This window comes from Ictidomys tridecemlineatus, chromosome 12 (assembly GCF_052094955.1).
Source record: "Ictidomys tridecemlineatus isolate mIctTri1 chromosome 12, mIctTri1.hap1, whole genome shotgun sequence".
In the NCBI taxonomy this organism is placed as follows: domain Eukaryota; kingdom Metazoa; phylum Chordata; class Mammalia; order Rodentia; family Sciuridae; genus Ictidomys; species Ictidomys tridecemlineatus.
The window spans coordinates 19,227,851-19,799,163 of NC_135488.1; the positions used below are offsets into that span (position 1 = coordinate 19,227,851).

General features: G+C 48.4%; 3 protein-coding genes, 4 long non-coding RNA genes and 1 pseudogene across 9 annotated transcripts; 4 read left to right on the forward strand and 4 right to left on the reverse strand.

Annotated features, from left to right (window-relative positions):
- Positions 1-124,360: 124,360 nt before the first annotated feature.
- On the reverse strand, positions 124,361-144,458 carry LOC144369093 (uncharacterized). The gene is made up of 2 exons (XR_013428547.1): positions 144,360-144,458; positions 124,361-126,598 (listed from the first exon to the last, which is right to left on the reverse strand). It is a non-coding gene; the product is annotated as an uncharacterized LOC144369093 (long non-coding RNA).
- On the reverse strand, positions 135,265-138,441 carry LOC144369094 (uncharacterized). Its single transcript, XR_013428548.1, has 2 exons — positions 137,086-138,441; positions 135,265-137,043 (listed from the first exon to the last, which is right to left on the reverse strand). It is a non-coding gene; the product is annotated as an uncharacterized LOC144369094 (long non-coding RNA).
- Positions 144,459-144,685: 227 nt separating the features above from the next.
- Positions 144,686-156,990, forward strand: LOC144369096 (mitotic spindle assembly checkpoint protein MAD1-like). Its single transcript, XM_078028155.1, has 5 exons — positions 144,686-146,692; positions 147,234-147,671; positions 150,976-151,116; positions 153,546-153,725; positions 156,522-156,990. The coding sequence occupies exons 2-5, from the start codon at positions 147,465-147,467 to the stop codon at positions 156,648-156,650; spliced, it is 657 nt and encodes a 218-aa protein (XP_077884281.1). The 5' UTR covers positions 144,686-146,692; positions 147,234-147,464; the 3' UTR covers positions 156,651-156,990.
- A 376-nt stretch (positions 156,991-157,366) lies between these two features.
- Positions 157,367-427,718, forward strand: LOC144369095 (mitotic spindle assembly checkpoint protein MAD1-like). 2 transcript variants are annotated; one of them, XM_078028153.1, is made up of 17 exons: positions 157,367-157,435; positions 159,424-159,554; positions 159,664-159,778; positions 161,721-161,782; positions 212,031-212,117; positions 281,881-282,025; positions 330,946-331,086; positions 342,405-342,461; positions 365,996-366,084; positions 410,241-411,121; positions 413,053-413,182; positions 414,975-415,128; positions 416,480-416,643; positions 417,159-417,264; positions 418,365-418,501; positions 419,558-419,835; positions 421,060-427,718. In XM_078028153.1, the coding sequence occupies exons 2-10, from the start codon at positions 159,478-159,480 to the stop codon at positions 410,767-410,769; spliced, it is 1,302 nt and encodes a 433-aa protein (XP_077884279.1). In that variant the 5' UTR covers positions 157,367-157,435; positions 159,424-159,477; the 3' UTR covers positions 410,770-411,121; positions 413,053-413,182; positions 414,975-415,128; positions 416,480-416,643; positions 417,159-417,264; positions 418,365-418,501; positions 419,558-419,835; positions 421,060-427,718. The 2 variants fall into 2 exon arrangements, with proteins under 2 accessions (XP_077884279.1, XP_077884280.1); XM_078028154.1 differs by lacking the exons at positions 365,996-366,084; positions 410,241-411,121; positions 413,053-413,182; ... (4 more) ...; positions 419,558-419,835; positions 421,060-427,718 and adding an exon at positions 404,483-404,698.
- A 1,926-nt stretch (positions 427,719-429,644) lies between these two features.
- On the reverse strand, positions 429,645-433,114 carry LOC144369097 (uncharacterized). The gene is made up of 2 exons (XR_013428549.1): positions 432,347-433,114; positions 429,645-432,257 (listed from the first exon to the last, which is right to left on the reverse strand). It is a non-coding gene; the product is annotated as an uncharacterized LOC144369097 (long non-coding RNA).
- A 9,211-nt stretch (positions 433,115-442,325) lies between these two features.
- On the reverse strand, positions 442,326-447,773 carry LOC144369098 (uncharacterized). Its single transcript, XR_013428550.1, has 2 exons — positions 447,509-447,773; positions 442,326-442,527 (listed from the first exon to the last, which is right to left on the reverse strand). It is a non-coding gene; the product is annotated as an uncharacterized LOC144369098 (long non-coding RNA).
- A 573-nt stretch (positions 447,774-448,346) lies between these two features.
- On the forward strand, positions 448,347-494,004 carry LOC144368923 (mitotic checkpoint serine/threonine-protein kinase BUB1-like; annotated as a pseudogene). The gene is made up of 22 exons (XR_013428373.1): positions 448,347-448,485; positions 451,983-452,042; positions 452,146-452,284; positions 453,543-453,739; positions 454,638-454,681; positions 455,281-455,381; positions 456,037-456,093; positions 465,581-465,746; positions 465,840-465,950; positions 466,676-466,759; positions 467,649-467,730; positions 471,364-471,581; positions 472,334-472,347; positions 472,624-472,711; positions 475,346-475,584; positions 476,528-476,671; positions 485,558-485,673; positions 485,918-486,079; positions 486,255-486,412; positions 486,508-486,682; positions 492,262-492,368; positions 493,684-494,004. The product of XR_013428373.1 is annotated as a mitotic checkpoint serine/threonine-protein kinase BUB1-like (transcript).
- A 14,837-nt stretch (positions 494,005-508,841) lies between these two features.
- On the forward strand, positions 508,842-512,667 carry LOC144369551 (ral guanine nucleotide dissociation stimulator-like 2). Its single transcript, XM_078029796.1, has 5 exons — positions 508,842-509,069; positions 509,306-509,511; positions 510,571-510,685; positions 512,005-512,120; positions 512,287-512,667. The coding sequence occupies exons 1-5, from the start codon at positions 508,958-508,960 to the stop codon at positions 512,638-512,640; spliced, it is 903 nt and encodes a 300-aa protein (XP_077885922.1). The 5' UTR covers positions 508,842-508,957; the 3' UTR covers positions 512,641-512,667.
- The last annotated feature ends 58,646 nt before the right edge of the window (positions 512,668-571,313 follow it).

Genomic DNA, 571,313 nt, shown 5'->3' on the forward strand with positions numbered 1-571,313 from the left:
CTCTATAACAATCTTTCTGCACCCCAGACTCCAACCTCTGCGCTCTGTAACAGTCCTCTGCACCTCGGTCTACAATCTCTGCTCTCTGTAAGATCCTTCTGCAATCTTGTCTAAAAACTCTGCTCTCTTTAAGAGTCCTTCTGCACCTCATTCTTAAAACTCTGTTCTTTCAACACTAATTCTGCACCCAAGGCGCCAACCCCTACTCTCTGTAACAGTCCTTCTCCACCTCAGTCTTCAACCTCTTCTCTATGAAAGAGTGCTTCTGCACCCCAGTGTTCAACATCTACTCTCTGCATCAGTCCTTCTGCACCCCAGTGTCCATACTGTGCTCTCTGCAATGATCCTTCTGCACCCCAGTCTCCAACCTCTGCTGTCAGAAAGATCCTTCTGACCCCTGTTTCCAAACTCTGCTCTCTGTAATATTCCTTCTCCACGCCAGTCTCAAACCTCTGCTTTCTGCAACAGTCCTGCTGCACCCCAGTCTCCAACCTCTGTACTCTGAAATACTCCTTCTTCTCCCCAGTCTCCAAACTCTGCTCTTTGTAACAGTTTTTCTGTACTGCAGTTTCCAATCTCTGCTCTCTGTAAAGGTCCTTTTTCACGCCAGTTTCCAAACTCTGTTTTCTTTCTCCGTCCTTCTGCACCTCAGTCTCAAACCTCTGCTCTCTCCAAAGTCCTTCTGCACCCCATTCTACAACTTCTGCTCTGAAACAGTCCTTCTGAACAACAGTATCCAACATCTGCTCTCTGAAAAAGTCCTTGTGTACCCTAGTCTCCAACCTCTGCTCTCTGGAACAGTCCTTCTATACTGCAGTCTCCAACTTCTGCTCTCTGCAACGAACCTTCTGCACCCCAGTCTCCAAAGTCTGCTCTCTACAAAAGTCCTTCTGCACCTCAGTCTGAAAATTTTTCTCTCTGCAACAATCCTTCTGCACCCAAGACTTCAACATCTGCTCTCTGTAACAGACTTTCTGCACCTCAGTCTCCAAACTCTGCTCCATATAAGATCCTTCTGCAACACAGTCTCCAAAATTTGGTCCATGTAACAGTCCTTCTGCACCTCAGTCTCCAACCTCTGCTTTCTGTAACACTTGAACTATACCTCATTCTGAAACCTCTTCTCTCTGCAGGATCTTTCTGAACCCCAGTCTCCAACCACTGCTCTCTGTAACAGTCCTCCTTTACCTCCGTCTCCAAACTCTGCTCTCTGTAAGATTCTTTTGCCACCCAGTCTCCTAACTCTGCTCTCTATAACAGTCCTTCTGCATGCCAGTCTTCTACCTCTGCTCTCTTTAACAGGCCTTCTGAACCCCAGTCTCCAAACTCTGCTCTCTGTAACAGGCCTTCTGCATCCCAGTCTCCAAAAACTTCTCTCTGCAACGATCATTCTACACCTCAGTCTCCAACATCTGCTCCCTGTAAGATCCTTCTGCAACCCAGTCTCCCAACTCTGCCCTCTCTAACAGTCCTTCTGCACACCTTCTCCCAACTCTCCTCTCTGGAACAGGCCTTTTGCACCCCAGTCTCCAAAGTCTGTTCTCTATAAGAAGTCTTCTACACCCCAGTATCAAACCTCTTCTCTCTGCAACAGTCCTTCTGCACCCCAGTCTCCAACCTGTGGTCTCTTCAACAGACCTTCTGCACTTCAGTCTTAAAACGGTGTTCTCTGCTACAATCCTTTTGTACCTCAGTCTCCAACCTCTACTCTCTGTAACAGTCCTTCTGCACCTGGGTCCCCAACATCTGCTCTCTGTTAGATCCTTCTTAAACCCAGTCTCCAAACTCTGTGATCTGTAACAGTAATTCTAGAGCCCTTCTCCACACTCCGCTCTCCGTTACAGGCCTTCTGAACCCCAGTTTCCAACCTCTGCTCTCTGTAACAGTCTTTCTGCACCCCAGTCTCCAACCTCTGCTCTCTGCAACGATCCTTCTGCACCCCAGTCTCCAACGTCTCCTCTCCACAACAGTCCTTCTTCACCTCAGTCTCAAAATTCTGCTCTATGCAACAGTTCTTCTACACCCCAGTCTTCAACCTCTGCTCTGTGTAATAGTCCTTCTGCACCCCAGTCTCCAACCTCTGCTCTCTGTAACAATCCTTCTGCACCGCAGTCTCCAACCTCTGCTCTCTGTAACAGTCCTTCTGCACCATATTCTCCAACCACTGCTCTCTGTTACAGTCTTTCTATACCACAGTCTCCAACCTCTGCTCTCTGTAAGGGTCCCTCTACCCCAATTTCCAACCTCTGCTTTCTGTAACAGTCATTCTGCACCTATGTCACCAAACTCTGCTCTCTGACACAGTCCTGATGCACCTCAGTCTCCAACCTCTGCTCTCTGTAACAGTCTTTCTGCACCCCAGTCTCCAAACTCTGCTCTCTGCAATGATCCTTCTGCACCCCAGTCTCCAACGTCTCCTCTCCACAACAGTCCTTCTTCACTTCAGTCTCCAAATTCTGCTCTCTGCAACAGTTCTTCTACACCCCAGTCTTCAACCTCTTCTCTGTGTAACAGTCCTTCTGCACCCCAGTCTCCAACCTCTGCTCTCTGTAACAATCTTTCTGCACCCCAGTCTCCAACCTCTGCTCTCTGTAACAGTCCTTCTGCACCATATTCTCCAACCTCTGCTCTCTGTTACAGTCTTTCTATACCACAGTCTCCAACCTCTGCTCTCTGTAAGGGTCCCTCTACCCCAATTTCCAACCTCTGCTTTCTGTAACAGTCCTTCTGCACCTAAGTCACCAAACTCTGCTCTCTGAAACAGTCCTGATGCACCTCAGTCTCCAACCTCTGATCTCTGTTACAGTCCTTCTGCACCTTAGTCTGAAACCTCTGCTCTCTGCACAATCCCTCTGCACCCCAGTCTCCAATCACTGCTCTCTGTAATGTTCATCCTGCCCCACAGTCCCCAACCACTGCTCTCTGTAAGATCCTTCTGCAACCCAGCCTCAAAACTCTGCTCTCCATAACAGTCCATCTGCAACCCAGTCTCCATCCTCTGCTCTCTGTTGTAGGCCTTATGCACCCCAGTCTCCAAACTCTGCTCTCTTAAACGGTCCTTCTGCACGCCAGTCTGCAACCTCTGCTCTCTGAAACGGTCCTTCTGCACCCCAGTCTCACACCTCTGCTTTCTGTATCATAATTCTTCACCCGAGTCTCCAACGTCTGCTCTGTGTAACAGTCCTTCTGCATCTCAGTTTCCAACCTCTGCTCTCTGCAAAAGTCCTTCTGCACCCCAGTCTCCAACCTCTGCTTTCTGCAACATTCCTTCTACACCCCAGTCTCCAACCTGTGCTCTCTGTAACAGTCCTTCTTCACCGCAGTCTCCCACCTCTTCTCTCTGTAAGGATCCATCTGCAGCCCAGTCTCCACGTCTGCTGTCTTCAATGATTCTTCAGCAACTCAGTATCCAACTTCTGCTCTCTTCATCGATCCTTCTGCACCCCAGTCTCCAACCTCTACTCTCTGTAACTATTTTTCTGCACCTCCGTCTCCAACCTCTGCTCTCTGCAACCATCGTTCTGCACCCCTGTCTCCAACCTCTGCTCTCTGCAACGATCCTTATGCACCCCAGTCTCCAACATCTGCTCTCTGTAATGGTCCTTCTGCACACCAGTCTCAAACCTCTGCTTTCTGTGTAAATCCTTCTGAACCAGGGTTTCCAACCTCTGCTCTCTGTAACAGTCCTTCTGCACCTCTTTCTCCAACCTCTGAACTCTGCAACCTTACTTGTGCACCCCATTCTCTAACCTCTGCTCTCTGTAACAGTCCTTTTGCACCCCATTCTCTAACCTCTGGTCTCTGCAATAGTCCTTCTGTAACACAGTCTCCAAACTCTGCTCTCAGTAACGGTCCTTCTGCACCCCAGTCTCAACCTCTGCTTTCTGTATCAGTAATTCTGCACCCCAGTCTCCAAATTTTGCTCTCTGTAACATTCTTTCTGCACCTCAGTCTCCAACGTCTTTTCTCTGCTCTCTTAAAAAGTCCTACTGCACCCCATTCTCTAACCTCTGCTCTCTGTAACAGTCCTTCTGCACCCCATTCTCTAACCTCTGGTCTCTGCAACAGTCCTTCTGTAACACAGTCTCCAACCTCAGCTCTCAGTAACGGTCCTTCTGAACCCCAGTCTCAACCTCTGCTTTCTGTATTAGTAATTCTGCATCCCAATCTTCAAACTCTGCTCTCTGTAACAGTCTTCTTCCACCTCTGTCTCCAACCTCTGCTCTCTGTAAGATCCTTCTGCAACCCTGTCTCCAAACTCTGCTCTTTGTATCAGTCCTTCTGCACACCAGTCTCAAACCTCTGCTCTGTGCAACAGTTCGTCTGAACCGCAGTCTCCAACATCTGCTCTATGAAAGATCCTTCTGCATCCCAGTCTCCAAACTCCGATCTCCATAACAGTCCTTCTTCACCCAAGTCTCCAACCTTTGCTCTCTGTAACAATCCTTCTGCACCTCAGTCTCCAACATCTGCTCTCTGGAACGGTTATTCTAAACCCCATTCTCCAACCTCTGTTGTCTACTAGAGTACTTCAGCATGTCAGTCTCCAACCTCTGCTCCCTGCAAAAATCCTTCTGCACCCCAGTCTCCAACCATTGCTCTCGGTAACATTTCTTTTGCACCTCAGTCTCCAGACTCTGTTCTATGTAAGTTCCTTCTGCCACCCAGTCTCCAAACTCTGCTCTCTGTAACAGTCCTTCTGCACCTTAGTCTCCAACCTATACTCTGTGCACCAGTTCGTCTGCACCCCACTCTCCAGGCTCTGCTCTCTGTAAGATCATTCTGCACACCAATCTCTAAACTCTGATCTCTGTAACAGTCCTTCTTCACCCCAGGCTCCAACCTCTGCTCCCTGTAAGATCATTCTGCACACCAATCTCTAAACTCTGATTTCTGTAACAGTCCTTCTTCACCCCAGGCTCCAACCTCTGCTCCCTGCAACAATCCTTCTGCGTCCCAGTCTCCAACTTCTGCTCTCTGAAACAGTTCTTCTTCACCCCAGTCTTTAACATCTACTCTCTGAAACAGTTCTCCTGCATCCCATTCTCCAACCTCTGCTCTCTGCAACAGTCCTTCTGTACCCTGGTCTCCAACCTCTGCTCTCTGTAACAGTCCTTCTGTACTGCAGTCTCCAACTTCTGTTCTCTGTAAGGTTCAATCTAGACCCAATCTCCAACCTCTGCTTTCTGTATCAGTCCTTCTGCAGACCAGTCTCCAAACTCTGCTCTCTGTAACAGTCCTTCTACACTCCAGTCTTCAATCTCTGCTCTGTGTAACAGTCCTTCTGTACCCAGTTTCCAATCGCTGCTCTCTGCTACGATCCTTCTGCATCCCAGTCTCCAACATATGCTTTCTGCAACCGTCCTTCTGCACCCAAGTCTCGTACCTCTGCTCTCTGAAAGGAGTCTTCTGAACACCAGTCTCCATCCTCTGCTCTCTGCAATAATCCTACTGCACCCCAGTCGCCACCCTCTGCTCTCTGTAACAATACTTCTGCACTGCAGTCTCCAAACTCTGCTCTACATAATATTCTTCTGCAACCCAGTCTCCAAACTCTGCTCTCTGTAACATCCCTTCTGTATGCAGTCTCCAACCTCTGTTCTCTTTAACAGGCCTTCTGAACCCCAGTCTCCAAACTCTTCTCTCTGTATCAGTCCTTCTGCACCCCAGTCTCCAAACTCTGCTCTCTGTAAGTCTTTCTGCATCTCAGTCTCCTACCTCTACTCTCTGCAACAGTACTTCTGCACACCAGTCTCCAACATCTGCACTCTGAAATAGTTCTTCTCCACTCCAGTCTTTAAGCTTTGCTCTCTCTAACAGTCCTCCTGTATTGCAGTCTCCAAATTCTGCTCTCTGTAATGGTCCTTCTGCACCTCAGTCTCCAACCTCTGCTTTCTGTATCAGTCCTTCTGCACCCCAGTAACCAACCTCTGCTATCTGAAACAGTCCTTCTGCACCTCAGTCTCCAAATTCTATTCTCCGCAAAAGTTTTTCTGCACCCAAGTCTCTAACACCTTCTCGCTGCAACAGTCCTTCTTCACCCCAGTTTCCAACCTCTGCTATCTGCAACAGTCGTTCTGCATCCCAGTCTTCAATATCTGCTCTCTGTAACAGTCCTTCTGCACCCAAGTCTCCAACTTCTGCTCTCTGCAACAGTCCTTCTACACCCCAGTCTTCAACCTCTGCTCTGTTTAACAGTCCTTCTGCACCCCAGTCTCCAACCTCTGCTCTCTGTAACAGTCCTTCTGCACCATATTCTCCAAACTCTGCTCTCTGTTACAGTCTTTGTATACCGCAGTCTCTAACCTCTGCTCTCTGTAACAGTCCCTCTGCACCCCAATTTCCAACCTCTGCTTTCTGTAACAGTCCTTCTGCACCTCAGTCACCAAACTCTGCTCTCTGTAACTGTCCTTCTGCACCTCAGTCTCCAACGTCTGCTCTCTGTAACAGTATTTCTGCACCTTAGTCTGAAACCTCTGCTCTCTGCATGATCCTTCTGCACCCCAGTCTTCAACCACTTCTCTCTGTAACAGTCGTCCTGCACCTCAGTCCCAAACCCCTGCTTTCTAAAATCCTTCTGCAACCCAGCCTCAAAACTCTGCTCTCTATACCAGTCCTTCTGCAACCCAGCCTCAAAACTCTGCTCTCTATAACTGTCCTTCTGCAACCCAGTCTCCAACCTCTGCTCTCTGTAGCAGGCCTTCTGCACCCCAGTCTCCAAACTCTGCTCTCTGAAACAGTCCTTGTGCATGCCAGTCTCCAACCTCTGCTCTCCGTAATGGTCCTTCTGCACCCCAGTCTCCCACCTCAGCTTTCTGTATCATAATTCTTCACCCCAGTCTCCAACGTCTTCTCTGTGTAACAGTCCTTCTGCATCTCAGTCTCCAACCTCTGCTCTCTGCAACAGTACTTCTGCACCCCAGGATCCAACATTTGTTCTCTGCAAGATTTCTTCTACACCCAGGTCTCCAAACTGTGCTCTCTGTAACTGTCCTTCTGCACCTCAGTCTGAAAACACTGCTCTCTGCATCAATTCTTCTTTACCCCAGTCTGCAACCTCTGCTCTTGTAACACTTCTTCTGCACCTCTGTCTCCAAATGGCTCTCTGTAAGATCCTTCTGCAACCCTGTCTCGAAACTGTGCTTTCTGTAACAGTCCTTCTACAACCCAGTCTCCAACCTCTGCTCTCTGCAACAGTCCTACTGCACCCCAGTCTCCAACCTCTACTCTTTTTATGATCCTTCTGCACCATAGTCTCCAACCTCTGCTCTCTGTAACAGTTCTTTTGTACCCCAGTCTCCAAACTCTGCTCTCTGCTACAGTCCTTCTGCACCCAGGTCTCCAACCTCTACGCTCTGTAAGATCCATCTGCACCTCAGTCTCCAAACTCTGCTCTCTGTAACAGTCTTTCTGCACCCCAGTATCCAACCTCTGCTCTGTGCAACAGTCCTACTGCAACCCAGTCTGCAACCTCTACTCTCTGTAAGATTCTTCTGCACAGCAGTCTCCAACAGTCTGCAACAGTCGTTCTGCACCCTGGTATCCAACCTGTGCTCTCTGTAAAAGTCTTTCTGTACTACAGTCTCCAAACTCTACTGTCTGTAATGGTCCTTCTGCAGTCCAGTCTCCAACCTCTACTTTGTTTATCAGTCCTTCTGCACCCAAGTCTCCAACCTCTGCTCTCTGTATCAGTCCTTCTGCACCTATATCTCCAACCTCTACTCTCTTTAACAGTCATTCTGCACCCCTGTCTCCAACCTCTGCTCTCTGCAACATTTCTTCTACACTCAGATCTCCAAACTGTGCTATCTGTAACTGTCATTCTGCACCCCAGTCTACAACCTCTGCTCTCTGTAACGATCCATCTGCCCCTGAGTCTCCAACCTCTGCTCTCTGAAAGGATCCTTCTTCACCTCAGTTTCCAACCTCTGCTCTCTGCAGCAATCCTTCTGCACCCCAGTCTCCAACCTGTTGTCTCAGTAACTGTCCTTCTGACCCCAGTCTCCAACCTCTGCTCTCTGTAACGATCCTTATGCACCCTATTCTCCAACCTCTGCTCTCTGCAATAATCCTTCTGACCCTCAGTTTCCAACCTCTGCTATCTGCAATGATCCTTCTGTACCCCAGTCTCCAACATCTGCTCTCTGTAACAGGCCTTATGCAACCCAGTCTCAAAACTCTGCTCTCTGTAACAGTTCTTCTGCACCCCAGTCTCGAACCTCTGCTCTCTGTAACAGTCCTTCTGCACCCGAGTCTCCAAACTCTGCTCTCTGTAACAATCCTTCTGCACCCCAGTCTCCACCCTCTGCTCTCTGTTCAGTTCTTCTGCACCACAATCTCAAACCTCTGCTCTCTGTAACGGAACTTCTGCAACCCAGTCTCAAACATCTGCTCTCTGCAACGATCCTTCTTCTACCCATTCTCCAAACTCTGCTCTCTGTAACAGTCCTTTTGTATCACAGTCTCCAACCTCTTCTCTTTGTAATGGTCCTTCTGCTCACCAATTGCCAACCTCTGGTTTCTGTAACAGTCGTTCTACACCTCAGTCTCCAAACTCTGCTCTCTGTAGGAGTCCTTCTGCGCCTCATTCTGCATCCTCTGCTCACTGCAACGATTCTTCTGCACCCCAGTCTTCAAACTGTGCTATCTGTAACAGTCCTTCTGCACCCCAGTCTCCAACCTCTGCCCTCTGTAACAGGCCTTCTGCACCCCAGTCTCTTTACTCTACTCTCTTTAACAGGCCTTCTGCCTCCCTGTCTCCCACCTCTTCTCTCTACAATGATCCTTCTGCACCTCAGTCTCCAAACTCTGCTCTCTGCAACAGTCCTTTTGCACTCCAGTCTCCAAATTGTGCTCTTTGTAAGGTCCTTCTGCATGCCAGTCTCCAATCTCTGCTCTCTGTAACAGACCTTCTGCACCCCAGTATCCAATGTCTGCTCTCTGTAAAAGTCCTTCTGCACCTCAGTTTCCAAACTTTGCTCTTTGTAATGGTCCTTCTTCACCCCAGTCTCCAACATCTGCTCACTGCAATGATCCTTCTTCTCAACAGGCTCAAACCTCTGCTCTCTGCAATTGTCTTTCTGCACCCCAGTCTCCAAACTCTGCTCTCTGTAACAGCCCTTCTGTACCACAGTCTCCAAACTCTTCTCTCTGTAACGGTCCTTTAGAACCCCAATTGCCAACCTCTGCTTACTGTAACAGTCCTTCTGCAAATTAGACTCCAACCTCTGCTCTCTCTAACAGTCCTTCTGAGTCTCAGTCTGAAACCTCTGCATTCTGTAATGGTCCTTCTGCACCCCAGTCTCCAACCTCTGCTCTCTGTAACAGGTCTTCTGCAACCCAGTCTCCTAACTGCTCTGTAACAGGACTTCTGCAACCCAGTCTCCAAACACTTCTCTATGCAACGATCCTTCTGCACCTCAGGCTCCAACCTCTGTTCCCTGCAACAGTCCTTCTGCACCCCAGGCTTCAAACTCTGCTCTCTGTAATAGTCCTTCTGTACCACAGTCTCCAACCTCTTCTCACTCTAACGGTCATTCTGCACCCCAGTTTCCAAATGCTTCTTTGTGTATCAGTTATTCAGCACCCCAGTCTCCAACCAGTGCTCTCTGTATAAGTCCTTCTGCACCTCAGTCTCCGTCGTCTGCTCTGCAACAGTCCTTCTATACCCCAGTCTCCAACCTCTGTGCTCTGCAATAATCTCTCTGCACCACAGTCTCCAAATTCTGTTCTCTGCAACAGTCTTTCTGACCACAGTCTCCAGCCTCTGCTCTCTGTAAGATCCTTCTGCACCCCAGTTTCCAAACTCTGCTCTTTGTGACATTCCTTCTGAACCCCAGTCTCCAGCCTCTGCTCTTTGTAACAGTACTTCTGTACCACAGTCTCCAGTCTCTGCTCGTTGCAACATTTTCTCTGCACACCACTCTCCAAACTGTGCTCTCTGTAACTGTCTTTCTTACCCCAGTCTCCAACCTCTGCTCTCTGTAACGATCCTTCTGCACCTCAGTCTCCAACCTCTGCTCTCTGCAACGATCCTTCTGAACTTCCGTTTGCAACCTCTGCTCTCTGCAGCGATCCTTCTGCACCCCAGTTTCCAAACTCTGCTCTCTGTAACAGTCCTTCTACACCTCTGTCTCCAACATCTCCTCTCCGTACCAATCCTTCTGCACCTCAGTCTCCAACCTCTGCTCTCTTTAACAGTTTTTCTGCACCTCAGTCTTCAACCAATGCTCTCTGAAACAGGCTTTCTGCACCCCAGTCTCCAACCTTTGCTCTCTGTAACAGTTCTTCTGCACCCCAATCTCGAACCTCTGCTCTCTGTAACAGTCCTTCTGCAACCCAGTCTCCAACCTCTTCTCTCTGCAATGATCCTTCTGCACCTCAGTCTCCAACCTCTGCTCTCTGCAACAGTCCTTCTGCACCCCAGTATCCAACCTCTGCTCTCTGTAAAAGTCCTTTTGCACCTCAGTCTTTACACTTTGCTCTCTGTAATGGTCCTTCTGAACCCCATTCTCCAACCTCTGCTCTCTGTAACAGGCCTTCTGCAACCCAGTCTCCAAACTCTGCTCTGTAACAGAACTTCTGCACCCAGGTCTCCAACCACTTCTCTATGCAACGATCCTTCTGCACCTCAGTCTCCAACCTCTGTTCTCTGCAACAGTCCTTCTGCACCCCAGCCTTCAAACTCTGCTCTCTGTAATAGTCCTTCTGTACCGCAGTCTCCAACCTCTGCTCTCTGTAACGGTCATTCTGCACCCCAGTTTCCAAATGCTTCTTTGTGTATCAGTTATTCATCACCACAGTCTCCAACCAGTGCTCTCTGTATAAGTCCTTCTGCACCTCAGTCTCCAACGTCTGCTTTTTGCAACAGTCCTTCTGCACCCCAGTCTCCAACATCTGCTCTCTGCAATGATCCTTGTGCACACGAAACTCCAACCTCTGCTCTCTGCAATGATCCTACTGCACGCCAGTCTCCAACCTCTGATCTCTGCAGCACTCCTTCTGCATCTCAGTCTCCAATTTCTTCTCTGTAAGATCATTCTGCACCCCTGTCTCAAAGGTCTGCTTTTTGCAACGATCCTCCTGCACCCCAGTCTTTAATTTCTGCTGTATGTAACTGGACTTCTGCACCTCAGTCTCCAACATCTACTCTCTGCAACAGTCCTTCTGCACCCCCGTCTCCAAACTCTGCTCTCTGCAACAGTCCTTCTGTACTGCAGTCTCTAACCTCTGCTCTCTGTAACGTTCTTTCTGCACCCCAGTCTCCAACCTCTGCTGTCTGCAACAGTCCTTCTGCACCCCAGTCTCCCACCTCTGCTCTATGCAAAAAACCTTCTGCACCCATTCTCCAAACTCTTCTCTCTGTAACAATTCTTCTGCACCTCAGTCTCCAAACTCTCTTCTCTGAAGGGTCCTACTGCACCTCAGTGTCCAACCGCTACTCTCTGTAACAGTCCTTCTGCACTTCAGTCTCCAAACTCTGCTCTTTGTAGGATCCTTCTAAAACCCAGTCTCCAAATTCTGCTCTCTGTAACAGTCTTTCTTCACACGAGTGTCCAACCTCTGCTCTCTGCAACAGTCCTTCTGCACCCCAGTCTCCAAAATCTGCTCTCTGCAACAGTCCTTCTGCACCTCAGTCTAAAAACTCTCCTGTCTGCACCGAACCTTCTGCACCCCATCTCCTACCTCTGCTGTCTGTAACATCCTTCTGCACCTCATTCTCCCAATTCTGCTCTCTGTAAGATTCTTCTGCAACCCAGTCTTTAAACTCTGCACTCTGTAACCGTCCTTCTGCACAACAGTCTCCAACCTCTGCTCTGTGTAACAGTCCTTCTGTACTGCAGTCTCCAACCTCTGCTCTTTGTATCGGGCCTTCTGCACCCCAGTCTCCAACCTCTGCTCTCTGCAATGATCCTACTGCACCCCAGTCTCCAACCTCTGATTTCTTCAACAGTTTTTCTGCACCTCAGCCTGAAAATTCTTCTCTCTGCATGATCCTTCTGCACCCCAGTCTTCAACCACTGCTCTTGGTAACAGTCCCCCTGCACCACAGTCTCCAACCTCTGCTCTCTGTAAGATCCTTCATCAACCCAGTCTCCAACCAGTGCTCTCTGTAACAGACCATCTCACCCAAGTCTCCAAATTCTTCTCTCTGCAACGATTCTTCTCCACACCAGTCTCAAACCTCTGCTCTCTGCAACAGTCTTTTTGCACCACAGTCGACAACCTCTGCTTTCTGCAACAGTCCTTCTGCACCCCATTCTCCAACCTCTGCTCTCTGTAACCTTCCTTCTGCAAACCAGTCTCCAACCTCTGTTTTCTGTAACCGTCCTTCTGCATCCAATTCTCCAACATCTGCTCTCACCAACAGTCTTTCTAACTCTAGTCTCCAAATTCTGCTCTGTGCAACGATCCTTCTGGAACCCAGGCTCCAACGTGTGCTCTCTGCAACAGTCCTTCTGCACCACAGTTTCCAAACTCTGCTCTCTGTAAGATCTTTCTGCACGCCAGTGTCCAAAATCTGCTGTCTCTCTAACATTCTTTCTCCACCGCAGTCTGTTACCTCTGCTTTCTTCGAAGGTCCTGCTGCACCCCAGTCTCCAACCTCTGTCCTTTGTAACAGTCCTTCTACTCCCCAGTCTCCAACATCTGCTCTCTGTAACAGTCCTTCTGTACCGAAGTCTCCTACCTCTGCTCTCTGTAACGGTCCTTCTGCAGCCCAGTCTTTAACCTCTCCTTTTTATATCAGTCCTTCTGAACCCCAGTCTCCAACCTGTGCTTTCAGTAAGTCTTTCTGCACCCCAGTCTCAAACCTCTGCTCTCTGCAACAGTCCTTCTGCACCACAGTCTCCATCTCTGCTCTCTGTAAGATTCTTAATCACTCCAGTTTCCAAACTCTACACTCTTTAACATTCTTCCTCAAACCCAGTCTTTAACCTCTGCTTTCTGCAAGTGTCCTGCGGCACCCCGGTCTCCAAACTCTGTCCTCTGCAACAGTCTTTCTTCTCCCCAGTCTCCAACATATGCTCTCTGAAACAGGCCTTCTGAAACGCAGTCTCCACCCTCTGCTCTCCATTACAGTCCTTCTGCAACCCAGTCTCCAAACTCTGCTTTCTGTATCAGTCCTTCTGAAGCCCAGTCTCAAACCTCTGTTCTCTGTATATATACTTCTACACCTCAGTCTCAAACCTGTTCTCTCTGTAACATTTCTTCTGCACCCCAGTCTCCAACCTCTGCTCTCTGTAACAGTTTTTCTATACCGCAGTCTCCAAATCCTGGTCTCTGAAACGGTCCTTCTGCACCCTAATTTCCAACCTCTGCTTACAGTAACAGTCCTTCTGCACCTCAGTCTACAAACTCTGCTCTCTGTAACAGTTTTTCTACACCTCAGTCTCCAACTTCTGATCTCTGTAAGATCATTCAGCAACCCAGTCTCCAACCATTACTCTCTGTAACAGTCCACCTGCACCTCAGTTTCCAACCTCTGCTCTCTGTAAGATCTTTCAGCAACCCAGTTTCTAAACTCTGCTCTCTCTAACAGTCCTTCTGCAACCCAGTCTCCAACCTCTCCTCTCTGTTACAGGCATTCTTCACGCCAGTCTCCAAACTCTGCTCTCTGTAGCAGGCTTTCTGCACCCCAGTCTCCAACCTCTGCTCTCTGCAACGATCCTTCTGCACCCCAGTCTCCAACCTCTGCTCTCTGCAATGATCCTACTGCACGCCAGTCTCCAACCTCTGATCTCTGCAACACTATTTCTGCACCTCAGTCTCCAAATTCTTCTCTCTGTAAGATCCTTCTGTACCCTCTCTCCAAGCTCTGCTCTTTGCAACGATCTTTCTGCACCTCAGTCTCCAACTTCTGCTCTATGTAAAAGGACTTATGAACCTCAGTCTCCAACATCTACTCTCTGCAACAGTTCTTCTGCACCCCAGTCTCCAAACTCTGCTCTCTGCAACAGTCCTTCTGTACTGCAGTCTCTAACCTCTGCTCTCTGTAACGGTATTTCTGTACCCCATAATCCAATCTCTGCTCTCTGCATCAGTCCTTTTGCACCTCAGTCTCAAACCTCTGCTTTCGGCAACAGTCCTTCTGCTCCACAGACTCCAACTGCTTCTCTCTGTAACAGTCCTTCTGCACCTCAGTCTCATACCTCTGCTTTCTACAACAATCCTTGTGCACTCCAGTCTCCAACATCTTCTCTCTGCAACAGTCCTTCTGCACCCCAGTCTCCAACATCTGCTCTCTGCAACAGTCTTTCTGCTCTCTGTAACAGGCCTTCGGAAACCCAGTCTCAAACCTCTTCTCTCTGCAATGATTCTTCTCCACAACAGTCTCAAACCTCTTCTCTCGGCAAAAGTCCTTCTGCATCCTTGTCTCCAACCTCTTCTCTCTGTAAGATCCTTATGCACTCCAGTCTCCAACCTCTCCTCTCTGTAACAATCCTTCTGCACCCCAGTCTTCAACATCTGCTCTCTGCAACAGTTCTTCTGCACCGCAGTCTGAAAACTATGCTCTCTGCAACGACCTTTCTGCACCCCAGTCTCCTACCTCTGCTCTCTTAAACAGTTCTTCTGCACCTCTGTCTCCCAACTCTGCTCTTTTCAGATCCTTCTGTAACCCAGTCTTTAAACTCTGCACTCTGTAACAGTCCTGCTGCACAAAAGTCTCCAAACTCAGGTCTCTGTAACAGTCCTTCTGCACCTCAGTCTTCAAACTCTGATCTCTGTAACAGTCCTTCTTCACCTCAGTCTCAAACCTCTACTCTCTATAACAGTCTTTCTGCACCTCAGTCTTGAACCTCTACTCGCTGTAACAGTTTTTCTGCACCTCTTTCTGCAACCTCTTCTCTGTGTAGGAACCTTCTCAAACCTAGTCTACAAACTCTGCTCTCTGTAACAGTCCTTCTGCACACCAGTCTCCAAACTCTGACTCTGCAATGATCCTTCTTCACACCAGTCTCCAACCTCTGCTCTCTGAAACAGTACTTCTGAACCCCAGTCTCCAATATTTGCTCTCTGCAACAGTCCTTCTGAAACTCAGTCTGAAAACTCTGCTCTCTGCAACGATCATTCTGCACCTCAGTCTCCTGCCTCTGCTCTCTGTAAGACCCTTCTGCATCCCAGTCTCCAAACTCTGCTCTCTGTAACAGTCCTTCTGAAAAACAGTTTCCAACCTCGGCTCTCTGTAAGAGGAATTCTGCAACCCAGTCTCAAAACTCTGCTCTCTGTAACAGGCCTTCTGAAACCCAGTCTCAAACCTCTTCTCTCTGCAATGATTCTTCTCCACAACAGTCTCAAACCTCTTCTCTCGGCAAAAGTCCTTCTGCATCCTTGTCTCCAACCTCTGCTCTCTGTAAGATCCTTATGCACTCCAGTCTCCAACCTCTCCTCTCTGTAACAATCCTTCTGCACCCCCAGTCTTCAACATCTGCTCTCTGCAACAGTTCTGCTGCACCGCAGTCTGAAAACTATGCTCTCTGCAACGACCTTTCTGCACCCCAGTCTCCTACCTCTGCTCTCTTAAACAATCCTTCTGCACCTCTGTCTCCCAACTCTGCTCTTTTCAGATCCTTCTGCAACCCAGTCTTTAAACTCTGCACTCTGTAACAGTCCTGCTGCACAAAAGTCTCCAACCTCAGCTCTCTGTAACAGTCCTCCTGCACCTCAGTCTTCAAACTCTGATCTCTGTAACAGTCCTTCTTCACCTCAGTCTCAAACCTCTACTCTCTATAACAGTCTTTCTGTACCTCAGGCTGAAACCTCTGCTCTCTGCATGATCCTTCTACACCCAGTCTCCAACAACTGCTCTCGGTAAGAGTCCACCTACACCTCAGTAACCAAACTCTGCTCTTTGTAAGATCCTTCAGGAACGCAGTCTCCTAACACTGCTCTCTATAACAGTACTTCTGCACCCCACTCTCCAACCTCTCCTCTCTGTAACAGGCCTTCTGCACGACAGTCTCCAATCTCTGCTCTCTGCAACGATATTTCTGCACCCCAGTCTCCAACCACTTCTCTCTGCAATGATCCTACTGCACCCCAGTCTCAAACCTCTGATCTCTGCAACAGTACTTCTGCACCTCAGTCTCCAAATTCTGCTCTCTGTAAGATCCTTCTGCACCCGTGTCTCCAAGCTCTGCTCATTGCAACGATACTTCTGCACCCAAGTCTCCAACCGCTTCTCTAGGTAAAAGAAATTCTGCACCTCAGTCTCCAATCTCTGTTCTCTGCAACAGTCCTTCTGCACTGCAGACTCCAATCTCTGATTTCTGTATCAGTCCTTCTGCACCTCAGTCACCAAACTCTGCTCTCTGCAACAGTCCTTCTGCACCCCATTCTCCAAACTCTGCTCTCTGCAAGGATCGTTCTGGACCCCAGTCTCCAACATCTGTTTTCTACAACAGTACTTCTGCACCACAGTCTCCAAAATCTTCTCTCTGTAAGATTTTTCTGGTCTCCAGTTTCCAAAATCTGCTCTCTCTAACATTCCTTCTCCACTGCAGTCTCCAACCTCTGCTTTCTGCAAGGGTCCTGCAGCACCCCAGTCTCCAACATCTGTCCTCTGTAACACTCCTTCTGCTTCCCAGTCTCCAACATCTGCTCTCTGTAACACTCTTTATGTACCGCAGTCTCCAAACTCTGTTCTCTGTAACGGTCTTTCTGCAACCCAGTCTCCAACCTCTGCTCTCTGCACGATCCTTCTGCACCCCAGTCTTCAACCAATACTCTCAGCAACAGTCCTTCTGCACCCCAGTCTCCAACCTCTGCTCTCTGAAATGATCCTACTGCATCCCAGTCTCCAACCTCTGATCTCTGCAACAGTCCTTCTGCAACTCAGTCTCCAGCTTCTGCTCTCTGTAAGATTCTTCTGCACCCCTGTATCCAACCTCTGCTCTCTGTAACAGTCCTTCTGCACCAGAGTCCTTAACCTCTGCTCTCTGTAGGAGGACTTCCGCACCTTATTCTCCAAACTCTGCTCTCTGCAACAGTCCTTCTGCACCCCAGTCTCCAACCTCTGCTATCTACAACAGTCCTTCTGCACCCTAGTTACCAACATCTGCTCTCTGCAACAGACCTTCTGCACCCCAGTCTTCAACATCTGCTCTCTGCAACAGTCATTCTGCACCTCAGTCTGAAAACTCTGCTCTCTGCAATGACCCTTCTGCACCCAAGTCTCCTACCTCTGCTCTCTGTAACAGTCCTTCTGCACCGCAGTATCCCAACTAAACTCTCTTTAACATCCTTCTGCAACCCAGTCTCCAACCTCTGCTCTCTGTAACAGGCCTTCTGCACCCCAGTCTCCAACCTCTTCTCTCTGCAATGATTTTTCTCCACCCCAGTCTCCAACATCTCCTCTCTGCAACAGTCCTTTTGCACCCCAGGCTCCAAACTCTGCTATCTGTAAGATCCATCTGAACCCCAGTCTTTAACCTCTGCTCTCTGTAACAGTCCTCCTGCACCCTAGTCTCAAAACTCTGCTCTCTGTAACACTCCTTCTACACCTCAGTCTCCAACCTCTGCTCTCTGCAACAGTCCATCTCCACCCCAGTCTCCAAACTCTGCTCTCTGTAACAGTCCATCTGCACCCCAGTCTCCAAACTCTGCTATCTGCAATGCTCCTTCTGGACCCCAGTCTCCAACGTCTGCTCTCTTCAACATTCCTTCTGCACCACAGTCTCAAACCTCTGCTCTTTATAAGATTCTTGTGCACTCCAGATTTCATACTCTGCACTCTGTAACATTCCTTCTCCACCCCAGTCTCCAAACTCTGTCCTCTGCAACAGTTTTTCTGCTCCCCAGTCTCCGACATCTGGTCTTTCTGTACCGCAGTCTCCAACCTGTGCTCCTTGTAATGGTCCTTCTACACCCCAGTCTCCAACCTCTGCTTTCTGTATCAGTCTGTCTGAACCGCAGTCTCCAACCACTGTTCTCTGTATCTATCCTTCTGCACCTCAGTCTCCAAACTCTGTTCTCTGCAATGGTCCTTCTGCACCTCAGTCTTCAACCTCTACTCTCTGTAAAAGTCCTTCTGCACTTCAGTCTCCAACCTCTGCTCTCTGTAGCATACTTCTAAAACCCAGTCTCCAAACTCTACTCTCTGTACCAATCCTTCTGCACACCAGTCTCCAACCTCTGCTCTCTGAAATGATCCTTCTTAACCCCAGTCTCCAATGTCTGCTCTCTGCAACAGTCCTTCTGCACCCCAGTCTACAATATCTGCTCTCTGCAACAGTCATTCTGAACTTCAGTGGGAAAACTCTGCTGTATGCAACGAACCTTCTGCACCTCAGTCTCCCAACTCTGCTCTCTGTAAGATTGTTCTTCAACCCAGTCTTTAAACCCTGCACTCGGTAATCGTCTTTCTACACAACAGTCTCCAACCTCTGCTCTCTGCAACAGGACTTTTGCAACCCACTCTCCAACAACTGCTCTCTGTAACAGGCCTTCTGTACCCTAGTCTCATAACACTTCTCTCTGCAAGGATTCTTCTTCACACCAGTCTCCAATCTCTGCTCTCTGCAACAGTCCTCTTGCACCACAGTCTCCAAAATCTGCTCTCTGTAAGATCCATCTGAACCCCAGTCTCCAACCTCTGCTCTCTGTAACAGTCCTTCTGCACCCCAGTCTCCAACCTCTGCTCTCTGTAACAGTCTTTCTGCACCTCATTCTCTAACCTCTGCTCTCTGCAACAGTCTTTCTGAACCCCACTCTCCAACCTCTGCTCTCTGCAACAGTCCGTCTGCACCCCAGTCTCCAACATCTGCTCTCTGCAACAGTCTTTCTACACCCCAGTCTCTAACTCTGCTTTCTGCAACGATCTTTCTGAACCCCAGTCTCCAACGTCTGCACTCTGCAAGAGTCCTTCTGGACCACAATCTCCAAGCTCTGCTCTCTGTAACAATCCTTCTGCACCCCTGTCTGCAACCTCTGCTCTCTGTAAGATCCTTCTGCAACCCAGTTTCAAACTCTGCTCTCTGTAACAGTCCTTCTGCCAACCGGTCTCCAACCTCTGCTCTCTGCAACGATCCTTCTTCACCAAAGCCTTCAACCTCTGCTCTCTGCAACAGTCCTTCTACACACCAGTCTCCAATATCTGCTCTCTGCAACAGTCCTTTTTCACCTCACTCTGAATAGTCTGCTCACTGCAAGGACACTTCTGCACCACAGTCTCCTATTTCTGCTCTTTGCAAAATCCTTCTACAACCCAGTCTTGAAACTCTGCACTCTGTAACAGTCCTTCTGCACAACAGTCTCCAAACTCTGATCTCTGTAACATGACTTCTGGCACCTAGTCTCCAAACTCTGCTCTCTGTAACAGGCCTTCTGCACCCCAGTCTCCAACCTCTTCTCTCTGCAACAATTCTTCTCCACCCCAGTCTCCAGAATCTGCTCTCTGCAACAGTCCTTTTGCACCCCAATCTCAAAACTCTGCTCTCTGTAAGATCCATCTGCACCCCAGGCTCCAAACTCTGCTCTCTGTAACAGTTCTCTGCACCCCAATCTCCAAACACTGCTCTCTGTAACAGTCCTTCTGCACCTCAGTCTCCAACCTCTGCTCTGTGTAAGTCCTTCTGCACCCAAGTCTCTAAAATCTGCTCTCTGCCACATACCTTCTAGACCCCAGTCTCCAACATATGCTCTCTTGAACAGTCCTTCTGCACCCCAGTCTCAAAACTGTGCTCTCTGCAACGATCCTTTTGGACCCCAGTTACCAAGGTCTGCTCTCTGCCACAGTCCTTCTGCAACACAGTCTCCAACCTCTTCTCTTTGTAAGATCCTTCTGCACTCTAGTTTCTAAACTCTGCTCTCTGCAACATTCCTTCTCCACCAGAGTCTCAAACATCTGTCTTCTGCAACAGTCCTTCTGCTTTTAAGTCTCTGAGATCTGCTCTCTGTAACAGTCCTTCTGTAACGCAGTCTCCAACCTCTTCTCTTTGTAACGGTCCATCTACAACCCAGTCTCCAACCTCTGCTTTCTGTATCAGTCTTTCGGAACCCCAGTCTCCAACCTATGTTCTCTGTATCAATCCTTCTGCACCTCAGTCTCCAACCTGTGCTCTATGTAAGAGTCCTTCTGCACCCCAGTCTCCAACCTCTTCTCTCGGTAACAGTCTTATACCGCAGTCTCCAAACTCTGCTCTCTGTAATGGTCCTTCTGCATCCCAATTTTCAAACTCTGCTTCCTATAACAGTCATTCTGCACCCCAGTCTCCAACCTCTACTCTCTGCAACAGTCCTTAGGCACTCCAGTCTCCATCCTCTGCTCTCTGCAACAGTCGTTCTGCACCCAGTCCCCAACCTCTGCTCTCTGCAACAGTCCTTCTGTACCCCAGTCTCCAAACTCTGCTCTCTGCAATGATACTTCCGGACCCTAGTCTCCAACCTCTACTCTCTGCAACCTTCTGCACCACAGTCTCCAAACTCTGCTCTCTGTAAGATCTTTCTGCACTCCAGTTTACAAAATCTGCTCTCTCAAACATTTCTTCTCCATTGCAGTCTCCAACCTCTGCTTTCTGCGAGGGTGGGGCACCCCAGTCTCCAACCTCTGTCCTCTGTAACAGTCCATCTGAACCCTAGTATCGAACCTCTGCTCACTGTAACAGTCTTTCTGCACCTCAGTCTCTAACCTATTCTCTCTGTAACATTCCATCTGCACCCCAGTCTCCAACCTATACTTTCTGTAAGAATTTTTCTATACCACAGTATCCAAACTCTGGTCTCTGTAACGGTCCTTCTGCACCCCAATTTCGAACCTCTGCTTTCTGTAACAGTCCTTCTGCACCTCATACTCCAAACTCTGCTCTCTGTAACAGTCCTTCTTCACCTCAGTCTCCAACCTTTGCTCTCTGTAACAGTCCTTCTACACCTCAGTCTGACACCTCTGTTCTCTGCACGATTCTTCTGCACCCCAGTCTCCAACCACTGCTCTCTGTAACAGTCCACCTGAACGTCAGTCTCCAACCTCTGCTCTGTGTAAGATACTTCAGCAACCCAGTATCCAAACTCTGCTCTCTATAACAGTCTTTCTGCAACCCAGTCTCAAAACTCTCCTCTCTCTTACAGGCCTTCTGCACGCCAGTCTCCAAACTCTGTTCTCTGTAGCAGGCCTTCTGCACCACAGTCTTCAACCTCTGCTCTCTGCAACAATTCTTCAGCACACCAGTCTCCAAACTCTGCTCTCTGCAATGATCCTACTGCACGCTAGTCTCCAACCTCTGGTCTCTGCAGCTGTCCTTCTGCACCTCAGTGTCCAAATTCTGCTCTCTGTAAGATCCTTTTGCACCCCTGTATCAAACCTCTGCACTCTTTAATAGTCCTTCTGCACCTGAGTTTCCAAACTCTGCTCTCTGTAATATTCCTTCTCCACGCCAGTCTCCAACCTCTGCTTTCTGCAACAGTCCTGCTACACCTCAGTCCCCAACCTCTGTACTCTGCAACACTCTTTATGCTCCCCAGTCTCCAAACTCTGCTCTCTGTAAAGGTCCTTTTGTACGCCAGTCTCCAACCTCTGCTTTCATTGTCCGTCCATCTGAACCTCAGTCTCCAACCTCTGCTCTCAGCAAAAGTCCTTCTGCAACTCATTCTCAAACTTCTGCTCTCTGCAAAGTCTTTCTGAACAACAGTATCCAACATCTGCTCTCTGAAAAAGTCCTTTTGTACCCTAGTCTCCACCCTCTGCTCTATGCAACAGTCCTTCTGTACTGCAGTCTCCAACTTTTGCTCTCTGCAACGAACCTTGTGCACCCCAGTCTCTAAGATCTGCTCTCTACAAAAGTTTTTCTGCACCTCAGTCTGAAAATTTTGCTTTCTGCAACAATCCTAGTGCACCCCAGACTTCAACATCTGCTCTCTGTAACAGTCCTTATGCACCTCAGTCTCCAAACTCTGCTCTATGTAATATCCTTGTGCAACACAGTCTCCAAAATTTGCTCCCTGTAACAGTCCTTCTGCACCTCGGCCTCCAACCTCTGCTCTCTGTAACAGTCGATCTACACCTCAGTCTTAAACCTCTTCTCTTTACATGATCCATCTGAACCCCAGTCTCCAACCACTGCTCTCTGTAACAGTCCTCCTGCTCCTCAGTCTCCAAACTCTGCTCTCTGTAAGATCCCTCTGCCACCCAGTCTCCTAACTTTGCTCTCTATAACAGTCCTTCTGCACCCCAGTCTTAAACCTCTGCTCTATTTGACAGGCCTTCTGCACCCCAGTCTCCAAACTCTGCTCTCTGTAACAGGCCTTCTGCACCCCAGTCTCGAAACTTTTCTCTCTGCAACAATCATTCTACACCTCAGTCTCCAACATCTGCTCTCTGTAAGATCCTTCTGCAACCCAGTCTCCAACTCTGCCCTCTCTAACAGTCTTTCTGCACCCCTTCTCCAAACTCTCCTCTCCGTAACAGGCCTGCTGCACCCCAGTCTCCAAAGTCTGTTCTCTGTAACAAGATTTCTGCACCCCAGTCTCCAAACACTGCTCTCTGCAACAGTCTTTCTGCGCCCCAGTCTCCAACCTGTGGTCTCTGAAACAGTGCTTCTGCACCTCAGTCTTAAAACACTTTTCTCTGCTATGATCCTTTTGCACCTCAGTCTTCAACCTCTACTCTCTGTAACAGTCCCTTCTGCACCTGGATCCCCAACATCTGCTCTCTGTTAGATCGTTCTTCAACCAAGTCTCCAAACTCCGTGATCTGTAACAGTCTTTATGGAGCCCTACTCCACACTCTGCTCTCTGTAACAAGCCTTCTGCACCCCAGTCTCTAACCTCTGCTCTCTGTAACAGTCTTTTTGCACCTCAGTCTCCAACCTCTCCTCTCTGAAACGATCCTTCTGCACCCCAGTCTCCAACGTCTCGTCTCCTCAACAGACCTTCTGCACCTCTGTCTCCAAATTCTGCTCTTGGCAACAGTCCTTCTTCACCCAAGTTTCCAGCCTCTGCTCTCTGCAACAGTCCTTCTACACTCCAGTCTTCAACCTCTGCTCTGTGTAACAGTCCTTCTGCACCCCAGTCTCCAAACTCTGCTCTCTGTAACAATCCTTCTGCACCCCAGTATCCAACCTCTGCTCTCTGTAACAGTCATTCTGCACCGTATTCTCAAACCTCTGCTCTCTGTTACAATCTTTCTATACCACAGTCTCCAACCTCTGCTCTCTGTAACGGTCCCTCTGTACCCCAATTTCCAACCTCTGCTTTCTCTAACAGTCTTTCTGCACCTCAGTAACCAAACTCTGCTCTCTCTAACAGTCCTGCTGCAATTCAGTCTCCAACCTCTTTTCTCTGTTACAATCCTTCTGCACCTCAGTCTGAATCCTCTGCTCTCTGCACGATCATTTAGCACCCCAGTCTCTAATCACTCCTCTCTGTAACATTCGTCCTGCACCACAGTCACCAACCAATGCTCTCTTTAAGATACTTCTTAAACCCAGCCTCAAAACTCTGCTCTCTATAACAGTCCTTCTGCAACCCAGTCTCCAACCTCTGCTCTCTGTAGCAGGCCTTATGCACCCCAGACTCCAAACTCTGCTCTCTGAAACAATCCTTCTGCACGCCAGTCTGCAACTTCTGTTCTCTGTAATGGTCCTTCTGCACCTCAGTCTCACACCTATGCTTTCTGTATCATAATTATTCACCCTAGTTTCCAACGTCTGCTCTGTGTAACAATCCTTCTGCATCTCAGTCTCCAACTTCTGCTCTCTGAAACCGTCCTTCTGCACCCCAGTCTCCAACCTTTTCTTTCTGCAACATTCTTTCTGCACCCCAGTCTCCAAACTCTTCTTTCTGAAACATTCCTTCTGCACCATAGTCTCCAACCTCTTTTCTCTGTAACGATCCTTCTGCAGCCCAGTCTCCACCTCTGCTCTCTGTAACGATCCTTCTGCACCCCAGTCTCCACCTCTGCTCTCTTCCACGATTCTTCTGAAACTCAGTCTCCAAATTTTGCTCTCTTCAACGATCCTACTGAACCCCGGACTCCACCTCTGCTTTCTGTAACTGTTTTTTTGCACCTCAGTCTCCAACCTCTGCTCTCTGCAACCGTCCTTCTGCACCCCTGTCTACAACCTCTGTTCTCTGCAACGATCCTTATACACCCCAGTCTCCAACATCTGCTCTCTGCAACAGTCCTTCTACTCCCCAGTCTTCAACGTCTCCTCTCCTTAACACTCCTTCTGCACCCCAGTCTCCAACCTCTGTTCTCTGTAAGGTCTTTCTGTACCCCAGTTTTCAAACTCTGCTCTCTGTAACATTCTTCTCCAACCCAGTCTACAACCTCTGCTTTCCTCAACGGTCCTGCTGCAACCCAGTCTACAACATCTGTTCCCTGCAACAGTCCTTCTACTTTCCAGTCTCAAACTTCTGCTTTCTGTAACAGTCCTTCTGTACCGCAGTCTCCAACCTCTGCTCTCTCTAACGGTCTTTCTGCACCCCAGTCTCAAACCTCTGCTTTCTGTATAAGTCCTTCTGAACCACGGATTCCAACATCTGCTTTCTGTAACAGTCCTTCTGCACCTTTGTCTCAAATCTCTGAATTCTGCAACCTTACTTCTGCACCCCATTCTTTAACCTCTGCTCTCTGTAACAGTCCTTCTGCACACCATTCTCTAACCTCTTCTCTCTGCAACAGTCCTTCTGTACCTCAGTCTGAAAAATCTGCTCTCTGCAACAATCCCTCTGCACCCCAGTCTCCAACCTCTGCTCTCTGTAACAGTCTTTCTGTACCTCTGTCTCCTACCTCTGCTCTCTTTAAGACCCTTCTGAAACCCAGTCTGAAAACTGTGCTCTCTGTAACAGTCTTCCTGCACCCCAGTCTCCAACCTCTGTTCTCTGTAACAGGCCTTCTGCATCCCAGTCTCCAACCTCTGCTCTATGTAAGAGGCCTTCTGAACCCCAGTCTCCAACCTCTACTCTCTGCAATGATCTTTCTGCACCCCAGTCTTCTACCTCTTCTCTCTAAAACAGTCCTTCTGCACTCCAGTCTCCTACCTCTGCTCTCTGTAAGATCCTTCTGCACACCAGTCTCCAAACCCTGCTCACTGTAACAGTCATTCTGGAACCTATCTCCAAACTCTGCTCTCTGCAACGGTCCTTCTGCACCCAAGTCTCCAAACTCTGTTTTCTGTAACAGTCCTTCTACACCCCAGTCTACAAATTCTGCTCTCTGTAACAGTCCTTCTGTACCAGAGTCTCCAACCTTTGCTCTCTGTAGCGATCCTTCTTCCTCCCAGTCTCCAACATCGGCTTTTTTTGTCAGTCTTTCTGCAACCCAGTATCCAACCTCTGCTCTCTGTAACAGTCCTTCTGCACCTCAGTCTCCAACCTCTGCTTTCAGCAACAGTCCTTCTAAACCCCAGTCTGCAAACTCTGCTCTATGCAACATTCCTTCTGCACTCCAGTATCAAAACATTGCTCTCTGTAAAAGTCCGTCTGCACCCCAGTCTCCAACCTCTGCTCTCTGTAACGATCCTTCTGCACCTCAGTCTCGAACCTCCGCTCTCTGTAACAGTCCTTCTGCACCTCAGTCTCCAAACTCTTTTCTCTGTAAGATCCTTCTGAAACCCAGTCTCCAATGTCTCCTCTCTGTAACAGTCCTTCTGATACCCAGTATCCAAACTCTGCTTTCTGCAACAGTCCTTCTGCAAACAAATCTCCAAACTCTGCTCTCCGCAACATTCCTTCTGCACCAAAGTCTCAAACCTGTGCTCTCTGTAACAATCCTTCTGCACCCCAGTCTCCAACCTCTGTTCTCTGCAACAGTCTTTCTGCACCCCAGTCTCCAACCTCTACTCTCTGCAACAGTCCTTCTATACCCCAGTCTCCAACCTCTGCTCTCTGCAACGATTTTTCTGGACCCCGGTCTCCAATGTCTGCTCTCTGCAACAGTCTTTCTGCACCACAGTCTCCAACCTCTCTCTCTGTAAGATTCTTCTGCACTCCAGTTTACAAACTCTGCTCTCTGTAACATTCTTTCTTAACCCCAGTCTCATACCACGGTCCTCTGCAAAACTCCTTCTGCTCCCCAGTCTCCGAGATCTGCTCTCTAACAGTTCTTCTGTACCACAGTCTCCAACCTCTGCTCTTTGTAACAGTCCTTCTACACCCCAGTCTCCAAACTCTGCTTTCTGTATCAGTCTGTCTGAACCCCAGTCTCCAACCTCTGTTCTCTGTATCTATCCTTCTGAACCTCAGTCTCCAACCTGTGCTCTATGTAAGAGTCCTTCTGCACCCCAGTCTCCAACCTCTTTTCTAGGTAACAGTCCTATACCGCAGTCTCCAAACTCTGCTCTCTGTAACGGTCTTTCTGCACCCAAATTTCCAAACTCTCTGTAAAAGTCCTTCTTAAACTCAGACTCCAACCTCTGCTCTCTGTAACAATCTTTCTGCACCTCAGTCTCCAAACACCGCTCTTTGTAACACTCCACCTGCACCTCAGTCTCCAACCTCTGCTCTTTGTAAGATCCTTCTGCAACCCAGTCTCCAAATACTGCTCTCTATAACAGTTCTTCTGCACCCCAATCTCCAACCTCTGCTCTATCTAAGTGTCCTTCTGCACCACAGTCTCCAACCTCTTCTCTCTGCAACAGTCCTTCTGCACCCCAGTCTCCAACCTTTGTTCTCTGCAACAGACCTTCGGCACCCCAGTCTCAAACCTTTGTTCTCTGCAACAGTCTTTCTGCACCCAAGTCTCAAATCTCTGCTCTCTATAATAGTCCTTCTGCACCCCAGTCTCCAAACTCTGATCTCTGTAACAATCCTTCAGAACCTCAGTCTCCATCCTCTGCTCTATGTAACAGGACTTCTGCACCTCAGGTTCCAAAATTTGCTCTCTGCAACAGTCCTTCTACACTCCAGTCTCCAATCTCTGCTTTCTGCAACAGTCCTTCTGCACTCCAGTGTCCAAACTCTGCTCTCTGCAACAGTCCTTCTGCACCAGAGTCTCGAAACTCTGCTATCTGTAAGATCCTTCTGCACTCCAGTTTCCAAACTCTGCTCTCTGTAACATTCCTTCTCCACTCCAGTCTTTTACCTCTGCTTTCAGCAAGGGTCCTGCGGCACACCAGTCTCTAACTTCTGTCCTCTGCAACAGTACTTCTACTCCCGAGTTTCCAACATTTGCTCTCTGTAACAGTCCTTCTGTTCTGCAGTCTCCAACCTCTGCTCTCCGTAACGTGCCTTCTGAACCCAGTCTCCAAACTCTGCTTTCTATATCAGTCCTTCTGAACCTCAGTCTCTAACCTGTGCTCTCTGTAACATTCATTCTGCACCCCAGTCTCCAACCTCGGCTCTCTGTAACAGTTTTTCTATACCCCAATCTTCAAACTCTGGTCTCTGTAACAATCCTTCTGCACCCCAATTTCCAACCTCTTCTTTCTGTAACATCCAACTGCACCTCATTCTCCAAATTCTGCTCTCTGTAAGATCCTTCTGCAACCCTGTATTTAACCTCTGCTCTCTGCAACTGTCCTTTTGCACCGGAGTCTCCAAACTCTGCTCTCTGTAACACGACTACTGCACCTCAGTCTCCAACCTATAGTCTCTGCAAAAGTCCTTCTGCACCCCAGTCTCAAAACTCTGCTCTCTACAACAGTCATTCTGCACCTCAGTCTCCAACCTCTGCTCTCTGCAATGGTCATTATGCACCCCAGTCTCCAACATCTGTTTTCTGCAACAGTCCTTTTTCACCTCAGACTCCAACCTCCACTCTCTGAAACAGTCCTTCTGCTCTCCAGTCTCCAACATATGCTCTCTGTAACAGTCCTTCTCCACCCAAGTCTCCAAACTCTGTTCTCTGTAGCAGTCTTTCTGTACTGCTGTCTCCAACCTTTGCTCTCTGTAACTGTCATTGTGCACACCAGTCTCCATACTGTGCTTTTCGTATCAGTCCTTCTGCACCCCAGTCTCCAACCTCTGCTCTCTGTTACAGTCCTTCTACACCTCAGTCTCAAACCTCTTCTCTCTGCAACAGTCATTCTGCACCTCAGTCTCCAACCTCTGCTTTCTGTAACAGGCCTTCTTCACCCCATCCCCAACCTTTTCTCTCTGTAACGATTTTTCTCCACCCCGTCTCCAAACTCTGCTCTCTGTAACAGTCCTTCTGCACCCCAGTCTCCAAACACTGCTCTCTGTAAGGGTCCTTCTCCACCCCAGTCTCCAACCTCTGCTTTCCATATCAGTCCTTCTGCACCACAGTCTCCAACCTGTGCTCTCTGCAAAATTTTTTCTCTACCCCAGTCTCCAACCTGTGCTCTCTTTAACAGTCCTTCTGCACCCCAGTCTCCAACCTCTGCTCTCTGTAACGATCCTTCTGCAACACAGTCTCCACCTCTGCTCTCTCCAATGATCCTCCTGTACCTCACTCTCCAAACTCTGTGCTCTCTAACAGTCCTGCTGCACCTCAATCTCCAAACTCTGCGCTCAGTAATATCCTTGTAAAACCCAGTCTCCAAACTCTGATTTCTGGATCAGTCCTTCTGCACCCCAGTCTCCATCCTCTGCTCTCTGTAACAGTCTTTCTGTACCGCAGTCTTCAGACTCTGCATTTTGTCACCGTCCTTCTGCACCCCAGTCTTCAACCTGTTCTCTCTGCAATGATTCTTCTGCACCCCAGTCTCCAACGTCTTCTCTCTGCAACAGTCCTCCTTCACCCCAGTCTCCAAACTCTGCTTTCTGTAAGATCCTTCTGCACCTCAGTTTCCAAACTCTGCTCTCTGTAACATTCCTTCTCCACCCCAGTCTCCCACCTCTGCTCTTTTCAATGGTCCTTCTGCACCCCAGTCTCCAAACTCTGTTCTCTGCGATAGTCCATCTGAACCCAAGTCTCCAACCTCTGTTATCTGCAACAGTCTTTCTGCACCCCATTCTCCAACCTCTGCTCTCTGCAACAGTCCTTCTGCACCACAGTGTCCACCATCTGCTCTCTGCCACAGTCCTTCTGTACACTAGTCTATAATCTCTACTCTCTGTAACAGTCCTTATGTACTGCAGTATCCAACCTCTGTTCTCTGTAATGGTCCTTATGCACCCCAGTTTCTAAAGTCTCCTTTCTGTATCAGTTTTTCCTCACTCCAGTCTCATAACTTTACTCTCTGAAACAGTCCTTCTGCACATCAGTCTCCAAACTCTGCTCTCTGCAACAGTCCTTCTTCATCCCAGTCCCCAACCTCTGCTCTCTGCAACAGTCCTTTTACACCCCAGTCTCCAACATCTGCTCTCTGCAACAGTCCTTCTACACCTCTGTCTCTAAACTCTACTGTCTGTAACTGTCCTTCTGCACCTCAGTCTCCAACCTCTGATCTCTGTAAAAGTCCTTATGCACTCCAGCCTCCAACATCTCCTAACGGCAACCGTCCTTCTGCAACCCAGTCTTTAACGTCTGCACTCTCAACAGTCCTTCTGCACCTCAGTCTGAAAACTCTGCTCTCTGCAAGTATCCTTCTGCACCCCAGTATCCAACCTCTGCTCTCTGTAACAGTCCTACTGCACCTCAGTCTCCAAACTCTGCTCTATATAAGATCCTTCTGAAACCCAGTATCCAAACTCTGCTCTCTGTAACAGTCCACCTGCTCCCCAGTCTCCAAACTCTGCTCTCTGTAACAGGCCTCCTGCACCCCAGTCAACAAACTCAGCTCTATGTAACAGGCCTTCAGCACCCTAGTATCCAACCTATTTTAACTGCAACAATCCTTCTACACCCCAGTCTCCAACATCTGAACTCTGGAACAGTTTTTCTGCACCCCAGTCTCCAACCTCTGCTCTCTTGAAGATCCTTCTGCACCCAGTTTCCAACCTCTGCTCTCTGAAACAGTCCTTCTGTACCCCAGTCTCCAAAATCTGCTCTCTGTAACAATGCTTCTGCTCATCAGTCTCCAACCTCTGCTCTCTGCAACGGTCTTCTACACCTCAGTCTCAAACCTCTGTTGTCTGCAATAGTCCTTCTGCACCCCAGTGTGCAACCTCTGCTCTCTGTAAAAGTCCTTCTGTACCACAGTCTCCAACTTCTGCTCTCTGTAACGGTCCTTCTGCACCGCAGTCTCCAAACTCTGCTCTCTATATCAGTCCTGCTGCACCCCAGTCTCCAAACTCTTCTCTCTGTAACAGTCCTTCTGAACCTCATCTCCAACCTTTTCTCTCTGCATCAGTCCTTCTGGACCTAAGCATCAACCTCTTCTCTCTACAACAGTCCTTTTGCACCCAAGTCTCCAATCTCTGCATTCTGCAACAGTCCTTCTGCACCCCAGTCTTTAACCTCTGCTCTCTGTAACAATCCTTCTGCACCTCAGTCTTCAACCTCTGCTCTCTGCAACGGTCCTTCTGCACCCCTGTCTCCAAACTCTGTTGTCTCCAACAGTCCTTCTTCACCTCAGTCTTCTGCACCCCAATCTCCAACCCCTACTCTCTGCAAAAGTCCTCCTGCACCCCAGTCTCCAACCTACTCTCTACAACAGTCCTTCTGCACCTCAGTCTCCAACATCAGATCTCTGCAACAGTCCTTCTCCACCCCAGTCTCCAATCTCTGCTCTCTGTAACAGTTCCTCTGTACTGCAATTTCCAAACACTTCTCTCTTTAACTGTCTTCTGAACCTCAGTCTCCAAAAACTGCTTTTTCTATCAGTTCTTCTGCACTCAAATATCTAACCTCTGCTCTCTGTAACAGGCCATTTGCACCTCAGTCTTCAAATTCTGCTCTCTGCAAAGGTCCTTTGGCACCCCAATCTCCAACCTCTGCTCGCTGCAACAGTCTTTTTACACCCATGTCTCAAACCTCTGCACTCCGCAACAGTCCTTCTGCACCTCAGTCTCCAACATCTGCTCTCTGCAATGGTCTTTTTGCACCTAAGTATTCATCATCTATCTCTGTAACAGTCCTTCTGCACCTCAGTCTTCATCCTTTGCTCTTTGTAACAGGCCTTCTGAACCCAAGTCTCTGAACTCTGCTCTCTTTAACAGTCCTTCTGCACCCCAATCTCCAACCTCTGCTCTCTGGAGCAGTCCTTCTGCACCTCAGTCTCCAAACTCTGCTCTCTGTAAGATCCTTCTGCACCCCAGTCTTCAAACTCTGTTCTCAATATCAGTCTTGCACCTTAGTCTCCAAATATGCTCTCTGTAACAGTTTTTCTACACCTCAGTCTTCAACAACTGCTCTCTGAAACAGTCTTTCTGCACCCAAGCCTCCAACCTCTGCTTTCTAGAACAGTCCTTCTATACCCCAGTCTCCATAATCTACTCTCTGCAACGATCCTTCTTCACCCCAGTCTCCAACGTCTGCTCTCTGCAACAATCTTTCTGCACCTCAGTCTCCAAATTTTTCTCTCTGTAAGATCCTTTTGCACCCCAGTTTCAAACTCTGCTCTCTGTAACATTCCTTCTGCACCCCAGTCTCCAAATTTGCTCGCTGCAATGGTCCCTCTGCACCCCACTCTCCAACCTTGTTCTCTACAACAGTTCTTCTGTACCACAGTCTTCAACTTCTGTTCTCTCTAAGTGTCCTTCTGCACCCCAGTCTCCAACCTCTGCTTTCTGTATCAGTCCTTCTGCCCCACAGTCTCCCAACTCTGCTCTCTGTAACAGTCCTTCTGCACCTCACTCTGCTACATCTGCTCTCTGTAACAGTCCTTCTGCACCCCAGTCTTCAACCACTGCTCTCTGCAACAGTCCTTCCTCACCCCAGTCTTTAAAATCTGCTCTCTGCAACAGTACTTTTTCACTGAAGTCACCAACCTCTGCTCTCTGTAACAGTCCTTCTGCACTCAGACAGCATTCCCCCTCAGTCAAAGGCTCAAGCCCCACACTGGGCGCCAAATGCCCCAACCAGCAGGACACATCAACGTGCGCAGTGAACCTAGATGAGGAGGAATGAAGGGACAAGAGACACGAAGGGTGACAGCAAGACAAAAGTTCTGATCAAGCTGCAAACTTTTATTGTTCACACAGGGGTATTTATGGGCTGGGGATGGGGGGAGCTCTCTTATTGGCAGTTGCTAGAAGTCTTCACAAGGTGAGATAGCACAGGATGTCTCAGGGAGACAGATGGCCTCAGGATGTCTCAGGGAGATGGATGGCTGCAGGGTGTCTCCCAGGCGAGATGTCTCCTAGAGGGCTGTTTCTTGTAACTATCAGGCTATTCTTTGAAGGAGAACTCCCTTTTGGTCCCTGGCACTCTCAGGCTATTCTTTGAAGGAGAATTCCCTTTTGGTCCCTGGCATCTCCCCCTTACTTATATAAAATATATGACCATACCTTACTGGCCTATGTCTAATAGAGAAATCTTTAATTCTGTTACTTAGGGCTGGATAACCATACTAGCAAACATTAAGCCTACCTGTGTAGGTTAGAAATAAAGGCCTTAAACTAAAAACTATTCTGGCAGTCCCTTTTGATGGTTATCAGGCATTCCTGTCTGAGAATCTCTTTTGCAGCCTCCAGTTTACTTATTTTTGGAAGTTACATTTAACTATTATTATCATTTAAAATGCCCAGGAATAGCAGTGTTTAGGCTTTGACTGTCTTTGCTAAGTGTTTAAGATGAAGCAAGTCAAACTGATTTTTGTTTCTACTTATTGTTAAGTCAGCTGAGTTACTCTGGAAATCCTCGGGAACTTCACAGCAGCTTCTCAGTTCTGCTAGTGCCATTTGCACTAGGATGGGTCCAGGCCTTGCTTGACCATGTGGCTTCCCTTGGAAGCATCAGGGATGTCTCCCTATTCTGGTAACCCTCCTCTTCACAGCAAATGCACTGATTGGCTTTCTGTCCTCCACTGGTCTCATTAATCTCCCTGTTCAGGAGGTTATGTGGCCTAGGGTTGCAGAGCCCTTTGGAGAAGTCCCTTATTCCCTGACTCAGACTGACTCTGAGGGCAAGAGCCAAATATTGGTTTTCTTGGCCCTTTTAATTTAACTTTCATTTTAGAACTTAATCTTAAACATCCAGCAAATAAGTTTTAACAGCCTTATATTAATAGTACTGGGCTTTAATGTCTCTCTATCCTGTAGGTGATAACTCCTTATCTTAAATTAACCCAGGTTGTGTGTTCTTAAATCAGTACCTCTGTAGAACAGCAACAAGCAATCCTTAGACCACCTATAAGCAAACTACAAACTAAAATTAACTAGGGTAAAAGCATATTTAGTTTATGTAATAGCTACCTTGAATTCTGGCAGAGTTATATATTATAATCCCCTGTTTGAGATCCTGGTAATCGTGACAAGAACCAACTTTTGGACACAACTTTTAAATGTACTGAAATCTGGTCTGTTTCTTTCATAGTCGCTCTCACATGTAGTGAGACGGGACATACAGACTTATCTCAGACAAGGCAGGGCTCTTTATAAATCTTAAGTACAATAGTTCTGAAGCTGATCATTTTACAAAGCCTTCATAAATTGTTGCTCAAGTTTACATGAACATTAGCTAACACATCACATCTATAACATGAACTAAAGGCTGAAAACTTCTACCCCCCCCCTTTTTTTTAAGTAGCAAAGTACTTTTGCGTTGTACAATAAAACCTTCACACAGATTAGGCTCCCATTAACTTGAAAATACATTTAAATTGTATCTCAGTGTAAAGTAACATGGAACTTTACATATCTTATTGATAACAAATCCAGTTAGAGAACACAAATGATATAAATAAATCTCCAACATTTTTTTTGGTTGTTGTTGTTGTTGTTATTTTGTGTTTTTTTTAAGCCTAAAATTACCATATAACTTCAGAACACCAGCTTGATATAATGCTCTTTTGAAGCTTCTACCTTACAGACTTCTATACCTGGAAGATATGAATTAATAGCATCATAATTACATTGATGATTTTATATTGACCGAGTTTAGCTCTTAAAGAAATAACATTACAATATTGAAGAAATAACAGTTGTTATTTAACCATAGTTGTATAATTTTAAAAACTTATACATATAACAAATTTACACAGACCTTTTTCATCACTTGCTTAAACCCTTTTGTTAACTTAATCATATAGACTTTTTTTTATCCAGAAACACATTTTCCCTCTATTAAATCCATATCGAGAACCTTTTAGTTTTTCTTTTTCATCTGTTAACCTTCTTTTTTTCACATTTTGAAATAATACTTGTAAATTTCTGAATTTAAGCAATTATTTTATAGACATCAACATTTTATTAAGTTTTATTTTTGAAAACCTAGAAAAACTTATAAGCTTAATTTTAAAGACATCTTTACTTCTATCTGTTTACCCAGTTTAAATTGAACCATTTGAATCACGTGAATCAAAGATATTTGGATCCCTTTTTTTTTGAGCTCTCTTTGTATATCTGCCAATTGTCATATTACTGCATGATATATGGACATACACATACACAGACATAGGACATACAACACATAACATGAGTGTAACACATACACAAGGCCTTGTAGTTTTTTTTCATTGCAATGTTTAAAAACTCCACAGTTCATCAAAAATAGAACTGATCAGAAAGCATTAACTTGTCCATGAGCTCAAAAAATACAGAATCTACGGAAAAAACAAGAGTCAAAATGACTGGCCAGTAATTAGTAAATATCATACAATTTACTTTTTAGTTTGGTCTTGTTTGTGTTCAGGTAAAAGGACACTTTTAAGAAAGGAGGATCTGTGGGGATGTAAACTTAAGAAATAAACCTGTGAGAAGGGTATAGCATCCTTTTAAATGTTGGCAGCGCGGTCTTCCATCTCCAGACGATGATAGTGAACCTGTATGGGCTTAGAGGCTAAAATATTAATCTGTTCTTTAATAAATTGAACCAGCCTATTTATAATGCAGGGTCCTATGGACATTATTAAAAGTAAACCCAACAAAGGGCCTAATAGTGGAAGAAGGTAGGGTAAAAATCCATTAAGCCCAGTCCAGAGGGGATTTTCAAATAGTTCCCTTCGTCTTTTTTCTAGATCTTCTTGAAGCTGCTTAATTTTAGTCCGTACTATGCCTGATTTATTGGCATAAAAGCAGCATCGTTCCCCTAAGGCCAAGCAAATACCTCCCTGGTTAGCTGTCAGCAAATCTAAGCCTCGTCTGTTTTGAAGGACCACTTCTGCCAGGGAGTCTATTTGGTCCTGTATATCTTTAATGGTTCCTGATAGAGTTTATACATCATCTATAAGTTGCTGAGATAGGCGACGGTAAGAGTGTATAGCTGTGCCTAAGCCAGCTGTACCTGTGCCCACAGCAGCTGTAATTCCAAGGGTGGCAAGGAGTGGTAAGGCCTGTATTGCCCTCCTATGTCTTTTAACTAAGGTGTCTAGGCTAGGAATGGGTAGAGGTTCATCTCCTGGGACAACAGTTATATCAGGGAGTAATAAGGCAAGAACACAGCCACCAGTTCAATTCGCTGGAAGCCTGGGGAAGGCTGAGTTTCCTCCACACATAAAAACTGTGCCATTGGGGGGACAAAGAGATGGGGTGGGTGAGAAATAATTTTTTACTGTTGAGCAATTTCCAAAGGAAGTAACTCCAACATCAATATCATAGGTATTATTTTGCATTGCGCCTAAAAGACATAATGTAAATGTACCTATAGGCTGTACTTTAAAAGAAAATCCGGGTTGGCATGTATTGTAATTGTCTATGATAGAATTAATAGGAACCGCCATAGGCATGACTGCCCCTGTTGTCATGCAGAGCCAGCAATCACCAGCAAGGGTGGGGTTGGAATTATTAAGCAAGGAGAAGGTAGTTCCCAAAATATCTAATGTATTGGTATCTAAATCTAGGAGCTGGGATTTAGGCAGCACTAAGGGATGATATGTGAGCTCAGGGATTTGTGGTTTCAAAAGTTTGATTATCTGAAGATGCTTGACAGCATCAGTGGGTCCTCCACCATCAGAGACCCCTGTAGGGGCCTTAATGGGCCAGCAGGAGGGTTTACCAACAGTGCCTTGGCATCCAGCTGACTGTAACTTGGTGTATATGCCTTCTCCTCCCCGGTCAAAGAGAACGGGAGTATAATGAATAGTGGTCCCCCTTGCTGCATGAGTTTTTGTTAGGGTGGCTTCAAAAAATTGTTCTCCCTTCTTGTTAACACAAATTGAGGCTGATGCATAACAAGAGACATGCATCGCCTGGGTATGCGTACAAGTTGCAGAACAATTTTGGAGAGCTTTCCTTGTACTGGGGGGAATAATCTTTGGCTTGTTAACACATACCCATTCAGGCTTATGAAATCCTCCAAGTTTATGGTCAACCTCAGCACGGAGGTAAGCCACCTTAGTCATGCAGTCAGCAGTCTGGGTCCAACTAGTGGGAGGCTGAGTCCAAAATCCTCCCCTGCATTCACAGGGGGGGCCAAAAATGTACTTCCTGATGTTGGAAGGTGGAGGGCCAAGGCCTCCGTGTACAAACCTGTTAAACAGAAGTGCCTTAAGCAGAATCCTCACACAGATTATTGGCTGCATCTGAGAAAGAGAAAAAATTGTCCTCAGGGGGAGGGTCTCCGTCCCTGGGTGGAGGTAAGTCATGAACCTGTTTAACCAGGCGTTCTGGTAACCATCTTGGGGCTGCTTGCTCTTGGTCCAAAACACAAGCTGAGCCTCGTCCCCAGATGAGGACAGGATCTGGGCCTTTTCATTTATTTGTAAGGGGATCGCGCCACATAACAGGTGGACGAACAGAACTGGACGAGGGATGCCAGTGTCTGTCTGCGGCCAAATGGCCTTCACTGTCTAGGGTAAGAAAATTAAGGGCAAATAATGCATGGTTAAGGCGATCCCTGGGAGTGGTAAATACAAGGGCAGAAGCCTTAAGGCGGGTTAGCCAAGTCTTTAAGGTAAGATGGGCACGTTCCACGATGCCTTGGCACTGAGGGTTGTATGGAATTCAAGTAGTATGACAAATTTGCAAGGTGGCACAAAACTGTTTAAACTTGGCACTGGTATATGCAGGACCATTATCTGTTTTAATATGTATAGGTTTACCCATTATGGAAAAGGCTGAAACAAGATGGGAAAGGACATCTTTGGTAGCCTCTGCGGAATGTGGTGATGCGAAAATAAAGCCACTGAAGGTATCTATAGAAACATGTATATATTTGGTTTTTCCAAATTCAGGAAAATGAGTGACATCCATTTGCCAAACCTGATTGGGCAGCAATCCTCGGGGATTAACTCCCAAGTGTTGAATGGGGAGGGAGACAGTGCAAGCAGGACATGCTTTTACTATTTCTCGTGCCTGCTGCCTGGTAATTTTACAAAGTAATCGAAGGCTCTGGGAATTTAGATGGTGAAGATTGTGTAACTCCGTGGCCTTTTGAACGGAGCCAACAAAAATTGGAAAGATGGAACGAGTTGCTGCATCAGCCTGGGCATTGCCTTGTGTTAGAGGGCCGGGAAGATCAGAGTGTGCCCTGATGTGTCCTAAGAAAAATGGGTGTTGTCTGGCCTGAATTAGCTGCTGAAGCTGGTGAAACAGAAAGGCTGCATTGGAAGAAGCCTTAATGGCAGGTGAAACTCCAGCAGGGGCACAGAGTGAGCAATGTAGGCACTGTCTGTATAAATATTAACAGGCTTATCGAAAAATGTTATAAAAACTTGTGTTATGGCAAACAATTCCACAAGCTGTGCTTACTGATAGACAGTATCAAAGATGGTAGGCTGATTATTGACAACAAAGACCGCACGGCTGTTACTGGAGCCGTCTGTAAAGACAGTAAGGGCTTGAGGAATGGGAGCCTTTTGAGTAATTTTGGGAAAAATAAATGGATGTAATTGGGCAAAATGTAAAAGGGGGTCATTGGGGAGGTGGTTATCAATTGTTCCCAAAAAGCCTGATAGGGCAATACCCCATTCATCCCCTGTCTGTAGTAAAAATTGGGTTTGGTCCTTAGTATATGGAATTAAAATATTATCAGGGTCTTTGCCAAAATGTTGTCGAGAAAGCAAATGACCTTTGATAATAATAGAAGCTACCTGAGCAGGATAAACAGTAATAACCTTGGAAGATGTGGTGGGTAAATGGACCCAAAGCAAGGGGCAGCCTTTATTTTTAAAATGTGGATCCCGCTGCCAAAATATTCCTGTGGGTGTATGAGGAGTGTGTAAAATAACCAGAACCAGAGGAAGGTTATAGGAAATTTGTGTAACAAACTGTTGGGCAATGGCTTCTGTGACTTGGTTTAATTACTGTCATGCCTCGGGAGTAAGCTTTTGAGGGGAGGAGGGGTGGGAATCACCTCTCAAAATATCATTAAGGGGCAGAAGTACACAAGTGGGTAATTTTAAATATGGTCTTAGCCATTGAATATCCCCCAGTAATTATTGAAAATCATTAAGGGTGTGAAGTTGGTCCACACGTAGTTGTATTTTAGGAATTTGGATCTGATTATCTTGAAGTTTAAGGCCCAAATAGGTATAAGGGTCTTGTGTTTGAACCTTATCAGGAGCTATCTGTAGTCTCAAGGTAGTGAGGGCTTTGTAAAGGTCCAAGTAACAATTATTAAGGTCATGGTTATTAGGTGCAGCAATTAACAAATCATCCATATAATGTAAAATATAAGTTTGTGGCCATCGCTCTCTTACAGGGTCTACTGCTTGAGCCACGTATTTTTGGCAAAGACTAGGGCTGTTAACCATACCTTGGGGAAGAACCTTCCATTGAAACCTCTGCATAGGGCCCTGAAAATTAATGCGAGGGAGACTAAAGGCAAAATAGGGTCTATCCTCAGGATGTAAAGGAATGGTAAAAAAGCAATCTTTTAAGTCAATAACCATTTTACAATAGTTTTTGGGAATAGCCACTGGTGTGGGAATGCCTGGCTATAGTGCTCCCATTGGGCACATAACTTTATTAACAGCACGTAAATCTTGTGAAAGGCGCCACTTGCCTGATTTTTTCTTGATAACAAAAATAGGAGTATTCCATGGTGAGGTTGAGGGCTCTACATGGCTGGCTGCCAGCTGTTCCTGCACTAACATGGAGGCAGCCTCCAATTTTTCTTGGGTAAGGAGCCACTGATCCACCCACACAGGAGTCTGAGTCTCCCAAATAATCTTATCTGCATGGGGTACAGGAGGGTCAGGGACCGACACTAAAAATCTGAATACCCAAGTCCATATGTATCTGTTTTTTTTATGGGTTGTATGGGCTCAACCAGTCCTTGTCTCAGTCTCCCAAGGCCTGTACCAGGAACAAAATTCATACGAAGCATTTGATGAGTCACTATGGAATTGGGACTGGCAAGAATAACTTCCATTTGACTCAAAATATCTCTGCCCCATAGGTTAACGGGGAGGTCAGGAACGACAAAAGGAGTGACAGTTCCCTTATTACCCTCTTTATCAGTCCAGCTAAAAGCCCTAGAGCTGACCAGAGGATTTTTTGACTATCCTATCCCTTTAAGGTCAGTCAAGGATGGGGTGAGGGGCCAGCCTGATGGCCAGTATTTTTGAGAGATAATTGTGGCATCAGCCCCAGTATCTAGAATTCCTTGGAAGTCCTTTCCTTCAATAAGTAGGGTAAGGGTGAGTCTATTGTTAGAAATGGGCTGAACCCAATACGCATCAGAGGAGCCCAGGGAGGCAGTCCCCCGAGGTAGGGTTTGGGCAGTGGAAGTGCCTCCTGAATCTAATGGAAGGAGTATTAATTGTGTGAGTCTTGTTCCTGTTGGGATGGCCGCAACTCCATTAATAGCTGTGGCCAGTATTTTTATTTCTCCAGTGAAATCATTATCAATAATGCCAGGGAAGACCTGAACACCTTGTAAGGTAGTAGAGGCCCTTCCAAGAATAAGGGCACACGTATGAGATGGAGGGGGACCCATAATTCCAGTGGGTATTATCTGGGGCCCTTGCATGGAGTCTAATATTGTATCGGTGGTGGCACAGAGGTCCAATCCTGCACTGCCTGGGGTGGCTCCTTGGAGGGAGGCAATCGTGGAGAAGGATTTTGAGGTAGGTTGGGAGTTTGGGAGGGAACAAACCTTATTGCCCCTAGGTTTGTCCTGGGGGAGGTCGGGGTCAGGGGCCGGCCCCGCATGGAGTTTCCCAGGAAGCAGGAAGAAGTAGGCTGTCCAAGGGCATTTGCCTTAGATCTACACTCACTAGCCCAGTGACGACCTCTACCACATCTAGGGAAAGGGGTGGCTGGGGGCGGTTTAGCCCCGGTTTGAGGAGACACCATCCCTAGGCTTTGCTTGCCTGTCGGACACTCGCGTGCAAAATGGCCAAGCTGTTTACAAGTAAAGCAAGTACGTGAGCCAGGATTGCGAAAGGCCTTGGTAAAGGCAGCACCTATGGCCAGACCCATGGCATGGGCTGCACCCACCCCAGCACAGAGTCTAATAAAGTCAGAAAGTTCCCCTTTGTCCTTATGTGGTCGAAGAACATCCTGACATGCCGGGTTAACGTTTTCAAAGGCAAGATGTTTTACAAAGGGGCTTTCGCTTTCGCTTGGTCCAAGCAGGTGCTCCGCGGCTAGGTTAAGCCAGGCAACAAAGTCGCTATAAGGCCCATTAGGCCCTTGTCGGATTTTTGCCAGGGAAGTGGTAGCCAAGCCCTTTTGAGGGAGGCGTCTCCAAGCCTGTAAGCCAGCCATCTGAATCTGCGCCAAAAGTCCAGCAGGGAAACGCACCTGTTTAGGGTTAGTGTCAAAGGGCGCATTGCCCACTAGCTTAACATAAGTCCAGGATTTAGAGGAGGCCTTAGTTAAATTTTTTTGAGCAGTTTCCCAACAGTGCTCTTTGAAATCTGCATTCCATAACAGGAAGTCTCCGGCACTGAGGGTAGCTCGGGCTAAAAATTTCCAGTCATTAGGAGTAAGCCATTGTGCACTGTGACTCTCTAGTAAAGCCAATGTGTAGGGCGCAGTGGGACCGTAGTGAGCACAAGCCTTTTTAAGTTTTTCAAGAAAGCGCAGGCTTAATTTTTTGTAAGCACTCTGGGTTCCTTCCTGCCTAGGGGTGAACTCCTCATCCTCTGAGTCCTGATCTTCCTCTTGCCCTCCCCCGCTTCATCCCCTTGATCCGTTTCCTTGGCTTTCTCCTCTAGATCTGTTTCCTCTGCTTTCTCCTCTTTGTCCTCAGCCTGGGCGGGCTTATCTGTCTGGCTGTGGGTGACTGGGAAGGGGAGAACAGGCCAAGGGCGCAGCTTAGCCTTTGTATTGGATGCCTTGGGCCAGCTTGGGTTGACTCCGTGCCTAAGGCTAATGAGCTGAGCTCAGAGTCAAGGGATCTTAATTCTTTTAAAAGTTGGATCTGTTCCTGTCTATGTTGGAGAGACTCTCGCAAGGGAGCCAGGTCAGGCAGGGGAAGTGGAGAAAAAATGTCTGAGGGGGCAGTTGGCCCCTGAAGGGCCGGAGCACAAAAGGCAGGAGGGATATATGAGGGAGGGGGATGTGTAAGTCCTATAGGCTGTGGCAGGGTCCCGAGAAGTGGCAGGTCTTCTGAATGGTAGTGAGCTGCTTCCTTCTCCAAGGTAGCCTCCTCCCCAGGGGTCAATGTGTCTCCAGGATTTAAAACTGGATAAAGGCGGTTGGTAACCATTGGAGCCTTATTTATTAGGGCGGGGTTTTGAGCGGGACCAGGAAGGTTCCCAGAGTCCTGGGGAGACTGAGAAGGGTCTGTGTCTATACTAACTGAAAGGCATGCCGAGGGGGGACGAGAGGTCTTTTGCATAGCCTCTTCCCCAATCCTGATAAGTTTTAAGGTACCATTGTCAAAGGGTGAACTTTTAAGAAGTTCATTAATTAAGTTCCAGTAAGAATAGGTGGGAATAGGCACCTTTTGTGGGCCAAAGGATTCATAATAATCTTTTAAACAGTCTCCTACTCTAAGCCATCTTTTACCATCAATGGTCCCTTCAAGGAGAAACCATGGACACAATTCTCCTACTTATGAAAAGAATAATTTTAAGTCCTTTTTCTTAACACGAGCCCCCCGTGTCTTGAGGGCCTTTTTAAGGCCTGACAAAAACAACTCATGTGACGAAACTGCTTGTCCCATGGTGTGTCACTCACCTTGCTTTGTCCTCGCTCTCCTCCCAGATCTGTCTCTCAGTCCTGTCTCCAAGGCGATCGCACCCTCCCGCTTGGCCAAGTCTTCCCGGAGGACAGCGTTCCCCCTCAGTCAAAGGCTCAAGCCCCACACTGGGCGCCAAATGCCCCGACCAGCAGGACACATCAACGTGCGCAGCGAACCTAGATGGGGAGGAATGAAGGGACAAGAGACACGAAGGGTGACAGCAAGACAAAAGTTCTGATCAAGCTGCAAACTTTTATTGTTCACACAGGGGTATTTATGGGCTGGGGATGGGGGGAGCTCTCTTATCGGCAGTTGCTAGAAGTCTTCACAAGGTGAGATAGCGCAGGATGTCTCAGGGAGACAGATGGCCTCAGGATGTCTCAGGGAGATGGATGGCTGCAGGGTGTCTCCCAGGCGAGATGTCTCCTAGGGGGCTGTTTCTTGTAACTATCAGGCTATTCTTTGAAGGAGAACTCCCTTTTGGTCCCTGGCACTGTCAGGCTATTCTTTGACGGAGAACTCCCTTTTGGTCCCTGGCATGCAACAGTCCTTCTGCACCCCAGTCTCCAACATCTTCTCTCTGCAACAGTCCTTCTCCACCTCAGTCTCCAAGCTCTGCTCTCTGCAACAGTCCTTCTGCACCCAGGTCACCAACGTCTGCTTTCTGTATCAGTCCTTCTGCACCCCAGTCTCCAACCTCTGCTCTCTGTAACAGTCCTTCTGCACCTCAGGCTCTAACCTCTACTCTCTGCAGCAGTTCTTCTCCACCCCAGTTTCCAACCTCTGCTCTCGGCAACAGTCCTTCTGGACGCCATTCTCCAACTGCTACTCTCTGCAACAGTCCTTGTACACCCCAGTCTTTCACATCTGCTCTCTGTAACAGTCCTTCTGCACCTCAGTCTTAAAACTCTGCTCTCTTCAATGATCTTTCTGCACCTCTGTCTCCAACTTCTGCTCTCTGCAAAAGTCCTTCTGCACCCCAGTCTCCATCCTTTGTTCTAAGCAAAAGTCTTTGTACATCTCAGGCTCCAAACTCTGCTCTCTGTAACAGTCCTTCTGTACTGCAGTCTCCAACCTCTGCTGTCTGTAATGGTCCTTCTGCACCCGAGACTTCAAACTCTACTTTCGATATCAGTTATTCTGCACCCAAGTCTCCAACCTCTTCTCTCTGTAACAGTCCTTCTGCACCTCAGTCTCCAAACTCTGCTCTCTGCAAAAGTTTTTCTGCACCCCAGTCTTGAACATCTTCTCTCTGCAACAGTCGTTCTAAACCCCAGTCTCCAACCTCTTCTCTCTGCAAAGATCCATCTGCATCCCAGTCTCCAACATCTGCTCTCTGCAACAGTCCCTCTGCAACCCAGTCTCTAACCTCTGCTCTCTGTAATAATCCTACTGCACCTCAGTCTTCAAACTCTGCTCTCTGCAACGGTCATTCTGCACCTCAGTCTCCAAAAACTACTCTCTGTAAATGTACTTCTGAATCCCTTCTCCAAACTCTGCTCTTTGTAATAGGCCTTCTGCACCACAGTCTCCAACCTCTGTTCTCTATAACAATCCTTCTGCACTCCAGTCTCAAAATTTTGCTCTCTACAATGATCCTTCTGCACCCCAGTCCCCAAACTCTGCTCTTTGCAACAGTCCTACTGCACCCCAGTCTCCAACATGTGCTCTCTGCAAAATTCCTTCTGCACCTCAGTCTGAAAACTCTGTTCTCTACACCGATCCTTCTGCACCCCAGTCTCCAAACTCTGCTTTCTGTAACAGTCCTACTGCACATCGGTCTACAACTCTGCTCTCTGTAAGATCCTTGTGCAACCTTGTTTGAAAACTCAGCTCTCTATAGGAGTTCTACTGCACCCCAGTCTCCAACCTCTGCTCTCTGCAACGATCCTCTGCACCTCAGTCTCGAAACTCTACTCTCTGTAACAGTCCTTCTGCACCCCAGTCTCAAACATCTGCTGTTTACAACGATCTTTCTGTACACCAGTTTTCAACATCTGCTCTCTGCAACAGTCCTTCTGCACCCCAGTCTCCAACCTCTGCGCTCTACAACGATCCCTGTGCACCCCAGTATCCAATATCTGCTCCATGCAACAGTCCTTCTGCACCTCAGTCTGGAAACGCTGTTCTCTGCAATGATCCTTCTGCACCCCAGTCTCCAAACTCTGCTCTCTGTAATACTCCTGTTGCACCTCAGTCTCAAAACTCTGCTCTCTGTAAGATCCTTCTGCAACTCTGTCTCCAAACTCTGCTCTATGTAACAGTCCTTCTGCACCCCAGTCTCCAACCTCTGCTCTTTGCAAGAGTCCTTCTAAAACCCAGTCTCCAAACTCTGCTTTCTACAACAGTCCTTCTGCACCCAAGTCTCCAACTTCTGTTCTCATTAACAATCCTTCTTCACCTCAGTTACCAAAATCTGATCTCTGCAATGGTCCTTCTGCACCACAGTCTCCAACCTCTATTCTCTGTAACAATCCCTATGCACCACAGTCTAAAAACTCTGCTCTCTACAACAATCCTTTTGCACCCCAGTTTTTAACCTCTGCTCTCTGCAAAAGTCCTTCTGCACCCCAGTCTCAAACATCTGCTCCCTGCAACAGTCTTTTTGCACCTCTCTGACAACTCTGCTCTCTGCACTGATCATTTTGCACCCTAGTCTTCAAACTCTACTTTATGTAACAGTCTTTTGGCACCTCAGTCTCCAACCTCTTCTTTCTGTAAGATCCTTCTGCACCCCAGTTTCCAAACTCTGCTCTCTCTAATATTCCTTCTGCTCCCCAGTCTCCAACCTCTGCTCTCTGAAACAGTCCTTCTGCTCCACAGTCTCCAACCTCTGCTCTCTGTAACAGTCCTTCTTTCCCGCAGTCTCCAACCTCTTCTCTCTGTAATGGTTCTTCTGCACCCCAGTCTCCAAACTCTGATCTCTGTAACAATCCTTCTTCACCCCAGTCTCCAACCTCTGCTGTCTTCAACGATCCTTTTGCACCCCAGTCTCCAACCTCTGCTCTCTGCAAAAGTTTTTCTGTACCCCAGTCTCCAACATCTGCTCTCAGCAACAGTCTTTCTGAACCTAAGTCTGGAAACTCTGCTCTCTGCAACGATCCTTGTGTACCCCAGTCTCCCAACTCTGCTTTTTGTAACAGTCCTACTGCACCTCAGTCTCCAAAATCTACTATCTGTAACAGTGCTTCTGAACCCCAGTCTCCTACCTCTGATCGTTGTAAGATCCTCCTGCTCCCAAGTTTCCAAATCTGCTCTCTGTAACATTTCTTATTCTCCCCAGACTCCAACCTCTGCTCTCTGTAACAGTCCTTCTGTACCCCAGTCTCCAACCTCTGCGCTCTGTAACGGTCATTCTGCACCCCTGCATTAAACCTCTCTTTTCTGTATCATTCCTTCTGCACCACAGTTTCCAACCTCTGCTCCCTGCAACATTCCTTCTGCACCTCAGTCTCCATCCTCTGCTCTCTGCGACAGTTCTTCTGCACCCCAGTCTCCAACCTCTGCTCTCTGAAACAGTTCATCTGCACCCCAGTATCCAAGGTCTGCACTCTGAAATAGTCTTTCTCCACACCAGTCTCCATCCTCTGCTCTCTGTAACAGTCCTCCTTTAGTGCAGTCTCCAAAATCTGCACTCTGTACGGGTTCTTCTGCTCCCCAATCTTCAACCTCTGCTTTCTATATCAGTCCTTCTGCACCAAAGTCTCAAACCTCTTTATCTGCAACAATTCTTCTACACCGCAGTCTCCAAACTCTGCTATCTGCAACAGTCCTTCTGCACCCCAGGCTCCAACCTCTGCTCTCTGTAACAATCCTGATGCACCTCAGTCTCAAAACTCTGCTCTCAACAACGGTGCTTCTGCACCTCAGTCTCTAACCTCTACTCTCTGTAACAGTCCTTCTGCAGATCAGTCTCCAACATCTGCTCTCTCTAAGATCCTTCTGCAACGCAGTCTGTAAACTCTGCCCTCTGTAACAGTCCTTCTGCACCCCTTCTCCAAACTCTGTTCTCTGTAACATTCCTTTTGGACGCTGGTCTCAAACCTCTACTCGCTACAATGAACCTTCTGCACACCAGTCTCCATCCTCTGCTCTTTACAACAGTCCTTCTGCACCCCAGTCTCCAATATCTGCTCTCTGCAACAGTCCTTCTGCACCTCAGTCTGAAAACTCTGTTCTCTTCAACGATCTTTCTGCACCCCAGTTTCCAACCTCTGTTATCTGTAACAGTCCTGCTGTACCACAGTCTCTAAGCTCTGCTCTCTGTAAGATCCTTCTGCAACCCTGTCTCCAAACTCTGCTGTCTGTAACAGTCCTTCTGCACCCCAGTCTCCAACCTCTGCTCTCTATAACAGGCCTTTTGCACCCCATTCTCCAACCTCTGCTTTCTGCAACAGTTCTTCTGCACCCGAGTCTCAAAACTCTGCTTTCCATATCAGTCCATCTGCACCCCAATCTCCAACCTCTGCTCTCTGTAACAGTACTTCTGCATCTCAGTCTACAAACTCTTCTCTCTGCACCAGTCCTTCTGCAACCCAGTCTCCAACATGTGCTCTCCGCAAAAGTCTTTCTGCACCAAAGTCTCCAACCTCTGCCTCTGTAACATTCCTACTGCAACACAGTCTTCAACCTGTACTCTTTTCAACAGTCCTTCATCACCCAAATATCAAACCTGTGCTCTCCGCAACAGGCCTGCTACACCCCATGTCTAGCCTCTGCTCTCTGCAGCAGTCCCTCTGAGACCAAATCTCCAACATCTGCTCTCTGTAACAATCCTTGTGCACCTCAGTCTCCAACCTCTGCTCTCTGCAATGGTCCTTCTGCACCTCGGGCTCTACTCTCTGTATAAGTACTTCTGCACCCCTTCTCCAAACTCTGCTCTCGGTAAAAGGCCTTCTGCACCCCAGTCTCTGACCTCTGTTCTCTATAACTATCCTTCTGCACCCCAGTCTCCAACCTCTGCTCTCTATAACAGTCTTTCTGCACCTCAGTCTCCAACCTTGCTCTCTGCAACAGTCCTTCTGAACTCCAGTCTCCAACCTCTGCTCTCTGCAATAGTCCTTCTGTACCCCAGTCTCCAACATGTGCTCTCTGCAACAGTCCTTCTGAACCTCAGTCTCCAAACTCTGCTCCCTGCAAGAATCTTTCTGCACTCCAGTCTCCAAGTTCTGCTCTCTGAAAGAGTCCATCTGCACCCCACTCTCGAACATCTGCTCTCTGAAACAGTAATTCTACACCTAAGTCTGAAAACTCTGCTCTCTGCAACAATCATTCTGCAACACAGTCTCCAAACTCTGCTCTCTGTAACAGTCCTTCTGCACCTCAGTCTCCAAACTCTGCTCTCTATAATATCCTTCTGCAATCCAATCTATAAACTGTGCTATCTGTAACAGTCCTTCTGCACCCCAGTCTCCAACATCTGCTTTCTGTAACAGGCCTTCAGCACCCCAGTCTCCAACCTCTGCTCTCTGTAACAGGCCTTCTTCACCCCAGTCTCCAACCTCTGCTCTCTGTAACAGGCCTTCTTCACCCCAGTCTCCAAACTCTTCTCTCTGACACGACCATTCTGCACCTCAGTCTTCAACATCTGCTATCTGCAACAGTCCTTCTGCCATCAGTCTCCAACGTCTGCTCTCTCTAAGATCCTTCTGCACCCCAGTCTCCAAACTCTGCTCTCTGTAACAGTCCATCTGCACCCAAGTATCCAACCTCTGCTCTCTGTAATAAACCTTCTGCACCTCAGTCTCAAAACTCTGCTCTCTGCAACGGTTCTTCTGCACCCCAGCCTCCAACATCTGTTCTCTGCAACAGTCCTTCTGCACCCCAGTCTCCAACCTCTGCTCTCTGTAACAGTCCTTCTATAACGCAGTCTCCAAACTCTGCTTTGTGTATCAGTCGTTCTGAAACCAGTTTCCAACCTCTGCTCTTTTTAACAGTCCTTCTGCACCTCAGTCTCCAACCTCTGCTCTCTGCAACAGTGCTTCTGCACCCAAGTCTCAATTATATGCTCTCTGCAACATTTCTTCTGCACCCCAGTCTTCGACCTGTGCTCTCTGTAACTGTCTTTCTGCACCCCAGTCTCCAACCTCTGCTTTCTGTAAGTGCTTCTGCACCTCAGTCTCCAACCTCTGCTCTCTGCAACAATACTTCTGCACCCCAAGCATCAAACTCTGCTCTCTGGAACAGTCCTTCTGCACCTCAGTCTCTAACCTCTGCTCTCTGTAACAATCTTTCTGCAACTCAGTATCCAACCTCTGCTCTCTTTAACAGTCCTTCTGCACCTCAGTATCCAAACTCTGCTCTCTGTAAGGATCCTTCTGAACCTCAGTCTCCAACCAATTCTCTCTGTAACAGGCCTTCTGCACCGCAGTCTCCAACCTCTGCTCTCTCTAACAGTTCTTCTTCACACCATTCGCCAAGCTATACTCTCTGTAACAGTCCTGCTGCACCCGAATTAAAACTCTAAACTCTGTAACAATCCTTCTGAACACCAGTCTAAAAACTCTGCTCTCTTTCACAGTTCTTCTGAACCAGAATCTCCAAAGCCTGCTCTCTGTAACACTCCTTATGCACCCTAGTGTCCATCCTCTGCTCTCTGTAAGAATCCTTCTGCACCCCAGTCTCCAAACTCTGCTCTCTGTAAGAATCCTTCTGCACCCCAGTCTCCAAACTCTGCTCTCTGTAAAAGTCCTTCTGCACCTCAGTCTCCAGCCTCTGATCTCTGTAACGATTCTTCTGCACCTCAGTCTCCAACCTCTACTCTCTGGAACAGTCCTTCTGCACCCCAGTCTCCAATATCTGCTCTCTGCAATGATCCTTCTTCTCCCAAGGCTCCATCCTCTGCTCCCTGCAATGATCCTTCTGCACCCCAGTCTCCAAACTCTGCTCTCTGTAACAGTCTTTCTGTACTGCAGTTTCCAACCCCTTCTCTCTTTAACGGTCTTTCTGCACCCCAATTGCCAACCTCTTCTTTCTTTAATAGTCTTTCTGCACCTCAGACTCCAACTTATGCTCTCTGTAGCAGTCCTTCTGCACCTCAGTTTGAAACCTCTGCTCTCTGCAACGATCCTTCTGTACCCCAGTCTCCGAACTGTGCTATCTGTAACAGTCCTTCTGCACCCCAGTCTCCAACCTCTGCTCTCTGTAAAAGGCCTTCTGCACTCCAGTTTCCAAACTCTCCTCTCAGTAACAGGCCTTCTGCACTCCAGTCTCCAACCTCTTCTCTCTGCAACGATCATTCTGCACCTCAGTTTCCAACCTCTACTCTCTGCAACAGTCTTTCTGCACCCCAGTCTCTAACCTCTGCTCTCTGAAAGATCCTTCTGCACCTCAGTCTCCAACCTCTGCTCTCTGTAACAGTCCATATGTACCCCAGTATCCAAACTCTGCTCTCTGTAACAATCTTCTGCACCTAAATCTCCAACCTCAGCTCTCTGCATCGGTCCTTCTGCACCCAAGTCTCCAAACTCTGTTCTCTGCAACAGTCCTTCTGCAACCAAGTCTGCAACCACTGCTTTCTGTATCAGTTCTTCTGTACCCCAGTCTCCAACCTCTGCTCTCTGTAACAGTCTTTCTGCACCTCAGTCTACAAACTCTGCTCTCTGTAACAGTCCTTCTACACCCTAGTCTCCAACCTCTACTCTCTACAACATTTCTTCTGCACCCCAGTCTCCAACCTGTGCTCTCTGTAACTGTCCTTTTGCACCCCAGTCTCCAACCTCTGCTCTCTGTAAGTATCGTTCTCCACCACAGTCTCCAACCTCTGCTCTTCTCAACGATCATTCCGCACCTCAGTCTCTAGTCTCTGCTTTCTGGAACGATCCTTCTGCACCCCAGTCTTCAACCTCTTCTCTCTGTGACAGTCTTTATGCAGCTAAGTCTCCAAACTATGCTCTCAGTAAGATCTTTCTGCACACCAGTCTACAACATCTGCTCTCTTCAACGATCCTTTACAACCTCAGTTTCCAACATCTTCTTCCGGTAACAGCCCTTCTGTACAGCAGTCTCCAAACTCTGCTCTATGTAACGGTCCTTCTACACCTCAGTCTCCAAACTCTGCTCTCTGCAACAGTCCTCTGCACCCCAGTCTCTACCCTCTGCTTTCGGTAACAGTTCTTTTGCACCCCAATCTCAAAACTCTGCTCTCTATAACACTTTTTCTGTACTGTCTCCACCCTCTGATCTCTGTAACAATCCGTCTGGACATCAGTCTCCAACCTCTGGTCTCTACAACGTTCCTTCTTCTCCTCAGTCTCCAAACTCTACTCTCTGTAAACCTCTGCTTTCTGTAACAGTCCTACTGCACCCCAGTATCCAACCTCTGCTCTCTGTAACAATCCTTCTGCACCTCAGTCTCCAACATCGGCTCTCTGTAACAGTCCTTCTGCACCCCAGTCTCCAAACTCTGCTCTCTGCTACAGTCCTTCTTCACCCCAGTCTCAAGCCTCTTCTCTTTGCAATATTTCTTCTGCACCCTTGTCTCCAACAAGTGCTCTCTGCAACTGTCCTGCTGCACCCCAGTCTCCAACCTCTGCTCTCTGTAGCGATCCTTCTGCACCTCAGTCTTCAACCTCTGCTCTCTGCAACGATACTTCTTCACCACAGTCTCCAACCTCTGCTCCCCAGTCTCAAAGATCTGCTCTCTGTAACAGTCCTTCTGCACAACAGTGTCCAAACTCTGCTCTCTGTAAAAATTCTTCTTCACCTCAGTCTCTAAACTCTGTTCTGTGTAACAGGCCTTCTGCACCCCAGTCTCCAACCTCTGCTCTCTGTAACAGTTCTTCTGAACCCCAATCTCTGAACTCTGCACTATGTAAAATTCCTTCTGCACCCCAGTCTCCATCATCTGCTTTATGTAAGAATTCTTTTGAAGCCCAGTGTCCAACCTCTCCTTTTTGTAAAAGTCCTTCTCCACCTCTGTCTCGAAGTTCTGCAATCTGTAACGGTCCTTCTGCACCCCAGTCTCCAACCTCTGCTCTCTGAAACGATCCTTATGCACATCAGTCTCCAACCTCCACTCTCTGTAACAGTCCTTGTGCACCCCAGTCTCAAACATCTGCTCTCTGAAACGACCCTTCTTCTTGCCAGGTTCCAAGCTCTGCTCTCTGCAACGGTTTTTTTTTTGCACCCCAGTCTCCAACCTCTGCTCTCGGTAAGAGTTCTTCTGCACCCCAATCTCCAAACTCTGCTCTCTGTAACACTCCTTCTGATCCCCAGTCTTCACCCACTGATCTCTGTAACAATCTTTCTTGACCTCAGTCTCCAACTTCTTCTCTCAACAACAGTCCTTCTGCTCCTAAGTATCCAAACTCTACGCTCTGTAAAATTCCTTCTGCACCTCAGTCTCCAAACTCTGTTCTCTGTAAGATCCTTCTGCAACCCATTCTTCAAACTCTGCTCGCTGTACCAGTCCTTCTGCATCCCAGTCTCCAAACTCTGCTCTCTGTAACAGGCCTTCTGCACCGCAGTATCCAACCTGTGCTCTCTGTAATAATACTTCTGCACCCCAGTCTCCAAACTCTGCTCTCTGTAACATTCCTTCTGCACCCGAGGATCCAACATCTGCTCTCTGCTACAGTCTTTCTGCACCTCAGTCTGAAACCTCTGCTCTCTGCAACAATCCTTCTGCAACCCAGTTTCCAAACTTTGCTCTCTGTAACAGTCCTTCTGAACCTCAGTCTCCAAAATGCTCTCTGTAAAATCCTTCTGCAACCCTGTCTCGAAACTGTGCTATCTGTAACAGTGCTTCTGCACCCCAGTCTCCAAACACTGCTCTCTCTAACAGGCCTTCTGCACCCCACTCTCCAAACTCTGCACTCTGTAACAGACCTTCTGCACCCAAGTCTCAAACCCCTGTTCTCTGCATCAGTCCTTCTGCACCCAAGTCTCCAACCTCTGCTCTCTGTAAAAGTTGTTCTATACCGCAGTCTCCAACTTCTGCTCTCTGCAACTATCCTTCTGAACCTCAGTCTCCAACATCTGCTCTCTGCAACAGTCCTTCTGCACCCGAGTCTCCACACTCTGATCTCTGTAACAGTCCTTCTGGACCACAGTCACAAAACTCTGCTCTCTGTATCAGAACTTCTGCACCCCAGGCTTCAACCTCTGCTCTCTGTAACCATTCTTCTGCACCCCAGTCTCCAACCTCTGCTCTATGCAACAGTATTTCTGCACCCCAGTCTCCAAACTCTGCACTGTGCAACATTCCTTCTGCACCCCAGTATCCTACCTCTGCTTTCTAACAATCTTTCTGCACCTCAGTCTCCAAACTTTTCTCTTGGCAATGGTCCTTCTGCACCCCAGTCTCCAACCTCTGTTCTCTGCATAAGTCCTTCTGCCCCACAGCCTCCAACATCTGCTCTCAGTTACAGTCCTTCTGTAAAGCAGTCTTCAAACTTTGTTCTCTGTAACGGTCCTTATGCTCCCCAGTCTCCAACTTTTGCTTTCTGTATCAGTTCTTCTGCACCCCAGTCTCCAACCTCTGCTCTCTGTAACAGTCCTTCTGCACCTCAGTCTCCAACCTCTGCTCTCTGCAACAGTCCTTCTGCACCGCAGTCTCCACCTTCTACTCTCTGCAACATTTCTTCTGCACCTTAGTCTCCATCTGTCCTCTCTGTAACTGTCCTTCTGCACCCCCTTCTTCATCCTTCGCTCTCTGTAACGATCATTCTGCACCACAGTCTCAAACCTCTGCTCTCTGCAAGGATCCTTATTCACGTCAGTCTCCAAACTCTGCTGTCTGGAATTATCATTCTGCACCTCAGTCTCCAACCTCTGCTCTCTGTAACAGGCCTGCTGCACCCCAGTCTCAAACCTCTTCTCTCTGCAACGACCCTTTGCACCTCAGTCTCCAACCTCTGTTCTCTGCAACAGTCCTTTGCACCCCAGTTTCCAACCTCTGCTCTCTGTAAGATATTTCTGCACCCTAGTCTCCAATCTCTGCTGTCTGTAAAAATCTTTCTACACCCATGTCTCCAACCTCTGCTCTCTGCAAAATTTCTTCTGCACCCAAGTCTCCAAAACCTTTCCTCTGCAATAGTCCTTCTGCACCCTAGTCTCCAAACTCTGCTCTCCATAACAGACCTTCTGTACCGCAGTCTCCAAACTCTGCTCTCTGTAATGGTCCTTCTGCACCCCAGTCTCCAACCTCTGTCTCTGTAACAGTCCTTCTACACGTCAGTCTCCAACATCTGGTCTCTATAAGATCCTACTGCACCCCAGTTTCCAAACTCTGCTCTTTGTGGCATTCCTTCTGAAACCCAGTCTGCAAGCTCTACTCTCTATAACAGTCCTTCTGTAACGCAGTCTCCAAACACTGCTCTCTGTAATGATCCTTCTGCACCTCAGTCTCCAACCTCTGCTCTCTTTAACAGGCCTTCTACACCCGAGTCTCCATCCTCTGCTCTCTGTAAAAGTTCTTCTGAACCCCAATCTCCAAAGTCTGTTCTCTGTAACACTTCTTCTGCTCCCCAGTCTCCATCGTCTGCTCTCTGTAAGAATCCTTCTGCACCCCAGTCTCCAAACTCTCCTCTCTGTAAAAGTCCTTCTGCAACTCAGTCTCCAAACTCTGCTCTCTGTAACGATCCTTCAGCACCTCAGTCTCCAAACTCTGCTCTCTGTAACAGGCCTTCTGCACCCCAGGCTCCAACCTCTGCTCTCTGGTCAGTACTTCTGCACCCCAGTATCCTACCTCTGCACTCTGTAACAATCTTTCTGCACCTCAGTCTCCAGCATCTCCTCTCTGCAATGGTCCTTCTGCAACCCAGTCTCCAAACTCTGCTCTCTGAAACAGTTCTTGTACACTCCAATCTCCAACCTCTACTCTCTGTAACAGTCCTTTTGCACCCCAGTCTCCAACATAGGATCTCTGCAACAGTTCTTCTCCACCCCAGTCTCCAAACTCTGATCTCTGTAACAGTTTTTCTGCACTTCAGTCTCGAAATTTTGTTCTATGCAACAGTCCTTCTGCACCTTAATCTCCCAACTCTGATCTCTACAAAAGTTTTTGTACACCCACGTCTCCAACCTCTGTTTCTCTTATACAGTCCTTCTGCACCACAGTCTACAAATTTTGCTCTCTGCAACAGTCCTACTGCACCTTAATCTTCAACCTCTGCTCTCTACAAGAGTCCTTCTACACCCGTCTCCAAACTCTGCTCTCTGAAACAGTCCTTCTGCACCTCAATCTCCAAACTCTGCTCTCTGCAATGGTCTTTCTGCATTTCAGTCTTCTACATCTACTCTCTGTAACAGTCCTTCTGCACCTCAGTATCCAACCTCTTCTCTGTGTAAGATCCTTCTGAAAACCAGTCTCCAAACTCTGCTTTCTCTATCAGTTTTTCTGAACCCAGTCTCCAAACTCTGCTCTCTGTAACTTTCTTTCTGCACCTCAGACTCAAACTTCTGCTCTCTGCAACAGTCTTTCTGCGCCCCAATCTCCAACTTCTGCTCTATTCTACAGTCCTTCTGCACCTCAGTGTCTAACCTCTGCTCTCTGTAAGATACTTCTGAAACCCTGTCTCCAACCTGTGCTTTTTGCAATGGTCCTTCTGCACCCGAGTCTCCAACCTCTGTTCCCTATAACAGTCCTGCACCTCATTCTGCAACCTCTGCTCTCTGCAACAGTCTTTCTGCACCCCGGTCACTAAACTCTGCTCTCTGAAACAGTCCTTCTGCACCACATGATCCAACATCTGCTCTCTTCTACTTTCCTTCTGCACCTCAGTCTGCAACCTCTGCTCTCTGCAATACTCCTTCTGCACCCAAGTCTCCAATCTCTGCTCTCTCCAACAGTCCTTTTGCACCACAGTCTCCAACATCTGCACTCTAAAACAGTTCTTCTCCACCCCAGTCTTAAACCTTAGCTCTCTGCAACAATCCTTCTGCACCCAGATCACCAACGTCTGCTTTCTGTATCAGCCCTTCTGCATCCCAGTCTCCAACCTTTGCTCTCTGTACCAGTCCCTCTGCACCTCAGTCTCCAAACTCTATTTTCTGCAGCAGTCTTTTTCCACCCCAGTCTCCAAACTCTTCTCTTGGAAACAGTCCGTCTGGACGCCAATCTCCAACCTCTACTCTCTGCAACAGTCTTTCTACACCCCAGTCTCCCATCTCTGCTCTCTGTAACAGGCCTTCTGCACCCCAATATAAAACCTCTGCTCTCTTTAAAAGTCCTTCTGCAACTCAATCTGAAAACTCTGCTCACTTTAACGATCCTTCTGCACCTCAGTCTCCAACCTCTGCTCTCTGTAACAGTCCTTCTGTACCTCAGTCTCCAATCTCTGTTTTCTGCAAGATTCTTTTGCAACCCAGTCTTTATCCTCTGCTCTCTGTAACTGACCTTCTGCACCCCATTCTCCAAGCACTGCTCTCTGTAACAGGCCTTCTGCACCCCAAGCTTCAAACTCTGCTGTCAGTAACAGGCCTTTTGAACCCAGTCTCCAAACTCTTCTCTCTTCAAAGATCCTTCTGCACCCCAGTCTCCAACCTCTGATCTTTGCAAAAGTCCTTCTGCACCCCAGTCTCCAACCTTTGCTGTCTGTAAGATCCTTCTGCACACCTGTCTCCAACCTCTGCTCTCTGTAACAGTCCTTCTGTAAAGCAGTCTCCAACCTCTGGTCTCTGTAAGGGTCCTTCTGCACCTCAGTCTCCAACCTCTGCACTCTGCATAACCCCATCTGCACCAAAGTCTCCAAACTTTGCTCTCTGCAACAGATTTTCTGCACCTCAGTTTTCAACCTGTGCTCTCTGTAAAAGTCCTACTGCATCCCAGTCTTCAACCTGTGCTCTCTGTAAAAGTCCTTCTGCACGATAGTCTCCAAATATTGCTCTCTTTAACAATCCTTCTGCAACCCAGTCTCCAACCTCTGCTCTCTGCAACGATCCTTCTGCACCCCAGTCTCCAACCTTTTCTCTATGCTACAATCCTTCTGCACCCAAGTTTCCAACATCTGCTCTCTGCAACACTTTTTCTACACCCCAGTCTTCAACTTCTGCTCTCTACAACAGTCCTTTTACACCCCAGTCTCCATTCTCTGCTCCCCCTAATGATCCTTCTGCACCCCAGTCTCCACCCTCTATTCTCTACAACAGTTATTCTGCACACCAGTCTCCAACCTCTGCTCTCTGTAACAGTCCTTCTGTACCGCAGTCTCCAACCTTTGTTTTTTGTAAGGGTCCTTATTGACCCCACTATCCAAACTCTGCTTTCTGTATCTTTCGTTTTCCACCACAGTCTCCAAACTCTGCCCGCCATAACAGTCCTTCTGCAACTCAGTCTGCAAACTCTGCTCTCTGCAACAGTACTTCTACACTCCAGTCTTTATCCTCTGCTCTCTCCAACAGTTTTTTTGCACCACAGACTCCAATATCTGCTCTCTAAAACAGTTCTTCTCCACCCCAATCTCCAACCTCTGCTCTCTGTAAAAGTCCTTCTGTACTGCAGTCTCAAACCTCTGCTCTCTGTAAGGGTCCTTCTGCACCCAAGTCTCCAACCTCTGCTTTCTGTATCAGTTTTTCTGCACCCAGTTCTCCAACCTCTGCTCTCTGTATCAATCCTTCTGCACCTCAGTCTCCAAGTCTGCTCTCTGCAACGGTCCTTCTGCACCTCAGTCTCCAACCTCTTCTCTCTGTAACAGTGCTTCTGCACCTCAGTCTCAAAATTCTGCTCTCTTTAACATCCTTCTGCAACCTAGTCTCCAAACTCTGCTCTCTGTAACAGTCCTTCTGCACCCCAGTCTCCAAACAATGCTCTCTGTAACAGGCCTTCTGCACCACAGTCTCAAACCTCTGCTTTCTGTATCAGTTCTTCTGCACCCCAGTCTCCAACCAGTGCTCTCTGCAATGATCTTTCTGCACCAGTCTTCAACCTATTCTCACTGCAACAGTCCTTGTGCACCCCAATCACCAACATCTGCTCTCTGCAAGAGTTCTTCTGTACCTCAGTCTGAAAACTCTGCTCTCTACAACAATCCTTCTGCACCCCAGTCTCCAACCTCTGCTCTCTGTAACAGTCCTTCTGTACCTCAGTCTCGAACCTCTACTTTTGGTAAAGCCCTTCTGAAACCCAGTCTGCAAACTCTGCTCTCTAACAGGTATTCTGCTCTCCAGTCTCCAACCTCTGCTCTCTGTATGATGCTTTCTGCACCCCAGTCTCCAAACTCTACTCTCTGCAATGAGACTTCTGCACTGCAGTCTCTAACCTCTGCTCTCTGCAACATTCCTTCTGCACATAGTCTCCAATCTCACTCTGTGTAACAGTCCTTTTGTACTGGAGTCTCCTACCTCTGCTCTCTATAACGGTCCTTTTGTACCGGAGTCTCCTACCTCTGCTCTCTATAACGGTCCTTCTTCACCCCAGTCTCCAACATCTATTTTCTCTATCAGTCCTTCTTAACCCCAGGCTCGAAACTCTGCTCTCTGTAACAGTCCTCCTGCACCTCAGTCTCCAACCTCTACTTTCTGCAACAGTCCTTCTGATTCCCAGTCTCCAAGCTCTGCTCTCTGCAACATTCCTTCTGCACCCCAGTATCCAAGCTTCACTCTCTGTAACATCCTTTTGCACACCAGTCTCCAACCTCTTCTGGCTATAACAGTTTTTCTTCAACCCAGTCTCCAAACTCTACTCTCTGTAACCATAATTCTGCACCTCAGTCTCCAACAACTGCTCTCTGCAGCGGTCTTTCGGCACCCCAGTCTCGATCCTCTGCTCTCTGCAACTATCCTACTACACCTCAGTCTCCAACATCTGCTCTTTGTAACAGGCATTCTTCTCCCCATTCTCCATACTCTGCTCTCCTTAAGACTTCTTCTGCACCGCAGTCTTCAAACTCTGCTCTCTGCAACGATCCTTCTGAACCCCAGTCTCCAACGTCTACTCTCTTCAACAGTCCTTGTGCACCCAAGTCTCCAAATTCTGTACCTCAGTCTCCAAACTCTGTTCTCTGTAAGATGCTTCTGAAACCCACTGCTCTCTGTACCAGTCCTTCTGCACCCCAGTCTCAAACCTCTGCTCTCTGTAACAAGACTTCTGCACCCCAGTCTCCAAACTCTGCTCTCTGTAACAGTCCTTCTGCACCTCACTCTGCAACACCTGCTCTCTGCAACAGTCCTTATGCACCCCAGTCTTCAACCTCTTCTCTCTGCAACAGTCCTTCTATACACCAGTCTCCAGCCTCTGCTCTCTGCAACCGTCCTTCTACACCCAACTCTTCAACCTCTGCTCTCAGCAACAGTCCTCCTGCACCCCAGTCTCCAAAATGTGCTCTCTGTAAGATCCTTCTGCACACCAGTCTCCAACCTCTGCTCGCTGTAACAGTCTTACTGCAACCCAGTCTCCAACCTCTGCTCTCTGCAACAATCATTCTGCATTCTGTCTCCAACCTCTGCTCACTGCATCAGATTTCGTGAACCCAGTCTCCAACATCTGCTCTCTGCAACAGTTTTTCTGTACCTCAGTCTAAAAACTCTGCTCTGCAAAATCCTTCTGCACCCCAGTCTCCAACCTCTGCTTTCTGTAACAGTCCTTCTGTACCTCAGTCTTCAACCTCTGCTTTCTGTAAGACCCTTCTGAAACCCAGTCTGTAAACTCTGCTCATTGTAACAGTACTTCTGCACCCCAGTCTCCAACATCTGCTCTCTGTAATAGGCCTTCTTCACCCCAGTCTCCAACCTCTGCTCTCTTTAGAGGCCTTTTGCACCCCAGTCTCTAACGTCTACTGTCTTCAAAAGTCCTTCTGCACCCCAGTCTCCAACCTGTGCTCTCTGTAACAGTACTTCTGCTCCCCAGTCTCCAACCTCTGCTCTCTGTAACACTACTTCTGTTTTGGAGTGTCCAACATCTGTTCTCAGCAACAGTGCTTTTGCACCCCAGTCTCCAAACTCTGCTCCCTGTAACACTCCTTCTGTACCGGAGTCTCCAACCACTGCTCTCTGTAACGGTTCTTATGCACCCCAGTCTCCAACATCTGCTTTCTCTATAAGTCCTTCTGCACCCCAGTCTTTAACCTCTGTGCTCTTTAACAGTCCTTCTGCACCTCAGTTTCCAACCTCTGCTCTCTGCCCAATTTTTATTCCACCTAGTCTCCAACCTGTGCTTTCTGTAACAGTACTTCTGCTCCCCAGTCTCCAAACTCTACTCTCTGTAACACTCCTTCTGTACCGGTGTCTCCAACATCTGTTCTCAGCAACAGTGCTTTTGCACCCCAGTCTCCAAACTCTGCTCTCTGTAACACTCCTTGTGTACTGGAGTCTCCAACCTCTGCTCTCTGTAATGGTTCTTATGCACCCCAGTCTCCAACATCTGCTTTCTCTATAAGTCCTTCTGCACCCCAGTCTTTAAACTCTGCTCTCTTTAAAAGTCCTTCTGCACCTCAGTCTCCAACCTCTGCTCTTTGCCCAATTCCTATTGCACCCAGTCTCCAACCTGTGCTCTCTGTAAAAGTCCTTCTGCACCCCAGTCTCCAACCTCTGCTCTCTTTCACGATGCTTCTGCACCCCAGTCTCAAACCTCTGCTCTCTGCAACGATCCTTCTGCACCTCAGTTTCCAACCTCTGCTCTCTGCAACGATCCTTCTGCACCTCAGTTTCCAACCTCTGCTCTCTGCAACGATCCTTCTGCACCCCAGTCTCAAACCTCTCCACTTTGTAACAGTCCTTCTGCACCTCAGTCTCCAACCTTCGATCTCTGACCAGTCTTTGCACCCCAATTTCCAACCTCTGCTCTCTGCAGCAGTACTTCTTCACCCCACTCGCAAAAGTCTGCTCTCTGTAACAGTACTTCTGCACACCAGTCTCCAAACTCTACTCTCTGTAACAGGCCTTCTTCACCCCAGTCTCCAACTTTTGCTCTTTGTAAGAGTCTTTTTGCACCCCAGTCTCCAAACTCTGCTCTCTGACACGATCCTTCTAAACCACAGTCTCCAAGGTCTACTCTCTGCAACTGTCCTTCTGAAACCCGGTCTCCAAACTCTGCTCTCTGTAACAGGCCTTCTGCACCCCAGTCTCCAACCTCTGCTCTCGGTAACAGGCCTGCTGCTCCCCAGTCTCCAACCTCTACTCTCTGCAAGGATGCTTCTGCACCCCAGTCTCCAAACTCTGCTCTCTGCAACAGTCCTTCTTCACCCCAGTCCCAAACTCTGATTTCTGAAAGATCCTGCTGCACCCCAGTCTCCAAACTCTAATCTCTCTATTTCTGCACCACAGTCTCCAACCTCTGCTCTCAGCAACGGTCCTTATGCACCTCAGTCTCAAATTTCTGTTCTCTGCAACAGTTTTCCTGCACCACAGTCTGAAACATCTGCTCTCTGTAACAGTCCTTCTGTACTGCAGTCTCCAACCTCTGCTCTCTAACGGTCCTTCTGCACCCCAGTCTCCCTCCTCTGCTTTCTGTATCAGTCCTTTTGCACCCTAGTATCTAACTTCTGCTCTCTGTAACTTTACTTCGGCAACTCAGTCTCCAACCTCTGCTCTCTGTTTCAGTCCTTCTGCACCCCAGTCTCCAACCTCTGCTCTCTGGAACAGTCCTTCTATACCCCAGTCTCCATTATCTGCTCTCTGCAACGATCCTTCTGCAACCCAGTCTCCAACGTCTGCTCTCCGCACAATTCTTTCTGCACCCCAGTCTAAAAACTCTGCTCTTTGGAAGATACTTCCGTACACCAGTTTCCAAACTCTTTGCTCTTTAACATTCCATTTGCACCCAAGTCTCCATGTTCTGCTCTCTGAAATGGTCCCTCTGCTCCCCAGGCTTCAACCTTGTTCTAAACAACAGTTCTTCTATACCGCAGTCTTCAACCTCTGTTCTCTGTAAGGGTCCTTCTGCACCCCAGTCTCCAACCTCTGCTTTGTGTATCAGTCCTTCTGCACCACAGTCTCCAAACTCTGCTCTCTGTAACAGTCCTTCTGCACCTCAGTCTGCAACCTCTGCTCTCTGCAACTATCCTTCTGCACCCCAGTCTTCAACCTCTACTCTCTGTAACAGGCCTTATGTACTGCAGTCTCCAACCTCTGCTCTCTGTAACGGTCCTTCTACACCTCAGTCCCCAAACTCTGCGTTATGTATCAGTCATTCTGCACCCCAGTCTCCAACCTTGCTCTCTGTAACAGTACTTCTTCACCTCAGAATCCAACCTCTGTTCTCTGCAATAGTCCTTCAGCGCCCCAATCTCCAACCTCTGCTCTGGGCAACAGTCTTTCTGCAGCTCAGTGTCCAAACTCTGTTCTCTGTAAGGGTCCTTCTGCACCAAATTCTCTAACCTCTCCTTTCTGTATCAATTTTTCTGCACCACATTCTCCAAACTCTGCTCTCTGTATCTGTCCTTCTGCACCTCAGTCTGCAACCTCTGTTCTCTGCAATAGTTATTATGCATTCTAGTCTCCAACCTCTGCTCTCTGAAACAGTCCTTCTTTACCTCAGTCTGAAAACTCTGCTCTCTGCAACTATTCTTCTACACCCCAGTCTCCAAACTCTGCTTTCTGTAACAGTCCTTCTGCATCTCAGTCTCCCACCTCTGCTCTCTGTAACAGTCCTTCTGCACCCCAGTCTTCAATCTCTGCTCTCTGTAAAATCCTTCTGCACCCCAGTTTCCAAACTCTGTTCTCTGTAACATTCTTTCTTCACCCCAGTCTTCAAACTCTGCTCTCTGACACTGTCCTTCTGCATGCCAGTCTCCAACCTGTGTTCTCTGCAACAGTTTTTCTGCACCCCAGTCTCCAGACTCTGCTCTCTGTAACAGTCCTTCTGCACCCCAGTCTCCAACCTCTGCTCGCTGTTAAAGGCCTTCTGCACCCAGTCTCCAAACTCTTCTCTCTGTAACAGTCTTCTGCAACCCAGTCTCCAAACTCTGCTCTCTGTAACAGGCCTTCTGAACCCCAGTTAAACCTCTGCTCTCTGTAACAGGACTTCTGCACCCCAGTCTCCAAACTGTGCTCTCTGCAACGATCCTTCTGCACCCCAGACTCCAAACTCTGCTATCTGTAACATTCCTTCTCTACCCCAGGATCCAACATCTGCTCTCTGAAACAGTCCTTCTGCACCTCAGTCTGAAAACTCGGCTCTCTGCAAAAATCCTACTGCACCTGAGTTTCCAGACTTTGCTCTCTGTAACAGTCCTTCTGAATCTCAGTCTACAAAATGCTCTCTGTAAGATCCTTCTGCAACCGAGTCTCGAAATTGTGCTATCTTTAACAGTCCTTCTGCACCCCAGTCTCCAAACTCTACTTTCTGTATCAGTTATTCTGCACCCCAGTCTAAAACCTATGCTCTCTATAACAGTCCTTCTGCACCTCAGTCTCCAAACTCTGCTCTCAACAACAGTCCTTCTGCACCCAAGTCTCCAACCTCTGTTCTGTGCAAAAGTCCTTCTACACACCAGTCTCCAACATCTGCTCTCTGCAACAATCTTTCTGCATCCCAGTCTCCAACGTCTGCTCTCTGCAAGAGTCCTTCTGCACAACAGTCTCAAAACTCTGCTCTCTGCTACAGTTCTTCTGAACCCCAGTCTCCAACCACTGCTCTCTTCAACATTTCTTCTGCACCCCAGTCTCCAACCTGATCTCTCTGTAGCTATCCTACAGCACCCCGGTCTCCAAACTCTTCTCTCTGTAGCGATCCTTCTGCACCTAAGTCTCCAACCTCTGCTCTCTGCAACAATCATTCTGTACCCCAGTCTCCAACGTCTGTTCTCTGCAACAGTCCTTCTGACCCCAGACTCCAGCCTCTGCTCTCTGTAACATCCTTCTGCACCCCAGTTTTCAAACTCTGATCTAGGTGACATTTCTTCTGCACCCCACTCTCCACCCTCTGTTCTTTGTAACAGTACTTCTGTACCGCAGTCTCCATTCTCTGCTCATTGCAACATTTCTTCTACACCTCAGTCTCCAAACTGTGCTCTCTGTAACTGTCTTTCTGACCCTAGTCTCCAACCACTGCTCTCTGTAACGATCCTTCTGCACCTCAATTTCCAACCTTTGCTCTCTGCAACGATCCTTCTGCACCACAGTTTCCAACCTCTGCACTTTGTAACAGTCCTTCTACACCTAGTCTCCAAACTCTTCTCTCTGTACCAATCCTGCTGCACCTCAGTCTCCAACCTCTGCTCACTGTAACAGTCCTTCTGCACCTCAGTCTCCAAACTCTGCTGTCTGTAACAAGCTTACTGCAACCCAGTCTCCAACCTCTGCTCTCTGTAACAGTTCTTCTGCAAGCCAATCTCGAATCTCTGCTCTCTATAACAGTCTTTCTGCACCCCAGTCTCCAAACTTTTTTCTCTGCAACGATCCTTCTGAACCTAAGTCTCCAACCTCTGCTCTCTGCAACAGTCCTTCTGCACCCCAGTCTCCAGACTCTGCTCTCTGTAAGATCCTTTTGCATCCTTTTCTCCAACCCTTCCTCTCTGTAACAGTCCTTCTGCACCCCAGTATCCAACCTCTGGTCTCTCTATTAGTCCTTCTGCACCTCAGTCTCCAACCTTTGATCTCTTTAATTGTCCTTCTTTACCGCAGTCTCCAACCTCTGCTCTCTGTATCAATCCTTCTGCACCTCAGTCTCCAACCTCTGCTCTCTGTAACAGTCTTTCTGCACCCTAGTCTCCAACATCTGCTCTCTAAAATGGTCCTTTCGCACCAAAGTCTCCAAACTCTGCTCTTTCTAACAGTCCTTCTATACCGCAGTCTCCAACCTCTTCTCTCTATAATTGTCCTTCTGCACTGCAATTGCCAACCTCTGCTTTCTGTAACAGTCCTTCTGCACCTCAGATTCCAACCTCTGCCCTCTGTAACAGTCCTTATAAGCCTCAGTCTTAAACCTCTGCTGTCTGCAACAATCCTTCTGCACCCCAGTCTCCAAACTGTGCTATCTGAAACAATCCTTCTGCACCCCAGTCTCCAACCTATGCTCTCTGTAACATGTCTTCTGCACCCCAGTCTCCAAACTCTGCTCTCTGTAACACGCCTTCTGCACTTCAGTCTTTAACCTCTTCTCTCTGCAACGATTTTTCTGAACCTCACTCTCCAACCTCTGCTCTCTGCAACAGTCCTTCTAAACCGCAGTCTCCAACCTCTGCTCTCTGCAATGATCCTTCTGCATTCCACTCTCCAACAACTGCTCTCTGCAACAGTTCTTCTGAACCCTAGTCTCCAACCTCTGCTCTCTGTAACAATGCTTCTGCACCTCACTCTCCAACCTCTGCTCTCTGCAACGGTTCTTCTGCACCCCAGTCTCCACACTCTGTTCTCTGCAACACTCCTTCTGCACCCCAGTCTCCAAACTCTGCTCTCTGCAACAGTCCTTCTGAACCCCAGTCTCCAAACTCTTCTCTCTGCTAAAGTACTTCTGCACCCCAGTCTCCAACAACTGCTCTCTGTATCAGTCATTTTACACCCCAGGAACCAAAATCTGCTCTGGGTAACGATCCTTCTGCACCTTAGTTTCCAACCTCTGCTCTCTGCAATGATCATTCTGCACCCCAGTCTCCAACCTCTGATCTCTGTATCAGTCCTTCTGTACCACAGTCTCCAAACTCTGCTCTCTGAAAAAGTCCTGATGCACCCAATTCTCCAAACTCTGCTGTCTGCAACAGTCCTTCTGCACCCCAATCTCCAACATCTGCTCTCTGCAACGATCCTTCTTCTACCCAGTCTCCAAACTTTGCTCTCTGTAAAAGTCCTTTTGTATCGCAGTCTCCAACCTATTCTCTTTGTAACGGTCCATCTGCTCCCCAATTGCCAACCTCTGCTTTCTGTAACAGTCCTTCTACACCTCAGTCTCCAAACTCTGCTCTCTGTAGAAGTCCTTCTGCACCTCAGTCTCCACCCTTTGCTCTCTGTAATTGTATTTCTGCACCCCAGTCTCCAATCTCTGCTCTCTATAACAATCCTTCTGCACCCCAGTATCCCAAATTTGCTCTCTGCAAAGGACCTTCTGCACCCCGTCTACAAACTGCTCTGTAACAATCCTTCTGTATGGCAGTCTCCAAGCACTTCTCTCTATAACGGTCCTTCTACACCCCAATTTCCAACCTCTGCTCTCTGTAACAGTTCTTCTAAGCCTCAGTCTGAAACTTCTGCTCTCTGCAAGAATCCTTCTAAACAACAGTCTCCAAACTGTGCTATTTGTAACACTCCTTCTGCACCCCAGTCTCCAACATCTGCTTTCTGTATCAGGTTTACTGCAACCCAGTCTCCAAACTCTGCTCTCTGTAACAGGCCTTCTGCAGCCCAGTCTTCAACCTCTTCTCTCTGCAAAAGTCCTTCTACACCCCAGTCTCCAACCTCTGATCTCTGCAACGATCGTTCTGCATCCCAGTCTCCAACGTCTGCTCTCTGTAAGATCCTTCTGCACCCCGTTCTCCAAACTTTGCTCTCTGTAACAGTCATTCTGCACCTCAGTCTCCAACCTTATCTTTCTGCAACGGCCCTTGTGCACCCCAGTATCCAACCTCTGTTCTCTGCAGCTGTCCTTCGGCACCCCAGGCTACAAACTCTGCTCTCTGTAACAGTCCTTCTTCATCTCACCTCTAAACAGTCCTTCTGTACTTCATCTCTGTAACTATTTTTCTGCACATCTGTCCACAAACTCTGCTCTCTGCAATCGTCCTTCTGTACCCCATTCTCTAACCTCTTCTCTCTGTAACAATCGTTTTACACCCCAGTCTCCAAACTTTGCTCTCTGCAACGATCTTTTTGCAACCCAGTCTCCAACCTCAGCTCTCTGCAAAATTCTTTCTGCACCCCAGTCTCCAACATCTGCTCTCTGAAACAGTCCTTCTTCACCTCAGTCTGAAAACTCTGCTCTGTGCAGTGATCCTTCTGCACCCAAGTCTACAAACTCTGCTTTCTGTAACAGTCCTTCTTCATCTCACCTCTCAACAGTCTTTCTGTACTTCATCTCACCTCTCAACAGTCCTTCTGTACTGCAGTCTCCAAACTCTGCTCTCTGCAACGGTTCTTCTGCACCCCATTTTCCAACCTCTGTTGTCTACAAGAGTCCTTAAGCACCTCAGTCTCCAAAATCTGCTCCCTGCAACAATCCTTCTGCAACTTAGTCTCCAAATTCAGCTCTCTGTAACAGTTCTTCTGCACCTCAGTATCCAACATCTACTCTCTGAAACAGTTTTTCTCCACCCCAGTCTCCAACCTCTGCTCTCTGTAACATTCCTTCTGTACTGCTATCTCCAACCTCTGCTCTCTGTAAGGATCCTTCTGCACCCCAGTCTCCAACTTCTACATTCTGTATCAGTCCTTCTGCACCCCTGTCTCCAACCTCTGCTCTCTGTAACAGTCCTTCTGTACCTCAGTCTCCAAACTCTGCTCTCTGCAAAAGTTTTTCTGCACCCCAGTCTCCAACCTCTGCTGCCTGCAAAAGTCCTTCTACACCCCATTCTCCAACCTCTGCTCTCTGTAACAGGCCTTTGGCATCCCATTCTCCAACCTCTGCTCTCTGTAACAGTGCTTCTGCACCCCAGTCTCCAATATCTGCTCTCTGCAACAGTCGTTCTGAACCTCAGTGTAAAAACTCTGCTCTCTGAAACGATCGTTGTGCACCCCAGTCTCCAAACTCTGAAATCAGAAACAGTCCTTTTTCACCCCAGTCTCCAACCTTTGCTCTCTGTAACAGTCCTCCTGTAGTGTAGTCTCCAAAATCTGCTCTCTGTAACGGTCCTTCTGCACCCCAGTTTCTAACCTTTGCTTTCTGTATCAGTCCATCAGCACCCCAGTCTCCAACCTCTGCTCTCTGTAACAGTCCTTCTGCACCTCAGTCTCCAAACTCTGCTGTCTGCAACAGTCCTTCTGCAACAAAGTCTCAAACCTCTGCTTCGTGCAACAGTCCTTCTGCACCCCTTCTCCAAACTCTGTTCTCTGTAACAGTACTTCTGCACACCAGTCTCAATACTCTGCTCTCCACAACGATCCTTCTGCAACCCAGTCTCCAACCTCTGCTCTCCTTAACAATCCTTTTGAACCTCAGTCTCTGACCTCTGCTCTCTGCAATGATCCTTCTGTACTTCAGTCTTCAAAAACTACTCTCTGTAAATGTTCTTCTGAACCCTTGTCCAAAGTCTGCTCTCTGTAACAGGCCTTCTGCACCCCAGTCTCCAAACTCAGTTCTTTATAACAATCCTTCTGCACCCCAGTCGCAAAATTTTGCTCTCTACAACCATCCTTCTGCCCCCTAGTCTCCAACCTCTGCTCTCAAATAGGCCTTTTGCACCCAAATCTCCCACCTCTACTCTCTGTAACAGTCCTCTTGCACCTCAGTCTACAACCTCTGCTCTCTGCAACAGTCGTTTTGCACCTCAGTCTCCAAACTCAGCTCTCTGCATAAATTCTTCTGAACCTCAGTCTCGAAACTCTACTCTCTGTTACAGTCCTTCTGCACCCCGGTCTCAAACCACTGCTGTCTGCAAAGATCCTTCTGCACACCAGTCTCCAACGTCTGCTCTTTGCAACAGTCCTTCTGCACACCAGTCTCAAACCTCTGCTCTCTGTAACAATCCTTCTGCACCCAAGTCTCCAACCTCTGCTCTCTGTAATGATCCTTTTGCACCCATGTCTCCAACCTCCTCTCTCTGGAAAAGTCCTTCTGCACCCCAGTCTCCAACCTCTGCTCTCTGTAACAGTCCTACTGTACCTCAGTCTCCTAACTCTGCTCTCTGCAAAAGTCCTTCTGCACCCCAGTCTCCAACCTCTGCTGCCTGCAAAAGTCCTTGTACACCCCAGTCTCCAACCTCTGCTATCTGCAACAGTCCTTCTGCACCCCAGTCTCCAACATCTGCTCTCTGTAACAATCCTTCTGTTCCTCAGTCTCCAACCTCTACTCTCTGTAACAGTCCTTCTGCATCTCAGTCTTCAAACTCTGCCCTCTTCAACAATTTTTCAAAACCGCTGTCTCAAATTCTTGTCCCTGCAGCAGTCCTTCTACACCCCATTCTCCAACCTCTGCTATCTGCAACAGTCCTTCTGCACCCCAGTCTCCAACATCTGCTCTCTGTAAGATCCTTCTGAAACCCAGTCTGTAAACTCTGCCCTCTGTAACAGTCCTTCTGCACCCCTTGTCCAACCTCTGTTGTTGTAACAGTCCTTCTGCACCCCTTGTCCAACCTCTGTTCTTGTAACAGTCCTTTTGCACGCCGGTCTCAAACCTCTGCTCGCTACAACGATTCTTCTGCACCCCAGTCTCCAACCTCTGCTCTCTGCAAAAGTCCTTCTGCACCCCAGTCTCCAATATCTGCTCTCTGCAACAGTCTTTTTCCACCTCAGTCTGAAAACTCTGTTCACTGCAACGATCATTCTGCAACCCAGTCTCCAACCTCTGCTCTCTGTAACAGTCCTGCTGTACCACAGTCTCTAAACTCTGCTCTCTGCAACAGTCCTTCTGCACCTCAGTCTTTAACATCTACTCTCTATAACAGTCGTTCTGCACCACAGTCTCCAATCTCTGCTCTGTGTAAGATCTTTCTGCAACCCAGTCTTCAAACTCTTCCCTCTGAAACAGTCCTTCTGCACTCTTTCTCCAAACTCTTCTCTCTGTAACAGGCCTTCTGCACCCCAGTCTCCAACCTCTTTTCTGTAACAATCCTTCTGCACCCCAGTCTCAAACCTCTGCTCTCTACAACGATCTTTCTTCACCCCAGTCTCCAACGTCTACTCTCTGCATCAGTCCTTCTGCACCCAAGACTCCAACAACTGCTCTCTGAAAACAGTCCTTCTGCACCTCAGTCTGAAAACTCTGTGCTCTGCAATGATCCTTCTGGACCCCAGTCTCCAAACTTTGCTCTCTGTAACAGTCCTGTTGCACCTCAGTCTCCAAACTCTGCTCTCTTTAAGATCTTTCTGCAACCCTGTCTCCAAACTCTGCTCTCTGTAACAGTCCTTCTGCACCCCAGTCTCAAAACTCTGCTCTCTGTATCAGACCTTTTGAACCCATATCTACAACCTCTACTCTCTATAACAGTCTTTCTGAACCTCAGTCTCCAACTTCTGCTCTCTGCAACAATCTTCTGCACCTCAGTCTCCAAGCTCTGCTCTCTGCAACGATCTTTCTGCCCCTCTCTCTCCAAAGTCTGCCCTCTGTAACACTCCTTCTGCACCCCAGTTTCCAACCTCTGCTCTCTTTTAGATCCTTCTGCACACCAGTTTCCAAACTCTGTTCTCTACAACATTTCTTCTCCATCCCAGTCTTAACCTCTTCTTACTGCAACGATTCTGTAGCACCTCAGTCTCCAACCTCTGTTCTCTACAAAAGACATTCTGCTCCCCAGTCTCCAAACTATGCTCTGTGCAACAGTCCTTCTGTTCTGCAATCTTCAACCTCTACTCTCTATAATGGTTCTTCTGCACCCCAGTCTCCAAACTCTGTTGTCTGTAGCAGGCCTTCTGAACCCCAGTCTCCAAACTCTGCTCTCTGTAACAGGCCTTCTGCACTCCAGTCTCCAGCCCCTTATCTCTGCAACTATCTTTCTGCACCCCAGTGTAAAACCTCTGCTCCTTGCAATAGTTCGTCTGCACCCCAGTCTCAAACCTCTGCTTTCTGTAAGATCCTTCTGCACCCCAGTCTCCAAACTCTGCTCTCTGTAAGAGTCCTTCTGCACTCCAGTTTCCAAGTTCTACTCTCTGCAACAGTCAATTTGAACCCCAGTCTCCAACCTCTGCTCTTGTAAGATCCATCTGAACCCCAGTATCCAACCTCTGCTCTCTGTAACAGTCCTTCTGCACCCCAGTCTCCAACCTCAGCGCTCTGTAACAGTTTTTCTATACCACAGTCTCCAAACTCTGGTATCTGTAACAGTTCATCTACACCCCAATTTCCAACCTCTGCTTTCTGTAACAGTCCTCTGCACCTCAGTCTCCAAACTCTGCTCTCTGTAACAGTCTTTCTGAACACCAGTTTCCAAACTCTGCTTTGTGTATCTGTCCTTCTGCACCTCAGTCTCCAACCTCTGCTCTCTGTTACAGTTCATCTGCACCCAAGTCTCAAAAATCTGCTCTCTGAAACAGTCCTTCTACACCCCAGTCTCTAACATCTGCTCTCAGCAACAGTCCTTCTGCACCCAAGTCTCCAATCTCTGCTCTCTGCAACGATCCTTCTGGACCCCAGTCTCCAAAGTCTGTTCTCTGCAACAGTCCGTGTGCACCAAAGTCTCCAACCTCTGCTAGGTGTAAAATCCTTCTGCACTCCAGTTTCCAAAATCTGCTCTCTGTAACATTCCTTCTCCACCACAGTCTCCAACCACTGTCCTCTGCAACAGTCCTTCTGCTCCCCAGTCTCCGAGATCTGCTCTTTGTAACAGTCATTCTGTACCACAGACTCCAAACTCTTCTTACTGTGACGGTCCTCCTTCACCCCAATTTCCAACCTCTGGTTTCTGTAACAGTCCTTCTGCACCTCAGTCTCCAAACTCTGCACTCTGTAACAGTCCTTCTAATCCCCAGTCTCCAGCCTCTGCTCTCAGCAACAGTCCTTCTTCACCTGAGTCTTAAAACTCTACTGTCTGCAATGAACTTTCTGCACCCCAGTCTCCTAACTCTGCTCTCTATAACAGTCCTTCTACAGCTCAGTCTCCAACCTCTGCTCTCTGTAACAGTCCTTCTGCACCTCAGTCTCAAAAATCTGCTCTCTGTAAGATCCTTGACTAACCCTGTCTCCAAACTCTGATCTCTGTAACCGTCCTTCTGCACCTGAGTCTCCTACCTCTGCTCTCTGTAACACTCTTCTGCGACCCAGTCTCCAAACTCTGCTCTCTGTAACAGTCCTTCTTCACAACAGTTTTTAACATCTGCTTTCGATAACAGGAATTCTGCAACCCAGTCTCGAACCTTTGCTCTCTGTAACAGGCCTTCTGAACCCCAGTCTCCAAACTCTTCTCTCTTCAACGATTCTTCTCCACCCCAGTCTCCAACCTCTGCTCTCAGCAAGAGTCCTTCTACACCCGAGTTTCCAACCTCTGCTCTCTGTAAGATCCTAATGCACTCCAGTCTCCAAACTCTGCTCTCTGTAACAATCCGTCTGCACCCCAGTCTCCTACCACTGCTCTCTTTAACAGTCCTTCTGCACCCCAGTCTTCAACATGTGCTCTCTGCAACAGTCCTTCTGCACCCCAGTCTCCAAAATCTTCTCTTTGTAACAATTCTTCACCATCCCACTCTCCAAATTCGGCTCTCGGCAACAGTCCTTCAGCACCCCAGTCTCTAAATTCTGCTCTCTTTAACAGTCCTTTTGCAAACCAGTCTCCAACATCTGCTCTCTTTAACAGTCCTTCTGAACCCCAGTCTCCAACCTCTGCTTTCTGTTTCAGTCCTTCAGCACGACAGTTCCAACCTCTTCTCTCTGTAACAGTCCTTCTTCACCTTAGTTTCCAAACTCTACTTCTGCAACAGTCCTACTGCACCCCAGTCTCCAACCTCTGCTCTCTGCAATAGTCATTGTGCACCCTAGTTACCAACATCTGCTCTCTGCAACAGTCCTTCTGCACCCCAGTCTCCACCTCTTCTCTCTTTAACAGTTCTTCTGTACTGCAGTCTCCAACCTCTGCTCTCTGTTACTGTCTTCCTTCACCACAAACTCCAATCTCTGCTTTCTCTATCAGTTCTTCTGATCCCCAGTCTTCAAACTCTGCTCTCTGTGAGAATCCTACTGCACATCAATCTCCAACCTCTGCTCTCTGTAAGATCCTTCTGCTCCCCAGTTTCCAAACTCTGCTCTCTGTAACATTCCTTTTCCACCCCAGTCCCCAATATCTGCTCTCTGTAAGAGTCCTTCTTCACCACAGTCTTCAACATCTGCACACTGTAATAGTCCTTCTGCACCTCAGTGTTCAAACTCTGCTATCTGTTACAGTCCTTCTATACCACAGTTTCCAAACTCTGCTCTTGGTATTGGTCTTTCTGCACCCCAATTTGCAACCTCTGCTCTGTAGCAGTCCTTCTTCACCTCAGTCTCCAAACTCTGCTCTCTGTAACAGTCCTTCTGCACCTCAGTCTCTATCCTGTGCTCTCTGTAACAGTCTTTCTTCACCTTAGTATCCAACCTCTGCTCTCTGTAAAAGTCCTTCTGCACCTCAGTATGAAACCTCTGGTCTCTGCACGATCCTTCTGCACCCCAGTCTCCAAACACTACTCTCTGTAACAGTCCTCCTGCACCTAAGTCTCCAACCTCTGCTCTCTGTAAGATCCTTCTGCAACCAAGTTTTTAAACTCTGCACTCTGTCCCAGTCCTACTGCACAACAGTCTCCAACCTCTGATCTCTGTAACAGTACCTCTGAAACCCAGTCTCCAACCTCGGCTCACTGTAACAGGCCTTCTGGACCCCAGTCTCCAACCTTTTCTCTCTGCAACGATTCTTCTCAACACCAGTCTCCAACCTCTGCTCTCTGAAACAGTCCTTTTACACCAGAGTCTCCAACCTCTGCTCTCTGTAAGAACCATCTGCATTCCAGTCTTCAACCTCTGCTCTCTGCACCAGTCCTTCTGAACCACAGTCTCCAAACTTTCCTCTCTGCAATGATCCTTCTGGACCCCAGTCTCCAATGTCTGATCTCTGCATCAGTCCTTCTGCACCAGAGTCTCCAACCTCTGTTCTCTGTAAGATCTTTCTGCACTCCAGTTTCTAAACTCTGCTGTCTCTAAAATTCCTGCTCCACCCCAGGCTCCAACCTCTGCTTTCTGCAAGTGTCCTTGGGCACCCCAGTCACGATCATCTGTCCTCTGCAACAGTCCTTCTGCTCCCCAGTCTCCAATATCTGCTCTCTGTAACAGTCCTTAAGTAATGCAGACTCCAACCTCTGCTCTCTGTAAAGGTCCTTCTGCACCCTAGTCTCCAAACTCTGCTTTCTGTATCAGTCTTTCTGAACCCCAGTCTTCAACCTCTGCTCTCTGTAACAGTCGTTCTACACCTCAGTCTCCAACCTCTGGTCTCTGTAACAGTCCTTCTGCACCTCAGTCTGAATCCTCTGCTCTCCAAGATCCTTCTGCAGCTCAGTCTGCAACCTGTGCTCTCTGTAACAGTCCTTCTGGACCCCAGTCTCCAATCTCTGCTCTCTGTAACAGTCCTTCTATACCGCAGTCTACAAACTTTGCTCTCTGTAATGGTCCTTCTGCACCCCAATTTCCAATCTCTGCTTTCTGTAAAAGTCTTTCTGAACCTCAGTCTCCTAACTCTGCTCTCTGTAACAGTCTTTCTACACCTCAGGCTCCAAACTCTGCTATCTGTAACAGTGTTTCTGCACCTCAGTCTGAAACCTCTGCTCTCCAAGATCCTTCTGCACCCCAGTCTCCAACCACTGCTCTCTGTAACAGTCCAACTGAACCTCAGTCTCCAACCTCTGCTCACTGTAAGATTCTTAAGAAACCCAGTCTCCAAACTCTGCTCTCTGTAACAGTCCTTCGGCAGTACAGTCTCAAACCTCTTCTCTATATAACAGTCCTTCTGCACCTCAGTCTCCAACCTCTGTCCTCTGCAACAGTCCTTCTGCTCTCCAATATCCAAACTATGGTCTCTGGAACAGTCCTTCTGTACTGAAGTCTCATAACTCTGCTCTCCGTAAAGGTCCTTTTGCACCCCAGTCTCCAAGCTCTGCTTTCTTTATCAGTCCTTCTTCACAACAGTCTTCAACCTCTCCTCTCTGTAACAGTCCTTCTGCACCTCAGTCTCCAACCTCTGCTTATTGCAAAAGTCGTCTGCACCTTATTCTCTAACCTCTGCTCTTTGAAACAGTCCTTCTGAACAACAGTCTCCAACATCTACTCTCTGCAACAGTCCTTCTGTAACCTATTCTCCAAACTCTGCTCTCTGCAACAGTTCTTCTGCAAAACAGTCTCAAATCTCTGCTCTCTGTAACAGGCCTTCTGCAAGCCAGTTTCCAACCTCTGCTCCCTGTAGCGGTCCTTCTGCACCCCAGTCTACAACATCTGCTCTCTGCAACAGTCCTTCTGCATCTTAGTCTGAAAAATCTGCTCTCTGCAACAATCCTTTGCACCTCAATCTTTAAACTCTGCTCTATGTAAGATCCTTCTGCAACACAGTCTTTAAAATCTGCTCCCTATAACACTCCTTCTGCACCTCAGTCTCCAACCTCTGCTCTCTGTAACAGTCCTTATACATCTCAGTCTGAAACCTCTGCTCTCTGCACGATCCTTCTGACCCCAGTCTTCAACCACTGCTCTCTGTAACACTCCTTCTGAACCTCAGTCTCCAAACTCTGCTCTCTGGAAGATTCTTCTGCCACCCAGACTCCTAACTCTGCTCTCTATAACAGTCCTTCTGCACCCCATTCTTCAAACTCTGCTCTCTTTAACAGGCCTTCTGCATCGCAGTCTCAAAACTCTTTTCTCTGCAACGATCATTCTACACCCCTGTCTCCAACCTCTGCTCTCTGCAACAGTCCTTCTGCACCCTAGTCTCCAACCTCTACTCTCTGTAAGATCCTTCTGCACCCCAGTTTCCAACCTCTACTCTATGTAACAGTAATTCTGAACACTAGTCTCAAAAATTTGCTCTTTGTATCAATTCTTCTGCACACCAGTCTCCAACCTCTGTTTTCTGAAACAGTCCTTCTGCACCACAGTCTGCAAACTCTGCTCTCTGTAACAGTCCTGCTGTACCGCAGTCTCCAAACTCTACTCTCTGTATCAGTCCTTTTTCACCCCAGTCTCCAACCTCTGCTCTATATAACAGTCCTTCTACACTTCATCTCCAACCTCTGCTCTCTGCAAAGCTCCTTCTGCACCCCAGTCTCCAACCTCTGCTCTCTCTAAGATAATTCTTCACCCCAGTCTCCAAAATCTGCTCTCTGTAACAATCATTCTGCACCACAGTCTCCATACTCTGCTCACTTTAACAGTCCTTCTGCACCTTAGTCTGCAACCTCTGCTCTCTGCTATAGTCCTACTTTACCCCAGTTTCAAACCTCTGCTCTCTGCAATAGTAATTCTGCACCCCAGTCTCAAACATCTGCTCTCTACAACAGTCCTTCTCCACCCCAGTCTCCAACCTCTTCTCTTTGCAACTGTCCTTCTGCACCCCAGTCTCCAACCTCTGCTTTCTGTATCAGTCCTTCTACACCCAAGTCTCCAACCTCTGCTCTCTGTAACAGCCCTTCTGCACCCCAGTCTCCAACCTCTGCTCTCTGAAACAGTCCTTCTGCAACCCAGTATCTGAACACTGCACTCTGCAACGTTCCTTTTCCACACCAGTCTTCAACCTCTGCTCTCTGTAACAGTTCTTCTGCACATCAGTCTCCAAACTCTGCTCTTTGTAAGGGTCCTTCTGCACCCCATTCTCCAACCTCTGTTTTCTGTATCAGTCCTTCTGCACCACAGTCTCCAAACTCTGCTCTCTGTATCAGTGCTTCTGCACCTCACTCTGCCACCTCTGCTCTCTGCAAGAGTCCTGCTGCACCCAAGTCTTAAACCTCTGCTCGCTGCAACAGTCCTTCTACACCCCAGTCTCCAAAATCTGCTCTCTGCAAGAGTCGTTTACCACGCAAGTCTCCAACCATTTATCTCTGTAACCGTCCTTCTGTACTGCAGTCTCCAACCTGTGCTCTCTGTAATGGTTCTTGTGCACCCCAGTCTCGAAAATCTGCTTTCTGTTTCAGTCCTTCTGCACCCCGTCTCTAAACTCTGCTTTCTGTAACAGTCCTTCAGAACCTCAGACTTTAACCTCTGCTCTCTGCAACAGTCCTGCTGTGCCTCAATCACCAAACTCTTCTCTCTGCAACAGTGCTTCTGCACCTCAGTGACCGAACTCTGCTCTCTGTATAATCCTTCTGAAACCCAGTCTCCAACCTCTGCTATTTGCAATGGTCCTTCTGAACCCCAGTCTCCAAACTCTGTTCTCTACAACAATTATTCTGCACCCCAGTCTCCAACTTCTGCTCTCTGTAAAAGTACTTCTGTACCACAGTCTCCCATCTCTGTTCTCTGTAAGGGTCCTTCTTCACCCCAGTCTTCAACCGTGGTTTCAGTATCAGTACATCAGGACCACATTCTCCAAACTTTCCTATCTGTAACAGTCGTTCCCCACCTCAGTCTTCAACCTCTGCTCTCTGAAACAGTCCTTCTTCAACCCAGTCATCAAGCTCTGCTTTCTGTATCAGTCCTTCTGCACCCCAGTCTCCAACTTCTGCTCTCTGTAACACTCCTTATGCACCTCAGTCTCCAACCTCTATTCTATGCAGCAGTCCTTCTCCACCTTAGTCTAAAACCTCTGCTCTCTGTAACCGGGCTTCTGCACCCCAGTCTTCAACCTTTGCTTTCTGTAGCAGTCCTTCTGCACCTCAGTCTGAAAACTTTGCTCTCAACAACGATTCTTCTGCACCTCAGTCTCCAAGCACTGCTCTCTGTAACAGGCCTTCTGCACCCCAGTCTCCAACCTCTGCTCTCCGCAACAGTCTTTTTGAACCCCAGTCTCCAACCTATGCTGTCTGTAAGATCTTTCTGAACACCTGTCTGCAACCTATGCTCTCTGTAACAGTCCTTCTGTATCACAGTCTCCAAACTCTGGTCTCTGTAAGGGTCTTTCTGTACTTCAGTCTGCAACCTTTGCTCTCTGAAACACTCTTTATTCACCCCAGTCTCCAAACATTGCTCTCTGAAACAGTTTTTCTGCACATCAGTCTCCAACATGTTCTCTCTGTAAATGTCCTACTGCACCCCCGTCTTCAACCTCTGCTCTCTGTAAAAGTACTTCTGCATTACAGTCTCCAAAATCTGCTCTCTTTAACGATCCTTCTACACCCCAGTCTCCAAACTCTGCTCTCTGCAACGATCCTTCTGCACTCCAGTCTCCAACGTCTGCTCTCTGTAAAAGTTTTTCTGCCCCGCAGTCTCCAAAGTCTGGTCTCTCTAACCGTCCTTCTGCACTTCAGTCTCCAACCTCTGCTCTATGCAACAGTCTTTCTGCACCCAAGTCTCCAACATCTGCTCTCTGCAACAGTCCTTCTACACCCCAGTCTACAACTTCTGCTCTCTGCAACAGTCTTTCTACACCCCAGTCTCCATACTCTGCTCGCCGCAATGATCCTCCTGCAACCCAGTTCCAACCTCTGTTCTCTACAAAAGTTCTTCTGCACCCCAGTCTCCAACCTCTGCTCTCTGTAACAGTCCTTCTGTACCGCAGTCTCCCAACTCTGTTCTCTGTAAGGGTCTTTATGCACCCCAATATCCAACCTCTGCTTTCTCTATCAGTCGTTTTCAACCAAAGTCTCGAAACTCTGCCCGCTGTAACAGTACTTCTGCAACTCAGTCTGCAACCTCTGCTCTCTGCAACAGTCATTCTGCACCTCAGTCTCCAACCTCTGCTCTCTGTAAGGGTCCTTCTGCACCTGAGTATCCAACATCTGCTTTCTGTATCAGTCCTTCTGCACCACAGTCTCCAAACTCTGCTCTCTGTAACAATCCTTCTGCACCTCAGTCTCCAACCTCTGCTCTCTGCAACGGTCCATCTGAACCCCAGTCTCCAAACACTTCTCTTTGTAACAGTGCTTCTGCACCTTAGTCTCCAACCTCTGCTCTCTGTAACATCCTTATGCAACCCAGTATTCACACTCTGCTCTCTGTAACAGTCCTCCAACACAACAGTGTCCAAACTCTGCTTTCTGTATCAGGCCTTCTGCACCCCAGTCTCCAACCACTGATTTCTGTGTCAGTCCTTCTGCACCCGAGTCTCCAAACTCTGGTCTCTGCAACGATCCTTCTGAACCACAGTCTTCAACCTCTGTTCTCTTCAACACTTCTTCTTCACCTCAGTATGAATACTCTGCTCTCAGCAATGATTCTTCTGCACCTCAGTCTCCAAGCACTACTCTCTGTAACAGGCCTTCTGCACCCCAGTCTCCAACCTCTGCTATCCGCGACAGTCATTCTGCACCCCAGTCTCCAAACTATGCTGTCTGTAAGATCTTTCTGAACACCTGTCTCCAACCTATGCTGTCTGTAACAGTCCTTCTGTACCGCAGTCTCCAAACTCTGGTCTCTGTAAGGGCCCTTCTGTACTTCATTCTGCAACCTCTGCTCTCTGAAACACTGCTTCTGCACCCCAGTCTTCAAACTTTGCTCTCTGCAACAGTTTTTCTGCACATCAATCTCCAACATGTACTCTCTGTCAATTTCCTACTGCACCCCCGTCTTCAACCTCTGCTCTCTGTAAAAGTACTTCTGCATTACAGTCTCCAGAATCTGCTCTCTTTAACGATTCTTTTACACCCCAGTTTCCAAACTCTGCTCTCTGCATCGATCCTTCTGCACCCCAGTCTCCAACGTCTGCTCTCTATAAAAGTCCTTCTGCACCCCAGTCTCCAACGTCTGGTCTCCCTAACCGTCCTTCTGCACCTCAGTCTCCAACTTCTGCTCTATGCAACAGTCTTTCTGCACCCAAGTCTCTAACATCTGCTCTCTGCAACAGTCCTTCTACACCCCAGTCTACAACTTCTGCTCTCTGCAACAGTCCTTCTACACCTCAGTCTCTATACTCTGCTCGCCCCAACGATTCTCCTGCAACCCAGTTCTAACCTGTGTTCTCTAAAAAAGTTCTTTTGCACCCCAGTCTCCAACCTCTGCTCTCTGTAACAGTCCTTCTGTACGGCAGTCTCCAACCTCTGTTTTCTGCAATGGTCCATCTGAACCTCAGTCTCCAAACTCTTCTCTCTGTAACAGTCCTTCTTAACCCAAGTCTCCAACCTCTGCTCTCTCAAAAAGTCCTTTGGAACCCCCAGTCTCCACTCTCTGCTCTCTGTAACGATTCTTTTGCACCCATGTCTCCAACCTCTGTTCTCTCCAACAGTCCTTCTAAACATCATTCTGAAAACTCTGCTCTCTGCAATGATCTTTCTGGACCCCAGTCTCCAAACTCTGCTCTCTGTAACAGTCCTTTGGCACCTCAGTCAACAACCTCTGCTCTCTGTAAGATCCTTCTGCCACCCAGTCTCCAAACTGTGCTCTATATCACAGGCCATCTGCACCCCAGTTTTCAAGCTCTGCTCTCTGTAAGAGGCCTCCTGCACCTCAGTCTCCAACCTCTTTTCTCTGCAACGATCCTTCTGAACCACAGTCTCCAACATCTGCTCTCTGCAATAGCCTATTGCAACGCAGTTTCCAACCTCTGCTCTCTGTAATATCCTTCTGCACACCTGTCTCCAACCTCTGCTCTCTTTAACAGTCCTTCTATTCCGCAGTCTCCAACCTCTATACTCTGTAACGGTCCTTCTGAACCCCAGTCTCTAAACTCTGCTTTCTGTATCCCTCGTTCTACACCCCAGGCTTCTACATCTGCTCTCTGTAACAGTCCTTCTGTATTTCAGTCTCCAACCTCTGCTCGCTGCAACAGTCCTTCTGCACCCCAGTCTCCAAACACTACACTATGCACAGTCATTCTGCACCCCAGTCTCCAACATCTGCTCTCTGCAATAGTCCTTCTCCACCTCAGTCTCCAAACTTTTCTCTCTGTAAAATCCTTCTGCACCCCAGTCTCTAACGTCTACTCTCTGCAAAAATCCTTCGGCAGCCCAGACTCCAATGTCTACTCTCTGCAATGGTCCCTCTGCACCCCAGTCTCCAACCTTGTTCTCTACATCAGTTCTTCTGTACTGCAGTCTTCAACCTCTGTTCTCTATAAGGTTCCTTCTGCACCCCATTCTCCAACCTCTGCTTTTTGTATCAGTCCTTCTGCACCACAGTCTCCAAACTCTGCTCTCTGTAACAGTACTTCTGCACCTCACTCTGCAACCTCTGCTGTTTGCAACAGTCCGTCTGCACCCCAGTCTCCAAAATCTGTTCTCTACAACAGTCTTTTTCCACCCCAGTCTCCAACCTCTGCTCTCGGTAACCGTCCTGTATTTCAGTCTTCAACCTCTGTTCTCTGCAACAGTCCTTCTGCATCCCAGTCTCCCACCTCTGCTCTCTGTAACAGTCCTTCTGAACCTAAGTCTCCAAATTCTGCTCTCTGCAACAGTCCTTCTGCAACCCAGTCTCTAACCTCTGCTGTCTGCAACAATCATTCTGCACCCCAGGCTCCAACATCTGATTTCTGTATAAGTATTGCACCCCAGTCTCCAAAATCTGCTCTCTGTAACAGTCCTTCTGCATCTCAGTCTCCAAACTCTGCTCTCTGAAACAGTGCTTCTGTACCCCAGTCTCCAACCTCAGTTCTCTGAAAGATCCTTCTGCACCCAAGTCTCCAAACTCTACTCTCTGTAACAGTCTTTCTGCACCCCAGGCTCCAACCTATGCTCTCTGTAACACTCCTTCTTCACGTCATTCTCCAACCTCTGCTCTCTGTAAGATCCTTCTACTACCCAGTCTCCAAACTCTGCTTCCTGTAACAGTTTTTATGCACCCCAGTCTAAAACCTTTTCTCTCTTTAACAGGACTTCTGCATCCAAACCTCAAACATCTGCTCTGTGCAATGGTCCTTCTGTACCCCAGTCTTCAAACTCTGTACTTTGCAACAGTCCTTCTGCATCCCAGTCTCCAAACTCTTCTCCCTGTAGCAGCCTTTCTACACCTCATCGCCAACCTCTGTTCTCTGCAACAGTCCTTCTGCACCCCAGTCTCTAACCTCTGCTCTCTGTAACAGTTCGTCTGCACCGCAATCCCCAACCATTGCTCTCTGTAATGGTCCTTCTGCACCCCAGTCTCCAAACTCTGCTTTCTGTATCAGTCCTTCTGCACCTCAGTCTCCAACCTCTGCTCTCTGTAACAGGCCTTCTGCACCTCAGTCTTCAATTTTTGCTCTCTGCAATTGTCTTTCTGCACCTCAGTATCCAACGTTTACTCTCTGTAACAGTCCTTCTGCATCTCAGTCTTTAACATTTGCTCTCTGAATTTGTCCTTCTGCACCTCAGTCTGAAAACTCTGCTCTCTTTTATGATCCTTCTGCACCCCAGTCTTCAACCTCTGTACTCTGCAACAGTCCTTCTGCATCCCAGTCTCCAACCTCTGCCCTCTGCAACAGTCCTTCTGAAACCCAGTCTCCAACCTCTGTTGTCTGCAACAATCATTCTGCACCCCAGGCTCCAACATCTGATTTCTGTATCAGTCTTGCACCCCAGACTCCGAAATCTGCTCTATGTAACAGTCCTTCTGCACCTCAGTCTCAAACCTCTGCTCTCTGCAACGATCCTTGTAAACCACAGACTCCGACCTCTTCTCTCTGCAACGATCCTTCTGCACCCAAGTCTCCAATCTCTGCTCTCTGCAACAGTGCTTCTGTACCCCAGTCCCCAACCTCAGCTCTCTGAAAGATCCTTCTGCACTCAAGTCTCCAAACTCTACTCTCTGTAACAATCCTTCTGCACATCAGTCTCCAACCTCTGCTCTCAGCAACGGTTCTTATGCACCCCAGTTTCCAACTTCTGTTCTCTCCAACAGCCCTTCTGTACCACAGTCTTAAAAATCTGCTCTCTGTAACAGTTCTTCTGTACTGCAGTCTCTTACCTCTGCTCTCTGTAACGGTCCTCCTTGACCCCAGTCTCCCACCTGTGCTTTCGGTATTAGTCCTTCTGCACCCCAGTCTCCAAGCTCTGCTCTCTGTAACTTTCCTTCTGCACCTCAGTCTCCAACCCCTGCTCTCTGTAACAGTCCTTCTGCACCCGTCTCCAAACTCTGCTCTCTGAAACAGTCCTTCTGCACCTCAGTCTTCAACAACTGCTCTCTGCAACAGTCCTTCTGCACCCCAGTCTCCAAAATCTGTTCTCTTCAACGATTCTTCTGCACCCCAGTATCTAACGTCTATTCTGCAACAGTCTTTCTGCAACCCAGTCTCCAAAATCTGCTCTCTGTAAAATCATTCTGTACCCCAGTCTCTAATCTCTGCTCTCTGAAATGGTTTCTCTGCACCCCAGTCTCAAACCTTGTTGTCAAAAACACTTCTTCTGTACAGCAGTCTTTAACCTCTGTTCTCTGTAAGGGTCCTTCTTCACCCCAGTCTCCAAACTCTGTTTTCTGTATCAGTCCTTTTGCACCACATTCTCAAAACTCTTCTGTCTGTTTCAGGATTTCTGCACCTCAGTCTGCAATCTCTGCTCTCTGCAATAGTCCATATGCACCCCAGTCTCTAATTTCTGCTCTCTGCCACATTCCTTCTGCAACTCAGTCTCCAACATCTGCTGTCTGCAACAGTCCTTCTCCAACCCAGTCTCCAAACTCTGCTCTCTGCAACAGTCCTTCTACACCCCAGTCTTCAACCTCTGCTTTCTGTATCAGTCCTTCTGCACCAGAGTCTCCAAACTCTGCTCTCTGTAACACTCCTTCTGCACCTTACTCTGAAACTTCTGCTCTCTGCCACAATCCCTCTGCACCCCAGTCTTCAACCTCTGATCTCTATAACAGTCCTCCTGTACTGCAGTCTTCAACCTCTGCTCTCTGTAACAGTCCTTCTACACCAGAGTCTCAAAACTCTGCGTTATGTGTCAGTCATTCTGCACACCAGTCTCCAATCTCTGCTCTCTGTAAAAGTCCTTCTGCACCTCAGAATCCAACCTCTGTTCTCTGCAAAAGTACTTCTGCACCCCAATCTCCAACCTCTGCTCCCTGCAACAGTCCTTCTGCACCTCAGTGTCAAAACTCTGCTCTCTGTAGGATCCTTCTGAAACCCAGTCTCCAACCTCTGCTTTTTGCAATGGTCCTTCTGCACCTCAGACTCCAACCTCTCTTCTCTGTAGCAGTCCTTCTACACCCCTGTCTCCATACTCTGCTCGCAACAACAATCCTTCTGCACCCCAGTCTCCAAACTCTGCTCTCTGCAACGATTCTTCTGAACCCTAGTCTCAAATCTCTGCTCCCTGCAACAGTCTTCTGCACCCCAGTCACAAAAATCTGCTCTCTGCAACAGTTCTTCTGTACCTCAGTCTGAAAAATCTGCTCTCTGCAATAATCCTTCTGCACCCCAGTCTCCAAGCTCTGCTCTCTTTTACAGTTCTACTGTACCTCAGTCTCTAAACTCTGCTCTATTCAACAGTCCTTCTGCACCCAAGTCTCTAACATCTGCTCTCTGAAACAGTCCTTCTACACCCCAGTCTCCAAACTCTGCTCTCTGGAAAAGTTCTTCTACACCCCAGTCTCCATACTCTGCTCACTCCAACGATCCTTCAGCAACCCAGGCTCCAACCTCTGGTATCTACATCAGTTCTTTTGCACCCCAGTCTCCAACCTCTGCTCTCTGTAACCGTCCTTCTCTACCACAGTCTCCAACTGCTGTTCTCCATAAGGGTCCTTATGCACCCCAGTATCCAACCTCTGCTTCCTGTATCTGTGGTTTTGCACCAAAGTCTCAAAACTCTTCCCTCTCTAACAGTCCTTCTGCAAGTCAGTCTGCAAACTTTGCTCTCTGCAACAGTCCTACTGCACCCCAGTCTCCATTCTCTGCTCTCTGCAACAGTCCTTTTGAACACCAGTCTCCAACCTCTGCTCTCTATAACAGTCCTTCTGTACTGCATTCTCCAACATCTGCTCTCTTTAAGGGTACTTCTACACCCGAGTATCCAACCTCTGCTTTCTGTATCAGTCCTTCTGCACCCCAGTCTCCAACCTGTGCTCTTTGTAACTGTCCCTCTACAAATAGTCTCCAACATTTGCTCTCTGCTACAGTCCTTCTAGACCCTAGTCTCCAATGTCTGCTGTCTCTAACAAGCTTTCTGCACCTCCGTCTACAACCTCTGCTCTCTGCAATGGTCCTGCTGCACATGAGTCTCCAACCTCTACTCTCTGTTACAGTGCTTCTACACCTGAGTCTCCAAACTCTGCTCTATGTAAGATCCTTCTGCACCCCAGTCTCCAACCTCTGCTCTCTGTAACAATCCTTCTGCACTGTATTCTCAAACCTCTGCTCTCTGTTACACTCTTTCTATACCGCAGTCTCCAACCTCTGCTCTCTGTAACAGTCCCTCTGTACCCCAATTTCCAACCTCTGCTTTCTGTAATAGTCCTTCTGCACCTCAGTCACCAAACTCTGCTCTCTGTAACAGTCCTGCTGCAATTCAGCCTCAAAACTCTGCTCTCTGTAGCAGGTCTTATGCACCCCAGTCTCCAAACTCTGCTCTCTGAAACAGTCCTTCTGCACGCCAGTCTGCAACCTCTGCTCTCTGTAACGGTCCTTCTGCAACCCAGTCTCACACCTCTGCTTTCTGTATCATAATTCTTCACCCCAGTTTCTAACATCTGCTCTGTTTTACAATCCTTCTGAATCTCAGTCTCCAACCTCTCCTCGCTGAAACAGTCCTTCTGCACCCCAGTCTCCCACCTCTTCTTTCTGCAACATTCCTTCTGCACCCCAGTGTCCAAGCTGTGCTCTCTGTAACAGTCCTTCTGCACCGCAGTCTCTCACCTCTTCTCTCTATAAGGATCCTTCTGCAGCCCAGTCTACACCTCTAGTCTCTTCATCGATTCTTCTGCAACTCAGTCTCCAACTTCTGCTCTCTTCAACGATCCTTCTGCACCCCAGACTCCTCCTCTGCTCTCTGCAACTGTTTTTCTGCACCTCAGTCTCAAACCTCTGCTCTCTGCAACCGTCCTTCTGAACCCCTGTCTCCAACATCTGCTCTCTGCAACGATCCTTATGAACCCCAGTCTCCAACATCTGCTCTCTGCAACAGTCCTTCTGCACCCCAGTCTCCAACGTCTCCTCTCCTTAACACTCCTTCTGCACCCCAGTCTCCAACCTCTGTTCTCTGTAAGGTCCATCTGCACCCCAGTTTCCAAACTCTGTTCTCTGTATCATTCTTCTCCAACCCAGTCTACAACCTCTGCTTTCCTCAACGGTCCTGCTGCAACCAAGTGTACAACATCTGTTCTCTGCAACCATTTTTCTACTTTTCAGTCACAAACCTCTGCTCTCTGTAACAGTCCTTCTGTACCACAGTCTCCAACCTCTGCTCTCTCTAACGGTCCTTCTGCATCCCAGTCTCAAATCTCTGCTTTCTGTATAAGTTATTCTGAACCACGGATTCCAACCTCTGCTTTCTGTAACAGTCCTTCTGCACCTTTGACTCCAACCTCTGAACTCTGCAACCTTACTTCTGCACCCAATTCTCTACCCTCTGCTCTCTGTAACAGTCCTTCTGCACCCCATTCTCTAACCTCTGCTCTGTGTAACATTCCTTCTGTACTACAGTCTCCAACCTCTGCTCTCTGTAACGGTTCTTCTGCACCCCAGTCTCAACCTCTGCTTTTTGTATCAGTAATTCTGCACCCCAGTCTCCAACATTTGCTCTCTGTAACATTCTTTCTGCACCTCAGTCTCCAACCTCTGCTTTCTGCGACAGTTCTTCTGCACCCCAGTTTCCAAACTCTGCTCTCAGCAACAGATCTTCTGAACCCCAGTCTCCAACATCTGCACTCTGAAACAGTTATTCTATAAACCATTCTTCAAACTTTGCTCTCTGTAACAGTTTTTTTGTATGGCAGTCTCCGAACTCTGCTCTCTGCAATGGTCCTTCTTCACTTCAGTCTCCAAACTCTGTTCTCTGTAACAGTCCTTCTGAACCCCAGTCTCAAACCTCTGCTCTCTGCAAAGATCCGTCTGCACCCCAGTCTCCAACCTATGTAATCTCCAACAGTCCTTCTGCAACTCAGTCTGAAAACTCGGTTCTCTGCAATGATCCTTCTGCACCCCAGTTTCCAAACTCTGCTCTGTGTAACAGTCTTGTTCAACCTCAGTCTCCAACCTCTGCTCTCAGTAAGATCCTTCTGCAACCCTGTCTCCAAACTCTGCTCTCTGTAGCAGTCCTTCTGCACCCCAGTCTCCAACCTCTGCTCTCTGCCACAGTCTTTCTAAACCCCAGTTTCCAACCTCTGCTCTCTGAAACAGTCCTTCTGCACCCCAGTATCCAAATTCTGTTCTCTGTAACAATCCTTCTGCACCTCAGTTCCCAAACTCTGACCTCTGCAATGGTCCTTCTGCACCCCAGTCTCTAGCCTCTGCTCTCTGCAACGATCCTTCTGCACCCCAGTCTCCAACATCTGCTCTCTGCAACAGTTCTTCTGTGCATCAGTCTTAAAACTCTGATCTCTGCAGAAATCCTTGTGCACCACAGTCTCTAAACTCTGCTTTCTGTAACAGTCCTTCTGCAACTCAGTCTCTAACCTCTGCTCTCTGTAACAGTCCTTCTGAACCCCAGTCTCCAACCTCTGCTCTCTGTAAGATCCTTCTACACCCCAGTTTCCAAACTCTACTCTCTGTAAAATTCCTTCTCCACCCCTGTCTCTAACCTCTGCTCTCTGCAACGGTCCTTATGCACAAAAGTCTCCAACCTCTGGTCTCGGCAACAGTCCTTCTGCACCAAAGTATCCAAACTCTGCTCTGGGTATCATTTCTTCTGCCCCTCAGTCTCCAACCTCTGGTTTATGTAAGATCTTTTTGCAACAAAGTCTCGGAACTCTGCTCTCTGTAACAGTCCTTATGCACCCCAGTCTCAAACCTCTGCTCTGTGAAACAGTTCATCTGCAATGCAGTCTCCAACCTCTGCACTCTGAAAAATCCTTCTGCACCCCAGTCTCCAAACTCTGATCTCTGTAAAAGTCCTTCTTCACCCCAGTCTCCAACCTCTGCTCTCTGTAACAATTTTTCTGCACCTCAGTCTCCAAGATCTGCTCTCTGCAACGGTCCTTCTGCACCACATTCTCTAACCTCTGTTGTCTGCAAGAGTCTTTCAGCATGTCAGTCTATAACCTCTGCTCCCTGCAAAAATCCTTCTGCACCCCAGTCTCCAACTTCTGCTCTTTGCAACAGTTCTTCTGCACCCCAGTCTTTAACATCTACTCTCTGAAACAGTCCTTCTGCATCCCATTCTCCAACCTCTGCATTCTATATCAGTCCTTAAGCACCCCAATCTCCAAACTCTGCTCTCTATAACAGTCCTTCTGTATCTCAGTCTCCAACATCTGCTCTCTATTACAGTCCTTCTGCACCCCAGTCTCCAAACTCTTCTCTCTGCAACAGTTCTTCTTCACTCCAGTCTTCAACCTCTGCTCTGAGTAACAGTCCTTCTGAATCCCAGTCTTCAAAATCTGCTCTCTGCAACCGTTCTTTTGCACCCAAGTCTCCAACCTCTGCTCTCTGCAAAGATCCTTTTGCAAACCAATCTCCAACCTCTGCTCTCTGCAATAATCCTACTGCACCCCAGTCGTCAACCTCTGCTCTCTGTAACAATCCTTCTGCACCACAGTCTCCAAACTCTGCTCTACGTAATATTCTTCTGCAACCCAGTCTCCAAACTCTGCTCTCTGTAACAGCCCTTATGTACCCAGTCTCCAACCTCTGCTCTCTATAACAGGCCTTCTGCACCCCAGTCTCCAAACTCTGCTCTCTCTATCAGTCCTTCTGCACCCCAGTCTTCAAAGTCTGCTCTCTGTAACAGTCTTTCTGTATCTCAGTCTCTTACCTCTGCTCTCTACAACATTTCTTCTGCACACCAGTCTCCAACATCTACACTCTGAAACAGTTCTTCTCCACTCCAGTCTCCAACCTCTGCTCTCTGTAACAGTCCTCCTGTATTGCAGTCTCCAAACTCTGATCTCTATAATGGTCCTTCTGCACCTCAGTCTCCAACCTATGTTTTCTGTATCAGTCTTTCAGTACCGCAGTCTCCAACCTCTGCTATCTGCAACAGTCCTTCTGCACCTCTGTCTCCAAATTCTACTCTCTGCAAAAGTCCTTCTGCACCCAAGTCTCAAACAACTGCTCCCTCCAACAATCCTTCTTAACCCCAGTTTCCAAGCTCTGCTATCTGCAACAGTCCTTCTGTACCCCAGTCTCCAAACTCTGCTCTCCGTAACAGTCCTTCTGCACCTCATTCTGGAAATTCTGCTGTCTGCAATGATCCTTCTGCACCCCAGTCTCCAACCAATGCGCTCTGCTCTACGTAAGATCCTTCTGCAACCCAATCTCCAAAGTCTGCTCTCTGTAACAGCCCTTCTGCACCACAGTCTCCAAAGTCTGTTCTCTATAACAATCCTTCTGCACCCCAGTCTCCATCCTCTTCTCTCTGTGACAGTCCTTCTGAATTTCAGTCTCCTACATCGGCTCTCTGCAACAGTCCTTCAGCACCCCAGTCTCCAAATTCTTGTCCCTGCAACAGTCCTTCTACACCCCAGTCCCCAACCTCTGCTATCTGCAAGAGGCCTTCTGCACTCCAGTCTCCAAATTGTGCTCTCTGTAACAATCCTTCTGTGCCTCAGTCTCCAACCTCTACTTTCTGCAAAAGTCCTTCTGCACCTCAGTCTCCAACCTCTGCTCTCAGTAACAGTCCTTCTGTACCGCAGTCTTGAACCTCTGTTATCCGTAAGGGTCCTTATGCACCCCAGTATCCAACCTCTGCTATCTGTATCAGTCGTTTTTCACCACTGTCTCCAAACTCTGCCCTCTGTAACAGTCCTTCTGCAACTCAGTCTGCAAACTCTGCTCTCTGCAACAGTCCTTCTGCACCACAGTCTCCATCCTCTGCTCTCTGCAACAGTCCTTTTGCAACCCAGTCTCCAACATTTGCTCTCTGCAACAGTCCTTCTCAACCCCAGTCTCCAACCGCTGCTCTCTGTAACAGTCCTTCTGTACTGCATTCTCCAACCTCTGCTCTCTGTAAGGGTACTTCTGCATCCGAGTTTCCAAACTCTGCTTTCTGTATCAGTTTTTCTGCACCCCAGTCTCTAACCTCTGCTCTCTGTAACAATCCTTCTGCACTACAGTCTCCAACCTCTACTCTCTGCAACGGTCTTTCTGCACCTGAGTCTCCAAACACTACTCTCTGTAACAGTGCTTCTGCACCTCAATCTCCAACCTCTGTTCTCTGTAAGATCCTTCTGCAACCCAGTCTCTAAACTCTGCTCTCTGTAACATTCCTTCTGCACCTCAGTCTCCAAACTCTGCTCTCTGTAAAAGGCCTTCTGCACCCCAGTCTCCGACCTCTGATCTCTGCAACAATCCCTCTGCACCCTAGTCTCCAACCTCTGCTCGCTGCAACAGTCCATGTGCACCCCAATCTCCTACATATGCTCTCTGCAACAGTTTTTCTGTACCTCAGTCTGAAAACTTTGCTCTCTGCAATAATCCTTCTGCACCTGAGTCTCAAATTTTTGCTCTCTGTAACAGTCCTTCTGTACCTCAGTCACCAACTTCTGCTCTGTATCAGTCCTGCACCCCTGTCTCCCACATCTGCTCTCTGTAACTGTCCTTCTTCACCTCAGTCTTCGACCTCTGCTCTTTGTAACAGTCCTTCTGCATCTCAGTCTGGAAACTCTGCTGTCTGCAACGATCCTTCTGCAACCCAGTCTCCAACTTCTGTTGTCTGCAACGATCCTTCTGAAACTCAGTCTCCAATCTCTACTCTCTGTAACAGTCCTTCTGCATCTCATTCTCCAACATCTGCTCTCTGTAAAATCCTTCTGCATCCAAGTCTCTAAACTCTGCCATCTGTAACAGTCATTCTGGAGCCCTTCTCTAAACTCTGCTCTTCATAACAGGCGTTCTGCACCCAAGTCTCCAACCTCTGCTCTCTTTAAGAGTCCTGCTGCACCTCGGTGTTAAACTCTGCTCTCTGTAAGATCCTTCTGCAACCTTGTCTAAAAACTCTGCTCTCTGTAACAGTCCTTCTGCACCTCAGTCTCCAACCTCTGTTCTTTGCAACACTCCTTCTGCACTCCAGTTGCCAACCTCTGCTCTCTGTAACAGTCGTTCTGTACCGCATTCTCCAAACTCTGCTCTCTGTAATTGTCCTTCTGCACCCCAGTCTCCAACCTCTGCTTTCTGTATCAGTCCTTCTGCTCCCCAGTCTACAAACTCTAATTTCTGTAACAGTCCTTCAGAACCTCATATCCAAACTCTGCTATCTGCAACAGTCCTTGTGTACCCCAGTCTCAAACCTCTGCTATCTGCAACATTCCTTCTGTAATCCAGTCTGCAATGTGTGCTCTGTGTAAGAGTCCTTCTGCAGCCAAGTCTCCACCTCTGCTCTCTGAAACGATCTTTCTGTACCTCAGTCTTAAACCTCTGCTCTCAGCAACAATTCTTCTGTACCCCAGTATCCAACCTCTTTCTCTAAAACAGTCCTTCTCCACCTCAGTCTTCAACCTCTGCTCTCTGCAAGAGTCCTTCTGCACCCCAGTCTCCAACATCTTCTCTCTAAACAATCTTTCTGCACCCCAGTCTCTAACATCTGCTCTCTGCAGAAGTCATTGGCACCCGAGTGTCCAAACTCTGCTTTAGGAATGATCTTTCTGCACCTCATTCTCTAACCTCTGCTCTCTGAAAGATCCTTCTGCACCCCAGTTTCCAAAATCTGCTCTCTGTAATATTCCTTCTCCATGCCATTCTCCAACCTCTGCTTTCTGCAACGGTCCTGCTGCACCCCAGTCTCAAACCTCTGTATTCCGCAACAGTCCTTCTGCTACCCAGTTTCCAAACTCTGCTCTCTGTAATAGTCCTTCTGTACTACAGTCTCCAAACTCTGCTCTCTGTAAAGGTCCTTTTTCACGCCAGTCTCCAAACTCTGCTTTCTTTATCCGTCCTTCTGCACCTCAGTCTCCAAACACTGCTCTCTTCAAAAGTCCTTCTGCACCCCATTCTCAAACTTCTGCTCTCTGCAACAGTCCTTCTGAACAACAGTCTTCAAAATCTGCTCTCTGAAAAAGTCCTTGTGTACCTAGTCTCCAACCTCTGCTTTCTGCAAAAGTCCTTCTGTACTGCAGTCTCCAACATCTGCTCTCTGCAACAGTCCTTCTGCACCTCAGTCTCAAACCTCTGCTATCTGTAAGATCCTTTTAACCCCAGTCTCAAAATTCTGTGCTCTGTAACAGTCCTTTTGCACCCCAGTCTCAAAACTCTGCTCTCCGTAACAGGCCTTCTGCACCCCAGTCTCCAAACTCTGCTCTCTGTAGCAGTCCTTCTGCACCCCATTCTCCAACTTCTGCTCTCTGTAACGATCCTTCTGCACCCCAGTCTCCAAAATCTGCTCTGTGCAACAGTCCTTCTTCACCTCAGTCTGAAAATTTTGCTCTCTTCAACAATCCTTCTGCACCCCAGACTCCAACATCTGCTCTCTTTAAGATCCTTCTGCAACACAGTCTCCCAACTCTGCCCTCTCTAACAGTCCTTCTGCACCCCTTTTCCAAACTCTCCTCTCTGTAACATGCCTTCTGCACCCCAGTCTCCAACCTCTTTTCTCTTTAACATTCCTGCTGCACCTAGGTCTACAATCTCTGCTCTTTCTAAGATCCTTCTGCAACCTTGTCTAATAACTCTGCTCTCTGTAACAGTTATTCTGCATGCCAGATTCCAACCTCTGCTGTCTGTAACAGGCCTTGTGCACCCCAATCTCCAACCTCTACTCTCTGTAACAGTCTTTTTGCACCTCAGTATCCAACCACTGCTCTCCTCAACAGTCCATCTGCACCCCTGTCTCCAACCTCTCTTTAGAATCCTTCTGCATCCCAGTTTTCAAACTCTGCTCTCTGTAACATTCCTTTTCCACCACAGTCTACAACCTCTGGATACTGCACCGGTCCTGTGGCACCCCAGTCTCCAAATTCTATTCTCTGCAACAGTTCTTCTGCTCCCCAGTCTCAAACCTCTGCTTTCTGTATCAGTCCTTCTGCACCACAGTTTCCAACCTCTGCTCTCTGCAACCTTACTTTTGCACTCCATTCTCTAACCTCTGCTCTCTACTACAGTTCTTCTGAACCACAGTCTATAACATCTGCTCTCTGCAACAGTCTTTCTGTACCCTAGTCTCCAAACACTGCTCTGTGTAACATTCCTTCTGTACTGCAGCCTGCCACCTCTGCTCTTTGTAACGGTCCTTCTGCACCCCAGTCTTCAACCTCTGCTTTTTTATTAGTAATTATGCACCCCAGTCTCCAACATTTGCTCTCTGTAACATTCTTTCTGCAACTCAGTCTCCTACTTCTGTGATCTGGGACAGTTCTTCTGCAACACAGTCTCCAAACTCTGCTCTATGCAACAGTTCTTCTGCACCCCAGTCTCCAACATCTGCACTCTGAAACAGTTCTTCTCCACTCCAGTCTCAGAACTCTTCTCTCTGTATTGCAGTCTCCAAACTCTGCTCGCTGTAATGGTCCTTCTGCACCCCAGTCTCCAACCTCTGCTTTCTATATCAGTCTTATGCACCCCAGTCTCCAACATCTGCTATCTGCAACAGTCCTTCTGCACATAAGTCTCCAACACCTGCTCCCTGCAACAGTCCTGCTTCACCCCAGTCTCCAACATCTGTTCTGTGTAACAGTCCTTCTGCACCCCAGTGTCCAACCTCTGCTCTCTGAAATGATCCTATTGCATCCCAGTCTCCAACATCTGCTCTCTGCAACAGTCCTTCTGCACCCAAGTCTCCAACATCTGCTCTCTGCAACAGTTCTTCTGCGCCTCAGTCTGGAAACTCTGCTGTCTGCAACGATCCTTCTGCACCCCAGTCTCCAACCTCTGCTCACTTTAATAGTCTTGCTGCACCTCGGTCTACAATCTCTGCTCTCTGTAAGATCCTTCTGCAACCTTGTCTAAAAACTCTGCTCTCTGTAACAGTTATTCCGCACCCCAGATTCCAACCTCTACTCTCTGTAACAGTCTTTGCACCTCAGTCTCCATCCTCTGATCTCTGCAACGATCCTTTGCAACCCAGTCTCAAATGTCTCCTCTACTCAACAGTCCTTCTGCACCCCTGTCTCAAACCTCTGCTCTCTGTAAGATTCTTCTGCATCCCAGTTTTCAAACTCTGCTCTAGTAGCATTACTTTTCCACCACAGTCTTCAACCTCTTGATTCCACAGCGGTCCTGCTGCACCCCAGTCTCCAAACTCTTTTCTCGGCAACAGTTCTTCTGCTCCCCAGTCTCTAAATTCTGCTCTCTATAACAGTCCTTCTGTACCGCAGTCTTCAACCTCTGCTCTCTGTAATGTTCCTTCTGCACCCCAGTCTCAAACCTCTACTTTTTTTATCAGTCCTTCTGCACCACTGTTTCCAACTTCTGCTCTCTGTAACAGTCCTTCTGCACGTCAGTCTCCAACCTCTGCTTTCTGCAACCTTACTTCTACACCCCATTCTCTAACCTCTGCTCTCTACTACAGTTCTTCTGAACCACAGTCTAAAACATCTGCTCTCTGCAACAGTCCTTCTGTACCCTAGTCTCCAAAATCTGCTCTCTGTAACGGTTCTTCTGCACCAGAGTCTCCAGACTCTGCTCTCTGTAACAGTCTTTCTGCATCTCAGTCTCCAAATTCTGCTATCTGCAACAGTCCTTCTGCACCCCAGTGTCCAACCTCTGCTCTCTGCAACGATCCTTCTTCACCCAAGTCTTAAACCTTTTCTCTTTTTAATAGTCCTTCTGCACCCCAGTGTCCAACCTCTGCTCTCTGCAACGATCCTTCTGCACCCAAGTCTCCAACATCTCCTCTCAGCAACAGTCCTTCTGCCTATCAGTCTGGAAACTCTGCTGTCTGCAACGATCCTTGTGCACCCCAGTCTCCAAAATATGCTGTCTTTAACAGTCTTTGTGCACCTCGGTCTACAATCTCTGCTTTCTGTAAGATCCTTCTGCAATCTTGTCTAAAAACTCTGCTCTCTGTAACAGTTATTCGGCACCCCAGTATCAAACCTCTGCTCTCTACAACGATCCTTCTGCACCCCAGTCTCCAAACCCTGCTCTCTGCAACAGTCTTTCTGCACGTCAGTCTCCAACATCTGCTCTCTGTAAGATTTTTCTGCAAACCAGTCTCCAAACTCTGACATCTGTAACAGTCCTTCTGGAGCCGTTCTCCAAACTCTGCTCTCCGTAAAAGGCTTTCTGCACCCCAGTCTCCAACCTCTGCTCTCTGTAACACTCCTGCTGCACCTCGGTCTACAATCTCTGCTCTCTGTAAGATTCTTTTCTACCTTGTCTATCAACTCTGCTCTCTGTAACAATTCTTCTGCACCCCAGTCTCCAAACTCTGCTCTCTGTAACAGGCCTTTTACATCCCAATCTCCAAACTCTACTCTCTGCAACAATCCTTCTGCACCCCAGTCTCCAACTTCTACTCTCCTCAACAGTCCTTCTGCACCCCTGTCTCCAACCTGTGCTCTCTGTAAGGTCCTCCTGCACCCCAGTTTCTAAACTCTGCTCTCTGTAACATTCCTTTTCCAACCCAGTCTCAAATATCTGCTTTCTTCAATGGTCCTGCTGCAACCCAGTCTCCAACCTCTGTTCTCTGCAACAGTCCTTCTACTCCCCAGTCTCCAACCTCTGCTCTCTGTAACAGTCCTTCTGCAACCCAGTCTCCAACCTCTGATTTTTGAATCAGTTCTTCTGAATACCAACCTCCAACCTCTGCTCTCTGTATCTATCCTTCTGCACTCAGTCTCCAACCTGTGCTTTCTGAAACAGTCCTTCTGCACACCAGTTTACAACCTTTGCTCTTTGTAACAGTCCTTCTATACCGCAGTCTTCAACCTATGCTTTCTGCAACAGTCCTTCTTCACACCAGTTTCCAACCTCTGCTCTCTGTAACGGTCCTTCTGCACCAGAGTCTCAAAACTCTGCTTTCTGTATCAGTCTTTCTGCAACAAGGTTTCCAAACTCTGCTCTCTGTAACAGTCCTTCTGCACCTCTGTCTCCAACCTCTGAACTCTGCAACCTTAATTCTGCTCCCCATTCTCTAACCTCTTCTCTCTGCAACAGTCCTTCTTAACCACAGTCTCCAACTTCTGCTCTCTATAACGGTCCTTCTGCACCCCAGACTCAACCTCTGCATTCTCTATCAGTAATTATGCACCCCAGTCTCCAAACTTCGCTATCTGTAACATTCTTTCTGCACCTCAGTGTCCAACCTCTGCTCTCTGCGACAGTTCTTCTGCACCCCAGTCTTCGAACTCTGCTCTCTACATCAGTTCTTCTGCACACCAGTATCCATCATCTGCACTCTGAAACACTTCTTCTCCACCGCTGTCTCCAACCTCTTCTCTCTGTAACAGTCCTCCTGTATTGCAGTCTCCAAAGTCTCTTCTCTGCAACAGTTCTTCTGTACCTCAGTCTGAAAACTCTGCTCTCTGCAATGACCGTTCTGGATCCCAGTCTCCTACCTCTGCTCTCTGTAACAGTCCTTCTGCACCGCAGTCTCCCAACTCTTCTCTCTGTAAGATCCTTCTGAAACCCAATCTTTAAACTCTGCACTCTGTAACAGTCCTTTTGCACAACAGTCTCCAACCTCTGCTCTCTGTACCAGGACTTCTGCCACCCAGTCTCCAAACTCTGCTCTCTGTAACAGGCCTTCTGCACCCCAGTCTCCAACATCTTCTCTCTGCAACGATTTTTCTCCACCCCAGTCTCCAGATTCTGCTCTCTGCAACAGTCCTTTGCACACCAGTCTCCAAACTCTGCTCTCTGAAAGATCCATCTGAACCCGTCTCCAACCTCTGCTCTCTGTAACAGTCCTTCTGCACCACAGTCTCCAAACTCTGCTCTCTGTAACAGTCCGTCTGCACCTCAGTCTCCAACCTCTGCTCTGTGTAACAGTCCTTCTGCACCCCAGTCTCTAAAATCTGCTCTCTGCCACAGTCCTTCTGCACCCCAGTCTTAAACATCTGCTCTCTGGAACAGTCCTTCTGCACCCCAGTCTCAAAACTTCGCTCTCTGCAACGATTATTCTGGACCCCAGTCTCCAACGTCTGCTCTCTGCAACAGTCCTGCTGCAACACAGTCTCCAACCTCTTCTCTTTGTAAGATCCTTCTGCACTCCAGTTTCCAAACTCTGTTCTCTGTAACATTCCTTCTTCACCCAAGTCTCCAACCTCTGTCCTCTGCAACAGTCCTTCTGCACCCCAGTCTCCAAGATCTGCTCTCTGTAACAGTCCTTCGGTACCGCAGTCTCCAAACTCTGCTCTTTGTAACGGTCCTTCTACACCCCAGTCTCCAACCTCTGCTTTCTGTAACAGTCTGTCTGAACCATAGTCTCCAACCTGTGTTCTCTGTATCTATCCTTCTGCACCTCAGTCTCCAACCTGTGCTCTATGTAAGTGTCCTTCTGCACCCCAATCTCCAACCTCTGCTCTCGGTAACAATCCTATAACGCAGTCTCCAAACTCTGCTCTCTGTAAAGGTCCTTCTGCACCCCAATTTCCAAACTCTGCTTCCTGTAAAAGTCCTTCTGCACCTGAGTCTCCAAACTCTCCTCTCTGTAACAGTCCTTCTATACCTCAGTCTCCAATCTCTGCTCTCTGTAACAGTCCTTCTGCACCTCAGTCACAAACCTCTGCTCTCTGTAAGATCCTTCAGTAACCCAGTCTCCAAACTCTGCTGTCCATAACAGTCCTTCTGCACCCGAGTTTCCAACATCTCCTCTCTGTAATAGGCTTTCTGCACGCCAGTGTCCAAACTCTGCTCTCTGTAGCAGACCTTCTGCACCCCAGTCTGCAACCTCTGCTCTCAGCAATGATCTTACTGCACCCCAGTCTCCAACTTCTCATCTTTGAAACAGTCCTTCTGCACCTCAGTCTCAAATATCTACTCTCTGTAAGATCCTTCTGCACCCCTGTCTCCAAGTCTCCTCCTTGCAATGATCCATCTGCACCACAGTCACCAAACTCTGCTCTATGTAACAGGACTTCTGCACCTCAGTATCCAACCTCTGCTCGATGTAACAGTCTTTCTGCACCCCAGTCTCCAAACACTGCTCTCTGCAAAAGTCCTTCTGTACTGCAGTCTCCAACCTCTGCTCTGTAACGGTCTTTCTGCACCCCAGACTCCAAACTCTGCTTTCTGTATTAGTCCTTCTGCACTCCAGTATCCAACTTCTGCTCTTTCTAAGAGTCCTTCTGTACCTCAGTCTCCAATCTCTGATCTCTCCAACAATCCTTCTGCACCCCAGTCTCCAACCTCTGCTCTCTGAAACAGTGTTTCTGCACCCCAGTCTCAAACCTCTGCTCTCTACAACGATCCTCTGGACCCTAGTCTCCAAACTCTACTCTCTGCAACAGTCCTTCTGCACCAGTCTTCAACCGCTTTCTCTGTAAGATCTTTCTGCGCTCCAGATTACAAATTCTGCTCTCTCTAACATTCCTTCTCCATCGCAGTCTCTAACCTCTGCTTTCTGCGAGGGTCCTGCGGCACCCCTGTCTCCAACCTCTGTCCTCTGTAACAGTCCATCTGAACCCCAGTATCCAATCTCTGCTCTCTGTAACAGTCCTTCTGTAACGCAGTCTCCAAACTCTGCTCTCTGTAACAGGCCTTCTGCATCCCAGTCTCCAAACTCTTCTCTCTGCAACGATCTTTCTGCACAGCAGTGTCAAACCTCTGCTCCTTGCAACAGTTCATCTGCACCCCAGTCTCAAACCTCTGCTCTTTGTAAGATCCTTCTGCACCCCAGTCTCCAACCTCTGCTCTCTGCAACAGTCCATTTTCACCCCAGTCTTCAACCTCTGCTCTCTGTAAGATCAATCTAAACCATAGTATCTAAACTCTGCTCTGTAACAGTCCTTCTGCACCTCAGTCTCCAAACTCTGCTCTTTGTAACAGTCCTTCTGAACCTCAGTCTCCAACATCTGCTCTCTGCAACAGTCCATCTGCACTTCAGTCTCAAACATCTGGTCTCTGCAACAGTCCTTCTACACCCTAGCTTCCAACCTCTGCTTTCTGCAACAGTCCTTCTGCACCCCAGTCTCCAAACTCTGCTCTCTGCAACGATCTTTCTAGACCCCAGTCTACAACCTCTGGTCTCTGCAACAGTCCTTTTGCACCCCAGTCTCCAACCTGTGTGCTCTGTAACAGTTTTACTATACCGCAGTCTCCAAACTCTGGTCTCTGTAATGGTTTTTATTCACCACAATTTCCAACCTCTAGTTTCTGTAACAGTATTTCTGCACCTAAGTCTCCAAACTCTGCTCTCTGTAGCAGGCCTTCTGCACCCCAGTCTTCAAAATCTGCTCTCTCCAAGGATCCTTCTGCACCCCAGTCTCCAACCTCTGCTCTTTGTAACGATCCTTCTACACCCCAGTCTCCATCTCTGCTTTCTGTATAAGTCTGTCTGAACCCCAGTCTCCAACCTCTGTTCTCTGTATCTATCCTTCTGCACCTTAGTTTCTAACCTGTGCTCTATGTAAGAGTCCTTCTGCACCCCAGTCTCCAACCTCTGCTCTCGGTAACAGACCTATACAACAGTCTCCAACCTCTCCTCTTTATAACAGGCCTTCTGCACGCCAGTCTCCAAACTCTTCTCTCTGTAGCAGGCCTTCTGCACCCCAGTCTCCAAAATCTGCACTGTGCAATGATCCTTCTGCACCCCAGTCGACTAACTCTGATCTCCACAACAGTCCTTCTGCGCCTCAGTCTCCAAATTCCTCTCTCTGTAAGATCCATCTTCACCCCTGTATCCAACCTCTGCTCTCTGCAACAGTCCTTCTGCACCCAAGGCTCCAACCTCTTCTCTCTGTAACAGGACTTCCGTACCTCAGTCTCAAACCTCTGCTCTCTGCAACATTCCTTCTGCAACCCAGTCTCCATCCACTGCTCTCTAGAACAGTCCTTCTGCAGCCCAGTCTCCAAGCTCTGCTCTCTGCAACAGTCCTTCTGCACCCCAGTCTCAATCCTCTGCTCTCTGCAACAGTTTTTCTGCACCCCAGTCTCCAACCTCTACTCTCTGTAACAGTCGTTCTGCACTTCATTCGCTAACTTCTGCTCTCTGTAGTATCCTTCTAAAACCAAGTCTCCAAAATCTGCTCTCTTTAACAGTCCTTCTGAACACCAGTCTCCAACCTCTGCTCTCTGCAACCATCCCTCTTAACCCCAGTCTCCAACCTCTGCTCTTAGCAAAAGTCCTTCTGCACCCAAGTCTCCAACAACTGCTCTCTGCAACAGTTCTTCTGCACCTCAGTCTGAAAACTCTGCTGTATTCAACGAACTTTCTGCACCCCAGTCTTCTACCTCTGCTGCCTGTAACAGTCCTTCTGCACGTCATTCTCCCAACTCTGCTCTCTGTAAAATACTTCTGCAACCCAGTCTTTGAACTCTGCACTATGCAACCGTCCTTCTGCAAAACAATCTCCAATCTCTGCTCTCGGTAACAGGACTTTTGCAAGCCAGTCTCCAATCTCTGCTCTCTGAAACAGGACTTCTGCATCCCATTCTCCAACCTCTTCTCTCTGCAACAATTCTTCTCCACCCCAGTCTCTAACCTCTGTTCTCTGTAACAGTCCTTCTGCACCCCAGTCTCCAACATATGCTCTCTGCAACAGTCCTTCTGCAGCCCAATCTCCAACGTCTGCTCTCTGCAACAGTCCTTCTGAACCTCAGTCTCCTAACTCTGCTCTCTGTAACAGTCCTTCTGCACTCCAGTCTCCAACCTCTGCTCTCCTCAACAGTCCTTCTGCACCCCAGTCTCCTACCTCTGCTCTGTGCAACCGTACTTCTGCACCCAAGTCTTCAAACTCTGCTCTCTGCTACAGTCTTTCTGGACCCCAGTCTTCAACCTCTGCTCTCTGGAAGAGTCTTTCTGCACCACACTCTCCAACCTCTTCTCTCTGTAAGATCCTTCTTCACTCCAGTTTCCAAACTCTGCTCTCTGTAATATTCCTTCTCCAAACCAGACTTTACCTCTGCTTTCTGCAAGTGTCCTGCAGCACCCAAGTTTCCAACCTCTGTCCTCTGCAACAGTCCTTCGGCTCCCCAGTCTCCAACATCTGCTTTCTGTATCAGTCCTTCTGAACACCAGTCTCAAAACTCTGCTCTCTGTGTCTATCCTTCTGCACCTCAGTCTTTAAACTGTGCTCTCTGTAACATTCCTTCTACACCCCAGTCTCCAAACTGTGCTCTCTGTAACAGTTTTTCAATACCGCAGTCACCAAAGTCTGGTCTTTGTAACGGTCCTTCTGCACCCCAATTTCCAACATCTGCTTTCTGTAACAGTCCTTCTGCATCTCAGTCTGCAAACTCTGCTCTTTCTAACAGTACTTCTACACCTCAGTCTGACACCTCTCCTCTCTGCATGGTCCTTCTGCACCTCCGTCTCCAACTACTGCTCTCTGTAACAGTCCACCTCCACCTCAGTCTCCAAACTCTTCTCTCTGTAAGATCCTTAAGCAACCCAGTCTCCAAACTCTGCCCTCTATAACTGTCCTTCTACACCCTAGTCTCCAACCTCTCCTCTCTGTAACAGTCCATCTGCAACTCAGTCTTCAAATTCTGCTGTCAGGAAGATGCTTCTGCACCCCTGTATCCAACCTCTGCTCTCTGTAACAGTCCTTCTGCACCCGAGTCCCCATCCTCTGTGCTCTGCAACAGGACTTCCGCACATCAGTCTCAAACCTCTGCTCTCTGCAACAGTCCTTTTCCACCCCAGTCTCGAACCTCTGCTCTCTACAACAATCCTTATGCACACTAGTTACCAACATCTGCTATCTGCAACAGTCCTTCTGCACCTCAGTCTTAAAACTCTGCTCTTTGCAATGACCCTTCTGCACCCCTGTCTCCTACCTCGGCTCTCTGTAACAGTACTTCAGGACCTCAGTCCCCCAACTCTGCTCTCTGTAAGATCCTTCTGCAACCCAGTCTTTAAACTCTGCACTTTGTACCTGTCATTCTGCACAACAGTCTCCAACTTCTGCTCTCTGTAACAGGACTTCTGCACCCCAGTCTCCAACCTCTTCTCTCTGCAACGAATCTTCTTCACCCCAGTCTCCAACATCTGCTCTCTGCAACAGTCCTTTTGAAACCCAGTCTCCAAACTCTGCTCTCTGTAAGATCCATCTGAAACCCAGTCTCCAACCCATGTTCTCTGTAACAGTCCTACTACACCCAAGTCTCCAAACTCTGCTCTCTATAACAGTCCTTCTGCACCTCAGTCTCCAACCTCTGCTATCTGCAACATTTTTTCTGCACCCCAGTCTACAACATCTACTCTCTGCAACACTCCTTCTGCACTCCAGTCTCCAAACTCCACTCTCTGCAATGATCCTTCTGGACCCCAGTCTCTAACGTCTGCTCTCTGCAACAGTCCTTCTGCACCACAGTCTCCAAGCTCTGCTCTCTGTAAGATCCTTCTGACTCCAGTTTCCAAACTCTGCTCTCTATAACATTCCTTCTCCACCCCAGTCTCCAAAATCTGTTCTCTGTATCTATCCTTCTGCACCTCAGTCTCCAACCTATGCTCTATGTAAGAGTCCTTCTGCACCCCAGTCTCCATCCTCTGCTCTAGGTAACAGTCCTATACCGCAGTCTCCAAACTCTGCTCTTGTAACGGTCCTTCTGCACCTTAATTTCCAAACTCTGCTTCCTGTAACAGTTTTTCTGCACCTGAGTCTCCAAAATCTGCTCTCTGTAACCGTCCTTCTACACCCCAGTCTCAACCACTGCTCTCTGTAAAAGTCCACCTTTACCTCAGTCTGAAACCTCTGCTCACCACGATTCTTCTGCACTCCAGTATACAACCACTGCTCTCTGTAACAGTCCACCTGCAGCTCAGTCTCAAACCACTGCTCTCTGTTAGATACTTCAGCAACCCAGTCTCCAAACACTGTTCTCTATAACAGTCCTTCTGCACCCCAGTCTCCAACCTCTCCTCTCTGTAACAGGCCTTCTGCACGCGAGTCTCCAAACTCTGCTCTATGCAACGATCATTTTGCACGCCTGTCTCTAACCTCTGCTCTCTGCAATGATCCAACTAAACCCCAGACTCCAACCTCTCATTTCTGAAACAGTCCTTCTGCACCTCAGTCTCCAACCTCTGCTCTCTGTAATAGGCCTTCTGCACACCAGTCTCCAACCTCTTCTCTCCACAACGATTCTTCTACACCCAAGTCTCCAACATCTGCTCTCTGCAACTGTCCTTTTGCACCCCAGTCTTCAAACTCTGCTCTCTGTAACATTCATCTGAACCCCAGTCTCCAACTGCTGCTCTCTGTAACAGTCCTTCTGCACCCCAGTCTCCAAACGCTGCTCTCTTTAACAGTCCTTCCACACCTCAGTCTTCAAACCCTGCTCTCTGTAACAATCCTTCTGCACCCCAGTCTCTAAAATCTGCTGTCTGCAACAGTCCTTCTCCACCCCAGTCTTCAACATCTGCTCTCTGCAACAGTCCTTCTGCACCCCAGTCTCCAATCTCTGCTCTCTGCAATGAACCTTCTGGACCCCAGTCTCCAACGTCTGCTCTCTGCAACATTCCTTCGTCAATGCAGTCTCCAACCTCTGATCTCTGTAAGATCCTTCTGCACTCCAGTTTTCAAACTCTGCTCTCTGTAAAATTTTTTCTCCACCCTAGTCTCAAACCTCTATCCTCTTCAACAGTCCTTCTGCTCCCCAGTCTCTGAGATCTGCTCTCTGTAACAGACCTAATGTACCGCAGTTTCCAACCTCTGCTCTCTGTAAAGGTCCTTCTGCAACCCAGTCTCCAACCTCTGCTTTTTGAATCAGTTCCTCTGAACCCGAGTCTCCAAACTCTGCTTTTTGTATTTATCCTTCTGCATCTCAGTCTTCAACCTGTGCTTTCTGTAACAGTCCTTCTGCATGTCAGTCTCTAAACTCTGCTCTCTGTAACAGTCCTTCTACACCTCAGTCTCCAACCTCTTCTCTCTTTAACAGTACTTCTGCACCTCAGTCTGAAACCTTTGCTCTCCACGATTCTTCTGCACCCCAGTCTCCAAACACTGCTCTCTGTAACAGTCCACCTGCACCTCAGTCTCCAACATCTGCTCTCTGTAAGTTCCTTCAGCAAACCAGTCTCCAAACTCTGCTCTCTATAACAGTTTTTCTGCACCCCAGTCTCCAACCTTTCCTTTCTGTAACAGGCCTTCTGCACTCCAGTCTCAAAACTCTGCTCTCTATAAAAGGCCTTCTGCACCCCACTCTCCATCCTCTGCTCTCTGCAATGATCCTTCTGCACCCCAGTCTCCAACCTTTGCTCTCTGCATTGATCCTACTGCACCCCAGTCTCCAAACTCTGATCTCTGCTACAGTCCTTCTGCAACTCAGTCTCCAAATTCTGCTCTCTGTAAGATCTTTCTGCACCCCTGTCTCCAAACTCTGCTCTCTGTAACAGTCCTTCTGCACCCCAGTCTTCAACCTCTGCTCTCCACAAGAGTCACTCTGCACCCGTCTCCAAACTCTGCTCTCTGCAATAGTCCTTCTGCACCCTAGTTACCAGCATCTGCTCTCTGCTACAGTACTTATAAACCCCAGTTTTCAACCACTGCTTTCTGTAACAGTCCTCCTGTACTGCAGTATCCAACCTCTGCTCTCTGTAACGGTCTTTCTGCACCCCAGACTCCAATCTCTGCTTTCTGTATAAGTCTTTCTGTACCCCAGTTTCCAACCTCTGCTCTCTGTAAGAGTCCTTCTGCACCTCAGTCTTCAACCTATGATCTCTGCGACAGTTCTTCTGCAACTCAGTCTCCAAATTCTGCTCTCTGTAAGATTCTTAGGCAACCCTGTATTTAACCTCTGCTCTCTGAAACTGTCATTCTGCACCGAGTCTCCAAACTCTGCTCTCTGTAACATGACTTCCGCACCTCAGTCTCCAAACTCTGCTCTCTGCAACAGTCCTTCTGCACCTCAGTCTCCAACCTATGATCTCTGCAACAGTCCTTCTGCACCCGTCTCCAAACTCTGCTCTCTGCAACAGTCCTTCTGAACCCTAGTTACCAGCATTTGCTCTCTGCAACAGTGCTTATGAACCCCAGTTTTCAACCACTGCTCTCTGTAACAGTCCTCCTGTACTGCAGTATCCAACCTCTGCTCTCGGTAACGGTCTTTCTGCACCCCAGACTCCAATCTCTGCTTTCTGTATAAGTCCTTCTGTACCCCAGTTTCCAACCTCTGCTCTCTGTAAGAGTCCTTCTGCACCTCAGTCTCCAACCTATGATCTCTGCAACAGTCCTTCTGCAACTCAGTCTCCAAATTCTGCTCTCTGTAAGATCCTTAAGGATCTTAAGCAACCCTGTATTTAACATCTGCTCTCTGAAACTGTCATTCTGCATCCGAGTCTCCAAACTCTGCTCTCTGTAACAGGACTTCCGCACCTCAGTCTCCAAACTCTGCTCTCTGCAACAGTCCTTCTGCACCCCAGTCTCCAACCTCTGCTTTCTACAACAGTCTTTCTGGACCCTAGTTACCAACATCTGCTCTCTGAAACAGTCCTTCTGCACGCCAGTCTCTAACATCTGCTCTCTGCAACAGTCATTCTGCAACTCAGTCTGAAAACTCTGCTCTCTGCAACGACCCTTCTGCACCCCAGTCTCCTACCTCTGCTCTCTGTAACAGTCCTTCTGCACCTCAGTCTCCCAACTCTGCCCTCTGTTTGATCCTTCTGCAACCCAGTCTTTAAACTCTGCACTCTGTAACAGTCCTTCGGCACAACAATCTCCAACCTCTGCTCTCTGTAACTGGACTTCTGCAACCTAGTCTCCAACCTCTGCTCTGTGTAACAGGCCTTCTGCACCCCAGTCTCCAAACTGTGCTATGTGTAACAGTCCTTTTGCACCCCAGTCTCCAAACTCTGCTCTCAGTAAGATCAATCTGAACCCAGTCTCCAAACTCTGCTCTCAGTAACAGTCCTTCTGCACCCCAGTCTCCAACCTCTGCTCTCTGAAACAGTACTTCTGCACTTCAGTCTCCAACGTCTGCTCTCTGCAACAGTCCTTCTGCACCCCAGTCTCCAAACTCTGCTCACTGTAACAATCTTTCTGCACCTCAGTCTGCAAACTCTGTTCTCTGCAACAGTCCTTCTGCACCTCAGTATCCAACCTATACTCTCTGTAACAGTACTTCTTCACTTCAGTCTCCAACCTCTTCTCTCTGTTGGATCCTTCACCAACCCAGTCTCCCAACTCTGCTGTCTAACATTCCTTCTGCACACCAGTCTTCAATCTCTTCTCTCTGCAACGATCATTCTTAACCCCAGTCTCCAACCTCTGCTCTCTGCAACAGTCCTTCTACACCCCAGTCTCCAACATCTGGTCTCTGCAACAGTCCTTTTGCACCACACTCTGAAAATTCTATTATCTGAAACGAACCTCCTGCACCCCAGTCTCCTACCCCTGCTGTCGGTTAAAATCATTCTGCACCTCAGTCTCCGACCTCTGCTCTTTCTAAGATCAATCTGAACCCCAGTCTCCAACATCTGCTCTCTGTAACAGTCCTTCTGCACCCCAGTCTCCAACCTCTGCTCTCTGCATTGGTACCCCTTAACCCCAGTGTCCAACCTTGTTCTCTACAACAGTCCTTCTGTACTGCAGTCTCCAACCTCTGTTCTCTGTAAGGGTCCTTTTGCAACCCAGTCTCCCACCTCTACTTTCTATATCAGTCCTTCTGCACCACAGTCTCCAAACTCTGCTCTCTGTAACCGTCATTCTGCACCTCACTCTGCAACTTCTGCTCTCTGAAACAGTCCTTCTGCAACCAGTCTTCAAACTCTGCTCTCTGCAAGAGTCCTTCTGCACCCCAGTCTCCATCCTCTGCTCTCTGCAACAGTCTTGATCAACCCCAGTCTCCAACGTCTGCTCTCTATAACAGGCCTTCTGCACCCCAGTCTCCAACCTGTGCTCTCTGTAATAGTCTTTCTGCACCTCATACTCCAACCTCTGCCCTCTGCTACAGTCCTTCAGTGCCCCAATCTCCAACCTCTTCTTTCTGCCACAGTCCTTCTGCACGTCAGTGTCAAAAATCTGCTCTCTGTATGATCCTTCTGAAACCCAGTCTCCAACCTCTACTTTCTGCAATGGTCCTTCTGTAAACCAGTCTCCAACCTCTGTTCTCTTCAACAGTCATTCTGCACCCCAGTCTCCAACGTCTGCTCTCTGTAAGAGTCTTTCAGTCTCCAACCTCTGCTCTCTGTAAGGGTCCTTCTGCACCCCAGTCTTAAACCTCTGCTTTCTGTATCAGTTTTTCTACACTGCAGTCTCTAAACACTGCTCTCTCCAAAGATCCTTCTGCACCACAGTCTCCAACCTCTGCTCTCTCTAACAGTTCTTCTGTACCTCATTCTCCAACCTCTGCTCTCAGTAAGATTCTTTTGAAACCCAGTCTCCAAACTATGATCTCTGTAACTGTCCTTCTGCTCCCCAGTCTCCAAGAACTGCTCTCTGTAAAAGGCCTTCTTCCCCCCAGTCTCCAACCTATGCTGTATGTAACAGGCCTTTTGACCCCAGTCTCAAAACTCTTCTCTCTTCAATGATCCTTCTCCACCCCAGTCTCCAACCTCTGCTATCAGCAACAGTCCTTCTGCACCCCAGTCTCCAACCTATGCTCCCTGTAGGATCTTTCTGCACATCTGTCTCCAACCTCTGCTCTCTGTAACACTCCTCTGTACCCCAGTCTCCAACTTCTGCTCTCTGTAATGGTCCTTCTGCACCTCAGTCTCCAACATCTGCTCTCTGCAACACTTCTTCTGCACCCCAGTCTCCTAACTTTGCTCTCTGCAACAGTTTCTCTGCACCTCAGTCTCCAACCTGTGCTCTCAGTAAAAGTCCTTCTGCACCACAGTCTCAAACCTCTGCTCTCTCTAACAATTTTTATGAACGCCAGTCTCCAAACTCTTCTCTCTGCAACGATCCTTCTACACCCCAGTCTCTAAAGTCTGATCAATGTAACAGTCCTTCTGCACTCCAGTCTTCAAAATCTGCTTTCTGTAACAGTCTTCTGCATCTGAGGCTCCATCCTCTTCTCTATGCAACAATACTTCTTCACCCAAGTCTCCAACGTCTGCTCTCTGAAAAAGTCCTTCTAAACCCTAGTCTCCAACCTCTGCTCTCTGTAACAGTCCTTCTACACCCTATTCTCCATGCTCTGCACACTCCAAGGATACTTCTGCACCCCAGTCTCCATTCTCTGCTCTCTTCAACTTTCCTTTTGGACCCCAGTCTTCAGCATCTGCTCTCTGCAACAGTCCTTCTCCACCTCAGTCTCCAAACGGTGCTCTCTGTAAAAGTCCTTTTGGACCCAAATCTCCAACCTCTACTCTCTGCAACTGTCCTTCTACACCCCAGTCTAAAACCTCTGCTCTCAGCAAAAGTTTTTCTGCACACAGTCTCCAACCTCTTATCTCTGTAACTATCCTCTACACCTTAGTCTCCAACCTCTAGTCTTTACAAGGGTCCTTCTGCACCTCAGTCTCCAACCTCTACTCTCTGTAACAGTGCTTGTGCACCTCAGTCTCAAAACTCTGCTCTCTGTAAGATCCTTCTGAACCCCAATCTCCAAACTCTGCACTGTAACAGGCCTTCTGCACCCCAGTCTCCAACCTCTGCTCTCTGTATCATTCCATCTGCAACCCAGTCTCCAACCTCTGCTCTCTGCCACGATCCTTCTGCACCCCAGTCTCCAACCTCTGCTCTCTGTAACAGTCTTTCTGAATGTCTGTCTCTTACCTCTGCTCTATGTAAGACCCTTCTGAAACCCAGTCAGCAAACTCTGCTCTATAACAGTCCTTCTGCACCCCAGTCTCCAAACTCTGCTCTCTGTAACAGGCCTTCTGCATCCCAGTCTGAAACCTCTGCTAGCTGCAACAGTCCTTTTGAACCCCAGTCTCCAACATCTTCTCTCTGCAATAGTTCTTCTGTACCTCAGTCTGAAAACTCTGCTCTCTGCAATAATCCATCTGCACCCCAGTCTCCAACCTCTTCTCTGGGTACCGCAGTCTCCAAACTCTGTTCTCCGTAAGGGTCCTTATGCACCCCAGTATCCAACCTCTGCTTTCTGTATCAATCATTTTGCACCACAGTCTCCAAACTCTGCCGTCTGTAAGAGTCCTTCTGCAACTCAGTCTGCAAACTCTGCTCTCTGCAACAGTCCTTGTGCACCCCAGTCTCCATCCTCTGCTCTCTGCAACATTCCTTCTGCACCCCAGTCTCCAACATCTGCTATCTGCAACAGTCATTCTCCACCCCAGTTTCCAAACTCTGCTGTCTGTAAGAGTTCTTCTGTACTGCATTCTCGAAACTCTGCTCTCTGTAAGGATACTTCTGCACCCGAATCTCTAAACTCTGCTTTCTGTATCAGTCCTTCTGCACTCCAGTCTCCAACCTCTGCTCTCTGTATCATTCCATCTGCAACCCAGTCTCCAACCTCTGCTCACTCCAACGATCCTTCTGCACCCCAGTCTCCAACATCTGCTCTCTGCAACAGTTCTTCTGTACCTCAGTCTGAAAAATCTGCTCTCTGAAACAATCCCTCTGCACCCCAGTCTCCAACCTCTGCTCTCTGTAACAGTCTTTCTGAATGTCTGTCTCATACCTCTGCTCTCTGTAAGACCATTATGAAACCCAGTCTACAAACTCTGCTCTCTGTAACAGTCCTTCTGCACCCCAGTCTCCAAACTCTGCTCTCTGTAACAGGCCTTCTGCATCCCAGTCTGAAACCTCTGCTAGCTGCAACAGTCCTTGTGAACCCCAGTCTCCAACATCTGCTTCCTGCAACAGTTCTTCTGTACATCAGTCGGAAAACTCTGCTCTCTGCAATAATCCATCTGTACCCCAGTCTCAAAACTCTGCTCTCTGTAACAGTCCTTTTGTAACTCAGTCTCAAAACACTGCTCTCTTCAACAATCTTTCTACACCCAAGTCTCCATACTCTGATCGCCCCAACGGTCCTCCTGCACCCCAGTCTCCAAACTGTGTTCTCTACATCGGTTCTTCTGCAACCAAGACACCAACCCCTGCTCTCTGTAACATCTTTCTCTACCACAGTCTCCAACCTCTGTTCTCTGTAAGGGTCCTTATTCACCCCAGTATCCAACCTCTGCTTTCTGTATCAGTCGTTTTAAACCACAGTCTCCAAACTCTGCCCTCTGTAACCATCCTTCTGCAACTCAGTCTGCAAACTCTGCTCTCTGCAACAGTCCTTCTGCACCCCAGTCTCCATCCTCTGTTCTCTTCAACAGTCCTTTTGCAACCCAGTCTCCAACATCTGCTCTCTGCAACAGTCATTCTGCACCTTAGTCTCCAAACTTTGCTGTCTGTAACAGTCCTTCGGTACTGCTTTCTCCAACCTCTGCTCTCTATAAGGGTACTTCTGAACCAGAGTCTCCAGCCTCTGCTTTCTGTGTTAGTCCTTCTGCAATCCAGTCTCTAATCTCTGCTCTGTGTAACTGTCCTTCTGCACCTTAGTCTCCAACCTCTGCTCTCTGCTACAGTCATTCTGGACCCCAATCTCCAACCTCTACTCTCTGCGACAGTCATTGTACATCCCAGTCTAAAACCTTTGCTCTCTGCATCAGTCCTTCTGCACCCCTGTATCCAACCTCTGCTCTCTGTAACAATCCTTCTGCACCTCAGTCTCCAACCTGTGCTCTCTGCAACGGTCATTCTGCACCTCAGTCTCCAACCGCTACTCTCTGTAACAGTCCTTCTGCACCGCTTCTACAAACTCTGCTTTTTGTAACAGGCTTTCTGCACCCCAGTCTCCAACATCTACTCTCTGGAACAGTCCATATGCACACAAGTCTCCAACCTCTGCTCTCTACCACAGTCATTATGAACCCCAGTCTCCAACATCTGCTCTCTTCATTAGTCTTTCTGCACCTCAGTCTGAAAACTCTGCTCTCTGCCACGATCCTCTGCACCCCAGTTTCCAACCTGTGTTCTCTGCAACAGTCTTTCTGCAACGCAGTCTCCAAACTCTGCTCTCTGTAACAGTCCTTCTGTACCGCAGTCTCCAACCTCTCTTCTCTGTAATGGTCCTTCTGCACCCGAGTCTCTAAACTCTGCTTTCTGTACCAGTCCTTCTGAACCACAGACTCCAACCTCTGCTCTACGCAACAGTCTTTCTGCAACCCAGTCTCCAACCTCTGCTGTCTGCAAGAATCATTCTGCACCCCAGTCTCCAACATCTGTTTTCTGTATCAGTCCCAGACCACAGTCTCCAAAATCTGCTCTCAGTAACAGTCCTTCTGCACCTCAGTCTCCAACCTCTGCTCTCTGCAACAGTTCTTCTGCACCCCAGTGTCCAACCTCTGCTCTCTGCAACAATCCTTCTGCAGCACAGTCTCCAACGTCTGCTCTCTATCACAGTCCTCCTGCATCTCAGACTCCAACCTCTGCTCACTGTAAGATTCTTCTGCACCCCAGTCTCTAACCTCTGCTCTCTTCAACGGTCTTTCTGCACCCCAGTCTCTAACCTCTGTTCTCTGTATCAGTCCTTCTGCACCATAGTCTCCAACATCTACTCTCTACAACAGTTCTTTTCCATCCCAGTCTCCAACCTCTGCTCTCTATAACAGTCCTTCTGTACTGCAGTCTCAAACCACTGCTCTCTCTAAGGGTCCTTCTGGATCCCAATCTCCTACCTCTCCTAACTGCAACAGTCCTTCTACGCCCAAGTCTAAAACCTCTGCTCTCTGTAACAGTCCTTCTGCACCCCAGTCTCCAAGCTCTGCTCTCTGCTACGATCCTTCTGCAACTCAGTCTCCAAACTCTACTCTTTGTAACAGTGCTTCTGCACCTCAGTCTCCAACCTCTGCTCTCTGTAAGATCCTTCTGCAACCCAATCTCCAAACTCTGCTCTCTGTAACAGTCCTCGTGCACCCCAGTCTCAAAGCTCTGCTCTCTGTAACAGGCTTTCTTCACCCCAGTCTCCAAACTCTGCTCTCTGTATTTGTCCTTCGGGACCCCAGTCTCCAACCTCTGCTCTCTGCAACAATCCATCTGCACCCTGTCTCTAACCTATGCTCGCTGCAACAGTCTATGTGCACCCAGTCTCCAACATCTGCTCTCTGCAACAGATCTTCTGTACCTCAGTCTGAAAACTCTGCTCTCTGCAACAATCCTTCTGCACCCCAGTCTCCAAACTATGCTCTCTGTACCAATCCTTCTGTACATCAGTCTCCAACCTCTGCTTTCTGTAAGACCCTTTTAAACCCAGTCTGCAAACTCTGCTCACTGAAACACTCCTTCTGCACCCCAGTCTCCAATCTCTGCTCTCTGTAACAGGCCTTCTGCACCCCAGCCTCAAACCACTGCTCTCTTTTAGAGGCATTCTTCACCCCATTCTCCAACAGCTACTCTCTGTAATGATGCTTGTGCACCCAAGTCTCCAACCATTTCTCTCTGCAGCAGTCCTTCTGCACCCCAGTCTCCAACCTCTGCTCTGTGTAAGATTTTTCTGCACACAAGTCTCCAACCTCTGCTCACTGTAACATTCCTCTGAAACCCAGTCTCCAAACTCTGCTCTCTGTAACAATAATTCTGGACCTCAGTCTCCAACCTCTGCTCTCTGCAAAGGTGCTTCTGCACCCAAGTCTCCAAACTCTGTTCTCTGCAACAGTCGTTCTGCACCCCAGTCTTTAATCTCTGCTCTCTATAGCAGTCCTTCTGTACCGGAGTTTCTAACGTCTTCTCTCTTTATCCGTCCTTCTGCACCCCAGTCTCCAACATCTGCTTTCTCTATAAGTCCTCCTGCACCCCAGCCTCCAACCTCTGCTCTCTTTAACAGTCTTTTTGCACCTCAGTCTCCAACCTCTTGTTTCTGCAACAGTTCTCCTGCACCCCCGTCTCCAACCTCTGCTCTCTGCAACATTCCTTCTGCACCCGAGTCTCCTACCTGTGCTCTCTGTAAGAGTCCTTCTTCACCCCAGTCTCCAAACTCTGCTCTCTGCAACCGTCCTTATGCACCACAGTCTCCAACCTCTGCTCTCTGCAACGATCCTTCTGCACCCCAGTCTCCAACGTCTCCTCTCCTTAAGACTCCTTCTGCACCCCAGTCTCCAAACTTTGTTCTCTGTAAGGTCCTTCTGCACTCCAGTTTCCAAACTCTGCTCTCTGTAACATTCCTTCTCCACCCCAGTCGACAACCTCTGCTTTCTTCAATGGTCCTTCTCCAACCCAGTCTCCAACCTCTGTTCTCTGAAACAGTCTTTCTGCTCCTCAATTTCCAATCTCTGCTCTCTGTAACAGTCGTTCTGTACCGCAGTCTCCAACTTCTGCACTCTGTAATGGTCTTGCTGCACCCTAGTCTCCAACCTCTGCTTTCTGTATCACTCCTTCTGCACCACAGACTCCAAACTCTGCTCTCTGTTACAATCCTTATGCACCTCAGTCTCCGAATTCTGCTTTCTGTAAGATCCTTCTGCAACCAAGTTTCCAAACTCTGCTGTCCTTAACACTCCTTCTGCACACCAGTCACCAACCTCTGCTCTCTATAACGATCCTTCTTCACCCCAGTCTCCAACCTCTGCTCTTTGCAACATACATTCTGAACCCCAGTCTCCAACATCTGCTCTCTGTAACAGTTTTTCTGCACCTCAGTCTAAAAACTCTGCTCTCTGCAACGATCCTTGTGCACCCCAGTCTCCAAACTCTGCTTTCTGTAACAGTCCTTCTGCACCTCAGTCTCCAACTTCTGCTCTCTGCAACAGTTCTTCTGCACCCCAGTCTTTAACATCTACTCTCTGAAACAGTCCTTATACACCCCTGTCCAAATGCAGAAGAATGAGACCTGAACTATCGCTCACCCTGCAGAAAATCAACTAAAAATGCAGTAAAGACCCAGGCACTAGACCAGAAATTATGCAGTTTCTGGGAAAAAACAAAGTCAATACTCCAACCTACAGGCAGAGGCAATGACTTTCTCAATAGGATGCCAAACCTTAGGAGATAATACCAAAAGTTAGCTAATAGGATGGCATCAAATTAAGAAGGTTCTGCACAGCAAAGGACACAATTAGAATATGAAGAGAGAACCTACAAAAAGGGAGAAAATCTTTATGAGGTGCTCTTCTAAAAGAGGATGAAGATTCAGAATATTAATAAAGATCTCAAAAAACTTAACATCAAGCCCACAATTATTAAATAACTCAATTATCAAATAACCCAATTACCAAATGGGAAACTAAATGAACTAAACAGACAAGTCTTAGAAGAAAATATGTGAGTGGCCAACAAATATATGAAAATACTTGCAAGTCAAGACTACCCTGAGATTTCATCTCACTTCAGTGACAAAGACAACCACCAAGAATAGAAACAGAAACCAGTGTGACAAGGAGAGAATTGGAGAGAAAGGAGCACTCTCACCCTGTTGGTGGGCATGTAAATCAGCACAACCACCACGGAAATCGGGATGGAGGCTCCTCAGGAGTAGCCATGGACCACCCTGCGACCCAGCTCTAGCTCTGCTTGGTATTTATCACAGCGGATCGAAGTCATACTATAATAACACATACATGCCCATGAACCAGCCGAGGTGACATCAGTGGACAAATGGATAAAGAACATCTGGTATATGCACACTGGAATTTCATTCAGCCATAAAGAAGAACGAAATTATGTCATGCTGGAAGATGGATGGATCTTCAGAACATTAAGGGAAATAAGCAACTCAGAATGTTAAGGGCCGTATGTTTTTCCTCTGTTAAAGCTAGAGGGGGAAAAGGAAGGAAAGTTGGGAAAGTAGTCTCATCATGAAAGTTGAAGGAAGATCAGTAGAGTCAAGGCACCAGTGGAGGAGGTGAGGAAAAGGGAAATATTTGAATGATATTGGCCAAAGTTTACGGTTATTTTGTGTGCATGTTCAAATATGTATCAACAAATCCCACCATTATGGACCACTACAATGCACCAATGAAGTGTGAAAAGAAGAGTTTCACATTACATGGGACAGGCACTATTCGAGGAGGGTGCCTATTTTTTCCCATCTATAAATACCACGATCATTTACCACTGTCAAAAATCTCTACAGATTCAAATGTTCTGATCACTGTTCTACCACATGGCCTCTTCTACTTCAGGATCCCCTTATTCTCACTGAAATCAGAGAGCCCGTTTCAAGAATGCCATCTGTTAATGTCTTTCCAGGATGCCGAGGACAGCGGCTGCGGTTTCACAAGGATCTGGTGCTGCCTTCTGAACGCGTGTCCATGAGGCCTTGGCGAAGGCTGGTGCTCCAGGCCCTCCTCCAGATCCAGCTGTGAGGCGAGGGAAGGGGTCACATAACACGCTATCCAACACCTTATTTATTTCTGATAACCATCTTCGCCATTATTCCAGGATCATATTGGTCATTGAACTTAAGCAAACACTGAGTCCAGATTTCAGTCCATCAACCAAAGAGAGTCTAATAGCCACTCCCCATGGCTCAGGAAAATCCTTGGCCCTAAAATTTCTGGTGATTACGTTCCTGTGACTGCATTCAAGATGATCCAGCAATATGTCCTGACTTCTTTGGTCTAGAAGACTCAAACAAATTTTTTTATATATTCTTAAGGCTCCTATTAACAAAATACAGTAAAATATTTACCTTTTATTTGGTGTGACCCTAATACTCTCCTGGGCTATATTTTATACTCTTACCTGAGGTGTTCTAGGATCAGACCCCAATAAAGAGTCTGGTGACAATGTGGGATGATGGATGAGCATCTTAAAGACAATTGGGCTTGGGATGTGGCTCAAGCAGCAGTGCGCTTGCCTGGCACGCGTTCGGCCCGGGTTCAATCCTCAGCACAACATACCAACAAAGATGTTGTGTCCGCCGAGAACTAAAAAATGAATATTAAAAACTCTCTCTCTCTCTCTCTCTCTCTCTCTCTCTCTCTCTCTTTCTCTCTCTTTCTCTCCCCTTTCCTCTCCTCTCCTCTCCTCTCTCACTCTCTATAAAAAAAAAATAAGGCAACTGCCCAGGTAGAGTCACCATAGGGTCTTTAAATTAGGGAAAGCTAGTCTCCTCGGGGGAGGAGGGGCTGCTTCTGACAGAAAAGAGGGTTAATGGAGATTTCAGGGTTCAAGGCTCTGAGATTTGTTTAATTCCACTGGTATTTTGCAATTCTAATTAACAGGGTCTCAATCATTCCCCCATTAATGTCCTAATTGACATAAGAGAGACCTGAAGAAATTGTGGATTTATAATTTTCTTTGTACTTCCGCAATTTGGAGAATTGGATGTTTTATTCTGATATTAACCTTTATCAGTTTCCAGAGAGAAAATATTTCTGATGATCTGAACCTGAATTGAAGGAGGAATATAGTGCTTGAACCTATCATTTTCTTTCTGTAAGTCTCCCACTTCAGTCAGTAACAGCAGTCTGTAGTCATGTTGTAATGTTCATTCCCACCCTGAAGGTCGATGGTGTTATTCCAAAGCTCAGTTTTCCATAGACATTTGATTTCAGGCCACGATAACTTAAAGTCTCTGTTGGGTCATTGCACACCAGGAATTATTAGGTCTCCTTTCCCATGGGCTGTGACATCATCAACATATTCAATTCCCTCAGGTCAGATATCCAAACTACCTCCTCAGATCTGTTATCTAGAACCATCTCTGATGTAAACCACTATTGTGGTCAGTGTCACCGTGGTCAGGTAGAGATGAAGAACGACTCTTGATGTCTTAGGGTAGAGGAAGTTGACACAGAAAAAAGTTATAATATGGTTAGGAGATCTGGAAGTAAAAAGGAAAATAGGGCAGGTGACACCACCTCATATATGGAAACCCTAACTTCCCTGGAAAGAGATGGTCATTCCACGCTACTGTGACCCACATTCAGGAACAGCTGTCTAGGAGCCTGCACACACAGCTCCTGGCACCAAGGAGATTAGTTCCTGCCTCTACAGGGCTGGTTTGCAGCTGCTGCTATGGGATCCAAAAGAACCCGCTTTCTTCCTTTCCTTTCTTCCTCTCTGCCTAGTGTTTGGCTGATCTTGAAAGAACCTCCTAAAATAGAGGCCTGCAGGCAGAGGAGTGTGGGAAACGAGGTTCTCGTACTATCTGTCCCTCTGGTGTGGGGAGAACACAGACGGACAGAGATGGTGCTGAACACCCACACAAGGTATCCGACACACTTGAACCTGAAAGTCGGAAAAGGGTGTTTGTGAAAAGAGAGAAGAGAAAGGAGTCTCAGAGATTTTAAAAGCGGGAGTTGGAGTTGAAGCTCCAGATACAAACTCTCTTACTAGGTGCCTACAAGTCTCTGGGAGGCATCTTTTTTCAGATGACTGTATACTCCAGTTTGAAGATTGGTCTAGACTTTGATCGTGCAAAGTGATGCACATTCTCCAGCCAGCTTCCTCAGGGCACTCTGGACCTCGTTGCTTCTCAGGCTGTGAATGACGCGGCTCAACAGGGGGCTCACCGCACAGAAGAGCACAGAGACCAGGATGTCCATGTCCAGCCTTCTCTGGGCCTGTCATAGTGGAAGTTGGCTGTTCCATAGAAGACCACCACGACAGTGAGGGGGGACGCACAGGTGGAGAAGGCCTTCCTCCTGCCCTGGGGAGAGGGAATCCCCAGGATGGCCACCATGATGAGTGCGTAGGAGCCTGCAGTGAAGAGGCAGAAGCTCAGGCCCACGGTGGCACTGACCACGTGGAGCGCTGACTCGTTGACAGACCTGTCTGAGCAGGAGAGCTTCAGGAGAAATGGAGTGTCACAGAGAAAGTGGCTGAACTAGTGGGGCCCACACAGAGTGAGTGTGATGGCCAGCACCGTGTGTGTGACCAAATTCACCAGCCCACACAGCCAGGACCCAGTCACCAGGCCAACACAGACCTTCACACTCATGATGACTGGGTACTGAGGAGGACGGCAGGTGGCCACACAGCAGTCATACTGGCCACACAGCCAGTAAGACGCCTTCTGTGCCAGCACTTGTCACCAAGAAGAAGATCTGGGAAAGGCAGCCCTCATAAGAAATGGCCTTCTTCTCCCAGAAGAAGATCACCAGCAGTACTGGGAGGGTGGTGGATCTGTAGCAGATGTCCAAGAAGCTCAAATTGCTGAGGAAGAAGTACATTGGAATGCGGAGAGCAGGACTGAGCCTGGTGGCCACTATTATGAGCATGTTCCCCAGGAGAGTGGTCAGGTAAATGACCAGAAACAGCAGAAAGAACCAGCCCTGTAGGTTGAAGTGGTTGGAAAATCCCAAGAATATGAATTCAGTGACAAATGATTGATTGCTCATTTCCAATGGTATCATAGCTTCAAAACAGAGAAAAAGAGACCATGACGAGAATGGACTGAGAGCACCCCAAAAAGGCTTGTTAATCTGCAGCAACATGGCAAATAATATTGTATACAGAGATGCCTGGACTCTGGAAAGAGATGTATAGGAGTGACTTTAGAGAGAGCATAACTTCTCACAGACTTTTGCATGGGTGCTCTTTTGTAAGAATAAATAGAGACTTGGTCAAAATGCACGACTAGCTATCAACCCCTGTGTCTCATTGAATCTGCAGTATCTCCCTCCTAACACTGTGCTTCACTGTGATGAATTCTTTTTTGTATGTCTGTTATTTCAAGTAATAAGTTTTCATTGTGGAAAAATGAGGAAAATGCAGAAAGTTATTCAGAAGAATAGAACAGGTCACAAAATCAAAGCTCTCTTTGCATTCATCCCATTCTACCTCTATCTATCTTTAGAATATCCAAAGCAAAATTTCCCAATATTGTTGTACTCTATTTAGTTGTTTGCCTTGTAATCTTAATTTCCTAACATGAAATTAAGTTAATATCTCCCTTTTTATTGAACATAGAAACCTTCCATTCCATTTACTATCATAAATATTGGAATAGAAGCTTTCATACATATGTATCTGTGATCATCTCTGATTATTTCTTAAAAGTAAAATTATAAGTCACCTGCTTTTAAATACATTGATCTATTTTTTTCAGTAGAAACATTTATTTTTTTAAGTTTTATAAGATACAAGAAATTTTGACAAATGATATATACTTAGGTATTTTTCTTCTTTTGTATTATTTAACTAGTAGTTTTTTTTTTTTTTTTTTTTTTTTGGTGTATGTGTGCTCGGTTTTGAATTCAGAGCTAAGCATGCACTCTACCACTGAACTTTGCCCCTAGTTTCAATTAGTTATACTTTTTATCATAAATAGATATTGAATTTTTTTATTTTCTCTGCATCTATTGAAATGATATATATATTTTTTATTTAGTCTGTTACTATGGACATTCGGTTGATTGAATTTTTGAATATTGAACCAGCCTTGCATTCTGGGATTTATCTCAATTGACTGTAATGTTATCCTTATTCTATATGGCTGAGTTCAGTTTGTTAATATTGTTCCCTGCTTGCTTTTGTGTATTCTATTTTTGCTGTTCTCCAGAGATAATCTATTTCTTGAAGAATTCTCAGCTGTATTCTACTGTTATTTTCAGTCAATGCATGTTAGTGGACTAGTGGGAAACAGAGAAGGGATTTCTGATGTTTCCAGGAAGCCCTGCCTTAGGTACTGTAAACTCAGTAACAGAGATATGGCCTTCACAGTGACCCACTTTCTAGCAATATGGCTGAGCCTAGTTCTTATTCCTCCCGACGTTAGACATTTCGGCCTGTTCCTTTCCATAGCTACAAAGGTTTTCCTTTGAGTGTCCTAATGTACCAATTTCTGTTACTCTTGCCCCTGAAGACTACAGCTTTTGTTCTATGCAAAAAATCAGGAAATGGGTCTGGGAGGAGTTTTGGCTGCTGTTGCTGCTCTTTGTTCCTCCACCTATCCAAGAAATGATACCGTTAAAGACACTTTCTCAGAGTACTTCCCTATTTTCCTGGGAGAATTTGGTGGAATCCATGAAGAAAAAGAAAAAATACAAACATCTTATGTCTATAGCCCTCTGGGTCTTTATGCTCTTAAAACAGTCTATACTTAGTATTTAGCAATCCATTAACTATTTTTTATTTGAGTTTTTTTTTTTATAAATAAACTCCTATGTATCTAGTGGGTTCTCCCATAGTTAAGAAAATGCCTTGATTATTTTGGTTGCTTATCTCTCCCCAGACTTCGGTTAGTTGTTTGCCTTATAATCTTCATCCCTAATAAAGTCAAGGAAAGTCATTAATTTGCATTTTCTATTGCTCTTTTTGGTTATTATAATGATGAAAACAACATGCTTTCTAGCTATTTCAATAGATACTCAAGGTGAAATTTGAAGTCTATATACTTACTTTTCAAAAATATTTAGTAATTTCTAATTTAGTTAAATATGTAGTTATTCTATTCAAAACAATCCCATTCCTAGCATATTTTCAAGGAAATTAATGCACAGTTCACAAAAATTCTTGTGTAAAGATTCATAATAACTCAAACAAATATTATGCCTTCAGCAGAATGACAGAAGACAAATCACAGTTTATCATGCAGTGGAATAATTCAGTTACTTTAGAAACACAAATACTGGAACATTAATAACATTGACAAATCTAAAAAAAAATTTCTGGGTGAAAGAAGCCAGATACAAAATGTATACTCTATGTTTCCTTTAAATAAACTTCAAAAATTAGCAAAAGAGCTATAATGGTCAAGTAATAATGGTGGTCTTTTTTTTTTTTTTTTGGAGCTCAGGGGTGATATCAGTTGAAGCATGAAGGAATTTTCTAAAATGATGGAAATGTTTTGTATCCTGATTTTTGGTAGTTCATATATATGTAAAATATTATAAACCTGTACACTTTAGATCTGTGCATTCTTTGAGTACAAATTATAGTTCAATTTTTAAAAATAGCCTTATTTTAAAAATAAGTAATTAATGGGGAAGAGTTGTACCTGCCTGTAATCCCAGGTACTTGGGAGACTAAGGCAGGAGGATCATAAATTTGAAACTCTGCAAGGCCCCCCGCCCCAGATAATTGAAAGGGCTTGGGATATAGCTTCATGGTAGAGTGCCACTGGGTTCAATCCCCAGTACTGCAGTAAGTAAGTAAGTAAGTAAGTAAGTAAATTGATAAACAGAAGTGAAAGCATTTTTTCAAGATGATTTTTAACTCAAGATTGGTTGGAACCACATCTAAATATTTTTATATGTCTCTAAGAGGTTAAGTATTTTCTGCCATTTTTTGCATTTCTCTACTTCTTTTTTACCACAGTGATAGTCCAGGACATATCACATTTTACAAGTGACATCAGTTGTTTCCTGATCACGATCTATTTGAAGCAGTGAAAGTGATTGGTGGGTGCATTCGGTCTGTATCACAGATACAAAGCCTTGTTCACCATGATGGATGGGCGTGTGCATGTGTGTGTGTGTGTGTGTGTGTGTGTGTGTGTGTGTGTGTTATTGGTTGTGGGATTGGTCTTGACTGAGAACACTGTCTTATAGTTAGTGGGATGGCAAGTTGGCATCACAGGCAACATTGATGGCAGAAATCTCAAAGAATATAGCAGGAATCTGCCATCTAAGGCTCAGCAAGCTCAGAACACTTGGTTATGCTAATTGCTATAAATGGAAAGACCCTCACTATTGAGCTTCTCTGAGAGCTGCATCACACTGGGAAGGGAGGAGCGAGCCCATTTCCATAGAGATGTACCCTGTTTCTATGGAGACTCCAGCTAGGCTTCAAGGGGCTGGTGGGATAGTACCAGTGGATGCTGCCAAGCCCTGGGTCATTCTGAGGAGCCTGCTACTTCAGGGGAGGTGGCAGGGTATCAGCCTATGGGGCCAGGACTAGGCTCTGTGAAGCTGTGTCAGGCCTGATTTCTAAGCAAGGTACTTGGCAATAGAAACCTCGGGAAACGTCCCACCCCCCACCATGCCATGGGCCACCAGAGAGCCCAGGTGTGTCTCTGGAAGCCAGGCTTGGGTATGAGCATGGACATCAATGATTGCAGAGTATCAACAATAGGGGACCATAAATTTCTTTCAGGTGAGTGCAGACTAAAAACAGGGACATCTGGAGGGAGATAGACTGGGTTTTAGAAAATCATCAGATCTCTAGGTCTAGAACACGCAGATAGACCCACTCATGTAATTGTGGGTGTGAGTCCAAAGAGCAGGGGTCCATAACTGTGAAACCTGGTTTCCCAGGTTTTAGACTCACCTGTTTAGTTCAAAAGAGTGATCTGAGTGCTAAAACAAGATCAAAATGAAGTGGTCTGTATCTGAAGACGTGTTGTGTTGAAGGTGGGAGAAAATCTCTGAAGCCCTCATGGAGAAGGATATGAAGAACTTTAAAGTCCTAGTTGAAGAGGACACGGTAAAGACAACAAATCAGTTTTGGCAGGCTGGCCAGCTTGTGGGATCACTCAGGAAAACAGGAATATGTGAGGAATAGCAGATGTAGAGGAGGCTTTGGTGGATTTGATTTGAGTAATGTTGAATGTGAGTTATTTGTGGAATAATCAAGTGGAAATGCCCTTCACAGACAGCCTAGAACTGCAGGTGTGGATTTGGGAGTCATTGTCTTGAAGGCAACTGTTACAGCAAAGCTGAAAATGAAATCCCCCAGGAGAATAGAGAAAGTAGAGAAGGAAATAGAGAAAGTAGAAATTCTTGTGATACTTGGTGTTCACGAAAATTGTAGTAAAAGTTTATCCAGAAATGACTAAAAACACCACACTATCTAGTTCAGTTGTAGGTATCGCATTCTCTAAATAATTTCCCTAAACAAGAGGTTACCTTATTAGCATTGATTTACAATAAATCAACTTTGAAATGGAGCTGGAAGCTACATGTACTTGACATTTCTTACGTTCTCTGTTTTCTCTATCAACTACCTTGATGAACTTCAAGTCATTTAGAAATCAGTGACATGTACTTTTTTTAACTCCCCGTATCAAAAAGATCAATATGACAATCTCTTTTATAGGTAGATATCTAGATGTTTTCCAAAAAAGAAATAAAATTCCACATAGAAGGCAGTTCCAGCAGATTTTACTATGGGAAATTGGTACATGGTCTGTGGATGTGTAAAAGAGAAAACTAAACGTAAATGTTCAGGGATTTAAAAGTACAATCTCTGAAGTTGTGCATACTGCTATTGTAAAGGTCTTAAATATAAAGGTCAGTTCAGGAGGACAATTTCATTGGGCATTAAAAAAATCTCCCAATGTATGTTTATATAATTTTATCTACATATAAGTCTTTCCTTGGTTTTACTGGCTAATTTCTTGTAGGTCACAGGTGTGGGGTAGGGTGAATGATGATACCCAAACAATTTTTCTTATCCTCTATGCTTTTTATTAATGTAGGACATTAGATTGAATCATCATCATGGTCACCATTAGAATCCATTATTAACAATCATAACTCATGAATGACACTTTGTGACACAATATATACTTGCTCCTTAGAATTTATATAATGCAGCATAGGAATTAGATCAACTTAATAGTGAACCCTCTGCTCTGCAATAATAATAACCATAATCATCATAATCATCTAGGGCATATTTCATAGAAAAACAATTCGAGTGTGAGTCTTCGTAGATTGCTTCAATACACATAAATGCCTGACTTTAAAAACCTTGTTTAATGTAGTTTAAAAGTGGCATGTTTTCTGTAAAAATTAGATTGAATTTCGGATAATCCATTCTATCAAAACTCAGTGAATTTCTTTGAAAAGATGAATTTTTACATACCTGAATCCAATCAGGATTTTTCAAATTGAGTAACGAATAGAGACACACATTAGATAAAAATACCTAACACTTATTAAATGCCTATAAAACTTTTACATGCATTAACTTATTTTGTTTACACAACAACCTATAAGATAACCTATTATCCCCATTTTGCAGAAAAAAGAATTGAAATTAATGCACAATATATTAATGCAAGTAGGGAAACATCAATGAATCCCTTTAATTTGCATAATGTACATTAATTTGTACATTTAATGTGTATTAACAGTTATGATTTAAGAAACAAAAAAGAAATTGACTCAGAAAATTTATCATGTAATAATTCTTATTTGTAGTGATACTTTGTTACCTGATGATAATACCATATATTAGTAAACTGTCTTATTATCTTAAATGCCCAGACATTCTTGTCTTTGGTTCTAATAATTCATTGCACATGATTAATAGGCCAACACAGCTTTCATTAAAATTTCAAATCTCAGGGACTTAAGAAGCTTAAACTATTTAAATTTCAATAGAAAGTCAGTGCTTCAGTTAAGAACAACTAATTTTAATATCTAAATATAAACAAAATAAAATAAATAAGTCTAGAGTCTTAAAAGAATAACTTTTTTTTTTTGCTTTGGCAATAAATGAAATGTTTTGCTGACTAACCTTAGGGATTCATTTCCTCAAATGAAAAAAAAAAAATGGGCATGACCAAAATGAGAAAGAATGGTGTGATCATGAAAACCCTTATGCACATCAGGGAAACAATGATTCCTATTTGATCTCAATAGCACAAGCAATGATTAAAATTTTTGAATCCAATTTTCATGTTGCCCAGTAAATTGCTTGGGAATTTGTCCCTATACTTTCTCCCTAAAAATAAATTGGGAATGTGTCCCTATACTTTCTCCCTAAAAATTATTCCTTTTTGTCCTGCTCATCAAAAGCAGAGGATTAACACTTAGCATTATCTATTGTTTACCATAAGTAATTTTCCACACACATCATCTCACTTAAGAAATTTAGGCATCCCAGGGTTTCTGGTTATGTTTTGGGTTTTCTTCCAGTACTGGAGGCATCATGCGAAATTCCTCAGGTTTTGTGATAACCTCTAAAGTTATTTCTACTCTGGCAATACAAGTAGTATTGTGGAAACTTAGACACACATAGAAAAGGTGCTATGATAGGTCATTACATAAATGCCATCAAAATGGTAATGAAAATATGTACAATATTCTGTAATATGTTTTTAAGGTGTAGGTATATCCTGATTCTGGGATAGTGTTTTTGAAAATTGTGATGGTAATTAAACTACTTACCAGCAACTCTCACAGAAGCGAAGATTTCTGGTTTTGGTGTGGCCCTTGCTGCTCTCCATACTAGCACCTGGGCTGCAAAGAAAGCTCTTGGTAAAACTGGCTGTTGGTCTCCATTCACCACAAACGGACCTGTTATTCTGAAAGTTGCCTGTCGCATATCTGTGGCCTCATGAATGAGTCAAAATCCTCTGATCTCTCACAATTCATTTTCCTGTGATGGACATTTATAGAGGTCTGGGGCTGACCTGTTGGGAATATGCAACGAGCCTTTCCTCTGCAGCTGCTCTGGGACTCCTCAATGTGCAAACACAACTCAAGGGCAATGGCTTGAGTTCAACTGCAACAATGGAGAGCAGTTAATTCGCTGTTGGATTCATTAATGTCTTGGCAATCACCTGTTCCCAGCATGCAGCGAGAAGATCAGCGTCCTCTCTCTTCTAGGATGTGGGTGAGCGAAGTTCAGAGTGAGATTTCTGCTAAGAAGTTGTGGGTGGCTGAAACCTCAAGACTGCCTTCCTTTCCCACTAGGGAGAGAAGGACTCAGGGGGGGTGTACACTTATTGGGATGGATTTCGCACGGCATATTAAGTTTTTCCTTCATGTTACATACTTTGCCAGATGGACAGATATCAGAAGCCACAATATTAAAAGCATCCCCACTATCTTCAGCTGATCCACTCCTGCTAAGGGCTGATCCCTTACCAAACCCTTTATGACTTCGTGCCCCTTAATTTTATGATCCTGCTGATGCTCATGACCTGGTGAAGAAATTGTTTGCTATGGAGTTTAAAAGTAGGAGAAAAAAAAAAGAGTCATCGAACAGCTCTTTCGGGCACAGATGAAGAAAAGACAACATGCTTGAAAGTCTTGTAGTATTTTACTGCACAAAAATAATAATAAAAGTATTAGATAAAGAGGTAAGTCTCTAAAACTTAAAATTTCCCATAATACAATGGGGTTTTCCTCATGCTTAGGAGAGACACATTAACAGTACTCCTAAAAGATCTTAGAATGATTAGCCATTAGGGAAAGGCAAAGCTAAAGCACATTTGATGAAGCACTTCACATATTCCAGGGTCGTCACAATAAAAGGAATGACAATGATGTGTTGTTAAGGGAGTGAGGAAATCAGAAGCTTTATTCACCACTCTTAATAATATGGTAAGCTGGTTCCACTAGTCTGAAAATGATCTGGAACTTCTTCAGAAAGTTAAATATGGAGTTAATGATCCACCTCTTCCACTCCTACTTACAAACTCAAGATAAATAAAAAAGTTGTCCACCAATGATTTGTACATGAATGTTGATATAATTTTCATATTATATATAATGTTCATATTATATATACTAAACTTATTCATATTAGTCAAAAAGTGAAAATGACAAGGCAGGTCTGTAATCTAGCTACTCAAGAAGCTGAGGCAGGAGGATCACAAATTAAGGGACAACCTGGGCAAATTTGCAAGACACTGTCTAAAAACAAAATTTTTAAAAGTGTTGGGCTCTGGCTTACTGGTAGAACATTGTTTAGTGTGCAGGAGGCTCCGGGTTCAATCTGCAGTACGACACCACACAGACACAAAGTAAAAATTACTATCCAGTGGAAAATGAACAAAGAAATGCGGCATTTTTATAAGATAAAAATCAGTCACAATAAGGAGGAATAAACTAAAATACTAATACAAGCTACAATATAACTGAAAATTGCAAACATCCTAAGTGAAAGGAGTCAGATCCAAAAGGCGTATATAGTATTACTTCATTAAAAATATCCACAGAAACTCGAGTGTATACATGGGTCTTTCCACATGTGAAGGAGAAACACAGAAATGGTGTTTATTTAAAACTTAGAATCAAGATCCATTAGGAAAATGCAAGTCAAGTCACATTGCACATAGCACTTCACATTCACTAGTGTTGGCTAGAACTGCAATATTGGGGGAAAGGAGATTGACTGCTTTGGGTATAAGCTTTTTTTGGAGAGAAAAGTAATAAAAATATTCTGAAATACCTGTGGATTAGAGAACCCAGGTGAGGTCACCATACTTAGCACAGTGTGCTTCCCCTGGTTGGGGCACCACAGTGGTCATGAGACACTGTGTATGGAGAGAGCGCTCTTGTAATTTGCTGCTGAAGAGTTCACATATTTCTACAACTAAGACATTTCCTAGAATGAAACCATCATCTAGTTCTAATCTCACTATACAGTCTGTCTCCTAGGCAGCTTCCTCAATTCACTCTGGACCTCGTTGCTTCTCAGGCTGTGAATGATTGGCTTCAACATAGGTGTCACCACACAGAAGAGCACAGAGACCAGGGTGTCCGTGTCCAGCCTTCTCTGGGCCTGTCATAGTGGAAGTTGGCTGTTCTATAGAAGACCACCACGACAGTGAGGAGGGACGCACAGGTGAAGAAGGCCTTCCTCCTGCCCTGGGCAGAGGGAATCCCCAGGATGGCCGCCATGATGAGTGCGTAGGAGCCTGCAGTGAAAAGGCAGGGGCTCAGGCCCATAGTGGCACTGACAACATGGAGCGCTGACTCGTTGACAGAGGTGTCTGAGCAGGAGAGCTTCAGGAGCAATGGGGTGTCACAGAGAAAGTGGCTGATCTGGTGGGGCCCACACAGAGTGAGTGTGATGGCGAGCACCATGTGTGTGACCAAATTCACCAGCCCACATAGCCAGGACCCAGTCACCAGGCTAACACAGACCTGGCTAACACAGTCATACTGGCCACACAGCCAGTAAGAAGCCTTCTGGGCCAGCACGTGTCACCAAGAAGAAGATCTGGGAAAGGCAGCCCTCATAAGAAATGGCCTTCTTCTCCCAGAAGAAGTTCATCAGCAGTACTGGGAGGGTGGTGGATTTGTAGCAGATGTCCAAGAAGCTTAAATTGCTGAGGAAAAAGTACATTGGAGTGTGGAGAGCAGGACTGACCGTGGTGGTCACTATTATGAGCATGTTCCCCAGGAGAGTGGTCAGGTAAATGACCAGAAAGAGCAGGAAGAACCATCCCTGTAGGTTGGAGTGGTTGGAAAATCCCAAGAAGATGAATTCAGTGACAAATGATTGATTGCTCATTTCCAATGCTGTCATAGCTACAAAACAGAGAAAAAGAGACCAGGATGAGAATGGACTGAGAGCACCCCAAACAGGCTTGTTAATCTGCAGCAACATGGCAAATAATATCGAATGAAAAGCAGCCTGGAGACTGATCATCTGTGGGACTGGTCTCAGGGAATCAGACCCATGGAGCTGCACACATTTGCAGGGGTGATGGTGGGTGGGAGTAACCAGAGAATTGCTAGAATCCAACAGAAAGCTATTCGACCTCATCATGGTGTGAAGTCATTTCTCACTGTCTCAGTAATCTCTGTCTCCTTTTGTCCTTTTATGTAAACATAGGATTTTTGAGAAGTTCATTTTCATTGCAAATGTTAAGAAAAAAATTTACAAAGCAGAGTCATCATCTGCAGAAGCAGTAGGTGTTGCCTTCAGTGTTTTCCTATGTAGAGTTTTTCTCATTTTACATCAATCTTGATCTCTGTGTTCGGAAAGGCAGAAGTTAACTATTCCTGTACAATGCTGAAATTATCAGGGCCAGAGCAAAATAGAGGAAAGAAGTTGATGAAGAGGGGTTGGACTGGCTATCTTAAGTATACAGGGAAGATCAGTGGAGTAGAAGGAGAATGAGAGGGCGTAAAGGTTTGTGAAGGGAGGGAATGTGAAAGGTCTTTACGCAGATCATGTTATGTGCACATGGAAGTCTACCACAGGGGACTGCACCTGTATGCATATGTAGAAAGCACCAGTCAGAAATTAACAGATAAATGACCTAAAGAAAGATCAGTAGAGAAAGGAGAATGGGGGCTGGAAGGGGAGAGAGATGGGGGGTGGTGACTGAATGGAGTAAATCAGATTCCATGCACGTAGGATCTTTTCCAAATCAACCCAACTTCTATGTATAACTATTATGCTCTAATAAAAAATTTAAGAAGATGACATGATCCTATCAGCAAAGAGTGAGATTTGAATACTTCTTGACCTATTTGTATACCTTAAATTTCTTTTTTTTTTTGTCCAATGGCTCTGGCAATTTCAATGATGAAGTTGAATAGAAGTGGTGAAAGAGAGTGCACCCTGTCTGCTTCCAGTTTTTAGAGTGAATGCATTAAACCTTTCTCCACTTAGAATGATGCTGCCTTGGGTTTAGCATATATAGCTTTTACAATGCTTTTACAAAGTTCCTTCTGTCCCTAGTGTTTCTACTGTTTTGACAGGTAGGGGTGCTATATTTTGTTAAATGCTTTTTCTGCATCTATTGAGATGATCAATAAACTTACATCTCTCTTAAATAAACTTAATCTCTCCCCTTTGGCTAAACATTCAGATCATCTCCAGTCCTATAAATATTTTAATGAACATTTTCCTACATAAACATATGTGACAATTTTGAATTATCTCTTCAGAATAAAATTTAAATCTGACATAAAAGAATTTGTTGTGCAGTTTCTATTTAAAACTAGCTCATGGGAGACATTATATTAAGTGAAATAAGCCAGACACATAAAGAGAAATAGCAGTTTTTCACTTCTTTTTGGAAGCTAAAAAGTTTATCTCAGAGAAGTAGGGAGTAGAGCGGTGGTTATTGGAGCCTGGGAGAGAATCACAAAAATTATTGTGAGTCTGATTTCTCAAAGACGCATGTGAAGGACTGCCTGAAACATGCCCTCTGAGTGTGGTCTTTAAAAAAAAAATAAGAGTGGACTTCTAACAGGGTCCTCAGAAAATCTCTCTTCTCTCCTCAGTGGGCTGCAGGAGGTCCATGGGTCTGGCTGCCTAAGAGGTAGCTGTGGTGTGCAAATGGGCAGGACCAGGACGGCTGGAGAATCTCAATAATCACTAGTAGACCGCATTATATGTGAGGGCAGGCTGGAAAGAGGCCATCCAGAAGGAAATGGCTTGAGCTCTGAAAATGACAGAATCTGTGGATTTAGGAAACGGTTGTAGGTCCAATCCACTCATAACACCTACTCCCTGGGTCAGTCCACGGTTGCCACAGTTACCACAGGCCTGACCAGAACAACCCGGAGGGGGAGATGCACTCTGGCCTCCTGGCTTGGAGGTTTGGTCTGGGGCCAGCTGACACATTGCTGCCGGCCTGAGATGAGGTGGGACGCCGAGGTGGAAGGGAACAAGGGGGGAAGCATCCCTAGCTCATGGCAGCCAGAAGGTTGGGGTGGGGGAGGGGTCAGGAGGAGACAGTTCGCAGGGGACAAGATGTAGTTCCCCAGGGCATGTCCCCAGCCACACTCCACCTGCCCACACTCCTCTCAGTAGAGTGGGCCTTTCAGATAATTAACCCACAAAATGGATGGATCCACAGATTAGGTCACAAGTCTCACAGTCTAATCATTTCACCTCATAACACTGCAACTGTGGCTGACCCTGAGCTTTTGGTGGGGGAATACCTTATTTCTAAGCCATAATAGTCTCTACAGTCCATGTGCTTCAGTTAGAATTCCTTCATGTCGTCTGGGAGAGTAATCGGGTGCCAAAACAAGATTAAAAGGAAATATCTGGTAAGTGAAGATGTGACATTTGGAGCTTGGGGAAAAGCTCTGAAGAGGAGCCCTGGGTGGAGCACTTTAAAATCCTGGTGACGAGGAAACAAGAGGGCACCTGGTCTGTGGGGTAGCTGAGTGGCAGTGGGATCACTCATTAAAACATAAAAAAAAATGAGAAGGAGCATGTCTGGGTAGAGGAAAGGAGGAAAGAAGGATGGGCCTGGAGTCTGGGTACCATCGGGGTCTCCCCAAGGAGATTCCAGGAGGCAGCGGGACAGGTTCCCAGGAGATAGGCCTGGGAGTCATGGCTTAGAGTGACTGTGGAAGTCACAGGTGCTCATAAAGCCAAAAAAGAGCAGGGTGAGGAGAGAGGGCCTGATGGACTGTGCGGAAAAGAAGGTATCCAGAAAGAGGCTCACAAGCTATCAGCAATCATTCTGCACCACAGTGACAAAGCTCTGCTCTCTGTAGCAGGCCTTCTGCACCCCAGTCTAAAACCTCTGCTCTTTATAACAGTCCTTCTGCATCCCAGTCTACAACCTCTGCTCCCTGCAACAATTTTTCTCCATCCCAGTCTCCAAGTTCTGCTCTCGGGAACACTCTTTCTGCACCCCACTCTCGAACATCTGCTCTCTGCAACAGTCCTTCTGCACCTAAGTTTGAAAACTCTGCTCCCTGCAACAATCATTCTGCAACCAAGTCTCCAAACTCTGCTCTCTGTAACAGTCCTTCTGCTCCTCAGTCTCCAAACTCTGCTCTCTATAATATCCTTCTGCACACCAGTCTACAAACTGTGCTATCTATAATAGTCCTTCTTCACCTCAGTGTCCAACCTCTGCTCTCTGTAACAGGCCTTCAGCACCCCAGTCTCCAAACTCTGCTCTCTATAACAGGCCTTCTTCACCCCAGTCTCTAACCTCTTCTCTCTGAAACGATCATTCTGCACCTCAGTCTCAAACATCTGCTCTCTGCAACAGTCCTTCTGCACTTCAGTCTCCAAACTCTGCTCTCTGTAACATCCTTCTGCACCCCAGTCTCCAAACTCTGCTCTCTGTAAGTCCTTCTGCACCCCAGTATCCAACCTCTGCTCTCTGTAAAAAACCTTCTGCACCTCAGTCTCAAAACTCTTCTCTCTGCAACGGTTCTTCTGCACCCCAGTCTCCAAACTCTGCTCTCTGTAACGGTCCTTCCGCACCCCATTCTCCAAACTCTGCTTTGTGTATCAGTCGTTCTGCAACCCAGAATCTAACCTCTGCTCTCTGTAACAGTCCTTCTGCACCCCAGTCTCAAATCTATGCTCTCTGTAACATTTCTTCTGCACCCCAGTATACAACCTCTGCACTCTGTAAGATCCTTCTGCACGCCCGTCTCCAACCTCTGCTCTCTGTAATGATCCTTCTGCACCTCAATCTTCAACCTCTGCTCTCTGTAACAGTACTTCTGCATCCCAGTCTCCAACATCTGCTCTCTGCATTGATCCTTCTTCTCCCCAGGCTCCAACCTCTGCTCTCTGCCATGGTCCTTCTGAACCCCAGTCTCCAAACTCTGCTCTCTGTACCGCAGTCTTCAATCTCTTCTCTCTGTAACGGTCCTTCTGCACCCCAATTGCCAAACTCTTTTTTCTATAATAGTGCTTCTGCACCTCAGACTCCAACTTATGCTCTGTGTAACAGTCCATCGGCACCTCAGTCTGAAACCTCTGCTCTCTGCAACGATCCTTCTGCACCCCAGTCTCCAACATCTGCTCTCTGTAAAACGCCTTCTGCACTCCAGTTTCCAAACTCTGCTCTCTGTAACAGGCCTTCTGCACTCCAGTCTCCAACCTCTTCTCTCTGCAACGATCTTTCTGCACCTCAGTTTTCAACCTCTACTCTCTGCAACAGTTATTCTGCACCCCAGTCTCTAACCTCTGCTCTCTGTAAGATTCTTCTGCACCCCAGTCGCCACCCTCTGCTCTCTGTAACAATCCTTCTGCACTGCAGTCTCTAAACTCTGCTCTACGTAATATTCTTCTGCAACCCAGTCTCCAAACTCTGTTCTCTGCAACAGTCCTTCTGCACCACAGTCTCCAAAGTCTGCTTTCTGTATCAGTTCTTCTGTACCCCAGTCTCTAACCTCTGCTCTCTGTAACAGTCCTTCTGCACCTCAGTCTACAACCTCTGCTCTCTGTAACAGTCCTTCTGCAACCTAGTCTCCAACCTCTACTCTCTGCAACATTTCTTCTGCACCCCAGTCTCCAACCTGTGCTCTCTGTAACTGTCCTTCTGCACCCCAGTCTCCAACATCTGCTCTCTGTAAGTATCGTTATCCACCATAGTCTCCAACCTCTGCTCTCCTCAACGATCATTCCGCACCTCAGTCTCCAACCTCTGCTCTCTGCAACGATCATTCTGAACCCCAGTCTTCAGCCACTGGTCTCTGTAATAGTACTTATGCAGCTCAGTCTTCAACCTATGCTCTCTGTAAGATACTTCTGCACACCAGTCTACAACATCTGCTCTCTGCAATGATCCTTTAGAACCCCAGTCTCCAACCCTGCTCCCTGTAATAGTCCTTCTCTACAGCAGTCTCAAAACTCTGCTCTCTGTAACGGTCCTTCTACACCCCAGTCTCCAACCTCTACTTTCTGTATTAGTCTTTCTGCACCCCTGTCTCCAAAGTCTGCTCTCTGTAACAGTTCTTCTGCACCTCAGACTCCAAACTCTGCACTGTGCAACAGTCCTCTGCACCCCAGTCTCCAGCCTCTGCTCTCGGTAACAGTTCTCCTGCACCCCAATCTCCAAACTCTGCTCTCTGTAACACTCCTTCTGCACTCCAGTCTCTACCCAGTAATCTCTGTAACAATTCCTCTGGACATCAGTCTCCAACCTCTGCTCTCTACAACGTTCCTTCTGCTCCTCAGTCTCCAAATTCTACTATCAATAAAAGTCCTTCTGCACCTCAGTCTCCAAACTTTGCTCTCTGTAAGATCCTTCTGCAACCAATTCTCCAAACTCTGCTCTCTGTAATAGTCCTTCTGCACCCAAATCTCCAAACTATGCTCTCTGTAACAGGCCTTCTGTACCCCAGTCTTATAACTCTGCTCTCTTTAATAGGCCTTCTGCACCCAAGTCTCAAACCTCTGCTCTCTGCAATGATCCTTCTGCAACCCAGGATCCAACATCTGCTCTCTGCAACAGTACTTCTGCACCTCAGTCTGAAAACACTGCTCTCTGCAACAATCCTTCAGCAACTCAGTCTTAAACCTCTGCTCCTGTAACACTTCTTCTGCACCTCTGTCTCCAAAATGCTCTCTGTATTACCCTTCTGCAACCCAGTCTCGAAACTGTGCTATCTGTAACAGTCCTTCTGCACCCCCATCTCTAACCTCTGCTCTCTGCAACAGTCCTTCTGCACCGCAGTCTCCAACCTCTACTCTCTGTAAGATCCTTCTGCACCACAGTCTCCAACCTCTTCTCTCTGTGTCGGTCCTTCTGCACCCAGGTCTCCAAACTCTGCTCTCTGCAATATTTCTTCTGCACCCCAGTCTCCAACCTGTGCTCTCTGTAACAGTCCTTCTGCACCCCAGATTCCAACATCTGCTCTCTGGAATGATCCTTCTTCTACCCTGTCTCTAAACTTTGCTCTCTGTAAAAGTTCTTTTGTTTCACAGTCTAGACCCTCTTCTCTTTGTAAGGGTCCATCTGCTCCCCAATTGCCAACCTCTGCTTTCTGTAACAGTCCTTCTGAAACCCAGTCTCCAAACTCTTCTCTCTGAAACGATCTTTCTTCACCTCAGTATCCTAACTCTGCTCTCTGTAAAAGTCTTCTGCACCTCAGTCTACATTCTTTGCTCTCTGTAATGCTATTTCTGCACCCCAGTATTCAATCTCTGCTCTCTGTAACAATCCGTCTGCACCTCTGTGTCCAACGTCTGCTCTCACTAACAGTCTTTCTGCACCGCAGTCTCCAAACTCTGCTCTCTGTAACAGTCCTTCTGTACTGCAGTCTTCAACCTCTACTCTCTATAACGGCCTTTCTGCACCCTAATTGCCAACTTCTGCTTTCTGAAACAGTTCTTCTGCACCTCAGACTCAAACCTCTGCTCTCTGTAACAGACCTTCAAAGCCTCAGTCTGAAATCTCTGCTGTCAGCAACAATCCTTCTAAACCCCAGTCTCCAAACTCTACAATCTGTAACAATCCTTATGCACCCCAGTCTCCAACATCTGCTCTTCATAACAGGTCTTCTGCAACTCAGTCTCCAAAGTCTGCTCTCTGTAACAGGCCTTCTGCACCCCAGTCTCCAACCTCATCTCCCTGCAACAGTTCTACTGCACCCTAGTCTCCAAACTCTGCTCTCTGTAAGATCCTTCTGCACCCCGTTTTCCAAACTTTTCTCCCTGTAACAGTCATTCTGCACCTCAGTCTCCAACCTCATCCCTCTGCAACGGCCCTTCTTCACCCCAGTATCCAACCTCTGTTCTCTGCAGCAGTCCTTCTGCAACACAGCCTACAAACTCTGCTCTCTGTAACAGTCCTTCTGCACCCCAGTCTTCAAACTTTACTTTCCGTATCAGTTATTCTGCACCCCAGTCTAAAACCTCTGCTCTCTGTAACAGTCCTTCTGCACCTCAGTCTCCAACCTCTGCTCTCTGCAACAGTCCTTCTGCACCCCAGTCTTCAACTTCTGCTCTCTGCAAAAATTTTTCTATACACCAGTCTCCAACATCTGCTCTCTGCAACGATCCTTCCTCTACCCAGTCTCCAAACTCTGCTCTCTGTAAAAGTCCTTTTGTATCGCAGTCTCTAAACCTCTTCTCTTTGTAACGGTCCATCTGCTCCCAAATTGCAAACCTCTGCTTTCTGTAACAGTCCTTCTGCACCCCAGTCTCCAAACTCTTCTCTCTGAAATGATCCTTCTGCACCTCAGTCACCAACCTCTGCTCTCTGTAAAAGTCCTTCTGCACCTCAGTCTCCATCCTTTGCTCTCTGTAATGGTCCTTCTGCACCTCTGTCTCCAACGTCTGCTCTCTGTAACAGTCCTTATGTACCGCAGTCTCCAAACTCTTCTCTCTATAACGGTACTTCCCCAGCCCAATTGCCAACCTCTGCTTTCTGAAACAGTCCTTCTGCACCTGAGACTCCAACCTCTGTTCTCTGTAACAGTCCTTCTAAGACTCAGTCTGAAAAATCTGCTCTCTGCAACAATCCTTCTAAACCCCAGTCTCCAAACTGTGCTATCTGAAACAATCCTTCTGCACCCCAGTCTCAAACATCTCCTCTCTGTAACAGGCCTTCTGCACCCCAGTCTTTAACCTCTGCTCTCTGCAACGATTCTTCTGCACCTCAGTCTCCAACCTCTGCTCTCTTCACCGATCTTTCTATACCTCAGTCTCCAACCTCTGCTCTCTGTAAAAGTCCTTCTGCACCTCAGTCTCCATCCTTTGCTCTCTGTAATTGTCCTTCGGCACCTCAGTCTCCAATCTCTGCTCTCTGTAACAATCCTTCTGCACCTCTGTCTCCAACGTCTGCTCTCTGTAACAGTCCTACTGCACCCAGACTCCCACATCTGCTCTCTGCAATGCTTTTTCTGCACCCCAGTCTCCAACCTCTTCTTTCTATAACGCTCCTTCTGTACCCCAATTTCCAACCTCTCCTCTCGGTAACAGTCCTTCTAAGCCTCAGTCTGAAACTTCTGCTCTCAGCAACAATCCTTCTAAACAACAGTATCCAAACTGTGCTATCTGTAACAATTTTTCTGCACCCCAGTCTCCAACACCTGCTCTTTGTAACAGGTTTTCTGCAACAGAGTCTCCAAACTGTGCTCTCTGTATCAGGCCTTCTCCACCCCATTCTTTAACCTCTGCTCTCTGCAAAAGTCCTTCTGCACCCCAGTCTCCAACCTCATCTCTCTGCAACATTTCTTCTGCACCACAGTCTCCAACCTGTGCTCTCTGTAACTATTCTACTGAACCCCGGTCTCCAAACTCTGCTCCCTGTAGAGATCCTTATGCCCCTCAGTCTCCAACCTCTGCTCTCTGCAACGATCCCTTCTGCATCCCAGTCTCCAAACTCTGCTCTCTGCAACAGTCCTTCTGCACCCAAGTCTCCATGCTCTGCTCTCTGCTACAGTCCTTCTGCATCCCAGTCTCCCACCTCTGCTCTCTGCAACATCTCTTCTGCACCCCAGTCTTTAAACTGTGCTCTCTGTAACTATTTTACTGCACCCCGGTCTCCAAAGTCTGCTCTTGTAGCGATCCTTCTGCACCTCAGTCTCCAACCTCTGCTCTCTGCAACGATCCTTCTGCACCCCAGTCTCAAACATCTGTTTTCTGCAAAAGTCCTTCTGACCCCAGTGTCCAGCCTCTGCTCTCTGTAACATCCTTCTGCACCCCAGTTTCCAAACTCTGCTCTAGATGACATTCCTTCTGCACCTCAGTCTACACACTCTTCTCTTTGTAACAGTACTTCTGTACCGCAGTCTCCAATCTCTGCTCACTGCAACATTTCTTCTGCACCCCAGTCTACAAACTGTGCTCTCTGTAACTGTCTTTCTGACCCCAGTCTCCAACCTATGCTCTCTGTAACGATCCTTCTGCACCTCAGTCTCCAACCTCTGCTCTCTGCAACGATCCTTCTGCACCCCAGTCTCCAACATCTGTTTTCTGCAACAGTCCTTCTGACCCCAGTGTCAAGCCTCTGCTCTCTGTAACATCCTTCTGCACCCCAGTTTCCAAACTCTTCTCTAGGTGACATTCCTTCTGCACCTCAGTCTACACCCTCTTCTCTTTGTAACAGTACTTCTGTACCGCAGTCTCCAATCTCTGCTCACTGCAACACTTCTTCTTAACCCCAGTCTACAAACTGTGCTCTCTGTAACTGTCTTTCTGACCCCAGTCTCCAAACTCTGCTCTCTGTAACGATCCTTCTGCACCTCAGTCTCCAAACTCTGCTCTCTGCAACGATCATTCTGCACCTCAGTTTCCAACCTCTGCTCTCTGCAACGATCCATCTGCACCCCAGTTTCTAAACTCTGCTCTCTGTAACAGTCCTTACACACTTCAGTCTCCAACCTTTCCTCTCTGTACCAATTCTTCTGCACCTCAGTCTCCAACCTCTGCTCTCTTTAACAGTCCGTCTGCACCTCAGTCTCCAAACTCTGCTCTCTGTAACAGGCTTTCTGCACTCCAGTCTCCAAACTTTGCTCTCTGTAACAGTTCTTCTGCACCCCAGTCTCGAACCTCTGCTCTCTGTTACAATCCTTCTGCACCTCAGTCTCCAACGTCTGCTCTCTGAAACAGTCCTTCTGCACCCAAGTCTCCAACCTGTGCTCTCTGTAACTGTCCTTCTGCACCCCAATCTCCAAACTCTGCTCTCTGCAACGATCCTTCTGCACCCCAGTCTCCATCCTTTGCTCTCTGTAAGAATCCTTTTGCACCCCAGTCTCGAACATCTCCTCTCTGTAAAAGTCCTTCTGCACCTCAGTCTTCAAGTTCTGCAATCTCTAACAGTCCTTATGCACCCCAGTCTCAAACCTCTGCACTCAGAAATGATCTTTCTGCACCTCAGTCTCCAAACTCTGTTCTCTTTAATAGTCCTTCTGCACCCCAGTATCCAACATCTACTCTCTGCAAAAACCCTTCTTCTCCCCAGGATCCAAACTCTGCTCTCTGCAAGGGTCCTTATACATCCGATTTTCCAAAATCTGCTCTCTGTAACAGTCTTTCTTCACCTCAGTCTTCAAACTCTGCTCTCTGAAACAGTCCTTCTGCACCCCTGTTTCCAACCTCTGCTCTCAGTAACAGTTCTTCTGCACCTCAATCTCCAAACTCTTCTCTATGTAACACTCTTTCTGCACCCCAGTCTCCACCCTCTACTCTCTGTAAAAGTCCTTCTGCACCTCAGTCTCCAACCTCTGCTTTCTGTAAGATCCTTCTGCAACCAATTCTCCAAACGCTGCTCTCTGTAACAGTCTTCTGCAACCCAGTCCCCAAACTCTGCTCTCTGTAACAGGCCTTCTGCAACCCAGTCTCCAACCTCTGCTCTCTGTAACAGGCTTTCTTAACCCCAGTCTCCAACCTTTTCTCACTGCAACGATCCTTCTGCACCTCAGTCTCCAAACACTTCTCTCTGCAAGAGTCCTTCTGAACCGCAGTCTCCAACCTGTGCTCTCTGCAACAATCCTTCTGCACCCCAGTCTACAAACTCTGCTCTCTGTTTCAGTCGCTATGCACAACAAGATCCAACATCAGCTCTCTGAAACAGTCTTTCTGCACCTCAGTCTGAAAACTCGGCTCTCTGCAAAAATCCTTCTGCAACCTAGTTTCCAAACTCTGCTGTATGTAACAGTCCTTCTGAACCTCAGTCTACAAAATGCTCTCTGTAAGATCCTTCTGCAACCCAGTCTCGAAATTGTGCTATCTTTAACAGTTATTCTGAACCCCAGTCTCTAAACTCTGCTCTCTGTAACAGGTGTTCTGCACCCAGTCTCAAATGTCTGCTCTCTGCAACAGTCCTTCTGCACCCCAGTCTCCAACCTCTAGTCTCTGTAACAATCCTTCTGCAACTCAGTCTCCAACTTCTGCTCTCTGCAACGGTTCTTCTGAACCTCAGTCTCCAAACTCTGTTCTCTGCAACAGTCCTTCTGCACCCCAGTCTCCAACCTCTTCTCTCTGCAACAGTCCTTCTGCACCCCAGTGTCCAACCTTTGCTCTCTGCTACAGTACTTCTGCACCCCAGTCTCCAACATCTGCTCTCTGTATCAGTCATTTTGCACCTCAGTCTCCAACCTCTGCTCTCTGCAGCAGTCCTTTTACACCCCAGTAACCAAAATCTGCTCTGTGTAACGATCCTTCTGCACCCTAGTTTCCAACCTCTGCTCTCTGAAACAAATCTTCTGCACCCCAGTCTTCAAACTCTGATCTCTGTATCAGTCCTTCTGCACCACAGTCTCCAAACTTTGCTCTCTGCCAAAGTCCTTATGCACCCAAGTCTTCAAACTCTGCTGTCTGCAACATTTCTTCTGCACCCCAGTCTCCTACCTGTGCTCTCTGTACCAGTCCTTCTGCAACCCAGTCTCCAGCATCTGCTCTCTGATGATCCTTCTTCTATCCAGTCTCCAAACTCTGCTCTCACTAAAAGTCCTTTTGTATCGCAGTCTCCAACCTCTTCTCTTTGTAACGGTCCATCTGATCCCCAATTGCAAACCTATGTTTTCTGTAACAGTTCTTCTGCACCCCAGTCTCCAAACTCTTCTCTCTACACCGATCTTTCTACACCTCAGTCTCCAACCTCTGCTCTCTGCAGCAGTCCTTTTACACCCCAGTAACCAAAATCTGCTCTGTATAACGATCCTTCTGCACCCTAGTTTCCAACCTCTGCTCTCTGAAACGAATCTTCTGCACCCCAGTCTTCAAACTCTGATCTCTGTATAAGTCCTTCTGCACCACAGTCTCCAAACTTTGCTCTCTGCCAAAGTCCTTATGCACCCAAGTCTTCAAACTCTGCTGTCTGCAACATTTCTTCTGCACCCCAGTCTCCTACCTGTGCTCTCTGTACCAGTTCTTCTGTACCCCAGTCTCCAGCATCTGCTCTCTGATGATCCTTCTTCTATCCAGTCTCCGAACTCTGCTCTCATTAAAAGTCCTTTTGTATCACAGTCTCCAACCTCTTCTCTTTGTAACGGTCCATCTGATCCCCAATTGCAAACCTATGTTTTCTGTAACAGTCCTTCTGCACCCCAGTCTCCAAACTCTTCTCTCTGCACCGATCTTTCTACACCTCAGTCTCCAACCTCTGCTCTCTGCAGCAGTCCTTTTACACCCCAGTAACCAAAATCTGCTCTGTGTAACGATCCTTCTGCACCCTAGTTTCCAACCTCTGCTCTCTGAAACGAATCTTCTGCACCCCAGTCTTCAAACTCTGATCTCTGTATCAGTCCTTCTGCACCACAGTCTCTAAACTTTGCTCTCTGCCAAAGTTATTATGCACCCAAGTCTTCAAAATCTGCTGTCTGCAACATTTCTTCTGCACCCCAGTCTCCTACCTGTGCTCTCTGTACCAGTTTTTCTGCACCTCAGTCTCCAGCATCTGCTCTCTGATGATCCTTCTTCTATCCAGTCTCCAAACTCTGCTCTCATTAAAAGTCCTTTTGTATCACAGTCTCCAACCTCTTCTCTTTGTAACGGTCCATCTGATCCCCATTTGCAAACCTCTGTTTTCTGTAACAGTCCTTCTGCACCCCAGTCTCCAAACTCTTCTCTCTTCACCGATCTTTCTATACCTCAGTCTCCAACCTCTGCTCTCTGTAAAAGTCCTTCTGCACCTCAGTCTCCATCCTTTGCTCTCTGTAATTGTCCTTCGGCACCTCAGTCTCCAATCTCTGCTCTCTGTAACAATCCTTCTGCACCTCTGTCTCCAACGTCTGCTCTCTGTAACAGTCCTACTGCACCCAGACTCCCACATCTGCTCTCTGCAATGCTTTTTCTGCACCCCAGTCTCCAACCTCTTCTTTCTATAACGCTTCTTCTGCACCCCAATTTCCAACCTCTCCTCTCGGTAACAGTCCTTCTAAGCCTCAGTCTGAAACTTCTGCTCTCAGCAACAATCCTTCTAAACAACAGTATCCAAACTGTGCTATCTGTAACAATTTTTCTGCACCCCAGTCTCCAACACCTGCTCTTTGTAACAGGTTTTCTGCAACAGAGTCTCCAAACTGTGCTCTCTGTATCAGGCCTTCTCCACCCCATTCTTTAACCTCTGCTCTCTGCAAAAGTCCTTCTGCACCCCAGTCTCCAACCTCATCTCTCTGCAACATTTCTTCTGCACCGCAGTCTCCAACCTGTGCTCTCTGTAACTATTCTACTGAACCCCGGTCTCCAAATTCTGCTTCCTGTAGAGATCCTTATGCCCCTCAGTCTCCAACCTCTGCTCTCTGCAACGATCCCTTCTGCATCCCAGTCTCCAAACTCTGCTCTCTGCAACATTCCTTCTGCAGCCCCGTCTCCATCCTCTGCTGTCTGCAACAGTCCTTCTGCACCCCTGTCTCTAACCTCTGATCTCTGCAACAGTCCCTCTTCACCCTAGTCTCCAAACTCTGCTCTCTATAACAATCCTTCTGCACCTCTGTCTCCAAACTATGTTCTCTGCAACGGTCCTTCTGCACCTCAGTCTCCAACCTCTACTCTCTGTAACAGTCCTTCTGCACTTAACTCTGCAACCTCTGTTCTCTGTAGGATGCTTCTAAAACCCAGTCTAAAAACTCTGCTCTCTGTATCTATCCTTCTGCACCTCAGACTCCAACCTCTGCTCACGGTAACAGTTCATCTGCACCTCAGTCTGACAACTCTGCTCTCTGCACGATCCTTCTGCACCCCAGTCTTTAGGCACTGCTCTCTGTAACAGTCCACCTGCACCTCAGTCTCCAACCTCTGCTCTCTGTAAGATCCTTCAGGAACTCAGTCTCCAAACTCTGCTCTCTATAACAGTCCTTCTGCACCCCAGTCTCAAACCTCTCCTCTCTGTAACAGGCCTTCTGCACGAGAGTCTCAAAAATCTGTTCTCTGTAGCAGGCCTTCTGCACCCCAGTCTCAAAACTCTGCTCTCTGCAACGATCCTTCTGCACCCCAGTCTCCAATTTCTGCTCTCTGCAATGATCCTACTGCACCCCAGTCTCCAACCTCTGATCTCTTCAACAGTCCTTTTGCAACTCTGTCTCCAACTTCTGCTCCCTGTAAGATCCTTCTGAACCCCTGTCTCTAAGCTCTGCTTATTGCAACGATCCTTCTGCACCCCAGTGTCCAACCTCTGCTCTATGTAACAAAATTTTGCACCTCAGTCTCCAACCTCTGCTCTAAGAGTCCTTCTGCAACTCAGTCTCCAACATCTGCTCCCTGCAACATTTTTTTCTGCAGCCCAGTCTCCATCCTCTGCTCTCTGCAATATTCCTTCTGCACCCCAGTCTCCAAACTCTGCTCTCTGTAACAATCCTTCTGCACCTCAGTCTCCAAACTCTGTTCTCTGCAATAGTCCTTCTGCACCTCAGTCTCCAACCTCTACTCTCTGTAACAGTCCTTCTGCACTTCACTCTCCAAACTCTGCTCTCTGTAGGATCCGTCTAATACCCAGTCTCAAACCTCTGCTCTCTGTATCTATTATTCTGCACCTCAGTCTCCAACTTCTGCTCTCTGTTATAGCTTTTCTATACCGCAGTCTCCAAACTCTGGTCTCTGCTACCATCCTTCTGCATGCCAATTTCCAACCACTTCTTTCTGTAACAGTCCTTCTGCACCTCAGTTTCCAAACTCTAATCTCTGTAACAGTCCTTCTACACCTCAGTCTCAAACCCCTGCTCTTTGTAACAGTCCTTCTGCAACTCAGTCTGACACCTCTGCTCTCTGCACGATCATTCTGCACCCCAGTCTCCAAACACTGTTCTCTATAACAGTCCTTCTGAACACCAGTCTCAAAACTCTGCTCTCTGTATCTATCTTTCTGCACCTCAGTCTCCAACCTGTGCTCTTTGTAACATTCCTTCTACACCCCAGTCTCCAACCTCTGCTCTCTGTAACAGTTTTTCTATACCGCAGTCTCCAAACTCTTGTCTTTGTAACGGTCCTTCTGCACCCCAACTTCCAACCTCTGCTTTCTGTAACAGTCCTTCTGCAACTCAGTCTGCAAACTCTGCTCTTTCTAACAGTACTTCTACACCTCAGTCTCCAACCTCTGCTCTCTGAAACAGTCCTTCTGCACCTCAGTCTGACACCTCTCCTCTCTGCATGGTCCTTCTGCACCTCAGTCTCCAACCACTGGTCTCTGTAACAGTCCACCTGCACTTCAGTCTCCAAACTCTTCTCTCCGTAAGATCCTTCAGCAACCCAGTCTCCAAACTCTGCTCTCTATAACAGTCGTTCTGCACCCCAGTCTCCAACCTCTCCTCTCTGTAACAGGCCTTCTGGACACCAGGCTCCCAACTCTGCTCTCTGTAGCAGGCCTTCTGTAACCCTGTCTTCATAATGTGCTCTCTGCAACGATCCTTCTGCACCCCAGTCTCCAACCTCTAATCTCTGCAACAGTCCATCTGCACCTCAGTCTCCAAATTTTGCTCTCTGTAAGATGCTTCTGCACCCCTCTATCCAACCTCTACTCTCTATAACAATCCTTCTGCACCCAGTCTCCAACCTCTGCTCTCTGTAACAGGACTTCCGCACCTCAGTCTCAGACCTCTGCTCTCTGCAACAGTCCTTTTCCACCCTAGTCTAAAACCTCTGCTCTCTACAACAGTCCTTCTGCACACTAGTTACCAACATCTGCTCTCTGCACCAGTCTTTCTGCACTTCAGTCTCTCAACTCTGCTCTCTGTAAGATCCTTCTGCAACTCAGGCTTTAAATTCTGCACTTTGTACCTGTCCTTCTGCACAACAGTCTCCAACTTCTGCTCTCTGTAACAGGACTTCTGCAACCCAGTCTCCTACCTATGCTCTCTGTAACAGGCTTTCTGCACCCCAGTCTTCAACCTCTTCTCTCTTAAACGATTCTTCTCCAACCCCATCTCCAACACCTGCTGTCTGCAACAGTCGTTTTGAACCCCAGTCTCCAAACTCTGCTCTCTGTAAGATCCATCTGAACCCCAGTCTCCAACCTATGCTCTCTGTAACAGTCCTTCTACACCCAAGTCTCAAAACTCTGCTCTCTGTAACAGTCCTTCTGTACCTCAGTCTCCAACCTCTGCTCTCTGTAACAGTCCTTCTGCACCCCAGTCTCTAAAATCTGCTCTCTGCAACATTCCTTCTGCACCACAGTCTTCAATATCTGCTCTCTGCCACACTCCTTCTGCACCCAAGTCTCCAAACTCCGCTCTCTGCAAGGATCCTTCTGGACTCCAGTCTCCAACCTCTGATATCTGCAACAGTCCTTCTGTACCTCAGTCTCCAAATTCTGCTCTCTGTAAGATCTTTTTGCAACCCTGCATCCAGCCTTTGCTCTCTGTAACAGTCCTTCTGCACCCCAGTCTCCAACCTCTGCTCTCCGCAAGAGTCATTCTGCACCCCAGTCTCAAAACTCAGCTCTCTGCAACAGTCCTTCTGCACCCTAGTTACCAACATCTGCTCTCTACTACAGTACTTCTGTACCCCAGTCTTCTACCACTGCTCTCTGTAACAGTCCTCCGTTACTGCAGTATCAAACCTCTGCTCTCTCTAACGGTCTTTCTGCACCCCAGACTCCAATCGCTGCTTTCTGTATCAGTCCTTCCATACCTCAGTTTCCAAGCTCTGCTCTCTGTAAGAGTCCTTCTGCAACTCAGTCTCCAACCTCTGCTCTCTGCAACAGTCCTTCTGCACCTCAGTCTCCAAACTCTGTACTCTGCAACATTACTTCTGCACCTCAGTCTCCAACATATACTCTCTGTATCAGTCTTTCTGCACCTGATTCTTCAACCTCCGCTCTCTGTAGAATCCTTCTCCAACCCAGTCTCTAACCTTTGCTTTCTGTAACCATACTTCTGCACCCCAGTCTCCAAACTCTGTTCTTTCCAAGGATCCTTCTACACCTCTCAAACCTCTGCTCTCTGCAAAGATTCTTCTGAACCACAGTCTCCAACCTCTGCTCTCTGCAACAGTCCTTCTGCACACCAGTCTCCAACATCTGCTCTCTGCAACACTCCTTAAGCAACTCAGTCTAAAAACTCTGCTCTCTGCAACGATCCTTCTGCACCTCAGTCTACTACCTCTGCTCTCTGTAATACACTTCTGACAACCAGTCTCCAAACTCTGCTCTCTATAAAAGTCCTTATGCAGAATAGTTTCCAAGTTCTGCTCTCTGTAACAGGAATTTTGCAACCCAGTCTCGAACCTCTGCTCTCTGTAACAGGTCTTCAGAACCCCAGTCTCCAACCTCTTCTCTCTGCAATGATTTTTCTCCACGCCAGTATCTAATCTCTGCTCTCTGTAACAGTCCTTCTGCACCTCAGTCTCCAAACTCTGCTCTCTGTAACAGTCCATCTGCACCTCAGTCTCTAAAATCTGCTCTCTGAAACGATCCTTCTGGACCCCAATCTCCAACTTCTGCTCTCTGCAACAGTCCTTCTGCACCACAGTCTCCAGACTCTGCTCTCTGTAAGATCCTTCTGAACTCCAGTTTCCAAACTCTGCTCTCTGTAACATTCCTTCTCCATCCCAGTCTCCAACTTTGGTACTCTGCAACAGTCCTGCTGCTCCCCAGTCTCCGAGATCTGCTCTGTGTAACAGTCCTTCTGTACCGCAGTCTCCAAACTCTGCTCTCCGTAATGGTCCTTCTACACCAGAATTTCCAACCTCTGCTTTTTGTAACAGTAGTGGGCGGCTCCGGGTGGGGACACGGAGCCCCAGGGGGTGAGGCGCGCAGACTCGGTTCTTTATGGCGGGCCTCCAGTCGGTCTCGAGAGAGCACCGGCTCATATCTCGCGATAAGTGGGCGCAGGCGGAGCGGAGGGAGATCCAAGCAGCGGCGGCAAGCGCGAGCAGGCGACTGAGGTGAGCGGTGGAGGGCTAGGCGCGGGGTCGCGGGCTCAGGATCCTGGGGGCTGGGCGGCGGGGCGGAGAGGACCCCGGCCCGGGGCTGACCGCAGTCGGCGCGGGTGCCGCCCCCTACGTTCCAGCGGTCTGGAGACCCCACGTCCCTTTCGCACCGCTAGAGATTGGGGCGCATCCCCTGCTGTCCTAGCAGGGTCCGTCGTTCTGTTGGGGTCTGCGCGTAGCCCTGTTCTGGAGACCCCTGGTCTACCCTCGCCACCTGTCCCTGCCCCTGTCATGACGGGGTCTGTAGGCGCTTTGCCTGAGAGACCCCCGCCTGCACTCGCCCCCTAGCCGCTCTTAGTGATCTGGGCCAGTCAAGTTGCAGCTGTGGCTCCTCTGAGCATCCATTGGCAAGAGGCCCCTAGGGAGCTAGAGACTGCGCGTGGAGAGAAGTGGTGACTGCTGTCCCCCTGAGCCGCCCCAGCTGTCTGCACTGGCCAAGCAGGCATCTTGTTGGCTTCTGGAGGCACCATGTGCCCAGAGTCCAGCTCTTTGGGGTAGTGACGGGGATAGTGTGTGTTTAGAGAAGGCAGGATTCACCAGGGGATCAGGGCAGTGAGTTTTCTTGGACACTTCTTACTTTTAGTTTTATTTTTTTGATATTGGAGATTGAACCTAAGAGCGCTTTACCACTAAGCTACATCCCCAGCCATTTTCATTTTTTGAGGTAGGGTTTCGCTAAATTGCTGAGGGTCTTGTTAAGTTGCCTAGGCTGGCCTCTGCATTTGCAGTCCTCCAAATGATTGGGATTACAGGCTTGCACCACTTTGCCTGGATCTTGGTCACTTATTTAAATTTTTTCTGCCATTTCTCTTTTGAGGCTGGAAGGGTAGTATGCTCCTGACTCCCATATCAGGGGCTGTCCAGAGGTGTTGGGGGTTCCACCTTCAGGTGGCTGGAAGGTTTTGAGCCTCAGGTGTGTATGGTGTGGATGGAGCAGCCTGGTTCCAGGAAGTTGAAAATACAGTGTTCTTTTCATTTTAGTATATTAATGGGTCAGTTCTCAGGGGATGGTGTTTGGAGAAGAGGATGGAAAGTGTGGCTCTGGTCTGAACTTGGAAAATAGATTTGGGCTTGGAGGGTAGAGCCTGTTTCCTGCCTGGGTTTACCAGGCTCACAGCACTGAAAGCGCAGATCGACTCCATTCTCAAGGTTCTTTTAAGTCAGAAACTCGGAGACAAGCTAAGTTATTGTTATTATTTTTTTTCTTCTGGAGACAGGGTCTTGCTTTGTTGTCCAGGCTGGCCTCAAACTTGAGATAGTCCTTCCTCAGTCTCCTAAGTAGCTAAGATTATGAGCACCCAATCAAAAAAAATGTTTTTAAAGGGGTTTGTGTGTATTTTCATTCTGATACCAAAGGGAAATGAACTAGCACTGCCCCTTCCTAAGGGGAGAAATAGTATGTGCCTGTGGGGGGAGTTCAAGCCTCTTGGCCATAAATGTACGTGGGATGTTCCACACCTTTTGGCTGGTGGCAGCTGGCATGACATGTAGGAAGCACAGGTGTTGAGGAAGCAGTTCTTTTACACATGAGCTTGTGGAATGCATGCTACCTTCAGACTAATCAGACCCAGCTTCTGATCTCTTCTGTACCTTTTTTTTTTTTTTTGGTACTGGGGCTCATTACCACTGAGCCACTTCACCAGCCCTTTTTATTTTTTATTTTGAGACAGGGTCTTGATAAGTTGCTTAGGGCTTGCTAAGTTGCAGGGGCTGGCTTTGAACTTGTGATGTTCCTGCCTCAGCTTCCCCAGCCTCTGGGATTATAGGTGTGTGCCACCGCACCCAGCCGTTCTGTACTTTTTTTTTTTTTTTTTTAAAGATACCTCCTCTCCCAAGTTTACTGCAGCATTATTTATTGAGGATTTTCTTTTTAATATTTACTTTTTAGTTTTCGGCGGACACAACATCTTTGTTGGTATGTGGTGCTGAGGATCGAACCCGGGCCGCACGCATGCCAGGCGAGCGCGCTACCGCTTGAGCCACATCCCCAGCCCCTGTATCTTTTTTTAAATTATTTTTTACACAATAGTTTTATTCTATTTATTTATTTTTATGTGGTGCTGAGGATCGAACCTAGGGCCTCACACATGGTAAGTAGGCGCTCTACCACTAAGCTACAACCCCAACCCCAGTCTTGTTCTGTACCTTTCCGAAGCTTCAGTTTCATCATCTGTAAAATTTCTAAGAAGACTGAATACACCAACTTGTTTTGAAGATTGAGCTGTTGTTTTCTAATGTATAAGCAGAGTGCTGGTCAAATGTGAGGTGACGGTTGCACAATCTACCATTTGGGTACATGTGGGATGCCTCCTCTCTGGGACTTGGTTGGAGGGAGTGATGGCACTTACTGCTGTTGCTGTTAATATGAAGTCACACTTGTGTTCCTGTGCCCACGATTGCCTTTATCATGCTGTTGCATGCTTTGTTTCTGATTTCCCAGAGGCTACTGGGCTGCTAAGCATCTTCTCTAGAGAGCTGGCTGTCCATTTGTTTTGTTGGCCAGTATTCAAATAGTGACTTGGTGACTGTTTTTTTTCCCCCAGTTCTGAGCATTGAACTCATGGGCTTGTGCATGCGAGGCGAGCACTTTGTTACTGAACTATATCCCCAGCTCTTTTTATTTTGAGACAGGATCTCACTAAATTGCTGAGGCTGGCCTCAGACTTGTGATTCTCCAATCTCAACCTCTTGAGTCATTGAGATTACAGGTATGGCTACTGAGCCTGGGGTTTGCATGCTTTTATGCCTCTTTTCCTCTTGGTAAATTGGTGGCGTGTACTCTCTGTTTCCTTTGAAGAAAGTGGTTGTGGGCTCTGAGAAGGCATTAGGGCTGTCTAGAAGCATTGCTGATGGTGGCATCTGATGATCTGTGGAAAGGCTGACTCTGACTTTTTTTGTTCTCCCAGAAGGAAAGTGACCATGGAAGACCTGGGGGAGAACACCACTGTCTTGTCTACCCTGAGATCTCTGAACAACTTCATTTCTCAGCGAGTAGAGGGAGGATCTGGTCTGGATGTGTCTACCTGTGCCCCAGGTTCTTTGCAGATGCAGTACCAGCAGAGCATGCAGGTGAAAGGCTGGGTGGGGTCTCTGTTAAAGACACCTAGGCTCAGGTGGGGCCTGTTCAAGTTCTACACAATTGAGGTAGGTGAGTATTAGGTAGGCTTAGAGGCCAGTTGTGGTCTTCCAGATCTCATCCTGGGCATTTATCATTTGGGGTGCTAGTTGGAGACCAGGACCTGCCCTGAACTGTCATGGTTAAAGGCCTGCCTCATAAGCACCCCAAGAGTGGACATGTGCATAGCTGTGGGTCCATACTGATATATTCATGGATGCCAAAAAGCCAGTCTATTCATTTAATTGAGGACAAAACCCAACTGCGTAGGAGCATGGGTGCCAGAATTATGAGCATACTGTCCCCTTGAAGATGTAACATAGAGAGGCTGTATTGTAAACACAGGCACCTGGTCGCCTAGTCAGCCTAGTGAGAAAGCCAGGGCAATAAGCGGAGGGACTGGATATTCTGTTTTAGCCTATAGGGGGCAATTTGCAGATCCTGTGATTTTTGCAGTTTTCTCTGATTCCAAGTTCTTGAGAATGCTCACTATGGATATAGTTGCAAAGGGTTCAGGTCTCCTGAAGGACTTCAGGCCCTAGAGAATCATGGGCTTAGTCCTATTCTGGGCTGGGACATCTGGGCCCCCAAGGAAAGAAGTGGTGTCTTGGCCTTGCCTGAGCCCTGTCACTGCACCATTGCTGTATCATCCTCCTCTCGGTCTTCTCTGCTTGTGTCTATCTTTCTCTTGTCCACTCTGCATGTGCTCTGGATTCTGTGACCCATGTCAACTGAACCAGGTAAGGCTCATGTACTGATTGGCAAAAAAGATGGTGTTTGTGTGGTTTATTCAGTGATGGAATTACTGTTAGTTAGAGCACTGAGCTGCACACTGCCCTTTCTTGGGTCATTATTCTGAGATTAGACCTATTATACCTTTTGTGGTTTAAAAAAAAAAAAATTTGTGTAACCTGGGAATTGAACTCAGGGAGCACTCTGTCACTGAGCACATCTAGCCCCCTCCAGGCGCCCCCCCCGCCCCCCCCCCCCGTTTTTTAAATTTTGAGACAAGGTCTCACTAAGTTAATGAGGCTGGCCTTGAACATGGAGGTTCTCTTATCTCAACCTCCTGAGTCACTGGGATTATAGGTGTGTACCACCACTTTTATGAAGAGGCAGTGTTAATAGGTGGTTATTATCTTTGATTTCTGGCAAAATAAATTGGTAACTTTGGTCTTAAAAAATGCTATGATTTTAAAAAGTGGTATAATGTTATTGATGCAAATGTCTGGGAAATTTAGCTTGTCAAAATCCATGGGAAAATGTATGCCAGATATCGAGGCGCACGCCTGTAATCCCAGTGGCTCAGGAGGCTGAGATAGGAGGACCATGAGTTCAAAGCCAGCTTCACGGTGGCAAGGCGCTTAGCAACTCAGTGAGATCCTGTCTCTAAATAAAATACAAAATAGGGCTGGAGATGTGGCTCAGTGCCTGAGTGCCTCTGAGTTCAATAATCCCTGATATAAAAAAAAAAAAGGAAAATCATGGGATTTTTTAATCAGAATTGGACCTTGGAGGTCCCCATTGTTTACTGTTACAGACTTCCTCAGGTAGGGATCAGTGATCAGTCTGTACCCAAGTAAGGTAGGTAGGAATCATGATTACAGACCTGTCTGGGACCTGACTCTGGTCATGTCCTGCCCTGGATGCCAGGCATGGTTCTTTTTCTTCCTTTCAAGGCTCCCTGAGTTGTAGTGAGGGACCTGAGGACAATCTGGGGAATTTGGAGGCAAAGATAGATGGGGTGTCTTGTCTGCCAGGTGCCTGCCCCTCTTTTTAGCCCTTGTTTTAGTTGGGAGTGTTTAGTTGGGAGTGTATTAGAAAACTTCAGTGTTGTTTAAACACAAAGGAAAGTTTTAAGTTGTTCTTGACACATAGCCGGCGGGCAAGTATGGTGCCCTTGGTCCCTGTGTGGTGACATCCCTATAGACGAAGAGATTCTGGCTTTCTGAGACAGAGTTAAGAATGAGAAGGCTAGTGAGTATGAAGAATGAGCTTAGGAACCTCCAAATATCAACAGGTCAGAGTTACAATGAGGTGAAATGTAATAAGAATAAAGAAAGAACCCAGGTGGGAGGGCCAGGGGAGGAGCATTGCTTTAGCCAGGGCCCTCACCCTGTGGGCACTGTTGGCATGGGGCTGGGCACTTTTTTTTTTGCAGAACTTTCCTGGGCACTGTCAGATGTTTAGCAACAATCCTGGGCTTCTGCCCTTGTGTATCGGTGGGCAGCAGCACTACTAATTCCATTCTGTAACAATCAGAAGTGTCTCCAGACAGTGCTAAGTGTCCCCTGGGGCAAGTTTGCCCCTGTAGGGGACCATGCTAGCCCAGTGGTTTACAGACTTTAATGTGTATGTGAGCCTCCTGAGAATGTGTCTAGAAGTGATTCTGATTCAGCTCAAGGGTCTGTGTAGGTTAAATGTTTGGGAGGTTCCAGGCAGCAAGGCTTTGGTCCCAGTGAAAACAGTGACTCTGAGAGACTGTGGGCATGTCCTCTGGGGCCCTTTGAGGCTTGAGTCACCTGCAAGTACTTATCTCTTGTGGGCCTACTTCTAAAGTAGCCCCCAAATTCTGGCCCCATCGTAGACTCTAACCTTCTGGTTACTCAATTGAATGCTAACTTGGTGTTGTTGCAGTGGGATTTCGAAGATCTAATTAATGTTGCCAATCAATCAGTGGACCTTAAGTTGGGGAGGTTCCCTGGGTTTCTGATCTAATCACATGAGCCCCTTAAAAAGATTGAGTCCAGATGTTAGAGTCAGAAGAGTTGGACTCAGTAGGGGAGGGAGTAGGGCATGTGGTGAGGGGGGTGGGCAGCTTCCAGGTACTGACAGATAGCTGAGAAGTGGATCTTGTCTTTCACTGGTGGGCTAGCTAGGGGTTCCTGCCAACTGCCTTAATTTTAGTCTTAAGAGACCTTTATCAGAGAACCCAGCCACATGTCTGCACTTCTGATCTGCAGAGCCCACCGCCTGTTAATGAGTGGTGTTTTTAGCTGTCCAGTTTGTGGCAGTTTATTATACAGCTATAGAAAATGAACACACCTTCTTTCCTAGAACAAGCTCACCCACTGTCATCTTAAAATGTGTCTCCTTCTGATTCTCTTAATCTTTCCTTGCTTGTTGCCTCTCACCCACTTCCCACCTGGGGACCAAGACCTTGCTGGAGTGGCACTTGGGGTGCATTGAGCGGAGCAACTTGCCTTGTTTGACGTGGCTGCTGAGGATTTTCTTTATCTTTGGGTACGACCTTCTCAGTTGGAGGAAAGAGCAGAGCAGATCCATTCGAAGTCCTACCTCATCCAGGTGGAGCGGGAGAAGATGCAGATGGAGCTGAATCACAAGAGGGCTCGAGTGGAGCTGGAGCGGGCAGCCAACACCAGCGCCAGGAACTACGAGGTGGGTCCAGGTGGGCAGTGTTTGTCCAATCAGCCTCTGGGGACAATAGGCTGGATGCATGCTTACCAGGCTGTAAGAAGTCAGGAACCAGCCAGGGCCAACTGAGGCACTCTGCATGGGGATTGCCAGGTTGTTCCTCTGAGGATACCTATGGTGGGTCCATGTTAGCTGTGCTGGAGAAGGGTGGCTTGATATGGGGAGAGCCACAAAGTGGGGATTCTCTGGCTGTGTTTACTGCTCAGTGAGGCCACAGTGCCAACAAATCTGCTGGGTGTCTTGGTTTCCTCTGTTCTCTGGAGAAATTGGAATGCAGATCTGGCAGATCTACCAAGTGGTGCAGGGGTGACAGGCTTAGAACATTACTGAGTTGCTTGAATTGTCTCACCAGGGTGGTTGTAGGACCTCAGGAAAGTGCCCTACTCTCGCTGCTGTGCTTGCTCTTGGCTTCCCAGGACAGCAGGAAAGTGCAGCCTTGCAACTCCAGGAAGGCTCAGTCCAAGAACCTTCTGTCGGCATCGCTTTGATTAACAGTCCTTTGCCAGGTTTTCACTAAGTGCTGATCAGTTGTGAAAAGGCTGCCAAGATTCAGCCAATGCCACAGACCAGGGAATCTCTCAGGCCTTCCTTCCTTTCTTTTCTGGCCCCCACTTGCCGTGTATACATGTACTCACAGTTTCCTGTCCCTGTGTAGATCTCCTCCAGGGTGTAATGCAAATTGGACTGTTAGAGCCAGGAATGTAGATTCCTGCCTTGGTGTGCTGTCTGGGCTCATGAGCCAAGACTTTGAAGTGCCATTTGTTGAGTGGACAGACAATACCAGGGGCCCTTGGACTGTATGAATATGCAGTGCTAATGGAAATGGTCCTGGCTCTCAGGCAGAAGGATGGGCCCTGGAACTATTGGAGTTTCTCTGGGCAAAATGCCTTGAAGGTAGGGCCTGTGTGCCTGCCCTGGATCTCCAATGTCTGGCACATTTGGTGGTGCCTTGTGGGTACCTAAGAGCATTTGAGTGAGGAGTTGCAGCAGGGTCTGTTAAAGCTCAGGGGCACAGAGTGACAAACTTGGGAACTTGAGAAGCTTTTCATGACCACAGACATGCTGAGGGGCCCCGGGAGCCATGGAAATTAGTCGTTTTCAGATTGTCCCTGGAGTCTTGGCTTCTACATTGTTTTTTCAGGGTCTGCCAGGTTGCTGGTAGGTGAGTGTGGAGGACAGGCACTCCTCTTCCTGAAAATGGTGGTAAGACCTAGGGTCTGAAAGCCTACCTGGGCTCCTCATCTGTGTTTGACTGGCAGTGCAGTAGTGATGTGTGGGAGGGCCCTGGGCTGACAGAGCAGTTTCTTTATTTTTGGGGGCTAGGATCAGGCCCATGTAGAACTCATGTGCTCTACCACTGAGCTATACCTCCAAGTCCCCTAATGGAAGATTCTTATTCTGTCTAGCAAAAGGGTCCCCTGGCTATTTTAGAGGCTGCACTTGAAGTTGCATCCCCTTGAGTCCCCTTGTGGTGGAGATTGGCCGTCTTTCCATAAAGCTTCAGCCCTATGTGTGTGCTTTTATTAAACCTATGTGTGTGCTTTTTGGGCTGGAATGCCTAGGAAAGGGTGGTATAAGCGTTTACTCTGAGTAGGACCTGGGGGACGTTCCTGGTGGTCCTAGGAGGGAGCTGGTGCTGGCAGCTTCCTGCTGAATCAGGCTGGTTGAGCTAGAAGGCAGGGTGCTGGGTGGGTGGCACTCACCATCTTTCTTCTTGGGATCTGATTCCTACTATCTGGTCCTTTTTCAGGGTCTGAAGGTGAACCCTTCAGGCCCTCATGAGTTGTCACAGTGGCATGTGTCCTAGTTCTATCCCTTCCTCACCAGCATAAGCAACATGGCCTCCCTGAGGGTAATGATATGTGGTATCTTTGAAGGGCCACGTGATCAGATACACTTGTGGCAGATCTAGCTCCCCTGTAAATGGTTCCGTTTGCAGGCTGACTTCCACCTGTCCCTGCTCCAGTCATTGGCTCGTTGGGAAGTGCAGACTCATTTTAATGATGGCCTGAGTGTAGTTCGACAAGATCTGCTGGTGCTGCAAAAGCTCAGCTTTTTTCCAAGGTCGATTCTGAATTTTACATTTTCCATGCTCCATCTCATCCCTGCTCATCACTGAGCAGTCAGTTTAATGAGTGTGTGGTGTCATCCATGCTGAGTGCCCTCCAAGGGCCCTGGTTTCTTTCAGTGGGAACTGTTATGCTACTGTGGCAGAAGCACTGGCACTGCCATCCCAGTCCCAGGTTTTCACCTGGTTTTGCTGGGGACTTGGCTGATGGTTCTGTCTGGCTATTCTGTGGGCCTGAATGGCCTAAGTCGGGTCTGGAGTGTCCTTGTCCTGATACTCCTTTGGGATTTCAACTCTCTCTGGCCATGATCTTCCTTCTCCATAGCGTGAGGTTGACCGCAACCAGGAGCTCCTGGCGCGTATTCGGCAGCTTCAGGAGCGGGAGGCTGAGGCCGAGGAGAAGATGCAAGAGCAACTGGAGCGCCATAAGTTGTGCAAACAGAGCCTGGACGCTGCCAGCCAGCAGTTGCGGGAAAAGGAGGATGGCCTGGCTACAGCCAGCGAGGTAAGCATGGGCCTGCATGCAGGCCCTGGGGTTTGCTTTCTTGCCTTCAGCCATTTTCCAAGGGAAAAGAACAAGTGACCTCCCAACTTCACCTAGTAGCAAAGAGGCATCCTTTAAACTATGCTCCTCACATGTGCACCTGTAGTTTTTGCATGGTCATAATCAGAGTAAATAAATTAATTTTCCATTCTGTGATTTTCAATTAGTAAGTGGAGCCCTTTTTTGTTCTTTGTAAATATGAATTTTAATGGTTGGCTAATCCATTTTTGTCCTTTTTCCAGTGTTTGGTTTCCTTGTGTTTGCCCCGATAGCTCCCTGACAGGCAGTTTTGTGCATGCACTCTGTTTATTTCTGTTATGTTTTGTTTGGACAGACCTGAGGAATAGGGTGGCAGACCCAGTCATAGCTCTGTGGTGGTTGTTGCTAGTTGCTGGGTTGTGTTGATAACCACCACGGAGTATCTAGTATTGCTGTAGCTTTCACTGTTCGTAGATGGTGGTATATTCTGGAAATACTTTTTTCTTTTTTTCCAGAAGATGTAAGTAGGTGCCTCTGGATTTGCATTTCTTTGATTATCAGCGAAGTCTTTTAGCATCTCTCAGCATCAGAGACTGCCTTTGAACCAGGATGTATATGAACTGTAGTCTCAGGGACAGCTATGTATGTTGTAGAGACAGCCTGAGCGTTAGTGCTGGTGGGTACTGGACTCCTCTGACCTTCCTTGTCCCTCTTCTGTGGTGTTCAAGATCACAGGTGCCGAGAGGAAACAGATGAGAACCGCCTGAGGAGGGGGGAAACACCATGTCGCATCATTGGTATTCTGTCTCCATGTGGCTTTCTCCACTTGATAGATCCTCAGGAGCGGGCTGTAGGTTATTTTTGCCTTGGCAGCACTGGGGAGCATGTTAAGGTTGTTCCCACATCTGTCTTCTGAAGTGAGTGTTGGCAGGAGAGGAGATGTGATCAGCTTCCAGAGAAGCTGGCTCCTGCTTCTGGAGAAGTGGGCTCTCTGTGGGCCCTGGATCTGCGTTTTGGGCTGTGTCGCTGTTCTGTGGTCAAAGGGAGCTATACATACACTTCAGTGAAGGGTAGAAGAGGTGGTCCTGAGTGGGGCCATGTCCTCAGAGAAGCCCTCTCTCATCACTCAGTTCAAAGTCATAGGTCTTCCCCGTTGACTGCCATCTCCTATCACAGTGCCCCAGTTTATGTTACTTGCCACTCTGAAGTTCTCCGTTTTATCTGTTTACTTGCTGATGGTCTGACTTTCCCCAGGATGTTTGTCCTCCATCAGGGCAGGCTGGCTCTGGTGTAGTGCTTAGTGCTCAGTGCATGTTTACTGAACTCAGCAGGCCATTGATGGATGTGTGTGTGTGTGTTTTTAAAATATATATATATTTAAATATATATATTTAGTTGTTGATGGATCTTTATTTTATTTATATGTGATGCTAAGAATCAAACCCAGTGCCTCACACATGCTAGGCAAGCACTCTACAATGGAGCCACAACCCCAGCCCAGTGGATGTGTTTTTAATATCTCCATTTCTTTTTTCTTTTTCTTTCTTTTTTTGGTATGGGGGTTTAACCTTAGGGCATCCCTAGCTCTTTTTATTTTTTATTTTGAGACTGGGTCTCACTTGTTTAGGGCCTTGCTAAATTGCTGAGGCTGGCCTTGAACTTTTGATCCTTCTGTCTCAGCTTCCTGAGTTGCTCTGATTATAGGCGTGAGCCACCATGCCTGGCACCTCTGTTGTTTTTTGAGTCCCACTGTGGTGCTCACTCTTGTGATAAAGTGAACCATACAGATTGTTGAGTATGGGGTGCCCCATGTGTGTCCCCTAGAGGGTCATGCTTTGAATAGCACCAGTGTGTTTCCCTGGGTCCTGGGTTGGGTACAGTTCTCAGGAAAAAGAAAGGAGTGCTGTGGCTTCTCTGCAGAGGATGCCACCTCGGGAGACCCCTTGCCCCCTACAGTTCTACCCAGTGTGACTTACTGTGGTGAGGTTGCTGGACCCACTGACTTGCCCTCTGTGTGGGCTCCCTAGGGTGGAATTTAGGCTGTGTTAGTTTGCATGACAAGGAACAGGGCTGGTTTTTTGTGTTGGCTTGACCAGCATGCTCTTTCCCTCAGGAAGGGGTTGATGGTGGATGAGGTGATGTCAGAGCAAAGAGTGGTGGTTCCTTCACATGCCTATTCTGTGGTGTCAGGTGGACTTGTCCCTCCTGGAAGCTGCTGGATGGGCCCTGCTGGTTTTGCTCTGGGACTGTCTCTTTCTGAGTACTGTAGCCAACCCAGCTGGTTCTAAACCACCTTGCTGGCCTGGGAGTGCTGCATCCTTACTGATGGTTGGAATTGTGGTGTGAGGATGGGTAGAGGAAGAATTCTGGGTTGAGAGCATAATGAGAGCCAAAGAGTGGAGGGAAGGCTAAGGTGGATGCATGGTGTAGGGACACTGTGGGCCTAGGATAAGGGGTATAGAGGCCACCAGGCCTGAGAGGCTAGGCCCATTCTGGCTAGTGGCAGCTTTGCTCTGGGAGTCCCAGGACTAGCTTTCCTCGAGGGCCTGGTTGTAACCCAGATCTGTCTGTCAGCTTGTGGGGACTATGACCCAGGGTTCTGGCCTGCAATACTTCTGAGAGTGTCTGTCTCATTTACCCAGGTGTAGGCTCCGCAGGGGTGGGCTCTGTTCCCACCCCATGGTAACAGGCAGGAAGTGATGGCTCTTCCTTTCACTGTAACTTGCCGGGAAGTTACGTTTGCATCCATGAGCCACCTGGAATCCCCTCTCCTTTCAGAACATCAATGTGTTAAAGGGTCGTGTCTCAGAGCTGCAATGGAGTTTGATGGACCAGGAGGTGCAGGTGAAGCGCTTGGAGTCTGAGAAGAAGGAGCTGAAGGAGCAGCTTGAACTGCAGCTCAGGTGAGGGAAAAGGAGCTTGGGGATGCGGGGCTTTGCCTCTGTGTCTGTGCCAGGCCCTGGATGCTTTTCTCACCGCAGGCTGCAGGAGGGACTGACACAAGGCCTCTGAAACTGGGATTCTGAGTGCTAGGATAGGGGGTGTTTTAAATGTTTTTGAGCCAGGATGAGGGCAGCAGCTCCTCCTTCTCAGGGTGGCACACCTTTTCAGAGCAGGCTTCCAGAGAAGATCTTATGCTGAGCTAGGTTTTGAAGAACATGCAAGACGTCCCTTGAGTTTGTGTGGGCTGTTGATGGGAAAGGACATTTTAGGTTTGGGGGACATGGTAAGCAAGATAGATGTGGGAAAATCTAGAGGATGGTGTGGTCAGGAGGCTTTGGGTTCTCTCCTAAGGAGTTGACCCTTCCCTTACCAGCTGTAATCTGAGTTTTTTGCTTCTTGGGGAGAGGGGTGATCAGGTCTGAGTGGGTCCTTTCTGTGGTTGCATCAGGTCTGATGATCACTGGTGGAGGGTGAGCAGTGTGTGGAGAACTGTGGGGTGCTGTCAGTGGCCGATGTTCATCCACGGCAGCACCATCCAGATGAGAGCCACTGCAGGGGCTACTCCAGGACCTGGGTGTACCCTTGTAGTGGCCTTGTTTGTGCCAGGAGCTTAGGCTGAGAGTATTCTTAAGGTGTTCCTTCATGTCATGCACTCTTCTCTGAACAGGAAATGTCAGGAAGTTAATCAGAAAATTCAGGAACTTTAGGCTAGCCAAGAAGCAAGAACAGACCAAGAACAGAAGATTAAGGTGGGTTGCTCTGTGTCAACCTTGTGTGTGTCCTGCAGGCATCTCAGGGGTGGTCTTAGCCCTTCTGCCACCCACTATTTGCAGGCCTTTCTGAGCTGAAGATGCCCTCAGTGGATGTTAGCCACTGTCCTATCTTCTAGGTACTGTGCTGGCTGCCAGGAGGCCAAGGTGAGTGAAATAACCATTTCTTTGTTTGTATGTGGTGCTGAGGATCGAACCCGGGTCGCACGCATACCAGGCGAGCGCGCTACCTCTTGAGCCACATCCCCAGCCCTGAAATAACCATTTCTGCTCCCAGGAAGCTTGTGTCCTAGTGAAGAAAGGCCCACTAGAAACACAAGGAAAAAGTGACATTGGAGATGGTACAAAGTAGACCTACAAAAGTTGAAACCCTGCCCATAGTCACATACTGGAGAGTCACTGAAATGGGTTCCCAAGCCAGGTCCATCTGATGGGAGCTCAGGCCACATGTTTCACTGTGGAGGGTGTTGCCAGAAAGATGATGCCTTGAGATCCCTTCCATGGCCTCTTGTTGCCTTTGGAGTAACAACCAGGCCCTTCAGGAGACCCGTGGCCATGGCTCCCTACAGCTTTCCACTGTGCCTGCTTGGGCAGGTTGTGCGCTTTGCTCCTGCTCTCCTTGGCTGCCAGCCTGCTTGGCACCCCCACTTGCCCCCCACAACTCACCTTCTTGGTTAGCTTCTCCTGAACCTTGTCCTTCCCTCTATGACCCTTAGCCCACCTCTCAGTCTTTGCTTGCCTGATTTGTATTCTGTGTCACTCTGCCTCTGCCTCTTGACTTAGCCCCTTACAGAGCTGGACTCTGTGACACTTATTATTATTTTTTTTGTCGGTGTAGGAGGGATTGAACTCAGGCACTTGACCACTGAGCCACATCTCCTGCCCTATTTTGTATTTTATTTAGAGACAGGGTCTTACTGAGTTGCTTAGCACCTCACTAAATTGCTGAGGCTGGCTTTGAACTTGCAGTCATCCTGCCTTAGCCTCGTGAGCGGCTGGGATTATAGGCATGCACCGCTGTGCTTGGCTTTAGTGGCACTTATTGATAGACCAATTTGGATATTGTTTGTACTCAGCCTGTTTGGTGATTGTCACTAAATGCCAGTGTGCTTCTGTTGAGTCCTAAGGTGACAGACGTTGCAAAGAAGTCTGTTCTTGCAGTTGAAATGGACTCAGTTGCTGCAGGAGTGCTGCTGGTGCAGAAGTGACTTCATGTAATGAGAATGTTATGTCCTTGCTGAGTGTCTTTGGTCCAGGTGTGCCAGTGGTTCCTTCTGGATAAATAAGTCTGGGAGGAACCAGATGGATGGATGCATTTATGTGGTGTGGATGGATGCTGGCACAAATGGGCAGGGCTAGAGGTGGCTGAAGAGGACACAGCCAGAATCACATCAGGTGCAATCTCAGGAGGGATCTGGGGTTGGGGCCTAATCCAGGGAGATTGCCGAGGTTCTGGTACTGTTATAACTTAGCAGAGGAACTTTGTGGTTCCTATGAGTAGACTTTATTTTTTAGAAAAGTTTTAGGTTCACAGCCAAATGGAAGAGAATATAAGAGGATTTCCAGACCCCTTGTCTCCCACCATCATCTCCCCGCAGTTAGCACCCGCTTCAAAGTGGATCATTACCACAGTTGACTAAGCCGCATTGACTCCTCATCACCTACTCCACAGGCTACACTGGAGTTCACCCTTGGGGGCCACATTCTGAACAGATGCACCCTGACATGTGTCCCCCATTGTAGTGTCTTGCAGCCCTCCGAGCACCACTTGCTTTTCCTCCTCCCCCTGAGGACCACTGCTATCTCACTGCCCCATCCTTCTCTTCTCTCCAGAGTGTCCTGCAGGCGGAAGCCACCACATGTGCCTTTTCAGACTGGCTTCTCACTTAGCTGAGACTTGCGTTTCCTAGGTGTCCCCTGGCTGCTCACTCTTCTTTCCTTTCTTCCTCTCTGTCTGCCTCTGTCAGGACCTGGAGCAGAAACTGTGTCTGCAGGAGCAGGATGCTGCCGTGGTGCGGAGCATGAAGTCTGAGCTGCTGCGGCTTCCCAGGATGGAGCGGGAGCTAAAGCGGCTGCGGGAAGACAATGCACACCTGCGGTGAGGAGCTGGGATGAGGCCCAGCTGCTTCCAGATGCGACTGGGGTTCATGGGGTGGGTTTGTCCCCTGTATATGTGGCTGTGGGAGTGACAGTTTCTGGCCTTGCAGGGAGATGAGGGAGACCAACGGGCTGCTCACAGAGGAGCTGGAGGGACTTCAGAGGAGGCTGGGCCGCCAGGAGAAGATGCAGGAAACTCTGGTTGACTTAGAACTGGAGAAGGAGGTAAGGGTTCAAGTGGGCAAGCCATGCCTATGGGACTGTCCTTAGCCCTCTCCAGAGGACTCTGGCCATTTCCATCTTGTGCAGTAGCTGGTTACCTGTAATGTACTTATTGTCATGGCAGTGTGGTAGGAAGAACAATGGCCCTCAAGGGGTCCAATGTCCTAATTCCAGAACCTATGAATGCATGTGACAAGGTTGAATCTGCTAATCAGCTGGCCTGCAGTGGGGGAGGATCCTGGTTGTCAGGTGGGCTGCATGGTCTAAGGAAGTAGGAGAGGAAGACCTGCCTGCCATTGCCAGCTGTGAGGGTAAAGGCAACAGGTGTGGGCAGCCCTAGAAGCTGGAAAAGACAATAGATGGATTCTCTTGGGAGCCCCTAGAAGGAATGCAGCTGGCCCACACATGAATTTTAGCTCAGTGAGAACTAAGTGGGATTTTAGGCTTAAGTATTGTAGGAAACTATGTTGAAGCCACTGAGTTTATGCAGTTTAACTCAAGGCTATAGAGGACTGGCACAGAGGGTGTGCCAGCAAGGAAATGGCACACGGTGCCTACATGTGAGGACGTGATGGAGAGTCATGCTGGGTGTTTTCTTCTGATCTGTCATTGTAACTTACCAGTGACGCTGTGTGGGAAAATGCCATTGCTGTACAGTATTGGAAAGTCACCTTGTGGTTGGAGGAGGAAATGGAGGGTCAGTGTCCAGTGAGTTTGGACCAGAGCTAAGGATTCCTGGCTCCTGCCTGGAGTTTTTGTCCTTTTTACTGCTTCTCCTGAGTCACTCTGTTGCTGTTCTACCCTGGTTTGTCTGATATGCTCCACGCCACTGTTCCAACCATCTTAACCATCTTTGGCCGCCCTGAATTACACTGGCTACTTCCTGACCTGGGGAGCACTCTTTGTCCTTTTTTGGAGCTTCAAGACAGCTCAGAGCCATTTGGGGCCACGGAGCCCTCTGAGCAGCTGCTGCGGCTGTTTGCCATCAGTGGGGCCTTCCAGGGCAGCTCCTCCTCAGAGGTAGCTTCTGTAGGAGTGTATTGGAAAGACAACTGTCAGCCAATTGCTCTTCTCTTTTTTCCCCGGACATAGTTATTTTTGAAATTGTTTTAAGATTTCGGGGTTTAGAATTACATTGCTTGTAGTTTGAAGTCCTGCTGTGGATGCTTGCTGGCTCTTTGACTCTGGGCCAGTTCCTTAACCTGTTTGTCTCTTCATCTGCAGAGTGAGGAATAGTGACAGTGTCTGCCTCATGTCAAGTGTTCAGAGCAGGGCCTGGTGCATAGTAACTTGACCAGCACTGGCTGTAGGAAAGTTAATAACCAAGCATGTGCTTGGTACATAGAGGAGATCTGGAAATACTCGAATGAATGGTTTGTAGTAGCACTCAGCTGGTTATGGGAGGAGGTGACAGGAGGTCAAATCCAAGTGGTTCTTCCTTCAATTGCTTCAATTCCAGAAGGGCAACTTTCTGGGCTTTGGGCCAGCATTGAACAGGCCCATACTCTTGGGGCTTGCTGGTCCTAGTCTGCCATAGGATTGGGGAAAATTTGTCTGTTAGACTGAGTCCATCTGTCTGGGGCTTGGCATCCTGAGAGGTACTTGGGAGAGGGGAGAGGTGAGTCCTTAGGGTTCAGCTGCCCAGATCTGCACCCTGGGCACAAGAGACTGCAAAACCTTTGCACCCTCATGTTCCTTGTAGCTTGCTGGATTCACACTTGGATATACAGGTCCAGGAAGGAATGAGCTGTATGCCGCATAGCTTCAACAGCTGGGAATAATAGCCTGATTGCTTTGGTGCATCCTTGGAGCAGCCACACATCTGAGCTCAGAGATAAGGGGCAGATCCTTCCCTAAGATTGGGGGCTTAGTGTCTGTGTCATAGTGTTTTTGTGCCAGTTGTCTGACACATGGTGATAGGAGACCTGCCTATACTGTTTTTCAGAGGCTGCTGGCGAAGCTGCAAAGCTGGGAGAATCTGGACCACACCATGGGCTTAGACCTCAGGTAGGTGGGCGCTGTCCCCCATCCCTACCTCTCTGGGTAGTTGGCTTCTGTATTGACAAGGCAGCCCTGCCTCTTTGTTCAGAGTCCTTTCCAAATAGGGGTAGGAGCTTTGGACTCACCCTGCCTGTGTTTAGTGAGGCATTTCACAGTGGTAGGGAAAGGGAACTGATGGACTCTTCTTGTCTAAGTCTCAGTAATGCCTTCATTGAAAACCAGATGTCCTTGAGCAGAGCAGGGGCAACTGTCCGATTGCCTTGCATTGTCAGACTTTGTTAGAGGACTCTGTACATGCCCAGGAAGTAATTGCTTTGGGAGAAATAATTTCTTTTGTGTGATTGTAACCTGAGAGGTTGGGGATGAACTGGATTTAGGGTTAAGCCATGATAGTGGATGTTGTCCTACTCGGGCCCCTGGAGCAGCCTCTGTAACTTGTCTGTGCCAAGCTCATTGCCAGTGGGTGGGTGGAGGGATTCAGAATGGGCTGCATGTTGGAGTTGCTGGCCATCATGTTCTGACACATACAAAGGGCAGAGCTGTTCCTGTTACCAGTCCCATCTGTCTTCTGTCCCGTCTTTCTGGGTACCACTGCTCATCTGATACAGCACTGGCTTTGTGGTCCTCTGCCTGTTAGCTGCTGTGGCCCTCTGCAGATTGATTGCCTCCCAGCCTTGGTCCAGCTCCCCCTTCTCAGTTCCCGATGTGTTCTAAGTCTCAGGGAGAGTGTGGATTGATCCTTTTGAATGAGTCATTGGACCCCAGAACACAGGCCTGTGAAGTTTAAGGAGCCGTTTGTTTTATTTGCTCAGGGGATTGTAAAACTTGCAGTTTCCTGGTGTCTTTCCTGCTGCTCTGGGAAAGTGAGGACTGAGACTTATTGAGCTGTCCTTTGCTATAATTATACATCGACTGCTGGCTCTGGAATCTGCCACCTTCTGATTGGCAATGTTGGCTTCAGTTCTGTTCCTTGACAATGCCTCTTGATTTTCTTTTTGTCTTGAGAAGTCACAGAGGACAGACCAGGCTGCTGTTTCCTCTTGAACTCCACCTACAGAATCTGGGCTCATGGAGAGCTGGCCCAGCAGGGCTGATGCTGTTTGTTTCCTCCTGTTCTCTGAACTTGCTAGGTATCCAAATGGGTCTTGGAGCTTCTCTGATCACCCGACACATCTCCATTTCTTACATTTCTTGTAAGGGAGATAAGAAGCCCCTTGTGCCTGATTGGCTCTGTTGGAGAGGTCTGCCAGCAGCTTCTAGCATCAGTCAGATACGTAGAACTGATGTGTCTGGCTGCCATTCTGACCAGAATGGCACCAACTTCTCTGTCCAGGTTGGAATGTCCAGCTGCTCCTTGAACCATTTGGACCCATCCCTTCTGTCTGGGGACCCTGTTTTGTGGCTGGCATGAGGGCGGGCTGGTTCTTGGGAGGCCACATGCTATGTGTGTTGTTCTTCCTATTGTCCCAAGTCCCTGGCGGTGGTGCCTGTTGCCATCCTGGGGCTGGGCAGGAAGAAGGAGTGGGCACTGCGGGCACTGTGTGTCCCCATCTAGGGCAAGTGGATCTGACCTTTGCCCCTTAGCTAGTGAGACCCTTACCAGGGGCCACACCACTCTAGGCCCCTCTTATCATGGCTGAAAATGAGCACAGTATTTCTCCCGCTCAGTGCTTGTGAAGTAGAGCCAAATCGCATCCCTAGGACATGCCTCAAGGTGTTACTGTCCTTTTGGAAGGCAGAGGGGTGCCATCCTTACTGTGGTGGACCCTTGGGCTCCTGAGGTTCCCTTGCTGGGGGACATCTGTGAAGGGCAGGTCTTTCTCCTGCTTCATGTGTTGTGCCTGGTTCTCTTTGGGCTGTTGTGGGGGCCTGGTATCTTGGAAGCCTCTGTGCTACTTGCTTACATTCCTGCCCCCCCCACCCCCCCACTGCCACCCAGCTGTCTGAGCACCCACCTTCTTGGGGCAGGCTTTGAGCTCAGGTGATTTGAGGGCCATGGTTATGCTTGTCCTGTAGGTCTGGCATACAGATCAGCTGCATTAGATGAGGCCCTTCATCAGAGTCACCTAGAGCTTGGGCCCTGGGGTGCAATTCAGTGTCAGAAAGGTGCCGTTAGCATGCATGAGGTGTTGGGATTGATCCTCAGCACCAAAAAAGAAGAGAATAATTTCTCCACTTAAATTGGATGTGGTGATGAATACCTGTAGTCTATTACTCGAGAGGCTAAGGCAGCAGGATCTCTTGAACCCCTGAGTTTGAGGCCAGCCTGGGCAGCATAGTGAGACCCTGTGTTAAAAAAAAAAAATCATCTGGAGTTTGGAGAAAGTAGATTCCTGGGCTAAGCTCAGACCTAGTAGGTCAGCATCCCCAAAGGCTGGACTTAATATTGGGGTGACCTTGAGAACTGCCATGATGAGGATTTTGGCTTTTTTTCTTTTCTGGGGAAGCAGGTTTTGGGCAGTAATTAGGGCTTTCTTTGTAGGGTGGGTGATTCGGCAGAGCTTTGTACTTCCTGAGATTGAAGCTGGTGTCGGGAATGGGCACCAGGGGAGCAGGGAACAGTTGAAGCCCAGTGCTCTGACTTGGGGTCTTTGCAGGAGCAGTTGCATATTTGCATGTTTACACATTTGTGCAAAGACACACGACTCAGTACCAGTTTAGGGACCCACCACTTGAAATCCATCCAGGGACCTGAGACGGTCAGCCAGCTGTCACTGAGGAAGACTGTGTGGGAGTGGGTTTTGGTCTCTGACATTTAGGCTGAGGCTCTGCCATGATTTTGGGGCGTGTTTGTCGCTGGCTCTATGGGTTCCAGCCACCACTAGGTGGCACTACCCCCTTGGTGATCTGACTTTCCTCTCCGAGCCTTGTGGGTACCCTTTGCAGCCTGTCCTTGGGCCATTTGCCCTCCTATACAGACTTTTTCATTAATACCAGGGGTCTGACTGACCAGGGTGCAAGGATTCTTTTGTCCCAGTTTCTGCCATTTCTGGGGTGGGTTGAGGGGGCAGGCAGCAGCTCTCCCCTGTCAAGTGCCTGCCATGTCCTTGATGAGTCTCTCTAGGGGTCTTGAGCCCTCTGGGGTCTGTGTGCTTCTGGTGCTGAAAGCAGGTACTATCAGTGTGGGTGCTCTTCTAAGAACTGAGGTCTGGCTTTCCTGAGATTGTCAGGGGATGTGTGGCTTTAGACTCTGGCTTAACATCAAGTTCTCTATAATGTGACAGTGATCACCTTCCCAGTTTGGGACTTTTTATGTCTGAGAAGGCCAGGGCTGGGACTGGGGCTGTAGCTCAGTGACAGTGCTTGCCTTGCATGTGTGAGGCACTGGGGTTGTCAATCCTTAGCACCACGTAAAAATAAATAAAGGCATGCTGTCTATCTACAACTACAAAAATATAATAAAATGAAATAAAGTAAGATAAATAAAGCCCAGAGATATTAGGAGAGATGGTTGGGTGAGTTGGATGAGTTGGCTGGGGTGGGTCTTTTGGCACAAACCATGAGGAAGACACTTTGGGCTGAGGTACTGTGTCTGTCATATGAGGATGTATCCAGTGCACAGGATCACATGGGCTAGGTGCAGATTAGGCTTCCTGAGAGTCCCAGGGAGGGAGGAAATGGCAATGTGTGTGTGATGCTGTGGCATGGGGTGACAGGGACCTGTGACCCAGCAGGGATGGAGAGCATTGGTGCTAGGAAGCATGTAAGCATGATATCCTCATCCTGAGGGGCTTTGAGAGTTTACTGAAGGATTCAGCACAGTGTGGGGTGGCGACATGATGAACTTGGTCTTTCAAGAGCTCTGTCTGTCTAGGGAATGACTTGAAGTATGGAAAGTGCACAGTTGGAGGCGGTGGTGACCAGGAAGGACTGCCTGGGGCCCTGATGGAATCGTAGAGACGGGCTGGTAGGAAAGATAGAGTGGAGTCCATCCTAGGAACCCAAGGGTGCTACTTTTTAGAAAATGATTTGAATAAGATTAATTAATAAATTATTTTAATAGAAAAATCCTATTGACACATTTCAAGATGAAGAGAAGTATTTGTGAAAATTTAACAATTATGATTGAAACTCTCAGCCAGCTAGGAAAAGAAGGGAAATTCCATAAGCAGATAAAAGCCATTTGTGAAAAACAATAATGAATATAATATTGATAGACTGACCACTGCCCTGACATGGGGACGAGGCAGAGCTGTCATTGTACTGAATGTCCTCGCTGTGCAATCAGGTAAGAGAAAGAAAAGGTTAGACAAGCTGGATAGAACAAATGAAACTGTCTCCATTTGGAGACAACATAATTATTTATGTCAGAAGTCTTGAGGAGTGAATAAAAAAGTATCTAGGGCCAGGCAGAGGGAGGCTGAGGCAGGAGGGTTGCAAGTTCAAGGCCATTCTCAGCAATTTAGTGAGACCATTTCTCAAACAAACAAACATACAAACAAAAACTCTGGAGGTTCAGCTCAGAGGTAAAAGCACCCCTGGGTTCAATCTCCTGTATTACTCCTGCCCCTCAAAAAAGTACCTGGACCAATTAGAGAGGTTAAGAGGGTCATAGAATGCAGGAACAATATACAAAAATAGATTATATTTCTGTGTACTAGCAGCAAACCATTAGAAATACTGTTTGTGTTGTACTGTTTACAATAACATCAGAACCCAGTGGTGCATGCCTATAATCTCAGCTACTCCAGAGGCTGAGGCAAGAGGATCACAGTTTTGAGGCCAGCCTAGGCAATGTAGCAAGACCCTGTATTTAAAAAAAAGAGTGAGGGGTAGAGGGGGGCACTGCGGTTGTAGCTCAGTGGTAGAGCACTTGCCTAGCATGTAGAAGGCCCAGGGTTCCATCCTCAGCACTGCAAAACAAACAATCTACATGTAAAATACTTAGGGATAAATTTAACAAAATGTTTAAGATCTGCACTCTGGAACCCATAAGATGCAGCTGACAGTAATTAAAGATGACCTAATAATATAGGGAAATGGAGAGAAACCATAAGAGGAAAAAATAAACTCCCTGTGCTCTCAGCACAGCACTCCGATACCAGCTGTGGTTTTCCACACAGCAAGCTGTCCTCCATGGACACCAGTGAGTGGCTGCAGTTCAGTTCAGACACTGTCTACTTGGAGTTAGTGTCAGATTCCCCCAGGTAAAAGGCTAAGGAACCTTCAGTTGTGCAGCTGTCTGGAAGCTCTGTGGTTTTTGGGGGGCCTTCCTCTGTAGGCATAATCGATGGCATCATTGACCATTGTGGCCAGCTACCTCCTGCTGCTCTCTCCTTTGTGGAGGGTGAGTGCCAGCTTGACATCCTGCCTTGCTCTATCTTTTTCTTTTTTTTTTAAGAGAGAGTGAGAGAGGAGAGAGAGAGAGAGAGAGAGAGAGAGAGAGAGAGAATTTTTTAATATTTATTTTTTAGTTTTCGGCGGACACAACATCTTTGTTTGTATGTGGTGCTGAGGATCGAACCCGGGCCGCACGCATGCCAGGCGAGTGCACTACCACTTGAGCCACATCCCCAGCCCCTGCCTTGCTCTTTCTGGTGAAGTGCCTCATCCTGAAGTTTCCTAGGGCAGCCCGTGGCCAGCTGTCTCATTAGCATACAAAAGACCATTATCCCTCTGGAGATTTCAAGGGTTTTAGGAACTTAAGTCAGGAGACAGTGAGAAAGACCAAATATGTTCCACAGCATCATGGAGTGATCATGTTTGTATTAGAAGAGCCAATATTGTTAAGATGGAAGTTCTCTTGAATTAATCCTTGTATTCAGCACAGTCTCAATAAACTGATTTCTAAAATTCATATCAAAACATTCAGGACCTAGACTAGCTGTAACAATTTCAAAAAAAGGTAGAGGGCTTATATTGGCCAATTTCAAGGCTAGCTATAAATGTAGTGTGTTAAAAGAGTATCGTATTGGTAACTCAGTGGAACAGAGTGGAAAATTCAGAAATAATTCTAGAATGCAGTATCAGTAGATTTTTGTGGAAATTGTAAAAAAAATTTAGTGGGAGGTGCCAGGCTCTGGTGCACACCTGTAATCACAGTGACTGAGGAGGCTGAGGCAGGAGGATTGTGTGTTCAAAGCCAGCTTCAGCAACTTAGTGAGGCCGTAAGCAACTCAGTGAGACCAGTCTCTAAATAAAATACAAAAAAGGACTGGGGGTGTGGCTTAGTGGTTAGGTGCCCATGGGTTCCATCCCTGGTTCAAAAAAAAAAAAAATTTTGTGGGAGAACAATAATCTTTTCAACAAATGGTTGTAGAACAATAGTGTGTCTGTGGTGTGAGCCTGAACACTCACCTCACACTGAACACAGGATTTAACTCAAAGTGGGCCACATACCTATGCATTAAAGCTAGAACTTCTGTGTTTGGCAAAGAGTTCTTAGGACATACAGAGCATGAATTATACATGAAAAAATTCGATAAATTAGACTTCATTAAAATTTAAAAACCTCTCAAAACACACAAGAAAGTAAAAAAAGCAGATCATGGACTAGGAGAAAATATTTGTAATACGTGTACCCAACAGAAGACTTGTATCCAGAACATACAAATAATACTTATGAATCTATAAGATGACCAGATTAAAAAGGGCCAAAGAGTTTGAACAGATGCTTTACATGAGAAGATATATGCATGGTAAATAAGGACAGTGAGAAGACGCTCAGCATCATTTGTCATTAGGGGAATACAAATTACTCATGTTGAAATACCACTACGTACCCAACAGTCTGCCCAAAAATAGAAACACTGGCCCTCCCAGCTGTCGGTAGCGATGGGGAACAACCAGACCTTGTAAACATTGCTTTTGGAACTAGGAGATGGTACAACCATTTTGGAAATGTTTTGGCAGCATTTTTACAATTAGAACATGACCCAGTGATTTTACTTTTAGATATTTACCCAAAAGAAATGAAAGCATGACTTCGCGAAGGCTTGTACAAGGATGTCCTAGGAGCTTTGTCCTGCCTGTCGGTAAGAGAGAGGAGAGTGTACCATGGGCTGCCCACACAGTGGAAGGCCACCCAACAGTGAGGAGCGCAGAAGCATGTGTGAGCCTCTGGCTGATAGAAGGAACTTCAGCTTGGACTGTACGACTGCATTTACTTGTAGTGTTAGAAAGGGCAACGCTGACCTGTAGTGACCGGAAGCAGTCCAGATTTCTCTTGAGAGCACAGGGAGTCTTAGGGTGCTGGGAATACTCTAGCGTGAGGGAGGTGCTGCCTGCATGGGCATGTGCAAGTCAGGACTTGCGGTGCTGCAGCTTTAAAATGGGTATAAGAGAGGCCTTGAAGAAGCTGATTTGTATGTTGGAAAGCCTTTGGGGATTACTTGGACTGGACTGGAGAGAAGATGGAGCTGCTGTTTAGAGTCAGCCTTGTTTTGGGAAGGAGTCTGTCCCTTAGCTTGTTGAAGGCCATGGCAGCCTGAACCTCCTGGGCGGCTTTTAGTGCCAGGCTTCCTCAGTCTGTCTGGGTCTTTGGGGCTTAGGGCACTAGTGCTGTGGAAGTGGCATTGGATGAGTAGTGGCAATGTGGAGTCCAGGCGTCGGCTGCAGAAAGGCAATTTTGCATGATTGCCTAAAATCAAAAACAGTCATGTGGCAAATGTGAGTGGCTAAAATGAGTAGTATGGCGTGGTCTTCATCCGTCACCTCCACCAGGGGAGCTCATCCTGGGGTGGCTGTCCTTGCCAGCTTCCTAGCCCTGGGACATTGTGTTCTAATGTTCACGGATGCCAATCACACAACAGTAGAAGGGACAGTTTCCCTGTCCATCTTTCCAGGTAATGCCTGATAACTTTCTCATCTGTCTTTCTAGAAGCATGCGAAGGTGCAGCTTGCTGTTTGTGCATTTCTTCTTTTTAGGTGGGGCTTTTTCTGTTTTGTTGTGCATCTGTTTTTCACCTAGTTTTTGTATTTTGGTGCCTGCAGTGAGGAGCTACCCAGGATTCCATAGTATGAATGGACTCTTATTACCTTCAGTCCTCTGTTGAGGAGACAGTAAGGTTGTTTCCAGTTTTTCCCCAATCAGCAGCGCTGTGTTGGTTGGATGAATTCTTAAAAGCAGAATTTTTAGTTCAAAACATATGCACATTTGAAATTGATAGCTCGTGCCAAATTGCCCTTCAAAACTGCTGTACATTTCAATCATCATATGTGAGTCTCATTGCTTAATTGGGGTAATGTGCTTTGGAAGGTTCTAGCAGATTCGGAGCAAGTCACAACAAAGTGAGATGAGCAGGCATCTTCAGTGACTTGGCTTTTTAAAAAATTGATTTAGCGATTCTTATTGAGAGAAGAGCCTTATTAAATAGGCATGGAGTGGGGCTGGGGATGTGGCTCAAGTGGTAGCGCGCTTGCCTGGCATGTGTGCGATGCTGGGTTCGATCCTCAGCACCACATACAAATAAAGATGTTGTGTCTGCAGAAAAGCTAAAAAAAATAAATATTAAAAAAAAATTCTCTCTCTCTCTCTTAAAAAAAAAAAAAGGGCTGGGGATGTGGCTCAAGCAGTAGAGTGCTCGCCTGGCATGCATGCAGCCTGGGTTCAATCCTCAGCACCACATACAAACAAAGATGTTGTGTCCGCCGAAAATTTTAAAAAAAAATATTAAAATTCTCTCTCTCTCTTTCAAAAAAAAAAAGGGCATGGAGCGAGCGTCGGGTCCCTTTGTAGTCAAGTCTCTGCTTTACAGAGAGAACAATTTGCCTGTGGCCAAGATACCTCTGTGGTTTGGCTCCTGGCCCTGTCCCTTTGTGCCTGAGCCTGGCCTTTTTTCAGATCCGCTGGTGGGCATCATACCTGTTAGGTGCATGGGGCTTGCTGGGAACCCAGGAGGGTGTGGAGGTTGATGGTGTAGGGGGATGGAGAGCAGGAGGTCTATGTCAGCTCTGAAGCCTGGCAGCTGTGACCACCTGAAACTGCTGACCCGTCACCAGGAGTCAGTGGAGAACCTCCAAGTGCTGACCTGGACATTTTCCCAAAACATTTGTAGCCTGGCCAGATGTCAGGTTTTGGGGACCTGCTTCCCTGATGTGCGAGACCAATTAGAAGGACAGCAAGGGGGAGTGCGTGGTCTCCTTCTAAGGAAGGAGCTAATTGACCCGCCGGGATGCTGTCGTTACCCTGATTTGTGTGTTCATGGTACATAATTACCAGGGCTTTGGGTTGATTAGTGCAAGGAGCTCTGTTGGTGCTTGGGAAGGTGGGTGAGCTGTCAGGTGTCTTGGCCCTTTGTCACTGGTCTTGGCTTGGTTTTCTTTGAGGCTCAGAATCAGAAAAAGAGGAAAGAAACGTTCGACTCCTGGGTGCTTGTGGCCCTTTCCCCTGCTTTTCTTTTGGGCTCTCTCTTCTTAAAGTTAAGAGTCCTTAACTGTGAGCTTTTCCTGTCAAGCCCACAAAATAGTGAGGGAGGGACCTTCAGGCCCCTTGTCTGTAATGGGCTCATCCCCACACCCAGGAGCCCCAGAACTGAGGGCCTCTTGAGCTAGTCGACAGCTCCTCACAGGCTCAGGCACCTTAAAGGTCAGCCTGTTCTCCTGTGGTAGAACTGGTTGCTTGCTGCTTTCTGTTTGGTTGGCTTTCTTTAAGTGCTGTCCTTTTAGCTGTTTGGGATTGAAAGGTAGGCCTTGTCTTCTGAGCCTTGGTGTGTGCATACAGCAGGCATTCACTGGTGTTGGGAGAGGGAGAGGGGTGTTCATATGTTAGGCGTGGTACAGGCTGGAACCCTCATCTCCCAGTGGGAAGCAGAGCAAGGGGAGCCCCAGGGAGGCAGCCCATCTGCTTCTTTGCCCCTTGTGAAGTTTGGGTGCCTGTTCTCGTGACATTGGTGGCCACCCTGATGTGCTGATGGCTTCAAGAGGAGAAAGACAGGCCATGGCTATTTTATTCAGGTTAAGTTGGGCAGGCTGGGATGGGGCTGTCCCCTCTGCTTGTACTACACCCTGAACAGATGTGGTGGCAGGGTGGAACATGGAAGAGAAGCTTTCCAGGAGAGACGCCTCCTGTGGCCCAGACAGTTGTGCACTCTGCAGGGCGAGTTTCTGACCTGGAATTGCTTTATACTTCTTGTTTTGTTCCTGGTGCCCTAAGCTCTTTCTGGGGCTTTCCTCCACATTTTGAAGATAGGGCTCTTCTACTGTGTCTCCTTTTAAATTGAGATAATAAAATCTAAAGCCAGATGGTAAAAGGATTTAGCTCTTGGAGGCTGTGATGATTCCCAGGGGATTGTATTGGAGGTACAGTGGCATTTCAGGTGTCCAGGTTCGTTTTGCCTCAGCAGGCCTGCTGGGTCCTGCCACTTGTTGGCTCTTCCTTGTCAGCTGCAGGGTCCTAAGACTTCTCTCTGCCCCAGGAAAACACGGAGAGCCTTGGAACCCAGCATGAGAAAGGGTCAGTTCATTCAGAGAAGCTGTGTGTGGGGGGTGGTGGTGGTGGTGGTTGCAGTTGACAGAAAGTTGAAGCCAGCTGAGCACAGGCTGTGCCCAGGTAGCTTCCAGATGACATGTGGCCTTTAGAGGGCCAGTGTCTTGGGCAGGTGTGTTTAGGCCTGGCTTTCCCCTTAAGCCTTGAGGCTGTGAGGGTCACCCTGGATCACAGGGCCCTGAGCCATGGTGTCTTTCCTCACAACATGCCATCACTTGCATCAGAAACTACAAGTCCTGCTCTTGCTGTCCTGCCTGTCCCAGCTTCCCATGCTGTCCTGCCTGGCCAGAGCACATGTTCCCTTGCTGTTGAACCTCCCAGACCTGGTGCCCAGGTCCCCTGCCTCCTGAGCCCTGCATTGTTCTGCCTGGGAATCAAGTTCTGGTCCTTCTGAGACAGGTGGGAGGTGTAGCAGGGGTTGGAGGGTGGCTGGCCACTGTGTACACTGTGGAAAGCTGGTGCTGTGGAGCAGGCTGTCCTTCAAGAAGAGTCTGTTGTTCAGACATATCGGGGAGTAGGTTTGTACTAACAGCTGTGAAATGAAATGATTATTTAAATGGCAGGCACAGGGCTGTCTGAGAGGTTGCAGGGCATTGGTGGTCTTTCTTGTTCTCTACATTTTCCTTTGTGATGTTTCCATTGGATCTGGGTGCAGAGCTCTGAGCTGCCCCTGAAGCCCGAGTTCCCATGTACATTTTGAACACCTGCAAAATGCCTTGTTCTGCATAAGCTCTGCAGCCTGAAATGCTGCTGGTATCTTAGGAAGGAAGTCTAGGCCTTCTGTGTGTAGGCTCTTGCCAGGCAGTGGGGCCTGCTGAGGCCATGGAGCTCTTATCTGATGAGGATCCCTGAGGGATGAAAAGGAGGAGGATGAGGTGAATGAGGTACCTAACTACAGGGATGGTGGGAAACAGCATGGGCAGGTGTGGAGTGATTTGGGTGGAATAGGGTGCTGTCCATGGGTCAGGTCAGTGGCGCTGAGTCAGCATCATGCATGGCCTGAGTGAAGCTTTACTCTCATTGAGACCTTCTGCTTCCCATCATGCTGACCAGCGGGAACATTGAGATATACAGAGGCTTTGAAGGCTTTGTTGTCAGTGACCATAGTGGAGTTCTCTGTCTTATTCTTCCTAGTGCCATTGGACTCTGGTTTAAAGTACTTTGCATTCCTGAGGAGGTCAAGCCATACTGTGTTGGGTTCTTTTTATGGCCTGGATGTGTCTATGTGTAGATCACTTGCTTTAGTGAGCTTTCTCTCATTGTAACAAATACCTGAGATAATCAACCTACCAAGAGAAAAGGTTTATCTTGGTTCATAGTTTTATAGGTTCCAGTCTCCAATAATTGGCCCTGTTGTTTTGGGCCTGAGGCGAGGCAGCACATCATGGTGGGAGCCTGTGATGGAGTGAAACCACTTATGTCATTGCCTAGAAGCAAAGGAGAGGAAAAGGAAGAGACTAAGATCCTACAGTCCTCTTCAAGAGCATGCTCCCAGTGCGCTAAGGACCTCCTAATGGACCCTGCCTCTAAAGGTTCCACACCCCTGCATGTAGTGCCACACTGAGGTCCATGCCCTTAACAGAGCTCTTTCAGGGGACATTTAAGATCCAAACTATAGCACTGCCCTTCCTTGTATCTGCATTGAGTTCTTTTTTGGGCCTGGATATATGTCTGTATAGGTAGCCATGCATTCATCTTGGCATTATGGACTCAGGATGTGGGGGTCCTTGGGGTGGCACTCTCAAATTGCCACTTGTGATGATTTCTGGTGCATCTGTAGAGGCACAGATGTGGCATGACCCTTCCTCCCCACTTTCTGCTGGCCATGCTATGGATAGTACCCGGGGCCTGTGCATGCAAGGCAAGTGCTTGATCACTGGGCTGCACCCCATCCCTAGAGGCATGCTTTCTGAGGCACTGAGACAGAGGTACCCAGATTGAACTGAGCCTACCCTCCCTTCTGGGGCCTTTGTGGGGTAGTTCTGACAGGCTCTTTGTCATAATAACTCAGATGGCACCCAGACAGAACTGAACCAAAATTGCACTTCACCCACATGGACAAGGATGTGGTGCTGTGGACAAGTGCAAATTCCTGTTGAAGAAGAAAAGAGGGGCTAATTCAGTGGTCCCAGAAGACCTGAGAACACAGGGGTCTGTAGCAGACCTCTTGTGTTGTGTTCTGTGCTGTTTCTGCCTTGACTTTTGCTGCCTGTGCTCCCTGTCCTTGCAGAGGATGCTCTAGTCTAAAGGAAGACTGTGCCTGAAAAGCCACCTAACTCACAGTCTGTGGAGGTCAGGTTCATGGTATGTGCATTGATTACCATTTTCAGTGCCAGTGTGTGATGTGGCAGGTTCGTGGGGTAAGTCCTGTAGCCTCAGCACTGTGGGACCGGGTCTGGAAGGCACAGTTGCCTTCAGGTCTGGACTCTTGCCCAGCATGATGTTGGGATGTGTGCAGATGAGTGGTGGGTTAGCTTGGGTCTTCTGTTGAGAGACAGGGCTGCAGCTGAAGAGGCCATCCTGCAGGACCAGGACTCAGGAGCAGGAAGTCCTGGGAGGTCCTGCAGCCTGTGGTGTATCTAGAAGATGGATTGAGAACTTTTTTGATTATTGTGCAGATTTTGTTTTCTTTCGGGAGTAGAGTCTCCCAACTTTGGGGATACTGTTTTGACACAGATCTCTTCTTAGGTGTTCTGTGAGGAGTCTTAGTTGAGAGGGAAGTGTGTTGGGGTACCATCAAGCTGATACCGTACAGGTGTGCTCTGGCCCAGAGGGATGCTGCAGGGAGGAATGTGGAGGGAAGACCTGTCTCTTGTCTTCAACTTGCACACACCACAGTGTATCTGTCCTTAGTCTGTGTGCACTGGCATCCTATGGTCTCTCTGTTCTCCTGGTGGCTGGGGTATTGGAGCAGTTACTCTGTTACTTGGAGTTAGAGAGGGGCAAGAGCCTGGAGGGAGCCAGAGGGTCTGACAGACAGGTGGTCATGAGAGCCTGTGACTGTCAGCCTTGCTGCGAATGTCATACAGTGGGCAAGAGGGAAATCCTCTGTGGCGGGGTGAGTCAGTGTCTGCCTCGTGGACAGTGGCTATCTTACAGCCTGGGAGAAGGCCCAGCATTTGTGGCCTGCACTCTGGACCCAGGGGGAAGTACTCATGGATGTTGAAAGTACCTTGGTTGCTCTTGGGCCTTCTGGAAAGCATATATGTGTCCTGCTATTTGGGGACAGCAGAGTGTCTGGTATTTATTTGCTCAGTAATAGAAGTGATGGGAGGCCTGTGAAGGAGCTGGGGTTGGCGAGAGCAGATACCCTGGGCAGACTTGGAGGGTTTGTTGTGGGAGTGTGCTTTGGGCCTGAGGAGAGGCCTTGACTTACCTGCCTCTGGCTTGGGTTCTGGTTTCTGGACTGTAGGAGGAAGATGGCATCTAAGCATGTGGCATGCGTCAGGTATCTACAGAGTGATTGGTAGGTGGTGGCTGTTGTGTTTGTTGGTGACTGTCTCCTGTTGGGGTGAGAATAGCCCTGGCAGCAAGGTGCCCTGGGGACATTCCTGAACCCAGCACCTCAGAAAGTCTCTATATCTCCTTGAATGGACTTTCTTTGTGCATATGTTCAGTCTGAAGAGGAATCTCCTTCCCTGTCCTGCTATTTACCTGCATTGTTGAAAATGAGAGATGCCAAAGGTCAGGGTGGACCAGGTAGAGTGAGTGGGCCAAAGCGGGGGCTATAACTGTGACTTTGGAGGTTAAGCTGAGACCCTGAATGGTGTCTGTGTCCATCTAGCACCTGAGTCTGTTAACCTCCTGGGGAAACTTGGCATGCTGACATCCAGCTCCTCTGGGGCTCTAGGGTGAATTTGAGGGGCAACCTCTTGCATTTATGTATGTACCTGAGACTTGGTGAACACTTCCCACTGTCTACTGCTACCAGAGGTGGAGGGGTTCCTGCAGGCACAAGGGAGCCCCAGAGTGCCTGTGGAATTACCAGGCTGGATCCTGTCTGCCTCAGGCTCTCCACTTCCCTGCCAGGTCCTCCTGTGCGGATCCTGTTCCCACACACAGGTGCTAGTATGGTGGGGGTGGGTGTCTGTGGGGACAGTGGGGTTTGCCTTCAGATTGATGGTCAGGATTGCATCGTGATGTCTCACATGATGCTTGACCTTCTTTTGTCCATAATAGAGTGTTTCTTGAGATCCAGGATGCAGCAGGCCTTGTCCTAGATGCTGGAGATGCAGCTGCAAGTCAGGGTTTGTTTCTGAGCAAATATCAGTTGGTGCCTCCCAGTAGGGGTGATGTTTGAATGCCAGGTGGGCGTTACAGGCAGGGTAAGTGGCTTAAGAGACTTGTATGTTTGGGAAATGTTATGTAGTTCCAAATGGTTGTAACCACAGTACATGTGGGGGTGTATAAGCAGCTCAGGAAGCAGGCAGGGATCCATCAGGAAGGTACTGTGGGTGGTGCAGGGAGTTCAGACAAGTGCAGGTGATGGGGATTGATAGAAGGTTCTGGCCAGGGAATCTCATGCATGATGTTTGGACAGAGGCCCTTCCCTGGCTTCTCAGAGTGAGACCTTGCTGCTTGGCAAGGCCCTGTTTTGGATGTCCTAGGTTGTTTGACTCACTACAGATGCAGCAGTCCTGTGGCCATGGGAAGACAGGTAGTGCAGTCAGAGGGCTTGGTGGCAAGAGCAGTGTGTTAGTCGGTGGTGGTGAGGCCTGAAGAGTCGAGGTGGGGCTGTTCCGGGCTTTTTGTACTTCTGCATGATTCTGACGCTGACTGTCTTATTTCTTCTCCTGCTCCCTCGTGACCACAGATTCTGTTGGTAGCGCTGTGATTTTGGAAACCTCACTTATTTTCCTATTTTTTGAGCATTTGTTTGGGTTCCTGCCACTTGCCAGGCTTTGGGCAGCCCTGGGGATGTGGTCATGAGCACAGCATGGTCCCACATAGCAGGAGAAATAGCTTTTCTAAGTGCCAAGAATGAGGGGGCTCCTCTTGAGGCACATGAGTGGAGGAAACTGCAGGAGAGCTTACTTGGTTGGGGATAAACCAAGCGAGATCTGTTGTGTCTTTGCTAGGTTTGACGTTGGTGGGATTGGAGACCAGGCATTTTCTCTGGTCTGGAAGCAGGTGTTTTACAGAACACTCACGTGGTGTTCACTTGCCAGCAGATGAGCACTGTTCCCAGTGGTGGTTGCTCTAAAGAAATGTTGTGTAGCCCATTTCTAATTAGTGTCTACTTGCTTGATGGACTAGGCGGGGCCAGCTCTGATACCTCTACTTGACAGGGGAGGAACCAGAGGTTCTGAAAGGTACCAACTGGCCCAAGGTCATCCAAGTGACTCTGTTGCACCCTTGCTGGGTTGCTTGGCTGGTTTGGAGCATGGTGGGCTCTGCCCTCAGTAACCTCCATCCATCTGCTGGCTGCATGGTGCTGTGCAGCTGGTCCTGTGTCTTTGTGGCTGATCAGCCCAAAGCTGGCATGTTCAGACTCCTGCTGGGGGCCGCCCATTCAGTTAGCCTGAGCAGAACTCAGCTCACTGTGGCAGGAAGCCCACCAGCTGATGGCAGCTCTCGAAGACCTGCGGGCTCAGCAGCACCTTGGCAGGGAGGGCCTGGCAGCCTACGGCAGGGCTGGCCCACCAGCCTTCACTTGGAGGTGAGGGCCTCCCGGCAGGGCCTGGGCTTGTACCTCTGTGCAGGAGGCTGCACGGTCGAGCAAGAGTCAGTACTCGGGAGAGGAAGCGTTTAACTTCCGAGGCAGCAACACAATACTGTCTTGTTCGCAGAGGCGGCTGAGGTAGAAGATTAGCAATTAATTTTTTATTATGTGCACACTCCTCTTCAGTTCCATGGAATCAACAGCCCTCCCACAAGCAAGGAGGGGCAGGCTTCCACCTCGGTTAATTTTTCAGTGAGCTTCTGTATGTCTGCCTCTGAGCTGATAGGAATTGTTTACGAGTCTATGTGGAAGACATTTAGACACGCAATTCTCTGTATTCCCATTTGCCCCTTCTAGTTTTTACTTTTTTTTGTATTGCTAGAGTTTATTGCACTTTGGTCTCAGGAGTATTTTGTCTTTTATTGGGATTGCAATTACAAAATGCAGGTATCAACCATCTTTTAGAATAGACAAGTCGTAGCATGTTTGTTTCAGAGTAGTTTCCTGTGAATCAAAGCTTCTCTCTCCCCTTTTTTTTATTGCCTTAAAAGAAAATTAGAGTTAAGAAGGGAGTCACTGGTAGCTATTGCTTGTATTTCTTACTGTTGGGGTATTTTTATTGTTTACTGCAGCTTAGCTGCAATGATGTAGATATCCCAGTAGGGGTTGCTACTAAGTCATCTGCAAATGACCAAAGCTTGCTTGATTCTTTGGGTACAAAGACTTCATGATAGAAGATGTACTTTCCCTTGTTTCATCCATTTAGTAGATTTGGTTTTCTTTTTGTATTTTTGTAACTTAACAGTTGGTAGCTGTGATGGGATGGGTTTAGGGCAGAAGCTGGCGAGTTTTTGTCTATCAGACTAGTTTTCAAGATTGTGTGGAAATAGAATCTCTACAGCTCTGCACTTGTAGTACAAATGGGACCACCAGCCGTCCTTCTTTTCCCAACTAACGACTTTTGCCTGGGAGGCGGGACTTCAGGCACTGAAACTCGGTGGCCTAGGACAAAACAGGATCATTGGTTTTCCTAGTTTGAAAGCCACAGTAGAGAGTGTGTGAATGGATGTGGCTGTAAAATTTTATGTTTTTGCTTGCTGGGGATTGAACCCATGTGTGCTTTACCATTGAACTACATTCCCAGCTCTGTTTTAAATTTTTTTTTTTTTTTTGGGTACTTGGGATTGAGTTTAGGGACAGTTGACCACTGAGCCACATCTTTGTGTTTTGTTTAGAGACAGGGTCTCACTGAGTTGCTTAGCACCTCCCTGTTGTTGAGGCTGCCTTTGAATTAGCGATGCTTCTTTCTTAGTCCCCCGAGCTGCGGAGATTATAGGCATGTGCCACTGCACCCTGCACTTTTTAAAAAAATTTTGAGATAGGTTCTCACTAAGTTGTTCAGACTTACTTTGAACCTCCTGCCTCAGCTTCCTGAGTAACTGACTTTACAGGTATGGCTGTGTGCCTAGTACTAAAACTTTATTTTCAAAACAGTGGGGACTGGAGGTATAGCTCCGTGGTAGAGTGCTTTCCTATCATGTGCAAGACCCTGGATTTGATCCCCAGTACTGCAAAATAAGGAAAACTAGAACTCAAAATAGTCCATGGGAAGGTATGGCCTGAGGGCCCGAGCCTGCTGATTTTTTTCTTTCATTCTCTTGGCTGGGGAGAATCTGCTGTCAGGGTATGTCCTTGCCTGAGAGTAGATTCAGAGGGGTCCAGTGTCGGGGGTGGGGGGGCACTAGCCCCTAGCACCTGCTCTGGCTGGAATCTTGACCTGCAGCAGAAGTCTCATGCAGGGACCTGGAGTTATCTGAACACCAGTTATTTGTCACCTTTCCATGAAGAATTCTGAAGGGCAAAACCCTTGTCCAGACTTGAGTCAGGCTCATTTCTGTCATGTCTTTTTCTGATAGCTAAGTTCTTAGGAATTGGTCTGATGACCAAATTCATTCTATTCAACAAATATTTGTTGAGAGCTTACAGTGTGATGTGGAGTTTGAGATGCAGTAGAGAAGAGGAATTTGTGGTTCCTACATTGGCAGCCCATGCAGCACTGCGATGCCGGGCTCTAGGAGCTGAGAGTGGGAGGCCCTTGAGGGCTCTGGGCCTGGAGAGCCCTCTGGGAAGGAGAAGTTTCTCCTAAGAGGGGGTGGGCTCTTGGAGCTGGGGTGTGGAGTGTCTGTCTCACGCCAGTGGGTTGACAGTGGGTCTCTGGGGTGCATGTCCAGTTGTGAGCAGGGGCTGGCCGGGAGCTCCTGCTGCTGTTGGTGAGACTCTTCCCCACATGCTGGGCAGATGGTTCTGGGTCTCTTCTGGAGGGTGCAAGCCATACCATTTCCCCGTCTCTTCCTTGCAGGCCACCTAAGCTCTGTGGCTAAGGGTTGGGGAGAGGAGTTCCAGTCTTCCTGTCTCTCCTGGGTGAATGATGAGCTTCACATTTGTCTGTACAGTAAGAATTGCTTTTGTTTCCATCAAAAACATGAACCACTGTTTGCAGCGTTTCCATTTACTGACAACCCTTGCCAAATTAATTTTATTTAATTATCTCCCAGGGCTAAGCTTGAATACATTTTGTGTTAAATTCACAGTTTTTCCCTTTTCTAAACGAAATGGACTTAATATCCTTGTTAAAATCTGATTAAAACTAAAATTGAGTTTTTTGAAGTCTGATTATCCCATGAAATGGAATTTTTAAACCTAATTATGGGTGGATTTGCATATACTTTTCAGCACCATTGAAAAGAGAGTTGAAATAAATTTATTAATGACATCCTTTTCTCCTGTTTCCTTGGGGCATGACGTTAGTTGGGAGCACGAGGGAGGCTGGGAGAAAGACTGCTTTTCTCCCCACCCTTCCTTGGGAAGAATTGTTTTTAAACTTGATTCCTGGAGAATCATTTCCTGAAGAGGTTGAGCTTGTTTTCTCTCTCTTGGCTGCTCTGCCCGTTGATGGTGTCTCTGGACTCTTTCCTGCTTCCCTGTGTTGAGAGCTTTAATTAAGGAGAGAAAGGGTACCTGATCTCTAGAGCCTCTCTCCAGCCCCAGATTGGGACTATAATTAACACCCTGCCTCTACCCTCATTCTGGATCACATTTGGATTATTAAATAAAACTGAGCTCATTCCTGTGCCATTGTGTGTGATGAACACGGGATTTCCAGGGTCACAGATGGTTATTTGCTGTGTCACATTTGGAGTCATAGCGCCTGCTCTGCTTTCCTATTGCTAAGTTAGGAGCAGATGGCGCAGCTTTACCTGCCCTCAGTTTGTCCCTTGCTGTGGTTCTTTTGTCTGGAATTATGTGGAGACGGGATCTTGGTGCATGTCCTCATCCAGGTGCTCGGTGTTTCCTACAGCACCTGCCAGTGTGGCCGCCTGGACCCATGCTTTCTCCTCCTCACAATGAGTGGATGTACCATCATATTTTAATTCCTTCTTTTGCTCTTCTGATAAAGCTTCTGTGAACATTTATGTACATGTCCTTGTACACGTTTTCCTATCTTTCAAAAGTCACCTAGGAGCGGGACTCCTGGGTGATTTGGTCATTGTATTTTAACTGTGGTAGAAGTTGCCTAACCCTTTTCCAGAGTGACTGTGCTCTTCTGTCTTCCGCCAGCGCCTATGAGTCCATGGTCCCCACCCTGGGCCTGTCCTCTCCCGTCTTCAGCTGTTCTGTGGGAGGGAGGTGTGTTGCACTGTGGTGTTTCTCCTGGGCCCTGTGACTGGTGGTGCCGGTCATCTGAGTGTTCTATGACATCTTGCGTCTTTGGGGATGTGGCTTCCAGAGGCTTTGGCCTGTGTCTGGTTGGTGGTGGTGCAGTACATTCCTGAATGGTGGCTCCTGTCTGGGGTGTAGGGAGCGCTTTCTCTTAGGCTGCAGCTTGCCTTTTCATTTGCTTAGTGTCTTTTGAAGAGTAAAAGGTTTTAATTTCATTCAGTTGGATGTATCAGCTCATTTCTTTTATGGTTTCTGCTTTTTGTGTCTGTTAAACTCAAGCTTCTAGAGGCTTTCTAGGTTTAGCTTTTATGTTTGTTTTGAGTTAATTTTTGTGTGCAATGTGATGACAGTTGAGGGTCACTTTTTTCAATCCAGATGTCTATTACCTCTTTGAATTATGCTACCTGATAGAAGCTAGTGAGCCACATGTCCATGGGTCTGTCAGCAACCTATTCTTTCTATTGGTCCTCGTGTCTGTCCTTTGCTGGGTCTTGTCATAACTGTAACTTAATAGTAATTTAAAAAATAAGCATGTTAACTTTTGGAGGAAGCCCCCCACCTTTTTTTCTTCTCTGTAAAAATGGTTTTAGTGTTGTGTGTGATGGCGTACACTTGTAATCCCAGTGGCTCAGGAGGCTGAGGCAGGAGGATTGCAGGTTCAGAGCCAGCCTCAGCAATTTAGCAAGGCCCTTAGCAAGTTTGCAAAAACCTGTCTCAAAATCTAAAGGGCTGGGGATGTGTCTCAGTGGTAAAGCCCCAGGGTTCAATCTCTAGTACCCATCCCCCTCCCCCCAAAATTGATTTTGGCCATTTTAGGGATTTTTGCATTTTCATATAAATCATCTTTTTAAAAAATTATTTATTTTAATTAGCTATGTATGACAGAATGCATTTTGATTCATTGTACATAATTGGAACACAACTTTTCATTTCTCAGGTTGTACACTATGTGTGCAGTTATACATGTACCTAGGGTAGAGATGTTGATCTCATTCCACTATCTTTTCTGCCTCCATGCCACCTCCTCTCCCCTTTGCCTAATCAAAGTTCCTCCATTTTTTCCATGCCACCCCCCATTTTGGATTAGCATTCACCTTATCAGAGAGAATATTTAACTTTTGGTTTGTTGGGATTGGCTTACTTCGCTTAGCATGATATTCTCCAACTCCATCCATTTACCCACAAATGCCATAATTTTATTCTCTTAATTTAATGCTGAATAATATTGTGTATATATTCCACATTTTCTTTATCCATTCATCTATTGAAGAGCATCTAGGTTGGTTCCACAGTTTAGCTATTGTGAATTGAGCTGCTATAAACATTGATCTGGTTGCGTTACTACAGTATGCTGATTTTAAGTCCTTTAAGTATAGACCGAGGAATGGGATAGCTGGGTCAAATGGTGGTTTCATTCCAAGTTTTCTAAGGAATATCCATACTGCTTTCCAGAGTTGCACCAATCTGCAGTCCCACCAACCAAGTTGAGGGTACCTTTTCCCCTACATCCTTGCCAACACTTATTATTGTTTGTATTCTTTTTATTTTATTTTTTTTGGTTGTTGTTTGTATTCTTAATGACTATCATTCTGACTGGCATGAGATGAAATCTTAGAGTAGTTTTGATTTGCTTTTCTCTAATTACTAGAGATGTTGAACATTTTTTCATATATTTATTGATTGAATGTATATCTTCTTTTGAGAAGTGTCTGTTCAGCTCCTAAGCCCATTTATTTTTTTAAATTTATTTTTATTTATTTTTTATTGGTTATTCAAAACATTACAAATATTGCAGAATCACATTGGTTACACATCCACATTTTTACATAATGCCATAATAGTAACTGTTGTATTCTGCTACCTTTCCTATCCTCTGCTATCCCCCCTCCCCTCCCGTCCCATCTTCTCTCTCTACCCCATCTACTATAATTCATTTCTCTCCTTGTTTATTTTCCCATTCCCCTCACAACCTCTTATATGTAATTTTGTATAACAATGAGGATCTCCTTCCATTTCCATGCAATTTCCCTTTTCTCTCCCTTTCCCTCCCACCTCATGACTCTATTTAATGTTAATCAGGTTTTTCTCCTGCTCTCCCTCCCTGCTCTGTTCTTGGTTGCTCTCATTATATCAAAGAAGACATTTGGCATTTGTTTTTTAGGGATTGGCTAGCTTCACTTAGCATAATCTGCTCTAAAGCCATCCATTTCCCTGCAAATTCCATGATTTTATAATTTTTTAGTGCTGCGTAGTACTCCATTGTGTATAAATGCCACATTTTTTTAATCCATTCATCTATTGAAGGGCATTGGGGTTGGTTCCACAGTCTAGCTATTGTGAATTGTGCTGCCTAAGCCCATTTATTGATTGGGTTGTTTGTTTGGTGTTAAGTTTTTTGAGTTCTTTATATATTCTGGAGATTAGTGCTCTATCTTTTTTTTTTTACCATTTTAACCATTTTTTAAAATTTATATATGACAGTGGAATACATTACACATCTAGAGCCCAATTTTTCATATCTCTGGTTGTATACAAAGTATATTCACACCAAGTCATGTCTTCATATGTGTACTTTGTATAATAATGATCATCACATTCCACCATCATTTCTAACCCCATGCCCCCTCCCTTCCCCTCCAGCCCCTCTGCCCTATTTAGAGTTTGTTTATTTCTCCCATGCTCCCTTTCCCTATCCCACTATGAATCAGCCTCCTTATGTTAAAGAAAATATTCGGCATTTGGTTTTGGCGAGGATGTGGGGAAAAAGGTACACTCATGCACTGCTGGTGGGATTGCAAATTGGTGCAGCCAATATGGAAAGCAGTATAAAGATTTCTTGGAAAATTGGGAATGGAACCACCATTTGACCCAGCTATCCCTCTCCTCGGACTATACCAAAGGACTTAAAAACAGCATACTACAGGGACACAGCTACATCAATGTTTATAGCAGCACAATTCACAATAACTAAACTGTGGAGCCAATCTAGATGCCCTTCAATAGATGAGTGGATAAAAAAAATGTGGCATATATACACAATGGAATATTACTCAGCAATAAAAGAATAAAATAATGGTATTTGCAGGTAAATGGATGGAGTTAGAGAAGATTAATGCTCCATCTGATGTGCGTGTGGTAAAAATTTGCTCCCAAAATGTAGACTCTCTCTTCACCTCATTGATTATTTCTTTTGCTGAGAAGAAGCTTTTCAGTTTGAGTCCATCCCATTTATTATTTCTTGATTTTATTTCTTGTACTTTAGGAGTCTTGTTAAGAAATTCGGGGCCTAATCTAACATGATGAAGATTTAGGCTTACTTTTTCCTCTATTAGGTGCAGGGTCTCTGGTCTTAATTCCCAGATCCTTGATCCACTTTGAGTTGAATTTTCTGCATGGTGAGAGATAGGGGTTTAGTTTCATTTTGCTGCATATGGATTTCCAGTTCTCCCAGCACCATTTGTTGAAGAGGCTGTATTTTCTCCTATGTATGTTTTTGGCAACTTTGTCTAGTATGAGATAACTGTATTTATGTGGGTTTGTATCTGTGTCTTTTGTTCTGCACCATTGGTATACATATCTATTTTGGTGTCAATACCATGCTGGTTTTGCTACTATAGCTTTGTAGTATAGTTTAAGGCCTAGAATTGTGGTGCCTCCTGCTTCACTCTTCTTGCTAAGTATTGCTTTGGCTATTCTGGATCTCTTATTTTTCCAAATGAATCTCATGATTGCTTTTTCTATTTTTTAAAGAATGACATTGGGATTTTAATTGGAATCATATTGAATCTGTATAGTGCTTTGGGTAGTGTGGCCATTTTGACAATATTAATTTTGCTTATTCAAAAGCATGGGAGATCTTTACATCTTCTAAAATCTTCTTCAGTTTCTTTAGTGTTATGTAGTTTTCATTGTAGAGGTCTTTCACCTCTTTTGTTAAGTTGATTTCCAAGAATTTTTTTTTTTTTGAGGCTATTGTGAATGGGGTAGATTTCCTAATTTCTCTTTCTGAGAATTCATCACTGATGTATAGAAATACCTTTGATTTATGGGTATTGATTTCATATCCTGCTACTTTGCTGAATTAATTTATAAATCAGTTTTTAATATTTTTTTCTGCATGTTTTTTTCTTGCCCTGTGTACTCACCAAGACCTCAGTAGAAGGGCTGGGGTATAACTCAGTAGACAGCAACACTTTGCACACACAAGGCCCTGGGTTTGATCTCCAGCTCCACAGGAAAAAAGGCCTCCAGTGCAGTTTTAACCAGAAGTGGTGAGAATGGTGCTTTTTGTTTTGTCAGGGAAATGCTTAGTTTTTTTTTTTTTTTTTTTTTTTTTTTTTTTAAATCAAGTATGATGTTAGTTGCAGAGTTCTGATAGATGTTCTTTTTCAGATTGAAGATGATGCCTTCCTCATTTTTTTTACTATGGTAAAATTTACATATAACAAAATATACTGTTTTAACCATTTTTAAGTTTAGTGGCATTAAGAACATTCACATTGGGCTGGGGATGTGGCTCAAGCGGTAGCGCGCTCGCCTGGCATGCATGCGGCCCGGGTTCGATTCTCAGCACCACATACAAACAAAGATGTTGTGTCTGCCGATAACTAAAAAATAAAAATATTAAAAAAAATGTTTAAAAAAAAAAGAACATTCACATTGTTGTGCTACCATCACTATCATCTATCGTCAGAATTCTTTTCATCTTACAAAATGGAAATTCTAAACACATTAGACTTATTTCCCAGCTCTGTGCCAACTCCTGTTCTATTGTCTGTCACTATGATTTTGATGGCTCTAGTGACCTCACAGAAGTGGAATTATAGTATTTGTCCTTTGTGTCTGGCTTATTTCATTTAGCAGCACACCCTCAAGGTTCATATACATTGTAACATGTGTCAGAATTTCTTTCCTTTTAAAGGCTGAATAACTTATTGTATGGACATACCACATTTATCTGACTATTATCTGTCCATGGGCACTTGGGTTGCTTCCATATTTTAGCTGTTAGGAATAATGATCTGACATGGGTTTGCAAATACCTCTTCAAGATCCTACGTTGAATTTTGGGTGCATGCCCAAAAGTGGAATTGAGAGATGATATAGTAATTCTACTTTTATTTATCTTAGGAACCACAATTATATTTGCTACAGTGTTCAGCTGTGATATAAGGCTTCAGAAATACTCCCACCCAGGCCCAAGTGCCCTTGAACCATGTGGCAGGAAGACTTGGGCCAGCAGTGTATCTGTACTTAGATGGTAGTAGAAGTCTCCTGTGAGTGGAGTGGAGGACACCTTGCCATGTTTGGGAATGAAGTCCCAGTCCCACCCGTGTCCTGGGATTAAAGGTGGCATCTGCTTTAAAGAAACCAGTTTCAGGAATCTTGAAGTATAGGACTGAGAATATATTTGGTGGTAGAGTCTGTGCTTAGTATGCTCAAGGCACTGGGTTTTGTCCTTAGTGTCATAAAACAAACCTAAACAAAAACAGCACAGAAATCTTGAAGCATGTGGATAACTTCAGCCGATGCTCTTGTGTTGCCAGAGGCAGCTCTCCTGTTTTAGCATGATATTCAGTACCGCCTTTAAACAGATACAAATGAGGTTGTTTCAATTTCCTTGTAAATTTTTATTTGTATTTATATTTATTTAATTTTGAAACAGGGTCTCACTGTATTGCCCTGCCTGGCCCTGAAGTTCTGGGCTGTGTTCCTCCCTCCTCACCCTCTCGAGTGCTGGGACTACAGGTGTGCCACTGTGCCTGGCTTCCTCTTTAAATTTTTGAATTGAGATGATAATTCCAAGCAGTGAAAAAGAAAAATCCTGTGATTCTAAGTTTATAATTCGACAAGTGTTGAAAACATGCCACCTGGAAGCCACATCCTCAGGCAGTGTGCAGAGCATTCCCTTACTCCTTCCTGTTCCTTCTGGGCAGTTCCTGTTTCCAGGTGATGTGGCCGTCCTGATTTCTGTACCTTGGATTAGTTTTGTCTGTCAAGATGGCACTCTGTTCATCCTGTAATTGCTGCCTTCTTTTGCCTGGGGCTGGGCCTAGGCCAAGGCCTGGGGGTGGGGTGGGGCGGCTGCTCCCAGTGTGGGGTTTCAGAGATGTCCAAGTCAGTACCTGGCATCTCTCTTGCATCAGCCTCCTCCTGGCTGTGCTCTTGTTCCATATAAGACTTTTGAAATTCAGCCCCATTTTGGGGTGTATGGGTGGTTCATTCTTCTTTGTTGTTGAATAGCCATCTATTGTATGAATACGCTTATCTTTCTTAGCCCTCAGTCCATTTTTGCATTGTTTCTGTTTGTTGGCTGTTGTGAATCTGGCTGCTGTTCATTTGCATCCAGATATGTACATGGTGTCTTCATTTCTCCTGAGTCAGCAGATAGGAGTAAAGTTGCCAGACCATTTAGTAATAAGCTTGGGTCCAACTCTATAAGCAGCTGCCAAACTGTTTTCATTGAAGCTGTGTGATTTTTTGCTTTTCCTGTAGTGTATGAGATCCAATGACAGTGTTTTTCATCAGTATTTGGTGTGGTTGTTTAGTTTTTAATTTAATTATTCCCGTGGTTTGAAATGCTAGCTATTTTGAATTTTAATTCACGCTTCCCTGATGATTGGTTCCTTAGTGACTGTGTTGAGCTCCTTTTCCTGTGCTTATTGACTTTGCGTATGTTCTGTGGAAAATACCTGTGTCTTTATAAAGTTATTATTATTATTATTTTTTCCTGGTCCTGGGGATGGAACCCAAGACTTTGTCCATGCTAGGTAGGCGTTCTACCACTGAGCTATATCCCCAGTCTTTTTTAAAAATTATATTTTGAGTGTGCATGTACGAATATGATGTAATGAAGCCCACTATTAAGTATAATTATAATGTACCAATAAAAATTTTAAAAGTAAAATTATATTTAGAGATAGGGTCTTGCTACGTTGCTCAGGCTGGCCTTGAACTTGTGACCCTTTTTCTCAGCTTCCCAAGTAGATGGCATCATAGGTGTGCACTACCATGCCCGTCTTTTGTATTTTTATTGAGTTGCTTTATTTTTGTTATTGATTCCTTTGTGGTCTTTATCTGGGTACAAGTCCTTTACGAAGTATTTGTCTTGGCAACACTCTCACTTGAGTGGTTTGCCTTTTCATTTTCTTAATTTTTAATTCTTGTTGAAATATAATATATAATCTGTAGAATGGACACTAAAGGTATGTGGTTTAGTAGTCTCTAGTGTGTTTATAAGGCTGTACAACTGTAACTGCAGTCTGATTCTATGATATCACTTTCATGATACCCAAAGTTACCTCATCCCTGGGCAGCTGCTGACCTGTTTTTGTCTGCACGCACTTGCCTGTGGTGGGTATTTCATAGGAGTGCAGTCATATAACATGTGGCCTTTGTGGATGGCTCCTTTCACTCAGCGTGGTGTTTCCAGGTTCTTCCACATTGTGGTGTGGGTCAGGCCTTTGTTTCTTGTCCTGGCTGAATGATAGCCATGTTGTGGATAAACCATATTTGGTTCATCCATTCATAAGCTATGGATGTCTGGTTGCTTTGTTTTTTGGCTGTTTTGACCAATGCTGCTGTGAACATTCATGTACAAGTCTTGTAGGAACATATATTTTCAGTTCTCTTGAGTATATCCCTAGGAGTGAAATCGCTGGGTCATCATGTGGAAACTGCGTATTTAACTGCCAAACTCTTTTCCACAGTGGCTGCACCATTTTACATTCCTTCCTGCAGTACATGACAGTTCCAGTTTCTCCTCATCAACATTTGTTTTTATCTGCTTTTTGATTACAGTTATCTGAATGGACATGAGTGGTACCTCACTGTGGTTGTAGTTTGTATTTTTACAGCCTAACTGAGTGGATATTTCAGTGGCTACATTTGACAGAGATGCCACCATTACAGAGTTAGTTTAAAAAAATAAACTAGAAGCCACAGCCACAAACCCCAGGGAAGGTACAGAGTTGATCTCCAGAGTTGCCACAAAAATTTCAGGACATCCAAAGAACCAAGAAAGTATAATTTGTATATAGAGAGGGGAAAACAGTGAGTAGAAATATAATATCAATGAAAAGAAAGTATAAAAAGAAACCAAGTACAAATTCTGTAGTTAAAATATATACAACCTGACATGAAAATTCCATAGACAAACTTAAAAGCAGATACAAGCCTCAGAGAGAAAGGAATTAGCAAATTAGAAGGTAGATGAGTTGAGATTATCCAGTATGAGGAACATAAAGAAAAAAATGAAGACTAGAGAAAAGATACCTTTGCTAGTTTGGTTCAGCACAGGATTGGAGGTGCTGTCCAAGGCCTTTGTGCAAAGTAAGACACTGGAAGACGGCTGGACTGGAAAGGAAGAAGGAAACTCCATTTGTAGATGACCTGAATTTACACACACACACACACACACACACACACACACACACACACACACACACACGTTTTAACTAATAATTTGAGTAGAGTTGTAGGGTATAAGATTCTTTTTTCTTCTGTGGTACTAGGGATTGATTGAACCCAGAGGCATTTTACCACTGAGCCATATCCCCAGTCCTTTTAATTTTTTATTCTGAGACAGGGTATCACCAAATTGCTTAAGACCTTGCAAAATTGATAAGGCTGATCTTGAATTTGCAATCCTCCTGCCTCAGTCTCCCAGGTTGCTGGGATTACAAGTATGTGCTCCTGCACCCAGCATACAAGATTTGTATTTTAAAATCAGTTGTATTTCTGTTCACTAGCAATGAACAGTCCACTAACAGTTGTTATCCTTGGAGATTTCTAAATTGCCTTTTTTGTTTTCTCTTTGGGTCCTGGGAATTGAACCCAGGGCCTCACAAATGCTAGGTAAGTGCTCTGCCACAGAGTTATATCCCCAACCCTTGTTCTTATTTTATTTTCTTGTTTTTTGGGAGAGGGTACTGGGGATTGAACTCAGGGGCATTTGACCACTGAGCCACATCCCCAGCCCTATATTGTATTTTATTTAGAGACAGGGTCTCACTGAGTTGTTTAGTGCCCTATTTGGTATTTTATTTAGAGATACGATCTCACTGAGTTGCTTAGTGCCCCACTGTTGCTGAGGCTGGCTTTGAACTCACGATCCTCCTGGCTCAACCTCCCAAATCTCGGGGATAATGGGTGTGCACCACCACACTCAGCTTTATTTTATTTTGAAACAAGCTATCAACTGAATTTCCTGGGCTGACCTCAAACTTGTAATTCTCCTGCCTCAGCCTCTGGAAGTTTAGTATTACAGGTGTATAACTGCCCAGTCTCTTAATTCCCTTTTGATTTTTGTTTCAGAAGCCATAGGGATTTCCTCAGTAATTGTGTTGTTCATATTACATAGTCATATCAGGTGTTTCACATTTGAAAATTATTATTACAAAGTTAACCAGACAGTAAGTATCTATTTAATCTATGGATAGTTTTTATTTGACTCTGATGATTGACTGAAAGCTCATTGTAAATGATAGACTAAGGTCTATCACATTATAGATGTGTTTCAAAATGAATATTAGATTTCCTGAAATGACCGTCTTTGAGGCTCTGGTGCACCTTGGGCCATTGAAGCTCTGCCTCAACCTGCACCTCCTGCTGGCTCAGAGACTGTGGGTGAGCAAGAGCCATTACAGGCCCTCCTGAGCATGTGCACAGCCTCAGTGTGTGTCTTTGGCCCCTAGGATTCCGGGAGCATACTGGAGCTTTTGCCATCTCCTGTGCACATCTCATTTCCCAACTTTTTCTTTTAAGGTTTTGTTGGGTTTTTTTTTTGTTTGTTTGTTTGTTTGTTTTTGGTACTGGGCAGTTATACACCTGTAACACTGAGCCACATCCCAGCCCTGTTTTTTTTTTTTTAATTTATTTTTTAGTTATAGGTGAACACAATATCTTTATTTTATATTTATGTGGTGCTGAGGATTGAACCCAGTGCCTCATGCATGTTAAGCGAGCGCTCTACCACTGAGCCACAACCCTAGCCCTGCCAGCCCTGTTTTGTATTTTATTTAGAGACAGGATCTTACTGAGTTGCTAAGTGCCTTGCCATTGCTGAGGCTGGCTTTGAACTTGCCATCCTCCCATCTCAGTCTCCTGAGTTGCTGGGATTACAGGCGTGTGCCACCACACCTGGCTTTATGTACTTTTTGTTTGCAACTGCTGTTGTTCATCACCTGCCGCCTCTCTCCCTTGTCTTGTCCCCTCTGTCCTCTGAGCTGGTAGCCCTACATTGAGTCCAGTGAGAGAAAATGAAGATGAACTGTCAGTGGGGTCTCTCACAGGTTAGGGGCTGCTCTCCTTTGGGAATGATGTTCTGAGTGATGCCAATCCTGAGCCCTTGTCCTGGAAATGGGGGCTGTGGTTTTTCTAGGCTGCCTTGGGGATCTGGACTGGGTGCTGGGACTGGACTGAACTAGGATACCACGAAGCTGTGTTCTCAAAAAAAAAAAAAAAAAGAAGCTGTGTTCTCAGGCTTCAGCTGACTTTTTTGACTTTTTTGGTATTCCTTGAATTGCTGTAAGCCTTTGGTTAGTTTGCAGAGTTTTAAAAGGTTGGTTCTGTCAGTTTTAGTCATTTAAATTTTTTTAAAAAATTTATTCTATGGAGGGGTGAATGATCATAATAAGCTCCTACTGTGAAATTTTTTTAAGGTCTTTAAAAACATTTATTTATTTATTTATTTATTTATTTATTTATTTATTTATTAGTTGTAGTCAGACATAATACCTTTGTTTTATTTATTTATTTTTATGTGGTGCTGGGGATCAAACCTAGTGCCTCACATGTTCTAGGTGAGTGCTCTACCCCTGAGCCACCACCGCAGCTCTTAATTTATTTTTGAGATGGGGTCTTGCTGAGCTGCAGAGGTTTTCACTAAGTTGCTGAGTCTGGCTTTGAATTTGTGATCCTCCTGCCTCAGCTTCCTGTAACTGGGATTATAGGTGTGTGTCACTGCGCCTGGCAGTGGTTGGTGTTTTTTTTTTTTTTTCTTTCTTTTTTTTAAAAATTTTTATTATTGGTTGTTCAAAACATTACATAGTTCTTGACATATCATATTTCATACATTTGATTCAAGTAGATTATGAACTCCCGTTTTTACCCCTTATATAGATTGTAGAATCACATCGGTTACACATCCACTGTTTTACATATTGCCATACTAGTGTCTGATGTGTTCTGTTGCCTTTCCTATTCTCTACTATCCCCCCTCCCCTCCCCTCCCTTCCCATCTTCTCTCTCTCTACCCCATCTACTGTAATTCATTTCTCCCCCTTGTTTTTTTTCCCTTTCCCCTCACTTCCTCTTATATGTAATTTTGTATAACAATGAGGGTCTCCTTCCATTTCCATGCAATTTCCCTTCTCTCTCCCTTTCCCTCCCACCTCTCATCCCTGTTTAATATTAATCTTTTCCTCCTGCTCTTCCTCCCTGCTCTGTTCTTAGTTGTTCTCCTTATATCAAAGAAGACATTTGGTGTTTGTTTTTTAGGGATTGGCTAGCTTCACTTAGCATAATCTGCTCTAATGCCATCCATTTCCCTGCATGGTTGGTGTTATTTGAGAAGTAAAAATATTTGATTTTGATAAAATCCAGTTTATTGTTGTTATTATTTTGTGATAGTGATTTCTGTGCTTTAGGGACTTAACTTTTCATGATTGCAAAGTTAATTTCTTATGTTTTCTTCTCAAAGCTTTACTTTTTCATCTTTTATACACAGTTTATGATCCATCTTATTTATGGCCCAAGGCTAGGGTAAGGCTCATTTCTTCTCTCCACTTTTATCAATTTTTGGCATTAGTTTTGAGAAGTTACTCCTTTTGAATAGCAGTGAGTATTTTTGTCACTATTGTCAGGTAAACCTGCTGTATGCGCTGGTCCCTTTCTGAAGCCTGTCTCATTGCAACAGTGTGTGTTTGTCTTTAGACCCCTCTGTTTCTGTCAAGGTTGCTGGAGCTTTAGCTGTTTTGAAAGCTGCTGGTGTAAGACTCCTAATTTTTTTCCCCCTTTAAGATTGTTCAACTGTTAGATTCCTTTGCTTTTCTGTGTACATTTAGAAATAGGTCATTGATAGCTACAAAACATTGTTGCAGTTTTTATTAAATTCTTAGGCCAGTTTGGAGAGAATTGACATTGTAATCTTGATCCTTCCAATTTGTGGTTATGGTATACCTCTCTATTTGTTTCACTTTTCTCAGAAATCTTTTGTAATTTAAAATATAATGGTCTTACAATGATCTTGTGGGTTCTGCTTATCTGTTTATTTATAAGGTGTCAAATATTTTACTTATTAATTAATGAGGAAGCTAGTATGGTCTTAGGAGTGGTCCAAAGAGAATTATAGGTACTGCTTATTTATCATCAGATAGGGCGTGATGAAGCTAATTTATGAATATTTGCCAAACTGGGGTCACCGGTCCAATATCCTCAGGCCTATACTCATTTGCATTGTGCAATATAGAATTTACCAAATTGTAAAATAGCTTTTAAAGGTGATGAAAGTTAGAAATAACCATGTGCAAGTTAGACAAGAGACCAACTCATCTTTTTCCCTCCATATGAGTTTTTCACTTTGCCTGCTTCTGTGTGGTTATAAGTCTTGGGAAAGATTATTCTAGGTCACAAAAGAAGGCTGGTAGATAGGAAATGTAAGTCTAAATCTCAGTAGATCTGACCTTAGTATTTATGTAGGTATACTAAGAATATTAATATAGCATATAGGCCTTTTATTTGGTTTTGAAAAATCCTAGGTCTGTGCAGTTGGTCAGTTGCCAAATTGACCTGTGGAAAGCTTTATAGGAATCTTGGCTTGGATTGTTAAAAGCCACTGTTTGGGCTCTCAAGGCTAGGGACCTTACCTCAGTTCAGCTGCCATTTCTGTACATTTGAGTGAATTACCCTGTTGGTTGTCTCCCAAATATCTGAAGGTTTCTGGCCTTCCAGAATGTGCCCTTACCTCCTGTGAGGCTGGAACCCTGGAAGAAGGCACTGGGGCAGTTTTTCCTGGGGGGTAGTGGTGTCAAGGCTGTCTCAATGCAGCCATCTTGGACCCTCAGAAGCAGCCTGCTGTGCTTCCTTGAGCAAGTGTTGTTCTCAGTGGCACTCAAGGGAAGGCAGTGGTTCTTGTTCAAGCTGTCCAAATAGTCATGCTGCCACGGAAAGTGGGGGGCAGTGGGGGGACTTGGAAGGGCTCCTAAATTCTGGACTGTAAGTAAGGGTCAGATACCACTTAGAATGTCTCCCTTTATTTTTATCAAAGCTGAATTCACTAATTCGTTGTAGGTTAAAAAGCTTTAGAAGAAAGCATAATTGCTCCCTTATGTATCCAGAAAATAGAACATAAAACCAACATCCACAAATGACCTCAATAAAATTTCCCTCTTTAGTTCATTCAGTTCTGTATAATTAATTCTTACTCGGTTACATCTTGGGTTAACAGTCTCCTAAAACCGTGTGCTTCTGGACTAAAAAGAGCTCAGAAGTCTTATCTCAGTTTGCTGATGTGTCTGGAAATAGTCTAGTGTTGCTTCTGCAGCCTGTGCCCTGTGTCACTTGTCCGAGGCCTGTGGTATCCCTTGCCTGAATGAGCCTCTGCATGTGCCCTTCTCTGTTGAGCATGGGAGCCCTGGTCTGCTGTTAACACCGAACTTCCAGGCAAGTGTTGTTAGAGCGAAGCAGAAGATGTCCAGAGATGATAGACTTACTGCCAATGGTAATTTATTACCGATAGTTTTCAAATGTGAAATGTCTGATATGGTTTTATAATAATAATAATACGAGTGACGAGGAAATTGAGTTGTTTCTGTGGCATCCAAAACAAAGATAAAAAAAGGCAATTAAAAAATTAGACATAATATCACTAAGGATACTGATTAAGCCTGTTTCAAAGAAGTTCATGGTTGTTAATGTCTGATTCATCGAAATGGATGAACATGATTTTTGTAGTGAAAACAGTCTTGAGGTACAACAAACACAGAATACTGAGACAAAAATTCCAGGAACATGTGAAAGGCTATCAAACGAGGAGATTCAGCAAGCTGGGGGAGTCCCCAGCTCCCCTACCCCACTTTTTTTCATGGAACATCAGAGCCTCATCTGAAAGGCTGCCCTCCTTGACCCCCAGCCTATATGATGCTAGATTCTGATTAAAGGAAGATAATAGCTTAAATTGCACCTTTACCTTTGAGCTTGTGGTCTTTGACATGGAAAAACTTAACTGGATTATTTCCTGAGAATTTTGCTTAGTGCTTTCCCTGAGATTCAAATGGATCCCCGGATGTGAAGGTAATCACGGACCTCTGGGACTCCCAGCTGAAGTGCTATTCTGGAATATGCACTGATAACATTTTGCCTGTGCCAGTCCAGCCTTGAGAAGGCTGATGTCTCTTCTGATCTTATGACTCTTGTAACACCACTCACTTAGCAATCGTTTTTCTCATATCTTCTTATGAAGAGATCTTGCATACCTTTCAGTAAATTTAACCCTAAGTATTTTGCATTGCCAATGCTATTTTGAATAGAAGTTTATAAATGTTGCTTTAGGATATTAACTGCTAATAGATGAGAAACGATTTTTTAAAAATAATTTCTATGAAAGCAATAGTGATGTTTGCAGATATAGACAATTTTGCATCTTTTTGATCTTTATGCCTTTTGTTTTCTTTCTTTCTTTTTTTTCCCCCTTCTTCATGGTGCTGGGGATTAAACCCAGGGCCTCATGCATGCTGGACTGGTGATCTACCACTGAGCTGTATCCCCAGCCCTGTTTCCCTGTTCTTAATGTAACCCACTGTTCAGGACATACCAGCATTAGGCTGAGTGGTAGTGGTTCTTGGTGGTGAACTTGGTGGGTGCGTTCCCTGCTTCACTGTTGTATGTTTTATGGATCCTTTTTTTTTTAAATATAGAAAATTTTAAAAAGACAATAGATATTTTTAAAGTTAAGAAAATAAGAATGACAGAATGACCTGTCTGGGCTGGGGTTGTGGCACACTGGTAGACCACTTGCCTTGCATGTGTGAGGCACTGGGTTTGATCCTCAGCACCACATAAAAACAAATAAAACAAAATAAAGGTATTGTGCCCATCTACAACCCCCCCCCCAAAAAAGAATGATCTGCCATTCCAACATATAGGAAATCTTCCATAACAACTTAAAATACAATAGTGTGCTGTCAGATTTTTTTTCCCCCCTAGGACCAATTAAAAAAAAAACATTATAGGAAGGTATAATATAGAAGTAGATATTTCTTAATCTAACTTCCAGGTCTGCTGGACAGAAGTAACCTGCTTTAATGGTTCCTTTGCCTTCCTGACTTCATGTTTAACTGAGATTTTAATGTGTACATCTGGATTGCCAGATGTAATGGCCATCCACTTTTCTGTCCGGATACTGGCCATTGTGTCTTCTCTTTATCGTAATAATTATCTCTAGACATTGTCAGCTTTACTAGATTTTTTTCAAACAACTGAATTTTGACTTTGTGAATGCTCTCCATTGTATTTTTAAAATTTCCTTTGGTTTTAACCTGTGTTTCCTCTGCTTGGGTTATTTTGTATACTTTTTAGGTAATTGTGGGATTCATTGAGAACTGGAAGGACCAGAGCCTTGGAAGAAGGAATGATCTAGCCCCTGTTTCATGAATTCCTCAGCTTTGTCAGGTTCAGGTTCAGGTTCAGTGTGGGCCCTTCCTTGGGTGGTCTTCACATAAGCCTAAGGAATAGGCTTACTGGTGTTAGAAATACCAAGGTGCTGCAAGAAGTTTAACATGTGCTCAGGGGTGGTTAAGGCGACTTTACTTCTGCCAGAAGGGCATGCCACTGAAGCTGGCTAGCAAGTACACTTGGATAGGCAGTCTGCCTGCTTGTATCTTTGATGCAGTGTTCCCCCTTGCCCTATCAGGAGGAGCTCGAGGTTACAATCTCTGTACTTGACTAATTTTAAAATTAGGGTGGGCAAAGGAAAGGGCTGTAGATAAAAATGGCTACAGTTGGATATTTACATCCTAGTTATGGCTAAATACTATGTTCTGAAAATGGATCATTGAACTTTCTCATACTGGTACAATGTGAAATTGTGCTGTCAGATTTTTTTTTCCCCTAGGACCAATTTGGGGGGCAGAGAAGGGTATGGGAGAAACTAAGGTAAACATGGTGGACTGGATATACACATCTGTTTCTCATCTTCCTGAAACCTAATCCACAACAGTAAAGAGAGTTTGTTGTAAAAGGCAAAAGCTCAGTTGGGCATGGTAGCACATGCCTGTAATCCCAGTGACTTGGGAGGCTGAGGCAGGAGAATACAAGTTCAAGGCCAGCCTGAGAAACAGTGAGATACTATCTCAATATAAAGACAAAAGGACTAGGAATGTAACTCAGCACCCCTGAGTTCAATCCCCTGTACCCCAAAACAAATAAGAGCAAAATCTCATGTGAATAGGGAAAAAGAAAAGAAAGCAACAATGTCTGTCCTTTGGAAGGTAGAATATGTATTAGAAGAGTTGGCAATGGACTTGAGAAAACCAAGTGCTAATTTGGGGGAGGTGAGAGCCAACTTGATTTATGCCACTGAGTTTCCCCACAGCTCAGGAGCTGCAGCATCCCACCCCTCCAGACCACAACGATGAATAAGAATGATTTGTGACAGACTTGGTCAGCTGAAAGGTGGGCAGCGCCCCAGGGCTCTCACCAGCTCAGTGCCCTGGCCAGGCTACTCTGCCCAGCCCAATGAAGACTGGAAGGTCCTGGGCAGAGGGTGATGCTGCTGTCCCTGTGACAGTGCTCTTGGGGGTGGCCTGCTTCCTGAAGGTTGGGGGAGGAGGCGAACTGCATGTGACTGATGCTGAGGTACCAGCCCTTGTCCTGCTTGGTCCAGAGCCTTGGGAGATAGATTCTTGTCCACTGAGCAAGAGATTAGACAACGTGGCCATGTCAAGAAGGAGTACGCAGTGGTGCTGAGACCTCTCAGCTCTCATGTGGGGAACTCTGCTGGATCCGTGCCTGGAGAGGTGCGCCCAGGTAAAGGAACTTAGAGGAAATGGAAATTACGCAAGGACAAAGCTTGAAGGAAAAAACCTTTTGTAAATATCCCCCGAGAAATAAAAGAAGGTATTTTAACAGGCAAAGAATTCTCTGAAAGAAGAACATTAGGTGAACCAGGAGAGCCCTGGGAAATCAACACTGAACAGATGTGGGAAGAAAATAAACGTACGTGTTGGGAAGCTGAGGAAATTTCCCAGAAAGAAAAGCAAAAGGATGAAGTGAGAAAAACAGAAGGTGAGGGTCGATCCAGGTGGACCACGTTCAGATAGTACAGCAGAGAAATGGGAAGCACTTGACCTTGGAACAGTTCCAATATTCCCCAATATTCCCTAGAACTCAGGGCTGAAGACTGAAGGGGCCTGTCAGTGGATGAGAGTCGGCAATGCAGGCCATCACCAAGACACGTGTTGTGAGGCTGTGACTGCTGGGCAAAGCCCCTCTGTTGAGTTCTCAGAGGATGAGAGTAGAACACAGATTTATCTGGAGTCAGCATGGGCTTCACCCTGTCAGCAGCATCTGAGTCTAGTAGATACTAGAGCAATGTCTTTAGGAGCTTGTAGGAAAAGAATTTTCATCTTTTTTTTTTTTTTAAGCAATGTGGTTTTGCTAAGTTGCCCAGGTTGTCCTTGAACTTGAGACCCTTTTGCCTGGGCCTCTCCAGTGCTGGGACTATGGACGCATGCCACAGTGCCTGGCACTCAACCTAGATTAACAGTCAGTGGGAGAGCAGATTTATAAAGTCTCAAAAAAGTATCTCCCTCATATCCTTTTCCAGAAAGCTCCTATTGGAAGAGTGAGTAGCTGGTGAAGAGGAAGGGCTTGCGTGCAGGGGACAGGACCTTCCTAACCATGGGAGTAAGAACCTGAGATGCTGCCCATGCCCCTGGCAGAGGGTCTTCAGTCCTCCTTGGGGCAGCTTGAGGCTGAAACCGATAGACAACCTGGCATCTCTGACATCTTGGGAGCAGATTTGATAGTTCACAGAGCTCAGGGGGGCATTGGTAGTAACTACACAGACCAGCACATGAAAAACCTTCATTAGTTTTGGAGAAGACACAAAGTAGTGCAGGAAGTGGAAATAATCACACTTTGCTACATGGCCTCTGTGCGAGTGGATTGATTCTAGAACCAGACAAGAAATCTCCAGTCTTGGGGTTTAGCTGTGTCATTGACAACAGTGATTGGGGGGGGGGTGTTCCCATGGTTTGAGGACAGTGGTGAGGAGCAAGAGCTAAGTCCTGTTCATCCTGGGAAGTTGGAGGTGATGCTTCAAGAAAGCTGCAGTGCAGTCTGAGAGGAGAAGTCATTCCCAGTGGGCTTGGCTTAGGGGACTCCAGTGTGTGCTGCGAGGGCAGGGAACTGGTACAGGAGATACAGGGCAGCAGGGGCTACTGTTCTCTGATAGACCTAGTAGGCTGACTCTTTACTGTGTCACTTGGGTAGAAATGTCTCTACAAATGGGAGGAAAGGAGAGTCTACTGCCAGTGTTGGGGTGCCAGCAGGGGCTGCTATTGCAGCCAGAGGTGTACATTTAGGTGTCTGCTCTCCTGGGTCCTCCTGTGTGCACAGACTATTGAACAAGTGTTTCTGTGAGTTGCCTGGTACTGCAGCCTGTGTCCCTCTGACCTGGCCCTGCAGGGCCATGAGGGTCAAATGCAGCATAGTGAGCAACTGCAGGTGCCTGTCAATGCCCTGAGCTTGGTGGTGCCAACTTAGTCCTCCCTGCTACCCGTGAAGGTAGGCTTTGCTGATGTCAGACTCAGCAAGCAAATGCAGCAAGGAGAATTTGCAGCCATCCTAAGGATACAGCTTACCACGCCAAGGTTGAGGCTGGGTCCTGAATGCACTGCCCACCAGGGTCAAGGAACTGTGCCTTTAGTTTGTAGTTGTCATGTGGGGAATGACAGCCATCTCAGGCTGTGTGAATTAACAAGACAATTCTTGTGAGGTTTGGGTACCTGGTGCTGAGTGGTGCTGAGTAAATGGAATCATGCAAAATACCTCATGTGGCCTTTTTTTGCTTTTGTGTCTTGAGGAGACAAAGAGCTTCCTGAGAACTCCTGGCCTTGAGCTGTGCAGTGCAGTAAGCAGATGATTCTGGCTCAGCATTGCTGGAAAGTCTGCAGGATGCTGCCCTTCACAGCCTTCTTGAGGCCTAAGTTATTTGTTTTCTAGAACATCTGATGCTGGGGAGACAACTACATGAAGCCAGGCCCACAAATTTACCATGATTCACTCTCAGGGTAAGCAGGTGGGCAGCTGGGTTCAGGCATGTTGCACCCTCACGCACCTGTTCACCTGGGACATACGAGATATCCCTTCTCCCTCTGCAGCCCCCACCTCTGAGCCCAAGAAGTGTGATGTTCACACCCCATTGCTTTCCACCTTTTGTTAACCCGAGGCCTCCAGGTAACTGGAGAGAAGCAGATCAGGACCTCTGAAGCCTCCTCTGGCCTCTTCTACCCATCCTTCACTATCCCATGAAGCTGGGATGGTTTTGTAGGACCTTGGTAAGGGTTGTTTCTGCTTCACAGGTTAGTAGGTTGGTGAGAGCAGCCTTCACAGTTAGGTCATACTCTGCCTCAGTAGCCACCAATGATGTGCCACCCAGAGACTCGGCTGTCTCATCTATTCAGCAGCCATGGGACCCCTGTCCTTCCTGCTTGAGGGTTGTATGAGGCACTATGTGGCCGGTGGTGTTTGTAACATGCCAGTAACTGAGAACTCTAAGGATGTGCTTTGGGATTTAGTTGAGTTTCAGACCCTGGAGGTACCTAGAGGTGCCTTGGACCCTACACCCTGTAGGTTTCCACAGGAGTTGGGAGCTGCCCAGTGGTTTTCTGTGTCCTGAAAAAAATATCTGTCTTGCTTTCATCTGCCTTATATTTGGCAGTTCCCCTTGGATTTGAGGAAAGCAGTGCCTGTTTTCTTTGAAAAAGGCCAGTTTGATATACAAAGGGCACTGCCGCAGGGGTGCCCCTGGGTGAGTTCCATGACTGTACTCACTCGGCCCAGGCTCAGCATGGAGAGTGGCTGCAGTGGATCTAAGAACCCAGGTTCCGTTGACTTGTCTGCTGCATTTCCTCTGGTCTCACACTGTGTGTGGCATGTGCCCTTTACAGTGTGATGGGTGGGTTCTGTTCTTTCACTGGAGCCCTTGGAAGTGCCACAGCAGTGGAGCCCAGACCAGGCAAACCTGGTAACTGCTCACTTCAGCTGCAGTGCCTTTCTGCCGTGTTCATGTGTCATTGAAGCATTTCCCCCTGTAACCAGGAGGTGCTCTTGGGGGCAAAGTGACCACATGTGTGCATGCGCATGCGCATGTGTCTGCACTTTGGTTCCAGTGTCCTGGAAGGCAGACTGGCCTTTTGGCTTTCTGCTTAGGAGCCTGGTTTGCTCTTGCTGTTGCCTCTTGGCTGCGTGGGCCCAGGCTGTTTGTCAAAGCTCATCTGTACAATGGGGACAGAGAGAGCTCTGGCCTCAGGAGGCCCAGTGAATGTCCTACTTGCTGTTTCTTTTCAAGTGAGTGTTGGGATTCTTAGAGTCTTCTCTGTAGTTTTCTTTTCCCCTGAAAGTACAGCAGCGAGCTACACGGGGTCCCATGGAGGCACCGTTGAGTTCTGCCTGTCTTGGCAAATTATCTGTCTTCCAACAGTGATCTTGGAAATGCTGAAAAAAGGAAGCTGTTCTGCTGTTGAGCGCCTGTGTGACTGTCTGCCATGGCCACGGGCAGCCGTTCTCCTGTGGTCTCTGCTGGGGCTTGGCTCCATTGCTGTGCCCAGCCAGTTCCCTGGTCTTGTACCTGATCCCCCTCCTCTGTCTGCCTATCACCCGGTTGATTCTGTCCCTTCAACTTCTCTCAGGTCACTGCTCCTGGCCCTCCCCTAGTGCTGTCGCACCATTTATAAACCCTTCTCAGTGCAGAGCCCACCTGGTAATTCCTATCTCCCTCTGGGACTTGCAGCTCTCTCGACACTCCAGCACCGAGGGGCCTTGAGGAGAAGCACTGGACCTGCAGTTCTGTGCAGAGCCATTTCACTCATCCTGCAGTGAAGTCCTCATTTCATAGCCTCGCTGCCCGCACCTGCCCTCTTCTCCATTGCTGGGTGTTTGGGTTGTTTTCTTTTCCCTGCTACTAGTAGCACTTGGGTGAACCTGGGTGCTCATCTCCTTTTACAAAACCTCCAGAATATGGCCTCAGAGGTGAGCAGTCTAAGCATCTATCCATTTAGAATCAAATCTGGAATTCTGACTGCAGCCCCCCCCATGTGCTCTGTGCCCTCTGCCTCTCCCTGCCCCAGGCCTGCTGTCTAAGCCTTCCCAGGGTCCCCTTTTTGTGGCTCTGCCTCAGGACTTTGGTCTCGCTACACCTTCTGCCTGGAGTCTTGTTCTCTCGCATCATTCATATAATCAGAGGGAACAGAGTCTTAGGCAGCTTTTGTTTTTGGAGAGAATCACAAATCAGGATATGGCATCCTAGTTCATTACTCTCATTTAAAGATGCATAAACCAAAGTTCAGGAAGGTTAAGTAAGTAGCCCAGGGCCACACAGCAAGCTCAGGGCCAGCCTGCAATCACAGTTAAGCTCTGCCTGTATGTGGCTTTTGCTTTTCCACAGTTCTGAGACCTTTTCTCTCCTTTTATTACTCAGTGAGTTCAAAGAGAGCATCTCGCTAATGATGGCTTCATTCTGAGTTTCTGTATCCGGTAAAGTCCTTTGTTCACACATTGCTTTGATTGTTTCCCCAGCAGCCAGATTGACTTGATTTTTAACTCACTGTTCTCCCTGATCTCCTGCCTCTCCCTGAAAGAAATCCTCAGAGGTAGAATAGTTGGGCCTCAGGTATTCGAGGAAGGCTTTCCTAATGCTTAATGTTAAAGGCACGGTGAGAGTGGGACTGTCAGAAACCATGCGCTGGGATCTCTGAAGTCACAGTGTGATTGGTGTCCCCAACTGGCTCCCAAGCTTACTTCCAACCACAGTTGTATTGCCCAGAGTGAATCACCACTGTATGGGGCGTCTTGTTTCACTTTGCACCTTGGATACTGCTGTCGGTAGTAGATGGGCTCCTATTCTGAGCTCTTGTGGCTTACCTTGGCACTTCAGCCCCACGAGCTGAGCTTGCCCCTGATGTGGAGGGAGGGTTCTGCTGTTCTACTGACCCCAGTCTCCAGCAGCTCTGGCCATTTCTGTGCGGGTACTTTGTGCAGCACTGCTCAGGTAGGTGTCAAGGATGTTCTCCAGGGCCACGTTGTGGGGATCCTCGGCTCAGGTGAAGGGAGAATCTGATCTTCTGCCCAGACCTTTCTCCCAGCCTTGCTGCACTGGCCGCATAGCAGTGTGTTGACACTGTGTAGTCTCAGGCCACCAGTGCTGTCCTGGAAGCCCAGCCTGCTGTGGGCAGTTGCGCAAGGCCTCTGTCCCTGCTCCTGTTCTGAGCTCCTCGCTGAAATTGTGTTTGGGGCTGTTATCCAGCTGCTATCTGAATGTTTAAAGCATTCAGAGGATCAACTTTTCCAAAGAGTGAGGGAAGTGGGAGAGAAATTACAGCATTTGTTTGAGAGGTTCTAAGAGCTTTTTTTAGCACGAACAGTTCAAAGCACGCCTCTTGTTAATCAGAGGAGTGTTCCAGCATCCCTGCGGTGGTCACACTGGCTTAATTGGGACCCAGGCTGCTTTGAAGTCCTTTTAATCCTTCCTGAGCCGGGAGAAAGAATTCGAAGGCAGCAACTGTAAATTTGAAATTTCTTCATTTTATTTACATGTGTCTGGGGACCCACAAGGCTCGTTTGCGTGAAGCAGTTAAGCCGCATTGCTGGCTTTGGACAGCTGATGAGATCTGGACCTCACGAGGCAGGGGGTGGGAGGCCAGTACCTGGCAGAGGAGCTGCAAAACCACAGCTGAGTGAGGACACAGTTGCAGGGTCCCCCTTCCTGCTCCGTCTTGTCGCTGTGCGCCTCCCTGTGGTCCCCAGAGTCACTCTGTCTTGCCCTGCCTCCAACAGCCAGCCCTAGTCTGCTGCACCTCCTCAGGGTTGGGAGTTTGCCACCTCACAGAGCCCTTATCTCCACCCCGTTCCATCCTGCAGAGCTGAAATCCACACATTTGTAATTTTGTGCCAAGGCTAAAGGTGTTGGTTCATTGTGAAGTCACCTGGGTACAGAATTTGCTCTTCCCAAGGTCATGTGCCCACTCCATGTTGCCGCCCGCTGCTCATGGTCTAGTTCTTCCAGCTCCACAGAGGTGGCATCCAGGTGGTGGGGTGGAGGGAGGTGGACCCAATGGTGGCAGCGCTCTCCTGGCTTTTCCAGGCAGTGTCACTCCTGAGCCATCTGAGTTGATGGTTTCTCAGTCAGACCTGAGTCTGTAGCATTCCCTGAGCCTGCCAGTGTGGCGCTGCACGTTTGCATACTGTGAACCACACAGGTGTGGGTGTGGCTCTCTGAGTGTGTGCAGTTCCCCTTGAGACAACACATTTTCTCTCTCCAAGAAGTTCTTTGGGTGGAATTCTCCTGTCACCCTGCAGCTACAACTCAATTTCACTTGACCTGGAGCCTCTGAAAATTCTTCCCCCTGAGCTTGCACTGCTCACTTCTGTGTTGCTTAGTCTGTGGAAGGTGTTACCTTTTCAGACATGGTTCCTGACCGCCTGTGAGGATTGCACACCTCACTCTTGTTACCTGTCCTCTTCCCCCGCTGGTCTTCCTTGGGAATGTAGTGCACATTGGGTTCGTCACAGTGACTGCCTGCCTGCCTCAACAGGTGGGAAGTCTCCAGGTCTGTGTATGTGTGTCAGAGAGTTCTTCAGGGCTTGGGACTAGACCACCATGTGGCAGTGCTCGCTGGATTTGTTGAGTGAGATTGCCTCAGATGCAGGATGCCCAAGTCTGTCCATAGGTGCTGCTGGTGAATCAGGGTTGTCCTTCCCATTATATTCTAAGAGTTGATTCTCCCCGCCCTCTGGCCCCCCTGCAGGGGTTTTACTTCTCGCTTACAGTCCACCTGTTCTTTCTACTTCTCTGTGAGGTTTTAGACTCTGGTTCTGTCATCAAACAGATTTACTCTCTCTGTTTTGTTATTAGAACCAATAAACCTGTCATCTATCAGTGCCCAAGCAACTGGTAGAGGTTTGTAGGGGTGGTGTTGGACACTGTCTGAGAGACAGAGATCATCACAAAGGCTCACAGAGGGCTGGATGTCCCTAATTTGGTAGTCAGGTTGGGAGACATGATCCTATTTCACGGACTAGGAAGCTGGGGCTGGGATGGGAATTGAACTTGAGCCTGGCTGACTCCAGGGCATAGTCTCACTGCTAAGCCTGGCTCTCTTTTGACATCCATTTTCCAGAGGAGGGGTTGAGACTTGGAGAGGTCTTCTGATTGGTTGGAGGCCATGTAGTTGATAGCCAGTGGAGTTAGACTTTGAGCACTGGCCTGGTTTCTGAATCTAAGATGTTAGCTCTGTTCCACCGCCCTCCCCCCTTTTTTTAATGCTTCTGAGGTTTGTGGAGTCTGTTTTTTGAAAACGAGTGTAATCTGTGTGTGTGTTGTTCTCTATATGATTCCTGTGGTCCAGATGCTGCAGTATGGGGCAGGTGTGTGTGGGTGGCAGAGTTGTAGCTCTGGACACATGGCTGACACATGGCTCTCACCAATATACTCTGTTCTCAATTCTGGAAAATTCAGATAGATCCTGCAGCACCATAATTCTCATACCAGTGAGTCATTCTTAATTTTTCTTTTTCTTTTGTGTTTTTTGGTACTAAGGATTGAACTTGGGCAGTCAACCATTGAGCCACATCTCCAGCCCTATTTTGTATTTTATTTAGAGACAGGGTCTTGCTGAGTTGCTTAGAACCTTGCTTTTGCTGAGGCTGGCTTTGAGCTCATGATCCTCCTGCCTCAGCCTCCCAAGCTGCTGGAATTACAGGTGTATGCCACTGTGCTTGGCCCCATTCTTAACTTTTTAAAAGTTTGAAATGTATTTCATATGGAAAAGTCTGTCTTCAAAGGCCCCAGGTAGTCATCTATGTGCCTACACTCAAGCTAGGGGCAAGAGGTGTGGCCTCCACCCACCACCACACTGGCATCTGTTTTAGGGTGGCCATTGCTATTGTCATTACATACTTTGTGAAGGCTGCTTCAGTGTAACAGAAGTCTTATTTCTTTGAATTTGAAGGTGGATCCTTTGCAAAGTCTTAAAGACAAATTCTTGAAACATTGATGTTGAATCAGACAAATTGACTATGAAAGACTAAGAGGAAAAGTTGTAAAATCTAGGAAGACTATAGGTGTCCACTTCAAAGGAACCAACCTAAAAGTCATGAGTTACTTGTTGTGTGTGTGCTTTATGCAAAAATATAAGGTAAAGCTCTAGTTGACCTGTATTTGAAGAAGACATTTGTAGCATAGGGAATACTTGTGTATTTTTATGTTTTAAGTTAAGATGTTTGAAACACATGTATCATTCTATTCCCCTCTTAACCAAGCACCTTTTGGGATCAGTTGCCAGGCTTAATTATTTTAGGTAGGAGGCCTTTCACTAATACATCATTGTCCTGTTTATGGTATTACCTATACACAGCTGAACATTTTTAAGAAATGATATCATTGTTTTGTTGTAAATGGTCATAGTTAGATTTCTATGCATTAATTTGCTGTGGGAATAATTTGTTTTCTTTTTACAAAATTTTCATTTAGCACCTGATTCTGCAGTACAAGATTACAGTGCTGAGCTTTGAGAAATTATTTATTGAATAGCTTTTATATGTTTCCTTAGCACAAAATATTTTATACATTTTAAAGGTATCTAGAGGTAAATCTCTCAGGCCATTCTTGTCCTCTTCTGCTGGAAGCCATTGTTATTTCTTCTTCATCCTCGAGTATAATTCAGTTACAACAATGTGTATTTTTTCTTTCATACAAATGACAGCATAGAACACTTACATTCTGTTTTTTTGTGTTTTTATTTAGCAGTGCATTTTGGAGATCTTTCATTTTAATATGTAGAAAGATTCTGCATTCTTTTGATTTTACACAGATACTGTTGTATGGGTGGGTGAAGTTTATTTAATCAGTAACCCTGGACTTAGAATCCAGTGGTCCGAGTTCTCACTTCTCAGAGCTGAGCTGCATGGTATTGCTCTGGAAAGGTATCATGATTTTTCCTTCATTTCACATACGTTTCTGGAAGCCTGTGATTGCGCCAGTGAAAAAAAACAAACAAAATGTAAACTGTCTCTTCTTTTAGGGAGCTTTCATTGTAATTGAGGGAGAATGATGATAACCTGACAGGCAGAGTGGGTATCTGATGGTGGTGGGCTGCGGAAGGGATGCAGGGAGAAGCTGGGGGGTGGGGTCCAGAGTTTCAGATAGGATGCTTGGGAGATCCAGCTGAAAACTTGGTGTCCTGTGACCTAGAGGTGGATGAAGGAGTGGGGTGTGTGGGTATCTAGGGGAAAGTATTCTGGAAAAGGGACATGAAGGTCCTGAGGCCGAGTGTGACCGTGCTGTTGGCTTTGGAAGGCAGCAAGTCTGAGAAGCAGCAGCTTGCCGCTCCCTCCTTCTCAGATAGTTGATGTGATTTTGTTTCCATTTGAAAATCCTTTTGAGGTGTGAGGGAGGGCCTTCCAGCCTTTGTTGCTGGGGGCCTTTGATCTTGGATGGGCCTGGAGGGAGGCATGGCAGGCCACTGTGCCTGAGAGAGCAACAAGCTCTGAACCGTCCACAGGGCTGGAGTGACCTTCTGTGCTGGAGGGAAATGGGTGCTCTGGAAGATTTGTCAGTGGCCTTGTCTATCAAGGCCTGGATGTTACAGAGCAACCCTGTACTCAAAGGGTGAGGTGGGCTAATGCCCTTTGTTGAGTCTCCTGAAGTCTGGGTAGCTATGACCTCAACACCAGACTGGGGCCTCCTACTCAGGGAGGCAGTGACCACAGCCCCTGAAGGTGGCTCTGCCAGAGATGGCCCAGGGTGAAGCCACCGCACTGCTTAGAGTTAGTCTCTCCTCCCCAGGAAAGCAGTAGTTCCTCTCCTCAGTCCTGGGCACCCCATATCAGCCACATCAATGTCAGATCGGGGTGACCTGCATCCCTTTTCCCAAGCAGTTATGTTATATTATTGAGAAAAGTCTGGGCTGCCTGCAGGGGTTCGCAGCCCTCAGTTCTTGCCATTTCCTTGATTTTTAGCAAAAGTATTTGCTGTCTAATATTTTCCGTTCATTCCTGTTTTGGCATCCTTTTTGCAAAAACAAAAAGCCTATCTTGTTTGTGTTGTGTTCCCTCCTTTCTGTTTGGGCCCTGGCTGAAGCCCAGCCCCAGCAATATGGTGGTTATGCCCTGCGGGTTCCTATTTTTTGGAAAAAATATATAATAATAACACCTCGGGAGAAAGCTCAAGGCTTCTCATTTGGTTTTGTGGCTGTTGGTGCTTGATTCACTTTAGGCTTCGGTATCCTTTGGATCTGGTGTCTATCAGACTTGGGGGAACTGGCACTTAGGCTTCCAAAAGTGCTGTGGCATCTGCTATAGGACCCCAAAATAGCTGTGGCTGCAACTGCCTTTGCCTCAGGGGTAGAGCAGTGGGCATGATCCCCCAGCCCTCTTCTATTCTGCACACAGGTGAGTTTGCATCAAAATTCAGCTGCAGATGGAACAAAAAGACTTTTTCCCTGAAAGCCCCCGTTAGGATGTGAAAGGCTTCGCAGCTGAAACTAGAGTTTTCCGCAGCAGGTGTCACAGCCTGGGCTGCAGTTGGAACTGTCACTTTCTTGTCATCTCTGTGTCGGAGGCTCCCGAGGCCTCAAATGCCTCCCACTTTGTAGTTGTGAAGTGCAAGTTTCAGAATGGACTGTCGGTGTTATTTTTAGGCCATAATGGCACTTGGCGTGACTCCTTCTAGTTACAAGCACTTAGCTAATCCCTGGAGCGCCCTGGGTAAGCATCTCTGAGTAGCTTTAACCACACACAGGTCAGGAGGCTTCCAGAAAATAAACACTCTTCCTGCCAGTTGGAGGTGTGTGGGCCCCTGGTCTTTGGTTTGAGATGCATGACGGCTGTGACTGTGCAGAAATCCTCCATGATCCACAGCTCAACGTGGACTCACCTTCTTACGTGGAGCTCAGGACAGGCGACAGGAGGCCAAGTTCTTCGCTCTCTTCTCCCAGCCCTGAGCTTGTTCTGAATCCAGGGCTTCTCATGGTTTGTCTCCCTTCTTTTCTGTGTGCCCTTTTCTCTGCGCCCCTGTCTGGGCTTCTGCTGGGCTGAGCAGTGTGCACTTGGCACCCCCTATTGGCCAGGCTCCCTGCTCCCCAGCCTGGGAGCTTCTGGCGTCTTTCCTCACCTTCTGAGCCTGCTGTGGCTTTTCCTTTGTTTTTTGTTTGTACTCATACGTGTAGTACATGAATTCTCATTGTAAGTAGTTCACAGAGGCGCATGAAGTTAAAGACCCCTCAGCCTCGATCACTAGGCCCTGCTTGACATGGAAGTAAACTCCAGATAAACTTGGGGTGAAGCTCTCTAAGGGTGTTCCATACATCTTACTTATTTTCTGTGTACTTAGAAACATGAAGTTGTGCTTGTGGATTGGGTGTCTAGATGGAGTCACGCTGGGCCTGAGCCATTTCCTGAGTGTCTGTGCTACTGGCCCACTTGGGTGTGTCTTCTGCCGGAGCAGCCTCTCAATGTGGCTGGGCTGCTGTGACAAATTCACAGATGGGGCTCGGAGCAGGAGTTTATTCCTGTTGTTCTGGAGGCTGGTGTTCCGCCTCTGGTGAGGGCCCTTCCCACCTTGCAGATTGCTGCCTGTGCTGTGTCCTTGCATGGCCAGGAGAGAGAGACTGAGCAGTCTCTTGGTGTGTCTATCAGGATGCTGACCCCAGTGTGAGGCCCTCACTGTTCTGACCTCACCTAACCCTTATCACCTCCCCAAGGTCCCATCTCCAAATCCCATACTGTGGGAATAGGGCTTCTGCATAGGAACTTCAGGAGGACAGAGTTCAGTCCTGAGTGTCTAAACCATGGTGAGGGTGGCTTACTTGTACCTTGCACTGCTAGGGCCCTGCCCATGGGGACCCCAGATACTCTGTGGCCCAGGGTGAGTGTCTCCCCCTATATAGTGTCTTCAGTGTTGGCCTGAGAAATGGCAGTAAGAAAGGCCACTGCTGTGGAGGGTGGCCAGCAGCACTCTCCTTGTAGCTTGTTGCAGGTTCTTCCTTGCATGGACAGCTGCTTTGCTGTAGCCAGAGTAATGGCCTCCATGATCCCTGCAGGGGCTCTTCATATCCACTTAGTGAGGTGGAGGGACACTTTGGGGGACAGAGCCATGGGTTGGCTCATACCACATGGCCCCATAAGCCCTGTGCTTGCTGTGGTGGGTGGAGAGGAAAGCAAGATGTGTCCTTGGCCTTGGGCTTGTGTGCCACCTACCATGCCATGTTGGGAGCTCTTGCTGTGCACTCCACATGTGTGTCATGCTACTCGTAAAGCTACCAAGAGTTCTGGGATATGTTCTTCTGTGTACTAGTCAGAAGATGTGGCTCACCTTGAGTTTAAGCTCATGGACCAAGTGGACTGTGGAAAGCCAGATGGCATCTCTGAATTTCCATTTCCTCATTGAAATATGGAAACATAAAGAATAGGACTGCTTTGCATCCACTGGGATAGTGAATCTGGAATAGTTCTGAGAATCATGCAGTAGCACGCGTGTGGGGCTGTGCCATTACTACTCTTGCTCTATTTTTTAAAAATATTTATTTTTTTTTTTAGCTTTAGGTGACACAATATCTTTATTTTATTTTTATTTATTTTTTTATGGATACAACACAATGCCTTTATTTTTATATGGTGTTGAGGATCGAACCCGGGTCCGCCCGTGTTAGGCGAACACTGTACCGCTGAGCCATAATCCCAGCCCCTTTATTTTATTTTTCTGTGGTGCTGAAGGATCAAACCCAGTGCCTTATACATGCCAGGTGAGTGCGCTACTACTTGAGCCATGTCCCCAGCCCCTCATTACTACTCTTAACTCTGTGTGCATGCAGCTGTTTTGGAGGAAAAGCAAAGATAGGAGCTGTTGTGCATCATTTCCATGCCAGGAACTGGGCAGCACTTTGTGAATATCATTTCCTTGGCATGGTGACACCATTATGTGTCACCCTGTTTTTATAGGTGAAATAAAGCCAAGGCTTATGAAGGTAGCCTGCTGCTATTGCATGGCTGGTGGTGGGCTGTGGCTGGACTCGGGCTGTGGTTAGTGCTCTCTGCCTCACTCATGGGTCACATGATAGACTACTCATCCTGGTCTCTAAATGGCATGGTTTTGGACCTCTATTCCAGATGTGGAATTAGGCCCACTTCTGGGGACAGATGGAACTGAATGTGTGTTCTTTATCCCTCAGGACTCCAGAGGACCTCTCCAGATTTGTTGTTGAGCTGCAACAGCGAGAACTTGCCCTGAAGGAGAAGAACAGTGCCATTGCCAGCAGGTAGACCAGGTGTCTGTGGGGATGCATGTGTTCTGGGCACTTGGGCTTAGGCAGAGGGGTGCTCTCCTGTCTCACTGGTTAAAGTAGTCCATTTTCATTGCTATAGCAGTGTACCTGAGGCTGGGTACTTTTTAGAGAAAGAGGTATGCTTATAATTTTGGAGATCGAAAGGCCTGGCTTGGCTCTGGTGGGGACCTCATGGGTGGTAGGGCATATGTGTAATGGGGGAGCACTTTGCCACACAAGAAACCAGGAAGAGCATTGGGTGTGCTCCTTCTATGACAGCCCTCATGAGAACTTGCCAAGGGGTCCTGACAACTACCTTGATCCTTTCTGAGGACAGTACATGTGTAACCTGAAGACCTTCTGCTATGCTCTAACCCTAATACCGCTGCTCTGAGAAGTCCTGGGGAATAACTCAAACCACATGTGAGATGTGGCATTTTCGGGTGGCTTTTAGTTTGAGATGGTGGGGGATTGGAAGCTCCAAGTTCCCATAGTATGGTAGTGTGACTCCACTTGGGGTACTGTGACTGTTCTGACAACATGTACCTCTGGTTTCCTGGTGGCTTGGCTTTTTGACTTGGGGGTCCCTGCTTGGATCAGGACTATTCTCATCTTTCTAACAGTGTGTGGGCTTGGAATGACCTTGTCATAGTGTAGAAACCTGGCCCCTGGGGATGCAAGTGTGTAGACTTGTGCCCTCATGGAAGACCTACAGAGTATGCCAACCATCTGAGGCCTTTGTAAGTGACAAAAATCTCGGCCAACTGGCTTGAGCATCGAGCACATTCTTTCTTAGCCCCAAAGGAGGCCCAGAGATGGGTGGCTACAGGACCTCATCCCAGGGCCTGGTGTTGGGTTTTTTCCTCCTGACACCAAATTTGTGTTCTTTTCTGCTTTTCCAGTCTTGACACCACCTCAGTGTCTTATGATTCAGTTCAGTTTCAACATTTCTTAGAGTTTGCAGGTTTATGCAGATGCCAGTCCTTTTATCTAGTTCCCAGGTTACCTACTCTGTCCAATTACAAATTCAGGGAGCTCCATGATCCCCTCTTTAGTTTTTTTTTTCTTTGTTCTTTTTAGATATACATGACAGTAGAATGCATTTTGACATATTATACATACATAGAGTCTGACTTATTCCAGTGGCTTGCTAGAGCTCAGGAAAGTGCCTTATTTACTATCCTGATCCAGCTCAGGCAGAGCCACATGGGAGGGTGCATGGGGCAGGAGTCAGGTGCTGAGCTTCCTTGCTTTCACCAGCTGTGCCCCTTCTGTGGTCACCAACCTAGAAGCTCCCGAATCTTGCTGTTTAAGAGTTTCCTCAACCCAGTTTTTAGTCCTCCTCTCCAGGCTGGTGAGTGGGGCTGAGAGTTCTCAGCTCTAATCACTGGTCTTTCTGTGCTCATCCCCATCCTAGTTAAGTAGGGGCCTGTCCTAGTCACCTTATTAGTAGAAACCCAAATCCTTACTAAGAAAGGACTTCCTGCCACCCAGAAAATCCCAAGAGTTTTAGAAAGATCCCAAGAGTTTTGCCAGAAACTGAGTCAAAGGCCAGAATAACGGGTTGCGCTGCTTTTTATGGTCCGTTTGTTTGCCAGCTGTCTGGTCAGGCTGGTTTCTCTTATGGCCTTGAAGTTCCTGCCCAGGTTTGGGTGTCAGGAGACAGAAAGGTGAGGCCTCTTTCTTGGGTCTTTTTGGAACAAGGAAATCTTTCTAGGACTGCTATCCAGCAGATGCCCCTCACTGGCCAAAACTGGGCTGTGTGCCTGTCCTAGACCAGTCAGTGATAGAAAAGATGGAGTTCCACCATGAGCTAGGAGTTGTCTGGTTTGTGCTTACATCTAGCGGGTGTAAAACCACATGGGACTGGGCTCCTGCCTTGAGCAGAGCCACAGGGAGAAGTTGCAGCAGTGACCATGGTGTGAGGCCTGGGTGTCCTGGTGGACTGACTGCTTGGCAGGTGAGTCTGTGAGGAGAGCCTGGACCTAGCCTCTTCACCATTGATTATTAAACCTCAGTCTTGTCCTCCTGTGCAGATGTGTTTTAATAATTTATTAGTAGCCAGAAGGAAGGGTTTCTTATTTTGGGGACTGATGTCACTTTGAAAATCAGCTTTTAGAAGCATTTGGTTATGTTGGACATAATAACATCAATTACTTTAAAAAGCTCAAATGATAAAGATTGCCTTTTGCTTTCAAAGCCACTGTCAGATGAAACAGGCATGAAAAGTGATTTGGAATTAAAGCTTTAACACTTTGCTCTTCCATCTTCTTCATTTCACTCCACGAAACAGAATGGACTGTTAAGGGAAGGGCACTCACTGGCATCCTTCTCCTGCCAGCCATGAGGCACTTTTCTACTTTGACCAGTAGCCACAAGTTCACGTATCTACCCAGAGAGCCATGAAAGGTGGGGAGGCATCTGCATATAGCACAACACCACCTCTGTCTGTGGATGTGAATGGGGATTTTCTTTTCGATCAGTTTGGGATGGTGTCTGTGTCTCAGGAAGCAGCTTGTGCCATAGGTAGGTGGTCTGCAGACTTCTGGCCCACTGTCCACCTCCCAGGAGGTGCCCTAAGTTCCTCTGAGAGTCAGTGCACCCTGTGGAGATGTGAGCCTCAGGGCACCCTGTGGAAGTGCCCAGTGCTCCATGCTTATCTGTAGAGTGAGTGCTGTGTTGCCTTTGTGGTGGTGTTTCAGGGAAGGGACATGAGGCCCCACAGCTGTCCCAGCCTTGCTTGGAATGTTTTTTGAGGATTGACTTATTTTTGTGGGTTGGCCTTTTATGCTGCGGCTTCACGTGGGACATGTGATATGGCCCCTAGCCCAGTGTTAGCTATGAATGGGGCTGGCGAGCACCTTGTTGCCTGGCTTGATCTGTGTGCCAAGAACCATGCTGTTGGGATGGATGGGGAGAAGGATGTGGGTAGCCATCAGGTGTTGAGGCTGCCACTCTGATGGGGGTGGACAGTTCCCCATGGGGGTGACCTGGGACCTCTGGTACTCAAGAGATAGAACTGAGACCCTACATGCTGAGACTTGTGTACTGGGGCTGAGAGGTCCTGCCTTTTTGTTTATTCACAGATCATAAAGCAAAGGTGGCAGGGTGGCACTGGCCTTGGTTGTTGAGATGGATTCCTCCAGCTTTGGCCTCTGCCCTCATGTTCTGAGCTGACTGTGTTAGCCTTAGGTGGAAGGTGTCCATTGTATTTATGGAGACCTTGTAAGACTGGTATGTTTCCATGGATCTCTTAAAGGCAATTTGATAAAAATTCAGATGGTGAGAAGGAGGTAATGTGGTAGAGTCAGACAGATGCCAGGCAAGTGCCCAGCAGGTGGTCATAGGTTCTGGAAAGGGCTTTTTGGGGTGTGCTTTGTCTCCTTGCGTGATGTGTAGTCATTGCAGAGCCGACACATGGTCCACCTGAGACTACAGTGTCATGGGGTGTGATTGTGTCCACATGCTTCCCATGGCTGTGCAGACCAGTGGCCTGGGCTCCCGTCGTCATGCAGGTGTTCTTACCCACTCTTACCACCAAGCCATCGATTGTGTCCTCCTTGTGAATTGAACATTTATTCCTCTCATTTTAGTAGCTTTTTAATATGCCATTTTGTGGCTACCCTGTACTTCACGGGCCCACTGCTGGGTGTTTTTCTTCTTCCTCCTTATCTGCCCCCTTTCTGGATTTTAAATGCTGCTGTCATAGACTTTTTAAAAAATATATTTATTTATTTTTTTTAGTTTTAGATGGACACAGTATCTTTATTTTATTTATTTATATTTGGTGCTGGGGATTGAATCCAGTGCCTCCCATATGCTAGGCAAGTGCTCTATCCCTGAGCTACAATCCTAGCCCTGTCATAGACTTTTGTAGCATGGTCCTTAATTCTTTATGATGAATTCCTGCAGTGGGACAGTTGGTGGCATGCAGATCTCCAGGAGCTTGGCCTTCAGAAGACAAATGTTGCGCATCACCCCATGCGTTGCTCTGCCAAGAGCAGCAGAAACCCTTCATTCCTGAGCAGCACTCACCTGGGTGTCTTAGTTTTCCTCCTTTGCCGATCTGACAGAAGACTGCTACTTCCTGTGTGTGCTGTCTCAGTAACGTGGTGTCTGTCACTGCGAAGCTGGAAATCAGAGAGTGAGTCAGCGGGTCCTCCAGGTCCCTCTCCTACCTGAGGTTTCACTGTGCTGCGGTAGTTCAGGCTTCTATTGGCCTCTCGGTAGTTATGTAATAGACTTTGGCCTGTTTCCGGGCAGAGCTGTGACTCTCCCAGCAGGAAGAATTCTGAGTAGGGTCGGCCACTAAGCATGGCTCTGACCTGAGCTCTGTATGAATGAGGTGTAGGGACATTGAACATCCTGCACTAATGGATGCTGAGGGAAGATCAAATGATGTTGTACCCCAGAGCCACCTGCTGGCCGCCAGCCAGCTAGGAATGAGAAAGTATTTCTAGCATTGAGCCACATGTGGCTTCTGGCTGCTGTACTGGTACAGCACGATTCTGAACTCTACACTGGACTGAAATCATTATTACTATTTTTTTTTGTGGTGATGGGCATATAACCTAGGGCTTCTGTTTGCTGCCACTGAGTTACACCCCCAGTCCTTTTTTATTTTTTATTTAGAGAGAGGGTTTCCCTAAGTTGCCCATGCTGGCCTTGAACTTGCAGTCCTCCTGCTTTAGCCTGTTGACTTCTGGGATTGCAGGTGTGCACCACCGTGGAATTCTGTCTCTTAGTGTTCTGAGTCCACAGAGCTGGGGTCTGGAAAGCTTGATGGTGGGGCTTGTGCTTCCTTTTGATCATGTCTGCCATTGAAGGGACAGGAAGCTTTATGAGTCCTTCTACATGGCAGGAGGTGGGAAGGTGCTTCTTTGAGTAGATGTGGATTTACTCCGGTGCACTTCCTTATCTCAAAAGGGAGTGTCTGTCTGTAGGGCTGTTCTGAGGGCTGTGTACCTGGTGCCTCATGGCTGTCAGTGATCATGTGGCAAAGAAAGGTCCTTTGGCTGGCTGTGCAGCCAGGGGTTGAGGTAGATTCTTACTCTGCAGAGCAAGGGCAACATGTTCATACACACCTCATAAGGCTTTTGTGCTCTGGCAGTAGGAAGTGCTTTAAGGAGATCTGAGTGTTCATTTCCATGTGAGTCCTGTCATGAACCACCAGTCCAGGCCCACTCTGTTTTTCTTTTCTTCTCCATCTTTGGACACGTTGCTCAGGGGCCCTCAATCATGGATGTGAATGGGTCTCCAGGGCCTGTCTCAGAACCCTCTTCCTCTTTGGGTGGAATCTGATTATAGTGAAGGAGCCTTGCTCTTTTTGCTATCCTTGTCTTGGTTTTGGTTCTTGGAGTCTGATAACATCCTTCCTAGTTATGGGGCTGGGGACAGGTGAGTCATTTAGAATGAGTGGTCAGGTCTGGATGCATCCTCTGCTTACTGTCCTTGCACAGAGCTCCCCAAGGGCTATCCTGGAGCACCCTCTGCCCTTGCTGGGGCTTGCTAGTGTCCAGGGGTCCCAGGGGCCCAGACCTGACTACATACCCCCTGGCTCTGCTGGCGAGCAGGAGGCTGACTGTGGCCATGCTAGTCATTGTTCAGACCCTGAAGGGTGACAGGTTGCTGTGCTCTGGAGAATGTTGAACCACTAAGATTGGGAAATTTGTGCAGGAATTCTAGGGATCTTGCTACTTGGGGGTTCTCTCCTTTCCTAGAAATGACGGTTACGGTTTGAAGAGGGGTGGTGGAGGGAACAGGGCCTCTCAGGGCCTGCCACAGTCCACGGTTCTGCTTCCTTTCTGTAATCATGATGATGACGAGGGTGATTATGAGAGCAATCAGTATCGATGGCATTTGCCTGAACGAAGTCTGTGCCAAGTGCTTCCCGTGCAGCATCTGACTTGAACCTTAAAGACAGCTCTGGAGCAGTCACATTGATAAACCCCGGCTTGCAGATGTGACACTTGAATGTTAGGTTGATGTGCTAGGAAGTAGTGGAGACAAGACTTGAACACAAGCCCGTTTTCTCCAGAGCTCATGTCTCAGGTCCCTGAGCAGCACCCATATACCATCCAGACCCTTTTTACTTGAGGGTGGGACCCAGGTTCCTGAACACTGTTCAGATAGGCTGCCCAGGTTCCTGAACAGCACCTGGCATGTACCATCCAGGCCCTTGTGACTTGTTTCTCTACCTCACTGGGGCCTGGGGTGATGAATCCTGTGCACTCAGTGTTGTCCAGCTGGGCTGAAGCCTTGGTCACCTTCCTCAATTCTGATTTAAGGCAGAGCTGGCTCTAAGGCCAAGTGGAGAGAAGCAACCGAGGATGGTGGACACAGGGAGCTGGTACCTGCCTATCTGTTTTGGCCACTCCAGCTAGCTGGGTCAGGCACTTGGGGCTCAAGAGCCTTTGTCCCATCAGCCATCAAGTATTGCCTGCTCTGCCCCAGACTTGCACTCACTGGGATGGCTGCAGTTTGGAAGTTCATGTCTTTCTGCCTCTGTAGAAGAGCCTTTAATTGTAGTTACCAGGGTGACTAGGCTGGAAGCACCTCTATTGCTGTCCCTCCTTGGTGTCCATAGAGCCTCCTGATCCTGGGATGGGCTGAGCTGGTATACTTGCTTTGGGGCCACCTTCCCCTGGGGCCACCTCCCTGCCCCTCCCTGGGGCCTGGGCCCAGGCAGCATGTGGAGGAGATGTGTTCTTATGTAGCAGAGAGACTAGAGTAAATCAGTGGAAGGTTGTCATCCCCTCCACATCGCAGACTACCTGACTAGGCACTGGTTTCTGTGTTGCCTCCTGAGAGTAAGTTAAGGTCATCATAGTCATAATACTGTTCCCCCCTGCCCCACCCAGTGGTACTTACTGGAAATAGAATTCCCAGAGCTCTATTGCTGAGATACATCTCCAGTCCTTTTTATTTTTATTTGAGATAGGCTCTTACTGAGTCACCAAGGCTAGTCTTGAATTTGCGATCCTCCTGCCTCAGCCTCTTGAGTAGCTAGGATTATAGGCGTGCCCGGCTTATAGCCATAATTCTTTTTTTTTTTTTTTTAGAGAGAGAGAGAGAGAGAGAGAGAGAATTTTTTATTCATTTCTTAGTTCACAACATCTTTGTTGGTATGTGGTGCTGAGGATCGAACCCGGGCCGCACGCATGCCAGGCGAGCGTGCTACTGCTTGAGCCATGTCCCCAGCCCCAAATCTTTTTTTTTTTAAATATTTTATTTACATTTTAGTTTTCGGCAGACACAACATCTTTGTATGTGGTGCTGAGGATTGAACCCGGCCGCACCCATGCCAGAAGAGCACGCTACCGCTTGAGCCACATCCCTAGCCGCAGCCATAATTCTTAATATGGCTCTTCAACTATTCTTTGTTCAAAGTAGTTAAGCCATCCTTTTAAACTGTCTTGTAGTTTAATGAGACCATGTCACCTTTGTCAGTCGATGTCTCCATGAGTTATGATGCTCTCAAGCTGTTCAGAGTCAGCAAAGCCAGTGATAGGCACATGAGATTCAGAGTGCTGGGCTGCATGCTCTGAGCATTGAGTGGGGGTCACGTTGTACCTGCGGTGATGGTGAGCAGTTCCCACTGACTCCACACATGGGCTGCCTGTGTTCGAATCTTAGCACTTTGTCCTTGGACAATTTAATCAGCCTTTCCCTGCCTCTCAGAATGGCGATGGTGAGGGTGGCTCTGGTGGGGTTGTGAGGGTGAAGTTCCCTCTACAGGATACAGCCTGGGGCTTGGTGCAGCAGGCAAGCTGTTGGCTGGTTGCTATGGTAGTCTTTTGCTGTATTCAGTGTTTGAGGAACCGAGTGTTTGGGGTATAGAACTGGGAGTACCCAGTGGGTGGCACAGGCAACAAGGTACATCAATGTGTGTGGCCAGCAGCAGTGTCAGGTTGGGTGATGGGTACATATCAGGTGGGGAGGGTAGGATTTCCTTTGGGAGATATGGTGGGTGAGAACAGAGTCAGTGATGTCGTGGCCTGGAGTGCCTCCCACAGCTGCTGCCTGCCAGGTCTCATGCTCATCAAACCAGTTTCTGTCTTGGCACAGGCTAGCACCTTGGATCGTCAAGGACATAGACAAGAGGCCTTCATGGTGTCCATTTGGCTTTTGATAGCACTTAATGTAAATTGACTTCTGCAGAAGGTGTTAGGCTAGCTTGTCTCTGACGGGTTGTTTTCATGTGTCCTCAAAGATACTCCCCTGCCCCCCAACCATACCTGTTTTAGAGACACAGTGGTACTTGCTCCCCATGGGCTCTGTACCAGTTCTTGATGGTGCCAGGCCAAGCTCTTACATGAGATGCTGGTCTTGAGTCCCAACTATTGAGCCAGAGACCTGCTGTGAACCCAGGGAGGACCACCCAAGAAGCCTACACCTCCCCTCTCCAGGATGTGGCAAGGAAATGACTCAGCAGACGGGGCTTTCTCTCCACCTGTGACTTGGCGTGCTGATAGCCATCCCTGTGCTGACTGTTGCCAGGCGCCTCCTGGAGTCTGGAGATTAAGCCTGGCTGGCTCTCTCTCCTGTTGCTTCAGTGCAGGTGCTGGGAATATGATCCCTTTTGTATTTTTGATACTTAGCACAGGCTGGCCCCTGCTCAGTTGCTTCTGAATGAAGGAAGAGTCATTGACTTATGCTCCTGCCCCAGAGAGATGCTATCCCACACCCTTGGTTTCTATGTTGCTACCTTTATCTATAGTGGCCCAGTCACCACAGGCCCCTGGCACCCTATCCCTGGTGTCTGCCCTGATGGTCCAGTCCCCACAGGCCTCCAGCATTTAATCTTTCCAGGTCTGGGGCCCATGGTTCCCTCTGTTGGCACTGATAGCCAGGTCCCCTCAGGCCACTGGCATCCCATCCTTCCTGGGGTTCATGGGTTCTCCGTCTCGTGGAAGCACATGCTCCTGGAGAATGAAGCACATGCTCCTGAAGAATGTACGCTAGGCTTCTGTCACCACTTTTCTTTGGAATGACAAGAATCTGTGACTCTGTTTTCTATATTTGCCCTCTCTACCACTTACTTTCCATGTAACTGTCTGAGGGAACCTTTATTTTTATTTTTTTGAGAGAGTGAGAGGAGAGAGAGAGAATTTTTAATATTTATCTTTTAGTTCTCGGCGGACACAGCATCTTTGTTGGTATGTGGTGCTGAGGATCGAACCCGGGCCGCAGGCATGCCAGGCGAGCGCGCTACCGCTTGAGCCACATCCCCAGCCCCTGAGGGACCCTTTAAAAGTCAAGGTGTGTTATCCCCACAACTAAGCCCTTCTCTGGCTCCCAGGGCTCTTAGTGGGGAGCACAGGTTCTGCGTGGGCACACTACCTCCTGGCACTGCCGACCCCTCTCATTCCCCATTTCTTCCACACTGCTCTCCTTACTCTCTGGACACGTGCCCCACCTTGACTCTGCCTTCCCAACCTGTCTCCCCTAATTATACTTACGCTCTTTAGCTCTTAGCTTTTTATTTCCTCTGTGACCTTTGCAGATCTCATCTAGACGACACTTTTCATTAGAATGTATGTTATGTAATTAAGTTTGCCTTCCTTTTATGTTTGTCTAACTTGCCTCCCTTGGACTAGGGCCATTCCTGAGTCATCTTACTCACTGTGACTCTGGTGAGAATGTAGTCCTGGCCCATGGTCCATATTCAGTGCAGAGTGAGCCATTGAGATGACAAAAGTGAATGGTCTGACTGTTCTTCCTGACGTATGGGCCTTGAACTTTGTCCCTTCCTTGACTATTCTGGCCTTTCTCCCATCCCCACCCAAGCCATCAGGAAGTCATTTGGGTTCTGTTGGTGGAGGGGTACACTACCTGCCCTGCAGCCCTTTGTCAGCTTCTGGTGGCCTCCTCCTGAGCTGCTCTGTGCTCAGCAGAGGGTCCTGCAATAGCAGCAGCAGCAGCAGCAGCAGCAGCAGCAGCAGCAAGGGGGCTCATAGGTCATCCCCCTCTCACTCCCTAGGCCGACAGCCATGACACATCCTCTGATTCTTCATGGCACTGTGACCTCTGCCCTCACCTGCTGGTCCCTTCAGCCTTTCTGATTCTGTCTGTAGTTATATTGGTCTAGAGTGTGCTGACCCTGTCCCTGCCTTGGGGCTTCTGCCCTGGCTCACTTTCTTGGGGGTCTCTGCTCAGGCATTAGCTTGTTGGAGACCCGTGTGTGTATTTTCCCAGTTAGAATGGGAACTCGGGGTGTGCAGCACTGTGCTCACTGGGCCCCTGTGCCTAATCCATGCCCAAGAGAGATTTGTTGGGTGACTAAATGAACATCTACTCTTCTCCCAGGGGTCCCATAGCTCTATGAGAGTGAGGGTGACCCTTTGGGTTCCTGTATGGCCGACCTTGTTAAAGTGGCTGTGGGCTGTGGGGTCATCCACTCTCCTCCTCCTGCTTTGCCCACTCTTCCTCCTCCCAGCTGCTGGATGGCCTGTTCTGGTCAGCAGCTGAGGTTGTTTGTGGGTTGGCACCTTGTGTCTCCTGTGGCTGGCCTGCACTGGCCTCTGTGGCTCCTTTCCTTTTTGTAGCATCTCTCAGCTCTCAGCTACCCACTGCCTGTTTGCTCCAGCCTGTTTGTTCCTCTGGTGGCTGGTGAATGGTTAGAACTACTAGCGTGGTGTCCTGCTTGAGAATGTGCTTTCCTGCTTTACTTTGTGCTTTGGTGACGAGTTGTCTCATTTCCCCTCAGATGCACCTGGGAAACTGCTTCTGCTCTGGTCTGTGGCTGTGCCCAAGAGGAAGGGCCCAGTGTCCTGTTTCGTAAGGGCTTTGCTGTCCACTTGGCCTCTTGGAATTTTGGGGGGAAGACATGAAACAAAATAGAAAGTAGCATCAGAGGTGAAGATAGCAACTGGGCGACTTGGCCCTGGTCTCGCCTCGTGCAGTGCCAAAGCTCATGTGACATCTGATGGTTCTGAGTTGGCTGTCTTATGGGGAAGCACCTACTGCTGTTAGCTTTAGCTAGGGTCTTCTAGAACTGCCAGTTCCTGGGGTGCAGTCAGGCTTGGAGGCCCAGGTTGTGTAAAGATGTGAGGGCCACTCCTGGGAGTGAGGCTTGGGCTCTGGTGCTGCCCACTTCCTGGTAGTAGACTCTGTGATCCCCTCCTAGGAAGCTGAGGGAGCTCCAGCAGGCAGTGGAGACCTGTGTGATCCTTCTCTGTCCTGCTCCTTTCCTGGCCCTTGTCATTGGCGCTGCAGTAGGTAAGACCAGGGCTGTATTTGCCTAGTCTATTTTGCACCTGGGCTGACTGATGCTAGGCCTGTCTCCCAGGAGCTACCTGGACAGTGACTGATTTGCTTGCTCCGTGTGGCAGTGTTAGCTTCCCAGGTCAGATTGCTCTGGGACCAGTGGCGGCCTCGAGTGCAGAATGCAGCTCGGGCTTAGTGGTGCCCAGCCTGATGAACTAGCCAGGTTTGGGACTCAGGTGAGGGCCCTGCAGGCCCTGTCTTTCCCAGGATGGGGTTAGAGTGTGGCCATTGAGCACGGCACCTGGCCTCCTTCAGGAACTCAGTGATGCAGCTTTTGTCAGTCTCAGTACACCCTTGGGAGAGTCATCTTTTCTGGTTGGTTTCCTCTGCTGTAGGACAGACCCAGTGACCGACTGTCCCCATGCCTGCTGTCTTGCATCACACACATTTATATTGTCTCCTTAGCATATTGAGTGTCCCATGGCTGCATTGCTCAAGGGAACATGAGGAGCAGCCACACCCGTGTGGTCCCACCTGGTGGCTGTGGCAGGGCTGCTGCCTCCCAACATCCAGACTGCAAGGTGCTGCACACCCTCGGTTCCTGGCCTGTCACTGTAGTCTGCCTGTCCTCTTGATTCTCTAGCCCCTCTCTTCTTGCTGAAGGCTTTTGGCAAGAAAAGAGAGCCCAGTAGCACTATCCCAGTAGCTGGCTGTGTGGCGGAGGTGGACCTTCCTTAGGCCTCAATGTGGAGCAGTTTGGAAGAGTGCTGGCACCTGCTTGCAGTGCTCAGATTGGACGTGAGATGGTGCCTGCAGCATTCGAAGCTACTTCTGTTCTCTCCCAGCAAGAGCCTCTTTCCATGGCCTCCCAGCAAGGGGGTTGGTATCAAGCCTCTACATTTTGTCAATTGGAGGGAGCAGAAAGTCCTCGAGGTGAGTGGACCTCTGTCTTACGGGCCTCCCTGGGATTATTCTCACTGCCATCCTGTGCTGTGCCTTCTTGGTCCTCTAGTGCTTTCTTGGTCAGTGCTAGTCAAGTGCAGGGTGGGGGCAACATGGACCTGGGGCTTATGTTGCCTACTCTTTAGGTAGGAGGGGCTGTGACCCTGTATAGTGGCAAGCCTCTCCTTGACTTCGTCATAGGTTCTATCTGAGTTGTCTTCCTGTTACAGCCTGTAGCTGTCTGTTTCTAAGCGTGAGATCAAGCCCAGGTCCCATCTAAGAGAGAGTCAAGCTAATCCCAGGCTCCAGAGCAAAATGTAGGCTCATCAACACCCTTGGCGGGATTCATGTCCATGTGGCCTGGCCCATGGACAAGCCCTACCGGTGGTTTGGCACTGGGGATGGGGTCTGTTTGGATGAGCTGTGAGGTCGAGGCTTATCCTGGGTTGGCCTCCGTAGGGGTGGAGGTCAGCTGTGGGCTGGGGTTGGGCCCTGTGTATGATGGGTGGATGCACGTGCTTCTTTTCAGGGCAGGGGCACTGCCCTCCTGTGACTGGGTGGGTTCCACTCTCTGTCGTCCTGGGAGCAGAGGTGGCCAGGGTTCCTGAGCCTGCCACCTCAGCCAGCTCCTGTTCTGTCTCCTTGGCAAGGCAAAATGCCATTAATATTTCACACTCAGACTGTTGCTTTGCATGTTTTGCATTTCCATATTTAAAATGGCATTTACATATTCATGGCTTTTTAAATAAGTTCTTATTGTTAAGGGATGTGGAAGTGGATAAAATGTGAAACTCCCCCTTTTATTCAAGCACTGGAAAAAATTCATCCCATAGCGCAGTCACTTTCAAAGTGGTTAGTTCTGTCGCAGTTGCCATAGAAAATTATCCTGGGAGCCATTGTGTCCTGCCCTGCTCAAGTGCAGAGGCTGGTGGTGCCCCCAATGTTCCCCACCTGCAGCTGGGCTCTAAGACTTGTCAAGCCTCAGGGCTTCTCCTGGTGTGGACCTTGCCCCCTGCTTGGACTTAGGGATAGGAGTTGCCCATGCCACCCCTTTCCCTTCTTTTGGACAAAAAAGTCCAAGGCAGATAAAGCTTATCATTTTGAAAGTGGTGATGCCAACACTTCCTTTCTCCTCCTGGTGGTTGTTGTTAGAGGTGCTTCAGTCACCAGTTGTCCCTGCACTGGCTACAGACCCCCCTTGCTCTGCTGCCACCAGCTGGGGCTTTGAAAGATCAGGCAGCCTCCATGCCATGATCCTCTTTTTTAGAAGGGAGAGGAACCTGCTCCCCTCTCCCTGCAGCATCCTTCTGAGGGCCATGGGTCAGGACAGGCTGGGGCTTCTCAAGCAGCTGCTAGTATTATCTCTGGGTGCCAACCGAGCCTTGCCCTTTGGTGTTTGCCAGGTGAGGAGCTTGACATTTGTGGATTGCCTCCAGCTTGGATCTTGTGTGGGTCAAGCACAAGTCAGGGAGTGACTAGGTACCTCAGGACAGAAGCTGAGAGGCCTTGAACCTGCAGAAACATGTTGCGGTCTCCTGGCTGGTGGGTGGAGCATGGCAAGAGGTAGGTGCTTTAGAGTTTGAGCAATGGATGTCAAACCAGAAGAGTCCTCAGAGAACCCAGAGGACAGACCAAAGCACAGGGAAGAGACTCCACCTACATCATGGATGTAATCAGACCTGGAATGCAGATTTTCCCTGATCTCTAGACTGATTTTATTTATTTTTTAAACATGAAGTTATTTTTTGTTGTCTCAAATATTAACCCACAACACCTTGGAGGCCATAGAAAACAAAAAGGTAAGTTTGTCTGTGTTAAAAATTTAAAGAAGCTGCAGCAAGAAGCACTACGTGCAAAGTGAAAAATCAAGCTGTGTAGTCTGTTTTTGAAATTGTCTTCAGCTCTTTCAGCTGCAGTTATAACCATAAGATAGGTTTGCTGTGTCTTTGGGGACCATTGGAATATAGGGCACAGTGCTGGGCTCTTGAAGGACCCCCATGGAGCAGTGTTACCTTCTCACCACCAGAAGCTAGTAAGTGCTGCTGGTTTTTGTCTCATGTGGCCTACAGTGCTAGGGTGGGGATAGGGAGTTGGCTTCCTCCAGGCACTAGGTGTCTGGTACACTAGGGGGATAAACACTGGCTTCCAAGCTGCTGTCACATCCTCTGAGCAGAGAACCTGGTACTGGCTTGTCCTACAGCACCCCTTTCCATCCTGCCTGGATGTGCAGGCATGCTTCCTTACCTGGCTCGTAGGGTTCTCGGGAATCTGACCTCCCAGGGCCGGGACCCCAGTGGGCCAGAGCAAGAGGAGGCAGCCATGCTGGTCAAAGATAGAAGGAGTGCCTCCGTGCTGGGCCTGGGACAGGCAGCTCACCCTGCTTGGCAGCCTTGGATGCAGACCTCTGCCTGGAGGCAAGATTGTCCCTTGTGACCCAGGATGTCTGGAGCTGAGGCTGGAGCAGGGTGGGTCAGAGGCAGGCACATTATGGGGTGGGGTGCTGCTGTGGTGGTTCGCAGGCTAGGGCCATCATGTGGGAGAAATCAGCTGTCTTTAGAGGTGCTGCATGCTCCAGGTTCCTGGAACCTTTCTTCTTGAGATCCTGTTTGGATGTGGCTCCTGGTCCTCTCTCGATCTGCATAGCACTGACCATGCTCTCCAGCAGATAGGCTAAGCCAGATCGTTCTTCCCCTGCTGCTTGGTTCCTTCTGTACTGCAGTGTTGACTTTGAGAGTCCGGGGGCTGGGCCTGCCATGACTGGGCTCTAGGGCTTCTTTCTGAATGTGGAACCTGAGATGAGAAGTGCTTCTGGACACTTTGCTGCTGCTTCATCTGGAAAACCAGGTCAAGCCTGTTGAGGAAGGGAGGGTCGTGGAGGCTGCTGGCACCAAGTAGTGCTCAGGGAATAGCAGCTGTTGTTACCAGAGGAGCAGGTGTGTAGTCCTTGCCACTGGTCCCAGGCTGGCTCTGGATCCCACTTGTCTCTCTTGGCCTTAGTTTCCCTGCGTGCAACAAAGGTTTCATCCCAGCCTCTGTTGGTTTCTTTGAAGGTTAAGAGCGGCTCTGTAGGAGGTATGGGTCACATCAGTAGTTGGCATTCAGCTGGATCAGTGACTAGGGTGGGTTTTTTGGAGTGGAGGTAGGGCCAGCTGCACAGCTGCCGTGCCAGAAGACTAGCTATGGACAAGACCTTCCCGATCTCATGCTACAGACTTTATGTGTCTATGTCCCCTCCATGTGATGTTCTTTCCTTCAGTTTTGTCAGTAAAATCTTTTTTTTTTCACCCTCTGCTTGCTGGAGCCTCCTTCTCTTGTCCCATGTGCTTAGGATCTGCCCGCACACACATCTGTGGCTGGGCTTTGCAGTCAGTATGTGCCTGGTCGCTAGAAATGTCAGGTAGCGTGGGGTCTGGACAGAGACTGTGCAATAGGACAGACTTGTCCAGTGTGCCTGAGGGGAAGAGTGCTTTCCCCTGGGGAGGAGATGTCCCCTTTTTTGGAACTTGTGCAAAACTCAGCCCCTTCTGACTGACTGTAAAACTTTAAAAAAAAAAAATTAAGCTGTGGTGTGTTTCTGCCCGGTCCCATGACAGCTACTGCATCTTTGGTTGCTCTGCGCATTGATCTCAGCCTCAAGCTTCTGGGTACTGTGGCCTGGGGTTAGAGCACAGCATGGGGTGTGGTCCTGGGCTCTCAGCTGTGTCACATAGGTCTCCTGTTGCTCTGTGATCAGGAACCAGCAACAGTATCTGACACAAAGAAACTTAAAGGACAGCTGGCATCATAACTGTGGTCATCATGGCCTCGGGTGGCTGCCCTCATGCACTGCTTGCCTGGCTTGCCTTGAGCAGTGGTACCCTGGAAGCACAGGCCAGAGCAGTTTCTGGGGTGACTTGAGGGTGTGGATGCCCTGGGTCTTCTTACATTTGCACAGTACTATGGTGCCAAGGGCATTATCCACCAGTAGTTAGTGCCTCTTGTGAGCCTTGGTCAAGTTCCCTGGTAACTGAGCTTCATAAATCCTGAGCCAGAGAGCTTCCTCCTCAGCTGTGATGCTCACCGCTGGTAGCTCTTTCCATGAACAAGCCCAGGAAAACACTTGTATTGATTCTCAGTGTATGAGTGTAAGTGGCCATTCTCTGATGTTGTCATGCAGTTAAGTAAGCTTTCCTTCTTTATTTGGGAAAGCATAAAACCAGTCTTGTGGCATCAACCCTGGGAGGCGTTAGAGGTGGGACATGATGGGCTGATAGAGTTGGACCCAGCCCCTCCGCTCAGTGCTTGTCTTGTGGCCTCCCATTCCCGTATCCCTGCTCAGGGCCTGCCTGTTTGTCTGTCTGTGGGTGGACTAGATGTGAGGGCAGTGTCAGGACTGGCACAGGGCTCCTGTTGGTGCCAAGTACTTCAAGGGGGTCTCTGGATCCTGTTGTGAAACTGGAGAAAGAATAGGAGCACATGTTTATTAGGTCCCCCAGGGTATCAGCAGCTCATACATGACCATACTGGGGTCCTTGCACTAGTTCTATGGGCCAGATAGCAAGCCTCTCGTTCCACAGTGGTCTCCCCAATGTCATGGGGCTGCTTCCTGCTGGTGTCCAAATGCAGGGCTGTCTATTTCCTAAGCCTGTACTCGCCCTCTTCACGTTGCCTCTTACAGGTGGTGCTTTTTCAAGCTTGCTTAGTGATGGGTCACTTCTTTGGGTCATGAGAACAGTTTTTATGGCCTGTTTAAAATACTGGGGCCAAGAAACACAGTCGAGCAGTCAGTAGAAAAAGTGGCATTGATGTAGCCATGACTGTGACTTTGGCCCATGCGCTAGTGAGTGCCAGCTGTCTGTGTGCACATCACTGCAGGGGCAGGGAACGAGGCTCCAGCTGGAGTAGAGAGCATGACTGTCACCAGAGGGTGGCCTTTGCTTGGGAGGGTAGGCAAGAGGACTCGTTGGGGACTGGAGAGGTAGACTTGTGGGTCCTCTTCTTGACTGCGCTTTCCAGAATTCAGAGCTTCGCAGGTCCCACTTACTTGCTGGAGGATTACATGAGGCAATGCCATGAGGATGTTTGGGGTCCAGAGCCAGGACTCTGTGACCTTCCTCTTTGTAAGGAGTGCATACGGGTCCTCTTCAGAGTGAGTTGGTGGGTGAAGACGCAGTATGGACCCTGAGCCCATAGACACCCTCATTCCCCTTCACCGGTGTTGCTGTGTTGGCCTCAGGGCCTTGACGCTAAACAGTTATTGAAAACAAAGAGGCTTTATTTGTGGGGGTCACATCAACAACATTTACCGTTTTTAGAAATAAAAATAAAACACTTATAATAATATTTGTTAAGTTTATAACTTCATTAAAAACAATTTATTACTTGAGAATATTCACTGTTTTGAGAAATGTGTTTTCTTAAAATGCTTCAAGGTTCAGAGAAAAAAAAATGCCCTTGTTTTATATTTTTGTACCTTTCCTCAGAGTTTGCTTGAAGGGAAGGCAGGGGATTGTCCACACCCGGTTTGCCGTGGTGGTCTGCCTTGTTGAAGGCTGTTAAGAAATTCTGGCCTCCTACGGATGTGCAGGTGGCTGACCCAGTACCCATGCCATCAAATGACCCTCCCACTTTGGTAGTGCTTAGCTTTGTCCTCATGTGGACTGACGACTGCCAAAGGGAGGGCCACTGTCCCTCACACCTAAGGCAGATCACACTTTTCTCTGATGTGCCTATTTAAACTTCTGACCTGAGTTAGAAGGGATTTTGTGGTGTCCCTCCATCTGGAATTCAAGGTCACCAGTCTTTTGGCATCTGGAAGATGACCCCCCTGGCTTTTCTGAGAAGGCACTTCTGCTGTCCAGGAGAAAAGGCCCATAAGGCAGTGCCTGGGTGGCTGGAGGTGGGTGGCTCAGTCTATAGGAACAGGGTGGCTTTTCTTTAGAAGATCTTATTCCAGGGGAGCAGTGGGCCAGGCTCCCGGATGTGAGGGTCACCCCCTCCGATTTCTGTGGAGTCCAGGACTTGGGTAGCCTCAGGTGCTCTCTGGGGCACAGTGGGGCCATCTGTGAGTCATAGGTTAGTCTTCTCTAGAGCTGCAGAATGCACACCGTCTTAGAGGTGACTGGCACTGCTTACATGGCAGATTTTTTTTGTTGTTGTGGTAGAGAAGCAAATTTCCTACTGCTTTTCAAATATTTCCATCTTAGAATCAAATAAGAAATTAAAGTCATCATCATCAAGTTCAGGAACAAGGCAAGGATGTCCCCTCTCACCACTCCAGTTCTGTAGCTCACTGGAAGTCCCAGCTAATATAGTAAGACAGGAAAAGGAAGTAAAAGGTGTGAGGTTGGGAAGGAAGACATAAAACTGTCATTGTTCACAGGTGACATGATTGTCTATGCAGAGAACCCCAGAGAATCAACAACAATCACCAAACTTCATGCAACTAACAAGTGCTTCAGATTGCAGCATAGCGATCCAGGCTGTCACACGTGGGGCTGACGCGCACAGGTCTGCTGCTTTCCTGGATGCCAGCAGGAGCTATTGGGGTTTGATATGAGAAACAATACCATGTGCGTTAGCACCAGACACACTGGATACAAATACATACAAGGTCTATATGAGGAGAACTTAAAAACTCTGATGAAAATAAGTCAAAGATCTAAGTAGTTGGAGAGAATTTTATGTTTTGCAAGGGAAGATTAAATACTGTGAAGCCATCAGTTCTTCACAAGTTGATCTATAGATTCCAAATCCCAGTGAGTTATTTTGTGAGAGACTCTAAAGCTTGTGTGGCAAGCAGGAGGCTCAGAATGGGCCACATGTCCCTGAAGAAGAATGAGGCTGGAGGATTGACACTATCCGACTGCAAGACTGGGCATGGAGCCAGTGTTTGTACTGGTGAAAGAACAAACCAGAACAGGTTAGAGAGCCCAGAAATAGACCCCTCGCTAGTACAGTCAACTTTGGCAGCAGAGCAAAGGCAACTCAGAGAAAGAGCAGTCCTTTTAACATATGGTGTTGGAACAACTGGACACCACAGGAAGAAAACCTAGGCATAGACCTTCCACCTTTCACAGAAGCTAGCTCAAAATGGATCAAAGACTTAAATGTGAAACACAAAACTCTAAAACTTCTAGAAGGTAACGGGAGGAAATCTGGCTATTTGGTGATGATGTTATATGTGTGTGTGTGTGTGTGTGTGTGTATGTATTTGTAGGTGGTCACAATACCATTATTTTATTCACTTATCTTTATGTGGTGCTGAGGATCGAACCCAGTGCCTCACATGTGCAAGGCAAGCGCTCTACCACTGAGCTACAACCTCAGCCCTGAGGATGATTTTTAATATACAACACCAGAGGCACCATCCATGAAACAAATAATTGATAAGCTAGACTTCATCAAAACTAAAAATTTCTGCTCTGCAGAAGGCATTGTTAAGAGAATAAAAAGAAAAGTCACAAGCTGGGAGAGAATATTTGCAAAAGATATGTCTTATAAAGGAACATTAGCTAAACTACATGAAGAACTCTTAACCAGAAATCTAGCTAAACAATGGGTGAAAGATCTGAATAGACACCTCACCAAAGAAAATACACAGATGGTAAATAAGCACATGAAAAGACTCTGAGCATCACATGTCATCAGGACATTGCAGATTAAAATGAGATACCACTGTATGGTGATTAAAATGGCTAAAATCCAGAACACTGACCAAACCAAATGCTGGGAAGGATGTAAATAAACAGGAACATTTTATTGGTGGGAATAGAGCTTTGGAAGACAGTGGCCATTTTTTTTTTTAAACAAAACTAAACATCATTTATATGATTCAGCAGTTGCACCCTATGGAATTTATTCAAATCAGTTGAAAACTTATGTCCATATACAAGCTGGCACCCGAGTGCTTATAGTAGCTTTATTCATAACTGCCAAAACCTGGATGCAATCAAGATGTCCTTCAGTAGGTGAATGGATAAATAAACTGTGGCACACCCAGATAATGGAACATTGTTCAGTGCTAAAAGGAAATGAGCCATCAAGCCATGAAAAGACATGGAGGAGTTTTAAATGCATATTGCTAAGTAAAGAAGAGAATCTGAAAAGGCCATCCACTGTGTGGTCCCCACTGTGTGGTCCCCACTGTGCGGCAGTCTGGGAAAAGCAGAACTGTGGAGACAGGAAAAGATCAGTGGTTGTCAGGTTGAAGGGAAGGAAGGGTGAATGAGGGGAGCACAGAGGATTTTTAGGGCAGCAAAACTACTCTGTGTACTCTAATGGTGGATGCATGTTTTATACACTTGCCCAAGCCCATAGAGTATATAACACAAGGTGAACCCCAGTGTAAGCTGTTGCTGGGACGTTAGTTAGTAACAGTATATCTGTTTTGGCTCCCTATCTGTAATAAATATAGGCCACTAAGGCAAGGTGTTGATACTGGAGGAAAGCAGCTAGAGGTGAAGGGGACCCCAATTCCTATTCAGTTGTTTCGTAACCCTAAAATTTCTCTAAATAATAATGTTTACTAATGTAAAACAAAATTAACCAGTTTCCAGGTAAGACAGAGCTAGAGAAAGAGCTACCCAGGGGTCAGATTCTTGCAACAGATGCCCATATGTCCTTTCTCCTATCTGTGAGACTCCCCTGGCATCATGAGGAGTGAGAAGGCTGTGCTGAGCGCCAGGGGTCGCGTGGTTGGTTCTGATGCTGACACTCATCGGCACGGGCAGACTCTTCCCCAGAATTGCTCTAGACACAGTGACCATCCTGACCAGGACCTTCGACCTGCGGGTCCCTGGGCCGTGTGGGTGGCAGTGCTGGCTTCTGTGAATGCCAGTGCCTTCTCAGGGGAAGCAGATTTGTTTTGTGGCCCGAGGTACTGAGGTGAGGAGCTGTCTTTGCCGCATTCCTGGCCCCATGATGCCACTAGTGCTAGGGTGAAGGGCACCACCTGGGGCCTTTAAGGAGATGGGCGGCACAGGAGGGTATCCAAGAGGCCCTACAGTTCCCCAGCCTGCAGCCTAGCTGTGCAGGCAGGGAGGTTCAGACCAGTCTCTGGGTGGCACATTTGTGGGAACACTTGGAACCTCAGCAAGAATGTGGCTGTGCCTGGACAACTGTCTCCAGGGGTCAGCTCAGTAGGGAGGAGGAAGTGGCACTATGAATTTTAAATTTATTTAAATTCCTCATTCCTTCCATTTAGTACCCTTTTTGTCCGCTTCTGTTGGAGCGCCAGGGATGTTTAGTATCCTCTCATTTCTATGCTCTGCTAATTTTACTGCCTTTCCATATTTTCTTGCTATAAATTTAACAGATTTTATTGTGTTTAAACCATTTTAATATAGCCTCTCATAAAGGGCTAGAGCTGTGAGGGGCTTGTGAGTTGCCAGACCTGGGAACTCTTGTCTGTTTCTAAGTCTTTGGTCTAGGTTATCTGAGGAGAATTCTAGAAATACCCCTTGCCTGAGTGTCTACTATGATGCATGTCCACAAGTGCTTGGCTGGTTGTGAGGACCCAAAGGGAGCTGCTGTCCTCCTCTCCTGTCAGTAGCTCCAGGTTCAGGAGGAGCCATCAGACACATGGGTGTGTTTGGAAACACATGTGGCGTTTCAGAGAGGGAGTCATCAGTTGGTGGGACACAGGTCTCTTTTTGAAGACATCCGGATCACAAGACAGAACTGCCTCTGGAGTCGCTTCTTAGTTCCAGACTCCCCAGTCTACTCACTCACTGACCTCTGAAGAATTCTTGGGGGAGGCTGTTAGAGAATGGAAGGGTTCTAGGTTTGGAGAGCTGGCCTGATGCCCTGTGGAACTGGGCAAGTCCCTCTCTGGCCCCATGAAGTACTGGCACAGTTGCACAGCCCAGGCCAGAGCTGATGGCCTGTCAGTGGACTCTGTTGCTCAACCCAGCCAGTTGCCTGCCTGGCTGCCCAAGTGGGGCCTTTTGTTTTCATTCTGTGATCTATCTTAAGCATCTGTGACTTTTTATGATTTACTGTATAAGGTACCTTAGTGTTAATTTAACAATAACTTCAAAAGTTTGTTTTCCGAGACTAAATGTGACCTTCCAGGGTTCTGTGCTACATTTGGCATTCCAGCACTCTGGCACCAAGGATGCCACAGTGGGCGGTGTTGCCCATACGGGGCTGCTTCCACCTGCACTTAGTTTTCCTCCTCTCTGTTCTGGCAGTTCAGGTTTCATTGCTGTCTGTCAGGCCCTTTTCCAGAGGAGTCCTGAGCTTTGCTGGCAGAGGCAGGAGTTTGCATCTTCTGGGAACTGGAGTGAGTGTAAGAAACAGGATGCCAGAGGTGGGCTGAGCCCTTACCAGTCATATCACCCACCAAGCTGAAGTCTGCCCGCTGCTTGGCCTGTAGCAGTCAATGGCCATGGTTGGCCTTGGGAAGCTCAATCAAGACACATATACCCATGTGCCTTCTACCCTAAGGGAGCAGAGCCACCAACAACAGGAAACCATGGAGGAGGGAGGGTGTCTGCTTTGTGAGTAGGGGCACAGTGCTGGGTCTCACAGACAGAGTCTGAGGTAGTCTTGGAGACCAGTCAGCGGGGTGATGAGCAGGTCCCTTGGGGTCTTAGTAGGAGCTTCTGTTCCTCAGCTCCCCTGGAGCCCTATCCTCAGACAGTGAGAAGGTGCTTCTGGGGTGGGCAGGTCACTGCCAGGCAGCATCTCCTGTGCTCTTGGTGCCTGCTTACCTGTCAGCCATCCTGGGACTTGCCTTCCCCTAGTGAGACATTTTGTTCACTTGCTGCTGAGCCCCAAAAGAATGGCTTTCCAGACTTGTCAGGGCTGCCCTGGCAGCATGTCCCATGGGCGCTGTGAGTCCCTCTATGCCCGTTGACCTGCCTCCTGCCTGTCTAACCTCTGACAGTGGAGGATGTGTTGAGCACCGTCGTTGTCTCTAGACAGGAACCTGGGGGAGGCTGTCAGCCGAGCCCAGGCTGCAGATCCCGCTTCTCGGATCTGCATTTTTTTTCCTGATCCCGGGCAGAGCCGGAGCCCGCGAGTCCAGCAATGCATCTCTTTTGCTTGTCTTCCTCTCAGTAGGAGGTCGAGGGTTGCCTGCCACCTTCCTCACAGTGGCCTCTGGAGGGACAGATTGCCACGTGTCCTCCCTTCATGAGAGCAGTTGCCTGGGCTGGTATTCAGAGGGTTTTGTGAGGTCCTTCAATATCGTTGTCACTGGCAGGTGAGGGATTCAAACGCACAAAGGCAGCGATGTTGCCAGGCAGCCGTGGGTGTCGCCGGGGAGCCTTTTGGAGCCTTTGGAAACAGCACTTGACCTGTCTGCGTGACATGGTCTCATGGAGAGGAACCTTTTCCTTCCCCTCCTGTTATAGCACACCAGCTTTCCATAGAGCCGGGTACCTGGCTCTTCCCCTGTGGCAGGTGACCACCTCTTCCCTGCCCTTCCCACCTCCTGGCCAACCCCAGCCTGGCATCTCCAGCAGCTCAGGTGTCTCTGGCAGCTTGCAGTGCCTCTGAGGGTCCTGCTAGTATTGTTGCCTTGATGCTGCTCCAGTCCTGGTTCTTTAAGACTGATGAGCTGAGGCCAGGCTCTGGGTCTGGAGAGAAGGCCAGTCCAAGACCCTTCTATAGGAGTCCCTCGTCTCGATCTCCACTGTGGCCTTCTCTTGAAGCTTGGCAGAGTGGGGTTGGCATGCTGTCCTGATCTGGTCAGGTTGTTGGTGCTGGGCAACTTGCTCTCTCAGAGGGAGACCAGCACCTCCTGGTTTCCCTTTCCTAGTGGCCTTTTTTCTGGACTTAGTCCTCCCTGACCAATGGGAGGAAAGAGTGAGGCTGGAGTAGAGCAATGCAGTGTCCATACTCCTGGGCCCTGGGGAAGTCAGGTGTGACCAGAGGATCTGCAGGGAGTTCAGGTGGATCTGGATCTGGGCAACTCCGGCTGCTGCTGGTCCTGCTTGCTGAGTTGGGAGAACAGGGGGCTGCAGAAGCTGGTAGACTGGCCCATGCAAAGAGAGTTGATTTCAGTGTCCATACAAGGTGGCTAGCTGCATCTGACCTGGTGCCCATGCCAGGGACCCTGCAGTAGATGAGGTGCTAAGCCAGACCTTCAGCCCTCTCTGACAGAGGGTGATCATGTTTTGTTGGCTCTTGCTGGTCTGAGGGAGGCATGCCTGGTGCTCTGTCTGCCAAGGCCCTCCTGATTAGGCAGCTCCCTTCACAGGTGTTTGCCTCGTGGAATCAGGCTGTCCAGGGCTGAAGGGTCATTTTCTTAGAAACAGCCTTCAGGTCTTGTGCTGTTGTGATTTTTCAGCTGATGCACAGCTTGTTTTACGAGTGCTGAGCTGCCTGGTGTTCTGTCATGGCATGGCCTCTTAGCCGCCCAGTACAGGGAGCCATGTGGGCGACTGCCAGGTTTAAACAGAGCCGTTGGTGTGATGAGAGGTGCTTGAGCAACTAATGACAAAAGCAGTTTAGTGACAGAAACATGAAATAATTCTCTGGGACCAGAGAAGTATGAAGACTATGTGGAATGGTGTGATCAGCCTCAGGAAGGCCACATGGATTGGGAAGTCATGAGTGTAGCGGCTGCCATGGCTGGTGTGGGCACTCACTATGGGCCAGCCAAGCCAGACTCCAGCTTATCACAAACTGGAGTTTATCACAGATGTGTTGTGATGATGAGTGTGACCCAAACCCTTTGTTCATTGAGTGCTGCTGCGGGTCAGCACCTCATCTTCATGTGTTCCAAGAGGGAGGCCCAGTCTGTCTCTCACAAGTTGGAGACTCTAGCCTGAGGTTAGAGCCTGTTCAGACTGGCTCTCAGACTGTCCATTTTTACCTCTGTCACTATTTTCTCTCTGTCCTGCAATATGCACACATGGGTAGTGGATTCTTGGGGACCCAGTGTCCCCCAGATTTTGTCATTCCCAGGGGTCTTTTACCTGACCCTAGCTCTAGAAATTGGAACTGAAACTCACAGTGACCAGCGAGCCCTCCCGCACTCTCTCAGTGTGGCATGGGCTTCACTGGGTGTGAAGGTGTTGATCCGGGTGTCTCCTGTGCACCTCAGACCTTGCAGCTCAAGGCTGCAATTACTCCTTCTAGACTGTGACCGTGACCACGAACTCTTTGCCTTCTCCCTTCTTAAGCTAGACCCCTGAGTGTCATTTCTCTGCCCTTCCTCAGCACTTACTAGCACTGAGTGGGGCTTGGCCTGTCTTTCCAGTCTTTGCCCCTGACCTTTGCTAGGTCACCTGGCTCTCTCCTCCTGCTTACCTCCACACCATAGACAGAGTGGCTTTTTTAAAGGCTGACTCTCCATCGCTTTCAGGTTGGAGTGCTAGATTCTTGACAAACATCTCAGAACTGCCTCCTCTTCTGCTGTCTGCCACCCCCCATCCCCCACTGCATGCCCCAGGTGCCTTAACCACAGGCGTTATCCTGCAGCTGCACTGGATACCTCCTCTTGCTCCTGATGGCTGCAGAACTGTCTGCCTCCTGTTGCAGTAGGCATGCCTGGTGAGGGTGGGGACAGCTCTGCCCTGTTGCTCCATCAGGCACAAAGAGCCAGGGCCCCACTCTTCAGTACCGAGTGAACCTCTGCTGGGACAAATATGACAGGCCCATGGCCTGCTGTCTATTGGGCAGTTCCTAGAGAGGTGATGGGATCTTCTTCAGGAGCACTTGGGTATGATTGTCCAGTGTGTGTTTTCTTTCCAGGGCCAGGCCCTTGGCGTGAAGTGTCTGATAACTGGCTCTAAAGCGTTAACACTCACATTGACTGCTAACTCACCATTGTTTGAAGCACTCTGTTAGGTACAGAGCCGCCGTGCCCCACAGTGTGGAGTGGGCCATGGTCTTGAGGTCTGTTTCTGAGGAAGCCCAACTCAAGCGGAATCAGTGGGTTGTTGAGCACCCGCCTTGAAACTGCTGATGATGGCCTGAAAGAACCCGAGCAATTGTTGGGTCATTTTCTTGCACAGGAGCTGGTTAAACTGCACATTTAGCCCTGTGAGTGGTGAGGGCATCCAGTCCTGAGAAACCTCCCTGAGATTCTTATGCCTTGCATCTTGTGCCTCAGGTTTTTAGAAGAGTCCTGGAGGTTCCCCCATCCTGGCCCAGGGTCCCACCCAGGAGGTGTCAGGCACAGTTCTGCATCTGTTCTGGGGACACTTGGTGTAGTGTGTGCATGCTGTGTCTGGTGGCCTGGTCTGCTGGGCCAGGATGCTCCATTTGCCCTGTTCCTCCCCTGGCTGGAGAGGGGAGCAGGCCCCGCTGTGGTGCAGCTGGACCTTTGGGTCCTAGGACTTGTGCTCAGAGGGGTGGGGCTATTCCCAGGAATTGTACCCAGTGAGAAGGAATCCACATCTGGTCCCTTGGCAGGTGTCTGAGAGCACTGGTGTGTTTATTTGAAAATGGAATTTGAAGCTGCATATTTCTTGATCTTTTAGGTTAAGTCTTTTTTCTTTGACCAGTGACCCTGGAGCCTCTGGGTGGTAGAAGTTTCCAGTTGGTGGTGTGCTCTGTAAGCCCTTGTGGGTATCCATTCTTGGTTTCCAGCATACTTCCGTCACCATTCTGCTAGGTCTCTACAGGAATCTAGCCATGCAGGTACCATCCATACTTCCTGGGTGAGGACCCTGAGGCACTAGCCCTGCCATGAAGCAGTGAAGGCCATGGCTGAGCCTGTGCTTTTGTGTCCACTGCTTCCTCTGCCCGTCGGCAGCCCCACTTGTGGACAACAGCTCAGGAGGATCTACCCTTGTCCTGGGACTTGCTGACCGCCGCCTGCTTTTCTCATCCACAGTGTTGTAAATGTCAGGCGGCAAAGGGACGACAGGCCCCACACTAATTGGCTGCTCTCTTAGAAGCTGGGAGCTGGCTCACATTTAAGTAGATGCTTTGAGCTGGCTTTACAGGTAGTCTATTTTCTTGAGATTGTAAAGCTGGACAAATGTCAGGAGTCTTTTTCAGTATTGTCTTGTGTTTTTCAAAAGACCCAAGGAGGCCATTATTAGAGATGAAAGTGGCCTCAGTCCAGTCTTGAGAGTGTTCTAGAGAACTTGTGCTGGTTGGCCTCTGGACTCCTCCTGAGTGTGCTTCCTCTTCCATGGAACAAGATGGCCAGCAGCTAGTTATCGTCCAAGCTTGGGAATATTCATCAATCTCGAGCCTTCATGACAGGGTAAATGCTTCTTAGGGTAGAGGAATCCAGTGAGCCAAACTAGTCCCTTGGCTTATCCAGGAGGATGAAAACACATAAATATTCAGAGGATATTTGAAACTCCATGTCAAAAATCTTGTCCTAAAAATACAGGTGGCACCTCATTTCACAAGCTGGGGAGGGCATAATTGCCTGGCTTTCTGAAATGTTGCCAAGTGTCACATGGTGCCAGTGGACAGAGTGAAGGGCTGTCACAGGATGTCTTGGGTTTGGTGCTCACCAGAGGGTCCAGCCCAGGGTAGGTTATGCCTCCTCCCTTCCACTGATCTGTAGGAATCCCTGTGCCGCACTGTGTAGGTGACTGCCCTCTTCAAGTTGAGCATTTGCTGAGAGCACTAAGGGACACCTGGCTGACTATGGAGGTAACCTTTTCTGAGTTGGGCCCCCTTGAGGTTCCTTATAGCCCTGCATCTTTCCTCTCTTCAGCCCGCTCCTGTTCAGTCTTGGTTTCCCATGTGGGCACCCTGCCCCTGGTTTGTGGTCTAGGCCACTGGGCGGGTTCTAGGCATTGCTTTGTCCTGACTTTCCAGCCAGGTGCCTTTCCTGTGGCAGGCTCTTCTGTGTCAGGAGTTCTCAGGTGCCTGTGAGGACTAGATAGGCTGTGCATGTGGTATGCTTGCTTGGCTGTGTGCCTGGCTTACAGGAAGCACCTGGGACTGGCTTGACGGTTATACCTGCCTTCCTCAGGGACCCCCATAGCCCTTGGCCTGCTCACCCTTGACCTGACATGCAAGTGGGTGTTCCTATTCCTCCCAGGGTGCTGGTTCACCTGTCTGGGCCTGTACTCACCCCTGCCTCTCTTTTCTCAAGTTCCAGGGGGTCCTTGTGTGCCTTCCTCACTGGGGATGCCTCTGGTGCAATGCCACCTGTGGGGTTCAGAGATACCCTCCCTTGCTCTTGTGTCTGCTGTGGTGCCCATGCCAGATGGAATGAATGCGGGTGTCTTGAGTGAGGGGTGGGTGTGGTGCTTCCCTGACTGATGTTGCTCCCCTGACTGATGTTGCTCCTGCCAGGTGGGCCCTGGGCGGCCTGTTGCATGGTGATGTGGTTGGGCTGCATTGCGCTGGGGGAGGGGGGAGGCCCTGGAGCCTCCTGCCCTGCAGAGGGCCTTCTGCTTTTCAAACCTTCAGTGCCACTTGTTTCTGGTTGGTCCTAGGGCACTTCTATGTGCCCCTTAAGGCCACAAACCCTCCCACTGGTGCTGCTTGAGTCTTTGAATTCCTGTCACTCTTCGACCCCTCCACTATGGTGGTTGGTGCTGTCAGCCCTGGGGTGCCTGATCTTCCCTGGGGTTCTCAAACTGAACCCACATTCACATGCCCACCTCTGATGTCTTCCCCATTTTTGTTTGACTGTTTTGCTGAAGTCACAAGGCCTTTGGAGCCCTGGTTCCTAGACTTGGAAGAGCAAGAGGAGCATTGGTGGTGGCTTGGGGTTTTTCTTTCAGAACTGGCCCGAGGGGTTTTGTGGCCTGCCCAGAATAACAGTGTATACATTGCCCGTGGTTCTGTTTCCAGCTGCATCGAGGGAGTGAATCTCACTCCCACATGGCTTCAGAGCAGATGGCATTGGTTACCATCACTGTAGCCCCTGTGTGGTCCCAGGCTCATCTACCTATACCCTGGCGCAGAAGCCCTCAGGTCATGGTGGGGTTTCTGTCTGTTTTCTGATATCTTTGTGTGAGATGGACGGTGCAGACCCTCTAGGGACTACCCTGGTGGGATGGACATGCTGCCATTTTGTCTGAGTGATGGCGTCATGATTTGACAGGGTGGGCTGAAGGAGGCCACAGCAGTGGGAGCTGAATGAGAAGCTGAGGATAGGAACTGGCACCGGGTTAGGTTTAAATACTCAGCTCTTAGGGGCAGAAAGCCAGGTCCCAGAATTGCCAGGCTGTTGGACTTGCCCAGGATTTGGGGTGATGTGGTCTGAACTAGTGGGGCTTCCTATTGGCTCCTGGGAATATGTGCTTGGACTGCCCACCCCACTATAGACTGCATCTGGGGTCTCTGCCCACCCTGCCTCTTTTCCCCCCTGAGCCTGAACATGCCTTAGTGCCTTAATGGAAGGCCTCATGGGGGCAGTGACTTTTTGGAAGTAACTAAAAGCTCTTGCCAGAGAGACAAAGGGTACTGACTAATTGGTGGCTTTATTTATTCATCTCTAGGCCTGAATGGTAAACAGCTTTGATTCTTGGCTCAGCAGGAACAGGTTGGGAGGCCTCGGCTGATTGATTCCTCACCTGCAGGGGTGCATGCAGGAGGGGGGTATCGATTTGGTACCATCTGCCAAACCCACTCTGAAGTAGGCTTAATTGCCTCAAGACCAGCTTCCTTGTACCGAGTCCCCATCAGTCTTTGCGTGGAGTTGTCACTCGCTGAGGTTTCTGCCCCTCCCTGGGATTGAAGTTTCTGTCCATGTGTCCTTGGAGGAGCCAGACTCCTCCTGGGTGCTGTCCTGTTCCTTAGTCCTGAAAGTCCAGGGTATGATTGTCACTCCTCTGGTTGTCAAGAGAAAGAGGTACAACTGTGTCCACCTTACACAGCTACAAAGCATGCTGGGACAGCCTCAGCCACAGGCAGAATCTAGGACTGCGCAGTGCCCCCGCCCTTCTGCCCTTGCCTGGTTTCCTTTGCCACCAGCTTCCTGCAGTGGCCATGAGGCTTTCTGGAGTTCATGTGTGTTGGGTTTTGTTTTACCTGCTGGGCTGGCTAAGCTCTCTTGCTACCCTATGAACCAGTTTCAGCATAGGGGGCTGACACCATACCCATTCATCTCCCCCCACCATTTTTTTTTTTTTGTAGTTGTAGATGGACAGATGCCTTTATTTTATTTGTTTATTTTTATGCGATGCTGAGGATCGAACCCAGTGCCTTATACGTGCTTGGCGAGCGCTCTGCCACTGAGCTGCAGCCCCAGCCCCTCATCCCATCTTTTCAGGTGCCATGTGGCCCACCATTCTCACCAGAGTGTAGGGTGCCTGCGTAGCATGGCTTGAGACAGGAGCTGCCCACCCAGTGGTGGGTGGATATGCAGCTCTGGATCTGGATGTCTGATTTCTGCTTTGAGTGAGCATCTGCATCTTCCCTTGTGCAGGTGGGATCAGCATGTCCCCCACTCCACCTCTGCTTGTTCCCATTGATGGCGCTGCTCCTTGGCAGTCTGCATCCATGCCTCTTTCCTCAGGTACCAAGTGGTTTGCCTCATCCTTGGGTGAGTCCAGGGCCATGCTCTATCTCCCTCCTTCTAACAAGGCAGGCCAGGACCAATTCCCTGGCTTGTGGTTCTAGGACTCAGTGATTAGACATTTTAAGTGACAGTTGTCAAAGAGCTAGAAAACCTTTTTAAGCCATCTTGTGTAAAACGCAGTGAGGCACGTGAGTAGCAAGTCCCAGTGGATAGCTCTTTGACTCAGGACAGTGCCCGTGTACCCTCCACCTGTGAGCAAGGTACGCTGCTGGCCCTGCTGTTTGTGCAGATGTGGCACTGCTCTGGCTTCTCCTGGTCTTGTTTTCTTATGGGTGAGCTGGGCTCAGGAGGCCGCTGTGTTTGAGGTGGAACTTTAACCTAGGGGTGCAGGCTGGGAACTTGGAGAAACACGAATGTCCCTCTCCTGACCTGTCATCATGCCAATGAAAACAGAAGGAAGCTAAGTTGAAGCTAAATGTGCATATATTTCTTCTCTATTTCTTGCTTATTTAGCTTAAAATTAAACCCATAGAAGTCAATCCTTATCCTGCATTTATATGTATGAGACTGTCCCTATTTCTCTGGTCTCACCCAGGACAGTCTTTTAATGCCTGGGGATATCTTGACTTTCCCCATCTTCTCCTGTGATCTGTGACTCACCTGCTGCTCCCTTGGGTGTCCATCTGTGCCAGTCTGGCTGCCTGCTGCTAGGGTCGTGCTTACCCAGCCTGTGCTGGGTGTGGGAGTGAGCAGAGGACAAGCCACAGGGTCCGGTGAGGGAGGTGGCCAGAGACAACCCTTGTGCTTTTGGAAAATGCCACTTTTGATGTCCTTTTCCCTAAGTGGCCTCCCTGTGCTGTCCTTTTGCAACGGGGGGTCTAGTGCTGGTGGCTGACGTCCTTGGGTCTGGGATGGCCTCCTGCCGATGACAGTTCTAGGACTGTCCTAATACCCAGTGTAATCCTGTGCCTCCTCCTTCCACATTGAGCTCGGAGATGCTTATCCTGAAAAGCAAGAAGATCAATGCTTCTGCTAATGAGCTGCCCGCGTGGAGCTGTGAAGCTTTGCCAGCCCCTGTCAGGGAGGGTCCAGGCAGGAGAGTGAGTGCTCCTTGGCTTCGAGGGCTAAACGGAGTGTGGTATGTCCACAGCTTCCCCTTGTCCCTGCTGCTTTCTGCTGGGGCTGCTGGGGTCCTGAGCATGGCGTGCTTTGTGCCGACTAAGCTGTGGGTCAAGAGCAAGGCTCGAGGTGGGAGGGCGGATGCCACATGTGGGCCTCGCCCTCTTAACTGAGGTGAAAACAGGGAGCTAGTCAGCCAGTGGGGACAAATTTATCAGGAGACTCACAGCTGAAAGGGCCCTCAGGGACAGTTAGTCCAGGTCCATTCTGAGAATGGAGTCTGTGGTCTCTGGAGTGTCCATGGAGCTGGGGCATGATTGCTCCTGCAGGAGTCCTACTGTCACCATTGTCACGCTTGCTCTTGAAGCCCCCAGAACCCTGTGTCCTGTGGCTGCATAGTCTTTGTGGGCAGCTCGTGACCTCATGTCCCAGTGAGACTGAAGTGCCAATGACAGGCTGTTCTGTCTTCCCGGCTCAGCCTCCTCAGGCTGGCTTCTGTGTCTGGCACATCACAGGTGAACTGCAGTACCTGTGAGTGGGAGAGGGCTGCTCTGTCCTTGGTCATTTGCATGCAGAGGCATTGGCAGGCGGCACCTCCCTGCCACTGGACCTGGTCTCCATTGTGCTTGGAGGCCGCTTCTGTTCCACCTCTGTTGCTTCAGGCCCGCCTCTCCTGGCACAGGCTCCTTGACAAATCTCTTGAAATGATGATGCCAGATGACAGTCGGGTTTCAAAGAAGCTTGGTGTTGTGTTGTTGGGAACCAAAGCACAAAGACATGGTTCCTGGGTTGTAAAGCTCTAAGGTGGGGAGTGTGAGCATTTGGGGACGTGGCCTGGGAGCCTGCTAGTGCCCGCCCTGCATGTGCCTCCTCCCTGCCTTGAGGAACAACTCCACCCCTGCCCCGCAGGGCCTCAGGGATGGCAGTGTTGCATGGCAGTGCTCTCCCACTGCCCTGGCGCTGTGATCCTCAGGCTCAGGGTTTCTTGGAGAGGGATTGAGGCTAGTGCAGAGGTCTGTCTGTCTGGAGCACTGCCTTTCTTATCAGTCTAAGAGGAGTTGTTCTGAGCAAGGGAGTGGTGCTGTTGGAATCGTTCCTCATTGAAGCGTGGTTGGGTGCGCTAGCCAGGGGCTTGTTGGGGTGGGTGGTAGCCAGTGGGGAATAAGTGGGAGAGCAGTGATTTGGGGCCAGAGAGTGTATAAGGAATGGTCGCAAGTGGCCCCTGTGGACTTGGGAAGGGCAGTCTGAGAGGACAGGGCCTTGGGTAGGGGCAGGGACATGAGAACATGAGGTGCCTCTAGGCCCTCAGGGAGCTGACAGCACAGGGCAAAGACCTTGGGAAGGAGAGGCTGGTTTTGAAGGCAAGTCTGAGTCCTGCACCCTGGCTCCTCTCAGGATGCAAGGCAGCCCTGGGGATCTAGGAGCCCTCGGCCAGGGCACTTGGAGGGAGAGTTTGACCTAAGGCTTTAGAATCCTGGACGCCAGTGAGGAAGGAGTGTTAGAGAATGTCCCTCAATGGGAGTAAGTCTGATGTTTCCCCATGATTAGATTGAGGTGTGTTTTTGGATAGAAATCATGAAAGGGATGTTGTGGCCTTCTCAGTGTGCCACATACACGAGAGAGCATGTCGCAGTCTCCGAGTCTCTTGGTGGAGGCAGTGTCTCCTGGGAGTCAATTGTAAGGTTAGGGCTTTATTTCTTTGTATTTAGTAAGTATCTTGGGAGAACTTCTTTGAGACTGTATCCTGTTTCTTCTTTTTTGGGGTACTGGAGTTTGAACCCAGGTGTTCTCTACCATGGAGCTACATTTTCCACTTTTTTGTTTCGAGCCTGACCTTGAACTTTGTGATTATCATCCTCATTCAGCCTCCCCAGTGGGGTGGCTGGGATTACAGGGGTGGCCCCGACTCCTAGAAATATCTTGTTTCATCTCAAAATTTCCTCCACCAGTTTTAGGCATCCATGGTGGATTTCACCCTCAGTAATTAACACTGGAATGTTACAGTGGTGGTTTTCTATTTGTTCATTTCTTCTTCATTTCTTAGTTGGCATTCCTTGAGGAAGAAGGTTGTCCTCCTATTTATCTGTTTGCTAAGCACTGATGCCATGCTGCGTCTGGAACCAGTCCTGTGGCTGCAGGTTGATGTGTGCCCTGTGAGCTCCCCTCCTTAGTTTTGAGTACTTTCTTAATTTCTGGAACATGAGATGCCCTATACTGTATTATTATTTTCCCTCTCCCTTTCTTGGGTTGAACCACCTTTACAAAGATCCCTGATTCCTTTTGCTGACAAGGGATGTTTTCAACCAAGATCCAGGTGCTTGTGGCCCTGGATCTTGGTGGGCTCTTGTTGGACATGAGTGTGCTTCTTGTGCCTGCAGCCCTGTTTGTGTCTGCATCTGCTTCTGCCTTATGCGCGTGAGGAGGCTAGAACACATCCTGGTTCCTGTTTCTCCTCCAGTGTCACTGACCGTCCTTACTTTCCCTCTTCCTTATTTGCAGTTTCAGTCCTTGATCCTGAGAAGCTAGGCTGTCGTTACACACTAGATGTTTCTTATTTGTCCAACTCTGGCGTATACAGGCTTTGCAGAATTGCTAATCTATAACTTGGGAGAAACAAGTTATTGACTAGTGTGGTGTTTGTGTGCCTCCGCCTGACGGCACGGGCTGCCGAGCTTCCCTTTCTGCCCGCTCCGTGTCCTCTTACTCATTGGGCAGAGCCTTAGGTTCCTCATTTAGAGTTTGACTTTCACTGAGTCTTTTCCATTTGGTTTCTGTTTTAAGACACACAGAGAAATGGTGGGTGTCCCTGATCTGTACTTCTGGGGGTTCACCTCTGTTGGCGTGAGCCCGCACCTCAGAGCCAGCAGCTCCTTAGCCCCAGCGTGCCTTTGAAGCCCACCTCACTTCCCCTTTGGCACCCGCTGAGGCACTGTCTATTCCTCATGCTTTGCGTTTCTTACAGTGGCTTATAGGTGGTGTCATGGAATAGAGTCCTTGGGGCCTGGCTGCTGTCACTTGACACAGCACTGAGAGGTCTATCCTGGGGTTGCATAACCCAGCCGTGTCCTCCTTTATCGCTGCATGTGTGCTTCTTGCTGTGTGGGATGTGTGTCTTTCTCAGTGGAAGGACATCTGACTTGTCCTTGTCATTTTCCTGAGTAGCTACTTAGGAGTGGGATTGCCAGGTCAGGCACATTTTAACTTCAGGAGAAACTGCAGACGGATTGCAGGCACCGCCGTGCCCTTCTGCATTTGTGCTATGGTGGGAGTGCGGCTCTCGCACCCCCACTCCACCTTGCTCTCACGTGCTCTCCTCTGGGTTGCTCTGCCAGTCGTGGCCGTGGCCAGGTGTGTGCTGCCTGAGGGTGTCCAGGTGCGCGGCCCCTCCCTGGCTGGCGTGCTCTCCTGCAGTGGTTTCTCTGGCATTCCTTGTGCGGTAGCCCGTTTTCTCGTGGGATCCCTACGTCGTGCTCCAGTCTCAGGTGCCAGGGTTTGGTTCCGTTTCCTCTCCGTGTACGTCAACCACCTCGCCTTCCTTGGCGGTCGATTTCATTTATTTCACTTTTCATGAGACGTTAGGGGACATTGTCTGGAGTTTGCAGAGGTGTCAGCTGCTGACTGGGCAGAGTAGTTACTGGGCAGCAATGGTTCCAGATGTTCCCGGTACAGGGAGGTGTTGGCATCTGAGATGGTGCGTCAGGAGCCAGTCCGTGGAGAAGGAGGCTTGTGGGGATACTGGCTCTGAATCTGAGCCTTGGCAGAGGCTGCTGGCTGGATGTCTCTGAGCCCATGTCTTCTTCCTCAGCACAGTGACACTACTGAGCAGCGTGGCATGAGATGCATACTATGGGTCTCTGAATATGTCCCCCTGTTGACGTCTCTCCCCTGTTCCTTTCTTGTTCTCTCATTTATTGTTCCTCCAAGCACAGCCTTTCTGCTCCCCACAGGCTTCAGACTGAAAGGCTCTTCTGCTCTCTCTACTATGCTGTTTCCTGTTCAGTTTTTCTTTCCTTTAGTTGTGCATAGGACTTGAGGGAACAGGATGAAAGAAGAAACTCAGGGGCCTAGTGTGCAGTTTGGAGAAATGTTTACTTGTTCCACGAGTCCCTCAGTTGTGTTGGAAATCTTGTTTGTGGGAGACAGGTGTGGAGGGTCCGGTGACATCCTGGTGTCTCACCGGGGCATTGTGGACTGCTCTGGCCTGGCGGCTCATGTCAGGTGGTGTGTCATGGTACCGAAACAGAATTTATTGATCAAGGAAACCCACATCATGGAATCTTAAAGTGTCTTAAAATTTCAAAACGATGTATCCTGTGAGATGAATTTCCATTTGGGCCAAGCAGAAGACACTTGAGACCAAAAGCCACACCTGTCCTGAGGACAGAAGAGGCACTTCCTGGGCTGTGTGTCTGAGCTGGTGCTGGGGCCTGCTTTAGTCAGCGTGGTGCTGGCTTCAGAGGGACATCCTGTCAGATTGTATCACTGAAGTAGAGGTTCATAGGAAGGGAGGTGACAGTCCTTCTGTCCCAAGAGTCACAAGGCCCCAGCCATGGTCTTGCTGGGACATGACTCTTGAGAGGTACACAGGGACACTGGAGCACGAGGTCAGACTGCAGTCCTTTGTTGTACCCATTCATGAGGCACTGGGGTGCAGCTACAGGGGAGGACGGCATGGTCAGCCTTGTAGTCTGGCAGCTGAAGGAGGCTTTAGGAATCTTTAAAGCCTTGGTATATGGGAACAAGGTGGGCCTTAAGCTTCCGTGTCACTTTGATAAAATGTGCAACAACAAGGAGAGGAGGAAGTCTTAGGAAATTTGGTTGAGTCTTAATGCACAGAAATGTCTGTCGCAGCTGATGAGCCCAGCTTGGACTGCCCCTGGGGCTGGAAAGGTGTGTGGACTCCTGACATCCTTGCCCGTGATGCTCTGGGCATCGTGGATTTCATGGCTGAGCTGTGCCCATGTTTGTACCCTGTTAATGGCCTGACCTCTGCCTGTGGGACCAAGGGTGGATATTATTGCCAACTGTGGGACTTTTCTAGTGTGTGCTCAGAAAGTTCCCACATGGATTCAGAGGATAATTAGTATCCTGTAAGATATGAATCTTAATTCCTAAATTACATATTTAGCAGATGGTCCAAAATAGCACTTGTAATGGCAACATTCAATTAGTGAGTTTAAAAAATGTATATTATTGCAACATTCTCCATGGGTTTTATTTAGAGGTTTCTAAATATAGTGCTATAAAAACACAGAAGTGTTTAAAACTATTTAGACCCACACAGCCGCAGTGGGCTCTGTGCTAAACTTCCCGTGTTAACCAGAGGATCATAGAGAAGCCTCCGGTTTATTCCTGAGAAGCTGAAGTAAAAACACTGTGTAGGCGGTCAGCAGTGTCCCCAGCTCCCTCAGGCCTTTTGCCTTGGTGCCTATGAGTTCTGACCTTTGTGAAGTCCTGGGACCCTGTTCCCTGGCTCCTGCTGTGGTTGATTGTTGTGGGGCCTGCCAGGGCAGTGCTGTTCCCTCTGTGGCAAAGTCGGGTGCATCTTATCTGTGTGGTGTGCCCTTGGGATCATAGTCTGCAGCTGACTTCGTGGGCCTGGGGGGCTGTCTCTAGACTTCTCAGTCCAGGAGGGATATAAAATGGGCCTGAAAGGCAAGGCCTGCCCTCTGGTGGGAGTCAAAGAAGTAAGACAGAGGACTGAGTGTGGACACATCAGGAGTGGCTGGGAGCCTCAGGGGTGCCTGCCCCGTGGTGGTTCTGCATCTCCCAGGAGCTCAGCGACATGTGCCGTTGGAAACAGGAATGGAATTTGGTCAAGCCTGATTCCTGGAGATCACGGGGATCAACTCCTGGCAGCCGCTCTTGGGAGCATCTGTCCCTAGGAAGGAGACACTGGGGCTGAGCAGTCCCTGTGGTGTCATTGTTGTTCCCAGCCTGAAAGGAGACCCAGTTCTCCTAGTTCTCCGATGCCACCCTGCTAGCCCTGGTCTTGCCGTGCAGGCCTTCCTGGTAATCAAGTGCGCATAGAGGAGGCTTTGTGCAGCCCTTTCTGGCTCTGTATGTTTAAACAAAGAGCTTTTTAGACCTAAACACAGATGTTCATTTGAAAATGAAAAATCAAATTAAGCGGAACCAGCCTTTGAAAGTTAATGCCCTGTAGCAAGTAAAACAAAGGAGAAGACACTGTGTGTAAATTTCACTTAAATAACTTCTTATCTTAAATAAAGTTTTAAACTAAAAAGTGTCATTTGAAAGCCGCTCATCATCCCCCGTCCTCCAATGGAACATCTGTGCTCATTCTGACGCGATGAAAGACAGGAATTAGATGAGCCGCTGGAGTGCTCTCCACCATAATTGCCCCTCGCTCCTCTTGGAGACACAATGCGGGATGAAATGCCAATTAAGCTGGTGTACTGATGAGGTGCAGGCTGAATAGGGAGCAGGGCTCTCGCGAGTCCCACCGAATTGATCTGCTGTGGCCCCAAGTTCCGTCTCCGTAGAAATGTCATCATACATAATGAAAATCTCCAATGCTTGCCTGTATTTTAAAATGATCTACTTTGGAGTTCTGTCAGCATGTCTTAAAATAGGTGTTTTCTGCCCACCTGGATGGGTGTTTTGTCCCTCTGAGCATCTCAAGGACCCGATCCAGGGGAGGGCTGCAGGGCTGCTGAAGGTGCAGCCCAGGCAGTTGCAGCTGTATCTCCAGGCCCCAGGCACCAACTGCAGGTCTGGGCAGCCAATAAGCTGTGTTCTGCCCATGTTCTGCCCTCTCCTCACCCTACCCCAGCGCCTTCTAGCGAGAGCATAAAGAGAACCACAGAGAGGAGTTCTCAACTAAAGGGCTGGTGGTGTAGTTCAGTGGTAGGGAGTGTGTTTAGCACATTCCAGGCCCTGGGATCGAGCCCTACCACTGCAAAATAAAACAAGGAAAATTGTGGAAGAAGTATTTTGGGTGTCCAGAAAGCGTAAGATGAGGAAGGATAACTGGGGCAGAGGAGAACATCTGGGCAAGCAGTGTCTGAGCAGTGGCCTGGTCAGCCCAGGACTGTTCTAGCAGCACCCAGACTGTGGGTGATGAGGTGGGTGGGACTTGGGGCTCTGTGGCTCAGGTGCTCAGCCATGTGCAGATTGGAATCGTGTGATTGACTTAGTTTACTTAAGAGGAGGAATCTAGAGAAGCAGTTTTGGGGGGTTGAGGAGCAAGAAGCTCATTGGTGAATGTGGACATGGTGTCACAGTGAGAGACTGTTGGTACTTCAGAAGGTTGTGCTGGAGGGACAGAGGCTACCCCTGTAGTGGCTAGAGAGTCCTCAGTGTCAGTCCATTCTGCTCCAGGCATGCTGTCTCTCCTGACTGTCCCAGCTGCCTCTTGCCAGGCTTCTTATCACCAGTCACTGCCAACCAGTGGGAGCTCCTAACTCTGACTTGTCCCTTCATGTGAAGACTCAACATCTGCCTGGAAAGAACACATGACTTCCCTGCAGCTCGAGGGGAGGGGTGTGGGCCCAGCATTGTTCACAGCTTTATGATGCCTTGCTATCCTTGAGACTTTCCATACCAGCCATTGAATATGGTGGTCTGTGCATGGGACCCTTTCTCATCTTTGTGACTTCCCACAGGTACCCCCAGTGCCAGCCCTCTGTGAAGATGCACAGCTGTGGGCATTGGCTGCAATTCTCTTTAGATTAAGGGCTTTGTCCTGACTCTAGACCTTACCCAGAACCTGTACCCTGCTGGAGCTTGGGTGGGGGTCTCCATCAAGACCCCTGTTGTGGGGTAACTAGCTCCCCAGCTGAGAGAGAGCCTGTCTTCAAATAGAGAAGTCCTGATTGAAATACTTCCTGTCAACTCATGGGGCTAGCTGTTTTTTTTGTTTGTTTGTTTGGTTTTTTTTTTTTTTTTTTTTTTTTGGTACTGGGAATTGAATCCAGGGCTGCTTTACCAATGAACTATACCTCCAGTCCTTTAAAAAATTTTTTTTGAGACAGGGTCTCAATAAATTGCCTAAGGTGGCCTTGAATTTAGAATCCTCCTGCCTCAGCCTCCTGAGTTGCTAGGATTACAGGCCTGTGCCACTGTGTCTGGCTATAGTGTTTCATTAACTGCAAAAGGAGATTAAAGTGACTCTTTCTCTTTTTGTTTTGGCTGAGGCTCTAAAGGCTACAAATAAGGAGTCCATATTCTAGAACATGGTGACAAATGTCTTGTGCAGGACTTGCCAAGGGCGCCACTTGAAGACCAGTTTGCCTTCCTGGCTGTGGTCTGAGCTGGAGGGGGAGGGGAGTATTCCCCCTTAGAGTGGAACCCAGCACTTCATCCTCAGGAGCTTTAAACTGGGGGCAGGGGCAACTCTGGAGAACCCATGTAGCTGGGCAGGTGTTCCCAGGAGGGTTAAAGTTGGGAATGAAGCAGTGAGTATGTTGGGGGAGCCTGGAAGGGAGGGAGGGGGTGTGAGTGAATGCCTTCACCTTGGGAGCATCCAAAAAATAGTGCCTATGGGGACAAAGAGGGAGGGGGCAATGGGGAACGTAGACCCTGTGGGGGAGGGTCCTTGCTTTCACCCAGGTGTGCTGGTCTGGTGGAGGCAAGCTGGAGGTGTTCCAGAGCTGAGGGCCCTGTTCCCAGAGCCAGGCCAAGAAGGGGCTGGCCCTGTTGTGGGGGTGGGCCTTCTACCCTTGCTGTTGGGAAGACCCCGCCTGCCTCCTCTTTCAGGACCCTTGCTGCCTGTCTCATAGGTTTGCTCACTTTGTCAGTAACTTGCTCCTTGTCGCCAGAGACCTCCTCTCCCTGTCTGATCACTGCCATACCCAGTGAGTCAGAGATCTGTGGGTGGTTTCAGAGATGGTGAGGCCTGCCCAGTCTGCAGGGGCAGAATTGGCTTCCCACCACCAGATGGCCTTTCTGAAGGGTCCGTCCCTCTTGTGCCCAGCACCTGGGGAAAGGCAAGGCTCTGTCCTTAGGCAGTGACCCAGGCTCCAGACTGAATGCACATAGTCCTTTACTGTCTGGGAGGTGATTGGTCCCTTTGCCATTCTCCAGGTGGTTCCATAACCCAGGGATCAAACCTTGCCATTTGCATCCAGTATTGGAAGCAGAGGCAGCCGCAGGCCTGGCCTACTGGGAGCTGAGATGATTTATGTGACATGAGCTCGGGTAATTAAAGTGGGATTTGGCAGTGACGTCTTTCACAGAGGAGGCATTAGGGGTGTCAGAATGAGACATGTCAGCACAAAACAGTTATGTTTTCAGGTTAAGAATTTAACGAGGAGTAAAGAGCTGGCTGCAGGGAGGGTTCTCCACAGAGAGCCCGTCTGTGGCTGTCCTTAATGCTTGCATTTCATTCTCTTGTGTGTGAGTCCCAGCCCCTTTCCTCGGGGAGAACGCAGTTTCTGCGTCGCCAAGTGCCACAGCTGCCTCCTGGAGGCACTGGTGTGTTTGATATGTGGATCGAGGATCTAAAGCAACAGGCTCCTTCACATGCCAGACCTACCCTCTGGTCTGTTGGCACTTCGACTATGATGGGCTCTACTCTGAGGCCAGGGAGGCAGGGTGTAAGCTGCCATCCTGTTTGTCTCATCTGCCTTCTGGAGCCTGTGGGATGTGACTTGGGTCAGCTGACTCTACCACTGCTAGGTAGGACTCCGAGTGTGCCTCTGGGTGGGAGTTGGCTGTTCTCTGTCCTGCCTTTGTCCTGGTTTCCGAAGTGGAGAATTGGCCTGCATTGGTTTCAGTTGGGGTTTCTGGTAGTCAAGTCACAGTAACTGTAATAACAGGTATCACCTGTCCTACTCTCCTGGGAAGCTCTGGTGGCTGCCATCTGATTGTAGCTGGTTTTGCTCAGGCAGCCGAAGCACACACTTCTTACTTTGGTGGGGTGATTTCACATGCTGGCTGCATGTTTCGAGTTTGCTCCATTCCTGTGGGTTCTGTTTCCTCCCTCTGAAAGGATGCGGATGTTTGGTGGCATGTGGACAGATTTAGGAGTGTGTGGTGATCTCCCCTGGCCTTTCTCTTCTTCCACCATATTCCCAGGTCCTGGGCACCATCTGTGAGACTGTCAATCTGTCTGGGCATGTAGTGCTTTTGGCTGTCCGATAGTGCCACAGGAATCCTGGGCAGGAGGGCCAGGACCTGCTGTCAGTGTGGCAGCCTGAAGCTTACTGCTGCTGTCTTCTTATTGGTCCCTCGGAATCTGGTCTAAATGTTCTCTCTCTGGGGTTCATAACTCCTGAGAGAGTACTGGAGCCATGGAGCCCATTTAGGGATCTCCAGATCCTCTTGGTGGTGGTCTGTGCCCAAGTGCCCATCCACCTCTACTGTCTTGCTGCACTGTGAGTACCATGGGAGGTGACCAGCCTTCTGACCTCTCAAACAGAAACATCCTTCAAACATTGCTGTCTTCCATCTGCTGAGGCAACACCACAGACATGCCCCTGCCCTCACTGAGCATGTGCTGTAGTAGAGAGCCAGCACTGAGCAAGGCTTTACAGGGTTTGTCCTCAAGCCCAGGTGTGTGTGTGACATAAGCTACAGCTGGGGGCCCAGCGTGGTTGGGTGATCTCCCAAGAAGGTATGGGAAAGTCGCGTGCAGAAGTATGAGTCAGCGCGTCCCTTTGTGGGGTTTTGAGGGCAGGATGGAGAAGAGTGTTCCAGGGACAGGGATCAGTAGCACAAGAGGCCCTAGGCAGGAGAGTGTGACTGAGTCAGGGGTAGCTGTGCAAATGAGATCGAGCATCTGACCCAGGTGCTGGCTACTTCATGGAAATATGAGGTTGTCTCCTCCAAGGTGAGGAGCCGATGTCCTGGAAGGAGGCACAGCTCTGTAATCTGCTTGGTACACCAGTCTTCCTCTGTAAGGAGGAGTCCCCTGGCCACATCCTCTCAGCCTAACCTTTGGATTGAGAAATGAACAGGTGAAAATACCATCTTTGGAAATTGTCCCTGGAATAAAAAGTGTACATAATGGTGCTAGCTGTGGTGGTGAAGGCGGCAGTGCTGAGGGTGATAGTGATGGTAGCCATGATGGTGAGGGGTTATGGTGGTGAGGATGAAAATGGTGGTGACTATGGTGAGGGTGGTAGTGGTGGTAAGGATGGCAGTGTCGGTGGTGATGATTGGCAATGAAGGTGATGATAGCCGTGTTGGTGTGAGGGTGGAGCTGTTGATGGTGGGTCTGGTGACAGGGATCAGTATCTGCTGACAACTCCCTTCATGTGACCTGGTGCCAGGGCTGCTGTTGACCTTATTCAACTTACTTCAGCCTCTTCTGCTGGGCAGACTGAATCCCATGTTCAGCCCGTGTTCAGCCAGGTGATGTGATCTGCCCACTCCCCCTGGAAGAACCAGGGCTCCATCTGGTTCCTTCCTGACTGTAAAGCCCATGCTCTTGACAAAGTCCCATGTGGGCCACCCTCCTTTCTATGTGAAGCTTGTGTTTTCAAGTGTGTCAGTACTGTGCTGCTCAAGAGCTGCGGTGATGACAGAAGCAGCTGTGGTGGTTTGGGTAGAGCTGATGGGCTAGTGGACAAGTAGAGTACCTGCTGTTCACTTGGTAAACAAACAGGAGACAGTGTCTGTCCATCCCTATCTTTCAGTGACTGGGTGCACACTTCCCAGCTGGAGACTTGGAGGAACCAGCTCCCTGTCTCCTTCCAGGCCACACTGGATGTGTCCCCTCTTGATGGTAGACCCTGTAGCCAAAGGACAACAGTGAAGTTGATGTAGTTAACATTCCCATAATTGGAAGGAGAATTTTTCTAGTCCCTTATGACCAAGGATTATAAATCTTTCCCATTAAAGGGGAGCGAGCTTCTGAAGGTAGGAAGAACGCAGTGGAAACAATTGGCAGCACCCCCCTCCTTCCCATTGCTGGTGGGGAAAGTAGTTAATTAGGTGATTTTTCTCTTCCTCTGACACGAGTAAATGATACTTAGTTAATAACTGGGCTGTTACATAAATGATGAAATTTTAACACCAGTGTCAAGTTGTCAGACATGTCCGGACAGAGAAGGAGAGCTGGGGAGGTGCCGAGGCCCACCACCCAGGCAGGTGGCTAGAGCAGCCACTCCTCAACCTCTAGGGCTTCCTGTGGGCTCCCTCTTGTCCTCCCTCCTTCCAGACCCCTTCAAGGCCAGATTAGTTATTTAAAAATGATAATAAAAACAGAACAAGTTGCTCAGATGAAGTTGTGTTGTGCAGCCAGGATCCGAGGCTGAGCCGTCATACGCCGCTTCCGTTTCTCACCTGCTTGCTGTGTACGGTTCTGGATGCCATTGTTTGTAAGGAGTTTTCTGTTTTGCAGCCAGAATCCAGGACCCTGGAAAGCCCCCAGGGCTCTGGCTCTGGGATAGCTGCTGCTGGTGACGTGCCCCTGAGGTATTGAATCCAGAGGCTGCCAAGGAGAGCTGCGGAGCAGGGGCTGGGGAGGATGCAGGCAGGAGCAGCCACAGCGTGTTCTCTGCTGCGTGGGCTGGGCTTGCTGTGACCCCACAAAGCAGGACCTACCCTGACAGCCTCCATGCTGCCAGGCTGGGGGACACACCTTACCATGATCTGGGATACAAGTGATTTGTGCTGAGAAGACCTGGCTGGGACATTCTGTCAGAACGCCTGAATGGATGCCTCCCTTGAGTCTGAAATTCTGCCTCCTCTCTTAGGGCTTCAGGGACACATCAGGGCTCAGAGATCTGGTCAGGGAGGAGGTGGCGGCTCTGCTTAGAAGCAGGCCATTTCCCCTGATGGCTTTGACTAGAAAAACTTGGGCTCGCTGCTCTCGCCTTTGTAGGCCCGGCATGGTACTTACAGCTCTGTCAGCTGTGGGGTTTGCTTCGCGCTCTCATCCTAACCTGTGATAGCCTGTGTCAGGCACATCATGCATGGGTGGCCCCAGTTGTGTCAGGCTTCGTGTGCCTGAAGGCGAAAAAGTATGAGAATGATGCTTCCCTGCAAGGACAGGGAGATGAGAGTGTGCATGGGTGGAGAACTCGTGTGGCCCCTGGGCACGCTCTGCTCTTCTGAGCTCTATTCCTGTCAAGTGGTGGCTCACTGGGGGCCACTTCTCCCTGCCTGTGGTCAGTGATCTGGGTAGGGGAACAGCCTGCGCTTCCTGGGAGGCTGTCCCCATGGGCTGGTAAATTGTGGGGAGGCTGCTCACTGGGAGCAGTGGTCCTGCTGCCCTCTGCCGTGGAGGAGTGCACCCCTGGAGTGTGGCTGATGGGGTTCGTAGGGAGGAGGAATGGGTCTTCCGCTCTGTCTTCTCCCTGCCTCCTGCGCTTGCTTCCCTCCACAGCTCCTGCCTCTGGGTGGCAGATTGTTAGTGCAGTAAAGATCGGTGCCTGTCACTTTGGCAAATCTAAAATGAGATTTCATTTTTTAAATGAAAAAGAAAAAAATTCTTTAACATTCGCAGCTGGGAGATAGCAGAGATTAGAAATGTTACTTATCTCCATTGCACAAAAGGCTGCAGAGGAGAGGAATCTGTCGCTGTTGAATACTAATGAAGTGGGGGTGGCAGGAGCACTGAGGGGAGAGCAGTCCCCTTTAAGAACTGGCGCAAGTTGGTCAGAGTTTCAACTCACAGTCAGAGTTGAGGAGCGCCATGCACAGGGCAGGTGGATGTTCATGTTGGGTGAGAGGGTGGCCTTGACCTTATGCCTTCTAGGCCCTTTGCTCCTTTGCAGGGCAGTTGCAAAGCTGCCACCACCACACTTAGAAAGCTGGCGGGTCCACTGTTCCTGGGGACACAGCTTGGTCCCTTGGCTCCCTTGGCATTGACATTCTCCCTGTCCAGTGCGTCTGCAGGGCTGTCCGCTCCCCAAGTGTTCTATTCTTTGCCTGACCTTTCCTCTGCCTGGAGTTCTTCTTTCCCCCACCCCCTTTTGTGTGCTGGGGATTGAACTCAGGGCCTTGTGCCTGTAAGGCCAGCACTCGACCAGCTGAGCTATAACCCCCGCCCCTCTGCCTAGAGTTCCTTGCTCACTTTCCTGGCTTAGCAAATTCCAGCTTGGCCTTGGGGTCCAGTTCTAATGGTCTTCTCTGAACCCTTTATTTGTCTTTTCTTCTATTTCTCTGTCTCACCTAGGGACAGCAGGACTGGAGGTGTGCAAATGATGTATTTGGTCTTCTTATGTCCTTCCTTGCTGTGAAGTGGTCCCTTTCTCACAGCTCCTTGGCAGGGTGACTTGTGTTTGCCAGCCCATCTCTCTTCCCATAGGAGTAGAAGCCCCTTGAGGGTGGGACATATTTTTGCACACTCTGTCCGCCCCCCCCCCCGCCCCCTGTGATCAGAGCTGTGCTGGATACACAGGTTACAGTGATGTACAATTGCGGAGGTCCTCTTTAGTATAACTCACTGTCCTGACTGACCTGCCTGAATGTACAGGCACACATGTGCGCACACCAGAGTGCAAAGCCCCATGTTGCCATGAGCTCAGCTGCATCATTCAGAACTTGGGTGACTGTGCTGCTGTGCATGGAAGCAGAGTGGAATGACTTTGTGGTTGAAGTTCCCTCTCTGCCCAGGTCACGGTGTTCCAGGGGTGAAGATTTCTCAGTTTACACTTTAGGATCCTGAAGCTCAAAAAAGGGAAGCAACCTTGGCCCAGGGCATGCCTTGAAGCAAGGATAGGAGTGCTCTTCACTGCTGTGCCTTGTCTGTGTTCTCAGCCCTGACCTGGGCACAGGGCTGAGAGCAGAGGCAGCCTAAAACTGACCCATGTCCTGATGTCCATGGTGGGCTCCTTGGTGGGGCCTGAGTTGACTGGTTTGCCTGAGACATGTGCAAGAAGGTTTTCGGCAGCCATGTCCAAACTCACAGAATCCTCCTGTCCCTGCTAAGGGGCTTCCTGCCTCCTTCTCATAACCCAGAATAGGACAGAAGATGGGATGGTACTTAGGGAACCAGGAGGGCATCAAGTATAGAACCCCATGAGAATCAGCAAAGGGAAAGATGTGGCCTTCAGAGTGTGAAGACCAGAACCATATTCAGGTTTGGCGAGGGTTCTTTGTATCTAAAATAGGGAGGCATGTCTCAGTATACAAGTGGCCAGGGGTCAAAACCAACTCATCGCCCAGGAAGACCTGTTCTACAAGTGAGTTTCCTCTTGGAACCCTTGTTTGGCCAACTAGGATACCTGTGTTGACAAATCCCTTGGTGGCTGTCCCTCAGTGCCTGGAGTGCATCTAGATCATGAGCAGATCTGCAATGCTATGCCACATTGGCCCCATCCACCTGCCAGCTCTGCTAGCAGTGCTTGCTCACTCCTATCTATCTGTTGCTTTTAAGATGTTGGAACACAATTAAATCCTGATTGAGCTCAGAAGAATTTGATCTCAGCAGCCCCAAGACTCTGTCTCACCTGGCACATCTTCCCAGGATCTCCATCAATGTGCTCTCTCCTTCTTCCTTCTGCCCTTGAGGAGATACAGCCCACCACTTTCCTGCTTTTGGTTGCCCTTTTACATATCCAGAGCTGCCAGTTAATATCTTATTGTTATAGTAGTTCCCCCTTTTTCTGCAGTTTTGCTCTCTGCAGTTTCACTTATGCAACCTGAAAATAGTAAGTGGAAATGTATAGAAATAAACAATTCATAAATTATAAATTGAACACTGTTCCAGGTAGCATAGCAAGACCTCATTCTGTCCTGTGTAGCTGTATAGGAAGGACATCTTTGTCCATTGTATCCATACTGTATATGCTACTCACCTGAAAGTCATTTAGCAGCTTTCTGGGTATTTATATTGACTATCACGGTATCACAGTGCTTATGTTCAAGTAATACTTATGTCATTAGTAATGGCCCATGGTACAAGAGTAGTGATGCTTAGAATATGCCAAAAAGAGAAGCCTCAAATCCTTCCTTGAAGTGAAAGGTGGAAATGCTGAAAAAAAAAGTCATGTGCTGAGGTTGCACTGATCTACGCTAAGAATGAATCTTCTGTCTGTGAAATTGAGAAGGCAAAGTAATTCGTGCTAGTTTTGTTGTTGTAGCTCAGATTGCAAAAGTTATGGCCATAGTGCTTAGTCATTCACCTCACTCTGGTATTGCATCCTTTCACATCATCCCTGGTGGGGGAGAGACCATGTTTATAGAACTTTGAGTACAGCATATTGTTATAGCTTGTTGTAATAGTTACTGTTGGTAATCTCCCTGTGTGCCCAATCTATAAGCTAAATCCCATCATAGGTATGTGTGCAAAGGAAAAACCAGTGTATACAGGGTTCTGTATCCTCTGTGATTCCAGGCATTCATTAGGGTTCTTGGGATGTGTCCCTGCCACTTCTGTGCTTCTTGTCCCTTCAGTTTGTCATGGTGTCTGTAGTTCTGCAGTTCCAGCACACTCCTGTGTATATGTCTGTGGTTCCTGCCCCATCCCACCCCACGTGCTTCCCTTCATCTTGGCTTTGCTGGCTGTCTCACCTGTTCATACCTCTGTGCCTTTCATTCATCAGGCAGGTGATCACACTGGCTTAGGAAGCACACCTGCCTTGCTCTCTGGGTGTTGCTGCTGTCCCACAAGCCTTTGGCTCACATTGTTTTCTAGTGACAGCTAGTGCCAATCCCATCGCTTCTCCATCCACAAGTTCCTTTACTAGTGACCGTGGCTTTGGGCCTGCCTGATCCCTCCCCTTGTCACCAGGCGGCAAAGCTGGCCCTGCTTTGCATCTCCTTACCTGAAATTAAAAGGGGGGTATCCTATAAGAGGAATGTGTGCTCTTCCTTTTTAAATTTTTAAGTCTTTGCAAAAACATTTTTTTTTAATTTTGTAGAATGTCTTACTGCTTATGTCATTTCAGTTTGAGGCATTAACTATTTTCTTAACATTTTACTGAAGTGTCATATGTAAGAAGTCAAGGGTGAGCAGGGAACACAACTGAGCCACCAAGCGTCTCCTTCCTGAGAGGTCTGGCCTGGCTTCTGGCCTCAGGGTGGCCTGCTGTGGTGGTCATTGTGAGGAAGGGCTTCATGGTTGTATTCCTGGAAGTCCTCTGGCCTTAGTGTCTTCATGTGGGTGAGACTTGACCGTTCCATGGTGTACGCCTCGTTCTTTTATATCTTCTCCCAAGTGTGCCCTGGCCACCCAGCATGCATTTCCAGAATATTCTCTCCTGGGCTCTTCTCAAATGTTCCTCACCCTTTCATATTTAGCCTCATCCGGGCACCTTTGGTTAGCAGTAGGGCATTTGCTGCTATCTCTGTGGCTTTGGGGGTGAAGGAAGCAGAGCACCGTCCTTGGGGTGCCCGCGTTCTTCCTCAGGTTCTCAGTGTCTGCTTTCCCCACGTTCCTGCAGCTGCATCCTCACACCTGGGAGGAAGGGAAAGGAAGCGAAAGGATGTCAGCATTTTATTTGAATAACCTTTTTTGGGTCCAATTACAAAAGGAATCCAGTTTCATTTAGAGCATTTGACAATGTAGAGGAAACAAACAGAAAAGATGAGAATAAAGGTTTCCCATCATCCTCCTGTCCAGCGAAAACCACTGTAAATGTGTTGGCTTAGATTCTGCCTGCTTTTTATTTATATATAGAATGTGTTTTTCCGATGTAGTTTTTAGGAAAAATATAATACTATGTGCATTATTTGTTGAGTCTTCTTATTTTGTTTAATCTTTTGTGAACATTTCCCAAATTAAATTTCTTCTAAAACATACGTTTTTGGGGTTGGGGGTGCAGCCTGGTTGGTAGAGTATGTGATTAGCATGCATGAAGCCCTGGATTCAATCCCAGAACCGAAAATAAACCTCAAAAAACAACTTTTTGACTGTAAACCATTCTCATTATGAATATGTTATTTAGTTACACTCTTACTGTTAGGTAGGAATAGTTTTTTCTCTCTTATAAACAATACTCTGATTAATATATGCCCCCAGATCTTTTCTTGTACGATTGCTGATTATTTCCTCAGGAAGAATTCTTAATAGTGCACTGATTCAAAAAGTATTCATATTCTTCGAGAAGCCAGCGGTTTCTGAACAGTCAGCTTGGGCCAAGGCACTGCCTTGTTAACACTCAGGGAAGGCCCTGCCGTCATCATCATCTGGAAGAAAAGGCAGGAGGGACCTGCATGGCCTTGGGTTGTGTGCTGAGCTTTGGTTACTGCCCAGAAGCAAATCAGCAAAAGAGAAAAAGTGATCAGTTTACCTTACTAAACAGCAGCTCTGTGAGAGATGCTGTTAAGAGAATGATAAGTGAGTCACTAGATGGGCTGGAGACCCACCCTGCTTGTGAGGAACCCCAGGTAATACAGTTGGTGCTCTCCCCGGCAGAGGTGGCCCTTTGTACCCTCTCTCCTGCTGGGCTAGACTTCCCCACTTCTTCCAGAGAGCAGAGTGAGGAAAGGAAAATCATCCACTGACCTCAGAGAACCAACAGCACCTTCATCAGGTGAGGCAGGTGGTGCCATGACATCACAGTGCCCTTGGTTCCACGTGGTGATGGGGGATGCTCTGCACAGTGGGGTTTTTCCCAAACTGGCAGCTCCAGTACAGTTGAGAAACAGGTGGAGTGACCCTAGTTGAGAGACATGCTAACAATCTCTGACCAGCACTCATCACTGTCAAGGTCATGAGAAACAAGGTGAGGCTGGCAGAGGAGCCTCAGTAGACAGGAGGAGAGATGTAGCAGGCCAGCTGGGGGAGGCTGGAGAGTCTGAGACTGCAGGTGGCAGCAGCATCGCCCCTGAACTTGGAGCACACTCATTGGCATTAGAAGTTAGTGGTAGGGCTGGGGTTGTGGCTCAGTGGCAGAGTGCTTACCTGGCATGTGTAAGGCACTGTATTTGATTCTCAGCACCATATATAAACAAATTTTAAAAAGGTCCATTAACAACTTTTAAAAAAAGATATAGATAGATAGATAGATAGATTGATTTTAGTGTACAGGTGATTGAACTCAGGGGCACTTGACCACTGAGCCACATCCCCAGCCCTATTTTGTATTTTATTTAGAGACAGGGCCTCACTGAGTTTCTTAACGCCTTGCTTTTGCTGAGGCTGGTTTTGAACTCGCAATCCTCCTGCCTCAGCCTCCCAAGATGCTGGGATTACAGTTGTGTACCACCAGGCTAGCTAAAAAAATATTTTAAATAATTTTTTAAAAAGTTAGCACTGAAGAAGTTGTGTCTGGGGTTCATGGAACTCAGCATATTTAAGGGGCTTGAATGGAGTGAGTGTAGGTGGGCAAGAGACCTTGGGAGCTGCAGGGTCCAGGATGAGTGGGAACTGTGAGAGTTTGGACAGTTCATTCCCGAAGGCTCAGCAGCAGGGATGATGAGGCACAGGTGTGTTCTGAGATCCCACTGATGTCACCGGGGTTCCTCTTGCACCAGAGCCACAGCCCCTTTGCTCTCACAGCACTCCCTGCCCATTGCTGTGTGTGCATTTCTGCAGGGGAGAAGAACTTCAATAAAGTCTGAACCAGATCTCTTAGCTTATGACCACATTGCCCCCATCTTCTCCTAGAGCCCTGCCCACAGTAGACTGCCCATGGGACCAATTAGAAGGAATAGGCAAACTGGTTGATTTCTTAATATGCAAGAACTCAAGAATGTGATGTTAAATTTGTCTTTCTTTCACTACACAATGTGGTCACACACAGCCCCACACCAGCATCTTTAACTGCCAGTGGATCTCAGGCTTACAGAGGTGAAGGATTTGTCATGTTTGAAAATCAAGAAAACCATGATCACAGGACCAGCTTGGCTAGAATGCTGGGGTTCCAACCACTGCCCCACCCCCAGCCTCCTATGTAGTTTTGGTTCAGTTGGTTGGCATCCTTGTGCTTCCCGTTCCTGCTCTGTTGGTGGGAATCTCTGTAGGGCCTACTGTTAGGACCCTGAGAGGGATGAAGGAAGGTGCATTTGGCCCTTGTACTGTTTTGTGGTAGTCCTTGGCGAGGGTCTTGGAGCACTTCAGAAGGACCCAGGTTTCTTGGTGCATGCCACTATGTTTGCTTGGTGCTATTTGGGGGACTGTGGGGTGCTGACATCTTGGGATCAAGCTGTTCTCTGTAGACAGGCAGTTTCTAAACCTACACTCCCAACTTTCAGCTTACTGTTCTTGGTCAGGGAACAACAATCCTTTTACAACAGAGATGACTGTGGATGATTCTTCTGCCCTAACCTGGCAGGAAAGACCAGAGCTGGTGGCCTCATGGCATGACCCTTGCAGGGTTGTGTTTATGAAATGCTTTTGCCATTTGTGTTCCCCCTCAGTGGGCCCTCATTCTGATTACTTTTTATCTCCTAGGAGTGAAACTCTGCTGTGTACAGTTCTGTGGGTCTTGACCAATATGAGCCCCAGCACCAGGGCCGTGACACAACAGCAGCACCTCCCCGGGGGCTAGTGCCCTCCTCGGTGATCAGCCCCCTGTTGCCCAGCATCACACGCAGAGCTCTGAAGGGAGAGCTTCCCTGGGGCTGGAGCCAGGTCCTGAATGCACGGCCACCTCTTCCCTGAACTTCTCAAATTCCAGGGGCTCGTTTTGTCTTCAGGCCATCCTCCCCTCAGCTTACCAGGCTCAGGATTTTTGTCTGTATCTCCCTGTCCTCGGGCCCTCCATTCCTCCTGTTCTACCCTCACATTAAGTGTGAGAAGATAACAGCAATTAGGGCCCGTCCAGGTCTAATCCATCACCCGCGGCAGCGTTTAAGGGACCTCTCGATGGGGTGGTGATGCTGGGTGCTGCCTGATGATCTCAGCCGCCCCTTTAGGTCTTTGTCCTGCTCCTCATCACTGGCTGAGCGATTTGTTGGAGGCTCTCATTAAAGGATGCTGGCAGCTCTTCTCCTTAATTACTGTGTTCTAAGGACTGACTGGGTTAGTTTGGTGGCTCTGGCATGAGTGAGGTTGTGTCAATACTCTAATGATTCCTCACCAAGTGCTGAGTCCTTTTTCTTCATCTTGACTTGATTTTTTTTTCATCTTGACCCTCTCTGTTAGGTGCCCTGCCTTGTGCAGCCCCATGGGGGAAGCTTCCTCCTAGGAGCGTATTTACCTGACTCCTGGCCATAGGGCCTGGGAAGGGTGGTGGACTTGTGTACTGGGTAGTTGCCCCTGGCCTGCAGGTCCTATGTCCATGGAGAAGCCATGGACCTGGGTGCCATGAAATATGAGAACTAATTCATGTTGTTTCTACAGCATGTCAAAGCAGTGCTTCTGCCCTTGGATTTTTGTGGGGGTAGAAATCTGTTAGGTGAGAATAGTATATCAGCATGGTTTTTAAAAAAATCAGTACCTTCTTGAAGTGTGATTTACAGATAGTGAAAAACAGAAGCCTCACTGTTCTCCATGAGTCTGTACCTGGTGTCACATGTACAGCATGGCCAGCACCTCAGAAACTAGGCTGCTAGAGCCTCCTCATGTGAATGTGACCCCTGTTGGAACCTCCTCCACCACAGGGTTCCCACTTGTTCCTGAACGTAATAGGCAGGTATGGTACCAGAAAAAGAGGGATAGCCTCCAGTATGCCCACCACAACATAGGTGACCCTTGAACACAAGCAGAGGAAGCTTGTCTCCATTGGGGCAGGGCCTATGGTGACACGTGTCTTCGTGTGTCAGAGTGGTGTTCATGGTGCGAAGGACCCTATTTGTACAGCCATTCTCTTGCTAATAGACCTGTGGACTGTGTCTGGATTTTGACCTCCTGAATGAGTGTGTTTGTGCAGGTCACTTGAGGACTCATGTGCTTGCCCCTTGCCCTCAGACCTGGGAACCCAGTCGTGTGGTGAACTTTGTGAGGCTGCAGATTTCCACCAGCAGCCTGGGAATTCCAGCTGTTCCCTGTGCCCACCAGCCTTGCTGTTGGCAGCAGGAGGCATGAGGTGTGTTGTGCGTGGCTTTACTCATGACTTCTAGTGCTGGTGTGTGCAGCACCTGTCCCTTCCTGGACCATTTAGGTAACTGGCAATGTGTCCAGGGATCTTTTAGTTACGTTTTTTCCTATCTGTAATCTTTATTTGCCTATTATTCTGTCTTTTTTAAAATTAATTTTTAGAGGAGCCTTTAATAGCCTAAGGAGGTTAGGCCTTTGTCAAAAAATATGACTTCCCAACTTGACATTTTCCCTGTTTGGTTACAGTTTTCTTCCAGATGCCAGCTTTTGATTCTTGGGTAGTCAGATATAGAAGCTGTTTCTTTTAGTGTTTCTGTTGGTTTTGTTTTTGTATGAATGTAGAAAGACTTTCTCTTTCCTAGATCATTAAAATTTCCTTTTATATTTCCCCCTTTTATGATTTCATCTTTCATGTCTAAAATCATTGATCCACCAAGACTGTCTTTTGATATAAGCTGTGTTGCATTATTTTCTGCTGCTGTAACAAAAAATTCTGAGCCTGGAAGGTTCATAAACCGCAGAAATCCATTTCTCACAGTTCTGGAGTTTGGACAAACAAGTCCAAGTCTCAGGCTCTGACAGACTCAGTGTCTGGTGAGCCACCTCCTGTCTGTGTCCTCCCCTGGGGTCTCAGAACAGGTGTGGGTGAGGCTCCTTCACTTCTGTTTCTTGATTCCCTGAGGCGACAGATAAAGGACTGTTCCTCAGGAATGTACTTTGGTGGAGGTGACCCACCACTTGCCATTCCTCTCCCATCAAGCTCCTTGTTCACAGGGGGATGATCAAAGCACTTCACTTGGGGCAGGAGGCAGAATCAGTGATATGATATACATCTAAGAGGTAAGGACTAAGAGGTATCCTGAGAGTGTAGCTGGTGGTAGTGACAGTGAGGATCTGTTGTCTGCTAACCTGGAGTGATTCTTACAGGGATCCAGAATAGCAATCCCTTTGCCTGATGATAGGGGAACACTGTCCCTGTCTTTTGGCCTTGTTTTTGTTGCCTCTTTTCCTCTGGAGTGGCCTCAGGCTTCCAGAGCTGTCTGGACCACAGGAGGTAGGAGGAACAGCCATTCCAAGGCCTGAGGTAAATTCTAAGTGTCTTCTACAACAGCTAGTGAATTGCCATTGAGTGACGAAGATGAGCAGCAGTGGAAGTCATACAATGGCTCAGAAAATGTGTTTTCTTGTTGTGTGCTTGCTGAGCTGCATTTCCTGCTTCTAATCTGTGCTCAGCAGATGGGCTTGGCAGGGCATCGGCTCAGCAGCAGCCGCCCAGCTCTGCTCTTATGCTGCTCTCCTGCCATTTCTGAGGTGGGTGTGTGGGAGGCCCAGTGTGTACCAGCTAAGGTGGAGCTGGCAGGCAGATCCCAGGCCCTCCCAGTAAATTCAGGTCACCTGGGCCTCTTCCTTGCTGACACTGGGACATGGTAAAAACCTTGAACACCAGTGGTGGTCTCTCTGGTTGGTCAGGGCTGTCCCTTGCAGCCAGCCTCTCTGTCCGAAGGTCATGGACCATTAGAAGGTGAAATAGGTGTGCATAGTCACAGAGACCTTGATTTTCCTGCATTCCATTCAGAAACTTCTAAAACTTTCTGGATTTTTGACCAATTTCTCCAAATACTGTTGAATACTGTCCCCACCCTTGTTAATACTATTACCACGAAACATCTTTTAACTACACAGGTGATGTGCTGCTCATTAATCTACAGTGAGAACTAGAATTCTTCCATGAGGTCATTGTCCTTTATGTGGCCTTTCCCCTGGTTGGGTTCATGGGGAGTCCATATCCAGTCTCTAAAGCTGATCAGGTGTTGGCCCTGGTCACTTCCTCCCATGACAACTTCCTGTTCCATACCCCTCCCTGGGGGTTGGGCTCTGCCTGTGGCCTATGCCGGGCAGTGGGTGGATGGCCAGTGTGATTCAGGAGCTTTGGTTAAAGTTTGCTGCTGTGTAGAAATTGCCCTTATACCTTCATTGCCTTTTCTTTAGTCCTGTGGGGTTGTGCCTCCTTCTTGCCTGTGAATGTCCCATCTTGGCTAGGGGCTGCCTCTGTTTGGCTGTACTGTCCCTTTTTCTCACCTAGGGTGGGATGTTCATCACTGGCACTGGGCTGGGACCTGCTTTCTTACAGCCTCTGAGCAATGCCTCTGCCAGGGAGCATCTCCCTGCCCAGAGCCTGCCTTCCTGCCTTCCAGACTCACTGTTTCCTGTCTGACCTTTGCTCTTGGCTCTTGGATAGAATGGCCAGCCTGTGTCACTAAAGGCACTGTGAATTTCCTCAGGCTAGAGTTGTCTTATTTCATTGTGCTTCCTGGAATACCACATAACCAGGCCATGAGAAGGTTCCCAGTGGCCACTTGAGACTTGTCAACAAAAATTTCCAAGAGGCTGGGAGAGGGCTCCTGAGTGTCAGGGAACATATCTGCCTTGCCATCAAGAGCTTTTCTGGGAAGAGTTTGAGAAGCAGATGTTGGCCTCTCAGTGTCCATCTTGCTTGCCACTAGTAAATGGTGGGGCTGGGCTTAGACTCACTGTGTGCTGGGGTTTGCAGCATCTGGCGCTGTTCCTCTTCACCCCAGGAGGTGTGATGTGTTTGGCTCTCTTGGCGTGTTTAAAGTCTCCAGATGCCTGTGCCACCTCAGACCTCCTCTGTTGCGCAGAGCGCCTCTACTCCTCACTGCCTGCGCTCACGGGAGTTTGCCTGGCACCTCTCATGTTGTATACGCAGAGAGGTGCTGCGGCAGTTCCGACAAGCACTAACCCTGCCTTTTAAAGGTCAATTCTGTCTCAGTCAGTTCTTAAAGTTCAAGAGGAAATAAACTGCTTAGAGCTGGCATTTCTCAAGCCAAGTGTCAACTCTCCAAGCCCGAGCCCGGGGTGAGAGGAAGTGAGATTAATAAATGAGTGGCCGTGTTGACATAGCCATCGGTCAGCAGATGCCTCCTTCTGCTCCCAGCTCTCACTAAAAATAGTGGAAGAGAAACTAAGAATTCTGAAAATCTCATTTTCTCCTTTTGTTTTTATTTTCCAATGTGGGGAATGCTTTGGGGATTTTTTTTATTAGTTATTGACAGCATTAACTCTGTTAGCCCTGGTTACCCACGATGTCCCCCACACAGAGAGATGGCTCTCTGTGCCGTGCATATGTGATTGACAGGGGCTGGGGACACTCCTCACCTTAGGAGAGATTGCAGAGGCCCTGGGAAGGTGCCTCACCCACCAGGGTATTGATGTTTGGGCTTTGGGTCGAGCACAGTGAAATCAATGGGAGAATAAACAGGCAGAATGGGCTTTGTTAATCAGCCTCCGCCAGGCGGCCAGAAGGATTATGAGGGAGCACAGGTGCCGATCGAAGCTGGTCCAGTGCAGACAGGCCATCCCGCTCTGCTGGCCAGCGGGTGCTATTGATCCTGCGAGTGCTGGGAACCTCAGCATCAGAGCCACTAATTGGGCTGTTGGGTGATTCCAAAGAGAGAGATGTTGCTGAGATTATTCTGTCTCATCTCTTAACTGCTTGTCCGATTTGACTCACAATCTCAATTAAGCGTTGTGCCCTCACTTCTCAGAGCTCTTCTCGGCTTGGTCCTGCAGTGTGACATGCCATTCTTTCACTTGTCATGTGGACTCTTGTCCCCAGACATGGAGATTTTGGCCTAGCTCTGTGCCAGCATGTTCTGGGCAACCTCCTGGGTGGTGGCTACAATTGCTGCCTTTACAGGAACCCCAGCCGAGCTCTCTGGGGGCCCCTCCCGCCTTCCTGTATTCCACATGCACATGCTTAGATCTCACACTCACTATGCTATGTTCTGATCATCCCTCCTCCTCCGTGTTCACACATACGTTAGTCAGCTCTCTGTTACTGTAATGAAATACCTAAGGCAACTAACTTAGAAAAGGTTTATTTTGATTACCTTCTGGAGGTTCCAGTTCAAAATCAGGTGGCACCATGGGTTTGGGCCTCTGGCAAGGATGGCACATCATGGCAGGAGCTCGTGGCAAAGCAAACCTATGTCATAAACCAGAAAGCAGGGAGCGACTGGGAGCCCTGAGCCCCACAGTCCCCTTTGTGGGTGCACTCTAGCTGACTAAAGGACTCAGTTTTGTGGAGCAGAACTGTCACCTCCTCCCACAAGTGCTGAGCCCCCCTACCTGGGACCTCTTAGGGTCCCATCACCACCCGAGGACCAAGATACAAACTCATGAACTCTTGGGAGATGCAGATCATATCTGGACCTGGTGAGGGTCATTGCTTCTCCACCTCCATACACACCTCTGTTTCCATGGGTCTTCAATCCTGGGGCTGTCACATGTGTGATCCCCTGGGCTGTACTGGCTTCCAAGTCTTGTGTAGCAGCCAGAGCAGCACACAGAGGACGTTCAGGGATGCTGGCCTATTGAGTGAGAGGAGGAGGAGAGGAAGGGGTCCTCAGCTGGCTTGGCAAGGAAGCTGCCCTCTGCCATTCTGTGCGTGGTTTGGCCCTGGCCCAGTGCAGGATTTCCCTGTGTGTTTTACCTAGCTACAGGGGCAGCTCTGTTCTTTCTACATTCCATGCCCTGCCACAGGTATTTCTTCCATGTAGGACTTGTCAGGAGGAGACAGCTTGGCCAACACAGAGACACTTTGAGAGTTTGAGAAGCATTGAGAGTGGAGTTGATGACAGATGATTAGAGCTTTGTTTCTTTGAAGGTCTGTTTTGGGGAACTTGATGTATTTTTATTAAACTCATAGTCTGATGAAGAAGGGACAAGGAGTCATGTCCAGAGACCCTGGCTCCAGCTGGCCACTGCTGTCCATGTGCCCGTTGTCTTTTGAGACCCAGAGCCCCCTATCTGGACCCTCCCTGAACTTGGCCATTGCTGCTATTCTTTTCTCTCCTTTGCTGTGTCCCTAACCCTTGCCCAGGTCCTGGTCTCTCTTAAATGGTCACAGCAGCTCTTTCTTCTTTCTCCTTTTTTCTCCTGAGTTTGTGTCCAGGGTGGGAGATGGAGTCTGGATCTCAGAAGGCTGGGGGGCTGTGGAGGGAGTGAGATAGCTGAGGATTAATGAGCCAGGGTGCCTTGTGCCAAGGCCCAGGTCATGTCCCAGCTGTGTCTCCAGGTGCAGCGTCCCTGGGAAGTATCATACCCCTGTGTGTTTGTGGCCTTAGCTAGAGCATGAGGTAGAAATCCCTCCATCCCAGGCAGGGGCTCAGTACCTCTGCTTCAACAAACATACTTTCTTGGAGAGAGACTGAGAAAGGGGTTTCTACGTGTTTTCCTGAGCTTCTTCTCCGTGTCCTTTGATGGAGTCCTATTTGCAAGAAGGCAGTGATGTATGTATAAGTGAGTTACTAGGCGGGAGGAGGCAGTGGGTTATAGATTAGCAAGGTTCTTTTCTTTTTTTTTTGTTGGAATTCATGAATTTGTGGGGTCTGTGGCTGGGCCAGCCTGGCAGGAGTGTCTTGTTCTGGGAGCTGCTCTCATGCCAAGATGCTGGCAGTGTTGGGATGGCCCTCAGTAAGGTGGAGCTCATGTCTTTATTTCTGTCGCTCTGTTGGTAACTCTACGTCTATGGTGTGGTCCACAGATTGGTAGCCTTTCTCTGTAAAGGGCAAGATGGTGAATATTTTTGTTTTTTTAGGTCACACAGTCTTCCACAGGAAACCAGCCACATATAATATGTCAGCAGTGGGCATGGCTATGTTCTGATAAAACTTTATTTACAAAAAATAAGTAGAGGGCTGTTTGTTGACCTCTGGTGTGTGAAAGAACATAGATGACCGTCTTGCAGCCTCGCTCTACTGCCTGCTGACTCTGTGACTGTCCATGTCTTCCTTTTCTGCAATCCCTAATAGAAAGCCATGTGCTCAGAACCTTGTCCACAGGCACATCAAGGCTGAGATGCTTCACGTGAGAGTTCTCCTTCTCCTCTGCCTCCAGAAGTTGGAGCTGGGTGGCTCCAGGACATCTGCCATGTGTGCCTGCATCAGCCATCACTTCAGATCGTCTTAATTATCTATCTACATCTTTTTTTTTTCTTCCAAAAGTTGGGCAGGAAGATACATGGTAGTTGCTCAGTAAAGACTTGAGCCACTTATCAGCAACCTGGGGCCTATGCTTACTGTCCTGCTCCTGCCCAATGCCCTGGCTTTGGAGGCAGCCCCACCAATGGGATTACAGGTTGGTTCCCAGTCAACTAAATTGGGTTATGCATTATGAATTGAAATTGTAAGGGGCAATTTTCCTTCTCACATTTCAAGGTCAGATAAGAGTATTTACTGGATGGCCTCTGTTTATCTGGGAATGCAAATTGAATTTGGTGATTCAAATTGATGAGATGTTAGGAACAGAGCACTCATCAGAGGCATCATCGGGAGCAGTGACCGGGAGGCCAGACTATAGCTTCGGAGCCTGCTCCCTCGGCCGTGCAGTTGATTGGTAATTATTTCAGTCTTTGCTTTTCTCATTCTCTGGTTTTGTTTCAGCTGTTTGGATTTTTATTTTTCTTTTTTTCAGAGAAATGTGTAATGACACTTGGAGGCATTTAAGATTGGAATTAGATGGCGTAAATAAAGACAGCTGCGTGCCAGGCTGAGCCTAGGCGTCGAGGGCGCCGGGGGAAGCTTGCTGCTCTGAGTCTGCGCTTGGGCACACGGTGTTAGGAGGTGGAGCAGGACTGCCTCTGCTCCCTTCTGTGTCTCTGGTTCCTTCTCCCCACTCGTTTCAAAGGCAACCTTGTCATAGTCTGTGGGCTTTGGCCACATGGGAGTGCCCATGTGGGTAGACAGTGCTCTGGACATGACTCCTGTCTGTGGCCCTGGCCAGGCTTGCTTCTCATCTGAGCTGCTCAGGTGCTTGTGGACACCACTCAAGATTATATGTGCAGTGGCATCCTGTAACCTTGAGGGCTTTGCCCCGGGGTAAGGGCGGCATACTTGTGCAGGAGAACCCTGCTGACCACCTCTGCTGCCACCCTCGGTCCTGCACAGATTTAGAAAAGGGGGTTGGGATGTGCATCTCCACCAGCTCATTACAAAGGAGCCACCCAACATACTGGACACAGATAGTTTACCCATCCCATTAAGGTGCGTGAAGAGACCCAGTGCTTGCTGGGTATTTACCTGCTTTCTACTTTCCCTATGTGACTTCTTAAGTGTGGTGTAGCCAGCTGGACTGGGTTGAGATCAGTGACTCTGAGTGTCAGTGAGAAGGCCGGAGGTTGGAGAAGTCTGTCAGTGTGCGGAGCCTCCTTGGGCGGATTCTGTGAGGCTTTGTACACATTCACTGGGCCCCTTGCTCCAGTGGAATCTCAGGGCCATGTCTCCTTGCTTCTCTCCAGAAGCAGCTATTGATTTCCTTCTCAAAAGTACCTAGACGTGAGCCCTTGCATTGGCCACGCTGCCTCTGTGGAACTGATTCCATGGCTGACCTGACCTACTCACAAGAAAGAATATGTATGTCTCTCCCCCCCCCCCACACACACACACATGACCTTCTGCGGTGGCAGGGAAGGGGTTTAGGAGCTTGGCATCAGTACAGTGCTGCCTTTGCCCTCTGGAAACCTTTGCCTGGTCTGTGCTCCATCTAAAATTTTACCACCTTTGTCTTTGCCCCTTTCAAGCTCCAGCGGTAGACAGGGGTTCTGCTGTATTGCTTCTTCCAGCCCCTGTAAACATGGCTGCTTGCATTTCCTGAAATGTAAACTCAGCATACTCTCAAGCATGTGCATGTGGTATGGGAGGTTGTCCTGGCAGACAGTGCTCTCTGTCAGAATTGGAGGATTCCTCCAGGCCCAGGCCAGGTGCATCCAGTGGACAGTCTTTCTCAGTCCCTGCCAGCCTCCTAGGCCTGCCTGCTGTCCTCTGTCCCAAGAACCCTGTGCAGAATGCTTCCTGCTTTTCCACTGTGCCCTCACCTGGAGCCACCTGACATACTCCTGCTGCTGTTCCCCAAATGGGCTGTAAATTCCACAACACCTGCTGTCTGCACCGTTCTCTTGAAGCCCTGGAACTCTGTCTCCTCTGCCTTGGCATGTCCATGAGCAGCCTAGTATTCGGTGAGGTGCTACAGGCTTCATTCCATGATTCCACTTCTTAGAGGTGGCCTGTCATCAGTATGAACTGAAACAACAGGGATTTGTTGAAGAGCCACTCTGCACGGCACTTGGATGTGGAGTAGAGATCTGAACAGTTGCCACCTCTGCCCTCTTGGCATGCAGGAGGGCAGGAAGGCATTAAGCACATAAATGTGTGTTAATATGGCAAGTCATGACATGGGGGAAAGAACAGGGACCATGAGATCAAATAGTAAAGGTGACTTAAACTAGGTGGTAGGCAGGAAGGTGCTTGTCTGATGGGGGCATCAGGTGAGAGATTTCTCTAGGATGCATGCACAGCCACCCAAAGCCTGAGGTGACAGGCGTGAATGTGTGGATAGGGAGTGTGGCCATGGTGCCTGGGAAGCAGCTGGGGGAGGCGGGCTTACCTGACCTGGTGCTCCTGCAGTGTGTGAGCAGGAGTCATGGAGAGGCTCCAGGGATGAGACTGTGCTGAGTTTACATTTCAGGGTCGATTTGGTGGCTAGGAGGATGAGTGGGGTCCATGAGGGCAGTGATGGCAGCCAGGAGGCCATGGAGTAGTCACACCCGAACCTGGAATGGAGCTTGGCTCTGAATGTTCTCTGGAGGCTTCACTGTACCCCGGATGTAGTAGGGAAGGGAAGCTCAGGGAGGCTCCTTGGTGCTGCCTGGTGGGGTTTGGTGAGTGTCGATCCCTTCACAGGGATGGGAAGATTCGAGGACAAGCAGGCCCTGGGGGGTCCTCTCCTCAGCACATGGACTGGGTGATATTTCCCTAAGTGGGAGCCTGGAGTCCTTGCTTTGGGCTCCACTCTTCCCCAGATACCAAGCCCATTTCTACCTCCTTCTGGCTATCTGGGCTTTGTGCTGGCCTGGGTAGGAATTCCTGTCTAGAGAGCACTATTCAGACATTTATCCTTTGCTTTCTCTCTACTCTAATTGCCTCTTTCAAAGGCACTGATCTGGACATGCTCTGGATGGGCTTTGCCCTTCCTTGGACTGTGGACCATAGAAACCTCTGGTTTCCCTCCTGTCTGCTGCCAAAAGGAGGGCGCCGTGACTCTGGGTCAGTTGTCTGTGGATTGCCTTAACAGCCAGGACAGGGCAGGACTGTGGGGAGTGCAGCCCTGCTTTCCTGACTGCCCTGAGACCTCTTGCGGGGCACACTTGGGCCACTGGCTCCTACTGCCCATAGTACTTATGAGCTCCTCTGTGCTGGGTGCTGTGACCTATTCGTTATTGGCAATAACTTGGAAACTAAAACTTCTTTTGGAGGCAGTTGGAGAAAGGGAGCTTCTTACTCCATCTTCAGGCGAGTGCCCACATGGAAAGGGTATGATCAGCTTCTTCCTCCTATTTTGCAGAATGTTTAGTCTCCTGTCCATGTGTTACTGGTTTTTCAGGCTACACCGGCCAGAAATAAAGCCCAGGTTCACCTGGAAATCTTAAGTAAGTCTTCTGAAATCTGGTCATCATTGATTCTCTGTGGGGCCCCGTCCTAGTGTTTGGCTAGCCACAGTGGTCTCTTTGTTGGGAGAAATTCTCACCAAGTAGTCTTTTCACCTTGGAGGGCTCTGAGTATGAGATTTCTCGCCCCTTGTAACCGAGCTGCTGTCTCCCGTTGCTTTTGCCTGTTCCCGCAGACCACCTGGAGCAGGCATCCCCGACACCGCAGGCAGTCCTCTGTGCTCTTATCTGTGTTCACTGTTCGTTTGCCCTTTCCTCAGTTGTTGGGGGTTCCCCTAGCACCCTTTTCTCACTTCACTGAGACTAGCCTTATTTATCTTTGCCCCTTTCAAGCTCCTTTGGCAGACAGTGGTTCTGGGGTCTCGTCTGCTGCCTCAGAGCATCATGCCGCCCCATCCCATTGGACTGCTGATCAGCTCACTGTCTATTAGACTCTGACATCCTCTTATCTGTCAGTGCCCATCTTGATGGAGTGTGCAGCTGTCTTCTGGGCCCAGGATGGGGGCCTGGCACACATTCCAGGTTTAGTTCATTGGTGGGACCGCTGGCCCTCACCCTGTCTTCCATTTCCTAATCCTGCCTATGATTCTTCCTAGCTAGATTCTTCTACTCACTAGACAAGCAGAGTTCTAGAATTTCTTTCAGCTCCTGGAGATTTCCTGATGTGCTGGGAGGGAGCCATGTCATAGTGCCCTGCTCCTCCTCTGCACAGTGGGGACTGTGTAGGTAACAGTGCAACAGATCCAGCCCAGAGGCCTGGCTCTGGGGTAGGTCAGCACCCTTGCATGGCCTGAGAGATTGGGGCATTTTATCCCTGAGGTAGGCATATGGCATGGCACCAGTTGGTGGGTGGCTTGACTTGGGCTGACTCTGGCTGTTGCCATCACTGCCGTGGTGCTCCAGGACTTGGTCATCCACAGAGTAATGAGAGGCTATGGAGGGCAAGCATTTGCTGTTTCCTGTTGGGGACACAGTGGCCTGGCCCAGGTGACTCAGTCATGTGGGTCTGCATTTACCCATTTGCAAAAAGGAGAATGCCAAAAATCACTTGTGTTACTGTTTTTCTTTCTTTTTTTTTTTTGTTTGTTGTTTTTATATTTTGTGGTGCTGGGGAGTGAATGCAGGGACTCAAGCATGCTAGACAAGCAGTCTACCATTGAACTCCATCCACAGTCCTCTTGGTGGGCATTTTTTCTCCTAGTTTAAGTGTTAGTAGTCTTTTCCATATTTTTTATTGGTACATTATTGTCCATAATAGTAGGACTGTTAGTGGATTTTGATCTGTGTCTATGACTAAGAATAAAGGTGTTTTTAAGGACTTTGCAACAGTTTGAATTAAACTTTATCAATATTTTCCTGCAGAGTTTTATGCAAAAGAGCAATTACTGAAAACAATGTACCCATGCAATTATATTTGTAACTTAACCAATTGGAGACCACCCACAGATTGGCACACGCTGTCAGGGAAATGTTTGAGCAGCCATCAGAAAGCTTCCTGTGTCAGCTCTTGTCCAGGTGTTACGGATGAGAAGGTGATTGTAATGAATTCAGGTCCCCATCACAAAAGTACCAGAGTCTGGGACTCAAACAATGAACATTCCTTTCTCTCATTTTTGGAGCTGAAAAGTCCTTGGCCCCTGCAGATCACTGGTGCCTGGCGAGAGCTGTCATCCTGGTTCAGTGTTGTTTCTCACTGTGTTCTTACAGCGAGAGAGTGGAGATGGGGAGGCAGGGGACTTCTTATAGGAACACTCATTCCAGCATGAGGATTCTTCCCTTGTGATCTAGTTGTCCAGGGCTACACCTCCAAACACTGTCATGTTAGGATTTAGATTCAAAATACAAATTTGGGGACACAGATAAATTTAGTCCATTATAGGGGTGGTGCTTAGCTCAGAGTTCTTGTTTTGGCTTTGGGACTGGTTGTGGCTACTGAGGCACCTTTGTGTCCCTGGGTTTGCACACCAGGCAGGGCTCAGGCACTGTGACCATGCAGCCCCTCACTCATCCCAAGCATGCAGGATGCACTGTACCTCCTGCCCTGCTCCTTTTCAGAGGCAGTCCCTCATGGTGGCCATGTTGTCTAGGAATCTCAGTGTCTGTTTGCACACATGTCCTTTCTTTGCCCTGTTAGTGCTTGGGCTGCCAGGCTGGAGCTGTGAGAAGACAGACAGCAGAGCTGGTGACATGCTGGGCCGAGCAAGGGAAGAAGCTCAGCCAGCAGTCTCTTGGAGAAGGTTGTGAAAATGTCTCCTGCCACTCTGGAGTCTCTTGTGTCCTTTCCTTTTTCCTTCAAGTGGATATTCTTAGCCTGAGTTTCTGATGAAGACTTCATAAAAGTGGACTGCAGTGGCCTGCCACTTACAAAGATGGCTTCTCAAAAGCATGGACTGTTTCTCTCACTAGATGCCGCCTCAAAAAGGCATCGATGGATAAACATGCCCAGCTTCTCCTTGAAGCACCAAGAGCTTTGTTTTGAACTCCCAAAGGCTCATGGAAATACTGCTGACCTTAGAGTTCAGCTTGGCATGGAGCTAGAAGTTTAATTTTTTATGAGCTCTCTCTTCTTCCCTTAGAAGAAAGGCTGAGCGTGAACAGAGGGAGCTTCCCAATGGGGATGGACCCGCAGCCTGGGAACTGGTGTGGGTTAGTGCTGTGGGATTTGGTCACCCAGTTGCTTCTGAGCCAGGGAGGCCCTCAGAAAGCCTGTGGGACAGAACGGAGAGGTCCTGTTCTGATCCAGGGTTACTGTCCCACCCACTTGCATCCTTGGGTTCAGTAACACTTGCTTGGGAGCCTTTGGGCTCTGTGTGTGTGTTGAGGAGGGGCCATCCTCCCTCTTTTCACCATATTTTAGTCCTTCTCATTGTCTTGGGCCTTCAGGCGAAATTGTCTCTTCACTGCCCACAGTACTCTGCCTCTTCCTGCTTCAACAGGACCGGCCCCTGGAACGCGTGAACAACACTCTTCCACACTGTTTTCTGTTTTATAAGCAAGAGCTGGTCTCTTCTTGCCTATGCCCTCTACTGACCTAGTTTTGGCTCACCTCTGTGGCCTAGCAAAGGCCCCAAAAGGGCTGTCCTTGCTTTCTGACTTTGCTCCCTTTCATCCTCTTGAGTCTTTGTGTAGGCCTCTCCCTGTCTGCCCTGTGTCTCCCTTCTGATCCTCACTTACCTCCTGTTGGGCCGTGAGTCCTTCTTCTGCAGTGCTGCTGCTGGGCTGATGTGAATACCACCTCCTGCCTGCCCTTCTCCTGCCACCGACATGTGGTGCCCTTCCTTCCTTTGCCTGTGTGCCTTCAGTACCTTCCAGTATGCCTCCTGATGTGAGAACACAGCACTCATTTTTTCTGTCTTTGCCGCTGCCAGTTGCAAAGTTTCCTCTCAGTTAGAGTCCCCTCTCTGTGTTCCATCTTGCAGTGCTGGGACCTGCAGCCCTCTGCAACTGTCTGACTGGTGCCTTGTCAGCCCATAGTGGGTACTAGAGAGACATGGCCAGAATGGAGGAGGAGTAGGGGGAGGGGGAGGGGGCTGTGGCTGGGGCCCTGCCCTTGGCTTGTCCTGCCTGTGGCCACCTTCCTTTCCTTCAGACACTTCCTTATCACCACACAGCAGCTGTATCCAGTCTTCAGCTTTTCCAGAGTTCAGTAGCAGCAGCCTTTGCAAGCGTGGCCCTCTTCAGAGGCCTAGGCCCAGACCCTGCAGGGCTCCCACCTGGCTCAGACACCATCAATGCTCTATACCACGGGTCCCTCTTCTGAGGTTTCCAGATTTTAATTATTTCAGTCTTTCCCTTTTGTCATGAAGTCCAAGGAATTATAGCTGTTCAGTTGTTGCCTCCCACAGTCTTTGGATTGTTCCTTTTGCCCTGTATCACTCAGTTTATGTCTGGTTAACTGTACATTGCATTAGTAAACTCTCTGTGCATGTGATCCATGTGGGTGGAGTCCATGAGGCAGGCCCTTGGCTGTTCAATGCCTCTTGTTTTTCTAGTGCTCCTGACCCCCAGCGAGGTTCTGCAGAGTACTCAGGAACTCAGTCTCCCTGTCATCTGCTGAAGTAGGGTTTTTAAGTCTATGTTTATCTCTTGGAAAATTTGGAAACCAGATAACTGCCATGGGAACTGCCCAATAGATGTGGAACCGTGATTGTGCCCAGTCTGGTGGCTCTCAGAGGTCTTATCTCCCCTGCCACGGGCAGGGCAGTGGGCTGCAGTTGGTGCTGTCTTGCCTACTAGAGTCTCTTGTAGGACTGAGTATTCTTCTGGCTTATTTCTTTTCCTTCTCACTTGAGGAAATGCATTTTGCTCTTGAGAGAGCATGGATTTTCTTTGTGACCTGGTGAGTGAGCTTTTCCAACCTGGGTGTTGTACCCTACCCCTTAGAGGCCCCGTTCTCTCTTGTGGGGGCCATGGAGCACAGCTCCTGCCACCACCTGCAGCTGCTGTGTACTTGGGAATCTTGGATCTGGGCAGAAGGCTTGGGTCAGGGCATCTCCATGCCTGGTGTCCTCTCCTCCCTATAGTGGCTGGGGCCCATCTATGTCATGCTAGTATCTGGCTCAGACTTGGTACTGGGTTCCTGGTGCCCAGTCCTGCAACATGACTCTGTGACACCAAGCACAGGTCCTTAGGATCACAAAAGAATAGCAGATATGGCATGGCCTCCTGTCCCTTTGCAACTGCAGTGGGTGGGGAGGGCCCAGCTCTCCCCACAGATATGATGATGTTGTGCTTCTAGTGTGTAGGACATGGGGTTTGTCACTCTCTTTTCAAGCCTACACTAACCCCCTTGTGCTAAGGACAGCTTCTCAGAGTGTTTTCTTACCCTTCAACCCTATCCAGTGTCGTACTGTGCCCTGTCACCTTACAGACGCATTGCCACATTCCTTCCTCTGTGTATATGACTCTTCAAACAGCAGATCGAATGCTACCATTCTTCTAATTAAATTACCCACTTTGGAGCAGTGATTTAAGGTGCTTGTGAACCTCCCCACCTGAATTCAATGATTCAAGAGTCGATTTCACAGTTCTTGATTATTAAATTGGTCTATGAATAGTTTTAAATTGAACTGGAACTCAAATAGCCTCTTAATATATCTGTTTCCAGTGAATAATTGCACTTGTTTTATACTGTGGCTTTGGTTATGGAGCACTTAGAGGTGCAGGTGGCAGTGGCTGACTCTGCATTTGGAGTAGAGATCAGTGCCAGGCTTTCCGAGTGGGTTTATTGAATGAAATGCCAGCATCTTGATTCTGAGCCTTGGTTCCAGCTTCCATGGTCTTGCAGGCCTCTGGTTGGCTTGTCCCAGGCAGCCTACACCAGTGTTCCCTGCCACACTCAACAGGACTAAGGCCGTTACCAGATCCCTTAGAAAGTTCCATAAATCTTTGATTTACATTCACTTTCGAGTTATATTTTTGCTGCTTAAAGAATTTTACTAAATTATAATTTAGAAAATCCAGTAAGTACTCATTCATGTGAAAGAGAAAAAATTTGCAGTAGAGACTACCTCTAAAGAAATCGTTATCTATCGCCCTTATGAGTTAAGGTTTCCTTGAAATCATGTAATCAAAACAAAGAGAAATAATTGGATGCCAAAGATAATCTCAGACTGCAGATGTCCTTCACAGCCCATCCCCAAATTTCAAAATTTCAAAGTGGCCCCATCATTCTTATTGTCACCTCTCATAAATGTTATGAATGTCACCTTATATGAGAACCCTATCATCCTGTTCATGTTTTATTTTCAAGGATTGGTTAGGATTTTCTTTGGGAAGAAATCTTTGCCAGTGAAGGAGATAAACCCTGCTCCCTCTTCACATGCTAATGTGCCCTCCTGGTGCACTGGCCCTGCCTCACTCACTCTCTTAATCATGACCATTGCTTGTCCCTCCCTAGTGGATCTTAGGAACCCTTAAGCATTGGCTGGAGTTCTCTGGTGCTGACAGCATTCACCAGGGTCCTGAGCCGGCCTCTGAAGGACCAGCCAGCTTCATGCCTGTGCTGGGCATGGCTGTGGGGGAATTGGTGGCATTGAGAGATCAGGGGTCATGGCTCTCCCAAGCATACTTTGGGAGGTTGCCCTCTGCTTGGAGAGCTCCTGCCTTCTCTGGTCTGAAGAGATGTGTTGCCAGAGGATGGACCAGAAGGCCATCTGGATGGAGGTGGTATGATGCTGGGGAGACATGAGGAGACAGAGGCTGTGGGGATGCAAAGGGAAGGGGGATGTTGAAGCTGGAGACAGGCAGGAAACATCAGCTGGCCGCACAGAGGCAGGGAGAGGGCTCAGCCTGGCTGCACCCTAGGGTCTCCCCCACACTATAGGCCCAGTGTGTGGCCGAGAGGGTTTCGATGGGCAGAAAGTCTTAGGGACTGTGCAGCCCCCTCCATGCTGCACATCTGCGCCAACTGTGATTCACATGGGAAGTGCTTGTGCTGGCAATTTAGCTCATTCAGAAGTCCCATACTGAAGCACTGCGTGGCTGACAATTTTTCCCATTGTGTGTGGAGTTGAGCTTCCCTCCCCCTCCTGCCGTGTGCTGGGATCACCCTGGGCGTCTGTTTGAAATCCAGAAACTCCTGAAAGGCGTTAAGTAGCTATTCAGGAGTGAGGAAATGACAGCGAGGCGGCTGCACGTGCAGCTCTATTTTAGGGCATCCTGGTGGGGCTTGCTGTGGGGAATCATCCCAGGGCCTTGGGGTGGTCTCATCAGACCTTATCACTCCCCTTTTGTCTTCCTTGCACAGTGCCCGGGGACTGGAGAAGGCCCAGCAGCAGCTCCAGGAAGAGGTCCGGCAAGTCAGTAGCCGGCTGCTAGAGGAGAGGAAGAAGCGGGAGACCCATGAGGCACTGGCCCGGAGGCTCCAGAAGCGTGTTCTGTTGCTGACCAAGGTACAGGTCCACTGAAGTGCGGCCAGGCCTGCCCCACCACTTGCACACCTGTCCTTTTCTCTCTGGCACCACACCTTTGTGCAGACTTTTACATGGCTGCTGCCAGTGGTCTATGCCCTCATGTCTCAAATAGCATAGCATGCCACTGCCTGGAAACCACAGGCTGTGGGCAACACAAACCTTCTGCCAAAGAGGATGCATCTTGGCAGCTTGATCAGGCAGTTTGGTTAGGCTGTGTGCTCTTACCCCGAATTGTCAGGAAAGTCCTTGGAGTGCCAGGGTCTCCTCAATCCTGTATTTCCAGGAGGCCTTGCTTTTTGCAGTCTCTCTCTAGCAACCCGTGTTTCCTGGCCTGGTGCCACACCCTGGTGGAGCCTTTTGTGTAATCGCTGGTCTTTTGCAGGGCCCTGACTGGGGTCAGCATCCTTGAGACCCAGTGGGCAAGGCAGCCTTCCCATCCTTCACTGTCTATAAGTGTAGAGGAAACTGAAGTGGGCTTTGGTCTTGGGTGTAGAATGAGGCTGGTCCCGTGTTTCCAGCTGTGCAGGATGGGACACACTTGTTTTCCCTACTCAGTGGTTCTGTCTGGCCTCTGTGCCTTTTCTAATTGTTCTTGCCTGAGGGGTTCCAACATCTGGCATGTTAAGCCAATGTTACTCAGGCACAAATGTTTTTTGGTGAGTATTATTTAATAAAACATTGCCATGGACATTGAAATTTCAAAAGGCAAGGAAGAAAAAGGCCAAATCTGTCCCCAAGCACACTCTGTGTAAGGGTAGGGCATCAGATTGCTGGGCAGAGACTCCCCACCTGTCCACACTGCTGTCAAGTGGGCAGAGGGAGCTGTGTTGACCCCCCACTCTGCCCCAGGAAAGGGGATGTGCCCAGGAAGTACCAGAAGCCGTGCCTGAACAGTGTCTGCCAGCTCTTGATCATGTCTAGTGATCCAGATAAAGCCAGGTTCTTTATCTCTGGAACCCCCTGCTTATGAAGCTTTCAGAAAACGAGTCATATTTCAGCTGCTACATGCTGCTGTTCCCTGGCCGCCTCTGCTCGCTTCTTGGCAGCACCTAGATATCTGTGCAAAGAAGACCTCATGTTTGTCTTGGCATCATGCAGGGCTTCCCAGGACTTGAGTGGAGGCCAGACCCTCTCTTCAGCTCCAGAGGCTAACTTGGGAGCCCTGGCCTTGCAGGTGGATCCCAGGGAGGTGAGTTCCCAAAGTGTCTTCATAGGTAGCTCAAAACCAGGACCTTGCTCCTTGAGAGAAGGCACTCAGATCTTGGGTAGCCATTCTGCAGCCTCCCCGGGAAAGGCTTTGGGCCTTAGTCACCCTCCCTTCTTTCCAAATTTGTCCACTGGTGTCAGTATGAGGTGCCTGTGATGTGACTACATGGCCACGGGCCTCACAGGATTTAGTCCAGTGGGAATGAGGCAGCAGTGATAATGCTCACTGGCACCCGCCCCTTCCTGCTAGCTTCCTGAAAACACTGCTGCGAGGACGCGGGAGGAGTTACCTGGTGTAAAGTTAACGTGCAGACCCGAGGAATTTACAGTTCATGAGAGCATGTGTAGACCAGGGAAGAGGAAGGAGGTTCATCATCTAAAAGCTGCTTTTGGGGTCAGCATACAGATATGTGGAAGCAAGCCAAGATGAACACCTAGTCCAGCAGCCGTGGGAGTGGGCTCCCTCAGTCCCTGCAACAGGGGGTGCATAGCATGGGCTGCCCAGGCAGTGCTGGCTATTGAGGGGCTTTGGGCCCTCAGAGTGGGATGGAGGGAGCCAGGCTGTGTGGTTGTTTGTTTGGCACCTTGACCAGGCAACCTTCCTGTGGCATGGGGAGTGGGAACTCAGGTCTGGGAGCCTGGCTTTTCCCTGGGATCTCAAAACCACCTCTCAGTGTCTCTGGCTCTCAGTTTCCCCTCTCTGCAGGATGGCCCCAGGGCCCTTGGAATGTGACCATAGTGAGTGGGTGCGTACGTAGCTTACCCATTCTCACTTGGGCAGCTATTTCGAGGCCCTGACAACAAAGCCCATTGTCCCCTCCCGAGGGAGGCTCTATGGGACTCAGATCCAGGAGACAGATCCTTGCACATGTAGCCAGTGAGGAAATGGAATAAACTCTGGGAGTCATGGCTATGAGATGGGGAGGGGTGCACAGCCCTTGGGAGCAGAGGTGACTTTGGGAAGGTGTTTCAGTTTTTCCAGGTGCTGTAACAAAATAGCATGGGCTGGGGGCTTACACATCTCCAGTAATGATTGCTCACAGTTCCAGAGGCTGCAAAACCAAGAGCAGGGCGCTCGAATGACCTGGGTGAGGACTGCTGCAATTCACAGAGCCTCTGTCTGTTCCTCTCTAGGCAGAAGGGGTGCTCTGGAGCCTCTTCTACAAGGGCACTGATCCCATTCCTGAGGGTGCACCCCCATGACCTAAGCACCTCTTCCTAATGCCATCACTTGGAGCTAGCATAGGAATTTGTGGAAGGCACAAACATTCAGAGCATAGCACATGTCTGTCGGGTATGTTTAATATGCGGAAATCACACTGGTGGGAGTTTGGCCTGGTTGGATTTCACCTTGTTCTCTACCAGGTCTTTTTAGTTAATCCTGAGCCACCCACGACCTTCCACCATGCTTTCAAGGGCCCCTTGGCATGGCCCAGCACCCCTCTGACAACTTTCCCAGCCAAGGACTGCTGCTACCATTTACTTGCTGCCCACTCTCAGGCTGTGTTGCAAGCTCTGTGTGTGCACCTGCTTACCTGGGCTGTGTGTGTGCGCACCTGCTTACCCAGGCAACTTCAGTTTTTAGAACAGTTTCCTTTCCAATTTTTTTTATTTGTTCCTTTTAGTTATATATGACAAGAACATTTTGATTGACAGAAAAATTAAGATTTTTGATTTACAGAAAAATTAAGAATTCAGAGAATTCCCTGTATCTAGTATCCCCTAGTAACACTTTGTGTTAGTATGACATGTTTGATATAATTAACTGGTATTGATACATTATTATTAACTAAGATGAATACTTTATTCAGAGTCTCTTAATCCATTTGTAATGTCTTTTTTCTCTGTTAGGATCCCATCTAAGATACCATGTGACATTTACTCCCCATATCTCCTTGGGGTCCTCTTGGCTGTGACAGTTTTACAGACGTTGTTTCTGGTGACCTTGGCAATTTGGAGGTGTGTTCCTCTTTGGAGATTTACCTGCTGTTTTTCTCATGATTACCAGTGGTTGTGGGTTTGGGAAAAAGAGGTAAAATTTCATTCTCAACACATCATGTCAAGGGGACATGCTGTCAGTGTGACTTGCCACTAATGATGGTGGCCTCGAGCCCCTGATGAGGTCTGGTTTGACAGGCTTCTCCTATGTCAAGTTCCTGTTTCCCAGTTTCTACCTGCATTTTTAGAAAGAGGTCAGTGTGCATTGCCTCCACCTAAGGGGTTGGGAGTTGACACTCTCTCCTTGGAGGCAGATTTCTCTATCTAAGTTATTTAGAATTCTTTAGCCTGGCTGGTGTTTCAGCCAGCTTTTGCATTGCTATGACCAGAATACCTCATAAGAACAGCTTAGAGGAGGAAAAATTTATTTTGGCTTACAGAATCAGAGGTTCAGTACATAGACAGCCAACTCCATTGCTCTGGGCCCAAAGTGAGGCAGCACATCATGGGGAAAGGATGTGGTAGAGGAGCTTTTCTTAGCTCATAGGGGCCAGGAAGTGGAGCAGGAAGGGGAAGGGCTGCAGGGAAGATGAGCTCTTCCAGGGCATGCTCACAATGACACTCCTTCTCCAGCCACCAGCTTATAGTTATCACCCCGTCAGTCCATTCAAACTAGGATGGGCTGATTCGGCTACAACTCCCATAGTCCAGTCACTTCACCTCTGAACATTCCTGCATTACCAGGAGCTTTTGGGGAACACCTTATATCCTAACCATGATGAGGAGTTTGTCTCTTCTCCCTCATTTATTATATCAGATGGACTTGTGGACATTTATTTTAGGTTTGGGATTTTAATCCATTACTACTTTATTCTGTGGCCGTAGCACTGGGGTCTTTCAGTTGAATCCTGGGTCCCTTTGATGTCATTGTGGGTTTATATGTGAGTTTTTCTTAATTAATTGATTTTAATTAGGTATATATGATAGCAGAATGTGTTTTGATTCATTGTACACAATTGCAGCACAACTTTACATTTCTAGGGTTGTACATAATGTAGAGTCACACCATATGTGCAATCATACATGTATCTAGGGCATCTCATTCCATCATCTTTCCTGTTCCCATGCACCCTCAATATCTTCCTTCCCCTTTGCCCAAAGTTCCTCCATTTTTCCCCATGTCTCCCCCCTCTCTGTTATGGATCAGCATCCACTTATCAGAGAGAACATTCGGCCTTTGTTTTTGTTTTGAGCATTGTCCTACTTCTGGCATTGCAAGATGCTCTGGGCTCATCCTGTATATTTCCTGTCCCAGTCATAGAGTCAGCCATTTTTCCAGGGGTCCCTGGCTGTTTTCATGCAGCCTGGTGTTTGGAAAGTGGGTCTTGCTACTTGGGTATTACCAATGGATGTCTGTCAGCCAGAAGAGCCAGGAGATGTGTGTAAATTGCATGTGTGCGTGTGAATGCATCTGTGGGACCATCTGTGTCACATTCACTTGAGTTCACACCGGAGTCCTTGACTTGCTCAGGCCCAGCCCCACATGGGCCATTCCGGTTCCTCCTTTTTCTATACGCCCAACCCAGCAGCACGAAGCCTGGCTTCCACTGTGTTTACTTGGTTGAAAGTGTGTAGCCATGTTCCAAGTGGTAACCCCAGTTGAGGGCTTTTAAATTTTTATTTGAAATGTAGGTCCATAGGAAGTTGCAAAGGTGGTTCAGAGACGTCTCTTGAATCTGTCACCTCATGCCCCTGATGGTTACCTTTTACATGACTACATGCTTTTTGACTTAGGAGGGGGCTCATGTGCCAATAAACCTATCGTAAGTTGAAAATACAGTGAGTCAGAAAATGAATTTAAGACACTTCATCTACTGATAGCCCCCGCTCAGCCCCGCCTGCCTCAACGTGCTCAGGACACTTGCACTGGCCTGCAGTCTAGCAGAGTGATCTCCACAAGGCTTGCTCGATAATAAAGTGTTGGATAGCTCATGAAATTTCACTGAATACTGTACTGAAAGTGGAAAGCAGACTGGGTAAAGTTATAATATCCCCAGATTCTTAAGCCTTATGATGAAAACTTGGGGACTGCACAGGGCATGGCAGCAGAACATGAGTTTAGTCTTGGCAGCATGTGTGTCCTGTGCCTGTCCCCCATCCCCTGCCTGCATCCTCTCCAGTCACTCTCACTCTCCCTCAGCACTTGACTTTGGCAGCTTCTGATCTGCTTTCTACTTTTGCAGCCCTGTCATTTTAAGAATGTTACATAAATGGAATCAGAACATCCTCTTTAAAACTTGGCTTTTCTCATACAGTGTGATAACCTCCTGAGCCGCCCGAGTTTTTGTGTGTTCATCATGTGTTCCTTTGTCACTGCTGAGTAGTATTTCATGGTAGGATGCACCATGGCCTTTTAGCTTTTGTTGCCTCCATGTTTTGCTATTATAGATAGAGCCATGGTGATGGGGGGAAGGGAGTGAACAGGGTGACACTGGTCACAGGCTTACTTTCTGAGCTCTTGCTAGAATCCAGATTATCAGTGGCTACTGGGCACTGGGGGAGAAGGCTCCTGGGAATGCTAGAGTGGTCTTCCACCCCTCACCTTGCCTTTGCCTTGGCTTGTCAGAGCTCAGTAAATCCTTACTGGGTTGTGGCACTAAGGGTCCTGGTTCCTCTCAAGACAGAAAGCCCTGGGGGCTGGAGGCTGTAGGAAGGCAGCTGTTCCTCTGGCACTGGGGTGTGACTTTCCATCATTGCTGTGGTACCTCTAGACCCCATAGCTGGAGACCTCACATATTTATCAGAGAGCTGTGTGGCCTGGGCAGGCATGGCTGGTTCCTGGACTCTGGTAGGACCTGCATGACATGATCAGGGGTTTCGACTTAGCCCCTGCTGGGCACTCACCTTGGGCTCTGCGGATCCTGCTTCTGAACTCACTAGGGTCACTGGCATAATCTAGTCTCTGCAGTCCCAAATCCTGGTCCTGGAGGCTACCGGAATGTGCCCTTCTGTTTCCCACCTGTCCTTGTAGCCCATAGAGGGTGGTGAAGACCCTCCCAGCCTTCAGACCTCTCCAGTTCTCTTCTTTTCATAGCCCTGTCTTCACTGGAGAAAGCACTGTTTTTCAGAGCTCCTGGGATTATATTGGCCTGCCTGGATGTCCAGAATAACTTCCCTACTTGAATGTCTGTAACTATAGTTGTATCTGAAAATTCCCTGTGTCTTGCCAGGTAACCATGGGCATAGGTGTGAGAGAACAGGATATGGGCATCTTTGAATGAATGTCATTTGAGTGAATGTCATTGTCAAAGGGATGGGAGATATATAAAAGTCATATTTTGAAAACTCAGATGCCTGCCTCAGCTGGGGGAGTGGGCCTGCCCAGGTAGGGCGGGTTGGAGTGTATGACCCATTTGGGGAGGAGAGGGTCATGTGGTTGTCCTGAGGGATCTTATTTTCTCAGAAAGCTAGCAGTCTGGATGCATATATGGAGTGTTCCAAACAGCTGTGTGACTGCAGCTGTTCTTGGAGGCCAGATCTGGCCTGTGGCTCTGTGTTTCCTCTGCTCTGATTTGTGGCCTCTAGTTTACGTTATCAGAGTTACTTTGGTTCTGGTGGCTGTTCAGATCCCCTCTCAGGTTGGGAGTTGGTCAGAAAGAGGACCTGCTTTTGATGGTACTAGGGTGGCTCAATCTCTGTCCCCTGTGGAGTCTGAGCTCTTTATTGTCCCAGTGGGGTCTTTTACGACTCTGGAAGCTCGTGTCTGGCTTCCTAGGGAGTTTCTGTCTTTGACATTCACACCTCAGGCTCCCATTGCAGGAAATTTCCATTTTCTCCTCTACTTAGTAGATGAGAAGCTTTTGGTCCAAGTTGACCTCCTCAACTCACGCTGAGTTCATGGGCGTCTCTGAGTTAGCAGGAAGGTAGATATTAATTGCTTGACACTGACTGATTATTTATACTGACTGTCCCTGCAAGGCATGTTGCGATGAATCGATACCAATCACCACGCAGCCCCTGGGCTGGGGATGCAAGGATTTGTCTTGCCAGCCAGCTTGATGAAGCTGTTCATCAGGCTGCTCTGGGAGGGTGTGTTGTGCTTTGACGTGTGGTGTCTCATATAGGTGATGTCCAACTCCCAAGGACTCTGACCTGGGCACATCAGACCCCAGCCTGGCTTGCTTGTGATTGGGGAGTACCCCCTCTCCAAGATTCCCTGAGGTGGTTGCCATGGACCTCAGGTTTCTTTAAGAGGCTGGTCTTTCCCTTGCCTTGCTGGGGAGGCATCCTCGCCCTGTGCACCTCCAACCCGCCTCCCTGAGGGGAGAGCATAGCACAACCCGCCTCCTGAGGGGAGAGCATAGCACACCAACCACCAACAGGACCTGGATGTAGCCTACTGAGGAGCCCAGTTGATGGCTCTCAGTGTCTGCATCCCCTCTGAGGGGCCTGTTGGTGTGCTTGACATTTAAGTATTCGGTGCTTGGAATGCGCAATTTTATTTTGAGACCTTTATTAAGCGGCTCTGGTCTAAGGAGTTAATTGTTACTGATAGCTAAAAGTATAATTACCTTGGTAAAATATCATGACTATTTTAAGCAATTGAAAATTGGCTTCTAGAACTGGGTGAACACAAACCATTTTCTTATTTGAAATGAGCTATTTCCAGTGTGCCCTAATATTCTACAACATGGTTGCAGAATCTTATTTATAGAATGTAAGCAGTAAAAGCTAACTTTTAGCAAGAAATATGTTTAATGAAATGAAGTCTCCCTCCTTTTCTCTACTGGGCCCCACCCCCTTGTTCAGGTGGAGTGGTTCTAGGGACACTTCTCCTGGAGAATGCTGCCAAGTGTTTTCCCCTGGGCCCCTGGTATCAGGCACCTCTTGCTAATAGGGTGGCTGTAGAGCATATCACTCTGGTCATGGTGCACTGTGCCCCATGACCCCTGTGTGTGGGGCCTGGGGTACCTGGAGTTTCACGGGAACTGGGCTGTGCATCCTGGGGAGTGTCTGCTCTACACTGGCTGCCCTGTCGTGCAAGCCCGTTAGCCTGAGTCAGCTTCTCTGGAGGTGAGAGCGGTCATCCTGACCCTTCCCTTCTCTTTGTCCTTCCTGCTTGCTGGGAGGCTTGGAACACTTATTTCTGTAAAATATCCTCAGTAAGCTAGAGAACTGCTCTCAAGCATCAGTGATTATCCTATGGTGTCAAGACCGCTGCTCTGGAAGGGTCACATGGGCCGCAGTGCTGTGCCCTGCAGCTCTATCCTGAGCAGAGGAGCCTTGACCCAGAGGCCAGGGAGAGACCTGGGCAGGGTGGTGCTTCTTCTGCAGTGCACATCATGACTGGTGTCAAATCTTTAAGGAGGGCTGAGGCACAGATAAGACTGGTCAGCAGAGGCAGCCGCTGAGTAAGTAAGTAAGCAAGCAAGCAAGCAAGGCAGCCGCCAAGTGGGAAACAGCTAAATGTGGGGTGAAGGCTGCCAGGCGAACTTGAGAACACCCAGGCGGGAAGTGCAAGGGGTCCTCTCCAGGGAGTTCAAGATGGGCTTTCCTTCGTGGAGTCCAGAACATTGTTCTGCCAGCGGCAGGTGGTGCAGACATGCTTATGGTCATTGCTGCGTTGTGCACCTTCCTGGCAGACGCCAGGGTGGGTTTTGGGCCTCCTTTTTCCATAAGATGCGGAAAATGTCCTTTCAGATCTCTGGGATTCTCCCAAGCTGTGGCTGTGTGAGATCCCATGATTCTTTTCCAACTTGCAGGAATGCAACTGGTCTCTCCTTGTGTGTGGAGAGGTCAAGGTGTGGCTAGGGTGGAAAGGGGAAGCTTCCTGGCCCTGTGGGAGCTGGACACCACAGACCATTCTGGGCTGTAGGAGCCCTGAATGTCTTTGAAGTGCTGTCCTAAGAGGAATGTGGGTTGGGAACCCTATCCTGTGGCCTGTGTTGCAGGCAAAGGCAGAAGTGCTGTGGATTGTGTGGGCTGCAGAGCCTGGCTGGCACCTTGCTCAACTGTCCTTTGCACAGTGGGGTTTAGGTGGCACATACTGCTGCAGTGTTTTTGAATGAATTATCTTCTCTCTCCTCTGAAATAATGTAGTGAAGTCACCTCTTACATGTGTTTGTGCTCCTGTAAGATAAGTGAGTAAAGGGGATGTGGAGGAGGATTGCATTCTATTTATATCATCTGTTTTATATTTACTCAACATTGGGAGCTTACACTTGGAGCCCACCCCCTCGAGGTCCACCTTAGCCTGCACTTTTCCTGGCATGGATGCCGTCACCATCCTCAGGAGATATTGCGATAGTTGGCTTCATGTGATCTACACCAGTGGTTGCTGAGCCTGGACTTGGGCAGTGGGAGTGGCATGGGGATGGATACAGACCCTCTCCCCACCCTCCCTCATGCCCTTTGTTTTGTGACATGTGCTTGTGAAAAACATTCATATGTGCAGAGACAATATAAAACTGATTCTTGTCTGGCCAGTCCCCAGTGTAGGAAGCAGGAAACAGCTCTGCTGAAGAGCTTCACCATTCCCTCCAAGATACGGTATTTTCAGATTTACCGTGTGTGTGTGTGTGTGTGTGTGTGTGTGTGTGTGTGTGTGTGTATGTATGTGTGTGTGTGTGTGTGTATGTGTCTCCACATCCCTGCTTAAATATTGTTCTGCTTTCCCCATGTATTTTATATCAAAAGAACTGTACTTCTTTGGTTTCTTTTTTTCTTTTTTTTTTTAAAGAGTGAGAGAGAGTGAGAGAGAGGGGGAGAGAGAGAGAGAGAGAGAATTTTAATATTTATTTTTTACTATTTGGCGGACACAACATCTTTGTTTGTATGTGGAGCTGAGGATCGAACCCGGGCCGCGCGTATGCCGGGCGAGCGCGCTACCACTTGAGCCACATCCCCAGCCCCTTCTTTGGTTTCCTTTGTATCTTAACCTTATACTTTTGGCCTTTGTCCATGTTGATGCTATTCATCCATTTTCCCTGCTCCTGTGACAAGTAGGGTATATCCACTTAAACTTACCTCATTTGTGAGTTTAACAGTTTGAAGACCACCCTAATGGGGTCCAGCTTAGCCTATGTTTTTCCAGGGACCCCACCATGCTGCCAATGTATGCTCATCCATTCTCTTCTGTTTGGATGTTTGGTTTTTTCTATATTTGCTGTTTCAAACAGTGCGGTAGAATCTTCTGGAACTTGATACATTTGTCTACATTCTGCCTCAACTCTACAATGTGCTTTTTCTTCCAAACAGTCTTTGTGTTGAAGTCTCTGCATACACACTGCAGATATAGTATAGACCAAATGGCCAGTGGCCCTCAGAGGCCCTGGGCCCCTTTCTCCTCATCAGCCTCTACTCTCAGAGGAGACCCTTCCTGATTTTAGTCCAGCCAGTTATTAATTCATGCAAGTGGAGGCATTGGCCTGTGCTCCTTTGTATCTGGCTTTTGTTACTTAACGTTGCGTGTTGTTATGTGGACCTGAGTTCTTTATTATGTTGCTGATTTTTTCACACATTGATTCTACATGGTATCTGGGCTGTTTTCAGTTCAGGATGTTACAAGTAGTGCTGTGAATACTTTACATACATATGGCATTTGGTGACCCCGGCATCACTAAGGTGGGTTCGTCTAGGTGGGGCACATGCTTGCTTTCAATGGGACCCTTGCCCCCTGTGTGCTACAGCAGTGTGTGCACTTGCATGCAGGCTGAGAGTGGGGGGTTGTCTGGATATTCTTGGTGTGTGTGTGTGGGGGGGGGGGGGGCGTGAGCATGCACGCGCACCAGCACTTGGGATCTTCTGCCTCTGATTTTCCTTTCTGAGTTACAGGAGTTCTCTATTCTAGAATGAACCTTTGGTTGGAGGCAGATACTGCGGGGATGTCCTTAGTCTATGGCTTGCTTTTTCACTTAGTTGTGTCTGTTGATGAGTAGACACACGTTTTTAATTTTAAAGTGGTCAAACATTTTCCTTTTTACCTTTGTGCTAGTAGGGTCTTCATAAGCATCTTTGCCTGCCAAGTCAGGAGGACCTTAAAGAGAGTTCATTGTTTCTTCCAAGCACTCTGAGGCTTCAGCTTCTGTGCTTTTATCTGATGGGCTTCTGTCTGGAATTGAGTTTTGAGTATGATGTGAAATAGGTGTCTGGCTCTGTGGTGTCCTTGGTGAGTTCTGCAGTCGACCTGGCTCTGCTGATGGAAGGAGCATCCCATTGCCTGGCCTTCAGCTGGGTGGCCGCTCTGGGTAGACCTATTCGTGGAGTCTGTCTTGTTGCTCTGGTTAGTTCATCTCTGCTGCTGCCACATTGTCATGACTTCTGCTTCAGGATAATTTTGATAGCTGCTAGTGAAATCCTCCAAATTTGTAGTTCCTTGGCTATTTTGGCCCACAAAATGTCCTGGTGGGTTATGATCAGAATTGTAATAAATTATAAATCATTTTAGGAAGAAATAACATCTTAACATTCTGTCTACTAAACCATGAGTGTTATGTATTCCCCCTTTACTGAGAAAGTTTTTAATTTCAGCAAGTTTTATGGGTTTTAGACTACAAGTCTTACACATTACTAGATTTTTCTTTTCCCTGAGTATTTTCTGCTTGTGATGTCTTTTTTTTTTTAAATTTACTTTTTAGTTGTATACCATACCTTTATTTTGTTTTATTTATTTTTATGTGGTGCTGAGGATCGAACCCAGGGCCTCACACGTGCTAGGTGAGCACTCTACTGCTGAGCCACAACCCCAGCCCTTGTGATATCTTTTAAAAATGTCTTGTAGACTTTTCTCTTTGCTGGTTACAGTCAGGCCTGGTGCATGAATACTCCCCCAGAAACCCTGTTGTAGTGCTAGTCCTTGACCCATACCATCCTGTCCTCTGTGAATGATCTGGGTGTGCTGATTTTTGCAGTCCTGGTGCTCTGACTCTGCAGGACTCTGCCACTTGCAGGCATGGTGGGGCACCTTGTTTCACAGAGGTTTCAGAGGGCTTCAGAATTCATCTGTAGGTGTGCTGAGTGCTGTGTGCATGTTCCCTTTTGAGTTTGTGAAATCCTCCTCTTGTTGTTTTCTAAGTTTTTTTTTTTAAATATGAATCTGTACCCCATGGATTTGATATGGGTTTTGTTATTATTCAGTTCAAAATATTTTCTGATAATCTTCCTGGAAAGGCCAGCCTGCATGCAGGATATAGCAGGGCCCAGGCACGTCGTGTAGGCAGATTGGAAAGCTGGAAAGGAAGACCCCCAAGCACATTCTCTCACTTGCTTATTAATTTTTCATTCCACAAGCTCTTCTCTAGTATCTGCTGAGCGTGGCAGTGCGGTTCAAGTCGGAGCTCTAAGTTCTGGGGCTCTTTTGGGGTGGGACCATGAGCAGCCCTATGGGGTGGGGACTCTCCTGTGAGGAGGGTTAGGTCTTCCACATGGCAGGAGGGGTGAGCAGCCCCTCTCACCCAAGGGATGCCTGGGAAGGAAAGGGAACAGCATGCTGAGTCTCTGAGGCTAGCCTGTGGCCTATGAGATTTTGTTTTTAGAACAGTCTTAGAGCCATGGGAAGTGGTGACAGTAGAGAGGTCCCACATGTCCCTCATGAGCTTTCCCTGTGGCAGTACCTTGTTCTGTGACCATTGTGGAAGTGCCTGTGGCTGGCTCTCTGTCATTGTGCTGCCTGGGTAGGTTAGTGTGTCTCCACAGCCAGGGACATGCAGGTCTACCCCACCACTTGGAGGCCTCCCATGTTGCCCCTGGGATCCACATGGCCCCTCACCCCACCATCTCAAATCTAGTTTCCATCTCTGGCGATTTGGGCATTTAAAGAATATTGTAAAAATGGAAGCATACAGAATGTGACTGTGTACATTGTAACCTTTTTTTTTTTTTAATTAATGAACTTTACTTTTCAGAGCCCTCTTAGGTTGATAAAGTCGAGCAGAAAGTAGAGTTCCCGGGTACCCCACCCTCCTGTCTCCCCTGCCACAGTGATTGGTATACCAGTGTGGTGGTGTCATCAGTATCCCTGAGGGTCACTATTGGTCCTGTGCCTTGAGGGACTAGCCAGGTGCATGATTGCAAGTGTTCACCCTTATGGGACTGTACAGGGCACTACTTCTGCCTTGAACTCCCTCAGGGCTCTGCCTGTTCATCCTTCCCTCCCCAACCTAGATGCCCCCAATAGCTGTTCATGCTTCTGCTGTCTCTATAGTTGTCCCCTTTCTAGAATGTCATTCCTAGAATCCATCAGCATAGCCTTGTTAGACGGGTATCTGACGTAGCAATATGTTTTTAAGACTCCTCCATGTTTTTTCATGTTTGATGGCTCATTTTTTCAAATCACCAAATCACTTCATTGTCTGAGTGAGCCACAGATTATGTTTTCATCTGCTACTAGACATCTTGGCTGCTTCTAAGCTCTAGCAGTTTTGAATGAAGCTGGGTTTGGGTGTGTGTTTTCGGTTCCCTTGGGTGAGTCTAGGGGCATGATTGTGGATTGTGTGGTAATACTGTGCTTGGGGCTCTGGGAACTATTCACACCAGCACACGAATACAGATTGCAGAATCACATCCTATCAACCCCATCTTGATTCTCTTCCTCACAGCTCTGGGAGTGGGGACGCTCCTGTGCTCTTGTCAGTCTCCTTCTTCATGCTGGGCATTCTGGGTCTCGGGGAGCAGGGAGTGTCCTGAAGGAGTGTGCAGATGCTTAGCAGCTGCTCGGACTTCAAAAATGGCCTCCTGGTGACCTCCAGGTTCCTGGTCTGTTCCAGAGTGCTGTGTTCCTGTGTTCCCTCTGGCAGTCACTCAGGTGTACGGGACCAGCACCCTGCCCCCTTCTTACCTCAGCAGATCAAGACTGAAGAGTAGCTCAGCGACTTGGCCAAGGCCGTGCAGTGGAAATGGATGCTGGATTCTTACTCTTTTTTCCCTCATCATGCTGTGTCCCCTGCCCCCAGTCTGAAACAGCCTCCACATGGTTTATTCTGTATGTTGATGTTTGCCTTACATGTAGCTGGTGAGAGAATATGTTCCCTATGGGCATCTGTTTAAGTTTGGGAGCCGCCTTGTTTACCTCTTGGCCGGGGTTGGGCTGACTTGACTGAGCTGATGCTTGGTGCCACAGTAGCTGCCAATGTTGTAACCCTCATAGTACTGTCCCTGCTCTCCTCCTCCTCTTGGGAGCCAGGGTCCTCTCTGGGGTCCTGGGCCTGCTACTCTGGCGCAGGTGTGCTGAGCTGGATCTGACTTGAGGTGGGCTGGGTCCCTGTTGCGGCACGCTGGCTGGGATCCTCTGCAGTCAAGCCTGAGCTGTTCCTCCTGACTGAGCTCAGGGTCTGCTGGCCTTTTCCGGGGCTTTGGCTCTCTGTGGGTCCCTCTTCCCTGTCTTGATGCTCCATCTGTTTTCTAATTGTGCTTGATGATAAAGCTTGTGGGAAGGAGGCTTAAGGTGGGACTTGGGACAGACTCCCCCTGGGATCCTTTGATAGGTGAGTTACTGGTGCAGCCTATGTTGGAAATTTTCTGAGTGGTGGGAACGTGAGAGCTGATGTTGGAGAGACACTGCGGTCCTGGCAGCATGCAAAGTGTCGTGACCTGTCCAGAAGGGTAAGCCATCCACAGGGCTACTGATCAAGGTTCCCAGTGATCTGTACTTTAGAGTCTGCACTCTGGGCTGCACTCTTGGCTGGGGACACAGGTCATTTAGGGCACAGATCAGAACATACAAGGGCCATGGGAATCTTAAGATGCACAGGTTGACTTAGTATTCTAAGGTGGGATCTGTAGTCCTATGAGTATCCCTGTGTTGGTCTGTGGCCCAGTATTAAGTAGCAGATATCTTGTCCTTCTAATAAGAGGTGGACAGAGACCGACCGTGTGAATGACCATCCTGGGATTATACTCTGGCCAAGACAGACTGTCCAAAATGTGGCTTTCTGCTAGAGGCACCTGGTGCGACTGGCTGGCTTGGCATGTCATTGACCCAATAGGAGTGTGCCATAGCTGTCCCTTCTCACCTGGCACTTGCTCACACCTGCCCTGGTGCCGTGGCCTCCACCTCTTCTCACCTCCCTCCTGTGTGTCTCTCTTTCACATACTGCTTTCTTTAAACCATCGATTCATTGCATACCATTTGCCAGATGCAGCTATGCTGCGCCTGCTCCCTCCTCCTCACCTTTGTGACTGAGTTCTGTGCCTGCACCAGGAGTGTGACTTGGTATTGTCCCCAGGTCTTGATATGCTGTTTGGCCATCTCTGGCATTTGATCTGGGCTGAGCTTTGCTCCTTGGTGGGTTTGGATCTTGGAGTCCTTGTGGCAGAACAAGGCACATCCCAGAGTACCTGCCCCTGAATAGCCAGGCAGGATAAGAGGTAAAAGCTGCCTGCAAAGTTCAGACCCAGACCTGCTTGCTTCTTAGAAGACACCTTCTCCTGCCTCTGCCTGATGTTGGTGAACTGCCTGGAGGAGGCTGTAGGTCCTCAGCCACGGTCCCTGGTTCAGCTTGCTGTGCTTGTCATGTAGTCCTTCTGTTTCTGCAGCAGGTCCCTCTGTGCTGTGAGGCCTAGAGAGCTCCCGCTTGGGTCTTTCTTGGCTGCCATTCCGAGCATCCATGAGGAAAGAGATTGTCTGTTGAGCTATGGAAAAGTGCCATTTGCAGGTACTAGAAAGCCAGCCTTGTCACCATATCAGTGCATTGTCCCACCAGGAGGGCAGCTGGAACTGGGTCATGGCAGGAAAAAAATTTCCAGGGAGAAAAGCAATTTTATGAAATAAAGTGAAATAAAAACAAAATGCCTTTTATTCCTCTCCAATTGGAAGATGGTTATTAAGATAGCGTTGGATTGTGGGCATGTGGTGAGAGGTGGCCGCGGGCTGCTCCTGCAGTTTCAGGAGGGCTGGAGTGGAGCAGTAGAAGCAAGGCCACCTTGAGCTTCCTGCTTGTGCGGCCATGCTGATGCTAGGCTGCTGTCCCCAGAGGCCTACCTGTGACCCAGGGTGGCAGAGTTTGCAGGCTGCCTTCTGCCAGATCCGATGAGCCCAGCTTTATTCACTCAGAAAAGGCCTGGCCTGGCCTGCCTCTCCACAGCAGGGCCTGGGCTGTCCTGGGCAAGGCTGTGGACTGCTGGGCCCTCTGAGGAGATTTGGTGTGAGCAGTAGTGGATCCCACAGCTGCCACCCCTCTCTCTTGGTCCCCAGCATTCTTAGAGGTGTGTTGTCAGGAACCTCAATTCTTTTTTTCTCCTCTGTGTTTCCTAGATGGCTGTACTGAGATGAGACCTTCCCACTGGGTCTCAGCATAGATTGGCAGCTTTATCAGGTGGTTTTCCAAGGGAGACCCTATTTATATAGGACCCATTTTATTTTGCTGTGAGTGATGGCCCATGCCCACTTCTCAAGGTAGTGAGTTAAACTTGAAGAGCTTAGTCACAGGAACCATCATATGCCCATTGCACAGACCACAGTGTGGGTCCCTGATCTCCAGCCCCCTGGCCTGTGGGTGTCCTTGGATCTGGGGGGTGGTGCTTTATACCCTGGAGCCATCCCACCCCTACACCATCTGCTTGGGGTGTCCTACAATCTATGTCTTCTCCTTCCCTGGCTGGACAAGGCTGTGAGGGAAGGAAGCGGTGGTGGGTGGGGGCGGGAATGTCTCTTACTCACTCTCCTGGTGCCACGTGCCTCAGGGCCTTTGCCTATATTTCCCTCCTCCTCTAGTACTGCCCTCACCCTCCCCAGCTCTGGCTCACCTGGCTTGTCTTCTTTTCTGGTCATTGTCCCCCATGAGGTAGGGTTCATTCCTGTCTTGTCCAGTGGGCACAGCGCCTTAAATGTCATAGCACTCAGTAAATCTCTGGGAATTGTTGGGCTCCTTCATCTGACAGGGAAAGGAGCTGAGGCACAGAGAGGACAACCTACCTGAGGTCACACAGGGTCAGGGAGCAGCCCTACCTAGCAGTAAGGTCTGCAGGCCCTGCTCAGCCCTGCTCACTTCGCCCTAAGTGCCAACATTGCTTTTGCTGTGCCCAGTAGCTGTGCAAGGGCATGGAGGCACTACCCTGACTCCTGGGACAGGTGCCCTTGTGGCTGCCATCTAATGGGATGTGGGGACATCTGAAGGTTCTTGCAGATAGCAGGTAGCAGATACAGATGTTTCTTGTTTTGATGTCATGTGTTATAATTAGCAACTTGGAAAATGGTGGTCATTGTCTTTTTTTTTTTTTTTAGTATTGTTTAGTTGTCAAAGGACCTTTATTTTATTTATATGTGGTGCTGAGAATCGAACCCAGTGCCTCACACATGCCAGGCAAGTGCTCTACCACTGAGCCGTAGCTCTAGACCCAGTCATTGGCTTTTAACTTTCCCAACAACAAAATTGAATGTGTGGCTGTCTTTGGTGGATGAGGGAGGTGGGTGGATGGAGAATAGGGTGCCCTGTCCCTGGCTGTCCCGACTTGTTTGTCTTTCTCTGGGGTCAGCTGATACATCTGGAGTGAGCCTCGTAGCCCTTAGGGCCTCCTGTGGCTTGTGCTCATGGTACACGTGCTGGGGGGCGTTGAGCCTGCAGGATGGTGTCTTTCCCCCTTGTTCTGCTTCCTGCATGCTGGTGTGCTGCTATTCCCAAGGACACTGGTCCTTCGGTCCTCCTCAGAAAGTTTCTCCAGGGGAGTTAGTATGTGATGCTTTGGGTGCAGGAGGAGGCGACGCCACCCTGCTGATGATCCATCCAGGACACTCCACTGTGCGAGTCATCTGTGGTTCTGAGGTTCCCTTGGGCCCTGGGATGGGGCTGGTGTGATAGGTGAGGTAAGTCTTGGCAGTCTTCATGAGCATTTTTAGTACTTCGTTCGTGGACTTTTCTGTACTAGTTATGAATTTCTAAAGTACTCCATCCACACATTATAAATCTTGTTTGTGGAGCTGTGTGCTCTATCTTAGAGCCTGAGCCCAAAATATGCCACCCTTGCCCCATCACCACCTGGGCCTGAAGAACCCTTCGCCTCCAGCGTCCACAGCACTGCTTGGTGGTGGTTAAGAATCCTAGTCTTAAACAGGACAGTGCTCTTGAATTCCCAAGCCTGGGACTCTCATCTTACAAAAGAGACTGAGGCTCATAGAGCAGCAGGGCCTGGCCTCAGAGGGACACAGGGCCTCCATGGCCAGAGGAGTGTGAATGGGAGGTATAGGGAGGACTGGACTTGGAATCCTTGGCCCTGACATTCTGGCTTGCATCAGCTGGGCATTGCCCTTGCTCATGCTGTCAAATCTCCTCTCGTCTTCAGTGAAGACCTATTCCCTTTTTAACACAATTTCGAAGAAATCCAAATCTTTGAATAACCTTGATCCTGAAAGGAAAGGTGGCTGGCTGCAGGTGAAAATGGATGGTCGTGCTCAAAGGCATGGTTCCCTGCCAAGGCAGCCTCTGGAGTCTTATTTCCAAAAATAGCCACAGTGTCGTGGTGGTGTTTGAACAGCAGCCAGGCTCCTCTTGGAGACTGTTTTAAAGTTGTTAAAGATGCCACCCAGCCTCCCCTGCTGTCCCAGGCTCATGTATATCTGCCCTTAGCCTGCTGATGCCCAGGTGAGCACTGGGTGGCTATTCCTCAGCACCGCATTGAGTGACCAGTGCACTGACACCCAAGAATCCTATGAGGGCCCCTGTGTCTGTGTTGTGAGGAGGTCCCTGTGCTCACTGTCAGGGGCAGTCCTCACGCCCACTGACTGGCCAAGTCTCTGACTTCAGGGGGTGCCACAGGCTCCAACCTGTCTCCTGGAGGCAGAGCTTTGTCTGCCTCTGCCTCCAGGAGAATGAGGGAGGTTCCAGGACCCCATGACTGGCTCATAACTGGCTTCTAGTCACCGGGATTTCTGTGACATGGATTTGCATTTCTAGGGAGGATTCTCTTGCCACAGATTCTGGTCTGCCATGTGCTATGACCCCAACCAGAGAAGTCACAGTACTGCTCTTCATCAAATTAACTTATTTTCGTTAACTTGGATATAATAATTCTGCTTAAAATTATTTTGAAAATATAAGTAGAGCCAGGCACTGTGGGGTATACCTGTGATCCCAGTTACTCGAGAGGCTGAGGCAGGAGGATAGCAAAGTTGTAGGCCAGCCTCAGCAACTTAGCAAGACCCTGTCTCAAAATGAAAAGGACTATGATGTAGCTCAGTGGTAGAACACCCCTGGCTTCAATCCCTCGTACCCCTCCCCCCAAACAACAACAAAATACAAAACCCCAACTAGAATTTGCAGACTCCCATATTTATGGAGGAGGAATCTGTGGTGGCCAGGTTGAGGAGTGGCATGCCCCACGTGTGGTGGCTCCCAGTCAGCTGTGTCTGGCTTCAGGTGGCAGCTCCTTCCTCCCCATAATGCCTTCCACCATGTCACTGCCCTCTTGTGCCCCAGAGTTGGGTGTGTGAGACTGCTTGTTTGTGCACGTATGTGAGAACATGCATGTGTGAATGTGCATCAGTGTGCACATGTGTGCACTGTCCATATGTATGTTCACTAAGGAAAGCCAATTGTTTTATGCAGTTTGGCTGCTTTTCCCGTGAGACTCTCATGGACCATTAAGCCCAATAGAGGAGGACCAGCCCTCACCATTGTAATAGTGATTAAATAGCAATAAAACAGGATCAGTATTTACAGACCCAGGATGCTCCAACAGGAGGGTATTAAATAGCATCTATCATCAAGCGGAAAACAAGTCACAAGCCCAGATGCAGTTTGGAGTTGATGTTCCTTTGGTTAACTTTGCCCACAAAGCACCAGACTGCCCCTGAGGAAGAGAGAAAGTCCTGCTAGGCCAGAGTATCGCCATGTGCTCTAGAATTGTATCTGTGGCTTACAGCATTGTTACAGGGACGGCTGTCAGTCTATACCTGATGGCACCTGTGGGTCTCTGTCCTGGATGAGCTTGCCTTAGGGGAGCTTATGGCCCTGTTGGGAGAACGGAAGAGAACTTGGAAATGATGCTACCTGCAAAGCCTGAGGTCTGCTTGCCTGGGAGGGGGGTGCAGTGTGGAAGGTCTTCTTGGAATGGACTACCCCTGGGGTCCTGCTTGTCCATAGAGCCCTGAGCCTCCTATGTGTCTGAGAGTTGGGTGTGTCCTCTAGGTGTGGACAGCAGGTGTGACCTGGCCTGGTGTATGTGGTTACACTTCTCAAGTGGTTTAGGATGAGACTGGAGTGTTGTTGCTGTTTTAAACCAGAGACGGGATCCAGAGGCCAAAGATGCTCAGAGAATCTGTGAGGAGTTACTGTGAGTCAAGGGCCCTGCCTCCTCTTTGTTGGGGGTGGGATTTGGGTCCATGGTCCAGGAGCACTTGCTTCTTGCTTGACTGACACATCACTGCATAACTTTTTCTCTGAAGTCTGAGCTTATGTTGTCTAGCCTCACTTGCACATGCATGGGGTGGGTGGCTCTGGAAGGCATTCCAATAACCTGTGTAGGTGCTCTCTGTGTCTAGGACTCAGTTTCTGGGAAATAGCAAAGATAAGATGAACGTGGACAGTTTCTGCACTTTCCTCTTCCAAAGCTCGTCAGTCCTTTAAGAGTAAAAGTTTCCAATGTGTTTGTAGTATTTCTTTTCCCACAATCATCTGTGTCTGGCCAGGGAGGTGGTGGTGCATGTCTGTTATATGGGTGAGCACATTTGCTTCTGACCAGGAGGAGGACCCTGGTTTCCTGGCTCCAGCCAGCTGTTCTGCGGGTGAGATGGTAATCTAGCATTCTTGTCTTCAGCCTTCCTGGCTGGTTGCCCTTTCAGTTGAGGGCAGCCTGGGACACTGCTGCATGCTGGCCTGGGAAGGGAGGGTGAGCAGGCAGGTGGATACTAGCCCCACTGGGGGCAGTGCCTGCCAGTGGACTGCTGGTATCCCAGGGTAAGGCTGGTTACACTCCCAAGATGTGCTGGGTCCCAGTACTCAGCTGGTCTTCCCAAGGGAATGCTTTCCTTTCAGGGCCTTGACCTCTTTTCTGTAATAGGGCAGAAGCATGAACTACAGCTGTGGTGTACCAGGTGACAAGGGGACTGTTACCAACTCTCTAGAGATGGCTTGGCCTCTTTGGGGTCCTCAGGAAGACATGGACTTATTACTTGGTCTTGTCTTGTGCTCAGGGGCAGGCCTGTGGCTGATGCCTCCAGGATCTGGTCAGGGGCGTCTGCCCAAGGCTGGGCTCGTTAGGTGACAGATTGGCTGCTGTTTGCTTTCCCCCTTCCCTCCCATCAAGGGGGTCTGTTGAATTTTTCACTTTGCTCTAGGGCCTGCAAATCCCACTAAGTGACTGTCACTTTTCTGTGGCTTCCTCAGGCGCAGTAATAAGCTTTCATAAAGGGCTTTATCCACAGTCTTATGAAAGTCTCTAAATAAATTAGATCCACTGGTTAGCCTTCGCCGGTGATTTTTATTAACCTCTGGTTAAAGAAATATTGCTGGTTACAGAAGCGTGATTTATTCTTGTAGAAGCCAGCCTCATTTAGCCCCTGTGCACTCCCAAGAGGGACAGCATTATATAAATCCAAAACCCTGGGCCGACATGAGAAGCATGTATAGGAGTGTGCTAGGGACTGCAGGGGGTGTCCTTTTTTCAAGCAATGACCTTGAGGATAGGGGTGATGATCTCATGGCACAGCTTGGAGCCTGGAGCCTGGTGCTCTGGTCTATGATTGGGCAGGTGCAGAGATTCACAGCCTGGACTTATGTACCTCTACAGGAGAAGAAAGTGTCTGGGACTTGGGTCAGGTTGGTGCAGCCATCCATGTCCTTGTCAGCTCCTAAAGGCAGTAGCTCCTTTGCGAAGGATGCTCGATTCCCATGGAAGGTGTCATCCCTTCCCATTCTGGGTCAGTGTCTGCACTTGGCAGGTTCATGCCTGTGGCCAGCCTGTGCTGCTGGCCTCTTCCTCTTGTGCTGAAGCAGGTGACTTCTTTTCCTGGATTTGCCTCTTTTCATCCTTACTGAGCCCAGCACAGCTGAACAGAAGAAGTTTGCACCATGCAGCTTCTCAGTGCTCAGGAGGAGGGAGCAGTCTGCCCAGAGGACCCAGTGGCTTTTCACATTGTTGGACCCAGGCTTCAGCTGCTCTGAAGCTGCTAAGCTGGTGATCTGACATTGCTCTGCCCCCTTGGGGATGCAGTGCTGTGTTGAGAGATAGCTTCCACCATGTTTGTGGCACCCATTTTCTTCTTGTCTGTGCTGATGACTTGGGCATCTCTCGCCCCACATGGCCAGCCCTGGGGTGTGTCAGTGGTTGAGAGCATCCCTCAGGAACCAAGTGTGTCTGTTTAGTCCTGGCTCTGTGTCACTGCTGCAGGAGGCCTTGCTGTTCTACAGCTTTGTCATTGGGGGCTGCGGACACACCTCCTCTGGGTACTGCAGATTAATGATGCTCCAACAGGTGTCCCCCTTGGAGCAGAGCTACCCTGGTGGGCATGTGCTGCAGTGTTTTTCCAGACAGCCTCTGCCCCTCTCGGGGTGTTGGCTAGATTTGGGCAGCTCTTCTGCTCCGTTGCTCTCCCTTGTCGCCCTTCCTGCCCTTCTCTTTGGTCAGGCTTCTGCTGCCATTGCTGGACTGCTACCTGTGCCCGTCTCAGTGGCCCTGTACCAGCTCCTTGCCTGTGAGCTCACATTGCTGGGCTCCACCCTCGCTGTGCTCAGGTTTTTTCTGAGCTCCCACTTGCAATTCTGCTTTGCTGTCTGCAGGATGAGGTGGGCTGTCATCTTTCAGGACAGACACCTTGGCCTGCTGCTGTCCTGGGCAGTGCTGGTGCCGTAGCTCAGGCAGGGGGCAGAAGCACTGACCTTAGAGCTCCCAGGGGTCTGACCCAAGGCCTGGGCAGTGCTGGCTACCTTTAGAATCTTGCAGGGCTTGTCTGTAGGGATTTGGAGTGACAAGAGTCAGTGCCCAGCAAGTGTGTACCCCCATACCTTGCGCCAGGGCCTCCCCAGATTCCACAGTGTCCGTCCCAGCCCATTGGCCATTGTGGCCCCTCAGTCCTGGCCAAGCTGCCAGCCTTCTGAGGAGATCAGGCTTCAGAACATATTGCTGCCTGGATTTTCAGAGGATTGAAGTTAATTAAGGAGCTCTTCCTTGCTTTCATTTTCTTGTATCTGTCAGCTATTTACATGCTAATGCAGCCCTGCCACTGAGGCCAAGGAAGGTGTCAGCTCCAGGCCCATCACTGTGCCAGAAAATAGTGGGAAAGGAGATGAGAGCTGCTGTATATGTTTACACTGTGTCCCTGTGGAGGGAGAGGGTGTTCCAAACCCGCCTGGAAGTCAGCTGCACAACCTTTCTCCCCCATGTTCCCGATGCGTCTATGTGACTGACTTGAGTTTCCTCCATTAGGGCTACATCTTACACTGTGTAATTGAATGCATTATGCATGGCAGTATCTTCGCATAAGCAATTTTGTAAATAAGACGATGCATAGAGGAGGAACAGATTTTCCAAGTTCAGGACTGTCTTTCCCAGAAGCCATCTTCCTTGGTGAAGGAAGCTATCAGTTGTGGGTCAGCTGTGGCTGTGTCCTCTGGCTCAGAGGACCCTTTCTGGATTCACAGAGCATCCTAATGTGGAGAAGGTGTGTGTGCTGGGGCTCACCACGTGTTGGTTGAATGAATAAATGAATGTTGGTGCCATTGTGGGATATACTTTGGCTGCAAGAGTTCAGAAGCCATGACATAGGGGTGTGGGGGGCATGGGGAAGTGGGCAGTGGGCATCAGGTGCCTTGCTCACTTGCCTGTCTTCTCTTTCTTAATAATAGACAGTCCCTTGGTGCTGTTCTGGGGACATGTTCTCCCTGTCCTTTGCTGGTGGAGATGCAGCTCGGCTTTGCCTCCCTGGGCAGAGCTGGCACGTGTGGGGAGCTTTGATGGCAGCTCCGCAGAGCAGGTAGATACTGGAGTGGGTTTGGTTGAGCATCCCCTCCCACTGTGGCCCACCTTGTTGTTTCTTGGCACTTTGGAACTTGGAAGTAACCCCTGTCTTGATGGAGTCCTCTACTCTCTGCAGGCAGAGGGTATAGTGACCTGTCGCTCCATTCTGTGTCTTCAAAGCGCTTCCTCAGCTGGGTTCATTCAACATGCATGGGGTGTCACTTGTGAAGCATGTCAAAGGAATGCGCAGCCGGGTGTTGGTTCCAGTGGTGAAAACAGGTTTTATTCAGTCGCTGCTGACAGTGGGGAAAAGGACTCTGCTTTATTTCGATTTGTGCAGAGGTGACTGCCCTTTTAAAGGGAAGCTGAGGGACTTGGTGCCCAGTTGGAGTAAGGGAAGGGATAATGTACAAGAGCAGGTAGGGTCATCACCGTGAATGCAGTGAGGCTGTGCCTGCCCACTGGCAGCTACAGAAGGCGGGCTCCCACCCTACACCCAGGTTGGGGGACAGACCTATCTTCCCACTGTGGCACTACAAAGAAATGCTCTGAGCCCAGGTACATACAAACAAACATACCTCAGTAGATGAAGGAAGGAGGCACAATTATAAACTCTTTTTCCCTTTTTTTAAGTTAGTGTTCTAAGAAGGCAGACTGGGACAGGGGCTTGTCCTCCGGTGTTGGCGAGAACAAAGGGCACATTCTCTTGAGTTCTGAATTTTTTCATATAGGAACACAGAGGGGGCTGACTTGTATCCTGGGCCTTGGAAAGCCCTCAGGGCTGGGTTTGTCTCTGTGCTGGGCTTTAGACCAAGTTGTCACATGCCACGTCTTCTGTGGTCCCCAGCCATGAGCACTGCTAGATGGTGTGGCTGGAACCAAGCCTCCTAGGGCAGCATCCAAGCAGCAGGCCACACTTAGCACTATATGCTGAGGGAACTGTTTTAAAGAACAGCGAATGCTTCTGTTTGCAAGAAGGAGTAGTAGACATATTTTTCCTTGTAGCATTTCTGAAGTACAAGTAAAAACCCTGGACCCTATTGAAAAAACAAACATGAATATCCTCTGGCAGGTGGAGTCCAGGGACCTTGGGGGAACATGTGGTGAGTTTTCCTCTTACATTTCAGATCTGGAGCTGAGGAAACAGGTCTGAAAGGCCAGAAGCTCAGACAGAGAGAGCTCCAAGGTGAAAATTTTCTATAAAAAACTGAAATGCAGACTTAAAGGAAGAGGTCAGTAGTGGAATAAGGGGAACAGAGGAAGGAAGCAGGGGACTGGAGACACAGCAAAGAGCATGCACTGGAGGAAGGGAACAAAGCACAAGGCCGGGGAGAAGCTCTAATGTGCTGGTGGGAGCAGCAGCAAGACTGGCATATGGGACTGATTGTCCTCGGAGGTGCCTGGAAGCATCTAGTTCCTTGCTCAGGCTCTACCTGCTGTTTTTGTTTGTTCAGAGTTACAGTTTTTCTTGAGTCAGTTTTGGAACCTTGTGTGTCTTTAGTCATTTGTGCCTTTGCCTTGGTTATCTTGTCTTTTTTTTAAATATTTATTTTTTAGAAGTAGTTGGAGATAATACCTTTATTTTGTTTATTTATTTTTATGTGGTGCTGAGGATCGAACCCAGGGCCTTGCACATGCTAGACGAATGCTCTACCACTGAGCCACAACCCCAGCCCCTGGTTATCTGGTCTTTAGCATCCAGTTATTCATGGTATTCCTTTATAATCCTCCTTAATTCTGTGAAGTCTGTAATAGTGTCTCCTCTCTCTTTTTTTATTTCAATTGTCCAAATCTCCTTTCTTGCCCGTTGATTGCTCTAGCTAATGGTTCTTGTCAATAATTTTTACCTATCTTTTCTCAAGACCAGTTTGTGGCTAGGTTGATTTTCTTTCCTCTTCTCTATTTCACATTTATTTCTTATCTAATCTTTACTCTTTCCTTTCTTCTGCTTATTTCAAGTCAGATGATTTTTGAGGAAGTGCAAAAGCAATTTGGTGGGAAAAGGTAGACTTTTCAATTACTAGTGCTTGGAGCAATTGATCCTCGTTGGGCAAAAAAACTACTCATGTATCTAACCCTCATGTCTTACTCTTGTGATTGAAGTGTGAAGCATCTAATGATAAACCTTTCATTGAGAAATAGGAGTAAGTATTACATTCTACAGAGTCCCTATACTTGACACCAAAAGCATGGTCTATAATGTGAACATTGACAAATCGATTTCACCAAAATTAAAAACTTTTGCTCTGTGAAAGACCCTGTTCAGAGATGACATGATGAGTTTTGGAATTAGAGAAAATATTTGCAAGCCACATGTCAGACAAAACTCTTATCTATAATATATAAAGAACTCTCAAAAACTCGATAGTAAAAACATAAAAACAGAACCTAATTAGAAAACCAGCACAAGACATCTGCAGACATTTTTAGCAGAGAACGTTTCTAGATGACAAGTCAGCTCTTGGAATGGCGTTCGGCATCATTAGCCGTTGTTGAATGCGAAGGAAAACCGCAGGGAGGTGTTACCGTACCCCTGTCAGACATCTTGCAGTAAATGTAGTGACACCACCAAATGCTAGCAAGGATGTGGGGAACTGGATCTCTTGTCTATTGCTGGAGATGCAAAGGGGTGCAGCCACTCTGGAAAAGTTTACAGTTTACCCCAAACTAAATTCAGTCACCATCTGACTCAGCAGTTGCTTTGCTAGGCCTTTATTTCTGAGAAAGAATGTGTTTCTATAAAACCTACACAGGAATATTCCTAGCTCTTTACATGTGCATAATAGCCCAGGACTGGAAATAACTCAGCTGTCCTCCAAAGGTGCAGGTGAGCATCTTTATGCTGGGGCAGTACTCGGTAGCATCAAGGGATAAACTATAGGTGCACTCGGCTCGAATGGGTGTCTGGGCCCTCAAGTCTAGTGGAATGCCCAGGCCCTAAAGGTCGAATACCTCATGATCCTTTTCACATGACATTACTGAAGTTCTAGGAAGGGTGTGGATATTGGTTGGAGGGGGCATGACCCTCAAGGATCAGACCCATCAGCTCTGTGGTGGAGTGTTGTATCTTGACTGTTACTGTCCTTGTCGTGTCCTGCTGTTGTTGAGAGTGACATCACCATTCGGGATTCTGGGTAAAGGATAAGTATGATCTCTGTGCTGTTGTCTATAGTAGTGTATGAGCCTGTGATGCTGTTAGGATAATAAGTTTACCGAGTGACCAACAGCTGCCATGAGAATAAACTGTGTTGTGTCATTCTGCTGGTGTAGAGCAGAGGACATTGTCTTTTCATCCAGATTAGCAGCATTGACTTTCTCTGTCACTTCCCCATGGGCTTGGTCCACACAGTGCTTTAACTGACCACCATAGGCACCTGTCAGGAGTGTGTATCAGCATGTCCAGCAGTGTTCAGGGAGGGGTGATGACAAAAGTCCCTCTAACTGCAGAACTTCTGATACCATCCCTGGTCAAGCATGACCCTCTGGGCCGGCTGCTCTGCAGCATGCTGTTGCCCACCATCCTTCCCAGGCTCCACACCTCAGGTTTACAACAACAGAATTGCTTTTGGTGGATGATGTTAATATGTGCTGAGGATTTTTTAAGAAACAGCCTATAACTTGATTCATCTACTGTAAAGACACTGTGAAGGCTATATTTGCTGCATCACAACAACCCTGGAGGTCCTAGGAAGAATTGCAGTCCAGATTTCTTGTCCTAAAGAATTGTTCTTTCCTGTTCAACTGACCTGTGTTGCTGTTCATTGACTTGGTCACCAGCCACATTTCTCTTTTCATCCTGCCTGCTAGGAGGCTTCAGTCCAAATCTGTGACCTGCCGTAGAAGCTACAAATCATCACAGCTGCATTTTGACTGGTTACCACCCTAAGGAGAAGGACAAGGTGATTGTTAAGAGTACTTTGACCATGCCCAAGTGTCCTGTCATACCTCAGTTTCCCTGTCTTGACTGTATGGAATCAGAACGGCACTTCCCTCTCTTCCCCTTCCCCCTCTTCTTTTCCTTTCTCTTCCCTTCCCTTCTAATTCTTCCCTCCCTATTTCCCTCCCTCCCTTCCTTTCAAATCCAGGGGTGCTGTTCCACTGAGCTATATCCCTAGGCTTTTAATTCTTTATTTTAAGACAGGGTCTTGCTAAATTGCCCAGCCTGGCCTCAAGCTAGCAGTCCCCTGCCTCAGTCTCATGTGTCTGTGAGAATACAGCTGTGGCCACTGCACCTGGACAGACAGTACTTTTCTACAGGGTTTTGTGATGATAGATCTTGTCGATACTCATAAGGTACTTGAATAGTCCCTGGCCCCTGGCGAGCGCTCAGGTACCAGCCATCACCGCTCTTGTTCGTACTCTTCTGTTGACACACTGCTTTACTGCCCTTGTGCCTTTTAAAGTGACCTGAAATCTGTTAATTTTGTGGGCGATAGATAAAACATGATGTGTCCTAAGCAGGGGCACATACAGTGCTCTGCTCTGCAAACAAGACAGCAGCCATTGAGGTGTGGCACTGGGGTGGGGGTGGGGAGTGCCCCCATGAGGGACGAGTGCAGTCTCTGAGGCTATGACAGGCAGTGCTGCTCCCGAGTGCTGTGCTCTGGTGATAAAGCTCCCAGGAGCACAGGCTACCTCATAGGAAGCTCCTGTGCACTTGTGCTAGAATTGAATAATTCAGCATGTGAACAGCAGGTGTTAGAAGCTGGGGTTCACCCTGGTGGAGCCCAGCAGCAGGGTGGGGAGGCCAGGGTGACCTGTGAGGTCCTGGGTTGAACTTGGAGGCATCCTGTGAACTGATGTTTAGATTTCTGTAGTCACAGTGGGATAGACATAGAAATATTTATAAGTAACATCAGTACATGAGTTTGTCTACACACGCACCCCTTGCTGTCAGCCGAGAGGGCCTGTATGCAGACTCCCCAGTGGCTACAAGAACTGCCAGCTCCTAGATTGTGCTTTCTCTAAATGGTTCTCCAGGAGAGTAATCAAGGATCCTTTGAGATGTGACTGATACTAAGACTGGAGTAGGAAATGTTCAGGTGACCTGGAATTTGTGTAGTGCCAGAAAAACCAAAAACACACCAACAATTGTGCAAGCAAACTGAGGCATGTCACAGTGCACAGGAGCCACCTGAACAAGCCGCCAGTGGCCAGTACTGGAGCCACTAGAGGTAGGATTCAAAGCCATGTTGGGTTATCAGTTCACATCTAAGACCCTGATCCGCAAGACCATGCTGATAGGAGTCAGAGCATGAGACAGCAAGTTCAGGAGAGAGAAGGGCCTCCTGTCCTGGAGAACTCTGAGTAGTTGTGTGGCTACACACCCTCGAGCAGGGGAGCAGCTACCCTCTCCTGCGGTGTGGGCTGTGTGTGGTGATGGAAAAAGAGGGTTAGCTGATGCCACCTCAGCCAGGTGGTGGGCCTGATTGTCATGCTGACAATATGAGCCTTGATGTGGCGTGAGGACCACTGCACTTGCTTTTGTGACCTTCCTCCTGGTAATCCATAGACCCAGTCTTACCATGAGCAAAGTACAGGATGAGTCCCAGGAATGGGACGTTTTGCCTGATGCCCAACTGTCCTCAATGTCATCAGGGTCATTAAGAACAGAGGAAAGTGTGAGGATTGGCCAAAACAAGAAGGAACCAAAAGGCACAGGACAGTGTAATATGGTGTCGCGGATGGAGGCTGGAGAAAGGACATCACCCCAGTGCATGTGTCTCCTGGGTGAGATGATGGTCACAGGGGAGCTGGGTGTGGAAGTGTGCGGAGCCTATGGTCTTTCCATTCATTTGCAAATCTCAAACTGTTCTGAAAATTAAAATTATTGCCATGGGAAAGAACGGGTGTGGCTTCTGTCTGTCAGAGGCTCTGAGAGGAGCTGTCTGCTGCATGCACAGCCTGGTTCACGTTTGCTGGGCACCTTCAAGGCTGTGTCTGTGGGCTGCCATGGAGCAGGGGCATATATGAGTGAGGGATGTATGGACCGGGCTGTATCCTTTGAGTGGCCTTCAACCAGATTGGTCCCCATCCTGAGAGGTCTTGGCTCTCATGTTTCTGGATTCATGTTGCCACTTCCTACATGAGTTTGGGCTCCAGGCATCAGTGGGGTTGTGTGTTTCTTCCTGCACATCTGTGGAGACAGCTGCTCTGTCTATAATGCCTTCTACTAGGAACTTCTGTCTTGGGGATGGGGAAGGAGGCACCTCTGGGCCACAGGTATCTTTGGGGATGGTTCTTCCTCTCTCTTCCTTTTAGGACCTGGCTGCTGCCCAGAGGACAGCAGTAGATTCAGACCTTTGATTTGTTGTGCGGAGCTGTGGGAACCCTTGGTGATGGCCTGTGTTTCTGTGACCTTAGCAGAGTCTGATACACAGTGTTTGTATGTGAGAAGAAGTGCCCTCATAAGGCCAGAAGCTCTTCACCTGGGAGGGAGCCAGGTGCCCACTTCAGGCTCTTTAGGTTTGGAGCTGTAGTTTCTGGGCAGGTGGGTGCTTAGCGTCATGCCCACAGGAGCGGGAGCCCCCGGGCACATGTTCTTAACATGTTCTTGGACCCCATGGCCTATGTCTTCAGTGGCTGTACAATGCTTTTTTGTAATGTAATCTTAGATTGCCTCTGATTTTTTTCATACTCCTGCTAATGTGAGCAATGTCCTTGACTTGGCTCTGAGTCAGTTTTTAGGGTGGAATTGCTGAGTTCAAGGTGTGAACACTTTCAGGACACTTGGCCAGGGTCGCCAACCTAGTTTTCAGGATAGCACCTGTGGCTTCTCCCTCCCACAGATGTGGTGTGTGGCCCTAGTGTTCCGCAGCATTGTACCCTTGCCATTGTGGGTGAAAAATAGGTTTTTTTGAATCTTTCCTCTGTGTTTTCTGTCAATCATCTTTTCTGTTGAAAGTTTGCTTTTTTTCCTCCCTAATTTTCTATTTAGGCATTAGTGATTTTCTCACTGATTTGTAAGAGATTTTTTATATATTAGTGGCATATCTTTCCCCCAGTTTGTCTCTTGGCTTTTATTTCTTGATGAAGTTTTGGGACACCTGGTGCTTCACGTTGCTGCATGTGTTGCTGCTTTTCCTTCATATTCTCCTGTGCTTGGAGTTGCCCATGGCCTTGAGAGCTGTTGAAGATTCACCTGTTTTCTTTTGGCTCTGATCCAGGATTTCAGCCAGCACAAGGGCCGCGCAACCTGGCCTGGTCCCCGGATCCTGAGGTGACACCTGGGCCCATGTGGGACTTTTGCCCTGTGGCACTGCAGTTATCTGGCTTGTACAGGTGGTGGTGGGGGTGATAGTGCCTGCCACAGGTGGCTAACTGTTCAGTGCCGTGCTCTGCCTGGTGGTGGGTATGGCACTCTTTCTGCCCTCTGCACCCCTTTTTTTAGGTGCTCAGGGAAGAAGTAGCTTCCTCAGTTAGCCAGATGTTCCACCAGTTACCCTTCTTTTTCTTTCTGGTTGCTGGCATTGGGGCCAGTTTATGTGTTGCCACCAAGTGAGGGTTGGGAGGGGCCTTGGTTTCTCACTGTCTCCTGGCAGCTAGCATGGCCTTCCAGGGACTGTTTGGGGTTGTCACCACAGTGACACCATGACTTTAAGGGAGACTAAGTAGTCTTGATGTATTGATTCTGACCGCCTCCTTCCATCACAACTCCTTCCCAGAGTCCAGGCAGGGGTCCGTGTCACTCCTTGTACTTATTGTGGTTATGTCATGATGGCAGTGACAGCAGTAACTCTAGGAGCACATGCTGTGTTGTGGAAGTCTCTAGAAGTCCCTGCACGTTCATTCCACTCTTATCTTGGGCAACATGATTTTTACTGTGTCTTAGGAGCTTGTCCAGGAGGCATGTTTGCAGGTGTGTGGCTGGATTCCCATCTCCAGTGTCCAGCCCACTGCAGGAGGAGGCAAGTCTACAAATAGGCAGGGTCAGGGTCACTACAGGTAAAAGCAAATCAGGTATCTGCAAAGTCAGATTTACATAGTAGTTACCTAAGGGGCAGATCCTTGACTTTATGGAAAGCTCTGGTCTGTGACTTCTTTAAGTGACCAGGCCATATCCTGCGTTTATTGCTCTTTAGGTTGGTGGCAGTTCTGGGTCTGTAGCTTTGCATGCCCTATTTGCCAGCTGAAGGAGGCCCCTGAACTTGGATTTGCAGTGCTGCTTTCCCCGTTTGTAGCAGTAAAAGAATGTAGAGATGTTCTGCAGATCCCTTCCGGGGCCTGGAAGCAGCTCTTTCACAATCTACCTGAGCTCTCTGCTGGTGGAGTGTGTGACTTAGGTTCCTCCAGGTGGACTTCTTAGCTGCCCTTCTGCCCTCCTCAGCAGGAGTCTGGGCCTGAGCCATCCAGTGGGCGGATCTTCCTGTGGGGTGTTTCCAGCCTGGTTTTCCCTTGCTCCACCTCCCCTTTATTTCAGCGTCTTTACACAACACCAGGCAGCCGGAGCAGGCGGTGGGGCTGCTTGCGTGTGCACAACCAGCTCTTCTTGCTCTCATTGCTGCTATGGTTCTTCTGGAACCTGCCTCCACACTTCACAGCAGTTGAGCAGAGACCCTGGGTCTTGTTGTTGTTTTGGGTACCGGGATTGAACCCAGGGGTGCTTAACCACCGAGCACAGCCCCAGCCACTTTTTACATTTTATTTAAAGGCAGGGTCCCACTGAGTTGCCTAGGGCCTCACTAAGTTTCTGAGTCTGGCTTGGACTCATGATCCTCCTGCTTCAGCCTCCAGAGCTGCTAGGATTGCAGTCCTGCACCACTGTGCCTGGCTGAGACTCTGGTTTTCTTACCAAGGAACGCACGAGTCACCTTGTCCTTCCTGCACTTCTCTGTGATGGATTTTGTTTTTCTCTCTAAATAAAGACTCAGCCATTTTAGGGTAGAGCAGCTGTGTCCTGTGACGGGGGCACAATCCTTCTCATGCTAATTTCTTGCCCCATCAATAAGCAACAGGCCAAAGAAAGTCAGGCCAAAGCATCCCCTCCCTGAGCTGTGAGCTGGACAGGGGCAGTGGGCCCAGGCCTCACTGGGGTGCCTGTTCTTTTGAGAATGAGCACTTGCAGTTGGTCAGAGCAGATGGTTTTGCTGTGTGTCCCCTGAGACCTGGAGTTTGTGCAGCTTTAGTGGTTACGGTTGCCCTGTAGGCAACTGTATGCTGTCCCATAGTCAGTGGGTGTTTGTACTTAGAGCTGGGATGTGACTTTGGTTTGTTAAGCCCTTTACCATCAGGGTGTTCATCCGGCCTTTTAGTGTGACACTAAGAGCTATGGCTGCTGCCTCACATAGTATATGGCCCTGCAGCTGATTCTTGATGACCCTGGGGACATAACTTCCTCTGAGGTGGTTCTGAAGCCTGACTGACTGATTGTTTTGTTCATTTTCAGTCCAGTCAGTATTTACTAAGCATTTGTTATGTCCTGGGCCCTGATCTGGGGGCTGGGTGTGCAGCAGGTGGAACGTGAGGGGAGTGATGCTAAAGTGGTGGGGTGTGAGCCGTGGTTCCCCCCATGAAGCAGCCATTTCAGTATTGTGGTGTTCTAACACTGAGCTAAGTAGGCCCAGTCCAGCCAGCCCAGTCTCTGCCTTGCTGGTGTGGAAACAGGCCTAGAGAGGCCACAGCATCTGTCCGAGGCTGGTAGAGCTGACTGTGAGCCAGGGCTTCAACTCTGTTCAGTAGATTGGGCCTTATCCCCAACCCTTCTTTCTGTGTCCTGCCAAATAAATGGTGCTTAAACAACACTACCCTAGGCCTGTGGTTCCTGCTGACATTCTGTGTTCTCCTTACCTTTGTGGTGGGGACACACTGCACAGACCACGTGTGGGCTGTGTCTTCCTTCCCCTGAGGACCCTACACAGGCAGCCGGGCCATTGGTGAGGCTTCCCTTCAGGGTGGCCTTGGCACCTCCCTGGCTGTTCTCGTTGCTCCAAGAACGCCAACTCAAATGTAGCACCCATGTCATCATCTATGCAGGGATGAGGAACTGCTGTTAGGAACGCTCTGCTGGCTCAGGGTGGGTGCTGGGACTACATTATACAACTAACATAAATGAAATGGAATTTGTAATAGAGCAGTGTGAAGTCTAACTAAAATTGCTTCGGGAAGTCTCAATTGATTCCCACTCCTTCCTACAATAGGTGTTGTAGAGCTTTTTATCAGGAGGTTGAAATTGCGAGACTGTGGCTTGCTGGCGAGAAGCACAGAGCAGCATGCTCATCCTTCTGCCCCTCCAGCTAAACGCGGGAGGCGGTGGGGTGGCGGGAGGGCAGAGCAGGTGAGCAGTGACTCACCGTGCTGGGGGCGAGTGCTCTCTGCACTGGGTTGCCTGGCGAGGTAGAGGGCAGGGGAGCGGAACAGGGCCTGGAGAAGACCTTGACCCTCATGGTGAGTGGCCGTGTTGGCCTCCTGCTTCCTCAGGGGAGTGCTTGTGTCGGGCAGGTGTAGCTACAGGAGAGTGTGCTTACTGCTTGACTGACGTGTTTTGGAGTTTGGTCACCCAGCAAATGGAGCTCAGCCCTCAGTACACTTGGCTTATTGGCCAGATAAGATCATCTTGTAATGAGACTTAAGGAAATTAAGGGAATGTAATAAAAATAGAAGGAGGTGTTAGAGCACGGTGGGAGTGTCATTGAGTATTTATCAAGGTTGCCAATTGTGGATGCAGGGCAGCGGACACAGCAGAGGGCTAGAATGTGACCCAGGAGCCCTGCAGCTGTTCCCCCACCAATCTCTGAGGACAGTCTTTCAGAACATAGTGAATGATGCCTGTTACCACGAACCAGTTCATTAGGCATAGCTAAAGTTTCTCGTAGTTCTCACCTTCCCCAACCCGGGTGATGTCTGATTTGTCTCAGAAACATTTTCATCAAGCGCAGTTGACAGCGTTCACCACTTTAAAAGGGTTGAGCGGCCTCGTGTGGGAAACCCAGCTCTTCCAGAATGCACCCTACCAAGGCTGGCCCAGACCTTGTTTATATAAAGTCTCTAATTGGTCTAAGCAAGTGGTGTGTTAATTCTAAATTAGTCTTATCTACTTATAAAAGAAGCGAAGCAAGAAATGCATTGGTAACACTTTGTTCGCACTTTGTTCAAGTTACTCCACAGAAATTAATAGAATTGCATTCTGCTGAAATTATCCTCTTCGTCAGCCATCATCAATGGAACTGTTCTTACCCAATTAACTGCAGTTAATGAGCTTTGACAGCTCTGAACACTTGTGTCACCACAGAGTTGTTTGTACCCGTGTCCACCCTGCATCATCAGGGGACTGTCCCTCTGCTTGCTGTTTAGCTTCTGATGAGATGGTTGGTGTGTGGAGGAACCATTGTCTCTTACCAAGTCTAATGTTTCTGTATCCCTCTCTTCTGTTTGGAGGACTGTGCAGACAAGACTGGGTTTACACAGACATCTCTGGCGAGAAATTTGGACCAGTTGTACAAATTGTTATTTGCTCCCATGTATCCCTCCCAGATTCCGTGTGCTGGAAAGCCCTACACTAGCGAGCCAGTGTTCTTGGGACTCGGCAGGAGGTGGTGCCTGTGCCAGGCCCCAGTGCCACAGCTGAACTGGGGGACACACTTGTCTGCCCTCGGATTCTGTATTCTCTTCTGCTTCATCTTTCCTTGTCTCTTTCCTTCATGTCATGTAATCACAGCCTCTAGATTAATTTTTCTAGATTATACTCCTTGTCCAGAAACCTCTTGGTTTCAAATGTTTGCATTCTGGGGTCATGTGCTGCCCTGCACTTCCAGTGTCTCCTTAGCCCTCCCTGGATGGGCATGCTCAAGTGGAGCCATGTGCTCTGTCCTTCAGGCTCTGGGACCATGGCTCTTGGGCAGGTGGTCAAACAGGCTTACTGTAGGCTGCAGATGTGACTGGGTAGCCATCATGTTTCAGAAATCATGGATTATTATTTTTTTTTTAAAGTTTCTTTTCAGCTGCCTTTGGCGTCCAACACACATTTTCTGAGTACATGTCGTGTGCTGTGGTGTCAGTGCATCTCAGGTCTCCTCCAGGACCAAAAAATAAAGCATTGCTCACACCTGGTGACTCCCGCCACCCCCAGGTTCAACACCACCGTTAGCGGTATCCACTTTTAAATGGACTTATGCAGCATGTAGTATTTTGTATTAGGCTTCTTTGTTCACAGTTAAGTGGCTGTGCAGTTGTCTTGTTTGTGTTGGCATGAGTGTACCACACTTTATCTTTTCCTCCTGCATTTTCCAGCACTTGTGACTAATGCCACTGTGAGCATTCTGCACTCGTGCAGGTGCATATGGATTTCTATCTGGTATCCAGAGTGTGGCTGCTCTATTGGAGGATGTGTTATATGCTCACCCTATGTGTTAGTCAGATTTTCATCATTGTGACAAAATAACTGAGAAAATCAACTTAAGGAAAGATTTATGTTGTCTCATGGTTTTGGAGATTTCAGCTATGGTTAGCTGACTCCGTGCTGTGGGCCCATGCTGAGATAGAGCATGGTGGCAGAGAGGGTGTGGTGGAGCAGAGCTGCTCACTTCGTGGCAGCTGGGAAGCACAAGAGGCCAGCTTAGCTGTCACACTCACCATTAGAGATCATGGTGTGTATAATATGTATAGAAAGGAAATCTGTCCTATCACTGGGGGAGTCTCTATTTTTCATTGGCTAAGAGCGTTGTTTTGTTGTTTTCATTGTAAATAGATATTGAATTTTAATCAAATGCTTTTTCTGCAGATATCAAGATATGATCATATGATTTTTCTTCTTTGTTCTGTTAGTGAGAATTGAAATTAAGTGACTCTCAAATGTTGCAAGAAACCTATTCTAGGAATGAGCATGTGGGGTCTGTGCATGGTGCTTTGTGTGCAGTGCTGCATTGGTTTGCTGGTGAGTTAACGGAGGATCTTATATCTGTGAGCATTGGGGAGTTTCATCTTTATCACTTGTCCTGTCAGGCTTTGGTGTCATGGTCTCTTAGGCCTGAGGAGTTGGAAACTCTCATAGTGGCCTGCCAAGGATGGTATTATTTTCTCTTAAAGAATGCATAAAAGAAGGCTTCTGGGTCTGGGGTTTTCTTATTGGGGAGATTTTAAATTGGGGGTTTAATTTTTAATAGCTTTGAAACTTCAGATAATCTTTTACGTTTTCTAAGATAGTCCATTTTATCTGAAGTTTTCAAGTTTACTTGTGTCAAGTTTTTCATTTTATGTTGAAATATTTATATGATGCATAGTTATATCATCTTTCTTACTCTTATTATTTATTTTTCTTGATTGCTATCACCAGTTGCTTTTCAATTTTATTAGTTTTTTTGAACTAATCCACTTTGGGCTATATTGGTTCTCTTTTGCATATGTTCTATTACATTAATTTCTCTTATATGTTATTTCCTTCTGTCTTTGGGTTTCATTTGTCATTGTTCCAGTTTTTCGAGTTGTACATGTAGATAATTTGTTCTTATCCTTTCTTCTAACATGTATTTAAGGTTATAAATTTAGTTGCATACTCTATGTTTTAATATGGTGTTTTTTCCTAGTGTTAGTCAGTATTCCTTCACTATAATGAATACCTGAGATATTCAACTTAGTTTTATTTTGTCTCACAGTTTTGGAGGTTCCACTTCATAATCAATGGGCCCTGTGGCTTTGGGCCCCTGGTAGAGTAGCATGTCATGTCAAAAGAGTGAGGTGGAGCTGAACTCTCACCTTGTGGTCCAGAGACAAAAGAGGGGTTGAGGATGGGGCTGAGGTTCCACTGTCCCCTCAAGGGTGCACCCCCAGTGACCTAACTTCCTTCTATTGGGCTGTATCTCCTTGAGATTCTACTACCTCCTAGAAGCACCACTGCTGGTGACCAAGCCTTCAACACTTGGGCCTTTGAAAACTTGTAAGATCCAAACTGTGGATCAAAATATTTATCCATTTCCATTCTGGTTTTATCTCAACCAATGGATTACTCAGAAATAAATTTCTTAATTTCCAACCATTTGGTGATTTTTTAAAAGCTATCTTATTATTGATTTCTAGCTTCCTTGTGCTCAGTTTATACACTGAATGGCATCAGTCCTTTAAAAATTATCAGGCTAGCTGATACGACGGTGCATGCCTGTAATCCCAGCAGCTTGGGAGGCTGAGGCAGGAGGATCACAAGTTCAAAGCCAACCTCAGCCAAAGTGAGGTGCTAAGCAACTCAGTGAGACCCTGCCTCTGAATAAAATACAAAATAAAGTTGGAGATGTGGGTCAGTGGTTGAGTGCCCCTGAATTCAATCCCTGCCCCCCTCAAAAAATTACCGGGCTATACCTTATGACCCCAATATTAGTCAATTTTTATAAACTACCCATGCACACTTAAAAATAACATGTATTCTGTGTTTGTTGAGTGCACTATTCTCTAAATGTCTGTGCCCATTGTTAATTGTTCTATTCAAGTTTTCTTTATCCTTTATAAAGTTTTCTTATGGTTCCTGAGAGAATTATATTGAAATTTCCATCATGATTGTATGTTTACCTATTTCCCTTTTTAATTTTCCCAATTATTGAGTGTATGTTTGGATGCTGTTTTATTAGGCACATACAAATTGAAAAACATTGTCTTCCTGGTGAATTTAGCCTTTTATTATTATGAAATATCCTTTATGGATTCTTTTAATCATTAAATCTCCTTTGTGGATTTATCAGCTTCTGTTTTTTAAATCATTTGCACCTCTTGCTTTTTCAGCTTTCATTCTGAAACTTTCTTCATTGTTTCACTATAAATGTTTCTCTTATGTACATGGTAAAGATAGATTTTGTGGGTTTTTTTCAGTCTGAAAATCTTTAATTTTTTTTAGCTGAAGTATTTATTTTGGTTGCCCTTAATGTAATGAAACATTTGCATTTAAATCATACTTCTTATAGTTGCTTTTGTCAGTGTTCTTTTTCTTTTCTTTTTGTGTCTTGGAGAATAAAAAAAAAATTTTTTTCTTAACATTTTGTCCTCCTCATTATCTTGGTAACTATGTAGCTTTTATATAGTTTTTTAGTAGTTACACTGGTGATTATAAGATAGACTCTTTATTTATCAAAGTCTGGTAAAGGTTAGCTCATCCCTCTCTTCCCAACGAGTCAGGCTCCTAAAAGCTCTTGATTCTGCTTACCTTTACCTGACCTGTAGGCTGTTACTTCAGGGTATGGTGCACACATGTTTGGAGGTTTGAAAAGATATTGTTTTTACTTCCATTTATCTTCATTTTAGTTTTACACTTGTGTCAGTATTAACATCCTGTGTTACTGTGGTACATTTGTTACAATTGATGAACTAGTATTGATAGATAACTTATTACTAACTAAAGTCCATAGTTTATAGTAACATTTACTCTGTGTTATATAGTTCTTTGGTGTCTTTTCCTTTGTTCATTTTTTTATCTTGTTTTTTTTTTTTTAACAAGACAGGATCTTACTGTGTTGCCCAGGAGGTAGTCTCAAACTCCTGGGCTCTGATGATCCTCCTGCCTCATCCTCCCAGGTAGCTGGGATTACAGTGTGCATCACTGTGCCTGGTTAGTTATGTAGGTTTTGACAGGTGCTTGTTGTGCATCTGCCTAACAGTATCATGCAGAATAGTTTGCTCTTTTCTGAATAGATTATAGTGAATTGGTATCGTTTCTCACTTAAATATTTGGTCGAACTCATCAGGAAAACCATGTGGGTCTGGTGTTTTCTTTTTGGGTAGATTATTAATTACTGATTTATTTGCTTTAATAGATACAGGCTGTTCTGTCTTACTGAACCCATGGTTGGAGTAGCCCCCAAAATAGCAGCAGGAGAGTTTCTACAAGGCATAGCCCCAAACCATCCCTAGATCAGGCCACTTGACATTCTAAAGGAAGAAGCCTTCAATACCAGGCAGGTCAGTGCAAAGCATTCATTAGTGGAAAGGCATAAAGTGGGGTCTGCAGCTTCCTTGTGACAGACAGCAAGAGGTTGGACTGTGGAGTTTACTGGGGGGTGGTAAGGGATTTGGCCCAGAATTGGGGCTGGTTTCTACATGTTCAGCAGCACGTTTAATCTTTCTGTGTTTTGGTCAACAACCTTAACACATTGGTTAGTGCTTGCTTGGTTTCAAGTCTGCAGGGCAGATGAGCATTAGGACGGAGGCAGTGGGGAGTCCTGTGAGCCTCTCCAGAGGCCGATGCTCATGATTTTTCTTCCTCTTGTGAGTTTTGGTAATTTGTATCTTTCAGGGAGTCAGTCCCTTTCATGTGACTTAGCAAATTTCTAGGTATAGAGTTGTTCGCGATATCCTTTTATTATCCTGTCATTTTACAAAGGATTCAGTAACAGCCTCTTCTCTCCATGTTAGTAATCTGTCTGTTCTTTCTCCCTCTTGATTAACCTAACTAGAGGTTTATTCACTTCACTGACCTTTTTGAAGAACCGAATTTTATTTGGGTTTTGTTGTATTCTCTCTGGATTTTCTGTTTTCCATTTCCCTTAACTTCTGTTCTGATTTTCATTGTTTTCTTTTCTTCTGTTTGCTTTAGGTTTAACATTGTTCTTCTTTGTGTCATTTCCTACCTGGAAGCTTGGATGATTGATTTTAGATCTTTGTTTCTAAATTAGGCACTTGGTGCTATGAATTTCCCTCTGAGCCCTGCTTTTGCTGCATTCCACAAAATTTTGAAAAATTGTATGTTCATTTTCTTATTCAAAGTCATGATTGAATTTCTCTTGAGACTTATGTTGACCCATGTGCAATTAGAAGTAGATTAATTTCCAGATATTTTGGGACTTTCTGGCTCTCTTTGTCATTTATTTCCAGTACAAATGCAATGTGATCTGAGAACTTACTTTATGTGACTTGTCCTCTTTTGTATTTGTTCAAGTGGTGTTTTATGTTCCTGTATGTGATCTGTCTTGTGAACATTTTGTGTGAGTTTGAGAGGCACATGTGTTCTGCTATTGGCAGATGAAGACAATTAGACTCAGGTGACTGATGGTGCTGGTTAATTGGGCTGTATCCTTAATGATTCTCTCTGTGGATCTGCCTATTTCTGTTAGAGGTGTCAGAATCTGCAGTACCGATTGAAGCCCCATAAGGAGGGCAGCTATGCTCTTGTAATGTCAGTAAACATCTGGATTTGTGCATATAGGTTTGTTGCTTTGCTCTTTATTCTTATCTCTGAGATATGATCATTTCTCTCATTTAGAAATATGTCCTTTTTTGGCTGGGGATGTGGCTCAAGTGGTAATGCGCCAGCCTGGCATGTGCGGGGCGCTGGGTTCGATCCTTAGCACCATATAAAAATAAAATAAAAATGTTGTGTCCACCGAAAACTGAAAAATAAATATTAAAAAATTCTCTCTCTCTCTTTCAAAAAAAAAAAAAGAAAGAAAGAAAAGAAATATGTCCTTTCTGTTTTTGTCTGGCAAGTCTTGTTGGTGGTAAGTGTTGACCTCTTTTCCTCTCAGCACATACACCCGCCCACGTGTCTATCCTTCCTGCACTTGCCTCTGGGACCCACATGGCTCCCAGCCTTGTTCTAACCTGTCAAGGTGTGCCAATTTCCCGTCCTGACTATTTGCACTTGTGGTGGCTTCTCAATATGAATTTGGCTATGGTTTATCGATTCTGGAAGCTTCTCAACCGTTATACCTTGATGACTGCCTCTCTCCTGTCTCCTCTCCTCTTTCTGTGATTTTGGTGAGAGACATTTTAGACTTTGTTTTTCTACCTTGTATTTCTCTCAGCACCTTCATATTTTCTGTATTTGTCTTTTCCTATTCTTTCTGGCTTATTCTTTAGATTTATCTTTCAGTTTACTAAGTGTCTCTTCAGCCACATCTAAACTGCTGATTTACTTCCTACATTTAAGTGTTTAAGCATTCTGTTTTAATTTTGTTTGGCTCTTCTTTTTGGTTATAATCATTTTTATTTGCTTATTTGTTATTAACTTACTAATAATTTAAATTCCTTTATTGACCTAAACATATTAGGTATACTTATTTTCTGATTATTCTAGTACACTGTGGGTTTCTTTCTCCTAAATTTTGTATTGTTGGTTCATTTTCATTAACATTTTGTGAATTTATACACACATACACACACACGTTTTAGTTGTAGTTGGACCCAATACCTTCATTTTATTTATTTATTTTTATGTGTTGCTGAGGATCGAACCCAGTGCCTTGCACATGCTAAGCGAATGCTCTGCCACTGAGCTACAGCCTCAGCCCTTACATTTTGTGAATTTTGATGATAATTTTATACACTTAGGACTTTGTCCTTGGGGTTTATTCACTTCAAGGAGTGAGTCATTGCTGTCTAGTAAGGACCTGTGTTAGTTCCTATTTGTGTTTGGTCTTAGACACTGCATGTGTTTTCTTCCTGGGGTTATTTGCTTGTAGGTTTTATGAGTGTAGCCTTGTAGTCCACAAATTCTCAGCACTAGAATTTTATGTTTTTCCCACCTATACAGCCTCTAGGCTAACATGTGTGCATATACCATTGACAGTATGGTGGTCTGTTTAGATACAAGCTTGCCCATTGTGGATAGTGGCTTCTCTGTCCAGGTTCCTTCATCTGATTGTCTATGTTGCTCAGGCACCACACTTCCTTCCTTTCCCTATCTGCAGGCCCAGGCTCCACACTCAGTGTCATGCTGCATACAGGGCCTTGTGTGAAATCTCCCTAGGAAGCTTCCTGCTTGGCCCAGGGCTCCTACCAGCCTGGAGATTATGGGCCAGTCTGTGTGATGTGGGTGCTTGTTGCTTGCTTGGGGCAGAGTCTGCCCAGCATCTTTGCACAGTGAGGCTTGTGGAGTATGCAAGGCCTATTCTATGGGCTCAGGAGTGGACAGCCTGTCTCACAGAAATGGGCAGTGCAGACATCATGATGAAGGCTTTGATGAGTCTTGTCACTTCTGATGTCTGCTGTCAGGGTTAGGAACACTGTGGAAGGCAGATCTTCTGACCCTGTAAATAAGTTTTGCTTCTGCTTAATGAGTCCTTTTCCAAGTATGATTTCTAGTTCCCAGTGAGTGCCAGAGGAAGCAGACAGACATAGGTGCCCCAGGAAGTTCTCCTAGGACCGAGCCTGCCTAGGCTTGGTCCTTGTGCTGCACATGTTTGTCTGGGGCCTGGGTCAGAACCCTGGCATCCACAGGCCAAAGGGCAGACTGGTGTGGATCAGAGAGGAAGCCTCTTAAGCACTAGCGCGGCACCTCCTCTGCAGCTGCCCACCTCCTCTTGGGTGTGCGTCCTCCCCTCCTTCTCCTCCTTTCCAAAGCATCTAATAGTGTAAGGAAGTCCTTGGAAATGGTCCTGCTCTGTGTGGCCAAAGGGTCCTGGTGCTGGAGACCCTGAGGATCCCTGTGTACACCAAAAAGTGGGGTCTGAGGAGAGATTAGTGATAGAAAAGGAGGCCTAGGGTGGGCAGAGCGGGCAGACCTGGGTTTTTCCTTGACTCCATGAAGCTGCTGGCCAGGGTGCCATGGGGCAGGTAGGAATAGGGCTTTGCAGCTGCACTTGATCATAATTTCCTTTTCTTAAGAAAAACCTTGTGGAGGGACCAAGAATTGAGTGCAGGTAACCAAGTTGGCTGACCATGCTGAGGCTATGGTCAAATGGCCCTGAGAATGCATGGATGGTCAGAGAAGGTAAGAGACCCAGTAGCCCTGGCAGCAGAGACCAGGGAGAAGTGAATGGAAGGGCCACTGCTTTGCCCAGAGGAGAAATCTGAGGAAGGGACCCTCTTGCATGCAAATGCCACCAGCTCAGCTCGGTCTCTCTGGGCTTACCCCTGCTTCCTGGGGACCTTCCCTGGCTCACGATCCTGGGTGGGCCCTTTCTCTCTTCAGTCACTGGTTACTTCACCATGAGGGCTCAGAAACACTTACATGCACCTGTCTCAACAGAGCACCTAGTGTCTTCTCCCCATTGGAGAAACAAACAGTGGGAGGAAGGGTCATGAGGACAGCAGTGACTCAGCACCTAGCAAGTACCAGAGCTTCATGTGCAGATACATGTGAACTCAAGGCTGGCTGGACACTTTGCCCTTTCCACTTCACGATTGAACCTCCTGAGGCACACGGAGAGCTGATTATTCTTGCCAAGGTCATAAGCAAGTTGATGTCCAGCTAGGATTTGGGCCTTGTTGGGCCTCTGTGACCTGGGAGCTAGTCCTGGGCTTGCACACTTCATGTCACTGGAGGGGTGAAGGGCTGCAGTCTGGGAAGGTGGGAAGAAGGAAGCTCTGTGACAACTGTGCCGCATGCCTCTGTTCCCATCAGCCTGAGGTGCTGCCGGCCACCTTGAATTATCTGTTTCCCAATAGACTCCCTCGTGGCTCCCCCTCCCAGACTGGGACTGTGGCTCTCGCTCTTGTCTCCTCTATGTCACTGCGCTGCCCTTCTCCAGCCCGGGCATGAAGCTTGTCTTGGTGTTCCCTGCAGGAGGCAGACTCCTCCCCAGACTTGTCCCCCAACTATCTCAGCAGGTGTGTGGCACCCCACTGCCCAGGTGACCTACTCTGGCCATCCGTGTATGTGTGGTGGATGTCTCTTCATTCCCAAGCCACTCCTCAGTGTGTTCTGGGACTAGTCTCAAGAGCTCAGTGGAAAAGGCCTCCTCTTGACTGAGGTGGCTGAGGGGTAATCACCACTGTCCCTGTTATTCTTTTGCAAGGCACACTGGGGACTGCCCACACTGTGCCCTCTGCCTGGTGTACCTTTCCCTCTATGCATCAGCTGTAGTCTACATGCTGTGGTCACCCGTGTCCACCTGGCATCTCTCTAGCACTTGGGCCATAGGTCTTTTCTGTGTTCTCTGCCAAAGGCCTGTGCTCCTTCTCCATACCTTCCCTGGCTTCTCTTCATGGAATCCATGTTTGGTGAATATATGAGCAAAAGGATAAAGGATGAACGTACTGGGTCTTCTGGTAGCAGAGGCTACCAGCAGCCCTTGGTGGTTACACAGGTTCTCCTGGAGACCTGCACCCCAGCAGGACTTGCCAGGGTGCCATGGGGCAGCAGTAGGACCATTAGGGCTAGGAGTGTCAGCAGCATGGCTCCTACACTCTGCTGGCCACCTCTGGGTCACCCAGTTAAATTTATTATGTGCACTTATGGTCACACAGATATGCACACATGTGACATGTGCTATCTTCAAAGAAGCCCACCTTCTCTATGTTCTGTCTTGTTCCTGTCACCTCCTAGGGACTTCCTCTTCCTACAGTCCCTCTTCCTCTGTCCCACTGGTTGCAGCTGCACAACCTGAGTGGGGGAACCCTCCCCAGGTCCTTGGTTGGCCCAAATGAACCTCAAACTGCTAGGTGTGGGAGATGAGGGTCGGATTCTGTAGGGAGGAGCTAGTATTGCAGCAAGACTTTGTATACCTGTGGTAGTATACCACAGGTAGTAATGCTGTACCTGAAGGAAGGTGGTCCCATTGTATTCCTGCTGGAGGAACTTTCCGGGCCAGCCTTGAGGGAAGCAAAAGACTAGTACCTGTGGGGGGAAGGTGGTAGCTATCTAGGATGGGCTTTGGATGTCCCCTGGGGTAGCCTAAGTGGCAGTGAAGAAGTAGGGTCAAGGAGGGTGGTTTTGTATGGAGAGATTTGCCACAGGGGGGTCCCCTGGGCAGGGCTGGGGGTGCTGGGCTCAAACTCTTCTTTGCACCCTCTACTCACCTGATCTGTCCTGGTGTATTTGTTTCTGTGATGGTGTCAGCCCGTGGGTTTCTCTTTGATCTCCCTGAGCCCATAGTTCCCTGCCTCCCAGGACTCTCAGTTCCACCCAGGAGCATGGCTGACCAGCTCCTACACCCCTGCTTGCTGCTCTTTGTCCTATGGTGGTAGTCTATGCCCCCTGCTGGCCTCACTGCCTGGTCTGTGCTCAGATAAATTTATTTTAACTGGGAAGCTCAGACACCCATGAGCAGTAAGTGGATGCCTAGGGCCATGGACAAGTGATTCTACAGTTCCATACCTCAGTTTCCTTCTAGAAAATTCCTGTCTGGCCTTGACCTTGAAATTCTTTTCCAGCTTTATGATTTTCTTTACCATTGGGCACTTTACTCCCTTAGCTTCCTTCTTGAAGGGGACTCAGGACTAGGATGGCCTCTGGCTGGTCACCACAGGCATAGAAAGCACTCACATCCTGTGGTTGGTTTAGGGGTCTCCAAAGGCACAAGGCCCCTGGTCCTCCACTGGCTTCTTCAAAGGTGAGCCTGTCTCCCAGCTTTCTCTTCGAATTGCCATTAATTAATGGGGTGACAAACCAACTCCATTGCTCACAGACAGGACCGTTCTGTACCCAGGAGAAGCACTCAGTGGAAAACATTGTTTTGTTTTGTACTTCTCCAGCAAGTCTTTAAGGCTTCTGTCAGCACAGCCTGGGCGCCTGTTTGTGCAGCGATTAATCGTCTGTGTTTGCTCAATTGGAAACGAAGCGAACTTTACCACAAGTGGAATCAGTCATTAAAAAGTCGTTACCAAATCACACCAGCACAGTGCCTGCTCTTCTGCTAATGACAAAACAATTTCTTGAAAAGGTACAAACAACAAACTTTTCACTTTACATTTTTCTTCTTTGCCAGCCATTGCTAGCCTGGAGATGTAATAGAAGAGAGCCGTAGTGAAGGGCAGCATTTTTGAGATTTATTGGTCAATAAAGGAGACAATTGTAGTTTGTTTATGAAAGGAGATCCCCCGCCCCAGCCTCGAGCGGCATCGACACTCTGGTAATGATAACTCGGGTAACCAGCTTGAGACGATAAAAGTCAATGGGAAGATATAGGATTTCAATAAAATTATGACACTCCATAAACCTTCCCGTGGAAACAAATTTTCCCCGGATATGTGACCAGTTCCAGTTGGATTTGTAACTTTAATTTCTCACTTATTGAATTTTTTTGTCATCAACTAATTACAGAGTCCACACTGGGGTGACAACTGTGTCCCTTGCCAGTGAATGCAGAGTGCCTAGACACAGCAGCCCAAGGCTCTGAGGGCCCATCATCTCAGGAAGGAGAAGGCAGGATTTCCTACACCCCAACATGCTGCCTGTCTTTCTCACAAAGGAGGGACCTATGTTCCTGCTGGAGGTGGCTGAGCCATGGGCCTGGCCTCTCCTGGGGACATGGTTGGGCAGCAGCCTGTGGAAGTACACACTGAGAGAATGCTACCTGCATGGGGACCTTGGTGGTCATGAAGACCTGTTTCTGTGTGGAGGTCTTGTTCCCCTGGAGGTCTGAGAGAGCAGGTCTCCATCAGGGCCATGAATTGCCCTTTGAGCCAGGGCTGGGTGGGAGGGAGGGAGCTGCTGGCCAGGGCACAGAGGGAGGTGATGAGGGGCTAGTCTGACCTTGGCCTCTGCTCCTTTCCCTGGATTCATGTGTTGGGTAGGGGCATGTGCCAGTAAGTGTGTAAACCTGCTTCCTCACTTCTTAACTGCTAGTGTTCACCAACATTGATACAATTCTATCCTTTCATGAGCACCAAGCATTTACAGGGCAGTTCTCTGGACACTTTGTTCACAACAGTGTTGAGTTACATAGCTATCCTTCATGTCTCCATCTTACTGGGAAGGATCTGAGACTTGAGGTCAGAGCTGGGGTTTGAACCAGGGTCTCCCAGAAGCCATTACCTTCTTTGTGGCCTGTGTTGCTCCAGATTCCTCATCACTGGCCCTAGAAGTGGGCGGAGCCAAAAGGGGGTCACTGAGCACACTAGTAAGGTCTCTGCATTGCAAGGTGGCATTGCAGCCAGATCTGCCTGCCCTGTGGAATCTGAGTCTACCTTCTGCAAGACCCCCAGGGTGTTTGCATGCACAGGTGGTCAGAGAAGCTGTACGATGACACACCTGGGCTTCTGAACAAGGGCTCCCCTATCCCCAGTTGTGTAGTCCACTGAGTGCAGGGGGGCAGCAGGACAGATGGGAGGAGCCCCTGCCTGGTCCTGGATCTGTTGGATGGACCTTCTCCACCTAGGAATCGAGTATCTGAAGCCGGGAGAACCCCGTGGCCCTGTGGCCTTAGGTTCACATCTGACAGCCTCAGTCAAAGGAGGAGGAGGAGGCAGCTTCCTGTGAGGCATGGCCTTCCTTAGCAGTTCAGCTCCCCACCAGGCAGCATCCTCTGTCTCTGCAGGCCCCCCTGCTGGCTTAGCAAGACTTTTTCATTCAGGCATGTGTGATGGATCTTTCCAGTCTCAGGAAGGAATCAGTCTCAGTCTTGGCAGGGGAAAAGCCACCCATTTCTCCCAGGGTTCCTGACTTCCTGACTCTCACTCTGGCAGGGTATAGGTAAGCAGTGATCTTGTCTAGGCTGAGACTCCTGGCTGTGTGATCAGTCTGTTGTCTCAGGAAACTTGGGTCACTGCTTCTTGTGATTGCTATCTTGTGTCAAGAGAGGAGGCAGGTTGCTTGGCATGGCTGGTGGCCCAGTGACACTCTGGTGGCCTCAAGCATCCATGAGGAGTCATTTGCTGATGGATCCTGGCCTTGTGTTTAGAGTCAGGGTAGTTGGGCAGAGCAGAGTGTTTCTTATCCCAATAGGTTGCCAAGTATCCCTACTCGTATGGGTGCCTCCTCACCCACCAGAATGCTGGCTGATGTCCTTGCTCTGAGTGTTACTGTCTGAGATCTGGTGAGAAGTCAAAGCAAGCGGGTATTCAGCCTGACACAGGGAGAGTAAGCACTGAGACTAGGACATGCTGTTGGGATTGCTGGCCTAGGTGGTGAAAGGCCTGGGAGTTCTGAGCACCTGGGCCTCTGGGACAGGAGCTCTGGAGGTGGGCACTGTTGGCAGGTAAGCGTGAAACTGAATTCTTGAACTCTTTGAGGTGCTGCATAAGGGAGCTCCCCAGGTTCCTGTCTCCATGTTCTGCTGACCAATTGTCCTCTGTGCCCATAGGAGCGGGATGGCATGCGTGCCATCCTGGGGTCCTATGACAGTGAGATGACCCAGGCTGAGTACTCACCCCAGCTGACACGGCGCGTGCGGGAAGCTGAAGACATGGTGCAGAAGGTGCATGCCCACAGTACGGAGATGGAAGTAAGTCTGAGCCATGGGTGGGTAAAGGGCCCATGTCCCCAGATGGTCATCCTCCTTGGACCAGAGACTATGGGGGAGGGTGTGGTCATGGATGGTTATATTGCATACATGGTCTGCTTTAATTTTCTTCATGGCATGAGGTAGTTGGAGGGATCCTAGATAGTCCTGTCCAGATGGCAGGTATTGTAGGATGTCAATTTGAGGGGTGGCCTTTGCTGAGTAGAGTTCCCTCTGGGGGCCTCAGAGGTAGCCCTGAGGCCTAGAGTGTGGGCTTGGATCTGTGTTTCCCATGTCCCTGGGTCAGCGGTTTCTCCTTGTGTGATTTCCCTCCAAGTCTCTGTTCTGGGATGCTAAACGGTCCTCTGGGTAGAGGGCAGCTTCAGCCTGTGGCCTCTTTCTTCTTTCTCCTGCTGCCACCTGCATCACCTTTGGGCCCTCTTTGATGCCCCATGTCCTCTTCTAGAGGAAAATGGATGGAGGGCAGATCTGTCTTAGCATGACTCATTGGCTCCTGAGGCTTTCTGCTGATGAGTACCTGGGCTGGTCAGAGCCCTGCATGGCCTCTCTTCCCTGGACAGCTTGTATCTGCTCTGAGCTGGGATCTGCCTGATGGGCCTGAGAATGCAACATTGCATGCCTGGTCACAGCTTCCCAGCAAACCATCCCACCCTGAGGTACAAATGCCAATGTTTCCCTAGCAGAGCTGAGGAGGGGTTTGCTCCACTCCCTGGCAGGAGCAGCATAGCTCTTGTGGGCATGGGCAATGCCTCCTCTTAGGTAGGAAAACCTCCACAACCAAGTTGGCCAGCATTGCCAGCCGGCTCTGCACTTTATTTCCATCTCCAGAAGCAGGTGCTGTTGTTATCCTGATTTTCCTGAGGAGGAAGCCAAGGCCAAGAGAGGCCTGGGGGTGTGCACAGGATACTGAGCTGGTATGGGACAGTGCCAGACCTAGAGTGCAGCCACAGCACTTGCTCTGCACCACTGCACTGCCACTCCCAGAAGCTTCTGTGGTATCCTTTGGTCTTGGTGCTCACTGTCACCATGATGGGCCTGGATCCACAGTGTGATGGTGATGCAGATGAGAGGTGTTGGTGTGGCTCATCACACCATGCAGGGTGCTGTCTACATTTCTCATTTAGCCAGTGTTTGGAGATCACCTCTGATGTCCCAGCTGGACAGATGGCCAGGGTCTAGAGGGGAGAGCCAGGATTCCTGTGTGGCCACAATTGCTTCCCACTGGGCCTAGTTCCGTACAGGGGAACATTCAGCAGAGTTCCTGCCCCTTTGGAGCTCAGCTGATAGGTGAGGGAGATGTCTAATAAACAAGCTTCACCTGTTTAACAGGTTAGGGGTGCTGTGTTGGGAGAACAAGGTTCATATGAGGGAATTATCTTGGACCACCTTGATTCCCCTGGAGGCTGGCACGTCCAGGGAGATGGGGGAAGGTGGTTGGCAGGTCACCCAGTATGTGAGGAGGTACGGGGAATGCCAAGACTAGGGCTCTGGGTGTGGCAGGTGGCAAAGAGGCGCCCAGAGCTGTGCTTGTGGAGGGTGGAGCTCCTCTGGGGAGACTTGGGAAACTGGCCAGAGGAGTCATCTGGGCTCTATCCTATGGGAGGTGGGTGTGGGGTCCCAGGGTCCCTGCTCCACAGCAGGAGGCTGCAGACTGGGCTGTCCTCACATCCTTTCAGCCTCTCGCTTATTCTGAGGTCCCTGCAGGCACCCTGGGGGCCTATACTATGTCTCTGCCTGGGGTCAGCCCTCAATGGCACTCTTCAGCAGAGTGAACCACGAGTGAGAGAGACCTCTGGTTCTGTACTGACCTCCAAACCCCATTGGTTGGGAACTCATTCCGCTGCTTCAGTGTCTGTGCCTAGGAGCAGGCCCTCCATCCTTGGCTGCACAGAGTGAAGCCATCATGGACATGAGCGCGTTAATAGCTACCCTGTTACCACCCATTTGACTCCATATGAAATGCTAATGAAGAGAGATATGCAGGGACGGCTCGACATCTTCCATCATCCCTAGCATTTCTCACATTGAGAAATCCCCATCTGTGTTGGCCACATGTTCTGCACAGGTCATTATGAGCCCAGCATTTGAGCACAGCTGGTGCCATGTGTTCGAGTTCTGTGTCATGACCCAGGTTTCAATATCAGCACTCACTGACCAGATGTGCTCACTGTACTACCTGGGGCAACTTGGTGGATCTCAGCCATCGCCTGGTTCATGGGTGTGTGTCAGGAGACCGTTCTCACTTTCTATTTTGGGACATATAAGGGCAGGTTGCCCGCTTCTCCTGTGTCTCCTGAAGTTATGGGGGATTTGCCAGACAGAGAGATTAGAGGCCCAGCTGGAGTGCACTTTGACACCAGCTGTGCCTTCCAATACTGTGGGGTTCAAGGGGCCAGTCCAGGTGCAGGGTGGGGTCTGAGAGCTGCTCCCCGCTCCTTACCTGGGGTCTCTGTCATGGCTGTTTCCTTCTGCACACAGTCCCTTGGGCCCTCCAGAAGTGATCTGACCTCTCGCTAGCCTTGCTCCTCTGGACCTGGGCTTCAGCAGCCCATGGCTGTGTTGAGGTAGAGACCCACATGCAGTGCTCTGGACCTCCTCGCCCTCCTTCCAGGTCCACCAGTTACCACTTGCTGCCTAGAGTCAGTGGACATGCCACCTACTCTGCTGTTTGAGGTGGCCAAATATTCTGGCCTGGCACCTCATCTCCCTCAGGGTTCCACGTGGTAGACGGCAGCCTTCTTTTGTAGAACTGTCCCTGAGGGGGCATGCTGCTGCCTGGCAGGGGGAGAAAAGCATGGGCAGTGGCATCCCCAGCCCTTGGGAATGCAATAGTGGTTGGATTGAGTGTGAGCTGGGGGGACATACTGGATGCCCCTCTGAGTCTTGTCCAAGTACCTAGATCCACAGAGGTGGGAAACTGTGGGCTTCCTGCCACCACCAGGTGGCAGCAGCTGCAGCCCTGTGGTTTGCTTCTGGGCCTGGGACAGGTTTGAGAGCCCTCAGATGGGTCTGCTGTGGAGGAGCCCCAGGGAGGGTTTCTCCTCAACATTGTTTTTATTCTCCTGCTCAACCGGGAACACCCCCTGTGCTTTCCCAGACAGGAAGCTTGCTGGGGAGAAGGCTGCCTCTCCCCTGCCCCCACTTTTCATCTTTCCTCCCCATTGGGTCCTTCTCCCATGGACCAGACCTCTGTGGCTGTGCTGAGTCAGGTGCTGTGGAGTTCCCTGTTCAATGAGGGTACAACAGGTCAAGGTCTGCTGCTAGGCATAGGGAGTGAGGCGCCAGAGCCTGTGCTTGTGGAGGGTGAAGCTCCTCTGGGGAGACTTGGGAAACTGGACGGAGGAGTCATCTGGACTCTATTCTATGGGAGGTGTGTATGGGGTCCTAGGGTCCCAGTGAGGCTAGAGGAGGTCTCTGCCTGGCATAGCACTGCTCCTAAGAGGCACCCAACAGTTCCATCCTGGTTGCAGTTCCTCATGCAGAGCGGTTGCTCTCAGGTAATTTAGGACCAAATGAGGTGTGAGGTTTGAGAACTCCCTAACTTTCCCAAGAGATCTGCTTTCACTCACAGTGAGGTGAGGGTGGCAACACAACCTTATCCTATGGAGGATAGATTGGCTGTCTAGATTGGGGATGCTGACTGAGCAAGGGCCAGTGGAACTGGGGGACTTTCTCCCAACCCTGGGTAACATCACAGAAGTACCTCCACACAGGGAAGCACACAGGTGGTGGCTGTTTCTCCTATAGTTTGTTAAGGGTGGTTCATTTTTATGTGGAAGCGTGGTGCTTTAGAGAAGAAATGGGGAAAGCAGGGCAAACACGGGCTCCTGCACTGTCCAGCGGCTCCCCAGGGTAGAGGCCTTGCTGCCTGGAAGCAAGAGCCAGGTCAGTAGGGGTACTTCTGATCTTGGCATTAGGTGTGGTTCCCCAGGCAGCTTCAGGTCCATAGTGCCCTCAGGGGAAGGGCCTCTTAGATGTTCTCTGTCCCCCACCCCATGTTCCAGCCTTTAGCACCAGCCCTTTGCCCTGGGAAGGCAGTGTTGCCCTGGCAGGCCCGCATCCTCCTGTTCCCACTGCAGGGCAGCCCTCCGTGAGAGGCTAGTTGGGGGCCACTGGCTGGCCACAGGAGCTTTTGAGGAAGTCCCTGGGCCCAGGCAGTTGCCCAGGGGTACCCTATGCTTGGTCCTCCTCATAGGCATGGCACAGGTTAGACTTCAGGAGAACACGGCCATGACAATGGGCACCAATAAGCACATTGACAAAGAAGAGGCAGAGCCTGGTGGGAGGTGTGGAGTCCAGTGAGAGTTGGGCTGGGCTCTGCCTGAAGTGGCCATGCCCCCACAGTTAAGGCTAGCCTCAGGGACGGGGTACCAGTCACAAGACTCAGGGTGGTGTCCACATCTCCAGCTTCCACTTACTATGAAAAGGCCTTGATGTCTTGTGAGATCTGGTGGTTGCATGGGCCTGGTGAGGAGGGCTGTGGGGCAGAGGTCTGACCTGGGTCCTCCTTCCAGCCATGGCGAGGACGATTGCTTGCTTCCCACACAGGAGAAATGGAGAACCTAGAAGGTATCTGTGGCTGGTGCAAACTGTAATAGCTGAGTCCACCCAAGGTGGGAAGCTTCCGGTCTCATGGCTCCCATATCCCATGGAACTGTCCAGTGGCCATAGCAACCCCTGCCCACTCCAGATGAGGCCGTGAGTTGTGGTCTCTCCCCACAGGGCTCTGACTTCTGAGCCACCAGTTGACTATTCTTAGTGCTGAGGCTGCTGTGGCAGAACCTCCCGGGGTGTCCGGGGCCCCATTGCCAGGGAAACTGAATAGAATCCTGGATTGGCAAGGACCAGCCAGGGGCCAGGAATAAGCCAGCTGTGAGGTTATAGGTTGCTTTTTCCTGTGACCTGCTATCAGCCCACCCACACTCTGGCCCATAGATCCAATGCCCAGCCCAGTAGGGGATCCACAGTCAGAACCTTCCCATCTCCAGCCCGGTTCTTTCTAGCGAATGGGACTCTGGGCAGGTCATCCCTGGACCATGAGCCCATTTACTGAAGTCTGCTGTCTCCTTTGTGCTGGTCCTATTAATGAAGATGTCACTTACTGAGTGTCCTGTGGGTGCCACACTGTGGCCTACATAATCTCCTTTAACTTCTTGCCATCCATGTGGGATAGGGGTGAGCCTGTCACAGTTGAAGCCACCTAAGCAGAACTTCCTGATCCTTGCCTTGCCCTGGGGGCAACACATCGGACACACCCCAGTCCCTGTCCCAGGTCTGAGTGCTGAACCCACCATCAGTCCTGGCCCTAGGGACATGGGCACTGAGTGTAGGGCGGGACAGTGGGGCAGGTGTTTGCGCTACTTGAATCCCCTGCTCAGGTTGCACTGCTGGGCTGCAGTCCTAAGAGGCCAGCTCAACCTCACCTGGCAGTCCAGAGCAACTGGACACTGGTCTTGGTTGCAGGTGGCAGGGCTAGTGCCCTTGAAGTCTTTGGTGGGTGAGTTTTTCAATTGTTTATTGAATAGCAAAATTTCACACATTCTAAGTTCTGGAAGCCACCCATGCCTGGAGCACTTTAAAAGTTGTTCCAAGCTGCCTGTTAGGAGCTTGTTGGTAGAGGGTCCTATACTGTCGCACAGTGAGATCATGTGACCTTATGGAACCCAGAGGGCCTTCAGGGCCTCTCAAATGGGCAAACTTCACTAGTGACTGAGATTCAAGCTTCTTCTGGGGGGCAGGGAAGCTTGCAAATGAGGCTTCACATCCCTCGTGGTGCTCAGTTGTCCTCAAGAGCCAGAGGGTGGCTGAGGTGCCTATGGGGACACTCCTTACAGCTGCAGGGATCTGATTGGGCATCCAGATCCGCAGTCAAGAAACAGATGTGTGTACCCCCCAGTATCTTGGTCTGAGAGGTGGGCTCTTGGCATCAGGTAGAAGAGTGCCACTGGATGGTGGGGTTCAGAGGCCCTCATGGGAGTGGGGCTGCTGCTTCCCTCCACTCTCTGCCTCCGCCCCGGCCCACTCATTTCTTCTTTTGTCTCTAGGCTTCCCGTCCTCCCTACTTTTAGCTCTCATGTCTGTCTAATTGCTCTGCTCTGTCCTTCTCGTCCCACCCCATCCTTCACCGAGGCTCCTGTTTGCTTTAATTTGGGGTCAGCAGGCTTTTTGTTGGCTTGTGCCCACCAGTGTGCCCTTGGGGCCTGTGTGAGTGCTTGAGGGCACAGGGCTCATGTTCGCAGATGGGCAAGTGCAGGCTCCAAGCCTGGCAGCCACGGGGAATTCACTTCCCCTCCTCTCAGTGCTCACATAGCCTACTTTGCTTCCTCCGTCTGCTCTAATGTGGGCAAAAACATTTCAGTAAAACAAACTGGAAATGTCGAGCTGGGAGAATCCCAGTAGCCCGTCTCTGGTGAGGTTGGTGCTGTTCTGCATGGGTTTTATTTATTCCATTTATAAAACAGCTGCAGAAGTTGGTAGCAGATGTCATGAGTCCTCTGTCGATAGAGCTATAAATATAAGTTTGTGGCACCTTCATTCCACTCATCGGCCTGATCTGCGTTTCCAGTTTATTTAATTAAAACAGATTACAGTGCTGCTGGCTGTGAGGCGTGTTGTGTGGAAATATCCCAATTTCAGATTGCAGCGGAGCTGGAATAATTTCTGACTTCCAGCTTAGAAAAATCAGACCATTCCCTCTCTTCTTTTCCTCCCCATTACTTCTGTGGGGCTCAGATGGCACTGCCCTCGCAAAGGACTTTCCTTTCTCCTGAGTGTGTTTATTTACTGCTCTGCTGTGTGAAGAGCTAGAGAAGATCACACCGTGAAAAGCAGGGACGAAGCATGATGGGAAACCTTGAAACGGTGAGAGGGCGAGCCAAGGAAAAAACACCTGATCTCCAGGCTGAGAGCTGTCTGTGTTTGAGCACAACTAGGAACTTGGGGACAGGTTGAAAGCACTGGTCCTCAGCACGTAGCGGAAGGCTCCAGCGCACTGGGACAGAGGCATGTGCCAGGAGGTGAGCCTCGTGGGTAAAGGAAGTCTTTCTTCCTTCCCACTGGTGGAGCGTGATTCTCCACACCGCCTTTCAGCAAGGACACCTGCTGTGCCTTAGCCAAGTTCTCACATACATTCTTTTTAATTCTAAAAACAACCCCATGAGATAGGGATGGTATGCCCATCCTATAGATGGAACAATAAGATTCTGACAGCTGAGCTCATCAGATTTTGTGGAAATTACCATTGGTTGAGTATGACATTGTTGACAGGAAGAAACATCGGAATTTGAATTCTGGTTGTGTGGCTTTAAATTCAGTCTCCCCAGCAGCAATTCTCAGACTTGGGCTTGCATCAGCATCCCTACAGGGCTGGTCAGAACACTAGACCCTCCCTCTGACTCAGAGCATGAGGACTGGGGCCTGTGATCCTGTGCTTCTAACAAATTCCTGGTAATGCTGGGGAGCCAACCCAGGCCCACACCTTCGACCCAGTGCCCTGCAGAATCGTTAACATTGAGCTGAATGTGCTAGGGTATTCTGGGGCAGGGTTCATGTCCTCCACCTCAGCAAAGCCCACTCCTGCCCACTAAGTTTCCAGACTGGCAGCCTGTACCCTAACCAGGCTCTGCAGACCATGCACCTGGCCATGGAGCTGCCTGCTTGGGAGTCAGCTCGCTCTGCAGCCAGTGGAAGCTAACTGTCTTCTAGCCACCATTCATAGGCAAGAGTACTTCTGCATCCATAGCCATAACCCAAGGCCACTGTCTTGCAGAGAAGGCACTCGGCCTCAAACGAGACCTGATTCTATGGCCTAGAAAGATCTCTCAGGATGGCTAGCTTGTCACATTTTGTCATAGGTCTGTGTCAGCTAGACCAGGAAAGTGGGCGGCCTGTGGCTTGAGTTTCATCAAGCCCCTCCCGTGTTAACTGTGACCTTGGGGAGATCTACCTGCATGGGCTACAGCCTCTACGTGGGGCTTACTCTGCTCTCAGGGTCCTTCCAGCCAGCCATCTTGTGATTGGACAGAAGCTGTTGCCAGCCCCCATCAGGGCTTTGAGGTGTCCTGTCCCAGCTTGCGTCCTCCTGCAGGTTTTCTTGCCACGTCCTGGGCCTGCTGCGTGCTAGCAGGGGTGCGAGATCATCAGGAGCCACTTCACACTTGAGTGAGGATAAAAATAGCCCTGTTGAGGTCCTGGCACAGCATCCACGTGTCACAAATGATGCGTGTGTCTAGGGCTCGTGTCCGAGCACATACAGCACCCCATCATGGCTATGTGTGTTCCTGCAGTGGATGCTGTACTGGCAATGTGCCACCTTTGCCACACGGTCCCTGAAGACAACACCTTCATACTGAGACCTGCCTTGTCAGTTGTCCCTGAGATAGCTCTTCACCTCTCCAGAGAATAAACAGGGGCTGCCGTGGGGACTCCAGCACCCCACTCTAGGGCCTCAGCCTCCCTGTCAGTTGCAGCCTTAAGGTCAGGTCTAGCTTTCTTCATGGTGGTGATATCTTGGGCAGAGCAGAAGCTTTCTCAGCTTGAGTGGAATGAACATAACCGATGGCCATCAACACCAGGCCACTGGCTCAGATGTGCACATCAGCTGTGGCATTCAGGGAACAGCTGGTGGGCAAGATACCTTGGTGGGGTTTTTCTGCTTAGAAGGCAGCCTGGTCCTAGCAGGAAGTTTTAAGGAGAAGGCAGCAGCAGATGGACTGTGTGGCCGGCTTCATTTCCTGAGGTCATTGCAGAGGCAGCAAGAAGAAGGCACACTGATGCCCCTAAGAGCATGGAGGAGATACTGTGGAGCTGAGCCCAGCTCCCACTGTCTCTGCTGACTCCCCACCACATCAGGAACAGCATTGCTAAAGGTACTGCACATGAGCTTGGGGAGAAGAGCCTCCCCTGTCTGCCCTTTCCTGGTGACTGCTGCTATATGTCTGTCTAAGGTGAGAGGGTCCTTATTACACAGACCCTACAGGGCTGTTGGGGTGATGGTCTTGAACCTGTTGTTCAAGTGCCTCAGGTGAACGAGATTCAGGACCTTAGGAAGGATCTAGTCACTATCCAGATGTGGACAAGCTGACTGACAGGGCCTCCACTGTGGAGCAGACAGGGCCTGGTTGGGCCCATGTTTTCTTCCCCCCAGTAGGTGCCTTTCACCCTGCTGCTTGCCCAGGCCACATGCTCAGGAGGCCTCTTTGCCAGAAGTGCTTGACTGAGCCACAAGATGTGACATATCGCCCAGTGCTCATCACATATGTACATGGCACATTCACAGATGTCTGGTTCTGGTTGACTGTCCTACCGAGGCACAGCTCTGTCTGGAGTTGGTAGTAATCGATGGGACATGTCTGTTGATTTGGGGGAGCTTTCTGGGTTCCTGCTGATGCTGGTACTCGAGCAGGCACTGTTTGTCTCTCAGATGCGGGCACTGTAGTCAGAAAAGGCAGCTGCTGCTCACCATCTTTCAGTGGCCAGTGGACAGAGGTAGGGTGGTCAAAGCATGTGTAATAGTTGCTTTGAATATATATTTGGGTGGAATTACTGACTTATAGGTTATGCAGATTTAAACTTTAAGACCAAATTGTTTTCCCAATAGTTTTCCTTCCCCATGTCCACAGACAAGACTCCATTGACTTACGTCCTTTCCACTTCTAGTATTGTAACTAGGAGTTCTGAATTTTGCAGTTTTTGTGTCTCCTTGTTGGTCCTGATTTGCATTTTCCTCATTACTGCCCATGTTAATTGCCTTCCAGTGCACGCCGTCATATGTTTCCTGTTCTGGGAAGTGTGCATCTTGCCCGCTTTTTTGTCGCATAGCTTATGTTTTTGTATTGCTTTGTAGATGTTTGGAGTGTGGTGGGGGTGTCAGCATCTGCTGTGCTTCCCTTGCCCAAGAAACAGCAGCCTCCTCCTCTGGGCAGAGTGGAAGAGTTGTGCACCGAGAACAGGCCCCGGGACTTTGGCCCCCAGCTCCCCTGCCCTGGTCACTGACCACTGATCAGGCTTGCGGTGGGATTTGGCTTCTAGGCTTCAGTTTTCCTTCTTTGCCAGGATTGTGAAGAGGTGGCTAACAGCAGTCAGGAGTCGCCATGCTGGGAGCCTCCATAGGTGCTCGGCTGCCCTCCCTGTCTGCAGGTGCCTCTCGAGGAGGAGGTCCAGTTGGTGCTACCTCCTGAAGGTGGCTGCCCAGGAGTCAAATTGGAGGGATGGTTCCTCTAGCCTTTTAGCCTTTTGCAGAACTTCCAGCACAAGGAGTCTGCCTTTCTGGGGTGGGCTTTCTCCCTGGCTCTGTGAAGATGACCATAGTTGTATGTGGTCGAGTCACTTTATGGTGGCTTTAGAGACAGAGCCCATGCTGTTAGCTTTAGGGCAGGGGATGTTCCCTTGCCGGCATCCTCCCTTTCTCCATGTGTTGCTTCCTGTCCATTAGAGGCAGCCTGGACAGTGCCTGTGGGGGCTGTGATCTATTCTCACTATGTGATCTTACCCTGACCTGAGGACATGGCCAGTGAAGAGGCCACGTGTGTCTCTGGAGGCCAACCATACCCATAGGGCTGGGTCCCTGTGCTGCCACTCTGGGATTAGTCTGTGCTTCTTCCCAGGTGGCCTCAGGAACTGCTGCTGGGCCTCACATAGGCAGCTTCTCGTTGCTAGATTGCTTCAGCAGGTTCCAGGCAGCCTCAGGGATGCTGGTCTTGGCTGGAGTCGGAGCTGGTGATGTCAGCCCCACAGCTACGGCAGACATGGTGCCTTCGTGCTCATAGGCTCTTGGTCAAGAGGAGTACAGCTCAGGCCCAGTACAGCCACCCTTGGCTCATCTGGTCAAGAACTCCCTGCTTCTTTGCTTGGCCTTTCCATGGCCCACTCAGAACAGGCTATCTGGAGTTTTAGGTTTGTGTGGCATGTAGCCTATCAGCACAGCTACATCAGTCAGTTTCTCTAGAATGTGCATGTGCCAGAGGGAGGTGGATGGTTTCCTCCATCAACTGAGGGCACTGAGCACCCCATGCCAAGTGTCTCCTATCTCCATGCATAACCCAGCAGCAGGGTTTGGGACAGATTTTGGGTGTCATGTTACCAGACTATTCACTCGGTTACATTCATCAAACAAGGATCCTGTCCTGTCTGCAGGGGCAATCAACCCTGGCTGACCTGGTCTGCTGCCTGCTGCCCAACTCCCAGCCCTGCTGGCCCAGCAGGGAGAGGAGGCTGCAGTGAAGGTGGGAGAGGGTCCTTGCTGCAGCCCTGGGAGGGAGTGCTCACACACAGCCTCTGACCATCCTGGTCTTATTTTGCAGGCCCAGTTGACGCAGGCTCTGGAGGAACTGGGAGGCCAGAAACAGAGAGCTGACATGGTGAGTCCTGAAATGGTGCTCAGCTGTCACTGTGTGGCAAAGGGCCGCCCACAGTTTACTGCTTTGATCCTGGGTCTAGAGTCCTATCCCTGTCAGGGCTTGTCCTGCAGGCATGCGTCCTTCCCTGTCTTTGGAAATGGTGTGGAGAATGGAAGAGTGGTGTGATGGAAAGTGAGTTCCAGTTGTGCCAGTAGCAGACTGCTGGCCTCTGCTGGGTAGCTCCCACTGCCCCACATGTGCAGCAGGCGCTGAAGGACGCGTGATGCCAGAGATGCTCAGGTGAGCCATGAGGAGATGCAGTGGGGGCTGGGCTCCTGCTGGCCCTAGCAGCACAGGTGGGGTTGGCCCCAGAGAGGTCTGGTTGAGTCCCTGCTGGGCAGAAGCCCAGATATGGGGCTGAGCAGAGCGGAGACGCCTGTGGGAAGCTGTGTGGAGTCTTGGCATGTTCGCTGTCCACTCAGCAAGTACTAAAGGACAGTCTTGGCTTCTCTGGGGATGCAGCAGCCAGCAGCACAGGCTCCTGCCCTCCTGGCTCACAGTGGAGGGTTCCAACTGTGACTGCGCAGAGAATAAACAGCAAGATCTGAGCTGCTAGTGAAGACAGGACTGCAGGGAAAGGGAGAGGGGGCCAGGGCCGAGGGGCAGGGGATTAGGATGGTGATAGGATGATGGTGGAGGGCCATGGAAAGCAGGGCTGGCTTCGCTGTAGGGAAAATGGCACAGGTGCTGTAGAGAACCTGAGGACCTGCGCCAGGTTTAAGTGGAGTCCTGTGCCCTGGGTGGCGTTTCTATCCTGGAGATAGTGTGAAGCTGGAGGGAACCAGAGCGGAGCCTGTTTCTGGGCACTCCTGCATCCTGGCCTCGTATCCAGGCAGAAGCTGTGAGCCAGGGCTCCGAGGGGGCACTTTTGTTTCAAGTCCTGGAGAAGGAAGTGTTTCCTGGGAGAGAGGCTCCTTCCCAGACCCTATCAGGAGAAGCCAGGAGGGGAGAAGGCTGTCCCTTGGAGATCCCCAGAAGCGCCATCCAGGGCAGGTAGGGCTGGTTTTTCGGAAGTGAATGTGGATAGCAGCACTTAGGTAACAGCCCTGAAGCCTCAGGAGGTCAACTGTAGAGGGACAGCAAGGGGTCCTGGGAGGACTCCTTGCCCTCATGGTGGATGGTGCAGTAGCACGCTGCTGTGCTGAGGCAGCCTTCCAGGAGGGCCAGGGTGGGGCTGCAGGCCAACCACATCTGGGTGCCAGTGAGGAGGCAGGTGGCAGGCCGCAGCACAGCTCAGTGTCAGGAGCATCATTCTTACCACCTCTTCTGAAACCTCCCGCATCCACTCTGGCTGCTGCTGCACTGCGGTTCATAGTCTGCGGCATCCTCCGAACTCTGGCTGCCAGGTTTCAGCATCATGGTGGGCAGCTCTACCCCCTCTTCTTTGGCCTGTGGACATTCCACACTTTGTCCTCAATAACTGAGTCCTCCAGGCAGTTCAACAAGGGCCTGTTTCGCGTTGACTTTGAGGAAGCCAGGGTTGAGGTAGGGGCCGGGTGTTCCTTGAGGACTGGTGCATCCATTTACTGAGCCCCAGGGAGACCCTGATGTTCTGTGTGTCAACATGCATGGTTTCCTTGGTGTTGACCTGAACTGAAATGAGCCCAAGGGCCTTGTTTTCATAATGTGCACGAGGCCAAGAGGAATTAGAAATGAGTTGTGCTAAGCACATGCCAGGCCTGTGGCTTTATGACTAAGCAGCTGGCTGGTCACTCACTGCTGCCCTTGAATTTGGACCCTCTATTTTTCCTCAGGAGCAGGAGTGCCTTGACCCTGACCCCTGCCCTCCCCTGTTTCCATGTGGCTTTGGAGAAACTGCTAACCCTGGGTCTCTTCTCAGGGAGGTGAGAAGATAGAAGCTTCTTGGGCCCTTAGGCCAGAGTAGGCATGGGCAGCCCCTGTGGCACAGGTGCTGCAGGTCTCCTCCATGAGCAGGTTCTGCACCTTGCACCGGGCATGTCCCTGGGGTGCAGGTGGACAGGGTACAGGTTCCTCATGTGGGTTTCCTTCAGATGAATGTTGACCGCAGGTTTTTCTCTCTGCCTCTGACTGCCCAGACCTCAGCTTATTTCTTCTTGTTTATTTTACTTCTCTCTCCTTCTTTCTAGTTAAAAGGAAAATAAGACATGGCAGTGCCTGGGGGCCAGGGGAACAGCATCTGCTCTTACCTCTGACCTTCCCACCAGCGCACCTGGGGCCAAGGGGTATCTGCTGCTAAGTCAGGCCTCATGCTGCCCTTGGGGAGGCTGGGCGGGGAGGCAGGGGAAAAACCCAGGGCCTGGCCATCTGTGTTCAGATCCTGACTCTGCCACTGTTTCCTGTGGGCTGTGTGACTGGCCCCAGGCTCCTCTCCAGCAGGGACTGTCTGTCCTCACTGAGCCTGCTAGGTGGTTTCCCCTGAGCCACAGACCCCAGGCTAGGCAGCCCCATCCTATGGGGCTATTCTCCATGGGAACGTGCTTTATCTGTGCCAGCTGTTAGGGGAGTCTCTGGTCATGAGTGTTACTATGGCTAGTCCTACTGAAACTCAAATTGACTTTTCAGTTTTAATTATTTTAGTAGCCCCGTGTAGCAGGTGGCCCCAGATTGCCCAGGCTGCCTGGGTGATCCCAACAGGACATTCTGTGCCCTTCCTCTCTAGGCGCCTCTTAGCGAGGCCATGTGGGATGCTCTCTCCACCCTCCCGCTTCCTGCGCTCCTGGGTCCCTTTGCTGCTAGCTTGCTCTGCTCCTTTTGTGGATTTAGCTTGTGTTCCCAGCCTTGTTCTTTTGTTCTGACTTGTGGTCTCTTCTGTGCTGGCTCCCAGGGGATGAGGCTGACATCTCTGGCTGGCTCCTCCTCCTCTGGGGAGAAAAGTCCAGAGCAGAGGGGCCATGGGAACCACAGTGGGGCAGGGGGACAGAGCTGTCGACCTCAAGGCCACCCCTTCCATCCTGCTTGCCTTGGGTCTGAGGCCACAGCCATGGGCTCTGCAGAGTGGACTCCAGGTCTCAGTCCCCTGGCTAAACCAGAACCCCTCACTCCTGGAATTCGAAGTAGAATACATACCAGAGTGCTGCTGCCATACCCACAGGACCAGCTCTTCATCCAGAGATGGGCGTGGATAAAGGCAGCCAGAGTTCACTGTGCCACCAGCTCTGCCTCTGAGGCCCCCATTCCCTATGGCAGAGATGGCTTTTGGGGTACTATCTGGCACCTTGGGCCCTCAACAGTGGGGTCAGGTGGCCCATCTGGAGAACTCCTTACGCAAGGTGTCCAAGACTGCTGGGGGAGGCAGCCCTACCTCCATGTCTGCAGCCCCTCTCTCAGCGCATCCGCCAGGAGGAAAAGGAGAACTTTAAACATCTCTAGCTAATTGCAGATGACATGACAAAGGCAGTTTGACTTCCCATTATTAACCAGCAAACCATACTAATTAGTGAACATAAGTACAGTTCATGCTTTTTTCTTTAAGTGCAATTAATATCACAAGGAAAGAAGTCCCGGGCCACAGTCCTGTCACTAACACACCTCATCCTAATTAGATATGGCTAGTGGTGGCTGAAGAGATGAAAGTTTTCATCACAACTATAAAAAGTCCTCAAATATTTTATATACTTGAGAGAGTGAGGATTGAGAGTTTATTTTCTGGTTTAAGAGGCATGACACCCCTCACAGCTTGATGTAAATAAGCATCTGTTTCTCTCAGTTTCCAGTCTCCCCCAGTGGGGTTCTTCTTTGGCTCCTACTCCTCACTCCTCACTCCCACAAGAGCTCTGAGGTAAGTGAGTCTGTCCCAGGAAAGTGCTGTGGCTGCAGCAGAGCCAGGGCTCAACCAGCCCTCCCGTCACCCTAGTCTGCTCCCTCCACAGTCACCTTCATGTACGGAGGCTGCTTGCCCTGGGTAGAGAGTGTTCTACAGAGGGTCCCACGTCTGGGACCTCCAGTAAGGCAGCCCTGTGTCTTGTGTGAAGGCCCCGGGCATCGGGCCCTCATGTGCAGGAGTGTGCCGTCTCTGGAGTCCACTTGGTTTCTTGGAGCCTCAGGCTTCTTGTTATGTGCAAGGAAGAGCTGGACTCATCCTAGGTGGCCTTGCTGGTACACTGTCCTCCTTGGTGCTGATGCCAGGTTGGATCTTGGACCAGAAGCAAGCTGGTTCTTCAGTGTTTGTGACTGTTACCTGTCCATCACGATTCTGCTCTTGTCACAACCTGCCAGCTCGGCCCCCACCGCCCAGCCAGTAACTGTGAGCCCTTCCTGGTAGGGAGACTGGCAGAGCAGTTACTCTATGCGAAGGTCCTGCTTGTGACTGGGCACCAGGCTGGAGAAAATTGATGTTGGTGAGCTCTAGAGGAGAACTGACTGCAGGATGGATGGGTGACACTGAAGGCTAAGGGCTGTCCCCTGGTTTGGGCAGCCAGTTCACTTTATGCCACACAAAGTGTGTCCCAAGTGAGTCTGGAGAAAGGTTTGAAGTCTGAGTCTCTGGCCTCCTTCCACTGGCCTCTCTCCCATCCTCGGAGTGCCCGTTTCACACCTAGAGCCTCTCACGTGCACACAGGAGCAGCCCTCCCTGCAGTGTGGCCACAGGCAGGCACTTTGCTTGCTGAGTTTCTATTTATTTTAATTTTTATTTTTTTAAGTATGACATAGAATCTTTGTTTTCATTTTATTCTTAGCTTTATTTTATTTTTAATTGTTGTTTGTTTAATTAGTTATACATGACAGTAGAATGCATTTATGCACTTTGATATATCATGCACAAATGGGGGATAATTTCTCATTTTTCCTATTATACATGTTGTAGCTCCCTGAACGTTCACTGCCTCGTCCCCAAATTGGAGGGAGAGGAAGTTCCTTGGATGTCTGGCAAATCTGCCTGAATGTGTGCGTTTGAAAAGACCCAGGCCTCTTAGTGCAGCATTGCTGGGGGTGACCGTAGCCTGGTCCTCATTGGGCGCCATGGAGCTGGCACAGGGCTCTCTTCCTGTGCCCATTAGTCTGACTTCTGCCTTTAGTCTTATTTCTGGCGTACATGTCAAGGCTCCTCGGTGCGAGGGAGGACTTTTACAGACTGAGGCAGACAACAGGTTCCCTTTAAGCACCTCTTGCATTCAGGCTAAACTTACCTGATGCAGTATTTACCAAGTGCCTCTTCTGGATCTCACTCTGAAGGTTCAGGGAGGCTGTGACTGTGTCTCAGGACTGTCTCCCTGCTATAACAAAAATGCCACACATTGGGTGGCTTAAAGAAATATAAGGCTGGCAGTTTTGGAGGCTGGATATCCAAGGTTAAGTGTCTGGTGAAGCTCCTCCCTGGTTCTCGCTGTTGCTTAGTATGTTGAGAGGGGTGATCAAGCTCCTGGGCCCCTTCCTTGAGGGCACTGGTCACCCTTCAGGATCTTATCATCTCCCAGAGGTTCCTCCTGAGACTACCGCCCTGGGTGAGATTTTAGCACGTGGATTTGGGACGTAGACAAGCAGTCTGGCATGTTCTCATCTTGAGTGTGGCCAGCCTGTGTCTTCACCTAGTCCTTGCCACCTGGCAAGGGCGTACCCATACACGCTCCCTCTTGCGCTGACCCCCAGCCCCTTGCCTGCTCTGAGTAGCCCTCTTCTCACACTTCTCGTGCTGTCCCTTCTCCTGGAATGTGCTCAGTGTTGCAGAGCCCAGGTGTCCCTTCAGGTGAAGATGTACTTCGCCATCCCTCTTCCCTGCTAGTCCCTCCCTTCATGCAGACATGCTCTTTTTTTTTTAATTGGTTGTTCACAACATTACAAAGCTCTTGACATATCATATTTCATACATTAGATTGAAGTGGGTTATGAACTCCCAATTTTACCCCAAATGCAGATTGCAGAATCACGTCGGTTACACATCCACAATTTTACATAATGCCCTATTAGTAATTATTGTATTCTGCTACCTTTCCTATCCCCTACTATCCCCCCTCCCCTTCCCTCACGTCTTCTCTCTCTACCCCATCTACTGTAATTCATTTCTCTCCTTGTTTATTTTCCCATTCCCCTCACAACCTCTTATATGTAATTTTATATAGCAACGAGGGTCTCCCTTCATTTCCATGCAATTTCCCTTTTCTCTCCCTTTCCCTCCCATCTCATGTCTCTGTTTAATGTTAGTCTTTTCTTCCTGCTCTTCCTCCCTGCTCTGTTCATAGTTGCTCTCATTATATCAAAGAAGACATTTGGTATTTGTTTTTTAGGGATTGACTAGCTTCACTAAGCATAATCTGCTCTAGTGCCATCCATTTCCTTGCAAATTCCATGATTTTGTCATTTTTTAGTGCTGCATAATGTTCCATGGTGTATAAATGCCACATTTTTTTTATCCATTCATCTATTGAAGAGTATCTGGGTTGGTTCCACAGTCTAGCTATTGTGAATTGTGCTGCTATGAACCTCAATGTGGCAGTATCCCTGTAGCATGCTCTTTTAAGATCTTCAGGGAATAGTCCGAGAAGGGCAATAGCAGGGTGAAATGGTGGTTCCATTCCCAGCTTTCCCATGAATCTCCATACTGCTTTCCAAATTGGCCACACCAATTTGCAGTCCAACCAGCAATGTACAAGTGTACCCTTTTCTCCACATCCTCGCCAGCACTTGTTGTTTGACTTCATAGTGGCTGCCAGTCTTACTGGAGTGAAATGGTATCTTAGGGTGGTTTTGATTTGCATTTCTCTGACTGCTAGAGATGGTGAACATTTTTTCATGTACTTGTTGATTGATTGTATATCCTCCTCTGAGAAGTGTCTGTCTGTTCAGGTCCTTGGCCCATTTGTTGATTGGGTTATTTGTTGTCTTATTGTCTAATTTTTTGAGTTCTTTGTATACTCTGGATATTAGGGCTCTATCTGAAGTGTGAGGAGTAAAAATTTGTTCCCAGGATGTAGGCTCCCTATTTACCTCTCTTATTGTTTCTCTTGCTGAGAAAAAACTTTTTAGTTTAAGTAAGTCCCATTTGTTGATTCTTGTTATTAACTCTTGTGCTATGGGTGTCCTATTAAGGAATTTGGAGCCCGACCCCACAATATGTAGATCGGAGCCAACTTTTTCTTCTATCAGACACAGAGTCTCTGATTTGATGTCAAGGTCCTTGATCCATTTTGAGTTAACTTTTGTGCATGGCGAGAGAAAGGGATTCAGTTTCATTTTGTTGCATATGGATTTCCAGTTTTCCCAACACCATTTGTTGAAGATGCTATCCTTCCTCCATTGCATGCTTTTAGCCCCTTTATCAAATATAAGATAGTTGTAACTTTGTGGATTAGTCTCTGTGTCCTCTATTCTATACCATTGGTCCACCCGCCTGTTTTGGTACCAGTACCATGCTGTTTTTGTCTATTACTCTGTAATATAGTTTGAAATCTGGTATCGCTATACCGCCTGATTCACACTCCTGCTTAGAATTGCTTTTGCTATTCTGGGTCTTTTATTTTTCCATATGAATTTCATGATTGCTTTATCTATTTCTACAAGAAATGTCATTGGGATTTTGATTGGCATTGCATTAAACCTATAGAGAACTTTTGGTAATATCGCCATTTTGATAATGTTAGTTCTGCCTATCCATGAACAGGGTATATTTTTCCATCTTCTAAGATCTTCTTCTACTTCTCTCTTTAGGGTTCTGTAGTTTTCATTGTATAAATCTTTCACCTCTTTTGTTAGGTTGATTCCCAAGTATTTTATTTTTTTTTGAGGGTATTGTGAATGGAGTGTTTTTCCTCATTTCCGTTTCAGAAGATTTGTCGCTGATATACAGAAATGCCTTTGATTTATGCGTGTTGATTTTATATCCTGCCACTTTGCTGAATTCATTTATTAGTTCTAGTAGTTTCTTTTTTTAAATTTTTTTTAAAAAAGATAGAGTGAGAGGAGAGAGAGAGAGAGAATTTTTAATATTTATTTATTTTTTTAGTTCTCGGCAGACACAACATCTTTGTTTGTATGTGGTGCTGAGGATCTAACCCGGGCCGCATGCATTCCAGGCGAGCGCGCTACCGCTTGAGCCACATCCCCAGCCCTGAGTTCTAGTAGTTTCTCTGTAGACCCTTTTGGGTCTTCTAGGTATAGAATCATGTCATCCGCAAATAGTGGTAATTTAAGTTCTTCTTTTCCTATTTTTATGCCTTTAATCTCTTTTGTCTGTCTAATTGCTCTGGCTAGTATTTCAAGGACTAAATTAAATAGAAGTGGTGAGAGAGGGCATCCCTGTCTTGTTTCAGATTTTAGAGGGAATGCCTTCAACTTTTCTCCATTCAGAATGATGCTAGCCTGAGGCTTAGCATAGACAGCTTTTACAATGTCAAGGTAAGTTCCTGTTCTCCCTAGTTTTTCTAATGTTTTGAACATAAAGGGATGCTGTACTTTGTCGAATGCTTTCTCTGCATCTATCGAGATGATCGTATGGTTCTTATCTTTAAGTCTATTGATGTGGTGAATAACATTTATTGATTTCCGTATATTGAACCATCCTTGCATCCCAGGGATGAATCCTACTTGATCATGGTGCACAATTTTTTTGATGCAGACACGCTTTTTTCATACTGCCTTTGTGGGACATGATTGTCATCACCACCACCATCATCTCACCATCGCATTTTCCTAGGCACAGTGATCTTAGGGTAGCTAGTGTTTGCTGCTGCACATTTTGTTCCAGTCACATACTCAGTGCTCTGTGTGGCTTATTTTACCATGACCCTCCTGGCAAACCCGTAAGTTGGTCAAATTGTGGTTCCAATTATTCCGAGGAGGGAACAGGCTCAGTGAGGACTGTGATGTGCCCATGTTTACATAGTTAGGAGATAGCCTGCTGGAGCTCAGTCCCAGGTGCCTCCAAACCCTGGGAACCCTGTACTGCAGCCATGAGGTGCCATTTCCAAGTGTCCTGTGAGCTCCACAGAAATGGGGGATCTAGTAGAACTCAGCCTCCGAGCACGGGCCAGGGCCAGGCCAGCAGCTGACTGATTAGATGTGGACATTTAGGAGCAGGTTGTCCATGCACCTCTGTCTCTTCCCATCAGGTCAGCAAAGGTCCAAGACCCTGTCACCTTGCAAGGGTGCACTTTAGAAACAGTAGTCTGAAGTTGTTACCTTAGCCCAGAAAATAAGTTTCCAGTGGCTTAATTTCTGGCCCTTAGCCATAGAAGGTAGGTGGATCCCCACTCACCTTCAGAAAAGTAGAAGAAAAGTTCCTTTGTGGAAGGAGCCCTGCCGCCAGGACATAGATTCTGAGTGGCAGAGCCCTATGCTGTGTGTGGTGTCTATTCTGTGAGACCTTTCTGTGGTTTTCTTTTGCAGAATCGCCCTAGGCATCCTCATGGTTTCTCTTTCAAGTGAACTTCAGAGTCAGCTTCCCAGGGTTCCTAGAAACCCTGTTGGAATTGTGTAACCCATGGGCTGACTCCCATGAGGTCTTTGCAGTATGGACACCTCATGTGCTTCTTCCCCATGTTGGCCTCTCTGTCCTTCCCTCCACCTGGAGGTTCTTGCCCCTCTGTTAGGTGTACTTCTGGTGTGTGTCCCTTGGCAGATGCACTCCCAGGTGTTTGTAGTTCCTTTTGCTGGCAGGTTGCTTGTTTATAACCCCTGCTGGGCTTAGGGGAGGGAGAGGAGAGAGGAGGAGAAGGTGTATGCTTTAGCAGAAAGAACCCCTGTGGATTCTACCAGACAAAAGGTAAAAAGATTTAGTCTATAATCACAAAAAGAAGAATTGGTTAATTTATCTTTAGAAAGCTGGGAGTAATTCCACCAAGGGGCAGGTCTTGCCCTCATCCTAGTTCTAGGTACTCAGTGCTTTGTGATTTCAACTCTGGGCACCTTTGGTGGCGCTCTCTGCTCAGCTCTTTTCCAGCTACCAGTTTCATGCTGTGTCAGCCTTCAGCACTTCTCCTCTGCTATGCTGCTCAAGCCCCCAGGCCCCTCACTCACTGTCCTGAGCTCCCTCTTGGGGTGGAGTGTCTCAGAGAGGGCAGGTGACCCTGCCTGGTGCAGGAGCAGTTCTCCTTTCTCTGAAGAGCCTGCCCTGCCAGCTTTTCCAGAGTCACTTGCCTTCGTTCCTGAGCCCTGCCAGCAGCTCCTCCCGGGTACGTCTTGCCCTCCACACTGCTCCGCAGTCCCAGTGTTGCTTGATCCTTGTGCACCTGGGCTTTCCCTCCAACCAGGGAGCATGGGGCCATGTGGATGCCTGTGTCAACTGCCACTAAGCTCCAGAGAGCCCTTGCCAGGGTAACCTATGCATGCAAGGTCTTCCAAGGACATGGAGCCTCCGGATTAGAGCAACTGCTTGGTGGGGAAGCTCCTTTCCATAGGGGCTTTCATGTTCAGTTGCTTCTCCTAGGTAGATTTCATTGTCCTGCATCCAGCAGGCAGGAAGTTAGCTGTAGACCCTCGCTTCTTACCTGCTGTTCTAGGGAGGAGGCACCTCATTGATTCTGGTCAAGCATCAGAGTCAGTGGAAGCACATGTGCACCGACTTCACTCATCAGGCCCTGGAGCCATTGTTCTTCGAGGGCGGATGGGGTGGCAGGAACCCCCTTAAAGCCTGTTGGCACTCCTCCATGTGCCAGGTAGCACTGCTTCTAGACATGCACTGCTGTTGATTTTATTCTGTTTCACCTCTCAGTACTGGCTTCCTCCAAGTCTCGACGGCTCTGCCTTCTGCTGCCCTAGAGCAGAGGCACAGTTGGCTCAGGACTTATCTGTCAGTGGCCATGTACCTACCCCAGACCTTCCAACGCTGGCAGTACAGCACTATCCATCCCTTTGGAGCTTAGTCACTCTGCTCTGCAGAGGCCTCCTCCCTAGGGTGGCACCAAGGACCACTTCAGAGCAACGAGCTGGCTGTCCCGGGTGGAAACTATTGGGTTCTAGCGGGGCTTCTTTTTCTGACAAGCAGTTATTTCCCAGCTCAGGGACTGGCTGTGCTTAGCTGGTGGTGTCTGTGTGAGCTGTCACTGGCTATACAGCTTCTTGTAGCCCATGTCTCCCTCCAAGCTGGAATGGAAATGGTAGCGAGGGCTTAATTTAAGATCCCTCCCTCACCTTACCAAGAAGCAGAAGCCTCTCCAGAGACCCTCCTGGTGATGGGCTGGACGTAGAGCAGGATGGTGGCCTCTGGGCAAGGTTCCCATCCTGATCTCAAAATCACCTCTTGGAGACATGAGCCATTTCTTCCCAGATTGTGCCCTAGGGAGCCCGTTGTGGCCTCAGGGCCTTCTAAGACCCAGCACTCGGTGTCGCCAACACTCCAGTGGTATTTATCACAGATGAAGACTCACATATGTCGTCGAGTTCCCTATTCAATGGTCTTGGCATCCTTGTTAAAAAGCAACTGAGTCAGGCACAGTGGTGCATGCCTATAATCCCAGCGACTCAGGAGGCTGAGTCACGAAGATCGCAAGTTCATGTGACACTGCATGGGTGTGTGCACATGGAAGAGCAATGCTGCCTCTGGTGCCCAGCAGTGGTCACGTTAATTAGAATTGCTGTTGAGTGTGGGGGAGCAAGTTGCCCAGCTTTTCCACTGGTTATTACTTTGTGGAATTAGGTAAGGCCTCTGGGATCAAACCATGCATCCTCTCAAATTAAACTGGAATACACAGTCTCTATTTAAAGATTTTGCCATGTGGGGGAGGCAGCCATGAGCACTATTAGCATTAAAGTTCCATGAAGCTTTGGGGCTAAGGGCACAGCTGGCAGGCTAGGCTTGCGCAGAGAGGAGGGACCTATGGACAGGAGCACCAGGCAGGTTTAGGGCACTGGGCTATCATGACCTAGGGAGGCTCCTGGGCTCTGTGCTGGTGTGGGCAGCTCTCACAGGAGTCCATGCCTGGTTCTGCTGCAGTCTGGGTTTTATGCCATCTGCTTGGAAAGCTCCACCTTAAAGTGTTAGCTGTTTCCTGCTTTGGGTATCTGGACTGTCCTGGCCTTGGCCCCACTCTCTACTCCTCTCCTAGAAAAACTGCAGTTGTCCTACCTGAAATTCAGTTGTTTTCATCTTATTTGCATGTACCTTTGGATTGTGTAAATCAGATTCAAAATCTGGTCTGTAAGATCAACCAAATTGATAAACCCTTAGCCAAAGCAATCAGGAAAGAAAGTGGGAAGACAGAAAGTACCATATCAGGAGTGAGAGAACTAACACTCATTTTATGGTTTGTTTTTTTGTTTGTTTGTTTGTTTTCAGATTGGAGCCATCCTAGTGGGTGTGAAGTGGTATCTTATGGCTTTGATTTGCACCTCCCTGGTGGTCAGCGTGTGCCTCCATGCCCGGCTCCATTGCCCATTTTTAAACTGGGCCATCTTTTTGTTGATGAGTTGCAGGAGTTCTTTGTGCATTCTGAATACTAAATCTTTGTCAGGGTTATGATTTTCAAATACCTGCTCCCTATCTGTAGTGTGTCTTTTTATTCTCTTGATAAAATGCTTTGGTTATACAGAAAGTTTTAGTTTTGATGAAGTCTTATTTTATCATTTTTTTTCAGTGCCATATCTTAATAAGTCATTGCCTGATCCAAAGTTAGGAGGATTTACTCCTATGTTTCCTTCTAAAGAGTTTTGTAATTTTACCTTTTACATATAGGTTTTAATCCATTTTGAGTTAATTTTTTAATATGGTGTGAGGTAGGGGGTCTAACTTGATTCTTTGTATGTGGATGTTCAGTAGCCTCAAAACCATTTGTGAAGAGACTCTTCTTTCCCTGTTCAGTGGTCTTGGCATCCTTGTTAAAAAGCAACTGAGTCAGGCACAGTGGTATATGCCTGTAATCCCAGCGACTCAGGAGGCTGAGGCATGAAGATCGCAAGTTCAAGGCCAGCCTCAGCAACTTAGTGAGGGCCTTAGCAACTTAGTCAGACCTTGTCTCAAAATATAAAAAAGGCTGGGGATATGGTTCAGTAGTTAAGTACCCCTTGGTTCAATTTCTGTGTTATGGTTTAGGTCTGAGGTGTCCCCCCAAAACTCACATGTGAGACAATGCAAGAAGGTTCAGAGGAGAAATGGTTGGATGGTAGGAGTCTTAACCTCATCAGTGATTTTATTCACCTATAGGAATTAATTGAAGTGGTAGGTGTGGCTGGAGGAGGTGGGAGTTGGGATATCGCTACAGGGTATATATTTCATATCTGGAGAGTGGAGTCTTTCTCTGCTTCTTGATCACCGTGATGGGAGTTCCTTCCCTGTACCACCCTCTCCCGCCATGATGTTTAGCCTCACCTCCAGCCATGAGGAATGGAGCTGGCCTTCTGTGGACTAAGACCTCTGAAACTGTGAGCCCTCAAATAAACCTTTCCTCCTCTATAGTTGTTCTGGTCAGATCCTTTAGTCAACAGCAGTGAAAAAGCTGACTAAAACATTCTGGTACCAAAAAACCAAAACAAAACAAAATCAAGTGATCGATCATAGGTATTTAGGTTTATTTTGGGACTCAGTTCTGTTCTGTTTATCTTTCCTTATTCTATTGCCGGATTGTTTTAATCACTGTAGCTTTGTACTAAGTTGGGGAAAATCTGTCAACTTTATGTTCTTTCCTTTAAGATTGTCTTGGCTATTGAGGGTCTCTTGCAGTTCCACATGAATTTTAGGATAAGTGTCCCCCCCCAATTTCTGGAAAAAAAAAGTTTTCATTTGGGATTTTGACTGGGGTTGCATTGAATCTGTATGTAACTTTGGGAAATCTTACTGTCTTAACAGTAATAGTGTTCTAACCTGTGAGCATGAGCACAGAAAGTCTTTACTTATATTGAGGTTTTCTTTTAATTCCTTTCAGCAATGTTTTATAGTTCATAGCATTACAAGTCTTTCACCCTCTTACTTAAACATACTTGTATTTTATTCTCTTTGGTAATATTAAAAATGAAATTGTTTTCTTAATTTCCCTTTTGATTTGTTCATTGCTAGTCCATAGAAATGCCTCTGGATTTTTTTATGTTAATCTTGTATTTTACAGTTTTGCTAAATTCATTTATTAGTTCTAATAGATTTAATTTTAGAGGTTTTTTTTGTTTTTTTTTTTAACATGTGAGATCAATGTTATCTATAAGTAGTTTTTACAGTTTGAATGCCTTTTTTTTTTTTTTTGCCAGTGACCCTAACTGGATTTCAGAACAGTGCTGCATAACCATGGTAAAAATGAACATCCTTTTCTTGATCCTGATCTCAAGAGAAAACTGTCAGTCAGTTTTTCATCATTAAATATGCTGTTAGCCATGTGTGCTCATCTTTGTCCTTTAACATGTTATGGAAGTTCCTTTCTATTCCTACTCATTGAGTACTTTTATCTTCAAAATGCATTGGATTTTGTCAAATGCCTTTTCTGCCCAGTTGCCCAGCCCAGCCCTTTATTTAAAATAAATAAATAAAAATTTGTAGTTGGATAGCATGCCTTTATTTAATTTATTTATTTTTATGTGGTGCTGAGGATCAAACCTAGTACCAGGCAAGCGCTGAGTTTCTTTTTCCATGGAGTAGTCTAGTTGGACTGGAATACTCTGACATGTGGATCTCCATCTTCTCTATGACTTGTTCTTGTGTGTGACTTGGCCTGGCAGGGTATCCCTCGATCCTGTTGGCCCCAGCATCCCCCTTGAGAATGAGTAAGTTGTAATGTCCCCTTCCTTGCCTCCTGCACCTGCAGTATTTGGGGTAGCAACATCTGTACTGGTCCTAAGTGTGAGTAAAGAGGAGAGTGATCTATATGTACTGTGTGTGTCAGTGTATGGACTTGGGCACAAGGTCACCAGGATTCATGGCAACGTCCCCTGCGCCTGTGGGGCCGCTGCACTGCAGCCGCTCTCAGGACTGCTGGCTGAGTGGGTTCTGCGGGAGCTGCCGACACTTGCACCTCCTGCCATCCACACAGGTTTCTGCAGTGATGAGTAGCTCGTGGCTGAGTTCTGAACAAAAAGAACTGGTACTTCCTCAGCACGACTACAGCTGCTGCTCTGAAGAATGTGCTGATACTAACAGTGCACAAGAACATATTTTGTGATTTTTACCAAAGGCGATGTTTCTCGGGCTATTCTCAGATAATTATAAATAGCTTTGGCACCAGTGTGAATGTTGGCAGGACGTTCAAAAGTTGTGCTTAGTGCAAGACAGGTCTTCCTTCCTCAGGTATGTCCAGTGCATTACGGGTGGACTGCTTGGAAGTGCCAGTGGAGACCCTTTCTTGTCTGAGTGAAGCGCTGTCCTGTGAGCCCTTGTGTCAGCGCATGCAGGTTTAGGGTTGTTAGGAAGGCTGCCGTGTGGAGCAGGCTGGGTAAGTGCTGAGTGCTGTCATTCCAGCTATTTCCACAAACTGTGCTCTTCAGCTTTTTGGCCATTGTCCTGATTGACATTTTTCTCATCCATATGATAATGGTTTGGTCTGGGTCAGGAGTGAGCAGACTTTGGCCCACAGGCCAAACCCAGCCTGATGCAATTTCTGTAAGTAAAATTTTCTTGGAACTTAGCTGTACTGGTTCACTAGCAGCTTGTGCACTGCATGAGCAGAGACCATGTAGTCTGCAAGGTGGAATCCATAGGCCCTTTCCTGCAGAAGCTGTCTGACCCTGGTCTAGGTGATACATACAAGTGGCAACACCTTCAGTTTCGGGTTTGATGTCAACTGTAAGCCTGGGCTCTTGTGTCTGAAACTAGAGCCAGAGTCCTGCCACCTCTACTGAGGCTTCCTGAATAGGGCCCCTAGCCTGACAAGACATAGCATAATGTGGCGGGGTCTGGGTCCCCCAAGACCTGGCTCTTGGTAGACCCAAGAGGAGCTCAAGAGGCAGCACTTGTCGCTGTTGCCCTGCACACACCCAGGCCCATTCTTGCCCAAACAGAAGCTATCAGTTGAAACCAGAGTTTGGGATGAAACTAGATTCTTTGCTTCTGCTAGGGTGGGTGGGGTCTGCATAAGCTGAGGGCCTCTGTAGCTGAGAAATGGGTTGCAGTTCTTAAATGGTGGGCTCTGCCCTCCAGTGTTACAGCAGACCTCAGCAGCTCACCACCAATTTCTTTATGAGTTCTTGTCTCACATATTTGAAGAATGAAATCCACTGATGAGGATGAGTGCAGATAAGAGTAGGATTTATTCAAGTCTGAGTAGAAACAGAACTTCCAAAGAGTGAGAGGGGACCCTAAAGTAGTTGCTGCTTGCATGTGCTAGTCAAGGGGTTTATATAGCACTTGGGTCAACGTAATTAGTCCAAATTAATGTTATTCAGTGTTTGGAAAAGTATCAATGCTACTGGTTAGCCCTGCAATCCCATTCGGGTCTGACCCACTTCTGTTTTCCCTGCCACTCATGGGGAAGAGGAAGGTCAAGGTCGGCAAACCATGAATGCACAGGCTTTCTGGGCTGTGGTGCTATGTGTTGCAGGTGTCTGCACTGTGCCTGGGCTGGGGCACCACAAGATGACAGGTCATCATGTCCTGGCTTGCTGTGCTCTGATGTGGCGGTCTCTGCAGGGCCACAACCCATGCTTTCCACCTGTGCTCCTGCTTACCTGGGCCACCATTCTGCAGCTCCACCATTGCTTTATTACCAGTTTTTGGTGGAGATTAATGAGCAGGCTAAATGACTTGGTGGCTAGGGGGGGCCATAGCAGAGGGATACCTTTGCTTCATCCCGGTTTATGAAACAGGTACCCAGGGGAGACAAGGGACCCTGCTAATGGCCCCTTCCTGCAGCGTGGTCAGAATCCACAGAATAGGCCACGATTATGAGGCTACCCACCCCCAGTTACATCTGTCCACGCTGGAGGCAGAGAGGCAAGGTGGTGAACTGGCTCCAGGAGCCCATCATCCCCCAGACACAGCTCGAGGAGTTTCCTCATGGTATTCTGCTGCTGGGAAGCAGCATAGGAGGCACGCCATGTGCAACTCCATGGGCCACCCGAGTGTATCCATGCTGCAGCCTTCGTGGTAGTGTGTGTGCTGTTAGGTTCTGCCCATGCTGGGAATGTGTGTGTTTCGTGTTTACTTATGTTTTGGCAAACAACATATGAACTTGGTGCAAAGTGAAGAGAGGGGAGAAACAGGAATAAGTGGTCTTCTGCCAGCCCCTGTCCTCCAGGGTGTTTGGCAGATAGGTTCGTTTGCTGGCCTCTTCAACTTGCTGTCTGACTTCTTCCATAAGCAGCCCTGTGATAAGGCTCTTGGGCCCGTTTTAGGGAATAGACAAAGCAGAAGCCCAGAAAGTTCTCTGTAATTTGCATCTGGGTGAATGGTGGGCCAGGTCTCCATTTCTCCGTGACTTCACTTTTTCTGTCATTTTCAGAACAGCCTGTCTAGGCTCGCTGAGCTCTCCCTGGGGATGGGCATGTTCCTTCAGCGGGTCCTGAAGACCTGTATCCTGTGTGGCTGCTGGCAGGGACATAGTGGTGGGTGAGGAGCCCTAGTGGTGGAGCACATGGGTGCCTGGTTTCAAAGGCTGGTCAGCCTCCCTCTCCCCTGCCAGCCAACCTGGGTCAACTCCTGCTCCTGAGTCAGAGCTTTCAGCACGACGTAGCCCCTGGTGTAGTCCCCAAGGTGCTTGAGCCCAACTTACTGAGGGACTTGCTGCTACCACATTGGTCACTGCCCCAGGGCTGCAATTGCCAGCTCTTTTCCACGGGCCCGTGATTCATTTGGACCAGGCACTGTTGGGAATCATGCCTCTTAATCTAGAAGAGCCTGTCAGAGAAAGGAATATCAATTTGTATATTAGCCTCAGAGATTGCAGTTGGGCAGCACAAGCCCTCTCTTTAGGAGATTAAATTTGAGTGGAACAGGAGACATTCAGGGTAATGTGCACAAATTGCTCTTTGGCCATGGCAGGCAGTGAGCCCCTGCCCCTGTGCCCTGCCTACTGTGTCCATGCTCACCTGGTGGCCTGTGCTCAGGCCCAGCCTGTTAAAAACCTAAGAATATCGCTTCTTTGGGGTCTTTGGCAGGGAGGAGAGCTTCAGTGTGGGGCTGTTTGATTCTAAGGCATTTGGCAGAGTCTCTCAGAAGGCACAATCCAATTAGTCCTTGTGTTCACTGTTCTTTTAAACCGACTCTAAACACAAGTTTTTCTCAGTGAAGTATGAAATAGGTAGTTGCAGCCTGCAATATTAATGCATTTTCAATTTTTTCTGTCCTTCGTTTTGGCCAAGTAATAGCAGCGTGGATTAGCTTGGTGTGTCTGAAAGAAAGCTGGTAATGGATGCTATCTTGGTGTAGGCTGGCCTTCAGAGTGAGGGCAGGTCCCCTGGGACCTGAGAAGCCTCATGTGCAATGTACTGGGGCCCAGAGAGGAAGAAAGACAGGCCGTGGCCACACTCAGCGTCTATGAGTTTGACTGTATGAGTGTGAGAGCTCTAGACAGTGAGTGTAAGAGCGTGTGTTGGATGGGGGAAGAAGGCCTGGGTCGCCATATGGGGCAGGGCAGGTTCATCTGTTGTCTATCCCCTGCTCGAGCCTGTGCCCTGACCCAGGGCCTGTAGTCTAGGGTTTCCCACTTGGCATTGAAACCTCGAAGACAGGTGGTCTCATCCACAGGTGGCGAGTGGGGTGCAATCTGTGAGAGCGACCCCAAGGACCTTGTGTTTACCCTGCACCCACCTACCCAGGTGTGAGAATCCAGCTGGCTTGGTTATAGCCTCTTCTGGGCCTGCCCTGTGGAGCCCCCAGATTGTTGCTGAACCTTAGTGATAAAAGGACAAGGAGGAGGATACGGGGCATCTCAGGGCTTCCTTAGCGTGGCCCTGGCTGCACAGCCAGCAAAGCCCCATGGCCGATGGCAGGTAGTTAACGCTGAGAGCTGTTTGCTGGGTCACTGGGAACCCTCCTCAGGTCTCATCTCAGTATCTTTCCACACATTGCCTCCCTTTTAAAAACTGGTAGGTTTAGATTGTTTCTTAAATGGGGTGGCTAGTGTGTTGAGTCTAGGTCCTCTCTTCCAGTGCTGGCTCAACTCCCTGCATGTGTACTCTGTCTGGCAGAAGCGACAACGGGAGCTAGACAGTGTGTCTGGGCATCAGGCTCCTGGGAGGAGCTGGTGTCCCAGTTCACCCTGAGGCTGGACGGAGGAGTGGGCTGCAGCTGCAAACCTGAGCCCTGGGTGTATCTTGATGGCCACTGTCTCGCACCGCGGGACTGGAGGAGGGTGATAGAGTTGTGAGCCAGCATGGCGGCGTGGGCAGGGCGGGCCTGTGGGTGTGTGAGGAGATGGATTGTCTGACAGGGCTGGGGAGGTTTTCTGGTATAGGCTCAGGGGGAAGAGAATTGGCCCAGTGAGAAGAACAGAGCTGAACGTGTGTTAGTTATGAGTCTAAATTACAGATTAAAATTAAAGGGCTCCATGTTGGTGTTGAACATAAATCACTCCATTTCCGGAAATCATTCAAAAGTAAGAAGAATGAAAACCAAAACAACAAAATAAGAACAGAGCTAAGTCCACACCCTAAGCAGAGACAGGTGGCCCCGAGTAGAGGAACACGTAGCAGCATGTAGGTATGGGCACAGGGAGCCGCCAGGGCACGGCGCGCAGGAAAAGAGCTTAAGAGGCTAAATGACGCTCACCTTGCTGGACAGGACCTCATGAGAGGCAAGAACAGGCCTTGGTGAAGTGGGTCCCTTGGCCCTGTGTGGCTCCCAAGATAGCAGGGAGCTGTGTGAGGGGCCCCTGCACCCTGTGCCTGAGCAGAGAAGAGTAGTGGTCGCTCTGATGAGAGTTCACAGCTTCCCCTTCTTGCTGGAGACAAGTAGTGGCTCTTGATTGAATTCACAACACAATCAACAGGTTGGATTAAAGAAAAGAAAATGGCCCCAGCCCCTCTCCAGTGTGACCTCATGCTAAACTGGATGTGATAAAAGTCATCTTGCATGATGAGCATTGAAAATCTGGATGCCCATTTATGAGACAGAAGGAGAGAAGCAGGAAAAGTCACAGAAAAAGAAGTAGACTTCGAACATGTGATTGTATGCACACATTTTGCCAAGAAGTAAAAGCTCATGATCCAGTAGAGTGTGAGTGCCCCCAAAGCCAGAGAAGAAGGCCATGGACCTGAGGGCCTTGAACAGGAGAGGGGCAGGAAGGCAGGAAAGAGGACAGACTGGAGGTGCACAGGAAGGTAGTACCCCCGGGAAACCCGCCACAAGAGCTGCACGGAGTTAAGAGAATAGTAGCAGTGTACCTGTTACACGTTCTGGTGTCAAAGGGCTTGGATATTTAGTAGAAAGTATTGAGATAGGAGAGGAAGGGAGAAATGGGTTTCTTATCATTAGTAGCTGAAATTGAAGACATACCCTAAGGAGAGCATTGAGTTGTTGAAGTGTGTTTAACTGGGTGTTAGTGGTTTCCAGAGGAACAAAACCTGTCGATTCATTTGTCTGCCTGGAGAGACTAGTGGTTTGATTGGTTATGAGGGATTGGCTCATGTGATACGGAAGCTAGGAAGTCCTGTAGTCGGCATCTAAAAACTAGAGACTTAGAAAAACTAGTGGTGGAACTCAATCCAGGTTTGAAGGCCTGGTCCACGAGGCTGAGATGTCCCAGCTTAAACTGGGAGGCAGAAAAAGAGAGCCTCACCTTTTCTTGGTTCTGTTCGGCCTTTGGGGGGTTGGATGCTGATGCTCATGTCAGTGTCAGGGAGGACAGTCTTCTGAGTCCACTGATTCCAATGCTGATCCACCCCGTGGCCTCAGAGACACACTAGGATGTGAGGTTTCACCTGGGCACATCTGGCTCAGTCATGAAATTAACAGTGACAGACACCACAGAGGTGAACAAGAGATGGGCCAGACAGACACTGCACAGGACATGTGATGAGCACAGCCTAACACGGGGCGGTATAGGCACAGTACCAGAGAGCCTCTGCTATAAGAGCAACCAGTAAGAAAAATACAAACTGTTCTGAGTATCAAAACTTAACACATAAAACAGTAAATAAGATTAGAATGCCACGGAGGGATACAGTTTTTATAAGACAGGAAGTACAAGAACATACACAGAAATAGACACACATATATCAAAATATAGGTGGGTTAAACTCTTCTATTAAAAGGAAAAGACTTCCTGATGAATTACAAAGCAAAACCAAGAGGCTGAAACATGTGGGTTGTGGGGCCATCTGTTAGTCCTAAACACAGAAGCAGGGGTTGTCGTTTTGGTCATGTTCAAGTCTAAATTCCAGCCATAAAGCAGTGTAGAATACAGGATGGATATCAGTGTGCCAGAGAACAGCGCCACTGTTCAGGAAACTGACATGTGCAGAGGGGCAGGGAGAGACGGTTGAGGATGTGAGCAGCAAGTGAGTTTACCTTCTTGTCTGTGACATAGCAAGTTGTATTGTGAGTCCCCAGTCCCCAGAGTTAGAGGACACATTCTTTAAAGAGTGTTCGTAGAAAATGTCCATAGATTAATCACACATTGGGTAATAAAGAGAAGCTTTATAAACTTTATAAACCTTTGTAAATTCAAATAAAACCTCTTCTAATGGTGATGTGACGAAATTTGAAGTCACAAACAAAACTAGAAAAAGAAAAGGCTCCTATTGCTTGGAAATTCAAAAACAAAACAAAGACAAACAGAACAAAACATTCTGTCTTAATTCTTGGTTCAAAGAAGAAATGCAATTCAAAAGTGCGTAAAATCTAGAAAACAATTGTATTGAAAGCAGTCCTCATCAGAGCCAGTGGAAACATCTAAATTTATACCATGGGACAAGAAATCATGAATATACATGGACTAACCTCCAGCTGCAGAAGTCAGAGATGCAGTAAAAGAAAACCCCAGTAAGACAAAAGTTAGGAATCTAATGGTCAAAGCAGTGGTTAACAGCAGAGCAAGAAGTAGTAGAAATAATAAGAGTCCAGGTGCCTGTTACTTGAAATGAAGCCAATAAAATAGATGAATTATTCACAACTCGAGTAAAATGTAATAGCATCACCACCCAAAATAAGAAGCAGGACTAATTATGTTCAAGCTTCTGGCTGGGGAAGGCTTAGAAAGCTTCCGGTGCTGAGGACTCTATGTGGCCCTGGGGCCCCCACACCCTACACAGAATATTCCCAGCTTGCACCCATGGCTTAGACCTCTCTGCATATGTCAAACCTCTATAGTAAGGTAAGTGACAAGTAAAAAATAACCCTAAAAAGAATATGGTTTCTACATGACTTCTGTGGAAAGAATTATGAACCATATTGCAAGTCCTTTTAAATAAACACAAACATCTGGAATAGATAATATTTTCCTAGAAAGTTTCTCATCAATTCTGAACCCAGAAAAGAAAATTCTAAACAGGCCACTTATTAAAGAGCAAAGTTGGCACGAAATAGCTCCGGTTGTCTTGCTGCCCTCTCCCAACAAAGAGAAATGGAAGATGCATCAGGCGGAGCCAGTTTCAGGGAAACTTCTACCAGATTCTCAGGATAGGCACCTGCAAGGTATATGGACGGCCCGAGTATAGAGGAAGGGGGAGGGCTCTTTGGTAGTGAGCAACTGTGTCGGTAACAACTGTGGTTTGCACAAGGCCTTGCACAAGTGCACACCTCACAGAGGAGACATGTTAGTGCATATTAGTGTCAGCATGCTAGGAGTGAATGTCATTGGCAAGTTGAAATACATTGTCTTGGTCCATCGGTAGCTGCTATCACAGAACACCAGAGGACAATAATTTATAATAAACAGTTATTTCTGCCACCTACGTTTCTGGAGGCTGAGAAGTCCAAGGTCAAGGGACCACATCTGGCAAGGATGAGAAGGGTAAGGGCACCTGAGAGCTACACTGAGGAGTGGCCAGACTTTGTTAGCAGACAGCCTCTGAGCTGCAGCTGCGGCACAGTTTCGGGCTCCTTCTAGGCTGCTCCTTGGAATCCTGGGGCCTCCTTAGCTAGCCCATGTCTGGGTGGAGAGAGGAGGTTAGCTCTGAGTGCATGTCCTCTGGCTCCTGAGGTCCCTGGCCAGTGGCTGGCCATTGACAGTACCCATTCTCAAGCCTGAAATTACTGGGACTCCTCATATCCACCACTCCCTAACCTTCCCACCCTGATGTGTCCAAGTGTTATTACAGTTCACTTTCCTCCTGGAGGAGGCCTTCAGCTTCTGTATTCTATAGAGGAATCTGAAGTAGCAAAAGAAAGAAAATACTGTGACTGTTCATTCAAAGCAGTGGCAAATTTAGAATATGTTCTTTCCAGTTACTGTGTCCCTTTTTGCCCCAGAGATTTTGGTGTCTCTCCACATTATTCCCAGAATGACTGTGACTCCATGGCTAATCTGCAGACAGAAGTGTTAAGGAAGGGAAAGGGTGATTTTTGCAAGAGGTAGCATGCTGGTGGCCTTGCAGATTCAGGCTGCTGGGATTCCCAGGAAAACAGCCCCCCGTCCTATGTTCCCTAGCAGGAGGAGGGGATTGGGTCTGGGGAACCTTTGAATGGTGCTTTTGGGACCTCTGGGGCCAGGCAAGGTTCTAGGCTCTGTGCTGTCTGTAGGCCTGCAGAGCCCCCTGCACCTGCTGACCCTTGGCCCTGTGTTTTCTCGCAGCTGGAGATGGAGCTGAAGATGCTGAAGTCCCAGCCGGGCTCTGCTGAGTCGAGCTTCCCGTTCTGCAGAGAGGAGGTGGACACACTCAGGTACGCTGTGCTGGGGCTGGGGCTGCTGGCAGTGGGAGTCTACTAGAACCCCTTCCTCCACTGCCTCCTGGATGGCATTTTGTTCCTCAATCACATTGCATCCGCTTGGGTTCCTCTGCAGGGACACTCATCTCCACTGGGCTGGACCTTTTCCAGTATCCTTTTCTTGGCCAGCACTGGCAGACAGCTGGGCCTTGCAGCCTCCCCCATGTTCAGGAGCTCGCAGACACTCTTGTCGGGCATCTGGTAGGACCTGCCTTTGCTGCCAGCAAGGTAAAGCAACAGGCCCATCTTCTTGGCTTGTGCAACTCTAGAGGCAGCAAGGAATTTATGAGCAGTGGAATACTGGGAGGTGCAGATGAGGAGAACTGCTTACAGAAGCAGTAGCCCGACCAGATGTGCTTTCTGTTGTCAGCTGGGCACCTTTGTCTATTATTCAGGACGCGCTCACTCGCCCTGAGCTACTGTTTTCCTAGATGCGCTTCCTGCACCTGCGCCATCCAGCACCCCTCACTTCTCTGTAAGCAGAGACCGCGGGCTGAGATTGTTCCCAGATCTTATTTCCTTTCTCCCCAAGACATGTCAGGGTCCTAAAGGAGATCCAGATGTGTGGGTGGGGTGCTGAGCAGCCCCTCCTGACTGTCCCCTGATGCACACTTCAGCCCTACCATTCAGTTTCTAGTCGAAGTGGCAAGTTTCCAGTTCTGGCATCTCTCATGGGAGACAGCAACTGTGGATGCAGAGTGAGTGTGGCTGAGTGGCCGTGCCTGGGGAGCCTCCCTTCTGCCCTAAGTGTATGCCATGGACCAAGTGTCTGGCATCCAGGGCTTCTCACCCAGGGAGCTGTTTCTGGTGAGTGAAATGAGAACAGACCTGGGAACCAGGACAGCCCCAGTGAATACCAGGTGGCCCTTGGTGAGGCCACTGGTGCTGGAGTTTTAATGGCCCTCCCTGGGTTGTGCAGCCAAGGCCCAGCAGACTGGGACAAACCCTGGTACCCAGGGCTAAAGTGGCCTCAGCTGTTTCTCCCCTGTGGGTTCCGTTTTCTCGTGGGTAGTGTATGGATGACCCCAGCTTTGCAGGGTTGTTGAGTAAAAGCAAGAAAATATGTGCGCTGCCTCTGGTCCAACCAGGCCCAGAAGTGTTGAGCCAAAAACAGTTATGGTCCCTTCCAGGTTTGAGGTTTCCTCCCTCATTTCTGAAGCATTTCTAATATATGGACGGAGGCCTTATAAATAGCACTTTGGGGACCTGCCAGATCCCAGGCTGTTTGTTTTGCGCTCGTTCCGTCATTCACTCGGTAGACACCGCGTGTGCGCCGTGGGCACCGTCAGGGCTCAGCACTGAGGATGATGGAGTGGTGAGCAAGACGCACACTCTCCGTCTTCATCAGTTTTGTGGTTTAATGGGGACTTGGGGGGACATTATTCACAGGCAATCCTGGCTCTGTAATTATGGATGGAGAGGAATGTGGTGGTGCTGTGAGAGCAGGTGTCTGGGGGCAGGGGGCTCCCCTGGGAAATACGTTTGTGTGTGGCCATGGGTTAACCATAGGATGGCAGGGGAGCTGGAGGCCAGGCCTGGGCCCCAGTGAGGGTTTGGTCTTTATTCTCTGAACAATGGGAAGCCATTATGTGTTTGAAAGTAGAAGAGCAACATGATTGAATTTGCAGCAGCCAGCACCACTGGCCTCCAGGGTGGGCAGCTCTCCCCAGCTGAGTGCCAGGCAGCATCTGCTGTGGGACACCCTTCCAAGCTGAAGTGACTGTTCCCAGCCAGAGGAGGGCCAAGCATATCTCCTATACATATACCCCTCAGCTCATGGAGCAGCCCTATCTGTGGTGAAGAGCTCATAACACAGAGGTGTGAGTGGTGGTGGTGGTGTGTGTGTGTGTGGGGGGGTGTTCAATGCAAGAGGCATTTGAATGAGACTGGGAGGCCCCAAAAGATGGCTAGCAGCTTAGGAGTGCATGCCGCCAAGGGCCACAAAGGCAGGAGAGCTCAGCTGGTGTCTGCCATGAGAGGAACAAGGGCCAGGAGCTGGCCGTGGAGGAGGCATCCAGAGAGTGCTGGGCTGATGGAGGCCCCAGGTCAGCTCTCATGGAGGAGGCACCAAGTGCTCAGGAATCAGCATAGTTGGCCCCTCACCTGACAGAGTCCTTAATGCCATGCAAGACAGGTATGTCCTGTGGTTGTCCCCCCCCCTTCCACCCCGTGTCCCTGGGAATCCTGTTATCAGGTGATGCAGTGAAGGGATTGGATTTGAGTGTTGGCAGGTGCGCCTCAGGGTGTTAGCCAAGGGGGCAGAGGACAGTCTGCCCCAAGGGCCTGAGGCTGTCAACATGGGCCAGCACTGTGTTACTCAGCTCTCCTGTCACAGACTGGCATCCTGTCTTCTGCCAGGACTCTGGCTGCCCACAGCTCTCATGCTGCGGCTGACAGGAGCATGGCCAGGCGTGGGTGGGGCTTGTGTGGGCTGGAACGCTTTGGGTTTATTTTTTAAACTTCAAGAAAGAGCTTTATTGTTGACATCTTTTGCTCAACGATCAAAGCTTCTTGTCCCCATTGTCTCACTTGGAAAACGCAGCTGTGGAAAGAAGCAGCTTCGTGGCTGGCCGCTGGGAGCTGGTCGGCATGTGTCGAGAGGCTTTGGTGGAGTTTTGCACCACAGTTCTGCAGCAACACTTCTGACTTCCAGCCAAGGAGCAGCTGAGGGTGGAGATGGCTGTCACACAGGTACCTGCATCTGGGTGGCTGCTCCACACTTGGGTCATGTGTGACAGGCAACCCCAGGTGAGCAGGGGCTCTGTGTAGTGCACTCAGCCAGGGAGACAGTGTAAAACCAGGACTCACAGAGCCCAGGTGGCTCCTCTGGCTTCTCAGGGACAGATTCCTGTGCAGGTGGGGGAGTCCTGCTTGGCCAGGGTGCTGACCCGCCTCTCCTTCCACAGACCTGTCTCTCTCTTAAGGTCTGTTTCTTCTACTGGGTGGGCTAGCATCTCTGGCGCTCCCTGCCTCTGCCCAACCCTGCAATGGCACCCCCTGTACCTTCTCACTTTCCTCCCACGACCCCAGCCATCCAGGCTCAGGGCAGGCACATGGGTTGTGCCTCAAGTGTCCCATAGCATCACAGGTAGGCTTGGTGTTCTTGAGATAGCCATATTTGTAGCTCACTTTTGTCCTGAACGAGGAGCATATTGTTGTAGTGAGTTTTCTTCAGACAACATCAGGCAGCCCTCTGGCTGGGAAGTAGTGACAGAGGGGCTGGGGCCAGCTGAACGAGCAGTGTCTCTAGACACCAGAAGCATCTGCCCCAGCTCCCCTGTTGGAGACACCAGTGCTGTCAAGGCCAGAGGGCTCGTCATTGTTTCCCTGCAGCCGCAGAAGAGAGGGGAGACTTAGATGACCCCCTTTGAACAAGGGTCTGTTTCTCCTTTTGATTCTCACTTCTGAGGTTGAAGTGCTTTTCCTTCAGTCCTCTGAAAGTTTCTGAGGAGTGGTTTTTGAAGTGGTTGGTTCAGAGAAAGACAGTGGACACGAGGGCCCTGCTGCTGTCAGCCAGCCTTTCCCCGTGACCACAGTCGGCCAGCTGGTCACAGGAGAGCTGGTGGGGGAACGAGGGGGACAGCACTGCCAACCTGGGTACTGGGAGTTCATATGTGTGTGCATTCACCTAGGTTACATTTGCTACACACAAGAGAGTAGACATACTTACTTGTTTTGTGTAAGTGACACACATCCCTCACACCACATCATCTCAGCACAGAAAACGGAAGTGTCAGTACAGATTTAAGTAGCAACAGCTGAGGCCCTTTCAAGTGGAACAAATCTGGATTCGTTATTTTCTGCTGTCAAATAGCAGCTCTGGCAAATCCTAAATGTTGTCTGTGGATTTAGCAACTGGGTAGACTTTCAGTGATTCCAGAGGCTCGTGTGTCTGTGCCAATACCTGTTAGTCACATTCCGGAGCCTCTCCGTCACGGCCACGCTTACTGCCTGCCAGGTCCCACGGATGTGCTGGCTAGGCCCCAGTCCACGTGGGCAACCCCAGGCTTTGGGGGCTGAGGGAGCCCTGCCTGCTGGTGCTGGAGATGTCGGAGGATAGTGTGGTACTCTTCAGTACCCACTGGTACCCTGGAGCCCTGGCTGCACATTTAGGAGTGAGGTTGCAAGCACCTGGCTAGAAACCTGGGATTTGTCCCCGTGGCTTTGCTAGGAGATCCCAGCTGGGGTCTTTCACTTGGTGCCCTCAGAATTATTATTCTTTGGTTTCTTCTCAGCCTGGCATATCTTTGGAGACTTGGGCCTGGCAGATATCAGCCTGTTACCAGCTCCTGGGAGCTGGGTGGGGGATGGTGCTGGAAGCTCAGCATCATGGTGGAACTTTAATGTCCCATTGACCTGGGGGATGGGGTCATCCTGCTGTACCTTAGCAGAGGACTTATCCCCAAGCCCAGAATCACTGTTCTTTGAAGAGGAGGGGCCTGTGGTACTCGGCAAAGATGTGGCATCACTGGCGTGAGGTGAAGCTAGGATGAGGGGTGCCAGTTTTCAAGAATCTTCAACATCCAGTTCAGTTCCTCGGCAGTCCCCTTTCTTCCCAGGTCCAACTCACACCTGCAGACCTAGACACACACAGCCAGCTGGTGGAGGATGCCTTGCAAGATGGAGGAAGGCAGTCCAGTGGGGACCTCAGGACTGGGGACAGTGAGGTGGTAGTCCCCTGAGTTCCCAGAATACCAGCTGTATGTCCTGGACATGGAACCCTCAAAAGGTTGAATGCACAACCAGCCATAGACATAGACCAAAGTCTCCAAAGACGTTCACTCCCCCAGCCACAGGGGTGCCACCTGATAGCGGGTAACCTTGAATATGCCTTTCTGACTTTGGCTGATGCCAGGGAAAGAATTGTTCTCCACCCCACTGCCCCACAGAGCCCCTGCCCAGTGAGTCTACTTCCTACCCCAGCCTTCACAAGTGCCCCTGCCTGGCAGTGTAGCAGGGCTGAGTAGGTGGGCAGGCTGTGTCCCTGACTAGGATTGTCCTACCTTGGTTGAGTCAGGCTGACCAGGTAGCTGAGCTTCTATCCCCATCTGGCACTGGAGAGACAAAGGTGAAGGGGCTCCTTACTGCCCTCATGAACCATGTCTGATGCTAGCAGGCATCTCTGCCATTAGGATGGGAGGCCTTTTTTCTGCAGGCATCCCACTTTGTCAGGTTGGTATCAGCAGGACCCATGGCAGCCCTGCACCTGCCCTGTCGCGTGTATACACGCCATTCAACAGAACTTCAAAACACAGGAAGCAGAAGCAGATAGAACTGAGGAGAGAAACAGACACTCAAGCATTTACAGAGGACACCCATGCACTGCTGTCCACAGTTGGTGGGGGGCCAACAGAAAAGCAGCAAAGATCTGGAACTGAATGTCACTGTCAGCTAACAGGTATGGTCAGTGTTTGCAGAGCACTATCCATTCTCTCTTAAAGTCCACTTGGCACATTTACCACAGTGGATTTTATCTTGGGTCACAGAACAAACCTTAGCAAAATTAAAGGAATCATATTCATGTACAGTATGTTCTCTGGCTACATTGAGCTCAAAGTAGAGGTCAATAACAGAAAAACAACAGAAAAACCTCCAAACGATCAGAAATGACACAAAATCTCCAAATGTGCTTCTGAATCCTCCACATGTCAAAGAGGAATTCTCAAGAGAAATATACACAACTGAGTGATAATGAAAATACAAAACTTTGTCAGATACAGTGAAACCAGCACTGAGAAGGAAACTTTCAGAGACATTCACATTAGAGAAGAAAAGAAGACTCTTATTTATGTGCTAATTGTGAGAACCTGAGGGAAGAGCAGAAGCAGCTTAGAATAGGCAGAAAGAAATAATGAAGAGCAGAAAGAAATGAAATTGATAAAAAAAATAGAACGGAGAAAAAATCACTGAACAAAATGCCATTTTAAAAAAAAATCCATAAAATTGATAAACTGCTAGCAAAACTGACAAGTATTAAGAAGCCACAAGACACACATCATCGGTATCAGGGCTGAAGCAGGGGCTGCCGCTGTGGATCCTGTAGTGTCACAGGGCACGGCAGACGGCTTCATGCTCAGAGACTCATTCACTTGGAAGCAAGAGATCAGTTCTTCAAAAACCTTCATCTACCAAATATGAAGTATGCCAAATATATATACCAAAATATGAAATACATACCAAAAGATATGTACCAAATATATACCAAAAGATGAATAGATTATCTGAATAGTTCTAGGACATTAAAAACCTGAAGCCATTATTAAAATGCTCCCAAGAAAGGTCTCTGCAGGCCCCAGTGGTTTCCCTGGGGAATTCCACTGAACAGCTAGAAAGCTTTTGGTGGCAGGTCATTCAGCCTCGTCCAGGAGACAGAAGAGGAGATGGCCAGGGTGGGGAGGAGTGCCCATGTCTACCAGAGACAGCCAGGTGAGCCTGTTGGCATCTTGCTGGGGGGCAGGAGCCTGAGAGCCCGTGACCTGCAAAAGTCAGGAAGGCAGTGGCAGCTCTGCTAGCTAGCTCTGATGCCCCACTGAGGTGGACACCATCCAGGGAACTGAGTGAAGAGGGCAGCAACCTCCTTGTATTAATCTGCAAGTGCCTATGAATCATAAATATTCCTAAAATGCTGCCTTAAATGAAGGCCTTCACCCCTTCTCCAGCTCCAACCCCCTTCTTCCTGCTTTTAGACATCACCCCCCACCCCAGGGGACACTTCCTAAGGCTTGGTGGCATAAAGCCTCTGAGCTCATCCTCTCCTGGTCAGGGACTCAGCTTTTGGGGGTCACTGCCACTCACTGTCTGCTGTCTGACTTCTAAGGCTTTGTGATGTTGTCTCTGTTATTTTCTTGTCTTCAGCAGTAGGCCTGAGGAAAATGAGAAAGCCTTTACTTTTGATTTTGCAGCATTTTGAGGGAGTGCGCGTTAATGAACCCGTTCAAGTCACTGTCGTAAAGCTCAAGGCTTTGTTTTTCCATTTCTGTATATATTTGAAAAGTGAAGCAGATGATTGAAGGCTGTTTCTCCTCCTTATGTTACAAATTAGCACCTTCTCTGCTTTCTCAGACCTTTTGTGTTGCCATATAGTTTGCTCCACTGTGTGGTCCATTAACCCCTTCTGAGCTTCAGTGACTTCGTGCTCTCAGCTATTCAGGAACCATGGCATCTTCATGGGCAAACTGCTGGCATGTTGGACTTAGGTGCTCTGTCCCTAGAGCCTATCTTTATTTGACTACGGGAGTCTGGTTGCTTCCAGGATTCTGATCATTCTGTTTCTGAAAATGGTGACAACTACTCACTTTAGTAGTAGCTGTCAGTAGCAAAATTGTAATAAGTTGCCTGCTGCCGCTTATTTGGTGCACACCGTGGGCCACATCCCACATGTGCATTCTTGCCTTCTTACACCATCCCAGGACAGTTTCTAAGAAAGATGCTCACTTCATGGAGGCCTGGGTTCCATACAGTGGAGTACATCCATTTTCAAGCGTGGTTTAACCAGCAGTATTGAGAGTTGGGTGGTGGCAATTGTCTGTGAAAGAGCAGGTCTTAAGACACATATCATCTTCTGAACTCTAAAACAATGAGAAAAGCAGCTGGGTGTGATGGTGCACACCTGTAATCCCAGTGACTCAGGAGGCCGAGGCAGGAGGATTGCAAGTTTGAGGCCCTGTCTTAAAAAGAGCTAGGGATGTAGCTCAATAGTAAAGCACCCCAGGGTTCATCACCAGTACCAAATAAAGAAAGAATGAAAAAAGCCAAATTCAGTCTACCTTTTCCTATCACTACATGCATCCATTTCTGCAGAACATCAGTGATCACTCTCCTCCCAACTCCACCCACACCATGGTCACGCTCTGAGAGGTGTGTACAAGATTATGTGATCACTACACAGTAGGTTTTAGGACATGTCCTAGGATCATCTTAATTTTTTTCAATCGTTATTTAGTAAAGTTACTGTTTTTTAATGGTGAATTTTAATCACCCCATAATCAGAGAACAAAATAATTTTGTCACCTCCCAAGCCCTTGCTCTCCCTTTTGCTCATTCCTTGTGCCTCTTGCTCCGCCCACCACTGCTCTGCTCCCCAGCCCTGCTGTCCTGGGAGACAAATCCTCTGCTGTCACCTCTTGAGGCTTGCGACGTCCACACAGCATCACAGCATCACGTACTTGAGCGTCCTGATTGCCAGTGTGCACAAGTCCACCCTTCTTGATCACTGTGACTTTGCAGGAAGCTTTGGGATCAGATGGCACACATCTTCAGATTTACTGCTCTTTTCTGGATTGTTTTGCTGCTTCTGACATCTCAATAAGTTTTCCTATCCCTGAACACTAGTGTCTTAAATTTATTTGGGTTTTCTTTTAGCAGTGTTTGTAGTTTTTAGGGTCTGATCTAATATCACATTGGATAAATTAATTCCTGAGTATTTTGTTCTTTTTGATGCCATTGTAAATGGAATTTTCTTAATTTCCTTTTCAGATTGTTCATGGCTAGTGTATGGAAATACAAGTGATTTTTTTTTTTTATTTTACATGTTGACTTTGGATCTTGCAGCTTTGCCAAATTCTTTGATTAACCGGGTTTTCTTCTTTCTTTCTTTCTTTTTTTTTTTTTTTTTTTTTTGCAGATTATGTGTGGTATTTGTATGGCATCTGTGAATACAACAGTTTACATTCTCTTGTGTGCTGGATGCCTTTTATTTCTTCGTCTTGCCTAATTGCTCCGGCTGTGTTGAATAGAAGTAATAGAAATGGGCCGTTTTGCCTTATTCCTGATCTTAGGGGAAAGCTTGCAGTCTTTCGATGTTGGGATTGATGTCAGCTATGAGGTTTTGGAAAAAAATGCCCTTTATCATGTTGAGGAAGCCCCTCTGTTCCTGTTTGTTTTGTGTGTTTCTTGTGAAGGGGAGATGGATTTAGTCAAGTGCTTTTTCTGCCTCCACTTAGAGGAGACTTTTATTCTATTAATGTTGGGTGTTACACTGGCTGGTTTCCAGATATTGAGACAGCTGTGCACACCTGGTAGCACCCCTTCCAGTTTGCTGAGTTGGGGTTAAGGATTTCATGCCTGTATTCATCAAGGTTGTTGATCTCAGTTTTCTTTAGCTAATCTTTGACTTCAGTGTGAGCATAATGCTGTTCTCAGACCAAATCAGGCAGGGTTCCCTCCTCATGAGCTTTCTGGAAGAGTTTGGGAAGTATGAGTGTTAATTCTTTGGATGTTTGGTAGAACTCAACAGTGAGGCAATCTGGTCCTCTTTTGATTACTGATATAATCTCTGTATTTTTTATGGATTTGTTGATATTTTCTATTTCTTCTTGTGTCAGTTTTGGTAGTTTGTATTTCTTGGACTTCATTTGTGTCTCAGTTATCACATTTGTTTTTATATGTGTTTATGTATTCTCTTATAATCCTTTTGATTTCAGTGAAACCAGTAGTAATGTCCCCTCCCTCATTTCTGAATTTCATAATTTGAATCTTCTCTCTTTTTTATTAGTCAATCTGGGAAAGATTTGCCAATTTATTGACCTTTTCAAATCATCAGCTATTGGGTCTATGTATTTCTCTATTGCATTTCTGTCCTCGGTCTTGCTCATCTCCGCTCTGATCATTATTGTTTTTTTCTTTCTGCTGGATTTGAGCTAATTTGCTCTTCTTTTTTCTAGTTTCTTAAAGCCATACTGTTAGATTATTGACTTGAGAGCTTCCTTTTTTAATTTAGGATTTATAGCTGTAAGTTTCCTTCTTGGTTTTGGTCTCCAGGTATTTTCTAATTTCCCTTGTGAGTTCATCTTCAACCCATTGTTGTTTAAGAGTGTTGTTTAATATCCACCTATTTATGAGCTTTTTATTTTCCTTCTGTGATTGATTTCTAATTTCATTGCAGTAATTCCATTACATTAACAAGTTTAACTTAAGACTTGTTTCAAGGTTTTATATGTGATCTATTCTGTAGAATATTCCACATGCTCTTAAGAAGAATGGCTATTCTGTTGTTAGGTGTATGTCTTTATGATCTAAGTGATTTATAGTGTTGTTCGTCTCCTTTTCCCCACCTTTTTTTTCATTAAAGATTGGAACCAGAGGTCCTTTACCACCTGAGCCACATGCTCAGTCCTGATTGTTTATTTATTTAGTGGAACTGGGGATTGAACCCAGGGCCTCTTGTATGTGAAGCACTTGCTCTACCACTGAACTACATCCTTGGACTTACTTTTCATTTTTTATTTAGAGACAGGGTCTCACTAAATTGCCCAGGTTGGCCTTAAACTTGTGATCCTCCTGCCTCAGTCTCCCAAGTTGCTGGGATTGCAGTCATGTACCACTGGACCAGGCTAGTTCCTTTTCTTTCTTACTGATCTTTCTGACTGATCTGGATATCTTTCATTCCTTTTTATTCCTAAACAATATTGCAGGATTTTTTTTCTTTTTTTTGTGTGTGTATATGTGTGTGGTAAGAACAATTAAAATTTGTCCTTTCAGCAGTCTTTACGTGTGTTTGATACATTTGTTGTTCTTGGCTGTGGTCACCATGGTGTAGAGTAGGTCCCTGAGCTTCCCACGCCTGTGTATCCTTTGATCAGCACCTCCCGTTCATCCCCCAGCCCCTGGTAACCACAGTTCTACTTCCAGGGCCTGCTGCCCTGGGTTCAGATTTTTTTTTTTGTACCAGATTGAACCAATTCATCTGTTGAAGGACACGTGGGTTGGTTCCATAGTTTAGTTATTGTGAACTGAGCTGCTATAAACATTGACGTGGCTGTGTCACTGTAGTATGTTGATTTTACATCCTTTAGATATATACCAAGGAGTGGGAGAGCTGGGTCAAATAGTGGTTCCATTTCTGGTTTTTTGAGGAATCTCTATACTGCTTTCCAGTGCGGTTGCCCCAATTTAGTTCTTTCCATTTCTCAACATGAATAGTCCTGTAGTAAATACGGTTGTGCAGATATCTCTATGGCATACTCATGTCCTTTATTTTGTGCATGGATCCAGTAGTGGGATTTCTGGATCATATGGTAATTCTATTTTTAATTTTTTGAGGAATTTCCATACCTTTGTTCTTAATGGCTATACTCATTTATATTCCCACCAACAGTGAATACGGGTTCCCTTTCCTCCTCATCTTTACCAGCAGTTGTTATCTTTTGTCCTTTTGAAAATAGCCATTCCAGCAGGTGTGAGATGATGCTTCTATGAGGTTTTGATTTGCATTTCTCTGATGATTGCTGACAATTGATAATGAGCATTTTCTCATAAACCTGTTGGCCATTCATATGTCTTATTTTGCAGTCTGCAATAGAAACCTTTTTCATTTCTGATATCATGACTTTGTGTCTTTTTTCTTTTTCAGCCTTGTTGGGACTTTACAATTGGATTGGTCTATTTAAAGTACTAGTTTTCAGATTCTTTAATTTTTTTTCCTCTATTGTTTTTCCATTTTCAATTTCATTGATATTTGTTTTATAGTATAGTTTTCCTTCAGCTTGCTTTAGGTTTATTTTTTCCCCCTTTAACTTCCTAAGGTAGGTGCTTGTTTTCTTCCTCCTTTTTGTTTTTGACAGTACTAGGGGTTGTACCCAAATCTTCGCACATGCTGGACAAGTGCTCTACCATTGAGCTACTTCCCAAGCCCTTTTTATTATTTCTTATTTTGAGATAGGGTCTTCCTAAGTTGCTGATGCTGGCCTCAAATTTGCCATCCTCCTGCCTTGGTCTCCAATCCCCCTGGAAATCAGGGTACCTGGTGCAGGTGGTACTTGTGGTCTCCTGTGCAGGGTGCCAAGGCTTTGGGGCCGTGGGGCAGGGAGCATGTTGTTTGGAATCCTTATGTACAGCAGCCGTGTCTCCTGCATGGGTGGATACAGATTTCCTATGTCACAGTCCAGTATGTCACAGTCTACTCTGTAGTTTGCTGCTCTTATCCCCCTCTTTTGTCTCCTGAGCTGTTCTTCCTTACATTGATACCTTGAGGGACCCAGGCTCCTAATGCCGAGCTGCAGGAGCTGCCCCTTCCTTGCAGGCCTGGGTCTTCTTATTGCAGAGGGTGCTTGGAAAGCACAGTGGGGTACCAGGTGTGGGTGCATACAGTCCTTCTCAGCCTGCCCACACCGCTGGTGTCCACACAACATAGACAGTTCTGTCCTTGTGCTGGGTCAGTTTCTCTTTGCTTGGGTCTGCGTGTACCGAATGCAGCTGGCCGTCTCGGAATCCCATCTTGGCACTCGTGCTCAGCGTTGCCATATATTATTTGTTTCCTCTGTGTTGCCTGAGTCTGCTCACACCTCCTGCTTTCTGCTCAGTTATTTGGGCTACTTTTGGCGTTCCATCTAAATTTCACTGCGATGCCCTGGACTCTTTTCTCTGTTTAACTTTTGTGCTTACTCTGGGACTCCAGGGAATGCACTGTGCCTCCTGGGTCAACTCTTTCCCATTGCAGTAAACCACAGAAGCTGCACCTCCTCATCAGTACTTCACCCTCATCCTTCAGCGCTCCACACTTAAGCCTGCATTGAAAAACCTCAGCTCTTGATGGCATCTGTCTTGTTTCTAGTCTTAACTCAGTAGGAGACAGCTTATTATATGTAACAGGTGGCCAGGGTCCACAAGGAGGAGGCCAGCTGGGCAGCACAATGAGCTTTTGAACAAGTGTGCATAAGCGTGCAGTTCTGTATCGCTTAGTGACTGAATGTGTTCTGAAAACTGTGTCGTTAGCTCTCTTATCAAGAAGTGAACATCAGGCTGCGTTTATATGAACTGGAAGGCTGTGACATCACAAGGCAATGTGATCTTACAGGACCATCCCAGTGGCTCTATGGCACGTGACTATACTTGTTATGCGTTATTGCTTTTTTGCTCCCTCTATCTCTGTGAGGTAATAGTTTGCCTGAAAAGGTAGGTTGCAACAGAAAGCACACCCTTTTCAAATGAGCAAACAAATTTGTCTTATGTGGGTCTGCCCTCTGACAGCTCGCTGGGATGGAGTGTGGCCAGCCATTCTATTCAGATATGTCTGTAGCTTCCAGTGTGGCTTAATGACATTTAGCCCTCAAGGCCTTCTGCCTATGCAGCTTCAGAATGCACACTATCCAATTTTAGCATGTCATCCTGAGGGGTCCTTCTCAGCTTCTCCTAAAGTGAGAAGTGCCTCCCTGCAGAAGATCCTTCTTGGAATGGCCCCAGAGGCTGTTTGTGCCACATGCCCATAGAGTCATCATGGGAAACCCTGCGGTACAGCAGCCAGAGTGTCAACCTGAGGCCATCTGCCAGGTCTTCTTCACCAGCCTAGTGATCAGGCCTGCCACATAACCTCACAAGTCTCAGTTTCCCTTTTTAAGCTGGGGAGTGACAGCAATGACCAAATAATGTATGTACTTCACATACGTGAATCTGTAGGTAACTGTCACCTGTGGCACATAGCACATCTCACCCTGCATGTTCTTTCCAGCAAGTCAGGGCTGCCTTGGGCTGCAGCCAGAGTCATCTGTGCTTAGGGCACTAGAGTGAGCAAGGATACCCCCTGACTCCTCGGAAGGGCATTTGGTGGGGTCCATCAGATGAGAGAGGTGCACACCCTCTGACTAATGGCTCTGCTTCTAAAAGCACATCCTGGGTTGGATGCTGTGCTGAGTTTTCACACACATGCACACCATGTGGGCCATCACCACACCTGGGACAGGGAACCCCCAAACATTTCCTCTTGCTGGGTTGTAATCCCTCCCCTCCTCTTTCTCTTTCATACTCCCTGACACCTACTGATCAGTTTTCGGTCTCTGTAGATTGATTGACATTGTATAAGGTTCTAGCGGAATGAAACCACATGACGTGTTCTTTTCTGTCTGGCTTCTTTCACTCAGCATGTTTACTTTGCATTAGGACCACATGCACAGACAGTGATTGTTTTTGCTGCTGAGTAGTCTTCTGTTGCGTAGATATACAATTTGTTTATACATTCCTCTGTTGATGGACATTATATTTCTCCCAGTTTTTGCCTACGCCTCTAAAACAGCTTTATATTACAAATAAAGTCCTTGTACAGAAATACTTTCTTTTCTCTAGTGCAAATATCTAATTGTGCAATGACTATGATTATGTGTTTGACCTGGGAAACTGCCTGCCTCTCGTCCACAGCGGTGTAACCTGTCTCCTTCACACTGGCACTGGGTGGTCCAGTTGCTCCTCACCAGCATCTGGTGTGGTAGGTCTTACTTTCAGTCCTTCCGACAGGTGTGTAGCAGTGTCTCATTGTGGCTTTAATGTCCATTTCCCTAATGACTAATGATGTTGGACACCTTTTCATGGTTTATCTATACATCTTCTTGGTAAAGTGTGTGTGTTCAAATCTTCTATTTCATTCTTGATTACTTGTTTTCTTATTGAGTTAGAGTTCTTTATATATTTTGGGTAGAAGTTCTTTGTAAGATACTTATTTTGCTTTTCAAAGAGTTTTTGTTTTTGATGAGGTCCAGTTTTTTCGGTTGTTTTTGCATTTGTTTGTTTTCGTGCTTTGTTTTGTTTTTGGTACTGGGGATTGAACCCAGGATTGCTTTACCACTGAGGTGCATCCCCAGCCCTTTTTATTTTTTGAGATAAGGTCTTGCTAAGTTGCGGAGGGTCTCACTAGGTTGCTGAGGCTGGCCTCAAACTTGAGATCCTCCTGCCTCAGCTTCCCCAGTCACTGGGATTACAGGTGTGTGTCACCATGCATCACTCAGTTTTGTCTTGTTTTGATTTGTATTTTATTTATAAAAATCTACAGAATTTTTCTTCTGTATTAGCAATTTTCAAATTGTTGGTTTTACATATAGGTTTGTTTACATAAAAAATTTTTTAATATTGTACATGATATGTATGGATTTCAGTTTTTATTTTTCCCTTTAGGAAAACACATTTGTTTCAAATGAAAAGACCATTTTTTTCTACATTGGATTGCCTTCATCTATTTATCAAAAATAGGTTTTGGTGGCTCTGTGGTACAGCATATGCCTAGCATACATGAGGCCATGGGTTTAATTCCTAGTGCTGAAAAACAACACAAAAAGAAAATAGATTGTGTGTGTGTGTGTGTGTGTGTGTGTGTGTGTGTGCATGAATTTGTCTCAGGTCAGTGCCACACTATTTTGATGACTTAACTTTAATGTAACTCATTGAAATTAGATAGTCCTCTGCTTTCATTTTCTTTTTATTTGATTAATCTAAGTTCATTACATTTCTATAGGAATTTTAGAATCAGCTTGTTGATTTGTACAAAGAAACCTGTGAGATTTTGATTGGCATTGATGTGATTCTGTAGATGAATGTCAGAAGAAGTATACTACTAACCACGATGGTTTTCCCAATTGTAAGCAGGGTCTTTCTCTCCAATTCATAGGTGATCGTAGACTCTTGGTAGCACTTGCAGGTGTCAGTGTACATCTTCCATGACCTGGTCATATTCTCTCTTAGTTTTCATGGATTTGGATGCTGTGTAAGTCATATTTTTCAGATAGCTCTCTGGTACTAGTTTCTGGGGAATTTGAATACAGTCAGAACATACTAGAGCTACTCAATTCCTCCTAAACATATTGAGCCTTTTTTTATGGTTTAGTATGTAATCTAACTTGGAAAATTTTTAGAGAACATTTGATAAGAATGTGTATTCTGCTGTTACAGATGAGTAGGTGTACATTTTATGAAAGTCAGACTGTTGATAATGTTTTCAAGTGTCTGTTCCCTGATTTGGCTAGTTATGTAGTGACCCTGACTAAGGACGTGTTGATTTCTCCCACTGCCCTGTTGGTTTTGCTCATTTCTTGTGAAGTTGTTTTGTTTGTACTTATGTGCTCCAAATCATATACCCTCTCCTCTCCTTCAGGGATCTTTTCACTTCTGGGAAGCAGCCTACTTGGCAGTAGGTTATACTCTGAAGTGCATTGTCTGCTTGAAGCAGCCTGTTCACTTTCACTTCTTGGTTTCCTAGTGACAGCATTATTTCTTTTTGTGTTTCATATTTTAAGTGTGTTGTAGTCAAAAGTCTATAACTGGCGATACCTTTTAATCCAATTTCATGGTCTCTGCCTTTTAGTTGGGGTGGTAGGCGCATTTACATTTAGTACAATTACTGAAATGAGTAGGTTCCATCTTGCCATCTTTTCTTTTTCTTTCTCACTCTTTGTCCCATCTCTTCTTTGTTCCTGTTTTTCTTCCCTTAAAAAAAATTCAGTGATTCAAAAAAATTTTTTTCACTGTTACTTCAGAGTTATTTCAGAGTTTTAGTGTACATCTCTGACATGGTGCTGTCCAGGTATACAGCATCCAAGTGATGCTGTATACCTTCACATATTGCATAACCACCACACTGCTGTCATCTTCTCCTTGATGTATGCTACTGTTGTACATTTTACTTCTATTGTCTTAAATTCAGTATGTTTTTGTTAATGATTTAATTTTTTTAAAGCTATGAAAACCCCCAATATCTGCCCTGTATCCACTGCTCCTCACTCCTGTGCTTGGATCCTTGTTTTCGTCCACTACCTCCTCCTGCCTGCCCAAGGGCTGCCCTTATCATTTCTTGGAGAGCAGTTTTGCTAGCAAAGAATTCCTCTGTCTTTATATGTTTGAAAATCAACAGTCCTTCTGCATCCCAGTTTCCAACCTCTGCGATCTGTAACAGTTTTTCTATACCGCAGTCTCCAAACTCTGGTCTCTGTCACGTTTCTTCTGCACCCCAATTTCCAACCTCTAGTTTCTGTAACAGTGTTTCTGCACCTCAGTCTCCAAACTCTGCTCTCTGTAGCAGGCCTTCTGCACGCCAGTCTTCAAAATCTGCTCTTTCCAAGGATCCTTCTGCACCCCAGTCTCCAATCTCTGATCTCTGCAACAGTCTTTATGCACCACAGTCTCCAACCTCTGCTCTCTCTAACAGTTTTCTTGCACCCCAGTCTCCAAACTCTGCTCTCTGTGAGCGGTGAGGGGAGCGGGGGCAGGGAAAGGAGCCGTCACCATCTGCCACCTGCTGAACCAGGGACACTGGCTGCCCAGGAGACCAAGCGGACCCACCGTCTCCAGTGAGCAGAACACCCGGGGGATGGGCATCCCCACGTGGCACAGGAGTCCCACAGAGGGAGCGGCTGTGCTCCCATGTGCCACTCACTGTGAAGCCTGTCACCTTTGTGGCTGAGGGCTCCGTGGGAGGCAGCGAGCTCGCAGCAGGTGGCGTGGTTGCTGCAGGGTAGGTTCCCTGAGCGTGTGGCTATGTGCTTGCTGCCCAGGCTCCCAGGGTGGCCACCATGATGCCATTTTGGAAGCGAGGAGGAGGAAAGGGCCGGGGAGGCCGAGGGCAAGCTCCAGGTGGCTCAGGGCTGTGCCTAGAGATGCTCCACAGGCCTCTTGGGTGACTCTGGGCAGGGAGAACCCAGGTGGGGCCGCTGAGAAGGGTCAGCGCTTCTTCCTAGCACTGCACCAGCTCCCCGGGGTGCTGGGGTCCAGAATCCACGAGACAGACTCGCTGGAAGGGAGGAGATGACAAACCCACCAGGAATCAGACCAGAGGCGGTGTGCGGAGAGCTTCCCGAGCCCTCTGCTCACGGCCCGTACATCCCGCAGTGTCACCCAGTGCGGGGCTCCTGACTTCTCCAGACCAACGACACTCCAGGTCTTCCGATCTTCCCGTAGGCCAAGCTCTCCTCAAGCGAGCGCACTCGACCCTGACGGCAACCTGGGGGGCTCTTGGGCTGTCCCCAGAGCAGGCCCTGAGTGGCCTATCCCAGAGCACTTGCTTATTTGAGAGGGTAGGAGGAAGGCAGAGGGGAACAGAGCATTTGGAAGGGACATAGCAAGCCAGTCCCCACTGTGGTGTCCAGAGCTTAACCCCACAGGGGGCCTGTGGGAAATGGAGCCAAATGCTGATAAGGTGGTGTACTATGATGGCCAAGAAGACGTGGTGGTGGTGAAGGTGGTGGTGGTGGGAGTGATGGTAGTAATGATGGTGGTAATGGTGATAGTGGTGATTATGGTGGTGATGGTGATGGTAGTGGTGGTGGTGGTGATGATGGTGATGGTGATGATGCTGATGAATGTGGTGGAGATGATGATGGGGTTGTGGTGAACATGGTGATGGTGATGGTGATGACGGTGATGGTGATGGTGGTGGTGGTGGTGGTGGTGTTGATGGTGGTGATGGTGATGACGGTGATGGTAATGGTGATGGTGGTGATGATGGTGATGGTGATGACGGTGATGGTGATGTGATGATGGTGGTGGTGGTGGTGGTGAATGTGGTGGTGATGATGGTGATGAATGTGGTGGAGATGATGATGGGGTTGTGGTGAACATGGTGATGGTGATGATGGTGATGGTGATGGTGATGGTGATGATGGTGGTGGTGGTGGTGATGGTGGTGGTGGTGGTGGAGGTGGTGGTGGTGGTAATGTTGGTGGTGGTGGCGGTGGTGGTGGAGGTGGTGGTGGTGGTAATGTTGGTGGTGGTGGCGGTGGTGGTGGAGGTGGTGGTGGTGGTAGTGGTGGTGGTAGAGGAGGTGGTGGTGGTGGTGATGATGGTGGTGGTGATGATGGTGGTGGTGGTGGTGTTGATGATGGTGGTGGTGGTGGAGGTGGTGGTGGTGGTGTTGATGATGGTGGTGGTGGTGGAGGTGGTGGTGGTGGTAATGGTGGTGGTGGTGATGATGGTGGTGGTGATGATGGTGATGGTGATGATGGTGATAGTGATGGTGATGTTGATGATGGTGGTGGTGGTGGTGGTGGTAATGTTGGTGGTGGTGGTGGTGATAATGTTGGTGTTGGTGGTGGTGGTAATGGTGATGATGGTGATGGTGATAGTGATGATGGTGATGGTGGTGGTGATGGAGGTGGTGGTAATGGTGGTGGTGGTGGTGGTACTAAAAATCTCTCTTGTATGAGTTAAAACATGTGGGTTTAGGTGGGACTGCTGACTCCACAGACTCAATGCTTGGCTATTGAAAGCCCAAACAAGAGACTCTGTGAAACTGCCAATATGAGAAGATACAAATACATCCAAAGATCAGAGCAAATGTTGGTCTTGTGGATGTCCAGCCTCCCTTGATCTACCTGCGTGGGCTCTGGGCATGTCTGAAATGTGCTGGTTTTCCCAGAGGCCAGGGTCAGAGTGAGAGATGACGTGGTACCCCCAGGGGACAGGGCTTCCTGGACAAAGGCCCTCTGCTCACCAGCACCTTGCGACCCTGAAACCCCTCTCCAGGGCCTTGGGGTGCCCTTTGAAGGGCCCCTGATGGAAATCTCTGCTGACACCCTATTTGCCATCTGCCTGAGGTTTCAAAGTGCCCGGGAGGGCAGTCTTCCCAGGCAGGCGTCCGTCTCCCTGGGTCTGAGTCAGTGGTCGCAGGACAGGCCGGCCAGCACTTGCTCACTGGTGGGAGCTGGGTCATGACCTGGGGCGTGAGTGAGTGTGCTGAGGACCAGGTCAATCCTGTGCTGCTCACCAGCCATGCAGCAACAAGGCCTGGCCACCTGGAGGCCAGGCCAGGCGGGGCCCAGTGTCCCCAGCCAGCCTCCGCTGCCAATGTGGAGCTACCAGTGTGCAGCCACCAGCCCTGGTCAGGGCCAAGCTCCCTGACCCGGGAGTCAAAGGGAAAAGCCTTCAGGGTCTCAGAGGAGATCAGCAGCAATTGCTTCAGGGAGTGCAGAGAAAAACGTCTGCGACTAATAAAGAGAAAACCAGCCGTGAGAGCCCCGAAGAGCGTTCAAGCTGCCCCCGTCTGTCTCCTGGGACCCGGGACAGTGCTGAGTCCAGGCCCATCAGCCAGGATGGTACTCCAAGGAGCAGAGGGACTTGAGACACTGGCCTGGGGGAGGGAAGTGAGGCTGAGGGAAGTGAGCTCTGGGTTTCTTGCAGAACAGGGGCATAGGCTTCCTGGACACAGGCCCTCTGCTCACCAGCACCTTGTGACCTGAAGCCCTTCTCCAGGAAGGCCTGCAGCAGCGTGACCGGCATCCTAGTGTGCCCAGTCCTCAGGGGACTTTAGGCTGTGTGACTTTCAGTTTCAAAGCTGGGGCAGTCACAGGGAAGCCCCAGGCTGCAGGACTTGGGCTACAGCCTGGAATCTTGGGGCTCAGACAGGCTGGTGGCTGGCAGCTGGCTTTCTCCCACTGTGGCCAAGACTCCTGACAGGAGCAGCTCACAGGAGACAGGCTGACTTGGGGCTCCTGGTTTCTGAGGTCTCCCACCATCAGGGCCACTCCACGCCGCTGGCCTGAGAGCATGGCAGAGGAAGGCCACCAGCCCCTGGCGGCAGGGAGGCGAGAGCAGGTGCCAGGGACAGGTGCCAACACCAAAGGCCCCCAGTGACCCTCCTCCTGGGGGCACCTCTCACTCTAACTGAGGACAGAGACTGAGCTCTCCCTCTGTGGGAACCCCATGTCCCCAAGTGGCTTGCCCAGCCCTGCCCATGTCACGTCCACTCGGAGTGTTTGGTTCTGCATGAGCCTGGTGAGCCCTTCGCCTGGGGCTCCGTGTTTGAATCAGCCTCCTACAGGGGGAAGGAAAAAGGCCAGGTGGACCCGCCAGAGGGTGAAAAGAAGCCCTTGCCAGGTCGCTGTGGTCCAGCGGGAGAGTGCCACGTTCCCTGGAGGAGGACCAGGGAAGGGTTCCTCTTCTGTCCCTGCCCCTCGGCCTCCCAGGAGGAAGCTTGTGCGGAGCCGTGCCCTTTGCAGGTCTTCTTGCTGGCATCTGCCTGTGGACGTGTGGGAGGGAGGGCGGCCGCTGGGCTGGCCTCGGTCTGGTTTACTCAGATGTGAGACTGACAAGGAGAAGACTGAGGAGAGAACCCGTCACTCACAGAGACGCAGGCAGGGCACCTCACATAGGGACATGCCGGGAGGGACGAGGACAGAGCCACCTGTGCTGTGGTTAAGGATCCTGTGTGGGACAGGGTTGTTTCTGTATCTGGCCTGGTACGCCCAGGACAGGTGGACCTTGGCTGTAAGTCAGCAGAGCAGGTGGGGGTGGGCTCTTGGGAAAGGCCTCCAGGGGCTCCTGGTTTCTGAGGTCTCCCATCATGCATAGCCACTCCACTCTGCTGGCCTCAGGGCATGGCAGAGGAAGGCCACCAGCCCCTGGCGGCAGGGAGGAGAGAGCAGGTGCCAGGGACAGGTGCCATCGCCAAAGGCCTTCGCTGTCTCTAGGTATTGGCTGCCTGTAGGGCACGTCACATCAGAGAAATAGAAACCTACGATGGAGAAGAGGAAACCTGACTTGCAGACTGATGCTCACTTCCCAGTCCTGGGGCCGCACATGGCTAAGATGGCGCCTGGCAATCAGCCAGAAGGCGTTATCGTGGGTTATGATGAAAAATCGGACCACCTCTAGGATAGGCTCAGAACCCTTCCGCCCTTGTGGGCAGCTCCGTCTCCCTCACTGCCTGTAGGATGGGTGCACATGTGAGCTCTCCCCACCCTGCTGACCTTTATCCTGATTGGCTCCTGGGCCTCATATTAGCTGTGTGTGCTTCCTCAATAAACGAGCTTCAGCCTTGACTGGTCTCCCTGATGCGACTGATTGTCCTCTGGCGAGGGAGGGCTGAGTGCGGGCGGTCAGTCGGCCCTCTCCTTTCTTGGCTCATCCTGGCCGAGGCATGTTCTTCCCATCTCTCCCGCAGGTCGGGAGGGAACAAGGGCTAAAACCCCCGACATCTGGCGCCCGAACAGGGACATGGAGAAGTCAGTTCACCAAAGTGAAAGTATCGGGGAGCCAAGCCAAGCGAGTTCCGAGGTCAGGGTCTCCCTGAAGAGATGGGGAAATCTCACACTAAGCATGGTGCTCCGGCTCTTAAAGCGCTGAGATTCAGGCTCAAAAGGCGAGGTTTAGAGATCTCAGATGCCCAGGCCGAAAGGACTGGGAAACCTTGGCACACACTGCACCCAGGTTGGTGGATGCCAGTCTTTTGGATTGGCCACCTGGGACCGAGCAGAACAATTGGTGAGGAAGAGGGAGATTACCTTAAAGGACCAACTAATAAAACAAAAAGGCGGAAGCAACCCCCATGAGCGATTAAGGTCAGCCATGCTTACATTATTTCAAATTTTTCCAAAGAGCAACCTCTGACTGCTTTCCAGAGACATTGGTCTAATCAGACACCTTATTTAAAGGTAGAGGTCCGATGGAGGGACCCCTTACTGGATCATAGCACGGTGCTGATCCCCTCATTAGTGTAGGGAGGGGATTTGGATGTGATTCCCGATTGGGGAGCCAAGTCCAATTTGGGTCCCTGCTAGAGATCTAAAATACTGTTTGCCAGAACAAAAGTGATTTCCCAAGAGCACCCCCTCTTGAGGTATGATTCTTTATTTTCTCATTTGAAATGAAAAGACCATTCTGGACGCTTTGCCTGGTTGTGACTGGACTCCTCATTGTCTCCCTCGTGGCATTCATGTTTGTTGGGGGATACATGCTGTGGGGAGGCACACTTTGATGCTGTAAGTGGTGGTAAGCCAATTTGTTGGTCCTTATATGCCCCTGCCCCCAGGAAAGAATGGACCCTTAAAGGCTACTGCCATTCCTGTTTGGTGGAATATAACCTCACCTCTCCCTAGTAGATGCCCTATACTCCCACCCCCTCAGAAGTCCTTTTGCCCTTGGTGACCATGCCTAATGTCATCTGTCTCACTAGAGACAGCACTCTAGATGTGGGGACGTTGAATTCCCTCTGGTGTGGAGGCAATAGGTTTTTTGACGGATCAGTAGGTGGTATGCTCTGTCCTCCTAAGGGTACTGCCTTCCTTTGTGGGGATATGGCGCACGGTGTCCTACTGGGTAATTGGAGGGGGTCTGCACTGTGGTCCTCCTCCTCCTGACACTGGGATCCTCCCTAATGACCAGTCCCTGCCTATACTGCTGGTGATGATTCCCTTTCCAGGCCCCAAAGAGCCATTCATGCTGTTCCTTTGCTGTTGGTCCTGCGGGTGGCCACGGGGATGGGTACTGGACCTCTGGCCTCGGTACTTCTTCGCAGATGTACAATAAGCTTTCTCAGCGGATGATAGGTGACATGCACCATGTTGCAGCCCTATCTTGGACCTGCAATCTCAACTCGACTCCTTGGCTGCAGTAGTCCTCCAAAACCATCATGGCCTGGACCTGCTTATGGCCAGAGAGGGAGGACTGTGCCAGTTCCTTCAGGAGAAGTGCTGCTTCTATGCCAGTCGCTCTGGTATTGTTCAAGATAAGATTAAAAGGTTAAAAAGACCTTGAAAACCGTCGGAATGAGCTGCAATAAAGCTTTCTGTGGACTGGGCTAAATGGGTGGCCCCCTTACCTTCTCCCCTTGGTAGGCCCCTTGGTCACTATAATGCTTGTGTTGACATTTGGACCTTGTGTAATCAACAGGCTCCTCCAGTTGCTCAAGGATCGAGCCAAAGCTGTTCAATTGATGGTGGTCCGGCAGCGATAGGCCGTCTTACGAGATACTGACTGGGAGCCCTGTGAGGTTGGCCGTGGGCCCTACCAGGATGTGCAGGTGTAAGTCAGAGGCAAGAGGGTCTTCTTCATAGGCCTAAGTCACCTCCCCTCCTTGAGGTTTCCCACTGGGTCTGCCGATCCTGCAGGTGAACTGCCTGAAGAGCCAGAGTGGTAGTCAGTGACAGGTAAGAGCCCCAGAGGGGGACAACCTAAGACAGGCACACTCTCCAGTGAAAGGTAGACACCGGCCAATAAAACAAAATGGGGGAGATGTAGGGCATGTCACATCAGAGATGGGGAAGAGGAAACCTGACTTGCAGACTGATACTCACTTCCCGGTTCTGAGGCCACACATGGCTAAGATGGCGCCTGGCGATCAGCCAGAAGGCGTCATCGTGGGTTGTGATGAAAAATCAGACCACCTCCAGGATAGGCTCAGAACCCTTCCGCCCTCGTGGGCAGCTCCGTCTCCCTCACTGCCTGTAGGATGGGTGAACACGTGAGCTCTCCCCACCCTGCTGACCTTTATCCTGATTGGCTCCTGGGCCTTATATCAGCTGTGTGTGCTTCCTCAATAAACGAGCTCCAGCCTTGATGGGTCTCCCTGATGCATATGATTGTCCTTCAGCCAGGGAGGGCTGGGTGCGGGCGGTCAGTCGGCCCTCTCCTTTCTGGGCTCGTCCTGGCTGGGACGTGCTCTCCCCATCTCTCCCGCAGGTCGGGAGGGAACTAGGACTAAAACCCTTGCAGCCACCCTGGCAGGGGCAGCTCCTCAGGCCCCCTCCCTTCCTGGGCACAAGCTGCACTGGGGTCTGCACACGGTGGCTCATGGGGTGTGGGTAGCATTGTGCCCTGTGCCGAGGAAGATGCTGTCAGTGGGCTGTCCACAGTCATATTGCTACAAGTGGCCCCTCAGGTCTATTGTTGGTCCCTGTCCCCTGCCTGGAGTCCCCGCCCAAGGTGCTGGACGGGGAGTCCACCTCCCCCCTTGCTCCACCCCTTCCCATCCCACCAGAGTCGGGGTTGTGCTAAGCTGATTGACAGCTTGGTCCCCTCTGCAGAAGGGCTCCGAGTGGCCCCCAGGTTCAGGCGCTGGGAAGCAGAGCCGCTGCTTGTCGAGTAGGATCTGGGGCTGCCGGTGCCAGCAGGGACCTGGGCTGGGAGAAGCACGAAACGCGTCCCACAGAAACAAATACCTCGCTGTTAGATAGATGTGGCCTTTTAAGTGCAAGGGAGTGGGACTCGTTGCTCCCGGGGATCCTGGTGTGGAGGAGATGCTAATTTTTCCCAGGCTTGCTAGGTTTCTGTGCCTGGAATTGCACAGATGGATGGGCTGCGTCTGGACAAAGGCACAGCAGGGCCTCCAGGGCATGGAGCACCTGAGCCACCACCTGAACTTCATTTCCAGGCTCCTCCATTCACCACCTCTGCAAAAGTGCAGCCTCCTGTGTGGCTGGTGCTCGCTGGTTTCTCCATAGGCGCCCCCCACCCTCGGGGAGCAGCAGGGCAGCAGCTGACACTTGTCCAGGAAGCCCAGGGACGTAGGACATGGGGCCGCTTCCCCTCCTGGCCGCATATAGAGCCCTAGCCCTGGCCCCCCACTCCCCGCACTGCAGCCCCACCCTGGAGGAAGGAGGGGTGACCCAGGGACCCGGGGGCCATGAGTCTGCCACCTCCCTGTCCAAAGAGGCAGCTGGAGACTGGCCCCTCTCCTCTGACAACGTCTTTGCTGCTTGGGCTTCCCTCGTCCTCAGGAGCAGCTGCAGAGCCCAATGGCACCGATGGTTCTGGACGCCACAGGCCCTGTGTCTGGGATGGCCCCTGGTTGCCTCTCCAGTCCCCACAGAGTCCCCCAATGGTGACGTCCTCACTGCCCTCCATTGAAACAGAAACTGAGGGTAGAGGGACAACAAGGTCAATGCCAGTGGGCTGGACCCATGGGGCCAGCTCTGATCCCTTCAATGGCCCTGGCTTGGCCCTTGTCACTGGCTGGGTCACAAGAGAACAAACACAGGAGGTCAGGGCCACCCAGCTCCTTCTGAGGCCTCTGGTCCTATCACCTGAAGAGCTGCACCCTGGGGGCCTATGAGCGGTCAGGGTCTTGTGTCTGCCAGGCGTGGTGAGGGGGCCTGGCTGCTTAGGTCACCTGGAGGGGCTTCCTGCAGCCCAAGGCCACCATCTCCACTGACCTCCAGGCCTGTGGGCAGGCCACAGCTTCGGCCTGAGCTGGCTGCCCTGGTGGCTCTGCCTCCCAGCCCTGGAGCCCACACCCCAAAATAGCCCAGGGTGCAGGCCACTGACCAAAGGCTCGCTCTAGGGCCCTAGCCACACAGGACAGGCAGGGTGCCCTCGTGGGATCCCTCTCCACACGAGGCATTTGAAATGACTCCCGTTTCTCTCTAAGCAAAGGCCAGAATCCCCACGTGGCCAGCAGGGCCCCATAGCATGTGCCACAGCTGCTGTCACAAGCTGCCACAGGCTGAGGGACTTGAAGTCACGGGGGCTTACTTTACAGTTCTGGAGGGCGGAAGTCCCAGGACCAAAGCATTGGCAGGGCCAGTGCCTTCTGGAGGTCCAAAGGGGACGCGCCTCCCGCCTGATCTGCAGGCCCCAAGGACACCAGCGCGTCCTCAAGGCCAGCAGTGGCATGCCCGCGTCTTCCAGGCTGGCTCGGCTCCCATCGAGAGACCAGGAAACAGTCTCTGTCCTCAGGTGTGGTTTCTCTCTTCCTCTGCTGTGCCGGGAGGCCATCACACACACTGTCCCCTCCGCAGCTAAACCTCCCCGCCTGGGGCCAGCCGTCAGCATCAATGTCCACCTGGGAGTGAGGGTCCCCCTGTGGCCATGCTGGCTTACTCCTGAGTGATGGGCACTAGGTTCTCCTAGACCATCATGGTCCAGGGCAGGGCATGGCCCACAGGCACATGGGGGACAGGGGATTTGCTCTATAGAGTCCACGAGCTGCCAGAGCCGGGGGACTTCCGAAGTCCCCCAGGTGGGAGCGCCCAGAGAGGGCTCCAGGGGGTGGGGTGCTATAGCAAGGACAGAGGCAGCCTGCTTGGGGAGGCCAGCTCCAGCAGGTGGACCCAGGCTCAGGCCAACCTCCAGGGACGGATCAGCTCCCCGGGTCTCATGGGCTGAGGGCCTGAGGGTGGTGGGCTACTTCCCCCAGGGTGCCCCCCGAGGTCTGTCTGGAGGTGAGAGCAAAGGCTCATCTCTCCCACACTGCCTGGACGTTGTCACTGGGTTGGCAGATTACAGGGCATAGTGGATTCTCTGCGCCCACCAAGGTGCCCCCTCTCAGGAGGGGGCCCTGGTCCCGGAGCCTGCTGTATGCTGGACCCTCATGGGCTGTTACTTCCTATGTATAGCAAATCCCATGTTCCTGCAGGCACGAGTGTGTGTGTGTGTGTGTGTGTGTGTGTGTGTGTGTGCATGTGTGTGGTGTGTGCACACATGTGCATGTAGCTCAGTCTGGAATCAGGACATGGGCAGGGCAGTCACAGACTAGAATGGTGACTACCTACATGTCACATGGCTCTGGCTGCGCAACACAAGGGTGACTTTCCCCACAAGATGGGGGTCTGCTGCTCCCTGAGCATGGCCCCACAGTGTCCTGGGCTCTGATCAAAGCCAGGCGTGGAGGACACAGTGGAGCTGGTGAGCTAGGTCTCTCCCTCCCTGACCCCGCAGAAGTGCAGTCTCTCCTGGTGGTCAGCCTGGCCAGCCCGGCCTGTGGCCTCCATCTCTGGCTCTGGCTTGGAGGGAAGAAGGGGGCTGGATGCATGTCACTCATCATGGTGCCCATGAGTGGTGGCCTGGGCTTCAGTCTGAGCAGGAAAGATAGGCAAGGAAGAGGAGGCGTGGGGGCCTGCTGTGTGTGGACCCAGGGCCAGGCAGGGGCCACAGTTGGCCAAGTGAGTGCTGCCCTGGGGTGCCGCTGGGCTGACCGACAGTAACCCCAACTCTCATTTTGCTAAGGGGTAGAGGCCAGCTGCAGAGAAGGGTCCCTTGACCCAACCAGGGTCAAACAACTTCCAGGATCGCAGGAAGGCTGGCTCCAGGGGGAGCTTCCAGGCCCGTCTGCACAGTCGTACTGCAGAGGGACGGCCAAGCCCACTGCTGTCCAGCATGGTCAGAGTGGGTCCACACCTCCGCTCCCCGGTGTCCCTCTCTGCTGCTGTCTGCAGCAGCCCCTGGCCCTCGGCACTGATTGCAGACCACAGGAGGCCCACCTGAGCTCTCACCTGCAAGGGGTGCTGCATCGCACTAGCCTTCCTGGCTTGTAGGCACAGTGGACTCTGCAGCAGCCAGTAGGACATGTCCACACAGCAAAGTCTCAGCTCTCAGCACCTGGAACACCCGATGGCATGTGGCCTTTGGGCACACAGGAGGGCAGAGCAGGCAGCCCTGGTGTCCCTGGACTGGAGTGAGCAACTGAGGCCCAGACAGGCCCCTGAGCCTGCAGCGCCGGGAGGTCTCAGCTGGCCTCCAAGCCACATGCAGAATGCAACCTTCAGGCTCCCTCCTACGGCGGGGAGGGCGAGAGGGACAGAGAATCAAGTGCCATCGGGCGCTCCTGGCTCCCGGGGTGAGCTCCGGAACACAGCACAGACAGCCATCATTACTGCGGCAGAATCCGGCCGCTGGGAGTCTGGGGCAGAGAACGGAGACAGCGCTGGCCAGAGCAGACCCAGAATGGGAGTGGACACGGGCGCTCTGCTTCTGCTGGCTCAGGAGCTGCTGGGGGGCTCCGTGCAGCCCACACCCTCCCAGAGCCGCAGGCCTCCGCGCAGGGCTGCCGGGGGAAGGACCCGGTGCTGGGAGGACAGCGTGGGCCTCAGGTCCTCCAGTGGCGTGGCTGGCTTCTCCAGCTCCCTCCTCGTGCCCTTCCAGGGCTTCCGCCAGCCTTTCTCCAAGTGACATGCTTCTCTTAAATCTGGTCCTGTTCCTCCATGGCCCCTGGTGGCTGTGCCAAGGCCCTTGGGCATCGCTTGTCTGGGGGGTGGTTTAAAGGAGGGCCTTTCTCTGTAGTCTCTTCAAGAGCTGCAAGACCTTGGTAGAACCTACCAGAACCCACTGGAACCTGCGTCTCTCACCTTCCCTTCAAGTCCTCTCAGCAACCATCTGGACCTTTCTGTAGAATGTGGACACTGGGCCCCTCTGATGTGGGAGCCAAGGAAGAGCCTCCCTGGCCCTTACAGATGCGGCCCAGGCTGCTTCCTGTCCCCATGGAGGAGGTGACAGGCCTTTGGTGATGGCAGCACGTGGCCTGGGGGTTGAGGGGTGTTCATCTGGTAAAAGGGACCCCACATGCAAGTTGCCCGCTCGGAAGCCAAGTGCCAGCGTCAACCCGGGCCATGACTGGAGGAGGCAGGGGCCTGTGGAAGCCAGCTGCTCTCCCAGCAGCGTGGGGACCCTTCAGTGGCCCACAGGAGAAAGGTTCCTCCTGCTGCAGCTGCTACAGCGTCTTTAGGGTGGAGGGAAAGGGCGACGTGTCCCCAGCCCCTGCTGTCCCCTCTCCTTTGGTGGGGGTGCAGCTTTAGATGGGAGCATCCTGTGTCTCAGGGCAGGTGCGCCTCGGGGAGAGGCTGGGGGGCCTCCCTGGGGAACAACTCCACTTTCTGTGACTTTCCTGGACCTGAGAGACCGTCCTGTGCCTCCCATTGACAGGGTCAGTGCCGGGGAGGGACACAGCGGAGACCACGCCTTTCCCTTCCTGAGTGGAGCCTGCTGCAGGGAGCCGGTGGCAGAGGGGACATGAGCCAGCTGGAGGCCTTTGAAACATGGGCTGGAAAGGCCCCAGCAGACAGGGCCTAGCCAGGCTGTCACCGCCTGGGCAGGTGTCCTCGGGGACAGAGACGCAGCCCTTCCCCAGAGCTCACACCCCAAGGGGGCTCGACAGGGAGGGACGGGGAGTGTGTGTCTGACCTTGTCTCTCGCGGTTCAGTACAGAACTAGGGATACAGGTCCCTCTGGGCTTTCTGGACAGGGCTCCAGGGCCCTGCCGTCCAATATGGTGGCCACTAGCACAAGAATTTAGATGAATGAACTAAGTCAAAATTAAACTCCTCAGCCACTCTGGTGATGCTCGGGGCTCAGTGGCCGGGTCGTCTGGCAACAGCGCTGCGTCCTAACCTTCCTCCCCACCTGCTTTACAGTCCCTGACCCCCCGTACTGCCCAGCCAGTGTTCAGAAGATTCTCTGATTTCTTCTAAATTCAGGCCTCTGCTCACACACTGATCTGGTTCTAGTTCCGTCTCTTTGCACAGTTCTGTGGATTCCAGTGATGAGCCCTACACACCTTTTGCTACGTCTAGTGTTATTATAAATGGTTCATTTTAGTTCATTTCCAGTAATTGCTGTAAGTTATAGAAATGGCAGTTTTTGTATATTAGTCTTATATCTTGCAACTTTACTGAATTTACACCTTGATTTTAGCAAATTCTCTGGGTTCTGCGTATTCCATCAGTCATCTGGGCAGGAGGGCAGTTTAGCAAGACATTGCCAGTCCTCGTGCCTCAGCTTTGTGGGATGCTGTTGGCAAACCTTCACCCCTCCTCCAGGCACTGAGAGAGAAGAGGACCTCCCTGCCCAGCTGGACTTGGGCTTGGCCACGGGACCTATTCTGGCTGACAGAATAGAGTGGACCTGAGGCAAGCTGAGGCCAGAAATGCACTTGTGCAGTTAGGCCTCTGTGGTCTAGGATCTCAGGAGAAGAGCTTTGAACTTGCACCTGACCCGCAGTCTCCAGCTGCATGAAGCAGAGAAGTGGAGCCATCTCCTGGTTCCTGGCTGGGTCAGCCAGACCAGTCACCCTGTGAGGTCATGAGCTCAGGGTATGTGCTGAGCTGAGAACCCAGGGGGGTTTGTTACACAGCATTTATGTGGCTGTTGCTGACTGATACAGCAAAGCTAGACTTGAGTCTTTAACCTATTATGTGTTTAAATGGGAGCGCCTGGTGGGAGGGCGCTGTGTGAATAAGGAGCTCAGGGGAAGAGGAGGAGGATTTAGCCCCAGGAGACCTAGAAGGGGCAGCAGGTGAGTTATGGGGCCCGCAGGCTGTGGTGCTTTCTAGTCTTAAAGAAGAAATTACTTCCTAAAGAAAAGGCACCAACTTAGGAAAGCAGAAGATCAACCTCTGCCACAGGCCTGAGCTGTGGGATGAGGCCCCAGGCTGCCGCTTGGCTCTCTGCCTCCCCCTGCCCGCGCCCCCGTGAGGCGACTGGTTCCTCTCAGCAGTGTCAAGCTTTGTGCCCTGCGCTGGAGCTAAGGACTGGGGCCTTCCGGAGCTGGTGCAGGCAAGCCAGGGTGCCGCTTGGCAGCTGGCAAGGGACACGAAATGTGGGGTTGCATCCTGTCCTGTGTCCAGCCCTCAGTGCTGCCCTGGGCAAAGCCGGGGCCTGGTCTTTGGAGGCACTCAGGCCCACCCCTGCTACCCAGAGACACCGTCACTGATGTGCCCCACCTGTGCAGCCTTCTGCTTCCAGGGGCCAAGTGCACCCTCCCCTGGGCACACAGGAGAAAGAAGTCCTCCAGCAGGACACCGAGGTCCCTCTGGGTGAGGCAGCTTGTGCCCACCCACCTCTGCTTGGCTCCCTCGGTGTTTGGAACGGCCCAGCTCTGCAGTCCCGGCTGACGAGACTGTCCATCTCTGTGCCCTGAGACCTGCCCTGTATCTTTCATGGTCCACTCCCAGAGGGGACGTGGAGGGGTCACCCACATGTTGATGGGCATCACAACAGCGTAACGAAGTGGAGGCTGGCATGTGAGATGCCACCTGGAGACGTGGCTCCCGGGGAGTGGGAGAGCATATGGAACCAACCTCCAGGACAGGCCAGTGTGGTGGGTGGGCGGCCCTGGTGACCACGGGGGGCCTAAACTGAGCACTTCCACCTCAGGAAGGAAAGCGGGTGCTGTGGGACCCTCTGTTTCCAGCCAGACAGAGTTATCCGACTCAGCGGGAGATAAATACTAGCCTTCACACTCCAAAGTACTAGTCCTGCTCATAACTTTTCAAACAAGGAATAAAGACGAGGAGACACATAAAAATGGTTCTGTCAATTTGGCCCAATTTCAAATTATCTAATTAGAGGAGATCCAGAGCTTCCTATTTCTAGAAGCATTTACTGAGGTTGTTTCCCAGCGAGAGGGTGAGATGAACAGAGGGAGGGCCGGTGGCACAGGGTGGGACAGTCAGGACCAAGGGCCTGGGCAGCCATGGCCCAGCACGTGGAACCACCAAGGCTTGTGACGCCAGTCAGGGGTGATCTGTCCCTCTGCCAGTGAACAGCAGATGGTTGGCTGGGACAGTAACGCCCTGCTGGTCTGTTGCACTTAGACGGAACATTCTGGATACCCGGTATTCTGCAGCCTTCTTACTCTTCCACGACACCTGGGCCACTCCCTCTCCAACTGTGCCCTTCTTGGGACAAGGTGACACATGCAGTGAGTAGGAGAGCATTCACCATGCGCAGGTGAAGGGCCTCACCCCCGTTCCCGTTAGGACCCCCTCCAGGCGCCAACCTGCGCCCCATTCCCTCCCGCCATCTTCCAGGCTCTGATTCACCCCAGAAGTTGGGGTGTTGAGGGGCGTGGGGTGACAATGTGTCGGGAAGTGACAGCATCGGTCTGAAGAAGCCCCTTGTCTCAGGAGGCTGTTGGCCATGGCCTGACCACACCGGGCGGCAGGATACTGCCACGTTCCTTCTCCGGAGTCCGTCCAGGCCCACGGGGCCGTGCAGACCCAGGTGGACAAGAGCACCCCTCAGGACCTCTTCCACGGTCCGACAGCAGCTTCCACATGGCACAACTTCAGACGCCAAGGGGGTCTGTGCTTGTGGTCACCCTCCAGCTCAGGCAGAGCCCCGGCTGCCAGTCCAAGCCACAGTGTGTGCGGTGCCCACCTGTGTGCCCTCTTCCTGGCAGATAGTCCCTCTGGCCTTGGAAGAGGGACCTGAGGCTCCCGGTTGAGCCTGTACTGCTGTCTGGGGGCCCTGCTGGGGGGTGGGGGCACACTCAGAAGGCTGCCCACCCAGACCAGGTCACGTTCATGTGCTGGGACAGGTGCTGAGGCAGAAGCACTGGACACAACGGTTCCAAGGACAGGCTGCTCCAGCTGGGGCGGGAGACAGGTCAGCGGTTTCCAGGGTGGGTTCCGTGTGCAGGAAGCCCTGGGCGTGTGGGAAGGCCTGGTCCCTAACAGAGCAGGTGTGGGGCTGTGCCGAGGGACAGCGGTGGCTCAGGTGGGTGGAGCAGAGGCTCCGAGAGCAAGGCAGGCCACAGCTGTTTCCCAGAGGTTGTGGGAGGGGACCCCTGGTGGCGGCCCCCGCCCTCACCTGCCTGTCTCATCTGTGCCTAGCAGCTCGCTGCACACCTGGGGGTGTCCTGATGTGAATGTCACCTGTCACACTCCCAGTGGGGTGGAAGGCTGGGATGTTGTTTGGTTAGATAGCTCTGGGCTGCAGGGGTGAGGTCAGAGGAGGGGGCAGGAGATAGCGGCCAGGGCTTTGGGCAGCCCCAGGTGAGCAGGGCGGGGGACATGGAGGTGGGGAAGGACCTGGGAACGTCTAAGAGGGAAGACTGGCCTCCTGTGACCAGGGTCCGGGAAGGAGTACTCAGGGAAGCTGAGGAATTGGAAGCCACATCTCTGGTCTGGGGCTGGCCTGAAGCAGGGAGGGAGCCCAGTTGCTGGCGGAGGCCCAGGGTGCCTCTCTGAGGGCCCTGCGGAACCACGGCTCTGGCTCCTGGGGGCCCACGGCTGCCTCTTGTTTCTGACCCTGAGGAGAGCTCCTTCCAGAGGACTGAACCCCACTTTTAGCCTCTGCAGGGATCGTACAGCCCACCCCCAAAGTCCCTTCAGTGGGAAAGACCCTGAGGCCCTCCTGGGCCTGTCCAAGTGACGTGCTTTCTGGGGCTGGAGGGACATTCTGCTCCGTGGGGCGGGTGGTGACTCGGGACTGAGCGCGCTCTGCCGGCTGCAGGAGCAGGGTCGTGTCATCTCCCTCTGGAGTCTGCGTGTCCACTGTGGGCAGGGCTTAGAGGGGCCCTGCCGCTGTGCTGGGCGGCGGGAGGGCAGTGCCATCCTTCTCCTTCAACAGGGCTGCTCCACGGCGTTTCCGAGGATCAGTTTTGAAATGTGCAGTGATTAAGGACTGTCCTGGCCACGCGGCTCTTCTGCCAGCAAGACACAGGCTGATAAGGGCCATCTGTGGAGGTGATTCCAGTGGGCCCCACGTTGGCCACCGCAGGGCCAGCCTGGCCTCATCCGGTCTCCAGCCCACTCCTGTGGTCAGCCGAGCCAGCCTGTCCCTGTGGTCTGAAGGCACGTCAGCAGAAGTCACCCAGGGGCACGCAGGGAGACTCCTTGTCCCCCTAATGGGGATTTTAATCCTGCAAAGCCAACAGCCCGGGAACGGGCGGCCACGCAGAGCAGGGGCCTCGCAGCCAGGGCTGAGGCACATTGTGCAGAGCCTGCCTCTGAGGAGAGAAAACGGGCAGGAAGAGAAGGGGACGAGGACGAGGGGGACAGCAGAGAAACAGGAAGGGGACCAGCTGAGTGGCAGGGTCTGCAAGACCAGCTGAGGAAACAGTGATGCGAAGAGCACCTTATTCCAGATGGGACATGAGACAGGTGACAAGGGGGACACACGGGGTGGGAGTGGGGGTTCACTCTGCATGTCCCTGGGGGTGCCGTGCATTTGGTAGCACATGGCTTTGGGTGTCTGTGAGGTCTTATTTTAGGGGATCAGCTCTTGAACTCTCTCTTGGTGGGCCTCACCCAATCAGTTGAAAGCCTGAAGAAACCTAAAGGGTGAACCTCCCCTAAATAAGAGGGGATTCTCCTATGCCTAAGAGCCTCCAGACTAGGTCATCAGATGTTTTCCTGCCTCAGACTCGAAATGAACAATAGCTCTTACAGGTTCCGAAGACGCTGGCTGAAAAACACTCACACTATCACTGTCCCTCCTGGATCAGTGATGGCCGAGTCCCTCTCCAGATCCCGGGTGTGCCTGCCTCTGTAACATGGAGCCCGAGGCTCCCGTAGCTCTTTCTGTGAGTACAGTGTATAGGGGAAAGCATTTTAACAACGCATCTCAACTGAACGCGTGGACATCTTCCGGCCACTGTTTCCCAGACCGCGCGGCACCTCAGCTCTTCACGACCCCTGCTGCGTGGGGTGGTGCAAGTCATCAGAGATGGCCTACTCGTGCGGAGCTTCTAAGCCAGCGCTGTGCCTCTTTACATGACGGGCCTGCGCCTTGTGGACTTTGGCGTCCGCAGGGGTCCTGGGACCAGCCCTGCAGCCCACCAAGGGATGGCTGTGCCCGCTCTGCTGTGGGCTCGGTGTCTCTGGGCCACGGCTGCTGAGGGGGGCGGGGGAGCAGGTCCACCCTCAGGCCATGAGGAAGGCCGGACAGGACGGGGAAGCTGCTCTTCTTGGGGAGGAGCCGGCCCCCCAGCACCATTGGAGAAGGAGGGTGAAGCAGGAGAGCAGAACACGGAGCTCCGGAGGAGACAACAAGGACAAGAGCCTTTGTCCCCCCGGCAGCACAGCGGCCAGCCTGCGGGCAGGGCGGAAACTGGTTTGGGGAGGGTTTTGTTCCTTTGCCTTCCCAGAGAGGAGCCAGCCAGTGGGTAATGGCCACAGGATACAGAGCGCATCCTCCTGTTCCACGAGGGCCTCGTAGCTGAGGCTCCCTTCAGTGTGTCTAGTCTCAGTCATCCTTCTGTCAGGAGGAGGGACAGCGCTGGTCGGCAGGTGACGGCCCTGCAGAGGAGCCGGGAGAAGGGCCTCCCGTCCCTTCCGGCCTCCTCCACAGCACACGGCCCCCAGGACCCCCCTCTCTGCACCACTCCTCAAGGGCCCAGGTGGCCTTTGGGACTGGGGGGCAGGGGACTTTCCCAGGAGCAGCTGGAGGCCTGGCATGGTGCACCTCCTGCCCAGTCCACATGTCACAGCTGCGGGACCGGCCCAGGCATTGGTGACGACCCCCACAGCAGACCCCCGACACATGCCTGGAAGAGCCCTGCTGTCTGAGTGGTGGCAGGCTCTGGGGCCAGAGGGACAGGAGCAGCCTGGGGTGCTATCCACAGTGACCAGCCCAGGAGGCCATCTGCCTATGATGACCAGCTCTGAAGGCCAGCCTATCCACAGTGACCAGCCCTGGAGGCCAGCCCATCTGCAGTGACCATCCCAGGAGGCCAGACATGCCCAGTGACCATCCCAGGAGGCCAGTCATCCATAGTGACCACCCCAGAAGGCTGATCTGTGACTAGTCCAGTGGCCACTCCAGGAGTGGCTCTGGCAGAGGAAGGAGGGAGGTGGGCCCAGGTGCAGCAGGGGGCAAAGGGTGGGGGAGGTGGACGGAAGCTGTGGGCTTAGGTGCGTGACGGGGTGGCCAACAGGTGGGCCTGGGGCAGCAGCGAGAGTCCGGGATTCCCGGGTCCCTGGTGAGGACCTTTGCCAAACTGAGGCCTGTGGGAGCCAGGCTGCTCCAGGCAGGTGGCTTCAAGAGGCCTGAGCTCTCCTGGTGGGGATGGCCTGTCCCTGTCACCCTCGAGGGGTCTGGCATGTACTGGACAACAGTGCTGCAGGAAGCCAACAGTCCTGTGCTGTGGGGGACGAAGCTCCCCGGAGCCGGGCGATGGCTAGCAAACCCGTGTGTAAAGGAGACCGCATCCACCCAGTGGGCTGGGGAGGCGTGACACCAAGCAGCCAAAATCGAGCCTGGGGCAGGCTGTGGGCAGCAGGGGCCAGCGCTGCGTCCACTTCTCAGGCGGTCAGGCCTGCTCCAGCCACACAAGGAGCCCAGTTAACTTGGACAAGCTCCCAAGAGTGCTAAAGGAGAGGCAGGCCTGGCTGCCTTGCCCACTGCCGCCCTGCCCACAGCCAGGCCTGGGGGCTTCTGCCCGGGCACAGCGGCAGTCCTGTAGGGCCGAGGTCATTTTAGATTAGGAAATTGAGGCTCAAGGGTCCAGACTGTGCCTGAGATTCACTTCCATGGCTTCCCGCAGAAGATCCATGCCTTCAGGGAGGGGGTGCACTCAGCTGGGGACTTGTCACCGGCCTCCCTGGACTCCTGGTTTCCCTGCAGGAAGAGGGAAAGGGCTTTTAGGGAGCGGGGGAGGGCAGACGGGCTGCAGTGTGACCATCCCCAGGAATCTCTGACCACGGCATAGGTCATCCCTCCAAGGCCAAAGGCCTCTCCTCCCCAAGAGCCCCACTTCCTGCTGGCTTCATATGGAGCTCACCCCGATGTGCCTCCCAGGTCTGTCCCCCACGCAGCCTGGCAGTGAGGGGCCGTGGTCTTCTGCCTCGCTGGCACAGAGGGTCCACTGAGCTGTGGGTGAGTTTTGATCTTGGACAGACGACGTCCACTTCCTAGGAGCAGAATCATCTAACGGCTCTAATCTCCGGTCTGTTGGTTTCATTATTTAAACCAAAATGAAATGTGACCCAGAGTGAGAAACAAGACCAAATGTGCGGCCGAGAGCCGCGACAAGGCAATTACAGCCCAGCCGGCGAAGCAGGGCCCCCTCCCGGGACAGGATCAGGAGTCCCCCCAGGTGGGAAGGAGACATAAATGGCTATTGCCAAAGCGAGCCTGTGGGAAATCTCACCATAATGGCACATTTGGAGAGAACAAATCAACTCCCAGGCTGTTCCGACTGCGGCCGTCCAAAGCTGGGGGCCTGGCAGCTGCGCCCTGCCAGCTCATTATCACACGACTCTCATTTCCAGCCCTGGAGGGCTTTGTCGTAACTCTCCAGAAGCCCAGGATGACTCTCTGCCAAGCCAGAGGGTGAGGCCGGAAGTCCTTGGGGGGCATGTGCCTCTGAAAGGGAGGGTCATTGGGGTGCCCGGTGCAGAGGTTGGGACCTCTGCTGTGGTGTCCCACACGTCATTTCCAGGTGGTGGTGGGGGGCCCTGGAGGTAGAGGGTGGCATGGCAGGAGTGTGGGGTCTGAGGAAGAGCAGGGTGGAGGCAGGGAGCCTGGGCAGGGAGGAGGGGCTTCTGTTCTCCTCTAAGGGCAAGTCGACTTCAGCTCACCTTGACCCCAGGGTCTTGATCCAGTTGGTCCCCAGAGTCCTCTGACTGCTACTGTTCTCCATGTCTCTCTCCACCTGCCTCATGGGCCTCCCCATCCCTCTCTCCAATCCCAGTGTAGCCCGTCTCCCAGAGACTAGCTCAATTTCTATCTTCCAGGATACAGCAATTATGATAATGCTGAAGATGATAGTGATGGCGGTGATGATGTCAATCAAAGTGGTGGTCATGAAGATGATGGTGGTGGTGATGGTGGTGGTGGTGGTGATGGTGATGATGAAGATGATGGTGGTGATGGTGGCGATGATGTCGATCAAAGTGGTGGTCATGAAGATGATGGTGGTGATGATGGTGGTGGTAGTGGTGATGCTGATGATAAAGATGATGGTGGTGATGATGGTGGTGGTGGTGGTGATGAAGATGATGGTGGTGATGGTGGTGATGATGGTGATGGTGATGATGAAGATGATGGTGGTGATAATGGTGGTGGTGGTGGTGGTGGTGATGAAGATGATGGTGGTGATGATGATGGTGGTGGTGGTGATGCTGATGATGATGATGGTGGTGATGATGGTGCTGGTAATGATGATGGTGGTGGTGGTGGTGATGAAGGAGGTGGTGGTGGTGCTGATGATGATGGTGGTGGTGGTGCTGATGAGGAAGATGATGGTGGTGATGATGGTGCTGGTAATGATGATGGTGGTGGTAGTGGTGGTGATGAAGGAGGTGGTGATGGTGGTGGTGGTGATGAAGATGATGATGGTGGTGATGGTGAAGAAGATGATAATAATTACACTACTAAATCCCTGACACTGTGCTTACCAGGCGTTCTGTGTAAGACCTCACTTAATCCTCATATTATTCCTGTTTTACAGGTGAGGACACAGAGACCTGTAGAGGTGACTGCCCATATTCATCTGACTCCCTGCTCTGATGGCCTGTCACCCACGGGCACTTACTCAGGCTGACCCTGTCCACCTTCTGACACCGGGAAGCATGATGTGTATCTTTGGTGGCCAGATCTTCTTTCTGCTCATCTGGGCTGCCAGTGTCCCGCCCACTCTTGCACCCTGCCAGGCTGTGGGGGTGCCTTCCTGTGTATGTGTCACAGGAACAGGGGCGATCTTGACCAGAGGGGTGGAGCAGAAGGGGGGCGTTGGGGAGCAGAAGATGGTGGCTTGTGCCTGTACAAGAGGGCAGACCTCGAGGCTGGGGCAGCGGGAAGGGCGAGTGCACACGCGGGAACCCAGGGAGGGGAGGGCTCCCTGGGTGGCACGGCGGCAGCAGTAGTGAACTTCACCAGGGGCACCTTTACCCCAGTAGGCCCGGCCCACCCTGCCAGCCTTCCTGGGGCTCCCAGATGCGGGCCTCTGGTTTGTATTTATCTTCCTGTGTCCTGGAGAGGTGACTGAGGGACGCTTTAGCACTTTGTCCCTGGGGACAGGAGGACTTCTGAGTCGGACAGGAGGAACCATTTGTTTTGCTTTGCTAAATGCCATGGGCACCTTCCCGTGCCCACGTTGACAAGCATGTGTCAAGGTAAGCATCACAACAGTGCTGGGCAGGGAGGGGGGAGGGGAGAGGCTGCCCCCGGACACTAGAAGCCTCACCGATTTCGGGAAAAACTCACTTGAAACTGTCACCACCAGAAAAGCACTCGTTTTAATTTATTCCTCACCTGAGTTCACTGGCTTGGAGAGCCCTGCTGCGTCAGACTACTCCTGGTGCCTCAGAGCAATCCTGTGAGGGACATGAGCGTCACGTCCGCCCTACAGAAGAGGACGCTGGGCCCAGAGAGCTTCAGCAGCTTCCCAGGGCCACAGAGCTGTCGGGGCGGGCTCCTCTGAAGATGTGCCCCCCACCATTCCTCTCCGAGGTGCCTGAATCCAGGCACAGGGACTCCTACCTCTAACTGGAGGGACCACACCTTAAAACACAAGGGGAGTCCTAAAGGACAAGCTACGGGGGATGGTTGGTGCCAGCCGGCTGTCCAGGTCAGGAAAGCAGAGCCACCAGCTGGTCCTGCAGGAGCAGAAACCAGGCAGCCCTGCAGAGAGAAGCCTGGGCCTGGGGTCTCCTCCTGGGAATGGAGACAGGAAGCTCAGAGCGTGTGCTCAGGGAGGGCAGGGCAGAGACTGGCCACTCCTGACCTCCAGACACTCCTGCTGTTCCTCTGAGGCCACATGCCAGGGGCCGTCTCCTGGGTGAGGTCAGTAGGATGGGTCTCCAGAGACTCTGGGCTGGGGGCCACAGGGCCTTGGAGCTTGACATCTTTGTCTCCCCCCCCACTGTGGTCAGGCACTGGCAGGCAGAACTGTGATTCTCCTGAGCCACGTTGCCCCCTCCTCTCTCCATCTCTTCTCTGCCCTCACCCTGAAGGTTCTCCCGAGGCTTCTACCTCTGCCTGCAGGGGGAGTGCTTGTTGGGGCTGGTGGCAAGGGTAAGGAGACTCTGGGCAGATGGGCAGTGGGACGGGTAGGTAGCTGTCCAGGGGGCTCCCTTAGTAGGGACCTGGGGCTGGCGGGGGATGAGAGGGTGCCTGTTGAGAGAGGTATGGGGGGACAGAATTTGGGAGAGCAGGTAAGAGAGGAGGAGCCCGTGCCAGTGACTGTGGAGGAAACTGTGCCACGAGAGCCGGAGGGGAGGGGAAGGGATTGAGTGCCGCTAACCGTCTCCAGAGTCCAGAGGCTTTGCTCTTAGCACGTGCTGGGGTTTGAATGTTTCTCTCTCCAAGCTCATGCAGAGCCTAATGCCCACTGAGCTGGTGTTAAGAAGTGGGTCCTGCCTTTGTGAAGGGGATTTATGCCCTCACTGAAGCGGCTCAGAGAGGCACTTGGCCCTTCTAACTCTCCATGTGAGGAACAGCGTTTGCGCCTCCTGCCACGTGAGCACGCAGCAGAGGGGCCACCATGAAGGAGAGCAGCCCTCAGCAGACGTAGGAATCATGTCTTGATCTTGGGCTTTTAAATTCCAGAACTCTGAGAAATAACTACCTAGATTACAGGATTTTGTTAGGGCAGAAGAAACAGGGTTTGTATTAGACTAAAGGGTGTCCCCCTAGACACTGGAACCTCAGAATGCGGTTTTATTTGGAAAGAAGGTCTTTGCAGAGGCAATTACGGCAAGGCTTGAGATGACATCATGCCAGATTAAGTGGTCCTTAAATCCAATAACTAGTGTCCCCATAAAAGCTAGAGAAGAGACCACAGCGGAAGGCATGAGAGATGAAAGCAGAGGTGGAGGTGCTGTGCCTATAGCACAGGGCGCCGAGGATGGCCAGCATCCTACTTGGGGTACACTGCATACGAGCTGTGCTTCTCTCCAGAAGGATACCCAACCCTAACTCTGTGTCTCACTTCCTGCCTGTGAGATGCAGGATCCATATCACTGAGTCATTTTGAGGGTTAAACAGATTTTTTTTTAATCTATGTACAATGCTCAGTGGGCTATCTCAGACTTAGCAAGAGTCCCCCCCCCCCATTGTTCCACCTTGTGCCTCAGGAATTATTCATCCTGTTTCACTTTTGATAAATCTGGGACTCGGGCAGGGTACCTGAAAACCCCCACAAGATCCCTTGTTCTTCTCGAGTCTTCTCCTTGGAGTAGAAAACACCTCATGGGTTGGCTCTGACAGGAATCCTGTTGATAAATTTTGAATGCAAAGAAAAACCAACACATTGTCTTCAGTAAGTAGCCAGGTTGAAAGTAGAGACGTGTGGAGCCAGAAAATGCTCAGGGGCCTTTATTGAAATAGATGACTGTTGGGGTTTGCATCTCACATGTATCCCAAAGTGCATGTGTAGAAGGCTTGGTCCTCAACAGAAGGTGCTGTTCACATGTTGGAAACTTGAGGAAATTAGGCCATTGGGAGAGTGCACTTGAAGGGGGTATTGTGTGCCAGTCCCTCTTCCTCTCCTGCTCTCTTTTCTTCCTGCCCGCCATGAGATGAGAAGCCTTTCCCCACCACATGCTCCCCACAATGATGTCCTGATTCTCTAGAGACCCAAGGCAATGGGGCCAAGTAGCCCACTGGACTAAAACTTTGGAAATCATGAGCCAAAATAAACATTTCTTCTTTGTAAGTTAATTTTCTCTGATATTTTATCCGAGTGTTGGAAGCCGACTAACAGAAAATCAGTGCCAGGAGTGGGTCTGTGGCCTGATCATGCTTTTCAGAAAGCGTTGGAAGTGGTTCTCAGGAGGAATTAGGAAATATTGGAAAGTGTCCTAGGAAAAGTCTTAGATGCTGGAAGCAGAGCTTAATGGTCATATCTGTGGGAGCTCAGAAGACCAGGATGCTGACCGATGTGGACAGTAAAGACTGTGCTCATGAGGTCTCCTATGGAAAGGCAGAATCTACTAAGAATTAGATTAGAGGCCATCTTCATTACCTTCTGGCAAAGAACTTGTCTACATGTCGTCCAAACCCTGAGACTTTGGGTGAAGCTAAATTTAAAGGTGATGGACTAGTTTATTTGCTGGATGAAATTTCAAGGCAGCCCGGCATTCAGGCAGTGACATGGATATTGATGATATCATTTGGCCATATTTACAATGAGAATCAGGAACAAAAAGAAAAGCAGAAAGATTTGAAAAACTTTCATTTTTGCACACGTGTGCACACACACACACAAAGTGTATATATAGTTGCAGATAAGGAGAATGTGGTACTAAGTATATTAGCACCATTAAAAGGAAAGTGATTAATTTACATCAGGACAATAGGAAAGAAGCTTGGAGGGTGTCTCAGGAATCAGCGAGACAAACAGCAGGCTCAAAAACTTGTTTGAACAGAGAGCTCTGGGGCACCCTGCGTGTATGGGGTTACTAGGAAGCCCTTGTGACTCTGGTGTGCTTGGCTTTGCTCAGCCACCTGGGTATTCAGTGTTTGCTGCACCTGTGATCCACAGAGACCTGGCTACTGCTCCCACTGGTGCTGGACATTCGTGTCATCTATTTGATAATTGTTTTGCATGAATGAGGAATGCAGGAGTTGTAGGGTCATGGAGATTTCCACTGAGATTTCAAAGGCAATTCTGGAAAACCAGGCAGTATGTGATGGGGTTGGAGTGCCTGTGGGCAGTTCCAGGCAGGGACATGCATGCAGCCATGGGAGTGAGGCCGAAGCAGGGACCACGAGAAGTTAGAGATGCAGGAACATGTGACATCTGCCAAGGGAGACAGTGGGCACGAGCAGAGCAACCTGAGAAAGAGCCAGCAGGTTGTGGTGGGGGTCTCTAAGCCCCTTGGTGCTCACATGACACCACTGTGTGCCATGGGTGACAGATGTGGAGCGACAGGATTCAACGTTCGCCCGCTGGGTTTCAGTCCCACCCTTTCTCTCTATGCCCCATTCCTCTCTTTGGAATGGGAATGTTCACTTTGTCCCATTGGGCATGTAACTTGTTTTTTTTTTTTTAATATTTATTGAGGCTTGTAGCTCAGAGTTTTCCTTGAGTCTCAGAAGAGAAATTGAGTTTGAACTTCAGAGAATGCTGGAACAGTTAATAACGTGGGAACTCTTGGAGGTGGATGGAATGCCTTTTGCATTTTGAAATAGACATGAGTCTTTGGGGGACCAGGGCTGGGAAGTTATGGGTTGGATTTTAAATGTCACCCAAAGGCTCATGAATTAGACTTGGCCTCCAGCCAATGATGTTCTTGGGATGTGCTGGTAATTTCAGGAGGGGAACTTAGTGGCAGAAGTCATCACTGGAGGTGTGCCCTTGAAGGGACCCTGGATCCTTCTTTTCATTCTCTTTGCTTCCTGGTCACCACGAGGCGACTTTGCTCTACCACTTGCTCCCTGCCATGCTGTTCTGGTTCACCCGAGGCCCAGGGTGACAGACAAGCCACCGGGGTGTGAACCTCAGGGACCAGGGGCCAGAATGACTCTTTCTTCCTTTAAGTGGATTATCTCAGACATCCTGTGATAGAAAGATGACTGACAGGGACCCTCAAGTCAAAGGTGGGCCCTGATATGCCCACCTCCTGCCCCTCCAGGCCTGGGGTAAACTGAGGGGGTAGATCCAGGAAACCCACCCCAGAGGAGACTCCAGCGAATGAGGATGAAATTCTGGCCTCAGTCCTGAACTCACTGGTGGTGAGTGTGGGTCTGCTCGTGTGGTCAGCTGGCCCATTGTTTCTCTCCCCCAAGCTTGGGACTTGTGTGACCACGTGCAGGAGTTTGGGGAAGCTGAAAAGACCCAAGAAGATGGAGGCTGAGTAGCGGAGGCTCCCAGGGGCAGCCATGGAGCACGTGGAGACGAGGGTCTTGTCTGGGGCGGGGGGGGGTTAAGGGAGCCAGGAAACTGCTCTCTCCTGGGGCAAAGGGTGAGCCATGCAGCTGACCACAGGAGCTGGGGTTTCTCTTCCTCTAGAAGCACCTCTGTGAGCAAGGAAGGGTGTGATGGGGGAGAGGCGTGTCTTTCTCTCCCTGACCACCCCCTCCCCGCCCCATGGACCCAGTCTTGCAAATTTTGCCTTCCCACTTGCTGTCAGCCCTGAGCTGCTGCTGAGAGACCTGGCATATGCAGAACTGGGTTCTGGGACCAAAATTTGTGGTGCCAGTGTCATCGTACCAAGCTGAGAGGGAGCTGTGGCTTGATCTATTTCTTTCTGGCTTCTTGTTAGGGCCAATGTGTCCACCAGAGTTCACATGCTGAGTCTTAACCCTGGAGCTCAGACTGGACTGCAGAAGGACCCAACCTCGGAAGGTGCAGTTTACACGTTAAACTCCGTCATGCTGCAGAGTTGGAATCATTCGGTAGAAGCTGCACTTGGAACGTTGAATCTGATCCTTCCTGGGTTGGTGGCATGGGTGAGGTCCTGTTTTGCACAGCTGGGCAGTTTTCTCAGCCCTGCCACCACCAGGGGAGCAAGTGACCCTCTCCAGCGTGCCGTGCTGCTGAGCGGGCTCTTGGGTGGATCCGGGGCATTTGATGCATTTCGACTCAGTGTATTTTCAACTTACATTGGACTTATTGGGGGTGACCCCTTCATACGTCAAAGGGCTTCTGTATTTGGTGTCTTTCCAGAAATGATTAAGCGGTCACCAGGTGGCCTCACCCTACAAGACTGGTGTCCTAAGAGGGACAGCCATGTGAGGGCTCAGGAGGGGATGTCCACGGAGGGGCCTCAGAGGAAACCAGCCAAACCTTGATCTCAGACTCCCAGCCTCCAGGACTGGGTTGTTGAAGTCACCCAGACGAGGGCACTTGGTCATGTGGCCCAAGCAGATGAGCAGATGGGCTTTCCACCCCCCCCCCACAGGTTGAGGCCATTAGCTCTCAATCTCTGGTCGACACCAGAATCACCTGGAGGCTTACTTAAAGGGCAGATGCAGGGGCCCGGGGCATGGCCGAAACCTGCATGCTCACTGGTGCATGCTACTGATGCTGACACTGGACCTCGGGTGGGATACCCTGACATGGGACGACAGGGACTTGCCGGGCCACCCTCATGTCCCTGGTCCCCACAGTCCTGCCGGCTCCTGCCATCTCAACTTCAAAACGGTGAGGCTGAGTGTCTTTAGACTCTGTTGGTTTTGCCTGCAGGGCCCCAGGCAGGGTCAGGGGATGCTGTGGCCAGCAAGCCACGGGCTGAGGATGCGGTGGAGGGAGCAGCTTTCTCTCTCCCTCAGGACACTTTGTAAAGTCAGAAAGCAGGAAGGGGGTGAGAGAGCCACGCTAGGCGCAATCCCACCCGGAGACCCCTGTTTGTTGACGGAGGGGTCAGACAGGGGACAGGGGGCTGTTATCTCTGGAGACCTTTGACAAAGCACACGTTTTCCTTTGAGGAAGCGCTCGGGGGCGGGCCTGGGTTTAATAATGGAGCCTTCACACAGGAGAGGTGAGGTCTGGACGGCTCTGTCTGCTGAGAGCTGTCTAATCCTGATAAACGGAGCCCCGTCCTTCCCAGTGTGAACAGTCCTGGCGTTAGATTAAACATATCAATCCTGTTTGTTACCTTCTCTGATCCGCCAGCTGGCACCTGGCCGGCCCCTGGGGATCTGTCTTCGATGGCCCTACACAGGAAGTGACAGGGTTCAGCAGCAGAGACCGGGATAATTGCTTGTGGTGCAGCCCCGGGGGGAGGTGGCCACAGAGGGTGGATGCTGTCACAGAGACGAGGTCGGGGAGCTGCAGCTCACTGGGGATCCTGTGATGCTTTGGCAGAAAAATGTTTCTGAAATAGATGCTGCTCCTGCCCCTTCAGGCTGGCAGCTGTCTCCAGGCTGAGCTGTGCGGGCCTGGAGCACTGCTCCTGGGGTGGGAGCTTCCTGGCTGCAGCCCCCCTGCAGGGTACATCCCCGTTGACTGGTGGCTGACTCTGTGGCCTGTGTCAAAGGGCCAGCACTGCACCTCGGGGTGTGGCCAGTGTGGGCAGCTCCCACTCCAGCCTCCAGTCACGGCCTCTTCCTGCTCAGGCCCCGTGCAGCGCCCCTTCCCCTGAGAGAGGGACTTGGTCACAGGCACCCAGATTTCTCTCCTCCCCATGGCAACGGCCCCTCCCTCTTGCATGGCCCCTCCCATGGCAACGGCCCCTCCCACTGCAAAGTTGCCCCTTTCTCTCTTACAATCGTCCTCTGAAGCAAGTTGCTCCTTCCAGGCAAAGATGGTTTCCCTGGGCAGGTGTGTCACGGCAGGTGTGTCCTAGGCTGCTGGCCCCGCCTGGTCACTGTTTATGCTGTACCTCCAGGTGTGCCTTCCCTCAACCAGGCCCGGCCCCCTGGGAGGTCCACACTGGGACAGCAGCTGGCCGGATGGAGGGGTTGGGCCAGGGGCTCTCCCCATCCAACTGGAACCTGTCAAACCGGGAACGGCACTTGCTGTCGGAGTCTTGATCTCAAATGTGAACACAGAAGCTTGTCCCCAGGGCCTGGCCCCTGGAGGGACCTGGTCATCACAGGAACTTTTAGGTCCTGATCAAAGACACTGAGGGCAGCATGTCCTTGAATTAGCCACCCAATGTGTGCAGGGTCCTGGGCGGTTCGTCCTGCAGGCCTTGGCCTGGCCTCCTCAGCTGCCCTGTCCCCAGCCCCCTGTTTCCTCCTGACCCACTGACTCCAGCCCAAATCCAGTCTGTGTGGATTCCATCAGGGTCTCCGCTGTGACGGGGGCTGGCCTGGGACAGGGGATGGCCTCTGCTGTGATGGGGGCTGGCCTGGGACAGGGGCTGGCCTCTGAAGCCTCAGGGGCTGGCAGGAGGTGCTTCCTGAGATGAGGGACAGCTGAGGGACACTGCCCTGACCCCAACAGTGGAGCGCTGCAGAGGCCACCTGCTGCTTCCCAGAAGGGCAGTCTGTGCAGGTCTCCTCTGAAACCCATATGGAGACTTGCGCATCCTGTGAGGGGTCCCCAGGGGGGTGGGGGGACAGGGCTTCTGTCACCCAACAGCAGTGGGTGAGGCTCCCTGTTGACACTGGTCATTTTGACTCTCATAGCATGGAGGCAGTGAAGATGGTGGTGGACTGGTCATCCAGGAGTGACGTGCACTTGTGATTTCCCTGTGCCTGCCTTGGGGGATGCGGTCACCCTACCCCTTCCCTGGCTCCAGGACCCCACGTAGAAGTCGTGAGTATCTGGCCCCAAGCCCTGGTCTTACTTGAGGCAGACACAGGTCTGGGTTCAACTCCTTCCTCCTTCTGGGTCTGCCTGACCCATCTGGGCTTGTCACGGGCACTGACCGATGGCCAATGGATGGCCACCTTCTCCTGCCTCCCTGGAACGGCTAGAGGTCAGCATCAGCCAACAACTTCCAGGGGCTCTTAGGGCTGAGAAGAGGAGCCTGGGGTCTTTAGTGACCTGCTGGTCCTGTCCCGGCACTACCCGGGCATTGGGGCCCTTCTTCCTTCCTGGACGCTTGGTTCCCTGCGGGTCGTGGCCATCAGAGGGGAGCAATTCCTATTTTTTATTATTATCATTTGCTGCAGATGGACCAGTCACTTCATAAACGTTAACAATGACAGATCACCAGTGCCAGCAACACCACAGTCACATGATGACGGTCATTACCCAAGGGCGGCTCCATGGGCCAAGCAGCAGGAGCCGCCACCTAGCCAAGGCAGGATGGGTGCCTGAGCAAGAGCCCGGGGACGAGGGGGCTTGGCCATGCCAGGAAGGGTCCCTGTCCTCCACCCTCGGAGACAGACGGGGAGTAGGCAGGGGAACGGCCACCAAGGTCCCTATGCAGGTTTCCTGAGCTGCCATGTCAAGTCCCCGTGCACTGGGCAGCTCACACCAGCAGAACCCATTCTCAGGACCTGAAGCCCCGGTGTGGGCTGGGGTGGTGCTGCCGAGGCTGGGAGGGAGGATCGAGCCCTTTCCCAGCCTCTCTCCGGGTTTCAGGTGGCTGCTGACATCTTGGAGACCTGGGCTTGAAGAGTGTCACTCCTCCTCTGCTTCTGTCCTCGTGTGGCCTGCTTTCCTGGGTCTCTGTGTCCTTTCTTCTTCTGAGGATGCCAGTCATTGGGCCAAGGGCCACGAAATCCTTTATGGACTCAGCTTGATGACATCCACAAAGACCCTGTTTTCAAATAAAGCCACATCCTGGGATCTGGGTGGACATGATTTTGTGGGACACTGCGCTGCCCACTACCATCACTGAGTTAAAAGACGTTCACCTGTCCACGTGGGCACCATTGCCAACCACATGAGCTGGTGGTTTGCTCTGTTTGTCACATGGGGTGGACATAGTGGAGGGAGGCCCTCCCAGTGTCCGTCCCTCTTGCCTGAGTCCAGGTCCTCTGGATTTTGAGGAGGCTGGGAACCTCCTCCCTTGAGGATTTCTGGGAAGACCAGACACACAGGCTGGGGAGGGGAGAGGCTGGCCAGCCACCCCTGGGACCACAGGGTCTGCCCCGTGGGGGGACACACAGGCTGGTGGGGGGGGAGGCTGGCCAGCCACCCCTGGGACCACAGGGTCGCTGAGCAAGGATCCAAGTCAGAAGCCTGTTTAGTGGGTGGGGGACCCTCCAGAGACCCCAGTGACTACAGCAGCAGGGTCTATGGGAGGGAGGGGCCTCAGAGTTCTCCTGCTCTAATGCGTAAACGGTCACTCCATGACCACTTTGAACACAGGTCACAGAAGGACCAGTTGCCCCAGCCTGACCAGTAGGAGTGACAGCACATTCTTCACCAATCAAAGCTCCACCCTCACCCACTGTCCCAACCTTCTACATTCAAACAATGAAGACAGCAGACACCGAATTACCCCCACTCTCCGGAAGCACCCAATCCAGAGCAAAGCCCTGCGTCCCCCAAACCCTCAGATCTCCTAATGTGACCTTAAATCTAGAAGGTGCTCTCCTGACTCTCAGGGATGTGCCCCAGGGCTCCCCACGGTGTGTGATCCTTCTGTTGCCAGGAGCCATAAGCCCACGCTGACCACGGTGAGTTCCTGCTGGTCTGTGCTGGCAGGACCTAGACCTGGGGAGACGGCCATGTGGGCCCTGCGCTGCCTTGACGCTGACCCGTGCCCTGCATCACCATCTTGCGGGATCCTCCTCCTCGGGCTTCTGGTGGGTGCTGTAGGTGGGAACCCGAGACACAGGGGCCACTCACACAGGGCCTGTGTGTGCTCAAGGCCACCTGGGCCACGCGTGCCCACATCTACATGGCTGTCTGTATCTGTGCTGGGTCACCTGTGTCTGCACCTGTGTTCGCACCTTCCTTGGGTTGTGTGTCTGTTCCAGTGTCCACGTTTGTGTTCGTACCTGTGCAGGTGTACGCACACCTGTGCAGGTATCTCTACTTACATGTGTGTTTTAGAATTTATCAAATACCTTAGATGGGGACACTGAGGCACAGAGCTGTGCCTGGCTCTCCCCAGGGCAAACCGGTCAGCTGTGGGCCTGTGGTCCAGGAGGACAGCCCGGTGTCCACTCTGCCTGTCCTGTGCTGGGCTGCTCAGCACCTGCGGGTCATCTCCTGCTGGTAGGAGTTAAGTAAGCACTTGCTGGACGAGCGGAGGCAGGAAGGCGGGCGGACTCTCTACTGTGGGGCATGGAGTTGATGCAGCCCCCAGGAGAGTAACTGGATTATGGGCAGTAAAACTGAAACTGCTCACTTACTGCCACCCTTGGCCTCTCTCCTGGGATGGTGACCAGAGGCACATCCACACGCCTGCTTAGAGACCCGCAAAGAGCAGCCTGGCAGCCCCGTCTAGGGAGAGCCGGGGTGCCAGGCCGGGCTGCACCTCTGCAGGCGGGGAGTGGAGACGGTGGGGGCTGGGGGCTGGGCGAGGAGAGGGAGGGGCACGAGAGACAGGAGAGACAGCGCCCGCCCGGGAAAACACACGGACCCATGGACGTTTATCAACGTGGATGGGCCACAGTCAGACCCTGACAACAAAGCAGCTTGCTGAGTAGTCGCAGGATAGGGTGCTGTTTGTGAAACTTGCTGAGTACTCCTGACACCCCACGGGGCAGAGGGAAGAGGCAGGCGGAGAGTGAGAGGTGGAAACAGGGGCAGGAAGGAGGCAGAGGGGGCAGAGGCTGGCCCTAGGGCCTCGGGGCTCCCTGTGCTGCACTGGGGTCCCGGGCGGGGTCTGAGGCAGGGGGTTCTCTTTCATGTGTTTAAGTCTTTCCAAGCTGAAACCCTGTTAGAGAGAAAGGGACAGAGTTGAAGGGGAGTTTGTGGGCAGCGGGGAGGGGAGAGCCATCCAGCAGAGGGGCCGAGTCAGCACTGCCTCCATGGCTGGGGCCAGCGGGAGAGGGACCGGGCTGTGGACGGCGGCCACGCAGGGCCCTGGAGACTCAGTGCCTTGAGGATTTGATCTTTATTTTGTGTGTGATGAAAACGGGAGGAGCCTGAGCACAAGGGCCAGGGGGAGATTGGCATTTTAGGGTTTATTCTGCTCGTGTCCTGCAGCTGCTGGAACCAACGTCCACACCAGGGGACTCTGAACCACAGAAGGCTCTTCTTTCAGAGGCCCAGAAGTCTGGAGTCCAGGTGTGCAGGGCCAGCTCCCGCTGCAGGCACTCGAGGGTCCTCCTGCCCTGCCCAGCTTCAGTGGCCAGTCCCTGCTGCTCTTGGTGAGGAGCTGCGCCGCTCTGCTCTCTGCCTCCTCTGTCCTGTGCAGGGCCTCTTCCCTGGCCTCTTCCCTGTGGGTCTGAGTCTTATGGATCCTTCATCTGCCCAGAAATGACCCAAGTGTGCAGAGCAGGGAGGGGCTCACGGAACCCGGAGGTGACTTAGCTGTCCTTCGGGTCCTCTTGGCCAGCTCTTGAGAAGGACAAGGGGTATGGAGAGCAGAGAGCAGCTAGAGAGCAAGGAGATGAGGAGGGAGGGAGGGAGGGAGGGAGGGAAGGGGAGGGAGGGAGGGAGAGAATGGGAGGGAGAGAATGGGAGGGAAGGGGAGGGACTGCTCAGTGCTGGCCGAGGGGCCAGGTTGGGAGCTCCACACAGGACCCCCCTGCAGCAGGTTGGGTCAGGCTCAGGAGGAGCCGACCGGCCAGCCCCTGGCCTCTCCCACAGGAGGCTCCTCTCAGTCTGTCGCACCCTCCCTCTCCATGTCCATGACATTTTTGGGTCCTGTTCCTTTCTCCAGGGCCCCCTGAGCTGGGGTACAGTCTGGGCCAGCCACCAAGTGCTCCCTTGGACACGTTGATCAACTTCCTCCAGTCTCAGGAGAGTTTAAGCACCTGGGGTCAGAGGTGAGCAGGACCAAGGCCCTGGCTGGAACTGGGGTCCAGGTGTGTGTGGGCGCTGGACAGATTAGGGGAGGTGGGCCTCAGCAGGGCAGCCAGTGTGGGCCAGGGCCTTGGGGCCGATGCTGAGAGCGGTGGGTCTGGAGGGGTGGGTGGTTCCCCAGAACTCCACAAGGACAGGGAGGCAGGGATGGTTTACTGGCTACTCTGTGTCCAGCACCTAGAACAGCACCTGGGACACGCGTGGTGAATCATCCTAAATGTCAGCTGACCAAGCCAACGAATGGGTGGAGAAGGGGAGTGACAAGCCGCCCCCACAGGCCAAGCTGGGCTGCTACAGGTGTGCTTGGACCTGGTGGGAGTGGACGGTGTCCAGAGAAGCAGGGAGAGCTAATGCTAGTGGCTGGTACAGGCAGTAGGGAGCTGTGGGAAGTGATGGAGCAGGGGAAGAGCAGAGCTATGCTTTTAGGTGACAAAGGAGTCAGAAACCTGGCCATGAGCTGTTGAGATGGCCTGGATAGAGGCTCTCAAACCTGCGCCCAGGTGACACCGGGAGGCTGGCAAGTAACAGAAAGCCCCATTCCACGCACCATGGCAGCCACCACCTCTGCCTGCCCAGCATCGCTGCCGGGACCTGGAGGAGGACTCTGGAGGCGTTTCTTGGACACCTGAGTTTGCTGGCTACTCTGTGTCTTTGCAAATGTCCTTAGGAAGGGGGGTCACACTGGATGAGAGGGGCCCTAATCCAGCGACTGGTGCCCCTTTAAGAGAGAGGAAGGGGCGCAGAGGGAGAAGGCGGTATAGAGACGAGGGCAGGGGCTGCAGTGAGGCCCATGGACAGGGCGGGAAGGGTCCTGCCCAGAGCTGTCAGGGGAGCCGGCCCTGCTGGCCCTGGACGTCAGAGGCCCCCCAGGATGCAGGGCGGAGCTTCGCTGTTTTCAGACCCCCCACCCGCCCAGTGCAGGCACTGACAGGGCCACCTGGCTGGTTACAGCCACCGAAGGACCCTGCCCTGTGCTTTGGGTACTGCTGTCAGGCTCTTCGTCTCCTTGGACCTCGCTGGGTCCTGCGCGCAGTCTGCAGGCTGTTTTCTCATCTGCTTCGAGGCTGAGGAGACGCAGGGAGGTGCAGGCGGGCCCCGGCCATCCACCCTGGCCACCAGCTTGGCTTGGCACACAGGCTGCGGGGAGCTGTTGGATCGTCGGCTGCGAGTCCCCCACTGCCACGGGTCACAGGCAGGGCTGTGAGTCGACTGTCCGTGAGGATCGGGTGGGCCTACAGAGTCACAGTCTGTTTTGCAGGGATGCCCTGTGAGGTGCCCCAAGGTGGGGGGCGGCGTCCTCCCCTGCCAGGTGGCCCAGGCACCCGCTGATAGTGGAGCTTGCGCAGGCTCGGGAGCCTGTGATTATCATTGAAATAGCACTGTGTACTTGGTGGTTGGACACGGCCCCACTGTAAAGAAAACACATGGGGCCGTCAGTCAGCAAACCGGGCGGGAGGTGCCTGCCCAGGACAACCGCGGGGCTTGGAGGAGGTTCCTGCACCCATGCTCCAGTCTGAGGGTCTTCCTGGCAACCTGGAGGGACGACTCCATATGGGTTGGAGGACCGACAGGGCAAGGTCCACCCAGGAGACTCAGGCCCGGGGCCTCTGGTGGGCGCTGGACAAGGGTGGGCGGTGGAGGGCCCTGGAACCCGGCTGCCCTCCGACCCTGCGGCCCAGGGCCGGGGCCAGAGGGCGAGCCCAGCACCTTCCCAGCAGGCTCCGCGTGCTCACTGCCCTCCGCAGTCCTCTCCTGGTGTCGTTCTGGGGCCCAGCGGCTTGGTTCTCTCAGGGACGGGGGGAGCAATGCAGGCTCCCAGGCCTGCCCTGTCCAAGCCCTGGGTCGGAGCGCTCCTGCAGGGATCGAGTGGCGGGACTCTCCTCACCTGTTCTAGACACACCTGGACCAGGTGTGCGGGCTCTTCCTGCCAACACCACAAGGTCATGGGGCCCTGGACATGACCTGGGCTGGTAGCCACGGCTGAGAAGGGCTCTGGGCAGTGCCTGGATGGGCTGTGGCTCCTCCCGGGGCCCCTCAGAGACAAGCTGACCCCTCCTGCTTAATCCCAGTTTGGGCTCATCTAGAACTTTCTCGTAACTGTGTTCCTCAGGGCCTTAGCCGGCCCCCAGCTGGCCTCGTCAGAGCTGTGTCCCAGCTCCTGCGAGCTCTCCATTGCTCTCGGCTCAGACCACCATGTGCCCTGCTGTGGGGGGTCCCCCCAGCTCCCCTGAGTCTCCACCCCTGCTTCCCCTGCAGAACCGAGTCTGGGTGGAAGTGAGCAGAGGGCACGGTGGATGGCGGGTGTCCTTAAAGAGACAGAAGGGACACAGACACAGAGGAGAGGCCAAGAAGATGGAGGCGGAGACAGAGTGAGGTGGCCACAGGCTACACCTGGCCTGGACCCCCAGGAGCTGGAAGAGGCAGGGGACGCGTCCCTGGAGTGTCTGGAGGGAGCATGGCCCTGTGACACCTTGATTTCAGACTTCCGGCCTCCAGGCACCAGAGGAGGGCTCTGTGCCGTCCAAAGGCGACAGGTTGGTGTGATGTGGTGCAGCAGCCCCAGGACACTGACGGGGCTCTGTGCTGCTTTGGCCAGGACAAGCCCTGAGTGACGCTGGGAGGGGCAGGTTTCAGAGGAGGCTCTGGAGAGGCATTTCAGCTGCCCCTAACATCACAGGACGGGACAGGAGAGAGGTCTGAACGGAGGTGACCGCCTGTCCCGCCTTTCTCGTCATGGGGCGGTGACACTGTGAGCTCTGGACTTGGACCCTGCCATGCTTCGGAACAAGCATGGGTGGGGGCTTGTGAGCCTGGGTGTCTCTCAGGCTGTGGAGAGCTGCCCTCTGGCCATGTGAGCTGGCCCTACTCCCGTGGGGTTTTGCTTAGTTAGGGGGTGACTTGGGTGCCAGCTCCCCTTGCAGCTGATGTGGCCCCAGGGCTGTGTTAGAGCCTGTGGAACATTAGTGCATGTGGGTGGAACCTCCCGGGAAGTGACTCTAAGGGAGAGGCACACATTCTTCCTTTGTGCCTTCTTCATGCTGGCTTAGATGCAGCTGAAATGGCTCGAGCTAGAGCAGCCATCTTGAACCACAGGGCTCTCTTGGGAGACAAGACTGTGGCGAGCAGAGCAGCAGCAGGCAAGGAGGGTCACCCCTGGGACTTCATGCAGCAAGGCTGCCAAACAACCTGGGCAGCAGAAGTAAAGCTGTCCCTGTGCAGCCTCTGCTGTTTGTGCTGGACATCGGGGGCTCCCAGGACCTAAAATCATGAGCGTCCTCAGCCCTCAGAGCTAGGCTGCACGCAGTAGGGTCTCAGAATACTTCTTGGATCAGTGAAGGAGTGCACAGCATCAGGTGCTGCCGTCTAACCACTGGGGATCTTTCCACTGGGCTCATTTTGCATCTGTGTGTGACAGACAAACACCGGGTCACGGAAGCTGGATCCCCGTGAGCATCGTGAGGGTGGCTTGTGGCCCTGAGAGGGGAACTGACCTCACAGGTCCGTCCAGGGCGGCTCTGGTCAGGACGCATTCTGGACTCTGGGATGCAGCTCCCTGGCCACTGGGGAATGGGGGTATCTCCTGGCCCCTCCCGCCAGCCCATCAGCTGGCCTGTCCCGATCTCCAGGTCCTGGGATAGCTCCCTCCTCTGAGCTGCTCTGGGGGTATCCGCTGGGCATCCCACGGGCTGTGCTGTGGCTGGACGGTGTTAGCCAAGGCTGGGGCCCCATGACCCCTGTGACCTTCTTCCTCCCACCAGGTCCCCCCTGAAGGTTCTGGCCTCCAGCAGCACCACACTGGGGACCAAGCGGTTCCAGATCAGACCCTAAGAGACAGTGTCCCCCGGGGATTCCGCATCTGGAAGTCCCTGTGACTCTGACCTACTGGGGACACCATACAGAGGTCAGCCAGTCCCCTCTGTGGGAAACTCATCAGGCCCGTGAGGGTGGCCCTCCTCCCACATGAACAAGTGCCAATGAAAAAGGGACATTTGGACACAGACGACTGGGGAAGAAGGACTTCAGCCATGGCCACTGTCAGGGCCCAGGCCACTACGGCCCCAGATGGACCTCCCCCTGCATCTTGGCCTTGGACCTCTGCCCTCCAGGCTAGGACAGGAGAAGTTCCTGAGGTCAAGCCCCTGGTCTGTGGCACTGGTTTCTGTGGCCCTGGAAACTCACAGGGACACCTGGGAGGGTTCCATCCTCAGCCAGCCGGGAGCCCGCAGGACGTCAGGAAATGCAGGACGGGCCGCTCTGGGCTTCCCCCGTCACGGCCTTTAGTTCAAGGTGAATGACAGGACACAGCGGAAGCTGCCCTTGGTGAGGGAGAGGGGCTCCATGGCCCACGTGTCCCTGTCCCCACCTCCAGTGGCTGCTGAGGCCATCTGCGGTCTCTGGGCTACTGGCCAGCGTGGGCAGCTGTGTCTGGGACACTCTGGGAGCCCTGCTCATCTTTTCCAAGCACAGGAGTCACCTGGAGCACCACTGGCAGAAGGAGCGTCCCCTCCCCCCGCCATATGGCACCGTCAGGTGACAGGTCTGGAAGATGACACCAGTTCTCCACGGGACATGGCTTCCCCTCAGCTAGGGACGCCTCTTGCCACATGCCCTGTTGACAGAGGCCCTGGGCAGGGCAGGCGTTGCTGTCCAGCTCTGGGTTCCGCTCCACGCTGATGCTGCGCTGGACGTAGCTGGGGTCTTCAGGGTCTGGTTTCTGCAAATTGAGTTCTGGAACCATCTGCGCCTGCCCAGGCCAGGAGGGCCGCTTGGCCTGTGTGGCTCAGGCTGAGGACTTTGTAAAATGAGGTTCTAGCAGCTTTCTCCTTGGGACGTGTGGCCAGGTGCTGGCCAGGGGCTGGCACACAGACAGATAAGAGGAGGGCCCAGCGGGTTCCGTCCCCTCCCAGGTACAAGTGGCCAGCAGTTCTCAACTCAGGGCCTGCTGGGACGGCCCACAGGGTGACCCACAGTACGAGGCCCTGCCCAGCTGGTGCCAGGTTCAGGGTCAGTTTTGGCAAACGTGTCTGGCTTTGCCCTGTGGAAGAATTTAAGAATAAACCAGGGACCATTCCAAGAATCCAGGTGGGAGCGGCCATCACCCCACGCCGGGCGAGGAGGACCCAAAGCAGGAGAGAAAGAGGAGAGCTGGGTGGTGGGCAGGACCCACCCATCTGTCCCTGAGATTCTGGGACATCACATTTCTCCTCCTGCTTAGTCCCCGAGGATGGCTGTGTCCCTGGGGCTTCTCCAAAGGGCCAGGGAGTGCTCTGGCCTCCCCACCTCTGGGCTTGAAGGCACCGAGGACTCAGCTCTTCTCCTGGGGTTCTTTGGGGTGTTCCAGGGACCCCAGATGCCCAGAGCTGTGTCCAGGACACAGGCATGGCATGCCCCAGGGAACCAGCAGGGTGATCCCCGGGAGGATGTGAGTGGACACAAAGGCCCATATAGAGGTGGCCGCTTGGCTGCCCCGTCCAGGGAAGGGTTCCTGAGGGGGCGGCTCTGCCACAGCTGAGGGCCACAGGCGTGTGGGGGAGGAGGGAAGAGCGGTCCAGGGCCAGCGTGGTGAGACGGCCCATGCTGGGCTCTGGGGGATGGGAGGGCCACGGGAGGCGGGAGTCTGTCTCCCTGCAGCCGGTTCTCAGGGCTCTGTGCCGGAGGTTTCTGAGCACCTCCGAGGCCAGCCCCTGCCTCCAGGGTGGAGGACAGACTTCGGGCTCCCTCTCTCCTCAGGGCCGGGGATCCCCTCGATGGGGGATAATGGCTTTCTCTCTCTCCGTCTCCCTTGGCTGCCCAGGCCCTGGCTGCACTGCCTCTCCACTGTAATCAGAACTTTAATCTGAACTACTTCAGAGCACTTCCCAGCCTGCAGACAGGCTGATTTACAGAGGAGCAAATGCCACCAGAGCCTCGGTGGCTGCTCTTGGAAGGCTGGTCTCGTAGACCGCGTAGACCACACTCGCTGGGCAAGCAGCAAGCTGGCCGGGGGGCGGTGATTAGGATACTGGCCGGGAGGCGGGCGGGGAGGGGTGGCGAGAAGTCTCACATTTCCTGGACATGGCCTCGGCAGGCTGGAGAGGAGGATGGGGTTCCCGAAAGGTCAAGCCGTGGGGATCACAGGAGCCTCGCGTAGGGCGTCTGCCGCTTCTAGAGCATGGACAGAAACCAGAAGGACATCCTCCTCTCTGAGGTCGCCTGGAACAAGAGCCGGGAGCCAGGTCTTGGTCGTTCGGAAGACGAGCGTCTCCTGTCCTGAGGGCAGCCGAGCCTCGTGCAGTGGTGGGCGGGGGCTGAGCCCTTCCCAGAGGACCCGGAGGGAGGTGCTCGCCCCCGAAGGCCTCAGTGTCCTCGTTAAAACCAGCCCAGGGCCTGGCTGACCCATGTCCAGGACTCACTCTGCCGGGTTCTACTCCAGTTGCTTCATGGGCCCACTCATGGGGTCCTTCCGAATCAGCGAAGCTGGTGCCATTATGTCCCCATGTACAGGGGGGGAAGCTGGGGGACAGGGAGGCCAGTGACTCACCCTCAGGTCCCACAGGTCCTCTGACGGCCATTATGTCCCCACGTACAGGGAGGCAAGCTGGGGGACAGGAGGCCAGTGACTCACCCTCAGGTCCCACAGGTCCTCTGACGGCCAGGAAGCCTATTGCAGAGTTTAGGCAGGTTCACTCGGAGCTGGTGAAACGTGGGTTGTGCAGTCAGGGCAGCAATGTCCTCCTCACAGAGGGGTGCGTGTGTGTGCGTGTGCGCGTGTGCATGTGCATGTGCACGTGTGCATGTGCATGTGCACGTGTGCGTGTGTGTGCGTGTGTGTATGTGCGTGTGCATGCGTGTGCGTGCGTGTGCATGTTTATGTGCGTGTGCGTGTGTGTGCGTGTGTGCATGTGTGTGTGTGCGTGTGTGTGCGCGTGTGCGTGTGTGTGTGTGTGTGTGTGTGTGTGGCCGGGAGTGGGGGAGTTACATGCGATGGGGGGATGTGTGGAAAGCACCTGTTATGGTTTGGATCTGAGGTGTCCTCCCAAGCTCACGGGTGACACAACGCAAGAAGGTTCAGGAGACATCACTGGGCTGTGGGAGCCTTGCCCCAGTCGGTGACCTCATCCCCGACAGGGATGAGCTGAGTGGTCGCCAAAGGCTGGCGGGTGTGGCTGGAGGAGGCGGGCACTGGGCTGCGGCTGGGGGGTGTCTGACTTTTATCTGGTGAGTGGGTCCCCTCTCTGCTTGTGTCCTGGTCACCATGGGAGCCACTCCTCTCCACCACACTCTTCTGCCATGATGTGCAGCCTTACCTGGAGCCCCGAGGAATGGAGCCTGCTATCTGTGGATTGAGGTCGCGGAAACCATGAGCCCTCAAATAAACTGTTCCTCCTCTGCAGCTGGGCTGGTCGGGTCTCCTAGTCCCAGCAGCAAAAAAGCTGACTCAAGCAGTACCCAGCCCAGGGTCTGGGGCAGGGTCACCCCTTGAGACATGGTGGTGATGGTGGGATGTTTATGGTGATGCTGGTGGTGACAGTGATGATGCTGGTGGTGATGGTAATGATGATGGTGGTGATGGTGACAGTGATGATGGCGGTGATGTTTATGGTGATAAGGTGATGATGGTGATGCTGGTGGTGACAGTGATGATGCTGGTGGTGGTGGTGATCATGATGGTGGTGATGGTGGTGATGGTGATAGTGATGATGGCGGTGATGTTTATGGTGGTAAGGTGATGATGGTGATGCTGGTGGTGACAGTGATGATGCTGGTGGTGGTGGTGATGATGATGGTGGTGATGGTGGTGATGGTGATGATGCTGGTGGTGACAGTGATGATGATGGTGGTGATGGTGATGATGACGGTGGTGACACTGATGATGGCGGTGATGTTTATGGTGATAAGGTGATGATGGTGATGCTGGTGGTGACAGTGATGATGCTGGTGATGGTGGTGATGATGATGGTGGTGATGGTGGTGATGGTGACAGTGATGATGGTGGTGATGTTTATGGTGGTAAGGTGATGATGATAATGCTGGTAGTGACAGTGATGATGCTGGTGGTGACAGTGATGATGATGGTGGTGATGGTGATGATGACGGTGGTGACACTGATGATGGCGGTGATGTTTATGGTGATAATGGTGATGATGGTGATGCTGGTGGTGACAGTAATGATGATGGTGGTAGTGGTAATGATGGTTGTGGTGATGGTGGTGATGATGATGGTGGTGACAGTGATGATGGTGGTGACATTGATGGCAATGATGGTGATGATAGTGATGGTGATGCTGATGATGACAGTGATGATGATGGTGGTGATGGTGATGATGATGGTGATGATGACGATGCTGACAGTGATGATGGCGGTGATGTTTATGGTGATAAGATGATGATGGTGATGCTGGTGGTGACAGTGATGATGATGGTGGTGGTGGTAATGATGATGGTGGTGACAGTGATGTTGGTGATGATGACGATGTTGATAGTGACAGTGGTGACAGTAATGATGGTGGTGACTATGGTTTGGGGATGAGTTGTGGGGCTGGGGTACATGCTGGAGGTGACCTGTGGTTGTGTTGATGGTCTGGAGTAGGCAGGGCTCTCAGCCTCGGCACTGTCCACACTCGGGGCTGGATCTCTGTCGTGGGGGTCTGTCCTGTGCCCTGTGGGCTGTCTAGAAACCCTGGCATCTATCCATTCCCAACCAGTAGCATCCTTTCCTCCCCAGTTATGACAACAAAAATTGTCTGCAGGTCTTACCTAATGTTCCCCAAATGACTAGTCAGCCCTGGTGCCAGGACGAAGGGACAGCAGATGATCCTCAGGCCTTTGACCTGAGGAATGATGGGTGCTGCTGACCACTGCTGGAGGGATGTTGGTCTCTTATTCACTGCAGTGACCACAGCACCTAGAACAGGGCCCAGTCCAGAGGAGGTCCCCAGTGGGTGAGGTCCTTAGTGAGTGGGATCTGGTGGACTAAGGGCTGTGTGTGGCGGGGCCACTGGAGACATCTGTGGGCTATGCGTCTCATTTGTCCCTCAACCTGATGGAAAGCTGTGAGTTCATATGCTCAAGGACACCGTGAGGTCACACTGCAGCAAGTGGCAGGGCTGGAACATAAATCCAGGTCACACAAGGCCCAGGTCTGTCTCAGACACTGTGTTTTATCCTGGCCCAAAATCATGGGCATGAGAAGCCGTGTGGACATAGTGGTGTCCCTGGAGGCTGCCCCAGAAGACCACTGAGCTGGCCGTGCCCCTGGCTATATGAATGACACCTGCCCATCTTTCCTTCTAATGGACAGTGGCCTCCTGGAGGAAAACCTGCTCCTTTGAAAGCACCTGGAGCTCTGGCCAGGCTGACCGTCCCCTGTGCCCAGCCTCTTTTGAGTCTCACAACCAGGGTTGGTTTCTGGAAGCTCAGCAGAGCCCTGCTGTTGGACAAAGAGCAGAGAGACTCGATCCCCACCATGTGTGACCAAGGACGTGGAGCCAGGCAAGAGGCCGCAACGGCAGCGAATGGGGCCATTGTCGGGGGTGCCCGCATGCCTGGAAACACCTGGAATCTCCTGTCTTTACTCAGGAGCCAAATGCATTTGCCTGCGGAGAGCAAAGTCTGTCTCCTGGCAAAGAGGAGAGGAGCCAGTGGAGAGAGGAAACGCGTTTCTGTTCGCCCGGATCGCGCTTACACATAGCTCTGGACAGCACGGGGGCCGAGGGGTCTCTTCCCAGGGCTGGGTCCAGGTGGGCACTGACCAGGCTGCAGCTGAAGGGCCAGCACAGGCCAGTGAATGGGCTGTCAAGTGCACAGACCCTTCAGATGACCTCCAGAGGTGCAGACGAGGACTGGAGGCGTCCTGAGCCGATCCCCAGCTCCGGCCCTTGGCAGCCGCCCAGGTGTGACTACTTTCAGAGACGAGTGGGAAACTCTCCGGTCTGGTGTTACCTTGCTCTAGCCTGGGTCAGTGGGGGGCCCTCCTGGGCACTGCTGCTCTCCAGGAGCAGGGCAGTCTTCCCGCTGAGCAACTGGCCTGAGATTGGTGACTCCCCTTCTGGGGATCTCTCCCGCTGACATGAACCTAGAGGCGAACCAAGCTTTGGATGGGAACAGGGTCAGAGCAGCGTCCCTTAAACCAAGGGCAGAAGTGAGAAGCTGATTCCGTCAACCGGCTCCTTCCTCCTCTTCCTGGCAGAGAGACCTCTCCACAGCACGTCTAGCTCACCGTCCTGCACTAGTGCCCTAAGCTCATCTCCGTGAGGGTGGATGGACTTCCCAGCACTCGCCCGTCTCCTGCGAGCCTGTGCGCTGCTTCTGTAGTCAAAGACACTGTGGGGTGGCACCCATCAGGCCGGGCTGCCCGGTCTCCCTGCTGGCCTCTCCGGCCTCCCTGTTTGAGGGCTGGAAACACACGGTCAGTTGAAACAATGATCCTTGGAATGGACGTGATCGCCTCGGTGCCTGATTCTCCAAATGACGGATGGTCAATTCCTCTCTTTTCCCACTTTTCAGAACCCTCTTCTCTGGGTGGTCCCTGGGCTGGGTGTAGTGATTTCATCATGGCTTCCAGGACTTGGGGTGGGGTGGGCTGCCCAGGTACACCCGGAGTTGGCATTGGTCAAAATGCCAAGATGAGGCTGCGGGCAGAACTCTGGTGAGTGATGCCCCATCTCCTAAATCAACAGGTGGAGCAGAGAGGGTCGGGCCAAGGCCTCTGGGGACTCACCCTGGATGGGGGCTCAGTGCTCTTTCTGCCAGTCTCTCTGGGAGAAGCCAGGTTCGTGCCAACAGGGCGCGGTGTGTTTGTGGGACGTGTTTTCCCTCCACCCGAGGCCAGTGCCCCTGACCCCGCTGCCCTGGCACACTGGGGGGCGGCCTGGGCAGTACCGTTTGCTTCCTACCACCTGGAGGCCAAGTCCAGGATGTGGGGGGTGCTTCATCCCTGGGCCTCTCTCCTCAGCCACAGACAGGGGCTCACCCTGAACCCCAGGGCCGTCCCTCCGTGAGCCTGGGTCCTGGTCTCCTCTTCTGATAAGGGCTCCAGGCGGACTGGTGGGGGCCACCCTAGTCCACATGACCTTGCCTAAACTAATCTCCTCTACATGACCCTACACCCAGCAGGGCCTGGGGGTCGGGAACTCAGCCTAAGAATTGGGGGGGGGCACAATTCAACCTGTAACCCCCGCTGAGCGAGTTTTGATTGTTCAGCAACGGCTCCTGGCGCTTCAGCCCATCTACTTAGGTAGATAACAGCGCCTTTTGAATATTTAAAAATGAATTTGCGAGTCTTCAGGTTCCTGCACAAGGCTGGGGAGGAGGAGCTCTCATCGGGAGCAATGTTTGATAACCGACCCTGGATTCTGAAGGGAAGGGGTCGTCATGAGGCTCGCCCCTCCCTGCAGCCTGCGGCTGCCACTCACCGGGACTGAGAGGCCCGACGCTGCAGGGGTAGCTCTCTGTCGAAGGAGACTGTTGGAGACAGAATGTCTCAGGCAGCCGTGTGTGGTCACCCATGTCCACACCTCCATGATGTCCAATAACTCTGCCACAAATTCTCCCACGCGTCTCCTTAGGTGTCCAGAACACACGCACCCTTCACACGGGGATTGCAAGCTGAGGTCACAGTGTCGCGAAGACTGCGACCCACCTGAACACAGGTCTGCCCGTTGTCCTAGTCCTGGGAAGTGGCCTCGGCCCCTTGTCATGTCCTGTGCTGACAGTCTGACCTGTGGCAGGCCCCTGGCTACTCCATGCTGATGAAAAGACTCAGGAAGGCCGCTGGTCAGGCCAGAAAGACCAGGATGGAGGCTGGGGGTAGGGGACAGGGGCTTCAGCTGAATTCCTGGAGGGGAACGGCAGGAGTCAGAGTGGCCACATGGCTGGTGACCAGCCCATTGAGTGCTCGGGAACTCTGTGATGCTCAGGCAGGCTTCCCCGATGGGTGGCACTGGTGTGGAGGGTCACACCTTGGTACTGGGGCGAGAAGGCCGGGGGACACAGGGCTTCGCACTGGGCACTCTCCCACCCTCCCTCTCCACCACCTCTCCCCCAAGTGCTTCTAGACGGTATTTCTTGCTGTCACAAAACCCTAAATGCAGGCGTTGCTGTCCTGTGCTTTGAGTGTTCTGGGGAGTTACATGATAGTACTTTTGGGGACACTTTCACATCTTCAGCCAGGGGTCTGCAGTGAGGGTGCCCAGGGACCCCTGCTTTGTAGCTGGCCTGTGAAGCAAGGTGGCCACGGAGGACTCTTCCCTCAGACTGCGCAGCTGGCCTCAGTCCCTTGAGATGCCTCTTCACAGAATTCATTTTAAAAAATTTATTCACACACTTGTTACCATTCATACTCAGGTTCATAAAACCTGAAACGTTTTAATTATGAAACATAAGAAAAGAATGTTTAATTTCAAGGCCAGACTGGCCTCTGATCCGCCTGTGTCGTCCAACAGTATTCAGCAGGTGCCTACTCAGGCATGCTGGTCGGTAGGTGGGGGTCAAGGCCAGTGGGCAGGAGGCAGGGCCCCGCGGGGGACTTGAGTGCACGTTTCTGTCACTCAGTCTCTGAACAGACATTATGGTGTCATTTATTTTGAGCTGCACGGCTTTAGCCATCTGTCATGGGCTCCCAATTTATGGTGCTGTGCTCAGATGTGTGGGGGGCGGGGGGACCAGGCTCCTCTCCGAGCTGAGGCGCCCCTCCCTGTCCCGGCCTTGCTGGGCGGCTGGGGGCTGGGGGGGAGGAGCGAATGGAGGAGGGGCAGGTGGGTCTTGAGGGCTGCCAGCAGGAGCCCCAGGGTCAGGGATTCTCCGAGGGCCTGGTGGCTGCTGTCCCTGCACCTGCCTGACCACCAGTGAGGCCATCAAGCTGTGGGTTACCCGGGGGCCTGGGGTCGTGTTCAACTCGGGCCCCACCTTGGCTGTGGCTCTAAGTCAGGATCCTGGTGGACCCCCCCAGCTGCCAGGGCTCCTGTTCTGTTCTTTCTCTCTGACTCGTATTTTCCTGCCAAACCATCCACTTGTTCCTAAGTTGGGGGTGGGTGGGAGGGTGTCCCCAGTAAGACAGGTTGTTCCTGACCCCCCATAACCTTCCCTGGAGAGGAAGTCAAGCTGAATTGAAGTCATCAGGGTGGGCCTTCATCCCATGTGACTGTCCTTATGAAAAGGGGAATTTAGACCCAGACCCATGCAGGGACCAGGCTGTGTGAAGCCAAGGGCAGAGGTGGGGGTGAGGGTTCTGCTACCAAATCACCAGTCACCACCAGGAGATGGGGAGGGGCCTGGGTCAGAGGATCCCTAGAGCTGTTGCCTGCTGGCCCTTTGTCTTGGACTCCTTGTCTCCAGAGCCGTGGGACAATACCTTCTGTCACCTAAGCCACCCACTCTGCCGTGTTTGCCGGGGCATCCCTACAGGGGTGAAGGAGCGGGTGTGTGTCTTCTGAAAACCTCCCACCCTTCAGGTGACTCCCAGGTCCTGCTGGCACCAAGAGCTGGACCCCTGAGGTGTCCCTGCTGGGCAGCACTGTGGTCCATCTCCCCACCATGGAAGACCAGGAGCCTCCCCAGCCAGAGGGGGAAGCCATGGCTCAGGCTGCTCCTAGGTGACCAAGAAAGATGACGTAGCAGGCACGGTCACCACCTCAGTGTCACTTCTGCGTGGCTGAGAGTTCTAACAGACTCACTCCAGGGTTGCGAGGTGGAGTGGTGGGCTCTGCACCCCGGGGGCCAGGTTCCCCAGAACTGCCGGGCCAGGCTTGGGGGTGGGGAGCTGCACAACAGGACTCGGGGTGATGAGGGAGGTGACTTCCTGTTTTCCTCCTGCCCCTCCTTAGGGTCTGCTGTGGGCTCTCCCTTGCCCGTAGGTCAGGACCATGGAGAGCGTCCCAGCAGCTCCCTCAGGGCAGGCCTGTCCCCTTTGTGCACCTGGAGGCTGGGAGGCTCTCACTCCTCACGGAGACCCACTGGGGGAGCACCCAGGACAGGCGCGTCACGTCCCAGGAGCCAGCATTCAAGGCCGGTTCCAGGGTCTGCCGTTTCAGCATCACCATCGTGTGGTCTAAGGCCCGCAGGCTTCCATTTTCCTTCTTCCACCAACTGCACAGCAGGAATGTCACCATCCAGGGACAGAGGCCACCTGTGGTGTTCCCAGGCAGACCTGGGTCCACGTCCATTCCACCGGGGTGCAGTCCTGTGCCCTAGCTGCAGAGCTTCTGCCCAGGAGGAAACGGGAGTGGCCTGGGGACAGGACACGGCAGTGTGTCTGCCCTGGTGGACGTCTCGGGGGCTGCCTGGGGCCAGAAACCCCGGGAAAGTGCTCAGCTCTGGGAGCCTGCCCTGGCCTTCAGGAGTCCATCGCTGAAGATGAGCCTCATCAAAATGCTCCCACAGTGAGCTCCTGCTGTCCCCTGCCACTTCCACCCTCAGAGGGTGCCCACGCCCAGCAGATGGAGAAGGGAGCTGGCCGGACATGAGGGAGTCCAGGGGAGGGCAGGGCTGGTCCCTGGAGCTGTGGGGAAGGGGACAGGATTTGGGGGCCACCAGGGTGCCCAGGCTCCCCCTCAGCACAGCTGGCTGCTCAGTGCTCCAGCTTGAGCTGTACAACTGTCCCTGGCGGCCCCCGGGCCCTGGAGCTTTGGCTCTGCCTGAGCTGCAGGAAGCTGTGCCTGCTCCATGCCAGATGGTGGCTCACAGGCAGCGTCTGCTCTCACCGTCTGGAGGGCAGAGGTGTGAGCGGAGGTGTCGGCAGGACGCGTTCCCTCGGTGGGAGGAGAGCGCGTCCCGGCTTCTCTCCCAGCTTCTCTCCCAGCTTCTGGCGGTTGGCTGCAGTCCCCAGGATGCCTGGCTGGAGGGACAAGCGGCCTGGCCTCGCCTTGGTCTTCCCCCCGGCTTCTCCTGGGTGACGGGCCATGTTCCGTGAGCCTTTGAGGAAGGAAGTCTGCATCACTCCTCTGTGACCTTGTCCTGGTCAGTGACATCTGTGAGGACCCTATTTCCAAACAGAGGAACATTCGGAGGCGGCAAGGGCGGGCGAGGACGTCAATGGTGGACTTTGGGGGAATGCAGCTCAATCCCTACCACAGGCCAGATCCCAGGAAGAACTCCAACTGACGTGATGGCTCGCCCTGGTCACCAGGCCCCAGGACTTGAACACGCAGTGGGAGGGGACAGCAGGCACTTTGCCCCACGCCCCTGTAGGGAGAACCCCCTTCCACTCGGAGAAGCCAGGACTCCCGTGGACAGTCCCCTGGGCCTTCTGGTTGGCAGGCAGGGCTCTCCTGGATGCGTTTTGGCTTTGTCCCCTGAGAGCACTGGGGTTCTGGCCTGGAGGGGGGTCCCCCCTCCCTCATGGCTCCTGGCTTTTCTTCTCTGAACAAGGATGTCACCTGGGGTCCAGATGAAGTTGGTGAACACCCACTGACTCAGCTGGTGACCTCAAACAGGAGGCTGGAAGCCCCGTGCCCAGCCCCTTGGCCTCGACCCTGCCCTTGGGGAGAGAGGAGGGACAGCCCCCTCTGGGTCAAGGCCCTTGGGCAGCGGATCTTCCCTGCTGTGCTGTGGAGCAGCCGCCTGAGCGCCTGTGCTTAGACTGACCCGGGAAGGCTGGTCCGGCCCAGGAGGGCCATCCCCAGGGTCTGACGAGGCCCAGGCTTGAGCAATTTACAGCCGTGGAAACTGAGGCACGGTGAGGTTAGGGACTCGCCTGGGTCACTGGCTGTGTGGGCTGGAGCCTGGTCGGAGCCTGGATCCTCTGTCCCAGGAGTGAGGCTGTGAGCCCCACCTTCCCTTGAGCCTCCTGGGCCTTGGTGTCCTTGTCCCCGTGGGCTTGCTCTGTTGACCATGCGAGTCAAGCTGCCCACAAGCCACCTGCTCCAGGCTGCAGTGCTCCCCTTCACTGGGGCTGGGGGCTGCTCCTGGCCTCTCCAAGTGGACCTGCCTCTGAGAAGGCTGGGGTTGGCTTTGGCTTCCTCGCCCCCCCCAGCTAGAAGCCCCTCCTGCCCAGCCACCAGTAGGCCACCTGGAGCCACCAGCTGGTCATGGCTTTGCACCTGGGCTCGGCAGATCACCGGTACAGCCTGTAACTCAGTGCCAACAGCAAGGCTGGGCAGTCGACTGGCTTCAGAAGAGGCCATCCCCTGCCGACGCTGGAAAGGCCACGTGATCTGGTGGCTCTGGGGCTGCAGGTGGGTGCCTGGGAGGAGGAGGAGAGGGTGGTGGCCTTCCCCATCACCTCCCAGTGCCAGCTGCCCCGGCCTGGGACCCGCCCTGACTGCTTTCTCCTTCTGGCCTCCTTCTCCTCATGACCAAAGCTCATCTAGAACATTCCATGCTACACCTGCTGCCCCCAAGCCCACCCCTCTCCAGCTGTGTGGTCAGCTAGAGCCGAGGGCTCCCCGTGGGCCCATGAGGGCCACTCCTCTCTCACCACTCCCTTCCCGAAGTGTGCCTTCAGGGGGCTCAGCACCTCACTCCAGGCAGGTGACAGACTGTGGAAAGAGGAGAGTCACCAGCGCTCCTGCTGGGGCCTGTGCTTGGCCCTCTCTGGGGGGTGGTTGTCTAACAAATCCTCACAAGAGGGTGTGTCCTGCACCCGGGAGCCACAAGGCTCCGTGATGCTGTGGGCCTAACAGATGTGCTGTGACTCCCCAAGTGGACTTCTCGGGGTGCCTTTGGTCACCTGCATTGGCTGTACTTCAAGTGTTCACAACCATGTGTGGCTGGTGCCGCCATGTTGGACAGTGGCCACCTAGGTGGTTCCACACCACAGGAAGTTCCACTGGGCAGCCCAGCCCTGGATGGCCCAATGGTGCCACTGACTTAGCTGCAGAATTCTGTGAGTGTGCATGGGGTAGCCCTCCTGGGTAGCCATCCAGGGAGTCCACGGTCATCTCCAGCTACCCAAGGGCATCCCCAGGTGGAAGATCCAGCACCATCAGAGCTGGCCCCATGCTGTGTGACCCGGAGGCAGGCCGGGAAGGACTCTCCTGGGGACACCTGGGTGTCAGCACCAAGCTACTGGGCCATCTCTGACTCTCACCATGGAGAACGAGAGCAAGGCTTTGGAAAAGTCCTGACTCCTGACAAAGAGGTCAGACTCCTGATGGAAGGCCAGGGGAGCCTGGAGGGGAGTCCCCTATGTCCCTTGGTGATCAAGGGTCTTTCTTGCCAACTCTTGGTGAACTTGAAGGGGTGTCTTCTGGTCCCACAGCCTTCCTGGGAGAAATACAGCCCAGGTGTTGGGGAGCAGAGGTAAGCCTCTCTCTTCCCTCTCCACCAGAAGAGAGCTCCGGAAGTCCAATAATGGAGAGTTTATCAAGCTCTTGAGGTCGGGCTGGGTGAAGGTCTGCCTGGAGCACAGGCTGCTGCTAAGCTGGACGTGAGGTCAGGAGATGCCACAGATGGAGCTGAGACCTCACATGCTCAGCCAAGAGGCGGTGGGGCAGGAGGCACACTGGGCGGCCCCATCAGCGCTCACAAACGCTGTCCAGGGCTTTCCTCTCGGGGTGCAAACCACCCAAGGGGTCCATGCGGGGGCCCCTCTCAGCAGCCTCTCTGTGTGAACAGGCCTTCCTCGACCCCTGAGGCTGTGGGTCCCCAGAGCACACGCACACACCCACACGTACACACACGGATGCACACGCCCATATGCACACACACAGAGGGGTGGAATCCTAATAAGAAAAATTAGATGATACTTTGAGAAATAAAACAACACACCAAAAACCGTGAACTGCAGCGAAAACATCAGGCGGAGGAAAATGCACTGTAACTGCCTACATAAAAGAAAGATCTCACATCAGTGACCACCCTCCAATTTCAAGGGACTAGAAAAAGATAGCAACTAAACCCAAAGCAGGCAGAAGGGCAAACAGACTAGAGCAGAGGACAGAAAAACAGTAGAGAGAATCAGTAAAATCAAAAGGTAAATCTTTGAAAAGCTCAAAAAAAGAGACAAACTTTTAACAAGTCTGAAAAAGTGGGTGCAGGGAATCAGGAATGAAAGTGGAGGTGTTACTACCATCTCTAGTGAAATTAGAAGGATCATAAGAGAGCTCTCTGAACAACTATACACCAACACGATCGGTCACATGGATAAAATGGACAAATGCCTAGAAACCAACTAGCAAGGCTGACTCAAGAAAAAAAAAATAAACAATCTGAATAAACTTACAAGTAAAAGGATTCAATCAATAATTTTTAAAAACTTTTCAACAAAGAAATACCCAAGACTAGATTGCTTCACAGCAGAATTCTACCAAACATTTAAAGAAGAATTATGCCAATCCTTAAACTCTCCGACATTCAGAAAAGAGTACTTCCCAACTCATTCTATGATGCCAGTATTCCCTGATACCAAAGCCAGATAAACACATCACAAAAATAAAAACTACCAACCAATAGCTCTAGAGAATATACAGACAAAAATCTTCAACAAAATACCAGAAAACTGAACTGAGCCTCATAGTAAAAGGACTATACACCATCACTAACTGAAATTATCCCATGAATGCAAGAGAGAGTGAATGAATACACAACAGCAGCTCATGCAATACATTGTTTTAATAGAATGCGGAAGAAACACATGATTATCCCAATCCATACAGAAAGAGAACTTACCTTTCATGATAAAAATCAAAACAAAATACTAAGCAAACTAGGAAATTTTCTCAATCCAATAAAGGGATATCTATCATCACACTTAATAATGAAAGACTGAAAGCTTTTCTCCTAAAATTAGGAACAAGACAAAGAGTCTGCTCTCACTACTGCTATTTAAAACTGCACTGGAATTTCTATTCAGAGCAATTAGACAAGAAAAAGAAATGAAAGGCACCCAACTTGGAACAGAAGTAGTAAAACTTACTATTTTTAGATGACATGACCTCACATATAGGAAACATTGACGAGTCAACCACAAAACTATTAAGAGCTGATAAATTCAGTCAAGTTTCAGGTTACATGATCAATATATAAAAATCAATTGTATTTCTACACACTAGCAATGACTGATCAAGAAATGAAATTAAGAATGCAATTCCATTTACAATAGCATCAAAAAGAATATGATCCTTAGAAATAAATATAGCTAAGTAACAAGACTTGTTTACTGAAAACTATAAAATATTATTGAAAGAAATTAAAGACCTGAATATAGATACTCTGTGTTCTTGTTTGGAGACCAGTATTGATAAGATGGGAATATTCCTCAACTTGTTGTATATATTCAATGCAGTCACCATCAAAACAATGACTTTGTTTGTTTGGAGAAGTGGACAAGCTGATCCATAATTCATGTGGTATTAGAGGAGAAGCAAAATAGCCAAAGCAACCTTGAAAAAGAACAAAGTTGGAGGACTCACACCCTGATCTCAAAATCTACTCCAAAGCTACAGTAACTAAAACAGTGTGGTATTGGCATAAAGATAGACATGTAGATCATGGAATGAGAGTCCAGAAATAAGCCTACATATTTGTGGTTAACTGATTTTCAAAAGGGAAATTAAATTGAGAAAGATGAGTCTTTCAACAAATGGTGCTGGGGTTTGACCGTATTCCCTAGAAAATAACCCCATTTGTGAGACTGGTGTCAGAAGCTCAGACTAGCAGGTGCACCAAGGCCCAGCATGAGGAATCCAGGGAAGAGTACCTGTAAAGTGTGGCAGCTGCAAGTTCACCTGCAGGGACTAGAATAGAATCCTGGGCTCAGAAAGGTAGGCTTCTAAGAGCAAGAAAGGGTTCCATGCTTATGCTGAAATATGCCATGAAGACCAAAGCAGGAGTCCAGTGGGGAATTTCAAATTGCATATAGTACAGGTGGCTCCAGTTCAGATGAGCAACAGGAAACACTCACTCTGAGAGCAGAAGCACTTGGGAAATTATGTGCAGTAACCACTTAGGTTGCATGAAAATACATGTTTCTCCATGTGAGCTGTGCATCTCTAAGGTGACCTAACACACCCTCTGGCCAGGGCACCATTGAGCTGTGAGCCCTATTCTGTTAATGGGGCTCAGCAGGACCTTCTCATCTTGATTCCCAAATCACTTGCTTCAGGTCACGTTTTGCCTCTTTGCTGGCTCCTGGTTCCATCCTGTCTTGCACAATTGAAGCTTTGTCCCTTACTTCATAGTCTCAGCTCCTTGGCAAGTTCTTTGACTTGGACCCTCTCCTCCAGCTCAGTTTGTACCATGCATTTTCTGAAGTAAAGGCAGAGGCATGGGGGACATCAACAGGCCCAGACATAGGGGTGGGTGGGGAGGCAGAGGGTAAGAGTTTCTTCCATAACCCAGCCCCTCTTCTAGCTTAGGGGTTCCCAGCTGTATTTAGGAAGAGGGAAACACTGAAGGGAGGCAAGGTTTCAAAAACTATAACAGGGTAAAACCAGAGAAACATCCCACCATGTCTGAGTTTTCTTGATGATATGGGCTGCTCCACAAATTTCAGTGCAGCCAAGCATAATGAACACAATGAGTGGGCTCTGGTGCATCATTTCCACTTCTTCCCGGGGATGCTGATGCTAAGGTAGTTCAAGGAGTTATTCTGGGGGACCTTCTCTTGCTTGCTTTTGGGAACTTTATTACTGCTGCCTTTATTACTCTCCACCCCCATCCGTACTTGTTTTGCTCTTCCTCTGGCTTCTTTCTAATGCTGCACTTACTCAGAAAGTTTAGTAAGTGTTGAAAATTTCCATTTTCCCCTCCCTATTTCTATTTCCTTCTTTACACACCTCTGTCCTTTTCCTAGTAAACCAACTATTTATAAAACTAATAACAATATCCTTTCTTATCTGTACCTCTGTTATATAATCATGTGGAAATATGCATTTTTCACCTTTGTTTTACAATATTGGAATTATTTTCCTGCCTCTGCCTCTTGCTTTTTGGGCAGAACTGAGCATAAGATCATCGCTGCAAACCAGACTCGATCCTTCTAGTGTGTGTAAGATTCCAGGTTGACTGCTTTACAGCTCACACTGCCGTCCCGTGTCTGAGCACACGCCTCACTCCAGCTTTGGGCTGCTGGGCACTAGGCACTGGGTGTCCTATACACACCCCTTATCTCCAACTGTGCTTTACTCCATGGCTTCTCTTCCTGGGAGTGAGCTGGGTAGGCTTGTCATTGATAGATATTGATAGCACTTCCCAAAAGAACTGTAATCATTGTCAATTCCACTGGCAAGGGATGACTTGAGAGGGCCATTTTCCCCATGGGGGACCCTAGTTTTGCAGCACTCAGGCTGATGGGGCCTGATAAAAATGGATAAAAATGCTAGCCCATTAGGAGCTCACATAAAACCCTAAAAAGCATCAAGAATGATATTTAAACCAACACATACAAAAGTTACCTTGGGAATAAGGGTTATTTACAAGAGCTCATCCCTGACCTCTTGTTTGTAGACAAGAGGATTATGTTTATTCTATTCTTGTAGGCAGCTGACTAAACTCAAAAACTTAAAAGTTAAAATGAAACTCTAATTATAAAGAGTTTTAAAAAAAATTTATCACAATTATAAATCTAAAATGGATCCCTCCTCCTATACTACATTCTATATTAAGAAAATCCAACCTAGGACTGGGGTTGGGGCTCAGTGGCAGAGCGCTTGCCTGGCACACATCAGGCACTGGGTTCAATCCTCTGCACCATATAAAAATAAATAAAATAAAGGTATTGTGTCTGTCTACAACTAAATATTTTTAAAAAAATTCAACCTGAAACAAAGGGAAAAATTCAATAATAAAATCAGTACAAAAGCTATTAATTTAATGATAGTAAAAACATGTTAGTGTTGTATAATGGCATTAAACTGTATAAAATGACCTGGTTGGGTGGGGTAGAGTAGGGCGGAGGTACCCCAATGACTCAGGTGTATATAAAACAAAGTCAGAATGGTTCTGAAACTCTTGTCTATCAAAGACAACTAGAAAGCATGTTAGGTTTATTAGTTCATTGCCACAAGGGAGACAGTTTGCTAAGGGGAACATATCTCCTAAAGAATGTGTCAGAAGAACTTACAAGATCTGGTCTTGTGTTTGGTGATTATGTGGGCAGGGATGTGGGGTTCAAGGATTGGGTGCTGCCAAGAGCAGGTACAATCCAGTGAGTGTTCTGCTGAGAACATTCAGTGCAGTTGCTCATGTTCAGCACAACAGCCCAGGTCAGCGGCTGGTGCCAGGCCAACTCTGGCTTGCCAGGAGCTGCTTTCTCTTCCTCCTGCTGAAGGTGATTTGACAGCTGTTAACTTCCATCAGATGTCCTACCTGTCAGACCTCACCCCCTACCTCTGCTGGTTCAACTGGCATTTAGAGGGAAGGGAAACAGGCCAGATTGGGACATACGCTGGAGGTCAGTATTAGTTTGCTGGAGCAAACTACCCTAACAAAGCACCCTAGCCTGGGTGGCTTAAACAATAGTAATTTATTTTCTTATAGCTCTGGAGGCTCGAAGTCCAAGACCAAGGTATTAGCAGGGTTGGTTCCTTCCAGGGACCACTAAGGATCTGTTCCAGGTCTCTGTCCCAGGCTGGCATATGACCACCTTCTCCCTGCTTCTCCATACTGTCCTCCCTTTCAGGTGTCCGTGTTCAAATTTTCCCTTCTTATAAGATAGCATATTAAAAGAGGTACATTTTGAGGTGCTAGGGCTAGAAATTCTATATTTCAGTTTCAGAGGAGGGACACAATTTTCTCTAAAAGAGGGTCTACAAGAAAAGCTAATCCAAATAGAACAGGGCATTGTGTTTTCTGAAATCTCTTTTTCTTTTCCAAATGCCATGGAAGTCCAGAGAACACGGGACAGGTGGACACCATCTTCCAGCCCCCCAGCTTGCCCTCTACTGGGCTTGTAAGCAGGCCCTGTGGTTTTTGGCACCTCATTAGCAATGTGACGGTCTCATAGCAATGTGATGGTCAAGGCTGTCTTCGGAAGAAAATGAAGAGCAGTCACCCACTAATGACCAAAGCAACTGTGGGTCAGTAGTTTGCAGTTAGCCAGAGTTACCCATTTATTTCCAGTGGTTTTAAAATTTCTTCTTCAACGTGACACAGTGTCAAGATCCATCTTTGGTCTGTATGTGAACAATGGGCACCACAGCCAGTGAGGAGCATCACAGCCCAGTGAGGGGACAGGTCTGGAACAGGGAACTTCCCATGGCACCTCCACAGGTAGAGACCTCCTGATGCAGGTGAACTTCAGCTCTGCCCAAGGTCCCACTCAGCACCAGAGATGGGGTGCCCTTCTATAGCTGCACAGCCCTCTGAAATGGGTGGGACCTGCCAAGATGCCAATCAAGCTGCTGACTACAAGACATCACATCACAAGGCAAGACTCCATCCCTGAAACCTTATCCCTGCCTTTGATGTGCCCCTTAAATAAACCACAGGAGCCACCTTCTAGCTGTCTAGCTCCAGCTCCTGTGTGGACTGGACCTATCAAGGCTCCATCTTTTTGAAACTGTCTTTCCAACTTTGTCTTTTGTTCTTCAATAATTACTCTAGACTTCTATTTCTTAGATAGTGGATACCCTCCTTGGCAGGAAGAAGGGCCCCCTAACAAGGCACGGGCCACCTCCCCATAAAGGAGAACTGTGATTATAAGGAGACTGCTGTATACCTGAAAGGGCCTCCCCAGCACAAGTTTCCCATTTCAGTTCCCAAAGCCCCAGATTTTCCGAGGGCATATAACTATTTCTGAGGAGGCTTCATGGGAAGGAAAGTAATCTAACTAGTTAGGAGTGACATTTGGGGCATTTGGGACTGTGCAGTAAGTAGTTTTTGTTTTGCTGCCACGAAGAAAGTCAGCCTGAGGACAAAACCAATACAGAGGAAATAGAACTGAGAAAACTAAAGAGAAAGGGAGTTAAGAGTCCTGATGAAACTACCTGAAGCCCACCCACCAGTCAGAATTATTGTGTTATTAAGTAAGTTTATTGTGTTATTAAGTAAGTTTACTTTATGGTGAATAAATTATCTCAAGCTAGGTTTCTTGTTCCTTGCAACTAAAATATCTGGAAAGATTTATCAGTCTTTGAAATGCCACTGGTGTTCTTCCAAATATGTACCAATTACTGTATCATGACATAAATTAATGAAAAAGTTGAGGGATACTGATAAAAATGCACCGCAGATTTTAGAAAAACCAAAGAGGCTAACAAAATGGGGAAAACTGATCTCTGTGGGTTCTCAGTGATTTCAAATTTTAATATCATCCAAACCTTCACCAAGCCAACTGGGTCTGAATAGGAAAATGTTTATTCAGTGATATACATGCAGCTAGACTGAGAAAATAATGATAAGAAAAGAACAGAATGAAAGCTTGAAGTTTTTAAGAGGATACCACAGGAAAACTTAATGCAAATACAAGAAATGATCATAAAGGGGGTCTACTACTTCTTGGAGAATTGATTTTTCCATCTCTTATTTCTTTTGGCCCTAGTCAGCTTTCCATTGCTATAATGAACTGCCTGAGATTATAAACTCATAAAGAGAAGAGGTTTATTTTGGCTCACAGATTTGAAGGTTCCAGTCCATGATCTATTGGCCCCATTGCTTTAGGCCTGTGGTGAAGCAGTACATCATAGTAGGAGCATCTTGTGGTGTAAAACTGAAGGGGAGGAAGGGACTGGGGTTTTACAGCCCCCCTAAGGATCTTCCACTCGACCCTGACTCTTAACAGTTCTAATGCCATCACTCTGAGGACCAAGAGTTTAATATGTGGACCTTTGGGGGATACTTACCCCAAACATAGCAGCCTCCAAGTGTCTCACATTTGGGTTCACCCAAATAAAAAGGCCAAATTATTATTTTCAATACTTACTCTGATTATGCTTCCAATGATCAGAAAGCCTCTCAGCAAGTCTCATCTCAAAGTTTCCTACCACCTCCCAATAACCCTGAGCTGGGGATACTTGAACCTTTGCAGACATTCCAGATCCAAACTATAGCAACTCAGTTTTAAGGGGCCTAGTTGAGGGGGGGGACTGAGTGATACGAATTCAGGAAAATGCCCTTACGGAGGGAAAGTTTCAAGTATGTGTTTTGTTTCTAAGAATGAACAGGACAGTTTGCCCCAGAAACTATATTAGTATAACATGTACAACAAGGGGAGGATCCAACCCAGTGTTCAGAAGCAGCCGCTAAAGGAGGAGCTCCATGCTGACAAGGGAGAGGCCTTCTGAAGAAGCAGAGTCAAGTAGCCAGTGTGGAGGGAAGATGAGCAGCCACGTGTCAGGGGTGCAAGAGAGCGCTTAGGAGGAACAAGCCACCTGCAACGAGAAAGAAGAGGGACTAAAAGGGAAACAACTTGGTATTCACTTGAGTACTTCACACAAATATGAGCATGAATGCTGGACTGCACATTCTACCAAAGATTCCTTTCAAGGTTGGTTGGGGACAGGAAGCTGGGATTCAGTCCCCTGCTCCTGCTGACTCCGTTCTTGTTCCCAGGCTGCTGTGACAGAGAAGATACTGGGCCTTAATCTCATAGACATCTTTCAAAGTCATAACACATCTCAGGTGGGAAAAAAATTCCAAGATGGAGCTATCTCTTTTTTTTTTTTAATCTTAGTATTTGGTAGTCGCTTAAGTTACTCTTTAGCTTTCTACAACTACTCCAATCTTCTTATTTATTTATTTATTTTTAAAAATTATAGGTGGATACAGTATCTTTATTTTTATTTGGTGCTGAGGATTGAAACCAGTACCTCACACATGCTAGGCAAGTGCTCTATCTCTGAGTCACAACCCCAGCCCTACAACTACTCCAATCTTCTATAATGTTTCAAGCACAATGCACTCACCATACATCTAATGCTGCTACTCTAAATGGCTCTGTTTCTCAAGGAAAGAAAGGCATAGGTATATCTGTGGTTATTTGCTTAGGCCACATCCGCAGAACCTAGAGAAAAGTCATCATTATCCTTCTCTAAACACTGCACTTTGACATCATGTGACTTCCCAAGACAAATCAGGGATTAAGTGGAAAATCTTATGAGATTAAAGGACACAGAAAGTCGAAGAAACATGATGAAAAGGATATAGGTTTCGTTTTTCATTTGCAGATGAGCAAACTGTCACACAGATTGTGAGTTTAGGTCATTTGCTTACTTGCTGTGTCTTGGGAAAATCAAGGGTGAGGCTTATTACCCTGTGACCTGAGTTTTCTTTTCCAAAAAGTTTGGAAATTATGTAGAATGCAAAGTCACCAAAAGTCCACATACAAATAAAAATGATTTCCTTATTGGCCTCCCTAAGAAAATTAGACAAATCTAAGAGATATTTTAGATGGACGGAATTTTAATATTAAAATCAGCTTATAAGGTGAATAGAGTTTGAAAGGAAGAGCTAGCATTTCCACATCTGACTCAGGAAAGGCATGGATTAGACACAGCAGATCTGTGCTCTCACACAGTTCAAACAAAACCTCTCCTCTCCCCTCAAGGGTGGGTTTGGGGACATAAGGTGACAAACACTGAAGCAATGGCAATGCCAAAAATAACACAAAGGGTGGATTAATGAAATGAGGATTATTATTTAACAGACTCAATATACCACAAGAATTGTTGCACTCTCACCTCAGGCTTGAGAAAAAAGAGCAGAGGGAGATTAAAGACAATTGTTAGATGAGATGGATGTTGGAGTCCTGTCCATGACACAAGGTTCCAAGTTGAGATTTTTTTTTTTTAAAGTGAGCAGCACATTTACTAGTTCTTTGGTATTTTTTTCTTGCATTCATTTTTGTAAAATGTTAGTATTTAAGAGTTTATAGATTTTTTTCATTGAAGTATTAAAGCTATTCTTAGGTTCTTCATTTATTCCTGGTTTGTAGAGATAAGACTCTTAGGCAAAATATATATATATATTCTAGCTTCAGAAAGCAGCATGTGAAACTCCTTTCAATAAGCTCCAGAAGGCAGTGAACCATGTCTGTCTCTTTCTTCTACTGTATATTTTATAGAAGGAAAAATGCTTGGTGATCCTGTATCAACCAGCATTCTCCAGAAGAATGGAGAATGGAAGGTATATGTAATTACAAGGACATCTATCAGGCTGGCTTACACAGTCAGAGGCTGGATAGGTCAGAGAGCCCCACAAAGGCTGTCTACAGGCTTGAGAGCTGGGAAGATCAGCAGTTGCTCAGTCCAGGAAGCTAGAAGCTGGGCAGGGTTGTAGCTCAGTGGCAGAGCACTTGCCTAGTCTATGTGAGGCACAGAGTTCGATCCTCAGCACCACATACAAGTAAATAAATAAAACAAAGGTATTGTGTCCATCTACAACTTAAAAGAAGAAGAAGAAGAAGAAGAAGAAGAAGAAGAAGAAGAAGAAGAAGAAGCTGCTGCTACTAGAAGCCTTAGAACCAGAAGGACCAATAATGCAACCCCAGTCCAAGGCTGAAGACATGAAGTCCTCTGGAGATTCCAAGTCCACATTCAGAAGCTAAAGAATCTGGTCTAATATTTGCAGGTGATGGCAGTACCCATTCAAGAAGACTCAAATAGGTGCATGTGCAAACTTTCCACTTCTGCTTTTTGTTCCATGCGGATCCCCAGCATATTGGACAATATGGCCCACATTCAGGCAGGTCTTTCCCCTCTTGCAGATCCTTGTACCAACTGTCTCTGCAAACACCCTCGCAGACACACTAGAGGTGTGCTTTACCAGTTCTTTAGGTATTGCTCAATCCAGTCAGGTCGACAACCAGGATTAACCTCACATCCATCCTATTCAACACATCTCCAATCAAAGTTACAGCTTTCTCTGGATCCAATAGACTGTTTCCGTCAATTCTTCTAGGCCCCCCAAATGACTTTTTATTCTTTTCTCTTTTTAGTTATCAAAACCATCATTGTGTTCTCAGAACTCTACTTTCATAAAATCTGATTCCCCTCTTTACATTCCATTAGTCTCAATACCAATTTAAAATCTGAAAATTAGCTGGTCACAATAGTACATGCCTATAATTCCTGTGGCTTGGGAGGCTGAGGCAGGAGGATCACAAGTTCAAAGCTAGTCTCAGCAATTTAGAAAAGCCCTACACAACTTGGTAAGACCCTGTCTTAAAATAAAAAATAAAAAGGGATGAGGATGTTAAGTGCCCCCGAGTTAATCCTTGGTACAAAAAAAAAAAAAATCTGCAAACCACTCTCTTCTGCCTATACTTCCCATTCTTCCCATTATCCCCCCAAAATCCCAGACACCACAGGGTTAATTAACCTAGGGGGATATTGAGATGAACACACTGTGAGGAGAATAATTTTCATTCTTCCTCAGAATAATGGCAGAGGGCAACTTCCCTAGGTATGGACAAAAGGAAGAGACCAAGTAAGCCAAGATGTCACTCATAGAAAAAAAATGTCAGTTTCTAATCACCACTGACAACCCTCATATTTTATTACTATTACTTGTAGATACACTCATGAAAATTGGCATTATGGATGAACAGATAAAGAAAATGTGGTATATATACACAATAGAATATTACTCAGCATTAAGAGAAAAAAATCATGGCATTTGCAGGTAAATGGATGGAGTTGGAGAATATAATGCTAAGTGAAGGAAGCCAATCCCAAAACCAAATGCCGAATGTTTTCTCTGATATAAGGATGCTGATTCACAATGGGAAGGTGGGGGGGGTGGAGCATGGGAAGAATGGAGGAACTTTAGATAGGGCAAAAGGGAGGGAGAGGAAGACAGGGAGTTGGGGTTAGAAAAGACGGTGGAATGAGATGGACATCATTACCCTAAGTACATGTATGAAGACACGAATGGTGTGACTCTACTTTGTGTACAACCAGAGACATGAAAAATTGTGCTATATATGTGTACTATGAATTGAATTGCATTCTGCTGTTGTACATAACAAATTAGAATAAATAAAACACAAAAAGAGAGTCAATGTGCCTTCATAAAGGGTAGTGTGGAAGCATATGCAGAATACCTTACCCATGCACAAGCTTAGTGTAAGAGGAACTCCTGGTAGCAGAAGAAAAGGAGGGCAGACAATCTCCACGGCTTGCAGAAAACAGGTAGAGCTAACTATAACTAATCATAAGGCCCTTAACAACCACAACACATGTTGTTCCAGAAAGACCTGTTACTAATGTGATCAAATATGAACTCCTTATTCTAGCACTCGACTTGACATCAAAATATCAAACCAGTCCCCTGAGATAGGACTTCTTACTCATTAACATGAGTCCTCAAGGGTGATCTCCCTCTAATCCAGATTTACACCTGGAATTACCTCTCCTGGACTCTCTCCTACCTACCTATATCCAAGGCCCATTTAAGCCCTACCTCCCAGGTGAAGACTTACATGAATGAAGGTCTCATTACCTCCCCACTTCTCTGACCTCCCCGGGCAGATACGGTCTTAATTCTCACCTGGCTCTTAATATACACATACACCACTTTTAGACATTTTCTTTGTATCTTCATGTCCCAGATAAAAATCACTAGTTCCTTAATTTCAAGTTCTAAGGTTGTAATTAGGTATAAGTCTAATGGCACCTACTTCACGACAGATGGTGAATATCAGCATTTCCTGATTACTGAGCCACTATCAGATGCTTGAGTTGGTAGAATGAAAAATGTCTCAGTTCTAGTGATGGTTAGTAGAAACTAGCACTTGTTTAAAGACTTCAAATTGAGCATTCTCTGAGTTATAAACTCCGTCAGTCAGACACTTTATAGCTCCAAAGTAATGGGTCTGCTGGAAGAAATTCCAGACTCAGTACCTGGATTTCCAGAAGCTGCCATATATATATTTTTTGTTTTTGGAATTTAACTTGAGAAGCCTAAGGGAGCTAGAACATTCACAAGACCTCTTTCTTAAAGGAAGGTAATCACATGAACAGTACTTTATATTCCACTTACATTGTCAAGTAGTCTTTGAACAACCTTGAGAGGTAGAGTGGTAAGTTATTAAAGACCAAGGGGCAGAGAAGATTAACTTTTTTCCACTCACTCTCAATTAAGGAACATCACATATTTTCTATTTCTTCTTGGATACCTGGACACTGATCATAGGATTTTATAATACCTGAGAACTCGGTCTCCAGAATGCCTAGACCTAACCAAAAAAAAAAAGCTGAAAACTTCCTCCCTGGCATTCTGTAACCTCTCCAAAGCCCTTGTTCTCTCCTGGGCACCCAGTCTTTTACATCAGCCAAGTCCAGAGGTCTCAAGGGTCCCAAACCACCACCTTCACATGCCATGCATAATTAACGCTGCCAACCAGAAAATTACCTAAAAGCATGCGTGCCCTTATGCTACAGTTAGTAAACCAAGACCACTCAGGTTTTTCCAGTGCACAGCACTTTAGGATCCGCGAGGAGGCCTTCATTGGCTGGGTCATTTGGTGCTTTCCTGACAGCCCGGGACGCGGGATGGAAAGTCGCCCCTACGAGGGGAGGCCTCCACCACGATGGCTTCCTTTCCTCCTTCCTAATCCTCAGGCGGGCGTTTCCCCGCGCAGCGGCCTGGAGCGGGTGGAACCGCTTTTCCTCGCTCCACGTACCGGGCACAAGGACTGCAGTTTAAGCAAAGGGGACAGGGAGTCGTGGCTCTCAGGACTCCAGGGCTGCGTAGTGTTTCCTCTCAGGGACCTGCAGTCCTGCGAGGTCTTCCTTCGAAAGATGTCTTCGTCGTGACATTACGTAAACCAGTTCCAACTTGGAAAGTTAGCAAGAAAGAAGAGAGAGAGAGGAGAGAGGAGAGAGGGGGGGGGGAGAGAGAGAGAGAGAGAGAGAGAGAGAGAGAGAGAGAGAGAGAGAGAGAGAGAGAGAGAGAGAGAGAGAGAAAAGAGAGAAAGAAAGAAGGAAAGAAAGAAGGAAGGAGGGAGGGAGGGATGGAGGAAGGAAAGAAGAAAAGAAAAGAAAAGAAAAGAAAGAAAAGAAAAAAGAAAAAGAAATCCCTACACGGGAGCCACACCGGCTTTCCCTGGCCGCCCAGCGGCCGCACACTCTCTTCTCGCTTCAGCCGGCCGGAAGTGGGAAGGGGCCGCCAGTGCGCAGGGGGCGAAACTTGGTCTCCCGGCAACGGCCTCGGCGATTGGCCAGACCGTCTGCTGCCACAGCCAATGGCCAGGCGCTTTGCCAACGCTCGGCACCGCGACTGCGGCTGCGCGGGAGATTCAAATCGGCGGTGCTACTAGCTTTCGTTGTCTGTGGTCCAGCAGCCGGCCTGCGTCCTCTCGCCATGGATAACCCGGAAAATGTCTTTCAGTGAGTGTCCGGCTAGTGGGGTGTGGGCGCCGCGAGCTCATGATCCCCGACTCTGCGCCCCTGAGGGGGCTGGGACAGTTAGGGCTCTGGCCCTCCGCCCCTGGGCCCTCGGCACGGACCTGCCTGCGTTCCTGGTCTGGGCCCCCCTCGCCTTAAGGCTGCGGGCCACTTCCGAGTCACCGAGTAGAGGGTGGTCCCACTGAGACCCTGGCGACTCGAGATCTGCGGCCATGCCGACCGTTTAGGGGCATTGCGGCAGCTTGGGAGGCCCTTGGAGGTCTTGCTGTTCCTTAAGGAAACCTATCCGTGGGCTTGGGGCGCCGCTGTGGGAGGAGAGTGTCCAGTCCACCAAAACCCCGCCCTCCGTGTCTTAAGTCACTCATTTAAAAATTATACGACAGAAGGAGAGAATATACAATAGCTCTCTTACTCATAATCCTACTGCTCTTTTAAAAAGTCTTTAGTACACAGCACTTAAACTGATCTATTCCGTCCCGCCAACGGTTGACAAGTTCCCATGGCCTGTGTGACTTGCCCAGCCGGTGATTAAAAAAAAAAATTTGATACGGTTAAATCATATGTGGCAGAAGTAAAACGGGTTAGTTTTACCAGATATTTGGGGATCACAAGACCGAGGTTGTCAATATACTCAAAACAACTATCTTTTAAGACTTTTTCTTTGGAAGTCCTATCCCTCTACCCCCATTTTTAAAGGGAAATCTGTATTTCAGCCCTTATTTTGACTTTCTAAAGACTGATTTGCTCTAATGAACGGGTTGATTTATTATTAGTGTATTTAAGCCATTTTCCTGGAGAATGTGGTTGGTGTGAACATGAATTACTTTGGGCAAAGGTTATGTTTATTACACATTTTGGAGGAAGAGTCCTGGCATTATAGGGATTTGTTCCTCTGTTATGAGGCATGAGAAAGATTCAAATTTACAAATAATCATTTTTAAGGTTTAAAAATAGATAATATATTTGTATGGTTTTAGAAAGATTTGGAAAGTATTCACTGACAATTCCTGTACCTGTCTACTCTCACCCTATCATATGTATCCTTTGTTTATTTATTTATTAGTTTTTTTTCAAGTGATTCTTCTTAGACATATAAATACTTAACGTTATTAAAGTGTATGTATATGTATGTATATGTATGTGTCTGTATGTGTACATTTCCTGCCTTCATCTCACATGAAATGTAGCAGAGCAATTCCGTTCTTTTTTTGCCTAAGATATCCTTGGAGATTTCTATCAATACATAGCACTCGTTTTTTAAAAATTTTTTAGACAACTGTTTAATATTGCATATACCATAATTGATCCAAAAATCCTCAGTGACAGACACTTGGGTTGTTGACAATATCTTGCTGTTACAAACAGTGTTGTAGTTAAAAAAAAATGTACATATGGCAATGGTATTTTGCATATACCCAGATGTATCAGTTTTCTAGATTCCTGAAAGTGTTTTTCCTGGATGAAGAGCAAATCCATCTGAGATATTGGTAAGATACCTACAAGCAAGATTTGAGTGTGCCTGCTTCCATTTCTTACCTGTATACTTTTGTTGTGTTTAAAATTTTTGTTTTGCAAAATCTATTGATTAAGTTGTATCTTATTGACAGTGAATTTCTCTTATGAGAGAGGTTTAACATCTTTTCAAGTTTAAGAGCCATTTGTATTTCTTTGTGAAATGCTTTTTAATCCCTTTGCTCATTTAAAAAATTGGGTTTATAACTTTGCTTCTCAATTTTTAGAAGTCCTTTTGTTTTTCCAGTTTATCATTTCTCTTTTGACTTGGAAAGTTTTAAAAAATTTTGTTTATTTGACATGTAGAAGCATTTCATTACTATATAGTTGAACTTTTCTGGCTTTTCCTATCATGGCTTCTGGATTTTTAGTCTTAAGACACAATGATTTCATTTGTCTGTGGAGGTGATAGCTAGAATAAAGTATAGTTTAAGATTCTCTACTTTCTGAGGGTCCTTAATTGAGTATGTGGAATAAATTGACAATAAATAGATTAATAAGGGGAAAGGTATACAGATTTTATCCTGTGCAAGACCCTGGGAGCATCAAAATAAAAAACAGAAGGGAAGTGAGGAGTTAAGGTGGACTTAGAGAAAATCAATCTGTTTACCTTGCTAATATGAATTCATGCAAGTTTTTCTTAGAATAGTTTTTCAGAGCCATTTCTGCCTGCAATTCTCTGACTATCCACCTTGAAATATGCCAAAGAAGTATTTTGAGGTGGGTGTTCTTGTCTCTTACCAAAGTATTGCTTTAAAATCCCTTTTTCAAAAAAAATCTAATGATTTCTCAGATAGCAAACCTAGGAGACCTTCTCATCTTGACTCATACCCAGAACACAGTCCCATCAGGAAGTCCTTTCCTCGCCCTAAGAGAGGTGCCAGATTCCCCACATGTAGTCCAACTCACCACCAGTCACCAGGGTGTTTCAGTAGCTTCCTATCCTTACCATCTTCACATGGAGGAAGGAAGACTTTTAAAATGCAAATTAGAACTTACCCAGCTTATCACACTAAAGCCACACTGGCTCACTTTCTGTTCCTGGAAGAGGCTGGTTCCTGAAGTTCTCTCAGCCTTGACGGTTTTCTCCCAAGATAGCTCTGTGGCTTTCTGGTGGTATCCCGTCAGTGCCCTCAGAGGCAGGCCTTCCCTGACCACCCTTCCTGAAAATAGTAACTCTTACCCCTTCTATTTGGTTTGTTTTTTCTTCTTGGTACTTAATGTAACCTGACACTATTTGATTTCTTTTTGCTTGTTTGCCCCAGGAGCACCTGAACTGCCACAAGAGTTTTGCTTTGCTTGGTTGATTTTTTTTTTTTTTAAAGATGTGTTTGGGTATTTGGAAGTCAGGGAAACAGTTCTATGGGAATTCTAGTGACTGATTCATGAAAACTGCCAATCACCTTTTCTTCCTCAGGAACTTTGTGTTACATTGGGGCCCAGGAAATGAACTCTATCTAGAGTGTCCAGTTGTGGAATCTTGTTTATCCACCTGCTGGCAAGCCCTTATTGGATCTTATTCCAACTCAGTCTCCGCTGTACTCCTGGAAAGCAAGAGAAGGGATCTGAGCAGGGTCTAGCTTATATCCCACTGTTAGGAGAAGGGGCAACAAGTTTCCAGGCACTGACCCTCAGGGTGGTTAACAACCCTGGGGACCAGGGACAGAAGCAGGAGACCCTGGGATAAAGCTAGGGATGAACTTTCCTCTGGAAAAATACTGACTGTTTTGAGTTTTTTGGCCACCTCTGAGAGCTCTTTTAAATTTTATATAGCTTTTAGGTTGGTATTTAAGGTTTCTATTTTAAGGTATATAAATCACATATATATTATATAATATAATACAATATATAGATATATGATAAATATTTAATATAAACATAATATATGATATAAATCATATATAATTAAATATTTTGCTCTTATAAATTATCCATAATTTTCATGTGCATTCTTTTATTTGTTCTAGAATGTTTGAAGCCCATATGCAGAGCTACAAAGGAAATGACCCACTTGGTGAATGGGAAAGGTTAGCATTTGGATTTGAGGGGTAGGGGCATTGTTTTTGTTTTTTCCTTTAAACCAACTATATGTTGTACTATGGAAAATTAACATTATCCATATTTTTCTAGCTATATGCAGTGGGTAGAAGAGAATTTTCCTGATAATAAAGACTACTTGATAATGCTACTAGAACATTTAATGAAGGAATTTTTAGTTACGAAGAGATACCACAATGACCCAAGATTCATCAATTATTGTTTAAAATTTGTGAGTATACTTTCATATCGATAATCAAATCTGTAATCATGTTGAACTTTTGTTTTTTGACCTATATTTTAAGATCTTTTAGACTGCCTTTTATTTTAATTCCTTGTTTCCAGTCATAACTTTTTAAAAGTTGGATTACTAGAGATGTGTATAGCCTTGGCTCTGTATAGTGAATCATTGATTCAGTTTTTAAATTCTCCTTTATTTCAAGTTTGTACATGTTCCAACATGGAATAGAAACCAAAAAGTAAAAGAGGGTTTGTTGGGTAGGAAACGTGATGAGCAGGAAACTCCCAGGTGCCAGGAGAGCTCCAGGGAGTAAACAGTGGGGAGCATTCTGGCTCTCAGAAACTACACTTAGTACTAAGGGGAGAATGAAGGCTCAGGCCTGAAGATTGCATCTCTTCGACCTGGAAGTTAAAGGTTTGGAGATATAAAAAATCACGAGTGGAGTGGATAAGGCAAACATGAATTCGTTCACTGAATTACAGAGTACTGGTTGGAGGCACCTATGGACCTTGAGCAAGCTCAGAGCAAGACACAAGTAATACTTCATGTGATGGGTTTTTATAGACTTACTGTCTAAGGAAATAGTTTGGGTAATTTTGGGGATATTGAATGTCAAGGAAAGGAATGATCCTAACTTAGGCTTGTGACCAGAGAACCATACACACCTTCGCCTACATATTATATCCTCAAGCCTCCACAAATATAGAAAGGTGGAGGGCCAGCTAGATTCTGGGCTGACCCAGATTAGCAGTTCTGTGTTTTATTTTTTTTTGTTTTTTAATTTATTTTGGTATTTATATATTTTTAAAATTTTTAGTTGACACATAATAATTGTTCACATTTATGGGATACAGTATCCATCACCTCATATATTTATCATTTCTTTGTGTTGGGAACATTCATTCATAAATGCCAGTTTGGCTCTGTCTCCTGCATGCACCCCTCTATTTTGAAATATTATTTGCCAACCATAGTTACCCTACTATGCTCTAAAACATTAGAAATTATTCTTCTTATCCAACTGCACCCCCTGTAGCTCTTAACATCTTTTTTTTAATATTTATTTTTTAGTTATTGGTGGACACAATGTCTTTATTTTACTTTATTTAGTGCTGAGGATGGAGCCCAGGGCCTCACACATGCTAGGCAAGCGCTCTACCTCTGAGCCACAGCCCCAGCCCAGCTCTTAACATCTTTCCTCCACCCTTGCCTCATTGTTATTCTGTGCTTTTCTTCTGGGTTCCTGTAGGCTGAATACAACAGTGACCCACATCAGTTTTTTGAGTTTCTGTACAACCAGGGGATTGGAATCCAGTCATCTCCTCTGTACATTTCCTGGGCAGGGCATCTGGAAGCCCAGGGGGAGTTGCAGCAGGCCAGTGCTGTGTTTCGGAGAGGAATTCAAAACCAGGCTGAACCTCAAGAGCTCTTGCAACAGCAGTACAGGTAGCTTCTACGTACAGCTCCTCCTGGCATTTCCTACTTGGAGAGGAAATGTTTGCTTTTACATTGTATTGTTATCTATTTTATGGGGAAACCTTGTAGAAAATTTGCTCACTACAGAGTAAAGGAAAGAAACTGCTCAGAAATGTTACCGTTACCTACTTTCCATAATTATTACATTTGATCATGTTTTTTCTGTGCTAAAGACTTTTATAGGAGATTCGAATTAGCTAAATAGTTTATCCCAATTATTACTATAAGTTCTCCAAAAGATTATTTCTTACAGAATCTTAGTAGATGATCTCACCTATGAAATTAAAAGTAATTCTTCAGTATCACCTAATTTTCAGTCTTTCCCCATCATGTAAAATGGTTTTGCTACCATTAGTTTGTTTGAATTAAGAGCAAAACAAGGTCTAGCATTTGGTTGTGGATCTCTTCTCTTTTTAGTATGCATTCTTGCTTGCATTACTCACCAATGTCAGGCTTAGGAATTGCATATAATTCCACAGAGTTGATGTGTAAAAATGCTGTGAAGTGGCCCGTTTGAGATGTCCTCACAGAGCATGGGCAGTAATGGATCTAGATACCTTTTGAATAAGTGGTCTAAGCTTTGTATTTTCACTTCTTTCTCCCAAATATTAATATTCATTTTGTTCCAAATGGGTAAAATAACCAAAGTAGGAGTCCAAACACTATTATAACATTTACAGACTTGAGGAATTTTTTTAATATATGTACATCAGATATGAAAATATTCCTAGCATTTTGTCTGACTATATTACTTCAACCTTGGTCTTTATTAACATATAGTAAGCTGTTACCTTTAATTTCTACTTTAATACAGTATATAATTGACTGTAAACTTAAAATCCATACTAATGCCTTTTCTATCATTTAGGTTATTTCAGACATGTCTCACTGAAACCCATTTGCCAGCTCAAGGTAAAATAATACTTTCTGCAGTGTCAGATTGTTGGTAATTTAGTTGCTAATTTTTGCTGATTTCTTTTCCCTTTAAAAAGCAAATCCTTCTAGTATTTAATGAAAACCAAACTATACTGTCTCAGGTAATGGGGAAGACACTTTGGTAATAATGCACTTTAAAGGAGACAAATCTACTTGATGATTTCACTCTATTTTGGGGATTTAAAAAACAAAATCAAAAAGAGATACTCTGAACTCCATCTGTTCTGAATTGAATCAAATGTATTTGATGACAATTTTAGGAAACATGGCAGGGCTTTATTTCCCTTAGAAATAAATACCACATTTCAGCAATTTGCATTGACTATCCTATCCTGATTAAATAACCAGTTTTACAGTTATTTGGGGTACTTCTTGAACATTTTGATTTGGTCAGAAATTGTCTCTAAAATACTTACTTACAAAATATTTTAGTTCCATTTTCTGAGGCAGTGTGATTGAATTGATTTATTTCTTGTGCTGCTTACTGAAAGATCAAGGGGGTGTATTGTGTGATAATTTTGGTTACTGTGATTTTTCTCTTATTTCTTCTTATTTTATCCTGTTTTCCCTTATAGCTAGGCCCTCAGAACCTCTGCATAATGCTTCAATTTTAAACCAAATGGTACCATCAAAATCAAGTCAAGGAAAGAACTCAGCCTCTATCTCTAAGAATCAGGTAATGGTGACTATTATAGGTTGTACAGAAACTAGGAGTGGTATTGAACGGTCCTCCTGGCTCCTTTCTGTATCCACCTTGGCATCTCTTTTCTTTAACCTTGTTTCCTGTGACTTAACATCCATGTCAGCTGCCCGTTCCCATGTCAGCTTTCTGGGCCCGTGGCTATCTAACCTAAATTTATACTCAACTCACAAATATAACTTGTTATGGGACCTAAGGGCCCTCTCCATAAATCTCTCCTGTTCACTTCCTCCCCAGCAGTTTTTCTCCTACCAAGATCCTCTTCCTCCTTGTTCTGCTTCCCTCTTTCATAGGCCCAGGATCCCTACCTTGATTCATACCCAACTGGAGCCAGTTTAAAAACCCAGAGCTTTAGCTGTTGGCATCCACAACCTCAGTAATACCAGAAGAAATTTTCAATGGATTTTTTTTTAAAGGTTTATGGGCTCTTTTTGTTGCAAAAATTATACTACCAATGATGATGCAAACTAAAGCTTTAGCTATTAACTGAAATTTTACCAAGAACATGTAGAAATCTACTGGAGATTAAGAAGCCTTTCTACTCATATATTGTCATATTGATTTATGAGGTAATTTGTGTGAAGTTTTCTTTTCAGTAAGTTAATGCTTCTGTTTGTTTTCTGTATTTTAGGGTTCAGAAGTGTCTGGAGCAATACCTTCAGCTTGTGATAAAGAGTCAAATATGCAAGTACAATCATTGCATAGTTCTATTACTTAGTTTCCTTCCAGAATTATTTCCATACACTGTTGTAAGTGATGTGTTTTCCCCTGGAGGGAAGGAACAAAGGGTGATCGTGATTTCTAAATCAGAGTGCTCTGTGCCCTCATCTTCAGCAGCCAGAGCTGATGTTCAACAGGTCGTTACGTATTGGAAGGAAAAGCTTATTCATGGAGAATCAGAATTTCCCTTTGAAGAACTGAGAGCCCAGAAATACAATCAACGGAGGAAGCATGAACAATGGGGTATTTGGTCTTATAGTCTTATATTTTGAGTTGTTTTTATGTCAATTAAAATAATGAGTAATTACATTTTTGGTCAAATAATTGACTATGCTGAAAGACTTCAAAAAATGTCTCTAGTTCGTCCTGTCAGAAGCCTAGCGGTCTCTGTTAAACACCAGCGTAGCAGCTATGTTTGTTCAAGACTTGTATTCACGTATTGACAGCCGAGCCCATGGCTGAACCAGCCCTGAGCTAGATATTCATGCCAGTGTCACCTTAGCCTTAGTGAAATAGTATTTTAAATGTTTTCAATATTATCTGTATGGAGTTGAACTTCTGTATACAGTTATTCTAAAGCTGTAAGTCATTTGTACTGTGAAAGGAACTGAAGTTCAGAAGAGATTTTCCAAGTTCTGTACCTACTACAAACAAAACATGCTGAAGGAGACCCCTGATCAAAGTGTTGTCTTAGGGGTTAGGGTTAGGGTTAGGGTTAGTCATAGAGACTGCAGAGTAGACTGAGATTTGCTCCCTACAGGGAACAGGGTGTGCCTTAATACCAGCGTTTGCACTTGGCTCTTGCTATAACCATGTGGAAGATGGACCCTTGCTCCACTCGGGACTTTTATACTGTCTATAGTGTTGGACCATATGCACTCCGTGAGCCTTTTTTTTTTTGCTCATTATTTTTCATATTTGGTCAACAACAAAAAGTCAGTCAGTATTCTTGGAGGATCCATTTTGAGTTATGCCTGGATAATTTTTTCCTTCACATGCCACAGCCTGAAAGTGTCCAGCCAGAGTCTACTTTGTCTCATGAGCCAATTTTGGGCTGTGTGACTGACAGCATGCTTGATGCCCCAGCTCTTTTACTTTTACTTTCTAGAGAATCGTATTTTTTTTAAAAACTGAAATGATCAATTATTTTCAAATGATTAGCACAACCCCAATTGTTTTATGAGAAGCATTTAATAAGATACTGTGCTATTACCAGATAGACTTGATCATCATAAATTTTTGTAACTTATACTCTGAATTTAATAGTTACTGTGCTAAGGGCATATAAAGATTGTAAATATGGAAAAGACTAAAAAATGTTGCCATCTTAAAATAGGACTTGCCATCTTAAAATTGGACTTTATCCATTTGTTATGTATTCCTCTGATGAACTGAATTTAAGCTTTGCATATAAACCTTTTTTTTTCCCTTAAGTAAATGAAGACAGACATTATATGAAAAAGAAAGAAGCAAATGCTTTTGAAGAGCAGCTATTAAAGCAGAAAATGGATGAGCTTCATAAGAAGTTGCATCAAGTGGTGGAGCTGTCCCAGGAGGACCTGCCCAGTGTCCAGGAAAAGCCTAAGGTACAGACATGCTCTGACCTGGGCGTCCTGTGCCCAGCGGTGGGGATTGTTGGCTCTCTAGGCCCTGTTTTAGAGTTAATTCTAGCTAGTAACTTTCCAAAATTTAAAATTGTGTGATTCAGAAAGACATTCAAATGAAGAATGAACAAAGGAATTTAGAGAATAGAGGGCTGATGTTTCATGTATGTGTGTGTCCATGCTTATATATTCACACATTAGCACTTAGTGTCCTTTTTCTGGCTTTCATACAATGACTATAGACTTCCAATAATTTGTCATCTAGACATATTTCTGTTTGCCATTGTCTTGTGTGGGAAGAAGAAATAGGGATGAATATTACAGCCACATATTTTCTTGAAATTATTTATGAATGGGAGAGATTGGGAATAATTTAAGCTATATTACATTTGCTTAATCTTCCACATTGTATATGTCTGTCTATGACATAGGATACTTTAAAGGTATAGCTTATTTAAATGCATGTTTTTAAAATGATAGAAAATTCATGACTGCAATGATTTTTTTTTAATATTGAATGAAAGGTGTGTGTGTGTGTTATATATATATATACACAAAATCTATGCCAGAACATTCACTAGATATAAGTATGTATACCCAACTATGGGGAGCCACTCTGAATGATTTGCACCTTCCATCCTGGAGCCGAGAGGCTTTGACCAGTCACTACATCTTATAGTGACCTGGACATTGCCCCGGTCCAGGAAGTTGAGGGCGTGCCTTCAGATGTAGGTGTGTTGCTCCATGGCCCCTTGGGTTGAATTACACTCATCTGTCTCTTGTAACCCTGCCCCTTTGGCCTTTTTTGGATGGAACTTTCTAAGAATAAGGGTCCCCCCCAATAAAAGCCCACTTCCGAATGTGCTTGCTCTCTTTCGCCAGCCTCTGGTGACTTTCTCTTGCTCCCCCATTTGGGGAGCCTGAGGCCGAGAGCAGAAAAGCCGTGTCCTGAAGCTTGTTTAAAGGTAAAGTGTGTGTCTGTGTTTTATTTGATGTCCCTGGAAATTCACACAAGTGACCTTAATTTCAGCTGCCCACACGGGTCGGGGGAAGACTCAAACATACATGAATATCCACGAATGTTCTTATTCAGTGCTAATTGCTGAAGTTTATCTTTTTTCTAGATATATGCTATGCATGAGCACACATAAAAATGAACACAGCTGAATTTTCCATATAAATAAGACTTATTTTCTGCTTTTTCTACAAACATATCTTATAGATCTTTCAATATCACTGCACAGAGACCCAGTTTACCCACTGCAGCATGGTCTTCTGTCATACTTACAGCAGGGCAGGTACCAACATCATACAGAGACTGTTACAAACATGATACAAGATTGTTTCTCTAGAAAAGATGGAAGTACAACTGTTGCCTTTGAAGTTTGTGCACCTAAAATACTGTCCTCTAAAAAATTTCATTTTACCTCATATCAATAGTATATAAAATTAGTTGTTTCTCACATACACTTTGATAATGTTAGTTATCCTAAGTATTTTCAACCACCTGTTTTTTTAATTACAAGTGGTACTGGACATTTTTAATTGATTTAGTGGCTTTTTGTCTTCTTTTTTCTTTAAATTGAGCATAAAACCAGGTGTGGTGGTACACATCTAAAATCCCAGTGATTCCAGAGACAGAGACAGGAGGATCACAAGTTCAAGGCTGACCTCAGCAACTTAGGGAGACTCTGTCTCAAAATAAAAAGGGCCGGGGGTATGACTCAGTGGTTAAGCACCCATGGGTTCAATCCCTGGTACCAATCAAATAAATTGACTTTGATGGATTTGTCTATTTTTCTATTGGGTTTTTTCATTTTTAATGTTTATTTCATTTTTATATAATTTGTGTTTTCCCTTGATAGATATAAGCAATTGTTAAAATAATTGTCACATTGTTTTGTTTTTATGTATTTTCTTGCTTCTTATCAGTCATCTATCCCCAAATTCTGAAGAAACTTAAAATATTCATCAATCACATCCAATACATCAGATGCACTCCCATTCCCTTTTCTTGGCCAGATGTCTCCCAGAGCCTCTGAGGAGTGGTTCTTCCTGCTTCTCTCTGGTGGTATATCCCTGATTCACATGCCATTGCTTTTCCTTAAGGTCCCCATTTTAAAGGTACACAATCTCTCATAACTTTTTTAAAAAGCATGTATTGGGTTAAGTTTTTGAGATCTCTTGCTTGTCTAATGGTGTCTTTGTTCTACCCTCACACTGGTTGATGATTTGACTAGAACTGTTCTAGGAAGGAAATCATTTTCCCTCAAGTCATTTTGGATTTTATGCAGTACTAGAGATTGAACCCAGGGTTACTTTACCACTGAGCTATAGTCTCAGTGCATTTTCTGTTGGTTTGCTTTTGATCTTGGAACAGGGTCTGTTAAGTTGTCCAGGCTGGCCTTGACCTGGCAATCCTCTTGCCTCAGCCTCCCTTAGAGTTTTCAAAGGCATTGCCCGTTGCCTTTTGGCTTCTACCATTGGTATTGGAAAGTCCTGGATCATTCTGACTCTCGGTTTTACAAGTGTAATCCCTGTTGTTCTTGGGAATCGTGTTGTAACAAAACAAATGTGATGCACAGCTCTGTCCCTCCATCATACTCAGTACCCTAAGGGTCTGGTCCTCCAGGTCCCTTTATAGGATTTTCCTGTGTAGAGGTGGCATGAAGATGTACTTTCCAAAATGAATTGCCAGTTGTCCATAAATCATTTATTGACCAGCTCGGCCCCTTTATTCGAAATATCTTTATCACATACTAAGTTTTTATATTACAAAATCCATTTCTAATATTTGTTTTAGTCACTATCTCTCTTCTTTATACATATATATATATATATATATATATATTTACTCTTTTATTGATTTTTTTAAATACATGACTGCAGAATGCATTACAATTCTTATTACACATATAGAATACAATTTTTCTTATCTTTGTATATAGAGTATGTTCACGCCAATTCATGCCTTTATATATGTACCTTTTTTTGCATTACAGTTCTTATTACACATATATACCACAATTTTTCATAAATGCTTATATATAAAGTATGTTGACACCCAATTCGTGTCTTCATACATGTACTTTGGATAATGATGTCCATCATATTCCACCTCCCTTGCTAATCCCCTGCCCCCTCCCTTTCTCCAATTGCCAAAAAATCAAATGAGGAGGCTGACTTATAGTGGGGTAGGGAAGGGGAGCATGGGAGGATTAGGTGAATTCTGGATAGAGAAGAGGAGTAAGAGTATATCTCTTCTTGATCTTTCCATATTGTATATATGCTATAGCTTTCCTATTTTGCTATCTGGTAGAGAAAGTCTCTGATTATTCTTTTTAAAATATTTTCTTCAGAACTGAATATTGGTCAAGTATCTCTGAAATCTGGAAAGCTCCCAAATCTGAAACTTTTTTAGTGTCATGTCCCATTCTCAGAAAGTTGTGGATCTGAGAGCATTTCAGATTGCAAATTTTTGAATAAGGGATACATGCTTAACTAGTCTATGAAAATATTCCCAAAATCTGAAAAATTTTGAAACCTGACACATTTCTAATTCCAAGCAGATTATATAAGCAATATGTAAGTAAACCTATATTACAATTATTTTTTTTTCTGTTCTTCTATTTTTTTATTTTTATTTTTTATTATTAGTTGTTCAAAACATTACATAGTTCTTGACATATCATATTTTGTACATTTGATTCAAGTGGGTTATGAACTCCCATTTTTACCCCGTATACAGATTGCAGAATCTCATTGGTTACACATCCACGTTTTTACATATTGCCATACTAGTGTCTGTTGTATTCTGTTGCCTTTCCTATCCTCTACTATCCCCCCTCCCCTCCCATCTTCTCTCTCTACCCCATCTACTGTAATTCATTTCTCTCCCTTGTTTTTTTTTTACCCTTTCCCCTCACTTCCTCTTATATGTAATTTTGTATAACAATGAGGGTCTCCTTCCATTTCCATGCAATTTCCCTTCTCTATCCCTTTCCCTCCTACCTTTCATCCCTGTTTAATATTAATCTTCTTCTCATGCTCTTCCTCCCTGCTCTGTTCTTAGTTGCTCTCCTTATATCAAAGAAGACATTTGGCATTTGTTTTTTAGGGATTGGCTAGCTTCACTTAGCATAATCTGCTCTAATGCCATCCATTTCCCTGCAAATGCCATGCTTTTATCATTTTTTAGTGCAGAGTAATACTCCATTGTGTATAAATGCCACATTTTTTTTTTATCCATTCATCTATTGAAGGACATCTAGGTTGGTTCCACAGTCTAGCTATTGTGAATTGTGCTGCTATGAACATTGATGTAGCAGTATCCCTATAATATGCTCTTTTAAGGTCTTTAGGGAATATGTAGATTGGAGCTTACTTTTTCTTCTATCAGACACAGAGTCTCTGATTTGATATCAAGCTCCTTGATCCCTTTTGAGTTAACTTTTGTGCATGGCGAGAGAAAGGGATTCAGTTTCATTTTGTTGCATATGGATTTCCAATTTTCCCAGCATTTGTTGAAGATGCTATCCTTCCTCCATTGCATGCTTTTAGCCCCTTTGTCAAATATAAGATAGTTGTAATTTTGTGGATTGGTCTCTGTGTCCTCTATTCTGTACCCTTGGACCACCCGCCTGTTTTGGTACCAGTACCATGCTGTTTTTGTTATTATTGCTCTGTAGTATAGTTTGAAGTCTGGTATCGCTATACCGCTTGATTCACTCTTCCTGCTTAGAATTGCTTTTGCTCTTCTGGGTCTTTTATTTTTCCATATGAATTTCATGATTGCTTTGACTATTTCTACAAGAAATGCTGTTGGGATTTTGATTGGCATTGCATTAAACCTATAGAGAACTTTGGGTAATATCGCCATTTTGATGATGTTAGTTCTGCTTATCCATGAACAGGATATATTTTTTCATCTTCTAAGATCTTCTTCTGTTTCTCTATTTAGGGTTCTGTAGTTTTCATTGTATAAATCTTTCACCTCTTTTGTTAGGTTGATTCCCAAGTATTTTATTTTTTTTGAGGATATTGTGAATGGGGTGGTTGTCCTCTTTTTCATTTCAGAAGATTTGTCGCTGATATACAGGAATACCTTTGATTTATGTGTGTTGATTTTATATCCTGCCACTTTGCTGAATTCATTTATTAACTCTAGTAGTTTCTTTGTAGACCCTTTTGGGTCTGCTAGGTATAGAATCATGTCAACCGCAAATAGTGATAATTTAAGTTCTTCTTTTCCTATTTTTATGCCTTTAATTTCTTTCGTCTGTCTAATTGCTCTGGCCAGTATTTTGAGAACTATGTTGAACAGAAGTGGTGAGAGAGGGCATCCCTGTCTTGTTCCAGATTTTAGAGAATGCCTTCAATTTTTCTCCGGTCAGAATGATGCTAGCCTGAGGCTTAGCATAGATAGCTTTTATAATATTGAAGTATGTTCCTGTTATCCCTAGTTTTTCTAGTGTTTTAAACATAAAGGGACGCTGTACTTTATCGAATGCTTTTTCTGCATCTATCGAGATGATCATATGGTTTTTATCTTTAAGTCTGTTGATGTGGAGAAAAACATTTATTGATTTCCATATATTGAACCAGCCTTGCATCCCAGGGATGAATCTTACTTGATCATGATGCACAATCTTTTTGATATGTTTTTGTATCCGATTTGCCATAATTTTATTGAGGATTTTTGCATCTAGGTTCATTAGATATTGGTCTGTAGTTTTCTTTCTTTGAAGTGTCTTTATCTGGTTTAGGAATCAGGGTGATGTTGGCCTCGTAGAATGAATTTGGAAGTTCTCCCTCTTTTTCTATTTCCTGAAATAGCTTGAAAAGTATTGGTATTAGTTCTTCTTTAAAGGTTTTGTAAAACTCTGCTGTATACCCATCTGGTTCTGGGCTTTTCTTAGTTGGTAGTCTTTTGATGGCTTCTTGAACAGAAGTGGTGAGAGAGGGCATCCCTGTCTTCCTCAATTGATATTGGTCTGTTTAGGTTGTGTATATCCCCCGGACTCAATCTGGGCAGATCATATGACTTAAGAAATTTATCGATGCCTTCACTATCTTCTATTTTATTGGAGTATAAGGATTCAAAATAATTTCTAATTATCTTCTGTATTTCTGTAGTGTCTGTTGTGATATTGCCTTTTTCATCCCGTATGCTAGTAATCTGAGTTCTCTCTCTTCTTCTCTTCATTAGCATGGCTAAGGGTCTGTCGATCTGATTCATTTTTTCAAAGAACCAACTTTTAGTTTTATCAATTTTTTCAATTGTTTCTTTTGTTTCAGTTTCATTGATTTCAGCTCTGATTTTAATTATTTCTTGCCTTCTACTACTTTTGCTGTTGTTTTGCTCTTCTTTTTCTAGGGTTTTGAGATGAAGTGCGAGATCATTTATTTGTTGTTTTTTTCTTTTTTTAAGGAATGAACTCCAAGCAATGAATTTTCCTCTTAGAACTGCTTTCATTGTGTCCCATAGATTATGTTGTGTCTGTTGGGATAGAGGGAGTAAGAAGGAGAAAAACAAATAACAAGGAAAGAAAGAGAAAAAAGAGAGAGGGAAAAAGAAAATAAGAGAAAAAAAATAAAAGGGGGGAGGGAGGTGGGGCATATGGAATTCCTCTATATTATATTATTCTGGTGACTCAGTTTTTAAAGACCTTTTTCATGCACAATTCTTGGTTTCACATATGTTGAGGTTTTGAGGACCAGAGTGGGAAGGGTAGAGGAGACTGGATGAATGGATGAAAAGAGAGAGAGAAGATAAAAAAAGAAAGAAAAAAATGTCTCTCAGAACTCTGTTTTCTTTTCTTCCAGTTGGTGGCATTGTCAATTCCTAGCTTGAGTCTCTGGGTTCAGGGTGGTGGTGGTAGTCAGTATGAGAGGACTTGAGCTTCCACCTGTGGCCTCTCTACTCTTATTCTCTGAGATATAAACCAGGTGCCTGATCCACTGAAGAACCCAACTGGTAGCCACGCCCACCGGTTGTTGGGTTTTAAGGGTTGGTGGGATTTTCCAAGATGAGTTTCATCAGTTTTTCTCATAAGGTGTTTGATGAGGTAGGGGAGACCTATGTTTGTCCAGAGCTGGGTCAGGTGACTGTATGGGCAGGCGGCAGGGCCCCTCCTCCAGTTGGGGTGGTCTGTCTACCTCGCTGGTAGGCGGCTGGGCCCCCTCTCCGGGCCTCGTGGTCTGCCTACCGTGCGGGCGGGAGGCTGGGCTCCTCCTCCAGTTGGGGTGTACAATTATTTTTGATCTGTACTAATTTAGTAGGTAAGGAAATGCCTACATAGAGGAATAGGGAGGGAGCTACTCATGCAGCCACCTCGGAGAACCAGTTTTCAAGCAGAGGAACTGCAGATGCAGAGCCCCCAGGCAGGACTATCCCTGGTGTTCTAAGCACAGTAAAGAGGCCAGAGCTTCAGGGCTAGCAGGGCAAAGAGGAATACACTGAAACCTGGGCAAGCAGGGCCCAGGCTGTGCCGGCCTTGTACACCACTGGCTCAAGCTGAGTGGGATGGAAAGTGGTCTAGGACTGACAGTGGGGGGTGGGGGTTACACTCCGACCACAAGCAGACAGTACTTGAGACATGGTGGAGCTCAGGATGCTACCTGTGACAAAACTCTAATTGGTTTGATCTCAGGCCAAACACCTGGTGTCTTTGAGCCTTCGCTTTATTTTGTGTGAAACTATGATTCCTGCCTCACCTACTTTATGTATTCTTACAAAGATAAGTATGTGGGTCTGGAGTGATGATTATTGACAATTACAGTTACCACGGTAACCTGGTCTAATTGTAGTAAGTTATTGCAGTTGTGTGCCTTCTAACACGTTTTAAATGACCTGATGATCCTGCTCTTGGTCCTGTTCCTTTGCCAGTGTATGAAACGCACAAGGTGGCCAGCGCAAGTTCTTTCCATGCGACTCCAAACACGTCACTGGGAATGGTTCAGGCAACACCCTCCAGAGCCCAGCCCTCGCCCACGGTGCACACCAAGGAAGCACTGGGTAAACCCTTTTGTTTAAATATGTAGCACCTTAAACTATAAAAAATGTAAACTCTTTTGCAATCTGTTGATGGATATTTTTTCTGGTTTTTAGGTTTCATCATGAATATGTTCCAGGCTCCTACACTTCCTGATGTTTCTGATGACAAAGATGAATGGCCATCTCTAGACCAAAATGAAGACGCATTTGAAGCCCAGTTTCAAAGTAATAATTTATTTGAAAGCTAATTGGTTCATTGTACTGTGGGCAGAGCCCAGGCATTGTCAGGGATTACCTAAGATGTGGCCCTGCCTTGGTCATCACAGAAAGTGCATGAAATAGAAGTGTGGTAGAGTTGGGGTTTGCTGTTTGTTGGGTTGGGTTAGGTGGGTTGGGTTGCTATAACAGTGATATCTAAAGGAGGATAAAATCCCCATGGGGAGGTACATCCGGAAGAGCTGAGTAGTCCAGGAGTGATTTGAGGCCTTCTTGGTAGAAAAGTGGCCAGATGGTGGTTGGAGGCCAGCAACTAGCCCTCTTACCTAGGGCCAGGGGATTCATGCTGGGAGCCAGAGATTGTAATAAAGATCAGTAGGATCCATTTGGAGTTGGGAGAAGAGATTTTTCTTAAAGCAAATGAAAACTAAAACCACTGAGAGCTTTTATTGAATGAGTCAGGTGATAATAGAAGTGGCATAGGAGAATGATGAGCTGTGTTCTTGATGTGTGGCAGTAATTTGGGACCTGAGGCTGCCCAGTGATTATAGTTAAATCACTTCATCCCACTACAAAGTGACTTGCCTTACTACCTAGTATTTAAAAACTGATGCCAGTTCTTTTCTATAAGCTTCTCCCCTCTACCTCCCACTTCATTTGTAGTTGAAGTTTTAGTGTAAAGGGTCATATTTTTCCTAGAACAGTCATGAAATACATTTTTTATTCTCTTGCAGAAAATTCAAATTTTTCTGGGTCTTGGGGAGTCTATTGACATCTGCTTTTCCTATTTTTGAAGATGGAAACAAAGAAAATTATGGGTAAAGAAACATCAAGTTAATATATCACTGGGGGGACACATGTCATACTGCCACAGGATACCTGGAGGTGCCTGCAGGACTCAAGATGGTGAGGCACCAGGGAGGGAATTTGGACTGTCTGCCAGGATGGTCTGGTTCTGGCCCAGCTCTGCACTGATAAGCCTTTCCACCAACACCTGGGAGCTTGTTGCCAGTGTTCTGCAGAGCCACAGTGCTGTGCATGAGTTCCAGGAGGGCAGAGCTCCAAGTGAAAGCACAGTAGAAAAAGGAAAGCATTAGAATTTGTCAAAGAACAGGATTCTCTGGTTTGAAATTGTTTCAGAATGTAGAGGAATCAGTGCAGGTGTCCGTACTGTTTACATTTGCAGGATTGATAAGTGGGAAAGGAGGCAGCTTACACTGGGTAACGCTGCAGAGAGAATGTTTTAAGGCAGAGTCACATGATACTAGAGAGTGGTTAATAGTTTAAACTATGGAAAAAGAGATATCTGGGTGAATTACAAGTGTCTTGGTATGGAGGAAATTCACACCGAGGCAGAATGGAGAAAGCATGCAGAGAGAAGTTCCCTATCTCAGCCAGGCACTGGGAAAAGAGCTAAGGTGTTTCAAGGCATCCAAGGTATTTTATTGGCCATGCTTCTAATTGTTCTTTTGTTCCTAAAAAAAAATTGTAACAATTTAAAAACTAACAAAAATTGCATTTTCTACCCTCTCTTTGGTAACTGTTAGTCAACTTATATTTACATAGTCAGTTCACTTTTTCTGGAAGTGCAATAGTAAGAAACCCCTTAATAAATGAGGGGAGAATCTTTCTAACATTAGATCAAGTGGTAGCATTTATTTCATCACCATATTTTGCTGTTTTTGATTTTATAAATCTTTTCCTTAGGTTACCACAGCCTAAAAACAAGCCCACAGGAGCCAGGACCTTTGGAGAACGCTCTAGCAACAGACTTCCTTCAAAACCAAACGTAAGCCAATCTCTACTTCATCTGACACAGATCTGCCAAGTGATTATGCCACTCAAATGGTGTGATGTCTATAAAACCACAATATATTGTGCGAAGTAGAAAATCGTTATTCTACTTATTAGAATACTTGTTATTGTTCTAATATTGCTAGAATATTGTTTGACAATTATTTGAATACCTGTGATGTGCCAGATATCTAATATGTATAGGAAATAAAAATGTATTTGATATGATCCTTGCCCTCAAAGAGCCTTCCCTGTAGTAAGAACAAGCCACCTGGGGATATTTGTTTTTCCTAGACGGAGGAAGTGAGGCCTAAGTGGAATATCAGTGAGAAACCCAGCAAATCTGAATTCAGCTGAGATGGACCATCCTCAGCACAGCTCAGCAAGCACCCTTCACTGCCCAGTAGCCCACTGCATTCCACTACGGTGGCCTTTGTGTCCTTCCTCATTGACTTCCACCCTGGTCCTAAGTATACCCCACAGTGTGCTCCATCCCCAGCCCCTGCCTGACCCCATGGCAGTGAGGCACCATTGAGAGCCACTGGCTCACCAAGCACCTCACTAAGACACCAAGTCCTGGCTCCTATTTGTAGTCCCTTGGGGGGTTGTTTGGATGAACTATTACCTGGCTCCCTAATCCCTCTGATGATCTATTGAGCTTAAAATTTTCACAAATAATGAAGTGAATTGCAGACATAGTGCCATCATTTTAAAGGTACATTTTGCTGAACTATTACTTTTACCAAACCCACAATGCATTTTCCACATATCCTGATGCTAAACATAAGCCAGTACTTTATTGTGTATCATCTGAAAAAGCAATCTGCCAGTTTCGTCTCCATTGGAAGAGATGGTGGATTTTATGAAGACAATGCAGAAGATATAAAAATTATGTGTGAAAACCAAACCCACATAAGTACAGTTATCTCATACTAGATAAAGGCACCATAAGCCTACATTGAAGAAAAGATAGCCTCTTAACAAATGGTGCTGGGAAAACTGGAAATCCATCTAGAGCAGAATGAAATTGAACTTATATCTACTAGAAGAAAATGTAGGCCCAACTCTTCATCATGTTCTCTTAGGAACCAACTAAAATGCATGAAGCAAAATCAAGAATCAATAAATGAGATGGTGCCAAACTAAGAAGTTTAGCAAAGGAAACAATTGAAAACATGGAGAGAGGGAGAATTTTCTCCCCTAAAAATGAGAGAAAATCTTCTTCATCTGCCACTCAGGTAGAGCATTTCTCCAGCATATGCAAAGAAAACCCAAAAAACATAACACCAAAAAATGAAATAACCCAATCAGTAAATAGTTAAAGGAACACAACAGGTACTTCACTGAAGAAGAAATATGAAAGGTCAAATCATATATGGAAAAATGCTCAACATCTGCAGCAATTAGAGAAATGCAAATTAAAACTACACTGAGATTCCATCTCACTTCAGTCAGAATAGCAATTATCAAGAATACAAGTAACAATAAATGTTGACAAGGATGTGAGGGAAAAGGCCTACATCCATTCTTTATGGGACTGCAAATTGGTGCAACCACTCTGGAAAGCAATGTGGAGATCCCTTAGAAAACTTTGAATTAAACTACCATTTGGCCCAGTTATCCCATTCCTTAGTTTATACCCAAAGGACTTAAAAACAGTACTACAGTGACACAGCCACATCTGTTCACAATAGCTAGGCTATGGAACCAACCTAAGTGCCCTTCAACGGGTGAATGGATAAAGAAAATGTGGTATATTTACACAATGGAACATTACTCGGGTATAAAGAAGAATGAAATTATGGCATTTGCTGGTAAATGGATGGAACTGGAAACTATCATGTTAAGTGAAATAAGCCAATCCCAAAAAACCAAGGCCAAATATTCTCTCTGATATGTGGATGATAATACACAATAAAGGTGGGGGGCAAACAGAAGTTCATTGGATTAGACAAAGGAATGAAGGGAAGGGATGGAAATAGGGAAGACAACAGAATGAATCCGACATAACTTTTCTATGTTCATATATGAATACACAACCAGTATAACTCCACATCATGAACAACCACAGGAATAGAATCCTACGTTATACACCATGTATGTATAATATGTCAAAATACGGTCTACTGTCATGCGTATCTAAACAAATTTAAAAAAATTTAAACCATGGGTGGCATTGTAAGGGCAACCAAAGGGGGTCATGAGCTATGGACCTGACTCAGCAATTTGTCTTTCCCTACAGACTCTAAAAAACTTGACCCGTAATTCTATTCTTGGAGAAGTGCCTGATTCTAGGGGCTGGGGCAAGAAAAATACAAGATAAGTCTGGAGCATATTGTGCTAGAAAATTAAGGAAGAAATTTGTTTTTTTTTTTTTTCCTATAAGAAAACCAAGAAAGATGTGGCATATCAAAAGAATATAGATGCCAACCTGAATGAGCCAATGGCTAAACCTAGAAAAATTTGAACAATAAGTAGAATAAAGTAATATTGAATTATCACCCAAGAAATAAAACAGATATTGATATAAATAAAAGGGAGCAAAGGATGATTCTTCCTTAGAGAAGAATTCCAAGTGATGTGGAAGGCATCATTAGAGTCCCAATAAAATAAATGCTATAGGCAAGATCCACTAAGGAACAGACATTGGTGAGTAAAACTTCAGGAAGAAACAGGTACTTCTGGAGCTTCCAAATATCTCACCACTGTTGATTCTGCGGTGGTTTAACATTTGTCCACAAATGCTTTAATGACATCCTAGAAGGTGGAGTTTAATTTACCTCCCTTGAGTTTGGGTAAGACATTTTTCCCATTCTCTAACAAATAGAGAATGGGAAAAATGGTTTCCCGTGAGGAAACCTCACAAATGCCTTCTCAGTGATTGGGTTTAACCTCACCAGGAACAAGCCTTGTGGCTAGCTAGCATGCATCCCCACTGTATAATGAGAAGGTCCTTTACCCCAAGTTTTCCCCAAAACCTATAATTCTAGTCTACGTGTGAGAAAACGAGCCCAAATTAGGGGGGCATTCTGCACAGTTCCTGACTAGTGTTCACAAATTTCAGTGCAAGGAAAGAGTAGGAAGGACTGATAGATGGTCATAAACTAGAGGAGACAAAGTCAACAGGACAGTGGCACACACATGCCATCCTGGACTGGATCCAGGACAGCCAAGGGATATTGGAGGGGACTTGTGAAATCCAGATAAGGACTGATAGCTACAAGTGGTGTTTAACTTTTTGAAATGTGCCAGGATCTAGAAGAAATTGACACTAGTGGGAGCTTAATGAAGGTTATATGAGACTGTGCTACCTTTGTAATCTTTCTATAAACCTGGAATTTTTTTTTCAAATTTAAAGAAAAATGTAGAATTAAAATAAAAAACGTGACCCTTGTGTTGTAGTTCCACTGAGATGTATTAAAGATGAGGGGTAAAATGTTTTTTGGGGACAAAATCTCACTGTGGTGCTCAGACTGGTCTCAAACTTCACGTGATCCTCTCACTTCAGCCTCCTGAATGGCAGGGATACATTCTGTACCACTGCATCCAGCTTGAAGTCTTAATGTCTTAAATTTCACAGACAAAACAAGAAGATGGCGATTATTTTTCAGCTCCTCCTTTGTTGTAGGAAGTGCCTCATTCTGAAGAGTTTTTGGATGATTCAACCGTCTGGGGTATTCGCTGCAACAGAACACTGGCACCCAGTCCTAAGAGCACAGGGGACTTCACCTCTGCTGCCCAGCTTGCATCTACCCCCTTCCACAAGCTTCCAGCAGACGCAGTGAACAATCTAGAAGATAACGGGATGCGATATACTTTTTCAGTGTCTGTCTTCTACAAACATTAGTATTAGTTGGTTCATTAGTATTATAGTGTTCTTGAAAATTCTAAGGGGGACGTTCGAAAACCATAAAGGGGCTTGGAATCCATTAATTGTTTTTTTCTTTGGCATACTAACTTCATAAAGTCCACATATTTTGAAAATTTAATAACAGATCATAGGTAGAAATGGGGGAAACTTATAGAAGCATATAAAGGCAAATATACAAAGTCCAAACCATTTGTACAGGAGTATGATTATGTTTTTCAAAAGTCAAGAGGGGAGCACTGCAGATAATTATTTGAATGCTAAAAATACTAAACATGGTTTTTAATGAATAAAAAAATAGCCAATTTTGGTCCTTGATACATTTCTATAAATTTTTATTATTTCAGACATGCAGCCAAGGATACATTACACATAAAATAATTTTATTTTTTAGTGTTTTGCTTCAAGGGAATAATGACAAAACTCACAAATAGTCTTTTATTTCTATTGCATCCCAAATATAGCACCCTATATAAAAGAGATATATATCTCTGAATTGAACCCTGATATGTGGCATTACATTGAGCACAGATAATTATTAGTTTTTTATTACCAACCTACACTATAAATACTATGAGATCTGGGACTTCGGTACCATTTCAGTGACTACCAATTTACCAGCCAAACTCTGTCACTGCTGGTACTTCTTAAAAGCAATAATGAAATAACTGCCAAGGAATTTCACTTCACTAATCTCCTGAACCTGGCTGTGACCTGTCACCCATGCCAGTGACCACCTGTGTGGTCATCCTGTCTGGAGTGGACCTGCTGCTCTCTGGACTCTTTGTTCTTGAAGGATCATTATAGATCAGATGTTAAAACTGAAGTGCTCCCCTGTACGAGAGGGTTGAGTGATTTTGATTTTCCACATCTTATCGCACTTTGCCATGGAACACTATTTTGAAATTATAATGAAAGTCATCATATAAAGGAATTCTAGAATTGTAACCATGTCAAATGGTATGCGCGTGCATATACATACATGTAATGTTTGTGTCTCTCGTTTTTTGTGTATTTCAGAAAACATGATAGCAACGCAGTGCACCCATGTGCCGTTGAGTTCTTGTGTTGAGAATGTGGTGGAGCCCTTGAGAGACAGAAAGTTCAGGTAACTTGCAGTTGTGCCCTTCTCTGCATTTCCACTTGAGCTTTCCTTTTCCAGATGTAAGAGAATGCCTAATCCCATCCTAAACAACTCATAAAGTGCTTAACAATTGGCAGCTTGTAGTCAGAAGATCCTCTAAGCCCAGTAATGAGCCCTGCTCTTGGTATCAGGACAGTGAGAGAAGCAGCTAGGGTGACAGAGTCTGCAACTGACTTGTACTCATTTGGGGATTAGAACTGGAAAGCCTTTTACCAAAAAGAGACCCTGCCATGTGAAGACTGTTGCAGAACTGGGCAAACAGAACTGCTTTTCATACCCAGTAAAATTGAGAAAATTGATTACTTCCTTTTAAGAGAAGAGAGGGTACTTAAGCCTCCTAAGGAATAAGCAGTAAAGGCAGACTCGGCACCGTAAACCCCACCATGTCTACGCAGGCTGTAAACCTCAGAGATCCTAACCAAGGCTGCCATCTTCTGGGTAACTATTTTATTCTAGACACAGTACTTACGCTTTTCCTGGACTCTGTCTTTCAGTTAGTCCTTATAATAACTGAGTTGTGGGGACTATTCTTTCTTTTTCCATTATAGATAAGGAAATTGAGTATCAGATAAATTTTTGACTTAAAGTCATAAGGCTGCAAATTTACAGAATTGGAGTGTGAACCTGTATTTGTCTGAGTGCTGACCCCTTCTTCTCACTGCCTCTTATTAGAAACCCACAAGGCACAAGTTCAATTAAAAAGCAAAAATATATTGAATTTGCATTAATTTTATTATTGATGTTAATCACTTTCTATATGTTTAGGTTCATTTATTTTTTTTCTTAAGTAATTTCTGTTCACATCTTTTATCCAATCATTTGTTTATTTGGGTCACAGTTGAATGAGGTTTTTGATAACAAGAGCCATCAGGAGTGGCTAAGCCCAGCCAGAACTTTGACTCACAAGAATGCCATAAGCCATCCTTGATGTAAGATTAACTTAGAAGTACATAGGGCAGAAATCCCAGTTGCTGGCTGGGTGCATCCTACCCAAGGAACTGTTGTCTTTGGCCCCGTGTGACAGTTCAGTTGCAAGGAAGCAAGGCTCACATGAACCAAGTGCAGGAGCCTCGCTTAAGAGCCTTATGCAACACCTCCATCAGGTCCCAGGGTGCCCATGAGAAAACCCACTGGGCACAATTTCAATTAAAAACCAAAATTTATTGAATTTGCATTATTTTATTACTGGTGAGTTAACCATTTTCTACATGCTTATGCTAATTCATTTTTTTTTCTGAAAAATGAATAACTGAAACTATGGGTTCCTAGCAGATATTTGTAATTCTACTCCAGATACAGTTAACCAGTGAGGGTTATTTTTAACCATAACCAATGGTGACAGAGTAAGTTTTTAGGGGAAAAGAGCTAACAGTTCACAGACTCAGATTCTTATGGACAAGAGAGAAAGATTTTGTTAATCATTTATGCATTGACAGTAATTTGGATACCCATGTTACTAGTATCGGTAGTATGAGGTATGGAAACAATTTTTCAATGTACAGGTAAGGTACCCCTAGTGTCTATTTGAGAAGCTAAATAGTGGCCAGTACTATTTGAACTATCATGGTCTTGGGAAACTAGGGAACACTAGGAAATATTTGCAGTTGAGAAAGGGACATATTTATTTGTGATGTATATGTATAGATGTAAGGGTTAAATGTGGGTGTAGAGATATACACGATTGATTCTCATTGTTCCTTGTAGTGTATACTGGACACTTGTCTAGGGGAAATATATGCTTATCCTGTGGGCCTCTGTTGCCATGTTTGTTTAAAGTCACCTTATTTAACACATATTACTCATGACTTACATTGCACTTGTGCCTGGATGAGGCTTACCTGTTTTCTCTGTAAGGCATCTCAGAGCCTTCTATGCTTAGGAACAATAGACACACTTCAGCAAAACACCTGAAATCCCAACAAAAAGCACAGAAATACAAAAACCATGGCATTAGACTCCAAGCAGGGCAGTGAGGAGCATAAGCTGTAGGCTTCACCTTGCTCCACCTGGCCTGGGAACACGCACCCAGATTTTTCATTTCTCTAAAGTCTGCAAATGACTGAAAATTATATGAATGTTGATCTGGATGTTTACGTAAATTTTAACACATAGGTGCATTCACAAATCTGAAACCTATGAATGGGAATCAGCTGTGTATGCATGTATATACACACACCCATATGTATGGAAATGTGTAGGATTTTGTTAGATTGTGGTTGACAATTTTTTGTTGTCTGAATGTTATAAAAGAAGTCATTTTTAGAAAGAAGTTAGGTATCCAGTCTTGATCTTAGCAGTGCTGCTGAGATACCTTCTCCCGACATTCCCTGCTAAATAATACCAAGTGTATCACCACCCCCATTTATCTAGTATATCATCATGTCTTTGATTTTTATTTCTATTAATATTGGACTAGCTTTGTATTTGCCTATAGTTGTGTAAGAAAATGATTTAATCAACTCAGGCTGTGCAGCATATTTGAAGTGACATTCCTAGAATGAAAAGGAAACTCTGTTGCAGAACTTTTGTGTGATCAAGTCCATTAGGCTTCTAATAATAGGGTGTTTTTATTTTCTCTATAATTTTCTCCACATCCAGTTCAATTCAAGAGAAGAGCCCAGAAGGCACATGCCCCAGAGACCTCTCTTTGGCATCCTTGCACCATTTCAGCCAGCCTGCCCCGGGTGCTGCACTCACCCAGGAAGCTGTACGGGGCCTTGAAGCTTGTAAACTCACAGACACTGACCGTGCCGTTGTGGAGGACCCGTCCGATGCCAGTGCCAGGCCCCAAGAAGACTGGATGCAGACGGGTCCCCATGGGGATGTCAGTGCTCCAGGTGTGCACAGAGGCTCAGGCTTAGTCATGCCATTAGGACCACAGCATAGGAAGAGCTGTTCTGTGGAAGAACTCAGAGGGGGACCGGTGTGCCACTGAGTAGAACCTACAGTCAGACACTTCTCACTGTACTGAAGTGCAGTCCAGCAGGAATGTACTTGAAGGGCAAATCGATCCATTTTAATTTTAGATTTCAACTTAAGTACTGTTGGAAGAGGGAATTGGAATTCAAGGGCCTACTGTGTATCAGGCATTTAATCTAATGCTGTTTTCCCCACTTTACAGAAAAGTCAACAGAGGGTCAAGATTAAAGAGATCCCTCCTACCACCCCTTGTCACCCAGACAGTCTCACCTACTGGTAGAGAATATGGACCAGAGATGGAGTGGCTAGGGGACAAGGCTAGGTTCTACCCTAGCAGTCCTTTCATAATTGCCACTAATAAGAATACGTTATTATTCTAAGTTGGAGAGAAACCTTCATCTTCCCTTTAGAAATTGTTATCTATCTTGGACCAAAGTACAACTCATGTGCAAATTGTGTTTTGTGGGTGTAAGTGGGAAAGCAGTTAAAGACCGTGTATCTGTCTGAGCACATTTGAGGTCACTAACCAACCCCATGTGTGCCTTAAATGTGCAGCCATCACTGCTAAAGGCAGGACCTAGCATTTTAGGTGAGCGGAGTGAGATGCAGATGATATCCCTTTGTCACCCTGAATGTTGATTTAAACTTTCAAATCCAAAATGGCAGATGGTCAACTGCACAACTCCCAGTTCTGACTTTTGGAAACAATTCTCTATTACTTGAATCAATGCTCTCTAAAGGATGAGACTTTTGAAAGCTTAATTAATGAATGAATGTCTCCACTTGCTTTATCTAAAATTTATTAAGTAAAATCTTTGAATACTGAACTCATGTTTCTTTTCTTATTCCTGTTCCTTTAAGACTTCACTATTGAGAATCCATGGGATGATAAGTTGATTCTCAAACTTCTGTCTGGGCTTCCTAAACCAGTGAGTTCCTATCCAAATACTTTTGAGTGGCAGTGTAAACTTCCGTCCATCAAGCCCAAGACTGAATTTCAATTGGGTAAGAACTTTATGGGTGATATAGCTTTGAATTCTTGTTCATCCATGGAACGTTGATGGTGATTCATGTGTATGTGAGATTCTCCTCCTGTCCCCCAGCCCCAGTAAAGAGTTACAGCTACAGTATTGAGAAATCTTGTTAATCCATGGCTATAGAACCATGAGTGCTGTTGGATTGGAACCCATTTAACTCAGAGATCTCTATCAAAGTAAAAATGCATGTGTTTAGGCTGGGGAAGCTCAGCAGCAGAGCACTAACCTGGCATGTGTGAGGCTGCGGGTTTGATCTCCAGAACTGCAAAATTTTAAAAATGCAGTTAGACTATTTAAGAATTTCTTGCAGATTTTATAGTCAAAAACAGGCATTGATAACAAAATGAGGATTTTTTTTTTTCCATTCTGACCACTTTTCAATATACTGAGGCACTAAGGACGTTGATAACAAGCACATGTGCAACTGTCACCACCATCTTATTATAAGTTTTTATCATCCAAATGGAAACTTGGTTATTTATTTATTTTTTTTAGTACTGGTGCTTGAACCCAGGACCTCACACGTGCTATGCAAGGACTACTACTGAGGTACATCTTTGGCCTTTTTTATTTTATCTTGAGACAACGTCTCCCTACATTGCTCAATCCAGTGTCAAACTTGTGATCCCCCTGCCTCAGCCTCCTAAGTAGCTGGGATTACAACATGCACCACCACACCTGGCAGAATGGAAACTAATTCTGTATGGACAGTGTGTGTTACATGTTTCTTAAGAAGAGGGATAGTATTATATACTCATTTGATAGTATTTCTGGAAAACTCTTGAAGAATACTCAAAACTAAAATGCTTGGCTTAGTGGGAGTGGGAAAGTGGGTGGTTGTGGATAAGGCGAGAGCAAGGCTTTTCACACATAGAGCCACCGTAGGCCTTCAGAACAATTGAGGGGCCATCAGAGTTCCCCATGCCTACCTCCCTGCCCCTCCCAGATCCTCTGTTAGCATCTTGAATAAGTGTGCCTGCTGATTGTGACAGTGATGAGCCAGTACCAGTATGTGGCCAAAGTCCACGATTTCCTTCGAGGTTCCCTGTACTGTGCGTTCTGGGGTTTGGAACGCTTGGCAGATCTCCTCGCTGGAGGACACTTCAGAATAATTGGCCTGCCTTGAGTCTCCTGTGCTTTCCCCTTCTCCCCTTCCTCTGCACCCCAGAAGCCCTGGCAGACACTGACTGGGCCCTTTATTCCACAGTTGGCCTTTTCTAGAATGTCATGTGTTTGAAATTACAGTTTGTAGCCCATCGGGCCATTTCCTGACACTTAGCTACAGAATTTAAGGCTCCTCTTTGCCTTTTCATGGCTTGCTAGCTTTTTTTGAATCACTGAATAGTCCCCACCATCTGGATGGCCCTGTACCCCACAGCTCATTTACCTACTAAAGGCTACCTCATTGCTTCCAACTTTTGGCAATTATGAATAAAGTTGCTTTAAACATTGTATGTAGGTTTTTCTATGGACGTATTTTTAACCCATTGAAGTAAATACCAAGGAGTGTGATTGTTGGATTTCGAGGCATGAATATACACTCATCCCTCAGGTCTGCACAGGCTAGCTCTAGGAACCCAGTGGGTGCCAAAGTCCATGATGCTCAAGTTTCTCATATAAAATGGGTAGCCGTGCATATAACTTAACATATACTTTAAATAATTTTGAGGTTACTTACAATACTTTGTACAGAGTAAGTAGTTGATATGCTCTATTATTTAAGGAATAATGATTTAAAAATATTTGTACATATTCAATCTATAGTTGGTTAAGTTTATAGATTTGGGGACGGGGGATGTGGCTCAAGCGGTAGTGCGCTCGCCTGGCACGCATGCGGCCCGGGTTCAATCCTCAGCACCACATATAAACAAAGATGTTGTGTCCGCCAAAAACTAAAAAAATAAATATTAAAAAAAATTCTCTCTCTCTCTCTCTTTAAAAAAAAAAAAAAAGTTTAGATCCTCATATACAGAGGGCTGAGTGTTTGCTTATATGAGAAAGTGCCAAGCTCTGCTAGTGTGGCCATATCATCTGTGTCTTTATCAGCAGTGAGCAAGAACTCCCTGCTACACCCTCGCAGCTTTTGCTGTTGTTTTTACCCTTCTGGTAGGTGTGCAATAGTGTCTCACTATTTCAGGGTGACAACAGTGATGTTCACCAGTGAGAGTGAACATTTTTTCATGTGTTTACTTGCTGTCTGCATACTTTTAATGAGCTATGTGTTCAGATCTTTTGCCCATTCTTTAATTGTCATATTGTTAAATATCAAGAATTTCTCAAATAGTTTAGATAGCAGTTCTTTATTAGGTACTTGTTTTGCAAAGATTTTCTCCCAGTCTGGTTTGTCTTTCTATTTTTTTTTTAAATTGTGTCTTTTAAAGCACAGAAGTTTTAATATTAATGAAGTCCAGTTTATCAGGTTTTTTTTTCCCCTACAGGTCATGCTTTTGGTGTTACATCGAAAAACTCATTGCACCAGTGGAAACTTAAATAGTCTTCTGTAATCTTTTCTAGAAGTTTTATAGTTTTATTTTTTTCTGTTTCGGTCTATGCTCCATTTTGAGTTAACCTTTGTGCAAGGTATAAGGTGTGTGTCTAGGTTCATTGTCACTTGTGCATGTCTGAATGCTTGGCACCACTTACTGAAGACACTGTTTCTCATGTTTGATCCTTTGCCCAAGAGCAGTTCTAAGTCTGTGTGGTTCTGTTCTGGACTCAGCTCTTTTCCATGGGTTTGCTTGTCTCTTGCCAGCACCACAGGGTTATGGTCAGTCTCAGAGTGGGATGAAGTCAGCCCTTTACTTCCTTCTTCCATCTCAATATTGTGTTGACTTTCTGGGTCTTTTGCCTTTCCATATAAACTTTAGAATCAGTTTGTTGGTGTTCACAAAATAACTTCTAGATTTTTATTGAGATTGCATTTAGTCAAATTGGGAAGAGATGACATCTTGACAAAATTGAATCTTATCCCTGTACATGGAAATCTCTCCAATTAAATCTCCTTTGATCTTTCATCAGAGTTTAGGTTTTCTCATATAGATCTGGTACATAATATATATTATTACCTAAGTATTCTTTGTTTTTTTAATTTCTCATTCTAATTGTGTATTTCAGGAACATAGGGAAGTAATTGTATTTTATATATCTGCTTTGTGTCCTATAAGCTTTCTGTATCCACTAATAGTTCCAGGAGATTTTGTTAGTGTTGATTCTTTAGATAGTCCTGTCATCTATAAAGAAAGATAGTTTTATTTTTTCCTTTTCCAATCTGTATACTTATTTTTTTAAAATGTCTTATTGCTGGGCTGGGGATGTGGCTCAAGCGGTAGCGTGCTCACCTGGCATGCGTGTGACCCGGGTTCAATCCTCAGCACCACATACAAAGATGTTGTGACCACCGAAAAACTAAAATAAATAAATAAATAAATATTAAAAATTCTCTCTCTGTCTCTCACTCTCACACTCTTTTTTTTTAAAAAAAATTAAATAAATAAATGTCTTATTGCACTAGGTGGGAATTCTAGTACAATGCTGAATAGAAATGATAAGAGACATCCTCACCTCATTCCTGACCTTGGGGCTGCATCTATGTAGTGTATCACCATCAGGTCTAATGCTGGCTATAGGTTTTGTACATGTTCTTTATCAAGTTGAAGTTTCTCTGTTGCTAGTTTGCTCAGAATTGTTATGAACGGATGTTGGATTTTATCAAATGTTTTTCCTGCATATGTGAATATGATCATGTGATTATATTATGTGATTATTCTTAGCCTGTTGGTATGATGGGTCAGGTTAACTGATTTTCAGATGTTGAACTATCCTTGTGTTTCTTGGATCATTGCTATGGTTTGAATGTCCCCTTCAGATGTCATGTTTAAATTTAATTGCCATTGTCACAGTTTAAGAGGTGGGATCTTTAAGAGTTGATTAAGCCATGAAGGCATACCCTTACGATTGAACTGAGGCCATTGTTGCTGGGTGGGTTAGTTGTAATGGGGGTTCTGGCAGGCCATCTCCCGCCTCACCCTCACCATGTGATGCTCCTACCATCTTAGGATGGACGATGAAGATCCTCACCAGTTCTAGCCCCTCAATCTTGGACTTGTCAGCTTTTGGAACTATGAGCCAAATAAATCTCTTTTCTTTATAATTTATCCAGTTCATAATATTCTGTTATAGCAGCAGAAATCAGACTAAGACAGTCGTGGTATATAACTTACTGTATACATTGTTGGATTTTACTTGCTAATGTTTTGTTAAGATTTTACATTCATGAGAAGTATTTGTCTGTAGTGTTTCCTATAATATCTCCATCAAGTTTTGGTAACCTGGAAATGCTGACCTCATAGAATGAATTAGGAAGTATACTCTACCACTATTTTCTGGTAGAGATTATAGAGAATTTCTATAATTTCTTCCTTACAGATTTGATAGAATCTGTCAGTGAGTGCATCTGAACCTGGTGCTTTCGGCTTTAGAAGGTTATTAGTTATTAATGCAATTTCCTTAATAGATGCAGAACTATTCCAGTTATCTAATTCTCTTTATGAGCTTTGATAGATTTTGTCTTTCAAGGAATTGGTTCATTTCATCTAAGTTTTTCTCACTTGTGAACATTATGTTCTGAATACTCTCTTATTATGTCTTTAGCGTCCATGAGCCTTTCATTTCTCATTATTTGTGTCTTTTTTTTTCTTAGCTTACCTGACTTGATGTTTATCAATTTTATTAATCTTCTCAAAAACACAATTTTTGGGGTTTTCTTATTTTTCTCTATTGATTTCTTTCATAATATTTTCTTTTGTTTACATTTAATTAGTTCTTTTTTCTTAAGTTCCTAAGGTGGAACCTTAAATCATTAATTTTGTATCTTTTTTTTGTTATTTTTATTCTTACTTTTTTGTAAACAATTCTTTTTTAAAATGTCTTATTTTTAGTTATATACTCTTTCTTCTTTTCTAAGTCCTTCATGAGACTTCTTCAATCCATGTGTTATTCAGAAGTGTGTTTAATCTCCCAAGATGTAGGGGCTTTCCAGCTGTCTGCGTTAATGGATCCCCAGTTTAATTCCACTGTGGTCTGAGAGCAGATATTATATGATTTCTATTCTTTTAAATTTGTGAGGGTGTATATTACAGCACAGAATGTGGTCTGTCTTGGTGAATGTTCCAAGTCAGTGTGAGAATGTCATATATTCTGTAAATGTCATTCAGATCCAATTTTCTGTTTAATGGTCCATTTCTTTTTTTTTTAATGTTTATTTTTTAGTTTTAGGTGGACAATATATTTATATTTTACACAATATATTTATTTTTTTTATTTTTATGTGGTGCTGAGGATTGAACCCAGTGCCTCACACATGCCAGGTGAGCCCTCCACCAGTTGAGCCACATCCTGAGCCCCTTAATGGTCCATTTCTGATGGAGGGATATAGGAATCTCCAAGTGTAATAGTGATTTGCTTGCATTTCTATCAATGCATGCCTCATATATTTTCACATTCTTTTCATGAGATGTATACACAGCATGTCCTGTTGGAGAATTAACCCCTTTTTCATTCTGTAATGCCCCTTTTATGCCTGTTAATTTTCCTTGATCTGAAATCTGCTGTATGGAATTAATACAGCTATTTCTGTTTTCTTGAGATAACTGTTAGCATCCTATATCTTATTAACTGTTAATCTGCATTTGTCGTTATACTTTCAATGTGTGTGTTTTCATTGGTGGGTGAAGATCATTGGTGTTCTGAGTGATTATTGATATAGCTGGACTCATATTTCATTTGTTAGTTTTCTAGTCATTACACTTGTTCTTTGTGGGTTTTTTTCCCCCCACTCTCTGCCTTCTTTGGCTTTGAATTATTTCATATTCTGTTGCGTCTCCTCTCTCAGCATATCAATAATATTATCTTTGTCACATTTGCAAGTGGATTCTGCAGAGTGTGCAGTATATATACACTCAGAGCCAGTCCAAGTCCACTTTCCGATAGCATGTCACCCCCTCACAGCAGGGCCCACACCATGCGGCAGGGGTGTCATTCCCTCCCTCCTGCCCACCTCTTCTGTCATTGCTGCTGTTGGTTTCACTTATCCACTGGTATGCCACCACTAGGTGGACACTATTGTTTTGAACAAATGGGTTTTTGTTAGATAATTTAGAATAAGAAACATCAAGTATTTTACTTAACACTCTTTGAGTCTAAGTTTCTGGCCTATATTATCTTCCTTCTCTCTGAAGAACAGTGCATGTTTACCAGTGACAGATTCCCTCCATTTTTGTGTAAGAAAGTCTTTATCCTTCACTTTTGAAGGATAGTTTCATGAAGTAGAGCATTCTAGCTGGTGGTTTTTCTCTTTCAGCCCTTTAAATGTTGTACTGCACACTCTTGCTTGTGTGGTTTCTAAGGAGAAATCTGATGTACTTATCCTTGTTCTTCCGGAAGTAAGCTCTTTTTATAGCTATTTCTATTTTGTAGCATTTTTCAAAATTTTCTTTGTCTTTGATTTTCTGCATTTTCTTTGTGATGTGCCTAGGTGTAGGTTTTTCTATCTGTCCTGCCTGGTATTCTCTGAGATTCCAGGATCTGTGGTTTGGTGTCGGTCTTGAATTTTTGAAAACTCACACTTTTTTCTTTTCAATTTACATTTCAGTTTTTCTCTTAGGGTGTCCTGGAGCTCACTGATTCTTTCCCTGGCCGTGTACAGTCTACTAAAAGACATTCTTGGTTTCTGGCACAGAGTGGGTTTTTTATTTCTAGCATTTCTTTTTGCTTCTTTCTGCTTATTTGACCTATTTGTTCTTGAAAATTGTCTCCTTTTTCTGTTAGAATCCTTAGCACATTCATAACAATTTTAAAAACTATCCTGGTCTGATAATGCTGAAATCTCTGCCCATTTCCAGTGCTTGCTCTGCCTCCTCAAGCTGTGTTTTGTCTTTTAATATGCCTTGTCAATTTTGTTGCTGGCCAGACCTGATGGACTGTGTAAGTGGAACTGAGATAGTTAGGCTTTGGTGTAACCTTTATCTGGCTAGAAGTTAAGCTGTGTTATCTTCCCTGTTGCCTTTAAGGTTCCCTAGAGACTTTCTTTTTATACTAGGGATTAAACTCAGGGGCATTTTATCACTGAGCACATCCCAGTCCTTTTAATTTTTTATTTTGAGACAGGGTCTCACTAAGTTGCCTCCTTAGTCGCTGAGATTGCAGACGTGCACCAAACAACCGAGAGTCATCTTCTTAGATAATCTGAGGAGTACTGTCCTTCCCATTGCTAATTCCAGCGTGGTGTCTGCTGTGAATCTCTGTGTCTTCCTCTCCGTCTCCCCACTTTGGGTGCAGCAGTTTTCCCTCTGATCTCAGTTTTTTAATAGTTCAAAAAGAGCTGTTGAATTTCAGTTGTCCAGTTACTTTCTTGCCATAAAAGTGGAGTGACAGCTTTCAAGCTGCTTATGTGCTAGACTGGAAGTCACAGATTTTTTTTTTTTTTAAATATATATTTGATTTTGAATGGGAAGATTATTTTTAGAATTTTTAAGAATCAAATGCAACATCACCATGGTCTTTTTCTCCAAAATCAATAACCCCAGTGTAACCACAAGGAAAATATAAACAAACCCAATTTGAAGGACATCTGACTAGTACTCTTTGGAACTATCAAGGTCAATTTAAAAAAAAAAAAGACAAGAAAAGTCTGAGACATGTCACAGGCTAGGAGTAGCCATGGAGATAGAATGACTAAATATAATGTATCCTGAAACACAGAAAATCTAGTGAGTCTGCAAGTGTGGATTTCAGTCAGCAGCAGCAGCACTCCTCGGTTGGTTCCTTGTCTATGACATAAGAGCCATGTGGGATGCAGAAACTCCGCTTTCTTGGCCACTTTTCTATCAATCAAAAACTATGTAAAATTAAAAGTTGAATTAAGTATTTTAAATTGTCTATTACAAATGTTGCTATCATTTTATTTTGCCCTTTTTATTTTAATTTTTTTGTTTTGTTTTAATAAAGTTTTATTTTTCCAAATGCACAGTTGCTTGGACCTGCTAGTGCATCTGCACAGCAACAGGGGCATCTCCATCTCAGTATTTCTGGTGTAAATTACTTGAGCTCTGTGCTTTGACACCAGTTTGAAAAGTCCTTTACTGAGGAGCTCCTGAAGGGCTGCCCTGGCCAAGGAACCGCAAGTCCTTATCCCTCGAAGACCCCAGCTGTGCTTAGAAGCTCGGAGTTGGGAACGTCCTTACAGAGTTTGTCATAAGTAGCTTTGTCAGACAAGACTAGATGTTGAGCTTGCCCTGATCTTTGCCTTCGGACCACTTCTTCTTTTCAGCGTTGCTCCAGATTTATTCACTGGGCCCTTGCCTTTCTTGGCCGACCTTCCGGCATCTCTCTTCTTCTTGTCACCCTTCAGCAGCGTTGCAAAGCCTGGAGAGCAGCACCAGCTATTGGAGCCTGGTCAAGATGTCTTTTTTATTTTTATCCTATTGTAAAATGTGTTTATTTCAAAAAGCTTTATGTATCACTTCAGGGAGGATTTCTCCTGTCATCTGCCTGCAAGATGGGCAGCACAGGTGCTTCTCATTTTAAAATGCGAGAACCTTGATGGGGAGGCACTGAGTTCCCAAACCCACGCACCTTAGTGACCCCCGCAGGCTGCCCTGAACTTGGTAAGGGGGCTCTTGTTGCAGGTATTTACTTCCTTTCATCTAAGCCTGTAAAACATTTCCCAAGCAACTGTGGCCATTTTTATTTATGAAAGCAATTCAAGTACAAAGAAAATTTTACAAATTCTTCATTTGGATAAAGTCCTTAATATTTTGAGCCCATTTGTCATTTTGACACATTTATCTCTTCCCAGGTTCTTCACTGGTCTACGTCAATCACCTTGTTGGAGAAGGGGCCTTCGCCCAAGTCTATGAAGCTACCCAGGGAGATGTGAATGAGACCAAAAATAAACAGAAATGTGTCTTAAAGGTAAATGGTGCAAATACATTTTTGAACTGTAGAGAAATGATTTTCAGCCTCTTTTTTTTTTTTTTCTTTAAGACAGTGATGTTTTTATTGAGCAATTAAGAAATAAAACAATACTATGAGGATCTGGAATTGCTTCCTGCAGAACAAATCATAATGTCATTGCTTTCTCATGTCCCTTATTAGGATACTATTTTCCAGAATGTGACTCTGGATATAAATAACACATACCTGGTTTTGCTTGTAGGTCCAGAAGTCTGCCAACCTCTGGGAATTCTACATTGGTACCCAGCTGATGGAGAGACTAAAGCCAGCTGTGCACCACATGTTTATCAAATTCTATTCTGTTCACTTATTCCAGAATGGGAGCATCTTGGTAGGAGATCTCTACAGCTATGGGACACTATTAGTAAGTGTTCTGTTTTTATAATATGGATATGAATTTAAGTGCATTTCTGGTTTGTGCCTTACCCATATATTTTCTGGTTAGAGCTTTAGTTGGGGTGCTAAACAGGGGCAAAGTCCTTGACTTGAAATTTCATTAATCCTCATCCAACTCAGGATACCATTTGCATTGTTTCTAGAATGCCATTAACCTCTATAAAAATACCCCCGAAAAAGTGATGCCCCAGGCTCTCGTCATCTCTTTCGCTATCAGGATGCTCTACATGATTGAACACGTCCACAGCTGTGAGATCATTCACAGAGACATTAAACCAGACAATTTCATACTGGGAAACAGGCAAGTGTGGACCTCTGAACAGGGTTCTTTCCTGAACATCTAGCAGCCCTTTGTCATTTGTGCTCATTTCCTGTCCTGAATTGTATTTAATCTAGGTTTTTGGAACAGAACGATGAAGATGGCGATTTGTCTACTGGTTTGGCACTTGTTGACCTGGGTCAGAGTATAGATATGGAACTTTTTCCAAAAGGAACTGCCCTTACAGCAAAATGTCAAACATCTGGCTTCCAGTGTACTGAGATGCTCAGTAACAAACCATGGAACTACCAGGTGCGGACCTAAAGTAAGAGGTTTGGAAAATTTTCCTCTGTTGAACCTACCAGATTTTCAAAATGAATTTGGAATCTCGTTAGTTTGAACTGGTCTCTTGGACACAGTTGAAGAAGAGATGGGGGCCAGGAACGTGGCTTAGAAGTAGGGCACTTGCCCAGTAAGCATGACGTCCTGGGTTGACTCTGTAGCATTCAAAGAGAAAGAAGGTAGTAAAGGAGAGATGGGACTTAAGGCTCAGGGGAAGGAAGAGATGAAACTCTGTTCCTGAAGAGTACACTTTTCTTATTATTCACAAGAAGGAAAGCAGATATGTTCTGAGTTTGACCCTAGGAAAGGTATTTAATGATCTGTGAACCCTTCAGAACAAAAGTCCGCCACATGGAGCCAGCTTGGTTTAGGAGATAAAAACAGAGCAAATGGTTTTCTTTATGGCCATGGTTAATAGAGAGACCCACCCCACTGCCCCCAGGGGAATCAACTGCATGTCTTGCAAGTGGGCAGGTGGTTCTGACAGTGAGAGTGGCACAGAAACTCAGGTGCAGGACCTGATTCAAACAGTGTTAGAAATGGATCATTATTATCCTAAAAGGCTTCAGAAATTTCATCAAATTAGAATACAGATGACAAATATAAAGAATACTTAATAGGATAAATGTAAAGTTTTGAACCTGGATTAATAAAATCAGATGCCTGGTTACCAAGTGAGGACTGTGGCTTCCAGAAGCCGGTGATAGAGGGGAAAGGTCAGGAGTTAGGTCTAGTATATCAGACCACATGCTGTTCTGGCGTCTCCTGGAGTGCAGGGGAAGGGGAGGAGTTCAGTCTGTTCTTTTCAGCCATCCAAAGGTCTTACAGTATATTCAGAGAGTAGCCATGGACTCCCCATGGAAGGATTACCACTTTTCTTTCCTTGATGTGTCTTTATCTGGTTTTGGTATGAATGTGATACTGGCTTTATAGAATGAATTTGGAAACATTCTGTCCCTTTCTGTTTCATAGAATAATTTGAGGAGCATTGGCATTAGTTCTTTAAAGGTCTGGTATAATTGAGCTGAGAATCTGTCTAGTCCTGGACTTTTGTTTGTTGAAAGACTTTATTACTGCTCTTTGTCATCACAAGTTATTGGCGGGTTTAGGTTTTCTATATTCTCTTGATTCAGTTTTAGCAGATCATATTTGTCTAGAAATGTATTCATTTCTTCTAGGTTTTACAATTTATTGGAGTAGAAGTTTTCAAAATAGTTCCTAATGATCCACTGGATTTCTTGACATGTGTGGTGATTTCTCTTTTTTTTATCTTTAATTTTGTGAATTTGTGTCCTCTCTCTTTTTTCTTTTGGTTCATTTGGCTAAGGGCATATCAATCTTGTTTATCTTTTCAAGGGACCAAATTTTTGTTTCATGGATCCTTTCTAATTTTTTTTTTTTTAATTCTCAAGTCAATTGATTTGGCTCTGATTTTAATTGTTTTCTCCTACACATTTTGGAATTGGTTCATTCTTATTTTTCAAGGGCTTTAAGATATATCATTAGGCTGGTTTTAAATTTTCCTCTTAGAACTGCCTTCATAGTATTCCACAGGTTGTTGTTTTATCACTATTATTATTTAAGATTTTTTAATTTTTTTTTTTGTTATTTTCTAAGAGGTGCTTTGTGACCTAAAATATGATCTACTTTGGAGGAGGTTCCATGAACCATGGTCAAAAATATTCATCTGATGTTGGATGAAATACTCTATAGATCTCTTTTCAGTCCATTTGATTTATAATATCTTACAGGTCCTAAGAGTCTATACTGAGTCTATGTCTTGATGACCTATCTAATGGTGAGAGAATTGTGTTGAGATCACCCAGGTGTTACTGTACTGGGGTCTTACTAAGGCTTTGAGTAGTATCTCTTTTATGTAATTAGTTGCACCCAATTTGGAGCATAAATATTTGTTACTGTTATATCTTCTTGCTGAATTGTCCCTTTACCAATATTGAACCTTCTTTGTCTCTTCTGATTAATTTTGGTTTGAAGTCTGCTTTGTCAGATATAGAGTAGCTACTCCTATTTATTTTCAGGCTCCATGCACATGGTATATTAATTTAGTTGTTTACTTTCAGCCTGTCTTTGCCTATAAGGTGTGTCTCTTCCAAACAACATAAAATTGAGTCTTGCTTTTTAATCCATTCTGCCAGCTATGTCTTTTAATTGAGGAGTTAAGACCATTTACATTCAATATTATTATAAAGAGATGTTTATTAATTCCTCCCATTTTGATATGTTTATAATGTTTAATTTGATCCTGTTTCTCATTTGCTTAGAGCTACCCTTCCAATGAGATTTGTTTAATTGTGAGCTCTGGGGTTTGGTTATTCTGTGGAGTATTTGTATTACCGGTTTAGTAGTATTGAATTCTTGTAGTTTCTGCTTATCTTGGAAGGTTTTTATTTCTCTTTCAATTTTGAGGGATAGTATTGCTGGTTCTAGCAATCTTGTTGACATTTAATTTCTTTCAGAACTTAGGCCACATCATTCCAAGACTTTATGGCTTTTAGAGTTTGTTAAAAAATTAGAAGTGATTCTGATTGGCTTACCTCTAAATGTGACCTGATTTTTTTTTTCTTGAGACTTTTACAATTTTATCCTTGTTCTCTGTGTTAGTCATTTTAATTATATTATGGCATGGATAGGTTCTTTTTCAGTCATGTCTATTTGGGTTCTGAATGCCTCCTATATCTGGATGTCCATCTCATTCTCAAGGTTTGGAAATTTTTCTGTTATAATAATTTCTAAATTATTATATTAATAATAATATAATGATTTCCCTGAAAAGATTATCCATCCTATTAGCCTGATTCTCACAACCCTCTTCAATTCCAGTGATTCTTAAATTTGGTCTCTTAATGTTGTCTATTCTGAATGTCAGTATGTATTTTCTTTTACACTATCTGAATGTTCAAGACTAGCCACTTTGTCTTCCAGCTCTAAGAGTCTATCCTTAGAATTTTCTACTCTGTTAGAGAGATTTTTAGCTGGACAGTTTATTTGATTTATTATATCTTTATTTATAAGATTTCTGTTTAATTCTTTTTTATTATCTCTCTTTGTTGAATTTCTCATTCATATCCTGTACTGATTTCCTTAATTCATTCTGTTTTTTTCTGTGTTCTCTTGGAAGTCATTGGTCATTTTTATAATCATTCTTTTGAATTCTTTATCTGATATTTCATCCACTTCAGTATCTTTGGAGTAAGTCACTGGTGAATTATGAACTTTAGGATGTATCATGTTATCTTGTTTTTTTTTTTCATTTTTCTTGTATTCCTGAGTTGGGTTTTTTTACATCTGTTGGGGTGGATTTCTCTGCCACTCTTACATATAGGCCTTCTTAGGGCTTAGTCTTTACTTGCCAAAGTGTCCTCAAGTTATCTAGACTGAGACACCCTTGTAGATGTGGTATCCACAGACTCTGTGTTAATTCTCTTTTTTGGTATAACAGTAGATGTCTGTAGTGGGACCTGAAGGACAACCCCTAGCCATTTCTATTCAGAGCCTGATCATTAGTTTGAGTTTTTATTTCTTCTATTCTTTGTGTTAAAGTATAGCTGATGTTTGTCATGTGCATGGAGCAAGATGTGCTGTCTTGTCGCCGAGTTGAGTTCAGCAGCAGAATCTCCACCCTGTGAACTTGTAGTGCCTTGTAGATTCCCAGCATCTCTCAGAATAGGGTAAAACAAACAATAGTAACAACTGATGCAAACAACAGACAGCATTAAAGTATATATCTGTTTTTGTTAAAATAAATATCTACTATGACATTTAATGTCAATTACCACAAAAAACAATGGTGTGGTCTATTGCCAAACAAATAAGTAGCCATGAGCTATATCTGGCAATAAAGCAAACAATAGGTGCCAATTATGTCATCCACAGCAGTAATCATTACAACAGCATTAATGGTGGGAAAAGAGTTATATAACCAATTAGTGCTAAATTTGGTAAAATACAGTTAATTAAGAGAAAAGAAAACATGATAGGAAGGTCAAAGTGTTTATAATTCAAAAAAGTGAACATAGGAAGAAGACGAGATGTAGCAGGTGATGGTTTTAAGGAAGGAAGAGAAAGAAAACAAGAGAATTTGACTGTCAGCAGAAAAGAGAAAGAAACCAATGAAAAGAAAACAAAACCAAAATATACAAACCCCAAACCCTAATCCTCAAAAGGCAAGGAAAAATAACATTAAAAACATGCTAAAAATGAGAAGAAAACAGAGAGAAAGAAATATGTGTGTATGTCCATGAACCAATCAGAACTCTCTCACATCAAGAACTCTCCCACACACACTCCCCAAAAAGAGAAAAGATTCTTAATTAAAAAAAAGAAGAAGAAGAAGAAGAAATCATCTCCACTGAAATGATCAAAATAGTCAACAAGAATGTGTGGTCACTGCTCCTGAGTGGCTGGTTGGAGTGGCCTAGACTAAAGCTGGCTGAAGCCGTTCTCAGCTCCCTTCTCCCCAGCGGTAGGTAGGGAGCTGTGGGCTGGAGTCTGTCTGCACAGGCCCGGTACTCCAGGGGTGCTGCCGCACATTTCTATGAGGGACCCAGTGGCTTAGATCTAACAGGGCCTCGGGGACTTTGTTTGGTAGTATTTGCTAATGCATGGCAGTTGCCCAGCTCTGTCAAGGGATCTGAATCTCAGGAGCCTCACAAAAATTCTACTCTTGAGGAAGGAGAGCCACCCTCCTTCACATACATACCCCCCCACACACACACATTCTCTCTCTTTCTCTCTCTCTCTCTCTCTCTCTCTCTCTCTCTCTCTCTCTCTCTCTCTCTCTTTCTCACCCGTGAATGCGCCTGCCCAGGCTTAATCCCTCGGCATCTTCACATACACCCGTTCTGAGTCCCGACCCTCCTCAGCTGGTCATGTGAGCACCAGACACACAGAGAAGATGAGTTCAGCTCTCCTTCGCTTTTCTTATGTGGATCCCCCTGGGTACAATCCTGGTGTCCCTTTCCCTCACGTTCTGCTAGGAAGACCCTAGGCCTAGACCCTAGGTGGGCACTCACCTGAGAGCGTGGCAATGTTGGCGCTGCTCTCCCTGTTCAGCAGCGGGAACTGCAGCTGGAGGCTCAAGGCTCCCCGCCTCAGCTCCCCGTGGCTGTTTGAGAAACACAGAGCACATTCCATCACCTCCGCATCAGCTCAGTGCAGGCTGCTCTTCTGATTTCAGGTTTTGTCACAGCACACTTCCCTGTTGTATTTCTCTGTGTTCTCCCTCCATCTGGTGAACCATCACCACTGCTGCAACCAGCTCAGCTCCAGTGCTGTCTCTGTTCGGTGTACCTGAATTTCTGAGTCTCTTAGTCACTAGGACTGTCTGGCATTGAATTTTAGTGAAATCCCTCTTGCTCACCTCACTGAGAAGCAGCATTTCTGCTGCTTGAATCCCCAGCCACCAGAAATCAACTTTCAGAATTCTTCAAAGATAAACTCCTGTGACTTAGCTTGCTGCCTATGTTAGCACATGGTGATGGGATCACGTGTGCATTGCCATGAGTCATGGGACCTCGCTTTCTTGCCAGGTGGATTACTTTGGAGTGGCAGCCACAGTGTACTGCATGCTGCTGGGGACCTACATGAGGGTGAAGAACGAGGGAGGAGTCTGAAAGCCTGAAGGTCTTTTCAGAAGGTAGGTGTCTGTTGGCATCGGGCTACAGCGGGAAGAGAATAACTAGGGTAGTAACAGGTTTCATCTGGCAGAAGGAGATCCCTTAGGCAGTGTGGGCACAGCACAAGGCTGGCCCAGGGCAGGGAGTGGTCACAGGGCTTCCCACTTAGCCAGTAGCCCACAGAACCCCTGGGAGCTCCTGGGTGGTGACAGGCATCCCGCCCAGGCAGGTGTCCCAGAGCCTCAGGGCTGTGCTTGCTTGTTTTCTTGTATGTGGAGATGCAAATAATACTCATCCTGCCTTCCTCAGATCTCTCCTGTAAGAAGCCAAGGAAATGCGTAGGAAGTATTGGTCACATGCTTGTTCCTTGTCCAGTTACACTTTCTTCTCTTAACTTTTTTGAGATATATTTAAAACATACAGAAAAGTGAACTCATCTTCTGTGCATATATACCTTCTGGGAATAATTTCAACTGCGATTCCCCTGGCCTTCCCTACCCACTTCCAAAACAGAAAAAGAAAATTGGCAGTAATTTTATAAAATGCCTGTGCCATACATAGTGAAGCTTAGGTTCAATCCCTGGAGAAAACTTGGTAACTGTTATGTCTTATTCTGCATAATGAGCCATTATATCTGACAAGTGCTTTATGCTTCCTCTTGGTCATAATGAAGGACCAGATGGTCATCCAGAAGGTCTCCACCTGGCCGCTTGTGTAAAGGAAAGCCTGAAGCCAGCCCTCTGCATGGCCCTGCTGCCATCTTTCTGTGCTCTGTAGCTCCTCTAGTTGACTTTAACCACTAGAGTAGCTGGAGCTCTTCAGTCAGCTCTCTCCTGAGTAGGACGGCCTGTCCACCTGGTCCTGGCACATGTGCAGTTGAGCTCCTTAGAACTACGTGTCCAGATCACAAGATGCTGACAGTATGGTAGACACAGGAGCCAAAAGCAAATGGATCTTTTTTTTAATGAGAAGAGGTAGCACTATGTTACCCAGACCACCCTCTAACTCATGATCCTCTTGCCTTAGGCTTTCCAGCCCCTGGGGTTCCATGCACTCATAACACCCAGCACAGATAGATTTCCTTTAAAAAATAAAATAGATTTTTTTTCACTGAAGAGTTATTGCTAAGACTGCTTATCTTAAATCTGTTTTGGGAGCCAGGTGTGTTGAGACAATTAATTGGAACTTTAATTTCTCTAATGTGGGATAGATTGGATGTGTCCACTCCTGATGGCCAAGTGCTCTTAGGTGAGAGTTCTGTTTCACTACCCACCTGCAGCAGTCAGGGCCAGAGCAGGCTGCGTTCCATCCGTGGCCGGTACTTTCTCTCTGCAGGCTTCCTCATCTGGACGTGTGGGATGAGTTTTTTCACACCATGTTGAATATCCCAGGCTGCCATCACCTTCCACCTTTGGATTTGCTAAGGCAAAAGCTGAAGAGTCTGTTTCAACAGCACTATTCCAACAAAATCAAGACCCTGCGAAACAGGCTCATTGTGCTGCTCTTGGAATATAAGCGTTTGAGAAAATAAAATTAACTGTAGACACTTTCCCAGAAATCATTTTGTAAATACAATTCTCTTTCTTTGAACCTTGATGTTCTTCCAGATGTATTGTTGATATAAATGTTTGTTAAAAATAAAGTTCACGAAATACATCCATGTGACTTAATTTTTATTAAATTATCCAGCAGAATAGACAAAGTGGCAAGCCCTATGGGGCAGACCTGCCGGCCCTCTTGGCAGACAGACATTCATGTCCTTTATGGTGCATTTTTGTTTGCTATCTATGAATTATGCATTCTAATCCTATTACTTCAAAGTACCATCAATGGAAAAAATCTCAGATCTTGAAAAGAATTCTCATGAGCTGTATAGACCACTGGACCAACTTAGCCTTTCCTGGCCAGGACCTGGGAGGGCCTGTAACCCCGCTGGGCTTCCTCCTCCCTCCCTTTGTGTCCTTAGCACCATGAAAAACAAATCTGAGGCGACACCATCCAGGAGCACAGGGGAATTGCTTCCTCCCACCCTTCTCAGCTCCCATGTCCCCGACTCCGGAGGCAACCATGGCCCATTTTTTGTATGTGTGAATCTCTAAAATTGGTTCTATAAACTGCATTTTTTAAATAGATCTAGCATCATTTTGCTTTTTTTCACTTAATATCTGATCAGGAATGTAACTGTAGAATGGCCTCATACTTTTTAGTGGCTGTGTGATATTTGATTGTGGCATATCTGTAGTATGGATTCCTAGAAGCTAAATTGCTGGGTCAAAGGTGACTGCACTTAAAATTTTGAATCTGTGTCTGCTGGTAGCCCCCCAAGGTTTTCCCCAGACTGTGAATGTCCTTTTCCCACCTTCCCTGACAGCACAGATGGGGCTCTGGCCTTTGCCAGTTGGCAGGTGAGAGACCATCCCTGCTGGCACTCTCGTTGTCATTTCTCTGATGGGTAGACCAAGTGTGTGTACATGTGTTATAGCACATGTGTGCTCTTCTGTGTTCTCTGTCCTCCACCCACTTTGCGCTCCGCTTGTTCGTTTATCTGAGTCCTTTGTATATGAGGCACACATATTTGTCCCAATGTGTCATCTCTCTGGACTAGTAAATATTTCTCCTGCTGTGAAGAATTTTTTAAAAAGTTTTGCTTTATACTCAGACTCATAGTCTTAAATGGCTTTTGACTTTGTCTTAAATGTTGTACTCAACTGACAAACACAAAAATGTTTCTTTTTTTTTTAATTAGTACTAATTTGAGCATTTGGGACTAAACTTTTTTGGTTACTATTTAAGTCATATCATTTTCCCCCTATTTTTTCCAATTGGTAATTTGAATATATGAAGCCTACTGATTTCTACAAACAGGATTATCAATTAATTCTTTTGAAGTTTTCAAATAATCATCCTTATGAAAACAATTCTTATTTTATATTGTTCTAATTTTTGTTTGTGGTTTTCCTTGTCATTGATGATACCTTGAGAAAGAGGTCACTGGTGACACACACATCCTTGTCCCCTGTTCTAAGGGCAGCTTTTCCAGTGCATATCCATTCACTTCATGATACTGGCTTGAGGTAAGATGCTTTTGAGGTGCTGGGTATCTATCTGTTCTTTTTATAAGCAAATATGAAGTATATCATTACTTCACAGTTTTCTTGCCCATTTCCATCTATATTGACCCAGCTATACCTCATTCCCCTGCTGGAACGGGTTGTTATTTATTTAACCAATGTCCAATTTAGAGACACTTAGTTGGTTTCACAGTTTTTTACTACAAAACAGTGAGTGTGAGTGCCACTATATCTGTAGGATAAATTGCTAGGTTAGGGACCCCAAAATGCAATTATATTTTGAAAATAAAGATTGTAACCTACATGACCAGTTACACACATACACATACCAAACTTGGAAACTGAAAATGATCCAGGGTCAGACCTCAGCAGGGAAACCAATACCAAACTTCCTCTTGGAGTGTCTAAACAACTGAGCATCGGTAAAGCCAGATTGACAGGATTTTGTTCCTTTTGAAAATGGCTGTTTTCAAAGGAAACCAAGACTGAACAGCTAGAAACTGCACGTGTTCATCTGTGGAAGACAACTGCAGGGGCCTTAGGCCCTGGGTGGCATGGCCAGTGTCATTGCCAGCCCATATTCTATTCCTGGCTCTTTAACTTGGATCACACTCAGAAACATCCCCATGTGACACCAACAGCGTGTCTGCTGTTGCCTGTCTGGTCTGTGATCTAATCCAAGGGCTTCTTTTAAATTAAACTTCTCAATCTGATTTCCTAGCAATGGCTTGTCCCCAGGGTGGGACAAATCTCAACAGAGCTAGTTATTTTAATCATTTCAGTTAGTAGGTATTGTTTTGCTTTTTGTACATATGCCTGGTACAACAAAAAACCTTCCTTTAGTTGTAATCAGTGGTCTGGATTTTATGTAGCTAATCAGCACCAGGGAAGAAGCCCTGAGTCCAGAGGGCACCTGAGAGGAAAGTGACAGGTCTGTGCAGGGAGGGCACAGAGTTCTGGCTCACTCCACTGCAGGTATCCCTGCAGGACAGAGCTGGCTGGGGTGCGTTCACCTGAGTCTCGGCCCCAACTCCTCCTGAGTGTGCAAACCTTGGCTGGACCCAGCTCCTGGTCCAGAGTGAGACCTTTCTCGGGCCCAGGTATTTCCTAGTCATTCTTGAGCCCTGCTCCACATTCGAGTTCCAGCTAAGAAACTAGACTCTTTACTCAGAGGATACAGAGACTCCTGCTTGAGCACCTTCCTGGCTGGCTTTAATCTGATCTAAGGCAATGGTCCTAACATTCATTCTCCCCAAAGAAAAGCCCAAGGGTGGCCTGTGACTCTCGAAAGTAGAGCTGCTGGATAGCCAGGCATGGTTACACAACACGGCAAACCTGGAAAGCCTCCGTGCAACCTTCTCTGCGCTGATCCAAGGAGCCTGCGACCTTGGTCCTCCTCTCCCGTCCTTCAAGTCCGTGCATCTCTCCCATTTGTTTCATTCTGGAATGTTCAGACTAACCCATCTCTGGGTTTGTTAGGCTATGGCAGGCTAAGCTGCTGTAACACAGGAAACCCTGTGGGGACACTCACTTGATGATGAGGATGACCACCATGACATGGAACAGGATGCAGTACAGTTTCACCACCTGATGGGTCACCAGGGCAAAGCCGCCTGCAATGAGCGAGCAGCTAAGGAAGCAGCGCTCAAAAACTGCGGGTGCCCGAGCTCAGGGTGCCCTCCTGTACCCCAAGGTCACTAAGCAGGACACACCGCCCCGGGGCCAGGCGCCCAGACCACCAGCTCCCAAAAAAGGCAATCATGCCACTGGTTCACCACCATGAGCTCCTCCAGCAGCATGGAGGAAGCGGCCAGATCACTGAAGCTGTTCTTGCAGTGCCTGTCCCAGCCAATGCCACAAGGGCAGGTCGCCACACACCAGTGCATCAGTGAAACTTGGGTCAAAGGACCGGATTCTGTCACAGAACAATTCCGTCCTGATGACAGCAAACGCATAGTAGACCACCTAGGGTGGGAGGCGCCGGACACCAGGGGTCACCCAAAGTCGCAGAAGCAAGGGGCATGGAGCGCTAGATGCACCCAAGGTCCCACAGAAGGGCAGCAGTGTTCACAAGGATTGTGGCCTCTCCAGCCCAGAGCCACGCAGCTTAGGGGAGTGAGTGGGAAGGGATCGCTGCTCGGCCGGTCCCCCAGAGAAGCTTGGGTAGTTGGTGGAGAGATTAAGGCACAGCTAGGTGGACCCCCCTGGACCTCCCAGGACATTTACCAAGTCAGAAACTAAGCTGCTGGCAAGGCAGCAGGGGGATAAATACCCACTAACAGAGGTTAGTCCCCTAGTGAAGGAGAACTGAAGTTGGATCTTTACCTGTTCTTTACGCCAAAATTAACTGCAAAGGTACCAAAACAAACAAAAACCAACCCATAAAGGTAACAGGGTGGAAAGTGGGGCAGGAAAAGGGCTTCCTAAGCATGCTGTGAAACCTAGAAACTATAAAAAGATCAACAAGTCTGACTATATAATAAATTTAAACTTGTGTATAGCCGCACACCGCCTCCCCCCAAAAAAAGACTGTGGAGAGAGGGGAAAGTGACAGATAAGGAAAAGTCATTGTCTTATGCATAGATTACCACAGACCTGTCTCCTTAATAGGCCAAAGAGTCCTACAAATCATATCAAAAGTAAAAGTACCAGCTGGGCCTGCGGGCACACGACTAAAATCCCAGAAGCTCAGGAGGCTGAAGCAGGAGGATTCCAAGTTCAAAGCCAGTCTCAGCAATTTAGCGAGGCCTGAGCAACTTAGCAAGACCCCGTCTCAAAATAAAATATGAAAAGGCTGAGGATATGACTTCATTATTAAGCACCCCTGGGATCGCTGGTACCAAAAACAATAACGCTAATAATAAAAGTGAAGGTAATAGAGAAATAGAACCACTGATGTTACTGGAAATATGCATAAATGGCCAAAATCACATGGAAAAGATGCTCAGTCTCATGAGCAACTAAAGCAATGCATGTCAAGACCGCATGGTGTTATTTTCTCATCTATCAGATCTAGGGAGAATGGAAACAGTGAATAAATCCATCTCTGAGCAGAGAAACATACATCACACATGTCATTTGGAATCCATGCTAGAGCATGTTTGTGAAAGCAAGTTGTCACTATCAATCCAAATCATGAACCCATTTACCTTTGCTCATCTCTAGAAGAGCACCCAACACTCACACTCGTGTGAGGACACAAAGATGCATGCCCAAGGATGGCCTTACCACATGGTCTGTGAAGGCGAAAGGCAAGCCCACCCACTGGTCAGTGGTGTTCTAGAGTCTTCTATTTTGGGGACAATGAACTGGGGGTGTGCACCACACACCAGCACACGTGGAAGGGTTTAGGAAGAACGACAAGAGCTTTTACGGCTGCCTCTGGGAAGCGGCATCCCAGAGCTGGGAATGGGGGACCTACAGCTGACTTTCCATTCTCCTAGGCTAATAGACCTGCCGTTAGACAGAAAAAGAAAAGCAAATGCCCTTTTTCTGCAGTGTGCACCCCTTCAGGCTCCCTCAACAGCTCTAAACAAGAGGCCCCCAGTCCCAAATGGCCTTTTATGACCTTGTTCTCACCAGCACCAAACAAGAGAAGTAGGAGGGGGCTGGGGATGTGGCTCAAGCGGTAGCGTGCTCACCTGGCATGTGCGAGGCACTGGGTTCAATCCTCAGCACCACATAAAATTGAAATAAAAGATGTGTCTGCCGAAAACTAAAAAATAAGTATTAAAAAATTCTCTCTCTCTCTCAAAAAAAAAAAAAAAAAAGAAAGAGAAGTACGGGGCTCCCTCCACAAGCAGAACACAGGGTCTCAGCCTGGGGCGGGGGCAGAGCCATGAGCTGGAAGGACCCCATGTCCCTGTGAGCCCTCTGCTGGCTAAGAATATCCCCCTGGGCCTAAGAATATCCCCTGGGCCAGGGATGAGGAAGACATTGCCTGGGTCAGCCCGATGGACGGCTGGCATTCCACATAGCAGCCAGGAAGTGCGCCCAGTGCTTCTAGAAACTTGGTATTCTGTAAGACTGGCCGCTGGAGACCCATACCACTCACTGACTTATTCTTCCTACTGGAGTCTAATACTCCTATGCCTTGAGGCTTAGAGTGATTTCACATCGAATAGCAAAGGAGGGCATGAAGGCAAGTCCACCAAATGTGATCATCGTGGGCCAGCGCTGATCAGAGTGGTCACCATCACCTGGAAACTAGGAGCAAACCGAGTTCCTGGCAGGAGGCAAAGGAGAAGGAGGAGAACAAACTGATGCCAGGCCAGCCCGTTTTCTGTAAAGCCCCTCCCTAGTGCTGCAGCTGTCCACACGGTGGCCCTGGCCAGTAGCAGAAGCCAGCCTCACAGAATGGGTGTCATGAGCAGCTTCCCGCAGCAATAATAACCTAGAACTCCAGTGAGACTCAGGTGGACGAGGAATAGAGAGCTGCTTGGCCTCATCTGCTTTTCTCCACCAAAGTTGACCCCATTTAAAGCTGTCCTGGAGGAGCAGGCCAGTCCTAGACGGAGGTGGCTGCCAGGCATCCCCGGAAGGGCAGCTGCCCTAAATCAAAAAGTGTGGCTGGGCCAGGTGTGCTGGTGCAGGCCTGGAATCCCAGCTACTCAGGAGGCTGAGGCAGGAGGATCACAAGTTTGAGGCCAGCCTGGGCAATTTAGAAAGCCCCTTACTGAAATGTTATTAAAAATCGCATTTTAGGGCTGGGGTTGGGGCTCAGTGGTAGAGTGCTTGCCTAGCACACATGAGGCACTGGGTTCGTTCCCAGAACCTGATAAAAAATACTAAATACTAAATATTGTCCTTCTACAACTAAGAAAAAGTTTTTAAAAATAGCATTTTTAAAAAGGGGGTGTGGATGTAACTCAGTCTAACATGTGTAGGGCTCTGGGTTCCACCCCCAGTATAAAAAATAATAATAATAACTGAGGTTGGGGTTTATCTAGGGCTTTGGGGTCCAACTCCTGGGTATGCACCTTGGTTGTGCATCACTGGAAGAGTGACTTAACTTCTCTATGCCTCAACTCACCACCTATAAAGTAGGGATAGAGAAAGTTCCTACATCAAGGATTGTGGGTGGGATTTAATAAGGAATGGTTAACACACTTGGGTTAGCATTAGCCACCAGCAGGACGACTCTCACGCTGTCACATGCAGGGCGAGGCTCAGGGATGAAAGTGGCTCACTCGTCCCCAGGGAGCTGATGGCCGAGTGCTCTTAACCCAGCCTCTGGCTCCTGCTGTGGGGAGGACCTGGGTGGGAGGCCAAGGCAGGCAGGAGATGGAAGGGTAGAGGGCAGCCCCGAGTCACGGCCCAGTGTTGGAGAGATGACCAGGTAAGAATCTGGTGTAATGGACTCCTACACGCGAAAACCCTAAAATACTGCATGGCTAGACACACACAAAGGCACCATCCCTCTCAAGAGCATTGGATATGTGTGTGTGTGTGTGTGTGTGTGTGTGTGTGTGTGTGTGTGTGTGTACACATAGAGACATATATTTCCTCCCAGTGTTGGGGATTGAACCCAGGGCTCCACACACCAGATTAGTGCTCTATCACTGAACCACATCTCCAACCTGAATACGGAACACTTTTAATAATTTTCTGGTGTCCCCCTTCCTGGCCCCCAAATCTCCACAGTGCAGGGTGGATTTTCAACAGAGAACTGAGTAAGCACCTGATCCTCCGTGAAGCCTAGAGCTGGAGGCACTGACCTGACTGAATGGTGGCATCAGCCACCGTGGCCATCAGGCTGCGATTATGATCAGCGTGTCAAACCTAATGGCAAAAGCAAAGTCCATTAAGAATCAAGTGAGAGGCATGTCAAGCTCAGGCTCTGATGGATCCCCAGAAAACTGAACCAACAGCTTATGTGAGATAACTAGCCAGTGCTGAAATTCATTTCTGGAACTTTTAGGTCACTGCATGGGAAGCAAGAAACACTAGGCTTGAACCATCCCATGATCATCCATTGGCTGCTCTGAGTCACCTGCAGAGATGCAGGAATCACTAACCCACATCACTTCGCCTTCCACAAAAGTCTATACTCGTGAAGAACATTTTTATTTTTCTATTTTTTGGGCACCAGAAATTGAACCAGGGGGTGCTTTACCACTGAGCCACATCCTCAGCCTCTTTTTTTTTCTCCATATTTTATTTAGAGACAGGGTCTCGCTGAGTTTCTTAGGGCCTTGCTAAGTTGCTGAAGTTGGCTTTGAATTCACCATCCTCCTGCCTCGGCTTCCCAAGACACTGGGACCACAGGCATGCACCACTGTGCCCATCCGGTGAAGAATACTTGCAGAATGCACAGTAGGTCTTTCCTGGTATTAATTTTACTATGTGCATTACGACTTAATGGAAGTAGAATTCATCGTGCCATGACTTTCCTGACAGTGGTGCTAAAGGAGAAGAAAACACCGACCAGGTCCCCCCCCAGCCACGTGCACTTCGGGAGAAGTTTCCTGGCACTAAGAGCAGTGGTCACTGGGGTCAGACCCCGCCTAGCTGTGCACCACCAAAGTCAGCCTGCGGCTTGCATCTCTGTGCCCTGCAGAGCTCGACACACAGCAGCTCAAGATGCACCGGCTGGCACACAGCACCAGGGCCGAGGGTGGAGACCAGCGGCCTGGAGAAGGGAAGGCTCGTGGGAGACATGTCCACCGCTCAGGGGAGGGCTGGCCAACAGACCGCTGGCCAGCCACACAGGCTGAGTTTCTGACAGTGAGGTTAGAGAGCGGGCCAAGGAAGCTGCCAAAGGAAATGCCTCCTTGGCCATGATGTTCTAGGATGCCTGGCCTTCATCCCTAGTCTCATGACCTGAACGCCTAAGAGCCCTGTCTCTCCAGTGATAAGTGACAGAGGTGGAAGGAGCATCCTTTGCTATTCATCACAAGCCCTTTTTCAACCCCACCTGAGCTTAATGAGGTCGCCCTGGGAAAGCCCCTCAGGATGGGGATGTGAATCCACAGGGGAACCTACCAGGGGATCAGAGAGCTAGAACTTCCAGCCCCACCCTCATCCTTGCCCCCTACCTCTGGGGAGGGCAGAGGGGCTGAAGATTGGGTCGATGACCAATGGCCAATGTGTAATCCGTCATGCACACATAACGAAGCCTCCACAAAAAAAACAATAGTGTTGGGGGAGCTTCTGGGTTACTGAGGGGCATGGAAGGGCGCACCTGGAGAGGGTATGGGAGCTGCGCACCCCTTTTCCTGCACCCTGTACCTCTCAGTCTGGCTGACCTGAGCTGTACCCTTGTACAACAACCAGAAATCTAGTAACCGAAGTGTTTTTCTGGTCACCTCTGATTTATAGGCGATCAGTCAGCAGCACAGGTGTTAATGTGGACATGCAGTTGGTGTCTGGAGAGAGGACAGTCTTGGGGACTGTCCTCAGTCTTGGCTCAGCCCTCAACCTGTGGTATTTGATGCTAACTGTGGACAAATTGTGTCCAAATTTGATTGAATTGCAGGACACAAAATTGACGACCAGAGAGTTGGACAGTTGGTAGGTGTGAGAAAAAATAACACATACTTGGTGTCAGAAGTATTGTGAGTGACCATAGGTGGGATAGGGGTGGATCACCAGGTTGGACAGGGCAGAGTGGGGGGAAGGGAGGGGCTGGGAATGGGAAAGACAGTAGAAGGAATCGGACGTAACTTTCTTAAGTTCATATATGCATACACGACCAGTGGAACTCCATACCACCAAGTTCAACTACAAGAATGGGAGATTATACTCCATGTATGTATAGGTCCAAATACACTGTACTGTCATTTATAACTAAAAAGAACAAATTTTTTTTTTTTAAAAAAAAGAAGTATTGTGAGAAAGTAGAGAAAAACATTGGGCTTCCTTCTTTTAAAGATCCTTCCCAACTCCAGGATGTCAAGGTCTGTGGTTCTCATTTTAATTAGACAGTTCAAATTGACTTTGGGAAGTTCGGCCTTTACCCACACAGAGGGTTCCCCTCCAAGAGCTCATTATAAGATGCCTCTACACAGGTGGAGCTTGGAGACCTGCAGCCATGTCTCTGAACTGTGACAGGAAGTCCCCTGTCTCCTCCCTAGGACACACACTCACCAGTTCCAGAACTGCTTCCTTTCAAAATAGGCTCTGGGCTCATGCGTGTAGAACTTCAGGAGGATCTCAAGAACTACAGAGAAAGGAAAAGCCACTCGGCTAGGAGATGAAGGGGTTCTTCTCATCCAGGGCAATTAACATGGCGTTGATTAGAATGACGACATCATAAACCCAGACAAAGATCCTGCCTTGGGGGGAGAGAGAGACCCTGTCACCCGCATTTCAGCGAAACGAGTGCGATCCTCTTTAGGGCCCTACCGGAGAGACTTTATTTCTCAGCATCCCCAACACACACCACTCCTCACCCAGGAAGGTTCTAGCAGAGCTGGAATTCATCTGCCTCTGCTACCCTGGTGCAGCCTTCCTTTCCCAAGAGGAACCAAGGAGGGAGAGAGGTGCAGCTTCCCCAGGCTCCCCTAGGGGGCAGCACCTGGGTCAGATGAAAGCTGAGGCAGAATCAGGGGGCAGGGAGGTGGTTAGGGTTCGGTCCAGGATGTCCCCAGGAAAAATCGCAGCCTTAAATAAGAGAGCTTCAGAAAACCTACTCCCCATGCACACCTTCCAGGTCTAGCTTCCTAAGTTTGGAGACAAAGTGGGTGAACAAGCCAGCCTGCCAGCCCCGCTTCAGGTCCCCCTCCCAACTCCTGCACAGCTGCCCCAGGTGTTCAGGTGCCCCAGGGAGCCTGCCATAAGCACAGGTAGGGGACAGCATGGAGAGGCCACCCTAGTGTCCTCCCCTGTGAGGAGCACTTCTGTGATTCAAGATTGGAATTGACAGAAAAGAGTCTCCGTGTAAAGATCTTTGATAAATTCCAAATGCAGGCAGCTAACAGGGACATTCACCTGTCTCAGGGGCTTCGGAGCCATTTGCTTTTATGAAACATTAAATGTAAAGAAAACAAGAGGCCACTATGGCTGAGAATAGGCCGCACACGTTAAAAGGAAGGCCTTAAACCAGGATAAATGGCTCTTTCCAGAGGCCATTGGCTAGAAAATTAAGGGATACACAGTCCTCCTTTAGCAGTTATCCCAACAAAGCTGACTCATCAGTCCTGACCATAATTCACAGAATCAAAGTGCCAGGTTTGTGTCAACTTCGTGTTTATGCTGGTGGGGCCAGGACCTCCTGAATTCAGAGAGGGGTCAGCTTCCCTGGCTCAGGGGAAGGTTGTGGTTGCATGTTGCCTAATGCAAGTTATTGAGTTGAAGTTGCATTTGTTAATTCTAAAATATGGAAGGAAGTATGGTGTTTGGTCCACTTGAGGATTCACTCAATAGAGTATCAGACTTTGTTTCTTTTTTGTGGCACTGTGGAAATGTGAATGAGAACAAGTTGGTGACATCTTTCAGGTGGAAGCATTGTCCGAGGACGCACTCATCAAGTTGCCCAAGAAGCCATTTTGTGAAGCCCCTGTTGTCTCAAGGCTTTTGACGATGAATTCATGTGTGGAGACGGTAATTCTTCATGGACCTTTGCATTTGGTGAGTCACGGAACGTATCTGAGTAGATCATCATTTACCAACATGTCCACAATAATCTCACATATTATGCATAACAGGTCATGGCTGGGTAAATATTACCATTTCCTTATTTGCTTTTAAGAAAAGTAATAATGACATTATATTTTCTCCTTTTTTTGCCTTGAAGTATGTAAGTGTCTTAACCAAGCATGATTGTTGGTAGGTAGGCTAGCAAGAACTTGAACTCAGGGATTTTACTGTCATGTAAATCTATTGTTTTTCATTGATTTCTATTAATATATCCAGGTTGGCATCCATTACCTTTTAAGCATTTCACTTTCCCAATTGTGGGCACCCTGACAGCCCTCAACCTTCTGTAAGCACAGACAACTCTATAAGGAACCTGAGGATAAATTTCCCTGTGCATGTCCCCTTGTGAAACTGCTTAAGCATCACCTGGTTTACACACAGGTGGCATTTCTAGATCAAAGTGTGCATGTTTACTTCTTTGACTAAGCACTGCCAGGTGGCTCTTCTGAATAGCTCTACCTGTGGCCAGGATTGTATTATCTAGCTTTCTAACTTTTGCATGTGGAGTAGATACATAGTGGGAGCACACTGTTTTTGTTGGTATTTTTCTTGGTATCTATTCTGATGCTTTTCACTGGGGTATTTTCTCCTGTGAAAATGGGCTTCCTCTGGATGCCTCTGCCCGTTCCTCTACTTGACCTTATTTTCTTCTTCTTTTTAAAAATTTTTCAATGTGACTTTTTAATTTTAGTTTTATTAAAGACATTGTCCTTTGCTTGCATAGTCTATACCTAAACACTAATCCTTGCTCCAAGGCCCAGCTTGCTCTCAGCTGCCCCTGGAGGGAAACGGTCTTTGTTGATAGCCAAGAGACACCCCTGTAGGGGGCACAAGTGCTCTGGCCCTCTGGTGTCTTGTCAGCAGTGCTTCCCATGCTCACAGAGGGTTTCAGACATTATAAAATTGAATGAGTTCATTCAGAAATTAGAAGTTCTATTGAAAGATATTTGCATGAGCCAAATAAAACCTATTTCTAGGCATCCTGGTGAAGACAAGGTTTTATCTTTATGTCTATGTTTTTTTCTATGTTTTGTTGTTGTTGTTAGAATGAAATTCATATGTTGCCAGACCATTCTAGCAGATGTGTAACTAGATGCCATTTAAATTACCCACTTTTAAATGGTAGACATTTTTTTAATGAACACTGCCTGTCTGCACCTTTTTTAAAAACAGGACTGGGCTGAGAAGCCCAAATACCAATGGTTAGCTGGAACATATTTTTCATTTGGCCTGTCAGTATTCCCTGAGGTCATCTGTGCAATCAGCTTCGTTACTCCTGCTCCCTCACTGGATTTCATAGAAACCATATGCTATGTATGAATCAGAGACACCAATCCCTGATTAGATGCTACCCTACTTTCCAGAAAAGACTGGGCACACCATGAGTTGCACAATGATGGGACCAGGGTCCAAAGGCTGCTGAGAGGGAAGGACTGGTTGTGAATGCATTTTTGAAGGCTCCAAGCTGGAACTCTAGAGGCACCAAGCAGGGCAGATGCTGGTGGGGGTATTTGGGTACTTGTTGGTGAACACATGCACACCTGAGATGGGTAGGCATGGAGGAGAAATCAGCAGCCCATAGGGCTTTTGAAAGTGATTTTATGTGAAAAGAGGCTCAGGTATGGGCACAGGAAATGACATCATTGCCTTGACAATGGATCAAACAGAACATGGAACCCTGGTATCCAGGCACCCACTTAACTGACCGAGCTCATTTGGTTGGAGAAACTGGAGTGAGAAGGATGTTCCCCTGTCCTTGCAAACAATGCCGAGCCTCAGGCTCCCAGGAATCTCAGGGGGGCCAACTAGCCCTTTTGTGGATGCACTGGATGAGGCTTCAACTTAGACGCCAGATCCTCTGGCAATTGTCGCAGAGGAGCTCAAGAGTAACAGTGAGTAGCACAGGGCAGGTGAGCCCAGCAGGCCCTCTAGTCTGATCCCTGATGAATGGCCCAGGACTCCTATTCTGACTGTGTGTGTGTGTGTGTGTGTGTGTGTGTGTGGTGTGTGTGTGTGTGTTTGTACTGATGGGAACTGTCCGAATGTGCTTTGACTCTAGTGTATTGGCACAAGTCATTTTTCTGTTTGTCACCATTTCCAATTTGAACCCACCATTCTTGGTCCCAACCCAGGGTGAAAATGATGAGAACACGGAGGAGCCCTTCAGGGTACAGAGCCTTGAACCTTACAGGCAGGACCAGCTTAGGAATGAGCTCCTGCCTGTCGTTTGTGGGAGGAACCTACATTTCAGCAGCAACATGGGGTTAATCTCCTGGGATTCCATCCCCACCCAGCAGGTGCTGGATCTCTTGTTCCCAAGGTAAGCACCAGACCACCAAGCCCAAGTGTGTAGCCCCCTCATGCCTGGGTCTTGGGGCTGCCATGTACCTCTCAGGGACCCAAAGGTTTGTGATACCTAATGAGATAGAGGACCACACTCAGTGGAATATCAGCCCCGAATGGGACGAGTCCTGGAGGTGCCTGCCACAGCCTTGCAAAAGGAGTTAACTCTTCCTCTCAGGCAGAGAAATCATCCTGACTCCACCTGATCCACAGAGGTCCGTGGAGCAGTCCCCACACACTGGGAACCACAGCTCAATGGTGTTTTCTGAGCTCATTCCCAGGTGGACTCAGCGAGTCCAGGTGGTCTTTCTGGTGTGATGTTGGCTTTGTGAAGAAAGTAGATCGGTGCCAGAGGCTTCTCGAGACTCGGGCCTTGGGAAAAGCACTTTTGGGTTAATAAAGACATGTTAGTATACATAGTGGGACAGAGCATCCTAGCTGGGACATAGCTGGACAGGGGCTTTGGACATGGCAGCTCCCACACCCAGAGAGATGTGGGAATCAGCAGTTTGGGCTCATTCACTGATGAACATGGAGAAAGCACCCACTGTGTGAAAACACGTTTCCAGTCACATTTCATAATTCAGTGAAAAATGGAGTGCAAATGACCGCCATTGTGTCCCTTTTCATGGGGGTCAGCCTAAAACCGCAGGTGCCATGAGTACATATCCTACATGTGACTGCATCCCTGACTCCATGAGGCATAACTGCACGTTGTCCTCTTCAGTGACTATGGTGGACCCCTGGACCAACTTCAACATAGAATGGGCTTGGGGTCAAGAGGGTGGGCTCCTGTTTCCAGAATAGGGACCTGCAAGGTGATTTGACTTGGGAAGGCTGAGGAAAGACTGCTCTCCCCAATTCTGTGTTCTGCCTGCAGTGTAAGGTGTGGGGCTTCAACAGTAGGAGGGGTAAGGCGGGGAGTTGTAGGTAGTCATGGTCCACTGGGGAAGCCCCTGGGACAATGGATCCCCCCACACCACACCTCCCTGTTCTCCCCCAGGGCCACAGAGATGTGGTCTGCACTCATGGGAAAAGAGAGGTCCACTGCTACTCAGGGGGACTCAGTGAGAGCTCACAGAGAATGAGGTAGCATTGCAGCCCACGCCAGGGGAGGAGGTGTCTCTTGAGCCCTGAGAAGAGTGGGCAGGAGGACAGACACTCCTGGAAGGTGCATTCCAGGTTGGAGAGCACGTAGCCAAGAGGAAGAAGAGTGTCAGGCCTGCCCAGAGGAGGGGAGAGCTGGTCATACCATGGATCTAACGCTCCTTCTTTGAAGGTTCTTTGTCTGTGGCAACCTGTCCTGTCCCTGCCTGTACAGCCACTGTGTCTGGTCTGAGGTGGACTGGTGTGTTCAGAACCAGGGACGGTTCAGAAGTGTAGGGTCAGAGGTTTTCTCTGGAGGCCATGGCGAAGGCAAGGCCAGGGTTTTGCTGACTCCACACCTGCCTCCCCACAGTGCCTCACCTTCCTTCCTGGGGACCTGGATTAACTTCTACACCGAGGCTTCCCATCAGCCTCCAGGCTCTCTGAGTCTGCAGCAGCTGCTGCCATATATGGGGCTCTTGCTGGTTGGTTTGTACCTGGAGCATCAAACATACCACCTCCTGGCCACAACTGAAGATGGCATATCAAGCCAGGCAGCGCCTGAGAGCCAGGCGGACCGGGGTGAGTACCTAAGGGTATATGAGGAGAGGTCTGACTCTTGTCCCACTGCAGGGAGTCTGTATGCCTGGTGTTGGGCTGGAAATTAGGATAAGCCTTTGTCCATTCAGGAAGTGACCCCAGTCTGCAAAGAGGTCCTGTGTGGGCTAAGGGCCTGAGTTCTTCCTGGCAGCAGGGGTATTGTCTGTCTGTGGGAAGGTCAGGGCAAGGCAGTCATGTTGGCATCTTTTCTCCTCTAGCTACAAGCTCAGTTCCTGTATCGGCTCCTCAGCCAACCCCAGAGCCAGAGCCTTCTTCCAGGGAAGGGGCAGAGCTGGAGTCCAGGACATCAGGGGTCTCCACTCGGTACTCCCCACGGCCCCAGTACAACAGGCGGGTGAGAGGCAGGTGCCTCATTCACGTCTACCTGGAAAATGAAATGACAACACAGTATAGGAGCATCCTGGTGAGTCTTCGAGCAGGGGAGTCTCCTGGGAGCCCACAGTGGGGAAGACGGAGTCCACAGCAAACACCTTGGACTAGGCCTGTCTTCTTGAACTAGAGCTTCTGGAAGGTCAGGAAGGAGAGCATAAAATGAGGAAGAGGGAGGCGGGAGAGCAGCAGCATGCCAGGTCTGGGTGCGAGTGGGCCTGCGTGTTTTGGGGTGTGCAGGTCAGAAGTGCAGGAGTGAGTGCTGGGTTCAGAGGAGGTCAGAGAAATATCGAGGGTACAGGCCATCCTCTACTGACCTTGGTATTGAGGAGGAGTATATTGAACCGTGGAGGTTGAAGCAGAGGAGTTGGCAGTCATTTTCTTGTGTGTGGGAGGGGATATGTTGCTGGTTGAAGGGAAGGGAGCCATTGTAGAATGATTAGGGTGGGTAGGTGTGGGTCACAGACAACTGGGGGCCTTGGAGGGGCCCATTAGTGTCCTAGTTTGCATGTATGTGAATAGAGATTTAGCGGCTCTCTCTGCAGAATTTTCCTGGGTGTGGAGTATCCATCATGAGACTCTGGTGTCCACCTCCAGGGGAGCCATGTTGAACCACGGCACCTGCTGAGTCCAAACCTCCTGACACCCCAGCAAGCACTGACACTCTCGAGCCCAGCAGCTTCCATGCCTATCATTAAAGAGTCCTAGTGTGTGTTGTGCCCTGGCTGTCAGGACCAAAACACCTAGGGTTTGTGCCTGGTCCACACAAAAATGCAGCTGCATCCCAGACCAGAGCAGGGATATGGAAGTCCACTGGACCATTCCTCCAATCTTGATGGGAGTAGAGTGTGTCTGTACAAAGCCTTTTGGTCCTTATTCCCTTGTCCCTGTAGGGCATAGCAGGTTGAAGCAAACTCTTGTACCAAGATTGGACTAGAGGCTCATAGGAAGACCCCACATGATCACATGAAGGCCTCAGGTAGCAGGGTAGCAAGATGGTGCCCTTGTGTTGAGAGCTCTCTTGTCTCTGATTGTCCTCTGGGTAGCTACTCCCAAATTCCCTCTCTGATGAGCTTTCTCCAACCCTGCTCAGGTGACCTGCCAGGACAGCACTCAAGTCATCATCCGCAGGGCCTTAGATGCACACTTGCTCCAGCAGGAGGATCCAGAAAACTATGAACTTCTGCAAATTGTCTCGAACCATCAGAGTAAGTGGAACCATCAGAGGGTAGGGAGCAGTGAGTCACAGTGGGCTCACGATAACTGGGAGCCAAAACACAGTGTGCATTGACCCAATGCCCAGGAAGAGTATGGTGGGACTTGTGCACAAAACAAAGTGTAATGATGGGGCATAAATCTGCACGTTCTTCATGTTCTCCAGGGGCTGTGGACCTGCCTATCATGTGTTCTTTCCTTGGCCTGAGGAGGCATTGCAAAGCTATTATCCACAAGGGGCCAAGAACACAGACTTCTTTGTCTTGTGTTAAAGAAGACAGACAACCACAGGATGCCTACTTTGGAAGCCTTTCCTGACCTAGACGAGTACATGAGAAAAGCAGTTCAATGAACAATCATTTCTGGCTTCCAATCTTTCTATTCCTTGCAAACTGAGTCAACTTAGGACCAGAGGCCATTTCTAGAGAGAAGTGTGTGGTAGAATAGAACCCTTCACAGCTTGTAAACCCTTCTTGGAGAGAGAGGGGGGGGAGGGAGGGAGGAAAGAAGAAGGAGGAGGAGGAGGATGAGGAGGGGGAGGAAGAGGAGGACGAGGAGGAGGACGAGGAGGAGGATGAGGAGGAGAAGAAGGAGGAATAGAAAAATGAAAATAAGTTGAAGGAAGAGACCATGAATAAGAAGGTCAAGATGACTATTAGAAGAAGCATGAGGAGAAGATGAAGAAGAACAAGAACAAGAAGGAGAAACACAAGCCAAACAAGAAGTATAACAATAAATTGATTAAAAATGTGAATGAGAATTATACTCATGAGGAGGAAATACAGAAGTGGGGAACTCAAGAGAAATATATTTCTCTGGATGGCACAGCCCTGCTGTGGACATCCTCCACCCACGCTCAACACACCTGCAAACCACACCCTCAAATTAGTGTAGCTTTGTATGAGTGGATGAATCTACTGGCAAGGTGGAGGCACCCACCATCAAGTGCTTTTCCCCAAACCCACCTGTGATCATTGCTGCAGTGGGGAGAAAACCTTGAACACATGAGTCTTTGGGGACCAATCCAGATACAAAGTCTAGCTGTTTGTCTTTGGTGGGTCCAACATGAACTAAGAGGGTCTGGGGTACAAGGGGCTATTTCCTTGAAAGGTGTTCCTGTAGTGGACCTCCTGTGCATAGAGGGTCCTCAGGGAGGAATCAGTGGGGAGTCTTTGGTGGAACAGTAGCTGGATTCGGGGGCTCTCAGGTCTGTGTGTGAGACCTGAGCTGGCAGAGGTTCTCAGTTGTGGGGGATGTTGGGTAGTATATTCCTTGATTGTCACCTACCACACCTCTGCCCCTGCCTCTCCAGAGCTGAGGATCCCTGCTGATGGGAAAGTATATTACGACCTGGATGGAGGAGTGGATTATAACTTTATTCTTCGGGAAACAGCTGCCAGCAAGTCGTTGACGGTCAAGCCAAATGAGGTAAACAGCCACCTTCTTCAGTCTTTATTCCTGGTGCCACTCCACATCCTCCAAGGGGACAAGAACCTCAGGTTCTGGATGGATGTTGTAGAATGCCCACAGAACCAACTGACAGGCTGGGTGGGGTGCAGTTGCTGGGCTTTGCTGATGTTGTCATCCCCCACAGTTCTTGGAGCCTTCTGTGGCAGTGGCATCCAGGACCCCAGCAGCTGTGAGCAGCAGCTCTACAGTGGCTGCAGGATCATTGCCCCAGGCCACCCAAAGCAATGAGTGCTGCATGAGAAAAGTCACCAGTAGCAGCTCCTCACTGCTTCACTCCAGCGAGCAGGTGGAAGACAACCGCTTTATTTATGTCCTCCTAGAGGGACAGAGCGAGAGAGAGTCAAAGCGCATCCTGGTAAGCCCGACAGTAGGGCTGCCTCCTGGGTGTCCACACAGTGGAAGGCAGGAGACACAGCCAACCCCGGGGCTGTGGTGGGAAATAAAGAAGAGAGAGGTCCATCTTAAGGGCTTGACCTGAGGAGGGAGAGCATCAGCATGCCCAGCTCCAGTGGTCAGTGGGCCTGTGTATTGTGGGTTTTGCATTTGCAGGCCAGAAGTGCAGACGGAAGTGCTGTGGACAGATGAAGGCAGAGATATGTCTAGGGTGTAGGCTGCAGTGCCTAGAACTTGGTATTCTCAATGAGTGAGGTTGGAGCAGAGGAGGTGGCAGTGATTTGTCACATGTGTAGGAGGAAATGTGTTCCTGGTGGCAGGGAAGAGAACCTCCTTAGCATGACTAGGTGTAGGAATTTGGGGTCGGGATCACCTGGGGGGTCATGCCAAAGCTTCGGAATGTTAGCCTTTGCATGTATGTAAATATGGAGCTAAAGGGGTTCTGGGCAGAATTTCTATGGATGTGCAGTAGACACACTAATGCTGCAGGTGTCCAGCTGCAGAGGAGACATGTTCAGTGACTGCCAGTGCTGAGTCAAGTACATCATTACAACCAGACCCGCACTGAGCTTCTAGAGGCCAGGGCCTCTCAAAGCTGTCATGAAGCACTCAAGTGCACACTTTTGTATCTGAGTCTGTTTTGTGTAGTGGCAGTAAGGACCAAAATTTTCAGTGCATCTGCCTCTTTTTTTCCTGAATGTTTGACCACAGTCTTCTGGGTAGCTCCTCTAAAAGCCATTCTCTGATGACATTTGTCCCACCCTGATCCAGGTGACCTGTCAGGAGACGGTGACAAGCCTCATCCACAGGGCCTTGGACCAAAATTTGTTGCAGCATGAGGATGTGGACAACTTTGAGCTGCTGAGTATGATGTCTGAGGATGAGAGTAAGTAGGACAATCAGACAGTGGGGATACATGATCCACAGTGGGCTCAGGATAACTCACAGCCAAGAGAAAGTGGGCCTTGTCCCCAAAATACCAAAGTGTGGTGGGCCTGGCAGAGACTCTCAGGGGTTGTGGGTGTTTTGTGGTATAATCCTTGAGTGCCACCTAACAATTCTCTCCACTTCGCTCTGCAGAAATCAAGGTCTCTGACCACTCACTGGTGTGTCTGTCCATGAATCCGGGAATAAAATATTTCATCGTGAGGAAACGCCCCCAGGTCAAGGGAAAGGAGGTAAACACCTACCTTATTCAAGCTGTACTTGTGCTGCCATTCCACTCCCACCTGGGGAAATAAGAAGCCTGAGCACCTGGACATATGTGCTAGAAGCCCATAGAGCCAACTGACAGGCTGGGGTGGCTTTCTGTTTCTGGGTTTGCTGATGTTCCATCCCCCACAGTTCTCAGAATCAACCTGCAAGTCCTCCAGGCCGCTTTCCCACAAGCAGGTGGGAGACACCTGCTTAATTCGTGTTCACTTAGAAACACAAAGTCCAAAGATGGCCAAGACTGTTTTGGTAAGCCTGGGAGCAGGGGTGTCCCCTGGTGCTTACACCTGGGTGGGGAACAGACACTGGTCCAATACCATGGACTACTCATGCCCTCTTAAATTTGGAGCTTCTGGATGATCAGGAGGATAGAGGGAAATCAAGAAGGGAGAGGTCAGTGTGAAGGGCTGGAGCTGAGATGAGGGAGAGCAGCAGCTTGTCCACTGCCATGTCTGAGGGAGTCTGTGTGTCAGGTGGCAGCATGCAGTCCAGAAGGGCAGGGGCAGGTATGGGTGACAGATGAGAATAGGATAGGACCTAGGTTGCAGGTTTCCTTGTATGGGATGCTGACATCTATGGAGGAGGACAGCAGTGTGAGGTTCTGCATGTTCCTTGAACAAGGAGCTGAGAGAGTCTCTCTGCAGAGTCGATATGGATGTGGAGCAAGCACACTAAATGTCCAGGTAACCCAATGACCACCCTTGCCGGATGAGGTGCCCTCCTACATCCCAGCCAGCACTGAGCCTCTGGAGGCCAGGAGCTCTTGTGGCTATGTTTCAGCACTCCTGTGTGTGGTCATGTTCCTGGGTCTGTTTTTGGCCCTGGCAATCCAGACCAAAGCCTCTAGGTTTTGTGCCTAGGCCATTCCCAATGCCGCCTGCATCCTCGGGCAGACCTGGGATCTTGGAGGCTATTGTCCCATTCCTCCCAACTTGTGGGATGAGATTGCATCTGTATGCAAGTAGTTGAGTCCTTTCACTTCGAGAGCAGTGCAGCTCCACAAAGAGCAATGGCAAGCCCAGGAAGTTCTATGTACAAGGATTGGGCTAGTAGCCTATGGGAAGAGCCCACGCGATGAGCAGGAGGTCAGCCTCAGGTAGTAGGGTCATGGATGTTGCCCTTGTATTTAGAGTGGAGGTGCCTCCAGAATGACCCTGCCCACTGCCCTTGAGTAGTCACTTCAAGGCCCATTTCCTGAAGGCCTGTCTCCCATGCTGCTCCAGGTGACCTGCCAGGATAGGGCTCCTGTCGTCATCCGCAGCGCCCTCGACCTACACTTGCTTACTCAGGAGAAACCGGAGGATTATGAGCTGGGCCAAATCATCTCTCACCGTCAGAGTAAGTGAGACAATCAGATGGCAGAGAGTAAGGGTCAGGATGTGGACTCAGGTCAACTCTTAGCACCAAAGAGTAGTCTCTTACCCCCAAGAATACTCCAACAGGGTGTGTTGGGTTCTTGCACAAAGACAACTGCACTTCTGCTGGTGGAAGTTCTTGAGGTCTAATAGTGTACCCCAGTGGATATTGCGGCTCCCCACCAGGTGACCTGCCCAGGACATAAACAAGCATACAAAGCTGACATCATTGAGGAGTGAGGAGGAAAGCCTCTTTCCAGGAGCAGTATGCTTTCATGGTCTGGGATAGGAGTGGTTTCAAAGAAACGTGGGAATGCATGGGCTAACGATGGAACTGGCATTTTGTGGACTGAAGCAGTACTATTGAAAGCCTTCTGTGTTACCAGAAATCCACTGCCTGGGCAGAGCATTGCCAGGATTCTAGCAAGCAGTAACAGGATGAAATTGGGAAGAAAACACAGCCTGGGAGACAGCCTGAATCATTTGTTTTTGCATAAATTCCATGGTCTTCTGCACCTGAGTCCACTTGCCAAGGAGTGATCACAATAGCCGGGTTGTGATCCCTAACTAAAGTCAGATGAGGGCTTCCTGAGCACGTAGCCACAGAGCTCATCTGATAATAATGCCAGTGCTTTTTTGTTGGTTGGTTGGTTGGTTTTTGTGAGCCAAACACCACAGCATCCATTATCCCAGCCTATGTACACTGAAGACCACCATCCCAATGAGTTCTAGGATCACTTGTCTCCTATCTTAACCTTCTGTTAGGTTAGTAGAGTCTATGGAAGAGGAAGTCTGTGTGGGGCCTTGGTAGCCTAAGAAATTCATAGCAGAGATCCCCACATCCAACCCAGAAGGGATGGATAACAGGCTCTAGGTTAGAGGAGGGTGACAGGAAACAGGTGTTCAGAGGAAGGAGAAGCGGGCTGTTGTATTCCCCCACTCGGGGTCATGGCACCACTGGGCCATACACCATGTTGGAGGGAAGCAGTCCCTTTGCTGGTCTTTGGAACCATTGTTCTCAGTAGGGCAGCATTTGGAATGTGGCCTCCATTCTCAGAAGCCTGGTTCACATGGAGGCAGGCTCCACCAACACAGAAGCATGGCTCTAATGTGGTATCCGTGCTGGTCAGCCTGTCCTCACTGTGGCCATACTTGAGGAAAATAACTCAGAGGAGGAATCCTAGGCCTTTTCTCTGGGTTTCATAGCTTTCTCTTTGGTTGTGCACTGAGGCTGTCCATAAAGCTCTAGTGTGTGGCAGTGGAGAGCTCCTCAGCCCTTGCCACAAAGGCATAGACTGGGAGAGAGAGAACGAGGGTGGCAGAGAGGGAGAGAGAGAAAGATGGAGAGGAGGAGGAGGACCTCTACTTGGAGAATGAGGATTCAGTGGAGCCAACAGGAACAAGGTACTGTTGCCCAGGGCGCAACCCTGTTTAGGTCTTCCTCCAACCATGCTCAACCTTTCTTCCAGTCCCTCCCACCTCCCAGTAGTGTATTCATCTTGAATGAGAATTTCATGTTGACATCAGAGCACTCACCATCCAATGCTTCCCTCCAAACCCACCTATGAAGATGGCTCATGTGGGGACTGAATCTTCGGCACAGGAGCCTTTTGTGGGAGATTTCAGATGTAAATCTAGTGGTGTGCTTTGGCAGATGCAAGAGGACCTGAGATGTTCTGGATTCCAAAGCCTTTGGTAGGACAGACATTAGGTGTGTTGAAGTGCTCTGCTTAGTTCTTCCTCAGGGAGGACTGTGGAGGCTATCTTTTTGGTATTGGTGCTGAATTGGAGAGCTCTCAGGTGTGTGGCTCTGGCCTTTTCTGGCACAGGCTCTCAGATGTTGGGGTGTCCTAGGGAGCACCTCCTGAGTGCCACCTTCTTTTTGTACACGCCTCTCTCCCCAGAGCTGAGGATTCCAGCGCAGGCCAACGTATTTTATGCCAAGAATCCTCACAAAAAATCCAACTTCGTGCTGAGGAAAAGGAGCCTCTCCCAAAAGAATGATGAATGGATCCAGCCTCAACCTCCCTCTCGTCCTGCAAAGAAGGCTCCAGCCCTCCTGAGGATGCTTGCAAAAATCTGCTGCTGTGTGCCTGGGTGGCGCTGAGGCAGCCCAGGAATATTTACATTGATTACTATTTGCTTCAAAGTTTGAATCTATAGTTTGCCATTGTCTTTGACCTTGTTAGTAACACAGTTGTTATTCTATCCTGTATTTTTTGTTTCCATTAATATATTATTATTTTAAAATATATATGTTTTTGTTACCTAATCTACTCTGATGATTTGAGTATACTAAATGTAGCAGTGTTTCCTAACGGACACATCCAAACCAACAGGAAGGAATGTTTCATTCTATCAGGAAGAACTTCGGTATTTAGGAGTTTGGCAGATGGCATTATCTGAGTCAGATTTCCAATGGGGGCAATGAAGTATCAGCTATCATGGTACAAACACAAACAAAAACACACAAACACACACAAGAGCGCACACACTCACTGAGAGATAGATAGACAGATGGAGTTGGTCCCTGCTGAAATACTTTGGAGACGTGGTTCTGATTTCTCCTATTTTGGGGTATTTTCAATTGCCCAAGGTATCTTGCAAATGAACCCATGTCTGAGGAAGACATGCATGTGTACTTCACATGCCACTTTTCACATAGCAGGGAGGTCATGTCATGTAATATTTTTCATGCAGCTGTGTTTTGACTGTGAACCATCCCATGAGGTCAGCTGTGGAATTTTCCACTAGTAGCATCACAATGGGGATCCACTCTTTGGATTTGAGGATATTTCCGATTTTCTTGATTCAGATTGGAATGATATATATATATATATAATATATATATATAGTTTTTGATGAAAATTCTGCATTTGATGGTAATGAATGCCATGCATCTAGGAATCTGTAGACTGCAGACAATGAATGGATGCCTACTATTGCCTGGACTGGTCTGAAAAGTCCTGTAGCATCTGAGCATGTGTGAGGGCTGTACAGGTCTTGCAAAAAGTCCAGGTCAGATGATCCTGCACAAAGCTGAACTCCTAGTGGTCTCCACAACAGTGTAAGGGCCAAGGAGAAACACTTCCACACAGAAGATGGGAAGCTACCTTATGAAGGTGATCATAGGTAAGTGATCCTCTTGGTAGGACCCATTTTCCATGGGGCCAGAACTGTGCTCTGAATGTGGTTGCTGAGAACTTGGAATTTTCTAACTGAAGCAGTTCGTGCAAGCTGCTTCCACTTGCAGGAACAAAGTGTGTTCTCGTTGAGCACTTTAGGCTGTCCCTGGTTGAACTAGAGTGTCAGAAGCACTTGTAATGATTGGCATTCACGGTTTCACATTGAAGCCTCTGTGCCATCTGTCAACCACTGATGGCTGCAAGTGGGGAATGGAAGCCATTTGCTGCAAGCAGTTTCAACTTGCAGGACTAACTTTGTTGTAAGTGGGCACATGGTGTTTTTCCTGTGTGAGCTAGAAGAAAGCAAAACTGCTTCTTACAGGTGACAGGCATGCTTTCACATTGAAGCTTTTGTGCCATTGATCCAAAACAGTTCACTCATGTGGGCACCTGCACTTCAACTGTATGTGGTAAACAAATGTGACAAATGGATGTCAGTGAGACTTTGGAGAAAGGACCTTCTCAGCTGGTCCTCTTTCCTCCTGCAAGTTGGTGATCTCTTTCTGTCACACTTTGTGTTTCATGCCTGAACTGTGCTCTGAATGTGCTTGATGAGAACAGTTTAGAAGTGCAGAAGTGAAGCTGTTTGCAGAAGCAGCTTCAAGTAGCACAAGCTAACTTGTTCTCAGTGAGCACATGGAGATTTTTCCCTGGTTGAAGCAGTGTGAATGAGAATGGCTTCTCAGAGCTGGTAGGCATGTTTGCATTTGGCAAACATTGCCATCTATCACCAAGAGTTCCTTGCATGCAGAAACCTTCTTTTTAAGTGTTCTCAGAAAGGTCTGATGAGTGGATTTCCATGGAATTCCATGGAATTGATCTTTTCAGCAGTCCTCATTGGCTTCTCAAAATTGGTGATCCTGGGCGCAAGGACTCTCTTGCTAGCCAACATTGTATTTTGGGCCTGACCTCCGCTCTGAATGTGCTTACTGAGAGTAGTTTGGGAGTGCAAAAGTAAAGCAGTCTCTCAGCAGCTTCAACATTCAGGAGCTCATTTTGTTCTCAGTGAGCACATTGGGGTTTGTCACTACTTAAACTAGCATGAAGAACCACCGCTTCTCAGAGGTGGCAGTTTCCCTCTGAACCGTCTGTACAGTTGGTCAATGCGAGTTCAATGCAGGCAGGCACTTGGATTTCAAGTGAATTCTGTGACAAACAATTGAGCAATGGATTTCAATCAACCTTGGGGAATTGCTCTTCCCAGTGGGCCCACAGTTCTCTTCCAGTTGCTGAACCTAGGTCCAAGGGCTCTCTTGCTAGCACTCTTTGCATATGGGCTGAAACTGTGCTCTGAGTGTGCTTCCTGAAAATATTTTGGAAGTGCAAAACAGAAGAATTTTGGCAAGCAGCTTTCATATTAGGAAATGACTTTTTTCTCTTCGTGCCCATTGAGCTTTGTACCTGGCTGGAGTAGCCTTAAATCCAATGGCTTCTGAGAGCTGGCAGGCCCAGTTTCCATTGGAAGCAACTGTGCTCTTGGTCAATGGCAAGTTGGTTACTGTCAGGTACCTGCAGTTTCAATGAATTTTTAGAAGAAGGAGACCAAGGGGATAAGATGAAACTTGTGCAATTCATTTCCTAATCAATGTTGGTGATGCTAGACCAGAGTGGACTTTTGCAATGATACTTTCTCATGTTTTTTGCAGGGAATGTGTTCTTAATGTGCATCCTGAGATGCATTTGTAGGGGGCAAACAGAAAAAGTTTGTGCACAAAGTAGATTTGTTCTCAGTGAACACGTGGCGGGTGTTCCTTGGTTGAACATGCAGGAAGCAGAACCTCTTGTCAGAGCTGATGGCACCATTTCACTTGGAACCATCTATGCACTCAATATTAAGCAGAGGTCATTGCAGACAGGCTCATGCAACTTCAAGATAGTTTTCAGAATCCGTTTGAGGAATGGATTCCAAAGAATCTTTGAGGTATTGACCCACCCATCAGTCCTATCACTTCCTCTCTGAGCAAGTGCTCCAAGGTACAAGGGCTCTCCTGCTAGCACACTTTGGATATTGAGCCTGAACTGTTCTCTGAATGTGCTCAATGAGAGGAGTGTGAAGTGCAGAAGAGAAGCAGGGTATACAAACAGCTTCAATTGCAGGATGTAAATGTGTTTCTAGAGAGCATATTGGGATTTGGGCTTGGTTGAACTAGTAGGAATTGGAATCCTTCTTAGAGCCAGCAGTTATGGGCTTTACTTAGAAGTTTCTGTGTCTTGTATAAAGCAGAGTTTGTTGCTCATGGGTACCTTCGTTTCCAGTGAGTTTTCAAAAAATTTGAGAAAAATATTTCAATGAAACTCTGGGCCATTAATCTTGTCAACCGTCCAATGTTCCATGTGAATATTGGTGATGTCCCAGGGGATCTCTGGGTAGCACAATTTGCACTTTCACGTCATCTGAACGTGCTGGCTGAGAAAAGCTTGGAAGTGCAGAACAGAAGCATTTTGTGCAGGCAGCTTCCAATTGAAGGAACCGTCTTGTTCCCTGTAAGCACATTGAGGTTTGTTTCTGGTTGAAGCTGCATGAAGTGGAACCGCTTCTCAGAGCCGGCACTCTCAGTTTCTCTCTGAAGCATCTGTTCCATTGGAAATGTAGATTCCCTTCAATAGGGCCTCATCTAGGGAGCCTTCCCATGTGTCTCCCACTTGATTCAAACTTCTCCAGTGCACTTGTTGTCAAAGCAGGGACTCTAGGAGAGAGGGGCTCTACATTCTCCACACTGAAATCTCTCAGCAGGGAGGACTCCTCCATGCTTGGATGGCAGGGCTGTGATCACCTGGAAGGTGGAAATAGGAGGCTTCCAGGGGGCTGGTGGTGTTCCTAGCCAGGGTGCTGGTCACTGCAGTGCATTTAATCTATGGATCTCAATGAGACTTATGCTGCAGATTTGTGTAATTCTGCATCTGTATGCACACAGTTCTTCATGTGGGGAAAAAGCAATGTTCTCAAAGTTTGCTTTACATTATACTCAACTGGTAATTTACTAACCCCAGTGTCCCATCTTAGCCCAGAGCCATTCCATCAGCCCAGGGCCAGTGGGTAGTCCAGCGGTCAGTACTATGCACAGCTCCCAGGTGGCTCCAGTGTGTAGCTGAATTTGACAGCCAGTGTACTGTAGGATTTGCCCTTGAGGTTAGAATTTATTGACTTCCTCTTATGTCATTTGACTAGTCAGGATGTCTCATTAACTATCTGTGAAATCTTCAAGTTAGCAATCTCTGGTCATTTCTACCCTCTGAGGCACTGGTTCAACAGTTGGTCATGGTCATGGGTAGTCCTGGGTCACAATGAGGGAGAAGAAGACAATAATGTAGAATGGTGGTGTAGAGAGTCAGGGTGGGGCCAGAGCCCACACTGTGGTTAGGGTAGGGAAGGGATCTGAAGAGACTACCTTGAAAGTGAGCTCTGGCTGCAGTTAACCAGGAATCAGGGCCTGGAACTGGAAGCCATGACATGGCTTCTGACTAGAAAGTACACATCTTTCTGGGCTGAGTTGGAGGTCCATCCAGGCAGAGGCAAACAGAGAGGATGCAGGAGAGGGGGATGGTCTAGATCACAGAGCAGCTCCATCATCATATAACACAGAGTGAATTTTTTTCTTCCAGTTGTTGGTAAATGCTGATTTATTCACGTGATACATTCACATCTACCTTGTGCATTGGAAAGGCCGCTCAACCACCACAGGCGATGATATCTTGCTGGATGTGTGCATTCTAAAAAAAGATGAGGTTGGCGCCAATAGAGTGTGTGGGCACTCAAGCATTGGCAAGCTTGCTTTGGAGAGTGAATCCTCTAAATGTTATTGGGCTGGCTTTTGAGAGCTCCTGTGGTTTGGCTAGACATAGAATTCTTTCACACAATTTAGCATGGTGTATATTTTAGAGAGCATGATCACTGAGGGGCAGCTTGCCGGTTTGAAGCTGTGAGCATTAACATCTATCAAGTTTCTCACCTGGAGTTGGCTACCTACAACTGGTGACAGTGTTTTACTACTGCTGAGCAATACTGAACAAGTCTCTGGGCCAGTAATCCATTGCTGAACTACATCACCAACAAAAAGACACTGAGTGAAGGTGAGGACCAGAAGAGCCCGGGAACCACCAGACAGCAGCCTTGAAGTCCTGAGCTCTGGCACATCATATGCCAACTCAACTGGGTATCAACCTCTTCCTGGGCTCATTAGAACTGTGTGCTTCAACTTTCAGAAGCAAATGCAGAATGATAGAATCTTCTCTGAGGACACTTTTCTAAGTCTTGTTTGCAGCACATCTTCTAAGTCTTATTTGCAGCATGTCTTCACTGGAATGAGTAGGCATTCGGCATTCTGTTGTACTTAAAATTCATTCTACCCCTACTTGGTAGGTTGTGTGAAAGTGATTCAGCCTGAATGCATTTTACATGCCAAAATATGGCTTGTCTTTTCTCCTAAACTTATCTGGGCAGTCAGAGAAGCCAAGGAGTACTATAAATTCAGGCATAAAATGGCCAGATAGACTTGGATCACTGTACATCTTTCTAGAATTTTCTTTCATGCTCTGGCTTCCCTGAGTGTGGGGACTCTGTGATCCAGATTTGTTAGCAAGTAGTTTCTTGGAAGGCGATGCTAGAAAACTCCAGGTGGGAACAGGAAGTGATTAGGAACTGGAAGACAGGGTGTACCAGCCAGTTGTTGTCACTAAGTGAGTAAACACAGTTCTGATAAGGAGTGCTGGAGGTTCATGTAAATCATGTTATTAATAGAACCCTTCCTATAGGTGAGAGAGCTAGGGGTTCTCCAACCACTCCTGCCAGCCATGGCAGGATTCTGCTGCTGGCCTTCACTGTAAGCAAATGGGCCATGGTGCTGGGGTCTCTAGGTCAGCTGGGGTGTGAAGAAATGGCATAGTGATGGACAATGTCATCCAGCTTTGAATCCCCAGACTGGGATCTTTAGCAGGGCAAGGTCAGAGACTGTACTCAATGCAGCATCTACTTCTCAGCATAGTGCCAGGCACACAGCAGAACTTCATCAATACCCATGGAATGCACTGGCTCGCCCCAGCCCTGCTCCAGGCCTCTCTCAGCTGAACTCTTTCTGCTGGTCCTGTCTGTTCTAGTATATTCAGCTCTTGCTTCTTTGTATTTCACTTTCCTGAATTATGTCCTCTTTTTCCACACTCCTGTGGTCACTCTTTCTCCACACTCCTCTGGTTCCAAATGGCTGTCTGGCGGGGCTGTGGCAGAGAGATCTCATTACTACCAGAGATGGAGTTTTTAAACCAAATAAGACACATGCTCTGCTGCTTAGGATTGTCTTCAGCATAACGTGAGGTAGAAGGTTTGAAATTAGGATTGTCCTCCCAATCTTAAGGCATGTCATCCCTGTGTGCACACCAGGAAGTACCCTGGGAAGAAAGGCAGGTGTGGGTTTGGAATCAGAGACCAGCATGAGAAGAACACTTTCACTGCTTACTAGACAATGAGCTTGGGCTTGTTCTGTAACCTCTTGGGACCTCAGTGTTTGCATATCTGAAATGGTGATAGTTGTATGCCTGACTTCAGGAGGTGGGTAGAGAGAATCCTAGAAGTAGAGGAAGAAAACACACAGCATCTGTGAAGCACCCCACCCCCATCTTTAGTCTTTCCATGATTTTCTAAGCGTATGTTGATTGACTGTTGTTTACAACAGCCTGCAGATCTACCTGAGGTCCCATCTAATCCACACGGATGGAGAAGCTCACCTTTGCTCAGTTGCCACATTTGCAAGGACACCTTCTAATAGAATCGGATCTAGGAAGCTGGGGTCCCTTTGCAGAACATACAGGATCCACAGCAAAGTTCAAGCCCCTGAGACAGAGGGCTTCTGCTGGTGTCCTCATGTCCTCGTGGGCACTGCAATGCCTTTCTCCACAGATGTTCATTGAGAGCCTGGTCCAGGCCAGGCAGGGCTTCCTGCTGAGGATGTGGCAGAGAATGAAGCACATGCCTGGCTGGCTTGTAGGGGAACAGTCGGGGGCAAGACAGGCCAGTTATGGTGAAGACAAGACTAGTTAGTTGACTTGTCCGAAGGTCTTGGAGCCAAGCACTCTTCTAAGCACCTCATCATAAAAGCTTCCTCATCCCTCAATAGTTGCAAGAGGAACAGTGCTTTGGTTGTCCCCATTTTCCATAGGTGACAACTGAGGCACTGAAAGATCAGGTCACTTGGCCAAGGTCATGGAGATAGCACAGGGGGAAGTGTTGGCTGCAAACCCTCCCAGGTGGCTACTGCTTTGGGCTCTTTATCACCTGCAGCCTGCAACCTCTTGGTCATGCTGTGGCCCCTGTGACTGGTCTGTCACCAAATAGTGATTCACTGCAGGGCCTTTCCCGAGTCCTCTTCCATCTCAGAGTGCCTGTGTCTCACAGAGAGTTAACCAATTTCCTGGGCCCCACTGGAGTTCCTGGTTTTGCCAATCTGGTGCGGAGTCTGAGAATGTGTGTTTGTAACAAGGTCTCAGGTGACCCTGAAGATGATGGGTCTCAACACAGGTGACTTTCCCCCTCCCCTTGGGTCATTTTACAATGCCTGGAGACCTTTTATGTTATCACAAGTCAGGGGTGCTGGTGCAAAACTCAGGTAGAGGCCATGGGTGCTGCTGAATGTCTACACTGCACGAGGAAGACCTCTACAGACTAAGAAGGATATGGCCTGATGGGCCAAGGGCACCCAGGTGAGGAACCCAGTGTGGAGTACAAGCACATGAACTTGGGTGTGTGAAGGTATGGCCTTGGGGCTTGTTTCAAAGGTGGCTTCTATCAGTGCAAAACTCCAGCACCTCTGAGTGGCAGCGTTTCTGACAAGCTCTGAGCGGGGATACTGGTGCTGCTGACCAAGCCACCCCACTTTGAGTAGCCAAAGTGAAGTGGAGTTCTTAGGACACCATGAACTTCTCAGAAATGCAAAGAGGACATCTCCTGTGTTAGATCAAAAGAAAAGAAACTCTGAGTTGGAATAAACCCTTTCAACTCACCTAGTTGCAAGTTTGCCCCTAAAGCAGCGCTGAGACAGTGGGGTCAGGTGGGGGACAGAGCTCCACTCCTCTCCTAGCCGCAGGCAGAGGCCTGCTAAAAATTAGGAGGGTGCAGAGGTGGGTGAGAACTGCCTTGCTTCAGTCCCCAAGTATCCAGTCAAGTCTATTGTCACCTGGAGTGGTGGCTTCTTCTCCAGGGCCCACGCTAGCATTGGGGTTTGCATCTGCCTGACTTTCAGTTCTGTGAATGGAAGGTGGGAACTGGCTGCTTGAGACATGGTTGCTATTTTGGGAGAGGGTATGGGAGAAATGACAGGACGCCCAGCCCTCCAGAGCCCGCAACCCTGCCCCTGTGATAAATGGCAGCATTAACAAGGTTTGGTTGAGAAGGTCCCCCAGATTTGTGACTTCCCATGTCCGCCAGCAGATGTCACTATGGCTGGCAGAACAGAAGGCCTTTCAAGAGTGAGCTGGGGGGAGCAGAGAGGGGAAAATATCATCAAATAGAAGGCAGAAGCCAAAAGTACCCTTGGCCTAGCGGGATATGGTCCATACTATCATTTTAGGAATGGGGGACATTCTGCAATAAACCCACTATCAGATCGTGTCATTGAGGTTTAGCTTCTGAGAGTTAGGCAGAAACTCTCCAATGAAACACAAAGTTCCTGGCTTCTCTTAACTGAGAAAGTCTCCAGGTTTTGGCTCCTGGCCTATATGTATCAGGAAACATTTTCTTGAAGGAAACAAACACGTTGCACTGAAGAAACATATATTTGTTGTAGCTTACCCTGATACATCATATTGACGGGGTTTAAAAATTGATTCATTTTACAAATTCAGCAGCTTATTCTGAAGTTCCATTGCCCTCAAAATCCCTTATGATTGGCACATTAGCCAACAAGCAGAATTCTCTGAAGCCCCAGCAAGAAAAAAATAAAGTCAAATTCCTATTTGTTGACATTTGAGGAAAACAAGGGAGAAGCAAGGGGCCCCACTCACTGGTGACAAGGTCTGGTTGAACATCTTTTATCTAATGCTTACCAAGAATGGTAGCAGAAACAGCACCGGTTCCTCAAACAGGGCAAGAGAGAGGTTGACACAGATGAAGAAGTACGTGGCCATCCGCATGGCCCAGTGATTATAAAAATGGTAAAGTCTGGAGAGGAAAAACAGTAAAGGTGGTCATAACCACTGAGCAGGAGTTATATAACACTCAAACTTCTGTGCTAAGATGAACAGGGGCCGGGGCTGGGACGGCAGCTCAGTGGTAGAGCAGTATCCAGCACGCACCAGGTCCTGGGTTCCATCCCCAGCACTGCCAAATAAATGGGTAAATAAACAAATAAATAAATAAGACTCTTGATGGGTCACATGCCCTTTAGGTTCTCAGGAGCAGGGGTGATATCACTTTAGCTCAAACTATAAAACACTAACAGAAAACATCAAGATGATGATCATATCTCAAAGCACACTTGGTGGACAGCCAGCTTTAGCACCTTCTTCACGGAGTTGTTGTGACAGTAAGAGAACACTCTGAACCAGAGACTGACAAGGTGAATCCTCAGTTACAGTGACCTAATGCCATGTGGGCGTGGCTGAGTCCAATGTGAAAATGTGCACAGCCTGTCTCAACGCGGTATACTCAGGACAGATGTGGCTGCCACACGCCAGATCCCTGCAGGGTGGGACAGTCCCCCACTCCTGCTTGGCAGTCTGGGCACATGAGGTGTTTGTTGCTTTTGGAGACCCTGACACCGAGCGCTGATGTAAGAGAGGGTTTTTCCTTACTCTAGCCAAGGGCTTGGTCTTAGTTAAAACTTTAGGGGGAGATAGAAAAGGCTGGATTCCCAGGAAAGGAGAGAATTTGTGGGTAGCATTAGGATGTGACAGAAGGGAAAAGAGAAGCCCTCTTTTGCAGTCCAGGTAACGCTGGCTAGGAATAAAGGTGGCCATGTGCGTCCAGCTTGGGCACTCCATCTCCTGGCCCTGGTGGTGTCCATTACCCCCGATCTGCTCTTAACCAACCGGATGCTCCCTGCACGTGGGACACTGTGCTCTTAGAACTTAACCCAAACCACCAGGCTCAGGGGCTGGGCTGCAGCTCCGTGATGGAGCGCTTGCCTAGCACAGGCTCGTCTCTGGGTCGGCTCCCAGCACTGCAGAACAAAACACTCTTGGGTTTTACCCAAATTATGTGCCGTACCTAGACCCCTCTGAAAAGTTTCTGTAGAAAGAATGCCTCCAGGTTTGTCTCAACCTCTAGAACTTAAGGTGGACAAGTGGACAGCTAGATGATTAAATTACCTGATAGCCTGAGGGAAAGTTTGGAATGAAACGTTCCTGTTGTACTGGGCATCAGAAACATAGGCAGCTCCAAGAGAAGGTTCTGGAAGGGAGAAAACGTCAGCACAGGAACTAAACTGCTTTTTCCTTGTGGGAATGCATCAGGCACGGAGGGGAGCCCTGCCCCTCCACCTCCAGCCCGGCTCCCTAGAGGTTGCCACCATCAGCAGAGCCATAGGTGCCTTTACTGGTGGGTCCCCTGGGACCAAGGATCCTGCAGCAGAGCTGGCCACGTGCACACTGCATTTTCTAGAACTCAAATACAGGTTCTCATTTGAGGAAGGATAATAAGAAAGCACTGAACAGAATATGTACATGGCTTATGTGGCATATTTACACATAAATAAAGGTACCGTCTGTCCAAATATACATATGAGTATATGCACACAAACCCAAGTATAGAAACCCCAAATTATATTTAAGCCACTTGGTGGGTGATTGAAGGGATTTTTGAGGCGAAATCTGACAAGTGAATTATCCATGTCTTCCAAATCTACTTAAGGTAGATCTCTATACATACATGGAACTGAAAACCAGTCACAAGGCTTTCATGTAACTCATGGTGGACACATTTCAGCCAATATATTCTGGACTTTACCCCCTGTCAGGACACAGAGTTGTATTCTTCTTAACAAGCAACTTATCATTCTGATAGTACTCATTTTTTTTTCTATTCAAACATAGTTGCATTACATATTCTTATGGAGGTGGGTACAACGGAACTCAGGAAGCTTAACCACTTTGCAACATCCCCAGTCCCCCCTCCCCCCACCCCCCACCCCCCGCCTTGAGACAGGGGCTTGCTATGTTGCTGAGGCTGGCTTTGAACTTGCAATCCTCCTACCCCAGCCTCCAAGTGCTGGGATTACAGGCGTGTGCCAATGTGCTCAGCTCAACATTCTTTTGTATATTATACACACACACACACACACACACACAAGAATATCACACGTGCACACATAAATATCTTGGAGCCCTATGAGTGTTTTTGTAGGATTAAAAAAGTGCATTACTTCTTGATGAAAGAAGACATAGATATCCCACAGGCTTCCAAATGTTATGGGAAAGAAGACTTGTGCAGGTAAGCATGCGCGCGCGCCCAAACACATACAAACGTGCGTGCACGTTCTCCTGCTTGTCACTAAGGGTGATGTGATTTTAAACAGTGTCTAACACCGACCAGCCAAAGGGGCTTCTAGAGACTTTGTTTGCCTTTCCTTAGGACCAGGACTGCTGCCTCCCTGTGTGATGATTCACATTCTGATTCTGCATCGATGAGATAAGAACATACACACACTGACCAGCTATTTAGCCCTTTCCATAGACTTCAGAAAGAAAAATAGTCTGATAAGCTAATTGACTGCCTGAGCTATCCACTGTAAACAGAAGCCATCTTCCGGCCTGTTTTGAATGGGTGTCTCTTACTGGTCAGGCAAGTTAATCTTAAAAATGCATCACGTATTCATAGGGTCAAAAGATTGCCAACTGTATGCAGATGGTCAATCATAGTTCTATAAAGCTGTTAAAAATTATCCAAACAGAAAAGAAATGCTTGAATTAAAAGTTGATGCAGAACCATATCCTTAGAGATGGATTCATTGTTGTAAGAATGGATCGCTTTGGGAGTCTCACGCATTCCAGGGCAGGAGGACACTTCACCAGGGCACATTACCAAAACCTAAGATGCACTATCTATGTTTTTGACACATTATACATTTTTCTTTAACATATCTAATAAAATATTAATAGAAAAACTATTAATATCAATTATTTTTCCATCAAGCATCTTTAATATTGAGCAATAAATAGTTTCCCAGTATACTCTTAGAATTCTCTTTTAGGTGAAAACATCTTGTATCAATAAGAGTTGATTTGTTTCTAGCTTTTTCAGTGCATGCACATCAACTTTAAGAAAATTCTTTACCTTATATAAATGTTAAAATAGATTCTACTGTCTTTTATGCCTAAAGAAGAAAAAGAAAAAAATAAATATATGTTTAAAAAAAATAAAGTCCTATTAAACCTCAGAAAGATCATACTGGGGCAGCAAAGAATTCTGACTTTTTAAAAAAGTATTCACAGCAATATCTTTTTAAAGTTCTGCTGTTCCTGGTTTGAGAAGATGACGCAGGGTTTGGTGTAGAGTGTGTGCTCAGCGTGTACAAAGCCTGGATTTGATTGACACCCAGGAAAAGAAATTTAAAAAATGAAACTATTAACATCCTTATGACTGGACCCTGAGACAGGAGCCCTTTGACACTCACAAGCTTGAGGTAGACCATTCACAGGCCCTCCAGAGGGAGGATGGGGAAAACCACTCCCACCAACCCTGGGAGCCAGGCCAGGGGGTTATCTCCCTGAGACATCACCCAGACACAGACCTTAATGAGACCAGCACAGGTTTCCTCCAGTGCCCCTGGCCATGCGGACACCCCTGGTTGTCAAGATTTGCTCAGGCTCTGTAACACCAAGCCTGCTCCAGGACAGCCCACAGAAGTGCTCTCGAGGCTTTCCCTGCCTTAAGAGGAGGTACATTTCTGACATCTGTCTCCACTTGCAGTCTCCTCTACTCTGCCTTCTGGGCCTACTTCCCTCCTTCCCGTTACTGTGCAACTTCTTTCTCCTGCCCATTTCACTTGGGAGATGTTGTTCTCAGCAGATGAACTGTAGTAAGCATGCTTACTTGTACTAAAGCCATTTGTGTCTTCCCAGAAAACCAATTCTTTTCATCCAACCCAAGAATGTGACCTATCTTAGACACCCCATTCCAACACTTTATACTTTTCAAGTTCATATGGTGTATTAGTTGGCTTTTTGCCACTCTAAGACCTGAGGTTGCTCATTTATAAAGAGAAAAAAGTTTATTTGGCTCACAGTTTCTATATCCAGTTCACATTTGATTGACCCTGTTGCTTTAGACCTGTAGTGAGGCAGCACAATATGGCAGGCAGTGCATGGCAGAGCTACCCACTCACCTCACGGCAGCTGGGAAGCAGAAAGAGAAAGCCAGGAAGGGACCAGGGTCCCAACATGCCCTTCAGAGGCACACCCTTAATGACCTAAGATCATCCAATGGACCCCACCTCTTAAACATTCCACTACCTCCCAGGAGAGTCACAGGCTGAGGATGGAGCCTTTAATATATGGGACTTTGGGGAACATTCTAGATCCAAATGATAGCCTTTGGGAACCACTGTCAGTATCTACCATGAAAATGGCAACCACCAAATACAGATGCTCCCCTGGAGGCACCTCCTACAGGCTGCACCAGCCCACAGAGGGCCCTGGTGGACACAGGGGTTCTCAGTCCCCACGGCAGGGGTCCACTCCCTGGGGAGCTCTCAAAGACCCTGGTGCCAAGAACACCCCACACCGGCCATGTCAGACCCCACAGGAGGCGGGACCTGGGATCCGCTTTTTAAAGTTCAAATGTGACTTGACGGTCCAGTGACAGTGGGAAGCAGGGTCTACACTGGCCTTTCCCTGCAGCTTCCCTCCTGAGGTCGGTTCTCACTGCACCGTGAGGGATGCACCTCCCCGACTCCCTTGTCTCCTCTTCTCATAGCTGTGATGTTTCCTCTTCTCGAGATTGAAAACTGGATTTTGAACAGTTGTGTTTTCTCCCTCCCCTCCTGTCCCAACTTTGTAAGCCTTAGAAGGGAGGGGAGAGCACAGAAAGGAGGCACAGATGATTCCAGAGGTTCTCAGGGGAGAGCAAGGACGTTCCTTCCAAACGCCCAGCAGACACCCTCTTCCGTCTCCCCTGCCCTAGGGTCTCCCCTGCCCTAGGAGTGACCACCGCCAGCCCCAGATTCCGTCAGGCAGGCAGGCGACAGGAGCCGGGAATCTGAAGCTGCTGATGGAAGCACTTTGAAAACACACTAACATGTCTTGATGATATAGATAAGAAAATCAGCAAAACTAGCGCTATCTCAAGGTCAAGAGAAGTCCCCACATGTCTTAACTTACATTCTTCCACTCGGGTTTTTCCTCCCAATGCCAATGCTCCGTCTGTCACTACAAACAGTCTTGCCCCCGTCTTGCCTGACTCCAGTTCTGCCATAAACTCATCCTGCACGTGGATAAACAGAGCAGGCCCCTGTTTCCCAGGGCCCCCTGTGCAAAGCTGCCAGTGACTTCTCTTCCCTTAGAGCTACTCTCCTTTGCCCAGATAACCAAGTGGGAAATCCTTGCCTTGGCCTTTAGGGGCCCCACAATCCCCTCTCTCCAACTTTCTCTTCCTGGCTTTCCCTCCAGGAACAACATTCTCTGGAAAAAACAGATGGGATTCCTTGTCCACTGCCCTCCATGGGCTCCCCCTCCACGCCTGATCTCATGCTCAGGCGCTACCCTCGCACTGTCCTTCCTTGGACTCCATCTCACACTGCAGTCTCTCCAGGAGGACGAGCGATCCCACATTTCCACATGGAGAGACCACCCGGAGAAACTGGGGAAGTGCCCGTGCAGTGCGCATCCCGTACAGACAGCAGCCACAGGTGGAGGGCACCGGCCACTCTGGCAAGAAGGGTGAGTGAGTGAGTGACGGCAAACAGGCATTAGGACAAACACCTTGTGTCCCTCAGCATAGCCACTTGCAAACCAACAACCCACAGGCCAAGTGCAGTCTAAAGGTATGTTTTGTTTGGCCTGTAGAATGTGTTTACAATGTTGGCTACTAATTCAATTTTTTTTTTAAAAAACTGGAACTTACACAAAAATTTGAAATTATGATTTCTATTTAAAAGATTGATAACATCTGGCAAAGTGGGGCTGTGTTATGGTTAGTTATTGCCGTTCGCCCCAATACTTCATCACCTGAACTTCATATTTTCCCGGGTTCTGCAGGTCAGCTGGGCAGTCCTTTTGGAGTCCACTTAGCTGATCCTGAAGGTCATGAGCACTGGGTGTTCTAGGAGGATCTTGCTCACATCTCTTGGCCGTGTGCGTCCAGAGCATCCAGAGAGCAAGCACCAACACTCATGGGCTTCCCACACCTCTGCTTGTGGACATCTGCTAATGTCCCATTGGCCAAAGCAAGTCCCATGGCCAACTGCAGGTTCAAGGACTGCAGAAATGGACCCTAACTGTATGAAAAGGAATGGCAAAGTCACCTTGCAAAGGGGCCTGCATTCAAGGATCAAAAGACTTGGTGAGCATTTTTGCAATCTATGATCAACCCCATGACACAGCTGGAGGTGGGTGACTGTGCTTTTCTTAGGGCAAGGGATATGCCTTCCAGATCATCAGAAGCCCTGTCCCCTCTGTCACTGAATTATTCCCACCTAGCTGGCTGGTTTTATGGTGCTCTTGAGGGCACTGCAGATTAAACCCACACTGCTCTCTGGTGAGCCCAGGGAGCCCTGGCCAGCCCTCTGCAGGCTTCTGGAAACTGCCATCTTCCCCTGACACGAACTTCTCTGCAAATGGCTATAAGGTAACACCAGGGACCCAAGAGCTTGAAGACAGAGTAATCACAGACCTGCATGAAAAAGTTGAAGAGTGAGAACATTTAAATAGAAGCACACAAAATATCAAGAGGTGACCACAGAGGACAGTTGACAAGAAACAGCATGGGGAACAGGCTCTCATCCCTGGCTGCACCTCAGAATCCCCTAGCAGCCTTAAAGTTACTGGTGGCATGAGCCACATCCTGACCAGTAAAATCAGAATCTCAGGGCTGAGGGTGGCTTGCCACAAATAAGGAAGAAATGGAATATGCCCACAATACCGGGGCTGTTTTCTGGTCCGGCACCAGTAATTACGTTGTTCTGTTCCTCACGTAGGAGGCCTGGCGGAACCGACTTCCAGAGCTGGGTGATTCTGTTTGCTTACTTTTGACTGAGATTCAAGTGTGGGTCCAATGCAGATCTCAGAAAGAACCCACACCAGTCCATCAGTCTGGGTCGGTTTGTGCCTCTCAGGTCAAGGGCTCAGGTGAGCAAGCCCCAGAGAGGCCATTCAGGTTCCCTGCCTCAATTTTAAGGAGCGTCTCACTGGTGGGTCTGAACAAGAGCTGACCCTGAACTTACATGGCCTTGAAACCAGGAACCTCCGAAGAGTGAGCTGCCCTTGTCATCCCGCCCAGTCCTGGCCCCACTCAGTCTGAGGAACCGACAGCTGGCCCGTTGTAGCAAGCGATTTCATGCAACCTTTGGAATTGGTTGGTGGGGAGTTAATTCAATCCAGAAACTCACCTGGCTTTGCATAGACTGACCCTCAGGACTGGCAAGGGCTGAGGATGGTGGGGAGACTGGCTTCTTCTTAGTGATTATATGGGGAGGTGCAGGAATTCCTCCACCTGCTTGTGGATTGAAATGTGTCCCTTTCCCCAGCTCGTATGGTAAAATCCTGATCCCCAGAGCCCAGGTGTGACCTCTGGGTCAGGACTTGTAGGATACAATTAGTTAAGGCGAGTAGGTCATTTGCAGCAGGGTGGCCGGGTCCTTGTAAAGGGACTAGGGGTCCTTGTGAAAGGGGGAATTTAGACTCAGGCACAGAGACAAAGCACCGGGTGTGCAGATGGGAGTTTTGCAGCCACGAGAGAAGAAACCACCAGATCTGGGATGGAGGAGGCACGGACTCTCCCCCAGGGTCCCCAGAGGAGTGTGGCCCTGCTGACACCTTAACTCAGACTTCTGGTCTCTAGAGTGGTGTGGCTGAACCCACGTGGCCTGTGACGACAGGCACACTGAGGACTTGAACTCAGACCCGCTCTCTGGCAGCAGCAGATCCAGCAGACTTGGGCTTGCTCATTGGGACCTGGTGGGGCAGGTGTGAGCAGCTGCAGACCGCTGCCTCGCTGCCCTCTGAAGCTGCCTTGGGGTCAGCACATCGTGTGTGGCTGGGTGTCCTTCAGAGGAGGGGACTTCATTTTCTCCCTCAGTGGCTGCACGATCCTCTCCCCACATCATTTGGAAAGGCCACATCAGTGGTGAGCTACCACACAGAGGGGGCTGTGCCCTGTGCTGATTAGGAGCTGAAGTATCTGCAGAAAGTCTGTTCGTCAGGGAGGAATTTCCAAACTCAGCGCGGGGTTAGTGGGAGCATCCTGAGAACCTCAGCAGTGTTTCCAGGGCTGGGATAAGGTGACTCTGGAAGCCGATGCTGAGATGCCATTTAGAGTTCACGCCTGCTCTTGTCGCTGGGTGCTTCACTCTGAAGATGGAGAGCGGAGGGATGAGAGGCAGCAAGGCGAGGCCGAGCCTCCCTTTGTATTCCTGATGCTTCACTTGGCAGCGCTGGGAGGCTGCAGGCTCCCTTCCTGCAGGACCACCTGATGTTGACCTGGATGCAGCGGCCACGCCCCTCTGGATCTGGTTAAGCCACCCTTGATGTGCCACGTGGGGACGACTTCATGAGAGCACCCTTTCCATGCCACATGGTGAAGGTGACCTTGGTAGATTTCAAGTTCCGGTCCTCTTCCCACATGGGTCTTGTGGACAGTCGGGCTGATGAGCAGATGGACAAGCCTGACCCAGGAGGAGGGAGGACGACCCTGAGGCTGGTCCCAGCCCAGGACCTGGGCCACGGCGAATTCCTCTGGTTCTTAGGCAAAGGTCCCCTGTAAGTCGCTGTGCTGTTGAAAAGGAGCATCGTGCTGCTTCCGGCGGGAGCGGGAGAGTCCGCGGCACAGGTGATCGACGTCCCAACCGCCTTTGAAGAATCAAGAGCCATAAAGAGCCGCTGTCGCTGCGCCTGTTGCACGTCTGCCTGAGTCTGCGCTGCTGCTGGCTGGCCCCGCCACAGCCTCACCCTCGTACCGCGTGGTTCTAGTGCTGACCTCATGGTGCAGTGAGGGGATGGGTCTGAGCATGGAGGGCTTGTCCAGGGTCAACCTGCTGGACAGACACAGGTTTCCTGGGGGCCGAGGGCGCCCAGCACTTCACGCTGCTCCTGAGAGCCTCTGGGGTGCAGAGTAACAGTCTCTACAAACCGGGGGCCTTACACAAGATACTTGCTTTGTCACAGCTCCGGAGGGGACAGGTCCCAAATCAAGATGGTGCTGAGCTGTGTCCTCCTAAAGCTCCTGGTGACTGTCAGTCCCCGACTTGCAGCTGCATCAGGACCAGGTCACCTCGGTCACTGGTGGGCTTCCTGCGTGTACCTGGGTGTCTCAGAAACACACCTGTCATTGGCTTGGGGCCACCGAGACCAGGCATGACCTTGTTCTAGATGTCACACCTGCACAGACCTATTTCCAGATAAGGTCACATTCCTGGGTACAGGGGTGGGGCAGTCAACGTACTGTTTTTGGGAACAGAATTAAACACACAACCCCACGAGAAACTTGCCTCACTGCCCCACAGGGGACGTGTCTCTGGAAGCAGTGGCAACGGAGTGTGTGGTGGTGGTAGGCCTCCAACGCTGCCCTCTGGCTCTGGGAAGCAGCTCTGAGCTCCGCTTGGGCAGCAGAGGCCGTGAGGTGCCCACGGGCGCTGTGCCTGCCAGAAGAGCCACGGGCTTGAGCGGCCACCGCACTTTGCAGGACAGATAGAGTCGGCATGACCTCTGGGTGCAGTGACCCCGGGAAGGGTTCCCCTGCAGAGATGTGGCTCTGCCACCAGCCAGGACCCTAAGCTCCCCTCTGTACCCAATGTGTGGCCCCAACAATGGCCTCGCAAGACCTGGGGGCTGGGTGGACTGGAAGAGGAAACCGGAGCCCACCCATGGCCAGGCTGCTGACCTGGGGTCCCGAGCTCTCAGGAGCCAGGGCAGCGAGGACAGGCTGATTGAGCTCTGGCTCTGGCCACTGCTGGTGGGGTCCAAGAGCCCGGCGAGCTCAGGCCAGTCCGAGGCACTGCTGCCCGCCACTGCTGCCCGCCATGCGCCTGTGATGAGCCAGGGCTTGGGGCGTGCTGACCTGAGCGTGAGCGGTTTTGTTTTGGCGGCTTATCTCCCTAGAGCCCCCGGGCGAGAAGAGGGATGGTGGGTGCCCTGGCAGAGCCTCTCTCCGAGGCTCCCTGCCCAACTGCTGCCGTGGAGAGCATCTGGATCAGCCTGGGCCGTGCCCCAGGGAGAGCCAGCGTCCCGCCGCCGTCCTTGTCCTCCGTTCTTGACAACCTCAAAGAGGAGCCGGCCAGCCTGCGCCCAGACTTCACACACAGCCTCAGCGCCTTTGCCCAGGGAGCAGATAACAGAGGACAAAGAGTCTGTGGGTGTGCAGAGCGACCCATGTGCTGGCGGAAGATAGTGGCGCCTCCCCCGGCCCCCGTTCTAGTGGAGAGGCGCTCTTCCCGCTGCTGCAGGTGGCGGCTGACCTCCAGGTCCAGCTCCCCAGGACGCAGCGCCCGCCTCCCCCACCTCGCTCTGGGGAGAGCTCTTTCTGCTTCTCATGTAGAGGCAGCTCTGCCGCTGGTGAGGCCAAGGCGAGCGAGCAGGCTTAGAGCTCCCTCCTCCCTCCCCCGGAGCTCAGCGTCCCTGTGGGCTTCCTGGAGGACAGTGTCCTGGGGCTGCAGCTGGCTGTGGTGGGTAAGAAACACATCCGTTGTGCCACGCAGGGACATGCTGGGGTCTCTTGCCCCTGGAGATGTCCAGCCCGCTGGGGCAGATTCGTGGACACAGAGCCCATGCCACTTCTGTCCCCCAGGTGAGGGCAGCGCCTGGCCCTGTGTGGTAGGAGAATGGTGCCCGTCCCGCATGGCGTCCAGGCCTGGTGTCAGCCTGGGGGTGGGAAGGATGGCAAGCTGGTCTCTGAAGCTTCGTCCCTGCCTTCTGACTGGAACGTTGGGCTTCGTTGGCAAAAGGGTGTTGTGGCTGGACACAGGGACCTTGAGGTGGGGAGGCATCCTGGATGGTCCAGGTGGGCTCTGCCCAAGACAAGGACCTTGCAAGAGGGAGCCCAGAGGGCCAGAGTCAGCCATCTGTCCTCAGAGGCACAAGGCTGGACGTGGAGGCCATGGATGCTCCTGGAAGACGGAGAGGCCAGGAGCCAAGGGCAGGCGGGCAGCAGAGGCTGACGAGTGTCGCGACCCCTCGCCAGCAAGGAGGACACGACACAGGATTCTTCTTTCAGCAGTTTATTCAGGCCTTTAATTATGTGTCTCTGGAAGCTTCTCTTACTACTACTACTACCTCTACTTCTGCTTCTACTCCTTCACCCGAGCGCCCCAGCCTTGATAAAGCACATCAAGCCCCAATGCACAACTGCCATGTGGACCTTTCTCATAGGGTGTGTTACAGCTACGTGCCAACTCTCCCAAAACAAGGAGTTGTTTATCACAGGCCACGGCGCTTATCAGCGCCATCTTGTAATGGCGACCACGGTCCGCTGACACGGCTCACCACAGACGAGGATGGGGACTGCCCGGGCCCAGCCTGCCCCACCTCCACAGCAACCCTGCAGGGCCCACCTCAGACCTCCGACGCCCAGAGCCGCCAGCTAAGAACCACCTCCGACGCCCAGAGCTGCCAGCTGAGAGGCCTGGGCAGTGGGTTGCGGTGGCCATGGGAGACACACACGGCTTCCCTTTCCTGAGATGGAGCTGAGTGCGTCTGATTCGCCATCTCCCGCTCTGCAGGGGCTGAGAGGCCGCGGAGGGGCGGAGCTGTTTCTCCAGCCCAAGGGCCACGTGTGCAGCCGCGGTCACGGAGTTCAGCACTGCACAGAGCCCTCCCAGGAGACCAGGCATCCTGGTGAAAGAGGCCCCGGGATGCTGCTTGCGATGCCGTGGCCACTCGGTGCCCTCAGGGGTCGCTCGAGGACAGCGTGGCCTGATGGAGTGTGGCTCAGAGCGCACCCTGTCACCGAGCGCCGCGGGCCTGTGTGTGGGTCTGCTCCTTTCTCTTGGGTTTAGGGAGATTCGTTTAGTGCTTGTGTTGGACTCCGTCCAGCAACACGTTATTCCTGAGGCGCCTCGTGTCCAGGGTTGGCTTGGAATGGGAGGTCATCGAACCCCGCCCCCCTTAATGAATGCTTAGGAAGGGCCGTAGAGTGGAGACCTTGGTTCTAATAATCACTGCCTCAAGTTGCTGGGTAAGAAGACCCACCAGAGAGTCTTTAAGTTCCATTCTGCCATCCGTCCTTAGAGTCCCCCTCCCTTGACTGTCATTGCCCTGACATTTTTTAGTCTCTTCCCCCACAAATGAGGATAGGAAGGACGACCACTGAGAACTGAGTGCAGACGTGGCCTTGAGGTTGGAAGTTAATGAATGAAGACGAGCAGGGGGCCCTGGAGGACCCCAGGCCAACGCAGCAGAACCATAGGTCTCTCCATCAGGGCTCTGCAAAGCCACAGCAGCTGCCAGAACCCGCCTGTGATCACGTCTGGCAGGGAACACGCCTTGGATTTTGGCAGCCTGTCACTTGCTCATCTGGTTTCTGGTTGTGAGCGTATGTCGTGAGGAGACGGAGCTTGTCTGTTCACAGACACACACTCGGGGTCACTGTGCTCGCTAAGCTGAACTTGCAAGACCGGCATCTTTCAACTAAAGCTTCCTTCCCCCCGCCAAGCAGCACTGGGACACCCCTGGGGGGCCCAAGAGCAGGAGGTGGCAGGTGCTGGTCCCTGGGAAGCCAGGGGAGCCCCGAGAAGGAACTGGCAAGGGCTTGACTGGTCACCTTCCCATCTGCTGTGCCCTGGAGAGAGGTGTCCATGTCCAGCTCAGCCTTCCTCCCTGCAAGTGACCCCTAGCCGAGAGTCTCGGCTGAAAAGCATTATGCTTAAACATGACCCCGATGTCCAGCACAGAGCTATCAGCCTCTGTCGGGTGCTGTGGACGCAGCCAGGGACCGTGGGAGGCTGGCCACTGGGCAACCTGACAGGGACAGGATGGATTCCGATGTGCAACCCCAGCTCCCTCCTCTTGGTCCCATGGAAGTGGCACTGGGAAGCCAGGGATCTCCTAGAGATGCTGCAGGTGGGAGCCACAGCCTCTATCTGGTGGCCACTGAAGGGCCTGGTTCCCACAGGAGACACTGTGGCCCCTCCAGCTGACGCCCCAGGTGGCATCTTTAGTCTCTGCCCCAGCTCCAGGAGGCTGGCAGCCTGGGTCCCTCCACTGAGCCCTGTGCTGGCTGTCACCTCCATGGACGGCCAGGGTACCCTGTGCTCTGCACCATCAGACTCCCCATTTCCCTGCAGGGCAGTGACCCCGGAACAGCCAGGCCTGAGCTGATCCCCAGGCACCATGTGTCAGCGGCCGCCCTGGGGCTTCCATGAGAACATGGCAGGGCCCATGGCTACCCTGACACTGTGGATCACAGGGGTTGCCCCTTGGTAATCCTGGTAGAAATACACACTGAATGGTGCCGACCACTGACTGCATGGAAGGGTGCCAGTCCGTGGAATGACCAGGCACCCCGTGCAGCCATCACCATGGCCCGCCCAAACCAACCCTGTCCCCATTCTGAGCTACCGTGACCTCACCTGAGTGCAGAGGACAGGTGCCAATAGCCGTGTCCCGTTGGCAGTTACTAGCAGGCCCCGCCCCACCTCATCTTCTAACCCAGCCCCTGCTGAGTGCCCAGTGCCCTGGACCTGCAAGGCTGACCGCAGCGGCAGCACGTGTCACCCAAAGCTTCATTTTCTTTACTGAACATGAGGCTTTTCAAGATTTGACCACCTAGATACAGAGACGGTTTCCTATTTATTTCAACCACTTCACAGTTGTCACCTAATAAAACTGTCGCTACTTAGTTAGGATCTCTGCTGAGCCCAGAGGCGGGAGACCTTGCTTCTCGCTGCGGTGTGCGGTGTGCGATGTGCAGTGTGCGGTGTGTAGTGTGCGGTGTGTGGTGTGCAGTGGGCGGTGTGTGGTGTGTAGTGTGTAGTGTGTGGTATGCGATGTGCGTTCTTTGGACCACAGTGAGGCTACACATGGACGCAGGTGCCAGCCACGATGTGATGCGTTTTCTTCTTTAAATGTCAATACTAATTGCACTCAAGGACTTGGGAGGCCAAAGTCTCATAGCCCAGTGAGTTTTTCTTTGTCATGAAATACAATCATTTTTTTAAAGAAATACCCTGCCTTGCTTGGTTAGCAGACACACTTAAAAAGTTTTTATATCTTTATTTATATTTAATGTTGATCTAGAGCTTTTTAAAATACTGTTTTTGTCTGTTTTGTAGTGAGTCTGTCCTGGTTTTGTACAGTGACTCCCGTAACTGTCCTCCCGGTTACAGTCTCTGAAACTCCTTTGTTACTATGTTTTTAAACCTGGCTTGATTTGTTCAGAATCGCCTGGGAGCATCTCTCCCTGGTGCCTGTGGAGTAGGGCGTGATCTCTGACAATCGATTTAATTCTCTATGGATATTGGCTTACCCCGATTTTCTATCAGTTTTGTAAATTTTTTTCATTGAAAATTGTTTGTTTTCTTTCAAATTTGTTGGAAAACCAATGAAACTTTTAGGAGAACAAAAGAGAAAGTTTCCTATGTGCTCAGCATAGGGAGGAATTTCTTGATATATACAGATTGGGGGTGGCTATAAAGGGGGTACTGATGAGTGGCCCTGTGGAAGTTAAGACGCACTCAGGGGAAGATTCAGCCCCTGGGACTCGGCCCGCAGGGAGGCCTGGCTGGGGGAGGACGTTTCTAAGGAGGAAGTGACCAAGGCTCTGGCCAGGTCATGGGAAGCAAGCCCGGAGCCCATCTCCTAGACAGAGGCCTCCCTCGGTGAATGTACCTCTCCGTGGTGACCAGGACACGGGCTCAGTGGTGGCAGGGGTGCCCCGCGGGCTGTGGCTGCACACCTCTGACAGTACCATACATCAGCAGGCTGTAGACCAAGGGCACCCGGACTGCCCATCTGGTGGTCAGGTGCTGCAACCTCCTCAGAAGCCCAGAGGCACCTTCTGGGTGTTGAGATGGGACGCAGGTTACACCCTGGGGCCAAGGGCAACATGTACACCAGTGTGGCAGGGGACAGGAGGACCAGGACAGAAAAACTCAGCAGAGCAAACTCCAGTGACCAGGGAAGGAACGCGTGGAATGTGTCCCTTGATCCAAAGGGTCACCATGGAGTGTGGAAATCCACGGAGGAGAGTGTTCAGAGCCTAGCCCAAGGGAGGTGCCTATGTGCCCGCCACCCGCTCATGCTCCTCCGTGGTGTCAAGGCCTGCAGTCAGGCAAGAGAGGGCACTCATAGTGGAAGGGGTCGCCACCTCTGTTCTGGTGGCACCGGGCGTCTCCGCAGGGCCTCGGGCTGGAGATAGAGAGCGCAAGCCCAGGGAAGTGTCAGGGAGAGCGCCCATCACTCGGGCGGCCTAAGTGCGGCTCCTCAGATGCGTCGACTCCAGCCACACAGCGTGCGTCTCCCCGGGTTCTGGAGGCCGCACAGGGCTGGTCCCTCCTGGGAGAGCCAAGGACAGCCTGCCCATGGCGCCCCCAGGTCGCGGCAGGCTGCAGCTACCCTGTGCCCCTGCTGTGTGGAAGGCCCCTGCCCATCTCTGCACAATCTGTGTGCAAGTTCCTCCCTCCCATCTCTCTCTCTCTCTCTCTCTCTCTCTCTCTCTCTCTCTCTCCTTCCTTTGGGATGCCAGCCGAGTTGAATAGGGCTGCCCCCAGTCCCGTGTGACCTCATCTTGATTCCGTGTGTCTCTGTGACGGTTTCCAGCATGCTTTCCCACTGAGGTGCTGGGTGTTAGCAGTGTGTCATTTTTTTTTAAAACAGTTGGGCAGGAAGGTAGCAGGAGGTAAGACTGACATACAGCTGGAGCAGCAGCAGGGGACCTCAAACTGAATGCCAGGGAAACGTGGTTCCAACAGCATCGCCAGGAACGCCAGCCACACCCACGGGAGACCAAGACGAGAGCAAGCAGGAGCCGCCACAGAGCTGTGCCCCCACGGCACCCTGTCATCCAGTGTCACTTTCTGCAGCTTCCGTTTCCCAAGGTAAAGAGCAGGACAGGGGTCACAGGCAGTAGACATTGTGGGGGAGGACCAAGCAGAGTGTAGGAGGGTCCCCACACCTCTGCAGGGCCCTCGTTACCACTGGTGTCTCGTTATCAGTGACTTGTGAGGCTCTTCCTGTGCCTGGTGTATGAATCGACCCATCACGGCAGGTGCTACTGGGGGCCTCAGGTGTCCACTGGGGGTCTCAAGAGGTCCCTCCTGTGAGGGGCCAGCAGCACACCCTTGCCCCAGGGAAGGGCAGCCAGCATTCCTGCAGTTGTTTGGGGTCTCTGGGAAGGCAGCAACCTTGAAGCTGTTTATGGGTAGAGTCGTCCTGCAGAATAAATATGCTGAGCCAAGAGGCAGGACCCGCCGAGGACGCAAGAGGCTGGCGTGGGCACCCATGGGGCTCACCATGACAGCTGGCAGGACGTGCTTCACTACACGAGGGGCAGGTGACAAGGACACGGGGCTCCTCCTGGGACAGTGAGGGCCGCAGTGGATTCTAATTCACACTGATAATAACAGTCAGTAAATGTGGCCGGAGGGAGACAGGCTGCCCCTCCCCAGGCAAGGTCAGCGTCCCTGATCTCAAGTGCTCTGGCTGGAAGTGCTCAGATCTCCCGTTCCTCCAGATTTTAGAGTATTTGCGTGTACATACTGAGACACCCTGGGGAGGAACCCGCGTCTGAGCGTGGAATTCACGTTCCTTTCACACACACCTTCTATGCACAGCCGGAAGGTGGTTTTCTATGATATTTTCAGTGCAAGTGTGTTTTGACCATCACATGAGACCAAGTGTGAAGTTTCCCACCTGGGGGGTCACGCTGGCGCTCACGGAGGTGTAGGTTTGGGATTCTTAGATGGGGGTGCTACATCTATAGCCAAATGTTAGCTAATAGATTTGGAGAGTCGGGGGGAGATTCCTATTTTGCAGCAGTGGAAAGATCGGCTTGGGCAAGAGTCATCACTGCCGGCTTAACAGGGGTGGGGGTGGTCTCAGAGTGTTTCTCCACAGAGGAGAAGCTGGTGCACAGGGGGCAGGTGGCCTGAGCTGGCCCTGTGAGGAGGGAGGCTGGGGGCCGTGGGCACAGCCTGAATCTGAGCGTGAGGCAGCACCAGGCAAGCCCAGACTGTCAGCTCTGTCCCTGGGGCAGATACTTGAGGGAGCCAACTCATAGAGGAGGGGTTGGTCCTGCTCCACAGCCTCCTGCCATTGCTTTGGCCTGGGGAAGAGGGCACACCACGGTGGGAGCTGGCATAGAGAAGCTGCTCACCTCTAGATGGCCAGGAAGAGATTAATTAATTCCACTTCCATGGGGTGTCTCCTCGGTGTCAGGCACAGTGGCTGGCGGAGACACAGATGTGAACAGGACCTGGTGTTCTCTGCTCTCCAGGGACTCACCGTCGGGGTGGGAGACAGCTGGGGGTGCTGGGCAAGCACTGTGGGCATTTTAACTCTGGGCCCAGGGAGATAAGATCCTCAAGAAAGATCCAAACGAAGGCAACGAACGCAGGCAGTGGAGGGCTGAGGGGGAGATACATTTGGCTTAGGAGAAATTGGGGATGTAGGGGAGGGGCCTCCAAGTAGAGGAAGGACTGATAGGTGGCAATTTGAAAAGTAGATGGAGCCTTCTGTCACAGAGGGAAGAAAGAAAGGGGAGTTGCTAAGCCATCTCAGCTTGGCTGCAGGGGCCCAGAGAGTTCCGAGGTGCCCACGCTAATAAGACCTCACAGCAGAGCTGGCTCCTGCCTTGTCTGATGCCCAGCTCAGGATGCTGTTTATCACAGACACACAGCAGTGATTCTCAGAATACGTGTGGGACCCTTGGACTCCCTGAGACCTTCTCAGGGAGTCTGGGAGGTCAATGCAGTTTCAGAGTCGTTTGTCTTTGCTTTGTCCTTCGCCCCTGAGTGTGCAGTGGGTTTTCTGCTGTGCAGGGGGGGTGATCTGCATAGCCCCAGGAACCCTCGTTTTCCAAGTGACCTATGAATGCACAATGTTGGAAATCATGGCTGGTGAAGCACTCACTCAAGGCGCAAGGCAGGGGGAGAACAGGAACATATTGATGTGGCTTCAGACTCACACTGCCACAAGCCCCTAAGGAACTGCACTTGCTGTGCATGTTGGGGCACACCTATAATTGCAGCATCTCAGGAGGCTGAGGCAGGAGGATCTCAAATTCAAAGCCAGGCTCAGTAACTTAGTGAGGCCCTAAGTAACTTAGACCCTCTCTCAAAATAAAAAATAAAAAGGGCTGGGGATGTGGCTCAGTGCGTAAGTACCCCTAGGTTCAATCCCTGATGCCCTCCACCTAAATTAAAAAGCAATAAAAAAATAAACTGCCATTTGTTGAATTCTGAGATAGCTTCAGAGAAAAACTTCTGTAATTATCTGGGAAGGTGATTGACACATTCCTCCCTTTTCCAATTCCATGTCTGTTTGAAGCTAGATTTTGTCCAATATACTTTGACCAAAACATCCCAACACCCAATGCAGATGCAGATAGCAGCATCCCGTGGTGACTACTAAGCCAGACTGTGCAAACATGTATGAAAATCACCCTGGCTCACTGTTTTTGAAAATATGAAAATGTTATCTTTGTTAACACCAAGGGGCTTATTGTTATTTATAAACGATTCATAGATACAAATTGTAACTGTCTTCTATATATGTATCATGATGAACCTTGATAGCTAGAGTCCACACAAGAAAATACTCTTGGACAGCATATTTCTAAATAATTTTTTAGGATATGAAAAGGTTTTGGATCAAAATTCGAAGGAGGCTTGAATCCCAGAGGGTTTCTGAGGGTCACTGGTTGGAGCATGGGCTCCGTCTGACTTAATAGAGCCATTCCTTGTGTCCCTTTCTCTCTCTTTGCCCTCTGCTGCCCTCTCTATGTCCTTCTCTCCCTGGCTCTTGTTCTCGTTCCCCACTTGCCGGGGCTTTGCCCAAGCTCCCCTTCTTCCAGAAGTTTCCTTCTTCTCTTTCCACCAGCTTCCCCGCCACAGCTCCTGCCTCAGTTCCCCTCTTCCCAGTTCCAGAGCCGGCCTCCCTCCCTGCAGATGCTCTTCCCTTCCTAACCCGGTTCTCTCTCCCCCTTTTCTCTCCTAGTTCTGCTGTTGGGCTCCCTGTTTCTTCTACAGGGTACTGAGCCCCTGCATGCTCCTCACCTGCTCACCAGCTTCTTCTCCAGCATCTCTGATTGCCGCGGAGGTGAGCTGTGTGCACACGTGGGCTGAGACCCTTCCTGCACCTCCCAGCCCAGCCCCTGGGGCACCTCTTACAACAGAGGAACCTTGTGGCTACAGTGGAGAGAGCACAGCTGGGAGCCGGGCACGCTGGGCTCAGAGCCTCTCTTTGCCACATCTTAACAACGCGTCTTTAACTGACTTACCCCACCTCTCTGAACTTGAGGTCCTATTTCTAAAAAGTGAGGGTGATAATGCTAGCCCCACTGAGATCTTCTGAGGATTCAACCAGAAGACACATACACGGCATGGCCAAGTGCTGATCCATGACTGTCATTGAAAGAAACAGGATGTTGAGCAGAGAACGTGGGAATTTATGAATTAGTTACCATTATCTGTTTAGGAAATTGTAAATCACAGTGAGTTACAGTCCAGACCACAAGCTCCCAAACCATCTCACGCAGCACCTGGGCAGCCTGGGCAATTCCTGGGGGTTTATGGGTGGAGCCTACCCACCTGTCATTTCAAAGAACTCTGATGCACACCAAATGCTGGCCATACATACCCAATTTTCCCAAATCTTCAATTTCTCCCCTTTTTTGCAAGATTTCCTCATCTGTAAAGACCCGCTTGGCCTGTACATGATGATAGTTACTGACATCTCACGTGGCCCAAGTATGCTCTTATGGATTTTCTCTTATAGACTGGCTGTGTGCTCTACCAAGTTGACATCTGAGGCCAGTGTCCCCTTCACCCCCGCCACCTGCTTCAGCAGAGCACAGCCCAACACAGAGTGAAATGGGCCAGGGGACCTTGGGCATGGTGCCTACTATCTCGGGGCCTTTATTTCTTTGTTTCAAAGTGAGGACAGCCTTATCTTGTGAAAACATTCTGAGAATCACATGGGCTGATGTGTCCGCCGGTGGCCTTCTGGGTTGCTACCATCCAAATGCTACTTCAAGTTGTTTTCTTTGGTGAAAAGCCCATTTCTGTCCATTAGTGAAAGAGGAGGACTTGGGGTCATTGTCCTTTAGGGCTTCCACTGTTTCAGGACCTACTGTAACTCCTTGCTGGCTCCGGCTGGGCTGAGTGGACCCCAGCGTCGGGCTGCTGTCCCTTCCTCCCCCTTCATCCAGCCTCAACCAGTGTCTTCCGGGAGACACCGCCTGTCCTTGGCCTGCTTGACTGGGCTGGTGCTTGGGAACAGGCTCTGGACCTGCCATCCCTCACACTGGAGGATTCTTTGGGTAACCCCACTTCTCCTTCGCCTCCCTGCCTGTGGGTAGGACGGGGCCACCGGGAACTGTGTTCTTGGTTGGCAGGACTGGAGAGGCCGTGTCTGGGAGCACGGGCCCTTGTTATCACTTTCTTTTCACTTCCCCAGGGGAGGTCGCGATGCTCTCCGCGGTCACTGCTCCCCTCATCTCTGACCCCTTTTGCTCCTGGGCTGTGTCTTCATCTCCACTCTGCTCAGGCTGCCCTTTCAAGAGTGGCCACTACCCCTTGCTCTGGAGAGCCATTAGGAATAGCTGCTAAGTGGGGTGAGTGGGGGATGGCTCCTCTCTGCCCCGCCACTCCTTCACCGGGTGCAGAGATGCTGGACTCAGAGATGTTGGATGCAGAGATGCTGCAGCCCTTCAACTTGAAGGCACACACTGCCCCCCTGCAGAGGGACCCCTGGGCCACAGGCTGGGCCAGCTGCCCTCACTCTCTGCAGTCCTTTCCTCCATGGCCCAGTCCTGGCTTCAGACTGGTCCCCATGATGGGTCACTTGTTGTGAAGTCCCTCACTGCCAGATGCTCTCCATGAAGACCCTGTTAATGTCACTGGAAGTGTCTGAACATGTCCAAGCCCCACGTTGTTTCCTCTCTTTGCTTCTCACAAGACACATAGACTCTGAGGGGTGCTGGATACAGAGGCCCAAAGGCTCATCTGGGTCACCTTATGCCACCCACCATGCTAAGGTGAACAACCCCCCACCCCCACCCCCTGAGTTCTGCGCGTGCAAAGCACTTTTTGTAGGATTAGGGTGGGCTGAGGGTGGAAGGTGGCAATGACCACAGCCTGCTTTGCCCATATGAAGACTTGTCTTGCCTTTCCCTTTTAGTCATTTATCCATTTATTTGGAAGAGCAATTCCAGGACACACGCTGAGGAAGGCAGGAGGCTCTAAAGAGCTTTCTGGAGAGGTGGAGGAATAAGCTGGATGGCTGAGGGGGCTGGGCCTGTCTGCTCCTGAAGGCAGGCTGCAGAGCCCACCGGTGATCCCCTGTCACAGGCCCTTCTCCAGCTGTCATGTGGATGCCACTTAGTGAGGGTAGCCCAGATCAGGAGGCAGGGAGAAGAATGATGGGGTGGGTTAGTGGATGGGAAACTCTCCAGACTGCTTTGGGGGAGGAAACACACATGGGGAATTCAGGAGGCCCCAGATCCTTCTCTGAATCTTCTTTAACTATTCCTGGGGAGGTACATCAGACAAGGCCCTCTCTCCTCAAGGACAAGGGGGTGCAGGACCACCCTTGCCCCTCATCTCACACCCACCCAGTGCTCACGATGTGCAGACCTCACTCACTTTTGAACACCCTGGGGGCGGGGGGTTGGTGTCAGCTGCTCTTGACTGTGTTAGTGCAAAGCAATGGCCCCGGGGTCCCAGCAGAGAGAGCCGAGCCTGGGTTGGAGGGCACCTGGGTCAGAGGGCACCGAGGCTGGAGACCTTACTGACAAAGAACAGGCGAGATTCAGGGAGGGAGTAAATGCCAAGAGAAGAGAAAAATGAAGAGGGATGACTGTGAGGTTCCAAGGCCAATGGTGCTGCCGGTGGTAACCAGGAAGTCGGGAAGGGCTCTGGTTTGGAAGGGAGGATAACAAGCTCTGCTTTGGACAAGTTTCCTTGTGGAGGTTGGAAGGTCAACCAAATAGAGATTTTCCCCAGACAATAAGAAATATGAGGTGGGTGAGGGGTGAGGGGTCAGGGACGAGATGGGGGCTGAGCAGCCATGGGACCATGGGGACAATGCTTGGCTGCTGAGGTCAGGCATTTGTCTGCCTCAGAGGTCCCCATGGGTGCCTACTGTGGGACAAGCACAGATCTGATGCTGGGGCATGCTGCAATGAATCAGATGGGAAGGCATGTTGATTGAGTTGCTTGGAGAAGGGAGTAAGTGCTGTCAACTCACCAACTGGCCTGGGGAAGGAGTACCAGAGCAGGAGGTCAGCCTGCAGGCAGAAGGCCAGAGAGGATGGATTGTGTGGTGGATTGCTTAAGGCCTGAGTTGGCTTGCGTGTGACAGAAAATCCCACTGTGGTGGACTACACACAGCAAGGGAACATTCGCCTCCCACAAGGCAAGAGATGTGGAGGTGACAGCCCAGCACTGGTTCAGGGATTCCACCAAGTCGGTAGAGACTCAGCCAACCTAACTCCAGAGCTGCCCACAGCTGCGCACATTGTGGGATCGGACAGTTGGCCACAGTCTTGCCGTCTCCCACCCCCATGTGCTGCTTTTCTTCTTTCTTTGGTTTAAGGTTGTGTTTTTCAAAGTGTGGAGCTCTTGGGGATGCTTCAGGGGCACCTGTGGAGGCCAGAGGGCAGGTGAAGGGGGCTGGTCTGCAGAGCATCTATGTATACAGATGTCAGACATTGCAATATATATTTCAACTATAGATTGTTCCTTTTCAAAAGAGCCTCTGAGAGGGAAGCATTTCCTGGAGTTGTAGGCTCCACGAACAGGTTTCCTGTTGGGCTTCATTTGCTAAGACTCCTGCTGCCAGAGGTATGGCCTGCCAAATCACCTGGCTAGAGCATGCATGTATGTGCAAGTATGTGCATCTGCGTGTGCACATGCTGCACATGTGTCCTCAACTTGTGAGCATTCACCTGTGGGTCTCTCAGTGTCATCTACCTTTCCTCCCCTCAATGACCTGAGCCCTTGCCTCCCTAAAGACCACTCCATCCTGTCACCAAACACGCCTTGTGTACTCCCAATCTGTGGTCTCCTCTCAGATTATTTCTTTCTTGGGAGAAAAAATTTAGTTTATTTTGATTCTTGATTTCAGAGGTTCAGTCCATGGTTGGCTGACTCCACAGATGAGGCAGAACATCATGGTGGAAGAGTGTAGTAGAGGAAAGTTGCTCAGTTCATGACAGCAGGAAAGCAGAGAGAGAGGGAGAGGGAGACAGAGAAAGAGAGACCAAGAGACTGAGAGACAGAGAGTGATCCACTCATCAGGAACAAACTATAATCTCCAAAGTCATGTCCCCAGCGACCTGTCTCCTGAAGCCACGCCCTATCTGCCTACAGTTACCACCCAGTTAATCCCTATTGGTGAATTAATCAACTGATTAGGTTACATGTATTATGAATGAATAATTTAACCTCTGAACTTTCTTGCATTGTCTGACACATGAGCTTTTGGGGGACATCACTTATCTAAACCATAAAATTCTGTCCCTGGCTCCCAAAAGCTCATGGCAATGAGCAAAAGACAGTCCACCCACTTCTAAGAGTCCCCATAGTCTTAACAGTTTCAGCCTTGACAAAAGTCCAAGTCTAAAATCTCATCTGACTATGAGCCCCTGTCAAGATAAAAAGCAAGTTACACATATCCAAAAATACAGTGGCACAGAGTAAATATTTCCAGTTCAAAAGGGGAAAATAGGATACAGAAAGAAAGGATGGAACCAAAGCAAGATAAAATTCATCTGGGCAAAAAAAGTTCAATAGCCCCACCTCCCACATCCGGGGCGCATGGCACTTGATGTTCTCTCCAGGGGTTCTGTGGCTCCACCCCTATGGTCTTTCCAGTTGCCATCAACATGGCTTATCTCTTGGTTCCTCTCTGCTCAGTTCCTACGGCTTCCTGGGCAGACCTTCCATTTCCTGGCATCCTTTTAATTTTATGGGTCTCCACGCCGCCTTGGCTTCCGTCTCACAGCTCCATGCATTGCCATCCCAGGGACTGTCTTCAAGGACTCTGACCCTGCTACACATTGCCCAGCCTTCCAGGCCTCCCTTTGAAATCTTGGAGGAAGCCTCTGTGACCCACTAACCCCAGCATCCTGTTTTCCTGCAGAACCAGAATCACATGGTTGATGCCAAGGTCTGCCACCATCTCAAGCAGTATCAAGCCTGCTGGGATCCTGGCTGTTATGGTTGAGATATGAGGGGCCCTTCAAAAGTTCATAGTGAGACAATGCAAGAGGAGTCAGAGATGAAATGATTATGAGAGCTGCAACTTAATCAGTGGATTAATCCACAGACAGGGATTAACTGAGGGGTAGTATGGCTCCAGGAGATAGGTCACTATATGCTGACATTGATTTTTATCTTTTGTCCCTGGTGAGTGGAACTCACTCTCTCTGCTTTCTTCTTGCCATGTTCTGAATTGCTTTCCTTTGTCACACCCTTGCACCATGATGTTCTACCTCACCTCATGCCCAGAGGAATGGAGTTGGTCAACTATGGACTGACACCTCTGAATCTCTGAGCTCTAAATAAACTTTTCCTCCTCTAAAATTTTTCTTGTCAGTTCTTTTAGACACAGTGGTTAAAATAATGTCTGCAGTGGCTTCTGAGTACCTCCGGAGCTGAGCATGGTGACCCAACTTCCTAGGGACCCCTGTGCAAGCAGGGGACCACATGATCTCTTCTCAAAGGAAGTTTAACTTTTACACCCTTGAGCCTGATGGGCATGGCCTAGCCAGTTCCTGAGACACCCTCCAGTCTCTTTCCTGTTGTCTCTATATGCTTTGCACTTTTAGTGCCTGAAATATCTTCAACAAACACCTCCCTTGGCCCCAATTTTACATGCAGGTTTCTGGCTAAGTTGCAAGATTTTCAAATCTTTTTACTCTGCTTTCTGCTTTTGATTCTCATAGTGAACTTGGTTAAAACCCACCAGCCATAGCCATGCCACTGCCTGAATGCCATGCTTCCTTGAAATTTCCTCCACCAGAGTAATTAGTCCACCACCTTTAAATTTAGTCTCACAGAAAGGCTCAGGACATGAGCAAAATATAGAGAACTTCTTTGTCAAAATTCAACACAAATGGCTTTTACTCCAATTTCCAATAGAGTTCTAACGAACCCAGTCTTTACTGTCCCCAGTCCCATTGGCATTTGGATCTTCTAGGCTCCCACCAGAATTGCCCATTAAGCTCTGCTTACAATATTCTAAGGCTTCTCCATCCTGCATCTCCAAACTTTTCCAAAATCCTCTTACAAACCAGTCCCAAATGTTTCCCAACCACATGGCCAGGTGAGTCACAGCCATGACCTCACTTCTCAACATCAATTTCTTAATTAGTCAGCTTTTCACCTCTATGACTAAAAGACCCGACAATAATAACTTAGAGGAGGAGAAACTGATTTTGGCTCATGGATTCAGAGGTTCGGTTTATAGCTCTGGGCCCAAGGTGAGACAGAACATCATGGTGGAAGGATATGGAAGAGGAAAGCTGCTCAGTTTGTGACAGGCAGGAAGCAAAGAGCTTTTCTCAGATTCATGTATTAAAGCCTAGTGTCACATTATCACTCATTGTGATGGGGCATTTGAGATGGGGAGAGAAGAGAGGAAATAAGAAGGGAGAAAGGTAGCCCAGAGAAGAGGCACGGTGGCAGGTTGTTCTTGGCCTCAGGGATGAATTCTCGACTGGTGGGGTTCCAATTGCAAGACCATACACAGCCCCTCCTGCTTCTCAGAGCTGGCCCTTTCCAAGAGACGAGGAGGGACTTTGCCACTGCAGAAGGAGTATATCGTGTGTCTGACGTTGTCCTAGGAGCTCTTCTGTAGCTGTTTCATCTTCATGCCAGCCCTGTAAGGCAGGCAAATTGGCCCTCCCTTTACAGATGGGGGAACTTTACTCTGTTATATGTTATGGTGGCCGGGAAGTCCATGGATTCTTTTTGTCCATGTGCATAGTTCTTACCAGTGGCCAGCTTCCCGTTTGGCCTGTATGGCCACTTAGTACCCAGGGAAATGTGCTCACCCTCTTTCCGCCTCTCACCTGCCAGCTAGGAGAATAGCACTTGGAGGTGAGAAGCCCCGGAAGACGTCTGCATTGTGGGGGGATAAGCCACCCAGGAACACAGCCAGACGTGGGTTTGCAGTGCTGAGGCACCATCTGACCCTTGGCTGATGACTCTCCCCAAGCCTTAGTTTTTTTTTTTTTTTCTTTATAATGGAATTAACACCAGGACCCACCCCATGGGGTTGATGAGGAATGACTAAGTGGGTGTCCATAAAAGCCTTTGCCATCCCCATTCCTGGGGAGGCTGTTAGCTTTGGGTGTCATGGTTTACAAATGGCAAAACTGAGGCACCTTTCCCAAGTCCCATTTGAGGGCTGCCGCTGCAGATTTTGGACTGAGAGCCTCAGAGCTGAGACTCCTTCCCTCCCTCCTTTCCTTTCTGTCAGGGCCAGCTCCCTGGAGCCCCTCCATGTTTATACATGTGGGGGAGTGCCCTGTGGGGACCTGGGAGGAGTCTCTATGGCCTGAGGAGGGCCTGGAGTCCTGTTTCCTGGCAGATTCTCTTTTCCAAGCATGGCCAGGCTTACTGGGCTCCTCAGTGTTTCTCAGTGACCCTCCCGGCGCTCCTGTGGGAAGGGCTGAGTAGCAGTGGGGAATCCTCTCTTTCCAGATTTCTAATCCAGTCATTTAGACGGACTCAAAAGCCACACATGGATGAAACTGCCCTTATGGGATGGACTGATTCAAGCTTTTTAAAATCTTTTACCTTGAAAACAAATTCATGGGGATATTTTCAAAGAAAGCTATGAGAGAAAGACAGAAAGAGAAAGGGAAAGTGGGAGGGAGGAGGGAGGAGATCAGAGAGGCTTCTCTGCTGGTCGATGACCAGGTCAACAGGACTCTGTGGATCTGAGACTTTGCCCCCTGGGCTGCTGACCAGTCCCAGTGTGGAGAATCCCAGGAGCAACAAGATCCACCCGGACTTAAGACTGACCAGGAGAAGGGTGTGGGGTGGGGGTGTTGTCACCTAGGTCACAGGTGGGGAGATCACGGTACTGTCCACAGACCTGAGTGTGGGTGTTTTGGGAACTTCAACCTTTGTGGACATCTCCTGAGAAGATCCCAGGAGAAATGCCTCCCATTGACTCACATCCCCCATTAGCATTCAGACTCAAACAAGTTTATCAGATTAGCTTGGGTGTTCCGGACCCAGGAAATTGGATCCTGGCACAGGCAGGAAAGGATGGGGCTGAGGGAAGGGAGGGACCGGAGCCCTAGAGGCGAGGGTTGGAGGCACTGAAGACCTGACAGTTTGGGAACAGGAATGCCAAGTGGGAGCAGACAGAGGGATGGGGCAGCTGTGGTCTTCACTTGCCTCTGGGGCCTGGCAGTGGAGATGGGCTGGAGTGTGACGGAGGTGAGAGGAAGGAGATGAGGACAAAACCCAGGGGCATAGTCTGAAGGAATTAATAATCAGGGGGGAGAACCAAGTGGTTCAGTCAAGAGAACAAGAGAAAGAAATGCAGGCTGTGCCTAAGCCACGGGGCCAGGTGCCTGGACGCCTACTGATGGACACCAGGGTGCTGGCTTCTTAGGGGTCTTTAAATCCCTTTCTTTTGATGCCAAGGAGCCTTTAGGACAGGGAGAACGTGCCCTGACATTCTTCAGGTGACCTTTGAGCTGGGCCTCCCCAGCCTCTACCTCATCCTGGGGAATACCTCTAAGCCTTCCTGACTCTCCCCACTTTCTACCTCTTCCTGGGCAACACCTCCAGGCCTCCCTGACTCTCAGGGTGAAGCTAGGGCTCTTAGGTGGAGCCTCTCATCTTTAGGGTGTGCACAACCCCATGCACATCCTGCACCCAGGGAGCCCATCTGTAGGGTGTTACCATTTGGTCTAATGTATGAATATATGCCATGGTTATTTTATATTCTATTCTCTGGCCGCAGTGATGATAATGTATTTAAACAAACATAGCATGGTAAAGCAACCAGCACCACAAAACAGTGTATTCTCAGTGTCTTGAAGGTCATCAACAGGTTCAGACGATGGCACCCCCATCACTACTTTGACCTGGTTGCCTTGGGCTCATGTTCCACAACTCTCACTGTGTTCTCTCCTCTCCAAATTGGACTACGTGCATTTCGCAGGATTTTTAGTCTGGCCTAACCATTTGGTGCTGGCTTCTGTTATTTGGGGCTGTCATTTCCACTGTTGAGCAAGAGTCTTGGCTTTCCCTGGGATGCTACCTCCAGGAGCTTAGTCCCCTGGGGCCACTGTTCACTGCCTCCACTGCTGACTCTTAGGAAGTGAACGTGTTGCACCAGCTACAGAAGGGAGCCCTCAGAGCATGTTGTCTGTACCCCAAAGGTCCAGTGTTTAGAAAAACACCTCTTCCAACTTACAAACATGCAGACTTCTTCTCTCCCCTCTCCTCAGGGCAGCTGAGTTTGGACAAGACCCTCGTGCCACTCTTGGGCTGCACACAGAATTACATGACATCTAAGCCTGCTGAGCAGCATGGGAAGTCTTCTCCCCTCCTGGTGAATTATTCCATGGGTCCCTGGCACTTCTACCTGAAAATGGCCATCTTCAAGGAGCCACCAAATAGCTGTTTATGCACAAACTCCTGTAGATTCATTTCAAGATTTTCCTGGAAGCTATCTCACTGTTGCCCGAGTCACAGATTCAAGTAAATTTTGAGCAAGAGGTTATGTCCCATATCCATTTGCCAGACAATACCCAAGTCTCTGCTCTGCCCAGCTAGGACAAATGTTTTTCCGGTTAGGAGCATTAACTGGGCAGAGGTCCCAGGCCAGGGCTCTCCTGAACACCTCTGCTGAGAACTTCCTCTGAAGACAGGTATCCTAACTTGTCCAGAGACCACCTGAGGTCTAGGTCCACCTTTCCCCACGGCCAATATGGCCCAACACACTTCCAGGCAAGACATGTGTCCCCTTGTGCAGAGCCTCCAGTATTTCTGGAATTAGGGCTCCTCTTCTGTCTTATGCATGGGAGATGCTAGGGACTCCAAAGGGAGAAAGAGATTTGCTTTCAGTAGCATGAACTATGATGAAGGAAATCGGAACCAAGCACCAGGCCAGTTCACAACAGAGTGGACTCCCGAGAGAAGGCAGAGATCTCTTTGTTTAGACCCAGGAAGTTTCATGAAATGCCTTCTTGGTCACTTACTACCTGTGGGCCAGGCGACATTGCCTGATCAGACCCTGGCCATGACAACCCCACTGTCCACCCTATTTCCTCTTCTTTCCTTCCTTCCCTCCGTCCTCTCCCCTGGTCCTCTCTTTGCTTCCTACCCTCTCCTCTCCCCTTCTCTATTAATTACTCACTCTAACTGGTATCAGGGATGAGGAGGGGGGAGACACTGTCCTTTCCCTTGAAGGGCATGCACATCCTGCAGGGGGGAAGGCAGGTGTGTACACAATTAACTATAATAAAACATGGTGAGCGATATAATGGAGATCTGCCCAAGGTGTCGCGGGAGCACAGAGGAGGGAGGTGAGAAGCCGCCCAGAGGTCATCAGGAAAAGCTCCTCTGAGAAGGAGGTTTCTGAGTTGCCCTTTGAAGAGTGCGTAGGAATTTTCCAGGTGAACCAAGATGAGAAGGGCATTCCAGGCAGGGGACAGTGGGGACAGAGCTTGGCAGGGATTCTGCTTTGGCCCATGTACACAGGGAGGGATGCTGGGGTGTTTGACAAGGTATCTCAAGGTCAGGGTAGATGGGATACACGTGACATGCTGCCAGGCTGGATTGTATTCATTCCATGACGGAGACCGTGCCAGGGTCTGTCTTCGGGCTGTATCGTTTGTGCCCACCATTGTCTCTCCCCGTATTGCAGAACAACCCTTCTATTTTCCAAATCAAGCTCTGCAACTTTTTAGCCTCCCTTTATCCAGGTTGAAAACTCACTTTCTCCAGATGCCCATCCCCAAGGAGGCCGGAGCCTGGGGCTTCTTCCCAGTGTTGCTTGGGTCTCATTTCTTCTTTGGAGTGGAATCTTCTCAGGGCTTCCAGTCTGGACAAAACGCACTGGCTGGTGACCGGCCTCCATGTAATGACATGTTGGAAGTGGTGTGTTGTGAAAATGGCACCTATCTGAGTTCCTGGGTTGTGATGGTGGGACTGGGGACAGGTAAGAGCTGGGGCATGCCCAGGACCAAGACCCCGACCAGAGCAGGCTGGGTCACGACAGAGTAGGAAAAATGCAGCCAGGTCAATCCCAAAACTTTGAGAGAGGAGAGATGCCATGATGGAACACGTTCTAGTCCGAGAGCCTGGAGGAATGGCCAACGTATGGGCAGAGTTGGGGAGGACCGGAAGGGCAGATGATGGGGGTGGGGATAAGACCGTAGCTGCCGCAAGAGCAGAGCACCGGGCCCCCTGGAGGCGGCTGCACAGCTGCCTGGGAGTCTGGGCAAGTGATTAGATTAGAGATATGGGCTCTGAGGTCAAGTTAGGGAGGGAGACTGGACAGAGCAAAGAAATCCACAGAGAGCCTGGAAAGAAGAATCTTGAAGAAACCCTACAGTGTGCAGACAGGAAACCGAAGAGTCTATGGTGGGTGGACAATCAGCTGTTGGAAGTAGAGGACAGGGAGGAGCCCCTGGAGCAGGGGATTCTAGAAAGAGACTGAAGTCAGTGACAGTGAATGTTCATGAGGTCAGAGAAACCAAGGCCTCTGGAGATCGGCAGGGACCGAGTCCAAGTGCCCCTGGAGGAGATGAAGAAGGGCCTGCTGGTCCTTGTACCCTCTTCCATGCCTGGCCAGGTTGAGCACCTCAGCCCTCCTCACCTGCTGTCTGCCTATGTACCTTAGCTCCCAATTCCCCAGTGGCTGAGGTGGCCAGCCAGAATGGCTGGTCTCCTTAGATGGCATGGTTGATCAGCTTCCCCAGGGAGGAGGCCAGGACAGTCTTTCAGCAGGGTGCGGTTCTGGGGGGGCTGGTGATCAGGCTTCCCATGCCCCTGAGAGCACAGTGAGCTGTCAGTAGCTCCTGGCCGGTGCAGAGGATCAGGGTGCTTCTCTGGCAGTGGCAGCCACACTGGCCTCAGGGCACAGTGGACAGTAGACATCTATTTTCCTTGACATCTGAATGCTGTGGTCTCCAAAGGCAGAGGGAGAGCCTGAAGCTCCACCTCTGCCTCTTCCTGGCCAGCCCTTTCCCTACTGGGATGGTCCACTCAGCCCTGCACCTCTTCCTGCTGCCCCTGACACTCTGGAGTGGTGCATGGACTCCCTACTTCTGTCTCCTTGAGCAGTGGCCGTCTTTCCCTAACATGTCAGTGTAAGGCCCTCATCCCAGGCTCTGTTAAGGGCAGACGTGTCTGTGGAGGTTAAGGGTCCATTTTCAAGTGTCCTCGGCAGAGACCCCAGAGTTCTAGCAAGGAGGGATGCAGGGTATGCCAACCCTGCTTCTCCCAGGATGCACTGGGAGCCTGGGAACCAGGGGGGAGGGAGGAGGCTCAGCTGAGGAGCCCAGGATTTAATTCTATGCATCATTAAGTAGTCCTCTGAAAGTAGTGTCCCCCTATACATCATCCATGTTTAGTAAACAGCACGCTGACATTACATTAGCGGCTGGAAATGAATTTTCTCTTTTATAGGGAAATTGAGAATCCACCAAGAAGAAAGAAAGAAAGAAGAAGAAGAAGAAAAAAAAAAACCTCAAAACCAATTATCTAGGCATTTATGAGTTCCACCCTGGTCCCTCTCTCTCTCCTCTCTCACTCAGATGCAAAGAAGCATTTAATATTTAATATATTAAGAAAAGAAAGAAACTTTGATAGATTATGTGGAATCTGGCATTAATTCCTCTGCCCCTCCTCACTTCCAAACCCGTGCTGGGTTCTGGATGACATTTAAATGGATTAAGGTGTTCATATTTCCTTAATAGTGTTGACATTTTGGAAATATTTCTGGCTTTTTTCTCTCCTCGAAATAATAATAATAAATAAATACAGGAATGGATCTTCCCCCCTCCTCTGGACAGGCAGCCTCCGTCTAGTCTCCAGTGCCGGCTAGATTTACATTTTCCATTCTTATTTACAAGATTAAGGGCAAAGAGGAGAGAAGTCAAAGTCCTCCTTGGGAGACGTGGGCTGAGCCCTGAGAGTGGGGGCGTGACCAGGCAGAAGGAATTTTGCTGATCCCCAAGTGATTTCCCAGGCCCATGGCCCCTTCTCCGCTTCCCCCTTGGCTCCAGGGATCCTCCTGCTTGGGGTTCTTCTCTGTCCCTCCAGCCCTGGTTCCTGGCACTTCCTCCTTGGGGCTGTGCTGCCCTTTTTTGGTGCACTGTGGTCCAGTTCATTTGCAGACCTGCCCTCCCATGACAGACAGACGCACCCAGGATGCCTCCTCTTGTTTCCTGGGTGTCATGGAGACGTGGTCCTAATGGTGAACGTGGAGAAGGCAGTGGGTTCGCCTGCATTCGTCCACTCTCTCCCCTGGGGTTGGAGTTGCTGTGGTGTGTTCTCAGGTCTGGATGCCAAGCCCTGGAGAGAGGGCTCTGGTCATTTCTGACTGCGATTGAGGTCTGAGCAGGTGATGCAGCACACAGGAGGGAGGGGCAGGAGGAAGGAGGGAAAGAAAATGGGAAGAGAAAACAGAAAAAGGAAAGAAGGAGGAGCCCGGAGGAGGGAATTCGTCATAGGTTGATGCTGTCAAAGCCCCATGCTCTCCGCGGCTTCTAAACAAGCTTGGATCAGTAGCCCTCTTGTGTCGCAGGAGGCCCGGCTCTCTGCTCTTTCCTGCCCACGAGTGTCCATGGTTTCACGGTGCTGCTGGTCAACACAGTGGGCAGAAAGAGCTGCTGGTGTTTACAGAGGGTCCAGCGTTCCATAGAGATGGCTCCTTGCAAATATTAAGTAGAAGAAGATTAAATCATTTATTCCTGGAAAATGATCTCCATGCTATTTGACCCCTCCAGGTCTCAGTTTTCTTGTACAGAAAGTGGGACCAGCAAGCCTGACTGACCTGAGGACACCACTGTGCCTCTTACAAGGCCAGGGCACATTTGCTGGTGGCTGCTATTTTGTCTTGTTAGGCATTTAATCCAGTAGCATGGACAATAGTTGTCACTAATCAGGCGAGACTAGCTGAAGTTTGAGAGTAGTCTGAAATGGAAGAAGGAAATAAATCATCTGATTTTATTGTGAATTGCAACCTCAAGTTCTGCACTGAATTTGGATGCAAGGACATATTTAATGTATAACCCAAATGAAGCAACTTGGATGGTGTGTGTGTGTGTGTGTGTGTGTGTGTGTGTGTGTGTGTGTGTGTTGCTGGGGATTGAACCCAGGGCCTTGTGCATGTGAGGCAGGCACTCTACCAACCGAGCTATATCCCAAGTTCCTGGATGGGTTTTTAGAAGAGCAGTTTCTAGTAGATTCTGCTGGAGAATTTCAACTGGATTTTGAACACCAGGCAGAATGAGTACAGGATCCGCACAGATGACTGCCCGAGAGGTGAGGGGCATCATTAGTTCCATCATTAGTTCCACCTTCTGTGGATAGCGTCTCTAAATCCACACTCACCTGCCTGCCTTTCTGCACCTCCTCCTGACCTTGACACCTGCCTATTCCTTCCAGGGTACAACTCATGTGCGGGTCCTCTAGGGAAAAATACCACAAAATAATTTTCATTTGAAATGCTGTATTTTTGACAAAGCTGACTTTTATTCCATCTTCCAAGCTATCCCGGCCCAAACTTCATGGAACTGCTCTTTCTCCTGGCTGTGTGTGGCCCGCTGGGCATCTTATGTGTATTGGACTTGCTTGGCTTAGCAGAGGACTCAGCAAGACTTCGGGGCCTGGTTTAAATTGCTTTTTTACGTCTTAGCCATAATCAGCTTTGAGCCTACTCTGTAGTTCTGCCCTTTCTTTTGATTTTGAGATTCTCTACTCTGCTAATCTATTAATTCTTGTGCTTTGAGTCATTGACTTTAGATTCACCGCCTTCATGGTCCGCATCTCAGCGTCTGTTAGATTCAGAAGAAGTATGTGTTGTCCGGCACACGTGATCTGCCAAGTGCTGTAATAGGTGCAGATTAAAGGATGAATAAGACCCATTTTATCGAGTTTATAGCCTGGTGGGGCCTAGAAGGGCAAAAGCTTGCAAACCAGTAAACAGTGTCCACAAAGTGCATTTGAAGGATTGAATTGGCACTGACTGGAGAAGAGGGATGGGGGCACAAGGGGAGTCCAGAAGGAAGAGGGGCTTCTCCAGGCAGACTGGAGAGCATGGTGTGGTGGGGGAAGGGCCCTGCAGAATTAGCATACACATGTTTCTTTCCACTCAGGAAGGAAGGATTCAATTAGGCTTCCGTTAAATTAGATGGCTCTCATTGTATCTGATGGCGAGAGGGCAGGAGAGAAGAGAAGGGAGTTCTGGATGCAGACCTGACATCCAGCCAGGCTCCCATCCTATGTTACCCAGAGCTTCTGTTAGATACCTTTATATGACTTAGGCTTTAGCTGGCCACTCCATTCATTCACCCACCCACTCAGCCAGTTGGCTGTCCCTCCAGCCAGTCCTGCACCACTCATTCCCTTGTCAAGGTATCATTATGCACTTTAAGGTCCTAGCTATTATGCAAAGTGCTGGCTGGAGAGTTTGGTAGGAGCATCATTGACCCTTAGTCCTAGGCCAGCCTGTGCGAGACCCTGCAATATAATTATCAACTTTCTTTGAGGGATCCTCTGCCAAACTCATGTTTGCAAGTCAGACCTGCAAAATAAGCCTACACAGCATATACAACATGCAAAGACAGATCCAGTAAACACCAATAGAAAACCACGCCACTTGAGGAATCAAGCAAACCTCACCCCTAGGGTCATTGGAGGCCCTGGCTCCCTTCCTCCTAGCAGGATTGGCCTTTCTTGAATTCTGGGTTTATTATCCTTTTTATCATAGTTGGTCTCATCTCTATGTATCCTAAGCAATCCCTAATTATCTTATGATTTTGAAGTTTGCATAAATGGGGTCATGTGATATCTGTGGGTGTTCTTGGGTAGGTTAGTGTTCTCTTGCTCTGCTCAGTGCTGTGCTTGAGGTTGCTGAGCGGCTGTGTGAGGTTCCAGTGCATGAGTCATTAGTTGTCCAGTTTCCTGTGAATGGACATCACGAGTGCTCCTTTGCTGTAGTACATCCCTCTGTTAGAGCAACGTTGTTGAGAATTTTCTTTTCGCTGTCTCTTGCTGCATTGGTGAGTGATCTTTTGGTGGTGTGACCCTCAGTGTCACTTGAGTGCAAGCCATGCTTGGCTTCGGTGTAGCCGGTCCTGAGGATTGTCTTCCAGTGTGCTGGTCTCAATTTACACCCTGTCGGCCTCTTCTAATTCTTCACCAGCACTTGGTGTGATCAGAGTTTTACATTTTGAGTGTGAACTTGTTTTTAGTTGTAATTTTAATATTCTAGGTCATTAATGAGCTATGTAGACTTTTGCATGTTTTCTTTTCCTATGAATGGACCAAAATGATGTCTTTGGATGATCGCTGTTAGGTTATTTGTCTTTTCCTTACTGATCTGCAGAAATTCTGTTCTGAAACGCTTTTGTTGCACATAGTCACATGTTTCCCCCCAGTTTATGACATGTCTTTTTGTCATCTTTAGTGTCTTTTAATAAGTCCATGTTCTTAATTTCAACCCAGCCAACAATCTTTTCCTAGTGAACTTTATTCTTTACATTGGGTTTTAAAATGAAAATTTCTTATTCTGAGGTCATAAATATATTTCCCCATATTGTCTGTTAGAGTTTTCACTTTACCTTTCATATTGAAGTTAGGAAGCCATCTAGGATGGATTCTGTGTGTGCTGTGGAGGAGAATTCAGTTTTGTTTCTCTTTATGGTTAAGCAGTGGTGAGGTTTGCTGAAGGTTCCTCCCTCTCTTACCTGCAGTGAAGTTGTGTTCCTCTTAAGGGGTGTCAGTACATGTACCAACCTGTCTCTCATTCAGTGATCCACTGGGAAGCTCACCTGTGTTATTCCTGTGGAATCACCAGCAGATTCCATAGAGCTCATGAATCAAAACCCTGTGGAAAGGAGCCAAAATACTTATTTTGGTTGACAGCAACATTTCTTGAGAGGGGCAGTCCAGGATTTTTTTGAACTTGAAGAAAAAAGGCTAAGATCCAACTCTGACATTCTTTGCATGACTTTGGGTGCAGTTCCCCCCGCCCCAGTTTTTCTGAGCTCCATTTTCTTCATCTGTTAAGTGGGAATAGTTGTCCAACTTCAGGGGCTGTCCAGAGGGCTGCATTTTGCATGCTAAAGGAGACGCAAGTACCTGACCTCAAGAGAGGCCTGAGGATGAGCTTCTCAACCCACAGCCACACGGATGTTTTCTAACATCTCTAGTCCAAAGTGAGTCAGGTCTCAGAATTACGTTACAAGAAAATGAGACATGGGCCCCCAAATGAATTATTTGTTTCAGTTCACCGAACTTTCTTCCCATACTTCCTGCCTTAGTTCCAAACTCATTTCGGAGGGCATGGGGCTGTGACGTTTCCTGCTAAGAATGATTGAGGATAATTGGCAAAAGGAAACTAGTTCTGTATTCCTGAGTCAGGAATGGCAGACAAGGAAGAGAGCTGAGCAGAGAGTCGTCCACCAGTACTTGAACCTTAGGCTCAGTGTCCTCTCCTTGTCAATGCCATAATACAAATGTGGCACTTTATAATTAATGAAGTGTTCCTGCAGCATTGAGTCCATTTTAATAGATGGGTCCATTTTATTCACCTGTGTGATTCCTGCCAAGGGACTGGCAGATTCCACAGATCTCACGAGTCAAAAACCCTGGGTAAAGGAGCCAAAATACTTCTCTCGGTTCACAGCAACATTTCTTTACAGGGGCAGTCCAGGGTGGAAAGAATAGGGGAATGGTCTAGGGGTCCAGTTAATTCTCTTAACACCGTGAGGTGGTCTGAGATTGTTAGTGGGCCCTGGGAGTCTGAGACACGTTCAAGTTCCCAGAGCCAGTCATGAGGTCACCAGACGCAGACTCGGGTCGGGCCATTCAGAATCTCTTTGTACTACACAAACGTGACTGTATCAGGATGGGCTGGGATCATTTCAAATGTGTTTTGACACATGGTTCAATTTGGGGTTCAGAAAAGACTGTTGGTAACTGAGCTGATATTTCCAGTAGAGCTGGGGTTGGGCAATTTCCAGAGAACTGCTGAACTCCCCCAACTCCTAAAAATGCCAGCAGGTTTTTTAAAGGTATTAATTACATATAGATGGAAGGGCTTCCCTTGGGATTGCCTCTTGTGTGTTTCCTATGAATTTCCAGTTCTGGCCAAGGTCCCCTGGGTACACTGGTCTTGGGACAATGGCGAGACTGATTAGACAGGCCTGCTCACCTGCCAACATGGCATCTGGAAATCCAGGCTAGAATTTAGTGACCTTGAAGATGTGGCCTGGCCACTTGGTCCTACCTTGGCAGCACCTCCAGAAGAGCACCCCGGGAGCAAAGGGAGTTTGAAAGCTGCCTAAAAGAATTCCATGTTTCTGGGCCCCCTTCGCGTCCCTGGGCTGTGCTTCCTCCTGGTGAGGCTTAAGACTCAGGCCTCCGCTTCCCTCCCTGGTAGCCCAGCCTCCAGGAGTCGTGCGCCTGTCCTTGTAGATGACCTCTGGGTACCTCACGAACTATGGTGCTTCTAATTCTTCTTTACCCATCAATGCTGCCACATTTCATTGATGATCAAGGGTTAGCGTCCACATCTCCTTCTTCCTCACTCTTTGCTCTTTGGTAACATCTGCCCTGCGTGGCCACTGATCTCTGCATACCTCGTACCTTCTTTGCTGTCTCTGGCCATACAAAACTCCCACCTGAGCCACCTGCTGTTTCTTTGACATTCAGTGGCACTAAGTTCAGTGGAATCAGTGGATGGATGAGTGCAGCAGAAAGTTGAGCTGGGCTCTCTTGGCCCAGTGGGGTTAAGCTATCTTCCTGGAGCTCTCTTGATGCTGCCAGACAAGCTTTCCATGTGTCCCTCACTGACCCCTTTTTCTGTGCTCCATCTTCTCAGTTCTCCTGGCCCCTAATTCCTCTCAACAGCCAACTTCTCTTGCTTCCTTTCTGGGACACGGTCTCAGTTCACCCTTTAGTGAGCTCTCTGGTGCACCACATAACAAGCTTTAACCACAGAGTTAGGGGAAAGGGACTAGCCATCAGGAAATCTTATGTCGCGATAGCCTTGGGAGAGTCACATACCTTCTCTTGCGTTATCTTACCTGTCAGGTAGAAGTAGGTACGCCTCCGTCTTAGGTGGCATGTCATCCAGTGAGATAATGAACATGGGAAACATTTCAGACCTCAGACACAAAGTGAGGTGTTACCAGCCCCCTTCCCTGCACCTGCAGACCCCCAGGTATTTCCAGGTCCACCCCGAGCGGCCTCCTCTACCTCGCTCCTCTCCTACTCTCTCCCGTCTATGCAGCTCTTCCATCTTTCCCTCTCTGTGGTCACATCCCGCCTCAGTACTTCAAGGACATTTATGTAACCCGCTGCCTGCTCTGCCCCCACAGCCTCTGACCTCCTCTCTTTCGTTTTGTCAGCAGAGAGGATGGCCAGCGGTCGCCCTGACTCCTGCCCACTCTTTCCTCAAATCCTGCGGTTCTTCTCTGCTGTTCTTCCCAAGCCAGCAGATCTCCCACTGTCTCAGTTCCTAGCCTCCTCAGCTGCTCTGCAAACCCAGTGCTGCAGGCCAGACTCTGCTTCTTAATCCTGTCTTCTCTCAGGCTCCCTGTAAGGCACCCTCCCATGGCCTCTCTGACTCTTGTCAACCCTCTGTCTCTTGGCCCCTTCCTGATTCACCCCATCTCCTCACTTTCCCCAGGCCCAGCCTCCTGCCGTCTGCTCCACCCACACTGAGAAGCATCCCTCTGTTTTGCTCCAAGTTAGCTGAGCTACCTGGAAGTATTGTTCACATCTAGGTTTCACCTTCAATGAGCACAGTCACAAGCTCAGGGATGCTCAAGAGAGGCGACCACATGGCGAGGGAGCACAGAAAACCTTAGGGAACACTGGAGAGATGGACATGCTGGACCTACAGGGGAGCCTGTCTTTGCTGTCTGAATACACTTGGAAAGATGGAAGAAAGTTTCATCTACTGATTTTCACCCCTACAGAAAACAGACTCTGATGGGAATTGACCACAGGCAGGTGTGGGGTCACTAGCAGGCCACAGCTCTCCAAGCGTCTTTATTCGGACAGCATGGGCTCAATCCACCCAGCAACTTCGCAGCCGTTGGCCCTGGCAAGGTTCCTGTGTTTCATTGTGTGCAAAATGAAGATCTATGATGACGGCATTCCTATCACAGTGTTCTTCCAAAGATCAAACAAACTAATGTATGTAGAGTGCCTCGCACAAGCCCCGCTCCAGGGGTCTGTGTGGCACATATTAGCAATCCCCGCCTCCTTCTCCTCCTTCTATCATCACCATCATCATCACCATCACCATCACCATTGTCACCACCATCACCACCATCATCACAGTAATCATCACCATCATCATCACCATTGTCACCACCATCACCACCATCATCACAGTAATCATCACCATGATCATCACCATTGTAAACACCATCACCACCATCATCATCACCATCATCATCACCATTGTCACCACCATCACCACCATCATCACAGTAATCATCACCATGATCATCACCATTGTAAACACCATCACCACCATCATCATCACCATCATCATCACCATTGTCACCACCATCACCACTGTGAACACCATCACCACCATCATCATCACTATAATCATCAAATCATCATTAATATGACCATCTCCATTGTAATCACCATCATCGCCACCATCGTCACCATAATCATCACCATCATCATCAACATTATCACCACCATTGCCATTGTCACTATCATCACCAGCATCATACCATCACCACCACCATTATCATCATCACTATAATCATCATTATCATCATCATCATCATCATCATCATCACCATCACCAGTGCCATCACCAGCACCATCATCACTATAATCATCACCATCATAGCACCATCACCATCATCAGCACCATCACCATCATCAGCACCATCACTATCACCATCACCATCACCATCATCATCATCATCATCATCATCATCACCATTGTCATCACCAGCACCACCATCACTATAATCATCACCATCATCAGCACCATCACCATCATCAGCACCATCACCATCATCAGCACCATCAACATCACCATCACCATCACCATCACCATCACCATTATCATCATCATCATCATCACCATTGTCATCACCACCACCATCACCATACCACCACAGTCATCACTGTAATCATGACCATCATCTCACCATAATCACATCATCAACATCATCGTCATCACCACCGCCACCATTATCATCACTGTGATCATCACCATCATTTATAGCTGTTCAGCAATAGAACTACCTCTTCACAAAGCAGTGAACTTTTCATTTCTAGTGGAGTGTTCAAGTTAAGCCATGCTGGGATATGGCAGAAACTTCTGCTGCTGAGGTAGCACTAGGTGATACCAGATGCCCCTTCCTGGGTTCACTCTGCAGCTCCCTGCGCCCATCTATGGTGGCACGGTGCTCTCTGGCACTCCTTTCTAGATGATCCCTCCAGTTCCATAGCCCCCTCTCAGACATTGCACATGGCAGGTCCAGAGACTTTCTGGGGTCAGGCCCATATGAAGGGAAGCAATGTCTATGAGCCTCCATTCCCATTGAGCCTCAACTCCCTCTTATCACCAAAGCCAGAGTCTTTGTACCCTGTGCTTCTGAGATCTGGCTTGCCTTGTGGAACCCTCTGGGTGCCTGACCTTGATCAAGATCCTAACTCTGCTTCCATGGTAGAATCCGAGGTCCTGGTTCCACTCACCTTCTTCTCAAGCTGAGCCCAGCCCGTGCCCTGCTTTGACTTGAGCAGTTCTAACATCTCTCACCAAGATTACCACATATTGGAGTATAAGCCCAACATTCACCCCTCGAGTCCCCAGTCATCAGAGTTTATGACTCTTCCCTGGTCTACTGTATCCATGTGACCATTTCTGTTTCCTTGGCTACCCTGGCTGTAATCTCTCCTCCATTCCATAACTTCTTAAAAACAAACAAACAAAAACCTTCTAGACCCAATTTCTTCTCCCCAATACCACCCATTTCCCCCCTTTCTCAAGCATTGCTGTATTTGCACAGATAGTAGAAGGCCAAATCACCTAAAGAGTCACTCCAAATCTTCCATACTGGATCCATTTTCTTCTTACAACTTTCTTGAGGTATACTCCAGAGAGCCATAACCCCGACTAAGTTTAGTCTATGCTATCACAAGGTTCACTTGTCCCTATGATGTTCCCGCTCTTAACAACCCGTCGCCTAACACCAGTGGTCCTATACAACCACAGAATCTGACTGTATATAGTCTCCTATGCCTGGCTTTTGTGTGTAGCACGACATCTCTGAGATTCGTACACATTGTCACACGTACCAGCAGTTCCTTCATTCATTGTTACTGTTGAGCAGTATTCCAATGTATTAATGTAGACACTGGGGCTGTTTCCAGTTGGGGTTATTATGACTAAGGCTGCCACAGATATTCACGTACATATCTTTGTATGAGTATATTTAATTTATTGTGAGTATGTCAGTGAACTCAGTGGCTGCTGTGACAAGTGCCTAACTTTTAAAGGACTATGTGACCCTCTTCAGTCCCTTCTTACACCAGCCCATTCACCCTTTGACTGTCCCTGATCATGCCTTGTGCTGTCTGATCTCCATAACCATGTTCACCCATCGCGTTTCTTCCTACTCCAGTCGTTGTGATGAAGATTTATTGCTTCCTCAGCTGGTCATCACATAGGGACAGAGTCATGACCATGCCCAGTGGAGCCTGCGCCCTGGTGGGAGGGGTGGATGCACACAATGTAATTCACATACAGAGTTAAAACAGAGGTAGAGGAGCTAGCATGGTGGGTAGGGAAAGGTCTTGCCACTGGGGTGCGTGGGAGAAGGGACTGCCTCAGGGTGAAGCAGCGTGTGTGTGTGTGTGTGTGTGTGTGTGTGTGTGTGTGTGTGTGTGTAACCCTGGGAATGAGGAAGGGCAAATCTTGAGGACTGGTGAATCTCTCCTCAAACCCATCGCACCCAGGAAGCCATCGTAAGTGCTTGTCCTTCTAGAAATTTCTGCCATGCACACCTCATGCTGCTGGTCATCTTGTTGGGGAGACAGTCTTTCACCCCATCCTGCAAACAAAGCTTTATCCTCATAGATGAAGGCTCTTAGTGTGGTCTGAATCCAAGAGCCAAGCATCTGAGCCAAGGGACGGATGTCAGAAGTCTAGAGTGTGTCTTGAGGAGATGACAGACCCTGGAGAACATATCTAGCCAGAAAGAGGAGCAGGTCGAGAGAAGGCAGGAGCAGTCTTCAACCTGGGCAGCTGGAGTGTGTGCACACGGGGGTCATGTAGGTTCACTGTCAAGGGCAGAGCTAGGTACACAGCAGGCTCCACGTGAGTCAATGAAGGAGTGAGTGGGGCTGTGTCCACGGAGCCTCTCGTCTCTGTTGGAGCCTGTTCCACGTCCAACCTGGGTCGGTCAGACATGCAGACATTGAATGGCTTCCTTGCTGCTTTTCTGGCTAAGTGCTCAGCAATCCACACACAGAGCCGAATGTCTATGAAAATAATTTCTTTGCTTTCTGATGCTGTAAAATATTGTTTGGATTAAAAGGGCAGGAACCAATTGATGGCTCTGGATGTTTTTTTCTCTTTTGGCTTGGGGATGACAGGGCAATCCATCAGACAACTGCCTTGGCTCCATGTGACATTTCAAGCTCAAATGTTATAGCTTTTTTATTTTTTCTTTTCTTCTTCTTTTTTCACCCCCTGGCACCCTATTGAACTGTGCCTCCAGGAAAGGCAGCCTGCAGACGGGGCTTCTTTGACACTTGTCATGGGGCAGGCACTCAATTGAGGCTTGTCAGAGGGTGGCTGGGATACGTGGCCTGTTTAGCAGGCTGTGCCAAACGTGAGATACCAGACAACTTCCACCTGAAGTTGCCCCTGTGCCCTAGACACCAGGCCACGAGTTACCCAGGCCCTAGACAATGGCCCAGGGCACAGAGGTCCACAGACGGTGATTTCAGCAGCTTGATTATGTGTGGGAAGTCGAGATGCGTGGTTTCTTCATGTCTCTCTGCTGCCAGTGCATGAAGTGAACTTGGAAGGGGCTATTCAATCTCTCCAAGCTGCAGCTCCTCAACCTTTGCGCCAGAGAGTGAGTAAGGGTACCAAGGAAACGAGATAGTCACTGTGGGTATGTCATGAAACTCCAGAACGAAACTGGAAAGGGGATCTGCCCTCTGTCCTGGTGATCCACGTCAGAGAGCAAATGGCCTCAAACCTTGGTGAACTCGAACGACCAGCATTTATTATCTCATGGTTTTATGGGGCTGGCATGATGAGAAGGTTCTGCTCACAGGGCTCAGGGCACAGCCTGGGGCTGAAGTCATCTCTTGGCTTGACAGGGTCTGGGAGTCTTCTTCCAAGATGGCTCACTCGCTCAGCTGCTGGCTGGAGGCCTCAGCTCCTTGTGGCTGCTGTCCAGAACTGCAGGTCCTCACCATGTGGGCCTCACCATGGCTTGAGGGTCCTCCTGTCATGGCAGTAGGCTTCCCAAAGAGCGAGTGATCCAGGCAGACACCGCCATGGCTTTAAGATCTAGGCACAATCTGCCTTTGAGTCCATGCCTCAGCTCCATTGAACCTGGAGGGGGTGACCCAGGTGGGGTGAGGGTGGGGGCTGTCATTCAGTTTCTTCTGGGAGATGAGGGAGCTGGCTGATCCTCTCTCTGGTCTTCACTCTGAAACCACGTCCCTGTTTGTTCCAATATCTTTTCCTCAAGTCTGCTCTCCTCTACTGTCTACTAAAAATTCCTATCATTGTCAACCCCTTGATCCATAATAAAAATTCTGCTTTAGTCCCTGATGGCGTTCTGTAGAAATGGCAGTGCTTCGTCTCTGAGGGGGGGTCTTGGGAGCTCTTGATTTGCTGTGCTGAGCTGCGTCAGTTGACCAGCCTCTTGCCGGTCCAGCCCCTCCGTAGTTCACACAGAGCCATCATGTGTGACAGAATCCCTGCTTTGAGAGCCAATAAGGAGGCGACTCCTATGGGAGAGAGGGCCCAGGGCAGTGCTGGGGTCTCCAGCCTTGGTGCTGTGTTTGAATTTGATATGTTCCCACAGGAGTTGGTGTCTGGGCTCAGATGGGTTTTGTCATCTGGGGTAGGCAGAGCTGGCATTGTTCCTCCAGGTACGGACTGAAAACCTAAGGTGAGGAATGAAAAACACCTGGGGCTCAGCAGGTCCTCCTGAGGCACATGCAGGAATAGGGAACCCGGAAAGCAAAGATATTGGGTGGCTAAAATATGGGTTTGGCTTAAGCCCTCTTGAGATGGAGGTGTCTGTGGTGTATCAGGTGAAGTTCAGGTGCCACCTTCCACACAGCTTCCAGGTGGCCAATGGGCACGGAGCAAATTCTCATAGCCAGAGGATCTTACCCTGTTTGTGTGTTTCTAACTCCTCTCAGCTGACAACTGTGTTTTGCCTTCTTTGTCCAGATGTCCTGGAATGTTCTCCTTGGCTCTCGTGGACCTCACTG

What these genes read in the sequence shown, in the direction of transcription:
- LOC144369551 (XM_078029796.1), top strand. Translation starts at nt 508,958, where the DNA reads ATGGGGCTCTTGCTGGTTGGTTTGTACCTGGAGCATCAAACATACCAC. An exon ending in TGAGAGCCAGGCGGACCGGG is followed by an intron (nt 509,070 to 509,305) that starts GTGAGTACCTAA and finishes TTTCTCCTCTAG; the next exon opens with CTACAAGCTCAGTTCCTGTA. An exon ending in TGACGGTCAAGCCAAATGAG is followed by an intron (nt 512,121 to 512,286) that starts GTAAACAGCCAC and finishes CATCCCCCACAG; the next exon opens with TTCTTGGAGCCTTCTGTGGC.
- LOC144369096 (XM_078028155.1), top strand. Translation starts at nt 147,465, where the DNA reads ATGATCTGTGGAAAGGCTGACTCTGACTTTTTTTGTTCTCCCAGAAGG. An exon ending in AGTACCAGCAGAGCATGCAG is followed by an intron (nt 147,672 to 150,975) that starts GTGAAAGGCTGG and finishes CGACCTTCTCAG; the next exon opens with TTGGAGGAAAGAGCAGAGCA. An exon ending in GCCTGGCTACAGCCAGCGAG is followed by an intron (nt 153,726 to 156,521) that starts GTAAGCATGGGC and finishes CTCTCCTTTCAG; the next exon opens with AACATCAATGTGTTAAAGGG.
- LOC144369095 (XM_078028153.1), top strand. Translation starts at nt 159,478, where the DNA reads ATGAAGTCTGAGCTGCTGCGGCTTCCCAGGATGGAGCGGGAGCTAAAG. An exon ending in AACAGTGCCATTGCCAGCAG is followed by an intron (nt 212,118 to 281,880) that starts GTAGACCAGGTG and finishes TTCCTTGCACAG; the next exon opens with TGCCCGGGGACTGGAGAAGG. An exon ending in CCCACAGTACGGAGATGGAA is followed by an intron (nt 331,087 to 342,404) that starts GTAAGTCTGAGC and finishes CTTATTTTGCAG; the next exon opens with GCCCAGTTGACGCAGGCTCT.